This window comes from Triturus cristatus, chromosome 2_2, assembly GCF_964204655.1.
Source record: "Triturus cristatus chromosome 2_2, aTriCri1.1, whole genome shotgun sequence".
Lineage (NCBI taxonomy): Eukaryota > Metazoa > Chordata > Amphibia > Caudata > Salamandridae > Triturus > Triturus cristatus.
The window spans coordinates 446,908,375-447,485,090 of record NC_140582.1 but is presented as its reverse complement, the minus strand read 5'-3'; positions in this window follow the sequence as shown (position 1 = coordinate 447,485,090).

Genomic DNA, 576,716 nt, shown 5'->3' with positions numbered 1-576,716 from the left:
CCCCAGAAACAGCCAAAATATTCACCCCAAAAGGGGAGTGACCCTTGCCCAAGGGGCCACTCCCCAAAACATTTTGCAATGTATGCATTAAAGCCTCTGGTGGTCTAGGTGCTTAGATGGGCCTAAAAATAAAATCCCCGGTGGTCTAGTGGCTTCTGCACCCCCTTGTGGGCAGATGGGCCTAAAAATAAATGGCCAATCAGCCCCCAAGGGGAGCAAAAATGGCCAAAACATTCACCCCCAAAAGGGGAGCGACCATTGCCCAAGGGGACACTCCCCAAAACATTTTGTAGCATGTAAAATAAAATCCCTGGTGGTCTAGTGGCTTCTGCTTTGGGGCAGATGGGCCTAAAAATATAAGGCTGATCTGCCCCAAAGGGGGCAGATATGCCAAAACATTCACCCCCAAAAGGGCAGCAGTCCTTGCCCAAGGGATCACTCCCCTTAATTATACACAATACATCCCTGGCTTCTAGTGGTTTTGAATACCACAGGGGCTAGATTGGCCCCAAAAATGGCCAATCTAGCCCGAGGGGGGAGCACGGAAAAAACATAGGAGTAGTGATCCTTGCCCAATGGGTCACACTCAAAATATGCAAAATGTGCAAAAATTAAATCTCTGGTTCCTAGTGGGTTTCGGCCTACAAACAGGTGAATCAGCCCGGAGGGGGCCAAAACAAAGCCAACCATGCCCCCGGGGGAGTGACTCTTACCTAAGGGGTAACTCCCCAACAACAAAGAGAAAAATCTCTGGTGGTCTAGTGGATGGATTCCTGCTCCATCGTTGGATCCATTCAAAACACACACAGGGAGAAAGGTAGAACTCTTTCTTTTACTGCAGTGCCTGTTTTCCCAAAGCCTCTCAGAGATGAACTTATCTGCATCCTCTCTCTGGATACACATCCCCAGCAGCCTATGATGACATTGGCACGCTATGAGTGTGATCGCCGGGGGGGGGGGGCGGTCAGAGTTTGAAACAGACGTGCTTCCGCTGCCATCCCCGGTGGGGGCATGTGGGAGTGTGCCCCACAGGGGGGATCTCCAGCGTTACGTCCTCTGCACAGGATCGCCACAGCCAAGGATGTAACCATTATTTCCAAACACACAGAAGGGGTTAATTCTCACACCTCCAAACAGCAATCACCTTCAAATACCGCCTTGTCAGATCTTCAGGTTCTGGGCATTGGATTTTGGGATTCAGGTATTTTAATCTATCTTGGAAATTAAGGTTCTATTTGAGGTGCGAACTGTACTCTGTTACCAGAAAACTGATAGCACTGAAAGAGTCCAAATTTACTCTCTGGTACTTTTACTTACAAAAATGGACTCCAACTCTGCGCTATATCTTCTTCATTAAGGTGACATATATTTGCCACCGTACATGAATGGAAAATAAATCAAATCAATCATCAACATAATTTACAGTTTTAAGTTCAGTCAATGATGAGAGTTTTAAGGAAGTTTTAAAGTTTTATTTCTCATTAGGAGATTAATACGTTTTTTTATTTGTCTTTTTTTTTTAATTAGTAAATCAGATAATTCATTTGCAGAAATTATCAAGTAAAAATATGGTTAAAGTAATCAATAATGCAAAACAACACCATGTTCCATAAAGGGATTCATCCCTAACCTATCTAAAAGGAAGCTAGCCTAACAGAACCCATAAAGTGTTCCTAGAAAAGAGCAAGATCAAAAGAGCATCAAATTGAATTCTAAATTAAGTAGTTGAACTCCTCATAAAGAGTAGTTCTTGAAACTCAGCTGAGTAATTTCTCCAAAAGCAATAGCATTCAGTCACAGTAGAAACTGTAAAGAAATTGGCACCTACAAAGTGTTAGGCAAAGGAATCACAATCAGCAGTAGCTCACCGCAAATAGCTCTGGTTGTAAGGGAATGGCAGAAAGTGGTGCATGGAAAGAAGTGGTGCAGTTTGGAAAGTGGTGCTAACTAACTAGGAACACACACTAATATAAAAGACATGAGAACATGCTAACAACAAAGGTTTTGGATTTGGTCGCTCCCATCCAATGAGAAGTCATCTTTCGATAGTAAGCAGTTTTGTTCTTCCTTTCCCACTGCAGACACATGGAGCTCACAATCCACCATCAAATTGTATCCATCGTACTAAAACATTTGTATAGCAGGGAACGTTTAGCCTTGGTTCCCATGGAAGACTATTGCAGTGTCTATTCTATCATGTATTCAGTGTTTCACTGATGAGCAATGATGTACACTAAAGAGACAGACATTTGGTTGCAGATCTCTAGTTAGGTAATGGCATTCATGTTTTTTTATAAGTCTACATTCATTGATAAATCCACAATTCTCTATTCAGTATTATGTGATCATGTGATAAAGAGGAAGTTTAGATTAGTTGATCAAAAGGAATAGGTTTTATAAACCCGGCACATTCTGCAGTTATGACAAAATCTAGGCAAGTCGCATTAAGGTCAACTATTGAATACATGTGTGCATGTATCAGCATTTCCTAAAGAACATCTGTTCATTATCGAAAAAATCTAGTTGAGGCCTACAGGTGAAAAAGAATGCCTGGTGAGTTTTGCACAATTTGTCTATGTATCATTTTAAAATGTCTTTTTCATGTTGAAACCTAAGGCAAGTTTACATTTGTGTTACTTAATTATATATGCAAAATTCTACTTCGACAGTCTCCTGCTCCCTGGTTGCCTACCTCTTAATTTCTCTCCAGCTACTACTGTCCATGCTCCAACATTGACCATTTGCATTTTCCTTCCAGCTGCCCCCTTTCCACTTCCTGTATGCCCTTGCTGCTCCTCCTGTGGAGAAACTAGTTCTGTGATGGCATAACCTGTGTCTCATAAATTTTTGTGATGTATCTTGTGCTGTAGAAATGCCTGTTCGCTTGATAATTTTGTTCTGTTTTCAAAACCTTTCATGCTCCTACTCATCCCCGTTGCTGTAGCTACTCTTTTTCAACAGGCATGTTACATCTTAAAATGATAGTTAAATGTATGTATTTATTCTTGCCACTACTAAGTACTAAATAAACATACCTTGTAATCTAATAACCTATTCCGATGTTGTATCGAAATAGAAAATAAAACCTTTTTGTATCATTCATCTTATTTAATTGTAATTTAATGTTATTTCTATAAACATCTGCAGATTATAAATACATCTATTATCTATTTGATGAATTATGCATTCTGACTGACTCATAAGATTAATTATTACTTAATTCAAGCAGTTCTAACATCTCTTTGTTGATTGCTGCATGAGGTATTTTTAGGCATGTGCTGTTGTCCAAAGCAGTTTCTGCCACGTATGCACAGAGCTAAGTAGACATACAGATCCTCTTCAGGGCACATATCTTTGCCGTTGCTTTTTGCTTCTTTTTGCAAAACTCCTGTGCATGGAAATACTGCTGCAGCACAGTTTTCATGTCAAACTGCTGAGTTTGGCATTTAAACTGTGTAAGTCATGCCGTCTGAACCTTGCTTTGCAGGCAGATGACAAAGCGAAAGTCTCTTTGTTCATGAAAGTGAGAGACACTTGATCTCCAAGACAAGTAATCAAATAGAGACATGTTTAAATTCAATGCTCCAAGTGGCTTGATTAACACACAAAGGCACATATTGTAGAAATTTTATATAGATATTAAACAATTATTTTGACTATCCAATAAATGTCATTCATGAAGTCTGTAATGGCTTAATGCATATCTTCATCCATGATGTCTGTAATGGCTGAAAACAAATGATGTTTCCAGTGCTTGTTTGCATTATAGCCCCCGACTGGACTAGATCCTTGGGGCATGCAGATATTAATAAATAAAAGAAGGTGGCGCATGGGCCCCCCCTCCTAGTGGTCCTTTTAGCCCCGGGGACCACCACCTTCCCAGGGTATTATTGAAAATAAGGAGGGGGGCCGTGGGGACACCCTCTGTTGGGCTCCAAGAGCCTTGGGGAACACCATCTCCCCTTGGCTATAAATGAATAAAACAGCTGGGGGGATGCATAGACCATCCCTAGGTCCTGGGAACCACCTTCTACCCGGGGCTAAAATAAACATTAAACTGGAGATCTGTGTGGACCCGGGGACCACCACCTCCCTGGAGCAAATACCTCTTTTAAAAGACAGAGGGGCCTGCACAGCCCCCCTCCCAGCCCATATATAGCCCCGGGGACAACCACTTCTCCAAGGCCGGCCCGTGCAGATCAAAGGAGAGGGGCCAGGATGCCCCTCTCCTCGAGCCATATAGGGCCCTGGGGACCGCCACCTACCCAGGGCTGGCTCCTGCTATGTCCTGGGTTGCCTACCGTCGGGACATAGCTGTTGCTTTCCTTGGTGGGAACAGACATCTCCCGCCAAGAAAAAGCAAACACTCCACTTCCAACAAGCGGTAGGTATCAAAGTGAGGAACTTCGATTTTCGATCACGATCGAATCGACCCGCCATTTTGTGGCTCGCCGCCATTTTGTGTTGCCATTACTCAGGCAGCACGGCGAACAAAGTCTATTCTGCTTTTTCTACAAACCGGTGTCGAAATCTGTTTTCTGCCTCTATTTACAAAGCTGGTATTAGAACTAGCCGAGTACACTAATCCCTGTCTGGTTTTTCTAATCCCCGTCTCAACTATCTGTTGGCTCACACTATTCTTCCCTGACCTTATCTTATCGACAGGCCTTCACTGTCTCCTGCTAGCATTCTCTCGTTTCATGACTGTCCTCCAACACACACAAACGTATCTCACCACCTGCAAGTTAGTTATGAGTCTGTTAATGAATTAGATTGAGGGTGGGGTGACAAACATAGTTGGAGAAGAGGTCTCTTCGAGTCATCCGACACTTCTGTTTTCAAACCTTTTCTATTGGTTCTGCCTTGTCTTCCAACTTTCCTTATTGGCTCTTTCCTGTATGTTCTGGGAGTGCTTTTGGTTAATATGTTCGAACCCTATGTAGTATAAAACCCTGTGCGCCACAGAATGAAGTGGCAGTCTCCTGAGAACCTACTTTGTGTACTTCTAGGATAACTGTACTAGCTGCAGCTAAATAAATCTGATCTACTAACGCCGACAGAGTGTCCTGTGTCTCTGTGCAGCTAAGCAGGTGAACTCCGGAGACTTGGGCGTACCCTGCGCCGCCAGGCCCATAAGGTTCTGGTTCTTCAACTGGTGCCCAACGTGGGGCGGCTTCAGTGGTGCCGGTTCTGCCTGAAGGTCGTGAGGGACCCCGCAAGAAAATTCCGGAGGGTTCGCGAGCCACATTAAGCGACCCCTGTATGTCGAAAGTGGTCCGAAGGTCTTTTGCAGCGCAGTTACTCCTTCCTGACGGCTACTGACGACCGCTGCCCTGACTGCCACCCTGCTTTGGCCCTTCCTTTGATGATGTATGGTAACGCGAGACGATAGACGGGCCTCTGTTGGTGGGAGAAGACGTCCTTAGTTAAGTATCTTCGTGGGTTGCGCCCACAGTTTTGGTTCTTTGTTTTTCTTTGGTACTTAGATTTGTCTATTGCAATAAACAAAGCCGAGGGTAAGTGCATTTGTGCTGCGTAAACTGAGTTTTACTCCCTTGAAGTTTGTGAACAGACAAGAAAAATCGTGAGATGCCTGGTCTGACTAAGTTTGGAAGAATTTGTTGTCTTGGTTGTAATAGGGATTCCCGACTTGAGGACTCTTGTCCGATTCCTTCGGTTGGAACTCCCACATATGAGCTCTATTCAAAACATGGTATCGGCCCCATTGCCTTTAACGAGACATGGACCCGATACACGAAGAAAGATGGTGTTCTAAAATGGCCAGAGAATGGTAGTTTTGATCCTGATGTGCCAGACAATTTGGAACCAATTTTATTCAAAAGAAAAGCCCGGCCGGCAATGTTTGACTCTTTCCGCCTTTGGCGTAAGGAAGCCAAACAGAAAGAAATTAAAAAAGAAAAACGAGATAGGAAAGCACAGGGTATGACAATTATACAGGCTGCCAAACAGTTCAAAGACGATGAAATTGATAAAGCGACTGAAATTTCAGAAAGACAACATCGTATGGCGATAGATAAATGCTATCCGGTGTTGCCTGTTTCTCCTTTTGATAATAAGAAAGATATAGAAGAAGATCCCCTAATTTCCCACTTATTAAGGTTGCCTCCGCCCTATGCGCAAAGTGCTAATGTGCCTCAGCCGTTACAGCCTGTTCAGCCGCCAGTGGTACCTCCGCCTGTTCCGGCTCTTCCGCATTTGCCTCTTCCAGTATTACCGCCCTTGCCGGTTTTACCGCTAGCCTCAACTTCTTTGCCCTCATCTCCTGATCTTAGATCTCCTTTGCCTTCTGCTCCTCCTGCAATTATCAGTTCTTCTCCTGTCAGTTCTCCTAATACTCTGTCTCCAATTCTGATGTCTAATTCACCGTCTGTGCATAAGCGTCTCACAGACACTGTCACTGGTATTCTATCTCCTTTCTTTGAAGCTTTAAATGTGTCTCCGGCTTTTGCTCGAAGACAATCCCGTAGTCAGTTCCCAGATTTTGAGGAACGAGAGAGGTTAGACTCTCTTGCACGAAAATGGATCAAGAAGGGTCCACAATATAGTGTGCTTGATATTATGCCTACCTTTTTGCAATGGAATGCGCCTACGCAAAGATATGTTTTTAATATAATGTGCGACACTCTCATTAAAGAATGGGAAGATGTGAGTTCGAGTCCGATCCCACAAAATCTGTTAAATGTTCAGACTGATTTTGATAAAGGACTTATTGTGTGTTCTAAAGTCGAGGAAGCTGTAAGGACACTTATTTCTTATAGATCCTTATTGTTCTCTCAGGTTTTCCTTGATTCTGATCCGTCGGTTAAACTGACGTTGAAAAATTATCCTATGAGAGAGGTTCCTCCAGTATGGAAGGAAGAGGTTCCAGCAGCAGGTGCTAATCCTCTTATCCCTGCTCATTTTCAGCGTATATGGGCACATGTCCCTTGGAAGAGATCTGAAGTTTTGGCCCTTAAGCAGACTCTACCAGATCCTCGTAAAAACCCTGCAGGTTATTATAAAGAATTATCACAGACAGTTGACGCCTGCATTATGAACCTAGCAGATATCGACATGTTAATGGGAAATGTAGTCCCACAGACAATATGGGCTAAAATTCGTACAGAGGATCACGCGCAGGAACTAGGTGCTACTTGGGATGTTATAACTAATACAGATAGAGACCAAGTGGGTGGCGCAAAGCCTGACGCTCTGATCTCAGAACTCCCTGGTAGAATCATTACCTTAATGAAAACTATGATGCCTGCATTGAGAGTTAATTGGGATAAATTAGCAGCATGCAAACAAAAGAAAGATGAGAGTGTTTCTGATTTCTTTACTCGTTTCGAGGAGACATTTATCGACCACAGTGGTCAAGATATGGCTACAGAGGGTGGACAGCGACTGTTTGTGGACAAATTTGTATTCAATTTGCTTCCCGAGCTGTCACCCAAATTAAAAGATTCAGAAAGTTCATGGGCTGTTTCTTCTTCTGCCCAGATATTGGCTACTGCGCAGTATTATGAGAATAGGGACAAAGAAGAAAAAGAAAAGCAAGAGAAAAAGACAAAAGAATTAAAAACAAAGGTTCTCTTGCAACAAGCCTATGCACCACGTTATGCTCAGCCTCAATTTCAACAGCCTCCGCAGTTCCAGAGGTTGTATCAAAAACCTGAGCCATACATTCCGCGACCTTTGTTAGGACCTAATCAATGTGCGTATTGTAGAGAAGAAGGTCATTTTAAGAATAGTTGTCCGGTTTTATTGCAGCGCAATGGAGCGTTATCTGCTCCATGAGGTCGTGCTGGCCTTCAGTCAGCAAACAGAGGTAGAGGTCGAGGTGTGTTGACTCAAGAATAGCGTGCCCTTCCTTCTCCCAATTCCATGAACTACTTTGATCAGAAAAATGTGAGGTCTACTCAGTATTACAATGAAGACCATTATGTTGAAGGCGAGAATGAGAGTCTTCATGCCAACTAGGACAGCCATGGACAAAGTAAGGGAGTTGTGCCAATCCCAGTAGATCAAAATGGACCTTATGTTAACGTCACTACAATGGGTGTTTCAGAGCCATTACTTCTAGATACTGGGGCAATGAGAAGTTCTATCATTCATTCTAAACTCCCTGGGGCACCTTTGTCTGGCTTAACGAATGTTTCTGTAGGATTTTCTAGCGCCCCTGTTCGCAACCTAGTTTCTTGCCCTTTGCCTATTTCAGTTGGTCCCTATGATTTGGAAGTTCCACTTTTGTTGACGAATGGTTGCGGTGAGAATCTGTTGGGTTTAGACCTATTGAAAAGAATGCATGCTACGATATATTGTTCTCCTTCTGGCGTACATCTCACTTTAGGACAGAAATTGGCCTCCCCAATGTATTTGTCCAAAGATCAGTTTCCACCTGAATTACTTTCTCTTCCAGCAGCACTTTGGGCCACGGGTCCGAACGATGTGGGTTGTCTTGAGATTCCACCCTATGTTGTCACCCTCAAGCCTAATGTTGAATTACCGCGCATCCCACAGTACAAAATTTCTGCTGAAGGTGAAAAGGCGCTTTTGGGAATCATTCATGACTTGATTCAGAAGGGTGTGGTTGAAGAAACAAGAGGTAACACATGCAATAGTCCTATTCTTCCTGTTCTCAAACGCACTGATCCTTCTCAGCCTCCTGTGTACCGTTTTGTTATTGATTTGCGGGAGGTCAACAAAATTGTGATCCCACAATTTCCTGTTGTTCCAGATATCACTGCTCTGTTGACAATGATACCTTCCACAGCGACTTGGTTCTCTGTTATTGATCTAAAGAATGCCTTCTTTAGTATTCCCATGGCAGAAGAGAGTAGGGAGATTTTTGGTTTCTCTCTTGGAGGCCGAAGCTTCCGGTTTAAGCGCGCACCCCAAGGCTATTGTGAAAGTCCCTCCATTTACAGTCAAGCTTTAAAATGTCATCTCGATACTTTTCATTTGCCATCTGGTGCTGCTCTTATCCAGTATATGGATGACTTGTTAGTAGCCGCTGATTCAGAAGAGATTTGTAGAAATGTCACTGTTGCATTGTTATGCCATTTGTTTAGACTGAATCACAAGGTTTCACCTTCCAAACTACAATATGTTTGTCGAGAGGTTACCTATTTGGGTCATCTCCTATCAAAGGAGGGACGACGATTGACACCAGAACGAATTCAAGCAATCATGCGAATGTCTGTACCATCCACACAAAGGGAAGTACGTGCCTTTCTGGGTATTACTTCTTATTGTAGACAGTGGATCCCTAACTTCTCTTTAATTGCCAAACCTTTGTTGGCACTCACTTTAAAAGATACGCCTCACCCCCTTCCTTGGACTGATGAGTGCCAAAAGAGTTTCACTGACTTACGTACCGCTCTGTGTTCTGCTCCTGTACTAGGTACCCCAGATTACACTAAGCCTTTTACGCTCCATGTTCATGAGAGAGAAGGTTGTGCATTGTCAGTTTTAACACAACAATTTGGAGACAAATAGCGGCCATGTGCCTATTTTTCGGCTACGTTAGATCCTGTAGCTAAAGCATTGCCCAGTTGTCTCAAAGCGACAGCAGCAATTTCTATTCGGCAGTCTGCTGGAGTGGTGTTGGATAACACTGTCATAGTCATGGTACCACATGCAGTGGATACTTTACTTAACAGAACGAAAACGCAGCATCTTAAGAGTGCTCGTCTAACTGGATACGAGCTGACGCTTTTGTCTAGTCACATACACATCAAACGATGTAATATTCTGAATCCAGCTACTTTGTTGCCCCTCCCAGATGAGGAAAGTATTGAGGATCAGCATGATTGTTTCTCCGTACTGAGGAAGAGACAAAAGGAAGAATTGACTTGAGAGACACACCGCTAGAGAATCCGGATGGAACTCTATGGGTAGATGGTTCTTGTTTTAAGATGCCTAATGGAGCAGTTTCAGCCTATGCTGTGACTACTTTGCACACAGTGGTGGAAGCTGCACGCATTAGACATAATTCAGTGCAAGCAGCAGAATTGATAGAGTTAACAAGAGCTTGCGTACTGTCAAAAGGGAAAAGAGTGAACGTGTACACTGACAGCCAATACGCTTTTGGTGTAGCGTTCAACTTTGGGCGTCTCTGGAGGGAAAGGGGTTTTCTCACTTCACACGGCACCAAAATACAACATGGTCAGTTAGTGACCGATCTTCTCGAATCACTTGCCTTACCCACCCAAATAGCAATCGTGAAGTGTAGTGCACACAAAAAGATTACGGATGACGTTGGTCGAGGAAATGCGTTTGCAGACGAAGTAGCAAAGAAAACAGCAAGAGATTCAACGAGTCGAATATATGTGGCAGGTCCTGCGAATTGGGTCAGAGAAAGAGGAATGTATGAGAATACAGTGGAAAGTGTAAAAGCGATTCAGAAAGAGGCTTCAGAGAGGGAGATAAGCAAGTGGAAAGAAAGTACAGGAATGTTAGATGAGATGGGTTGTTGGGTGGAATTATCTGAACATCAACGTTGGTTGTTACCAGATGCCTGTGTTCTCCCAGTAGTTACTATGGCACATGGTCCAGCCCACATAAGTGCAAAAGGTATTTGTAAACTTCTGGCTCCAGTATGGCAGAATGAAAGTATCCCAAAATGTGCAGACAATGTAGTGAAGCACTGCATTGTTTGTTTAATGTACAACCCGGGAAAGGGAACCCCCAACTCCAGCGGGTCACTTTGCTCCCCCGACATATCCATTTGAGGTGTTGCAAATCGATTATATTCATATGGAGCGATGCAACAACCTCAAATATGTTCTGGTGGTAGTATGCGCCTTCTCAAGATGGATAGAAGCATATCCTCTAAAAGATAACACAGCCCTATCCACAGCTAAAATCCTTCTAAAAGAATTCTTCCCCAGGTTCGGTTTGCCGCGCATTGTCTGGAGTGACAATGGGAGCGAATTTGTTGGCCAAGTCATGCAAAAAGTTTGTGCAGGTCTTGGTATTAAGCAAAAGTTCCATGCGGCAAATCATCCACAATCAGCGGGTTTAGTAGAATGTTACAACGGAACCTTGAAGTTAAAATTAGCAAAGGTTCAAGCGAGTACAGGACTCAATTGGCCCGATGCTTTGCCATTAGCTCTGCTCTCCACCAGAACTACAGTACACTCTCGTTTGGGACTTAGCCCTTACGAAGTGATCTTTGGTCGTCCGGCGAACGTATGGGTAATCCCTCACCCTAAGAAATACTCAGACTTGCCATATCCAATGTTGATTGACTATCTGCATGATCTTACGACTAAATTGCGTGTTCTCCATCAACAGGTTCAGAGTGCTCTGCTGGAGGCCTCCACAGACCCAGGTCATTCCATCCGACCAGGTGACTGGGTCTGCGTCAAGAATTTCCAGAAATCAAGAAATTTGGAGCCCAGATGGCGAGAGCCACGGATGGTCTTGTTGACCACGAGAACAGCAGTTAAAGTCGAAGGAAAGAAAAATTGGATTCACGGTGTGCATTGTAAGAAAGTGCCTTTGCCATTGCCCTATGATCAGTGGGTACGCAGAGGTATTGGTGACTGTGAAAGTGAAAGAGTTCCACGATTCGTACCCTTCAGCGATGCACACCTGAATGAGACTTTGTCTGAGAAAGAGGACGACGACATTTTACAGGAAGCAATTCCATCACATCGTCGCTTGAATACGACTAAACCACGAACATTGTTTCAAGACCAAAACATTCCTGGGTCCTATGGCCAACAGCAGAAATATAAGGCAACTGGTCTGTGTCGTAGAGACTACAATAGACATCACTGTAGGAGCCTTAAATAACATCACCGCAGAACTACAGGCGGACCGTCTTATGACATTACAAAATCGAATTGCCTTAGACTTTGTTCTTGCCGATCGTGGTGGAGTGTGCAAATTGATCGGATCAAGTTGCTGTATTTTCATACCTAATGATGCTCCGACAGTATACCAGGCTATCTCCAAGTTGCACATAATCTCTGAGTCTATTCATCAGGATGAAGGAGATTGGTCTTTTACGGAATGGTTTTGGGGACCACTGTCTAAATGGGGCTGGAAAGCACTAACGTTTCTTGGTATAATTCTGACCATTATTTTCTCCTGTTGCCTTTGTATGCACTGTGGTCCCGCTATCTGTGACCTTTGTGCTACTATGTGCATCCCAAAACCCAAACCACAAGTAACAGAAAACATAAGAATGATGTTACAGCAACAACTCGATGACCTCATGGCTATCGACATTGACTCAGATTAACATGAGCCTATCTTGCCTGAGTTCTGGCAAAAGGAGGGTCTGAGGAACTTCGATTTTCGATCACGATCGAATCGACCTGCCATTTTGTGGCTCGCCGCCATTTTGTGTTGCCATCACTCAGGCAGCACGCCGAACAAAGTCTATTCTGCTTTTTCTACAAACCGGTGTCGAAATACGTTTTCTGCCTCTATTTACAAAGCTGGTGTTAGAACTAGCCGAGTACACTAATCCCTGTCTGGTTTTTCTAATCCCCGTCTCAACTATCTGTTGGCTCACACTATTCTTCCCTGACCTTATCTTATCGACTGGCCTTCACTGTCTCCTGCTAGCATTCTCTCATTTCACGACTGTCCTCCAACACACACAAACGTATCTCGCCACCTGCAAGTTAGTTATGAGTCTGTTAATGAATTAGATTGAGGGTGGGGTGACAAACATAGTTGGAGAAGAGGTCTCTTCGAGTCATCCGACACTTCAGTTTTCAAACCTTTTCTATTGGTTCTGCCTTGTCTTCCAACTTTCCTTATTGGCTCTTTCCTGTATGTTCTGGGAGTGCTTTTGGTAAATATGTTCGAACCCTATGTAGTATAAAACCCTGTGCGCCACAGAGTGAAGTGGCAGTCTCCTGAGAACCTACTTTGTGTACTTCTAGGATAACTGTACTAGCTGCAGCTAAATAAATCTGATCTACTAACGCCGACAGAGTGTCCCGTGTCTCTGTGAAGCTAAGCAGGTGAACTCCGGAGACTTGGGCGTACCCTGCGCCGCCAGGCCCATAAGGTTCTGGTTCTTCAAGAGAGCTCCCACTTCCTGGAAGTGGAGGCTTCATTTCTTTTCCTGCCCTCAGATATGTGGGCAGGGAAACAGATGAAACTATTGCTCTTGCACAAAGGGAGCAGCATTTCCAGCAGGAGGCTCCCCCTGCGGTCCCCAAGATGCATACTAGGTGAATGGAGTAGGCTCCAGGGGACCCAGGGAAACATTGCCAGGCCCTGGGATGCAGTCCCCTGGGCCAAAATCAGCTCAGGGAGGGGGGACATGCAACCCTCCTCCCCACTGAACAATGGCCATGCCTCAGTGGGTGGGGTCCCCAGGGACAAAATATGCCTGGGGAGGGGGACCGCATAACCCCCCTTCCCCATTGAATAATAGCCGGCCCTGGGAGATGCGGACCCGGGTCCGAAATCAGCCCGAGACAATAAGTTTTGCCAGGCCCTTTTGCCCCTAATGCACATTTCACAGAAATTAAACCTCAAGAAGAGGCATTTACAAATATAAACATAGCAGGTGCAACTGCTAAAGCTCCAATTCTGTAAAGGACAAATGATTGTAACTCCTGGGCTTGGTGAAGGCAAAGCAAGTGTGTTTTTTGGCAATTCCATGTTGAAAAACGATCTAGAAAGCTTTATGCAGGTGAATGCATTGTTAAACTATTGGAGTACAATCTGTGTGTGACTGTGACAAGTGGGTTCTTTCTTGTCCACTCCTGGTGAGAGCAGAGTCTATGGTTCTCCTTTTAAATTACTATGGGTATGGAAATGTGCAAATCACTGCGAAGCTTCGCCCATTTGGCCGTGCTTACCTTGTTAGTGTGCAACGGTCTTCCTGCCTTTTGCTAGGAAGATGGACCGGTGAACAAGTGGCCCCCAGTCATTTTCCTGCCGATTTTGGTGAGGAGTTCTTGAGTCCAAAGAGTATTAGGAGATCTCCACCAAACAAAGAAGCACTTAAGAGTTAAGAGGAAGGACCCTTGTTTGGTGGGGATTTACCTCTTTGTACTCTTGTCATCACTTCTATTGGAAGATTCATGCTATTGCAAATATCTGGATAAAGACGCACGAGGAATAATCACATTGCCAAAATGCACACAAGGTCACTGGTCTCATTTCCTCATGGTCCAATACATATATATATATATATATATATATATATATATATATATATATATATACATATATATTCACTGAAAAAAACATAGGTTTCGGGGGCGTTGTAGTTAGCTGGACTTTTCACTCGTACAAAACCATTGAAATTCCCCCGTTATAGTTAGTTCAGCTAACTATAACTCACGCGCCCGCACTGCACTGCTGATGACGTCACATATTACATCACTCATGACATGGTCAGTGACATCAATGAGACTGCCTGCTGTACCTGCAAATGCACTTTTGAACATCAAAGATGATATGATACCTGATTACTACAAAGGGTTGGCTGATGTGGTCCATTCTATTTCTTATCAGGTTACAGCTGCCACAAGAGAACAGCACCAAGAACACTGCCACAAACTCAATCCAGGTGATTCGGTCGTGATCAAGAAGCATCTTTGGAAGTCTTGCTTGGAATCGAGATGGAAAGGCCCCCTAAAGATAATCCTTGTGACCAGTGGCGGCTGGTGGATTTTGAAAGTGGTGGGCGAAAATTTTTCTACCCTAATGTAATAAGCGAGCGAGGTCGAACTGCAAAAGGAGAGTGCCCAATCCTCAAACTGGTATGCTTGCAAAATGACCCCCAAGCCAAGCACATACAACCAACGGAAAGAGGCCCTCTAAGTGTTAATTGGCATTTAAACTGTGTCAGTCATGACGTCTGAACCTTGCTTTGCAGGCAGATGACAAAGCGAAAAACCCTTTGTTCATGAAAGTGAGAGACACTTGATCTCCAAGACAAGTAATCAAATAGAGACATGTTTAAATTCAATGCTCCAAGTGGCTTGATTAACACACAAAGGCACATATTGTAGAAATTTTATATAGATATTAAACAATTATTTTGACTATCCAATAAATGTAATTCATGAAGTCTGTAATGGCTTAATGCATATATTCATCCATGATGTCTGTAATGGCTGAAAACAAATGATGTTTCCAGTGCTTGTTTGCATTATAGCCCCCGACTGGACTAGATCCTTGGGGCATGCAGATATTAATAAATAAAAGGAGGTGGCGCATGGGCCCCCCTCCTAGTGGTCCTTTTAGCCCCGGGAACCACCACCTTCTCAGGGTATTATTGAAACTAAGGAGGGGGGCCGTGGGGACACCCTCTGTTGGGCTCCAAGAGCCTTGGGGAGCACCATCTCCCCTTGGCTATAAATGAATAAAACAGCTGGGGGATGCATAGACCATCCCTAGGTCCTGGAAACCCCCTTCTACCCGGGGCTAAAATAAACATTAAGCTGGAGATCTGTGTGGACCCGGGGACCACCACCTCCCTGGAGCAAATACCTCTTTTAAAAGACAGAGGGGGCTGCACAGCCCCCCTCCAAGCCCATATAAAGCCCCGGGGACCACCACTTCTCCAAGGCCGGCCCATGCAGATCAAAGGAGGGGGGCAGGCTGCCCCTCTCCTGGAGCCATATATGGCCCTGGGACCGCCACCTACCCAGGGCTGGCTCCTGCTATGTTATGGGTTGCCTACCGTCGGGACATAGCTGTTGCTTTCCTTGTTGGGAACTGACATCTCCCGCCAAGAAAAAGCAAACACTCCACTTCCAGCAAGCGGTAGGTATCAAAGAGCTCCCACTTCCTGGAAGTGGAGGCTTCATTTCTTTGCCTGCCCTCAGATATGTGGGCAGGGAAACAGATGAAACTATTGCTCTTGCACAAAGGGAGCAGCATTTCCAGCAGGGGGCTCCCCCTGCGGTCCCCAAGATGCATACTGGGTGAATGGAGTAGGCTCCAGGGGACCCAGGGAAACATGGCCAGGCCCTGGGATGCAGTCCCCGGGGCCAAAATCAGCTCAGGGAGGGGGGACACGCAACCCTCCTCCCCACTGAACAATGACCATGCCTCAGTGGGTGGGGTCCCCAGGGACAAAATAGGCCTGGGGAGGGGGACCGCATAACCCCCCTTCCCCATTGAATAATAGCCGGCCCTGGGGGATGCGAACCCGGGTTCGAAATCAGCCCGAGACAATAAGTTTTGCCAGGCCCTTTTGCCTCTAATGCACATTTCACAGAAATTAAACCTCAAGAAGAGGCATTTACAAATATAAACATAGCAGGTGCCACTGCTAAAGCTACAATTCTGTAAAGGACAAATGATTGTAACTCCTGGGCTTGGTGAAGGCAAAGCAAGTGTGTTTTTTTGCCAATTCCATATTGAAAAACGATCTAGAAAGCTTTATGAAGGTGAATGCATTGTTAAACTATTGGAGTACAATCTGTGTGTGACTGTGGCAAGTGGGTTCTTTCTTGTCCACTCCTGGTGAGAGCAGAGTCTATGGTTCTCCTTTTAAATTACTACGGGTATGGAAATGTGCAAATCACTTGGAAGCTTCGCCCATTTGGCCGTGCTTACCTTGGTAGTATGCAAAGGTCTTCCTGCCTTTTGCTAGGAAGATGGACAGGTGAACAAGTGGCCCCCAGTCATTTTCCTGCCGATTTTGGTGAGGAGTTCTTGAGTCCAAAGAGTATTAGGAGATCTCCACCAAACAAAGAAGCACTTAAGAGTTATGAGGAAGGACCCTTGTTTGGTGGGGATTTACCTCTTTGTACTCTTGTCATCACTTCTATTGAAAGATTCATGCTATTGCAAATATCTGGATAAAGACGCATGAGGAATAATCACATTGCCAAAATGCACACAAGGTCACTGGTCTCATTTCCTCATGGTCCAATACATATATATATATATATATATATATATATATATATGTATATGTATATATATATATTCACTGAAAAAACCATAGGTTTCACACATGTTATAGTTAGCTGGACATTTTACTCATAAAAAACCAATGAAATTCCCCCGTTATAGTTAGTGCAGGCAACTATAACTCACACGACCGCAATCCTCTGCTGATGACATATGTGTCTTTATGAAAAAAAAATATTTGTAATATATTTATAGCTAAAATTTAATGGAAGAAGACATGGGCAAATAAGTGTCTAAATACAGTATTAGCATCAGCAGAGGATTGCGGTTGCGTGAGTTATAGTTGCCTGCACTAACTATAACGGGGGAATTTCATTGTTTTTTTATGAGTAAAATGTCCAGCTAACTATAACATGTGTGAAACCTATGGTTTTTTCAGTGATATATATATATATATTCACTGAAAAAACCATAGGTTTCACACATGTTATAGTTAGCTGTACATTTTACTGATAAAAAACCAATGAAATTCCCCCTTTATGCAGTTAGTGCCATGCACGCACGGTGGTCACGCGGTGCGCTGCGCGCACCGCGTGCCCACATTATGCGAGATGGGCCATATACGCACGATGCGCTTCGCGCACCGTGCGCACATGGGGGACATATTATGCGCATCGTTGTGAAATGTTTTGTTTATTAATTTCAATTATTTCATCACTGGTCATCAGTGATGTCATGAGTGATGTCACTGACCATGTCATGAGTGATGTAATATGGGACGTCATCAGCAGTGCATTGCGGGCGCGCGAGTTATAGTTAGCTGAACTAACTATAACAGGGGAATTTCAATGGTTTTGTACGAGTGAAAAGTCCAGCTAACTATAACGCCCCTGAAACCTATGGTTTTTTCAGTGAATTTCTAAGGTTTTTTAAATGCTAATTCCTAACTTTAACGTGCCTGAAACCTATGGTCTTTTCAGTGAATTTAAAAGGTTTTTTAAATGCTAATTTCTAACTATGCCTACAGTGATAGGACATGTGAAGAAAGAAGAAAAAACGCACAGAAAGAAAAAAAAGAAATGCAGAAAGAAGCAACAGAAGTCCTCAAAGACGAAGAAAAGTGCAGGAAGAAGGATAACGTGCAGAAAGAACAAACAGAAGAGCAGAAAGAAGCCTTGTTGCAAAATCATCCTGTACCCTCAACTTTTTCAGACGGATACTGGTGGTAACTGAGTCTGACTAACCAGTCCTAGAGCCAGTGCTATGTTAAAAGACACTCAGAATACAGTGAAAACACCTACATACACTAGGGAACACTATGCGTTGGGGTCCCCCTGTGATCAGCATGACCTCCTCTGTAAGCCCCTAGTATATAATAGGGCAGGGGATTAAAACTACCTCTTAAAACGCGCCACAGGGCGTGTTTGCACACGTCACCTCAGGCCCCGCCCCCTCCCTTCCCCACTGTGTAAACATGCCTTGTGGCCATTTTAAGTTGGGAGATTAAGTCCCCTTGAATCCTGAGGGTCCCTAGGGTCCAACTAGACCACTAGGTACCTCCAGTAAGCGCCACAGAGCTGCGTTGCAGAGAGATGTAAAAAGGGTCACGGCCTAGACCACCTCTCTGCAACGCAGCGCAGTGACGCTTACTGGAAGCACCTGGTGGGCTAGTTGGCCCCCAGGGTCCCTCAGGATTGAAGGGGAATTATTTCCCCAACTTGAAACGTGCCATAGGGCGTGTTTGCACACGTCACCTCAGGCCTCGTCCCCTCCCTTCCCCACTGTGTAACCACGCCCTGTGGCCGTTTTAAGTTGGGAGATGAAGTTCATTTGAATCCTGAGGGTCCCAAGGGTCCAACTAACCCACTAGGTACCTCCAGTAAGCGCCACAGAGCTGCGTTGCAGAGAGGTGTAAAAAGTGGCATGGCCTGGACCACCTCTCTGCAACGCAGCTCAGTGGCGCTTACTGGAAGCCCCTGGTGGGCTAGTTAGTCCCCAGGGGCCCTCAGGATTAAAGGGGAATTATTTCCCCAACTTAAAACGTGCCATAGGGCGTGTTTGCACACGTCACCTCAGGCCTCGTCCCCTCCCTTCCCCACTGTGTAAACACGCCCTGTGGCCGTTTTAAGTTGGGAGATTAAGTCCCCTTGAATCCTGAGGGTCCCTAGGGGCAAAATAGCCCACTAGGTACGTCCAGTAAACTCCATTGCAGAGAGGTGTAAAAAGGGGCACGGCCTGCACCACCTCTCTGCAACGCAGAGCAGTGGCGCTTACTGGAAGCACCTGGTGGGCTAGTTGGCCCCCAGGGTCCCTCAGGATTGAAAGGGAATTATTTCCCCAACTTGAAACGCGCCACAGGGCGTGTTTGCACACCTTAACTTAGGCCCCGTCCCCTCCCTTCACCACTGTGTAAACACGCCCTGTGGCCGTTTTTCGTTGGGAGATTAAGTTCATTTGAATCCTGAGGGTCCCTAGGGTCCAACTAGCCCAGTAGGTACCTCCAGTAAGCGCCACAGAGCTGCGTTGCAGAGAGGTGTAAAAAGTGGCATGGCCTGGACCACCTCTCTGCAACGCAGCTCAGTGGCACTTACTGGAAGCACCTGGTGGGCTAGTTAGTCCCCAGGGGCCCTCAGGATTGAAGGGGAATTATTTCCCCAACTTAAAACGCGCCATAGGGCGTGTTTGCACACGTCACCTCAGGTCTCGTCCCCTCCCTTCCCCACTGTGTAAACACGCCCTGTGGCCTTTTTAAGTTGGGAGATTAAGTCCCCATGAATCCTGAGGGTCCCTAGGGGCAAAATGGCCCACTAGGTACGTCCAGTAAGCTCCATTGCAGAGAGGTGTAAAAAGGGGCATGGCCTGCACCACCTCTCTGCAACGCAGAGCAGTGGCGCTTACTGGAAGCACCTGGTGGGCTAGTTGGCCCCCAGGGTCCCTCAGGATTGAAGGGGAATTATTTCCCCAACTTGAAACGCGCCACAGGGCGTGTTTGCACACGTTAACTTAGGCCCCGTCCCCTCCCTTCACCACTGTGTAAACACGCCCTGTGTCCATTTTTAGTTGGAAGATTAAGTTCATTTGAATCCTGAGGGTCCCAAGGGTCCAACTAGCCCACTAGGTACCTCCAGTAAGCGCCACAGAGCTGCGTTGCAGAGAGGTGTAAAAAGTGGCATGGCCTGGACCACCTCTCTGCAACGCAGCTCAGTGGCGCTTACTGGAAGCACCTGGTGGGCTAGTTGGCCCCCAGGGTCCCTCAGGATTGAAAGGGAATTATTTCCCCAACTTGAAACGCGCCACAGGGCGTGTTTGCACACGTTAACTTAGGCCCCGTCCCCTCCCTTCACCACTGTGTAAACATGCCCTGTGGCCTTTTTGCGTTGGGAGATTAAGATCATTTGAATCCTGAGGGTCCCTAGGGTCCAACTAGCCCACTAGGTACCTCCAATAAGCGCCACAGAGCTGCGTTGCAGAGAGGTGTAAAAAGTGGCACGGCCTGGACCACCTCTCTGCAACGCAGCTCAGTGGCGCTTACTGGAAGCACCTGGTGGGCTAGTTAGTCCCCAGGGGCCCTCAGGATTGAAGGGGAATTATTTCCCCAACTTAAAACGCGCCATAGGGCGTGTTTGCACACGTCACCTCAGGTCTCGTCCCCTCCCTTCCCCACTGTGTAAACACGCCCTGTGGCCATTTTAAGTTGGGAGATTAAGTCCCCTTGAATCCTGAGGGTCCCTTGGGGCAAAATAGCCCACTAGGTACGTCCAGTAAGCTCCATTGCAGAGAGGTGTAAAAAGGGGCACGGCCTGCACCACCTCTCTGCAACGCAGAGCTGTGGCACTTACTGGAAGCACCTGGTGGGCTAGTTGGCCCCCAGGGTCCCTCAGGATTGAAAGGGAATTATTTCTCCAACTTAAAACGCGCCACAGGGCGTGTTTGCACACGTCACCTCAGGCCCCGTCCCCTCCCTTCACCACTGTGTAAACGCGCCCTGTGGCCGTTCTAAGTTGAGAGATTAAGTCCCCTTCAATCCTAAGGGTCCCTAGGGTCAAACTAGCCCACTAGGTACCTCCAGTAAGCGCCACAGAGCTGCGTTGCATAGAGGTGTAAAAAGCAACGCAGCTCCCTGGCGCATACTGGAGATACCTGTTGGGCTAGTTGGCCCTCAGGGACCCTCAGTATTGAAGGGGAATTAATTCCCCAACTTACAACTGGCCAGGGGGCGCGTTTGCAGAGTGCTGCAAGGAGGGGGCGTGGCCTCTGGCACGATGCCAGTCTTTTATTTATTTTATTTTTTTAAGAAGGAGGGCTGTGTGGCCCCCCTTCTTTTTCTAATTTATTGGCCCTGGGGACCGCATCCCCCAGGGCCTGCACCCTATTTTTTTTTGGTGTTGAAAAAAATAAATTTGGAAGGGGGCCGCGTGACCCCCCTCCCAAGGCCTTAATCGGCCCCGGGGACCCCAACCCCCAGGTCATGGCCTTTTTTTTTTTTATTCTTTAGGAGGGGGGCTGCATTGCCCCCCTCCTCAGGCCACTTATGGCCCGGCGACCCCATCCCCCGGGGCCGGCCTTTGTTTTTTATTATTTTTAAAAAATGTATATTTATAGAAACACCTAGGACATGCTGGACAAAAAGTATGTACCTATCACCATGACAATTTGCGTGATATTCATTAAAAGGTGACTATGCATACAATGAATCCGCGTGGAATGTATTTACACCGCTAGTGAAGCTCTGACGTGTCTGACACCCTACCGTGCCTAATCCCGTCGCCCCCGCTGGTGGGTACTCTCCAAGTAGACACCCTTTTATTTTTTTATTTTTTGATGTCCTCATTTGCCATTAACCCTCTTATAAGAGTCACCAGCCACCTAGTGTGTCACGACCTGAGAGAACAACCTAGATTCTCGGGCTAACTCGCATACCAGGACACAATTCACAGAATGGCGGAAGATAACTCCATGGTGAGGAAAGCTAGTTAGCTTAATTACTCCATCGAAGAATCTGTTCAGCCTGGTGGGGCGAATCGTTGAACAATGAGACCGGCGTCCAATATCCAGAAAGTAACCAAGGCATAATCATAGGACCCGGGGAAAAACAAATAAAAACAACAAAAAAAAAAACCCCGGCGTCTATGACCAGTTTAACAGAAGGTCCCAAAAGGCCACATTTTTTTTGGTGACACGTCTAGCCAGGTCCAGCTTAGATGTATTGTATAAAGATGTAAGCCAATCACCGTGTGATGGAGGTACGGCATCTACCCAAAACCTACATATTTGCCGCCTTGCCAGGAGAATAGCGTAAAAAAGGAAAGATCTTGCCTGACCCAATATGTTTTCGTCTATGCCAAAAATAACCAATGAGAGAGTAATACGCACAGAGCAATTTAGTATAGAATCCAGTGTATCCTTTATTTTCTCCCAGAAAATACAGATAGAAGGGCAATCCTTAAACATATGTGTATCTGAAGCATCCAAGAGGTTACACTTGTTACATCTCTTTCCTGGCTGAAATTTTGATAGTCTTAAAGGAGAGAGATAAGCACGGTGAACGGTGAATAGATGGTTACGCCTTAACCACGCGGGTTTAACTAATCTATATAAGATGGTAAATGAAGTAAGCCATATTTGCTCACACTGTCGCCCCGTCTCCTCTCCTCATAGTTGGTCAGGGAGGCTAAAATCGCCATCCACCTCCTCCAAAATACTCCAATACCAAAAAGCCACCTCTTTGCCGCCCGCCTGCCTAATGATAAGCTGTTGTTCCAAATTACAAAATTTACCCAACGGGACAGCCTTCCTAGCTAGAGCCCGAGCCCAACTCTCAAGCTGCATATATTTAAATCTTGATAGCCCAGGGCCGACCTTATCGCTTAGTTCGTCCCATGTCAGCAGTGCGTCGTTTACCAACAACTCTCCCCACCTTACAATGCCGGCATGTTTCAGGGGGGACGCCAACCCGTCCCTCAAACACATTGGTAAACCCGGGGAGTCCCACACCGGGGCATAGTTTGAAAAGTAAGACAGCCCTATTTTCTTTTTAATCTGAGCCCAGATACTGGCCATAGATTGAAGAGACTTTAATTTACCCTTCTTAAAAAACTTTTGGTCTCCAAACTTAAACATAAATCCCTGAGAGGGTAATTCCGCCCCAACCAACATGGCTTTAAACATTAGACCTATCGAGGAGTTTGATGGCGCTTTCAAAAGCATTCTGGAGTAAGATAGTTGGAGAGCCCAAGCATAGTACTGTAAATCAGGTAGTGCCAGCCCACCCTTTTCCCTCCTCCTTCGTAATTTTTTCCACGCCAATCTCGTGGCTTTATACTTCCAGATGAAGGAGTTAATTTCCCGCTGAAATGTTTCTATTTGTTTAGGGTCAAAAGCTAGGGGAATAGTATTACATAAAAAAGTAAACTTGGGGAGGATAGCCATTTTAACTAGATTCGTTCTACCAAATATAGAAAGTGGGAGATAGGACCACGCTTTTAGTTTTTTTTGGCAATCTTTAAAGACCTGATCCAAATTTAGTTCTGCAATATTCCCCACGTCTTGGGTGATGTGGATACCGAGATATCTCATTGAGGGTGTCACATTAAGATATGTATTGTTTATATTCCACACCATAATTTCAGTTTTGCTTGCATTTATCTCATATCCAGAGATCCGCCCGAATTCTTCTGCGCGCTTAATTACTGTTGGAAAAACTAAGACCGGGTCAACTGAAAAAATGAGAATGTCGTCCGCGTAAAGTGCTACCCTCCTTTCCCACCCCTCGTATTTAAAAGAGGGGATATTAACTTCCTCCCGTAGAACTTGAGCAAAAGGCTCAATATACAAATTGAAAAGAAGGGGAGAAAGAGGGCAGCCCTGTCTTGTCCCCCTTGTAATATTTACAGGTTCCGACAAGGTGTTATTTACCAAAAGTCTAGCAGATGGAGCCTTATACAAAAGAGAGATCACTTGACGAAAGTTCTCACCAAAATTGAATTTATTTAATACCGCAGTCAGATAAGGCCAACTCACCCTGTCAAAGGCCTTAGTTGCGTCTAACGTGAAAGTGGCTAATGGCAGAGAGAAGCTAGAGGCAATGTCAATGGCCCGGACTAAATCATGCGTAAGGTCAGCCAACTGGCGGCCCTTTATAAACCCTTTTTGATCTTGATTAATTATTGAGGCTATGACCTTCCCCAATCTGGCTGACATAATGGCCGCAAAACTTTTATAGTCGTTGAGAAGTGATATCGGACGGTATGATCCACATTCAATCGGGTCTTTCCCCGGTTTAAGTATCAAGACTATGATAGCATCGTTCCATGATTTAGGAGGGTCATTCCCTTTTAACAGAATACTACTGAACAAAACCGTCAACGTTGGAATTATAGCTTCAGATATAGTTCTGCAGGTAAGCCATCTGTACCAGCTGCCTTCCCTTGCTTGAGTTGCCCAATAACTTCTCTGACCTCTATTTCAGTTATTTCCGAATCCAAATAGCTACTTTGAAGCTGGGTGAGACTTGGCAGGGATATTTTATCTAACCAAGAGTTCCTTGCAAAAGGATCATCAGTGATATCCTCTTTGTAGATGGCCTGAAGAAATTCCTGAAAGGCTCTGCCTATATCAGAGGTGGCAGTTCGAGGACATTCATCGCCTTCCAGCTTTATCTCTCTAATAAATTTTTTTGCTTGATCTGCTTTTATTTTCGACGCTAGCATCCTCCCAGCTGCTTCCCCAAACTCAAAGTGGGAGTTTTGCTTGCCTCCCATCTACTAGCAACCCTTTCCTGTAAAATACACTCCAATTGTGTTTTTAAATGGGCTAATTTTTCTTGCTGTCTAATTGAGCCTATAGAGGTACTAAGTTGCTGTTCAATAGATTTCATTTCAACTTCAATGTTTGTAATCTTTTCCTTGTATACCTTCCTTCTGCGGGAGGCTCTAGAGGTAATATTTCCTCAGCAAAATGCCTTCAAAGCATCCCATACATTGGGAATTGAGGTAGAATCTAGATTCACTTCTAGAAAAGACTTAGTTTCGGCTATTAGAAAACTAATTTCGTCCTCATCATGAAGGATGGACCGGTCAAATGACCAAGACACGTGTCCTGACCGCTGGCCTAACTTCAAAATAAAAGAGATAGCTGAATGATCGTAAAGGTGAGAGGGAAGATATGATATCTCCATTAATGAGTCTTTAAGGCAATAGCTGAACAGAGCATTATCGATTCTTGATCTGTGCTTATATTTAAGATTCCGAAATGAAACTCCCAATTTATTCCCCGCCCTTTCCCTCCATATGTCGGCTAAACCCAATTGTGTCATTATTGATAATAGGATTTACCGAGATTTAGAAGCCACGCTGGCCCTCGAGTTTGGGGACTTATCAAGTTGTGGATTCAGCACGACGTTAAAATCGCCACACCAAATAATAGGGTCATTTACATTTAACAGATGATTTCGAATAAGGTCTAAATACGAGGGATCATCTTGGTTTGGGCCATAATAAGTGATCAATGAGTATATACCTCCACCTAATAAGACTCTTAACATAAGCCATCTGCCACTGTGATCCTCCTTATGCTAGTAGACACCCTTGTCGTTTATTTATACAAACATGGGTAGCTATTGACGGGCACATTTAATACACATGCTCACCAAGCCATTCAAAGGGGATTCGACAAAAATTCGACCAAACTATGCAAGAAACCCCCCTCACGGTTAATAAAACACACATCCACCGCCGGATGTGTAATACTTTTTATTTTACTCTGGAAAGGAGACGAACCTCGCTTGAGAGTCACAGCGTGCTCCTGGCTGAGCCCAATGGTGTGTTACACCCACCAGTGCCCGCCGAGTGCCGCACACCTCTGTGTTGTATTCCACAAACTAGTGCGTATGCTATGACACTCTCTATCCCATGTGCACTGTAACACCACCCTGTGAATATGTCATGCCACACTTGCCTTCACACGGGATATATTGCCCCATCTAACGTGCCTTCCTCGATGCCTATGTTATAACGCACAGCGCTATGCCATACATATTACAATATGGGATCCATATCTTTGTCACAGTGCATATGCAACGTTACACTCCCCAGCACATATTTTATATTACAACTTTAGAGACTAGTTAGGTTACACAACACTGCCCTGTGCATATTACACTCCAAGGCGAGTTTCGCATAGCACGCGCTAGTGCCTGTGCTATCTCGCGCTCTCCAATAAATCTGTCATTGCGCACAATGTATTGCATATTATATTTCACGCCCCGGTTCATCTTATATCACACTTTTTGGTGCATAGTTTATGCCATATACTATATCTAGTTTTCATTTTCAATCGTGCTCTCAGGACTATGTTCTATATACCACTGCGTCCACCTACCCTTTTCACAGGCATTACATTTTGCGATGGTGGGTGGAGGGTTAGGGGGTGTTTCTGCCAAGTGAGCCCGGAGTCACAGTCACAAACGTCCTCTTCTTCCTGAATAAAAGTGAGATTATGCTGCATACTTGTTCATATTTTAAGTAGTTCGCACAGACACACATTTTAAAAACAATAAAGTTCCTAATACCCACCTTCTCTGAACAGTTAGCTTGCTGCCCCATCCACCTCCTCCCTATCCTCTGTTGTATGAATCCATGGACTAGCCTCCTCCCTCCTGCCGTGCATGGTCTGATGTGCTGCCACTGCCCTCCATTTAGCATGATGTACCAGTCCACTCCTCCTGCCCTCCATTGCCCAATTCTATGGCCCGTCATTGACCTCCTGCTTAGCCTTTGTGCTTAGGTTGCTGCCCCTATTCTCCTTCCCCCTGCCCTCCGATGTCTTTGTGCATGCCCCTGCTTCATCCTTTTTGCCCACCATGTTCCATGGACCTGCCACTCCTATCTACTCTGAGTGTTCTGTTGAGCTGCCACTCCCCTCCCACCTGCCTAGCATTGTCAGATGACTGTAACCTGTCCCTGACACCTCCACCCTGCCTGTCCACATGCCATGCCCCTATCCCCTTCCTCCTGTCCTCCATGGTCCATTTTACTGCCACACCCTTCTGCCCTCCCTGGCCTGTTCTGCTGCAACTGCTCCTCCTGCCTGCCCCACGCGGTCTGTTGTGAGGCCCCTTCCCCTGAACTCTCTTGTCTGTGTCCAGGTCCTGACCCTCCTTTCTATCCTCCATGGTCCTTTGTGCATGCCACTGCACCCTCCTTCTTGCCCATCATAGCCATTGTGCTGCCACTAACCCTCCCGCTTGCCATGCATGATCTTCTGTCCTGCCATGGCCCCTCCCACCTTCCCTGTGTGGTCAGCTAGCTGCCCCTGACCCCCTCCCACCTTCCCTCCATGGTCTGTGTGTATGCCATCATAGTCTCACTGTTGCTCTCCATGGTGTGTCTTGTTTCTAGTGCCCATCCTGCCTGACCTCCATGGTCATCTTGCTGCTCCTGCCCTCCCCCCTTGCCCCCAGCCCTCTGTTTCCATGTGCAGACCCCTATTCCCTCCCTCCTGGCTTGTCTGTTCCATTGTAATGACCCTGATCCGTCCCTTCTGCCCTTTATGGTCTGTTATGCTGCAGCTTTCTCTCCTGTCTGTCCATTATGGTCAGCTAGCTACCATTGCCTCTTTCCCCTCTGTTCTCTGTTGTCCATGTGCATGGTCCTGTCCCCTCCCTATTGCTTTCTATGGATTGTTGTGCTGCACTCCCGTCCCGCATGCCCTGTGTGGTGTATTGTGCTGCTGCAAACCCTGATGACTGCTCTGTAGGATCAGTTTGGTGCACCTCTCCATGTCCCTCCTGTCCTCTGTTATCCGAGTCCATGTCACTACCTCAATACCTCCTGCCTACCATGATCCAATGTACCATACTTGCGAACATTTTGAACTTGGTAAGAGGGAGATTTTGAAAAAAAACTGGGGTATTGATTGTCCCCTTTGAGTTACATTAAAAAAGAGGAGATTGTAGACATGAGACAGATCAAATAAAGCCCATTTGAGCTTAAAAACATTGGACGTTTCCTGGCTGAAACGGGTCTGTTAGCATGTATGGTTGTACTACCACTGCCACTTCTTTCTGCCCACAATGGTCTATTATATTGCCACAGCCTCTCTTGCCAGTCCTGTATTGTTGGTTTGTTGCCCCTGCCCCCCTTTCCACTGCCCTCCATAGTCTGTTGTGCTGCCACTGCCCTTCCTGCCGGCCCAGTGTGGTCAAATTGTTGCCTCTGCACTCTCCTACCTGCCTTCAATTTTCAGAGTCCATGCCCCTGGCCTCTGCCTCTCAACAGTATCCCAATGAACAACTAGATTGCTAACATTCTATATTTATTTCAAAAGTGTGGAACGCCTGACGTTATCTTGATGTAATCAAAACTGTAATACCTAGAGCATTCCCTTTAGAAATTACATATGAGAGGGTCTTATTTGCATCAAAATTATGGTTAGTGCTCTAAAAAACTAAAATGAGGACATATTTTCTTAGTTTTCAAATAGCGACAAAGAACTTTTAAATTATTTGTAATCTTTATGTTTTTTTATCCAGTTGACCACTTGATTAAATGTTGCACTTAGGGGAGAGGATGTGGTGTTACTTCCAGAGCTGCAGACTTTGCAACTGGGGAACCAGGTTGGAGTTTCTGCTTCAGCTCAACATTCTTTTATTCTGGTCAAATCACTTAATCTCCCCATGTCTACAACCAAAGTGAATTTGATCTTGTGTGATGTAACAAATGCTCATGCAAAACACTCCAATACCTGACAAGTCTGCACTATATAAAACTACAAATACACAAAAAATAAGTTTTTTGCACACTTCGGTCATTGGGCTACATGTGGGCTACATCTGGGTGATATTTGTGCTGCATTTGGGCTCTTTTGTCTCTGGTGGCCATCTTGGGAGATTTATTTGTTATGAAGTTTCCTAATTTCCTCATTTACTGCAGTCTCCTCAGTAGGAAATGCTTTCGTTTTTTTACTTTGATTCCATCAAGAAGGTATTCAGATATGTCACACATTTGCCATAAATTCTGAATGTTAGCACTCTAGTTGCTCATTAGATCGCTGTAGTAAAGCTACTGCTCACCACGGAAGTCTGCTGCTGGGATTAAAAGTGCATGTTTCAGTCTGCATATCAGAATTTTTTAATGAAATAGAAGAGGATTTCAGAAGTCACTCAAAATGTGCCCTAATTTTTCTTTCTTCAGCACTAATCATAATTTCTATGGCAAAATGAACCCCTCATTGTGTTACTTTTTAAATTAAATGTTTTAAGTGTTACCAGTTTATTCCAATAAAGATGGCTTCAGGTGTGCCATACTTTTGTCATAAGTAAGACAGTAAGCGCTCTAGTTGTTCTTAAGAACACTCTGGGACATTCTGTCAGCTGATCATATCCCTCACCGAAGATCCCCACACCGCCAAAGCTAACCTCCACAGAGGAATGCAGGCCGTAGCCGACTGGATGAAGGACAGCAGACTGAAGCTGAACTCAGACAAGACAGAGGTCCTCATTCTCAGACCCACCCCATCAGCCTGGGACGACTCTTGGTGGCCCACGTCACTAGGCACTGCCCTGGAACCTACGGACCACGCACGCAACCTGGGGGTCATCCTCGACTCCACTCTCTCCATGACCAGGCAAGTCAACGCCGTCTCCGCGTCCTGCTTCAACACCCTCCGTATGCTCTGCAGGATCTTCAAATGGATCCCCCTCGACACGAGAAAAACCGTTACCCAGGCCCTCATCACCAACAGACTACGGGAACGCCCTCTACTCAGGAACTACAAACAAGATCCTGAGACGACTCCAACGCATCCAGAACGCCTCAGCCCGACTCATCCTCGATGTCCCTTGCCGCAGCCACATCACACTCCACCTGAGAGGCCTGCACTGGCTCCCCGTCTACAAAAGGCTCACCTTCAAGCTCCTGATCCACGCACACAAAGCACTGCACAACACCGGACCCACCTACCTCAACAACCAACTCAGCTTCCACACCCCCACCCGAAGCCTCCGCTCAGCCTACCTCACCCTCGCCACAGTCCCTCGCATCCGAAAAACCACTGCCGGCGGCAGATCCTTCTCCTACCTCGCCGCCAAGACCTGGAACACTCTCCCCACCATCCTACGACAGACCCAGGACCTGCTGGCCTTCAGAAGACTCCTCAAGACCTGGCTCTTCGACCAGTAGCACCCCCAGCGCCTTGAGACCGTCTCGGGTATGTAGCGCGCTTTAGAAATGCAGTGATTGATTGATTGATTGTCATTGGGCTATATTTGGGCTACATCTGGGTGATATTTGGGCTACATTTGGGCTCTTTTGTCTCTGGTGGCCATCTTGGGAGATTTATTTGTTATGAAGTTTCCTAATTTCCTCATTTACTGCAGTCTACTCATTAGGAAATACTTTCAGTTTTTTACTTTGGTTCCATCAAGAAGGCATTCAGATGTGTCACACATTTGGTATAAATTCTGAATGTTAACACTCTAGTTGCTCATTAGATCACTGTAGTAAAGCTACTGCTCACCAGGGAAGTCTGCTGCTGGTATTCAAAGTGCATGTTTCAGTCTGCATGTCAGAATTTTTTTATGAAATAGAAGAGGATTTGAGAAGTCAAAATGTGCCCTAATTTTTCCTTCTGCAGCACTAATCATAATTTCTGCGGCAAAATGAACCCCCTCATTTTGTTCCTTTGTAAATTAAATGTTTTAAGAGTTACCACTTTATTCCAATCAAGATGGCTTCAGGTGTGCAATACGTTTGTCATAAGTAGGACTGTTAGCGCTCTAGTTGTTCTTTAGAACACTCTGGGAAGCTGCAGTAGAACACAAAGGAATCAACTGACAGTCTCTGCCCTTGTTGGATGTACATGTTTTACTGAGAATGTCAGACTTCATTCTCACATAACTGAGAAAGATAATGTGAATTTACAGAAAATATGCTCTCAGTTTAGCTTATAGATCACATTCCAAACCTCTGTGGGAAAAGCATGAGAAAATAGTTTTCTCTCAAGCATGATTCATGATATCACAGCAGAAGGCTTTTTCACATGGTAAAATCACCTTAGAACAAACCACAATTCCTAAAATGAGTATGGTACCACCAACAAATGATTTATAATGTAACTAAAGTCTTAAAACCTTCTATTAACTGCAATGCTTTTTAATGAGGTGCTATCATGTATATTGGTCCCAAGATGGCTGCCAACACTTCTTGGATGAAGTACTGACTGCCAATCAGATCTCACAATGAGATGTGTGGTTAGGCTCCGCCCAGATATATCTAATTTTTTTAACTCTAATTTTCTCAGGAACTACTGAACGGATTTACACCATTTAAGCAAAAGGCACGAGTCTGAACTGAGGATTACCTCTTTGCCAAATTTGGTGTAATTCCGTTCAGCAGTTCGGGCTGTAGCTGCGTCAACAGGTCCTATGGGAAAATGCATGGGGAAAACGCGTTTTGGGACCCCCCGTTTTTCTCAGCCCCCGCTTGACAAATCACCGTGAAATTTTAAGGATAGGAGCAGACCTCTGCTGGCCAAAAGTTTGGAATATTTCGCGAAGATTCATCAATCGGCGCCAACGTTATTCCAAATAGACTGTTGCGGATTTCCTATGGAACATAGGTCCTAACTATAACTACCTACTGGCGACTGCCAGTAGGTAATATATATATATATATAAACACCATGCCTCCACCAATACGGAAACACCAGGATGACACCAGGATGCTTGAAATTACTTTATTCACAACGCGCTGCCTCAACAATGCATTTCGGCCGTAGCCTTGTTCATGGTGCCAAGACAGAGCTGGCAAAGCCATTTACAGTGTTAAGGTCATGATCATGAAGGTAGGACTACCTTATGCAGAGTGAAAGAATTTCACATTAGGACATCCAACATCTTAAAGTACATATCTCTTGGTGCCTCTAGCATGATGTCATGCAGTTATTCATATATTTTGCATCAAATGGCATTCAATATTCGTATCTCAAAAACATTGGCAAGTAATCCTCAATGCAATATAATTAATTGCATCTCAGAACTTTCAAGAAATGTAAAATACATAAAATTCCTCAAAGTCACTCACATCCTAATCCATGAGATGTGGTGAGCACATTGCTTTGAGTGTTTGCAGCCCATTTGTCAATCCACGAGCTCATGTCAGTAATCTAACACTTGCAGAAGGCTGATATCGAACCATCGTTCATATATGCCTATCATTCAGCCATTACTGTATGACATCCCAATGCTGCCTCATATATGCTGACTTATTCTATACTACTGCGCAAGTGGGCAAAATCACTACATGCAGCATATTGGCTTATAGGTAAGGTTCTATACTAAGACGAGGAATAAGTGACCTTGGTGTTCCTACCTGCATGCACCTGTCTTTCTGATTGCACAGACTGCTACTGAGTTCCATGCCAATGTTCCATCTTGCCCATGTGGGCTAGCACATTCATATTCTTATCTATGCCAATGTGCAAACCACATAAGTGGGCGGTGTGCTCATCCGGCTACTCCCCCGTAACATGCAGTGCTCAAACCCGTGTGGAAAAAGATTTAAAAAGTGTACTGTGAGAATCAGAAATAAACAGCTCTAAAATCAATCTATATTACATATTACAGCTGGAAGCTAGCAAGAGGACAACATTAATAATTATCAATTTACATATGCTCAGAACGGGGGTTTTGAAATGTTCAGGGGACAGTAACAAAACACCTCAAAGTTGTGGCATTACAGTCCTAAATGTATTGACATTTCCTCACTCGAGCTCAAACCTGTAGAAGTGAGTGTGTTTGAAAATCTATAATGAACTTCGACTCAAGAATTCTTAGGTTGCGTTATCTGTTCCCTCTCCTTAACTGAGGTGATGTGAAATCTAGAACAATAAATGACAACAATTTTTCATTCTGATAATGTTTTTTTTTATATGTCGGGCTAATGGCTAATGCTCATCATTGCATTTAATTGTATGTGTATGTTCTAATACTCTCTTCTTCACCCTATGGATAGTGCTGCCTAAGTAGTATTTGCCACATGGACAAATCACACAGTATAAACAGAAGTCAGTATTGCAATCGTATTTGCCTATGATAGTGTATTCCCTATAGCTGTTAAGGACTTTGATCTTAGAGCAATTTGAGCAGTCTCTACATGCTTAACACTTTCAACAGCATGTAAAATCACTCCTACATCTGCTGTTGCTTTCTGAAGGCTGTACTGATGTGATCATGTTCTGACTGAGGCTATCCTTCAAGGATCTGTTATCTGAGGTGATTTGTGTAAATAGTTATCTAGCACCTGATATGTTTTCAGGAAATGCCAATTTTTATTGACAATTTCTCTAATTTTAAATGACTGATTCAAATACGTAGTGATGAATCTGATCTGATCAGAATCATCATCAACTCTGTTGCCACCTGCAAGCAGTAGGCTTGACCTGGAAACAGTATCAGCCTTAGCAATCGCCTGTGAGATGATCTTATTACTATATCCTCTTTTTTTAAATCTCCTAGTCATCACCATTTTGTCTTGTTCGTAATTATAGGGGGTACTGCAATTATGTTCTGCTCTCAGTAATTCACTAAATGGAATGCTGTGTATCAAACTAGGTGAGTGTGCGCTTGAACCGCTCAACAGACTTTTGCCTGCAGTTTCTTTCCTAAGAAAGTTTGGACTGTAGATGTCTTTTTTGGACAGAAACTTCTTCATCCAAGAATAAAATCTTGCTTTTGCTTGTCTGTCCTGTAAACTGGAGGTTAAATTCATTCTTATTCAGATCTGACACAAATTTTTGGGCAAAGTCTTCATCTTCCTTCAAGATGACAAAGATGTCATCTATGAACCTCACAAACACAAGGAGATGATGGAGGGAGCGCTGAAACTTTCCAGACACTCGCCCCCAGTCACATATATGAGATGAATACATCGTCATTCTTTAGCTTACTTTGCCACCCCAGTTCAAACCCAGCCATATGCAAATCAGTCTTGACCCTGTGCCTCATAGGAACAGTCCAGCCTGAACTGCCAAGCCAGGTCTTCCCTGGACTGGAAACAAGCATCTGGGACCACTTTCGGGGTAACACCCCTCATCAGCCAGGCTAGCTTCAATCCAGTGGCAAAGTGAGCAAGGGACCCACGTCTGGGCATACCCTACCAATTTAGGGTGAACAAAGCAAACAAAAGGAGATGATAGATGGAGGGCTGAAACTTTTCAGACACTCACCCTCAGTCACAGATCCATCATCGTCCTTTCTCTTATTTTACCACCCCTAGTTCAGACCCAGCCATATGCAAATCAGTCTTGACCTTGTGTCTCATGGGAACAGTTCAGCCCGAACTGCCAAGCCAGATCTTTCCAGGACCAGAAACAAGCATCCTGGTACTGAAAAATGTGGAGGGGTTTCAAAAACTGGCATGGCCTATGCAGTTATAGGCATGGCTTAAACATGTAAACTCAATTTCTGTAATTCCCGTAGTGTACACCTTGACAGTATTTTGGTCCCTCTCAGAGCTTTCTGTTATTGCATCCAGATATAAAACAACTGACATATACCTAAAGAACTTTATAAAGTTTATATTTACGAGGAAGCACACTTTGCAAGTCTAGTGGTCTGATGGCCTACTCTAAATGTGGATGGTATCAGGCACTTTATAATGCTCTTTGATTGTGCTGATGGTTTGATTGTATCTTATTGGTGTTTATCTGGTATTAATCATGTACTAGATTTAAAAAAAACTGTGTTTATTGTTTTATTCTGTGTACTTTATATGCTTTGGAAAACATTGTGAAATAAAGAATTTCTTAATCTGGACTGCATCGTGTAATGGTTTAGGGAGTTGACTGTTGTTTTACACAAACAGAGGCATATGCTGTGCTGTGTGGGAAATAGGCAGCAATTGTCACATGGGCTGCAGCTCAAGGACAGGAAGGATTAAAATGAAGTGGGGATAAACTATTTTGAATGAATATTTTGCACAAAAACTTGTGTCAAACCAGACACAGTAATGTTGTTATGTTATGTGCATTTGTAAGGCACACTATCACTCGCAGGTGTACCTTGGCTTGCCTATGGTATGTTGGGTAGTGGAAAAGCCAGGTCTTCACCTTCTTGCACAATTCAAGGAGTGAGAATGAGGCTCTGATGTGGAGTGGGAGGTCGCTCCACGCTCTAGAAGCAATGTAAGAGAATGCTGATCATCCTGATCTGGTTCTGTGAATGTTTGGGATGTGTGTGAGTAGGAGTCTTGCAGAGTGCAGGTGTTTGGTGGAAGGAAATGTGACTGTTCAGGTAGGTGGGGCCTGAGTTGTGAAGTGCCTGGAATGTGTGTGTGAGGATAGTGGATAGTGGGCAGTGATAGTGGGCATGTGATGTCAGTTTTGCCATTGATTAATGTTACACATAACTGGTGGTGGTATTGCCCTATTTAGTGGTTCTCATTTAAGCAACGTCGCAAAGATGAACGGCTGAGTCGAAGTTGTGAGATGTGAATCTTGACCCATTGATCACCTCAACATGTTGTTAGCAGAGCCCGTCAATCTGCTATCATACAGAAACACAGACTTGCACAAATATTGTTTCACTACATTAGCACATTAGAGCATTAGAGCTAGACCTATTGGCTTTGCCAATGTTTAGTGTCGTTTGAAATAAGACCTTACTCTGGAAATCGCCGACATAAATAGGACGGACGATGGTGCATAATGGTACACAGGACACCATTTTCAAAACTGATGAAACATGTCTATGCTAAGCTGTTTATTCATAAGAGGAATTTGACCACAGTGTAACTTTCACGGTGACATTTTACTGATGCTAACTGGTTTTCTAAATTTGTCAGGGAACTTTGCATTTTCAAGATTTTAGTGAATTTCAAACTCTCTAATCGTAGGTATAAAGGGGCATATTATCAAGGGACGACGATAATATTATCGCCACTTTAGTGTCCGTTTTCGGGCGAAGAGCAGCGATAATTTTATCGTATTATCAACAAGGACACGCTAGCGCGTGTTTCCTTGCCTTAGCGCCCGTTGTCAGCCCGACTCATATCGCATCGTTAATGAGATGCAAAGGAGGAGTGCCTGACAAAACTCCATGGGAAAATATCACTAACCCAGCTTTGCGATATTATCAACGAGGGGTAGCAATATTTGAAATCGCGCTAACTATGCCTTAACGCAGGAATTTAACGTCTGTTAAATTCCTGACTAAGGCATACCTAACATGGGAGGTGGATTGCGGGGCTAAGGCCACAGGGCCTTATCATCAAGTTATCGCCGTCTTCCATGGAACATCGCTGGAAAACCAGCGATGTTCCATGGAAAACCCCGCTATCGCTGGAATATTTATCGCCGTAGCGCTAAGCGTTCATAATACAGCGCTAGCCTGGCGATATATTCCAGCGATAATTTAAAGCGCGCTAAGCGCGCTCAGCGATAATTATCGCTGGGGCTTGATAATATGCCCAAAAGACAGTTATTCCATTACCTGTAGTCCTGGCTTATTTAATGTGATGTGAAGCGCGTGCTAAGAGTCTAAGAGTTGGAGAGACTCTCAGGCCTTACAATAAAGAAGCAGCATGATTAATAGATGGCACCTGGGCTCCCATTAGTTCTGATGCCGAGAAGAGACGGATCCTACAGCTGTAAACTGCCACCACAGTTAATTACAAGCCATCAACCTCTTTGAACTACTGCCATAAAAGAATATGAGACTGATAACTCACTGGTGTAAAATGAATTCCTGGGCAATAGCTCTGGGCGTGGATCATAAAGTAATGCACATTCTTTGTCTTAAAAAGCTGTGCAAATGCATTAAATCGTTTGAAAACAAAAATAGTGCTGGAAAAAAGTATCTCGGCATGTGTGGCACACTAAACTATTGTTTTGCGTTAAAGCCTTTCACTGATCTCAGTCATATGAAGTAAAAATTTTTGTATAACCTTTCACGAAAGTGACCTAATTCTGTTTTGTAGGTTGATTTACCTTTACACTGAATAGGAAAATAGATGCAAGGGACTTATCATAGTGGAGCTGAATATAAATGTGGATTCTCCAAGTGTTAATGATGGAAAGTCATATTTATTTTTTGAAAGACCCTGGGGCATATTAGCAAGGGCCTATCGCCGCTTAAGGGGCACTTTTTTGGCGGTAAAGCGGCGATATTTTTATTTCACTATTAGCAAGCTGCAGCAAACGGGTCTTAGCGCCTTTTTTTGGGCGATAGCGGCCGTTTTTTTATCTCAAAGCATGTTAGATAATTACATGCAAAGTAGGCGTTCCCGTGCAAAAGGGCACGCAAACACCACTACTCCATATTATCAAGGGGCTCCTTGAAATCCCGAAGAGCCAAAAAACTGGCTCTAACTGCAGTTAGAGCCGGCTACTTAAGACCAGAAAATAGCTGGTCTTAAAGATGGTGATAAAACTTGGGCCCATATCTCTGCAGGTTTTGGTGCTGGCCAGCGCTGCAAGCAATGTTGCAGTGCTGCCCTGCGACAAAACTACAGTGCAGGAATGCGCACAATCAATAAGATAGTGCGCATACCTTTGCCCCATGTCATGAAAAGTATTGCTGCGCTGTGACAAGACAGCGTTGCAACACTTCTCACTATGCCCATCTTGCGACAGCATGGATGCGCTGTAATCACTGGACAGTGCTCCATGACGCAAGCAATGACAGATACGTCAGGAATCCTTACATATCTGCCTGCGCTGAAGTCACGCATTGCTGCAGTTGCTTGCTGCTTGCGTCTGATGTCAGTGACCCTCTGCAGGAGAGGTTGGTGCTCTGGTCACTGGGGTTCTCCAGGTGGAACTTGAGTTCACCGAGTTGGATGTCGTTGGTGGATGGGAGACCCTGGGGTGCAATGAGGTCTACAATGGCATTGGAGAATGGGGGGCCATGGCCCGGGGAACCTGCACATGAGGGTGCCGCAGAGGATGTTCTTGGGCTTGGTCCGGATCTGGGAGTTGACGTGGTCCATGGTCACCCTTGGCACATTAGAGTGCGTTGTCAGTCGGAGTGTGCCTCTGTAGGTGACGGCAATGCCTCCTCCTTGACGGTCTGGGTGCTCCGTGCGGGTGATACTACAGCCGTCAGTGATGGTGAAGGCGATGTCTGGCATTGAGCAGAGGTTGGTCCTGGCAGGCGAGGTGGCGTCCAGGGTTGATGGCGAGGAGGGTGCTGGTGTCGTAACGGTGGAGTGTCCAAGAGGAATGCTCCTTGGTGGTGAGCGCGGTCCAGGGGCAGACGGACGCAAGCGGCGTAGCCTATGCGTTGCCTTTGGCACGGGAGACGACCATTACAACGCAGGCAGTACATTGTTAACAACGCAACTCTGACAACGCAGGTGTATTAACATCACATTTGATCACAACGCATTGTGAGGTCAGTAATGGGGTAATTTTAAGTTTCTTAGGTGTGTATGGGTTTTGGGGTAAAATTTGAAAATGTACATTTTTGGGGGGGTAAAATATGAAAAATTGGGTGAATTTCGGGGTAAATTATGAAAAATTGGGGTTTTTTGGGGTAAAATATGAAAAATGGGGTGAATTTTGGGGTAAAATATGAAAGACGGGGTGATTTTTGGGGTAAAATATGAAAAATAGGGTGTTTTTTTGGGTAATGTATGAAAAATGGGGTGTTTTTGGGGCTAAAATATGAAAAATGGGGTGAAAATGTTGGGGTAAAATATGAAAACTGGGGTGAATTTTGGGGGGAATCTGAAAACTTGGGTGTTTTTTTGTGTAATATATGAGAAATGGGGTGTTTATTGGGGTAAATTATGAAAAATGGGGTGAATTTGGGGGTAAAATATGAAAAATGTGGTGAATTTTGGGGTAAAATATGAAAAATGGGGTAAATTTTGGGGTAACATGAAAAATTGGGTGAATGTTGGGGTAAAATATGAAAAATGGTGTGTGCATTTGTCTCAAATGTGATTTCTGTGTGTGTTTTGGGGGCTAAAAAAAGGAATTCCAGGGTTCACGCTTGGGTTTGTGGTGCAAATATTAGTTTTGGGTTGCACTCACTGAAGTAGGAACAGTGATCTTTATGTCTCCACTATGCAACACTCACTCAACTGTTGCAATGTGCCTAGTGTTAATATGCATTGGAATGGAATGCGAGGTGATGGCATGTGTCGCAACTATGTATGTGCCTTTGGCACACGAGTAGTACGCCTGCTGTGCATGGGCGCACAGTGGCCACCATTGAGAAGTGCGGGGGCTGGACAGCTGTGAGGTGGTAAATGCCAGAAATAACACTGGATGGTGCGTGGACGTGGGGATGTGTGTGTGAGCGTGTGTTGTTAAAAATGTATTGAGGGAAGTCTTACCTCGAAGCCGTGTCCTGTGTCTTTGTAGGTCCTGCTCTCCTGCGTCTGCTTCCAGGAAAAGGAAATAGGCAGCCAGGCTCCCTCCCCTGAGTCAATCACAATGCTGTGATGCAGCGGTGGGATTGGTAATCGGCAACGGGCCAAGTCATGCAGCCAGGGGCTGAAGGGGCGGCCATCTTCCCCATGCAGGCTGTAATGCAGCCCACATTGCGAACAGGGAAGTGCGCATGACTGCTTTGGGTGGCCTGAGTGGACCGACCAAACAGTCATTGTGCACTTGAGTGGGCATGCCAATCCGCCCATGCCCTGCTCCGTGTTTGGAGCAGTCCTACCCACCCTCCCACCCCCTGAGGATACATAGCATGATTACATCAGTTAGTTATCCCTTGTTTTAAACTTTTAATCTGTTTTTTTGGCTTCTCGAAGCCCGCACTTACCGCTTCCTGCCCCTGTGGCCCCGCACCCCTGTCCTTGCCCATTGCCGCCTCCCAGCTGATCATTCCTCCCCCTCCCGTACTAAATGGTGGACACTGCTACAGCACAGCCACCCTCAACACACTCAACCCCGGAAAATTCGGAGACTGCCAACAGGCCTCACCAAACACGACCCACGGCCAGTTCTACAGCCTCCACTGCCACCAGACCTTAACCACCACCCCGGACTCCAACACAGCCGATGCCAGCACCGGCGACACCCTAAGATGCATCCTCCTCAATGTGCACTCCGTGCACAAACACAAAATCTGTAACCTACTCAACTCTCTCTCACCCGACAACGCCTTCTTCACGGAGACCTGGACCAATGCCTTCTCCGCCCCCGACATCAACACCACCATCCCGGGCGGATACAAGATCCAGAAGAAGGACCGCCCCAACCACCTTGGAGGGGCCTCGCTATCACCCACAAGAGCACCCCCGCCTCAACACCTCCAGTGAGACCTTCCCCTCTGCCGAACACCTGCACTTCCAGATCCAGACCAGCCACAACACCACACTCCGAGGAACCCTCGTCTACAGACCCCACGGCCCCAGACACCCTTCGCCACTACCATCACTGACTTCATCGCACCCCACACCATCACCTCAATGAACAACATACTCGTTGGAGACCTGAACTTCCACTTCGACAACCCCAGTGACCCCAACTCCACCATCCATCATGACAACCTCGCCAAAATTGGACTTAAACAACTCGTCACCACACCGACCCACAGAGCAGACAATACCCTCGACCCCATCTTTGCAGCAGGAAACAGCGTTCACTTCAGCCACACAACGTAGCCGCCATGGACTGACCAATAATGCGTACACTTAGCCATTGACAAACCCAAGGCACCCAAACCAGCCCCACGCACACCACGGAGGAACTGGAGCAAGGTGACCGACAAGCAATTCAACTACACCCTCTCCCGAGACAACCACACCTGGGCACCCGACACCAACGTTGCAGCCAGAGAACTCCACACTTGGATCTCCAACTGCGCATACAAGCTCTCCCCGCTACGCAATCCCGACAAACAGCACCCCAGGAAAGCCACCTAGTTCACCACCGATCTCCAAAGAGCAAGACGCACCTGCAGACGCCTGGAGAAGAACTGGATAAACACCAATACACCCGAAATCTACACCACCTACAAGGACACCATGACGGACTACCACTACCAAATCAGGACCACCAAGAGGGACTTCATCCACAACAAAATCCTCGACAACTACACCAACTCCAAGCAACTCTTCAGTGTCATTCATGAATTCAACAACCCACGCAGCGAAGCCACAGACATCACCCCGTCCCAAGACCTCTGCGATAAGCGTGGAACCTACTTCCTCCTCAAGATCAAAACACTCTACGACAATTTCGCAGAACATCCAGCAGATGCCACAACCGCCCCCCCCAGACACACCAGCCAGCCCACCATCTCCACCTGGACACCGGTCACAGCCGAAGACACCGCCTCAACCATGAAAGGCATCCACTCAGGGACCCCCACCGACCCCTGCCCTCCTCACATCTACCACAGAGCCGTGGCCGCCATTGCACACGAACTACAACGCACCATCAACACCACCCTCAAACCAGGCACTTACCCAGACGACTGTAAGCGTGCAGAAATAGGGCCCCTGCTCAAAAAGCCCCCAGCTGACCCCACTGACCTCAAGAACTACCGGCCCATCTCGCTCCTCCCCTTCGCAGCCAAAGTTGCAGAGTAAACAGTCAACAGGGAACTGACACGATTCATTGAAGACAACACCATCCTCGACCCATCCCAATCCGGATTGCGAATCAACCACAGCAATGACATCCACAACCTCCTGGACCAAGGCCACTCTGCAGCCCTCATCCTACTTGACCTTTCAGCGGCCTTCGACACCGTCTCCCAACGCACACTAGTCGCCAGACTCCATGACGCCGGCATACAAGGAACAGCCCTAGGCTGGATCCGATCATTCCTCACTGGAAGAAGCCAAAGGATCAGACTGCCACCCTTCCTCTCCGATCCCATGTAAATCACCAGCATTGTCACACAGGGGTCGTCTCTGAGCCTAACACTCTTCAACATCTACATGTCCCCCTCGCCATCATCGTCCGACAATGCGGCCTACACATCGTATCCTACACTGATGACACCCAGCTCATCCTCTCCCTCACTAAAGACCCCACCACTGCCAGACTCAACTTACAGAAAGGAATGCATGACGACGAAGTCTGGATGAGCAACAGCTGCCTGAAGCTCAACGGCGAAAAGACAGAAGTCCTCATCCTTGGAACCGCCACTTCAGCATGGGACAACACCTGGTGGTCGCTGCACTCGGAAGTCCACCTACCCCCTTGGACCACACCAAAAACCTTGGCATCGTACTCGACTTATCCCTCACCATGAACCGACAGGTCTACGCTATCACCTCCAGCTGCTTTAACACCCTCCGCATCCTCCACAAGACCTTCAAATGGATCACCCTGGAGTCAAGGAAGACAGTAACCCATGCACTCATCACCAGCAGACTGGACTAATGAAATGCACTCTATGCCGGCATTTACAAGTCCCTACTCCGCAAACTCCAAACATTACAGAACACCACCGCCAGACTCGTCTTCGGCATCCCCGACACAAATACATCAGCCAACACCTACGTAGACTCCACTGGCTCCCCGTGGAGAAAAGAGTCACCTTCAAAATCTTCACTCATGCCTACAAATGCCTACACAACAATGGACACAAATACCTCAACGACATAATCAACTTCCACGTACCCAAGAGTAACCACCGATCTTCCAACCTCGCACTGGCAGAAACACCACACATCCACAGAGCCAGAGCAGGCGGACGATCCTTCTCCCACATTGCAGCCAAGACCTGGAACGAGCTACCGGCAGACATCAGACACACCCCCTCCCTGAACACCTTCAAGAAGACCCTCAAGACCTGGCTCTTCGCCTAACAGATCTGCACCCACCCACTCAGCGCCTTGAGACCCTCATGGGTGAGTAGCGCGCTTACAATTCCCCTGATTGATTGATTGATTGAGTTATCATCATGTGATGATTGTTCCTCTTCTGCACTGCTTGAGGCGGTGCGGCAACGCTCTTCCACCATAGTGGAAGAGCCGCCACTGGGGGTGCGTCATCTACGTGTGATAGGCCTGAGTGACTCACCCCCTGGACCTCCTGCGCAACTCGTCTCACCTTATCCTTACCTGGACATTGACACTGTGGTGGAATCCACTGTGACTTAGCCTGCAGGAGTCAGGTGTGATTTCACTAGGCTGGGTACAGCAGTCACCACCTAGTCCGCTGGTGGTCCTCCTGATGCAGTTGATGCAGCAGGGCTCCTTTAGGCATGAAGTTTCCGTGCTCATGCCACACAAGTTCAGCGTAGCACAGGGGCCTCAGCCTCCACAGCGTACAGCCTGCCCAACATCATCCAGCCTGTGATGCAAGAAGATGGCAGCCACGCTTGGTAATCCCCTCCAAGCACCTCGGTGTAGTGGTGGACTGTAGTATGCGATGCGAACCTCACTACGTTGGTGCGCAGGAACGTATCTGCCATTAACCGCTCCAAGGTGAGCAAGGCGGACTTCTCACACAGGTCAGCAACGTGTCTCCATGCAACCTGCCAGACTTCACCACCAGGTAAGGGCAATCGTGGCGCATTAATGTCTCCTGCCACAGCTCATCGACTCCACAGCTCCTCCACATCCCACTCCCGTCTCCAGACGCAGGTCCAGCGAGGCATCCAGGCTACAGATACAGGTCCAGCGAGGCATCCAGGCTCCAGACGCAGGTCCAGCGAGGCATCCAGGCTCCAGACGCAGGTCCTGCGAGGCATCCAGGCTCCAGACGCAGGTCCAGTGAGGCATCCAGGCTAACGACGCAGGTCCAGCGAGGCATCCAGGCTACAGATGCAGGTCCAGCGAGGCATCCAGGCTCCAGACGCTGGTCCAGCGGGGCATCCAGGCTCTCATCCTGGTCTTCCTAGATGTTGGGTAGCTTGAGGGGGTTGTTGATTTGTGCTGCACTTGACCCTGGCTGCTCAAATCTGCATTAAACATGTTTTTGGGACATCTTTTCTATTGGAGGGGGACTGATAGGCTATTTTTTTTAAGTCCACACTTGCTGCCTAGCATGCGTTTTTATATCGCTAAGGGCTTATCGCAAGATTCCGGCCGCTGTCGCCGGTTTTCCTATCGCCATCGCGCTGATGATAGCGGAGGTTTTCTCCTCTGATCCCGGAAAATATCGCTTGTTAGCGACGTGTTGGTAATACGTCGCTAACAAGGCGATAAATTTCAGGGATAGAAGGTGATAAAAACAATGCCGCTAACCTGGGTTGGTGATAGTTATCGCCATTCCTTGGTAATATCCCCCGAAATATTATAGAATGAAAGCCACACGCAGAGAAAACCTGCGAACTTTTTCAGAGGCACAAAAACAACATTGAAACAGTCCTATTTTGATATGGGCAAAATTCACACATGAGAAAGGAGCTAGTCTGTACCGAGTAAGTTAGCTCAGTAAATCGGGCGTCTGCTGCAGCGATTTAGGTTTAGTTTGTAGGTCAGGTCTATAAACATAGGCAGGGGCAACTCAGTTTTTCATTCTTCTTAGGCTGAAAACAGACGCACCAGTGGATCAAGTAATAGCAAAACCTGTAATTTAGGCGTAGGAACCAAAATACGTTTTTTGTATGCAATATGTAAAGTGCCCTCTTCGTGCACCGTTGACCATTGGCAATGGTAAGGGTTGGGTGCTGAGGTGGGAGTTGCAGGACCTCCGAAGGATGAAGCTGCAGGTGGGCCCTTGGTGGAAGCTTCACCTTTGCATGCATGTTTTTGAGTAATATATTCAAATATTAGAGTAATGCCCCAGCTTAAAATATATTTAAATGAAACGTAAGTGTGGGAGTAAGTAAAAGCAACAGTGGGTAGTAAATGTGAAGATGAACTACAATAAAAGCCAAAAACTACCCGGAATCAGGGAAAAAAGCAAAAAAAGACCAGTTATAGAATAATTCATTGATAAGTTGAAGATGAATGCGCCAACCAAACACAACGATCTCACACCATCTAGATTCCAGCTGCTGACAACCCCATAACAATAAAGGCGCCCAGAAAGTACCACAAGGCTTGAAAAGTCGTGCAAGTACGCTAAACAAATGCCACAGCTCAAAATAAAAGATATGGAAAAGCAACAAGCAGAATGATTCTGTCTACGCATTGAAGTGCACAGTGGTTGTACAGTGTCCCACGAAAATCAATGAAGCAGATACACGTGACAGTCATCCACTTCTAGCACAGCCATTTCACATAAAAGGATTTTAAGAACTGGAAGCACATTGGAGTCCACGAGGATAGAATATAAAAATAAATTCATTTCAAGCCGCAACAGATAGAGATAAACCACCACCCTTCCAGGTTTGGATTTAGAAAGCATACCTTCCTTGGTTCTATTCCAGACTGTCCTGCTCAAGCCCATTATCGCCGCTTTAGCAGAACTTTTCATGCCGCTAACGCGGCGATGGTAAGGTATCGCCTAAATACCTATCGCCATCGCTGAGAAGTTATCCGGAGTTTTCTACGCCATTCCCTGACACTATCGCCTGTTACTGACGTGTTGATAATACGTCGCTAACAAGGCGATAATTATGAGGGAAAGAAGGCGATAAAAAAACTCCCACTAACTGAGCTGGCGATAGTTATCGCCAGGACTTGATAATATGCCCCACTGAGTTTTATGCTACCTACTACTGATACTGACAGAGATACACCGGGGCATATAATCAAGAGATATATCACCGCGTTTTCGGCACATAGCGCAGGAAAAAGCGGCTATTTTATTATCTTAATATTAGCAAGGCGTCACTAACATGCATTAGCGCATGTTAGCGGCTGAATCTGCAACGCATCTCATGACAGCGATAGATATCACTAATGAAATGCAAAGTAGGCGTTCCCTCCTAGGACAACATGTGAAATGATCGCAAAAAAAACATCGCGGTATTAACAATGCTGCCTCTGAACAGCGAAGCGATGACAAAAGGCATGCTAATCCCCCATTATCGCATGATTCTAACGCCTGAATAAAACCTGACTTAGCATTATTGGAGGTGGACTGTATGGTTAAGTACACACTCCCCTATTAAGAAGCTTTTCATTAGCGCTGTGAAATCATTGCTGGATTTCTCACGCTAATGATCATTATCGCAGTCTATCGCTGGATTGTACTTCGCCTGTTAGCAAAGCGTTGCTAATACACTGCTAACATGGTGATGTAATTCAGCGATAGAGGGGGATAATGAAAAACGCGCTAAGCGCGATTTGCGATATTTATCGCGTCTTCTTGATAATATGATCCACCATTTTATGCATACATATTTATAAACTCTGCTTATGTTATCATAATGTTTCTATGCATTAATGCAAAATAACACTTATTCCTCTCTGGAAGGCAACTGGTTATAGTAGATGCCATTCCAGGAAAAGATGCATGGAGCCCTAAAGTTATTCCCACTAAAAACAAATACTATCTTAACCTCCAGGGTTTCGGAATGTTCATGTTTTGTCACTTCAACAGATCAAGTAATAAAAGTATGAAATACTAATCAAATACATGAGCCAGGCATGTGGGTGCTCTCTCAAACAAATAGAGGGAAAAAAGGGGGGCTTTTAAATAATAACAATCAATCTTATTATAATCAAAGGTCCAGCATACATGCCCATCAATAAGTGAAAACAAAAGGTATGCAGTTCCTAAAATTAACGCAAGGTGTGTTAGAGTCACTATAGGGTACCGGGGTGATATTGTGAAAATTGATGTGAAAGACAGGAGTAAAGGTTACTCCTTTTGGAAAAGAAGACCCTCACACACCCAACAAGCGGGTGTCTTGCTCCATCACCGGGTCTTTGTTCCTTATCGGGCCGGCAGGTGCAATGCCCGATCAGGCACCCAATGGGGCCTTCCTATCGGAGATCTTTATTTCCAACGCCGATGAGTGAGGTGTGTGTGGGGGGAAGGGGGTTAATTATAATAGTGAGTGTAGGTGCAAATGAGGTGAAAGAAAGTGTATTAAAACAGGGGGAGGTGATCCACTGTAAACTATTTTAATAAAGCATGGTCACCATCCTGATTAAAACCAAAAATAATCCGCACATCTCTCACCTTTAGGTGTGTGAGTGAACGTGCTAAGGGGATCAATGGGTCAACATGTTTCTTGCCTTATAATATATTAATTGGCAATTCTTCAGGACCAGGGGAAAGATTCGGCTACCTACACCTTTTTGGTGGTGCCCACAGCCTCTAAGAGGTAACACTGGTGGACACACATACCGCACCCTAAAAATGTGTGGTACCGTGGATAAAAGAACACAACCTGCGAAAAAAAGGGAAAATAACAGGTAAAAGCATAATAATACAACTCAAACCGAGATATCAGGTTAATTCCAGACAATTGGTGGTGTCAAGAAATATACAACCGTGACATGCTTGAATTGTGAGCAATGTTTGTAGGACTTGCTAAGGGCTAAAAGCAGCACAGAAATGATAACCCAACTCAGAGACCAGTACGGGAAATACTGGGTCAATTAACCACGAGTAATTTGTAGAACTCACCCTCATAGGTTGTGCTGGATTCGAGGCCAGGGTAAGAGAGCACTAAATTTTAGTGTCCTAAAGTATAGAGAGAAGATAAGACACAAGACAGGTAAGGGGAACAGTAAACACAAAAACATTGTAAGGTAGCAGAGCCTGAGTTGATTGAACCCCAAGGTGTAATGGGGTCTCCAGGAATGCGAACAGCAGCTGAGCCCCTTGGAAGGCCCAAGAACTGTGTAACTTGGCCGTGGAACAGAAGGACCCAAAAAGGAGTTGAGTCGCTCACATACTAGTGCGGCAAGTAGTGCTTGATCGCATGAAGCAATAACCTTGACGCAAACATAGCAAACACACGGCCAGCCTCTGTAGGGCAACGTACAGGGGAATACAATGTAAAGCAGCCTATGGTAGGTGAACTGTACAAGACACGCACACTAGAAGCTTCTGATGGACAGCGTTCAAGGAATACAATGCAACACAACACGCCTGATCGTCGGCGAAATGTAAGCCTCGTTAATCACGAACTGTACAAGACACGCACACAAGAAGCTCCTGTTGGTCAGCGTACAAGGTATACAATGCAATAAGCCTCGCTACTCACGATTCCGTAATTTCGGAAACACCGTACACCTAAAATCTCACCAGCCACTGCAGTCTGGTGTTTGTATGTCCGGGCAGTTCCTAGTTATAGGAACACGACGGCGTGGAGCGCGGGTGCGTGGGGGGCGGGTACATCCGGATTAGACAGACGTGCTCCCGCGATAAACACTAGACCGCTAACCTCATTAATGTGTATCAGGTGAGGCGCGTACATGGTTATCATAGCAACACGTGTGCGGGGAGACATGTTGCTCGAGTAATCGAGAATAAAGAGGAAAACGTTTCATTTCGTAATCATGGAGTAACTAGGAGGGTCGGAGAAAATTAGTTTGTATAATGGCAAACAGAAAATCCCGTGTTTCCAAAATGAAAAAAAGGGAATATAAGGTGTCGTAGGGAACTGACAACCATTAAGTATGGGTCAACTCAAGCAAAGGCTATTTAATAGAACGGTGCCAGCATGCTCCATAGAGCTAGAGTGTACACGAGTCAGTTATAATAAATTCAAGTCAGCATGCTCCATGGAATTTCCTCGTTGAGGCCAGTAGCGTCTGCAGCCAATCTTAGGACCCACCGCTGTTCGAGTCTAAAGAGGGCTTTTTTTGACATGTGTGGATGAGATTCTAAGACAACCCATTGGAACGAATTGGGAGCATGGTGTTCAAGTTGATAGTGGGACGTCATTTTGGTGTTAGTTTTGGCGCACCTGAAACTACTTTTATGTTCCAACATGCGGGTCTTAACTGCACGGGTGGTCATACCTATATAAGGTAGACCACAAGGACATGTCATCATATAGATGCAGTTAGATGAGTTGCAATTGGTATGTTTAGAGATACTCCACGTCAATCCGTTAGAGAATACCAATTCTTTACTGGTGCGTGTCTGGGGACACATCGAACATGACCCACAGGGATAGTGACTAGGGGTGGGCGGAATTTGCGGAATTAACCTCCGCAAATTATCGCGAGAATGCAGAAAATCTCCGCAAACACGCCGGAAATATCGCGAAGATGCGGAAGTTTTTTGCCGCCTGTTCGCGGTATTTTTTGCGTGTTCGCGGGTCGCCAACTTACCCATGCGGTCGCTCACGGGCGCGGCCATCTTGTTTTCACTTGTCCCGCCCTCTGGCGTTGTTTACTTCCTGTTCCGGGTCGCGCAATGCATGTTCGCGGTCGATATTTCCTGTTCGCGATCGCTTTTACTTGATAGCGTTGCTTTTTGCTTGCTCAGGGAGAAAATATCGCGCGAACTTGCGCACGTGGTCGCAACGGGCGCGGCCATCTTGTTTTCCACTCTATTGCATGGTTCTGGGGCCTGATTTTCAATCCTCCCTAAATCTTTTCAATCCTTTGTTTATAGCCACTTTTTTTGGATCTTTATTACTTATTATTTCTCTAACTATTTTCCTGCCTCTATATTTTTGGTTTTTGTGTACTTTTTTTTTGTTTTTTAGCTACTTTTTCTCTTTGTATTGCCTGCTATTTATTTCCTTTACTCCTTTATTTATTTTACCTTTTCTTTCCCGCCCCGTCCCCAGAACCATGTCCAAGGGCAGGGCTGTTCGCCGGCGCAGCCAGAGCCGCGACCGCCTTCCTTGCGGAAGGCAGCGCCCACAAGGGGTGCATGCACGGGCCTTATTTGGGGAGGCGGAGTTGGCTGCACTAATTTTCTTTGTGCAGCGCCACCTCCCCTCAACCCTGGCAGCAGGTGGCAGGCCTGGGTCCGGGTACGGCCTCCGGGAGCGTCGGCAGCGGTGGGGGAAGGTGCGCCGGGCAGTGTCGCGCATCTCTGGGGTCCGGCGCACCCAGGCACAGCTGACGCACCGGTGGTCCGACATCCTGGACCGTGAGCAGGACCTGCTGGACCTGCTAGGAGTGGAGGTCCCGGGGCTTGGTGAGTACCTATTTAATTATTACAACTTTGTGTCTGTTCTTCTGCTCTATGTTATATATTGCGAATATCTTTTTTTCCTTCCAACCAGATAGAATGTTGCTGCTTGCAATACATTCCAGGTTAATAACGTTTAAAAGTCTTCTGTGATTATGACACAGGTGCTCTTCTGCGCTACTACTAATCTTACTTGTTTGCAGCTTTGCGTTTGCGCTTGCTTAGCGTGATTCTTTACGAGTTTATTTTAGAGAAATTAAGTTACGTAATGCTACAGTGACTCACGTCCACTCCTTACTTTGTCCTGTCACTAATAGATAGGGGCGGATTGATACATAGGTTTAGGTACTTTGTATGAGCTTCTAATTGGTTAGTGGTATGCGTGATGCCCCCCTCACTCAGTTACGTGACGTGCTGCTAGTACGCCAGTCTTTAGAACCTTTCTAGTTTGTTCAATGAGTGGAGGTAGGCTTTGCAGTTACTTAGCAGTAGCAGATCAGCATCAATCAAACCAAAATTGTGTATATACAAAAAATGTAGTCATGTTCATGTGTCCTCCATGATTGGATCATACACATTGTTGAGGAATACAGTCGAAATGCATACTTAATGTACAATTGGCATGCCTGGAATAGGTGGGCTAGGTTGGGTGGTACGTTGTACTAATACTTAGGCTTACTTGTAACTTAGTTTTCTGGAATCAGAATGGAAGAATGGATTACTGTTGATAAATAGTAACTTAAGTAGTCGAACTGCGAATCCCCCGATATTACATGTTGACCAGATGAGATCGGTCAATGTAGTTATTGCAATTGTTTACATAAGTGTTTTTTGACCGTTGTTGAAAAATATTGTATTTGCTTAAGTTGACACCATCCATCAATGTTTGTCTCTTTCTTATATCTTTCCTGTTCATCAGCACCCAGGGGCAGACGGGCAGGGACTGGGCAGTCGGCGGGACAGGAACACCACGAGGAGGACACCGCTGAGGGCTCCTCTGCTGGCCCCAGTAAGTCTTCTTGTTTTTAATAATATTTCTTATTCCATAACTTTTACTGCCCCATTTCTCCCGAACTATAGTGTGTTTCCAAATGCTTTTTTTTTACCACCAATTATCCTTCGATCTGTGCGGTTTCAAAAAGCTTATCCCTGCCTCCGCTATGATGACTGAGTACTACTACATACTATCAGTCTGTCTGTCTGTACTGTAGTAGCTAGTCTTGCCCAGTGCCACTCTTTGTGAAAGGTTGTAATATAAAACTCATATTCACCAGTAGCTCGTACAATCCGTTGGGTCGTTGTCTTGTACTACTTTTTACTCTTGTTGATGTTTAGGCTTTGAAAATTCACAGCAACAGCCCTACCAGATTTCTAAATATTTTGATATGATACCCTATAGGACATACAACTGTTGTAGGGATCTTGCACATACATTTGCACCAGAAAATAGGATGTTGGTGATGGTAGGTTGGACCTTCCTTGCACACCTCAATCAGAAATTCCGCACCCACCACAATTCCACTGCTTGACTATAGTACTGTCTTGTCATACCTATTAGGTCTCGGAACCCTCCCCCCAAGATAACCAACAAGTAGACAACCCAGAACATTAACACACCCAACCTCTGTCGTGGAAGCAATTCACATGCACACCCTTACTTTAATTTGCTCAATCGTGTAAGTTAGTCCACTCCACTCCAAATACCACAAAGTCTATGTAAGTTTAAAATTTTTATTTCAATTTGAGAAGGTCTGTACACTGTTTTCTTAGTAGCACCAACCGGCAAATCAATAACATTAAAACAATATACATTGTTACACTTATACAGTTGGGAATTAAATCATGATAACTGAAGTGGTGGAAGGCAGCACCACCATCCCATAGCAATTTAGTTTATATACATTTATAAATGAAGATGTGAGTGAAGGGACCCCTCACCTCAGAAGAACCTAGTACTGGTAGTTGGTGCATCGTTCAGAAGCTCTGGTTCGTAGAAGCGAATCTTGCATCTGTAATGCGAAAAAAGGAAATGGTGTGCGTTAGTATATTGCAACTTGCAAGCATTTCTCAGCCGTGCCAAAAAGTGTAGCATCTATGGATAAGCAATATGGACTAACAGTAACAGTAGTACACCAGTTCTTCCTAAAAAAGTGGCTTGTTAATGTTTGTTGACCGCCTGTACGCAGCGCGTAGACTAGACAGTAGCAGTGTGAGGCAGGTCATGTGGGCTCAAAGGTGTCTTAAGAAGCTGCAAGGTAAAGGTAACGTCACATGTGCATGGCTAGGGCTAATCAAGCAAATGCTACAATGATCATATAACTTAGTGTCTACTCTACTACTACCTGATTTGTACTAGTGATTTATGTTAGTATTAACTCATTTTTCAACCTTGCTACTGATCAATAGGGGGGAGGTGTATATGTTGCCTAATAAATGTGTAATGTTTTCTAGGTGCACTACCGACCACCATTGCTGGGGCCAGCGAAGGCGACGCAGAGGGCGAGGATGCGGCAGTTGCAGATAGCAACGGAGGGGGAGTGGCAGTACCAGTGGCAGGCGGTGGTAAGTTAGATTCATAATCTTTAACTATTGTTGAACTTGACAGCACACTCACTGCAAAGGTGTACTGTATGTATATGTATACTGTAAAGTTGTGAATTAGGGCCCCATTAGGATGGTAGGCGTATTGCCCCCGCCGGGCTGTCTGGAATTCACTGCCGTCACAGCAGGGGCAAACCTCCCGCCATCCCTGTAGAAAATATTCAGACATGTCTAGGCGGAAAAGGGTTCAATATGGCGGTGGTGTCTCTCTCACCACACCGGCAGCCATATAATCTGCATTTTGGAATGCCTTTGCGTGGCGGCATTACCGTCCGCCACGGAAAGGCATGCACACATTGCAGAGTATGCTTGGGGGCCCCCATGGAGGGTACCTACCGATGCTATGGTACCCCCCCGACTTTCAAAGCAAAACGTGACAGGCTCCGTGCGAGGCCCGTCATGTTGTGCTTGGAAAAGCAGCACAACATTTTAGCATTGCTTTCAGCAAAGCCAACCAGAATTTAAATTTAAAATAACAGGGTGCGCCCGCCACTGTGCCGGGCGCATCATCCTAATTAATTGTCCCCACGGGACCCCCACCCTTTTTAGCAGTCGGATGGCGGGCGGACAAAGTCCGCCCGCTATCCGATGTCGTAAGTAAGTATGAGTTCTTGGGGACGTTTGAAGAGTGAACTAGAAGACTAGAATTCCCTTTAATTGGTATAGGACTAGGAGCCAGAGTATTGAGTAACCAATGGCCTCATCTATCTGATTTCAACTCCGCTTTGAAAGTTTTATGGAGAAGAGCACCTGGTGCACTGTTCAACTAAAAAGTGTAAGACAGGTGGAAGGAAGAAGGACGGGCGACATTTAAAATGTTATGTACTACTGTGCTTTATTTTATAGTGCTACTCTACCATGCCACTATGTGTATAAATAATTACCTTGTCCTACTGTTTTATTAAGACTATATTTTACAATTGTCTTGTTTTTTTCTTTTTGATACACAGCTACTCCGAAAATCAACCGGAAGGAGTTGGCCGCCAAGGCACGGCGCCGGAAGCTGGAGGCAATCCAGCAGGAATACCGGCGGCTGGTGGTCCTAGCCGAGGAGGAGGAGGAGAGTGCAGCAGCAATTCAAGCCTCCTCCAGTGCCCCGGGCCCCAGCCACCGCCCTCCAGCGCTACGGCGCCACCGTCTGGTGGCTGCCCGCCGCCACCGTGCCATCTCCGGTGCCCCCCCCCCCACTGTGGCTGCAACTGCCGCGGCCTTAGACGCCGCGTCGCCCATTTAGAGGACCAGATTCGTGTCCTCCTCCAGTCCCGCCCCACCAGTTAGTCCCTGTCACTGCCCCTTTTTTAATTCCTGTTCGTTCTTCACTCGTTTGGGCGTTCTCTATTTCTATGGACAGTCGTTGGGGTTAGGGAGGTGGGTGGGTTAGCTTTTGTGGGTTTAGTTTATTTGTTAGGGTCAATTAAATATATTTTTCTATGTTACATGCAATGTGTTAATGTTTTGTAGGTGGGGTAACTGTTTTACATCACACTGTTTCTTTGCTGGTGCATGGCCGCCCATAGCGTGTGTTTGATTTCAATAATTTGCTGACTGTATAAGACACAAACAGATAGATGCGACACACCTCACTCATTGACTGGTCCTACTATGCATTCTTTGGAGTGGTGTTTGAAACTGACATCATTGACAACATGTCCATTATTGATTCTGCCTCCCCCACACTTCTCTCTTACCGGTGCTTGATGTTTATGTCCAACTGTGGCACAGCACTGGCTGCATGGTGAAGATGGTTTCCTTTTTCATACATGCCATGATTGGGGTGGTGGTGGTAGTATAGTAGTAGTAGTATACACTGGCAGGGTGGCAGCATTTCCAAAAAAAGAAAAGGAGATAGTCAATCGCCTTTGAGAGACTGTTAGAGGAGTAGTTGAATGAAGTACATCACAGAATTTACCGAGCAACAATTATATGCTCAAATATTTGACAAAAAAACTGAATGCTGGTTATTATGAGGATAGCCTACTAGACAGAGTTACAAACTATAGTTTTGTCGACTTGGCTATGCCTACAGTCTAACAGTTAGTGCTGTATATGAGGAAACACAACAAACAAATCCAATCAATGCCGGCAATTCATGCTGAGGTATATGTTCCTTTGTTAAATAAAATAACCTGTGAAATATCCTACTCATGGGTGGGCAAGCAGAAGAAGATCATCGCTCTGCATTGAAATTGAAGTAGTGTTGCTTTCACCACATCCGCCCCAGCAAGTGTGTGATTAAGTATTGGTGTACATTTAATTTAGTTACACCTCGACAATAAGTCACACAGCCCGGGGGAAGAGGGTTAGGGTCCGTTGATTGGATGGGAAGGGGGATTTTGGGAAAGGTTTGACATAGAAAAACAGTATGCATACATAGACAAACAAACGACAATCATTGAAGACTACCATACCATATCCATTCCATATGTTAAGGTATAAAAAAGGAAATGCATGCATGATGAGACCCGGATTACATACACTTCTATTTCTTGTTCTGTTCCGGCCATAATACTTTAACAGATAGCAAATAGAAATTTTAAATATTGGTAGTGAAGAATCGTAAACACAGAGCAAACGTAATGATGATTGATAATAACAACTCCAAGAACACACTGTTGTAAAGAATGTATACAAGATATTAATCAAATTATTTAAAAGAAGTGAAAAGTGGATACTGTTACTGTCTTATCCTGGTCAAAAATGTGGACTGGTTTTTTGCATCTCGGCATTCCTCTTGCTCCTCTCGTCCATCAATCTTGGGTGTGTCGCCTCACCACTCGCCACTGCCCGGCTGGAATAAAAAGGTGATTGATTGGTAAGGTAATTAATATGCATTGTAATGTTTTACAAAGTTTTGGACAAGGCCCGGCCTGTAATTTTAGATTGAAAACCAAAGGGGATATTCAGAAAGAAAGTGAAAACAAATGCACAAGTGATGGTGTAGTGCAACAAGAACACTTTCCGAGGTGGCATGTATGCATATGCATCATCTCTACTGTAGTCTGTTTCCAGCATAGACCTTCAACAGTAACAGGAGAGATCAGGCCCACAGTGCTTACCATTAGCACATCCTACGTTAACACTTTAGAGTCCTTTTTTTTTTTCTCTCAAAGAGTTGGACAAACGCAAAGCACATTATCCATTCCAGACATAGCATTTTACAGTTAAAGTTAGTAAAATCAATGCACTGCAGTCATCCCACCGCTACACTCTATTCAACTTCTACACAGACATTTGGGTGTGCTGTGGTTGTGGTTCACGTGTTTACCTTTAGGCTTTTCCGTTTTATGCCACTCATGAAACATCCTCCTGACTTCATCATCAGCTCTGATACTTCTACTGACTGAAGATCGGCCTGCAGTACAAGTGTAATTTTTATAACACAACAAGAGTAGAAATATAAATATTACTGACTTGAGTCATTCTTTATTGTGTACAGAAAGATAGATTAACACTAGTACACTTTGACATCACTTTGTGCACAACAAACAACGCAAACACAAAGACCAATAGCTCGGAGTCAGGTGTCCAATGCATGCCATTAATTATCATCATTTATTACCTGTTACTTCTCATCTTAAGTTAACGGGCCGTCTCTTTCGCCATCATCATGACGGACGGTGCTGTTAAGTCACAGTCATTTGCATTGCGCAGATTGAGTGAGTCCCCTTCCTGTATTGAATTAAAAGCAATGTATCACCAAGATGCAGGAGAAGTACACATTTCTTGTTTGCCAGAAGAGGAAAATTAGTAATTACTAGTGTGTTCTGTAGAAAGTTGATTAGTGGCAGTGCACAATTACATCAATTCATGCGCAACACACCACAAAATCTACATCATTCAGTCTGCTATTCTGCGGCCAATGCATGGCATCAATCATTACCTGTTGCATCTCATCTCGTTAACGCTGCAGGCCGTCTCTTTCGCCATCATCATGATGGACGGTGCTGTTAAGTCACAGTCATTTGCATTGCGCAGATTGAGTGAGTCCCCTTCCTGTATTGAATTAAAAGCAATGTATCACCAAGATGCAGGAGAAGTACACATTTCTTGTTTGCCAGAAGAGGAAAATTAGTGTGTTCTGTAGAATGTTGATTAGTGGCAGTGCACAATTACATCAATTCATTCATGCGCAACACACACAACAAAATCTACATCACTCAGTCTGCTTTTCTGCGGACAATGCATGGCATCAATCATTACCTGTTGCATCTTATTTTCAGTTAATGGCCAGTCTCTCTCGGCTCTGAAGGAGGATAGCTATAGAAGTCATCAGATTCATGGTCCACTTGTTTTGGAAGGACGAGGAAAGTTTGAATTTGTTGTTACCATCATCCAATCATCATTCATGAGGGAAATGGAATTGACCAGGAGATGCAGTATGATCGAGCGGAGGAGCTGGATTCTGAGGACTGTAGTGTCAAATGGCAGACACCTGAAACTTGTATCTTAAATTAGAAGATTAGAAGACGGTGATAATGCATTGGTTGCGATTCACAAGTTTATAACCGGAACAACAGACACAAACAAAGGGGGAAAAAAGGGAGGAAGACAGTAAGTGCGAGCCTAATTGTCAGGGAAGTATAGCTCGTCCTCAAACTCTGGGGGATCTTCCAGTAGTAGGTAATCATCTGACACAATACTTCCGTCACCTGAGCCGCTGTCCTCATCTTCCTCTGTTGATTCATGCATTGTGTAATTCAGTGGTATGAAGTGCTGATTCATTTTGATCATTGTTAACCTCTCCACGTTTTTGGGAGATAGACTGGTCCTTCTCAAGGTTACAATGGAACCTGCAGCACTGAAAACACGTTCGGAAGAGACACTTGCGACAGGGCAAGCCAGATAGCTTATCGCCAGCCTGCTGAGCTGTGGCCATTCAGACCTTTTCCTATGCCAATACTGCACTGGGTTTTGATCAACGTACACCTCTGTTGGGTCGTCCAGATAGGCCTGGACCATCCGCTCAATGTTCAGGGTTGCTGCTGGTAAGCTTTTGTGCTGTTTTTTCTGTGCATCAGCACTGTGCTTAAGGCCCATCTTTACATACCAATCTGATAATGATTGTACTTGGCCGAATGATCCAGTTATTGTTTTTGTAGTCGATGGTGATGGTGAGTGTTGCGATTGTGAGCCAACCGCACTGCCCTCAGCCGACGAAGTTGCACTTGATTCTGCATGGCCTGCTTCAGTATCAGTACTTGTTGTGGGTTGATGTGGCGGGCTTTTAATTAGCAGCCCTTCGTTTTCAAACTTGATGGCTGCTTCAGCTATACAACTTTTGTAGCGGGCAACATCAGTGTCGGAAAAAGAACGGAATAGTCCTAATTTTGCACGTGGATCCAGAATTGTGGCACAAATGTAATGTTCTTGTGACAAAATTTTATTTTGTATCCTTACATTTTCTGATAAGCGCCTGGATAAGCTCTCCACCAAGTCATGGGCTTGCCTTCTGTCCTCTACACCTTTGTAGGATTCAGACACATTATTCAGCTCATGCTCTAGCATTTGCAACAATGGGATAGCTTGGCCCATTGTACAGTCCTCCTTGCTGACTTCACGTGTGAAGACCTCAAAAGGAGACAGCATCTCAGTGAGGCATTGAATTAGGGTCCATTGCTCCCTCTGAAGGGTCATGCCTTTAACACTAGCATCACTGCTTCTGTACCAGACATAATCATTGAGTGACCTGTGCTGTTCGTACAGACGATCAAGCATGTAATACGTTGAGTTCCAACGTGTTGCCACCTCCTGGATGAGTGCCTTGACTGGCATCCTACGGTCACGTTGGATGATCCTCAGCTGCTTCCGAGCTTTAAAAGAATGGCTGAAATGAGTGCATATTCTTCGGCAGATGGACAGTAAATTGCTTACTATGGGTTCTTTTTTCAGAAAGTCTTGCACTATAATGTTTATGCAGTGTGCCAAACACGGAACCCTGAAATAGGAACCAAGTTCCATGGCCTTAAGTACATTACTGCCATTGTCTGTGGCAACAAAACCAATACCAAGCCCTCTGGGCTGCAGCCACTCCAAAACCTTGGTGCGAAACTCTTCTAAAATGTTTTCAGCCGTATGAGATTTCTCCATGGCGAACATGGCTACAGTTGCATGTTTCCGAGTACCTTCAAAAATCGCAGCTGTGTCAACAACACCTCGTGCAGATAGTTGATCTTTAACCCCCACAAAAGAGATCCAGTGTGCAGTGATACACATGTAATCTGTGGCTTGGCAACTGGTCCACATATCTGTTGTCAGGTGGATATTGTGCACAGCACTCTTCTGCAAAGCTTGTCCAACCAATTCCAGCACATCATGATGTAGTGCCGGAACAGCAATTCTTGCGAAATAGGACCGGCTTGGAACTTTCCATTTCGGGCAGATGGCAGACACAAATTCAAGGAAACCCACCCCTTCCACAAATGAAAAAGGAAGAAGGTCCAGCGCTAACATTTTAGCCAGCTTCGCATTGTACAATCGTGCCGTTGGGTGGTTGCGTTGGAACTGCCCCTCCAACCTAAACATGCTGTCAATGGTAGGCTGGCTTACTTTCCTTAGTGGTGCCATCATTAACCCACTAAGGCTCAACGACACAGATTGTCTCATTGAGGTACTCGCCGGTCGCCTTGGTGTCTCACCCACACTCTGAGTATGGCTGTTACTGCGGTGCCACTCTGATGTTACTGAGGAGGATGTGGGCGTTACCACTGCAGTGACTGCACTACTGGAGACAAGGCTAGAAATGCCTCCCTGTTCTTCACCTGCCACCACAATAATATCGCTCCCTGATTCCTGACCAACTTCAAAGGGTTTAGTTTTCCTACTTTCTTTTAACTTAAGTAGGTGATCCTCCCACACAATAGTGTGGTGTATTCTGAGATGACTTGCTTGTCCTCCGGTACCATAGTTTGTACCAAGCTTACCACGCCGAACACCTTGCCGACAAATTGCGCATATAGCAACGTTCTCCTCCTTGGCGCTAACAGAAAAGAAGTCCCAAACTGGGGAGGAGAACTTTCTGGCACTGCTGGATGTGCCACTTTCAACACCAGATGAACTTGAGGGGGTGCTTGAAAATATGTGACCCTGTCCACCTACACTGTGACTTTTACTACCACTTCCTACTGAGGTGGTTGAGCTGGATGTAGGTCCCTGGCGGGCCTTGGAAAATATGGCAGCTGGAGGTAGTGGTGGTGTAACCTGTGTTGGTGAGATCCGTGCTACATCCCGCTCAGTAGCAGCCTTTCTGGATAGGGTTAGAATGTCGGTCTCCAATCCCTTTGGGGCGGGAGTAATGTGCGTGATGACTGGCTCGTCTTCATCAACATCATCACCCCCCTCTTCTACATCTACCTCCATAACTCTAAGTTTTTCTGGGACCTTCCTTTTCAGAAGCAATGTCTTGTGGCGTACTTCACTCTCAGACCGAGCTGGTGGGACCCAAGTGTCATCACGATCATCAGAAGCGGGGCTTGAAGAAGAAGATGATGGACTAAGCCTCCTTTTCCTTGCTGGTGGTCTGGAAGACAATAGATGTTCTGAAACAGTGGTTTGACTTCGCTCCGCTTTGTCTGCAGGAAGCTCGATTTCCTGAAATGCCCCTACGTCAGGAGCAACAACTACTATGGTGGGCTGTTGTGGCGGCTGCTGCTGCTGTTCTGGTTGCGGCGGCTGCTGCTGCTGTTCTGGTTGCGGCGGCTGCTGCTGCTGTTCTGGTTGCGGCGGCTGCTGCTGCTGTTCTGGTTGCGCCGGCTGCTGCTGCTGTTCTGGTTGCGCCGGCTGCTGCTGCTGTTCTGGTTGCGCCGGCTGCTGCTGCTGTTCTTGTTGCGGCGGCTGCTGCTGCTGTTCTTGTTGCGGCGGCTGCTGCTGCTGTTCTTGTTGCGGCGGCTGCTGCTGCTGTTCTTGTTGCGGCGGCTGCTGCTGCTGTTCTTGTTGCGGCGGCTGCTGCTGCTGTTCTTGTTGCGGCGGCTGCTGCTGCTGTTCTTGTTGCGGCGGCTGCACACTGATCTGCTGAGTTTGCGCCTGCGTTGAACTTGATTGTGTACTACTTTGCGGTAATGACATTTCTTCAACATCGCTGCTCGTTAGTAGACTGGCTACCTCTGCGACAGTAAAGCCCTTGGGCCTAGGTTGGTGGGGTTGCTGGACCGCTGTGCTGCTCCCAGCTTGGTTCCCGGACAACGCTTTGGTGCCAAAAAAAACCTTGGCCGGCACACCACCAGTCGTGGTTAATGGCACTTCCTTTTTCTGTTCCTTCTTCTCACCAGCAACTTTCTTGGTACTGGACCTGGTACCTTTCTTTGGGGCCATCTTATTCCGACGTCAGGCAGGAGGCAGATGCACAACAAGTTCTGGTCACACGTGGGCGTGATGCGCAGCAGGACTTCTGTCTGGCTGGCAGTACAACGGGTAGCCAGGTGATGCCGATGACACCTCCTACTCTGTCTTTTGTGCACCTAAAAGCAAAGAAGACAGGAGAAGAACATCAGTGAAATGTTGCATTTGTTTTTGTGGTTCAGTTACTTAGTACTGTACTAGTGCAAACAAAAGATAGTCTAGCCATTTATGATTTTTTTTTCACTAGAGCTATGTTATACTACTAGTACTGTGTACAGCCACACTACACTCTCAGGAAGGTGATGTCTAAAAATTCAACAGATCACATAGAAAACACTTGATCAATAAAGCTGTGGCTACCTGCTCTGGTAGCAGTGGATGAAAGCAGGCCTGCTGGCAGACAAGGCCAGGCAAGCTTGCAGGCCTAGGCCTCAAAATGGCCACCAGCCACATAGCGAGCCCCAAAAACATCAGCAAGGCCACCCCAAAAAACACACTTCCCCAACTCAATCCAATGCCATCCATGCCCTAAATGATGTCTAAATTCAAGAGAGCACACAGAAAACAGTAGATTACTAAAGCTGTGGCTACCTGCTCTGGTAGCAGTGGATGAAAGCAGGCCTGTTGGCAGACAAGGCCAGGCAAGCTTGCAGGCCTAGGCCTCAAAATGGCCACCAGCCACATGGCGAGCCCCAACAACATCAGCAAGGCCACCCCAAAAAACACACTTCCCCAACTCAATCCAATGCCATCCATGCCCTAAATGATGTCTAAATTCAACAGAGCACACAGAAAACAGTAGATTACTAAAGCTGTGGCTACCTGCTCTGGTAGCAGTGGATGAAAGCAGGCCTGCTGGCAGACAAGGCCAGGCAAGCTTGCAGGCCTAGGCCTCAAAATGGCCACCAGCCACATGGCGAGCCCCAACAACATCAGCAAGGCCACCCCAAAAAACACACTTCCCCAACTCAATCCAATGCCATCCATGCCCAAAATGATGTCTAAATTCAACAGAGCACACAGAAAACAGTAGATTACTAAAGCTGTGGCTACCTGCTCTGGTAGCAGTGGATGAAAGCAGGCCTGTTGGCAGACAAGGCCAGGCAAGCTTGCAGGCCTAGGCCTCAAAATGGCCACCAGCCACATGGCGAGCCCCAACAACATCAGCAAGGCCACCCCAAAAAACACACTTCCCCAACTCAATCCAATGCCATCCATGCCCTAAATGATGTCTAAATTCAACAGAGCACACAGAAAACAGTAGATTACTAAAGCTGTGGCTACCTGCTCTGGTAGCAGTGGATGAAAGCAGGCCTGCTGGCAGACAAGGCCAGGCAAGCTTGCAGGCCTAGGCCTCAAAATGGCCACCAGCCACATGGCGAGCCCCAACAACATCAGCAAGGCCACCCCAAAAAACACACTTCCCCAACTCAATCCAATGCCATCCATGCCCAAAATGATGTCTAAATTCAACAGAGCACACAGAAAACAGTAGATTACTAAAGCTGTGGCTACCTGCTCTGGTAGCAGTGGATGAAAGCAGGCCTGCTGGCAGACAAGGCCAGGCAAGCTTGCAGGCCTAGGCCTCAAAATGGCCACCAGCCACATGTCCAGGCCCAACAACATCAGCAAGGCCACCCCAAAAAACACACTTCCCCAACTCAATCCAATGCCATCCATGCCCTAAATGTGATTGAAAATGAAATATATTCAAAAAACAAAAGGAACAGTTGCTTCATCATGCACACACACACCCATGAGGCCATGCCCATGGCTAGCTCGGGCCTACTACTACAACCCACAAAATTAAAATAAATTTAAAAAAAAAAAAGGAATGATGATAATTAATTATCAAAAATAAATTGTAGTTACACAACAACTGCAATGCCCACAATCAAACACAACAACCACTTACTTGTAAAATATCCTATTCCAAAAATCCTGAAATCCAATTGCAATGATGCAGCAGACAAAAAGAGTGATCTTTCCAGCTCCAAATCCAAAGGCAGAATGAGCAGGAGATGGACAAAGCACTGGGAGGAGCCTGCTGGACAGGAACAGGAAGTTGGAGAATCTGTGTCACTTCCTCCCTCTCTCCACCTTGTAAAAAAAAAATGACTCCTTGCACAAAAAAGGAAAGCCAAATGTGAATGTAAGGAGTTCTTTTCATCCAAAATCAGTATTTGCAGATGGTTTCATGCTGCTAGAGCCGATATTCCTCTCCAAATTGTAAATTTTACGTTGTTGAGTTCTCCAGCTTCACATTACTTCCGCCGGCGTGTCGAAAACGATATGATCGCGTTCTCTTCTTTGTCCCTGTCGCGTTGGATATGACGTGTTCGCGGTCTCTTTCTCCTGTTCGCGTTCGATTTCATGTGCCCGCGTCCTCATTCTCTGGCTCGCGATGTAGAATGACATGTTCGAGATCTCAATCTTCTCATACTCGCGCGGTGCATGATCGCGAGAAGAAAGACGTGATCGCGTGAAAAATGACTTGAATGCGGCCGCGAACTCTCGCGAGACAACGCAAAATGGCTACCAAAATCCAACATCTCGTGGAGAACGCGACCGGGTCAAGAAAACTTGTCGGAGAACGCAGGGATTCAGGTAAGGCGATCGCGCGCGCGCGAGAATGTATTGTTTTACAGCGCGAGCAAGAAAAAAATTATCGCTAAGCTGCGGAATGCGGAAATTTTGACATTTTCGCGCTTTCCGCGGAACGCGAGAATGCCAAAATATCGCAATTTCCGCGAACGGAACGGAATTTTGGCCCAGGCCTAATAGTGACCCTTAACTGGAGGTAGATCCCACAACATTCTTTGTGACCTAGTAGTTGGTTTCTTAGGTCTAGTATGTATTAGTAAATCCTTAAGATTACTAGTACGTTTGAATGCGAACCTGGGGGTCGTCATATCCAAGTCACCAGTGTTGAGAATCCCTCAGTGTTTTTTAATGATGGATCTGATCCTGTTGGAATCAGGGGTGAAAGTGGTGACACACGTAATGGATTGATCAGGTTCCTTAATGTTAATGTCTAGCAAGCTCTCTCTGTTATTGTTTCTTGCTCGTTTCCGAGCCCTTGACACTACATGTTTGGGATAGTCTCGCTTAATAAGATCATTCATGAGGGTCGCGGACTCTTTCTGATAGTCTGTCACCGAACTACAATTCCTTCTGATGCGCAAAAATTGCCCGAAGGGAAGGTTTTCCCTCAATGACTTCGGATGATAACTGCTGAATAAGAGGAGGCTATTCCTGTCAGTTGGTTTTCGGTATAGACTCGTGGTGATCTTATTGCCTTCAAGACGGACAAGGAGATCCAGGAAGGGAACTTCTGTGTCAGAGATCGTGTGGGTAAACCTCAAGTAGGGGTTTAAGGTGTTAATCCAAGTACAGAATTCTGTACATTTCGTGTAATCTCCTCTCCAAAGGATCAAGATGTCGTCAATAAACCTTTTCCAGAGCAGTACATTCGCCGAGTAAGGATTAGAAGAGTGGTGAATTTCCCTAGCTTTGAAAGCCGACATGTACATACATGCTAGACTTGGCGCGAATGTACTGCCCATGGAAGTACCTTGGGTTTGATGGTACAGCTGGGTATTGTACTCAAAGAAGTTTTGAGTAAGGGCCAGACTAGCGCATTCCATTATAAATGGTACAGGTGTAGTGGAAGTATGTTCACTGCTCATAAGAGCATCCTCAATGACCTGGAGAGTTGCTTGTTGGGGTATGTTTGTGTATAACGCCTCAACATCAAGGGTCAGCAACAGGTCTATCTCCTGTGGGTGTTGGATACCCTCAAGGAGGCGGAGAACATCAGTGGTGTCTCGGATATACGAAGGAGTAGTTATAACCAGGGGTTGAATGAAATGGTCAACAAATTGCGACAACGGTTCCAGAATGGATCCTATGCCTGACACGATGGGCTGAACAGGCACTGGAGTAGTCCCTTTATGAATTTTGGGGAGGCAATAGAAAAAGGGGATCACTGGTTCTTTTGCTATAAGGAAATTAGCTTCTTTCTTCGAGATCCAACCTTCTAACTCCGCTGTGGAGACCATAGAGCATATAGTCCTGGTCAACTGTGGGGTAGGGTCTTCCTTGATGGGAGTATAGTATCTTGTGTTATTAAGTTGTCTACGGCATTCGGTGTCGTAGTCAACAGAGGACAAGATAACAGTCACCCCGCCCTTATCTGCTTGTTTTATTACAATCGTGTTGTCATTAGCCAGATCTCTTATAGCCAACGATTCACTAGTAGACAAGCTGTGGAAGGGCATTCGATTGGTATCCATATTAAGATCCTTTAGGACTGCCTGTTCGAAAGTCAGTACTTCCGGAGGGACCATACTCCTAGTGGGTGTGAAGGTTGATGGTCTGTGTAGCCCTGAGTCATCGTTGCTAGGCGTTGGATGATCTTGAAAGAACGCCTGTAACCTAATCTTACTAAATAGATTCTGGACCTCACAAGTGTCATGAAATCTGTCTATTTTAGGTGTGGGGACATAGCCCAGCCCTTTCTGGAGTACTCTTTCTTCCACAGGAGTGAGAACTCTAGGGGAAAGATTGATCATCAATCTCTCTTGTCCCTGGTTTGGCTCCTTGTTTCCACTGTCCTGGGAGGTTGTTCCTGCCATTGCACTCTTTTTTGTTGTCGCCCTCTTCTGCGCCCTCGTCCTCTGCCCCAGCCTCTGTCTAAAAAAGGTTGTTGGGGTTGTGGGTGCTCTCCTCAATGTATCGGGGTAAATTGGTGTTATATCCAAGCCACAGTTCGGTGCTCTAGGGCAAGAGATGGCCACCTCACAACCCAAATATAACCCAAGGGGGTTTAAAATATACTAAAATTGTCCTGAGCACTCAAAGTAAAATACACTGAATATTCAAATAGGAATTATGTTATTTCCGTTGTCTTTTACTGGATCCACAAGTTTACCCACAGAGGTAAAGATTCTTAGCCACCACAGAAGGCATACACACTCAAAACAGCCAACACGTTTCATCGTAGGGGAACAATCGCCTCCGACTTTCTCACGACTTCAACGTACTAGAAGAACTCTCCACCTCCTTTGTTCAGAACAAAATAAAAGCTCCTCATGTAATATCTGTACCACTAAACATGAATGAGGAGTACTCTTCAGCGCTGAGAATAATTAAGATATATTACGATTTTTTATTAATATTAGTTAAGCGGATTTTTTGATCTGAGCAAAGCCACTCTGTAGTTATTGTTAGGGTTATCTAACTATATGTGTGTGTGTGTGTATGTGTGTGTGTGTGTGTGTGTGTGTGTGTGTGTATATATGTATATATATATAAATATATATATATATAAATCAAAATTTTATCCGATGATGCCCAAGGACGCCATAGATATCTTCCACGAACGTATAACTGATGACATCAAGCAACTTTACCACAGAACCAACCACAATAAAACCAGACTTAAACACCAGAACATGCAATATGAGAATCTTATTCGCAAACTAAGGGACAGAAAGGATATTGTCATTACCATGTCGGATAAGGGTGGCAATGTGGTTATCTGGCCAAGGGAACAATACATAAAAGAAGCCCAGACACAACTGTCTAACACTGAATGCTATTCTAAAACCACGTTAAGTGAATATCATAAGGCTAAAGATACTATTAAGAAAGAACTTATGAACTGGAAATGACAGGGACTCATTTCCAGTCAGGAATTGAACTTTATGCTCAATGATTTTCCCATCATTCCCACCTTGTATCTAATACCGAAAGTACACAAAGGAATTAATCCCCCACCTGGCAGACCGATTATTTCGGCGATAGGAGGAATGAGTAAACATATCACCGAATATGTTGACTATTTTTTACAACCTTTTGTACAAGGACTGCCATCTTATATTAGAGATACAGGAGATTTTTTAAACAAAATACAAAATATTATATGGGAAGATGATTTGCTATTAGTGGTAATGGACATTGAGACCTTATACACCAGCATTGACCATCATGCTGGTTTGTCAGCTGTTAAACATTATTTAGACAGTAGACCCCTCGGCCTGTACAGCCACAACATTATGCTTCTAGAGATGGTCAAATGGTGTCTCTTTAACAATTTTTTCATGTTTGAAAGTACAGTATACCGTCAGATGCGGGGTGTAGCCATGGGGGCTTGCTTCTCTCCCAGCTACGCGTGTTTACACGTGGGCTGGTGGGAGGAGCAGACCCTCCATGGCACCCTGGCCAGAGTGGCGGACAAACAAGTTTTGCATTGGCTTAGATACATAGACGATGTGTTTTTTATTTGGAAAGGTGATCGTGAGAGTGCTTTACTGTTTATTAATGAACTTAACAACAACATATGCAATCTCAAATTCACTGCATCAATTAGCGCCTCTGAGGTTCTCTTCCTTGACACTAAGATTTACATACAGGATGGTCGTCTTGAATCCACACTCTTTAGAAAGCCTACAGCAGGGAACGCCACCCTTCATGCAACCAGCTCGCACCCCAGTCATCTGATTCGGAGTATCCCCTACGGGGAGCTCCTCAGGTTGAAACGTATCTGCAGTTCTGATGAAGAATTTGTTAGATGCTCTGAACAGGCATTGTCCAGATTCAGAGAAAGAGGATATAAAAACAACTTCCTCACACAAGCGCAGATGAAGGTGGCTCTCAAATCCAGAGAGGACCTTCTATCCCCCAAGAAAGATACCATGACACCTGTGACCAGTAGCTCTGATGATAGTAACACACCCCGTCTTATTATTACATTCAATAAACAACATAACCAGCTCAGGAGGATAGTTAATCGTAATTGGCCAATACTGAAAACAGATGCAGTATTGACCCCTAGATTACCATCTACTCCCACCATTACCTTCAGACGGGCAGTTTCGATGAAAAACCAGTTGGTGTCCAAAAACATAGAAACCTCCACTAAAACTAATTGGCTGCAGCCTATAAAGGGTTTCTTCAAATGCGCATCATGCAGGGCTTGTAAATTTGGAGTGAATACTTCACAGTATAACACTCCTTTTAGCCCCACTCCAATACGAATCAGGGAGCATTACACCTGCCGCACTGAATTTGCAGTGTATGTTTTAACTTGCACCTGCGGTCTCAAATACGTGGGTAGCACCAAACTGCAAGTTCATGCACGCATTTTACAGCACCTCAGGGCCATCGTAAACAATGATTGTACCTATCCTGTGGCCCGTCATTTTAGAGCTGTTCATAACAATGACCTTACCTGTCTTTCTTATTTTGTAATCGATGCAATCCCCAAATTAAAACACGGGGGAAATAGAGAGCGCATGCTCAGACAATTGGAGACCCGAGTAATTATTGAGCTCGACACTAAGACACCACTCGGGCTCAACACAACGGAAGACTTGCACAACTTTTTATAAAATCTTTTTGTGATAATGAGAGACAAAATACTGATTAATAATGGTGTGTGTTATTCATTCACAATTTTTTGGTTGTGCATTTACTATACTCCTAGTCTGCGTATGTGTTTCCACTCTCGTTTTTGACTGTATGCTCATCGGGTTTTAAGTCTTGTGGTTCATGTAACGAAGTATTTAATATCATTTAAGATTTGATATACAATATGCTGCTTTGAAAGAAGAAAAAAAGAAAAAAACACCCACTTCACCATATAATTCTAATATCCTATTTTAGGTAATATTAGGACCCCATCGTTATGTATTATTTAGTGTATGAGCTTTATGAGCATTTTCATATTTTGCACATTGATTGCGTATTTGCACAAATTTCTAGGTTGCACTTTTGCACTTTTTGCACTTTACTCATTGCACTTTTATGCACTTTTGCACTTTACGCTAATTGCACATACACATTAAATAAATAAATAAATCAGTAATAAAAAAATACATAATATTTTAAAATTAAATTAAAAATTAACTATCACTCACATCAACAGGAAACAATATAGTATTCTTTGAGAGGATTGACATGGAAACTTTATTGAACATACGACATTCCTGCCTTTTGGATTTTATCCAGATAAATGTCCTGAATCGGTCTTAGGACACTCGGTTGACAATATTTGCACATCTAATTATTATCATCCTGTGTTGTATTATTTGTATCATATAGGAGAATTGTTTTGGATTGTCCATGTATTCTATATGATCCCACCTCAGTACAAATTTTGACTTTATTTGTTCCGAATTTGCTATAATGATATGTATTTAGACTCTGTATAAAATGTCAAATTCGGGTGGTTGGGTCAAATCTACACACGGATGTAATTATATGTATATTACGTGCAAACATTAAGACGCTATTTTTAGCAGGAAGTTGAAAATGTAAAATGATAGTATGTCTTCTGTTTCCTCTTGGTCACGTGATATGGGTGTTTGTATTTTTAAACAGCGTCACACGCAAAGTTTGTCCCATGTGATCAAGCCACTTCGGTGGCGAAACGCGTCATGACAGAAGGGAGATCCTTATACTTTTACTAATAAAAGTGTTTACCGACGAAGAGGAGTTTGTGCATTTTTTCCGTGGAGAAAACTGATGAATGCTTCTTGCATATATATATATATATATATATATATATATATATATATATATATAACACAAGAGCACCAATCTTGATGAGCCACACATCTTGTGTGTAGATACATTTACGCGAGGCAGCACTGTTGCCATCACTCACTGCTTCGAAATTCATCTGCCCATTTCAAAAGTCCTTACGCGTTTCGAGGGTCCCGCCCTCTTGATCACAGGTGTGGGGCAAAGCATGAAGCGGCATACTTCCGCACAGGCTCGGAGTCACAATTTCTAGTTTATCCAAGTGGGCGTGTCAGCCAAGTGCATCTTGGGACTCCGAGTTTTCTCATCAAAGTTAAATTGTGTGTCGCAGCGGTTGCAGCATTCATGTTAAAATTCAATCGCCTCATAGGCTTCTCCGTCAATAAAGGATGTGGCAGTACTGTATTTCTCCCTCATTGTGCAGAAAACACAAGGCTCTGTATCAAGGGTATAGTAACCCGATGGACACCACTGCATGCGTGTGGGGGCTCACCGCGACCCTGGCAGGCCGCAATTAGACATAAACACAAGAGCCCCAAGCTTGATGAGCCACACGTCTTGTGTGTAGATACATTTCCGCGAGGCAGCACTGTCGCCATCACTCACTGCTTCGAAATTCATCTGCCCATTTCAAAAGTCCTTACGCGTTTCGAGGGTCCAGCCCTCTTGATCACAGGTGTGGGGCAAAGCATGAAGCGGCATGCTTCCGCACAGGCTCGGAGTCACAATTTCTAGTTTATCCAAGTGGGCGTGTCAGCCAAGTGCACCTTGGGACTCCGAGTTTTCTCATCAAAGTTAAATTGTGTGTCGCAGCGGTTGCAGCATTCATGTTAAAATTCAATCGCCTGATAGGCTTCTCCGTCAATAAAGGATGTGGCAGTACTGTATTTCTCCCTCATTGTGCAGAAAACACAAGGCTCCGTATCAAGGGTATAGTAACCCGATGGACACCACTGCATGCGTGGGGAGGCTCAACGCGACCCTGGCAGGCCGCAATTAGACATAAACACAAGAGCACCAAGCTTGATGAGCCACACGTCTTGTGTGTAGATACATTTCCGCGAGGCAGCACTGTCGCCATCACTCACTGCTTCGAAATTCATCTGCCCATTTCAAAAGTCCTTACGCGTTTCGAAGGTCCTGCCCTCTTGATCACAGGTGTGGGGCAAAGCATGAAGCGGCATACTTCCGCACAGGCTCGGAGTCACAATTTCTAGTTTATCCAAGAGGGCGTGTCAGCCAAGTGCATCTTGGGACTCCGAGTTTTCTCATCAAAGTTAAATTGTGTGTCGCAGCGGTTGCAGCATTCATGTTAAAATTCAATCGCCTGATAGGCTTCTCCGTCAATAAAGGATGTGGCAGTACTGTATTTCTCCCTCATTGTGCAGAAAACACAAGGCTCCGTATCAAGGGAATTTTAACATGAATGCTGCAACCGCTGCGACACACATTTTAACTTTGATGAGAAAACTCGGAGTCCCAAGATGCACTTGGCTGACACGCCCACTTGGATAAACTAGAAATTGTGACTCCGAGCCTGTGCGGAAGTATGCCGCTTCATGCTTTGCCCCACACCTGTGATCAAGAGGGCGGGACCCTCGAAACGCGTAAGGACTTTTGAAATGGGCAGATGAATTTCGAAGCAGTGAGTGATGGTGACAGTGCTGCCTCGCGGAAATGTATCTACACACAAGACGTGTGGCTCATCAAGCTTGGTGCTCTTGTGTTTATGTCTAATTGCGGCCTGCCAGGGTCGCGGTGAGCCCCCCCACGCATGCAGTGGTGTCCATCGGGTTACTATACCCTTGATACGGAGCCTTGTGTTTTCTGCACAATGAGGGAGAAATACAGTACTGCCACATCCTTTATTGACGGAGAAGCCTATCAGGCGATTGAATTTTAACATGAATGCTGCAACCGCTGCGACACACAATTTAACTTTGATGAGAAAACTCGGAGTCCCAAGATGCACTTGGCTGACACGCCCACTTGGATAAACTAGAAATTGTGACTCCGAGCCTGTGCGGAAGTATTCCGCTTCATGCTTTGCCCCACACCTGTGATCAAGAGGGCGGGACCCTCGAAACGCGTAAGGACTTTTGAAATGGGCAGATGAATTTCGAAGCAGTGAGTGATGGCGACAGTGCTGCCTCGCGGAAATGTATCTACACACAAGACGTGTGGCTCATCAAGCTTGGTGCTCTTGTGTTTATGCCTAATTGCGGCCTGCCAGGGTCGCGGTGAGCCCCCCCACGCATGCAGTGGTGTCCATCGGGTTACTATACCCTTGATACGGAGCCTTGTGTTTTCTGCAAATGAGGGAGAAATACAGTACTGCCACATCCTTTATTGACGGAGAAGCCTATCAGGCGATTGAATTTTAACATGAATGCTGCAACCGCTGCGACACACAATTTAACTTTGATGAGAAAACTCGGAGTCCCAAGATGCACTTGGCTGACACGCCCACTTGGATAAACTAGAAATTGTGACTCCGAGCCTGTGCGGAAGTATGCCGCTTCATGCTTTGCCCCACACCTGTGATCAAGAGGGCGGGACCCTCGAAACGCGTAAGGACTTTTGAAATGGGCAGATGAATTTCGAAGCAGTGAGTGATGGCGACAGTGCTGCCTCGCGGAAATGTATCTACACACAAGACGTGTGGCTCATCAAGCTTGGTGCTCTTGTGTTTATGTCTAATTGCGGCCTGCCAGGGTCGCGGTGAGCCCCCCCACGCATGCAGTGGTGTCCATCGGGTTACTATACCCTTGATACGGAGCCTTGTGTTTTCTGCACAATGAGGGAGAAATACAGTACTGCCACATCCTTTATTGACGGAGAAGCCTATCAGGCGATTGAATTTTAACATGAATGCTGCAACCGCTGCGACACACAATTTAACTTTGATGAGAAAACTCGGAGTCCCAAGATGCACTTGGCTGACACGCCCACTTGGATAAACTAGAAATTGTGACTCCGAGCCTGTGCGGAAGCATGCCGCTTCATGCTTTGCCCCACACCTGTGATCAAGAGGGCGGGACCCTCGAAACGCGTAAGGACTTTTGAAATGGGCAGATGAATTTCGAAGCAGTGAGTGATGATGACAGTGCTGCCTCGCGGAAATGTATCTACACACAAGACGTGTGGCTCATCAAGCTTGGTGCTCTTGTGTTTATGTCTAATTGCGGCCTGCCAGGGTCGCGGTGAGCCCCCCCACGCATGCAGTGGTGTCCATCGGGTTACTATACCCTTGATACGGAGCCTTGTGTTTTCTGCACAATGAGGGAGAAATACAGTACTGCCACATCCTTTATTGACGGAGAAGCCTATCAGGCGATTGAATTTTAACATGAATGCTGCAACCACTGTGACACACAATTTAACTTTGATGAGAAAACTCGGAGTCCCAAGATGCACTTGGCTGACACGCCCACTTGGATAAACTAGAAATTGTGACTCCGAGCCTGTGCGGAAGTATGCTGCTTCATGCTTTGCCCCACACCTGTGACCAAGAGGGCGGGACCCTCGAAACGCGTAAGGACTTTTGAAATGGGCAGATGAATTTCGAAGCAGTGAGTGATGGCGACAGTGCTGCCTCGCGGAAATGTATCTACACACAAGACGTGTGGCTAATCAAGCTTGGTGCTCTTGTGTTTATGTCTAATTGCGGCCTGCCAGGGTCGCGGTGAGCCCCCCCACGCATGCAGTGGTGTCCATCGGGTTACTATACCCTTGATACGGAGCCTTGTGTTTTCTGCACAATGAGGGAGAAATACAGTACTGCCACATCCTTTATTGACGGAGAAGCCTATCAGGCGATTGAATTTTAACATGAATGCTGCAACCGCTGCAACACACAATTTAACTTTGATGAGAAAACTCGGAGTCCCAAGATGCACTTGGCTGACACGCCCACTTGGATAAACTAGAAATTGTGACTCCGAGCCTGTGCGGAAGTATGCCGCTTCATGCTTTGCCCCACACCTGTGATCAAGAGGGCGGGACCCTCGTAACGCGTAAGGACTTTTGAAATGGGCAGATGAATTTCGAAGCAGTGAGTGATGGCGACAGTGCTGCCTCGCGGAAATGTATCTACACACAAGACGTGTGGCTCATCAAGCTTGGTGCTCTTGTGTTTATGTCTAATTGCGGCCTGCCAGGGTCGCGGTGAGCCCCCCCACGCATGCAGTGGTGTCCATCGGGTTACTATACCCTTGATACGGAGCCTTGTGTTTTCTGCACAATGAGGGAGAAATACAGTACTGCCACATCTTTTATTGACGGAGAAGCCTATCAGGCGATTGAATTTTAACATGAATGCTGCAACCACTGCGACACACAATTTAACTTTGATGAGAAAACTCGGAGTCCCAAGATGCACTTGGCTGACACGCCCACTTGGATAAACTAGAAATTGTGACTCCGAGCCTGTGCGGAAGTATGCCGCTTCATGCTTTGCCCCACACCTGTGATCAAGAGGGCGGGACCCTCGAAACGCGTAAGGACTTTTGAAATGGGCAGATGAATTTCGAAGCAGTGAGTGATGGCGACAGTGCTGCCTCGCGGAAATGTATCTACACACAAGACGTGTGGCTCATCAAGCTTGGTGCTCTTGTGTTTATGTCTAATTGCGGCCTGCCAGGGTCGCGGTGAGCCCCCCTACGCATGCAGTGGTGTCCATCGGGTTACTATACCCTTGATACGGAGCCTTGTGTTTTCTGCACAATGAGGGAGAAATACAGTACTGCCACATCCTTTATTGACGGAGAAGCCTATCAGGCGATTGAATTTTAACATGAATGCTGCAACCGCTGCGACACACAATTTAACTTTGATGAGAAAACTCGGAGTCCCAAGATGCACTTGGCTGACACGCCCACTTGGATAAAATAGAAATTGTGACTCCGAGCCTGTGCGGAAGTATGCCGCTTCATGCTTTGCCCCACACCTGTGATCAAGAGGGCGGGACCCTCGAAACGCGTAAGGACTTTTGAAATGGGCAGATGAATTTTGAAGCAGTGAGTGATGGCAACAGTGCTGCCTCGCGGAAATGTATCTACACACAAGACGTGTGGCTCATCAAGCTTGGTGCTCTTGTGTTTATGTCTAATTGCGGCCTGCCAGGGTCGCGGTGAGCCCCCCCACGCATGCAGTGGTGTCCATCGGGTTACTATACCCTTGATACGGAGCCTTGTGTTTTCTGCACAATGAGGGAGAAATACAGTACTGCCACATCCTTTATTGACGGAGAAGCCTATCAGGCGATTGAATTTTAACATGAATGCTGCAACCGCTGCGACACACAATTTAACTTTGATGAGAAAACTCGGAGTCCCAAGATGCACTTGGCTGACACGCCCACTTGGATAAACTAGAAATTGTGACTCCGAGCCTGTGCGGAAGTATGCCGCTTCATGCTTTGCCCCACACCTGTGATCAAGAGGGCGGGACCCTCGAAACGCGTAAGGACTTTTGAAATGGGCAGATGAATTTCGAAGCAGTGAGTGATGGCGACAGTGCTGCCTCGCGGAAATGTATCTACACACAAGACGTGTGGCTCATCAAGCTTGGTGCTCTTGTGTTTATGTCTAATTGCGGCCTGCCAGGGTCACGGTGAGCCCCCCCACGCATGCAGTGGTGTCCATCGGGTTACTATACCCTTGATACAGAGCCTTGTGTTTTCTGCACAATGAGGGAGAAATACAGTACTGCCACATCCTTTATTGACGGAGAAGCCTATCAGGCGATTGAATTTTAACATGAATGCTGCAACCGCTGCGACACACAATTTAACTTTGATGAGAAAACTCGGAGTCCCAAGATGCACTTGGCTGACACGCCCACTTGGATAAACTAGAAATTGTGACTCCGAGCCTGTGCGGAAGTATGCCGCTTCATGCTTTGCCCCACACCTGTGATCAAGAGGGCGGGACCCTCGAAACGCGTAAGGACTTTTGAAATGGGCAGATGAATTTCGAAGCAGTGAGTGATGGCGACAGTGCTGCCTCGCGGAAATGTATCTACACACAAGACGTGTGGCTCATCAAGCTTGGTGCTCTTGTGTTTATGTCTAATTGCGGCCTGCCAGGGTCGCGGTGAGCCCCCCCACGCATGCAGTGGTGTCCATCGGGTTACTATACCCTTGATACGGAGCCTTGTGTTTTCTGCACAATGAGGGAGAAATACAGTACTGCCACATCCTTTATTGACGGAGAAGCCTATCAGGCGATTGAATTTTAACATGAATGCTGCAACCGCTGCGACACACAATTTAACTTTGATGAGAAAACTCGGAGTCCCAAGATGCACTTGGCTGACACGCCCACTTGGATAAACTAGAAATTGTGACTCCGAGCCTGTGCGGAAGTATGCCGCTTCATGCTTTGCCCCACACCTGTGATCAAGAGGGCGGGACCCTCGAAACGCGTAAGGACTTTTGAAATGGGCAGATGAATTTCGAAGCAGTGAGTGATGGCGACAGTGCTGCCTCGCGGAAATGTATCTACACACAAGACGTGTGGCTCATCAAGCTTGGTGCTCTTGTGTTTATGTCTAATTGCGGCCTGCCAGGGTTGCGGTGAGCCCCCCCACGCATGCAGTGGTGTCCATCGGGTTACTATACCCTTGATACGGAGCCTTGTGTTTTCTGCACAATGAGGGAGAAATACAGTACTGCCACATCCTTTATTGACGGAGAAGCCTATCAGGCGATTGAATTTTAACATGAATGCTGCAACCGCTGCGACACACAATTTAACTTTGATGAGAAAACTCGGAGTCCCAAGATGCACTTGGCTGACACGCCCACTTGGATAAACTAGAAATTGTGACTCCGAGCCTGTGCGGAAGTATGCCGCTTCATGCTTTGCCCCACACCTGTGATCAAGAGGGCGGGACCCTCGAAACGCGTAAGGACTTTTGAAATGGGCAGATGAATTTCGAAGCAGTGAGTGATGGCGACAGTACTGCCTCGCGGAAATGTATCTACATACAAGACGTGTGGCTCATCAAGCTTGGTGCTCTTGTGTTTATGTCTAATTGCGGCCTGCCAGGGTCGCGGTGAGCCCCCCCACGCATGCAGTGGTGTCCATCGGGTTACTATACCCTTGATACGGAGCCTTGTGTTTTCTGCACAATGAGGGAGAAATACAGTACTGCCACATCCTTTATTGACGGAGAAGCCTATCAGGCGATTGAATTTTAACATGAATGCTGCAACCGCTGCGACACACAATTTAACTTTGATGAGAAAACTCGGAGTCCCAAGATGCACTTGGCTGACACGCCCACTTGGATAAACTAGAAATTGTGACTCCGAGCCTGTGCGGAAGTATGCCGCTTCATGCTTTGCCCCACACCTGTGATCAAGAGGGCGGGACCCTCGAAACGCGTAAGGACTTTTGAAATGGGCAGATGAATTTCGAAGCAGTGAGTGATGGCGACAGTGCTGCCTCGCGGAAATGTATCTACACACAAGACGTGTGGCTCATCAAGCTTGGTGCTCTTGTGTTTATGTCTAATTGCGGCCTGCCAGGGTTGCGGTGAGCCCCCCCACGCATGCAGTGGTGTCCATCGGGTTACTATACCCTTGATACGGAGCCTTGTGTTTTCTGCACAATGAGGGAGAAATACAGTACTGCCACATCCTTTATTGACGGAGAAGCCTATCAGGCGATTGAATTTTAACATGAATGCTGCAACCGCTGCGACACACAATTTAACTTTGATGAGAAAACTCGGAATCCCAAGATGCACTTGGCTGACACGCCCACTTGGATAAACTAGAAATTGTGACTCCGAGCCTGTGCGGAAGTATGCCGCTTCATGCTTTGCCCCACACCTGTGATCAAGAGGGCGGGACCCTCGAAACGCGTAAGGACTTTTGAAATGGGCAGATGAATTTCGAAGCAGTGAGTGATGGCGACAGTACTGCCTCGCGGAAATGTATCTACACACAAGACGTGTGGCTCATCAAGCTTGGTGCTCTTGTGTTTATATATATATATATATATATGCAAAAAAGAAGCAGAGAACTCTGGGCAGTTCTCAAGTTTAGGTGGAAAGCAGCTCCTGTATGGAACACTCTCAACACCAGCGACACTCTAGATCTGCTCACCTCAAATGTCTGTTTTCCTATCAAAATCTTTAAGCATAGAATTAGCACAGTGCCATCCACGCCGAGATAGAAAAGGACAAAGTCTTTTGCCTTTTGTACAGCAAAGTCTTTAAGCATAGGACTAGCACAGTGCTGTCCTTGCCGAGCTGTAAAATGACAAAAGCCAATTACCACTCCAGTCACAGTATTACAGCTTTGAATTGGTAAAATACCAATCAAGCCAACCTGAAATGAGCAAAAGCAACCCCTGACACAGTGTTTCGCTCCAATTAGAGCTCCTCAGAGAGGTATAGCTTTGTCCAGACACAAAGGAGCACCCAGCATAAGTCAAAGAAACACCCCTTCAGGCATAGAGTGACGAATAAAACATGCAAAAAAGAAGCATATATATAGATATGTGAACAAGGATACTGTGTTATCCGAAACGCGTCGAAAGCTGTTTATTCTAATAAAGACCTGATCTTGCCACGAAGAAATTTGGTGTCCGTAACTCTCTCTTCACTGTTTGCCGGACGGGAAGCGGGAAGAGTTGGGAAAACTGCTTCGGATATATATATATATATATATATATACATATATATTCACAGAAAAAAACATAGGTTTCTGGGCTGTTATAGTTAGCTGGACATTTCACTCGTACAAAACCATTGAAATTCCTCCGTTGTATTCAGCTCTGCTAACTATAACTCGCGCGCCCGCAATCCACTGCTGATCATGTCACATATTATATAATTCATGACATGGTCAGTGACATCACTGATGACATCACTGATGACATCATCCAGTGAATGTGGTTTGGATTGTTATTTAAATATGTATTATATATATAGCAATCTGCATTGAAGAATGAGTGGATATATAAATATCTGGATGGAGGATTTAGTAGCAGTGTGATTGACTGTTTACTTGACTAATTTATAGTGTCTCACTAAATATGTTGGATAGTGACTAAACTGTGTGAATATCTGTATCACTTTGTCAGTTGCTGTGTGAACTGCTGCACCAGTTGGTTACTAGCTACATGAAAGTCAATATTAGTTATTGATTAGTAAACTGAGTATTTGTATGGGAGAGTGAATGTGTGAGTGGTTCAGTGGGGGGGGGGGTGACTGCCCAAAGATGTGTGAATAGTTGATTTAGTAGGTATATGAGGTTAAGGCTACATGTTATAACAGTTGGTTGGGTGAGTGAATATCTTCATGGGTGTGGTGATGAGCAAATATATCTCTCAATGGTACATGTCCAACAAACTAGAAAAATAAAAGGCAGTGTATGTGACAGTTATTTTTATATATACGTATACATAAGACTCAGTGATTGTATGAGTGACTGTATGGATAACTGTATACTTGTAATAGTGATTTTTTAACACACTAAGTATCAGTTTATGAATAAATGAAGTGGTGTTTGTATAAGTGTGTAGCTGACTAAATGTAAGTATGATCCATTGTTTGCATAAGTGAGTAGGATGACTGCATAAGTGAATAGGATGTGTGCCGGTGTGTAATGTCGATATAGGTGTATAAGTATATTTGATAGTGTTCTATTGATCATTGACAGCATGTATGAGTGAATCTATAGGTAAGTGATTAGATGTGTGTGTAGATTTAGGAATCACTGAGTGGGATTTTAGAAACTTCTATTGGTGTGTCAATGGATTCAAATATGGTACTCTGTATTTTACAGTGAGTGATGAAAGGTTATACTAGTGTGTGATGAGGTGTATCTGATTGTCACATGGATGATGTCATCAGTGATGTTATCAGTGATGTCATTTGGGATGTCATCAGTGATGTCACTGACCATGTCATGAATGATGTAATATGTGACATCATCAGCAGTGAATGGTTTTGTATGAGTGAAATGTCCAGCAAACTATAACAGCCCTGAAACCTATGTTTTTTTTCAGTGAATTTCTAAGGTTTTTAAATGCTAATTCCTAACTATAACATGTCTGAAACCTATGGTTTTTTCATTTTTTAAAAGATAATTTTTAAATGTAATAATAGTTATATGTATTTTTTATACTGATTTCTAGTTTTTTAACTGTTTTTTTACATATTTTATTTTTTTAATTACATTATATATTTTTAATATAAATGGAAATAAAAATGTTTTTAAAATATTGAAACTGAAATATTGTTTTTTTTTGTTGAATGTATAAGTGCAGAACTATAAGTGTGTTGATTAGTTAGGGGACTGCATGCATAGTGGATAGGCGTTTGAAGCAGTCCATGTGCTAAGGCCTGCCTCACTGCATGAGTACTTGGGTACTGACTGAATGATTAGAGTATTGCAAGGAGAGTGCCTGGGTGAATTTATAACTGGTTGGGTTTTGGCGCAGTGAATGGATTAGTACATGGTGCTGAATGGGTCACTGGAGGAGTGCAAGGGGAGTGACAGGGTGTTTGCTGGAAGTGTATGGATACTGACTGGGGAATTGAAGGTGTGAAAGACAAGTGTGTAGGTGGTTACAGGGCTGCATGCATAGTGGATAGGCATTTGAAGCAGTCCATGTGCTAAGGCCTGGCTCAGTGCATGAGTACTTGGGTACTAACTGAATGATTAGACCACAGGGCGCGTTTGCACAGTGGTGAAGGTAGGAGGCGGGGCCTGAGTAATTGCAAGTAATTACAAATATTCCTCAAAAATCAGCCGAACTACGAATTCCGATATCAGGAGAGAACCCAGTGCTGCATCTTTTAGCCCAGCACTGACCCTGGAAAGTAATTCTAAGCGTACTTACCAGTAACTTGTATTTCCTTCCTTAGGAATCCATTGTGTGGTTTTCACCAGAAAAGTTTCTGTCTATTTTTGAAACGTACAAATATTCCTCTAAAATCAGCCAAAGTACAAATTCCAATTTACTCACCTGTTATCAGGAGAGAACCCAGGGCTGCATCTTTTAGCCAAGCACTGACCCTGAAAAGTAATTCTAAGCGTACTTACCAGTAACTTGTATTTCCTTCCATAGGAATCCATTGTGTGGTTTTCACCAGAAAAGTTTCTGTCTATTTTCACAAACTAAAAATATTCCTAAAAAATAGTCTGTATGACTTAAACACATTCTTGCAACTGTTTACAGGAGATTCACCAGTGCTGGATCCAGGATCCACCACTGAGTAAGAAAAAGTAGCGATAACACTACTTACCTGCTAAGTGAATTTTCTGCCATAGGATACCATTGGTGATTCTATGTGAAAACATTTCTAAGTGTCACCTTTTAAAATACAATAATATTCCTTAAAAATCACTACTGTAACCAAAACGCTTTCACTCAACTGTTTACAGGAGATGTCCAAGGACTGAATCTAGGATCCAGTCCTGTGGTTAGAAAAGTAATCCATAAAGTAACTAATTGCATTTGGCTAGAAATTCACATTGAGCTCAATGTTGCATTGTGTTTGAAATTGTGTTGCCCATTGCAACAACTGTAACTACTGTACTTAAAAGTCTATTGCCTATTTGCAAAGTATTTAAACTAAAGTAATTCATTCTGAGAAAGTATATTTTGTAATGTAACGTATAATGTAATTATAATGTAATTTAAAAAAAAATATCTAAAAATAAATAGTTTAAAAAATGTAGTAAATCAGTATAAAAAAAAATAGTATAACAATTAATACATTAAAAATTGTCATTTACAAAACCTTTGAAATTCACTAAAAAAAACATAGGTTTCAGGTCTGATATAGTTAGGTATTAGCATTTAAAAAACCTTTGAAATTCACTGAAAAAACGATAGGTTTCAGGCCTGATATATCCAAAGGTATACCCAAGCACCCGTAAAGTATCAATTTTCAGAGTTAAAAGGTCCTTTTTGCATGAAACAAAATAAAACAAATCAATTTTTGCTTCTTTCTTGTGGTTTATCTTCTTTTAATTTTCATGTTTTAGCAGTGATTCACCAAGCCAACACGTGTTTCGTCGCCTTCGTAAGATAGTACATGCGACTTGTTCACGGCTGAAAAATGTCTTCAAAAGTGGTATAAAGTGTGATGATAATTCCAGGTCACACTATCCAGTGACGCCAGGGGGTACCCTGTTAAGGGATTTACACGTAGTTCAATAAAGGTTCCGATTTTCAAAATGTTCCATTCCAATCTTCGTGTTTCTCTTTGCAGATCGTAACTTGGGGATGTCGCTACCTCCTGGCGCCGGACTCCATATAAGACAGCAAAATCAATTAGTTCTAGCAATACATCACTTGATACACCAGTTACTAGTGGATCAGAACAGGGAGATGCCCTGACAGTTACAACAGGTACTTCAGGCCTGATATAGTTAGGATTTAGCATTTAAAAAACCTTTGAAATTCACTGAAAAAACCATAGGTTTCAGGCCTGATATAGTTAGGAATTAGTGTTTAAAAAACCTTTGAAATTCAGAGAAAAAACCATAGGTTTCAGGCCTGATATAGTTAGGAATTAGCATTTAAAAAACCTTAGAAATTCACTGAAAAAACATTTCACTCGAACAAAACCATTGAAATTCCTCCAATATAGTTGGTTGTACTAACTACATCTCGCGTGCCCGCAATCCACTGCTGATGATGTCACATTTTACATCATTTATGACATGGTCAGTGACATCACTGATGATATCTCAAATGACATCACTGATGACATCATCCACGTGACAATCAGATACACCTCATCATACACTAGTTAACCTTTCATCACTCACTGTAAAATACAGAGTGCCACATTTAAAACCATTGACAAACCAATACAAGTTTTTAAACACCCACTCAGTGATTCATAGATCTATACACACATCTAATCACTAGGCTATAGATTCACTCATACATGCTGTCAATGATCAATAGAACACTATCAAATATACTTATACACCTATATCGACATTACACACCAGCACTCATCCTAATCACTTATGAAGTCATCTACTCACTTATGCAAACAATGGATCATACTTACTTTTACTTAGCTATACACTTATAAAAACACCCCTTCATCTATTCATATAGATAATAACTCATACTTAGTGTGTTATAAAAACACTATTACAAGTATACAGTTATCCATACAGTCACTCATACAATCACTGAGTCTTATGTATACTTATTTATATACAACAACTGACACATACACTGGCTTTTATTTTTCTAGTTTGTTGGACAAGTAGCATTGAGACATATATTGGCTCATCACCAGACCCATAAAGATATTCACTCACCCAAACTACTGTTATAACATGTAGTTTTAACTTCATATACCTACTGAATCAACTATTCACACATCTTTGGGCTGTCACACCCCCCCACCGAACCACACACACATTCACTCTCCCATACAAATACTCAGTTAACTAATCTATAACTAATATAGATTTTCACGTAGCTAGTAACCAACTGGTGCAGCAGTTTACACAACAACTGCCAAAGTGATCCAGATATTCACACAGTTTAGTCACTATCCAATATATTTAGTGAGACACTATAAATTAGTCAAGTAAACAGTCAATCACACTGCTACTAAATTCTCCATCCAGAAATTAATATATATATATACACTCATTTTTCAATGCTAATTGCTATATATATATATATATATATATAACACATATTTAAATAATAAACCAAACCACATTCACTGGATGATGTCATCAGTGATGTCATTTGAGATGTCATCAGTGATGTCACTGACCATGTCATGAATGATGTAATATGTGACATCATCAGCAGTGGATTGCGGGCGAGCGAGATGTAGTTAGTACAACTAACTATATCGGAGGAATTTCAATGGTTTTGTTCGAGTGAAATGTCCAGCTAACTATAACACCCCTAAAAGTATTGTTTTTTCAGTGAATTTCTAAGGTTTTTTAAATGCTAATTCCTAACCAGCCATTAACCAATCAGATTCTGCCTTGTTATCAGCATATACTGCACAATATCACAAAGTTACTGCAGCACAATAGATTACTAAGTATTTTAATACTTCTGACTTTAACACTGCTTACATTATTTACACCTATTACCAAAAATTAGTATATGCACCTCATAATCGATATTCCTCACACATTACATCTACATCTGTTCACCCACTTTCATGCTGCGTCTGTTTCAAGTACCACATACATTCTACGCCACTCCATTCTATGCCACTTCACTGTAAACCACTCCATTGAATCCTATTAAATTCAACACCACTCCACTGTATGCCACTCCACTATACGCTAATACACAGTACGCCACTACACCACATGACACGTCACTCTATGCTTCTGCACTCAAAACCACTACACTGCATGCTATTACACTCTACTCCACTCCGTTCTACGTTCTATGACACTGCAGAGCGCCACTACACAGTATGCCCCTCCACTATACGCTACTCCATTCCACACTGTTCCACTCTATGCAACTCCACTGTACAACTCTACACTGCACACTATTCCACTCGATGCCACGCCACTCTACGCCACTCCAGTGTACACCACTGCACTGTACGCTATTCTACTGTATACCAATCCACTGGTTGCTACTTGAGTATATGCCACTTCACTGTACAGAACTCAACTGTACGGTATTACGCTGTACACCTCTCCACTCTATACCACTCAACTCTACGCTCCTACAATGTACACCACTCCAGTATAGCATAGTTTACAAAAGAGACCCCCATACAAATTAAATTCTCAGAACAGGCTAAGGACCGGGAGGAGAGCAACAAAAAACAATCAACAACAAGGTACTACAAGCCTGTAATTATGATCACTAAGGTTTACATTCTACTAGAGAAAATTCAGGTCACACTCTATACTTAGTTTAACATATTTCTTATTATTTATTTTTATATTTTGTATTCTTTGCAACAATTTATTTCAACCTGCTTTTCTCAGTTTTAAACACATCTCTTACATATGTAATATGTATACATATATACATATATACACATATACATATACATGTATACATATATTTATATTGACAAAATGACATTATCCATTTGTCACAAACTTCATCATTTATTGAGCTAAATACATTCATTCATATAATTAAAAAAAAGATTTCACAAAAGACATACAACCCAATTTGCCCCTTTTACTTCACACACATACCATTCATACCAAATACCACACACTCCTCATATAGTAGGTCAGAAGAGACAACATCCTCTATACTCCGGCAGAGTGTATTTTCTTCTCTTATTCTGGTGTAGTGGCCCTGGACTGGACACACCAGCAGTCAATGCACCTTTTGGTGGTTCTATATTTAATTTACCACTTTCTTCAGGACCAATCCAAACTTAAACATATGTACAACACATCAGCAGGACAGACAGTAAAATATTTGTCAATTCGACAAATATTTAATTCATATCAAGAAAGAACTAAAGATAAAGGTAGACTCAGCCGCTTCTCATTTTCAATAAAGTGGAAACTTCACTGTGAATTTCACTTTTTCATGTACGCCCAATGTCAGAACCAGCCAGACTAAAAGGACGAGTATCATTCCGCTATTAAAATTCCAGCTTATCGGCATTTTTTCAAGCATTTAATATACCGACCCAGCAATCCCATACATGTCCATAATATTTAAGCATCTCCTTAGGTTGTAACTGTTGCTTCCACTTTTTTGCATGGCATACACGAACCAACGTCCTAATAAATGGATAATGTCAATGGGCAAATATAAATAAACATAGAGATGTGTTTAACACTGTGAAAAGTAGGTTAAAATAAATTGTAAGAATAAAAAATATAAAAATAAATAATAAGAAATATGTGTTAAGCTAAGTATAGAGTGTGATCTGGATTTGTTGTAGTAGGATTTCATCCTTAGTGATAATAATTAAAGTCTGGTAAGACCTTGTTGTTTATTGTTTTTGTCGCCACTAAACTATACTCTACTGCACTATACGCTATTCCACTGTACAAGACTCATCTCTATGCTCCTCCACTATATGGCATGCCAGTGTACATCACTCCCCTGTATGCCACTACACTCAATGTTAGTCCACTCTACACCTCTCCACTCTATGGTACTCCACTGTATTGCACAGCACTCCATTCTACTCCACTACACCCTATGCTATTCTGCTCTACTCCACTCTCTTACGCAGCATCGCTGTTCACTACTCCATTCCACTGTAAGCTACTCCATTGTATATCACTACACTCTACCACACTCCACTCTGTGCCACCCGACTTTACACCCTTCTACTGAATGCTATTCCAATATATGCAACTCTACTGTACCCCATTCGAGTCTACACCAGAGTCCATGCCATTCTACTTTCCACTATTCCACTGTAGGCAACGACACTCTATGCCACTACACTCTATACCACTCCACTGTATTTAATTTCACTGTATGCTACTCCACTCTATGCCACCCCACTCTACAACACTCCACTCTACCGCACTCAACTTTACTCTATTCTACAGTATGCAACTATACTGTACACCCCTCTACTATTTGATATTCCACTCTACCCCACTCCACGGTACCCCACTCCACTGTACGCCACTCCACTGTATGCTATCGCATTGTACACTGTTCCAGTGTACATCACTCTACTGTATGCCACTCCAGTGTACACTAGTTTACTGTAACTTTTTAACTGTCCGCCAATCCACTCTATGCTATTCCACTGTATGCAACTTCACTCTATGTCATTCCACTCCATGTTATTCCACTCTACCCCACTACTCTGCATGCCACTCCACTATACACTATTCCACTTTATGCCGCTCCAATCTACGCCACTCTACTCTATGTTTTTCCACAGTATGCCACCACACTGTACAGTACTCCAATCTACGATACTCCACTGTATGTTCTTCCACTCTAGTCCCATTCCACTGTACGCCACTCCAGTCTAGACCCCTCTACTATACGCTACTGCAGTGGCACTTGACTTACGCTACTCTACTCTACGCTATTCAACTTTATATCATTCCAATGTATGCCACACAACTGTATGGCAATAGACTCTATGCCACTCCACTCTACGCTATTCTACTGTATTCCACTCAACCGTACACTACTCTAGTCTGACCACTCCACTGTACACCACTCCACTGTACGTTATTCAACTATTTTCCACTCCACTTTATGCCACTCCACTCTTTGTCACACCATATATTCCACACCACTAATAGCTATTCCACTTCATCCAACTACACTCTACCCCACTGCACTATATGATATTGCACTCTATTACTCTCCACTGTATGACACTCCAGTCTATGCTATTCCACTCTACGCTATTCCACTATACGCCACTACTCTGTGCAACACAACACTCTATGTGATTCCACTGTATGTCACTTGACTGCACACTACTGCACTCTACGCCACTCCACTCGACACCAGTCCACTCTATGCTTTTCCACAGTACACTCTTCTACTGTACACCACTCCACTCTGCTCCACTACACTGTACACTACTCAAATCTATACCAGTTTTCTCTACGCTATTTCATTATTTGTAACTCCATTCTGTGCAGCTCTACCCTAAGCTATTTCACTCTACAGCACTCTATTGTATGCCACTACAGTGTATCTCAATTAGGCCTGGGCTAAATTTCAGTTCCGCTCGCGGAAATTGCGATAATTTGACATTTTGGCGTTCCGCGGAGAGCGCGAAAATGTCAAAATTTCCGCATTCTGCAGCTTAGCGATAATTTGTTTCTTGCTCGCGCTGTAAGATAATACACTCTCGCGCGCGCGCGAGCGCCTTACCTGAATCCCCGCATTCGCCGACAAGTTTTCCCGATCCGGTCGCGTTCTCCACGAGATGTTGGATTGTTGGTAGCCATTTGCGCTGTCTCGCGACAGTTCGCGCCCGCAGTAACGTCATGCGTCGCGTGATCACGTCTTTCTTCTCGCGATCATGCACCGCGAGAAGAATGAAAACAAGATGGCCACGCCCACGAGCAACCGCATGGGTAAGTTGGCGAGCCACTACCACGCAGAAAATACCGCGAACGAGTGGGAAAAAAACTTCCGCATCTTCGCGATATTTCCGCATGTTTGCGGAGATTTGTAACATTTTCGCGATAATTTGCAAAAGTCGCTTTCGCAAATTCCGCCCACCCCTAATCTCAATACACTGTTCACCACCACACTGTATACTACTCCACTCTACGCTATTCCATTCTCCGGCACTGCGCTTCCCACAACTCCAATCTATGCTATTCCACGGTATGCATCTCCACTCTACCCTACTCCGCTGTATGCTATTCCACTCTACCTCAATCCACTGTTCGCCATTCCAGTCTAGGACGCTTTACTATACACCACTCCACTATACGCTACTACACTCTAAGTTATTCCACTGCATGCTACTCCACTGTATGCCTCTATACTATTCCACTATATGCCACTCCACTCTAGCCCACACCACTCTACACTATTCCTCTATTTACAACTTCACTATATGGTATTCCAGTGTACGCCACTCCACTGTACACCATTTCACAGTACACTATTTCCTTGCAAGCCACTCTAATCTATGCCACACTCTACTGCTCCATTGTAAGCCACTCCACTGTATGTCACTTGACTCAGTGGAACTCTATGCCACTAGACTCTACAACACTCTATGCCATTGACATGCCACTGCAGCACTCTCTACCATACTCTAGCCTACTCTACCTCATGCCTTTGTACAATGCTGTACTCAACTCTATGACACTCCACTGTACTCTACTCTATGATAGTTTCCCCACACTCTACAATAGACCATACCATGCCACTCCATTCTACGATACCCACTTCACTATATGACACACCATGCTACTCCACTGGATAACACTTAATTTCACTTTACACAACTCCACTCCACTGTACTCCTCTCCACTCTATTTCACACTACAATACTAGACTCTATGACACTAGACTATATAACACTGTCCTTCACTATACTCTACGGCACTGCACTTAACAACAATCAATTGAATCATACTCAACACTGTGAGTGGAAGAACATTTCTAGTAAAAAAATAAAAAACATTAAAATTAAATTAGAAAACAAAGGTTAAAGCTAAGTTTTAGTTAGGAAAACGTATTTATTCGTTCTATGCAAACCCAACTTGGACTATACAAACTTTAGAAATTCTAAAGTTACAGTTATAACCTAAATTTCTAATTTATGCATCACGAGTTATAACTTGCATTTTTAATTTATGAACCAGCTGCAATTTCATATATGTTGTGCACCTTCGTACAACGTATTCTCGCATTACTCGCCACACTACATTAACTATAAATCACCACTCGACCATCTTAATAAAGGTTTACTAACTATAACTCAGCTTTAAGCCTTGTTTTTTGGGTAGCTATAGTTAGGTCAGTGTTTATTATTATTATTATTATTATTATTATTATTATTAATTAGTATTTGATAGAGCGCATGGCTACCCTTAGGCATCCCAGCACTAACAACATCAAGCAAACAGATGATGATGTTTATGGGAGGGACTGAAATAGCCATGTTTTCAATTGTTTCCGGAACAAAAGGTGGTGAGTCGTTGCACGGAGATAGATAGAAGAGTATTCCATAGTCTTGCCGCATTGTACGAGAACATGCGGCCTCCGGATCGTGCTCTTTTTATTTTATTTTGGGTACTGTTGCCAGGAAGGAATTACTGAGCGCAGGCATCTTGAGGGGCGATGAAAGGCCATTAGGGAACGTCTCCCACAGGGTTTTGTGTGCTATGCACAGTGATTTAAACATTATACGTTCCTGAATTGGTAGCCAGTGCAGTGATTCCAGTGCAGGCTTGGCAGACTGCAATTTGGGAGTGTTATGCAGCTGCCTAGCTGCACAGTTCTGCACAACCTGTAGTTTTCTTGTGGTGGCCTTTGGACCCCCCAGATAGAGGGAATTTCCATAATCCAGTCAGTACAGTATCAGTGCCTGGACCATGATTCGTCATTTGCAGGAAGAAGAGGTTGAATGTTTCACAACTGGCTGATGATACCGTAACAGGAGCCAGCAAGTTGTACCACTTAGTGGTCAAATTTAAGTGACCTATACAGCCATACCCTCAGGCTTTTGATCTTTTCTTTGGGGGTTGGCAACAGGCCAAGACACTTGGGCCAACTCAATCCAGATGTAGTAATGGAGTACTTGCCCAGAATCATTAGCTCTGTCTTAGTTCCGTTAAGCTTAAGACTTGACATGGCCATCCAAGTGGCCACCCTTCCCAAGCAGGATTCTAGGTAAGCTGGTGCCTTCTACGGGTGGCTTAATGCCACCATTAGCTGTGTGTCATCTGCATATGTTACAATATGGATCCCATAAGGCAGAACTAGCTCAGCCAGGGGTCTTAGGTAAACATTGAATAGGGTAGGGCTAAAAGAAGAGCCCTGTGTGACTCCACATGTAAGTGGCACCCTTCTTGAGGTATAGTTGCCCTCAAAAACCTGATAGGATCCATCTTTTTGAAAAGATTTGATCCCAGTGAGTGCTTTGCCTGAGATTCCCGCCAATCTGAGTCTGTCAACAAGAATGTTATAATTGACCGTATCAAATGCGGAACTCAGGTCGAGCAGGATGACTGCTACCGTACCTCCTTGGTCGAGGATTTTCCGCGATTCCTCCACTACTGCCAACAGGGCTGTTTCTGTTCCATGATTTGGTCGGAAGCCAGTCTGGGAAGTGTGCAGTGTGGAGTAGGTTTCTAGGTGCTCAGAAAGAATTTGTTTTATATATTTCTCTAAAATTTTACTAGTCCATAGGAAATGTTTTTTTTGTGTTGCTAATAACTTTGGCACCATTTGATGAATCCTCACAAAACTTTCCAAAAAGTGATCTTTTTTGCCTAGTTTCTAAGTAGAACGTTTTGGGGAGATCCGTCAAGTGGGGGGGGGGGGGCATGAAAAAAAGGGGACCTGGTGGTGCTGAAATACACAAGATCCTCATGCATTTTCCATAGACTTCTTTAAGACGTACTACCACAAAACAGCTGAGCGGAATTACACCAGATTTGACAGGAGGCTAGATCTTGGTCCTCAGATTGTGCTTTTGTGATTTGATGCAAATCTTTTCTATAGGTTTTGAGAAATGAAGGTTCAAAAACAATTATATAGATGGACAGTTGGGTACGCAAGTGTCTCTTGAGAGTCTTGCAGAAGCGCCAATTTAAAAATAGAGCTTTTTGTTTGGCCCAGGGAGCTTTTTTTACCTTAGGCCAATTCAAGTCTGATTCCCATGGGAGCGAGCTCTATGATAGCTGCCATCAACATGACAAAAATGTTGGTGGCAACCATTACAGGACTCAGGGGCTTAGTCCTCTCTACTGAAATTTAACAAAAATAACATAGAACAGGGTAGATTTACCCCGCCCCCCTAAACCCCAATGGGGGGACGCAGAGGGACTCCCCTCCCCCAAAGGCCTAAATAAAACAAATCAGCAAATTTTGCTTTGATCCTGTGAGACTCCTGCAGGATTGTGGCATTAAAAAAGAAAAACAACATGGTGACCCAGGCCTGCATTGTTTATTTAATGGGAGAGAGTTACGCAGCTCGGGGAATGAAATGTCCAAAAACATGGGAGGGGGCTGCACAGCTTTCTACCTCATAACTTCAAAGGCCCCCGGACCCCATCCCCAGGGGGCACGTTCTTTAATTAAAGGGAGGAAGCATGCACCCCCCCCTCCCCGAGCTTCAAAGGCCCCAGGGACCCCATCTTCAGGGGTCAAATACTTTAAAAAATTGCCAAACTGTTTAACTACAGAGACAGGGACAACATTTTGCAAATGACCCACGATAAACACAACATACAACATGACTGGGCGAAAGTGTCATTTTACTCTGACTTCATTCAATCAGTCCAAGAAGCACGTAGAAAATTATTTCCTGTAAAAAAAGAGACTGTGGGAGATGCAAGTTCCCTATGCTATGCTATGCTATGCTATTCCCGTCCAGGCTGCACATTACCATTAATGGGAAACTTCATATTGTGGACAGCCTGGATGAAGGCAATAAGCTTGCCAAACAACTATCCAAGCAGTGCAAGGAGTTTGAATCGCAAACTTCTGACCCCTCAATGGACCTGTTTGATGATGAGGAATGAACAATTTTCAACTCAATGACAATAATCATTTTGGGGATGCTGAGAGGCCAACCTCGCCTGCTTCTCCTAGCAGGCTTGTCTGTGGGCAGTGGGGCACGGGTGGCTCCCTTCACAAGTTGCCTGTAGATGGAACCGACAATCCTATGACTAAAGAAGCAGCCTGGAGTGGCCAGCCTAGATGAACATGTTTGATGATATGGAATGAACAGTTTTCAATCCAATGACAATAATCATTTCAGAACCCCTAGCGGTTTTGCCTGTTGGTGGTAGGGTGCGGGGGCTCCCTGCTTGAGTTTCATGGATAGAGAACTGGCGATCCTGACAACGTGCCCTCGCCGAGCATTGAGGCATATGACGTCATGAAGCAGCTCGAGTTGATCCATACGTTAGGATCGTGAATCGGCACACGTTTATGACATTTGGTGTCGTGAGTCTTGAATCTTTGGGATAGCGTTGTGTACTCCGAAGACCTGTATAAATGTATATACAAGTCCAGATGCACTGGTAGGAGGTACACATTTCCTTTACTTTTCTTGTCCTGAGGAGGCTTGGAGTATCTAAAGGCTGAAATGCCTCAAACATTTTCTTGAGGAGTCTGGCAACATTTAGAAGAGGTAGTCTAGAGCAGAGTTAGGAGGATTAGCAGGCCTGAGGCCTCACGTCCCTGTTTGAACAAGGACTGCCTTCTGGTGGATTGTAAATTGAAAGAGCTGGACAATCACCTTACCTTTACTGGAAAAATACAAGAAGTTGCAAGGAAATCAATGTAACATGATTTGTTTGTCTGTTTTGCATAATGTGTTTCCGTCATTTTATAGTGATGGGTATAACATTACAGGGTCTATTCGGTGATAAAAGTAAGGCGCTGATGCATGCCTTTTGTGCACTTGCCAAAAAGGTGGACAGCCCTTCTTTTAAACCATTATTGGCCATTATTACTGAAAAATTACTGCCATTGCTGTCTTTTGCAAGTGCTGTCATGCACTGGAAAGATTCTCCCTCTCTGTAGAAAACACAGACAAATACTTATAGGTAAGTTCTTGGGCTCCCCAGAGTGCTTCCCCGCCCAAGTTTGACTGGAATTCGATCTAATAAAACAAAGCATTGCAAGAAGATACAATATCATCAAAACATGGCACAAAATACGGAGTAATCATTATAGCCCATGAGCTAGTGTGTTATGGCCTTCTTTGGATAATGACAATAAACAAATACCATCAAAACTATGGGACCTAAATTTACCATATTCCATATTCTGCTGAGACATCAACAAAGTAGCTCAATTGCATTCCCTCATTGAAGACAAGCATAAACTAACCTCACAGTCACACGCCTGTATCGTAGCCCAATCCTATATTATTTGAAAACCAGCAGAATACCTCAGCACAACATATCCAGCATTTCTAAAAAGAAAGCTGATGGCTCTTTGATTCGGAGTTCTGCAATCCTTGGCTGACCAACCTGCACGGAGATACCAAGGCTCTAGATCATGCAGACACTGGGATGCTCCAAATGAAGACATAATCCACCTAGTCTGCCTTTGCTTGGCCTTAAAGCAACCCTGAAATCTATTACTGAAAGATGCATTTAAAGAACTGGGGGATCCGAACATACTGGATGGCAATAATTAAGAGCCTCGCTCCCACAGATCCCAAGATCAATTGCAAATTGTTGAAATTCCTGATACTGCATGAGAAACAAATCAACTCTGTACAACTGCCCAGAACATAATACACAATCTGAGTCTCTTAGGCTATTCCATTACAGAAAGACTGTTTCTTGAAAACCAACAGCGGGTAATCTTAGTCAAAGGATCACCACTTGAAATTCAGTAACAGCTTTAAACATCTCACCTGAGGCAATATGTTCACTTACAATCATGTATGCATGTCATCACTCCCTTGGCAGCCAAAAGTTAATCTTTTACCCATACATTAGGCAGCCTGGAAACAATGATACTATTATGAATACAAGCCAAGTGAACATTTTTAGAGACAATGGGGCACCCAGCTGCCTTAGTGGCACAAACAACGCGCCATATAAACAGTATCCACAATGGCACCTTACTCATTCTAACTACGATTAATTTTAGAACACTCAGCATTTTATAATGAATTTTAAATAGTATATATAATGTCAATTTTAGTCATCATTCTATATGTTTCACAAAATTACCATATGTAATGTTATTGTGAGGGTTTTTAATAACTAATAACAATACAAATATTGATCCTACAGGCTCTGTATGTCATAATTGTGCCAATAATGTACACATGGTTAAAAAACTGATATCTAGTGACAATTTATGGTGTCATTGTTGATAAGGAAATGTAATAAATCCCCTCTTTTCCATTGTGTTTTCTTCAAGTAATTATGCCCTATAACCATATGAGTTATGTGGGCAATCCCTCCATGTTTCCTGGTATGTCAACCTATCATGATAGGATCATGACAAGATATTAAGGGGATCATTCGATTCATGAAGATCCCACTCTGCCCCAGGCAAATAGAGCCTTCCCACAAAATTCTATAAAACATCCACAGAAGAGCTAGCACCGGTACTGCTTGATGTGTACAACAAATCCTTCAAACATGGCATTCTGCCACCATCGCTCTAGGAAACCATAATTATCACACTCCTTAAACCGGGTAAATCATCACATCTCTTCGTCTCACACCGCTCCCTCATAAATATTGACATCCAGCAAGGAATGCTTTGTGCTGTAAGTGTGGCAAACAAGGTCACTTTGCAAAGATCTGTGGTTTTCCTGGCAGCGTGAGTGTGGTGTATGCTGAAGAAGATAAGTTCAATCCTGTCTGTGAAGTTGTTAGTTCATTAACAGATTTAGTAATGGTTGTAAAGGATGATTCTGAGGATTGTGTTGATCCTGTTCTTGAGGTTGTAGTGGATGGTAAGCCTCTTGAGTTGTTGGTGGATTCAGGTGCGCGTATGACAATGATCACTGATGAACTATTTGAAAAGTCATGGGGGGACAGGTTTCTCAATCCTCCTGACAGGAGTCCTGTCTCCTATGAAGGCAGGAAAATTGAGTTATCTGTTTTTTTTTAAACGTTTCTTGTCTTTAAAGACAGACACATCCGTGGGAAGGTGTATGTGGCAACGAAAGGTCTCAACATTCTTGGATGATACCATCAGGGCTTGTTTGGCATGACACTTAGACCTGGCACTTCTGAGCAAGTTTTGGTTGTGAATGAACATCACCAAGGTGAAACTTTAATCTCTTGGTCCAAAAGATTTCCTAAGGTTTTTGGTGACAGTTTGGGATGTATTAAAGGTTTTAAGTATCTTACCAAAGTCAAAGAAGGTGCCATCCCAATTAAACACAAGTTACGTAATGTGCCATTCAGTGTCAGAGATGACCTTTCAGCTGAACTTAGGAGAATGTGTGAGTCAGGAGTCATTGAACCAATTGAATCCTCCCTCTGGTTGTCCCCTTTGGTCGTAGTGCGGAAATAAAATGAGAGTCTCAGAGTTTGCATAGTATTGCTTAGGTTGAACAGGGAGATTTGGGTGGACTCACATCCTCTTCCCCGCATTGATGATATCCTGTCCAAGTTTGCTTGTGCAAGATATTTCTCTAAAATTGATCTTGCATCAGTGTATCATCAAATTGAACTAGACCCTGCCACTAAACATTTGACTGCTTATGTGTCTCCCATAGGGACATTTCAGTTCAGGAGGATGCCTTTCGGTTTAGCCTCGGCGGCTTCAGTTTTTCAACGTATCATGGAAAAGGTGTTGGAAGGGGTCGCTGACACAGTAGTGTTTCAAGATGAGATTTTGGTTGCTGGCAACTGCAAAGAATCTCACGACAAAAATCTTGCCACTGTTTTAGAGAAGTTAGAAGCTAAAGGCATTGTAGCTTATAAACTTAAATGTGTTTTTGGTGTAGAATCCATTGAGTACTTGGGACATCGTATTTCTGGAGAAGGTATTGTTCCTAGAGAAGGTCTTATTGAGGCCATTGTAAATGCTCCTTGTACCTCTTCCAAAGAGTTGGTATCTTCATTTTTTGGAATGTGTGAATTTTACACAAAATGTGTCCCAATTTTGCGGCCAAGCCTGTACATATGAGAGAATTGCTTAAGAAAAAGGTCAAGTTTGTTTGGGATAATGTCTGTAAGGAAGAGTTTTCTCAGATTAAGAAAGAATTACGGTCTTGCGAGATCCTTACACCTTTTGATCCTAATTATCACTGTACTGTGTCTGTTGACGCCAGTCTATATGGTCAGGGTGGCATGATTTCTCAAGTCAAACAGGGAAAATAATTCACTGTTTGATTTGCGTCACGGGCCTTACGCCCAAGTGGAAAGAATTACTCCGTTATCGAGCGTGAGCTGTTGGCGTGTTGTTGGGCAGTGGAGAGATTCAAATGTTTTCTGTGGGGTAAGACTTTAGTCTCCTGACTGATCATAAACCACACATTCCTATTCTTGAGGTTAAAATTGTAAAAGATCAAACTCCTAGGATTGCCAGGCTAAGTTCAAATCTATCACAATATCATTTTGAGGTTGCGCATATATCTGGGGGAAGAAACAACAGAGCTGATTTTCTCTCAAGGTTCCCCCTTCCTGTGCATAAACAAGAACTTGATGATGATGCTGATGAGGAGTGTCTTATTGCTGCTGTGGATGTTTGCTATTTGAGTTGTTTTTCGGAACAGGTGTGGTTTCACGGGATGGAGTCTGATTCTGTACTCAACAAGGTTAAAGAGTTTATTGTTTCTGGGTGGCCCAAAGAAAAACATCTTGATGGTCATCTTCACCCTTTTGCAAAAATCGCAGATGAACTCACTTTGTAGGGTGGAGAAATAATCATGCGGGGAGAAAAATGTATTCCTCCATAAGGGCCATCTTGGTCAAACCAATAGAAAAAAAAAGGATCCGAGCCGAAGCCCCCAAATACATCAAAGATCGTTTGAGGCCCTATGTCCCGGGCCGTCATCTTCGTTCCTCGCAGGCCAGTTTTCTTACCTGCCCCCGTTTCAGCATGACGTCACTTGGTGGTCGAGCCTTCTCAGTCTTTTTACCCCAGAGGTGGAACAAGCTCCCAGAGGATATGCGCAAGGACGCAAAACTACTCCCATTTCGGAGGAGGCTGAAGACCATGTTATTTCTGGAGGCTTTTGCTTAGGCTTATTAGGATTAGGCTAACTTAGCGTTTCTGCTATGTTATGTCTGTCGTCTATGAGGCAGCGCTTAGAGACCTTTTGGTGATTAGCGCTATACAAATGAGAACGAACAAACATATTGGTGGCCTTCCATGGACCGACAAATTACTGATGTTGTTGAAGGTTGTGTGACATGTTGTTCCAGCGACAAAGTTATAAAAATTGTCTCTCCTCCTGTACAAGAGGTTATGGTTCCCAATGGTCCTTGGTTGAAGCTAGCCATTAATTTTGTGGGGCCATTTAACATTCTACCTAAAAAGTATACATTTGCTTTAGTTGTGGCTGATTATTTTAGTAAATGGTGGGAGGTGCAATTCATGACTGATCCAAATTCACAAGAGGTCATCAAGTTTCTTCAGAGTCTTTTTGCAAGAGAGGGTTTCCCCAAAGAGATTGTCTCCGACAATGGAGTACAATTTACTTCAAAAGAAATGTCAGATTTTTTTAGCCAGTCTGGTATTGCTCATAAGCGTGTGCACTCTATTAAGGGTGGGCGTAGTTCGCGAAGTAGCACTTCGCGAAGCTACGCAAAGTGAAGTTCGCACTACGCGAGCTACGCGTAGCACTTCGCGAACTGCGAAGTAACATGTTCGCACTGTGCAAGATGTTGTTTTCAATGATTGCACAGTGCGGACAAGCAACCGGCACTGTGCAATCATTGAAAATGGCATCTTGCACAGTGCGAGCTGTAGTTTTCTGCTGCTCGAGTAGATTTTTACTCGAGCTGCAGCTTTTTCAACGCGAACTGGTAGTTTCTCATCGCGAGCGGTCGCGAGCATACGCGACCCCTCGCAATGAGAAACCTGACCTTCTCGCGTTGGGAATCTCGCCGGGAGGTTTATTTTCCATGCTCGCGATCGCGAACAAGGAAAAAGTCTCGCCAGGATGTCATTTTGCTTGCTCGCGGTCGCCAACTTGACGTTGAGGACCGCGAGCAAGCAAAAAATGACCGCAGCACTACGCAACACTACGCTACGCGTGTTCGCACTGTGCTACGTGCAGTTCGCGTAGTGCGAAGTAGCGCGAACTTCGCAAACTACGCGAGCGTAGCGTAGTGCTTCGCCCAGGCCTACACTCTATCACCCACAGGCCAATGGTTTCATTGAGCGGACCAACCGTATTCTAGTTGAATGTGTTCAGTGGGCTGTCTCTTCTAGGACTGATATTAAAGAAGCTGTTCAAAGTATGCTCTGGACACATCGTACAACTCCCAGCTCCATCACAGGTTCAAGTCCTTTCAAACTTCTCAGAGGTAGAGAAGCTTCTTTTCACATGTGCCCTGCTTGGATAAAGAAATGAGGTTCCCATACCAAGTGTGGAGAATCTCATGATAAGGGTGGATCACTTGATCAGCCTATTCTTCCAAATCATAAGATTTTTTAATCTAATGTTTCTGTGAGAGATTGGGTGAGAGTTAAATCCCCTCTTAATGTCCCTAAAGGCCTTTCAAAATGTGGTCCTCCTGTTAGGGTTGATGCTGTTTCACGATTTGCTGTTCGGGTCAATGGGAAGAATTGGTGGAACTTATCTAGGATTTACAAGATTCCTAAGAGGGTAGTCTTGCAACAAGACCTTGAGCCAGGAGATGTGGCAGACAATTTAATAATTCCGTTCAAACAAACTCAGAAAGTGAGTTCTGATTTTGCTGAGTTGTCTATGAAATATGTTCCGCCATGTAGGAGTGGTAGAATTAGTTTTCTGCCTAATCGCATGGATTTGTAAACTAAATGCTTTTTCCAATGTATTTTAGTTCTAATTGTTGGTATCATGTTATCTTTATTTATATCTTTTATCTTCATCACATTATTTATTTATTTCTAGTCTTCTTCTTTGCTGATCTATTCCTCTTGTTTTTATCTTTGCCTGCTTTTTCTTTCTTTTGCACTTAGTTATGTTGTTTTTGGGAAGAGAGGAGATGCTGTAGTAATCTCTTCTATCTCTTCAGTGGCATCTGTGATATCATTGTCATGACAATAGAACGTACATATTTGAATGTTAGGAGCCTGTCAGTTCCTGGGAGCTGTGGAAGCAAACGGTCATTAAACATGAAGTCTCCTTCTCTACCTGTCTTAGCGTAATCACTTCACTAAGGTGTTGGCTAATTGTCTTCTCCCTCTACTACTTCACATGATATGATGGGATCAATCTGGATTTAGTCCCAGAAGATCCACCTACGCACTCTCTTTTCAGTAGCACATCAGATCGATCTAACATTGCCGGTCGCTGCTGCCTTTATTGATTCCCCTAAGGCATTTGACTCTTTTGAATGGCTATATACGGTAACTGTGATTGAGCAAATGAGGATTGGGATGGGTTTCATGAAATGGATCCTGTTACTCTACACCAAGTTATTAGTAAAGGTAAGGGCTAATTCCATTCTTATAGCAACTTTCTCCCATTAGAAGGGGAACCAGACAGAGATGCCCCATTTCACCCATCAGATTCGCACTTGCGATAAAGCCACTCACTTGCATCCTACATGAATATCACCATCAATGTGCCATAACTCTGGGATCACGTCACTTGCTCCTGTCCTAGTATGCTGATGATATCCTGCTTATGATGTCACAATTTGTGGCACAATCCATCCTTCAATTTAACTGGGCAAAATCCATACTCATGCCCCTTACTGTTATGTTATGTTATGTTATAGGTACTTATAGAGCGCAAACAATCATCCCAGATAGGATATCACGGCGCTATTGTGGCAGTGAAGGAAGTGAAGGGAAGTACAAGAAGGAAAATTTTAGTCAGGTTTAGGGAAGAGGAGTGTTTTCAACTGCTTCCTGAAGAGCAGGTGGCTGTTTGTTAGTCTAAGATTCACAGGCAGCTCATTCCAACTGGTAGCCACCAGGTGGGAAAAGGCTCGCCCGCTCATCTTTGTTGTTTTCACGCGTGTGGTTCTGGCTCTAGCTGTGGTTTGGGAGCGTAGATTCCTAGATGGGACATAGATTTTAAATTTGTTTTTTAGAATACCGGGGCCAGTATCATGTAGTGTTCTATGCGTTATGCACAGTAGCTTAAAGATAGCTCTTTGTCTCATTGGCAACCAGTGTAGTTCTCTCATACAGCTCTTGGCTGAGTCGTATTTTCTTTTGTTGCATATTGCCTTGGCTGCAGCATTTTGTACGACCTGTAGTTTGGAAAAGAGATTGTCAGCCATTCCTACGAACAGGGAGTTTCCATAGTCCAGTCTACTCATAAGTAGGGACTGAACCAGGATCTTTCTACATGCAATGGGAATCCATGGAAAGACTCTTCTGAGCATTTTTAGTAATGCAAAGCCTTTCCCACAGATTATTGAGACGTGGGTTTTCATGCTTAAGGTGTTATCTAGTGACACCCCTAGATTCTTAGCCATCGATGTAGGGTTAGGGAGGGTGCCTAATGTTGTGGGCCACCAGCTGTTGTCCCATAGCTGTGAATGTCTGCCAAACAGCATTATTTCAGATTTGTCTGCATTTAGTTTAAGACAGTGACTATGCATCCAAGTGGCTAATTCCGTAAGGCAATTGAGTAGTCTATCCTTAGGGTCATCCTCCTCGTCCAGTGTGATCATCAATTGGGTGTCGTCTGCATAGGAACACATATCGACACCCCATTTTCGTCCTATGTTGGCCAGTGAGGAGACAAACACATTGAACAGAGTCGGGCTTAATGACGCCCCCTGTGGGACCCCATACTTGATGTTCTGGGGAGTGGATAAGAAGTCACCCATCTGCACCGATTGTGTCCTGTCTTGCAGGAAAGACTGTAGCCACCCTAAGGCTTTTTCCTGGATTCCTTTCGCTGCAAGGATTTCCAGTAACCGATTGTGGGGTACAGTATCGAATGCCGCCGAGAGGTCTAGTAATATCAGGGCGACTGTTTTCCCTTGATCTACTTGGGTTCTGATGTTATCCATCACTGCTAGTAGAGTTGTCTCCGTACTGTTGTTGATCCGGAACCCTGTTTGAGATATATCCAGTAGATCATTGACTTCCAGGAAGTTAGACAATTGTCTGTTGACTAGTTTTTCCAGCACCTTAGATAGATAGGGTAACTGAGATATGGGCCGATAGTTTGCCGGGTTGTTAACATCAGTCCCTGCTTTTTTTAGTAGAGGGGTGACTATGGCGTTTTTCCAAATTTTTGGAAATTCAGCGGAGTTTAGAGAAGAGTTCAATGCTTTTGTAACGGCAGGACCTATTGTCGAAGTTAATTGTGAAAATATGTGATGTGGACATGGATCTGAGGAGGAGCCTGATTTTACTTCTAGCATTACTTTGCACACCTCCTCCTCTGAGAAGGGGCCGAACCTGAGGCAGTTAGCCTGGGGTGAAGATGGTACATGGGGTTCAGTATATCTCAGATCGGTGTTTGGAAAAGAGGCATAGATTGTGTCTATTTTCTCGCAGAAATATTTGTTTATTTTATTGCAATTTTCTTGCGAGGGAGTGAGATCACTTGAAAGACTCGTGGGGCTGCATAGTTCCCTGACTATTCTGAAAAGTTCTTTTGAGGAATTTCTATTTTCTGTTATTCTATTTGAGAAATAATCCTTCTTCGCTTTTCTAATGGCTTTATTATAAAGTGAAAGTTCTTTTTTGTAAGTGGCTCTAGTTTCATGAGTTTTATTGAGTCTCCATTTGTGTTCATAAAGTGTGCATTTTCTTTTCATTAACTTTAATTCAGATCCATACCATTTCTCTGATCTCGTGGATCTATTTTTGTGTTTAGAGTGTGAGACGGAACAGTGTTCCAATGCACTGCTGATGTTGTTCTGGAGTAGTTGTATTTCATCATTCGTGCTAGTGGATATTGTGTTTGTGTGTGAGAAATGTTGCTGGAATTTTTCTACCGAAAATCTTTTCCAGCTCCTTGTTTTCACTGATGCCTGAGTTGATAATTTGAGGTGTCTAGAGAATAGGTTGATAGAAACCTCAATCAGAAAATGGTCTGTCCAAGTCATTGGATTTATTGCAGTGATGTCGATGGTACCTATGTTAGAGAACATCAGATCCAATGTGTGTCCTGCTATGTGTGTAGGCTGATCAATTCTCTGAGTCAGCTGTAGGATTTCCATATCTTCTAGTAGCTGTTTAGTAAGGGCATTGTTGTCGTTGTCATGGTGTATATTGAAATCCCCTATCAACAGGATATTTTTGTTTTTGAGACAGACTGGCATGATTTGTGCAAGAAGCTGGACGCAGAAATCCATCGTGCTGCCTGGGGGGTTGTAAATTATCACTCCGCCAAATAGAATATTAGTGTTTATAGACACCGAGAAGGCCATAGCTTCATGGCTATTGGCCTGTGTGATCGCTTCTTGTTTGCAGGAGAGGGAGTCCTTGAATATCAGGGCTACCCCTCCCCCTCTTTTCTTCTCTCAATTTAAATAAAGTATTTTATAGTCAATTGGGAGGGCTGTTGCAATATCGGGGGTGCTATGGTTATCCAGCCAGGTCTCGGTTATAAAGGCTAAGTCGGGTTTGAGCTCAGTTAAAATGTCCCATATCTCCGTAGCATGTTTGGGTAGGGATCTTGCGTTAATATAGATGCATTTGAGGGCAAGATTTGGGGTGCTTATCGGAGTGGGGTCAAGCCAGCTAACACTCTCCCATCTACAGTTAATGCAACAGAAAGGGCCTGTGGTGTTTGATGGTCCCATTCGTGCGCATAGTGCTGGATTGCTTGCCTTTAAAATGTTGAGGCTCCTGAGTTCATCACTAGAGTAATGAGTACGGCGGTTCGTTTTTCCCAGGATGGGGCTGCGCATTGGTGCAGGGGATGTGGCCCCTGGTCCCGGCCCGTCGCGGACGGGCGCAGACAGGCTTGCCTTTGGCACGCCTTTGGCGCGCCGGCGGCGCGCCCACTGCGCGCGTCCGCTGCGCGTTGCGCTGGGCATCTGGCTTTAACTATCTGTGCCCGCAGCTGATTGGAGGATTAAACCGGAAGTGCCGGCCCCTTCCTGTTGCACGGGGAATCCCTCCACTCAATCCGAAAATTCGGTGGTGGACCGGGGATCGTGTGCTACAATCGGCGGTGATAATGCGGCGCAAGTGTATTAATCAAGGTATTGGTGCAATTTTAAAAAGTATACAATGTTAAAAACAGTGAGCAGTTGTGAAACAGCGTAATTAGGAGCCCTTTACCAGGCGCTCCATGCAAACAGTTTTATATAAGTAGAATGGCGGAGCCCTTTACCAGGCGCTCCCCTGACGTGAAAACAAGCACTCTCGCTCTCACCCTTCAACTTTCAGCGCGTCCGCTGCGCGTTGCGCTGGGCATCTGGCTTTAACTATCTGTGCCCGCAGCTGATTGGAGGATTAAACCGGAAGTGCCGGCCCCTTCCTGTTGCACGGGGAATCCCTCCACTCAATCCGAAAATTCGGTGGTGGACCGGGGATCGTGTGCTACAATCGGCGGTGATAATGCGGCGCAAGTGTATTAATCAAGGTATTGGTGCAATTTTAAAAAGTATACAATGTTAAAAACAGTGAGCAGTTGTGAAACAGCGTAATTAGGAGCCCTTTACCAGGCGCTCCATGCAAACAGTTTTATATAAGTAGAATGGCGGAGCCCTTTACCAGGCGCTCCCCTGACGTGAAAACAAGCACTCTTGCTCTCACCCTTCAACTTTCAGCGCGTCCGCTGCGCGTTGCGCTGGGCATCTGGCTTTAACTATCTGTGCCCGCAGCTGATTGGAGGATTAAACCGGAAGTGCCGGCCCCTTCCTGTTGCACGGGGAATCCCTCCACTCAATCCGAAAATTCCGTGGTGGACCGGGGATCGTGTGCTACAATCGGCGGTGATAATGCGGCGCAAGTGTATTAATCAAGGTATTGGTGCAATTTTAAAAAGTATACAATGTTAAAAACAGTGAGCAGTTGTGAAACAGCGTAATTAGGAGCCCTTTACCAGGCGCTCCATGCATACAGTTTTATATAAGTAGAATGGCGGAGCCCTTTACCAGGCGCTCCCCTGACGTGAAAACAAGCACTCTCGCTCTCACCCTTCAACTTTCAGCGCGTCCGCTGCGCGTTGCGCTGGGCATCTGGCTTTAACTATCTGTGCCCGCAGCTGATTGGAGGATTAAACCGGAAGTGCCGGCCCCTTCCTGTTGCACGGGGAATCCCTCCACTCAATCCGAAAATTCGGTGGTGGACCGGGGATCGTGTGCTACAATCGGCGGTGATAATGCGGCGCAAGTGTATTAATCAAGGTATTGGTGCAATTTTAAAAAGTATACAATGTTAAAAACAGTGAGCAGTTGTGAAACAGCGTAATTAGGAGCCCTTTACCAGGCGCTCCATGCAAACAGTTTTATATAAGTAGAATGGCGGAGCCCTTTACCAGGCGCTCCCCTGACGTGAAAACAAGCACTCTTGCTCTCACCCTTCAACTTTCAGCGCGTCCGCTGCGCGTTGCGCTGGGCATCTGGCTTTAACTATCTGTGCCCGCAGCTTGATTGGAGGATTAAACCGGAAGTGCCGGCCCCTTCCTGTTGCATGGGGAATCCCTCCACTCAATCCGAAAATTCCGTGGTGGACCGGGGATCGTGTGCTACAATCGGCGGTGATAATGCGGCGCAAGTGTATTAATCAAGGTATTGGTGCAATTTTAAAAAGTATACAATGTTAAAAACAGTGAGCAGTTGTGAAACAGCGTAATTAGGAGCCCTTTACCAGGCGCTCCATGCAAACAGTTTTATATAAGTAGAATGGCGGAGCCCTTTACCAGGCGCTCCCCTGACGTGAAAACAAGCACTCTCGCTCTCACCCTTCAACTTTCAGCGCGTCCTTACTCCATCTACACAACAACCCACGCTCCAGTGCCCTCATAATGGCAAAATTACCCTGTGAGATACCTGAACATCCAACATCACTCTGATATATAGGTTCTTGCCAGAGCAAACTATGAGACATGTATAACCAGTATTGATGACATGGTGGACCGCTGGCTTAAACTGCCTCTATAGCTGGTGACCAGGGTAGCGCTTATGAAAATGGTGGTCTTCCCAAAACTTCTCTACCTATTTTAAAATATTCCAATCCCAATCACCAGAGCTTTTTTTGACCACCTCCGAACACTTATGCTAAAATTGGTATGGGTTTGGTAACAACCGAGAAAGGCCTGGTCTAAAAAGAAACTCCCATACAGCTGAGGTGGATGCTTAGTCCCTAACTTCGAAATCTATTATCTGGTAGCTCAGGTACAATATGTATATCACTTAAAACATGAACACTAACACCCTCACTATTTAAATGTAGAAGCCGGGCTGACTCATCCTATTTGTTTGAGCCAAGCTGTCCTTTTGAAGCTGCCCTGTCCCCGAAATGAAATCCACACAGTCTAATGCATGCAGGGGTCATGAACTAGGCTGATGGACCAAATACATCCCAAAATATGACACTCCCCACATATTCCCCTTCCCAAGAATCCCATTCTAGCGCCCACAATGGAAAAGGGGGATCAAAAACAGTTCCATTAGCAAGCACTATGCAAACTGTGGAATCTATTCATAAAAAAACCTTCTTACCTACAGTGTAATGCCAGCAATGCGTACTCTCACATAACATCAGATCAGTCGCACCGTGCGGGAGTTGCACCCATCATTCCACATGGAACGGCTAGAGTGTCAAATGTTAAAAATGTTTTCCACTTTGATGTATGATGCAGCACCATCCACTCCTCCACCATCTCCGTCACCCACTAAATTCAGTTTGGAACGTGATCTTTAGCATGTTCGACAGATTCACAGTGGCCTTTTTGTTGCAAACAGACTCAAATTGTTTCTACTAATGGCAGGTACATTGACATTTTTTACATAGGACACATCATACTCTCTCTGCCGTGTTTAACTATGGTCTCCAACACAAACCGCTGTAGATGTGGGACCCAGGATGCACCTTTCTGCATATGACCTGGACATGCCCGAGGATATACGCATACCGGCAGAAGTTGATTGTGAAACTGCAGACTATGGTGCTTTCAAACTTAACCATAACCTCCATGGTGGCACTTCTTGGGTACGTCAAGGAGGTGCCTACACCCTATTGTAAACTTGTGGCCCTGGCCTTATTGCTGGGTAAGTGTATAATAGCTGTATTGTGGAAGCCTCAAGCACACCTTAGCTATGCCCACTGGCTTTGCAACCTCACTACCTGCTCTGAAAACGCAGAAACCTACAACTTGCTTCTTCTGCCCCCCCCTAGACCTAAGGAGACAGGGGGCCTACTACTCATTTAGCAGAGCTGAAGCTAAGCACCTAATGGTCCTTTAAACAGACTACTACGCAATTTGTATCCTCTATTAAAATAATGGAGAAACATCCTCGCTCTAAAGTGCTGTTGGGTGATGGGTCATGCGGCTGCTAGAACATTATGCCATAATTCACGTGCTTGATTGTCCTGTGTATTTGTCATATCAGTTTAACATGGTGATGCCTACTATTTATTTCTGCCTCTATTGTTATGTTTAAAACAAAATTAAAATAATAAAAACGCTTTTGTATTCACTAAGTACACCTAATGTTGACTTCGAAGTTATGTTTAAGTTCTCCTACTTCTTCAGATAAATAGCTGTGGGAGGAGAAAAGGGATATGAAATTGAATCACCAACCTGCATCAAAAGAGGGTTTTTCTTTACACTGGAAAATATTCATAGAAAGGGGTGGGGTAAAATGAATCTAGAGTGCTATATACCCAGATCATGAAAGCTAAACTCCCTATATCTAAATGTGCTTTCATAGGTCCTTATTATGAATATGGCAGTGGACAGTCATAGTAGTGCCCCACTGCCACACTGCTAAAGACATAATGCAACCGCCAGCCAGATTCCGACAGGAATCCAAGTTGGGCGGTCCTGCAACGGCATACATGAGTCTTAGCAAGGCACCACAGTGGAAATGCCATTGCACGTTCCTGAAGGGCATGGACTGTCAAGTCCATGCTCTGCAGGAACTGGGGGTATATGCAGACAGGGGGGCACAGAGGCACCAGGGGCCCCTGTAGGGCCCCCTTTGTCTCCTCACCGCCACACTTTTCATGGCAGGCTCACCGTCATGAAAACTGTGGCAATAAGGAAACTCCTAATATGCTTGAAGGTGCCGCAGCAGCGTCACCAACATATTAGGGGCCTCGGACCACTGCAAGACTGGCAGGGATCATGGATCCCTGGCGGCAGTAGAGGTCCCATGGAAGTCCGGCCAGCCAACTTGTTATGGAGCAGTTTGACCACCGGTGCGGCAGTAGCCACACCACCACTGAGTGTGTGGCAATCCATCGAACCGCCTAACTCAAAATAAGGCCCTTAGTGTTCAAGATTGATATGTTTTTTATATCAATTAATATGGTAAACTGGAGAATGTGTGTAGGAACAAAGCTGTACAACAAAATTTAGACACCCCAACATATCACCTCATTCGGTTTTCCCACAGATTAAACTGTGCATTAAAGCCCCCAAACATCAATTTGTAGAAAAAACATTTTAAGTAAGTAATAGGTCCACTCCATAATTGAGTTTTAGATCATTATAAAGTCAAAGGGTTTTATTACAAAATTCAAGAATAAGTGGTACAGAGTTAATGACATAAAGTCTCTCTTGTGACTCACCCCCAAAATCAAGTGGTTCTTAAACACAATTCTTGCAAAACAAATTAGACCAACTGCAAAATTATCATGGTGAGAGTAATCGTTGAATTTCTTAAGGAATCAGAACACAAGAAAAGTATGTCTTATCCTTAACACATAAGCACAATCCCACTTCTAAAAAGGGTATTCAGCACCCTCTATGCTAAGGTGTTCTAGCAAATATTAAACATTTAGACAATGAAACTTTCAGCCAATGAATGGACTAGTATTCAAAGCGGGAGAGACCTTGATAATGTTTCAAGTCATGCGGAACAGGAAAAACGTAATCAAAAGCACTGTAATCATAACAGTGGGAATAAACGACTACATGGCAGCTTAACTGTGCTCTGTCGTGCCTGTAGCGGAAGACGTATGCAGGGAGGGAAGCAGGAGTTAGTGACAGACAATGCATCCATCTTGTCTAAGATGCCATCTACCAGGAAAATTTGGCATAAATAAAACACATCAATAAACACTCTTCCACAGATCATATACAATTTGTTTCAGCCGTACTCGTGTTAATTCAGACTATATAAGCAGAATCAATTATGAAAAAGGCACTGTTGGAAATACTCCACTCCCACACCGGAAAGGGTGGTGGTAACGGGGTCTTTCCAGGACACACTGTGGTAGCTTGGCTCGAGTGGTCAGGAATCAGGCACCGAGCTAAGCATACGACATACCCATACAATAACCATGCGTGCATCCGTTCCAAAAACGACTCTACACCGTAAAAATTATGAAAATATCTCTGTTTATCTTCTTTTTCTCTTAGTTGCTGATTAAATAAATAATAACACAATCACAATATACAAGGCTTTCTAAATAGTGCAGGTCAAATAAATACTGTCTTAATGATTCAATAGATAGGGGTGATCATAAATAATAAAGGCATAAATATAAGTGCATTACATACAGGCAATTAAATATTCTGAGGCAATAAATACTGCAAACCAATAAATATTGTGCGACAATAAATACTGTGGAACAATAAATACAGTGAAGCAATAAATAGGTTAAATACAATAAATACAGTGCTCTCAATAAATAATTAAAAGCTGACAGTGACACTTATAGAATCAGATCACGTTTGAGATTACTATGGGCTGATTTGGCCCAGGCACAGCTTGTGGTTAGGTGGATGGCTTGAGGGTGGCTGCTCCCTAGCTTGGTCAAGGCTGAGGCCTAAACTGAGGTAGATCAAGGGGGGAATACTAGAGACCTGGTTCTCTCACTCTACACAACCCCTCTGAATTAGTCTCAGCTCACCCCTGGCACAGTCAATCTGGTTCCAGCACCTCTCTAACCCCTAGGGTAGTCTCTTAGGATTCCACAGGGCCTTAGGCGCCCTCTATTCCACTTACTGCCCTTTTTCTGAAGCTCCGACGCCGCTGGAGTCGTGTCGACGCCGTGAGGCGGTTCCGGTTCGATGTCGGCGGCCTCGGCACAATGTCAGTTCTTGACAACGCCGGTAGGCGGTTCCGGTTCGATGTCGGCGGCCTCGGCTCGATCTCGACCTCCGATTCGATGGCGTCGGGCAGTCTTGGCTCGATGTCGACTTCGGGCGGCTCCGGTCCGATGGCGACCTCAGTTTCGATGACGTCGGCCGGCCTTGGCTCGATGTCGACTTCCGGCGGCTCCGGAGTGCGATCCTCACTCCCGACCTCCGGTGCTCCTCTCCTCGGGTTCCGGCGACTCCGGAGTGCGACCTCACTCCCGACCTCCGGTGCTCCTCTCCTCAGGTTCTGGCGACTCCGGAGTGCGATCTCCACTCCCGACCTCCGGCACGCTTCACCTCGGTCTCCGGCGACTCCGGAGGGCGGACTTCACTCCCCCGTCGACGCCGCTCACTCGACCTCGGGTGACTTCCTCCTAGACCTCTGGTACTTCTACGACCTCCGTCGGCGCCCTCTCTCGACCTCTGGCGGCTCCGGGTACGACGTCTGCTTTTCCAGTCAGCGCCGCTTCTCCACCTCGGGCTCCAGGTCTCCAGGCTACTCGACGTCGGACTCCAGGGAAACCAGTATCCAGGTCAGGATCTTGCTGTTCTTGGATTCTAAGGCCTGTTCCTGCTGTCCAGGTCCTTAAGATGGTTTTTCTTGCTTCTTCCCACACAGGGCTCCAGGCTGGGCTCAGTCAGTAGGGACTAGTATCAAGGGTGGGTTTATGGACCCCACTCCAGGCACAAGTTTCCACCCCTGCTGCCTCACTCCTTCCTCCTTCAGGTTTCTGCTGCTCACTCTTCACCAGTCAGGTGCCAACTGCCAACTCCAACTGCCAACTCTCTGTCTTAGCTTCCCAACATTCTAAACCGCCTCCAACTGTCACAGGGTTCTGGAATGTTCTGGAAGGTGCTAGTAGGTTCCAGTGGGTGCTGGTGATGTCACAGGTGGGCACCATTTTGTGCTCCAGGCCCTCATACAGAAGTTCCAGTGACAGATAAAATGGCTCCCTGAATCTGCATCAACACTAAAAAGTCTGGTGGTTCCCAAAAAGGAAAAATTCAAACAGGGTTTGAGGCAAAAGTGGGACAAAATAAATAATGATGAGGAGGGACCGCCCAAAGGGCTGACAGGTCTAACACGCGTCCCCCCCAGCTGAAAGTGGGGAGAGCTACCCAACCCCTTGGGAGTTCTCATCACTAAGGCGGAAATACCTTGAGAGACCGTCTGCATTGGCGTGGTCCACTCCAGGCCGATGTTCCACCTGAAAGTCCATTCCCTGTAGGGAAATAGACCACCTCAACAACTTGGGATTCTCCCCCTTCATCTGCATCAGCCAACGAAGGGGTCTGTGGTCAGTCTGAACCAGGAAGTGCGAGCCAAACAAGTATGGCCGCAACTTCTTCAGAGCCCATACCACTGCAAAGGCTTCACGCTCTATTGCACTCCACTTCTGTTCCCTGGGAAGTAGTCTCCGGGATAGGAAGACCACGGGTTGATCCAGACCCTCTTCATTGAGTTGCGATAACACTGCCCCAATGCCATGTTCTGATGCATCCGTCTGGACAATGAACTCCTTGGAAAAGTCTGGGGCCCTTAAGACCGGGGCCTCGCACATGGCTTTCTTCAGCTTCACAAAGGCCTGCTGACAAGCCTCCGTCCAGACTACCCGTCGAGGTTGTTTCTTGGACGTGAGCTCCGTGAGGGGGGCTACAATGGTACCGTACCCCTTCATGAAGCGGCGGTAGTATCCCGTGAGGCCCAGAAAAGCTCGGACCTCAGTCTGAGTCTTGGGGGGTTCCCAGGCCATGATGGCCTCGATCTTCGCCTGGAGGGGTTGCACCGCTCCCCTACCCACCAAGTGTCCAAGGTACACTACCGACCCCTGCCCGATCTGGCACTTGCTGGCCTTGATCGTCAATCCAGCTTGTCTCAGGGCCTGGAGAACAGCTTGCAGGTGACGCAAGTGATCCTCCCAGCTGTTACTGAAGACGGCTATGTCATCCAGATAAGCAGCAGAGAAACTCTCCATTCCGGTGAGGATCTGGTTTACCAGGCGCTGAAACGTGGCAGGTGCGTTCTTGAGCCCAAAGGGCATCACACAGAACTGGTAGTGGCCATTGGGCGTGGAGAAGGCTGACCTTTCCCTTGCTCCATCAGTCAAAGAGATCTGCCAGTACCCAGAAGTAAGGTCAAAGGTACTTAGATATTGGGAAGCTCCCAGTCGGTCAATCAATTCATCCGCCCTAGGGATCGGATGAGCATCAGTTTTGGTCACTGAATTCAGTCCCCGGTAGTCCACACAGAACCTCAGTTCCGGGTGGGCACCCGGTGGTGCAGCTTTTGGTACTAGTACCACCGGACTGGACCAGGGGCTGCTAGAAGGTTCGATCACTCCTAGCTCCAGCATCTTAGTGACTTCACTGTGAATGCTGGCCTTCACCTTGTCTGACATCCGGTAGATCTTGGACTTCACAGGTGGGCTGTCTCCTGTGTCCACGTCATGGACGCACAGGTGAGTCCTACCCGGGACAAGGGAGAACAACGAAGAGTACTGTCCCAGGACCTGGCGGCAGTCCTCCCGCTGTTCAGGAGTTAGAGATGGGGAGAGAATCACTCCCTCCACCGACCCATCCTTTTCTTGAGACGCAAACAAATCGGGGAGAGGCTCGCTTTCCACGTCCTCTCCTCCGTCAGTCACCATCATCAAGATGACTTCGGGCCTCTCGTGGTGGGGTTTGAGGCGGTTGGCATGCAGCACCCGCAGGGGCTGACGAGGGGTCTTCAGGTCCACCAAGTAGGTAGCCTTACCCTTCTTCTCCAACACCTCAAAGGGTCCTGACCAGCGATCCTGGAGGGCGCTAAGCTCTCCTGGTTCGATCACCCACACCTTCTGGCCAGGCTCCAACTCCACCGGGTGAGCATTGTGGTCATACCACGCCTTCATCACTGCTTGGCTGGCTTCCAAGTTGTCAGAAGCTTGCTTCCACAACTTAGCCATTTGGCTCCGGAAGGCCAGCATGTAGCTCACCACGTCCTGGGGAAGCTTTCTGGGAGTTCTTTCCCATCCGTCTCTCACCAGGTTGAGAGGTCCACGTACAGGGTGCCCATACAGAAGCTCGAAGGGGCTGAAGCCCACTCCCTTCTGTGGCACTTCCCTGTAGGAAAAAAGTAAACAGGGTAGGAGGACGTCCCATTTCCTCCGCAGGCTTTCAGGCAGACTTCTGATCATGCCTTTCAAGGTTTTGTTAAACCTCTCCACCAGACCATTGGTCTGGGGGTGGTAAGGAGTTGTGAACCGGTAGGTCACTCCACACTCCTTCCACATCGCCCGCATGTACGCTGACATGAAGTTGGTACCCCTGTCGGACACAACTTCCTTGGGAAAACCCACTCGGGTAAAGATTCCCATCAGGGCCCTAGCCACAACAGGTGCTGTTATGGTCCTCAGAGGTATTGCCTTTGGGTACCGTGTGGCATGATCCACCAGAACCAGGATAAACCTGTGACCAGCTGATGTTGGTGGATCTAACGGACCCACAATGTCAATGCCCACCCTTTCAAAGGGGGTGCTAACGACAGGAAGTGGTTCCAGGGGAGCTTTCAGCTTCACCCCTGTTTTCCCACTGGCTTGGCAAGACACACCTGTCCGGCAGTAAGTATCGGACGACACTTTCATTTGAGGCCAATAAAAGTGTGGGACAAGACGGGCGAAGGTCTTGTCTTGCCCCAGGTGTCCTGCCAAGGGGATCTCGTGAGCCAACTCCAGAAGGAAGGCTCGATAACGTTGAGGGACTACCAAGGCTCGTGACGATCCATGCAGGGGTGCCTTGGGTTCACTGTAGAGGAGGCCATCCTCCCAGTAAACACTGTAGTTCCCTTCAACGTTCCCTGCTGCCTGGGCTTCGGCCTGTCGCCTCAGCCCCTCAAGGGTAGGGCACTCCCTCTGGCCCTGGCAGAATTCCTCCCTGGACGGGCCTCCCTCCACGTGCCACTCGGCCAGGATGGGTAGGTCCTCCAGTTTGGTAACGTCCCCCACCGCAGACTCCTGGTCCACCACCTCCGGTGGCCTATCCGTCCTACGGGGTGTGGACGCCGAGGCAGGCTCCTCCTGTCCTCGGTTCTTCCCTTGACTGGCAGCTGGCTGGGCCTTTGTTCCAGGCTCCAGCCGAAACGAACTCCCTCTCCGGGTAGTCGCGGACCCTGTGCTCACACAGGCCCAGTCAGGTGTACCCAGCATCTCAGTATGAGTCCGGTATTCCACCTCCTTCCAAGCGTTGTGCTCCATGTCATTCCCCAGTAGACAATCGACTGGCACGGCAGGGCTTACGGCAACTCGAAGTGAACCTGCAACCCCCCCCATTCAAAGGGAACCTCGGCCACTGGATAGTGGCCTGTTCTGCCGTCAGCCATCGCGGCTGGGTGGAGTACAGCGGGAATTACCTGCTCTGGAGACACCAGTTGGCTACGTACCATAGTCATACTGGCTCCTGTGTCTCTCAGAGCCTCCCCTCTTTGGCCGTTGATGGTGACCCACTGCCCATACTTTACGGTATTTGCGGGCACCTGGATCTTAGGAACCATCTCCCGTTCTCCCAGGGACACTAAAGTGACACCCGCCCACTCCCTTCCCTTAATTAAAGGCATCTCCTCCCCGAGCACTACACTAGCTACTCCGGGGGCCTTTCCTCCAATGGGAGGGGGTGGTCGTTTCAGGCACTTCGGATCTCCCTTATAGTGTCCAACGCCACCGCACTCGTAGCAATGGACAACCCTTGGCTGCTGACTCTGGCCAGGATTAGGGTTTCTGGGTGGGTTAGCCCTAGGGGTGAATCCTGTTCCCTTCCCTTGGAAGTTATTTTGGGGGCCTTTGGAGAACTCCTTTTTCTTTTCCCCTCCCTCTTTCTTCTGGGGGGCGCCCTGTCCGGCCTTTTGAGTATCCCCTCCAGTCCCCCTTGTGGACACCCGGGTACTAGCCCAAATGTCCGCCTCCTCAGCAAGCTTCCGGGGACTGGTCAGCTTGCTATCCACCAGGTGTTGACGCAGTTCAGGGAAACATTTCTCGAGCAGGTGTTCCTTCAGTACTAGATCAAACAACCCCTCGTAGTTCCTCACTTCACTGCCCTGAATCCAACCCTCTAGTGCCTTCTTTGCATAGTCCAGGAAGTCCACCCAATTCTGTGTGCCCAGTTTGTGACTACCCCTGAACTTCTGTCTGTACTTTTCGGGTGTTAGTCCAAACTTTCTTATGAGCGCCAGTTTCATGGTGGGGTAGTGGGTCTGCTCATCCTCCTCGAGGGCCAATAATGCATCCCTACCAGCTGGAGGCATGTACTTGTACAATCCCCCTCCCCAGTACTTCTCTGGAACCCCATGGGCCCTTAACGAGACCTCATAGGCCGCTAGCCACTTGGCAATATCGTCGCCCACCCCATAGCTAGCTACTATGTCCTTTGGCAGGTAAGGTTTGGGTTCCCTGGTGTACTCTCGTTCTTCGCTGCCACCGTTAGGTACAGGGTGTGCCCCGATTCTCAGGATCTGAAGATCTATCTCTTTCAGCCTTATCTCATGAGCCATCCTCTGTTCCTCTTTCTCTTTCTCCAGCCTTGCTAAGTCCCATGTGAGCTGCCTTTTCTCCCTCCGGTCTGTTAACTCCACTTCAGACAAGCCACCGCTAGAGGCACTGCTGCCCTTCCTGGAAAGTGTCCTGGGCCCCGCTGACAGGTTCCCCACCTCCGGTTGGTACAAACCAGCTCCCTCACTGTCGGGCTCTCTATCCCTGTCCTCCTCCTCAGCCTTGCTTTCTCGTCGTGCCTCCCCCCAAGCCCTTAAGCTGGTTTGGAGTGCACCCTTCTTTGCTCCTGGGGGACAATACACCCTCTCCCGCTGACAAAACTCCCTGAGTTGGGCCACAGTGTACGTTTCTAAATTCTCCAGTACAAACTCCATCTTGCCCACTCAGGTCAGAGGACAGTTATTTGCAGTAACTATGCAGGGGGGTACCTTATATAATACCTCCTCCCACCACCAGAGTAAATTTGGAAAAAACAAAAACTCACAATTAGGAAGGCCGCTTTGAGAAAACTCCCGGTGTAGGCCTATGGACTACCCACAGTTATTGTTGAGTATACGTAGGCACAGCTCTATCCCACCGCTGCCACCAATTAATGTTGGAAATACTCCACTCCCACACCGGAAAGGGTGGTGGTAACGGGGTCTTTCCAGGACACACTGTGGTAGCTTGGCTCGAGTGGTCAGGAATCAGGCACCGTGCTAAGCATACGACATACCCATACAATAACCATGCGTGCATCCGTTCCAAAAACGACTCTACACTGTAAAAATTATGAAAATATCTCTGTTTATCTTCTTTTTCTCTTAGTTGCTGATTAAATAAATAATAACACAATCACAATATACAAGGCTTTCTAAATAGTGCAGGTCAAATAAATACTGTCTTAATGATTCAATAGATAGGGGTGATCATAAATAATAAAGGCATAAATATAAGTGCATTACATACAGGCAATTAAATATTCTGAGGCAATAAATACTGCAAACCAATAAATATTGTGCGACAATAAATACTGTGGAACAATAAATACAGTGAAGCAATAAATAGGTTAAATACAATAAATACAGTGCTCTCAATAAATAATTAAAAGCTGACAGTGACACTTATAGAATCAGATCACGTTTGAGATTACTATGGGCTGATTTGGCCCAGGCACAGCTTGTGGTTAGGTGGATGGCTTGAGGGTGGCTGCTCCCTAGCTTGGTCAAGGCTGAGGCCTAAACTGAGGTAGATCAAGGGGGGAATACTAGAGACCTGGTTCTCTCACTCTACACAACCCCTCTGAATTAGTCTCAGCTCACCCCTGGCACAGTCAATCTGGTTCCAGCACCTCTCTAACCCCTAGGGTAGTCTCTTAGGATTCCACAGGGCCTTAGGCGCCCTCTATTCCACTTACTGCCCTTTTTCTGAAGCTCCGACGCCGCTGGAGTCGTGTCGACGCCGTGAGGCGGTTCCGGTTCGATGTCGGCGGCCTCGGCACAATGTCAGTTCTTGACGACGCCGGTAGGCGGTTCCGGTTCGATGTCGGCGGCCTCGGCTCGATCTCGACCTCCGATTCGATGGTGTCGGGCAGTCTTGGCTCGATCTTGACTTCGGGCGGCTCCGGTCCGATGGCGACCTCAGTTTCGATGACGTCGGCCGGCCTTGGCTCGATGTCGACTTCCGGCGGCTCCGGAGTGCGATCCTCACTCCCGACCTCCGGTGCTCCTCTCCTCGGGTTCCGGCGACTCCGGAGTGCGACCTCACTCCCGACCTCCGGTGCTCCTCTCCTCAGGTTCCGGCGACTCCGGAGTGCGATCTCCACTCCCGACCTCCGGCACGCTTCACCTCGGTCTCCGGCGACTCCGGAGGGCGGACTTCACTCCCCCGTCGACGCCGCTCACTCGACCTCGGGTGACTTCCTCCTAGACCTCTGGTACTTCTACGACCTCCGTCGGCGCCCTCTCTCGACCTCTGGCGGCTCCGGGTACGACGTCTGCTTTTCCAGTCAGCGCCGCTTCTCCACCTCGGGCTCCAGGTCTCCAGGCTACTCGACGTCGGACTCCAGGGAAACCAGTATCCAGGTCAGGATCTTGCTGTTCTTGGATTCTAAGGCCTGTTCCTGCTGTCCAGGTCCTTAAGATGGTTTTTCTTGCTTCTTCCCACACAGGGCTCCAGGCTGGGCTCAGTCAGTAGGGACTAGTATCAAGGGTGGGTTTATGGACCCCACTCCAGGCACAAATTTCCACCCCTGCTGCCTCACTCCTTCCTCCTTCAGGTTTCTGCTGCTCACTCTTCACCAGTCAGGTGCCAACTGCCAACTCCAACTGCCAACTCTCTGTCTTAGCTTCCCAACATTCTAAACCGCCTCCAACTGTCACAGGGTTCTGGAATGTTCTGGAAGGTGCTAGTAGGTTCCAGTGGGTGCTGGTGATGTCACAGGTGGCCACCATTTTGTGCTCCAGGCCCTCAGACAGAAGTTCCAGAGGTAGATAAAATGGCTCCCTGAATCTGCATCAACACTAAAAAGTCTGGTGGTTCCCAAAAAGGAAAAATTCAAACAGGGTTTGAGGCAAAAGTGGGACAAAATAAATAATGATGAGGAGGGACCACCCAAAGGGCTGACAGGTCTAACAGGCACATTAACTGTTAAAAAAGGTCATAATTGATCACAATATATCTTATATAATCTTCATTTATGTGTGACAAGACGTTTTTCTTGAGATTTTATAGCATGAGTCCATTGCTCAGTTAGTTAATCAAGAAACCCATCCACGTTGTTCCCTTTTCTCCATAAGCTCCCTCACACAACGAGAAAAAAGAACAAATTCTGTTTTAGTTACATTAAGTTTGCCATGCACAAGTGTGGCATACATCGTAATGTAATGACACCTCTAAAGTGGCATTTGGGGTAGAATGTAGCAAGAAGGCATACTCCGCATAGGACAATAACCTAAATGTGTGACCTCTGGGCATTTCAAGCACAGAATCAACATCTCTCGAGAAAAGAAGGGTGAACAGTATATAGTATGCGCACAATGGGACATTCTCTCCTCCCCAAATTCCTTCCCCTTATCGCCCGCTACGCCCAAGAACTCTCGGAATCAGGACTCCTGTAGCCAGACTGGGGTCCGGGGAGACAAAGAGAACGAAACCCCTGGAGCAAAGCCTTAAATACCTCAGTTAAGTTTCGTTTCTGTTAGTTTCGTTTTTCCACACCACCAGCCTTTCATTCCAGCCAACCCTACCTCCTTCTTTGATCCACGGAGGAGACTCAGCCCCGCGGCGCAATCAAGGGCGCCCCTCCCCTCGAAGGGGGGGGGGGGGGGGCCTGTTCGTTCCCGTTAAAAGGCAGCACACATGAATAATTTTTTAGAAAGTATCCCATTTGTAGTGACAGAGAGACGTTTGAATTGTTATGTTTAATACAAATTAGATTTCTACTCCATGGTTTTCCTCAAAAACAACCTACCTACCGGGTCAAAACATTCTCTCATCGTGACATTTATTATATTTTTTCTAGATGAACGGCAAATATCTAGCCTGGACCTTTACATTGGAATCTAAACGTGAGACTGGCCTGTAAGTAACACATTTTAGGGAGCCCTTATCATTCGTGTTTCATTAAACTGCAAAACATCTCTCTCCGGTCGTCTACAGTGACATCTTTGTTCTTGAAGCACTCTTTTACTCAAACACTCTTCCATACTGGAATGTGATTATTACTATTTTTCTGTTCTTTTTTGAGCTGGTTGATATGGACTGTTTGAGTGTATTTCCTATCATTGTTTAAACAAGTGAAAAGGGAGGATTCTTCATTTCTCTGTGTTATTCAAGACACATTTTGTCATACTAATAACTGGTGCAGTGTGGATAATTTTAACATTAACAATTATTTTTAAATTTTTCATCTACAAGTTACAACATATGCATCCTTTAATTTAGTTTATGGACTTGTATGTTCAAGCATATTAGTCTCTGCCTTCTGTGTTCGAAAGGTGTAACTGTGTTGTGTGATCCATTGACTATTAGTAGGCTAATGTTAAATGAGAATCTTACATTACAAGAGTGTGCTCCATTATACATGGGCACCAGGCTTGAATTTGAATGTGCGAAAATGAAACATGTATTTTAATTACCAAGATGAGAAGCATAATTTCATAATACCTTCAATATAGATTCTTAGCTATTAAATGTATTTTCTTTCAGAGTGAAGGTTTTTGCAGTAAGCATTGTTAAAAAGAGTAGTTGGGCTTTGTGGAGAATTGGAAAAAGAGCCAGGAAGTGATTCTTGCCTTATCACATCAGACAGCATACTGAAATCAAAATACTGTTTCAGATGTGCTGTGAAATTCCCTTTAAATGTGGTGGTTTAAAAGAAAATTCTACACTTCATTAAAATCTACAGTATTATTAAAAACACGATACCTAAGATGTTATAAAGAAAAAGGTTCGTTTGCAGTCTATGAAGGATATCATTAGTTTTAAATTCTTTACTGTTCCGCGGTTTTACAAATTATGTATTTCCCTGACAGGTAATGAGCCAGTATGAACAGCATCGTAAACACATTTGCGATTTTCTAATTTATGGACACGTTGCAAACATTACATCTTGCAAGCGTTGTTGGAAAGCAAACATAGATTTAGATGGTAAATACACAGCCAAAGTAGTCGAAGACCCTGAGTCACAAAGGTAAACTTACACTTTTGTGTAAGTTTACTTTTGTTTTGTATTCACAAACTATAGTTTAACAGTAACTTTATGACTCCTAGACTACAGGGTCGGGGCGGAGAACTCTACACATAAAAAGATGGAACAGTTCTATCTTAATTTAAATAAACTAGATAGATAACTATATAAGTATATATTCTTTAGGGGTAGGCGGAATGTTTAATTCTGCCAGCAGAATTGGGGGATTTAGTAATTCCACATTATTTATAAAATGCAGAATTATTGATAAGTTTCGCCGTCGGAATTAATCAGCACTGTAATTGTTTTTTAAATAGGCCTGGAAGAGGGAGCATCTTGCTATGCTCCCCTTACAGCTCTGTTTAAACCACTGCAGTGCAGCGCATACCCCATGTTGCCCTTACATAAGTATGTAAGGGCACTGAGGGATATGCGCTGACTGAGTGGACACCCCTCGGTGCCCTTACATACTAATGTAAGGGCACCAAGGGCTCCACACTGCACTGCACAGCAGTACATACCCCTCGGAGCCCTTACATAAGTATGCAAGGGTACTTAATGATATGCACTGGAGTGGATACCCCTCGGTCCTCTAATATACTTATGTAAGGGCACTGAAAGCTGTGCACTGCACATTGTGGTGCTCACTCTGCTCCTTTGTGGAATTCCACGGAATATCACTGAACTTTTTTCATGATATCTGGCCCCAGGCAATGGGGTCCTCACGCATTGAATGGCAACCCTGAGTTCTGCACGGTAAAAGGCTCTGCATGGTGTGGGGTTGGCTTCCTGATGGGAGTTTAGCCACAGGACCTGGCAGTCAATCAATCAATCAATCAATCATAGCATTTGTATAGCGCACTACTCACCCGGAAGGGTCTCAAGGTGCTTGGGTGAAGGGGTCTGCTACTGCTCGAATAGCCAAGTCTTGAGTTCTCTCCTGAAGATGAGGTGGTCCTGGGTCAGCCGAAGGTGGATGGGGAGGGAGTTCCATGTCTTGGCTGCCAGGTAGGAGAAGGATCTGCCTCCGGCGGTGGCTCTTCGGATGCGTGGTACGGCAGCGAGGGCGAGGCTGGTGGTCCGTAGCTGGCGGGTGGGCGTGTAGAAGGTCAGGCGGTCATTGAGGTACTTGGGGCCCAGGTCGTGGAGAGACTTGTGTGCGTGGGTGAGGAGCCTGAACGTGATCCTCTTGTTGACGGGGAGCCAGTGCAGGTCCCTCAGGTGGCTGGAGATGTGGCTGCATCGGGGGATGTCCAGGATGAGTCGGGCGGAGGCGTTCTGGATGCGCTGGAGTCTTTTCTGTAGCTTGGCTGTGGTTCCGGCGTACAGGGTGTTTCCGTAGTCCAGTCGGCTGGTGACGAGGGCCTGGGTGACTGTCTTCCTGGTTTCGGTCGGGATCCATCGGAAGATCTTGCGAAGCAAGCGAAGGGTGTGAAAGCACGATGAGGAGACGGCGTTGACTTGTCTGGTCATCGAGAGGGAGGAGTCCAGGATGAAGCCCAGGTTGCGTGCGTGGTCTGTGGGCTTGGGAGTGGTGCACAGAGCTGGGGGCCACCAGGAGTCGTCCCAGGCATCTGGCGATGGTCCCAGGATGAGGACTTCCGTCTTGTCCGAGTTCAGTTTCAGGCGGCTGTTCTTCATCCACTCGGCGACGTCTTTCATCCCTTCGTGTAGGCTGGTTCTGGCAGTGTTGGGGTCTCTGGTGAGGGAGAGGATCAGTTGGGTGTCGTCGGCGTAGGAGATGATGTTGAGGTTGTGGTGGCGTGCGATGGCAGCAAGAGGTCTCATGTAGATGTTGAAGAGGGTGGGGATGAGAGATGATCCTTGCGGGACGCCGCAGATGACTTCGGTGGCCTTGGATCGAAACGGGGGGAGGCGGACTCTCTGTGTTCTTCCGGCGAGGAACGAGATGATCCACTCCAGTGCCTTCTCTTGGATGCCGGTGTTGCTGAGGCGTTGGACTAGGGTGCGGTGGCAGACAGTGTCGAACGCTGCAGAGAGGTCCAGGAGGATGAGTGCCGCTGTTTCCCCATTGTCGAGCAGGGCTCGGATGTCGTCGGTGGCTGCGATGAGGGCGGTCTCGGTGCTGTGGTTGGCTCTGAAGCCGGACTGCAAGGGGTCGAGGGATCCGTTCGTCTCGAGGAAGGCGGCAAGCTGTCTGTTGACGATCTTCTCAATGACTTTGGCAGGAAAGGGGAGGAGCGAGATGGGGCGGAAGTTTTTGAGGTCGGTGGGGTCCGCTGTTGGTTTCTTCAGTAGGGCGCTGAGCTCGGCATGCTTCCAGCTCTCTGGGAAGGTGGCGGTGTCGAAGGAGGTGTTGATGACGTCCCGGAGTTGGGGTGCGATGGTGGAGTCGGCCTTGTTGAAGACGTGGTGAGGGCAGGGGTCGGTTGGAGATCCGGAGTGGATGGTGTTCATCGTGCGGGCTGTGTCTTCGGTGGTCACTGTGGTCCAGGTGCAGAGGGTGGTGGTCGGGTGCGTTGGTTCGTCGGTTGGGTGCGTGGACGGTGTGCCGAAACTGTCGTGGATGTCGCGATCTTGTGGTGGAAGAACGATGCGAGAGAGTCGCAGAGATCTTGTGAGGGAGTGATGTCGTTGTTGCCGGTGCTGGGGTTGGAGAACTCCTTGACTATGCTGAAGAGTTCCTTGCTGTCGTGTGCGTTGTTGTCCAGTCGCTCCTTCAGTGATTTCTTCTTGGTGGTGTGGAGGAGCTGGTGGTGCTTGCGGGTGGCGTGTTTGAGGGCGGTCATGTTGTCAGTGGTCTGGTCGAGGAGCCAGGCTTTCTCGAGGGTGCGGCAGGTCTTCTTGGAGTCCTTGAGTTCGTCGGTGAACCAGGGGGCCTTCTTGCTTCTGGGTCTGCTGGGAGGGTTCTTCAGAGGTGCGAGGTCATCGGCGCAGGCGGTCAGCCACTGCGTGAAGTTGTGGGCTGCTTCGTTGGGGTCCATTGTGCTGGCGGGTGGGTTCTGGCTGAGGCGGGTGGTGAGCTGGTCGGCAGTGATCTTGCTCCAGCTCCTGTGGGGGGCCTGTTGCGGGTGGTGGTGGGTTGTGGTTTTTCTGAAGCTGAAGTGGACGCAGCTGTGTTCGGTCGAGTGGAGTCCGGTGGAGTGGCTGAAGGTGATGTGCTTGCTGGATGAGAAGACGGGGTCAAGCGTGTGGCCGGCGTAGTGGGTGGGGGTGTTGACCAGTTGCTTGAGTCCGAGGTTAGCGAGGTTGTCCTGCAGGGCGGTGGTGTTGCGGTCTTTGTTGTTCTCCAGGTGGAAGTTGAGGTCCCCTAGGAGGATGTAGTCGGCGGAGGGGAGGGCGTGTGGGCTGATGAAGTCCGTGATGTCTTCGCTGAATTGTGTGCGTGGTCCCGGGGGTCTGTAGAGGAGGGTGCCTCTGAGGGTCGTCTTTGGGTCGGTGTGGATCTGGAAGTGCAGGTGCTCGGCGGTGGCGTAGGTGTCGTTGGAGTCGGTCGTGATGCAGATGGTGTTCTTGTGGATGATGGCGATGCCTCCTCCGGTCTGGTTGATTTTGTACCCGTCCGGGATGGCGATGGCGATGTCGGGGGCTGAGGAGGCGTTCATCCAGGTTTCCGTGAGGAAGGTGATGTCTGGTGATGTTGTGTCGAGGAGGTTCCAGAGTTCCACGGCGTGTCTGTGGACGGAGCGGGTGTTGAGCAGGATGCACTTGAGGTTGCTGCTGGTGCTTGGCTTGGCGGGCGCGGTGTGGTCTCGGAGGCAGGTGAACTTGCAGGTTGTGCAGGTGAAGGGTCCGTGAGTGCTTTTCGGGGCGGCCCGGCAGCAGGTGGTGCTCCGGCCGGCATTGAGCGCGTTGAGGGCAGCGGCGTTGTAGGTCAGACGAGTCGTCTTGCATCGGTGGGGGCCAGGGGTCCTGGCGCTGGCCGCGGTCCAGGCACGGACGGGCGCAGACGGGCTTGCCTTTGGCGCGCCCTCGGCGCACAATCGGCACGCCCGCTGCGCGTGACCGCTGCGCGTCCGTGCGGTCGGCATTTAAGGACAAGTGGGAGGGAGGGGCAGCTGGGAGGCGGGAGCGGGGAGGACACAAAACAAAAGGGGGCATGGCCACATGAACGGCGGCGGGAAGCGGGGAGCGGGGCGGGCAAGGTACAGGGGGACAACGGCAAAGATATTACTGAAGGCAAAAGGCAAAGGCAAAAGACATACAAAAGAAATACAACCAAACCCCAAAATGCCACGAAGGACCAGCGGATCTGCTGGGGCAGGGAGCAGCGAGGAGGCGCTTAGGGCGGCAGGCACATGTCACAACGAGGCTGCGAGCAGCAGCGAGGCACACACACACAGCTGGTGGCCGTGCGGCGCGGGGGTGTCCTGAGATCCTGAAGCCCTGAGATCAACCCCCACTGCACATGGCCAATGGGGTTAACTGCCTGGGGGGAGTTGGAGGCAGGGCCTGGCAGGGATGTATCACAGCGCCATGCATGGAATTACCACGCATGCCTTTACAATGCGCCCATTACCACACAAATGCCTTTACCACACATGCCTTTAGCATGCAAATCTTTACCACGCATATTCCTTTGCCACGCATGCCTTTACAATGCATTATATATTCTTTCCTCATTGTAAACTCATGCATGGGAAAGGCATATATGTGGTATAGGCATGCGTGGTAAAATCATGCATGGTAAAGGCATTTGTGTGGCAATGGATGCTTGGTAAAAGTATTTTCTGGTTCTGCCCATGTGATAAATCATGTTTACCCCTGACAGCACCACAGGCCATGTGGCTATCCCCATGCTACACATGAGAAAATGCCATGCATAGCATGGGTTTGACTGCCACCAGGTGGCTGCCTGGGGAGCTGTGGACACAGGATCTGGCTTCAAGCTAGGCCCTGTGGCTAATGCCTTGCCACGTGCAATGAAAGGTAGTATGCACTGTGAGGTTGGCTCCCCGCAGAGGGGGGTCAGCTGGATGCGGATGGGATGAACACAAGCCAGGCCCTGTTGCCAAGCACCTGCTGTGCATGGCTGAAGGCCGTGTGCTGTGTGGGGTTGGCTGCCTCTGGCAGTTGTGCCGCAGGGCTTGACCGCAGTTCATGTCCTGTGTCCAATCCTGACATCGCGCAAGGCCAAAGTTCATGTGTTACATGGGGTGGGCTTTACATAGGGTAATAAAATATTACTTTACATTTAAAAAAAACTAGAAACTCACTGAAAATTATCAAAGGTTAAAATAACATTATATTTAGGTGTGATAAAAAGATCAGATTTTTTTTTTTAACTGATAAATTCAATGAAAAACCAAAGGTTAAAGTAACTTTATAGTTAGGCGAATATGTCAGTAAAATCATTACCATTTTAAACTAATAAAAATACAGAAATTCATCAGTTTTAATTAGCAGAGCTAACTATAACTTGCATCCCACCATACACTGAAAATGACCTCACATATTATATCACTCGTGACACGTTCTATGACATAATTAATGACATCAAAGATGACATCTCAAATTACATCACTTAGAACATCACTGATGACATCATGCAAGCTTCTTCTGAACATAATGGTCTATAAAATACTGTGGCATTAGAGGCCTGAAAGTAAGTACAAAATAGCTCAGAATAATATGAAGCATCATTAATGCCATTACAGATACAACTCCCTTGAGTGTAGCAAGCATGAGTTAAATGCAAGATTGATTCTATGCCATACACTTCATGGGTAGCCTAGTTCACATTAACAATCAACCACCGATATATGGGAAACCCTTATTGCACACGGTATTCAGTCTGTATACGACTGTTCAGAGAAAGCCAAGTACCTTTAGATACTGAATGTTTGTTCAAAAAGGAATGCCCTACTATAAACAGCTTTTAAACAGCGGTTACTCTATGGAGAGAGTTTATTCTGTACTTCACTGTTTGTAGATAGTGAAACGCTCATGAGAAATACACCACAGATTATTTAAAATGGTCTACTAATAAAACCTATCAAAAAATACACTATTCACTTAAAATAACCAAGGTCAGAAGGTGCTAAAGACTCTACTGCCTGCAGCCTTCAAACTGGGTTAAAAACCTTTAGATAGTCTATCTTCTGAAGCAAAAGAAGCACATATACATAGTACCTGGTGGACACAATCTTCTACATTATGTAGAAATTGTCATGCTAAAACAATTCTATTAATTCAAGGCTGTTTACTGTACTTAGTATCTACTATGTAGAATGTTTGCCATGTTACAAACCTTTCCTGCAGAAGCAAAACATTTGTGTGGAACGTACTGGACACAAGTTGTAATCTGTTATCTGCACACAGAGTTACTCTTCAATACAAAGATTTATAACATGTTCAATACCTCCACACACCTGTGATGCATTAGAAGCACATGCATTTTGTAAACACTTACACCCATTAGCTGGACACAGGCTGTACAAAACTAGGTAGAAAAGTGATATGGTAGCTACCCACCACTATGTATACTATAAAACAAACTAGCACACTCATTGGATGGTGTCATCAGTGATGTCATCAATAATGTAATTTGAGATGCCATCATTGATGTCATAAATGATGTCATAGAGAATGAGTGATGTAATATGTGAGGTCATAAGCAGTGCATGGCAGGGGCGCAATTATAATTAACTCTGCTAACTAGTTCCAAACGGAAAGGTTCTGACTGACATCTTCACCTAACTTTAATATTAATTTAACCTTTGTGTTTTTTCATGTAAAATCTAAAATTACATTATTGAGATCAGTGTCACACAATGATCTTACTTTACATAAAAAACAACCTCAGAAATTTACAGAAAAAAACAAAGGTGAGAGTGATGTTATAGTTTGGTAAAAATATCAGTTACGATTTAACATTTTTGACAAAAAACACTGACATTCACCAGTTATAGCTTACTGAGCTAACTAGAACGTGTGCCCCTGCCCCACTATGCCCGGTGTTGTTATCAATAATGTTATTTGATATTTTATCAGTGTCAGTGATGTCATCAATGATGGCAATAACAAACAAGCCATGAGTGATGCAATCTGTGATGTCATAAGCAAGGCATGGTGGGGGCACAAATTCAAGTTAGCTTAGTAAACTATAACTGTGTAATTTCAGTTCTTTTTTTCTTGTCCCTCATAGACGGTCACCCCAAAACTTCCAAGGAAGGACCAGAAGTTTATGTACATTTTTCTTGGAAAGTTTCTTGAAGATTCATCAAATGATGGTAAAACAAAAAATGTTCTTTGCATAGAAAATCAGATCTAATTATGACTACACAATGGTGATATAAACGATAAATGTGCAGAATCTTCATGATTGCCCGGTATAAGTGTCCCCACCAATTTTATTTGTGACCCCTTGTGTGCTGCCCTAAAAATCAAGTTTAGAGACGCCTCTGGTCATCATTGGTGTTACAGCCTGAAAATGCTACTGGCCTCTTTACAACAATAAAATGTTGGTGCCTGCCTAGTTATTTTTTTATTATGTTTGCTGGTGTATCAAACGCAAAAAAGACGGAAGAAATGCTCATAATTTGTCTTACCACTGGCATTTGCTCTGGGTATCTTTCTAATCCCTCATTTTTTTGCCTGCCATGCCACCTCTGTATGGCCCCCAGCCATATGCAAATCAGTCTTGTCCCTGCTCCAGTATGAACAGTCCAGCCCAAATTGCCAGGCTATATCCTTCCTGAACCGGAACAAAAAAAAACTCTAAACGGTTCCATCCTGTTTGTGGCGGTTCAGTAAGGTGTGACTTGGTTCCAGTGGGAAGCTACGCATGGCACCCACATCTGGGAATACCCTTTCCACTTAGGGTGCTACATCAAACATTCAAAAGTTGGTGGGAGAAATGCTTACAATTTGTCTACCCAATGGTAATTGCCTTAGGTAGAATTCTAACCCATTGTTCCTTTGCCCCACCATGCCACCTTAGTTTGGACAAAGCCATAAGCAAATCAGTCTTGACCCAGCTCCAATAGGAACAGTCCAGCCTGAACATCCTGGCCAGGTCCTACCTAAACCGGAACACAAGCAACCCAAGACTGGTTTCACCCTGATTGGGGCTCCTGTATTAACCAGTGCTGATATTGACAGGCCCAGCCGTTTCTTATGAGCGAGCATAATCATCAGTAGAACAAAACAAAGATGAAAATGGCATGGGGTGGTTCAAGCTGCTCACTGTTCAAATCCCTACCTCTGATGAAGAGGCATTTAAGGGAGGGAAGAGAGAAGCAGCTAGCACAGACGTGTTTTTTCTGTACCAGACATTGAGAGGTGATAGCCAGACCGGCACTGTGACGTCAGCACTTGCATGAAATAAATGATTACAGGTTTCTTGGCACTGGCATTATATGGGTAGCCAGAGGCTGCAATTGCTAGGACAATCATGTGCATTTGTACCCCAGACCCTGTCCTTGCCACCCCCATTCTAAGGGGTCATGAAGGCAGAAACAGAAAGTAAATGTTCTGCCCTTTAAACGTATTGCAATTTCCCTCACAAATAAATAGGAGGTTGTTGATATATTAAGAGTGGGACAAGAGGTAAACCCCGTGAGGTTATCAGCGGTTAATTGCTGCATTTGTCCATTTTGATATACTAAAAGATTTGACGACTCGTAGGCTATTTTTGTGCTGACACTATCTGCCTTTTACAGGTGAGCTCTGAAAAGTGCTTGCAGAGAGAATACAACCTCACTCATATGATAAAATTACATAATTAGATATATTGCTCTGCACTGAAATATTAGTAGTGGTTTGCACACTGGGAGGGGGGGGGGCTGAGGTCAGGGCCAAGTCACAGAGTGAAGTACAGAAGCAGAATACCCTCTTAAAATTGTCAGACCCCCCCTTACAGATCTTCTGTTTCAATGTCTTCTTGAGCATGTGCGGACCGTTAACGGTTAGTGACCTGGCGACCTTCCAGTGACCCCATTCACAGCAGAGCAGGACGTTCTGTACCATGGGCAATGGGAATAGGGCTTATGGTAATAAAGTTCAAAACGAGCCATCACTCTGCACACTGGCAGAAGCAGATTGAAATGAAAGATCACAGTAATTGATGCCAAGCCTATAATTGGATCCATGGGCCTAAGCAATATTTTTGGGTTTTGCTTCTCGCTGAGAAATATTATCCAGCAATAAAGTGTAGCTGCTCGGAGATGCTATCCCTGTTCCAGCTGCCGAAGAAAATTAGACACCAAAATGAGATTTTGAAATTGAGATGAGATGCCGTTCTGTTTCCCTTTACCTGCCTTCAGGGTTGCATGCTGTGTCCATTTCTTCTTGTAATACACACGCACCTTTAGCATATGCAGTGATTGGAACCGGTGTTAATTTATGTTTGTTTCTGTTCAATTAAGATAAGGCTTTGCCTGTTGCAAGTATTAGTTTCATGCTTAAAAACGTGTGTCCCGAAAATGATGATTAATTGAGCTGGGCACAAAGCAGCTGTGCATGTCTTCTGAGCATAATTAACACCCAGCCTCGCCTGTGCCTAAATGAATGCAGAGCTCTCCTCCATTTTGCCTTTGTTAGCGCTGTCGAACGTTCTAATAGACTTTCCTTCAACAATAGGAAGAACTTACAGCTGAATAAATTCTCATTATTTTTCAATGAGTTATTTACATTTGTTTCATAAAGGGCAATAGGCTGCTTCTGAATCAGTTTTTGGTTATAGAATAAATAAGTGGTGGGAATGATTTGCACGGGTCCTGTACTAAACCATTCAATTATATCACGTTCTAAGGCCTTCACGCTGGGAGCTTTCCATGTGCATAAACTCAACAAATCATTTATACAGGAGCCATGCTGGTGCTGACGAATAGGAATATAGCTCACATAGGTAGATAAAGAAGGATTTCTACAGCAGCCACTATTTCTATAAGACACTTAAAGAGAAACCACGCTGAGCGGGTATTAAAAACAGTTGCTGCTCATTCATGAAAGTGGCCTACTTGCGACAGTGGTAAATTACATCTAGTCTATTAATATTTTATGCCTCATTATGGTATTCATTAAAGCAGACAAGCCAGTGAAACATAAGTAGAGATTGACTGCAGGTAGAGACATAAGTGGGCAGTGGGAGAAATGAGCACGAATTTAGAAAACCGACGTACTCACTGTATTAGAATTACACTTTAATAATGATTTAAATGCTGTAGAAATGCTTGTGTTAGAACATGACTCATAGGAAAAGTGTAAACGCATAATGTTTAGAATCCTAGTAAATAAACTGGGAAAATTAACCCTTTCACCACGGCGGGAATTCCGCCGCGGTGCTGGGGGGTGCGGGGGGGCAGCGCGGTGGCGCTGTGCTCATGACGGAGCCGCTCCGTCATGAGCCACGGTTGGGCTGTGCTCATGACGGAACGGTTCCGTCATGACTCCGCCCATTTGCGTTGTCCCCCCGCACAGGCGGGGAAACAGCGCCGCGCAGGCGGAGCGGCCGCCAACGGGCGTGTCATGACGGAACGGTTCCGTCATGAGCAGGGAAGGGGTTAATCACGTGTAGGATTGGAAAAGTTCTAGGAATGTTTGTAAATTAAAGCATGTTTCAAAAATTAGCAGCAGGCAACCATTTCTTACATTATATTAACAAGGCCCAAAGGTTTTTTCACTTGACTCTTGCTCTTAGTTACATGAATAGGACATTTGGTAAAACTGCTTAGCATTAGTGACATTCTTTAAAATATGCTGACTATAACATCTTGTCATCCAGCTCCTCAGCCTATGTTAGATCATATGTTTGAATACAAAGAACATATTAAACCTGCTTATGTTCAACAATGACTTAGAGACTTTTATAAATGCTGTTTCAGAATAACATTGATAGTTGCTTTCATATTACTGACTAATCATTGTTCACACCAGCATCGACCCGTGCAGGTAAGAACGGTGGGGCGGTAGGGCCGGGTGGGAGGGGATTTCGACAGACGATGAGGGAAAATTAATTATTTATTTAATTTTCACTCATGGTCATCTGTCGAATCCCCCCCCAATCCGACCCAACGCCCCACCTCTCTGACCTGCACGGGCCGCTGCTGGTTCACACATAGATCTCATAGTGCATCCTTTAGCTTAGGTAAAAGCGTTCTCATGATAACCTTCCTTCATGTAACAAATGCTGTAATAATTGTATTGATCATGGTGTCGAGACTACACACTGTGGGAATCGGAAGAAGAAGAAGCATTGTATGACTGAAGACACCATCTTGTGAAGTATTCTTTTTTTTTTAACTTGTTTGTTAAGAGTTTAAATCATCTAGCATCGTAAAATCAGTACAGATACAACAAAAATCCATCTCAGTACAACCTTGGAGAGTCACAGTACAATGTTAATCTTAACATTGTCCACTTATAGTAGCTAATCGTACCGTAAAAAATATTTGTGAAAGAAACCACACTTTCCTGTCTAGGAAGAATATAATAGTAACAAATATCTGCACCAATGCTCTTTACCGTGCACATAGCGCGGATTAAAGTTTTCTAATAAACAAATCATAAGAATATAACTCCATAAACACCCCTTCCCATCCCCTCTCCCCGGTCACACATATATATAAGTACTTCGACTTTGCCATGTGTCACTTCAACTAATCACCCGTAATATCAGATTGATTACCCTGTTCCCAAAGCGAGAGTGTCTGATTGTTGCACCTATATTTCAGCCTCAATTTGGTCAATTTGTGTTTCCCCTGATCCCTGCGTGATGGGGGCCTCCCCCAGAGGGACCTCTGACATCAAAACATACCACGCTCTGGCATCCTCTTCTAACTTTTCATCCCTCCTGACTCTCTTCATCTGTATTAATTCCGCTGTTGCCCATTTCTTTAAATCTCGGCCCCAACTTTCCACCTTGGGAGGCTGGGAGCTCATCCAGTGAATCACTATCCCCCTCTTAGCCAGCATTAGTCCCAGTTTGAGAAATCTATGAGTAAGTTTCTTCCCCTTGGGGTTGGGGAGAAGACCCAACAGTATCTTTTTAATGGACTGAGGTAGCATCCATCCCGTGACTTGTCATAAACTCTCTAGTATTGAGCCCCAAAAACATTGCCACCTCGGACATTCCCATAACATATGTAAGAAGTGGGCGTCAGTATATCCACTTCTGGGGCAACAGGAAGAACGATCTGGATATATTTTATGAAGCACCCATGAGGTCAAATAGGTTTGATGAACCAAATTAAATTGAGTGAATTTAAATCTCGTATTGGAGCTGATTTGTTTAACCCCTTCATGCACCCTTTCCCATTTGGAGTCTGTTAGGGGTTCCTCTAATACTGCATCCCACTTGGCTTCGATTGGCAGCGGGCGTGTATTGAGATCCGCTCTTAACGCCCGATATATATGAGAGACCAGTCTACGGCCCCCATCCAGTCACAAGGGCCTTAAGGGTGGCAGCTGTGGGTGGCTCCTCTGGGAACATTGGCCATATCCCCCGTGCTACTGCTGAAATCTTTACATACTGAAGGTATTGGCCTCTTCCCAAATCAAATACTGTTTCCGCCTCCTCTCTGGTTAGAAACCGCTGATTCAAATATAGATCGCCCATCATACGACAGCCTCCCTCCACCCATCTGGAGACAGACATATTTTCCCAAACGGAACTACTGCCCACAGCGGGGCCACAGGGGCGTAGGGCGCTCTATGTATCGCTATCTTAACTGCAGATTTCCAGATAGAGGCCACAAGTCGAACAATATATGGGATCTGTTCAGGCACGCGCAATCCCAGGATTAGAGAACCTGGAGAGGAATATCCTGGTGAGTACCCATTAATAACTGTTTTTCCCAATTGTCAGTCTCATCAAACCACTGGAGCCGCGTTGCCATATAATAGAATTCTAATCTAGGAACCTCTAGTCCTCCCCGCTCCCAAGTTCTCTGCAATGTGTGAAACCTCACCCTTTTCCTCTTATTTCCCCACAATAGGTCGATCAACAGGCGATCCAACCAGAGAAAATTCTCCTGCAATATACGATAGAGCGAGTTCTGCATTATATGTAAGCACCTCGGGAGGACCGCCATTTTTATTAGGGCAATACGTCCCATCAGGGATAAGGGTAAGTCACGCCAGAACTCAACTGATTTGCAGGTACCTTCCACACAGCATCCCATATTATGCTCTAAATAAGCCTCTTGTGTGTGTATCAACCAAACCCCAAGATAGCGCACTGAGTCTGTGACCCAAGTCATCCCCACAATGGGTAATTCACCTTCTTCTTTATCTCTCAGGTTTCCCATAGGGAAAAGCTTAGACTTCCCTGGGTTAAGGCAAAGGGCCAATACCACACCAAAAGCAGTGAACTCCCGAAGGAGCTCCGGGACTGCCTCCTTTTGGATGGCGGAGATACACCAGCATATCATCAGCGTACATTGGCACTACGTGTACTGTGGGACCCACCGGAACACCCCACTGCGCCATCCTGTGTTGCAAAACAATCGCCAGTGGCTCCATCGCTAGAGCGAAAAGAAGCGGCGACAGGGGGCAACACTCTCTCGCACCCCCCTGGAGCACTAAACTTTCAGAGACTTGATTGCGAAAATGGACCCGAGCCATTGGTCTAATATAAAGAAGTCTCAACTAGCTCAGATATTTGTTCCCCAATCCTATTTGAGCAAGCACTGCCACATATACTCCCATTCAACCGTATCGAAGGCCTGCATAATGTATAAAAGACACAAGGCCCAATCCGTGTCTTGTAGGTGCGGTGCGTGCCAAATATGTGCAAGGCGGCGTAAATTATATGTGATGTTTCGACCAGGGATAAAACCGTCTTGGTCATGATGTATCAGCCGGGTCATATATGGTTGGATTCGTGCTGCCAGCACCCCACTAAGTATCTTTTCATCAACATTCAAAAGAGAGATGGGTCTTTAAGAATTCAGGGACAAGGGGTCTCAGTCTGGCTTTGGAACCATAGACACCAGAGCTTCCATCATGGTAGTAGGAAGTGCCCTCCTGCCAAGAGCCTCATTGTAGACTTCTAGGAGACGATCCACCAACTGAGGGGCAAACGTTTTATAAAACTCAGTTGGGAGGCCATCACTGCCAGGACATTTTGCCGACTGAAGACTCTTAATTACAGTCAAAACCTCCTCCTTAGCGAGCGGTGCCCCCGAGGCCTCAGCGTCTTACTCCTCAAGGGCAGGCAGTGTCACCGTGTCTAGATAGTCTGGCAAGGCTTGCGATCGGATCAGGGGGGCCGCCGCACATGTCTGTTGTAAGTGAGCCGCAAACGGTGTAAGTATCACAGCTTGTGTGTGCATCACCTCCCCCTTATCATTACGAAGTTGAAGCACCGGTACCTGTTCCGTTTCAGTACGAGTCAGTCGAGTTAGCAGTGCTCCCGATCTGTCACCCTCCGTATAGAGTTGGTGCCTGAAAGTGGTGTATCTATGCTTTTCCAGGCGGGACCAAGCCTCAAGTAATTCCTCTTTAACCCACATCCACTCAGCCATATCCGCCATATAGTGTGTTCTCTATGTTTTTTTTTTATTCCTGTTTCCAAGGAATTAATATCGGCATTGAGTTGGTGTTGGACCCCATAGGTAGTCCTCATGCAGACCCCCCGGATCACGACTTTCAGCGCCTCCCATTCAGTGGCTCTAGTGGATGTGTTTCCTCAATTTTCAGCAAAATAATATTGTATAGCCTCCTCCACCATCTTCACATACGGGGGGTCCGTAAGGGCCTCTTGTGAAGTATTCTTTTTGGATATTGTCAGAGAACACCTAAAGAATGGTTATGAAAGCTTGAATCTATATTAATGAGTGTTCTTGACTAGTTTAGACAGAGAGAGACACCTTACCCCTTTTCTCACAAACCTCATAGCCTCAGATCCTGCTGCTGGATCTTCCCTGTCCTGAGACTCTTCTTCATGGAGAGTTGATTTCTTTAGCTATTCCCCTGAGGTGACTGACTCATTTTAATTTTTGATCTTTTGGATTATTATTGATGTATGCTACTGCAAGGATCGCACATTTATTCACAGTTGGTACTGCAGCTGTAGGGAACTTGACTGAGTTTCAGGGACTACTCCGTATGAGAAGTTACTCGCTCTTCTCCAGAGGGACTCTTCATGGTTTCTAATTTAGATTAGGTCCTTTAGATAGTTTATGGGGTTCTTTATGGAACACTGTGTACTTTACTTTGCTGATTTCTAACCACATCTATTTTATATTTCTGTAAATTTAATAAACTGAATGCTTTTGAAACCTTCACCAACCTCTCATCATTGACTATTTGCCATAATCTCATTGATTTTTTGATTATTTAGAAAGAGCTCTAATTCACCTATGGTGGAATATGTCCATTGACCTCTAAGAAGCCACAAGGATTCTCCACAGTGAGATTTGTAAGTGTGTGTATATTAAGATTGATCCATCTTGGTGATTCCTTGGGCTCCCTCAATGATGTTCATGAAAAAGGACATATAGCCTATCTTGAAATATGAAAAATAGAGTATCTCATGGCATGCATAATATAAAAAAGTTAAAACCGAGACTTATTACAATAAACATTTTTTCGCACCTAAAGTTTTTATCTACAAAATGACTTGTCTTACCGAACCACCAGGGGCCAAATGTATGTAGGTTTTTTCAGGTTGCAAATGGCCCGATTCATAGAATCAGGCTGTTTGCGACTGAAAAAATGCCTTTTTCTTTGTATCAAACCCATTTTGCTATTCAGTAACTTATTACCAAATCGCAAAAAGGGTTAGCGATTCGGTATTAGGAAGGAGCATGTTTAGAGCGTCCCTTCCTAATAGCGACTCGCAGTGGTATGTATGAATGTTTTACAACCAAAATGCGGCCGCAAAACATTCACATTTTACCACCAAATTCAATTTGGTGGTAACCCTTTCGCAAACAGGAAGTGGTCACGAGGGACCCCTTCCCCTTTGTGAATGTATGCAAAACATTTTTTAAGAGCAGGCAGTAGTCTCACAAATCACTACCTACTCCTAAAAAATGAAACTAGACCGTTTCATTTTTGTTTTTGAAATGCATTCCATTTTCCTTTTTAAGAAAACGGGCTGAATTTTTAAAAAAAACACTTTGCTTTATTTAAAAGCAAACACTGACATGGTGATCTGCTGTCTCAAGCAGGCCACCATCCCTGTGTTTTTTGCGATTCCCAATGGGTCGCAAATTGCTAACTACCTTATGAATATTAATGAGGTGGGTCAGTTACGACGCCATTAGGAATCGCTATATGTGTCAAAAACACATTTGTCAATAGGTGTTTCTGATTTCCTAATAGCAAATCACAAAAATTTGCTATTAGGAAATCACAAATGAAAATGTACGTGCAATTTTTTCACACATGATATTATGTTATGCTTGCTTCATGGCTCTGTACTCCATGCACTTGCCTCAAATTCATCATAGCAAACTAAATTTTCGACCCCTGAATCAAAACATATGACAATAAAGCGTGGGTTCTGGTGGCACTTTTGTGATAAGAATTAAGACCCAGACCCTGGCTCTGTGGTCAGAAAGGAACACCATGTGCACCCTCTGCTTGATGAGCGTGACCATTGCAAAGGACTGACAATGGTGGCAGCGATAAGTTTCCTAGCTGTGCAGACCTTTTTGCTGCTCGCCTGCTAGGCAGAGTGTCTTAAAGTCCACCACCATGTTTATAAATTGGTTTTCGAGTTCCCTGCAACTGGGTTCATTGCCCATTCCTGTGGGACATGGATCTCACATATGTCTACCATTTAGGGTGTATAAGATACATGGGTGGGAATTATGTGACATAGGTTGCCTGAGCCACAGTGGGATCCATTTTGTCTTTGCAACATTCTAGTGGTACCTAAGATGGAAGTTAAAGAGTGAGCAGAGACAACAGGCATGAATTTCAGGGTTCCCCCCAGAACAATGCATGAATCCATTGATACTTTGTAGTAGGTCAGACTGAGGAGTGTTAAGGAAAGAAGACAAAGGCCCTCTTAGAAGCTAGAGATTTTCTCCCTGCCCTTTTGTGCTTGTTATCTCTGGAAGGGCTACCCCCACAGGTACAAATGTAGTTATGTGGGCAGCAGCCCATGTCTTTGTGCTCTTGTTTTGGCTTTGTGCAGCCTAAAGACTTCCAGCTCAACCATATCTTCCTCCTTACACTTTGTGTCAAATAGCTTGTTTGGATCAGTTTGAGTATAATAAGCAAAAGTGTAGAACTGCCTAGAACCAGTCAGATGACCATTGGAATATACAAGGAGTGACTGCATGTAGTATAAAGACGGGACAGAAGCCTCAAGCCAGGATACCTAGATTTGTCTACCAGGGACTGGATCCTATAGCACTGGTGACCAAGAAACCCTTTTCAGTGCTCCAAGGTTTGGGTAACTATTGTCACTCTCCTTGCTAGGTTCAGGACCTGAAACCTGGGTAATTACCGCAGACCTGCAGGTGACAGCTTCCTGAATACTGCTAGAAGAGTGAGCTGGCTGCTCAGTAGGGGCACTGATGGTTCCTTTCCATGAGGAAAACATTACCCAGACGAGGGTGAGAAAACATAATCACATAATATGTACTTCAGTGTTATTGTTTTTCGTACATCACTCTGTGTACCAGTATATTTTAGAATTAAATATAAATGCTGTTTTTATGGAGCTGAAGTAACTTTAGCCATAATAATGCTCACAAAGTCTCATTGCTATGGAAGACCCAGAAACCATCTTAGTCAAAGGAGCACAATTGCACATTTCTGCAAAGCATTGCCAATTCAGAAAAACAAGCTTTTCAAAATAGTAATTTTTTTAAAGGCAGCCCCGATTTTTTAAGGAAAGTGTTCATCATTTGTAAAAAGTACACTTTATTTAAAAGTAATCACAGAGATGGTGGTCTGCTGACTCCAGAAGGCCACCATCTCTGTGATGGCATCCAATCAGATTACATCACAATTTTCGACTTACCTCTTTAATTTCAATGAGGTGAGTCTGAAATTGACCCACTTCAAAAGGGAATTTTCGAACTGACCTATTAATGCATAAACCGGTTCACAAAACTGCACAGTCGCTGGCTGGTTGAGGGACAACTATCTTCAGCTTAACGCAGGAAAATCAGAGATAATGTTGTTTGGAGACGCTGTAACTAGGTGGTCCCTAGGATGGTGGCCTGAGGAATTAGGCTCTGCCCTAACCCCAAAACTAGTGGCAAAAAATATAGGAGTTCAGATAGATCAAAACCTCACCCTAGAGAAGCACGCCACCTCTACGGCTGGGGCTTGCTTCCACACACTGAGCCTCCTACAAAGAGTTTTTCCCTTCTTGTTATCTTCCACGCGGAAAACCCTGATCCAGGCATTAGTACTAAGCCGCCTGGACTACTGAAATGCTCTACTGATTTCAGCCAAAGAGGGTTCTTTGAACAAATTGCAGGTTGTCCAGAACACTGCTGTCCGCCTGGTGCCAATGCCCAGCCCAGAAGAGCTTCTCTTCCCTTACTTCAAAAGCTCCATTGGCTCCCGGTTCGAAAAAGGATAAAATTCAAGATCTGCTGCATGGCCTACAAATCTTTACATGACCTAGGTCCCAGCTATCTATTAGACAAATTTGTCAGATACCTGCCATCCAGGTAACTCCGGTCAGGGTCCAAAGCCCTGCTGCACATCCCACGCATTAAAAAAGCGTGCATGGATGGCAAAGCCTTCTTCCATCTGGCTCCCCTCTATTGGAATCAACTTCCTATCCATTTTCGCCAATGCACTGACTTCCTGGTATTCAGAAAGCTGCTGAAAACTCTATTGTTCTGAATTGTCGCTCCCTGGTTGGCTATAGCAGTCTTAGCGCGGAGATACCTCTGATGGTGTGATTCAGGTGCTTTATAAATCAAATCAAATCAAATTAATAGGCTCTCAAGGTGGCTGCTTTTGTTATTATTCAGGTGACATACGATATAGGAATAAGTTTGCAAACCTATGACACAAGTCAATTCTCAATTTGGCTTTTGTTGCCAGCATAGCACTCGGTCTGCTCTGATTACCACCTTGGAGGAACTGACAGCAATTTTGGACAGCGGGAATCCTGCAGCACTGATTCTGCTGGATCTTTTGGCCATTTTTGACATGGTCAATCACAAGGTTCTGATTGACTGTGTCGAGTCTTTGGATATAAGTGCCACTGCTCTTGCATTGCTGACATCCTTTCTTTCTGAAAGAGATCAATTTGTATCAATGGACAGCTTTACTTCCAGCTGGTTCTCCCTCCCTTGTGGGGTACCATTTTCAATTTACATGTCACTCCTTTAGTCACTCTAATAAACAAATGCAGTCTTTCTGCCGTCAGCTATGCTACCCATGATGCCACCGATGATACCCAAATTGTTGTATCCGTATCTGGAAATCATGAGGAATTTGCAGCTAATTTTCTCAGCTGTATGCAGCATGTCAACAACTGGATGCAAAACAATTACCTTTTGAGCAATAAAGTTTCCTATTGGTCTCCAAATTGGTGGCCACCTGAGTTAGGTAAGGTTCCTCTACCAGCATTAAAATGAAACATTTGGGAGTTGTCTTTGACAACCATATGTCATTTGACAACCATATGTCATTTGACAAGCAGGTGAACGCAGTCACTTCCTCTTCTTTCCTTACTCTGAAAATCTTGAAAAAGATCTTTCCTTTTATTCCGATTTAGTTGAGGAAATTAGTTTAACTGCTCTCATTCTTTCAAAAATTCATTATAGCAATTCCCTGTATGTCAACGTACAGAAACGGCTACTGAAAAAAACTACAGACCCTGCATAATTCTGCATCCCGGTTGATGGTTGAAATTCCTAGGCACCAGTCTGCCTCTAAGGGGTTGGTCCATATTCAATGGCTGCCAGTTCAAAAGCATATCGATTTCAAGGCTTTGTGCATTGTTTTCAAAGTCTTGCATGATGTGGGACTAGACTGCATTCCTCGTCAGCTTTTAATTTTAGTGTCCCTACATTTAAAATAATTTTTGGGTGTAGAAGAAGCTTTATTTATGGAACAACCAAACATTGAACTGTGTTATCACTACATCTGCAATTATGTACCTCCCTGACCTCTTTTAGAAAGAATCTTAAAACATGGCTTTTTAATCTGTAGAGCCTATTTAGTTGCTATTCTTTCTTCTTCCTCTATCCCTCTGTTGCTGGACTAGTGCCAAGATGCCCACGGACATTCGAGCGCTGTATACAATGTATTTTCATTTCAATGTGATTGATGTGACAGACTGTGAGGAAGTATATACCAATATTTCCCACATTAGTAATCATGTTATAGTGATTGTTATAATGATGAAGCTGCTGCACATGACCTAGACTATGTTTGGCTGAACTATGTTTAATTTCAGTCTGCCATACACTATCACATAAATGTAATATGACTTCACCATAAATCTTAGGTAAATTAAAAAAACAAAGATGACATATATGACTTATTCATCATGTGTATGCTTAGACAATGTTTGTCCCTAGAATGTGAGCTGCCTATGCTATCACCTCACCCTCGTCTGATGTGTTTCCAACTTCCCTGCAATTTGAGTACTATCTAAGGTTTGGATCTGACATACCTTGAGTGGTGTCTCCTTTCACCTCCACTGTTGTGATATTCTCCACCTTTACACTGGTGCTCTTGTGACATGAGGGACTGAAGTGTGCTGTCCCCTCTAGTGCTAGATGGGATCATACTGTCTTTTGGCTATAGCTGTGTGATGACAGGGAACTTTTCAGCCCTCCATATTCAGCTCCTGAATTCCAGCAACAACTGATGATGACAGGAGGAGAATAAGGGTCCTAAGGGATCCTAACCACAATCCGTCTACAAAGTGCTAATAAAGAGCATGTCATTCAGCGTATGGATGTCTTGATTGTATATGTGGGAGGGCTTAATTCAGCTACTTTTGCTGAAACAGGCACAAACAATCAATCAACCAAAAGCAGCAGAGACAGGATCCCACGCTCTGTGTGAGCCTCTTATATGACTGCTCTCTCAGTACTGGGACAGGGCATAAAGTGGATCCTCCTCTCATCAATCCTGCTGCCATGTTTGGCTACAAGTTTGTTGCATAGAAATACTAATCTCTCAGTTCCTATCTACAGCATTAAATTCATGACATGCTGTTGTCATGGATTTGAGAGCCCCCAGTCTGAATTAACCACCATCACAGTAAGCAAGGTAATCAAGAAAAATAATGTTACTCTGTGCATGTCAGACTGTGGAAGTGTGCATAGGTATGAGAGAATAGAAGAGCCCTAGTGTGTGAGAGTGTGTGAGTAACGTTCAATGATTTTCTGTTAGAGTGTACGGGGTGAGAGTGTGTGCTTGAGATTGTGTCTGTGTGTGATAGTGTGATTGTATGTATGAATGTAACTGTGTCTCATGAATGTGTGGGAGCTTGTGAGAGAGTATATGTGAATGTGTGAGAATGTTTCAGCGTTTGTGTGAGTGTGACATTGTGTGTAAGAGTGCATGTGAGAGTGTGTGAATAGCTGAACATGAAAATGTGTGTGTGACAGTGTTTCAGTGTGTGTGTCTGTGTTTGTGTGAGAGAGAGTGAGTGTTTGAGAATCCCCCTTGACTCCTTCTGAGGCTTCAGTGACACTAAGCTGTGGGAGGATGGTGAGGGAAAACTTGTTGTTTTCTATCTTCCCCCACAGCCTTTATCTTTCTTGTTTGCCTTCACAATTCACTTGTCCTTAAGAGGCAGCTGAAAAACAGAGTCAGAGAGTGTGAGTATATGGCAATTGAGAGAGAGTTTGTGAGAATAGGTGAGAGAGTATGTTTAAGAGTATGCAAGAGTGCTCATAGAGTTGTGTAAATGTGTAAGTGTGTAGGTATGTATGAAATAGTGTGTGAGTGTGAAAAATTGTGAACATGTGAGAGCGCAAGAGTGTGTGAGAGATAGGAGTCGATCTTAAACCATGTCACCACAGACACTGTTTCTTGGCGTGGGCTTTAGTTTGACAGCCTAAGGCATTCTGGGCATGTCGTTTTGGTTTGCTTAAATTGAACTAATTGTGCTAACGTCAGTTATATCAATTATTTGTAGAGGGAAAGACTAAAACAGGAAACCATGTAAGTGATGAGATTGTGGGTGGTGCCCCCTCCCTACTGTGAGAGACAGTTTATGTGTTTCAGATAGTGAGTTTGTATGAGTGTATGTCTGAGTGTGCGAGTGTGTGAGTATTAGATTGTGTTTGAATATATAATAGTATGAGAGTGCATATAAGAGTGTGTGAGATATTGTGTGCTTGAGTGTCTAGGTGTCTGAGAGTTGTGTTAGAATCTTACTGTGTTTTTGAGTGTGTTTATTATGCTTGCCAGAGTACTGCTGGTTCTAGAGTACTGGAGAGAGTTCTTGGCATATTAGGAGGGCACCCACAGCATATGGGGTGGTCAACAACAGTGAAATGAAGGCCATGCCTACTGCGGGTAAATCTTAGCATATGGGGCACCCTTGCAAAATACTCACAATTGGATATCAAGTTAATTCTTGACAGATGGAAGGTGACCAAGACCAGTTTATTCCACGGGAGAGTCAGGATTGCCTGGCACACATTGAAAATATTAGACTATTACATCAGTGATTTTTCTGAGGCTATAGGTTTTATCAAAAGCATGTAAAATTGTGCTTTAAAATGCGGGGCGAATACCCATCAAACCTAGGTACAAGGCAAGTATCACATCCTACCACCTTAAAAAATCATCAGCCGCTTCTGGTGCTGTTAAATCGCATTCTAATCTGACCAGTCGAAGTCAAACCGATTTTCCTAAATGGTTTGGGGCACCTTTGACTGACCATGAGATCATCCATGGCTCGATTTTTGGATGGCAACAGACACAGCTCAGCTTTCTCTGGCCAAATAAAAAACATCTGCCGACTTTTGTATTGGTAATCGGTTGACTTTGGATCATGACACAAGTTTGGGAAATGTAATGAAAATGCTGTGTTTGGCAAAATTTGTTGCATACCCAGCAGGCAAGTTCGGCATTCTGCTAGTGAAAGGGCTCAACTGTGGATCTGCCAGATCCACAGTTGAGCCCTTTCACTGACTGCACGCTAAACTTGGCTGCTGGGTAATGGTTAAATTATTCCGAACATGGCACCGATACCAATTGCTGACTGCTTGAGCAACTGCTGAATAAAAGTCATGATCATTCTTAGGAACACGATTGGATCCCCACTTTGAACTAAGTTTGGCCTTATGAGCTATACATCCTTATTGTCAGATGTCGATGTTTGTACTTTCTTCATGACGTTGTGTACTGTAATTGGTTATCCGTGCCAATATACTCTTTTGGGATCTGAAGAAGCCTTGTATTGGTGAAATGCATTTGCTGCGTGATTGGTTGCCTCTGGTTTATGTATCAACGATTCTACTTAGGCCTGGGCGGAGTTTGTGGAGTTGCACTATGCGGAATTTCACAGAGGGGTTAAAAAACTCTGTCACGCTATGTTGAGTTCTGTGGGTGGGAGGAGTTTCCCAGCGTACCTGTCCGCATTGTGTTTTCCTTGAAATGGAACACAGAGTACGTCCTTGCATTCCAAATCATGCAGAAACGCCACCATGTGGTTTGCATGGGTGAAGCCATCTTGTTTTGTTACTCTGTTTATGGTGCTGGACCTGTTTTTTAATCCCACTTTACTCTTTGTAATCCTCTGTCCTCCTGGTTAATCTACCCCTCATTTTTATTTATTGTATTAGTGTGTGCTTTTGTGTTTGTGTATTTTACGTTTTTTCCATTTTTTCGGGTTTTTCTCATGACTTTTTGTAATTTTTTTTATTTTGCCCTTTACTTACTTATTTCTTCTTTTCTTTTCTTCTTCCTTCTTTTTCCTTTTTCAATCTTTACCCCACCCTGCACCATGGCACCAGCCCCCCCACCCGAACACCCATCAGTAGCTGCCTAACTTGCAGGTGGCACCTCCACCCAGGAGTGCAGCCCTGGGCTATTTCCAGTGAGGAGGAGGTGGCAGCACTAGGTTTTTTTCTGTGTGCAGCACCACCTCCTCTCCATGCTGGCAGCAGGAAGCAACCCAGGCAGTAGATACTCCCTGCGGGAGCATTAGCAGTGCTAGGGGAGGGTACGCTTGTGTGTGGTGCAAAAGGCAGGTACAGTGCATCCTCCCGCTGATGCAGCGCTGGGCAGATATTCTTGACTGGGAGCAGGACCTGCTTGATCTGCTCGGTGTCGACATACTGGGGCTTGGTGAGTATTATTAATTATTTGTTGTGTTTAAGTTCTGGAGTGCTAACATTTATTCCTGAATAGCATGTTGCTCACTCTCAGAGATAAGTTATATTTAGTTTATGTTAAGAATATTATTATTATGGGATTCAGTTTCAGCTAGGCAGGTGCTCAACGCTACCTAATCGTACTCATCATCGCGCTCGCTTTGGCTGATTAATTAAGAAGTCATTGCAGACTCTTCTGTCCTCCTATCACCATAGTGAAATAGTGACCTCAGTGAGTTAGCGTTCTCTGTGACTTTCTATATGTAGCTCGTACAGATTCAAGGTATTCCACAGTGATTTGTAGAATGCATCTATGATTTGCAAGAAAGGGAGAACAAAGGGGCCGATTACGATCTCGTTCAGAAAGCAGTCCAATCGAATCGGTTCTGGAATGCTTTCTGAACGACTTGGATCGGGGGAGTCCGATCGAGCGATTTGGATGCATCCATATGCATCCGGATACTATTCGGTCAGACTCCCATTGACTTCAATGGGAGCCTGTGTTCCGAACGTCAACACAGGCTCCCATTGAAGCATGGGGTGGCTGGGGAAAAACGTGCACCCTGTGGTGGGCACCCCATGGTGCCTGCCACACTGTTCATGTATGGGAAGAGGTGACCCATGGGTACCCCCTCGGGCCTGATTCAGAGGCCCCCAAAGCCTGTTCCGACAGCCATTTTGCTCCAGAGAAACCGATTCGGAACGGCTGTCATTGTACTCGCTCGCTCAGAAACCGAGTCCATAGAGCTGTACGATTTGGTCCTGGAAAGGCTCAACCTGTCCGAATTGCTTTCGGAACCGATTCAGGCAGCCCTTCCGGTTTCCGGGCATTGTTATCGGTCATTCGGACCTGTGACCCATTCCATCAGAAACAAGATTCTGCAAGCCCAAATCCGATTAGGATCCCTTCCGAACGAGATCGTAATCGACCCCTAAGTTTTTCCATCAAGGTGGTTGAGAAATGAGAACATAATTAATGATCCTTCATTGCAATGCATGTAGTTTTTGTTTAGAAAATTTGGACTGGGGATTTTAGGATTAGTATGGCCAACTCAAAAATTGTAGATAAACTCAAAACTAGTACTAAAGGTGATCTGTTTTAGATAAGTATAATGTAATTGCATTTGCCTGTCATAATCATTTTGTGGAGATTAACTGAATTACTAATCTATTTTTTATCTTCATTTCTTACATCAGCACCTAAGGGCAAGAAGTGGGACATTGCGGAGGCAGCTCTGGGAGTAGCTGGTCAGGAGGAGGCGCCGACCTCCAAAGCCACTACAGAAGGGCTCTACTAACCCAAGTAAATCCTAATATTTATTATGATCATTTCCCTATGTTGGATTTTATGATTGTTGTGGGTTTAGGGTAGAATCTTGGCGTATTGAAATGCTGGTGCTCGGTTCCAGGAGGGGAGTTGCTGCCTGGTGTTGCTGGGAAGAATTAAAGTTGTTCTGACACCCTTACCTGGCGATGAGGACAGGATATGAAACCAAGCATGCATAGTGCAGTGGATTATCTCTTTTCCCTCTACGCACTATGCTACTTTTAAAATTTGCCTTGCTTATTTTTTTACACTGTCAAATTATTTTCCAACTCCTTGATCCAATTTCTTTAAATTCCTGTTATCCCTGCATTTTTTGCTTCCATATTTCATGTTTTTTATTTTGGTAGCTGACTTTTTCCAGTTCATTAGCCTATAGTTCACTTATTTTCTGCTTTGTTGGTAATCGTTCTCTCTTCCCTATATATCTTGTGGTACTGTAAGCCTAAGAACAAATTTTTGGTGCTCTACAGTGAAGATTGCAGGCCCAAGTAAGCCAGTATTATAAATAATATTCAACATGTATGTTTGCTGAGCAGGCTTTCTTTTTCTTGTTTTCTTCCTTATGCCTTAACAGTTAACAAGAGAGTGGCCATGGTCATGGACCATCCACGCCCAATGTTGTGCTGTGTAATTCATTTATACAGTATACTAGAGGTTTCCATGACAGTGCAGCATGGCTGGAAAGTATGATTCCCCATTGCATTTGCCTACCAACACCATATGTCTTTAATGTACCATTATTCCACCCCTTCATTGTGCTTCAATGACTTTGAGTCATCATGATCATCATAGGTTATAGCTCCTCCCTCTATAATGAAAAGTTTTTGGTTGACTTCACCACCCGGCATGTCTAACATTGTCCACCAATAAATGAAAATACCCAGAGTGATATTTTTGTTAGAAAATACTGCAGTGCTAATCGAACTGTTGTATTTTTTTGATTGAAATAATTAAGGGGACGAGTATCTGGCATCAAAAAATGTCTAATGTTTTATTCTAGCCACAGAGACCATCAGTGACACCGGCTCAAGTGCTGCAGTAGGAGGAGAGTCAGTTGGAGGGGGAGAAGCATCTGCAGGTATGGGCACTGGTAAGTCACATTGCTTGCTTATTGACAATTACTACTATAATCACTGGCTATGAGGCCATCATCGACTCATGACTTGTGACCGCGAATCCCCCCATCCCCACTTTAACAGCGGCAGCGGGTGTTAAGTTATGGTCTCTTCCATCTGCAACTCAGCAAAAGCTCACATAATGAGAGCTAAAAATGATGGCTTGAGGGAAACAGAAAAGAATGGAAAGTTAAAAGAAATCAATCAATCAATCAATCAATCAAAGACATTTATAGAGCGCACTACTCACCCGTAGGGTCTCAAGGCGCTGGGGGGAGGGGGGTGCCGCTACTGCTCGAACAGCCAGGTCTTCAGCTTCTTCCTGAAGGAGAGGTGGTCTTGGGTCAGGCGTAGGTCGGTCGGGAGGGAGTTCCAGGTCTTGGCGGCCAAGTAGGAGAAGGACCTTCCTCCTGTAGTCGCTCTTCGGATGCGGGGGACGGCGGCGAGGGCGTGGTTGGCTGATCGGAGGTGGCGTTTGGGAGCGTAGAAGTTGATTCGGTTGTTGAGGTAGCTCGGGCCTTGGTCGTGTAGGGCTTTGTGTGCGTGGGTGAGGAGGCGGAAGGTGATTCTTTTGTTGACGGGGAGCCAGTGTAGGTCTCTCAGATGTCCGGAGATGTGGCTGGTTCGTGGGATGTCGAGGATGAGTCTGGCTGAGGCGTTCTGGATCCGCTGGAGTCTCTTCTGGAGCTTGGCGGTGGTACCGGCGTAGAGGGCGTTGCCGTAGTCCAGTCGGCTAGTGACGAGGGCCTGGGTGACGGTCTTCCTGGTCTCGGTGGGGATCCACCAGAAGATCTTTCGTAGCATGCGTAGGATGTTGAAGCATGCCGAGGAGACGTTGTTGACTTGCCTGGTCATGGAGAGGGAGGAGTCCAGGATGAAGCCCAGGTTGCGTGCGTGGTCTGTCGGTTTGGGTGCGGTGCCCAGGGTGGGGGGCCACCAGGAGTCGTCCCAGGCGGAGGGTGAAGAGCCCAGGATGAGGACCTCCGTCTTGTCTGAGTTCAGTTTCAGGCGGCTGGTCGTCATCCACTCGGCTACCTCTTTCATCCCTTCGTGCAGGTTGGCTCTGGCGGCGGCGGGGTCGTCGGTCAGGGAGAGGATCAGCTGGGTGTCGTCGGCGTAGGAGATTATGCTGAGGTTGTGTTGGCGTGCGATGGCCGCGAGGGGGCTCATGTTGATGTTGAAGAGGGTGGGGCTCAGCGAGGATCCTTGAGGGACGCCGCAGATGACTTCGGTGGCCTCTGACTTGTACGGTGGTAGGCGGACTCTCTGTGTTCTTCCGTCGAGGAAGGAGATGATCCATTCCAGAGCCTTCTCCTGGATTCCGACGTTGCTGAGGCGCTGTACTAGGGTGCGGTGGCAGACAGTGTCGAATGCCGCGGAGAGGTCTAGGAGGATGAGGGCCGCTGTTTCTCCATTGTCCATCAGGGCTCGGATGTCATCGGTGGCGGCGATGAGGGCGGTCTCGGTGCTGTGGTTGGCTCGGAAGCCAGACTGTGAGGGGTCGAGGATGGGTGAAATGGTATTTGAGTGAAAGGGTGGGCAGGTTAAAGGGTGCATGGGTGGGTAAAGGGATGGATGAGTGAAAGGATGGTTTTGAACAAAGGGTGGATATTGAATGGATGGATATTGGATTTGAAATTCTGATGAAAGACTGGATGAGAGAAAGTAAAGCCTAAATCATGGTGACTATGGATGAACTAGAATGAAAGGATGAATGGCTATGTCGATTGCTTGGATGAATAAGCAAGGCATCTCTTCTCATTGAGAGGGGCATGCTGCTAACCTACTTCACTTACTTTGTGTTATGGTTCTCAAAGCTATGGTTCAAAGTGTGGGGTATTTGTAAAATGTTTGCTCTACTCCCTTGACTCGCTGCATTTGTTAAGCAAGACAGATGTTTCCCACCCATCATCATTCATCACCCTCCTCCCCACCCATGACCAAAGTTCAGTATGGTTCAATTTGTGACTGCAGTGTTGGCTGTGTAATGTTATGTTATGTTAAGTTATGTTATTGGTTATTTATAGAGCGCACGATCACCCGGTAGGTTTTCTTGGCTCTAGGATACTGAAAAGTCGAGGATCCCTACTATTTATAAGCCTGTGTAAACAACCTCGTCTTTAAAAGTTGCCTAAATTTGGTGTAGACAGATGCCTGCCTCATTTCCAATAAAAGTGTGTTCCAGATATGAGGAGCTGAGCTAGAGAACCTACATCCTCCAATACTGAGTTTCTTGTAGGTGGGGGTGACCAAGTAGTGAAGGTAGCTTGATCGCAGTTCTCTCATCGGACAATATTTTACAATGCAAGGTTTCACCAAGCCCGGGCATCCCAAATGCAGCGCCTTGAACTCCACGCAACATGCCTTAAATCTGCATCTCTGTCCACCGGCAGCCAGTGGAGGTACCTAGTCACCCGCGTGATAGAACCCTCTCTTTGAAGCTGAACTATCAGCCTAGCAGCCTGGTTTTGAATGAACTGAAGCTTACGCAAGTGGGATTTCGGGAGATCCAGATAGAGAGAGTTCGCGTAATCCAATCTGGACATAACCAGTGCCAAGATAACTTGGATCGAGGCCTCTCTAGTCAGGCATTTCCTAATCTATTTTATCCGGCGAAGTTGCTGGAAACAAGCAGAGGTCACTGCACTGACCTGCTGTTTACATGATAGATCCTTGTCGATGATCACCCCCAAGATTTCGACTGCCCTTTTCAGAGTGGGAGGGGAACCCATCTCACTAGGCCACCACCCCGGATTACAACATACTGTTCTACTCTTAGTGAGGACAATCTCAGTTTTTGCTGAGTTAAGTTTCAGCTGTTTATCATTCATCCATCTCCTGATGAAGAGCATGGTGTTTTGGAAGAGCAGTCTTGCTGCATCGCTGTCGTCGATCGCGAACAACAGTTGCATATCATCCGCGTATTTGAAGATGTTTACTTCCATCACCTTAAGGGATCGGACCAAAGGTTGGATGTAGATATTGAAAAAGTGGTGGGAGAGAGAGAACCCTTGGGGCACACCACAGCTCACCTTAACCTTTTTAGATTGGGATCTATCCTTCAGGAACGATGTCATCCAATGCAATGCTGTGCCCCGTAACTCCGCGGCCCAGACACGATCAGCCAACAAAGTGTGGGCCACCGTGTCAAAGGCCGCTGACAGGTCAAGCAGCACTAAAGCCTAAGTGTTCCCCTTATCCACTTCTCTTCGCAATTTGTCCAACACCGATGTAACCACTCCTTCAGTGGAATGTGCTGGTCGAAACCTTGCCTAACACTGGTCCAGGAGCTCTGACTTCTCTAAGAAATCGCAGAGATGGTGAGCCATGTAGGTTTTCAAGATCTTGGCTAAATAAGGGAGACAGGACACTGGGTGAAAGTTCTTCATGTCTGAAGGGTCTGCCCCCACTTTCTTCAGGAGGGGTACGATGACTGCCTTTTTAAAGGATTTAGGTACCAGGCCCGAGCTAATAGAGTAGTTAAGAAATTGTCAGAGACTTTCTCCACCAGAGGTTGCCACCTCTCAAAGGACTCTCGGAGGACAGATGTCGTTAGGCAAACCTGATTTAAATTTCGTCATAAGTTCGATCAGGTCGTCCTGCGATACATTGGGGAAGTGCGACAGCGTAAACCTTTTCGTGTCCCCCGGCGGGGAGTTGGGAGCAGACCAGCCCAAGGGGATGCTCCTTTTTATTGCGGCAATCTTGTCCACTAACAAATTCGTTGAGAGTGTTGCACAGACTCTGTGATGGTGTGATAGGGAGGGTCACCTATCTAAATTAGATAGTTCATTGACGATTCTGAAAATTTCCTTGGATTTATTAGATGCCTTAAGGATTTTATTCGTGAAATGGCTAACTTTAGTTTGCTTTACTAGAGACTTATAAATTTTAAGTTGTTGGATATAACTGGTTCTCAGATTTAGCGAATATTCCGAACGCCATTTCCTTTCTGCGCTTCGGCGATTCAGTTTCGCCATTCTCAGATCTACAGAGAACCATTTGTCAGCCTCGTGGTTCCTTGTCTTGTTAGAGCTAGGCCTGCGGGCATGGGTGTCACTAGTCCCCTTCAGCCAGTTAAACACATTTTGCTCATAGTCATCAATGTCCTCCTTAGGAGCCAGAGGGGATTTCCTCAGGTCCTCGCAGAACTCTGTGAGGTTAACCCGAGCCTAGTTCCTAAATGAGACCACTGGTCCCCTAAGGGGGCTTAGCTCCTTTGGTATGGTCACCGAAAAGGAGATAAGATGATGGTCTGACCACCCATATGGTACAATGCTCAAGTTCTTCACAGGTAGTTTCGAGGTCCAGCTTTGATCTAATATGTGGCCTTTAATATGAATAGCTGTAAGGTCCAAGACTTGAGGCCCCCCATCTTCATCATTGACCCATTAATTTAAGTATCCAACCAGGAGAACATTAGCATGGTCTACTACTAGCGGAGGTATTGCTTCAGCAAGAGCCTGAGCAAACTCCTGCATATAGTGCGGATGCCTGTAAACCAAAACACACACAAAATCCTCCATGGCAGACTTTAACTGGATCACTAATGTTTCTACCGCTGGTAGACCCAGCGAGGGCAGTTTGGCCAATTGGATGGATTTTTTGATTATGGCTGCTGCGTCCCCCCCTTTTTCCCTGTTTCCCTGTTGGCATATAAGATATAGTACTCACTAGGAAGCGCTGCCAAAATGTCAGGGGATGATTCATCTGTACGCCATGTTTCTGTTAGTAACAGCAGATCTAGAGCCTTTGACTCAAGAAGATGAAAGATTTCATCTTGATGTTTTGCCAAAGAGTGTATGTTAAGATAGATAACCTTGGTGTCTGCCCTCACTCGCTTCCTCCAAGGGGTTGACACTCCTTACCCTGAGCTTCTTGTTAGGGCTGACCTGGCAACCCTCCTCTAAATCTACCTTTCTGTGTGCCTGCTTCAGTTAATGCAGCATTTACAAGGTTTTCAGTGCATTACAATCCAAGCACACAAGTGGCCGTATTACATAAGTGCCCCTGGGGCCACAATGTGTGTTTGTGCCCACTCTCTGCACCCCTGGGGCATTCTGGTATTACAGAAGGGGCCACAAATGCTGTTGTGAACCCTTCGTAATATAGATAGTGTTGGCGCACCTATAGCGCCAGTGCTGTCACTAGAAGGTGTTCCTTCACTTGCATTGGGATATAGCCCCATGCAGATGAGAGAATACCTTTGCCTCTGTGCCTGAACTGTATTATAGCAAAACCAAAGGGGATGATGGACGGAGTGTTGAACATTGAAAGCACTCACCCCAGTCAACTGATTTGGGTTTAATCCATCATCATTCTTTAGCTCACTCTGCCACCCCAGTTCAGACATGGCCATATGCAAATCAGTCTTGACCCTGTGCCTCATGGGAACAGTCCAGCCCGAACTGCCAAGCCATTTCTTCCCTGGACCGGAAACAAGCATCGTGGGACCTTGTTCTGGCTAATCAGCCGTCATCAGCCAGGCTAGCTGGAATCCAGTGGCAAAGTGTGCAAGGGACCCACGTCTGGGCATACCCTGCCAACTTCGGGTGAACAAAGCAAAACCAAAGGGGATGATGGACGGAGGGTTGAACATTGCAAGCACTCACCCCCAGTCAACTGATCTGGGTTTAATACATCATCATTCTTTAGCTCACTCCGCCTCTCCAGTTCAGACATGGCCATATGCAAATCAGTCTGACCCTGTGCCTCATGGGAACAGTCCAGCCCCAACTGCCAAGCCATGTCTTCCCTGGACCGGAAACAAGGATCCTGGGACCGGTTCTGGCTAATCAGCCGTCATCAGCCAGGCTAGCTTGAATCCAGTGGCAAAAAGAGCAAGGGATCCACGTCTGGGCATACCCTGCCAACTTAGGGCGATCAAAGAAAAACCAAAGGGGAGGATGGACGGAGTGTTGAACATTGCAAGCACTCACCCCCAGTCAACTGATCTGGGTTTAATCAATCATCATTCTTTAGCTCACTCCGCCACCCCAGTTCAGACATGGCCATATGCAAATCAGTCTTGACCCTGTGCCTCATGGGAACAGTCCAGCCCGAACTGCCAAGCCATGTCTTCCCTGGACCGGAAACAAGCATCGTGGGACCTTGTTCTGGCTAATCAGCCGTCATCAGCCAGGCTAGCTGGAATCCAGTGGCAAAGTGAGCAAGGGACCCACGTCTGGGCATACCCTGCCAACTTAGGGCGATCAAAGAAAAACCAAAGGGGATGATGGACGGAGGGTTGAACATTGCAAGCACTCACCCCCAGTCAACTGATCTGGGTTTAATCCATCATCATTCTTTAGCTCACTCCACCACCCCAGTTCAGACATGGCCATATGCAAATCTGTCTGACCCTGTGCCTCATGGGAACAGTCCAGACCGAACTGCCAAGCCATGTCTTCTCTGGACCGGAAACAAGCATCCTGGGACCGGTTTCTGGCTAATCAGCGATCATCAGCCAGTCTAGCTTGAATACAGTGACAAAGTGAGCAAGGGACCCACGTCTGGGCATACCCTGCCAACTTAGGGCGAACAAAGCAAAGCCAAAGGGGATGATGGACGGAGTGTAGAACATTGCATTTCTGAAACCTTGAAACTGGTCCTAGGATGCTTGTTTCCTGTCCAGGGAGGACTTGGCTTGGCGGTTCGAGCTGGACTGTTCCCATGAGGCACAGGGCCAAGACTGATTTGCATATGGCCAGGTTTAAACTTGGGTGGCATGGTGAGCAAAAGAATTATGGATTTAACCCAGATCTCTTGACTGGGAGTGAATGTTTTGATTGGTTCTGCATTCCGTCCATCAATTGTGTGTCTTTTGCTTTCTCGCCCTAAGGGTGCCTGGTAGGCCCAGACGTGGGTTCCGGGCTCACTGTGCCACTGGATTCAAGCTATTCTGGCTGAAGAGGGGTGAAACCCCGAAACCGGTCCTAGGATGCTTGTTTCCGGTCCAGGGAGGACTTGGCTTGGCAGTTCTGGCTGTACTGTTCACATGAGGCACAGGCCAAGACTGATTTGCAAATGGCCAGGTCCAAACTGGGGTGGCATGGTGAGCAAAAGAATGATGGATTTAACCAAGATCTCTTGACTGGGGTGAATTTTTTGATTGGTTCTGCATTCCGTCCATCAATTGTGTGTCTTTTGCACTGTATATAGACGTGGGCACGTGCCCTCTGGAAGGGGAAGAGGGTCTCATGGACCCCCCAGACATCCCCTTACAAACGGGTGCATTCACTCACTGCACCGGCCTTCAAGGGGATCTCTAATCCCCTTAAAAAGTGCAGGCGGGTGCCAGCTGCACTATGAAACATGGAGCTGCTTCAAAGCAGTATGAATGCACTGCGAGTTCGCAGTTGTCCTGGGGGCAGTGAATTCATCCTAAAACAGTGCATTTTCCCTGTTAGCACCAAGTGCACCTTTTAAAAAGTGCACCTGGCCCAAACAAGGAAAATTTGCCACATGTATAATATGGCCCAAGGTGTGTTTCCCTTCACCCACCCAGTCACATCTTAATACTTCACTCCTATAGTCTTAACTAAGTTCTTCTGTCTCAGCCTACCAAATATTGAAAAATCCCTTCTTGGCATGTGCCACATTTTAGAGCCATGTGAGGGGATTCAAAAATATATTTCATAGTGTCCCATAACAGATTTAGTGTATGCCTGTTCAGATTTTTCCCTTTTGACTTCCATAAACTACAGTTTAATAATCACATGACGAATCGATGATCAGTGTAGTGACAGTGACCCTTCTATTCTATATCAAAAGCTCTACCCTACCTGCCTGATCCCTCTACCCTACCCTGCAGTAGAGTAAGTCAAGTTTCCCTTCCTTACTGCCCAACAAATTAAGTTGTTGGAAATAATTTATGGTGGTGGGCGAGGCCAGTGAGTAAAGTGTTACTAAGTACATGATTTGATTTCAAGTTTGGCGTATACACAAATGCAATCTATATAGCCCACTCCTTTCCATTCAGTGCAGTGCATCGCTTTCTTATGGCAGATGGGATAATATTCACATTTTATACGTAAGTGTGTGACATAGTATCTTATTTATTATTCATCTGCCTTTTCCGAGGCAGGGTAGAAAGAGAAAGGCATTTGGAGACGAGCAGGGCCATTGGAATTAAAAATAGATAATTGTCAACTACAGCTGCCCCACCTGCATACAGTAGCAAAATGCCTGATGCACTGGTTAGCAATGAGCATGCCTCCATTAATTTAGCACAACACACAACTTGTACTCCATAGTGCATAATGCCTTATTCATTAATGAAAGGTAAGTTATTTTTCCACTCAAAGTGTCTGTTTAGTTACTTGAAAAGCCTTTAGAAGAAAAAAAATCAAATCACTGTTATTTTAATCTTGTGTTATTCTGCCTTAATCCTTTTCTGCCACACAGTCAGTGCATTTTATGCAAGGCATGTGAGGGGTAAAACATAAAATTGGCCTTGTGACTCACCTAATCACAATCACATAGGGTACCAGCAATGTACTGCTACTGTGCCACTCACTAATTGCAAAGAGTTGTTTGCACAGAGCATTATTTGAAATTTGGCTTTTTCTTATTCTCAATATAGCTACTCCTGCTTGTCCACTGGTACCACCCATCAGGCAGGAGGTAGCAGCTCATCTTCTGCTGCAGAGCTTGGACGTTATCCAGAGAGAATCCCGGCGGCCTGTGGTCCTGGAACAAGAAGAGGCGGAAGCAGCTCCTTCTCAGCTAGGCCCCAGTGCAGCCGGTGATCCTCAGCCTCCAGCCTCCAGGCCATCCCATCACCGGAGCCACCACCAGTTGACAGGGGCCCTGACAACAACTGTTACCACCACCTCCTGCTCTGACAAGCCATTGCTGTGGCACATCCTGGAGCGGTTGAACGCTGTGGAGAGCCAGCTCGCCAGGATGGAGCAGAGCCTGGACCAGCTCCAGACCCTAATGGACAATGCCCTCCTCAAGTCCTTTTTTAATTTTTTATTTTGGTGGGAGGGACGTGTTGTGGGTGGAGAATGTGGGAAGGGAGTTGGGACAGAGGTTTTTACTTATTGGACATTTTTGTATATTGGTGGTTGGGTCAATTTGTTTGGGGAGAGAGGTGGGCCTATTGTGGGTGGAGAGGATAGGTTTGTTTGTAAAAAGAGTTAAAGGGGGAAATTATTATATTTCATCAAAATGTATGCATTAAGTAGTTTTTGTGTTTCGCTTCTACTTTGCACTTCTGCCTTCAGTTTCTACGCAGTATGTTTATATGCTTGTAGGAGTGTATACCGCTTATAGTAAGTTATACTTCTGTAACTGTCTTGACCATTAGGAGGGATACTGCCATGACCTATATTGTCTACAACAACCTAGATAAACGATTACTTGTAATAGCAGTTAGTTAGTTACTTACTAACTTAACTAGTTCACTTCACTCCATTGTTGTCTTACCTGAATAAAGATGAAGCAATAACAGGGCAGACATCACAACTTAACAAGCGAGGTCCCACTCCCACCCGGGTAAACTAAAACTGTAGGATTAATGGGAAGGATTATCCATCACAGGCAACTAAATTGAAATAAAAACACTGAGTTAGTGAGTTATACATTATTTTAAAGCTTTACAAAGAATTGAGACAAGACTAGTTCGTGACACAACAAATAATTCATGATAGTGATAAAATAACAAAAAATAGCAATAGTAACTTCTGACCAACGAGGAGCTTGATTTAATTAAAACTACATTTACAAAATTCTCGAGTCATGAAAACTGGACTCAAAGTCTGGGTTGGACAGGGCTAGGCATTTAAGGTTACACAACACAAGGACTGAATGGTGATGCTGACGACAGTCGTTCTTTATTCTATATCTAAAATATGGATCATTTGTATGCTCTGGTGGGTAAATGGCGGAAGTGTGGGCTATTGTTTAGGTAATAGAAGATCCTGCGATGAGTTGGTATTGCTTTCCCACATGTGTGACACCAAGTGAGTGATTCATTGATGGTGTAAATTAAGCAACACCTCAATAAATCACACAGCCCCAGGAAGAGGGATAGGGTTTTGATGAATGAATGGGAAATGGGTGTTGGGGAAGCACAAGGACAACATTCATCTGAGCGATGGGCAGCACATCATCATCATCAATCTATTGTGGAAGAGAATGAAGCAATGAGAACTACACGGTTCAGCTATATGCGAGGGAGGCAGGCATTGCCTCCAATGTCATGAAGGAATTGTGGAGGCTTCTTCACTGCACACTGGTCCAACTGCAAACCAGCAATATATGTGACAATAAAATGGTGGGGCAGCATATAAATCTGACACAAAAATAATGTTCCACTAGCTATTTTTTTTTTTTTTTGCAAACAAAGAAGTTCAATGAGAAATAATTTAAACACTCTATGGTGCCGCTAGCATACTCAGTCTGGAAAGTAGAGTTTGTACACAAACTCAAGTGGTTCACCCAGAATTTGATCAGCTAACACACTTGATTCTGACCAATCATCCTCCTCCTGCTTCTGTGATGCTTCAGGAATGGTGTAATTGTGTGGTATGAAATGTTGGTTTATTTTGTTCATAGTCAATCTCTCCATGTTTTGAGGTAAAAAAAACTGGTCCTGCTACACTGAACGCGTGCTCAGCAGCCACACTGGCAACAGGACAAGCCAGATACTTTATTGCCAGCCTGCTGCGCACTGGCCATTGGTGCATCTTCCCGTACCAATACATCAGTGGGTTTTGATCCACATAGACCTCTTTTGAATCATCCAGATACTCCTGGAACATTCTCTGGATGTTCACTGGTGCTACCACTTTCTCAACCTCTTTTGCCATCGCCTCTGCACTGGACTTAAGCCCTGCCGATTGAAGCCAATACAATGCAGAGGTTGGGTCTGGTCCTTTTGTTGCTGCTATTGCCCCTATTCTAGTTGATGTTGTTGTTGGCTACCGAGAGACAAGACTGCCTTCTCTGGAAGTTGAAGGTGGCACCCCAGAACTTGTGGGGTAGGTTCCAGCCATTGTGCTTTCAGGTCTCTGGCTTCATCAATAATCCACCTCTTGTATTTTGAAGCATCCCCTTCAGAAAAAAATGAAAGTGGGCACAATTGTGTTACACCTTGGACCAAGTAGCATGGCACAGAGGTACTGTTTGGATGAGATTATGTTGTCTTGCATCCTTGCATTGGAAGCCAACTGAAAGAGTAAGCTCTCAACCAAGGCATGTGCTTCTGTGTTTTTGTTTACACCTGCGAGGGTGAACCTTGCAGACACCTTCTTTAGCTAGTCCTGTAGCAAATGCAAGAACCGGATAGCTTGGACCATCACACTGTCTTCCTCGCTAACTTCCTGTGTGAAAACCTCAAAAGGGAGTAGCATCTGTGTCAGGTATTTGTCTAGGCCCCATTTCTTCACATCCATGGTCATAGCCTTCCCAACTGCATCCCATCCTCTTTAAATTACATAGTCATTGATCTGTTTGAACAGCTCAAAGAGACATTGCAACATGTAATAGGTCAAGATCCAATGTGTTGGCACCTCCTGTATCAAGTCTTTAACTGGCACTCTATTAGCTCATTGAATAATCTGCAACTGCTTCCGACCTTTAAAAGAATGGATGTAATGAGTGCAAATTCTTCTGCAGGAGGTTAGTATGTTGTGAACTATGTCTTCTTTCTTGAGAAAGTCTTGCACCACCAGGTTGATGCAAAAGGCAAAAAACAGGACCCCAAAATAGTCATCAGCTACCATGATCTTGACTATGTTACTGCCATTGCCCTTGGCAACAAATCCAATACTGAGACCTCTGGGCCACAGCCACTCAGACACCTTGCTGTCAAATTCGTCCCAAGATGTTTAAAGCTGTATGTGATTTCTCCATGGCGAACATGGCCACTGTTACATGCCACTGAATGCTCTTAAAACTTTCCTCAGGACCAAGACCTGTAGATATATTTAGCTTTAGCCCTGCAAAACACATCCTGTGTACAGTGATGCACATGGAATCGGTTGCCTGACAACTGGTCCACATATCTGTCATCAGGTGGATGGTGTGAACAACCTTTGCTGCAAAGCTTGTCCAACCAATTGCAGCACATTGTGATGCAGCAACTCTAGCTAAACAGGTCTGAATTTGAACCTTCCATTTTGGGCAGGTGGCTGCCACAAGAATCACACTCCTTCAGCAAGGGAAAGAGGCAGGAGGTCCAGCGCTAAAATTGTTGTCAACTTCCCCTTGTACAAACATGAAGTTGGGTGGTTGCACTTGCAGGGTCCCTCCTGCCTAAACATGCCCGTAATAGTAGCCTGGATGTTCTTCTTTTCTGGGGCCATTGATACAGGTGACTTTTGAGAAGTAGGTGGTGGCAGACTCAATGTGCGTTGAGGTGTGGCAGTCACTGTATTCTGTGGTGTCTCTATCTAACTGTGAGTCTACTTGTGCCATTGTGAGGTCACTGAGGTAGGTGATTCTGCTGGTGCACTGCTGGGGACAGGGCTGCTTTGTGTGAGGATATCACTCTCTTCCTCCTCATCATCACCTCCCACCACGATTGGCCTTTTAGCTGATTTTCCTCGGCGCTCCTCACCACCACGACCACATTCAGAAAAACATTTAAGCTGTTCCTCCCACTTTATTGCATTGTATTTTTTCAAATAGGTCATTTGGCCTCCAGTACCATAATGTGAGCCAGGCTTACCTCGAAGAACATTGATGTGGCAAATGATGCATACTGCAATGCGCTCCCCCTCTTTGCTAACTGCAAAAAAGTCCCAAACTGGGGAAAAGTACTTTTTACGGTGCTACTGCCAATTCCTGAAGGAATAAAGGTAGGTAGGTGTGTCATCGATTGCCTCTCTGAAATGAATACTTTTACTGAAGTAAGGGTTGGTACAGGTCTCAGCTGGGGATTTGCAAATATGGGAGCTGGAGGTGCTACCTGTGCCACACTCCTCAGAGAACATTGAATAGCAATATTGGATTCCTCTGTGTCACCTTCCACAATGGCTAGCTTGTCGTCATCATCCTCCTCATCATCCCCTTCTATAATTCTTAGGCTTTCAGGAACATTTCTTTTTCCTTGCCTCTCCTGCCGTCTTCTGAACTCTGCAGGGGGCCCATTCCAAGTAAGTATTACCATCATCAGAATTGATGCTTGGAGAAGATGGTGGAGTAGTATCCTTTTTTTCCTTGCTGAAGATCTGGGAGTCAATGATTCTACAAGGGGAGGTTCTTGGTCGGCAGGAAGCTCAACCTCCTCTACAGCTCCAACTTCAGGAAGATCTACTATTACAGGCTGCTGTCCACTTTGCTCTGTTTCATGAAATTATTGGGTAATACTTTGGGAAAGGGACAAATCCAATTCAACTTCACTACTTATCAGCATCGATATGATTGCAGTGGCTGCCTCACTGACAGACATGGTCTTGGGCTTAGGTTCAGGTGGTGCTGTAGATGTAGGAGTGCTGCTCCCAGCTTTCTCCACAGAGGTTAGTGTGGCAGTCACACAACGTTGTCCGACAAAGGTTTTGGCCGACATGCCATTAGTGAAAAGCTTCTTTTTCCCACTTAACACTTTCTTTTGAGCAATTTTCTTTGAGGCCATCTTAAAGCTCTCAGTTAGCAATGGCCCTAAGCTGTATAAGCGGAAAAGATTGGATGACTCACATTTGACGTCACTGTACAGGTCTTCTGTTTGGCAGTACTGTGCGTGATGTCTCTTCTCGTGTGCACCTAAAAGCAAAGAAGCAAGAAAAACATGCAGTGAAACGTGACATTGTTGCAGTTTGAATTAGTACAGACAAAGGCAATACTAGTGTGGTTGGGTACTTAGGTAATAAATAATACCCACTTTAAAGACAAACCACAACACCTTACCATGAAATGTAATTCCCCATCGGGATATCACGTACAATGGACAGATAGAGCTCTTTCCTTTATGTCCTCAAAGGAGACACCTGTGGTACTCAGGAAACCGCATGGGTAAATGGAATAATAATCTTTTTTTTAAATGCAGGTAAATTTGTGCTCATTTAGCAGGGAATGTGGTCCAGGGGGAAATGGAATAATCATTAAAAAAAGGATGATGCTGATGTGTTTGGAGTGCACTGCAAAAACAAGGAGATGATGTACCGAGAACTGAAACTTTTCAGACACTTACCCCCAGTCACAGATCTGGGTTGAATCCATCATCATTCTTTAGCTCACTTCGCCACCCCAGTTCAGACCCAGCCATATGCAAATTAGTCTTGACCCTGTGCCTCATGGGAACAGTCCAGACCAAACTGCCAAGCCAGGTGTTCCCTGGACCGGAAATAAGCATCCTGGGACCGGTTTCAGGGTGACACCCCTCATCAGTGTTCCAAAACTTTGCCAGACGTTCAGGGCCTCATTTACAAGTAAGTGCTTCAGCGCGGCACCGCAAGTCCATTGGCGACGCCACACTGTGGCACTTTAAAAGCACAGGGATGCATCATATCTACAAGGATATGATGGATCCCTTTGCTCTCCCCTGCGCTGGTGTACAATTTGCTGCCATGCGCCGATACAGGCACCCTTTCACCATGGTGCAAGGATGTCTGTGTCATGGGGATGATTGTTTATGTGCAGGAAGGTGTCCCTTCCTGCACATAAACAATCTACAATAGCATTTTTCACCTCCGATGTGTGCTGCATAAGCACACATAGAACTTGCAAAACATGATTTTTTTAATGATTGGTTTTCCTGCACATAAACAATCACCAGAGGTGATTTTCTCATTCTATGTGTGCTGCAGAATTCAGCACGCATTGAAAGAGGAAAAAAACGAGGAGAAATTAATACATATCTCCTTCTTGCGCCTCTCTATATCTCCCCTGGGGAGGCGTAGCATTCAGATGCATTTCCAGGTTTACAATTTCTCGTATATCTGGAAATGTGTCAGGTTCCATAGGTGTTGCGTGGGAACACCCACAGAAACACCCATGGAATGCCCATTTCACACAAAGTGTTGTGTGTAAAGAGGCTGTATTTATAAGGACAGTAAAAGCCACGCTGGGTGGCATTCCTGTTCTTGTAAATAAGGGGCAGCAAAAAGCACTGCCGATGCATCACAAAAAGTGACGCACCGGTGGCGCATGGGGCTTGTAAATAAGCCGCTCAGTCAATATGAAAGAGCTGTATATCAAATGTATTTTTTTTTATTCTCAAAAACAAAAACCCAAAGCGGGATTTTGTTTATTAAAATCCAAAAATCAATGACCCCCACTCCATGCAGGTTATTTTACAGTTTTCACTGTCTCTTACCAACGTACAGTGAAAGCTTTCAATTTGTTTGTCAACTCTAAATAGGACGAGTGGACAAATGTCAACACCTCCAGCAGACATTACTTATTTGGGCTGCCAGAGGTGTATGTCGGAGATGGCATAGATGGATGGACCTTCAGTTTGGCAGGCAGGGTACAACAGCACCGTTGTGAGGGAGTACCCTTTCCACCAAACTCAAAATTGGATCCAAATTCTTGGTTATACTTACAGTTACCTCAAGAATGAGTTCTGATAGTAAAATTAATTGACATGCCAGGTAATATTCCTTAGAAGGCAGTGGTACTTGCTGAATCATCTGTCGATAAAAGACCAGATGTGGACTTATTTTCCTGAAGTCTAGTAGATAAGAGGTCAGTAGAATTCACAGAATGTATGCATTTCAATGTGAAATATGTCTTCTGATGACTGCAGTGTGTCGTGTTTCAATGATCTTTTTGACAGTAAATGGGTCATCACAAAGGGAGCGTGGGTGGACAATAATATTCTTTACAAATTGAAAATTAAAAAATATATACTTGTTTTAAAGGTTTATAGAACAATTGAGAGTGTGTTGACCTGCCTTCTTGACCAGCTTGCTTCTGTTGGTCTAATGGCTGAATCAAAAGTCTTTAACTGAAATAAATAACTGCTTTCACTGTGAACGGAGAGGAATCTTGTAGAAATGTTACTAGCAAGGCTGAGTTTCCACAGCTTCAGTTCTCAAGATTCAGGCAGACTGATCCACATTTCACCTTGTAGGTTTATAGTTCTATCCTAAGGATTGTGCATTGATAATCTGACAGTGTTTAAACACAATACTAATCCTTGTCTGCTCTCATTACCTACAAGACCGGATGGACTTGTTTCGATGAAGTGGCTTTCTCTAAAACCTTGTAGCAACTGAAATAGATACTACAGGTAGTTTAAGTTTTCTAGTCTTTGTACTAGCATTTAACCACCAGTTTCTAGAAGTCAAATCAGGGTTCCCCTTCAAATTAGTCAAGCATTCAATAACTTCTGGTCATCATCGTTCACACTATACTATTTATCAATGGAATATTAAATTCTGAATTAACACTACTCAGACGTTTAAATGATAGAGATCCAGTTAATAATCACTTTTATATCTCATTTCCTTTACAAGCTAGCCGGGTTAGGTATTTCTGCCAGGATGTCTTATGTACCCACTCAAGTGTGAGTGCCATGTTTGCTCTGCTTTGTGTGCTCCTCCGTGTGCCTATTGAAACGCAGAAACATAGCACAAATTAAATTCTTAATAAATGAATCAAATTATTTGTCTTTAGTTGTCATTTTTACAGTTTAAACTAAACTAAAAGGTACACAATACAAAAATACGTATCAATTTAAAAACAAATGGCCTCTGCTTGCTATCAAAATTAATGGACTTCATGACTACTTTTAATGACATTTACTTTGACAACTTCCTTTAAAAATACTACCATTGAAAATAGTGCATGCAATAATAAAAAAGAATTTGGGAATTTTCATCCGTGTTTTGCTCATTGGTTAAAGGCAATTCATTTGTCTAGCGAAATGTGTTTTATGGTTTATATCTCTCAGAATCCAAATTGCATTAGATTATTGATTAAAATCATTTTTTTAGTTCTTTAATTTCTTCAGTAATACATTTCAGAGTTTTTCTTTTAAACAATAACCAATCCTGTGATACTTAATCGGCCCCCTAGTCACTAACATCCATTTGGCCTCTAAATACTGACTATAGTAGACCATTTGATTGCCTGCCAGCACATTTTAAATTCAGCCATCTGCCTTGGACACTTTATAATGATCTATTGATTTTGAAGTCAGTATCTCCTGTTTGAAATAGCTTGTTTTGAACTAGGACAACTTCTACTTCAGTGTTACTGGCCATCTCCTACTCGCTTCATTAAACATCCTGTTATCCCTCTTAGTTCTATGAACTGCCTTCTTATGTCTCATTCCCTTTCTTTTCTTCTCTCTTTCCCACTTCTTCTAATACAGTTGCCTTGCAGGATAGAAAATATAGAATAATGTGCCTCTAATAAAAAAAATTAAAACTTAGTTACTAGACTATTCCAAGACTAGGTTGAATAGAACCAACACATCTATGTGCACCTGACTGAATTCATGCTGCAAGGAGCATCAAACTTCCCTTGACAGTCAATAGAGTAACTTGCCTCCTATCTTTGGGAAGGAAAAAAAGTCAGTTTTAATGATTCTTGACGTCACTATAGTTTAAGGTACAGTGGACTATCAAATCTTCATGGGCAGCCTGGAAAATTGTTCAGAGATATCTGATTTTTCCCTGACCTAAATGTAATCCTTTCTCACCATTCTTATTCTCAGTCAGGTAGCTAAGGATTGGTGTTGTGGAATTGTGCCCCCAGCCAGCGAGGTCTTCCTCTGTTGCCTGTTATTAGGCATCTAGGTACCCCCTTCTCACAACTCCTGGAACACCATATAATGTATGTGAAGACATCCAAATCTTATTACTGAAATGAAATAACTTAAACACACAGACAATTCACAACTTGTCTTGATCCTGTGTTTCACTGGAAGAGCAAAAGCTTTCTAAATGTGTGAAAGACGCTGGAGCAGAAATAATGGTTTTAAAAATTGAAAAATTAAACTCCATACTCTTCACCTGGCCCTACAACCTCAGAACATCCATTATATAACAGCAGTCGCTGGAGACCCCTTGGTCACATCTTACTTCAATACCAAATCAAAAGAGACCAACATGCAGCTGTCCATTCTATCGAAAATCCCCCCTCACCTCCAAATCAAACACCCACTCAGTGGAGCTAAAGAGGGCCCTGGCCCTCAATTATTATATGGCCTGATTGATTAAATGCTGAGATCTCTTGCTGAAGGAGCGTTACCCTAGCGGAGACAAACACTGGGAGATGACTTTGTGCAGGTGCAGAATTCTAGGAACGGATGTCTTAACATTAGTAATACCGATTACCAAACAAATAGAAACTGTTTGCAAATCGCTATTTGGTCATCTCGGTTACTACTGTATTAAAATGATATCTGGCCTTTATTTCCTAATTGACAATTCCTAGTGGGTCAAAAATAGACCTACCTTATGAATGTTAATGATGTAGGTCGCAATTTGTGACCCACAAAGATTTGCTGCCATCACAGGGATGTTGGTCTGCTAGGGTGAACAGAGCTCCATGTCTGTGATTGCTTCTAAAACAAGCATTTGCAATGCAATAGGTCTCGCATTTACGTGAGTTTGAGCTATTGACATTGCAAATAACTATGCCTTTTATTTTTGTTTTCGTTTTAAAAACATAAATAAAAGGCATTGTCATTTACAATGCCAATAGCTTATACTCGTTTAACTGCGAGACCTATTGCATTGCAAATGCTTGTTTATTTATTTCTGCCGTGCTGCACAGGAGCCGCACTGCTGCTATGCAGCATATAATCCTGGGTTGTGTGCCGCCAGGGATTGAATAGCTATACAATTACTATTTTTGCCATTCACAAAGCGCATGAGAAGCAGCTCGCTTCCAAGGACATATACTTACTGGTACCACAGTATGCAAGGGCCTGCAGCAGACACCTTGCCGTTATGTAAAGTTATTTATATAAATGCCAGTCCACTGTGTCCAACAAATGTACCAGGGCAGGCCGTCCTTCATCCCACGAAGCGGGCTCCAAGAATGCACCGATGCGTAACTTTCACCCAGATTTCTTTTGGCCGCGAGGCCCAGACATGCTGACATTAGGCCGGATCACTCTGTACTTCCAAGGTTGGCACCGCCCACCCCAACTGCAGCCGACACTGAACGCGAACCCGAGCCCGCCTCACCCGTGTGCACATGTATACACATCACTTGCACATGCTGGTAGACTGCAGGGCCGAGGCGCTGCTCCCTCCCGGGCACCAACACTAGATGGACATATTGTAAGTGCCCGAGGAGGGTTGCCAACTGTGGGGGCAGGGAGTACCACAGACGGAAGCACTCGGGCATTGCCCTGCCACAGTAGCACCCCCGAGATTGAACACAATAGAGAGGCTTTGTTGTCTGTGGGGAAAGTGCACACAGGACAGGACATGTAGGACAGTGCACAGAGGTGGTGCATTCAGGGCAGTGCACACGGGACATGCACACAGGGCAGTACACATACGACAGTGCACAGAGGTGGTGCATTCAGGGCAGTGCACACGGGACATGCACACAGGGCAGTACACATACGACAGTGCACAGAGGTGGTGCATTCAGGGCAGTGCACGCAGGACGTGCACACAGGAAGGACGGGTCTTCAGTGGCACGTTGGCATCCTTCACCGAGGAATGAATTCACTGAGCTTGGCGGGTCGTGCTTTAGAAAGCAGCGCGCGCTGCTCGGTGGAATGTCTGCCGGGTTGCTAGTAGTAATAAAGGGGAGGTAGGGTGAAGCGAGCAGCTGGTATGTAGGTGTGACGGAGGACAAACAGTAGCTCTTCTCTCACAACCACTCTACTGCTGCTGAGAATTGTGAGAAACTACAGACTGCATGGAAATTACTGGGACGAAACGCAATTTAACGTGAAGACGCGTGCATTCCACACATCTTTGAAAGTGAATTTTGTGTAGTATTTATCGAGTGATGCTGTGTGTGGAGCATGCATGAGCTAATAGGCACTGATAAGGAATGCCACAAAACAAATAGCTATTAGTGCAGTTACTGGCTCAATTTTGTTTTAATACGGGAAAACAAAGCGTGAACCCAAAGACCAGTGCAAATATAAAAGTAGTTTTAATGTCAACGGTAAAACTTTAAACTATTTTGTTTCATTAGTATAGTACTAAATGAGCGTACATGAGCAGGGTACGCCCCACGGCAAGCCAATAAAAGAAAAACAAGCCACGAAAGTGAAAGTTAAAGTGATCGGGCGGAGGCAGAGGAGAATGCAACTTAATGACCCGTGACGGAGGAGACAGATGGTGGCTGTGTCCGCGAAAGTGATCATGCAGTGCTTTTCAGGCTGCCAAATGGTGCGCGCGCCCGGCGCACATGCACTGTATTTGGAGGCCTGAGAAGCACTAGTTTGCACTTCCAGATCCCCCTTTTCCAAAAGCTCTCTCGAGAGCAGCGCTAAAGCGCTGGCTCAGGCGAGACCTAAAAAGCAATCTCTCTTTTGAAATTACAACCTTTCCTTAAAGAAAAACGGGATGCGTTAAAAAACTAATTTAACCTTTCATTTTTATTTTATAAGATTGAGCAGTTGTCTCTGGGATCACTGCCTACTCTTAAAAAATATTTTTTCAAACATTCTCAAATGAGAAGGTGTCCCAAGGGATGGTAGTAAAGGGTGGTGGTAAAGAACGCATGTATTGTAACCGCATTTCAGTTTCAAAACATTTGAACATACCATTCCGATTCCCTATTTGGAATGGACGCCCTAAACACGCCCCTTTCAAATGGTGATTCTGTTTCTGGTCGCAAACCTAAACTGCTATTCGCTAGAATCTCAGTTTGATATTTGTACATTTGAAAAAGCATTTTTTCGGTCTGCGAATCGGGATGCCTGCTGTAATATCTGACGGTCTAGCTTCTAGCCTACGACCGTTCCACGTCATCCGCGGGCCAGGCGTGGCCTGCGGGGTAAAATAAATGGAGCCGCCCGCTCGGGGGCGGGGTCTTCAATCCCAGTACTGGTGTGGTGTCCGTTGTATACATGGTCCCCGCGTCCCAGCGCGCCTACGCCGCCCTGCTTCCAAGGCCCGCGGTAGGGACGCATTACACCTGCGACCAAAACATGCTTTGTACATCTGGCCCCTAATTCTGAAGTAATTGATAAATGTACATTATTCTGTATATTACCAAAACAATTAATAGGAACGATGGGTTTCTTGTTTGCAGTTTTGTTTGTTTAGGATGAATGCCTCAGGAAATCTATTATGTTGTTTTAGTTGAAGGTCAAAGATATCGCTCCACATTTTATTCTAAAATGGGATTGCCTTCTGTGGTTCGAAAGGTATTTATTCCTGAGGAGTCTGCATACTCTCCTTTCCAGACTCTACATTGTCGGAGTCCCCTCACTGACATGACAGACTCTGATGGTGTCTGTTCATTGTGTACAACCTGCCTGCTAAGGCAGTGAGCAGAAAAACACATGGGGTCGTAGGTTTTAGTCCAGTGAATTTCTATTAAATAATTGTCGGTGTTTAATGTGCCACAGTAGAAACCGGTGTAGTTTGTTTGTATAATTCTCTGTAAGTAACTAGGAAATATTGTTTTGGGAGTAGAAGGTTGTTTCTAATAATTAGAAAGGCGATGCAGACTAGCAGCACAGGCGAAAACACGGTGACTTTTTCAGTTTTCAGATTTCCTTACTGAACACCTAGAAGATAGATGATGTTGTAAAGGGTTAAAATCAGTGGTACCAATCTCACACATGTTTCCCTCTGTAGTTGTAAAAACACATGCATCGACTTCTGACCGAATCAGGCGTGCACCATATATTGCTAAAACCCAACACCCTTAAAAATAACAAGTATGCAAGGCAGTAAAGATTACCTTTAAATCCGTGAAAATTAACTCTAAGGGACACATGATATGCCACATGCGTTGCTGTTAATCCATTTATTTTCTTGTGAAAGTCTCATTAAAGAGAAATTTGAGGTCTAATCCATGGTATATAGTAACTGAGTCAGTTTGAAGGCGAGTCGGCCTCCGCGGAAGCCTTCTCAGCGCCCAGAATATCAAGGCGCTAATTAAAGCACTCAGTCATGGAGGAAGAGGAGGGTTTAAATTCAAGTATCGAACCAGGAAGACTATCTGTGGCTCTATCAGCTAAAAGAGATTAGATGTTTCATAACCTCAGCACCCCAAACCACTGAGTCAATTTTATGTAGTCTTTATCAGCACAGCGCAGCAACTAAACAACCCTATCCCCCCACCAAAGGTGGATTTAGGTTTCAAAATTGAAGCCGGCTAAAATAACTACGTGGGCTGCCTGCTTTGTGTGCAGACTCCATTGTGTTGGGTGTTTTTAATTATAAAGAAACAGCCTGAAGAATTCAATTTTATTTGTCTTTAATGATGCAAAACTTAACCAAACCAGCTGGTCCAGAAGTAACCAGTTTATATCCTACGACTTCTTTCCAATGGCAGTTCAATCTTGTATTTACAGTGGGTCTGCTGTCATCAGGTAAGCACACCAGTCAGGATTCTTTTAATGTGTATAGTGTATGCGTGATAGAGAATGCATTAGGAATTTATGACAATGTGAAGCAAATTCCAGCTGCATGAAAAACTGCCCACATGTGGTCTATGCGGTGCACCTGGACACCCATTCAAGGGATAGACTCGCCCATGCCTTTATCAACACGCTCATCTTGATACTTGCTGAACAGCTCAACATAGGAGAAATATTGGCCCTGGGCAAGGGGTGGCCACACCCCTCTCTGCCCAGGGTGCTTCTGGGATGGGCACAAAAGGAAAAGAGTAAGGGCCATATTTATTACTTGGGGAGAGCAGGAATGTGCCATACTTAACACTGTACAGCACATTCCTGCCTTCTCCCAGCAGTGGCGCACAATGTGCTGCATAGCGCCAATGCAGGCACTCTTGCACCATGATGCAAGATTACTTGTGTTGTTAGCAGGATTGTTTGTGTGCAGGGAGGGGCGTCTTCCTGCACAAAAACAATCCCCTGAGGCATTCATAGAAAGAGGAAGGAACAAGAAGAAATAAACCTATTTCTCCGCGTGGCACATTCCCAGATGAAACTGGGAATGCAGGGACCACTACCTGCTCTTAAAAAATGAAAAGAAAACGTTTCACTTTTTAAAAAAATGTTGCCCGTTTTCATTTAGGAAAACGGGCTGCATTTAAAAAAAACTGCTTTATTGAAAAGCAGTCCTTGACATGGTGGTCTGCTGAGCCCAGCAGGCCACCATCACTGGGAGGGCCAGCCATTCCCAATGGGGTCGCAAATTGCGAGTGGCTCATTAATATTCATGAGTCTCGCATTTTGTGACCCCATTGGGAATCACTACAGTGTCTCTGACACTGTTGTACATTTGCTTTGGTGACTCGCAAATTGCGACTCGCAATTTTTCACAACTTGCGAGTCGTAAAAGCAAAAGGTCATATATCTGGCCCAAAGAGGGGAGAACATTGACCGATTAGGAGCAGCTAGGGTGAATGAGATGATGAACAGACTCATCTAATGAGCAGAGAGAGACACACAAAAAGAAGGGGAATTGGGTTGAGATTGAGGAGAAGAAACAAAGGGACTGAGACCGAGGAGCAGACAATGAATATATCAGTGAGAGAAAAGGGTCCTGTGGACCAAGGTAGAGATAACAGAGACTGAGTGTGAGGGGAAAGGTTGAAGAGTAAGGTCTGTCAAGAGCGGATATGGGGCAGTGATAAATGGACGGTGCAAGAGACAGTTGATTTAGATGGATGGACAGATGCAAACACACATGGTCGAAAGATTTGGTGAACGACATGTAGAAAATAAATGTGATGTGGAATCAGTGAGGCCAAGAAGTGGCAAGTGGCAGCCTCGGCTGAATGTTTAACACAGGGAAGGCTAATAGTAGTATGGTTGCAATAGGGCATAGGGGTAGAAAGGCCTCTTGAGAAGCCATGTACATTGTAAAAACTAATTGAGAATGTGAATGAGAGCAGGGTAATAGGAAGGGGCAAAGAGGGTTAGGCGAGGCTAAAATCTGAGGTAGCAAGCGCAGAGAAAAATCTGGCACAAGGGACCGACCTGGAACTGTGTGATGCAGCCTAGAGAGTTAAACTCAATAGCAACAATAAATTACAAGATTTGGGCAGAGGATTTTGCATATCTTTTTACACTGCTGTGTAGGGAAGGGAGGTGATAAGAAGTATATAATGAAGAATAGAGGACATTTGGCAGCAGACCTAGGGTTCCAGTAGAAGTAAAAAGTTAGATGGCAACATTCACTATACATGTAATTGTGATTTTTGAGAAGTTCACAGACAGAAGTGGACAGGCAGACACAAATGAATATGGCAAACAATTTAGACCGTACCTGGGGAAATATGAATCTATGCAGGGAGAAACACTAGATATGAATCTGTGGTAGCAATACGTTCCCTATCACAGCAAGTCATAAAGCAACTAGCCTACCTAGATTTGCTTTCATGGGCAGCCAAACCCAGGTACTACTACTATTGCCTTATATGAAGGGTGGCATGTAAGGCAGCAACAAAGAACCTCAACTTCTGCTTGTATTGATCAATTTTTTGCATGGTGCTTCAGCTGCGGTTCATGGCCTTCATTTCTATTTCCACAGTTTGCCTCTGGGACTTCTTTGCCCTGTCTTTCTTCGGAGATATAGTGGACAGCTGTTCTTGTGATGGAGTCTTGTTCCCATCTTATGGTGTGACCTATGCATCTCCATCTTCTTATCATTAAGATGGTGTCCATGCTGTTTTGCTTGCATCTGGTGAGCAGTTCCTGGTTGGAGATGGTTCGTGACCAGAAAATGAACAAGAGTCTTCTCAAGTTACTGTTGTTAAAGCGTGACAGTTTGGTGATGTCACTTTTCATCACCTGCCAGCACTCTGATCCATACAAGAGTGTGGACAGAATAGCACTAGTAAATGCTCAGCTTGGTGTTGGTGCTGTACTGGGATGACCTCTACACATTGTTCAACACCCCGAAGGCATTTCTAGCCGTGTTCAGTCTACTCTTGGCTATGTTGTTTCCTTCCACCTTGATTGGTCAAGGGTTTGGGATCGTGAGAGGAATAACTTCTGTTTTATACCTCCAGGTTGAGGTTGGATACAAGGATAACAACCTTGTCCCATATAAAGCATTTGTTACTGAAACCTTAGCAAGAACCATTAAATCTTTGGGCACAAGGAACTTTCAGAGTTTCTGCATGAAACATGCATGATTGACAGCTATCAAAGCCACAAGGAAACTACTGACAGGATGACTGAAGTTCTGAGTGCCAAGCGCAAGACCAGAATCGGATTCTGGAAGATACAGACTAAAAAAAGAGACAGGAATGCATCATGTCAGAGTTGCTCTACAACCTAGCCATCAACTGGGTGATGCAACTCACGAAAGAATACCAAGCCATAGGCTTCAGATAGGCTTTATTCTCTACACTGAAGCACCTTCACTATGCAGATGACCTAGCTTTGCTCTGTCAAGCGCACCAGTTTATGCAGGAAAAGACATCTCAACACAACATCTATGAACAGCAAGTAGGCCTGAAGATTAACACAAAGAAATCCAAAGTTTGCCACTCCAAACCCAATGTGGCTGAGGTTTTCAATCAATGCCAGGCTCTTCACTGAACCAAGTACGTTGGATTTCATCTGGGATTGTTATGCCAGACAGTTAAGTAAATTTAAGAAGAACTCCTTCAACTGCAGATGAGAAAACACCTACTTCTGGGGATCAAGTTGTGGTTTAACTGAAGACAAGTGTGCGAGAAGCTTGGGTATAAGATTGCTAAGAAAGAGCTCATAATGTGATTAAAATAGAGATATGGGTGAATTGGCTGGAATTGTATGCTGTGAATTAAAAGATAGGATTTAGGCTAGAAAAGGGTTTTACAGAGTGCTTCAGGATTCTTTATAGGTAGTAGAGAAAATGTAAATGGGTCAGGAATTTGTATCAGTGTAAGGAAAAGTTAATATAGTTACCACCACTAAGCAAAAAGGTGATAGAGAGTGGGATGGTCAATTCTTTTTCTGACATTCCATCTGAAGACTTAATGATTTTACTATTGGATATTGGGCCCCAGAAGAATGAGGGTGATGCTAGGCTGATTCATAGTTGTTCATGGGTCAAAAGGGGGCTACAAAGGACTTCATTAGACAGGTGGGCTCCTCAGTCATAATCTCAAGTATGGCCAAGATGATAAAACTATTGAAAGATTGCAGCAGAAATTGTGAACAGTTATTTAACATCCACTTTTCAGTGTCTTTCGTTGCAAACAGCTAAAGGGCAGGATATTTGTATACAAGGCAACACCTATGTAGAGCCATGTCTTTTGTGTGTTATTTAAAATATTTAGGACATTCTTGAAATTGCAGCGAAATAAAAGTCAGGATTAGAGCAGAGACTTGATTACATTAAAAATTCTCTTATGGATGAGAGACTCAAGACACAGAAAATGTGCCGGATTAAATTACCATTGTCAATGGCTGGGCGCATAATGGTGCTACTCCCATGTTTCTTTTTTTTTTAATGCCCCCATTGCTTTAACCAATTGCTTCTTTAGTACGCTGCCAGGACTATTAACACAAATTATCTGGACTGGCTACTGACCCCATATTCGAGGGAACACCCTGACTCTACCCTACAATCATGGTCATATCAGAGTAGCTCACCTCCAACTGTACTACCGAGTTGCCCAAGCACACTTTGCTTATCATTGGTATCATACTGATGCTAGGATACCTCACCTCAAACCTGAAAGAGCTCAGGTGCCTGACATTCCCCTTTCCTTTATACTCCCACAGGGACTTCCTTGGAACACTACCGAGATACTCTTTCCTCAACCTGCTGGGCTTGGTCCAAACTGCTAAGCTAATTCAGTGAAACATTTTGTACTCTCCACATATACCTCTAGCCAGTAATCCTTCGCTCCCACTCAGAGGTGCATCAGGCTCTTGATTCACACCAGATTCATGTTGTGGGTGACTTATTTAATGCTGTGACCCCCAAGCTTATCTCCACTTTGGTGGTTGGGGAACCTCTGCACATATGGATAACTTTCTCTTCCATTGTTTACACAGAACACTCTGGGATGTGTGCCTGCTTATCCCTAGGAACCTTCAGACTTTCCCCCTCTTACACTTGTTATTTCTACTTCCGATAATTGCCGACTGATATCATGCCTCTATCATATTTCTTTGCAAATGCGCCCCACTGGCATGATGTGGTCGATGGTTGCCTGGGAACTAGGCCTGGGCGAAAATTTCGTTCCGTTCGCGGAAATTGCGATAATTTGACATTTTCGCGTTCCGAGGAGAGCGCGAAAATGTCAAAATTTCCGGTTTCCGCAGGTTGGCGATAATTTGTTTCTTGCTCGCGCTGTAAAATAATACATTCTCGCGCGCGCGCGATCGCCTTACCTGAATCCCTGCGTTCGCCGACAAGTTTTCTTGATCCGGTCGCGTTCTCCATGAGATGTTGTATTGTTTTTAGCCATTTGCGCTGTCTCGCGACAGTTCGCGCTTGCAGTGACGTCATGCGTCGCGCGATCACGTCTTTCTTCTCGCGATCATGCACCGCGAGACAACTCAAAACAAGATGGCCGCGCCCGCAAGCAACCACATGGGTAAGTTGGCGACCCGCAACCATGCAGAAAATCTCGCGAACATGCTGGAAAAAAACTTCCGCATCTTCGCGATATTTCCGCTTGTTTGCGATAATTTTAAACATTTTCGCGATAATTTGCGAAAGTTAATTTCGCAAATTCCGCCCACCCCTACTGGGAACGTAACCTAGAATACTCCATTTCTGATGCTACCTGTGATTATTGCTATAGGCAAACTAAACTTGTCTCAAACAAGCATCATCGCAATTTATTGTCATACAAATGTCTTTATCGGGCATGTGGGAGATTTACTCCACGCTTTCTCCTATTGTGGAACAACCCCTTGACCCAGACCCACTCATGTCCTTGCTGGGCTATGTTAAACCCATACTCCGTGCTGTACTGTACTTCACTGCCATTGCACTGCTTCTGGCTAAAAGACAGGTAGCGTGACATTGGGGCAGCACCGCCCACCCTGCTTTTCCCATTTGGCTGAATAATAAGTCCCACTGTGACACTACTAGCGAACTCTACTCTTCACTACAGCCTATACCTTCCAGACCTAGGGACATAAGGCAGCCGCTTAGAAATGATCTCTAAACTGCAGACCAGGATAGGGATCACAGTGTGGGGGTCGGTTCCTTCCCTACCGCAACTGGGACTAAGACGTTAGGTAGATGACTTGTCATCTGCATTGCACTGATTTGATGTGTTGTATTATTCTTAATGTGCTTGGTTATTTTTAGTATCTGTCTCCCTGCCATTTCTTTTCCCCCTTCCTTTGTTTTTGCCTTCCCTTCTCTTTGTATTCTGTTTATATTCTTGGAGTGTCTGACTTTTTTTTTATTTATTACTGACCTGTAGCATCTGCACTTTCTATTGTTTTTTTTTTTTTGCAAAATGATAAAGTTAAAAAAAACTATCCTATGGTCAGGGGCAGAAAAAACAGGGGAATGCATGCATTTGTTGGGCAGTTTTGAACAACTGGGCAAATAATGAGTAAGTCATTGGAACCAGGATAAAAACAGATGTCCCATCTACCAGACTGAGGATTTCTGTGCATTGAACTGGACTCAGTGGCAGGTGAATCTAAACTGCAGTAGACAAATTAAACAAATTGAAACTGGCAGACAAGGTGATGGGAAAAATAAGATATGAGCTGAAAATGATTTAGCCGCTAGTAAGGTATTTGAAATTTCTCTGTAAAGTAATGGTTTAATTTAGATGCTTTAACAGTAAGATTGTGTTGGCCACTTCATGTGTAAGTTAACTAAACCAGAGAGTGAGCATTACTAGGGTCATGAGAGAAGATTTCACAATGTTTCAGGCAAATGTAGGTGACTTTAATGGCCAATCAACATGGCCTGGCAAAGAGATAAAGAAGTTAAAAATTATTATGCACCCAGAGGAAGCCAGCTCAATGGCTTCCAGCCTATATTGTGATGGCAGGTGGCGCGAGGAGCAGTTGCCGGAGTCCTGGAGATGGTGGCTTTACAGTAGTCCCTTTTTTGGATTCTTTCCTGTAATTGTGGGGCTTAAATTATTGGTGCAGGAGCTGGCAGACAAGACTGCACAAGTGCCCTGGGGCCACATTGGACATTTGCAGCCACATTTTGAGATCTGAAGGCCCCTTCCTCATACAGAAGTGGCTGCATACGTTTCCAGATGTTTGCCTTGCTCTTCATTAATATGCATTGCATGGGTTCATAATTTGCACTTGTATAATGTGAAAGGACTGTACCTTCATATTAATAGGGTGGCCATATGCATAGAGAGAACATATTTGATTGTGTTCTTGCGCATGGGCTAAGAGGCCACTTGGGGAGGAACAATTGGGTGTTTTCCATGAAATGGCACTCAGTTAGTGCATGCCCAATGTTTTCCTTTTGTGAAAGTGAATGGAGGGTCTGAGAGCCCTCCTCCCAACCCCCTCTTAGGGGCTTGTTGGTCTCCCTTCAAAGACAGACTAGACTGTTTCAATTGAAACAAGGAGCACTGAAGGTGCGCACGGAGCAACTGGCTCCATGCACCAGATAATCCAAAAGTGGCTCTAGAAGCCCCCTTCGAAAAATCCACAAAAGAGGCACCTGGTGCTAGACCATTAATGTAGAATGTTGAAGTAGAATCTAGAGTCGAGGGATGTAGTTGATGCCTGCTGCTATCACCATTGCCTGTTTTGGTGGATTTGTGTCAATAAACTTAATTTTTATATATCTGCCTGTGGACTGATTTACTACTAGAGTGTGTATTGTTGCAAAAGAGTAAAAACAAAGAATGCGTGCAGAAATTTAGGGAGGTGGTAGGCAATGTGTGTGTCAGATTTTGCAGGACTTTCGGGTTGAGAACATCTGACCAATAACTTAGGACGACGTGAAGATTTTTTAGCCCAAGCCTTGACAGTCTTGGTTTGCCCAAAGTATGGGTGACCCCTGACAGTCATCACGATGCCATTGACAACTTGTAGCGACTAAGCAGATAGTGCCTCCCAGAAGGATCCCGGAGGTAAAAAACCTGAGATTATGATGGTATACTGCCAGTTGCCTTGAATTGAGACCAAACAACCCAGCAGGCTGGAAATAGAGACATAAGTACCACCAGAAGGAGCCCCAAGGAGAAAAAACTCAACAGGGAAAAACCTCTAATTACGATGGTAGGCTCCCAGATGGCGAGGGCAGGGAGCAAAGGACCCAGCAGATGGGAACTGGACACAGAAGCAACAATGGAGGCGCAATCCAGAAAAGAGGTCTTCCAACGGAGTGAAGGCATTAACTGGAGAAAGGAAGAAACCAACAGGAAAACAGAAGCAGCCAAACTGGAACTGTCACAGGAATGAGGAACAACAGGAGTGTGGAAACACACTTACGGGAGCGAAAAACGGTTGCAATACAAAGAGGAAAGACATCCCACTCTTTATATATCCTTAAAACAGGAAACTACATCATAAAAAAAGATGCAGCCATTTTGGATTGGGAAGGCAATTTAATAATGAGTGAGCCACCATGATGGATTGGGTTTTAGAAAACTCCTTCCTAGAAATTCCTGGGAACAAGAACTATAGTGACTTCTTGTTAGAAATGGGGTCTCTAGTTGGCAGCGGTATGCAACCTGTCCAATTAGGGACCACCACTCTAATTAGGGTAAGTCAAGTACATTCCCTAAATTGTCCTGTGCCCCCCTTGGGTAGCTTGGCACAGAGTAAGGAGGTTTAACTTAAGAGGCAATGTGTAAAGTATTTGTGCAACACTTATTACAGTACAACAGTGACAAGCACCAAACAAAATTAATCCTGGTTAGAAATATAGAGCTTGCTTTACTGAACAAAATAAGACCAAGATGACCATATTCCAATGAGGCAAACCGAAGTTATGAGTTTTTAAAGAATATCTTGAAATCTAGTGCTTAAAACTGAACAATGCTAAGGGGTTACCAGAGATCACGGTGGCCTGGGTCAAATCTGAAAAGTCAAGCCGACTGCGATTGAGTACGGGAAAGATACAAACGCCATGACAGCCTCGCTTAAACCTTCTGAGAGAACAAGATTTGACATCTAGGAGAGGCTGCGAGGAGCGGAGGAGGTGATGCATCAGCCTCGAATCGTGCAGTCGGGTCCCTGCATCGTTTCCGAGCTTCTGCAGTTAAGGTAATGCATTGTTGTCGAGCATGCTGGAGGTTCCACGTCGCCGAGCCTCAGTGATGTAAGTGCTGCATCGGCATCGAAGGCAAATGCGTCCGTTTTGACCGACGCATAGTCTGGACTGCGTGGGTTTTTCAGCAGAACACAACAGAAACCCACGTCTAAAGCCCTGGACTGGGGGAGGGGCACCTCAAGTAAGGCTAGGACTCACAGATGGCCTAGTTCAGGATGGAGAGTTGCAGGCAGTATTTGATATCTCTGAGACTGCAGAACAGGAGGCAAGCAGTCAACCCCTTTGAGTAACTCTGGGTTCAAGTGGTGAAAGTCCAGTCCTTCTCACCCAGGCAGAGAACAGCAGGCAGCAGGCAGCAGGCAGCAGGCAGGGCAGCATAGCAGAAAAGCAGTTCTCTTAGAGCAGCAGTCCCACAGAGTAGCAGTCCTTCAGCAGCACAGCAGTCCTTTTTCCTGGCAGGGTATCAATAGGTCCAGTATTTATACTTTGGTGACTGGTTCTGGAAGGTGTGAGAAGCTTCTGGAATGGCCCTTTGAAGTACACACAGGTCCTCCCTTTCCTGATACGGCTCCAGACACACTACAGGGGATATGCAGCTATTTGTGTGGCAACAGGAACATTCCAATTCAGGTACAAGTGTCCGCTCCTCCTACCCATCTAACTCAGGAAGGTCCTTCAGCCTGCTGATTGGCAATCAGGATGTAAATGACACACCTTAGCCCCCTTTGTGTGTGACTGTCTAGAGGGAATGCACAAAGAACAGCTGTCAAACAAGCCAGATGTGTATTGGAGGCAGGCAGAGGCACACAGGGCTTAAGAGTAGAACAATGGCAACTTTCTAAAGTGGCATTTTTAAAGTTGTAATCATAGATTTAATTCTACAATTAAAGAGGATTTATCATTACAACTCCATAGATACCAAAGACTACTATCCTACTCCTTATCAATATGGAATTTTACTTAATAGCTGTATTAAGTAATCCCCAATGTTAACCTATGAGAGGGGTAGGCCTCACAGTAGTGAAAAACAAATCTGGTAGTTCTTTACTACCAGGACATATAAAATTAAAAAGTATATATCCTGCCATTTGGGCTACCTAGGGCCTGCCTTAGTGGTTCAAGGCTTGGCAAGGGGTTTTAAAGGCCAAGTCGAAATGGCAGTGAAACTGCACATGCAGGCTGTGTTGTGACAGGCCTGAGACATGTTTGAAGTGCTACATAAGTGGGTGGCACAATCAGCGTTTTAGGCCCACTAGCAGCATATAATTTGCAGTCCCTGGGCACATATAGTGCAATTTACTATGAACTTATAAGTAAATAAATATGCCAGTTGTGGAGACACCAATTGTGCCGTGTGTTAGGGGAGTGAGCACATGCACTTTAGCACTGGCTAGCAGTGGTAAAGTTCCCAGAGTCCTATGGCCAACAAAGCATCAGCAAAAAGTGAGGCAAAGCAAGCAAAGAGTTTGGGGGCAGACCACCCTAAGGCTGACAAGTCTAACACTTCCAAAATGGCCTCCAGGGAGAAGAACGCCAAAGCCTACACCGACGGCCATCTACAGTGAAAATGTACCTCAGAACGCCTGCGGTGGCCTGCCAGCACAGCCATCACTAACCAGGTAAGGCTGCAGCTTGAATCACTGCATAGAGTGGGATGTGAGAGAAGCTGTTGTGTGGGATGTGAGAAGTAATGTGGCTTGTGGTATAACAGTATGCCCCCCTCCTGAAGCCCCACGCTTATCAGGATACTGCTGGAAGAATCAACAAACCAGAGCAGGGGCATGACCTTTAGAGACATCTTCCCATGACCTCTCACTGGAGGTTTACCCTTCCAATGAATCCAAAACTTTCAGTGATTCCCAAAAAGGGTGACTCACAACTATTCTAAACTTCGCATTCAGGAGCATCATTCACCAAAGTAGAAGGCGGCGTGAAAAAAACGGCAGAAAGGATCCTTTATGTAGGGTTTTAATTAAGAGGCATGAAAAACAGGATGCACATTCCATGAAAGGGCTAACTGAGATCAGAATACCACTGGATTTAGGACACAAACAATGTTGAATGACCCCCTAAAACCTTGGTTTAAATATGTTCAATGAGAGGTGAGCAGGTAAGCATTTGGATGCTAGCCACATTTTGTATCCCACTTGATAAGCGTGAGACCGCCGTCGATGCGCTTTTAAGGATCCATGACTATTCCAGTTTCATTGAGACGATAGCCCAAATATTCTACCTCAGGTTGATCAAACTTGCATTTTTCAGGTTTGCAGTATAATTGATGTTGCCGCAACCTATTTAGTACTTGACAGTCATGATGATGTAAAGATGGATCAGGGGAAAAGACCAGAATGTCATCTGAGTGGACCACAATTAGATTGAGCAAATCCACAAGACATGATCCATGAAGTGCTAGAAAATCAATGGAATATTACTTAATCTGAATGGCATACAATCAGATTCGAAATCTCCCAAAGGGGTTCTAAAACCAATTTTCTATTCACCCCCTTCTTTGATTCATAGGAGTTATTATGCTCCCCAAAGTGCCACCTGTCCTGTGAAAACACGGAGCAGCTGCTCCGTGTTTTTACTTGAATGCTCTGCCCCCAGGGCAGTGCAAGTTCGCGGCTGCCCCCAGAGAACGCGTTTACCATAATGGGGCGCATTGGTATTGTTTGCGTCCGGCACACCTTTTCAGGCGCAAACAATGCCAAAACGTAATACGGCCCCTGGTCTCCCAGTTGATGTATGGATTGTGCCAGACAAGTAAAGGAGGATATAGAACCATAATATGACTAGGCGAGGAAATTAGATCGAAGGAGAGCACCTCATGATGTCTTTTAAAGGTTAACTTGAATGGATTACATGGATACGGACTGAACCGGTCTGGGGATTCCTTAGGGATTTAGGCTACCCTTATCTCACAAGATCAATTTTCTTTTTGATCAAACCCACAGGCTCCACTATCCAGAAGAGCCAGCACCTTTTCAGTCTTTCCATTTTGGAGTTTTAACTGCATGGGTGTTATAGAGGTGTTTTACTCTGTTTCAATACCCTCTTTCAATGCTATGTGTATTAGAGTCGCGTGGGTTCACGCGACTCATGTATTCTCATTGTCTGCATTCCAGATCATTGTCTTCCACTCGTGGAGATTCCGATTAACGTCACTCTGGACGTTGGTTTCTTCACGGTTGGATGGCTCCAGTCGTGGGTGCTTTAACTAAGCAATAAACCACGCTTTCAACCACTTTTACCTTGTCCTGTATTTAACAACTTGACGACAAGCGGGATTTCTTCCGGCACCCACCACCACCCAGAGCTATCTCCAAGGATTTCCACCGTGTTCCTTCCGAGCAGCTGATCGCTTCTTCCATCCACGTCAAGTAACCTTTCTGATGAAGCGACTCTGTTCCACATCGTCCTTCATGACCTCGCACTGCTGAAAAGGTCGTATATATTTGACTTTTCCCCATTACTTCTCCGCGCACGTCGGTTCGAATTCAACCGGCTCCTCGCGCTGTGTCTGTTTCGACAACCCCGCCTGTACGCACGCCTTACGTCACGCCATGAAACAAGGCCAACTTCTTCTAGAAATCACGTACAGCCGTAACCATGGGTACAGCGTCAAGCGTCCATATTTAATTACAAAGGAATTGTTTCCTGCCTACCGCGTTAGACACGCTTCTACAAATGAAGCTGTCTTCTTCCTACAGCGATAGGCACGCTTCCACAAACGAAGTGTTTTTAACCGAGGGAAGTGCTTCCAGCCTATGATAGGCACGCTTTCACAAACTAAGCTGTTTCCTGTCTACAGTATTGTGCACGCTTCTGTTACCACGTTAATAAGTCCTGCACTACGCTCTCAGCTTTCAGTTTTAAAGGTCAAATTTTGCAGCGATAGGCACGCTTTCATCATCGCCTATTTCTGCAATATGTACACTCTCATCTGCATGGTAGAACAGTGCATGTCGTATTCAGCGATCTGCACGCTCTTTACTTATTGAATCATTATTGCAATTGTTTTTGCAATTGGTCAGTGTTATTTTCATTTATTTGTTTATCTATTTATTGTTTTTTCTGTCATGGCTTCATCCCAACAATTCCAAACACCAGCTCCATTTTACAGACTCCCGGCAAACCATCTTTGGCCTGCCGCAATTGGCTAAAGGGTTTTGAAAACTATTTGGTTGCCATTGATGCGGTCAAATATCCTCCTGCTCGCAAGGTTGCCATTTTATATGGTTGTCTTGGAGTCGCGGCTCAACAGGTATTTGAGAATCTTCCACCTATTCCTCCTCCTTCAGATTCAGGTGATGGTTGGGACACATACCAAGAAGCCCTGTGTCGTTTAAAAAAACAATATGATGATGAACCCAGTATTGTTTTGGAGTGGCATAACTTCTTCAAACGTAAGCAGAGTGCAGATGAAAGAGTGGGAGACTATATTGCTCAACTCAGAATTCTCGCTTCCACATGTGAATTTGGTCCAAGTACAGATACTTCAATTAGAGACCAGTTAATTTTTTCTTGTTCGTCTAAAAAAATACAAGAACGTTTATTAAGTTGTAAAAATCCCACTCTTGCAGAAATAGTGGATATTGCTAAAGGTATTGAACGTGCAACAATATCTTCAAGAATTTTACAAGAGAGTCAAGCCGCTCAAGTCAGTGTACACACGGTTGATGGAGAGTCTCCATCTGCTTCCTGCTCTGTGAATCTCGTCAGTAAGCCTTTTAGACAATCATCAAGGAAAATCACCATTTGCTATAGGTATGGGTCAAGAAATCATCTGGGAAATTCTCCTAGTTGTCCTGCATCTGGAAAAAAATGTTCCTTGTGCAAAAAAATTGGTCATTTTCCATCTGTTTGCAGAGGCGGCAAAAGATTCACCAGAGTGAATAACCTTGAACTTGAGGAGAATCTAGAGTGGTGTTCCACTAGACTCAATGATGTTTCATTGTCTATTGAATGTGATTCTATTGATTTTTCTAAAGTCAAGGGTCCATTGTGTGAATTAATTGTTGGTACCATTCCTTTACAGGTCAAAGCTGACTCTGGTTCACCTATCACTATTTTATCAGACCTTACATTTCATTCAAATTGGGGTAGCAGCGTGTCTCTTTTTGTGTCTGATGTCAATCCCAAAGCTTATGGCGAAAAAGATATTGACATGTTAGGGTACTTCCATTCAAAGATCGAATGCCTTGGTAGAAAAACTTTCACTAAGGTATATGTTGCCCTCAAAGGTAGAAATATCTTGGGTTGGTTGGATCAAGCCAAAATGGGTTTAATGCTCAAACCCGGGTCGGATCAACCCATTACCTTGGGTGATATCCCAGATGATTATTACTCTAATCTTGAACCTGAGAACATTCAGGTGTCTGAATTATCTGTGTCTACTCATAAAGTTGATCATATACTCGATCAATTTCCAAAGGTTTTTCAAAATAAAGTTGGCACAGTTTTGGGTTTCAAGCATGAAATCAGTCTCAAGCCCAATGCCCAACCAATTGTTCATGAAGTCCGATCTCTTCCTTTGAGTGCGAGGGATGAATTAAAAAAAATGTTGAAAAATGTGTGTGATGAGGGGTTATTACACCTTGTGATTCTTCCGAATGGGTCTCTCCCATAGTTTTAGTTCGTAAAAAGTCCGGCGAGATCAGATTATGTGCTGACTTGCGCTCATTGAACAACAATATCATCGTCGACTGTCATCCCTTACCCAAAATCCACGATCTACTCGCTAATCTGGGTGGGTCTAAGTTCTTTTCTCTTTTGGATCTTAAGTCAGCGTATCATCAAATTCCCTTGTCTCCAAAGTCCCAAGAATTAACAACTTTTGTTACACCATTTGGGGCGTACAAATATTGGAGGCTTCCCTTTGGTCTAGCCTCAGCTGCTAGCATTTTTCAGAAACTAATGGATAATCTATTCCGTGACATTCCTGGGGTACAGGCTTACCAGGATGACATTTTGATTTTTGCCAACAATATTGCGGAACATGATCTGATTCTCTCTAGAGTGTTAGGAGTTTTAGAGAAAACTGGGATGACAGTTAGGCATGATAAATGCAAATTTGCTGTTCAAGAATTGGACTATTTGGGTCATACACTTTCTCCTAATGGCATTAAACCCACATTTTCATTGATAAAAGCTATTAGAGATGCCGCCCCTCCCAAAGATAGGGATGCACTTCGTTCATTCCTTGGCCTGGCAGAGTACTATGCCAGATTCGTTCATGGCTATGCTCAAATTGTTGAACCTTTAAGGAATCTTTTGAGAAAGGGCGTGAAGTTTGTTTGGTCACACGACCTACAAATAGTTTTTGAGCATGTTAAGAAACTTATTGAGGACTCACCAGCTCTATGTCCTTTTTCTGATGGTTCAAAATGTTTTATTACTGTAGATGCTAGTCTTACTGGTTTGGGGGCCGTCTTAGGACAATGGGTAGATGGTGTTGAACACACTGTTGCCTTTGCCTCTAGAACTCTTTTACCAGCTGAGACTAGATACAGCACGATCGAAAGAGAGGCTTTAGCCTGTGTTTGGGCCATACAGAAATTTAAACCATACATTTGGGGTCGTGAGTTTGAAATCTACACAGATCATAAACCGCTCATGCACATGCTTTCAAGCAGCACCTCGAACAGAGCCTCTGCTAGGCTTGTTCGACTTCTATCAAAACTTCATGAATTTCACTTTGTCATAAAACACATTTCTGGGGGAAAAAATTTCAGAGCGGATTGTCTTTCAAGAATGTCTTTGAAGGAACATTCCGTTGTTGCTATTTGATGCTATTGCGGAATGTCCACCTATATCTGAGTCCGAGTGGAATTCGGCTTATAATGATGATATCACACTTTCCAAGGTTAAGAGTTTTATTGTGAACAAATGGCCTGAGCGCAGAAATCTATCTCCAGATTTAAGAGCTTTTGTGAATGTTTCGGAAGAACTTTCTTTAGTTAACAATATGATTATGCGTCATGAGTTGTTTGTTCCACCTGAATCCTAACGAAATTCAATCATTCGTTCGGCCCATCAATGACATCTTGGTGTTGTCAAGACATGTCAACGCATTAAACAATTTTATTGGTGGCCTTCCATGGATGCACATGTCAAGAGAATGATTGACAGTTGCACTCAAAGTCTTCTTTCTGACAAACATTGGAATACTCTTTCCACTCCGTTGCATCCTGTTCCTCTTCCTGTAGGCCCATGGGATAAAGTTGGTTTAGATTTTTCTGGACCTTATGATAGTTTACCTAATGAAAACAAGTTTCTCATTGTCTTGATTGATTACTATACTAAATGGTTATGCTATTCTTTTTGCAATGCAGCGTCAACTGATAATGCTATGAAATTTTTGCAAACAGTGTTTGATGTTGAAGGTTTCCCTAAAACCATCGTCACTGATAATGGTACACACTTTGTGTCACAAAAGATGTGTTCTTTTCTCAAGATTCATGACATTTCTCATTTTAAGGTTGCTTTATACTCGCCTTCTTCTAATGGTTTGGTGGAGAGGTGCAATCAGATAATTAAGGAGGGCATTCAGACTCCAATATCTTCTAGATTAGATCCTTTATCCTTTGTACATGATAAGGTCTGGGCTTATAACACCACGCCACATTCCACCACTGGCATTGCACCTTTTACGTTGCTTAGGAAAAGGAGAGTGCATACTCATCTCAATCCCACTTGGCTTCACAAAGATGATAGTGTTTCACTTAAGCCTGCTTCCATCCAAGAGTATGTTAAAATAAAGCAAAATGCTATGAAAGCACGTTTTGATACTGGCAAACATTTTGTAGATCAACCTTTGGAAAGGGGAGATTGGGTGCTCATCAAAAATCCCAAAAGGATTCCAAAGGGGCAATCAAAATTCTCTTCTCCTACATTAGTCATTCATGTTAGTAGAGGTTCCGCTCTCCTTGACAACAAAGGATGGTGGAACAAGAGAGCTCTTGTTAAGGTATCTCCCCTTCAAGCTGATGTTATTAGACAACATACCTGTTCAGAGTCAGAGTCTGAACATTGTGACTGGTTTGATTTGACCTATGAGAAACCTTCCTCTGTTGGTATTTCGGGTGATCAACCCGTTGTTACTGACAGTGGTGCATTGTCTATACCTCTTTCAAGTTGTGTTTTGGAACCATCTGGGAGTCAACTTATTCAATCTGTTGCCCCTGAACCTTTGCCATTGTCTCCTGAAATTCAGCCCAGTGCCACGGGGGCTGGTGAATTTTCTGTGGCAACGGCAAAAAGATCATCACGTTTCAGAAGAATTTCGTGTAGATTGACAGACTATGTTTTGGATGTTATGTATATTTATTTATTTTTCTTGTTCCTCAAAGAGGGGAAGGTGTTATAGAGGTGTTTTACTCTGTTTCAATACCCTGTTTCAATGCTATGTGTATTAGAGTCGCGTGGGTTCACGCGACTCATGTATTCTCATTGTCTACATTCCAGATCGTTGTCTTCCACTCGTGGAGATTCCGATAAACGTCACTCTGGACGTTGGTTTCTTCACGGTTGGATGGCTCCGGTCGTGGGTGCTTTAACTAAGCAATAAACCACGCTTTCAACCACTTTTACCTTGTCCTGTATTTAACAATGGGCCAAAGGAAAAGTGAGATCAACAGTTCTCTAGAGGTACAGATAAAAGGGTTTGCAGACTTTTCCATCCTCTCCGCTTTAAAAGAGGACAGGACATGGCATTTCCCAAAGCCTTCAGTGAACAAATAGGAGAAGCATGAATCGGATGACCAGGAGAACTGCAATATATACCCAGCCTATGTTTCCATCTATGTTCTCATTCAGATTCTGATAGTGCTCCATGAGCACTATCAAGCACTAGCAATTTGCATTGGTTCTTCACTGTAGTCAAAGAGGGCTAGGTAGAAGAAGCCTCACCTCTTCAGACAGGTGGTCAGGCATTACCCTGGGACTGTTGAATTCAGGCTCTATCTTTTTCAGACCATTATTCTCCTAGGGCTGTGTTCTATGGATAAAGCTTGATCAATTAAGGTGGACATTGATTCGGTATAGGCTAAATAAACAAGCTCATCCTTTTTCTCTTCTCGGAGATTTAGGCGAAAAGGGGAAAAGGGATGATAAGGGTTCATTCTACCCATTAATTCCCTGTGGCAAAATGGAAGGAGTGAGTGATGTTTATCAAGACATTTTGATTGCCATGCTGAATATCACAGAGAGCTTCTTCAGCAGAGCTCTCTATACCTGGTCTCTTGAACATGCGCTTGAAGACAGCAAGGCAGGCAGGAAAATTGAAGAGTCTTGGATCTTCTGTGGCTACCAGACAGGTCACCCAGGCTACTGCTGGTCCAGCAGACAGAGCACTGATGAGATATCCTACTTTGGCTCAATATAAAGTAAATTATGCCAGACAAAAGGCGAAGAACACAGTCAATGAGTTCAAGCATTCCTTTAGCTTATGTGTATCCCGATAAAATCAGGGAATTGCAGGAGAAATGGTTGGAATAGCAGATGCTCTTGCAGTTAGTGCTTAACGAAGTGCCAAGTTCTCATTCAGCAGCTGTTGCTGTTTTTGTGCTTGTGTTGCACTGTGTGAACCAATAAATCTAACCACTGGCAATCACTCATTGTAGCATTCCCACCCATCGTTCTTTTGTCCACCATGCCACCTCAGATTAGGCCCAGACAAATGCAAATCAGTCCTGGACCTGCTCTAGTAGGAACAGTCCAGTCTAAACTGCCAGGACAGATTCTCCCTGAACCGGACAGCAAGCAATCCAAGACCTGAATGGGCCTTTTCAGTTGGATGTAGCTTGGTTTCACTGAAGTATAAAAAAGTGATGGATGGCATGCTTTAATTAATCTTAGCCTCTGGTAATTATTTGTTTCGCATCTCAGGCTATAGTTTTTTTGTACACCATCCCAACTCAGTTTGGACCCAGCCCTATGCAAATCAGTCTTGAGTGGACTTTAATAGAAACAGTTCAGCTCGAACAGCCAGGCCAGGTGCTCATTGAGCTGAAACACACGTGTGTGAAATATAGATGGACGGGGATGCTGCCCGAGTTATTACCAGTGGCTGAGATTAATTCAAGCATGCCATCCATCACTTTTTGTCTACTTACCTGAATCAACTCACATGCTTGATATGCCACCTGGAAGAGGCATTAATTGGCTGCGGGCATTATTAGGGTTCAGTACATACATTATTTGTTTGAAGCATCAGTTTAATATTACAAACACTATGTGGAAACACCGGTGTAGATGTAAGATGTCAGTACAATAATAAAGTGCAAAAATAATAATAATAAAGTGCAATATAAAATGTGAACTCCTGGTTTGATGGCCCAGAATATAATGGTGCTTGAAGTCTGGAATATAAATGCTCGCGCTCAACACCACTGCGGCTTTAGACACTTCTCCACACTGTGGAAGATTCTGATGTTGACATTTGGAAGACAGGACTAGACTGGATGAGGCCCAGAAAAAGGCAAGGCATACTCTATAAGGGACAAAAATAATGTTTGAGCAACACCACTGGAGAAACACAGGACCCCAGAGTAGAATTAGCTTAAAAGAGCACAGCAAGATGACAAGCATTAAAGCTGTCACTATCTGTATCACTTAACATATGATCAAGTGTCTCCAGCATCTGCGTCTGATGCAGAAGAGACAAGTGTGTATCTTTAAAAAGCTATAAAATAGTGTGCTAAAGTTCACAAATGGGCATAAAGGATTTAGTGTATCTTCTCACACAATGAGATAAAACAATCCTATGTGTATCCTGTGCCAGAAAATTGTGTCAAAGATTGCTGGCAACCAATGTCTAAATCCAATCCATTAATTTCGATCTAAGGTTGCATCATGATCACTGGTGGAAACCATGTGTAGCCTCTCAGAAGCATTCACCTTAGGGCAGAAATATGGCACGCAATACCACCTCTTCTGAAAGGATCACAGTTGTAAATTATTGAAGATAATTTTATGCAAATTACATATACATGTGACAGGATAAACATTGATACTTCAATGCATCTGCTCTGTGTCACAAATGCATCTAAGCACAGGTAATTTCATGAAACAGATGAACAGCTATGTTGGTAGGCTGTCAAAGTTATTAACAGTGGGTATTTTGTCATAATATTTGAGCCCCTCATCCCAAAGCTATCTGGACACATAAGTGACTCTTGGCTCCTCCTTTGAAGCGCTCCAGATTTCTATGTGTTAAACCTCCTCCCAGAGTTATTTATCACAGAAGGACCATTAACTACAAAGGCCAGACTAATGGGGAAATACACAATGGAGTGTAGACAATGAACTCTGAGGCTTCACAGAGACATGAGAAATTATATGTGAAAAGAGAATACTGTACACAATTTCACCAGGAATTCATTATTTGTTCTTGTTTTTTTCAGCTGCTCAATTATGCTGGAGAATAACATCCGATCCTCAATATATGTGCATCTCTGCAAACTCCTGATAGAGTCAGTTACCATGCCATCAGGAATTCCGTGACACTCGAAATGAGACCATAGGGAGTACAGATATCATCAGTTATGAGCGCCAAATTTAGTGTGCAACTAAGAAACTAATAAATGTAATTACTCATACATAAAATTGCACTGATTTAGCATTTTGATCTAAATTCAATCATGAGGAAATCTTCAGACATGGGAGGGTTGTGGACATTTAAGCACAGAGAAGCATGTACAAAAGTGCACACCTCTAATCCTGCAAATTTGTGAGTATTCACTGATCCTTTGCAGGTAGGTTCAGGTTCTGCTGCTGGACCTTAAACTTAAATGGTCTTGCTTGCTTGCATATCGCCATAGATTACCATTATCGCTGATATCAGATCATTTACCCATGTGTCCGACATCTCATGAAGGGAAAGTCAATAATGGCGGGTGCACTTGATTTTCCCAGAATAGGCAACCAATAAAGAATTATTTTCACAGCTCTTAGAAGTTTCCAAACAAACATAGAAATCAAAGGACTTTGAAAAGGTATTCAATCAAAGAACATATTTACCAGTTTTGGATTCCAGAAATCCTAAATCGAGAGATATTTTTTGATTTAACTAATTATACTCCGATCCACCTCATTTCACAATGAGTATGACCAGGTGCCCCTGCAAGTAGTGGGGGAGCGCCATTAGACGCTCCACAGGCAGAAGCCAAGGCGGGGAGTCCGTTGTTTGTCTCTCCACAAAGGAGGGTCGTGACGTCATCTGGAGGCACCTGGGACAAAGACATTTATGGCGCACTCCAGCACACCACATACTAAACTGACCCCTTGGAGGGGTGCTGATATGTGTGGGCACTGGGCAAGCAGGAGGGGGGCTATCCTGCGGGTGGTACTGGACCTTTTCTGCCCTACCCTGGGATGTTTGGAGTTGAACATTTTAAGGGGATTTGCCTGGTGACAGGTATCCCGGCAGGAACGAAGCGCTATGCGGTGCGCTGGTGTATGTGTTGCCATGAAACTGCAGGTATTGCCTATACCTCTGAGAGACAGAGGGTAAATTGCCACTAAGTTGTGCTTGCCAATAATCCCTGGGATTCTGCTGGTTCAGGACATGGGAGATGGCTAAGGAAAAGAGGCCTTCTAGCACTATGCACAGTTGTTGTATTGCTTGTACAATCTTTGAACTCTTTTTTGCTGATCTTATGTACTATACTCCCATAACTATAATATCTACTTAACTATGGCTCTTTTCTCACTGAAGCTATGTGAGTAAAGATAAAGGGCTGTGTCCTGGTAAACCATAATCAATGTTGTTTCTCTTCTGGTGTGTTTTGTTCAATGGGGGCAGTGACTTGCACGTAAGTGCACTAAAGTGAACAACACAGTAACATGGTGAGTTTTCACACTTGCATTTAACATCAAACACTTCTTACAATTCATGTAATGTGTATCAAGTTAACGCATGTTGGTTTAAAAAAGTGCTTAACTAAATGCATAATAAAACAAAAACAAAAACAGCATACAGGCAGATAAAATCCGCAAAATGTGGTTACAATCAAATGTGAGAAACCTGCCCTATGTTTAGAATTAAGGAAGCAATGAAATGAGACCTGTGTCAAAGTAATGTTTAGCAGATAAAAAATACAAGAGAATTTAGAGGTCCATAAATAGGATGTCTGCTCTTGCTTTGAATTTACCCTGGGTAACCTCAACATTTGGAAATCTCCAGCTTACCACGAGGTGCCTTTAGTTAATAGTCACAGGACATTCAATGCAATACCTTTTGGTGTGCAGTACCTCCCAGGGAACAGTTAGCACTGTTAAATGTGACCCATTTTATCTAAAATGTTGTAGATTTCCAAAATGGTTTACCAAATAAAAATATCTACGTCTGCAGCAGACTCAGCGAAGTGCAGTCTTCCAAAACAGAGTAATGCAGTCAGATATCATCGTAAAGGTACTGCTACTAGTATTATATAGTACTTCATATTGTTCACAAGTTCCCCTGTTTTATAGTTGGTTGTCTCTCTCCCATCTATACCCCACTGTTAGAATCCGGGTTCTCTGGTTGGCACAGGTAGTTACTTGTGACAAGCAGGGAACCTTTCCTCTAGTCAGGATGAGGGGTTACACTACTGAAACAACCCCTTGCTCACCCTCTAGGTAGCTTGGCGCGAGCAGACAAGGCTTATCTCAGGGCGTTATGGGTTAAGCATTTGTGAACACATACAGTAACCAAGTGACACACTACAAATGGACACCACACAGGTATTTATATTAAAAATAAGGATTCTTTATATAGGATTATCACAAGACCATTAAACGATTAAGAATACACAATACGGTTGCTTAGTTGGTAGAAGATTGCTTAGTTTCTCTTAAGTTCTTAAATGCGACACTTTAAGTCAATGTACCTTAGATGCGACACGCAGGGCAACGAAAGTGTTGCAGCGATGCTGATGCGTTGAAGTTCTTGGTGCAAAAGAAATAAAGACGGGATCTTCCAGATGCGTTACGCTTCTCCGATGTTGCGAGAAGACTCGACTCGATGCGTCAGCTACAGCGGCGTCACCTTTGGCAAGATGCGACAGCAGCGGCCTTGGCAGCAGCACTCTTCTCCGACGTTGCGAGGCGCTTCCGCTCGATGCGATGCTACAGCGGCGACACCCCTTCTGCGAGATGCGACGGCAGCGGCTCCGACGACGGCACGCTTCTCCGTGGATGCGAGGCGCTTTTCTGGATGCGGTGCAATGCGACAACTACGATGGCTGCGATGGCGACACGCTTCCTCCTCGATGCGAGACTCTCCTCTCGATGCGGTGCAATGCGACAGCTACGATGGCTGCGATGGCGACACGCTTCTTTGGCGTTGCGAGACACTTCCGGAATGATGCGAGACGCTTCCGCTCGAGGCGATGCTGCAGCGGCGACACTCTCTGCGAGATGCGACGGCAACAGCTCCGACGGAGGCACGCTTCTCTCCCTTGCATCGCGCTTCCAGCTCCTTGCGACACGCAGTCCCTCAGAAGGCCCAACAACAGCAGCAGGCACTTCCAAAAGACTTTGGGGAGCTGGGGATGAAGTCCACTGGTCCTGGGACTTCGTTCAGGGGGCAAGCTCAGTTCAAGCCCTTGGAGATCTTTAAGCACAAGTTGAAATAAAAGTCTTTGTAGTCTTTTCTCCTCTCCTTCAGCAGCAAGGCAACCACTGCAGGCCAATCCCCCAGGTCAGGGACTGTTACTCCTCCTACAGCTTTCCCAGTTCCTTCTCTTCTGGCAGAGGTTCTTCTTGTTTCAGCAGGATCTGATCTAATTTCTTGGGAGCAGGGCTCCTTCTTTTATACAGCAATTATTTTGTTCTTTGTCGCCAGGGGGCCTGGGCCTGGCTCAGTCCGGTTTTGGAGCACTTTGTTGTGGTGACTCTGCTCTTTCCTTTCAGCAGCAGGGCAGAGACTTCAGCCGCTCCACAGGGGGCGGAGCCGGCATTGTGGTGGCAGAGCACAGGTCTATTCAGAGTCAAGGTGTACTCCTCCCACCCATCCTGGTGTAATCTCTCTACCCACCACCTGGCAGCCAGCCTGTCTCCTGGAATTCCCCAGCCCTGCTCCCCACTGAAACTAGGCAGCACACACACACACACACGACAGAGGCGGACTGAAATGGCCAGGTCAGTAAATACTAACTTTCTAAAAGTAGTATTTAAAAACACAGGATATTAAAATAAACTTTACTAAAAGAAGTATTTTATTATTCTGAGTTCAGGCATACTAAACTTGACTTTCTACCATGCTCTATGAGTCCACTGGGATTACAGCGTGTAGTAATTCCAGCAGCCCATTCTGGCCTATGGAGAGCAGGGAGCCTTCAATAGTGAAAAACGAAAATGGCTGTAATTCACTATTAAGACATGCCACACACATCAGGGCATGTCCTACCTTATGCCTACAATGCACCCTGCCCTTGGGCCTACCAGAGGGGTGACTAATATGTAGTTAAGGGAAGGTTTAGGGACTGGCAAGTGGGTGCACTTGCGCAGTCAGCGCAATAGTACCAGACTGCACGCAGGTTCTGCAATGGCAGACCCTAGACACATTTTACTAGGCCGCTTCTGTGGGTGGCACAACCAGGGCTGCAAGCCCACCAGCAGCATTTGCATTTACAAGTCCTGGCACTCCTGGTGCACTTTACTAGGGGCTGATAGTAAACCAAATAGGCCAAACATGGACACCAATCAATGTGTACATTTTACAAAAGGGAGCACTTGCACTGTGGCACTGATTAGCAGTGGTTAGAAGCGGGGCGACCTGTTGCCCCGTACCGGTTGCACTGCTAGTAGCGCCACATTCGGCATGTAATGACTTATAATTATAATCCAACTGCTGCCAATACTAGACTGTAATCGTTACTTTCTTTAGTTCAATATCTTCTTTCATCCACACGCGGTTTTCTATGCTATTTTCCAGGTTTCTACAGTTCTGTCTGTGCCCATCCGGACCTCTTGAAAGAACTTGATAAATGCAAAGTCCATTTAAAAAAGGCAGCGTTTATTTAGTACACCCAACATTGGGTGTACTAAATAAACGCTGCCTTTTTTAAATGGACTTTGCATTGATCAAGTTCTTTCAAGAGGTCCGGATGGGCACAGACAGAACTGTAGAAACCTGGAAAATAGCATAGAAAACCGCGTGTGGATGAAAGAAGATATTGAACTAAAGAAAGTAACGATTACAGTCTAGTATTGGCAGCAGTTGGATTATAATTAGAAGTCATTACATGCCGAATGTGGCGCTACTAGCAGTGCAACCGGTACGGGGCAACAGGTCGCCCCGCTTCTAACCACTGTCTATTCGGGTGTCTTTGGGCAATGGCACCATTCCGGTTTGCACGCATTCAAGGAACAGTTGGATTACATTGAAGATATGGTGTGCATCCTATACTTATAAAACTTTACTCAATGCTGATTGCCCCGTTTGGATAGCACCCGCAGAGAAGATGGACAAATGGAAGAAAAACGGAATTTACATATCCACACGTTTGGAGCAACATCTTCGGTTCATTATTAAAGACAGTGTTATCTTTTTAATAAATGCGATCGTATTATAGGCACTGTTACAGAAAGTTATTTTTAAACAAGTGATCAATGCGTTAAAATTATGTCCCACAAGAATGTATGAATTACATGTTCTATTGCATTATGGGATAGGTAGTTTCTGCATATCTAAAGGGTTCTTATATTAATGGTGGAGGTGGGAACAACTAACGAGCGAACCAATAGGAAGGAAGAAGGAGGGAGGGATTTGGGTAAAAGCAAGATGGATGGTGTGCTGATAACTGCTTTGGAAAAGAAAATGATGACATGATGGCCGCTTACGTTTATGGCAGGTATGCGAACAATCATGATGTGTTTCTTAGTTTTGTTGATAACCTGCAGCCAACTGTCGGGACGTCGATTAGATAACGGGGATGTGAGAAATAAGACCATTATTAGAAAATACGGTAGAGATAAGGAACACTTAGGTAAGGGAACCAACCGGTGGGGGCTGAGACGGAAGGGGGCGCATGGTGGAAAACTGAGAGAGTTTTTTGTAGCGGTAACGCAAATTAGAGGTGCACAGTGATAAACGGGGGTGAAGATTGCACGGGGAAATTGTAACGCTCAGCTCAAGGGATAAAATCAAATGATACCTTTTATGTAGAATCCCATAGTAGCTATTGACAAGCCTAACGCGATGCAACATAGGTTTTATTGTTACATAATAAATGAAACTGATGATAATTGTAATATGACGATAAACCATGCTTTTTATTGATTACTGTATGTTTAATTATTTTCTGTGACCCCTGACGAAGGGCTTGTTAGCCCGAAATGCATTGGGTGTACTAAATAAACGCTGCCTTTTTTAAATGGACTTTGCATTTATCAAGTTCTTTCAAGAGGTCCGGATGGGCACAGACAGAACTGTAGAAACCTGGAAAATAGCATAGAAAACTGCGTGTGGATGAAAGAAGATATTGAACTAAAGAAAGTAACGATTGCAGTCTAGTATTGGCAGCAGTTGGATTATAATTAGAAGTCATTACATGCCGAATGTGGCGCTACTAGCAGTGCAACCGGTACGGGGCAACAGGTCGCCCCGCTTCCAACCACTGTCTATTCGGGTGTCTTTGGGCAATGGCACCATTCCGGTTTGCACGCATTCAAGGAACAGTTGGATTACATTGAAGATATGGTGTGCATCCTATACTTATAAAACTTTACTGATTAGCAGTGGCACAGTGCCCTGAGCAGCTAACACCAACAAAACACATGAGGCACATCAGCAAAAAGTGGAAGGGAAACTCACGCCAAGGTGCCAAGTCTAACACCCACCATTCAATAAGTGACAGATGCACTTTAATAGGTTACAGTTCCCCATAGGGTGACTTAATTTCAGTTTCTACATTTTAGCTGCTCCTACAGTGGAGTCGCATGTGCTGCTCTGTATGTTTTTATTTTATTTTTTAGAGAGTCAGTAGAAATGAGAGCTAGAGATCAGGCAAAGATCACAAACGAAATTGCTCTAGCAAAAGTAACTTTTATTTAGTGCAAACAATATGCTGGCTATGTTTTCCTACCTTATTTATCGTGGTGATAAGTCCCTTTTGCAGCCTCCCAAGCCTTGACTGGTGCAAGTGCCACTATGTTGTTGGTTGTATTGGAGGCAAATGTTGCGTAAACAGGGCTGCACCCCATTTTGAATCTCAGAACTGTCTTGGGTATTTGCAGGTAATGACTGGAACTTCCGTGAGAAAGATCTTTAACTTATCCCTGTAGTTCAAGAACTTTACAGGCAAGTTGGTGATACTGTCCCAGAAATGGTAATTCATTCTCAAACACATCTACTAACAAGCATTGGCATAGCCAATAGGTCTCGCCTTTGGGACCTTATACGTGTTTAGCCATGCAACACTTGAAGTTGTTGCACCAAGGATATTGTGCTGGATAACTAAACAATTATAAGGTCCCAAAGGTGAGACCTATTGGCTATGCCAATGCTTGTTCTTTTTGGATAACATTCACCCCAGCGCAGAAATCTGCAAAAAAATAATAAATAGTTAAAGGTAATTTGTAATCATTTTATTGTTGAGAACGAAGTATGATATAATTGCAATGTGCATTAATGTAAAACCTATAAATAGTAGCGCTGCAAAAGATAAACATAGGGCTTCTTCCCGCATGGTTTCTTGTTAGAGATTGGCACCTGCCATCACACACAAGCGCTTTAACAAGCTGCCTCCTCCTCTGTGAGCTGCGCACAAGAGCTAGGACCGGAGCAGCTTCTAAAACTAGCACCTACCGGAAGAGGAGGGCTATGCTACCCCACCACAGGAAGTGGGTGTGCTGAGGCCACTGAGTTCTAAAACCCACGAGTTCTGGGATTTCAGGACTTTCAGATATCCTCACAGTCACATACTACTTGTATACCGAAACGAACAATACAGTAATATGCATGAATAGTTACATATAATGAATGGTCCTAGTTTGATACAATTTAAAGTTCACCAGTGTTTTCAATTTTCCAATTACCACTTGAGACATCAGAGGCAAAGGAAATGCATGCATTACTAAAATAGACACGCCTGGTTATACAGGAGCTTAATGAAAGCTTAATGAAACACCACCAAGAAATAAAATGAGACAGTCACGTTCAATTAAACTGAAATAAAACGAAATGGAAAAAAATAGTTTTTGCAAATTGAAAACGAAACATTATGGCAAACCTGTGAAGGATAATTCACACACCGTTACAACCGGCAGCAGCACAGACAAGCAGATGCATTGTCGACCACAAATGCAGACTTGTCCCTAAAAGATGAAAGGCTCTAAAGTGATTTTGACCAGAAGCATGACAAACAAAGCGCAGGTAAATTCTACGAGTGTGAGCGGCTCTCCAGTTTTCAAAACGTTCAGTTTCAATTGGAGAGCTGCAGGAAATGAAGCAGCTAGTGACGTACAAAGGCGTGCCTTCACAAATACTCAGAAGGGGCAGAGCTCAACTTGTCACAAGCAAGGGACGGGCTTCTGGGAGCTTTGGAGTAAGGAATATAGGCTGAACGTCCCACAGGCAGGACCTTAAGAGCCGTACCAACTTACAGATGTTTGTGTCGCCTAGGCAAAATGTATTTTGAGGGTCCCTTTTGAGAACAACTTTAAAAGCATTTTCTGCAAATTCTCGCTCCTGTGTTGTCAAGTAATATTGAAAGATATGCTAAACTTTCATTAACGAGTGCAGGAAAAAGACATTTAAAAGACAATTCTACTTGGTGTTCTCCAGCAAAGAAATACTAAAAGAATGCTTTAGCAAGCACTGATAAAGCCATTTTGTGTTTGGATGGAGATGTTGTCTCGCAACAACATTTTAAGTTCAATTCAGAGTCTAACCATCTTTTGTTTCAATTATATGAAATACATGAAGGGTAATTTTATTGCAGTGGTTAATTAGTGGACTCTATAAAAATAAATATAAAAAGACACAAGCACACAGCCCTTGAAATTGCAGTTTCATTGGTTAATACGTATAAATAAAGCACTAAAAACTAACATGCTCGCTGCAACAGTGAAAATCAAAGCACTGCTCTTACAATTTTCATCATTTCATCTGGTGGAACCTGAACATCTTCTCCTTAATTCTCTACCCCTGTCATGTCCCTCTTCTCCTCCCTTCTGTCTCTGTTTCTGTGGCTAGACCTGACTGTTGAGTGAGAGAAATGGGAGGGGGCAGAAAACAGCCAAAAGACAGAGCGGTAAAAAGATTGGTAAAGTGATAGTAAAGAGAGGGGTAAATGAGGTAGGGAGTGACATAAGCTAAAGAGAGAAACATGAAGTAGCTAAAGAGAAGGATACGGAAAGGCAGAGAGACAGGCATGGTTTTGGGATAAGGCAGATGGAATAGTATAGAGAGGGAGGTAGTTTGAGAGTCAGATGGGGAAGACAGGTAGTGAGGTGACAATGAGCTAAGTATAGGTGGGAGCAGTAAAGAGGGACAAAATGAGAAGTGGTAGAGAAAGACGTTCAGATAAAGAAAGTAGTAAGGCAGAAAAAAAGGTAAAGAGTAAAGGGAAGAACGAGGAGGTGAAAGGTGAGGTAGAGTAACCAGTAAGCTTAAAAGAGAGGCAGAGAGTGAAGTAGAAAAAGTTATGGCTTAAAGACGGTGGGTTGAAACAGATTGAGATGCAGAGAGAAGCGAGACAAAAGTTAATGGGAGACATAGCAAGAAATGGATAAAGTAATGAGAGAGATGAAGTACCAGGAACAGATGGTGAAATGGAAAGAGGAGGTGGAGAAGTGAAGATGCGAACGGTGAGAATCAGAGGTGAGAGATGGGCGTTAGGTTAAGATGAGGTACAGAGAAGTGGTAGAGTAGTGAGATGGGGAGAGGGCTGAGAGGTAGAGAGGTGATTTGAGAGAGAAGTGAAGTAGATGGAGGAGATATACAGATGAAATGTAAACAGTACTGTGGTAGAATGATATGCACCAGGTAGAGGCAGAGAGGAGGTAGAACATGGGGAGGGTTAGAGAGGTATAATTCAGAAACTTGGGGAACAAGAGCAGCTGGGTCTTCGAACCTTTTCCTTTTTTGTAAGTGTGCACAACATCAGCAACAAGTATTGGCAAAGCCAATAGATCAAAAAGGGAAGTAGTACTGAATTTGCCAGTGCTTGTTTTCCAATTGTTCCTTTACATTTTATACGTCTATTGCACAAACATAACTGAAATATCACAAAAAATGTATTTAACATTTTTTTGTACACTGCATAAACAGGCACTCGTGGAGAAAACTACTTTACAAATAAAAAGTCAAACAAATGGAAATGTACATGAACGCAAACCTTGCTGTTTATTTAGAGAATCAAGCTCTATTACTCCGTCAAGAACCTGTCCACACACTCATTCCACTGCACAATGCTTGCTTGCTGAATAAAAATAAAAAAAACACATGCTATGAAGCCATAAACACACCGCTCTGCAACTAAAAGCACTGCTAGGAGAATCACAGAGAAGTAATATGCTAAAAATAGGAAATATTCTTCACCTCCTTAGAAAAAAGCGTACAAAAACCTCACAGCAAATCATGGGTACGGACCGTGTTTTGTTTACAAATATACAATATTGCAATGTCACACTGTCAAAACAACCATGTTTTAGAAAAATTGAAGAAAAAAAAAATACACAATGGTGATAATGAGTTTACCCTGGCGTATTAACACTAAGAGTGAAATTAATGTTCTCCCATGCTTGTCGCGAGGGGGGTGGGCTTAAGAAAGGTTTGAATACTCGTTGCCTTGCCTTCCTAATTAAAGACATCAAGCAACAGTGAAAAATTATCGCATTTGCAATACTACAAGAGGAGCGGAACGAGAATATGAAAGGCGCTCCAGCAACTGTCATTATAACAGAGCCACAGACCAAGACCATAGCGCGGCCGCGAAAGTCAAAGTAATCGCGGTCAAGCGTGGCGCGCGCGCCCGCGCACATGCACTGTAACTCTAGGCTGGCCTGGTAGCACTTTTTGGAGCCCTCTCAATAAGTCTCGCCAGCCCAGCGCATGCGCTGGGTCAGGCGAGACCTACAAATGACAGCTGTGCACAGGGAATCTGTAGAACATTTAAGGAACCTTGAGCACAGGTTTGATGTCTCCCATTGGATCCCAATTTTAATCGAGGATGCTGACACATGCTCACAAGAATTGTTGACAATCATCAGTCTTGGAGTTGGGAGATTTGCCAACGATTGTAGGGAGAGTGTGGTGTCGGGTCTGTGGAGAAAGAAATCACTATGGTGGTCCTATACAAGTAGGCCCTATAGAGGTAGGTGCTAATGCACACCAGTCAAAAATTGACAGGTGTCCAGTTCCCCTCACCTTATAGTTCCACTGCCTCACTTTCAGGTGGGTGAACTACCTGGTTTTCAATAGCAGAGCCTTATATCGCCCTGCCACTCGAAAACCTTTCCCAGCAGGACATCTTCCACAGGTAGATTGTCTTTAGAGTGTCAGAGGTCCACACAAGCGGCTAGGCAGCTGAATTAGACCCTTATCCAGCCTAACCTTTTTGATATGGAAACTGGTTATTTACCGAGCAGTATTTTATCCCATCAGGAGGTGGACAAAAAGGGGCATAGACAGGGTGTCCTTCGTGGCTGCCCTGAAAAAAAAACTTAATAGTGCTACTTCTTGTGGCAGATGTGCGGAATCTGAGAGAGGTGTAATTTTATGATTAAATACTTAACGCTGATTTCATAGTTTTGCCGGCAGAGAAATGCAGCCTTTACCTTTCCAAATACAAATGGAAAGGCTTTACCTAAGATATGAAAGGCAGCCCCGTCCCCCGTTGCCATGGCCCAGAGCGTGACTATGGCAACCTTGCGCTTCCTCTTCACTCTCCCTTCCTGTATGTCTCCATCTCTGGAAGGCGCGCAGTGCGCTGACGCACCAGCCCCTCATTATTTTCAGCTGTTGAAAACCGCTGCCTCACATTAGCTAACACCAGCAAAGTGGTCTGTTTAATTCCCATGTCTGAACTGGGTGGAAAACATTTTCTAGAGATTCGCAGACAGATGGTGCAGCGCCGCCTTTTGAAAATGGCGTCAAGCCAGGGTGTTAACTCTCCAGTCAGTTTAACATCAGGGACTCCTGGATGCACCATTAGCACAGAAAAGAATGCCCTTCTGTGGCTGGGGAATGGTAACGCTTGCTGTATATTCAAGCTTTGGACAGCAGAGAATAAAAAAAAGCCCGTCAGCGCAAACGTCAACATCTGCCAGAGACTTGTCAGTCACTCTGTGCTCTCTAGGTCATGTTATTCCTCAAGCACTCTCAACCTGCGTTACCATGTGAAGGATGCGGCCCCAAGAAGGGCGGCGGCTGTCACTCACCTGACGGTAATATTTAATTGCATTATGTTGTTTCCTTCATTTGAGGAGAGTCTGGCCCCAGAGGGCAGCGGGGCCGTACAGAGCAAGGACAAACAGAGCAAAGGAGCACGCTCGGTGTGCTTACAGGGGATTATACCGCCGCGTGATTCAGCCACAGTTATTGGATTTACAATTCAATGAGTCAGCTTCATATAATTGCCAAGGGTCACAAAGGTTACGGATTGGAATTCCAGTTGTTCCGTAGTCAATGTTCATGGATCGATCGTTGTAGAGGGTGGTGGGGGCTGCATACGTTTCTGGAACAGGAATAATTTACTTCAGTTTTACAGTTTGGCGGAGGAGGAAGATGCATCCAAAGGCAGGCCCTCCCTTCTGTAGAAGGAGTTCTTGGGCTGTGCGATGGACGGTGATGGTCTAAGGGGCATGGAATAGTCAATGCTATGATTACTTACCGGTAATCCCCATTACTCTTAGTCCTACTCGTCCTCGACCCAGTCATCACTAATGAGGTATTCCACAAGACAGGAAACAAAACAGGAAACGCTTTTTAGGCTCCACCCACCCTCCCGTCAGGGGCTATAAGACACCAGCCAACCAAAAGCACATCCTGACATACCAAGCAACAAAGGCCTGATCAGGGAGGGCGGGCGGGAAGTATGACTGGGTCGAGGACGAGTAGGACTAAGAGTAATGGGGATTACCGGTAAGTAATCATAGCATTACCTCTACGTCCCTCGTCCTCGACCCAGTCATCACTAATGAGGCATACCAAAGCACCCCCAACAACAGGCCTTTGGCAAACCACACAGAAAACAGAGACCGAACACATAAAGGCGTGCAGCAAAAAGTAGTTTAATGAAAAAACACAAAATCAGGGAGGCGGAACAACCTCCACAGCACGCAACACACCACTACCGAAATTGGGTCGGTCAGACAGAGCACAATTCAAGCGATAGTGCCTCACAAAAGTAGACTCAGAGGCCCACGTCCCAGCCCGACAGATTTCATCAAGGGAAACCCCATGAAAAGCAGCCCAGGAAGCAGAAACACCCCTAGTGGAACGGGCCTGAACACCAGAAGGGCAAGGCAAACCAGATCCCAGATAAGCCAAAGAAATAACAGACTTGATCCAGCGACCAAGAGTAAGCCGAGACGCAGCTTTACCCTGACCAGCCAAACCAAAGGTCACAAAAAGGGAGTCCGAGGAACGGAACCCCGCAGACCGTGCAACATAAAGGGATAAAGCACGCCGCACATCCAAAGAGTGAAGCAACAACTCAGCAGGGGAAGAAGGAGAAGGACAGAAAGAAGGAAGAATCAACTCCTGAGAGCAATGAAACCTAGAACGAATCTTGGGAACAAAACCAGGATCCAAAGAAAGGACCACCGCGTCATCCAAGAAACGCAAAAAGGGAGGGGAACAACGCAAAGCAGTGAGTTCACCCAACCGTCTGGCAGAAGTCACAGCAACCAAAAATGCCACCTTAAACGAGAGAAACTTAAGGTCCACCGACTCCAATGGCTCAAAAGGAGCAGACTGCAGAGCACCCAATACCAAAGAGAGATCCCAAGGAGGAACCGGAGAGCGTGAAGAAGGAGAAGACAGAGAGAAACTCCGGAACAAACGGGAAACCAACAAACCATCCGCAGGAGGAAGAGAAGCCGGATCCCGGAAAGCCCGAAGAGCAGCCCACTGGCCCCTCAGAGTAGACAAGGCATATTTCTTCTGAAACCCATCCAAGAAAAACTGCAGAATGGAAGCGATAGGACAAGATACAGGAGAGAGACCAAGCCCCGCACACCAAGAGGAGAAAGAAGCCCAATGTTTAGAGTAGGAGGACAAAGTGGAACCCCTACGAAACCCTTGCATCACAGAGATGAGGTGATCAGGCAAACCCCGGACCCCAAGTGACAACCGTTCAACCTCCAAACCGCCAAGGTGAGAGGGACCAGGAGGGAAGGGGAGGGGGACCTCAGGGGAGACGGATAACGTGGCAGAATCCAAGGAGGGCCCACCGCCAGGCTCAACAACAGAGGAAACCAGGACCTCCGCGGCCAGTGAGGTAAGACCGCCACCACCTGGGCACCCAACCTCTGGACCTTCAGCAAGAAGGCAGGAATCAGGGGGAAGGGGGGGAAGGCGTACAGCAACCAAGGGGGCCATTGAAGAGACAACGCCTCCACCCCCCAAGCACCCAACTCCGGGGCCCGAGAACAAAACAGGGGGAGTTGAGCATCCGCCCGGGAGGCAAACAAGTCCAGCAGGGGAGTCCCGAACCTCCGACAGATCAACCGGAACACCCTGGGGGAGAGACACAGGGAGAGGGAAGATGGAAATCTGCGACTCAAGGCGTCCGCCACCACATTGTCTACCCCCCGGATATGCTGAGCCGAGAGAGCCAGAAGATGACGCTCCGCCCAACCTGCAATCGCACAAGCCACCAAATTCAAGGAAGGGCTGCGAGTACTGCCCTGGTGGTTGATGTAAGCCACCGTCACGGTGTTGTCCGACCTCACCAGGACATTGCACCCCAGCAGACGGGAATGGAAGAAACGAAGAGCCCTGGCCACAGCAGACAGTTCCCTCCAATTGGATGAGCGACGGGACTCCATCCGGAGCCAGCGAGCCTGAACAGACCACTGACCCAACGTGGCCCCCCAACCGGCTGCACTGGCATCCGTTGTCAACACCAAAGGGGGAGGCAGGTGAATCCACATCCCCTTCGAGAGATTCGCGGAATCCAGCCACCACTGGAGATCCGACACCACCCCCAAGGACACAGGTACAGACAGAGAATAGTCCTGAACTGGAAACGGCACCCAACGCTGAACATGCCACAGCAGAGGCCGCAGATGAACCCTGGCCCAGGGTACCGTGAAGACAGTAGCGGCCATATGACCCTGAACCTCGAGCCACTGAAGAAGGGGGGCCGCAGCCTGGGACAACAAGATCCGCAACAGGGACTGAAGACGTCGAATCCGAGAATCCGGCAGGAACACCTTGCCCAGGACGGAGTCGAAGATGGCCCCAATGAAAGTCCGTCGAGTGGCAGGAAGAAGCTGGCACTTTGGAAGGTTCACCAGAAAACCATGACTTTCTAGCGTAAGGATGGTCAAAGAAAGGTGCAGAGTCATGACGTCCGGGGAAGGAGCCTGGAGCAGCCAATCGTCCAGGTAGGGGAACACCGACTCCCCCGGAGGTGAAGAAGGGCCACCAACGGAGCAACCACCGTGGTGAACACCCGGGGAGCGGACCGGAGACCAAACGGAAGGACACAGAACTGCCAATGATGACCCTCCAGGCAGAAACGCAGGTACATCTGATCCTCCCGGGCCACCGGCACATGAAGGTAGGCGTCCTGGAGATCCAGAGTAGTAAACACCCATCCGGCCTGAATCAGCGGGACCACTCGTTGCAAGGTCTCCATTTTGAACGGGATCTTCTTCACAAACAGGTTCAGACTCCGGAGATTGATGACAAGCCGGAATCCCCCCGTGACTTTCGGCACCAGGAAAACAATCGAATAGGTCCCCAGACCCCACTCCAACCTGGGAACGGGAACAATAGCGTTCTTGAAAAACAGGGCCTGAACACTGTCCCTCAAGGATTGGCGACGGGAGTGGCATAAGGGAGTCGGAGTCCGCACTACACCCGAGGGAGGCGGAGGGGACAGGAACTCGATCCGATACCCCCGGTCCAGGACATCCAGCACCCACTGATCCGAGGTTGACAGACGCCAGGCTGGAAGGAACAACCTCAATCTCCCACCAACCATGGGCGTAACTCCAGCGGGACCCACGAACGGAGGGGCATAGTCAGGAACGCTGCGGCCCAGGACCAGCATCACGAGGAGGTTTCTTCTGGAACTTCCGAGGGAAACCACGACCAGCTCCACGAGAACCTTTAAAGGAGGACTGCTGAAACTGGGAAGGTTGGCGAAAAGACTTGGCCTGCGAAGAGGAAAAATCTTTACGAGAAGGTTGCCTCCGGAAGGAAAAGGAATGTTTACGCTCCTTAAACACTTTATGCAGCCTGTCTTCCAAGGCATCCCCAAAGAGACGAGGGCCAGTAAAAGGCAAACGTAAGGCCATGGACCTCTGGGCGGCATCAGTATTCCAACCTTTCAACAACAGATTCCTACGAGCAGCGATAGAGGAACCACAAGACAGAGCAGAAGCACGTACGGAATCAAAGGCAATATCCGATAGGAACTCAGCCTGACGTTCCATCGATTCCAGCAAATCCGGACAGCAACCACCCTCCTGCATAGTCGAGAACAAAGTCTTAAAGTCAGTCAAGAGTGATTGAGCCACATAAGCACCGTAAATACCAGAACGGATGGCAAGGTGAGAACCAGCATAGGACTTGCGCAAAGCAGTGTCAATCTTTTTATCCACTCCATCGCGAAGAATGTTATCATCAGCCATGGAAGGACGACCAACCAAACTAGCGACAATGGAGTCCACACGTACAGACTCAGGAAAGGACTCCTCCATGTCCTGCAACGGGTAGAGCTTCGACATGAAGCGCGGCAACATAATATGATCAGGGTCCTTCCACTCATTCAAGAGTACATCCATCACAAACGGATGCACAGGAAGCGAAGACGTAACCGGCTTCCTAAATTGCGGTAGAACTGCATCCGAAGAAGTACTGGCCACAGCGTCATCCGGGAACCCCATGTTCTCACGCACATGAGAAAGTAAGTCCGGCAACAGTTCCCTGGAGATATACTTTCCCTTCAGATCCACCGCATCCAAAGAAGCATCATCAGAGGATCCCGAAGAGGAAATGTCAGAGTAAAGGGCCGCGTTCCCACCAGAACGACCCCCAGCAGACTTTTTGGAGGACTTCAGGTCAGATAAGGTCTCCAAAATAAGACGTTTCAAACGGTCATCATCCAGCTTGGGACGCTTCCCAGGGGGAACAGGATCCGCACTGTCCAGAGGAGAAGAGGAAGAAGACACAGGAGACACATGCCTCCTCTTCTTATGATGCTTCCCCATCAAAGCAGCAGACAAAAGTAACCAGAAGAGCAACAGTAAGACCAACACGGAGCAGTGAAGACCGAGAACAGACGACCCACCTCCTTTTCAAGAAAAGGAACCTAGAAAAACCCCGCCCCCAACAACCCGGCAGAGAACTGAAACCGAGGCAAAAGGGGGCGTGGCCAAAAACGGAACCAGAAAACAAGGCAGCGCGCGGCCGCCGAAGGCTGAAAATCCACGAACAGCAGCAGCGCAACCGGAGCCCACCCGGGTGCTGCAAAGCCAGGAAAGGAAACAGCGAAACCGGAGCCCACCCGGGCGCTGACCACACCGTCTGAAAATGAAGGAGCACTCGGCCCCCAACCCGAGCGCTCCCTGGCCGGAGACGAGCAGCGCAACCGGAGCCCACCCGGGCGCCGTCGACAGTGACTGAAAACTAAGGAGCACTCGGTCCCCAACCCGAGTGCTCCCAGGACCAAGATGAGCAGCGCCACCGGAGCCCACCCGGGCGTAGTCAGCACCGCAACAGAAAATCGGAGCACTCTGCACCCCAACCCGAGTGCTCCAGAAATGCAGCGGAGAATGGAGCGCCCGGACCCCACCCCGGGCGCTACACACAGAAGGCAGGGAAGGAAAGCAGACGGAGCGCCCGGCCCCACAAACCCGGGTGCTCCAAACCAACCGCCATGACTGACACAACAGAGGACAGAGCACTCAGGCGATCCGCAAAGGCAAGGAGAAACTCACGTGACCAGTGGAACAGGCACCCAGGAAGCCAGCACAGCCCAGCAGGACCAGCAACCAGGAACCTGCAGAGTCCAGGAAGCCCCGCATCCCGACTCAACGAAGTCCCACGGAGGTCCAGCAGCGCCCCCAAAGCCCAGCAGAGGAGGACACCACAAGACACCACGAAGCAGGTAAGTGCCCGGCACCTACCCCAGCGTCCCTGTCAGGTCCACCGACAGGAAACAAAACAGGATGTGCTTTTGGTTGGCTGGTGTCTTATAGCCCCTGACGGGAGGGTGGGTGGAGCCTAAAAAGCGTTTCCTGTTTTGTTTCCTGTCTTGTGGAATACCTCATTAGTGATGACTGGGTCGAGGACGAGGGACGTAGAGGTAATGAACAGTTTGAGTGCATACCAGGAAAATGGCTGTTTTCATCCTTTTTTTTTTCACTGGATTTCTACACAGTTGGTTCGGAGACTGTGAGTTAGTGGAGCCATCTCGGATATTAAGCGTGTTGGTTTGACAGCATGATTTGCTGTTGTTGAAGGCTATGAAGATGAAATGCTAGCAGGCCTGTTTCCAAGAAAATGACAGAGCACGGAGCTGCTGCAAATTGTGCAGTGCCATGCTTCGCCATTTCCAAAACACCGGGATGTGCTGTATTTACAGCAATACGGCGCAACCCTGGGCTTATTTACAAGGCCCTTCCGCCACTTTTGCATCACTTTTCCTATGTGAAAAAGGACGTAAAAGTGTCGCAAGGGCCGTGTAAATCTGCCCACTGTGTTTTCCCCAGCGCTAAAAATGGCTGCCTAGTGCCAACGCAGACACCCTTGCACCTTAGTGCAAGAGTGTCTGCGTTGCAGGGAACCATTGTTTGTGTGCAGGTAGGTGTCCAATAGTGGCGATGTGTTACTTTTATCTGTGCTGCATTGTGCTGCACACATAGAAGTACCAAATCAGCATTATTTAATGATTGTATATGTGCAGGAAGGCACACCTTCCTGCACATAAACAATCATTAATGGCATTTTTCTCTTTCTACGTGTGCTACAGAATGCAGCACACATAGAAAAAGATAATATGCATGGCGTTAGTTTTGGTGCTACCTCAGATTTACAGATCCTTGTAAATCTGGGACAGTGTCAAAAAGCAATGGGTGTTGCAGTGGAACGCCCACTGCAACACCCATTGCATGCCCCTTTCACGCAGCTACCTGCGTGAAGGGTACCATATTTACAAAGCAGTGTTAAGCCACAAAAAGTGACTTAACGGCACTTTGTAAATATGGCACAGGTCATTGCGCCACCAGAACATCAAAAAAAGTGACATTCCGGTGGTGCAATCCCCTTGTAAATATGCCCCTAGGTTTAGATATTGATGCAGAGTGATAGGAGGAGCCTTAGCTGGTCTTTGAATATGAACAATGATGTGTCTACATTTTCTGTGACCAGTATTTAGGCAGTCAGCATTTTGTGGGTCACCTTCAAGGAGCGTGGAGTCTGTCAGGAGTCTATTATAGCATTTCCGTTGACAATATCGGAGAACCCAACAGAAAAGAGGCGCAAAAATTTGCGTGGAGGAATAAGGATTATTTTTTCTCTTGAGAAACTTAGCTTGATCCAAGCAGTTTCCATCAATTTTTTGTCACATGGCTACTGAATGATAATACCAAAACGATATGGAACCTTGGTACATTGTGCTAGTTGGAGGATAAAACCCTCAGGGTTCTTGTCCAGTAGCTAGGTTTGCTATTGGCTCCCTGAGAAGGAGAACAAGCTCTATTTTCAGTGAGTTTAGTTTGAGAGGTACAGCAGGCATCCTGTATTTGATGAGGTTGAGTCAGGAATGGATCTGATATAAAATAATAAATGTTGCTTTACAAAAAAATATGGATATACCAATATATGCATAATTGAACGGCTTTGGTTGATCATGTTAGGTGAGCCGAAACAAACAATTCCTTGATTGCACTGTGCCTTTGAGAAGGGGATGCTGGGACAGGTGAGCGGTTAATCATGCATGTTTTTCCTGCAGGCAGCAATTTATGACAACTAAACAAAGAAGTTGCTGAAGTCTAAAACTACAATGGTGCTTTACAATGGCAAAAACAAATTCCACAACCTGCTTTGCAAGTGTGAAAATCCTAGTGACATGATGTGAGACACAAAAGTCCATGCATGTTTTGGGGCCTAGAACACATCTCTGGAAAGTATTGAAAAGGTACAGAAATATATGTTTCAGTTTTTTGCCCTGAGAACAGCAAAGCACAGTAAAGCAAAAGTAGCAATTCTTGATCTGCGGTATGTCATGGTGCTTTGGGACATATGGAAGATTTAATATTTGTTCAAAATAACACTAGAGTGCACAGCTGTCATTTTTAGCAGACATGTTTGAGAATGAATTAGCATTTATGAGAGTATTACCTACTTACCTACTAATTTCTGTCTGGGGAATACATTACTGGAATATTAGAGAAACAATTCTGTGTACTCTATTCATTCAAAGTCATCATGAAATATAAAATATCTCACTTTTTAAAATGGATCATGATTTACCATGTAGCTTGTTTAAGATGTGCATGTAGAGAAGGTGAATTTCTGTTCTTTCTTATCATTAATATTATTATTATTATTATTAATGGTAGTAGGATTACTATCATTGCCATTAGTCCCATACTTATTATTAGTAGCATTCTTTTTTCAGTGCATGCTACCACTAGTGTGCCATTTCATAGGTGGTCCAACAAGTAATAGGTTCTAATATTTACAAATAGTACCCAACTCTGAGCATGCAATTAACCAAAGTCTACAACACCAAAAACTATGAAGATAGAATAGCCATGATGGATATAGATACCAGTTGCAGGTGGGACAGAGGACAACATGGAATTTCAAATGCAACAAATTCATGGATTTAAGCAACTATCTCATAGCCCTGGGCTCTATCGCCATAGGCAATGAGAACACCAAATGAAGACTGTGAGCCATTCAAGGACGGCACTTTTGAGTGATAAAGGTATGCGAGAGGGTATTCTGGGTTTATACTATGGATTATTTAGTGCCTCCTTTCTTACTCACACAGCTCCACCATGATAGGGCTTGACCGAACCGATTCTACTGATGCCAACACTGTACTATTGTATTTATTTATTTACTCCACTATATTAATTCTAAACAAGAATTGCCCATGAAATTCAAAGAAGTAGAGTATGGATGAGAATGTTAGAAGAAGTTGTTCCCCGATAGTAAGTAGCTCAACCCAAGGTTAATTGAATTTAAGTATCTTGTAAATAAATACGTTTTCCTCCATTTCTCATAAGGTGAGGATGTCAGTAGCTGTTTTTAACTTGATTGGGAGGATGTTTCAAATTGAAGCAGCAGGATTGCAATGACCAGTCAGCAGTGGGTCTCTTCTAACCCCTTGTGTGAGAGAGGAAGCAGGCTCAAGGCGCTACAAGATGCGGCACCCTTTCCTTCACCATGGGTATCATCATGCACTAAAGTCTAAAATGACCATCCTGCAGGGTGTCTCTTCCAGCCCCTTGTATGAGAGAGGAGGTGGGGCTCTATGCACTACAAGACTCAGCACACTTTCCAGCAGCATGGTTAACGCCGTGCACTAAGGACTAGAACAAGCAGCTTGCAGTGCGTCTCTTCTAGCCCCTTGTGTGAGAGAGAAGGAGGCGGTCTAGGCGCTACAAGACCCATTGAGCATTTCTGTTGCGCCTGGGCCAAGACCGGGTCAAGACGGGCTTATCTGAGCCTGTCAGAGCCTGACAGAGACAAGGCTGGACCAACCCTTTGACATCCGGCAATAGACAACAACTTGGTCATTGTGTTAATTTTGCAATTATGGACAAGCAGAAATTGACATCAAATGAAGCTAGTAAGAAGAGCATTGCAGTTAACTCCATAATAAACTATTTGAAAGGAGCACTGGGAGTAAATGATAGTGAAATAAAATCACTAGTTAATAGAATTGGCAAGCTCAAGAATAGAATTGAGGCGGTCAGCACTCTTCCGTCAGTATTTCCATCAAACAGCACATCTAACCGGACAGCCCATAGTGGGCCAAGAATACATGTTTAATTCCTGTCACAAATGTGGCAGCAACTAATAATCTTGTGTCATTCATGAATCGCTCAGTGGCATCAGTGCCTCACTTTCCACTACTTCCACCTTTCCTTCGGCCAAGAAGAAAATGGAGAATGGCTCCACAAAGAACATAAGAGTAAAGGCCAGACACACACAGGGCCTCATCTACTATATTTTGACCCATGGCAGCGGAGCAAGCCTTCCTACTGTACTGCCGTGAGTCAAAATAAAAGGGCACAAATGCGCTGTACCTAGAAGATATGGTGCATACCAGTCCTTCTCCCATGCCCCGATGCACAAAAGAGGAATAAATTGGGAGAAATAAAATTATTTCTCACCGCTGTGCCATTCTTATGCCTCCCCTGGGGAAGTGTAGGATTCTGACTCATTCCGAGCTTTACAAAATGTTGTAAATCTGGGAATGTGTCAGGTTCCATAGATGTTGCGTTTTGAACACCCACATCAACACCCATGGAACGCCCCTTTAACGCAGAGTAATGCCTGAAAGGGGCCCATATTTACAAGGCCATGAAAAGTCATGCAGGTTGACTTTACGTAGCCTTGCAAATATGAGCTAGTCCATTATGCTACCAGTGCATCAAAAAAGTGATGCACCGGCGGCGCAATAGACTGGTAAATGAGGCCCACAGTCTGTTAATGAGGGCACCAGGCACAAGACCGGTGCAAAACTGCTTAATCCGGCATCTAATTTAGACACCAAATCGTTGCATTATGAATTGACCAAGAAAGTGGTGGACATCGAGGCCTATATAAGACCTTCAGTAGAGGTGGTCCAACATAAACTAGTAGCTGTGGAGTCAGCGCTATCTGAATAAAAGGCCACCCTCTCAACCCAAGCAGTTCTCTCAGCAGGACAATAATGGGCTGTAGTGTAGTTCCAATAGTACCCTTCATGCAGGACTACGCATTTGCGGATAACATAAACTGTGGGTCTGGTGGCAGACTGACTCTGTACACCCCCACCGAATATGGTAGCCTGTTTTCACATTAGCTAGCTCGTAGTGATACTAGAATCTCCTGTTATCAGAGATTTGCAACCTCAGAACACAATAACCTCAGACTCGTGGAAACAATATACTACTTTTCACCCAGTCACTCATGCTTGCTTGTTTTGCTCTCAGAGAGATACACAGAGGAAACAGTTGGGCGTGTTTACAATAGGAATTTATTGTACCGTTGTTCCTTTCAAGTAAAACAAATGTGCTGCTACAACTGTAACACAGTAGCAGAGATATAGTATCAGCAGTACAGTGAATAAAAAGGAATAGTATTGTTCTACCAATTTTGCAATAGTCATGAACACATACATGAATATAAAATGCATTTATAAAATAAAGTGAGTACACCTAAGATGCCTGTCTAGATGTACCTTTGTGTACCTAGCATGTAAGTAGGTGCGAAAGACCTACTAAGCCTAAGAGCCTAATAATCTAAAATCCAAGAGCCAAGAATCCCACTAGGATTTAGTCAAACCTCCATACTTGAATAGTGAGAGTGTGGGACTTCGTCCTGGACTTGAGTTGGACACCCCATCATGGATAGTTAGACCACTATCAGCTGGAGCATTGGCATGCCGGAGCCGCAGCGTCTCTGGTCAGTGTGTCGGCCTTGAAGTCTCGGTTCCCTCCTGCCTACTGATAGCAAGAGGTGCTGTATTTATACAGTCTATGTGCGTATGTTACCCATTATTTAGTATGAGGATGACGTTGGGGATTAAACCTTAATGCGTAGATAGGAGAGGTAAAGTATGCCCCCCTGGACAGTGTACTTATAAATTATTCACATGTGCTAAGGATGACGTCTTAGCAATATCGATCGGGCAGAACCCACCCTCGTCATAGAACTAGGTGAAAGGTTTAGTCCTTAAAAGGCGTCAGTCCTTATAAGGGGTTCAGTCCCTATAAGGCATTCTGTCCTTATTTGGAGTTATGTCCTTATAAGGCTCATTCATATGAAATGAAGGGGAGATGATGTAGGGAAAGAGTACCATGTTCTCTAAACCTATATTAGGGTACCGATATGAAATATAACAGGGCAATCGGGGGGGTGTAACAAGCCAGCTAGTTATTTATTTATTTATTTATGTATTTGTTAAGCGCCAGAATCGACCCCCAAAGGAGTATCTCTGCGCTGGGGCGAACAGTTTAAGAGGGTAGTCTAATTATGGACTAGAAACAGAAAAGAAAAGTCTTAAGCTGTTTCCTAATGAGAAGATGATCCGTACACTGCCGCAGCTGTAAGGGGAGAGAATTCCAATAACAAGGGCCCAGATAGGAAAGGGACTTGCCCCCCAAGCGGACTCTTTTAATTCTCGGAGTTTCGAGTAAGGATTTGGATTCAGAACGCAAGGTCCTCCGGGGCTTATAAAGAGTAAATTAATCCCTGAGGTAAGTAGGGCCAGATTTCACCAGAGCCTTATGAACAATACAGAAACCTTGAACTTCACCCGCTCCCGTATAGGGAGCCAATGTAGCTTATAAAGCAAAGGGCGGGAAGCAGTCCTTGGAGGGGCATTGACAATCAGGCGTGCCGCAGTGTTCTGGACAACCTGCAATCTGTCAAAAACTGCCTCATTGGCAGAAGCCAACAGTGGGAAGTATCAGGGACTAGGCGATGATAGACGATTAGACCCGCTGGTAATGGGCAATTAATTGAGGTAGATAGGCAGGATCTGACCCTCAACATAATCACCAATTGTAATTCTAGTAACCAGCCTAAGGTTGAGATCAGTCCTCTAAATTTAGTAAATAGAGTTAATTCCATGGATTACATACTTCCTTCTAAAGATACTGAGCATTTGGTCACCCTCCAATTGCAACCAGAAAAAACACTAAACAATCAACTGGGCTAATGGGGGCCAGGCTATTTTGATATCTGCCCTCCTTTCCACTAAAGATATGGAAAAAAGTTTGACTCCCCATATTACAAAATCATGTTTCTGGCCTTTGAAAAGAATCCGGACATAGTGTTAATTAATTTTTTCAATAACATCTCTGACTTCTCTTGGTCAGAGGTAGTTATTGCCTTAGAGAAGGATTTGGAAAATCGTATTAATTAATGGAGGAGAGATATTTTATAACCAGTTGGTGTCTATTATCATCAGAAGGTTGTGGGATAGTGCATATTCAGAGCTTGAGGCAATCTCACTTTAGAAATAAAACGTATGGGGATGTGCTGAATAATGCCATAAGCAAGTATTATCTTTCTATGCCCATTGACTCATGCCAAGTCCCATCTAATTTACTACCAACATTTATTGGCTGTGGTACGTGTAGCACTATTGATCATATTCTAATTTATTTTAACACATCCATAGCCATTCTCAAGCTCACAGTCAGACCAATAGGCTTGAGCAACCAAGACCTGCTATTGGCAGTGTTTCAATTTTATTTAAGCAGGCAATTGATAACAAAACGCACAGATAATAATATTGGTGGATAGACAAAATGGGCCCAGAAATAAGTGGACAGGAGTGCACCCAAAAATGTCCTTGGTACCTTGATTAAATATCATAGTTCTGATTGTGCAGCATGTTTTGATCAGGGTGTTAAGGCTTTGCAGACTCTCGAGGCGTTCCAAGCGATAAGCATGGTGATTAATTCACTTTTATCAAAACCTGTCTTCAACCACAAAAATAAACAACATGTTTGGGTAGATCATGCATGTTCAAAAGCACTTAAACTGTTAAAAGAAGCCCTCCATAAAAGGCCTAGAGATAAACAGGCTATAAAATCCATTAGATATTGTTACAAATGTGGACTACTTCTAAGGGAAAAAGAGGTCCAGAAAGCGGCATGGGAAAATTGGTACAAGCGAGCAGATAGAAAGAAAATGTTTTATTTTGGAAGGTTATAAATTTGCCTCTCTTTAAGGAAACCTCTGCTCCACAATCGGACTCTCTGATTATGCACCACGGCTGGTTCAGTCATTTTGCTGCACTATTAAATGATTCAGAGGTAGATAGTATTAATGAAATAGGTGAATTAGGTGAGCAGAAGCAGCCTAGTCATGTTTACATTAAAAGAGGTTACCTCTGCTTTAGAGAAGTATAGTAAAGGCAGGGGACCCGGTCCTGATGGTGTCCCAATGAATCTGTTAAGGCACACCATCGATATATGGGCACCTATTTTAACCCTTCTGTGCAACGCAGCAGGTTCTGGGAACTTTCCCAGAATATGGTAAGAGACCATTGTGCTTCCCATTTTTAAAAAGAGAAGCAGATTAGATCCATAGTTCTACCGCCCCATCTCCCTCCAGGACTCATCCATGAAGATTCTGGAAATGGTACTATTGGAGAGATTAGAAGTTTGGGCAGAGGGGGGCGCTATCCTTACTGAATCATAGTATATCTTTAGGAGGGGTATCGGTACAGTGAAACAGTGCTTTAATTTGAGTCTGATAATTGGGAAATATATCAAGGCAATAAATGAACACTTACATCACTACTTTATGGACCTGACTAGTGCATTTGACTTTGTCAGTCATTCTACAGTGTGGCACACTTCGGCATCTTTAGGTGCTCCGGAAGACATTGTAGGTAGCTCTCCTTGCCCACCTATATCAGTGTTCAACCCCAAGGGTCTGATACGGACCACATGGAGAGTGTCAAACTCCAATTAGGGTGAAGAGAGGGGTTAGACAAGGTTGTGTCTTGGCCCTTTTACAGGTCACCCTATATATCAATGAAGTTGATAAAGTTTTACAAGCTAAAGGAACATACCTCTCTAGAGTAGCACATCGCCCAACTCCAATTTTACTTTATCCAGATGACCCGGTATTAAGGTCATCTGGATAAAGAACATCTAATGGTTTGTAGCACCCAACTTATTGATTCATACATAGTGATCATGGAAAACGGAGATTCGAAGGTTGATCTAAGTACATTTTTCACCATGACTTGTAGATCAGGTATGGCAAAAATGTGTGCGCACAATATTAAAAGAATGCATATGAATAGCGTAATGAACTTCTCAAACCTTGAGGTACAATTTGTCTCACTTGGTAATTGAGGGTACCTTTGGAATATATGGAGTAAGCAGCTTACACAGTTAGTGGAAGGGATTTTTAGGTGTGCAACAAAATTGGGCCATTAACCTATTAACGAAATGTGTGTAATTTACAAAACTAAATGTTTGACAGCAGAAATGTATGGAGCAGGAATATTGAGCCACACAAAAAATAAAACCCTTCAAAGTGTGGAGAACAAAAATAACTAGAGTTATTTTACATAGAAAATGTTTGGAAAATACAGCCCTTACTCTTCTAACACTCCATCTGTGCCAAAACTTCATTAACTACATTCACAACAGATTATCTTGCTCTTGATTATGCCCCAAAGATTCCTTGATTGATTACATTAACAACAGTTATGGCAAGTTTAAAAACACTGTCACATTTGATAATCTAGAGTCAGTCCTATATTATTCGAAAAGGGAACATAAAAACTTGCTGTTGAATTAATTAGATGATAAAAAATGTAAAAGTGAGAATGACAAGTTCATTATATGGCAGCCTTCCCTTATATGTGCAGTTGGAGTAAGGAGTTTCCTTATTGTCCCTGTGATGGAATCTCAGGACAGTTAGCCTTGTACTTTTCTATACATTTTATGCAATTTTTAGACAGGCCTTTTTAAAAATCTTTTCTTTTTTTGAAGAATTTTAAAGACTTTTCATTTTTAAGTAATCTTGAAAATGATAACATTTGTCACTCGCTGACTCTGCATGTCCTACGCTCAAATTGTGAAAGGAAATGGGTCAAACATCTCGAGGGTTTGAATAATGAACTACCCTCCAACTGTGATTGATTATTGTTTTTGTTCTTTTTTATCTGCGCTTTTATGGTATGTAACATTTACGAACCAGATAAAGAGAATTGAAGTGACTGTCTTTGAGCTTGTGTTGTTCTGAAGTTCAGAGGCTTGATAATGAAAGAGGCCTTGATGCAGGGGTTTCTTGAATCCCCAGAGATTTTCAGAAGGTCATTTAATTAGCTGCCTGTATGGAGAGCCTTGAACGTGAGGCCAGTTTGAATTTCATTTGAGCTTCCATTATGTGTTTGAATTTTCTTTTCTCTGTGAGCAATCAGGCTGTGGAATGCAGGACTGATATTAGGGATAGTAGGGGTGCTCTCTGAGAGACAATCTAAGGATGGCATTAGCAGAGTCTATTCTGGAGGTGAGAAGTGGTTGAGCATCACACTTTAAATGATCGTTGGAATTTGCAGAATAAGCTAACCTGCTAATGTAAAGGTCAAATGAGAGGGTGCTGTCAATAATGAAGCCAAAATATTTTACAGTCGTAGAGGGAAATGCTTGACACCCATAGTCCGCAAGCATTGAGATAAGGCCTGGATCAAAAAATTTATTGGATTTCTTGGATAATAGTAGGAATTCTGTTTTCTGAGGGTTACGTTTCAAGGAATTTTCAGAGCCCCAGGAAACTATCTTTCCATGCCTCTTTTAAGAGTTGTGATGTCATTTAGTGAGGAGAGTGTTGAATAGAGTTTCATGTATTGCTGAAGTATGATGCCAAAGTTTCCTAGTAGTTAGCCTATGGATTCCAAATAAAGATTGAGAAGAACTATGAATAAGATGGATCCTTACAGGACCCAACAGAGTTACCTTTCCACCTGGAAATGCAGGTCCCTAATTTCACAAGATGGAAGCAGCTTGTTAATAATGATTTGAACCAACTGAGCAGTGCATGGGACCGGTTCCCATAGTTTGTTTGGGTACTTTTGAGCAAGTAACTCAAAAAACGTAAAGGAGCAGTTATGCTTGCTTTGGTCCATTGTATGACCTACCCCTGTATCAAAGTACATGTGAAGTAAGAGTACTAAATGCACACCCTATTATAGTCAGTGACTGGTCCTTATAAATATAGGCATGACATGTTCTGTGTGTGTGTGTGTGTGTGGGGGAGCTTGTGCTTGTTTATGTATTATTGTATGAACATTTCTGCATAGGTGTATGTACATCGTAAAGCATGCCTGAGGGAAGTGAGTAAGAAAAAACGAATCTCTGGAGGAGGGGCATATGATTGTGAATGTACTGCATTGCAGCTTGGGTCAATATCACTTTAGACATAAAAAGCATGGCAATTCACACAATAATGTCCTAAAGAAATATATTCTTCCTTTGGCCTTTGGCTCATGCCCAGCCCTACTTAGGAGAGTTTTTATTGATGACTTACATGGCTGGATCATGTGTGTGTGCATGTGCCTTTGAATATCCTACAGGAGGGCCTTCATGTGTGCTTGAATGTCCCGGTGACATGATGAAGTGGAAGGATACAAATTCCCTACATTTATGACGGGTGTTCATTGAAAAGAGAGGGCCCAGGTGAACTTTAAGTTAGGCTCTGATTGCACTCCCACAGTGCTGTGGCTGAAGTCACTCTAGCTCACTTTGTTAATCATAAAACCAGTTTATTACATTTATTCTCCAAATAGGGATTTTGTGTTGGATACAATTAAAAAGAGTGCAGACGTTGCAGTGCTCAAAGATGCAGTGATGTACACCAGTTACAACGATACATATATACTATTGGTGTGTCTCGATTTTCCATATACATCAACAGTTTAACTTATATTCGCGGATTACTGTTTTCAACTAATTGAAAATCAGACATTCTCTATTAACAATGTTGACAATTCGACCCTACACACAATGTGGATCTCTTTAGGACATAAGGGTGCCGTCTATTGGGGCAGAATGTAGAAGGAGGCTACTATAATAAATATATAAGACATATTTGTTCTGCTGAACCATGCCTTTACTAATAGAGACCTACCTCCAAGCAGTCTACATCATTCCTGTGCTGGTGTGGTCTTTATTGGTTGGCCTATGGATCCAAACTAAATAAACTAAATAAGTAACATTAAAAACTCTGAAGCATTGTTACTCCTGCTTCTGTCCAATATCAACATCATAGACCCATGGTAGAGGCCTGCGAGCAGAATCATCTAAGCTTCTATTCTAGACAATAGAACCCTAACGGCCTGTGCAAAATTGTAGCTACTAATCATGATGCCTGCTGTATTGGCAGGCAACCTTTATTGTCTATTGTCTCATTGTGCCCTGTAGGTACTAGATAAACCAATGTAGTAAACACCCACTACATTCAGCCTAACAGTGTGCCTCACAGTGTGCCCCATACACTAAAGTGATCGCCAAAACAAGTCTCATTTCAGGGACTTCGAATGGCTCACATCTCACCTTGTCAATGTAAGCAGTGTAGAGTCAAATCACCATCCCGTGGGGTCATCTCCGTATAGCGCGGTGCGCTTAGTGCATCTGCTTCTAAGGAACCATAGGGAGCGACATGCTCGTATCTCCTGTGGTCCTTGTTACACACTAGACTGCTTACAATAGTGACCTTCTTGGGTGTGTGACTAACCCAAATCTAAGAGTGCCAATTATAGGGTTTGGAAAGCAAGACAAAAGGAAACAAGCATTGGCATAGCCAATAGGTCTCACTTTTGGGACCTTATAAGTGTTTAGCCATGCAACAGTTGCATAACTAAATACTTATAAGTTCCCAAAAGCGAGACCTATTGGCTATGCAAAGCGGCCCTGCGGCCGCGAAAGTGAAAGTGATCGCGATAACACATCAAAGCGGCCCTGCAGCCGCGAAAGTGAAAGCAATCACGGTAAAAGCGGCGCGCGCGCCCGCGCACATGCACTGTAGCTCTAGGCTCGCCTGGTAGCACTTTTTAGAGCCCTCTCAATAAGTCTCGCCAGACCAGCGCATGCGCTGGGTCAGGCGAGACCTAAAAACAGGGAAAGGGGAAAAGTGACGAGAAACAGGAGAAGTAAAAAGCAGGAAGAGGACAGGAGGAAAAGGGGGGAACATGGCAGAAAAGGAAGAAACAAGAGGAAAATGGGATAACATGACAGAAAAGGTAGGAAACAAGGGGGAAAAACAGGAAAAAAAGAAAATAAATGAGACAAGGCAATAAAAACAGGGAGAAAACGTGGTTAGCGTGAACCTGACACAAAGGTATCAGAGCGCTTTACAGAGTAAGTACAAACAATAATGATATGAGGTACATCACAGGTGCATAGAGTTATGTATAGTGGTGGTAAGGTTAAGCACATCAATACGTAACATGAGCTCCATAAAAAGTACATATAATATATATAGTAATGGTAAAAACGCAAACAGTAAATGGAACAAAAAAGCAGCATGTACCAGGGTTATATAAAACGCCAGTAAAAATACACAGGAACACTTGTATAAAAGAAGAGTCTGAAAGCCAGTAGGATACATGAACACCAAAAGTCATGAGGTAGATAAAGAAAGGGAGTTGCCAGGGAAGGGAGAGTCGATGCATAGATTTGCCTGAGGTAGTGAAGGCACGTGGCATCTTAGCACTAATGAACAAGGCAACTTGGCGCTTCACAATGTAGGAACGATATCAGTAACACTAGGTACAGGGAGAGAAAAATAAATAGTACACTGGCATTAGTGGGATATATAAGCAGAATATCAGTGGTACCCAGGTTACATAAAAGTGCAAATAGCTGAACAAATAGTCACCAAAACAAAGAAGAGTACGATCAACAGTGAACATAAACGTACTGAGGTAGTTAAGGAGGGAGGATGCAGGGTTGGGGGACTAGAGGCACAGTTATCCCAGACGTAGCGATGCATAGAATAATGGGGGGAGGTGAAGTGAAACATAGGTCGAAGACTCGGGCAAGTTTTGGATTGACGGAAGGCATTGGACTGAATAGGTGGTGGGGTCAAACAGGGAGCTTGGGTTTGATTTGATTTATAAAGCGCCCGAATTACCCCAACTGGGGTATCTCCATGCTACGACTGCTGAAGCCAATCAGAGAGTGATAATTCAGAATAGTAGGATTTTCAGCAATTTTCTGAATACAAGAAAATCAGTGCATTGGCGTAGTTGGGTAGGGAGTTGGATCCAGGGGGCTAGGTGCGAAAAGGCTTTGTCTCCCATGCAAGCTTTTTTAAAGTGAGGGATGTGCAACAATGCTTTGAACCCTGACCGGAGTGACCTGGATGGTTGGTTTCTGACAAATTTGTCTGCTAGATACCTGGGGCCTAGGTCATGTAAGGATTTATAGGCCATGCAGCAGATCTTGAATTTTATCCTTTTCCGAATTGGGAGCCAGTGAAGTTTTTGAAGTAAAGGAAGGTAAGCTGTTCTGGGCGGGGCATTGGCAACCAGGTGGGCCGCAGTATTCTGGACCACCTGTAGTTTATTCACGGAGCTCACCTTAGCTGAAATAAGCAAAGCGTTGCAATAATCCAGGCGGCTAAGCACCAATGCCTGGATTAGAGTCTTCTGCGTGTGAGACGGCAGAAAGGGAAACACTCTTCTTAGGAAGCTCAGTGTGTGAAAGCAAGCCCCTGCTGTAGAAGTGGCGTGCTCCTCTAGGGTGAGTTTTTTATCTATTCGAACTCCCAGAATTTTCACCACTAGTTTAGGGGTTGGGGCAGAGCCAAGATCCTCGGGCCACCATTTAGGGGACCATCTTGTTACTGCATATCCGAACAGCATTATTTCTGATTTTTCAACGTTAAGCTGCAGATAGTTTTCTCTCATCCTTCATACAGCCCGTAAAGGTGGTTTGAGTGTTAGGGTTGGTTTTGTCAAAGAAGAGTAGAAGCTGGGTGTCATCCGCATAGGAGATAGGACAGAATCCTAAATTCCTCAGTAAGCTTGCCAAGGGAGCCACATATATGTTAAATAAGGTGGGGCTCAAACAAGAGCACTGTGGTACTCCCTTGGTCACTTTGGTGGTCTGGGAGTGAAAAGGGTCCAAGTTTATGGTCGGGGTTCTGTCAGTTAGAAAATTGGACAGCCATTTTAGAGCATTCCCTTGGATACCACTGTTCCTCAGTCTCTTAAGAAGGATCTGGTGAGAGATGGTATCAAAGGCAGCGGATAGGTCAAGCAGCACCAGATGCACTGCCTGACCATTATCCAGGGACATTCTGATGTTGTCGGTGACTGCCACAAGTGCATATTCTGTACTGTGGCTAGGTCGGAAACCCCACTGGGAGGGATCTCGACAGTTCAAAGATTCTGCGAATTGCGGTAGGTGCTTATTAATATGTTTTTCTAAAAGTTTGCTGTGCATGGGTAGGAGAAAGATGGGACGATAGTTGGTTGCATCTTCTAGAGGGGCTTTATGATTTTTTCTGATGGGAGTAATGTCTGCCGCTTTCCACTCCAAGGGGAGACTGCCATCTTTCATGGAACTGTTCAGAATTGAGCAGATGGGGGCCGCTAGCTGTTTAGATAGCAGGTAGGTGATTTTGGCTGGGATGAAGTCCAAAGGGACCCTGATTTAAGTATTTTTAAAAGAGATTCCACCTTTTCCCGCGTGAGTTTAGGGAAATTCTCCAGTGTTATGGATTTTGGAATAGACTGGGGGTAATCTATTTTAGTACTTTCCTGAGCATTTCTGGCTGAGGTGATTTTGCTTTATATTGTTTCTAGTTTTTGTGTGAGGGGGTAGCTATGTTATCACACAGGGTTTGGGTAGGGGCTTCTTATGTATCGCAGGCCTTAGGGTTGGTAAAGGTTTCTAAAATCTGAAAAAGTGTTCTAGGGGTGTTTCCTGCCTGTACAAGTTGAGACGCAATGAACATTTTACGAGCAGATTTCAGATTTTTGTGATATTGGTCTGTGCTAGTTTAACTCTGTCTTTATCTTGAAGGTCATGAGAAGAGCGCTGGAGGCGTTCTAGTTTTTTGTGATGACTTTTGTCAGACTGGAGCTTGGCAGAATACCAAACTCTGGTCTGAAAAAAGTCATTGCAAAAAACTAGAACGCCTCTGGCGCTCTTCTCATGGCCTTCAGGATAAAGACAGATTTAAACTAGCACAGACCCAATATCACAAAAATCTGAACTTATGACCAAGTCATTCAGTGAGAGAGGAATTTGTTGGATAGGAATTTTTTTACCTCTTTTTTGAAGAGGGATCAGGATGGGTTATATATGATCTCAAATGGAGAAAGTTCCAGATATTAGGGGCCATTCAAGAGAAGGAACGGTGGTAGATGTTCTTTTTCTTGAATTTTTGTGGTTTTAGCAGTAAGGAACTCGTACTTCTGGAGGATCTGTTACTACTCAAAAGGGTAATTTTCTGGGACAGGTTGGAGGGTGTGTTGTGGTGTAATGCTTAATGAGTCATGCAAGCGATTTTGAGAGGCATCCAGGCCTCATGCAGCACCAAATTAAGAGCACGTAGGTCAGGGGTGATGTTATGACTGTTTTTTAGATTCTGTGATGAGCCTGGCTGCTGAACTAAGAGTGGCCCTAAAAGGAGCAAGTGAGATTTTTGTAAGGCCCACAAGGGTAGCACTACCATAATCGAGTTTTTAAAGCAAAAATGCCTCAGTTCAAGTTATAAGGTCTGCTGCGGGGAGGAAAGGTTTTAGTTTTCTAAGGATATTCCACTGATGGTTGGCTCCTCTGGGGATGGCGCTGATGTGTTTATGCATTCAGATTTCTTTGTCTAGGGTGATACCTAGGGATTTGACGATGAGTGTGGTGCAATTTAAGGCAGAGAGAAGGGGCATCCATTCTTTAACCTTAGAAGTGGAGGTGAGTGGAGCGATCAGTAACAATTCTGTTTTGAAGGCATTGAGTTTGAGGTGACTGTGAGTCAGCCATTGTTGTGTTAATGTTAGGGTGTTATTGAGGGTGAGAATGTCCTCAACTGAGGCTATGCTCACGAAGAGTTGGGTGTCGTCGGCATACATATGGTAGAAGATGCAAGAACATTTAAGGATATTGGTTGGGGCTCCATGTAGAGGTTGAACAGTGTCGGGGAGAGGAGAGAGCCCAGGGGGATACCCTACTCGGATAAGGTGTGATTAATTTGGAAGCGCTGTGACCTGTTGTGTAGAAATAGGAGAACCAAGGTAGCACAGTGCCGGAGAGGCCCATCCCCTGTTCTAGAATGTCTAGCAGAGTAGCTTGGTTGATGGTGTCAAAGGCTGCTGACAGATCCAATAGGATCAAGAGGCAAGATTCATTCCAGTTAAGCGAGCATAGGGCATCATCAACAATATGGACCATGGCTGTTTCAGTGCTGTGACGGTCGGAATTACAGTGCCACCCAAGGAAGACTGTGAAACTATCCTTTCTGTCCTGGAGAAATAGAAAGCACTGCAGCCGAAGGACCAAGTGAATTCTAAAACAAAGTCTTTGCACATGAAATCTTCAAGATTCTGAGTTTAATCCCTTGTTAAAAGTCACAAGGTGTTTCCCCTAAATTAAATAGTCGATAATCTTGGCAGTGAACACAAAAGGATGCAACATAGAATACTGGAAAAATTTGATTCTCAGCAGTTAGATACCTTCATTAAGTTAGAAAACAAAGTGTTAATTTCACTTTTCTGAATTACGTTGGAAGCATAGCACGCCTCACCTTCAAAATCCGAAAAGAAAACAGCACTCTGCTGTACCTAGAAAAGGGCATGCCAACTGGACTAAAGAGTTTCAGAATCCAGCGATAAAAACACTCTTCTCTGTGTGCACCTCGTGCTGCAAGAGTGTGTCCCCAGTGGCCTAACGAAAGTTGAGAGGGCCCCCCTGCAAGGTACACGGAGGGGCCCCCACTCCGGATTTAATCTGGAGCTCTCAGGCCTGAGTAGTGTGCTGAGGGGGTCCCCGGCAGCTTGGGGGACCCCACCGCACAGCGGGTGCTGCGGGGGCCTGTGTTACGCCCCTGTGTGTCACACCAGCTAGTGTGCTTTCATAAAATGGGCAGCCAGACAAAAGTATCTCATTAAAGTAAACCTCCTCGGGGGAAGGGAAAAAACAGAGTTATAAAAAAACAGATTAGTGGTCTGACCTCAGCTGCCAATCCACGGAGCTTCAAGGCTAAACACAACACTGCCAGATGGGGGCAAATATCTCTCCTCTCTTCTTAGAGCATCCTGCTTCGCACTGAAAGGACAATCTTCAAGGGGCTTGAAATTGCACACGTCAGCCGATGTGCAAACACCCAATTTATAGCTACTCCCCTCCTGACTTGAGCATAGTCCCAGCGGATCATATGAGTTGTAGTTAGAAGATCCTAATATGTATTATAGAGAAAATATCACCATTATTAAGAAGATTTTCCATGATTCCTTCAGGCAGTGTCTGAAGCTTGAAGGAGGCTATGCCTGCCGTTTCCTGACAATGGATTCTTATAGAACCACTCTTGAATGCTTTCAATCATTTTCTACTTTTAGCTTCTGTTGCAGAAATTGCGGTGGAATCAGTGACAACTCTGATTCTCAAATCTAAAAAAAAAAACTGATTCCGAGGCTATATCATCCTATTGCCCTTTTGAACAACAATGTATAATTAATCACTAAAATTATTACTAGTTAACTTGAAAATGTGTGGCCACTGCCTGTGCAACCAGCTCAGTCAGGCTTTTTCAAAAACATGCATACCCTGGATAACATTTACTTGACTCTGAACCTGTGCAATGTTACTGTTCACTCACATTCACATATGCTCCTTCTCTTGTTGGATGGAAGAAGGCCTTTGTTAGGGTTGACTGGTACTTTTTGCGCCAAACTCTTAAACCAGTTTGGTGCCTACTATTTGGAAGTTTGCTTTCCCAAATTCTGTGCACCCATTGACTATGATAAGGGTGATTAACACCATAACCTTATCAATTTTGCTTTCTAGAGCCACATAACAAGGGTGCCCCGACCCACATCTCTTAACCTTAATATTGGAATGTCAGGTCCAGAAGATCAGCCGTGATCTAGAGATCAGGGATTCGAGTGAGATAGTGAGCTTAGCCTGTGACAAGCCAGCCATGTTTGCTGACTATATTTAATGCTTCTTAACTGATCCCACACACTTACTACCGGCCCTCATAAGAGAAATTCAGGATTTTGCTATTTTCTGGCTTTAAGATTAATTATTTAAAATCAGTAGGTTTAGTTGACCTGACTAATCTCCCATTTTACCAGGGAATAATGAGCTCCTCTTATGTTTTCTACCTGATCCCAGATATATTGGAATTCTTAGAATTGAGATTGCCAGGCAACAAAAAACATCTCTGTGTCTGCAATGCTCTTCGTCTAATTGGCTCTCTTTTCAAAGCCATGTACAGGTGGGGAAGGCTGGGTATTTATTGGTTCGGTTGATTTGCTTGTATATACATTAATGAGCTTGTTATATATGTCAGACATCACCCATGTACTTTCCGGGTGAGTTGTAGAAGGGGATTCAATAGAAACATATTACTTTCACGTTGCTTAATAAAGCACCTGCAATTTCCAGACCTCCTGTTTTGAAGCCCATATATGAAGGGGGTTTTGGCTGGGTTTCTCTGGTGGAACGCCATATTCACATGACACAATTGAAGCCACTGATAGACGTTGCTGACCCTCTGAGTAAAATATTGTGGGTACAAAAAACTACAACACCTCTTGCCCAGTGTATGTATTACTGTGGCCTCCGTGACATGTACTAAAATGGGAGCACTTGTTACAATTTACTTATACCACAATATAAAATTGGAATGTTGTTGCTACAAGAGGTGGATAAACTACTTTCCCCTCGCCACTGATACTCGTTCTCTGCATGTCAGGCATAAGTGACCACAATTTTCGGCAATAGTTGGAGAGGCTGGAGGCAGTCCTGGGAGATCCCTATGAGGTAGGACAAATTAGGTCCCTCAACCCTTGTCATCAAATCTGTCCTCCAAACAATCAACATTGCGGGTCAAAGAGATGTAAACGTGGGTGCGGCTAGAGAGCTAAATACTATCAAACTCTGCTGTGAGTGCAACACTCAAAGAATGGTATATCTACCTTAAGCATATTCTGAGTAATGTAAATGTTTCCCTCAAGCAAATTTGCATCCGTACATGGGAGGTAGAAGTAGGTATAGTAATCTCTCAAGACTCTTGATTATAAATATGGTCTAGAGCTGCTAAAACATCAATTTTCTCTTAGTGTTAAGAAAACGGGTAGAATATCCTCATGAGATGGCATCTAACCCAAATGTGTTTGCACGCAGTGTTTGGGTCCCTGGAGGGATGGGTGATGGACACAGTGGAGCATATGTCATGGTCTTGCAGCAGTGTGCACATTTTTTTGAAAGAGATATTTTCCTAGACCAGAACCAGGAGGGCGATTGGTGTGAAACTGGATCCTTTTATTTTATTGTTTGATGATACGGAGTTGCTTCAGAATACCCTTTGGCTACCCTAAAAGGTAGAATATTAACTCACAAGCTTCTGGCTGTGAAGCTCACCATCACAAAATTCATGGAATTGCACACTTCTTTCACCTCCATGTGGTGGTCCATGCTCTGTAAAATTTATATAATGAATAGAAAATCACTGCTACATTCTGAGATTATGAGTAAGTATGAAAAAAATGGACACCATTCCGAACATAGGCGAACAGTGAGATTCAACTTCAGAGAGGCCCAGGGCACTTGTCAGCATTGCTGCATATGTCAAATGTATACCAGATTACTTCTCCCTCCATTTCCAACTCAGCACATGATCGACTTTTGTTGATTTCAAATTGGAATGTAAGTTGTGTATTCTTTTTTTCTAAAATTAATTATCTTTAAACATACTGCTACTCAGTCTCATGTATTGAAAACCTCCTACAATAATGATGGTGTGTAATTAGAAGTAGCCACTCGTGGTTGTGTAGACATGTGGAATTGTTAATTCGTTCTGTACTGCACAATCTTAATAAAGTTCTGAAAAAAACATTATGGGCCTGATTCACAAACTGCACTTTGTAGTGGGTTTTGTAGTGCTACTGTAGTCTTGTGCGTGCTATTCACAAACTGCACTTTGCAGTATCTTACACTTTTGAATAAGTTTACTATTTTTCAGTATTCCCAAACTTACACTTTTGTAGCAACTTCAACTTTTGTACCAAGTCCCTACCTCCATTATTTTTCTATTGGGGGGTGTTGCAGTACAAGTGAATTATAAAGGATTTACTTCAAAAGTGTAAATTACTACAAAAGTGCAGTTTGTGAACATCGAAAAGAAGTAAACTTACCAAAAAGTGTAAACGTACTCAAAAGTGTCGGTTACCTCTGTAAATCAGGCCCAGTGCACCTGATTGTGTGAGGCCTGGGCAGATGACAATGCAATACCATGTAGATCACGCTCTTTCCTAATTTCACTTTCTTTCTTTTTCAATTTTTCGATTTTTTGCTTTTTTTACTTTCGTCGAGGCATATTATCAAGCACAGCGTTAAAATGATCGCCGCTTTAGCGGCAGAAAACTGCCGCTAAAGCAGGGATAATGGGCTTGATAATATGCCGCAGAGAATTCCAATAGAAGCCCATGTTGACACCAGAACATGGGCTTCTATGAGAATTCTCTGCGGCATATTATCAAGCCCATTATCGCCGCTTTAGCGGCAGTTTTCTGGCGCTTTAGCGGCGAAAATTTTAACGCCGTTTCTTGATAATATGCCCCTTTCTCTCATGTCTTCTTTCTCTGGTTTTTCATTCTTACTTTCCCTCTCTCCTTCCTTCTGTCTCCATTTCTTTTATGTTTTCTTCTTCCCCGGGTTCTTGCTTGCTCTCCTTTCTCTCTTTTCTTCATCTTTTTCTTTCTCCCTCTCACTTTCTTCCTTACTTCTTTCATTCTGTCATTTTTTTTATACTTCTTGTGTTCTTCCTCTACTTTCTCTTTGTCTTGTATTCTTTCCCCGTTTCTATCTCATTCATTTTTCTTCCTCTTTTTCTCCAGTAAATACTTTATTTCGGTCAGCGACAATAAAAGCAACATAAGATAAAAGTCAACTTGAATTAATAAGCAAACAGTTCAGTAAATAGATTCAAAGCTAATATTTGAGAAAGGGGCAAAACCGTAATAAAAGATATTTCATTTTTAGGTGTAAAAAAATTCCGAATAACAATTTTCACACTTTAAAACATAAGTTTGGGGGTGATGGTATATAGAATAAAATTTTGTTAAAGGTAAATCTATTCTTGGATTATTATGTTTGATGGTTCATCGGGTGATGGTGTGCAACTGTAGCTAAAAAGTCGTTGTTGCATTCAACTTTTTTTGCTCAGCGATTGAGTTCTGGCGTTTGCGTGGATATCTGCGAGCGAATTGGCCAGACGGATTCTAGAAATTTGGCTATTGCAAATACCGCCCAAGACCCCATGTTCGACGTGCAGATGCAAAATGTTTGTTTATATTTCCTTGTTCCAAGGCGTCTGCACAAGAGAGCAATCCAGCATCTTAGCTGTTTGATATATGATGGGCAAAAAATAAGAGTAGTTAGGCCTCTGTCTCCTGTGCTATACCACATACCGATCAAACAACACCACCCCTTGGGTAGGATCTCCATTTGCTGGTAAAAGCTGTGAGTGACAGAGCCCCCAGCCTGAATCTGATGTATAAAGACCTAGAAATGGCGAGTCAATTTCATCCAGGAAGCTTTCGTACCTTGGCTCAGTTTTTTTGTGGTACAGCAGAGAAACGGCACAACTGCCACTGGTGGTGGCTTCCATTACCCTCCTTCATTTGTTTGTCCAGAAGACCTCTCTGATCCCCTTTACAGAGGAGACAGAGATGCCCTCTGGGCGTTACCAAAGGTATAGGGCCCCCAGTGCAGTGAGAGTTCCCTGATGTAGCTGAGCCAAGGCAAAGTATTAGCACACCTTGGGGTGAAAAGAATATCCTTCAATCCAGTTCTAAAGCATTCCAGCTCTTGGAGCAGCCATGATCTCAGCCAATACAGAATTGGTTTCAGTCTCACTTTAGCATCAATAGGGTGTACTTTTAAATTCACTCTGTAAAAAACCTGGGGTGTGCCTTGTGGGAATCTAAGTGCTGTTCTCAGAAACTTGTTTTCAGCAATACCCAACGTGTTAACATTGCTGTGGCCCCATAGTTCAGAGCCATAAGTAGCCGCAGCCACGGCTTGGGCTCTCTAGATTTCCACCAGTGGGGACATAGTATGAAAATATGTATTCCTAGCAAAATTCAACATGGCTGCTGTCCTGTGGTTAAGTAGTAATCTACTCTTGGTGACCTGGCTGTTCCAAGAGCTGGTGTTGGAAAGGCGTATACCCAAATAATCAAAGTCTGAGAATCTCTCTAAATTGACTCCCCCGGGGGGCGTGGCCTAGATGACGGTGGGAGCGGACGTGTAGTGTCGGAGCTCCCCCCGATGGCCTGTTGAAGCACCGGCCTTAGGGTCGTCCGAGAGCCTGCTGACCCTCGCTGTGAAGCCGGTGGGGACCGGGAAGCCAGCGGGGAGCAGCGAAAGAGATCGGAAGCGCTCCCCGAGGAATTGGTGGCGATGAACTGGTGGCGGAGCGTGGCGAGGCCTAAAGTGGAACGTCCGCTCATCGTGAGGCCTGAGTGACGGCCTGTGCGCCTGCCCGACTGCTGGAGGTGGCGCCCGCCTGCCGCGGCGTTGGTCTCCCGGGTGCAGGCGCGAGTGACGGGAGCACAGCAGAGTACATCGAGGAGAGACGGCGGACTGCCCAGTTCACGGGCTGCGGGGCTGGGCCCGGTTCAGGGGTGCCTCAGTGGGCTCGGAGTAGGCCGAGCCCCCGGGGGACCCTGCTGGAGGCGAGGCCGTTGCAACGGGAGAGCCGGCCCTGGAGAGAAGCGGATGGTGAGCTGGAGGTCCGGTAGAGATCTGGCAGGAGTCTGGATCCCCACGGGCTGGTAGGCCTGTGGGGGTTAACAGCGAGCGGCACAGGAGAGACTCATCCTTGGGCGGAGGAGATCGGAGGCCTAACCGGCATCGGGCAGTGGAGAGCTTGGCAGACTGGTAGGAGCGGGAGTCCCTCGGGACTGTGAGGGGGACGCTGCTGGCAGATACCTGGGGTGCCGCGGAGGGGGCGGCTACCGTTGTCTGCCCTGTGTGGGCCGCCATCTTGATGTGCTGGAGGGAAATGGCGGTCTGAAGACCCCCCGTGGCCTGGTTGATTGGGTATTGAAGCAGCACCGGAGTGGACGGTGAGGAGATTTTGACGTTGCTGGGAGGTTCCCTTCCTGGACTGGACATGATGGGGGGACCCTTGGTACGCTTTGCCTGGCACGATCCCCGGCTCTCTTGGGAAAGCAGCAGGTTGAGCGGGGTGGTGGTGTGCTTGCCTCTCCTCTCCTGACTGCTAACGTGGCACCCCCGGCGACTGAGGAGGATCTATTGCATGCTGCCCGGGTCCCAGAAGGGGGTTTACGGCTGCGGCGGACACGGGCGTGGAGGTCTGATATAGCTGGACTGAGGTATCTTACTGACCGCAGTGGTGACGCCGCCTGAGGAGGGAGGGGAGTGCCTCGCCCTGAGCCTTGCCTGCTTCCTGAGGGCATTGGATTTGGTGGTGCACGGGGGGGTCGTACGCATACAGGACAGACTGGCAGAGGGCCGGTTCTCCCCTCCCCCTGCCATTTGCCCGTGCTTAGTGGGTCAGAGGGTGCATTGCCCCGGAGGTGGGCGGCTCACGAGCGAATGTCTGCGAAGAGGGGCACCCCCTTGCATCAGCTGGAGGTCCGGTGGGGGAGCTGGAGGGACAGTACCTGTGGCACAGCGGTGGCACATTGGCGGAAGTGGGGCACGAGATCGCGCTGAAGAGACTGGGACAGACGGAGTGTGGCGGACGCTCTTGCAGTGGTGGGGCACGGGGCCTATTCCAGAAGCTCCGATCTTGAACTTTTACACCAGCGGGGAGAGCAAGAGGGGGGGAGGTCCTGACGTCCGGAGCACCTCTTGGCCCGGAGCGCAGCGCGCTATGGTCCCTCTTAAGGGGCGTAAAGACAAAACTCTGAAGGACCTGTTTGCAAAAGTGCAGGCAGCACAGCACGCGGACAACATGGCGACCGGCGGTGTGCGCCCCGCAGCAGCGACGTGTGAGGGCGCAGAACCGATTACCAAGGCCTTCCTGGAGTCCATGTTTGCAGGCCTGAGGGAAGATGTCCATACCCTCAAACGGGAGTTCACGGCAGAACTCAGGGAGGTCCGTAGGGATGTGGACAACATGGGGGAAAGAGTGGCCGAGCTGGAGGGCAAAAGTGACGGCCGGGATACGGAGCTGGCAGCGCTACAGCAGGAAATACTCCAGATCCTCGACCAACAGGTCGACCTCCAAACGCACGTGGAGGACCTGGAGAACCGGTCCCGGCGACACAATATACGGATCCACGGAGTAATGGTGGACGACGACTCGAAGGACCTTTTTAGGTATACAAGAGAACTCTTTAATCACATCTTGGGCCGGCCACTCGAAACGGAGCTGCGGATTGATCGAGCACACAGAGTGGGGCCTCCGCGGGCGTCATCCGCCCCGCCACCGGACATACTAGTGTGCGTTCAAGACTACCGCACTAAAGAAGATATAATGAGAAAGGCCCGCCAGATGCACCCGGTTTTGTTCCGCGACCAATGACCGGTTTTGTTTCAGGACCTCTCCGCTCTCACCCTCCACAAACGCAAGACATTCAAGCCAATTACCGCGCATCTCCAGCAACGCAAGATTCCTTACAGCTGGGGCCATCCATTCCGCTTGGTGTTCCAGATTGACAACACACTTTACCAATTGCACTCCTCGGCAGAAGCGGGCAGGCTGTTGGGAGTGGAGATACCAACAGGTGACAGCGAGGACGATGGTCCCTTCCGGGAGGCGGATGATTCATGGGCCAAGTGGCACCAGCAGGGCCGTCGACGGCGTCCCAGGAAACCCCCAGCGGCAGATATACTTAAAGGCCAGAAGGCAGCTCTGGAGTCCGCATCTGCGGAGCTGAACAGTTCTCGACCTAGCTGACCCTGGCAGCAGCGAGGGTCGGGCTAGTTCACAGTTTACTACACGGGTCGTTGGCGGGGGGCGGCCATCCCACCGCAGGCTACTTACTCCATGATGTCATCCTTCCATTCACCGAGAGGTGGAGGACAATGGGTTGCGACACAGTTTTCTTCGTGGTTGGTCTTTTTGATTTTGGATTGGGGTTTGGGTTGGGGGTATTCGGGGTTCCATGTCCACTATCGGGGGGGTTACTGAGGCTCCATCCGATGATGTCACGCATGCAGGCTCCTCACTCTACATCCCCATTGGGTAGTCATAGGGGCTTCGATGGGGCAGTTTGGGTCCTTATGATTACAGAAATGCCGGCTCACACACTTACAATCCTAACTCTCAATGTTCGGGGCCTCAACAACCCTGTTAAGCGTAGGGCGGTCTTATCCTGTCTTGAAAACTCCCAAGCCGATTTATGCCTCTTGCAGGAAACGCACCTATTAGCTAGGGACTGCCACCGTCTCCGATCACGGAAATTCCCGGTGCAATTCTTTTGTTCCGGCCCTACCACGGCAGCGGGGGTGGTGATACTGGTGGCGCAGCGATTTAAGGGAGAGGTTCTGCGGAAGGAGGCAGAAATCAAGGGTCGGTTACTGGGCTACAGACTCGCCCTGGGCACCATGACATTTACCATAGGCTCCATATACGGTCTAAATGAGGGTCAGGAACAATTTCTCCACTCCGCCCTGACTGACATCACGGCAACGGCAGACCCCCGTATTATCATTGGTGGGGATCTGAATCTTGTCTTTGATAATACATTGGACAGATCCTGTCAGCGGACGCACCAAGCCGGAGCGCTCTCGGCACCGGGGATGGGAAGATTGCGGGATCTGGGACTTTGTGATCTGTGGCGTAGCTTCCACCCGCAGGGCCGGGAGTACTCTTACTACTCACACGCCCACCAGACTTATGCCAGACTAGATCATTTTTTGGTGTCTACCTCAGTTCGAGAGATGGCGATAGGCACTGAGATAGGGGCTGGCTCACTCTCCGATCATGCACCGGTGGTTGCTACTTTCACCCTTCCACCTTTGTCACAGACGGCTCGGATATGGTGCCTTAGAGACACCCTCTTACACAGAGCTGATGTGGTTACACACATACAAGGTCCCATTACTGATTTCCAGTCACATAACGCTACACTGACACGACTCTGGCTACCCAGTGGGCAGCGCTAAAGGCGGTCCTCCAAGGAGAGTTTATTGATATATCGGCGGCAGACAATGTAGAGCGCAGGCGTAAGCGAGACGACCTAACGCGCCGGACAAGAGAACTGGGGCAGATGCATCAGAGAACGGGAGCTCCCCGTGTGTGGCGTCAGTTGAAAGCGATGCGCCAACAACTGGCAGCACTGGAACAGGATAGGGCGGAGTTGGCGGCCCTGAGGTTGAAACACGCCTACTATACCGGGGGAGACAGCTGCGGGCGCCTTCTTGCTCTCAAGCTCCATGAATTCCGACAGAAACAGGGGGTTCGTGAGATCCATAGAGAAGATGACACGCGAATCTCAGAGGATGGTGCCATCGCGAGGCATTCCGCGATTTTTATGCCACGCTTTATACCGCCTCCCCATTGGACGAGGCGGAAGGGGCGGACTTTTTGGACTCCGTCACTCTCCCACCCCTGACTCAGGCGCAGGCCGATCTCTTAGATAAGGACATATGGGTAGAGGAGGTAATTGCTGCCATAGCGCGGCTGAAGCTTGCAAAGGCCCCCGGACCAGACGGCTTCCCAGCCATCTTCTATAAAAAGTTCTATACCCGGCTCGCACCTCTCCTCACCCAACTCTTCAATTCCTTTTACGAACCAGGGGCGATCTCCCGGGATCTCTTAGAGGCTTCCATAGCAGTCATCCCTAAGCCAGGGAAGGATAGGACTCAGTGTGGTGCGTATCGTCCCATTTCCCTTTTAAACGTAGATCTTAAATTGTACACAGGGATTTTGGCTCACCGTCTCGCACCTCACATGCCTGGCCTTATTGACCCGGATCAGGCGGGTTTTATTCCGGAGCGCCAAACATCAGACAACACGAAACGTGCTCTCCATTTAATCGAGAAGGCCTCCCGCACGGAGGGAGAGTATCTGCTCCTCACCATCGATGCGGAGAAGGCATTTGACTGTATTCATTGGCCATATCTAGAGCGGGTCTTGCAACGGATGGGCCTGGGGGAGAAATTCTGCACCCACATATTTAATTGTTATACGTTCCCGTCTGCTTCTGTCCGGATGAATGGCTACATGTCCACTAGCTTCCTGATAGGGAGGGGTACCCGACAGGGGTGCCCTTTGTCACCCCTCCTTTTTGCCGCCTACATGGAACAGCTCGCCCAGCGGATTAGGCAAAATTCAGCGAGCTCCGGAATTCGGTTCAGGGGATATGTCCACACCATTAGTCTGTATGCAGATGATGTGTTGATCTCGTTGTCCAGTCCACACACGGCGTTGCCAGCTTGCCTTGTGGAGTTGGACTCTATTGTACGGGTTGCGGGGTTTAAGGTCAATGCCGACAAATCATTGGCCCTTGACCTCTCCCTGTTAAGATCCACCTGGGAATATCTTCAGGGTTTGCTGCCCATTCAGTGGGCTTCTGACACGATTCCCTATTTGGGAATTCAGTTGGCACCCACTCTCCCGCAAGTTGTTGCTATCAATTAGGCTTCCCTTCGCCGGAAGATTCGTCGGGAACTTGGTCAATAGAAATACAGCCCCCTCTCGTGGCTGGGGAAAATTGCAGCGGTTAAGATGACCATCTTGCCTCAAATTCTTTATCTCTTTCGTACTATTCCTTCACGCCCGCCCGCGGGCTAGATACAGCAGACCCAGTCTGAACTTGCCCAATTTATATGGCATGGTCGGAAACGGCGCATGGAGCGGTTGCTGTCAGTTCTGCCCCCTGAGGGAGGTGGTTTGGGAATTCCAGATCTGCAGCTATACTACCAGGCGGCTCAGTTACAATACCTGGTTGAGTGGAGTCGTTGGGAATCGGAGAGGCATTGGTTGTTTCAAGACCAAGCAGTAGCTGCTCGGCCTCTGCAGGAGATTCCTTTACTCCGCAAGCAACATAGGCCCCCCAATCTGTACGCCTCATGTATAACCCGGATTCCTCTCGAGGTGTGGGACCACACAAATATTAAACATGACTTTACTACCTTTCCCTCCCCGCTTACTCCCTTGATGGACAATAAGGATTTCGCTCCAGGGATGGACCAGGTGGCCTTCGCAGCATGGAAATCAGCAGGTTGACGTTTCCTATATCATTTATACGGGGCAGACGGCATGATCCCTTTTCAGCATTTTAAACAGGAATATGTGCTGCCGGAAACCGAAAGGCTCAGGTACTTGCAAGCTCGTCATTGGGCGCTTGATGAGCGAGTTCGCCCGATGGCTGACAGACGCTGCTCCCCCTATGAGCGATGGCTTCTTACACGCACATCGGACAAACAATTAATCTCGGATTTATATAGAATGCTCCATGTCAGATTTGCACACATTCACAATCCTGGTAGGGCGTGCTGGGAGAGGGAGCTAGGCAGGACACTCAGCCACAGGGAGTGGGAGGGGATCTACTATAGGGCCCGGCACTCGGCTTACCATATGGGGCTCACTGAGACTCTCACGAAGGTGGTAACATATTGGTATTGCACTCCAGAACGTCAACATTCCATGGACCACACGAGGGAGTCACGGTGTTGGAGAGGGTGTGATCATATAGGTACATTGTCGCACTTGTTGTGGGAGTGTGACCACATTCAGCCTTATTGGACGCAGGTGCTTGATGAGGTCGATAAATATTTTCACACAGTGCTGCCTCGATTTCCAGTGTACATCTTGCTTGGTCTTCCCAACCCTTTAACGTACTCGCTTCGATCACGTAGAGGTCGGCAAATGGCAATAGCGCTGGGGTCGGCGATACAGAACATTCTTATTCACTGGCGTTCCCCCACCATCCCGACCTTTACGGGGTGGCTGTACCGTTTGTGGTACGTCCTGGGAATGGAGAAACTCACGTTGACCATGGCGGGTGAGGGCGCCAAGTATCGGGAGTTGTGGCAGCCTTTTCTGGCTCTTTTGGCTACTGAATTCCGAGAGGTCACCTGCCCACGTTACCTACGTTTACTACGCCTAACGGACACATCAGAGACGGTGGAGTGAGGGAACCACGTTAGGGGGTTCAGTGGAGCTGTAGAGTGGACATGGAATGGGGGGGATTGGTGGGGGCGGGGGGGTAGGGTTTCTTTTCTTTCAGGGGTATATTAGCCTTTGTTTCGCATTGGGGTGGTTAACTAGCGGAGGTGTATGGCCGGGTGTGGACAGGCATTTTTACATTGATTTGTGTAGTTGCATACCCTATGCACATATGGTTGAGATAGCATACCCGGTTAAAATTGCTTCGAGTGTTCTGTTTCTTTTGAAATTCAAGAAAGACTTACACCGATATGGGGAGCGCATACTGGAACTTATAGACCTTAATGGGGCACATCTGGGGGACAGGGACGCAGGGCACCCTGAGTGTCTTGTTCATCTGCTCCTAAACTTATTTGCCAGTCCATTCCCCTTTCCCCATTTTATTAGACGCGGCCGGACCCGGATGGGTGTGTTCTCGGCATGCTGTGTTTAAAGTTGGGAATGTATGCTCTGACTCCCATTTAGCTTTGCCTGGTTGATATCATTGTGTAGTAGCAAGTCGGCCCGCTGGGTTGAAGGCGCTAAGCTTTTGTATGGCTGATGGTGTTCTTTCAATAAAACAGATTTAAAATTAAATTGACTCCCCCTGGTTTGACTGTTCTTCGAAAACGCCTCTGTGGTGGATAGCCATAAATTTTGTTTTGTCTGCATTTATTCCTAGCCCTTTGGTAGTGCAAAATAAATTAAATCTTTCAGAGCAATAATTCCAAGCTTTTGGGGGTTTTTGACATCAGATGGGTGTCATCAGCGTATAGTAACACCAGGATCTTAACACCACCTAAGAACGGGGAGTCATTTATGCACCCCATTAGGAATTCGGCACATCTGTTAATAAAAAGAAGAAAACGTGTGGAAGCAAGGACACATCCTTGCCTTACACCTCTGTCTACAGAAATACTATCAGTTAATTCACCCTCTTGGCCACACCTCAATTCGCATAGTTTCAAGAGTGCAGTCTCCCGATTATTTCAAGTAGCGCAAGAGGGATCCCCATATCCCTCAAGGCAGCCTACAGTTTGTCTCCGGGAACCATATCCAAGGCAGCCTTGAGGTCCAAAAATGCTGTGTAAAGGCTCCCTCCATTAAGGTCCACCCTTTACCACATCAGCATCAAGAACCTAAAGACCTGATCTATGGTATTTATTTTCTTGCACAACCCAGCCTGGAATGGGGACCGAATGTTGTTGTCCTCCAGCCACATGTTGAGGTGGTTCAGGACTTGTTTGCAAAAGATCTTCTGGGCTACATCAATCAGGCTTATTGGCTGGTAGGTAGCCGGGGCTGCTCTCGCACCTTTCTTATATATGGGGACACTTATTGCTCCCTTCCAGGAGTCAGGAATGGGTGCACCTGCCGCGATGAAAAGACAAATGTGGTTTAAGTATGGTGCCCAGATTTCAGGTACAGATTTAAGCGAGTAGCCGGGAATTCCATCTGGCCCAGGAGCCTTACCAGCTTTTAATTCATGGATGGCCTGTTGAGTTTCTCTCAATGTAAATACTATAGTTTCGTTTGCAAGTCCTAGCCAGGACCCAAATAGTTCTCGGCCCGTGTTTGATTCGCTTTAGGCAAGGGGTCTTGGGTGGGCAAGTCCCGCTAGGGGTAGGTTGGTTTACCCTTGGTATAAGAGATTTGAAATGGACCACACAATCCGTAGGCAAAATGTTGATTTCAAGTCTCATTTTACTTGATATGCTTCCATAGCTTAGTATGTGCCAAAAGGTGGCTTGGTCTTTCATCTGAATTGCTTCTAGGGCATCCTCCCAAATAGACGAGTTCCAGCTTTATTTACTATTTTTAAGGGTTACTTTATACCTGCCCCTCGCTTCCTGAATTAATGGTTGTTTGCATTTTTTTATAGATTTAACTAAGGCGGTTTTAGTTTCCTTGTACTCTTTGTTACACCAGGCATGGTTATTATGATGTGTATGGTTACTGTTTACTCTGGTTTTAGTGAAGCAAATGTTCCTGAGGACAGTGAAACAGTCATCATAGAGCCTAACTGCGTCAGCCGGGGTGACATCAAAGTCAGTCAATTGAATTAGAAAAGGCTCTAAGTGGGTGGGTCTTTTCATTCTATGGCCCAAGTTGTATCCTCAGAATGTCCTTGGAGTTAATGTTCAATGATTTCACTCGGCACCTTATCATGATGCTTACCCATATTGTAAGGCCCGCTGAGGCTCTACCAGAGTGGGAATTCTGAGCTGAGTGGAGGAGCTTTTATAGCCTTGCTTGTCAGAGGTCATTAGTTACCACATTACTTGGAACATGATGATATCAGCTTTATCAATAAACCCCCCCCCCCCCAGTCTGTTTGTGGCAATTTGCTTTTTAGGCCAGCGATGTTCCAGGATATTATTGTCAAATTGTGGCCCCCCTGCAGGTTAGTTGGTTGATCCCCTGCATTTATCATTGGGCGCATTGGTAGTGTTGCAGTTGGAGGCGACTCTGCCTGAGGAGTGCTCAAGATTACCTCAGTGTTATTTGGATCGGGGAAAGGTCGGGGGTTGGATTGGGGATGTTTGTTATTTAGCTCAAGTGGGGAGCTATCTCATGACCTCTTTTTCTCTCTCTCTTGACTTTCATTTGTTCTCTAATTTTCTTTCCTTTATTTTTCTAATTCTCTAGTTTTTCTCTTTTAGTCTCTTCTTTCTGGTGTTTAGTTTTCCTTACATTCTCTTTTGTTATTCGTATGTCTTTTCCTTTCCTGCATTTTCTTTTTCTCTGATGTTTTCTTTTTCTTTCTTTTTGTGCTGTTCTGCTTTTATTTTCCCATTGTTTTAAATTTCCTATCCTTTCTTTCATTACTTTCTGTTGCCTTCTTTTGCTTTTCTTCTTCTTTTCTCTTTTTTGTTTCTGTTCTCAAATTTCTCTATTTCTTTCTCCTTCTTTTTCCTTTCTTTCATCTATTTGGACTGCCTTTGTCTTTCATTTTAACCTTTTTTCTCTTTCACAATCCCCTTTCTCTTTCCATGTCTCACTCTCTTCCTCTTCTTTTTTCTCTTTCTTTCTCCTTCTCTTTCTTTCTCTCTCTCCGTTTCTCTTTCCATTGTTCCACTCTTCCTTTGCTTCTTTCTTCTTTCATTTTTCTTTCTTCTTTCTTTTTTGTCTTTTTCTATCCTTCATCTTCTTTCCTTTTCTCTTCATCCATTTTCTTACTTTGTTTCTCAATTAACACATAGGTAGCTTTCAGAGATCTTTGGGAGTGCTGAGATTCTTAAAACAATCTTGTTTGAATATATTTGTGTGTCATGATTGCATTAAAGGCATCCTGCTATGGTGGCTGTAGAGACAAGTTTACCTGTAGAGAGCTATGAAGTATGCATGTGCCTTCTAAAATCTATTATTGTTGAAGGTCCTATGTAAGGGTGCCATCTCTACATTAAAAAATAAAATTGTTATTTATTTGGGGACATCAACAAAGGGCCTTTGAAGTAATTACATAGGTAGTAGAAATGTTACAGCCCTAGCTCTCAAAATTAAAGCAGTGTCATCTTATATATTCTGATGGAATCATAATCCCAATGAGACACTCACCTCTAAGCGATTATTCACGAACAAGTGAAAGGGCAAAACTTATCTTCAGGGAACACACAGGTAGATATTTTGTGAGATAGATATTGTGCCATGAATGCTTAATGCTCCATCGAGCAGCATTGAAGAACTACAGAAGCTGTGTTTGTTACTTATGGCCTGATTTATTGTTAGGCTGAGTAGTGTCCATTGAGATGGCAGAGGACAGTACCTCTGTCATCTTGAGGAAAGTCTGCCTGCCAAATTTAGAGAAGATCTCTGGCCCTGCAGTCTTCTATGTACATTGATGGGAGCCTCCGTCAAAGCACTTCCTTTCAGTGTACAAAATGTTTGGTGGATGGCCGCATTCGGTTTTGATAGCTGTCCAACAAATGTTTGAAATTTTTTGAATTTCAGAAAGAAATTCCCAAAGTGAGAGTATGTTTCTGAAACCCAAAAAGTAATGACCCCAACACTTCTGAGTTTTTTTACATAGTGTGGGGGTCACTATTGTTTTTTCCTCCCTCAACAACAGTGTTTTATGGGTGAGAACGACATGAAAAAAACAGGCATTACACCATCCACCCTAGATAGGACAGGTGGTGTAATTTCTAAGGGTGGGCGTAGTTCGCGAAGTAGCACTTCGCGAAGCTACGCAAAGTGAAGTTCGCACTACGCGAGCTACGCGTAGCACTTCGCGAACTGCGAAGTAACATGTTCGCACTGTGCAAGATGTTGTTTTCAATGATTGCACAGTGCGGACAAGCAACCGGCACTGTGCAATCATTGAAAATGGCATCTTGCACAGTGCGAGCTGTAGTTTTCTGCTGCTCGAGTAGATTTTTACTCGAGCTGCAGCTTTCTCAACGCGAACTGGTAGTTTCTCATCGCGAGCGGTCGCGAGCATACGCGACCCCTCGCAATGAGAAACCTGACCTTCTCGCGTTGGGAATCTCGCCGGGAGGTTTATTTTCCATGCTCGCGATCGCGAACAAGGAAAAAGTCTCGCCAGGATGTCATTTTGCTTGCTCGCGGTCGCCAACTTGACGTTGAGGACCGCGAGCAAGCAAAAAATGACCGCAGCACTACGCAACACTACGCTACGCGTGTTCGCACTGTGCTACGTGCAGTTCGCGTAGCGCGAAGTAGCGCGAACTTCGCAAACTACGCGAGCGTAGCGTAGTGCTTCGCCCAGGCCTAGTAATTTCATCCCTCCGACGGCCCCTACTCTGTTGGGATGTCAGTCAAAGTATTCCATTGACAGAGCCAATGGGAGCTCCATCAGTGGAATATTTAAGGCCACGTTCTCTAAGTAAGGCTTGTGGACAGGAGGTTTGGTGGACAGGGTATTCCATCAGATTCAATTGAAATCCTTTATTAAGCAGTAGCTCTGGATTGTCCTTATTGACAACACATAATTCCTACTATAGGAAAGGTTGAAGACGTGTGGTCTAAACAAACATAGAAGAACCAATAGAGCGCTGCCGTTGAGACCCAACATTAAGCCTGATCCATCCTGTATGGGCTTCAAAACAGGACTTGAAAGTAACACATAGAAAATGATAGGCAGATAGCAGGGCAGTGTTTCTTAGGGTCAATGTAAGGCACCAATCAATTTTTGGTGGCATTCAAAATGCTAGTGGACATTGTGGATTATTTGCTTTTTCTAAAAAACGAAATAGTGTCACTAGAGGACACTACGTTCTAGAGAAAAGTTTGTAAAAAGATAACTATGGAGACACACAACCTCTTCATACATACAGTGCTCTTTATTAAGCAAACTGTGCACTGCAGCAAACATAGAGCAAATGCGCTGTTTTGCTGCTGACTTACAGGGAAACATGGAAACTCTGCTTGCTACAGAACGAATTACTTAAATATACTGAATCAGCACAAAAACACTACACTCTATTTGTCCTGTGTTTACTTACTAAGCCAGTCAGTCAGTCAATAAGCTTTATTTCGATACATAAAATATCTTAAAAGCAATGAGCGATACAGTCCCATCCAGGTGCCAGAGCCAAATCCGAGGAGCCTCATGGGAGGGTCCTGGAAGCTGTGTCGGCGCCCCGCTAGTCCATCGGGCGGTTGTGGGCCTGAACAACCGGGAAGGGGCGTGAGTAGAAGTTACCAACGGTCACGTGATCCTGTAAGAGAATCACTTGGACGGCAGCAAAGGCGGGGTTCGCCCCAGTGCTGCCCAGCTCATCAGGCGGGCAGGCGGCCCAGTTGGTTGCCTGCCCTTGGATCGCCTGTAAGATAACCCACCTATTACATAACGGTGTATGTAATAAACCTGCAGCAATTGTACACAATCAAACAGTCTGTGTTGTGTGTTTATTATTGGGTAATGCGTTTTGGTTGGAGGGGTGGACAGAGGGATGCCAATGGCGATACTAAGTGTGCTGGCGTTATAAGCAGGATTGTTTTTGAGAAGGAAGGGACACCATCCTGCAGAAAAACAATTGACTGAGGCATTTTCCTCTTTCTTTGTGTGCTGCAGAATACAGTGCACATAGAAAGAGGAAAACACAAAGAGAATAAACATATTTCTCCTCGTTATGCCTCCTCATGGGATGCGTAGTATTTTGACGCATTCCCAGGTCTACCACTAATGGTAAATCTGGGAATGCATCAAAATCCATGGGTGTTACATAGGAACACCCATGCACCACCCACTGAATGCCTCCCTGTGGCAGAGTAACGCAAAGCAGCGGTTTGTGCTGCATTGCGTTACTCTAAATTTATCAAGCCATTCAGGGCCTCACAAGGGGACCTTACGTGGCTTGATAAATCTAACTTATAAGTTGCTGAGCACCGTTGCATGGTGCAAGGGTGACCCAGCTCATTGGTAAACATGGCCCATGCTGTGCTCTTTTACTACAGCTTAGGGGTAATTTTATCTTCACTTTCCTCACAAGAACATTTTTTTTATATGGTGGTAAATTTAGAGAAAAAAAATAAAGGGGTTACCTCTTCAACTCGCTACAAGCTTCTTATAAAGCCTTTAAAAACGAGTAACTGTTCCCAAAAGCAAATCATTTGTAACCAGAACTGCAAACAGTATTAAGCAGATAGTGAAAAGACATTTGAAATAGGAGAACAACGAAGTGGAAACACAGTTAAAGGCAACTGCGCCAAATATTTATGCCACACTGTTGCAAATTATACATGCTTCTGCCTATTTTTGTAATTACCTCATTAGCTGAGAAGGTAGTCTATTCATTTACTGCTAATGCTCCTGTCTGTTTTTGTTCTCCCTTTGGCAGACTACCCATTTTTCTCACTAAATCAGTCTTAAATCCGCCCGAGGTGATTGCCCACTGAATTTCTGAGTCTGCGGAACGGAGGAGAAAAATACGCACCACAGGGTTCTGAAAACCTAGACGTATTTCTCACAGAAGGCTCCGTTGTCAAGGGAAGAGGCATACCAGGAGCATTCCTTAGAAATGATTGTCAGAGACTAAAAAACAAAAACAAAATGTCAGCCATGTTGTGGCACATGCTGGCTATTGAGTTATACTAATTATGCTGAGGGGCGCAGCCAGGGTGCTTCAGTGTAATCGAAGTACACTGTCTTCACAATGGGGTTATTATGGCGTGCCTCTCCCCGCCCAGTCCCATTCACCTTCCCTCACAATACGAGGTGGCTGTGTGGCCCGTGTTCTGCACAGAAATGGAAACGGCAGCTAAAGGTCACGGCTGTAACAAAAGTCTCTGACATGTGTCGCATTTTTGATTCATTATGTTGTCAGGTGTGCGCTGTGCAAGAGAGCAGCCTCCGTCTCCTTGTCTATTGACTAGGTTTCGAGCTACAAACCTTTCTTAGCAAATCGCGTGAGCGCCCCGCAGTAAACCTGTATGGGTAGAGCCGCCACAATGACAGCTCCGATTTAAGCTCAGGTGTCCCCTTTCAGAAGCCATTTATTTCTTTCTGGTCTTTTATTATTCCACAAGCCAAACCTGGAATCAAGTTGGTTTGCCCTAATACCAATGTGATTGCCAGGGATTACATTACTCTGACACCGCCGGCGAAAACACAAGCCAGTGACAAGCTTTTCAGGCTTTGTGACACATACATACTTTAGCTCTTTCAGGGATTTAACAATACACCTGGGTGGACACGGGTATTGAAGTGTACTTTCAATTTGGACAGAGACTTCGCCGAATGAAATGTGTGAGACAACACTGAGCACTTGGTCACGGGGCTGGCAAATTGTATCTTCTTTTGAAAGCCCCGGGCTGGCTACAAAGTGAGTCTACGAGCACAGCTCATTATGGCACAAAACATTCACGTTTCCAGTTCACAACCCACACATAGCTTGATCGAGGTATAATTTTCATTTAGAAATGAATTTTTAAATTGTTGTTTTTGCACAATGCTCCAAAAGGACCATATCTGCAGATTTCATGCTCTGTCGGGGCAGATTTACTAGTCTCTTGCGCGGTGCAGCAGCCGCAAATCCTGCACTGTGCTGCCCTAGCGGCAGTGCAGATATATGCTGCCATGCGCCACGGACACACCTTTGCACTATAGTGCAAAGGTGTCTCTGTGAGTCTAGCATAGGTTTTGTACTGGAAGGGAACAATTACAGTACAAAATGCCATGCTTAGTCTAACTTGAAATCTTTTCTCACTTTATATGTCTGATGCACAGTGCAGCACAAATACAAAGGGGATTATTTAGAAGCCCCTTGCACCACCTGTGCATCGCTTTTTGTGACCCACCTGCGGCTCATTTTGCTGCCCCATACTTACAAGGACAGGAAAAGCCACCCTCCATGGCTTTTCTTGTCCTTGTAAATATGGCCCCTTTACACGCAACACTTTGCGTGACAGGGCCATTTCCTGGGTGTTCCTGTGGGTGTTCCCATGCAACACCCATGGAACAAGACACATTTCCAGATTTACGAGAAATCGTAAACCTGGAAATGTGTCTGAATGTTACGCCTCCTGAGGAGAGGCGTAGGGAGGCACAGCGAGGAGAAATCTATTCATTACTCCTTGGTTTTTCCTCTTTCCATGCATGCTGCATTCTACAGCACACATAGGGCTATCTTCACAAAGAGCTATCGCTGAGTTAATGGCACTTAATCGCAGCCAAAGTTGTGATAAATTTACCAACCCATTCACAAGCTGGTGCTAACAGCCCACAGCACCAGTTTACCCGCTGCAGCAGCCGCAAAAAACAATGCCACAGAGGACCCCCACAACTATCGCTAATGAGATGCAGAGTGGGCGTTCCCGTGCCAAAAGCCGCGACCACACCACACCTCAACATTCTCAACGACCAGACAGATTGGCGATAAAAATACAAAACAGGCGATAAGGCACGTTATCACCAGAAAATCTACACCTGCTCTGACCTGGTGTTAAGTCGGATGGCAGCCAGCCCCACAAAAGGGAGCACAGTCCAGGGCCACATCAGAAGTGCAACAGATGTCAAGGAGCCACTCATCATGCGGCCCAGACACCCAAGAGGGCCACAACACCCACCGACACCACCCCACAACCCCACCCAACACCTGGAACACCCCCCCCCCCGGACAACCACAGAGGCAGCACAGACAAAGACAGCAGACCCCCAGGAAACGCACCAGCCTCACAGACCCAACATCTAATAATGTCACCATCCCCTACAGGCTGAATGGGACAACCATCCTATGCATCCTGACCATCGTCACCTAACAGGCCTACGGCACCAACATCCCACCCCACACCAAGCTGCTGGATTGGCTGCACCTGTTGGCCTCTGGCACCCCACAAACAACACCAGCCAGAGTCGGAGGAGTCTCACAGCCAGCCACATTCAAGTCCCCCACACCTGTCCTGGACATCACCATCACCCTGGTACCCCAGTCCCCATACGTCCAACACAATGTGCAGGATCCGCTGGAGACCAAGCAAGCACCATACGCCATAGCAGGATGCATGCACGTGTTGGGGGCATTCCACAGCACACATGTCCCACCTGTGCCCCCTGGTGACAGAGCACACAATCACTGCAACGGGAAGCACATGTCTCACATCAATGTGCAGACAACAACAGAACACCGTGGAACCTCCAACAATGTCGCCTCCAAATACCCAGCCACTGTGCACGATTCCTTCACCCTCCGACAGTCCATCAGCAACCAGCCTACCCAGGATGGCAACAATGGAAATGCACAGCCCCTTGGCAAGTTTCAAATGGACACCCTACTCACCTTAACTCCACAACCATGCAACTCACAACTCTGGCAATGCACACGTCACAAAATTTAAACCAACATGTACAACAACATGACCACCCACCAGACACGACAGAACAACTCACAATGGTTACCTGGCCAAGCCGTGAACATGAGCCATCAACGGCATGGCACCTCAGCCACACAACATCCGAATGTGGGGAGAGGTGGCAACCAGGCATGTGTGAAGGATGCAGTAGAATTGAACCATGATTGGGAAAGTACACAATGTCAAGAGATGTGCTGGACAGACCGCAGTATGCAGAACACACAAGTATCCATGGCGACACACACCTCTGGTGTATGGAGTCTAGTGGACAGTGGACGCAACCATTTCACCCCAGCCAGTGGGGGACCTTGTGGAAATGTTGCCTGCTATGCCCCCCCAAGCGTGACTGGAGTGGGATGGCCCGGCGTACACGGTGTGAATAAATAGCATGTAGCCCTGGGCGTGGTCCTCTTCCGGAAAGCACAATGTCTCTGCCAGGGCGGCGCCTCTCACCCCGCCACGAGGCCAAGGCCGTCCTCATGAGCGGAGTTGCCTGCGATGCTGTGCACCTGCCGGACCCCTGCACGCTGGGCCACGAACCTGTCAGGCCCGCCCCTGCGCAGCAAGGCCACACTGATCACCTGCCGACATCGGCGTGTGTCAAGGAGGGCCCACCACGTGCCGGTGCAAGCTCCAAGCCCGAGGGCCGCGACCTTGGCAGCCTCCTCAGTCCATCACAGCCTCCACGACACAGGCCCGCTTTAGTCCTTTCTCGTTGATGTACTCTGCTGCCGCCTTCGGACTACTCTTCAGCCCAGTTGGTCATATGTGCGAAAATGTGTCCAGATTCATGAATTACAGTGACCTCAATTCTGGGCCAGCGGCCACAGCACCAGACCCACCCCGATCAGTGAGGCATAGTTTCATATGGGCTATTTGCTACATGTGGTGCCACTAACCCTGTTCAATGCCAGCCTGTGACACCTGGTACCACTAACCTTGTTCAATGCCAGCCGGCGACACGTGGTGCCACTAACCCTGTTCAATGCCAGCCCGTGACACGTGGTGCCACTAACCCTCTTCAAAACCAGCCTGCGACACGTGGATGAGGGACCAGGACTACCCTGCGGACCAGTAGGTCGCACATCCAGCATCTTGGCGCAAATCACGAATGGCAGAGTCCAAACCAGTGGTCACACAGAGAGGAGTAAGAGGAAGATGAGGCTCAGTCCGGATGAAAGCCAGGTCACAGTCACAGAGGTGAGCGAACACGTGGTGCCACTGAACCTGAACTACGCAGGCCGGTGGGGCCATCCAACTTATGCCGGCAACACTCGCTGACTGACCGCTGCCTCCGGCCTACACTGCGGTCCAGTAGGTCACAGACTCTTCATTTTGCATTGGCTGAGTTCATATCAGCGTACCGGCATCATCACAGACTGCATCTCCTCTCAGCCCCGGTGCCAGTAAGTCTGTTCACCGACAATCATGGAAACTCTCTGGTCTAACTTTGGTGGCGTCTGAGTCTATGGACCAGGGGGCAGTTTTCATCCTCATGTAGCTGATACCGAATTGGTGGTGGCAACAAGACTGTCGCATTCCACTCCTCCATTTGCTGCTTCCGGATAAAATCAAACCTTTCGGCATCATGCCCTGGAGGACACCTTCCACTGTCCCCCGATACCCTCCGCAACATACACCTCAGACATTGATGATAACCCGCTCAAGTCGCATGGCCCATCTGACTGTACTGCAAGTCACTGTCCCGTGGCTGGATGCCTGTGCCGGCCGCTGTGCATCCCGGCCCACTAACTCTGTACTTCTCCCCCCTTCTCCTGAGAAATTGGATGGCTCCTGAAGCGTTGGCCTTGGGGTCATCAACGCCATTTCTCTGTGGCCCTGCACTGTGCGCAGTCCCCAGGCCCAAGAGTGTCCCAGCAGGGCTCACACACCAAATCGAGTCCTGACCGGCCCGGACGTGGCATCACCGCAGGAGGCACACTCCACCACCGCAAGGACCACCTCCAACAGCCATCTGCCACAGTCAACACTTTGGTCCTGACAGAATTACGAAGTTGCTCAGACCTGTCGTGGATGCCATCATCGGCCTGATACCCTGCTCAGCACTCCAGGTGCCAGTGACTCAGTGCACCGCAAAGCATTGTCTGTTACTGATTGACATTTGTGCTGTGGAGATGTTGCGCAGCAATATCACCTCATGCAGTGGGGAAGAGCTGGGACTAGGATGAGGAAGATGTGTCAAGTGTGCTGACGGGAGATGGCACAGACAATGGCAGGGCAGGAAGCAACATCCCCAAGGCAGGAATGCAGACTGGAGGTAGTAGTCGAGCTACACACCTGGAACCATTACTGGGTATTGCGCTGTGGACTGCGCAGGCAACTGTCACCTCAGACAGTGTGGGAGACCTGGGACGTTGATGAGGAAGTAGATGTAGGTGTAACACACCCCACTGCATCTGCATCAGGACTAACACGAAGGGACACAATCCTAGCATTACCTTCACATGAGCGCGCTCATCTCTAGTGCCACTACCTCAGTGCACTGCAACTCACGGAACCTCCTGACTGAATTTTGGGTGACCTCTGTCCTTACTCCGGCTTCCTCCATGTTGCTGTGCAGTTGACTCTGTTATGCATGTGTTTTCTGTTTCCATTGCACTGGTGTCCAATGTTCAAGTTGTTGCTAGCACCAAGCATTCCATGCGGGCTGGTTTACACTCACCCCCCACACATCCAGTACAGGCGTCACTGTACATGTGACCCTGCCAATAAAGGGGCCGGGCGCACATGCCCATAGCCAGTAGAACATAATGTCTATGTTTGTCCCTGTGGTCTTGTTGTAGGCATGAGGGCCCTGGGCCCTACGCCATTACAATGTGCTGTGTACATCGGATGCAGACGTGTCACCGCAGGCAGCAGGTTGTAGCTTGGACATGTAGCTTTGTCGTCCCCAATTCAGTTCGTAAGGGGAGTGTCCAGGGCAGTTGTATGGAGAGCCAACATGGGTGTGTGACTGCTATTTGAGTGCACCTGCCCGTGGTTCTGTACTGTGAATGTGCATCTGCATGTGTCTCTATGGCAGTGTGGGTCTCCTTAGTGGGGTGTTGGTGGGCCCTGAAGGGTGATAGACACCTACATATGTGTCCTGGTTCGCAGTCCATGGTTTTGGCCCCCACCCACACCTGTTGGGCCACCTCCTTTTGGCGTACAGGAACATGGCATTGGGGTGCGATGTGTGGGCGGGTGAAGTGTCGTGAGCCAGCTGTGCTTGTGGGTGCTTCCTGCTGTGTGGTCTGTTGCAGGCTCGGTGTTCTCCTCTGAGTAGTTTGGCTGTCCGGGTCCTGGTGGGGGGTTGCGTGGGATATCCATGTGCTGTTGTAGGGTGTCGGTGTCGATGGTGTGGTGGTCTTCTCGGGCATCACTGATGTGTTGTATTCTGTGCTCTGCTGAATGTGTTGTGTGCCCCTCTGCAACGTGCATGGGAGGTGCGTATTGACTTTGTCTTGACATATATGTTGGTGCATTGTGCAGGTTTGCATGCAGACTGTATGGCAATGTACATTGTGACTGTTTGGGGGGTGCAGGATTCTTCTGTGGGACAGTGTACATTTGGTCTACATGATGGATGTGAGGTCGTACGCGTACATTTGCATTTCACAGTTTCCGGCTCCGTCAGATGTAGTAGGCATATCTCTGTGCATGTACTGGGCCAGTTGTGTCCTCTGTTCTGCAGTGTCGGCTATGCGCATTGTTCCTCATTGTCGTCAATGTGGGTGTGCTGTTCGTGCTATGTGTGTGTGCTGCAGTGTGCCAAGTGGATCTGGGCCATGGATCTGGGTGATTGTGGGTTTGCAGTGTGGTACACCTCGTTGTGCATGTATGCCATTGTGCCCACTCCCCCCGTCCCCCCAGGTCCTGTTCGTTGCACTCCCTGTTAATGTTGTGACAGGTCCTTTCGAGCTGTGTCCGTACTCCCTACTCCTTGCACCGTCTCCACACTGATGACTGTGGCCTGGGTTTCCTTCAGCTCCTCTGGTGGCGCTGGACTGCCACCTCCTGTCGCCGTTGCTGCCTTCCTGTTGGCAGCGGATTTGTGCCAGGTTTAGGTAGTCACGTAATTCCGGTGCCTTTTGGCCTCTTGGATTGGCCTCCTTGGCACTCCGCCTGCAATCCAGGTGGTGTGCTTGTGGGTCTGTTGCTGGTAGTGTTCTGTCACCTCCGTGATGCTGGTCATGTTTTCCTGCGGTCTGCACCCCATCTTCCACTCCCTCTTCTCCTTGGCCTTCCCCAGCCCCGTTGTTCCTTGCTGGTAGTCTGAGGGGGTTGTGGGGTTCAGGTTGGCCTCTGCGCTGTGTCAGTGTTCATCCATGTTGCTACGCACTTAAGATTGTTTTTGGTGTATTTTTTCTGTGGTTTTTATAGTGCATCGTTCTGCCAGACGTGTGGTATTTGCAAGCCTGTGGCTGGTTTTCGCTACTTTTTGTACCGCGGTTGGCCTCATCGGATGTTTTTTTGCGTTCGTGTATCGCATTTTTGCGGCGTGGCGTTGATTTTGACACGGACATTTGGCGTGTTATCTGGTGACCCTTGCATGCTACCGCCTTGTTGTGAATCCCACGTTGTCACGGGGTTATTTTCCCACGATAGGCTGAGATATTGAAAGTTGCATTATGCTACTCTTGCGGTAGTTATCACACGTTCTTGTGAATATACCCCATAGAGCGAGGAAATCACCTCTGGTGATTATTTATGTGCAAGAAGAGACACCTTCCTGCACATAAAAAATCATTAAAAAAATGACGTTTTGCAAGTTCTATGTGTGCTAATGCAGCACACATAGGAGTTGAAACACACCATTTCAGGTTGTTTATCTGTCATATCCTTGTAGATATGATGTATCCCTGTGCTTTGGAAGTGCCTCAGCATGGAGCAGACAGAGGGCTTGCGATGCCGCTCTGCGGCACTTTCTTCTAAATGAGGGCACAAATTTGGAAAAGGAAGGAGAAATTAAAAACATTTCTCCTTCATAGTGTCTATTTGAAATGGGTGCTATTTTCTCAAGCTAAACCCTGTCAACTTTTTAAAGTAAGTAGGAATGCCCATGCACCACCCAGGGTACGCTCCCTTGACGCTTAGAAATGCAAAGCAATGTGTTGCTTTGTACGACTTTCCAATGTTGTCCAGCACTAAGAAACACATTAAACACATATCAACCTATATCTCAGGTAGTACTGCAAGCCAAAATACGTGGACATTGTCCCAAGCAAGCTACCATACTTACCATTGCAGATACCAACCAATTCAATGTCAGCGCCAATTGGAACTCATCCCACATATACACCCATTCAACATTGACCCTTGTCCTCTGTACCTCCATAACTTGTCTCATGCTCTGAGTATACTTACCACTGCAAATCTATCAGCAATCATGGTGAAACAAATAGAACTGCAGTCACACATCCCAAATTCTCCAATAACAGCAATTAGCATCAGTAGCAATGGCAGGACAAAGCTGTTCAAAACCAATCAAGGTATTTATTAGAGAGAACAAATTGCTTTTTCAAAACAAATGCCAATTGCAAGTCCAAGCATGAGTCTGTGGGCCAGCACACTGCTGTGCCACCAACCCTGCCTCCCAGAACACTGCCAGGGAAACCTGCCCAGGAAGGGGCATCAAGTGGGCAGTGCAGGCACCTCAATGATGTTATGTGGGGGGCTGGGGTTGGGATTGGGAGTGCTGGGTTTGTCCTTGGGAGGGCTGGGCTCAGGTATGGGAGGGCTGGGTTTGTGTGTGGGAGGACTAGGATCAAGATTGGGAGGGATGGGTTTGTCTGTGGGAGGGCTGGTCTTGGGATGGAGAGGGCTGTGTTTCACCATGCATGAGATCTTGTAACCATGAAAGGTAGCGCTGCGTTGAAATGGGGGGAGGTATTGTAGGGCTTCTTTTGGACTTAAAAAATTTGTGTTGGGGTGGGGAAGTGGTCCTTTGGGTTTTGATATAGAGTGAGTTGGTTTCGGGATGGTAGGCATTTTTTCTTTAACAACCTTTTGTCTTGGCAGGGGTAGTGATGGGTTAAGGGGTGGCAGGTGTTTTTGGGGTGGATGTTGAAGTGTAAGGGTTGGTTTGGGGTGGAAAAGAAGACCTGGCTTAGGGAGGGGGCCAGGTAGCTGAGGCATGGAAGAAGTCAAGGGCAATCAGGCAAAGTTCTTTGGGAGAGTGTTGAAGAGGTAGGACAAGGTGCAGGGTTTTGAAGGTAGAGGGATGTGAAGAGTGAGGTGTGGCTGTGTGTGCTGTTTGTGCATGTATCTTTGTGTCTGATGTTTGTTTGGTTGTTTGAATGTTTCTGTTTCTTGGCAATGTGTGATGTGTATGTGGCTGGTGTTGTGGGTTTGGTGTCTGGGTATATGATGTGGGTAGTGGCACGGTCTGGTGGTTCTTTGTCTGGGATGTGAACTGTGTAGTGGCTATGTCCGGGGTGTGGTGTCTGGATGTATGTCTCTAGTGGCGGTATGTGTGTAGTAGCTGTGTCTGGTGGTGTGGTGTCTGGATGTATGTGTGTAATGGATGTCTGTGGTGTAGTGGGTGTGGTGTCTGGATGTATGACACTGGATGAGAAGGTGAGGGGAGTGAGTGCCTGGTGAGTAGTTGCATGCCTTTCTTTTCTCATGTTTCTTTTTGCATGTGCTGCATGGGGATGTTGAGGTGGATATGTGTTGATGTGTCTGTGTGCTTGGGACAGTTGAGGGAATAGGGATTGTGGATGGGGAAGAGGCTGGAGATAAGGTGGTGTGGAAAGGTGGAATTGGTGGAAGGGTACCATGAGTGTGGAAGCCAGAGCTTGAAAAGATCTCTGTATGGCAGACATGTCAGCATGCATGCCTACCAGCTACGGCACCATCTGCGTTAGCTGGGGACTTTGCACTTGGAGGGAATTCAGCACTGTAGTCTGAACCTCAGAGATCTGTCTCAGTATGTCAATTGCCTCCACACTTAGGGCAGAGGGAGAGCCAGGGCATCAGTTTCATAGCCACAATAACTCTGTTACAGCCTGGGCCATGGACCATAATGAGCACAACTTATTGTCAGCGTTTGCTCACTGAAGGCTGAACATACTGTTCCCACATGGCCATCTTATGCCCATGTTTTCCACACCGAACAGTACATTTTGTGGCATCCTATACATGACATGACCATTGTGGGTTACTCTGAAGGAATCTGTGAGGTGTTGGTATCTCCCAAACAATAGTTTGGTGAGGCCTGGTGTGTGCTGAGTGATATGTGAGACTGTACAGATATCTCACATCATCCTCACCTGCTACTTACAATAAAAATACACAACTTATGGTGTAAGGCCAATACATTTCTTAGAACATCTGTCATGAGCTGAAAAGCAAACTCATCACAGGCAACATAAAATGTATACATGCATAGATATGCACATACAACCGGTGTAGGATATAGGACTGATTTCGCATCACTACGGTGATGTGAAGTCCACAAAGTACAGTGCCCCATAAACTATGATGTGATTGTCCTATGTAGGTGCCACACTGACATACATATGATGTCAGTCTGAGACCCAGGGGTACATTGTGTCCTATGGGATTGGATAGGATAATTGTTGCAGAGTACAGACTGTATTTGCGCTACTCACCTGCTCCTCTGGTGAGCCTTAGAGGTGGATATACAAGACAAGGACCTCCTTAACCAGGGTCTCCAGCTCCTCTAGAGTTAAGGCAGGGGCCCTGCTGCCTGTACAGAATGCAAAGATTGCTCCCAGAGGTGGCAAACAGAATTAACGTTGAGGAGGTGGTGTTAGCAGCAGTGTCTGGATGTAAGTGAATTGATTTTTAAACCGCAACGTACACATATGCAAACATTGGTGGTCTTCTATGTAGACGGACACCGCCATTGGACAGCAACCATCACAAAATCCAATTTTAGCTTATGGCTGTGACCACCATGGATGAAGCTGCCTACAGCGTGGTTGACTTCTGCCGGTGGTTGGCAATTCTGCATGTCCCATTAGTGAGGTCAGGCATCTGCAATGTTGAAGCTTAAAACCATATTGACAAATGTAGTGATTTTCCGCAACTACAGATATGTTGGAACATAGCACCTGATGTATAACGCCATTCCTCTGCCTATACCAATACTCAAATGTCAGTGCATTACTGTGCATGAACACACGACAACCATGGTGCACTGTACACCGTCGATGACGGTAGTAGTGTGCGCAATGCAAACTCAACAGCATGACGGTGTCCATCAAACAAGTTACGTTTGTAAGATGTGCACAGTGCTATTACAGACACATGCGAAGTCCAGATTGGGGATGTTAGGTAGAACTTGCAGTAATGGCAAGCATTCGAAACCATCCGTATTTATCTGGAAACTAAATGTATTTCTTTAGGCTGTTTCCCACCTGGAATTGCCTCTCTTACAACCGTGGTCGATGGGGGAAATGTCCCCTCCAGATCATTGTCCGGCAGCTCTTCCACATTCCTCATCTAAAATGTGGTTATGTATGCAATTGTATTTTGTACAATTATGATGTGAATTGCTGTGTACTGCTAACATTTGCAGGAATGTTTTGTTACATGACCTTTGGCTATATCTTGGTATATGTTAGTATGGACACTGTGACCAATATCCATATGTGTGTACACTCCACTCATAGGTACCATGGCAAAGGGAGGAGATGATAGCCTCCAGTGTACCAGACATTTCCAGACCTTGCCATAATGGAAGACAGAGACGTCCTCAAGACGTTTTGTCTTAAAAGACAGACAATGCAAGATTTATGTAAACAGTTGGAGCCCAATTTATGTCCTTGAAGGCACTATCTCCACAGGTCTGCCACCAATGGTAAGACTTATGGCAGCACTGCTTTTCCTGGCCACAGGTTCCTTTCAATACACTGTGGATATATTTGGTGGAATGTCACAAACTATGTTCAATACCATACTACGTGATGTGCTTTCATCGATGATGAGTGACATGGACAGCTACATCCAGTTCCCCAGACGGGAAGATTTGGCCAATGTGTAGGGTGATGTTTATGGATTTAGTTGCCTCCCACATGTGATTAGAGCTATTGATGGCACACATATTGCCTTAGTACTACTGCAAGCCAGAGAACAGGTTTATAGGAACAGGAAGCAAGTGGTCTGTTTACCGGATTATACATTTCACACATCTGCCAGATTCCCAAGATCTGCCCATGATTCCTCCATACTGCGGAATAGCACCATACTACAGCTGATGTCACAACTACTACAGAAGAGGGTGAGTATGATGTGTCCAAACTTTGTGTGTGTGATGTCAAGTTGTGTCACCTAAAAGTGTGTGACTCATTATTGCACATATGTGTGTCTTTCATCTAGGAGACGCACTGTGTGCCAACCACCCTTGATTGTTGGCACCACTGAGGAATCCGACAATGCCAGGGGGAGTCCGCTTCAATGAGGCCGATGGAAGAACAAGACGGCCAGTGTAGCAGGCTTTTGGGCTCCTGAAGGCTAGATTCAGGTGTATGGACAGGACTGGGGGAGCCCTCCACTACTCACCCGCGAAGGTGTGTCAGATCACCATAGCTTGCTGCATGCTCCACAACCTCTCATTGCAACAGAATATCCCTTTCACTGCAGAGGATGGAGACAGGCAGGAGCCACCGGGTGAGGATCCTGAAATGCCAAATGATGATGAAAGTGGTGAAGAGGAAGGAGTTGACATGTGTCAAGAGCTCATCTGCAACTTCTTCTCATGAGTGTAAGTATGTTGTGGAATGTCATGACTTTGACTGTTACCGTGACAGTTGTGATGCTGTGAGAGGCATGTTCATGGATACATATTAGGTATGTGCAGCTGTGGCAAACTCTATGCACAGCTGTTGCTGGAGGAAAGTCTTGACACATGCACACGTTGTTGATGTTACTTTGTGTAGGTGACATTTTCCAATGTGTTGTGTACTCCAGAAGTTTACTGTGATTGGTGTCATATGTAAGGCTTCCTAACTAATCTATTTGTATTTGTCTTTTTTAGGTACCTTCAACATGTCATCTTCACTTGGACATTGCAGAGTTGTGACATCAGCAGATATATCATGCTGTTTCAAAGTGCGAAGTGGACATGAATTGTTTCTGGGAATCTAGGGCACAGGCTTTGGGTGTACAACCCCAGTACCAAGCCAGCTTGCACAGCGATAGGTTCGAAGTAGTAATGCATCCATTGGGCTTGTTCCCTGTCGTGTGGTGGTTCTATTGCAATATGTGTGCCATCATGTGCTCTAACAGAATGTTGTTGTTGGGCCAAATCATGCTAGTATCCCTTCACATTGGCTAAGTCCTCAATGTACATGAACTTGCTATAGCTGTTGATGTGTCTTATTATTGTATTCCACCGTGCTTGTGGCACACCTGACATTTGCTTGTAACATTCCACCAGATACAGCAACATTGGATTGTAATGAACCTATGTTCAGAAACTGATGTACTGCCATTCTTTTGTTTCTTGTTTTCAATTATGTGGATTATTTTTGTGAGGTAGTCAATATGGCTCCAGCTGATGGCATGAACCAATTTTCATTTACCTTATTATTCTGGCATTTTCAGATGTTTCCACTCCGAACATGTTGTTGAGGTCTGGTGTCATTTCTGGTCACTGACACAGATCAGCTCAGTGATGTATCATTTAGTTCTGTTTTTGACTTTATGCCTGAAAAAGGTTGGAACTATGGAATACGGATGCCATGAGACTTTACTCTCGTATGTCTGTGTTGAGGTGACTTGGTTGTGATACTCATTTGCACTTTTGTTGACATTCCACATGTCCATGCTTACACAAGTAGCTTCTTCTTACATTTGGTAATTCACATGGGGAAAACTTCATAACTTGCTATATGTGAATAATACAACAGGAGCTAACAATTTTGTGACAAGTGAGTTTATTACTATGCACAATGTGAAAATAAAGAACAACATGCAGACAAATAGTGACAACACAGGAGTGTAGTAGTCAGTGTTGGTGAATGAAACCATTGTTGAAGGAGCCACATTGTCTGAAGTCCAAAGTCCAACATACTCCTCCCATCAGAAATGGAAAAGTGTATAGGAATAGTCAACAAAGTGGATGTGTGGCACACAAAAGAGGATATCAGGTGCAATGTTTCTTCCTGGCGGTGGTGAGTGCTTTGCCAAGCGAACCTCCAGGATTACAAGGTACAGGCCCTGCTCATCTGAAATAACAATTCCAGTGGTATGTGCCCAAAAAATCTTTACGCTCGTCAGGAGCGAAATTAGCAGTAGTACCACCTATAAAAAAAGTTAGATAGGGAGGCAGAAGCTTTGCCGCTGGCGCAGCAAAGGCTTGGAATGAGCTCCCCTTCTATCTGAGAAACGCTAATGATCTATTGGCCTTTAGGAAGGCGTTGAAAACATGGTTGTTCTGAACACCACTCTGGCAGCAATCTGTGAAATGTGGGAGGACTGCAGCAAGCGCCAGGACTCCTCGGGGTAACCATGCGCTGTATACGTTTTCCTAACATAACATAACATAACATTCCTCTGACAGGGCCTCCTTCCTGTGGCTGTGGCTGCCACTGATGTAGAATGGCCAGATATAGTTGGACCACAGGAAGGGGTAGGTGGTGGGGGGAAACCCCTGCAAAGTGTGGTGTTAATGTCCCTCAGCACCCCAATGAGCTGGCCCATGATCTCATTGTGGGTGTCCAGCATCTGGTCTATGGACCTCTGCAGCTGCTTCATCTCCTGGAATTCCTGATATTCCTGGCCCATCACTCCTTGGGAGTTCTCTTAGGCTTCCAGGACTCAGTAGATGGTGGCTTGGGCATCAGTGGCACCAGTGACCCCACTCTGCAGGCCCACAGTTACCCTCCCACCACCACTGCCCTCACAGGCTTGTGACCTCAGGCCACCCTGCACCCTCCCACTGGCTCCATCATCCTCAGTGAGAGTGGTGTCGATCCTCACCTCTGGCAGTGGGACTGGGGGGTAGGAGATGTTGCTGCCCATGCTAGGTCTACAGGGTGTTGAGGCAGAGGTCAGCAGAGATGTTGCAGCTGGGGTGGGAGGTGTTGTCGTGGCATAGTGAGACTCACTGTTGCTGTCTGCCCAGGCTGACCAGATGTGCCGCATAGGTACTCCAGGCCCATGTTTCCAGGAGATTCTGCATCACTGGAGGTTGGATCCAGAGGTAGAACTGGAGTCTGGCTGGTGTCCTGACTCTGGACAGATGTTGTGCCCGATTGACCTGGTACATTGCTGTTGTTGTGAGTGTGGTATCTACATCCACATCATTTGGGACACCGTGAGTTCATGCCTGAGAGGGACAAAGGGAGTGGATGTTAACATTGTTATCTAGCCCTGTTGTTTTTTACTCATTTTCAGGACATTTGGAGAAATCCATTACATGAAGTGGTATTGGCCTGATCATTTGCCGTGCTTATATGCTTCATTTTGAAATAAGCGATGGACATGCCATCTCCCAATATATTTAACCCAACACAGTGTAGAAGTTACATGTGTATTTGTACATTCCAAGTCCTAGTTGTGTACAATACAGGCATACGCACAATGTGGTAGTAGATTTAGCATTGGAAATCATGTGTGCTGTTTAGTGTCGATGGGTCACCAACACATTCAAATCAGCTGGGTTACCTTCATGCGTTACTGATATTTCAGGTACACATTGGGCATGATGACACTCATGGCCTCATTGTTTTCAGTTATACAGACCAGGGCAAGTTCAGGCTGAGAGGGCAGACATGTCTCAGCAGAGCAATGTGTATAGAGTGCTCAGTTCATACGACCTGTGGATCATTTGTGACACGGCTGACAAGCGGGTAAGGACAAACAACACTGGTGCCTCTTGTTCAGAGTCAGAGGTACAGGGCCTCAAGGCAGATGCAGTCATTTCAATATCTTGTACCCCACACTTGACCAATGGCTAACTGCATGTGAGGTGAACCTAATTTGTGATATGGCTGACAAGTGAGTATTGACAAACAACACTGGTGTCTCTTGTTAAGTGTTCAAACAGCAGGGCCTTATGGTAGATATAGTCATTTCAATATCTAGTACCCCACACATGACTAATGGCTAACTGTATGTGAGGTGAACATCAGTTGTGACATGGCTGACAACTGAGTATGGACAAACAAAACTGGTGCCTCTTGTTAAGTTTTAAAGCAACAGGGCCTCATAGTAGTTGTAGTAGTTTCAATTTCGACTTGCCAACACTAGCAAAACTGGTTTGTGTTACATATTTGTTTTGCAAAGTGCAGTTGTGCTGGGCCATACTATTAGACAGTTACACGTTATGGGTCCTGGGATGGTGATTTGATGGAAATGCACTTACAGACAGCATTACCACATGTGGGATGCAATAGAGGTTGATACATGTGATCTTAGGTACAAGGCTACTGCTTGTAACTGACAATCACACATCTCTGATACTTTGGCTACTGTATATAGGAATAGTAGATGGGAAACACCATAGCAAGAGCTGAGATGTGTGCAAACAGAACATTGATATGTTATGACAGTTGGTGAGGTGTTACTTACCAGTCTCCTTTCCCCCAGGTATTCCTGTCAAGGGTTAAGAATGCAGTACAGCATGCACCTTCTCCTCCCAGGTTGTGAGTTCTAATGGTGGGGCAGGAGGACCACTGCTAGCCTTCTGGGCCACCAGGTGGTGCCTGGAGGCCAGGTCTTTCACCCTCATCCTCAGGTTGTGCCACCTTTTCCTGATGTCCTCCTTTGTACACAGGGTGAAACATACAGCATTCACTTGGTTGACTATCCTGCCCCACATTTCATTCAGGATTCGGGCTCCAAACAATTGTGGCTCTACTCTGATGATTTCATCCACCATCACTGACAATTCAGTGTCAGAGAAACGTTAATCTTTTGCAGGTGACATGTTTACAGTGAGTGACAGTGAAGAAAATGGAAAATGGCTTTACACCAAGGAATGGTGATGAAAATAGTGCAAAATAGTGTGTGGAGTGTGTGTGATGGGATTGTGTGAAAAGGGCTGTCTTCTCTAACCAACAATGTCATCTATCTTGCTGTGCTGCAGTATAGTTGCAAAAAACAACAGGGTTATACCCAATTGACCCTTAATATACCTGGGTATGGGACGTAATATTATACAGAAAAACAATGGTATACAGGAATTGATACGCAATTTATTTTTGAAAAGAGCACATATTAATTACCCTTTCTCTAGTTAATCAATCTCACAGAAAATATATCAAACATTTTTAGCCATCTACATGAATCATGACGTCTAATCAGGCGAGAAATAACAAAACATCTATACAAAAATATATACTAAATTCCAAAAAGGAAACATAACACCCAACACCTTGTAACATACGTTAACCCCACAAGTACATTTCACTAGTGTCCTCCCACTTATTCAGGGCGGACCACTCGGAGGTAGTCAAGGCAGTAAACTGGAAATCTATCCATCAATGTAGACCCTCTCAGAATACTGTCGCGTTGTGTGCAATCAAAAGTTCATATTTGCGGCTCCTCCTTCAAGAAAATGTGTCTACGCACATGCATTTCGGCCTTAATCTTTGCTTGGCCTCCTCAGGACAGGGTTAATACATGACTGTGCCCACAACATCCGTGTAAGCTCATCTTGACACTTAGAAATAGGAAGTGGTTTAAATCAAAAGGCCTCCGCGACAAAATCAAGGCACCTTAGGCCCAGAAAACGGGCTCCTGTATCAGTATAGTGGCAAAGAATCATGGTTTGGGATGGGGTGTGTTTTATAGTATGATTTGTAGGTGTGTCCACTTTGGCAATAGCCATCAGCTGTGAAGCGTTTTTCCTGCATCCAAAGGGCACTGTTGTGGTGCTTCACTGAAACAGTAGTGCAGCAGTCTAGTGCCGTCGTGAAACTGCCCAACAAGGGACCGACAATACAACAGTTTACTCGTAATCTGCTTGGCGGTGGTACCACAGCACTGGCGGCGTTGGAGTACCTATCAGCAAGCTTTCCAACTACTGTGACACATCCGGAGACTACTCTGACAGCTGGGGCCAATGCGGAGAACACTCCGACTGAATCTGTCCGAGGTTCGGCCTGCATGCATCATAGTACGGCGGGGGAATTTCATGGACTTGGAGGTCGGAATTGGACCAAAGCCACAGCGGTCAGACGGTCAGTCTGACCGGCCTTGTAATGAGGCTCTAAGCACCCAATTACAAGTCTGACGGTCCTCATGCTTGTGTGGTGGTGACGGTCCAGCCACCACAGCACCGGCAGTCCGACTGCCCCATTATTATTTGGGCGGTCGGACCACCATTGGACCACCGACACCGCTATGGAACCATGTTACCTGAAGGTGGTGCAGCGGTCCAGATGCCGCAATATGCTTGGTGGGACAGATGTGGTCCCACAAAGCTTATTGCGAGTTTCACCTCTTCCACAGTTTTCATGGTGTTTCCACTGCCATTAAAACCGCGGCAGGGAGGAGTGCCTCACGCCATGTGAATGCACACAGGGGGCACATCATGTGCACCCCTGTGTGCATGCACACCAGTTCCTGCACAGCATGGACACTAAAGTCCATGCTGTGCAGGAACCTTGTGTGGCGTTCCCATTGGGCTGCCTTTTTCAAAGGCACCTATGCCTTTCAAAGAGGCACTGCAGCAGGAACCGCCAGACCACTTTTATGTTGGAATCAGGCGGGCAGGCACTGGTGACTCTTGGTCATGTGAGTACACGGTGGTGGCATGCCACCTGCCCCCGTACCACCAAAAGTCATAATCTGGCCTCAAGTGTCTGAAAAAAATGCACTTAATTTCACCATGTTTTGTGAATTTTATTTAAAGCGACAAAGAGTTTTGATTCCCCATACTTTTACAGAATCTTTGCATTTTTAAATAAGTATGACAAGCTTTAATGTTTTTACAATTATGGGAAGATGATTTTGTGTGTCACGCTGTTGTTAGTTTTCTGTCAGAAGCACTTAAAATATGACGCCTGTTTCCTGACTGACAATTTATTTTAATGTTTTCGATTTAGGAACATGATGACTTTTTGTGGTGTCGACTGCTTAGGCTTTGTTTGCCATGCGATAATATGAATGATATGAATTTTAATGCTGTTTTTAGTTGTATTTTATGATGGATGGTATTTATATGACTTTTTTTGGAATTTTGTGTATTTCGGAAACAACGTTCATAATTGAAATTGATTGTATTAATGAGAAGAGAATGTGCTAATTTTACATACCTAGCGGCTTATTTGCAATCCCCTTGCGCGACTGGCGCGTCACTTTTAATATGGGAAAAAGTGATGTAGTGACGGTGCAAGGGGCTTGTAAATAAGCCTCTTAGGGGCTTATTTATGAAAGCCCTGCATCACTTTTGCACCACGTAAAGGAATACCTGCGTGGCACAGGGGCTCATAAAGATTTATGAAGCCATGCAAAGACACTCCGCGTGTCTTTGAGTGGCCTCAAGAATCACGAGTAAGGCGATGCAGGGTGTCACCTTACTCTGTGCCCTGGAGGTGTTCCAAGGGCGATGCAGTAGGTTTTCTCATGCAGCACCCAGGGAATTTGATGCTGCCCCAGATTTGCAAAGTGACGTAAACCTGGGAAAACCGTCAAATCCATACGCCTCCTGTGATGAGGTGTAATGAGGAGAAATATGTTTATTTCTTCTAGTTTTTTCCTCTTTTCAAAAAAGGAAAACGCCTGTAGGATTGTTTTTATGCAGGAAGGTGTCCCTTCCTGCACAAAAACAATCCAGCCTGCAACGGAGGCACCCTTGCACCATGGTGCAAAGGTGCCTACGTTGGTGCTAGGCTGCCAAAATGGCGCCAGCGCACCTGCCCTTTCGCTTTGGCATACTGCAGCGCAGCAAGGTAACTTTCTGCACTGCCCTATTCCAAAATGCCATAAATTAGGCCCTTAGCTTTCAACTAGGATAAATGTGTGTCAGTGATGATATCCATGTTAGGATATAAAATGTGTGGTTTCTTGATTTGACTTTGCCTCATCATTGTCACTATTTACTTTGTGGCTTTGCTAAAGTGATGCACAAAGTGGATGATGTGAAATGAAATAAAACTAGTAATGTCACTAGGTTTGGATTTAATATGCTACTGGTGGCATGCAGAAATGTCTCTGTGCAGTCTGCCTCTTTCAGTGCCTTCTATTTCTGTGCACAGTTTTTATTCACCAAGATTACAGTGCTGCAGCTGGTGGTCGCTTGGGAAACAACTAAAAGGGCACAGACATAGGAGCCACCAAAAGAGACAACAGATAGTTGTGACGAAAATGTACAGAGTGCTTTACAATGGGCAAATCTAAGAACTACTTGGAGCACAATTTTAATGAACTCTGTGAGACGACAATGTGAATACATGGCATTAATCAGTGGTATCTGGGTGCAATCTGGACTCAGATTGCCCGGTATGTCCCAGTGAGTTGCCGATGGGGGCTGCTGGTGTTGCTGTTTGTGGCCAGGGACGACCAAGCACATTGAAACTCCAAGAAGCTCCTCAGCCCTTGTTGCGGCCTGCCATATGGGATTTTGGCAGATCTCCACTTGTTGGACCAGGGGGGCGGGCAAGTCGGAATGCCACCTCAGTTTACCTGATCGCCCACCCATGCACAGTTCTGATGGGTGTACCTTGTGTGAGGCCGGGTGCTTCTGGGGGCCTTTCGGATGCCAGCAGCAGGTGAGCTGTAGGGCTTGACTCTCGCTTGGGCGGTGAGGATAGTCTGTGGCACCTGAGTGTGCTGCCTCGGTGTGGATGGGGGCACGGGCTTGGGCTACTGCCTTGAGCTGGACACCCCTGACCCTAAGGGAGAAGTGCTGCCTGTTGATCTGGGTGAAGAGTGGGGACCAAGTGGCCCACCTGCTCTGAGAGGCCGGTGCAGCTGTGGCCCATATGCCTCAATGTCGCTCTGGGTCTAGTTGCGATCCTAGTTGCATTGGCCAAGAGGCTTGGTGTGGCCTGGCTGGTTGCGCCTGCGCCGGCTGGACTTTGGGGCTGATGCCTGGAGGACCCTGCTCTGGGGGAAACCACAGGCCTGAACTGCTGTAGCTACCACTGGGGATTCTGAGCCCTGCTACCTTGAGGGGGAGCTCATATCTGTCTGCGCCTGCAGTTTAACACTTTGGATTGAGGGAAACAGGAAACCCCCGGGCCAAACTGCTGCATCAGTGGGGCCCCCGCTCTGCAGCATTCTGCTGCCTCTGTGGCAAGCTCCCTCATTCACCACTCAACTGTACACTTGTAGTTAGCAGCGTGCTCATGCCCCTCATTTGCCTGTCTTGGCTGCTGGGGTGTGACAGGGCCGGTGGGCCACTGTGTGCTGCAAATGATAGTCTCCCTGTGGAGATCACCTTTGAGGGTCATGCACATGGTGGCTATCTGGATCTGACAGTGGCTGGCCCTTCCATCCTACCTGCCTGGACACTCCCCACCTCCACCATCGCTGTATGCCTGTTTATACTGCCCTGGAGTCCCTGCTATGGATGGGGTGTGGCGGGGCCTGGGAGAGACTGCTAACTTCTTTGGTAACATCACATACCACTGCCCGGTGCACTGCGACTGGGTGGCGGACTGGACTTTTCAGTGTTTGCACATCTTGCCTTTGTGGAATACTTGGGGGAGTCCCTGGCTCCTGTTCTCCTCAGCCTTGGCAGCTAGTGCACCCCTGGAAGGGGGTATCCTTTCACAACCGCCTAACCTGTGGACTGTCACGCCATGGGAAAAATGGAGGGAGACCAGTCCAGATCTGTGACTGTGGGTGAGTGTCTGAAATGTTTCCGCGCTCCATCCAACATCTCCTTGTGTTTGCTTTGTTTACCCTAAGTTAGCATGATATGCCCAGGCGTGGATGCCATGGTCACTTTGCCACTGGATTCAAGCTAGCCTGGCTGATGAGGGGTGAAACCCCGAAACCGGTCTCATGATGCTTGTTTCTGGTCCAGTGAAGACCTGGCTTGGCTGTTCAGGCTGGACTGTTACCATGCAGAACAGGGTAAAGACTGATTTGCATATAGCTGGGTCTGAACTGGGGTGGCAAATTGAGCTAAAGAACAATGATGGATCAAACCCAGATCTGTGACTGGGGGTGAGTGTCTGAAATGTACCAGCCCTCCATCTGTCATCTCCTTAGATTTGCTTTTTTCATCCTAAGTTGGCAGCGTATGCCCAGATGTGGGTCTCTTGCTCACTTTGCCACTGGACTCAAGCTAGCCTGGCTGATGAGGGGTGAAACCCCGAAACCGATCCCAGGATGCTTGATTTTGGACCAGGGAAGACCTGGCTTGGTATTTCGGGCTTGACTTTTCCCATGAGGAACAGGGTCAAGACTGATTTGCATATGGCTGGGTCTGAACTGGGGTGGCGAAGTGAGCTAAAGAGCGATGATGGTGGCTGAAAGTTTCAGAACCCTGCAGATCGTCTCCTTGTATTTGCTTTGCTTGCCCTAAGTTGGCAGGGTATGTCCAGACATGGGTCCTTTGCTCACTTTGCCACTGGGTTCAAGCTAGCCTGGCTAATGAGAGGTGAAACCCCGAAACCGGTCCCAGTATGCTTGTTTCAGGTCCAGGCTGGACTGTTCCCATGAGGAACAGGGTCAAGACTGATTTGCATATGGCTGGGTCTGAACTAGGGTGGCGAAGTGAGCTAATGAACGATCAATGATTAAACCCAGATCTGTGACTCATAGTGAGTGTCTGAGCTCCATCTATCATCTACTTGTGTTTGCTTTGTTCACCCTAAGTTGGCAGGGTATGTCCAGATATGGGTCCTTTGCTCACTTTGCCACTGGATTCAAACCAGCCTGGCTGATGAGGGGTGAAACCCTGAAACCGGTCCCAGGATGCTTGTTACCGGTCCAGCGTTGACCTGGCTTGGCAGTTCAAGCTGGATTGTTCCCATGAGGAACAGAGTCAAGACTCATTTACATATGGCTGGGTCTGAACTGAGGAGGCGAAGTGAGCTAAAGAACGATGATGGATTAAACCCAGATTAGTGACTGAGGGTGAGTGTCTGAAAAGTTTCAGTGCTCCATCCATCATCTTGTGTTTACTTGTAAGGTAAAGCGGCAGACGTGCCACACAAACATGGATAAGGTTCCAAACAACACCCCAGGAAGGTCTCAGGCGGCTCCTTTGCAAGGTCTATATCTCAAAGAGATCCTCACTGATATCAAAACCAGCCTCCATGCCATTGATGCCAAGATAGATCTACTTATAAGTTGCCTGAATCGGATGAAGGAGCGAGTGGACAAATATGACGGTCTCCTGAACCAACTTGAGGCCCGCTTTTCGGAAGCCGATGACACACAGATGGTTGACAGCAAAGTTATGCTCTGCATGGACAAAGTGATAGAGATTATTAAACAAAAACAGGAAGATTTGGAAGCATGCTCACAGCTCAATAACTTCGCATTTTGCGATGTAACAAGATGGAAGATTTGTCGAAACAATGCTGAAGTCACTCTTTAAGTATTTTTTCTCATCGGTCTTCATTGTGGAAAGAGCACATCAATCGTTGGGGACAAGACACCCGCCGGACTCTCCAGCCTGACCCATAATCTTGTGATTCCTCAATTACCATGATTGTGATATGGTTCTTCAGCAAGCCCGCAAGCATCACTCAGTCTAATATCAAGGTAATTAAATAACTTTTTTCCCTGACTTCACTTCTCGCCGCAAATGCCTCCCAACCAAGCTGCTGCCACAGAAGGCATCAGTGACATGCTCTCTGATATACCTCTGAAAACTACATATAATTCACGAGGGGAAGCTACATCATTTTACTGACGCCAAGGACGCTTTAAAATTCGACCGCCAGATTACGTCTCAGAATGCATCTACCCAGAAATCACCAACTCAACATAAGGAGGACCACCTTCGTGATAACGAGTAAAGTTCTTTGCTGTTTGTTATTTTTGACTATGGCCCACAGGTGACATGATAAACTCCCTTTCTCCTCTGCTGACACTAGGAGAAATGCTGGCCACTTGCAAGTGAACCGGACTGACCGCTCTTAACTACTAACATCCTGCCACACCACAGCCTCTCTGCATATGAAGCCCGCAACCCTTCTCTTTGGTGTACATACGTTCTCCATTGGCCACTAAGTTCTCCCTCAACAGGGTCATTAGCCCAGCTCTCTGGAGCCTCCAAGGATGATTCCACTAATGTTGCTATATTGTTGGGTTTTGAAGCTGGGGGATGGGTGAGTTGAGTGCGTCCAACCAAGTTGCCCGGTTGTCATGGCAATGGGGTGGGTTGTGTTTGAATGGTCTATGTTCTTTGTCACCTCATTGTATAGTTCCATCTTGGCACAGAGCTACACATTGTATGCTTGACGCGTCGGTCATTGGCAATTGATTTGTGTGCCTGCTACGTACATGTTTAGTCAGCACTCTGCAAAGAACGCCCACCCCCCACTAGCAGCGCAAGGACTTCAATTAGGTGCCTGACCTGGAACGTTCGTAGCCTATATGAGCAGCAGAAGGCTAAGCTAATTCACCCCTATCGCAACAGGCATTGCATCGACATTTGCACCTCTACGCAGGATGGCGTGAAGAAAAGCACGTCTCCCTCTACTCTAATTACGTGCATGGCACAGCTATATTATTAAGCAAAGGCCTCCCATGGCACTCTACCCAAACTATTCTCAATGCTGAGGGGTACTACTTGGACACCCAGTCATTCTTGCTTCAATCTATGGACATAACGTTGACAGCACAGTGTCTTTTTTGGATGTGTGGCGACTTATGGCTGGCATGGGACATGGTGCGGTAATTTGGGGGGATTTTAATGTAGTTTTTGACCCTGATGTGGATCGCTCTGGCACCTAGCGGAGACCCAGCTCTCTCGCAGCTGCTCGACTGAGCATTCTTATGAGTGACAATACCCTAAAAGACTTCTGACAACACCAGCATCCAAGTAACAGCGAAGGTGCCTGTGTCACGTTGGTGCACGGGATGTGGTCATGTATAGATAATTGGCTAATCACCCGGCAGGCTCTTCCCTGGACCACAGTGGTGACACACTTACCCTGCATGGTCTCAGATTACACCACTGTACTCCTAGAGTTATTCATTCATTTATTTATTTATTGTATGCGTTTTTATATAGCGCGCACTTTACCCGAAGGTGTCAGAGCGCTTCACGATAGGAACAGTACTGATACATGAGGAGAAAATTACAAGTGAGCATGTTACAAAAGCGAACGTTACGTTACATGAGGCAATAGTGACAATTGTGCAAGTAACAAGAGCAAGCAAAATACAAGAGGTAGAAAACGATATGTTACAAGAGGTAAAAGTGACCTGTGGGCATGTTACAAAATGCCTCTAGCTGTCCTGTGAGCCTTTTCCTGGTGCCTACCCCTGGGGGGCTGTGCAGTTCAGTTTTCCAGGACTGCCAATATAGACTATTTAGCCATTAATACGGGATCCGTCTCCTTGGTAGTAATTCGTGGAGTATGTATTACAAAACAGACTGGAGTCCTTAAGGCAATCAGAGCACAGCTTGCTAAGTTAGAAGGAGACATCAAAGCTCTTGAACTGGAGTACTTTGCTACTAAAAGTACTTCCTCCATGGTGAATATTTGCACTAAAATTTCTGAATACGAGGAGAGGCCTACAGGAAATAAGATATCTAAATCGTGAGGCGATAGCGCACTGCTACGGTGAAGGGGACTGCCCTAGTAAGACTTTACTGCAGCTCCTTCATAGGACTTGGGCCTTGGCATATATGGAAGAGCTTTTAGATGAGAGCCAGGAATGCAAAACTACACCGGTCGAGCTGCTGCGAACCATGGCTCCTTTTTCGCCCACTTTTATCCCGCCACACCAGTGCAAACCTGTGAGAAATCGACAACTTATTTTGATACCATACAATTGCTCTGGCTCAACCACACCTACTGGCTCTATCTGGACTCCCCATTCGCAGAGAAAGAAGTGCACCACTTTATACAGAGATTACCCAATATTAAAACACCCGGACTGGATGAGCTTACTACCACCGTTTACAGAGAGTATGCAGACCTCTTGACTTCACACCTCCTAGCGTTGTTTAATGATGCCCTGAAATCAGGAGAGCTGCCCCGTCTGTCTACAAGGTGATTATCATAGTGATACTCAAGCCAGACAAACTGGTGTGACCTGTGCCGCCCACTATCAATGATTAATGGGCATATTAAAATCTAAACCAAACTACTGGTGAATCGCCTACTCCCTCTGCTGCTGGTAAAAGTTTCCCAGATCCAGTAGGGCTTTGTGCCAAGACACTCGATGGCACACAACTTGTGCACAATGTTTGCATGTGGAGCACCAGCTCACTGCAGCCAGGGTCCTATTAGACGCTACAAAGGCATTTGGCTCACATGAGTGGTCCTTCCTGTTTCCCCTTCTGGCGCGCCTCGCCCTCAGTTCTCAATTTGTGCACCTAATTTGTCTATTGTACACATACCCAATGGCCGGACTACGATTGAACAGTATGATCTCTGACCTGTTCCCAGTTACCTGTGGCACTCAAAAGGGGTGTCCACTCTCCCTGGTTCTATTTGTAATCACCATGGAACTGCTACCTGCTGGACTAAGACAATATCTTGCCGAATGGGGACTTGCATTTAATACCGGATTTTAATACCCCTGAATGCAGACGATGTTATATTAGATATTTGCAAACCCCAAGCCAATCTAGCCCCAATCCTCCACGAGGTCATCTGGTTAGGAGGCTTTTCAGGCATACATATTAACTGGAGAAAGTCTACCCTCTTACCTCTCACTGTCAACACACAACCGTTCAAGTCAGAATGCCCTGTGCAGTGGGCCTTGGAAGCGGTATGCTACTTAGGCATCTAGCTTAGCTCAGATATGGGGCCATATGTATCAAAAAAGAGTTTTGCGTTTCTCAAATTGCGATTTTTAGCAAATCGCATTTAGAGAATTGCAAAATGCAATGTATGTAGGATTTGCTAAAATTTTTTGCAAATCCTACATATTCCTTATTTGCGAATCGCAAATTGAGATTCGCAAATAAGGAATACCTTCCCATTCATTCCTATGGGCTTGGAGACCCATTGGAATGAATGTGAAGACATTCTCAATTTGCGATTACCAATTAGAGAATCGCAAGACTTGAGAATGCAATTTCAAGGTTGCAAGGGTGCCAAAAGGACACCCTGTTGCACCCCTGAAATATGCATGTGTGCACATTTTGCGCACATACATGCCCTATGGGCATGTATGTGTGACATATGGCACTTTTAAAAAATAAAAAAAAAGCTTTTTGAAAGAAAATCACAAATTACCACCAACTTGAAGTTGGTGGTAATTTGCAATTCAAAATAGCAAATTTCTGGTGCTTCCAGAATTACATTTAAGGAATCGCAATTTGCAATTCTTTAATTGCATTCGAAAAATAGAGAATCGCAATTTGTGCGATTCTCTATTTTGCGATGACCTTTTGGGATGATACATCCCAAAAGACGTTTTCCAATTCGCAAATGGGCAGATTCTGAGAATCTGCCCATTTGCAAACACGAAAAAGGCTTGATACATATGGCCCTTGGTCTGCTAACTATGTCAAAGCCATGACATGTCTGAAGAAACGGAACCGGATCCGCAATAGGCTGCCCCTGACCGGGCGAATTGCTATAGTAACAAGTATTTGTAATGCAACAGGTCTCGCATTTACGAGAGTTTGAGCTATTGGCATTGTAAATGACAATGCCTTTTATTTATGTGTTTTTTTTAAAACAGGTAAATAAAAGGCATTGTCATTTACAATGCAAATAGTTTGAACTATCACAAATGCGAGACCTATCGCATTGCAAAAGCTGTTAGGAGAGAGCATATCCTGCCTTTTCTTGCTTACAAGAGCAGGCAGGGCAAAGCTCTTTGAGAAAATAGTGCTCGAAGGTTGTAATTAAAGCCTACTGAGCAACAACATACATTAAAGGGGGTGTCCTCATGGGAGGTTACAAAATGGGAAAAGGTTGCACTAAGGAGGGACTACTAAGCCTATTGATTAATGAAAAACCACAGTTTACAATGGACAGTGACACAAGCCAATAAAAAAACTGGGCGAAGAGTGTGCAGAGCTTCACGTCCATACTTTACAGCAGCATGCGTTTGCCAGCTCACTATTCTCCTATCTAAGGGCAGAGCTGAAAAACCCTGAGCCGCTGTTACCAAGCAGCTTTGTTCATACTTTTAAAAGGTCATCATGGGAAAACAATGTTCACCCCACAGTGTTAAGATGCCTACAAACTCTAACGGGTCTAAGGACCATAGAAGAAATTATATTCCTTGCTTCTGCATGAGAAACCACCTGATCCCCAAAACCACAATGCAACTCATCCCAACCATTATCGATCCGCAATGGACTGCTCGCAGACAACAGCTGCTGATATTGTAGCCTTCATACCACCTTACCCATGCCATGTTAGGCTCGCGCAAATGCCCCATCATCCAGAGAAAATTATAAAGCAGCTGTAGCAAATAAAATGTCAGCCACAAGACCTTGCCAACTCCTATCCCTTTATGTTATATACGTTATATACGTTGCACGTCGTTACTACTCTTACCATTCATTGTTTTTTTTGCAGATTTATATAGCGCTATCTCAACCCGAAGATATTGGAGCGCTTTACATGAGCACCAGTTATGTTACGCAAGGACACATTAATTATTTGTTAGGCACGGGGAGATTAAGTGATTTGCCCAGAATCGCTGGATGCTGAACCGACGCACCTGAGGCTCGAACCCGGTTCCCCAGCTCCAAAGTTGGCAGCTCTAGCCGTAAGGCTATGGGCTTCAGGTGGCAATGTGAAAACAATCAAGCAATTCCTGTGACCATTGATGCCTATGACCAATGAAAACTTTTCAAGGTGTCTCCAAACACCCATGACACCAATTATTGGCTCAGGAATGCACAATTGACATGTTTTATAAAATAGCACTTGTAATACGTCTACTCACTGTGCATTGTACATTGTCCTCCCGCTCTGACTTCCGTAACTCACCAAACCCTGCTGGCCCGCTGAGAGCACATCGATGTTTTAATACCCACATTCCTGATCAAGCGATACTGAGAAAACAGCCTCCTTCCGCCCGCTTAACTTGTGCGTGACTCGCCTACCTCCACGCGCTTCTAATAGTCAGCATCTGTCTGAAAACCAGTATGGCAGATTGTGTCCCAAACCAAAGAACTCAGTGGGAGGCCTGCCTGAGCAGGTTTTCATGTGTAGCTCTGGGCGCACACCTCCGTTTTCCAGGGGTTTTGCTGCTGAGCGCAGTCTAAGCTGAGGTTGGTTTTACAGCGCCTGGTAACTTTAATTAAAGAGCTGGACATTGCAAATGCCGCACTGATCCCCCTTTGTTTCTCTCAAAGGGGAAATGGTGCCAACTGGTTGGTATGAGGAAGGCTACACTTGCAAATGCTAATCAGATGACACTCTCTTTTCTTTCCCATACACGAGTTTCAGCATTGGGAATTTTTCAATGAAGGCCTCCTTGCTACACTTCATGCAGAGCCATTATTTTTAAAACATAATTGGCCTGATTCCAACTGGCCATAAGGGCTCATTTGACATCGCAACCGCATTGCCCACTGCCCCTGGCAGGAGCTTGCAGACGCACCTGTTCTTTATGAACGCTTTGAATCCACCGAGCCATCCTGTTTCGTAAAATAAAAATAATACCGCCGCGTGCAGTGCTCACGAGATGGAAGACAGATGCCGACAGGACAGAGCAGAAGAATGCCGATTCCTGTAACAGAAATGGAAAAGGTGCCAGTGTTAAATGCTCTTTGCTAAGCACGCAGAAGTCTGTAAATACTCATTAACATTGAATCCCTCCCCTAAAGATCTCCGGGGTTGTGCTCGGTCAACATTTAGCTGTACCTTGCATGCAAGTCCTGCCAACCATGTTATGGTTTTACAGGGATGACACACGGTCCGTTTTCTATACCCGCTTTATTTTCTTCAGAATCGCTTAAGCCCATCTGGCCGTGCTTTATTAGGGGCTCATGCAAGTGTCGTTTTCAAGTCCAAACATTTTATTTTTGCACCCTTGACAAATGGGCCTCTCTACGTGCAGCAGGCTGGTAACCACGGAAACTAATGGATAAAAAGCGTGGTGCGCGCGCCACAGCGAGACATGTGGTTTCACTTATCGTGCCCATGTCTGGGCACGATAATTGAAACCATATGGCCGGCGGTGCGGGGACCCAACACAAATAGGCCATGGGTGGAGCAATGCGTCCGCCTTTGGCCAATTGCGTGCTGTCTTTGTAAAAAAGACGCACGCAAAGGCCAATAGTGTGGCCCAAAAGGTAAAGCACACGCACAAGCGTGTGTGATTCCTAGGGCCGTTTTCAAACCCCCTACAAGAGGTCTCTCGCTGCGCGAGCAGGGTTACGCACTGCAACGCTAGGCGCAAGACCTAAAAATAGTCATGCTACCTACATTTCTTCATCAATTCCTAAATATCCTGATTCCTCTCACCTCACATTTCCTCAAGCACCAGCGTCCTAACCTGGTGTCCCTAGTCTTGACTGGGAAACAGCTGAGAATTAAATGGGAGATACTTACACTTCCATTCCAGCAGGGAGGCCTAAACGCACCGGACATGACATTGCATGCTCTTTATGCTGATGCCCAATATCTTCACTTCTGGCTTTACCCATTGAGCTTTCAGCCTCACACAGCTGTGGAGGCAGACTTGGCAGCTCCATGGCCATTATTCACTGCACTCTACCAGCCCTCCAGACCCACACGCACTTGAGAGTGTTTATTGGGCTTGGGACCGCCTGTGGTGCCAGGCTGGTATTACCTACCTTTACGCTCCTTCAATCCCCCTCATGCGCAATCCTCAAATTCCATCACTGCAGGATGAAGATGCAAGAGTGCGGGTGACCAACCTTAAGCTCTACACATTTGCTGACATATATCCAGACGGACACTTCATGACCCCGCATAACCCCTCGTCCCACCATGATCAATACACTGTTCTATTACCAGAAGCAAGCTACCTGCCGTGTGCCACACCACACGTTTCCATTGCCCCCGCCTACACTTCATACCTTGAGCATCTGCTGACGCATGACTCACCACGCAAGCTAATCACCTGTTTAAACACAATAATGCTGGATAACGCACCAGTGCCTGTCTCAGAGGCTCACGCTGCTTGGAACCTGGACATTGAGCCCCCTACCTACAGACGTGCACGGGAGATACTGCTGTGAGCAAACTGTGGTGTTGTCCCCTAACTATACATTGTGGCTCATCCATTTTAAATGTTTACACTGGCTGTACCACACTCCGATGCAGTTGATGCACAGGGAATTAATAGGGGAAGCGTGTTGCCTCCCTGCTCTTCACCCCAGGCTTCATTCCTGCATCTCGCCTGGCAATCCCCGCTGGTGGCGCAATTCGGGGGTGAGGTGTTTTCTACTCTACATCAAATAACAAATCTGCCGCTCCGACAGACCCCCTTCAGATGCCTATTAGGCTGCGGCAGGGGTGTACCCCCTGATTCCACACACCACACTGCTAAGCTTCTGGCTAAGAGACGCGTTGCTATGCATTGGGGCAGATGGCCCGCCTAGAGCAGAGGCGTGGCTACAGGATGCGCTCTATTTCCAGGAACAACTATCCACCTACTAGGAACTAATGCCACCACTGCTAGGATAGCTTAGGCGTAGAACCGCCTCTCCCCGCCTGTGACAGGGCGAACCTCGCTCGAAATGAACCTCCCACTGGCCAATATCCCACATCAAGCCCTTCCGGCCTCTACCCCAGATGCCACGCCAATTATCTTACCACGGGGGTGTCTCTGAGTTTTGCCTTTTCGTCTGTCACCTACGAAGTGGAACATTGTGCCATTAATGCAGTTTGGGAAATATATAGAACCATGTTAACTTTTTTTCCACGATGTGTCACACTGTAACTGCCATAACATGCCTTTTTGAAATTGAATGCTCTGAAATTGTGCCTCCCCTCCCAAGCACCCCTCACCTCTTTTATATTTCCTCCTTTCCCATTTTTGAGATGTTGAGAGGCATGTTGCCTCCTTATTTCGTCACTTAAGAAATGCCAATAAAAACAACTCATAAGAAAAAATAAAAAAAATAAAAAACTATGCTTTTTCCTTTGTGTACATATAGTTGCCATATATAAAATGACGCTTAATAGCTATTGTCGCTGTGCCATGTAAAGTGTGCTGCCAGTCGTAGCCCCTGTGCATACTGCGTAATAAATAAACCACATTTATGTCCTGCCCTGGTTTGTAATGAAAACTAAATACACTAGTGGGGGCAGTGATTTTCAATAAGATGATAATATATGTGCATTTTTGTATGTAAAATAAATGGCAAGTGTGAATTCAAGCAATTATCAATAATAAATAAAAACCCGGATTTGGGTTAGTAAGTAAATGGAGAGAACTAATCAAGTTACAAAATCACAGATCTTTGATGAGGAATAGAGGAAAAGCTCCGAAATTATATTTGACTTACAGAGGCTTCTCTATGTGCCCGCCTGTAATATTCAAGGTGGCAGGGTCGATTTATTTGACATCCATTTACGATGTGGCTCAGATGTATACAAAGCCTCTCTCCCACTGCAACAGTGGGAAAAGCAGTGGATGAAAGATAAGACTGAAAGATAAGGCTTAAATACAGATATGGTATTTGATCTTTGAACGGTCAATTTCAATCCCCTAAATGCCTGGATTTGATATTTTTCTCAAGAGGTTCAGAAGCAGGGAACTAAATCCTTTTGGGAAATCTTGCCGGACTGACTCCAATTGACAGGTGGTTGAACTTAATGACCTCATTAGTGATTCTAATCCAAAATTAATGACAGCAGCACATCTGCCTTCAATTTGAGAGCACAAATGGCAAGTGGTGCTGTTTCTTGGACCAGCAGAAGAGAATGGAAGTACTTCCTGAAAAAAGGTTTAAATGTATTGTTCATTCCAGTGAAAAAAGGCTAGCTACGCCCTGTTCCTCCAAGTACAAAATGGCCACCAGACACTCCAGGAAATTGCGGCATGGATTAGGAAATTTTGCGGCACAAAAACATGTCTTTTTTTCGGAACACTATTGCGTTTTTTGCAGCCTTTTTGTGGCACCTTATTTTAGTGTAATTTAAGAGTTTTGTCCTAATAACAAGGGAATCTGGAGGAAAACCCCATGGTGAAAACTCTCCTAATCACGACAGCATTGGGCTTCATCTCACACTGACACTATGTTGGGGTACCAGTGTGGTTTATGCCCCTGGTGGACGAGAACTCCTGAGGTGTTAAATGTTTGGAAGAAGATCCTATATGAGGAGTGGTGTGGGTGCCAACGTCTATTCAAGTGTAATTAGCAGAGGGGAAAAGGAATTGTGAAAAACTGCAGACACTACCACCTGGTGGATCTCAAATCTTATTCTCGTCCACATTGGGTGTCAGCGTGAAGAAGAGCCCTGCTTGGAATATTCTTTGTAGTGCGATTCAATAGTTATGCAAACTTTTATACTATGATTGCTGGTGAACTATGGAGATGATCAATCGGTTGTTCACATTTTATTTAAAAATAAAAGGACGGTGGACTGAGAAGATGTGACAGTAGGTGGTTCCATTTAAAAAGGATGGTTGGCTGGGGAGATGCTAGTGCTACAATTGTCCCTCACCAACACTCACATCTAATTATCAGCTTTTTAAAATAATAAAAATCTATAAGCAGAATGCTAATAAATAAACAACCAAGGTGATATGGACTAATACATAATATATCACAATATTTAGTGACTTAAAATAGTTAATGTTTATTGGTAGTCCGTAATAAGTGGTTTACTTGTGCCTGCAATGTATACACACAAAGTTACCAGGTGACGCCATGCCACTGGGGAAGGTGTACTCCAGTACTGGACTTTCCTTCTAGAAATCACTGTTTTTCACTGTGTTGGTCCAGTTGATCCAAATATTGGGATCAGTCTTATGCTCTCAAGAAATCATTTTATATGCTTACACCAATTTGATCCGCTACAAGTAACCATGACTACTGGACCCATTACCCAACTATCAAACTATCTCACTGGAAGCAGGAACTTTTGCCTGCAGGTTATGTGCATGCAGCAAGTACATTAGTCAAGTGGTTCCTTTTAACCCCTTCAGCGCTCATGACGGAGCCACTCCGTCATGAGCCACGGGTGCCGTGTGCTCATGACGGAGTGGTTCCGTCATGCTGCGGCCGTTGGCCGCTGCTCCTCCCATGCTGCGCTGATTCCCCGCCTGTGCGGGCGATTAGCGCAGTGGGCGGAGTCATGACGGAACCACTCCGTCATGAGCACAGCTCAACCGTGGCTCATGACGGAGTGGCTCCGTCATGAGCACAGCGCCACCGCGCTGCCCCCAAACCCCCCCCAGCGCTGCGGCGGAATTCCCGCCGCAGCGAAGGGGTTAATGTGTGTGTGACTTATGACCTGTAGGTGGGTTACATGCATATCTCATTACCAGGTGCATTATGACCGAGCTACCTCTGCATCTCAGATTCACACAGAGGAAGAAGTTGAGGGCCTATCAGCTGTTTAGGCCAATCCCCATCAAGAGAATGAGGACCCTACCCCACCACTCTTTTCATGAATAGAGTAGCCCAGCTTCCAAAGTCACGCAGATCATGACCTTATCCCATGTAGTCAGGCCGGCCAAACACTCATGTGCACTTTCCCTTTTCTCCATGCAGGCTGCATTACAGCATGTGCGGAGAATATGCAAGGGCCTGCATTCCCTGGCTGAAACGCTGCATTGCAGTGTTGTGATTGGTCAGGGGAGCCTGGGTGTTTACCAATCACATCGCTGCAATGCAGTGTTGGTATTACCTCAGGCAAGCCTTAGCCTGGGTGCTCCCTGTTGTTACGGCCTGCGTGACGAGGAGGACCCAGAGAGGATGACGCAGCGAAGAGGTAATTTAAATTTGATTTTTTAGCTACCTTCTGCCTCAGATTGCCCCGCCACCCCCGATCTGTGTCGTCCACCACTGGTCAAATGTACATGTGCCGTAAAAATAGAAAACTGTGAAACGTAGTAACTGTTTGTGGTGAAGCATTCTTATGTCCTTGGGCAATGTTTCTGTAATGTAAACTGCCAAACTGATAGTGTCGATTTTGCCCTTCACCCTGGCTTCAATCTCATTCTCCAAGACTTAAAGACAAAGCATTTTGAAGTCCGAAAGAGATACCCATATAGTGGCTGATCTGCACAGAGTTGTTTCCACAGCGTGGAAATTCAGGGATCAATGGCGGCTTCCCTATTTGACCAAATGGTGTTATATTGGGCAAATACTTTTTCACCGAGCCTCCTTTCTGTTCATTACCATATATGAGAGAACTTCAAATACGTTAGTTCAGAATGTACATTGTACGTAATCCTGTCTTGTGTTTGATTTATTAGCATATAGTGTTTCCCTATCTTTAAGAAGAATCTAGGCCACATAAAGGGTAATTATGACAACTCACTTACCTCTTAGTCAGAGCTACTGGAATTATGTGATTGTGTGGCTGAGTCTTTTTTTTACATTATTATGGATTTGCCTCATTTGCCACATAATCCATCACCTACTTCATCATCTGCAGATTTTAACAAAAAACAATTTTGTTTCTAGCTCAATCAGATCAAAAGTTACTAGAAATGTGGTGACGTGTTCATGCGAAGTGGAGGGCTCTTCGAAACGGTTAATTGGTAATCTTTCAGATGCTTATATCTGTATTCGGTCATTTAATTGGTACAAATGAGGTGAAATCTTTGCCCAGACAACTATGTGAAAAAAATATAAAATAATAAAGTAATACTTTCCCAACATGTGCAGCATTTTGGCTCATAGTTTGCTTTTTCTTGCCACATTATTAACTAAATCCTGCCACACAATTTGGGGCACCCTTGCCACATAATTTCAGTGGGCCTGCTCTTCAGCCAATAATAGTTTTGTAATCAGGGCTCGGGCAGCAATGTTATGTTTCTCAGGTCATGTTTAAACACTCTCACATTCACAAAATGCCTCTCAATACGGATATATTATCCGATGTACTTATAATATTCTAGCAATATCTTTGTTGCATGACTTACATGCCAAATATTTTCTGGGCTCATCTTGAACACGGGCTCTTGGAGCCAGGGCTGTCCCTTGACTTGCTCTCCGTTTATCTGTCGGCTCACCCACCTCTACACCCGACCTCCCCCAGGGTGGTTCTCTTTCATTTGGTGTGGTAGGTCAATGAGCGAGCAGAGGGAGGGGTGAAGTGAGAAGTTGGAAACTCAGGTTAAAGTATAGCAGGACTCACTACAGTTGTGCTATGGGTCCTAATGTATCCCAATATACACAAAGGTAACTACACAACCTTTTACCTACATTTGTCCTACCTTGCCCTACATAACGGTTGTTGCGCTGACCTTTTACCTAGTTATGTGCCGAATAAATGTTGTGTGGTTTTCTTAAAAAACAAACCTCACGTATTATGTATGAGGATTCTTAGTATCATATCTTAATCCCCTGTCTAGGACATGCACAACAGGTTTACCATCTTCTGTATCATAACTCTATACAAAGGTCACCGCTATCGTCATCCTTGAACAACAGACCCTCAGTATCATTACACATCTAGGTAGAAGCCCTAAGGGTACCTTTCAGGAATAAAAGAACCACATTTTCACTGGGCAACAAGATGAGAGGATTTCACGCTGACACTAGACGCTGAGGTCCCGGCCTGCTGAAGCTCCAGCTGCAGTGGTCTGACATCCCTTGAGGGGTGTCCAACTTGAGACCAAGACGGGGGCCTTCATTCTTCCCATGAGGTAATGGCGTTGGCTCTTTCCTAGGAAAATTCTTGGCTTTACACCTACATACATGGGAGGTACACTTAGGTACACTTAGACTGCATATATTTACTGTTTTAGCACCATGGTAGAATTCTAACTTTTATTTATTCTGTCAGTGCTTGGAATCATATATATCTGTTTCTGTCTAATGATTGTCGCAGCAAACCTGTTTTATACCAGAGTGACGCTGGTTAAATAAATGCTTAATGAAAATGTCCCCATCGTTTATTCTATATATCTCTCTGAGCACGAGTGACTGAGATAAAAGTAGTACACTGTTTCGACAATCCCTAAAGGATCAAGGGTTGTCATGTTTAATAGCTGGCAGAAACTATTCACTTCTCGGTACAGTTAGGGGGCTTATGGTGGCACTGTGAGCTAGCTAGTCTAAAGGCTACCATATAATTTGAGGGTGTCTATAATCAGTCTGGGCACCAATCCCTTAGTCTATTTTATCTAAACGCGTATCTCCTATGTGTTATTAGGAACTACACAACCATTGAAAGCTCATGTTCCTGTTAAGCAAATCAGATGGAAATAATGATACAGGCCTGGTTTATTTTTGCTCTCTCCACTCACTGAAGAAACTCGAGTAATAGAGAGGAGGCGGCACAGCCGAAAAAGGCAGTGTAACATTATTTACATCAAGCCTTGGGAGGATGGGAAAGCAGGAAAAAGACACCTGCTTCTGTCGCCTTCCCATCACGGTGCGCGTGATGTATTTGGAGCGCCCCAGGCAGCCTGAAATAAAACAAGAAATACATTAAGGAAGCACTTTTGTGTTTTGTCGGGGCACACAGGCAGAGAAATGCAGACATTGCGCACCCTGGAAAACTTTGTGGCAAATACGCGATTAGCAAAATTACGAAACAAGCATTGGCATAGCCAATAGGTCTCGCCTTTGGGACCTTATAAGTGTTTAGCCATGCAACAGTTGCATAACTAAATACTTATAAAGGTCCCAAAAGCGAGACCTATTGGCTATGCAAAGCGGCCGTGTGGCTGCGAAAGTGATCGTGATCACGATCAAACATCAAAGCGGCCGTGAAAGTGAAAGTAATCACGGTAAATCGCGGCGCGCGCGCCCGCGCACATGCACTGTAGCTCTAGGCTGGCCTGGTAGCACTTTTTGGAGCCCTCTCAATAAGTCTCGCCAGACCAGCGCATGCGCTGGGTCAGGCGAGACCTAAAAACAGGGGTCTTCACAGGAGTCAGAGGGTAATGCAGTCAGTGTTTCATTTTAGCCAATGGTTTCTGGTGCTCGGCACCGGCATTTAATTCTCAGCACCCAGTTATAACATTCTGCGACATGGTGGCACTGGTGGCTACAACAACCATAGTATATTAATTCATTACACATTAAAAAATGACTAATACCTGCTGCCCAAGCCATTCTTATAGCGTTGAGTGCTTGGAATAGTGTGAACTGTCACACTTGTAGGAGTGTGACAGTTAACCGTTTGTGTTGATACTGTGATTTGCAGCGCCGGCAGGTGCGAGCTGCAGTGACCTCCTGACAGGGCCCTGGCTCTTATTACTTTACAAATTAAGTACTGGATGTAGTATATGTATTTGCTCTACTTTTACTTATTTGCCAATTAAAGAACAGCTTCCATCAACTCAATAAGACATTTTAAAGGTCACCGTGCCCTTCACCATCGCTTAACCTCCCCTGACTTCTTTTTTTATTATTATTGTTTTATTCTGATCCCACAGAGTAAAACACAGTTCTGAAGTTTGTAGTGATCTGCTTGTGATCTCCACAGTCTAGGGCCCCTGTCAAGTCCCACACTCATGAGAATGCACCACAACACCCCATCACTTTTGAACCACCTGCCCCAATGACAGGACGAAGAAGGCCCTGTCAGTGACACAGCAGAGATGTTGTTGCTGTGTTGTATGCTGTTATGTGTTGTTGTTTCATAGTCTTTGATCTGTATGATTGTGATTTTGTACATTTTTATGTTGCATTTATGATTTTGTTCTTGTTGCGATGGGTGTTATTGTAATGTGTTGATGTGTTGCTTTGCTTTGTGTCAGCATATCAATGGTGAATTTTTTTATGAATTAATTATTTTGCTGTGTTATTTTTTTTCTCCTGTAATGTTGTATGCTCATGCAGTTGAGGTCGTATAGTGCTATGCTACATTTTTTTTGTTGGGTTTGCATTGCATTGATATGCTTTTGTGTCTTGTTGTATTATTTTGATTTCTAGTGTTATTGTTTTTGAGTTGTGTTGTTTAGAGGTTTTATTGTTATATTCACGTGTTTTGTATTGATGCTACTTCAGTGTAGTGGTACTGTTATGTGGTTTCGTCGTCACTTTCGTTATTGTTGTCCATTCTATCTGTAGAGTGGGGTTGTAGTCAGTGTAGAGGCTAAAATGTGCCGGGTACTAGGGCACTGCTAGGGGTACTTTGATGGTAATGTAGTGTCAGTGGGTGCAGTTTGCTTTCCATTAGGAGCAGCTACCTAAAGACAGTGAGAGGGCTTCTGTTATTTTCACTTCCTGCTGGGCCTTATTTAAAGGGCTATCAGCCCCTATTTTGTTACTGTAACATCCTTGAAGCTATTAACACCTGAATGCCAATGCAATGGTGGAGACAAAACACACAGCGTGTTATCATTTCGCAAGTACTTAAGTGGCACAACAATTTGGACTTAGTTCAACTCCTGTGTAGAAAACAAATGTGGGCCTTGTAAGAATGTCAGCTGTATCAGTCTGTATGAGTAATTACACATATAGCGATTTTAATAGCATAATTTCTTTTAATTCAATTTTTCTTATACCTTTACTCGTCCTAATGTATGGTGTCAGGCTGTGCTACATCAGACACATCATACAGAGAAAATATCAACATATAAGTGTGCTCAGGAAATGATTCCTAAGGCAATGAGGGTTAGAATGTGTAGGAGAAACAAACATATCATCTTTACTGGTAGGCATTATGTGTAAAGAGTATGCGGTCAGGAGAACACAAAGTCAGGATTCAAAATGTAACGCAGTGGTTGGGTTGACTGTGCTAGTGATACTTTATTACTCATCACAGTAAGCCTTAGAATACCACTAGATTGAGAGAAAAAAAACAATAAGGTGTTAAACCCTTGCCTTGCATCTTTCATGCAGCTCATTGATCCCTGTTTATAGCTCACAGTGCTATATTAGGAAGGTTGTAACTTATAATCTGCAAATAACAAAAGATCTCTTTGTCAAAAGCAGTAGTCCACTTACCTATCTTCATGAAATACAGATCGGTGGCCTGCATTTTACACAGCATGTTTTGCAGCAGGAATATAAACCCTGCATGTTTTTAGAGTCAAAACTGTGATAAGAGAAACACAGAGCTGTCCAGAAAGTTCATTTACCACCAGAGGTATCATACCTTTATTATTATACCATGAATTCTGGTGAATTATGCATGTCTACCGCTGTCACTGTCGCTTCTCCGTGTGGCCTTGCCCATATCCAGATGCTCGGCTCATTGGTTGCGTGCTACGCTGGGCTGCTCATGCTATCGCCGCTAACAAGCAGCAGCTCTCTTTCCCACCAGTAACCCAATGATGAGCCCGAATTCCAGGCTCGAGTGGAGGTCTGCCAGGAACACCTATTGAAGCGGAGTGCTGGCTCGGTCCGTCGCACAGCTCGCTGCCAGTTTTTGCCCGAGCGTCAGGCGGCCACCGAGACCAGTGGAGATCACTTTGCTGGGTCATTCAAAATGGTGGATGACAAAGCGCCATCCAAGCAACTTCACATTCCACATATAGGGTCGGCGATCTTGAGTCATCACCAACGGTATCCTCGGAGGAAAGGAAAGTGTGGCAGTGTTCCACGGAGCCGGAATCAACATGGCCCTTACCTGATGGAACTTTGAAGAAACTTCTGATGGACCTTTGACGACGCCCACTGGGCAGATACCAAAACTGTTTACACTCACCTCGATGCACGAGCTACCTTGGCCGATGCCCGGTGGAGCTGTCATATGCAGCTAAAGAGGAGTCTGGCCCTGGTTTCACCCCCTCGACCGTCACCTACCCAGCCAGACATCTCACATTGTTTTCCTCATTTTCCCCATTGTGTATTCCTTTCCCTCCCCCTCCTCATCCCCCTGTGACTCTTGGATTTAATTGATGTAACTATGTAACCTGTAACTCGCTGTAACTCATGTAAAGCGCTCCGATATCTCTGGGTCTAGCCAGCGCTATATACAACTTTTCAAATAAAAAAAATAAATGAAAACTGCTGAGCACACAAAGATCCCTGCGACAGTTTCTTCGCAGCAGAGTTTTTAAAACATACATGTTTAAATTGCCTGTAAGTCTCCTCATATCATGATTCACGCTGCCACTCCTTAACGCACAATTTATCAGTTCACTATACATTTTTTCCATTTCCATGACTGTGTGTATGGTAGTTGAGTGATGGGTTTTTATATTTATTAGCAGTATGCACTCCTTTTACAGAGGCTTTCACTTTATATTGGTCAAACTACATTTAAATATAAAAATAAGAACTCTGCGCTTTGAGGTGCGAGAGCAGACACCCTCCGAAGAAATATGTCCATTGTAGTAAGCTTAGATCCAGCCATTTTACCTAAAGGTAGCTTTAAGATGTTATTCCAAATGTAGCTGCTGGAGGTGTGTGAGGGGGATATTAGTTCACTTCATCAAGGGAATCTAAGAAATGACAGGACCTGCTCAGCAATTAAGCTATTGATTAAATAAAGACGCGGATTGATTAACATCATAAATGCACATCCTGGAGTGTAACCTTATACTCCATTTACATATCTAAACAGTAATTCCGAATGAGAGTAAAACTGAAAAAGAGACACCAAACAGGAACTGTAAATAGGTATATGTGGCATCCAGTTTGTTAGAGAGAAGAAGTGGCTTCCCTTCCATGAAGCGCTTTGCAAACATGCGCTGGGAAGGGGAGGCGAGCTATGCACAAAACAATCGAAAATATAGCTGCTGCAGCAGGGGCAGCCGGATGCAAGGGGAGAGGCCTTGCTCACGGGCTACTTTACCAACAAAAAAACCCTTACTTTGTTGCCACCACCGGGTCTTGCGTCTTCTCTCCTGCTCACCTGTGACCGACTTCAGGTCGGAACAGGAAGCAGGGAGCCAGGCTCCTACCCCTAAGCCAAAATCAACACTCTACTGCAGCGCTGTTTTTGGTCTGAGCACCGTGACCTCAGCCAGGGGCTGTAGGGGCGGGCATGTTCTCCATACAGGCTGTAATGCAGCATGCATGGAGAACAGGGGAGTGCACATGACTGTTTTGGACGGCCCGTGAGGGCCGACCAAACACTCAGGGCCCGATTCACAGAACAAACTTAAGACAAAATCCTAAACTTAGTACCATTCTGGTATTCACAGAATGCACTTAGTACTTCTGGTATTCACAGAATGAACTTACTACTTTTGCTATTCATAGAATGAACTTAGTACTTTTGCTATTCACAGAATGGATTTACGACTCCTAAACTTACGTCCGCACTCAGGCCGGAAATTCCGGCCCGGAGGCGGGGCTTCCGTGCCGGAGGCGGAGCTTCCGGGCCGGAGGCGGAGCTTCTGGGCCAGAGGCGGAGCTTCTGGCCCGGAGGTGGAGATTTCAGCCATAGCTAAATCGGCCGGAATCCCCACCTCCGGGCCGGAAGCTCTGCCTCCGGCCCGGAAGCCCCGCCTCCGGGCCGGAAGCTCCGCCTCCGGGCCGGAAGCTCCGCCTCCGGGCCGGAATTTCCGGCCCGAGTGCGGACGTAAGTTTAGGAGTCGTAAATCCATTCTGTGAATAGCAAAAGTACTAAGTTCATTCTATGAATAGCAAAAGTAGTAAGTTCATTCTGTGAATACCAGAAGTACTAGGTGCATTCTGTGAATACCAGAATGGTACTAAGTTTAGGATTTAGTCTTAAGTTTGTTCTGTGAATCGGGCCCTATTGCGCACAGGATTGTCTACCACTCCTCCATTGCAGCTTTGCCCCGCCACCTCACACACTGCCGCAGCAGGAGGAAAAAATAAAATGATAATAACAATCAGTTATTATCATTTAATTTTTTCCTTTCTTTGCTGTTCCTGGCAGTGGGGTGACGCCTCTCCCCCTTTGCAGGGGGCAGCCGCCACTGCGCTGAGGACAGGGTGGTGAGAAGGGGAACAGTCAGCACGGGAGGAGAGTGGCATGGAGGCTGGGAGAGGAGAGAGACTGCTGATGGTAGATGTGCACCAACTGCTCAGCGAGTGCCTTGCCTTCAACAATATGGCGTCTTCCCTCGTGCCGAGCTAATGTATCCAAAAGCGCTTGACTAGCTAAGAGAACATACTCCTGTGGGCAGACCCACCGCAGGAATGAGTTTCATCAAGCTGAGCTGATCTAAAACAACTAATAGCTGAAGGCGGCTGTGGTGCAGATCGGAGCTTCCGAATCCCCTCTACTTCCACGGACGGAGCGATCTCACAGTCACACACGCATACACACATCACACGCTGGTGGGGCCCATTACACCAACATTCATCCTACCACTCTTATCCATGCTATGTATAAGGGGAAACACTTTCAATATGCCTAACCAATCTGCCTGTACTTTGAGGTCAATGGCATCTGCTTAGTTGCTTATGAATCTAGCAAAATACATTTCAAAGAATACACAATAAATTCAATAAACATGACCAGAAATAATCACCCGACACAGAAATTCAAACAGAATTATTTGTTTATCTAAAATTGTAAAAAAAGCCAATTAAATGCAAATTCATTTCTCTCATATTTACCCATTCTGTCTAAATGTCAGATCCTAAGTCCTCTGTAGAAGAATTAGAGTTTCCTGCCGTCATGTAGAGTCATCGTCCTCTCCGTCAGCATGGGGACCTCGGATCATCAGCTCGGGAAGAAGTGGCGCTAGACCTCTCTAGCCTACTATTATTTATACTAAAATTTACATTCTATAAAGTTACAATTCTTTGTTCAGAACGGATGAATGGCGGAAATAATGTCATCTTGGTACATTTTCGATATTGTGCGAGATTTTCCCACACATAGATTGTCCCAAATAATGAATAGCAGAATTGAATGTCCATGACTAATTCGATACATCTACGGATGTCTCTACTGGGTAAATTTGTATCAAATGGTGGGATCATTACAAGTTCATGAAGTCAATATTTTAAAATTGCAACATCTCCATCTTCCAGGGGCACTTGGCAGATTTCCTGGACTTGTCATCATGCTCATGGCTTTTCAGTTCATCGGAGGTGCAAGGTCACAGGCAGAGCGAAGCCTTTTTGTAAAATTTCCATCTAGTCGAATGCAGGCTGCGGGTGGTAGCCATCTTGTGGTAGGCCACATTAGACAACTTAAGTGAAAATAAACATAAAACAGAATTACTGCACGGAAATGATTATACAGTGTTATTCCCCTGCTAATACCCTTATGTGTGTGTATTTATCTAGCCATTTGCGACGTCAAAAGCCATTAATGCATATTAATTATAAGCGCAAACACAATAACTTCACATAAGCAACATCGATTTCTGTCAGTTTGCTCACCAACTTAGTTCACTTATTATTTTAGCCATGCAATAGCATTCCCACGTGTAATTCTTTTATTAATAAGGTTGGTTAGACAGCATTTGACAAACTTTTAATAATTAATAATTAATCAGTAGTACTTTTAGTTATAACATGCGAAAATGAAACAGGAATTCGGTTTTAAAGTAAAAACCCTGCTCCATCAATCCCCCCTTTGGTGATATCTAATCACCACAAAAATCAAAAACCCAAAAATCAATTTAGTTTCCCCTTTCGGAAGAATTCAAAATATCTTCTTGTTCATGTTTTAAACCCTTGTTTCCATCTCATCTTCCTTTTTAGTTTCTATATACATGCTTTCTCTTAGCTCTTCTCATTCTATTTCTTGTGGATCTCTTTCTGGTTTCTTTTGTCTCCTTTTAACATTTTCTTTTGTGATTTTCTTTTTATTTCTTCTATATCTACAACACATACATCCTAATCTAATGATCAATAATTCAACAATTACACAGGTTAATGGAAATAATATCTTACCAAAAATGGTACTACCTATTTTAGCTATAAAGTTCTTAATAGCAATTATCTTATTATCCATTTTAGTCCAGATACTTTCAGCTTCCAGTGGTACTAATTCTTCATGCAAATCAGTAATATTTTTGATATAAACCTTTAGATCTTTACTTTCGTCAGGAATGTAAGTGCAACAATGTTGGACTTTCAGCATTCCACAGACTCCACCATCTTTTGCCAAAAGAATGTCAAGGGCAAGTCGATTTTGCATTGCCATAGCACGCAGAGCAACCATTTCTGTATTAACCAAAAGAAAGCCTCCAGCGGTACTTGTTGACAAGCGATCCACCACTGTTGACAGCTTCCGAATGCCAAATGCATTCAAAGAAATTCCCACTGCTGGAATTAAAGCTCCAAAAATATCTCCTACAATTTCTGTCCAGGTTTCTCTTCTATAGCGTGTTAATGTATTAGAATGTTCAGCATCATCTACTCTATCCATGTGAAAAATCTTTGGAAAGACCAGGCCAACATAACATGTACCAAACCAATGGTCAGGAAAATGGTAATAAGCCTTGTTCCCACAAATATAATACACTCCCGGGAAAACTGGATCTTCTCCTCCTCTAAATCCCCATCCGGTTGCAATAAAGTATGTATCATGGCACTCGCTAGTCCCTATGAAATAATAATCATACTGGGATCTCTTTCTGGTAATGCACAGTTTTCCTTTCTGTGGGTCATCTATAGCCATAGTTGGACTGGCTCCATTTTTCAACTCCTTTTCCCTTTCAATATCCCACATTGTGTCACTCATTTTATGCCCTTCTGCTTTCTTGTGCATGTTAAATCTTCTTCTCTCAACCATGTCTAGAAAATTCTTCTCTTCTCCTTTCAAACTGCAAGTTAAATTATTTCTAAAAACATATTCTAATGTTAATTCTTTGGTTTCTAAAAAAATCTCACCTAAAGTGTTAGCTTCTTTTGCAGGATTCAGTGCTTTATTCATAGGCAGTTGCCCAAGAATGTTATCTACATTAGACATATTATAATCTAATTTCCCTAACTGATAAAATATACTAATCAACACACTACAGGAAATTCCATACGTAGCCGGAAGATGATGATAAGTCACTCCTTCCGAAACAGAGGCAGGTAATTGCATGCAGACGTAGCAATCCCTTACTTCCATTGTCTTTACATACTCATACAACAATTTAGAAAAAACATTACTAGAAAAATCATTAATTGACCTATCCTTATGTATATGTATATTGCTAGTCGGTACTATTTTCTGTGAACTTTTCCCTACATTAGTTTTGTTCTCAGTATGACCTTCTAAAGTGTCTATAGTGGCTCTAAATTAAATCAGTAGAGCAAGCACACTCCAAAGCAGCATTAATAAACCTGTACAGCAGCAGCACATTTTGCACCATCTTTTCAGAAAGATACATCTACTTTTATTCTCAGTGTTAGCCATTTTGTTAATTTGACCGTGTCTTTTGACTTAGCCTCTTCTACTCCTCTACTGAACTTTTAAGGGCAGCTAGTACCCAACAGATTATTACAATCTACTATTTTTTAGTATTTCTTTTTCTTCTCTTCTCCAAGGGATTTTCCTCGGATTTACTCAATTTGGATTTTCATCACTTTTCACTGTCTCTTCATCATCATCAAACAGTATCAGGTCCTGAACATCCGTCTCTTCTCCAATGTCGGACAAGATAACTCTCAGGATTCCCACAGCTTCTTCTTCAGCAACCTCCTTCAGTAAAGCCTCCTCTGGACTTCCTAGGCTGTCCGCCTCTTCTCCTTGTTCAGGCAGTGCCACATACGTCCATTCCGGTGACTTGTACCTCTGGTTTGGTTTTCTTATTCTTTTAGTTCTCTCAGGTATCTTTGTTTCTTCTTCTTTGGTTGGATTTTGACTTGACACTTCGTTCACTTGTTCAGCTTTCGAAGAGTTAACTCGTGTCAGTCTGTACCTTAATCTCTTTATCTTATTTGGCCAAAGATCTCCTTTAGCATTTCTCTTTTGTTCTCCTTCTTTATTGTTTCTTTCTCCAAGCCAAGTTCTCTTTCTCAGAACTCGTCCTCCATGTATCTCATTGTCACTTTCATCAGACTCTGTCTCAGTTGCCTCTTGTTCATTAACAGTTTTCTTTTCCGCAACAACTTCCTTTTCTCCAACAGTCTCTTTTTCCACCAATTGAGATTTCCCTACTTCTGTCCCTCCTCGGGTCTCCGACACGCAATCTTCTTGCTGTCTACTTGTCCCTTCACCTAGCTTGTTGTTGATGTTCCCTACACCTCCTCGGGGTTTTTCCGCAATCTGCCCCTCACTGTCTTTGTCTGTCCCTTTTTCTTCAATATTTATCTCAGGTGGAACTTGTCCAATTTCCCCTTGTGATTCAGGTGTCTCTTCTGTTGGAATGTTCTTTTCTTTTCTTTCTTTCTTGCTATGTTGGTCACTGTCAATTGGAACCTCAGGTAATTCTTCTGAGTCTGAACTTGCTTCTGCAGTTTGCACTGTTCTCTTCAGAACCTCTTCTGGTGGGATGAAAATTTCCCTGGACTCACTTTCCCCACTTTCAGGATTCTTTTTCCTTCTTACTGTCTCACTGTTTGCATCATCACTGGAATCTGATTCTTCAAAGTATTCTTTTCCAGTACCATCTCTTGGATTTGGAACTCTCAGTGTGTGACTTGCATGTATCCAATTTTTCACTCCAGCACACTTCACAGCAGTCGTTGTGGTCAAGATGACTTGTCTTGGCCTTCCCCACCTTGGAACCAGGCAATTTCTTCTTCTGTGGACTTTTATCCTTACCCAGTCCCCTGTGCTTAGATCATGGGCTGGTTTCTTTTCAAGTGTGGTGGTGTCTTCTCCAACCTGGTGAAACACAGAATGAACTGCGTCAGCCAGGCCTTTACAGTAATCCAAAATCATGTCATCAGGTATTGTCATCAACTTGTTGACTGGTACATATGCATGCCTCATTGCACGTCCCATGATAATTTCATGTGGACTCAAACCTGTCGTTCTGTCTGGAGTAGACCTAATGGTCATCAGGACTAGAGGCAAGACATCGGGCCATTTCATTCCTGTGGCTAAGCACATTTTGCCAATTCTGTTTTTGATTGTACCATTCATTTGTTCAACCACCCCAGAAGCCTCTGGTCAGTAAGCACAATGTAACTTCTGCTGTACACTCAATGCTTCACAAATTAAACTCATGATTTCATTATACAAATGTCCTCCTCTGTCTGATTCAATGGTCACTGGGAACCCGTACCTTGGGATAAACTCTCTCAACAGTAATTTGGCCACTGTTATCCCATCATTTCTTCTTGTTGGATATGCCTCCACCCACCTGGAGAACAAACAGACCACCACCAGGACATACCTCAATCTGTTGACTGGGGGCATTTCAATGAAGTCAATCTGCATTCTTGTGAAGGGTCCCCCCTCTCTGCCTATTGTTCTTAGGCTCACCACTGTACCAGGTCTGCTTAAAGGCTCTTATCATAGCATCCCTCCCCAGGTGTCCTTGGCCATGATACATCCTTGCCATTGTTGATAGCATGCTATTTGGCATGACTGGTCTTCCATCCCTATAGACCCACACATGATCTTTTTCTCTAGGTGCACAACCTGCTTTCACCCAATCTTTCATTTCTTCATCTCCTGCCTCATCCTGCAGCTGTTTCACTTCCTCCCATGTTCCCACTTCATTAGTAAACATTAAGGAACAAGAAGACATTTCTCGCTCTTTACTCCTGTTAATTGAATGGTTGTTTCTTGCACAGTATTGTGCTATGTCATTGGCGAACTTGTTTCCCACAGTTACAAAATCATCACCATGACCATGAGCAGCACATTTTACAACTGCTAGTTCTTTAGGCAGCTGTATCGCCTCTAGCAGTTTTCCAACCACTTCAGCATTCTTTATGGGAGTTCCACTTGAGGTCAGGAAACCTCTTTGTAGCCATAGCTGGCCAAAATAATGGACAACTCCGAAGCAATACTGGCTGTCAGTCATCACAGTCACTCTCACACTTTTCCCAATCTTGCATGCTTTTGGCAGTGCCAGAAAATTCTGCCACCTGAGCGGATTTAACTCCTTTCAAGGTTGATGCTTCCACAGCTTCCGAGACTTTGCACACAGCGTATGCGGCACTCAACACTCCTTCATCTGTTCTCAGACAAGATCCATCCACAAACAACACATGATCACTTTCAGGCAGTGGCAGATCTCTTATGTCTGGCCTTGGCTTTGTACAGTAATCAAGTACATCCAGGCAGTCATGATCAACGTCATTTCTCACTCCCACACATTCAGCATCAGGCAACAGTGTCGCTGGATTCCCATTCACGAATCTCTCCAGGCTTACATTGGTTGCACCAAGAATGACTTTCTCATATTTAGTCAGCCGACTATGTGACATGAACTGTGTCCAGCTCCTTGTTAAAAGGATTGCCACATCATGAGGTACAAATGCCCTTACAGGGTATCCCATTATGATTCTCTCACTTTGTTCCAGACTTTTGCAAGTAGCAGCTACTGCTTTCAGGCAACCTGGTAAACCCACAGCTACTGGGTCAAGAGTTGCTGAGAAATAGGCAATTGGCCTCCTGAGATGTCCATGTTTCTGGATTAACACTGAAAGTGCACATCCATTTCTCTCACTACAATACAGCTAAATTTCCTTTTCATAGTCAGGCATTCCTAGGGCAGGAGCTTCACATAGTCTGTCTTTCAGCTCTCTAAATGCAGCCATTTCTTCTGGGTTTAGTTCCAATGGGTCGTTCACCTCACTTTTGGTCAATTTAATCAATGGTTTGGCAATCAGGGAAAAGTTACTTATCCACTGACGACAGTAACCCACCGTTCCCAGGAACATTCTCACTTCCCTTTGTGTCATTGGGGCTCTCATTCCTCTAATGATTTTGATCCTGTCAATGGTCACTTTTCTCAGGCCTTTCTCAATATTATGTCCCAGATACTGGGTCATCACCCTGTATGTCTCCCAATCCTAGTGCGGCGTACACTAGCACACCAATCACCGTGCTTCCACTGTTCTAACCCACTGTCCAATCACAGCGCGGTCTCCCTGACGTCAGCAGTCGCTGCAGTCGCTTCTGCTCCTGTCTCCTGTCTCTCGTCTACCCCTCCTTTACAAGACTACTTGGTAGACTTTGTTTCAACTTCTACGAGTCTGTTAGTTACAACATACAAACATCTCCATTGTCTGCTTCGCTAGCCACAGAACAGCAAAAGACCTTTCCCACGAGAATTCTGCCTTTCCCGAGAGCAGCGCTTACCTCTGCCCTACTACAGAATCGTTGCTTCCGTTGATAAAGTAGCACATCCCTCTACTTTACCCTTCTAACAAGCATCAATTAACTGTTTTCTCCGGAATGTTCCTAAGAGTTTCACAATTAACCAAAATGCCTTCTCATTCACGCACTTTCACACCAGAAAATGTAGTTCATTCACACAGAATTTCTGTCTTTCCTGAGAACAGCGAACAGTCTGTCCTACTACAGAATTATATCACACGTTAACAAAGCAGCGCTTACCTCTGCCCTGTCCTTCTAACAAGCTCCGATAATACCTATTACCTCTCCAGTGGTAAGCTTTAACGGAATACCATACGGATCCCTGAGACCTAAGACCAGAGTTTCACAGATAACCTTTGCTATCATACACACTTCTCTCACACAGAAAATACGTTTCTAATGGCAACACACGGCGATGCTACCTCATCGAACCCAGACAATGCGACGCGCAACTTCAATTGTCACACGTTTTCCCCTGTCTGCATACAGGGCAAACAATCCCGCCTTTTTCCGAGAGCAACACTCCCTCTGCTCTACTACGGAACTGTCACCGACTCCCTACGTCCCAGAAGCCGTTCACAATACAAAAACTCAACACGACTTCAACATATAGTGTTAGTACAAATCTCAATCAATAATCAACAAGCCTATTTACACGCAATTTTGCCAGACCAAGACAATAGCAAACCATCATTCTGCTACCAAGAAACTGGTGCAGATCGGAGCTTCTGAATCCCCTCTACTTCCACAGACGGAGCGATCTCACAGTCACACATGCATACACACATCACACGCTGGTGGGGCCCATTACACCAACATTCATCCTACCACTCTTATCGGTGCTATGTATAAGGGGAAACACTTTCAATATGCCTAACCAATCGGCCTGTACTTTGAGGTCAATGGCATCTGCTTAGTTGCTTATGAATCTAGCAAAATACATTTCAAAGAATACACAATAAATTCAATAAACATGACCAGAAATAATCACCCGACACAGAAATTCAAACTGAATTATTTGTTTATCTAAAATTGTAAGAAAAAGCCAATTAAATGCAAATTCATTTCTCTCATATTTACCTATTCTGTCTAAATTTCAGATCCTAAGTCAGAACCGGTCCTCTGTAGAAGAATTAGAGTTTCCTGCCGTCATGTAGAGTCATCGTCCTCTCCGTCAGCATGGGGACCTCGGATCATCAGCTCGGGAAGAAGTGGCGCTAGACCTCTCCAGCCTACTATTATTTATACTAAAATTTACATTCTATAAAGTTACAATTCTTTGTGCAGAACGGATGAATGGCGGAAATAATGTCATCTTGGTACATTTTCGATATTGTGCGAGATTTTCTCACACATAGATTGTCCCAAATAATGAATAGCAGAATTGAATGTCCATGACTAATTCGATACATCTACGGATGTCTCTACTGGGTAAATTTGTATCACATGGTGGGATCATTACAAGTTCATGAAGTCAATATTTTAAAATTGCAACATCTCCATCTTCCAGGGGCACTTGGCAGATTTCCTGGACTTGTCATCATGCTCATGGCTTTTCAGTTCATCGGAGGTGCAAGGTCACAGGCAGAGCGAAGCCTTTTTGTAAAATTTCCATCTACTCGAATGCAGGCTGCGGGTGGTAGCCATCTTGTGGTAGGCCACATTAGACAACTTAAGTGAAAATAAACATAAAACAGAATTACTGCACGGAAATGATTATACAGTGTTATTCCCCTGCTAATACCCTTATGTGTGTGTATTTATCTAGCCATTTGCGACGTCAAAAGCCATTAATGCATATTAATTATAAGCGCAAACACAATAACTTCACATAAGCAACATCGATTTCTGTCAGTTTGCTCACCAACTTAGTTCACTTATTATTTTAGCCATGCAAAAGCATTCCCACGTGTAATTCTTTTATTAATAAGGTTGGTTAGACAGCATTTGACAAACTTTTAATAATTAATAATTAATCAGTAGTACTTTTAGTTATAACATGCGAAAATGAAACAGGAATTTGGTTTTAAAGTAAAAACCCAGCTCCATCAGCTGAACCAAAGCTGTTCGTTCTTGAGCATTTTTGTTGTTTAATAAATGACAAAACCAAACCAGACCTAGCCAGACTGAAAAAGGTCAAATAAAGGTCAGGTTGGGGAATGAATAGTTTAACATAACAAAACGCTCGATTGTTACTTTCAAATACTGCCAAGGATTATTTTTTTTGTGTGTGCAATTTTATATAGCGGGAACTCGACCCGAAGGTATGAGAGCAGGGCCGGCTTTAGGGCAATGCGACTGGCGCGGCCGCACTGGCCGCTGACCTGTGGAGGGGGCCAGTGCTTAATTTGAGCCGGAGCTTTCCGGTGCTGAGCACCGGCACTTAATTGGTTTCCGGTGCTCGGCACCGGCACCTAATTGTCAACACCACACTTAGAGCAGTCTGCCACAAGGTGGCGCTGCTCATGTAATTTAGAGATGAGCAGTATCACAGTTATTTAGGAAAACAATCTACATTATAAAGTTACTAACACCTTCCTCCCCAGCCATTTCTTTAGCTTTGGGGACCTGGAACTATCTGAACTGTCGCATTTTCATGCAAGAGAGATGATTAGTAGTTGTTTTGGCAGCGATGATAAGGGTGATGTGTGGTGCAAGCTGCAGTGGCCTCCTGGTCAGAGCCCTGGTACTTAATATTTACAAATTAAGCACTGGAGGGGGCGCTGTGTTTAGCAATAACTTATGATTAGAGAAATAAGGGGCACTTATCCCCGGTGGTAGTGAGAGAATCCGAGGAGGTGGTCATGGGGTGTGGGGGTGCTAAACATTATTGTGGAACCGGGCGCCACCAGCGCTAAAGCCAGCTCAATTCCATTACAGACACATTCATTTGCTAGGCACGGGGAGATTTCGTGATTTGCCCAGAATAACAGGAAACTTGGGAGTCAGACTCGAACCAGGATCCCCAGCTTCAAAGTCGAGCGCTCTAGCCATTAACCGTTAAGCACGAGTAACAGAACAACAGACAACAGACAACAGGGCCAAACGTGCGCGTGGGTGGGGATTCATTAGCTGACTATTCTGAGCGTCAACAACCCTCAAAAGGCACCCTTTCAACATAGCTTCTAAAAGCGTAATTGCTCGTGTTAATGTAGACGTGAAGCACACGGCTGAAACAGATATACTGCAGCTTTAAAAGTTATCATGCTTCCTAAAGATACAATTTAAATGAACTTTAAAGTTATTTACCCCGAGAGACCTAACTCATTTCTTTTTAAGGTACGTATACTAAAATTCAAGTGACACAGCACAAAGAAAAGCAGGATGAAGGCAATTATGGCGTTCACTGAGTACAGAATAGAGGCGCTGCTTGCAGCCACCAGTAATTGCTTCCCATTCTTTCCATGTCAATAAGAACCTTCCGGGGCTCCTGGCAATTCTTTCCCTGTAGCGTTTTCCAGGCTCCATAGTAGTTTTTATGTAACATTTGTGATGCTCGCATTTAAGGAACAGGCCCATTGTTGTGTTATTTAACTGTTGGCTGCGGCCAATGGGAAGGAACTGAGTAGGCAGAGCTGCAGGTCAGAGAAATAAAACCTTTAAGCAACACTGGACCAATAAATCTATGTATATATTGTAACCGTTCACCGTGTACAATGTATAGAATCTGAAGACCTTGCTGGATATTTTAAAGGATTCCTGGAAAATAGAAATTAATGTTAAAAATATAGGCAAATGGAACTACTAACTGGTGAATGACCAAATGTACGGGAAATACTTATATGTATTATATTATATAAGATGCAAAGAAGAGAAATGTATAAAGATGATAAACCGAGAGGGCAAGGTGAACTGTTAACTGATTAGCAACACCTGTGTCTGGGATATATTATGCATGCAGTGAAAGCTGGAAAACTGCCTTTTCGCCACACAGCTAGCTTGCTCGATATTTAAATCATGCTATTCTCGACCTTTTCAAATGCTGTCTCCTTTCCAATTGATTTTTCAGCTTTTTCATTCTAATTAGAGCTTTTAAAAATGCATTCACATGACCTGGTTGATACATATAATGGTAATTGGGCTGAGAGATGGTAAAGGTTTATACTGCAGCGCTCCCTCTTTTCTGCAAACCTCTAACTAATTGTAGCATCAACATCTAGGGCCATATGTAGGTAGCCCAATACCGGTCGGTAACGGCCGATTTTTGGTAAATATACCGTTACCGACCGGTATTTAGGCTTTTGTGATGTAGGGGGATCATTTCTGTATTCGGTAATTTACCGAATCGGTAAAATTACCGAATCGGTAATTTTACCGATTCGGTAAATACCGAATACAGAAATGAGATGTAGGGGGAGTGTGTGGTGGGTGTGGGGATTCGTTATTTACCACCAACTGAAAGTTGGTGGTAAATGACGAATGTCTCTGTAAATGCATTATTTGGCCCTTAGTTGTGTGCAATGTGGCAGACACACATGCCCTCAGGGCCTGTATGTGTGCCACATGTGCACACATGCAGGAATCAGGGGTGCAACAGGGTGTCAATGTGACACCCTGCCACCCTTGATTGAGCTCCCCCCATTACCGATTCGGTATTTACCGATTCGGTAATGGTAACTGGCTTCCCATTGATTCCTATGGGCCTCCTGGCCCATAGGAATCAATGAGATACAGGTTACCATTACCGAATCGGTAAATACCGATTCTAAAATACCGACACTTACCGAATCGGTATTTTTTTACCTACATTACATTTACCGATTCATAAATACCGAATCGGTAAAATTCGGTATTTAAGAATCGGTAAATGTAATTTACCTACATAAGGCCCCTAATCTCTAAACAGACGTGTTTCAGTAAATGAGAGATTCAAATCAGTGAGTTCTGTGAAGCACTGAGTGAGTGGGGAGCGGGTTAGTTCCTGAGTGTGAAATTGGGACAGTGTCAGTGAGTCTACTTACAATTGCGAAAAAATGAGTTTCTGGGTTAAGGAGGCCTTTGAAGGTCTGAGACATCTTTGCACTCTAAATAGGGTGGGTGGGACATCAGCTACTTTTAAGCAGATGTCCTGCATCCGATAAACACTAAGGGGCATATTTACAAGCCCCTTGCGCTTCTTTTGCGTCACTTTTCCCCTGTTAAAAGTGACGCAAAAGTGCTGCAAGGGGCTTGTAAATATGCCCCTAAGGGCCTGATTACGACTTAGGGGATGTGGCAGCGGTCCACCAAGCCACCGCCCCATCTCTGCACCGCCAAAGCTCACCACCAGTCGCTCACCAGATTACAAGTATTTTTGTAGTTTGGCGGGCAGTGCAATGGGAACATCAAAGGCCGTTACTGCACGGCATGGACTATTAAGTCCATGCCATGCAGGAACAGGGGGTGCATGCCAACAGGGGGCACAAACATGAGCCCCCATGCATGTATCCTCAGCCCCAGAGGCACAGGGGGGACCTCTAGAGCCCAATCTGTCTCCTCCCCTCCTCATTTTTCACAGCAGACTCACCGCCATGAAAAGTGAGGTTGTGGAGGAAACTAGTATTAAGCTTGGCGGTCCTGCAGCACCACCACCAAGAATTTTGTGGACTCAGGACCGCCGCACCACTTCCGGGGATCAGGGATCCCTGGTGGTTGCAGCGGTCCCCTCACGTTCCTACCGCCAGACTTGTAATGCAGCGGTCGGACCAATGGTGCGATGGTCCACAACCGCCACCGCACCTCCACCACAGGTGCGGCAGTCACATGGACCACCAAACTCATAACCAGGCCCTAAATCACCCCATAATCACTTCTTGGCAATTAGTCAGTGGCAACAATGTTGGAAAGAAGGACCTGTAAAATAGATTTTACTGTACCATCCATTGTTTTTCAATAGTAATGCAGTTAAATTGAGCACCTGCTGTCTGATTACCAAACGTTTCCTCATGCAGGACTCTAATTAGAAAGTCCATTTTAACCATTAAATTGACAAAATTAAGTTAATATTCTTTCAACCAAATTATATCCTGTCACTTCGTTATTTTTTCAATGGTTTCAATTAAAATTATTTATTTGAAGTGTAATGAGATCTACACAGGACAGCTCTAAGTTTATTTGGTAGTGAAAATGACAAAGCATTAAAACAATGGTCCCTTCTTCAGCAAAAGGTAACTGAAAGACAGCCAGACGAGACCTGTGGGCATATTGAACAACTGCCAAAAGGTTAAGAGACAAAATATGAACACAGAAGAATGTTCTCAAAATTTGTGCCATCTTTAATGAAGCCCAATTACCTTGCCTAGTCTGTTTCCCCACCTCTCTCTTATTTCCAAAGGCGACTAAACAAGGCTTTCTTATTTCCAAGATGACTAAGGGCATAAATAAGAGCCCCTTGCACCACTGAACTGCCACTTTTTGTGATTTTCCTGCAGCGTAACCTACAAAATCATATCTATCTATCTATCTATGAATGGTGTCATAGATATGGAGTATGACAAGGCAGCCCAAATCACTGCATCGCCTTACTCTGCACTCGGGAAGCGTACCATATTAGCCTGGCCGTTGAACTACGCTCCGTTCGCGGAGCTTGCGAAGCTTAGGCAACTTCGCGATTCGCGTAGAGCGCAAAGTTGCAGATTGCTACGCAATCTAGCGCGTAGCGTAGTAGTTTTGCTTCCTCGCGCGCTCAATATTCATTCTCGCGCACGCGGTAACGTCTTACCGTGATTCTGCGATCGCCAACTTGCTTTTCTGTCCGTTCGCGAGCGCCACGAGATTTGTAATATCTGCCCAAGCCCGCGAGAGTGTGCGAACACGAACACGTCATTCGGGCGCGCGAGATGACTTCCGGCGGCTGTCTTGGTAAGATCGCGATCCCGAACATGCAAAAACTACAATCTGGCGAAGAATATCTCTCGAGCTTCATAAAACCTTCTCTAAAATGATCATTTTGCTCAGAAAAACTCCTCAGATTGTGATTTTGCTGTAGTCTTTTGTGTAAGGAGGAGTCCTTTAATTTTTTTAACTCTTTTTTTCAAGAGGAAGGAAGTGCCCCTGAGTCTACAACTGCCTGTTCCTGTCCAGCAGGCTCGTCCCAGTGCTTTGTGCATGTGCTGTTCACTTTCATTTGGATTAGGAGCTGGAAGGATCACTTTTTGTGTCGGTCTGCTGCATCATACAATTGGATTGGATTTATTTGAGGACTTTTTGATTTGAGATTTAATTTACTACAAGTAAGTTGAAGAATTGGTGTGTTTGTTTCATTGGGGCTTGTTTGTACCTACATTTTTCTGGGATTTTCATAGATTTTTAAAATTATTGTTGTGGCGGGTGGCCTGTACTTTCAATAGGGGCCTAGTTGTTTTTATCTGCAATTTCAGCCAGTAGGGTACCCATGGGTCCAAGTTTTGTGGTGTCTGTAGAATTTTCAACATCATGTAGGGCATGGATGGCATAGGATTGAAATTCTAAATGTGGCTGTGGTGTATTTCACTGTTGGTGTGTGTGTGTGTGAAATACCTTTGTTGGATGTGTGTGCTTGATGTGTATCTTCTTTGCAATCCTTTCGTAGCCCTGTTGATTTTCATTTTTGTATTAAAGCTGTGTTGTTTAGCAGGCCTCCTTTGTCCGGTCATGTATTATAGGCCTGCTTCAGTTAATTGTTTTCCATGGCCTGTTGTGACTGTGAGTGCCCATGTGGCTTGTGGCAATTTTGTGGTGGTAGTTTAGTAGTGTGTGCTTCTTTTTCCATAAATGCCTGCATTTCTTTTCTTTGTTCCACCTTGGCTTATGCTTGTTGTTGTTGTGTCCGCCTGGCGATGTGTGTGGCGGCCATTTTGTGAAGGCAGGCATTGTGCTTTTGCGATAGGCTTACATTGACTGTTCCAAGCTTGTGGCCTAGTCTGCCAGTAGGCCCAGAGGTAATCAGCCTCAAATCTTTGGTGCGTTATTTAAATTGACAGTTTGTGTTGTCCGTTGATTTTTTTTTACACCATGGATGGCTTTGGATTTTATTGCAAAAGGTGTTTTTTGGGGTGGAATAGCAGTTTTTGGGTGTGTGTTAAATAAATAGGGCTTTTTAGCGTGTAGGTAACCCTAGGGATTCAGCCCGCGTACTTTCGGTAACTGCACAGCGCGACAACGCGGACTTACAGTTTTCGTCATTTTCGCGCTCTCAATATGCGTGTTTGCGCACGCAATAAAGCTTTTTTGTACAGTTCGCGATCCCGAACACGCAGCATTTGCAATCTGGCAAACAATATCTCGCGAGCAACATAAATCCTTCTCGAAAACGCTGATTTTGTGCATTTTGCTAAAAAAACTTCTCAGGTTGTCATTCAGCTGTAGGTTTGGAGCACGGAGAAGCTTTTATTTAAAAATATATATTTTTATGAGAGGAAGTATGTTCCACAGACACTACAACTTCCTGTTCCTGTCCTTTGTAATCACTTTTTGGTTATTATTGTGGTGGGTGGCCTGAGCATGTGTGTGGCGGCCATTTTAGGAAGGCAGGCATTGTGCTTTTGCCATAGGCGTACATTGACTGTCTTCCATTTCTTGTTGTTGTGGGTGTGTGGCGGCCATTTTGTGGAGCCATCCAAGCCGTGTGCTTGCTTTTGGCATTCTGTTCCAAGCTTGTGGCCTAGTCTGCCAGTACGCCCAGAGGTAGTCATCCTCAAATCTTTGCTGCATTATTTAAATTTACATTTTGTGTTGTGTGTTGAATTATTTTTTTACACCGTGTATGGCTTTGGATTTCATTGCAAAAGGTGTTTTTTGGGGTGGGATAGCAGTTTTTGGGTGTGTGTTAAATAAATAGGGCTTTTTAGCAAGTATGTAACCCTAGGGATTAAGCCCGCGTACTTTCGGTAACTCTGCACAGCGCGACAACGCAGACTTACAGTTTTCGTCATTTTCGCGCTTTCAATATGCGTGTTTGCGCACGCAATAAAGCTTTTTTGTACAGTTCGCGATCCCGAACACGCAGCATTTGCAATCTGGCAAACAATATCTCGCGAGCAACATAAATCCTTCTCGAAAACGCAGATTTTGTGCATTTTGCTAAAAAAACTTCTCAGGTTGTCATTCAGCTGTAGGTTTGGAGCACGGAGAAGCTTTTATTTAAAAAAATATATTTTTGTGAGAGGAAGTATGTTCCACAGACACTACAACTTCCTGTTCCTGTCCTTTGTAATCACTTTTTGGTTATTATTGTGGTGGGTGGCCTGAGCATGTGTGTGGCGGCCATTTTAGGAAGGCAGGCATTGTGCTTTTGCCATAGGCGTACATTGAATGTCTTCCATTTCTTGTTGTTGTGTGTGTGTGGCGGCCATTTTGTGGAGCCATCCAAGCCGTGTGCTTGCTTTTGGCATTCTGTTCCAAGCTTGTGGCCTAGTCTGCCAGTACGCCCAGAGGTAGTCATCCTCAACTCTTTGCTGCATTATTTAAATTTACATTTTGTGTTGTGTGTTGAATTATTTTTTTACACCGTGTATGGCTTTGGATTTCATTGCAAAAGGTGTTTTTTAGGGTGGGATAGTAGTTTTTGGGTGTGTGTTAAATAAATAGGGCTTTTCAGCCAGTAGGTAACCCTAGGGATTCAGCTCGCGTACTTTCGGTAACTCTGCACAGCGCGACAACGCGGACTTACAGTTTTCGTCATTTTCGCGCTCTCAATATGCGTGTTCGCGCACACGATAAAGCCTTTTTGTACAGTTTGCATTCCCGAACACGCAGCATTTGCAATCTGGCAAACAATATCTCACGAGCAACATAAATCCTTCTCGAAAACGCTGATTTTGTGCATTTTGCTAAAAAAACTCCTCAGGTTGTCATTCAGCTGTAGGTTTGGAGCACGGAGAAGCTTTTATTTAAAAAAAAATATTTTTATGAGAGGAAGTAAATTCCACAGACACTACAGCTTCCTGTTCCTTTCCTTTGTAATCACTTTTTGGTTATTATTGTGGTGGGTGGCCTGAGCATGTGTGTGACGGTCATTTTAGGAAGGCAGGCATTGTGCTTTTGCCATAGGCGTACATTGACTGTCTTCCATTTCTTGTTGTTGTGGGTGTGTGGCGGCCATTTTGTGGAGCCATCCAAGCAGTGTGCTTGCTTTTGCCATTCTGTTCCAAGCTTGTGGCCTAGTCTGCCAGTACGCCCAGAGGTAGTCATCCTCAAATCTTTGGTGCATTATTTAAATTTACATTTTGTGTTGTGTGTTGAATTATTTTTTTACATGGTACTTCTGCAGGGTATTTGGTTACCTGACTGACAATTGTGGGCATTGTATCTGTGGGAAGTCCACCCTATTCCTTCCATGGGAGACAACAACTTGGTGGCTGTGCCAGCACCTGTACATTCCTATCAGTCCTGGAATGTACATGACAGTGTGTGTTCCCTTTGGCTCTATTAGTTTAGTGGGTTTAACATAACTATACAGTCTTGTGACATGATCTCAGTGTGTGTATTGTGCTGCATCCGCCAGGGGTGGGTATGCATGTGTCATTTGTCATCGCACCCACATGTGGTGTGTCATGCAGTGGGGGAAGGACATCCATCCTCATGGGAGTGGGACACTGCTGTCAGTGATGTGTTGATATGGCACTCTCCACCTAGTCGCACATTGGGGATGCGTTCATGGACCCATGGAGTTGTGGTCATCTGAGGATGATGCACCCACCCCTCATGGGTCTGGGCACTGCTGGGAGTCCTCTGCACCCACCCCTCATATGTCTGGGCACTGCTGGGAGTGATATGCTCCCACCCCTCATATGTCTGGGCACTGCTGGGAGGCCTCTGCACCCACCCCTCATATGTCTGGGCACTGCTGGGAGTGATATGCACCCACCCCTCATATGTCTGGGCACTGCTGGGAGTGATATGCACCCACCCCTCATATGTCTGGGCACTACTGGGAGGCCTCTGCACCCACCCCTCATATGTCTGGGCACTGCTGGGAGGCCTCTGCACCCACCCCTCATATGTCTGGGTATGTCTGGGCACTGCTGGGAGTGATTGGCACCCACCCCTCATATGTCTGGGCACTGCTGGGAGTGATATGCACCCACCCCTCATATATCTGGGAACTGCTGGGAGGCCTCTGCACCCACCCCTCATATGTCTGGGCACTACTGGGAGGCCTCTGCACCCACCCCTCATATGTCTGGGCACTGCTGGGAGTGATATGCGCCCACCCCTCATATGTCTGGGCACTGCTGGGAGTGATATGCACCCACACCTCATATGTCTGGGCACTGCTGGGAGGCTCTGCACCCACCCCTCATATGTCTGGGCACTGCTGGGATTGATATGCACCCACCCCTCATATGTCTGGGCACTGCTGGGAGGCCTCTGCACCCACCCCTCATATGTCTGGGCACTGCTGGGAGTGATATGCACCCACCCCTCATATGTCTGGGCACTGCTGGGAGGCCTCTGCACCCACCCATCATATGTCTGGGCACTGCTGGGAGTGATTGGCACCCACCCCTCATATGTCTGGGCACTGCTGGGAGTGATACGCACCCACCCCTCATATGTCTGGGCACTGCTGGGAGGCCTCTGCACCCACCCCTCATATGTCTGGGCACTACTGGGAGGCCTCTGCACCCACCCCTCATATGTCTGGGCACTGCTGGGAGTGATATGCACCCACCCTTCATATGTCTGGGCACTGCTGGGAGGCCTCTGCACCCACCCCTCATATGTCTGGGCACTGCTGGGAGTGCTATGCACCCACCCCTCATATGTCTGGGCACTGCTGGGAGGCCTCTGCACCCACCCCTCATATGTCTGGGCACTACTGGAAGGCGTCTGCACCCACCCCTCATATGTCTGGGCACTGCTGGGAGTGATATGCACCCACCCCTCATATGTCTGGGCACTGCTGGGAGGCCTCTGCACCCACCCCTCATATGTCTGGGCACTGCTGGGAGTGATATGCACCCACCCCTCATATGTCTGGGCACTGCTGGGAGGCCTCTGCACCCACCCCTCATATGTCTGGGCACTACTGGGAGGCCTCTGCACCCACCCCTCATATGTCTGGGCACTGCTGGGAGTGGTATGCACCCACCCCTCATATGTCTGGGCACTGCTGGGAGGCCTCTGCACCCACCCCTCATATGTCTGGGCACTGCTGGAAGTGATTGGCACCCACCCCTCATATGTCTGGGCACTGCTGTGAGTCCTCTGCAGCCACCCACCCACCATCCCACCCGCCCCCTTGGTGCAGTACACTGCTGTCCTGTGCATACACACGCACCAATATACTGCTTATATGCTGCACCAGGCCCTATGCCAACATTCGTGGCATGTGTACGCCTTGTATCCATTCTGTACTGGTGCCGTAGGGGTACGGGTGGGACGGACCCTAACCCCGCATTCATAGGGTGTACGGGCCGTACCCACGCTCTGAGGGCGTGGGTACGGCGCGTACCACCATTGGAGTGGTGATGGAGGTGTACGCGCTGTACCCACGCCCTCAGAGCGTGGGTACGGCCCTTACCACCATTGGAGTGGTGATGGAGGTGTACTCGCTGTACCCACGCTCTGAGGGCGTGGGTACGGCGCGTACCCCAAAATCATCACTCCAATGGTGGTACGGGCCGTACCCACGCTCTGAGGGCGTGGGTACGGCGCGTACCCCTCCATCACCACTCCAATGGTGGTACAGGCCGTACCCACGCTCTGAGGGTGTGGGTACGGCGCGTACACCTCCATCACCACTCCAATGGTGGTACAGGCCGTACCCACGCTCTGAGGGTGTGGGTACGGCGCGTACACCTCCATCACCACTCCAATGGTGGTACAGGCCGTACCCATGCTGTTGGGGCGTGGGTACGGTCCATACCACCATTGGAGTGGTGACGGGTACGCGTCCACGTCCACTTCCGTTGTGACGGTACGTAGGGAGTGGTGGACACCCCCCCCCCCCCCCCGAAGTGACAGGACATATTTACAATTTAACTTGGGTGGGGGTTATGTTTCCTGCCCCTGCCCCCCCTTTGCCTATGGGTGTTGTTCTGACCTTCTGCGGCGTCTGCGTGGGTTTCTGTGCACCAGGTCATAGGCTAGGAGGGCCGGGATGACACGTAGGAGGGGGTCCATGGCTGTGCGTCGCGTACCGGTGCTCGTTCTTCGCTTCATCCTCAATTTCCTGGCACTTTTTGGCTGCCGTAAAAAATGCTCCGTGCGGAGTGACGTAGGCACGAATCGTACTTGCTGGTCCGTAAAATGCTGCCTGACTCTGTCCGGATGTCATGTACGCGATGTCCCGGATCGGAATTGTTGGTATTTTTTCGCCGCACGTACTTTTGTACGAATCGTACGGAAATGGTATTTCTGAAAGATTCGTACTTGCTGGTTTGTAAGGAGGATTTCCCGGGTACGAGTCGTAGGGAGAAAACGCTCCGTACGACCATTCGTACCCGGGTTTTACAGGATCGGAATCGGCACCTTGGTGTTGTTTCATAGTAAATACATGATACATGTCTCAAACATTAGATGTTATCTAGTAGGATCTCATCAGTTTACAGTTCCTGCCCTCCGTCACCAAGCAAAAGGCCCAGCCTGTGCAAAATATAGACAGAGAGCCATATACTGCATTACTTTCATGTCAGAAGTCAGCTCTTGTCATCTATGTGTCTCTTGGTAGTATAGTCTGCAGGAGTTGGTTCGAGCCACTTTGGGCACTATAGTTTCATGAAACTTGACATGTTCCTTTACAGTCCTACAGCAAGCCATTATTCACACTAAAGAACTCAGGATCGTGTGACAATACTCACTCCCTCAGCAGTCTCTCAATGAATGCTTCCCATCTAGAAACTGAAACTGAAATGAGCCTAGCCACAGAATAGCCCAACTCAAAGATACATTGTGAAAGTTCTTTGCATACTAATCACATCCATTGTCAATAAATAGGCCCAGCTCAAATGAACAATTGTTCATTGTTAGCTTTTTGCTCCTCTTGTATGTAATCCAACTACAACGCTGCTGGGCACTCAGGAGTTTGTGGCCTAGGGAAAAATGCCTATCTGACTCCCCCTTGTGCTGGTCCTTGTCATGGCATATATTGACAGAGGAAATTTTATCACAGCACGCCTCCAAATAGACCCCATAGGCATTTCAAAGAATGAAGCAAAAATGTGCTAGGATTGCAGCAGGGTGCCCCTGACATTTGCTACAATCAGGAAGGGTGTGTTGTAACACCATTCTATGTTTGTTTTTGAAGATCCTTTCAAAAAAGCCCTGATCTCTGAGTCTATCAATATATTGGCATTTGTTGTCCACACCCAGATACAAAGTTTTCTGTAAAGTGGTCAACTGCCTCAGGATTGCAATTGAATTTATGAGGAGGTTTCTCCAGCTAAAATGCAGGGGAAAATTGTGGAAGTATGGTTCCACACAATGGGTCATATTCTCAAGGAGCTAGCGCCAAGTTATCGGCAGCCAAATTTGCGATAAACTTACCACCCCATTCACAAGCTGGTGCAAACAGCCCATATCCCCAGTTTTCCGGCGATAGCAGCTTCAAAAACATCGCCAAGGATGACCCCAGCAACTATCGCTAATGAGATGCAGTGTAAGCGTTTCCGAGCAAAAAGCCGTGACAACACCACTCCACAACATTCTCAACGACCAGCCACATCGGCGATAAGATCACAAAACAGGCGATAAGGCACGTTAGCACCAGGAAACTAACTCTTGCTCTGACCTGGTGTAAAATCGGACGACAACCGGCAACAGACAAGGGAGCACAGCCCAAACCCGAACATGAAGAACAACAGATGCACCCAGGCAACTGAACATGCAGCCCGGAGCCCAAATAGAGCAACAACACCCTCTGCCACCACACCCAGGACCCCCTAGGACCACCACAGAGGCAGTACGGACAAAGACAGGGGACCCACAGGAAACGCACCAGCCTCACAGACTCAACACCCGAGGATGCCATTGCCCACTACAGTCCATCATCAACCAGCGCTACCAGGATGGCAGCAAGGGAAATGCACAGCCCCTTGGCAAGTTCTAAATGAATACCCCACACACCTCAACTTCACAACCATGCAACTCACAACTCTGGCAATACACACGTCACAAAATCACATACAACATGCAAAACAACATGCCCACCCACCAGACACGACAGAACAACTTACAATGTTAACCTGGGCAAGCCGTGAACATGAGCCATCAACGGCATGGCACCCCAACCACACAATAGCGGAATGTGGGGAGAGGTCGGAACCAGGCATGTGTGAAGGAGGCAGGAGAACCATGATTGGGAAAGTACACAATGCCAAGAGTGGTGGTGATGTGCTGGACAGAACACAGTATGCAGAACACACCCATATCCATGGAGAAATACACTGCTGGTGTATGAAGTGTAGTGGACAGTGGACGCAACCATGTCACCCCAGCCAGTGGTTAAGAGACACGGAAATGTAGCTTGTTACATCCCCCCGTAAGCGTGAGCGGAGTGGGATGGCCCGCATACGCCAGGCCAGCGTAGGGGTGTGAATAAAAAGAACGTAGCCCTGGCCGTGGTCCTCTTCTGAAATGCCCAACGTCTCTGCCAGGGCGGCACCTCTCACCCCGCCATGAGGCCGACGCCGTCCTCGTGAGCGGAGTTGCCTGCAATCCTGTACGCCTGCCATACCCCGGCCCGCTAGACCCTGAACCCGTCAGGCTCGTGTACCGGCATCATCGCAGACTGCACCTCCTCCCAGGACCGGTGTCACTAAGTCTGTTCACCGACATTCATGGACACTCTCTGGTTGAACTTTTGTGGCCTCTGAGTCCATGGACTAGGGGTTAGTTTTCATCCTCATGTGGCTGATGCCTAATTGGTGTTGGCAACAAGGCTGTCGCTCTCCACTCCCCAAATTGCTGCTTCCGGATAACATCAAACCTATGCATCATGCCCTGGAGGAGACCTTCCACTGTCCTCCACAACCCTCCGCCACATACACCTTGGACATTGATGAGGACCCGCTCAGCTCACGTGGCCCATCTGACTGCACCGCAAGACACCATCCTGTGGCAGGGTGCCTGTGCCAGCCGCTGTGCATCCGGGGCCACTAACTCTGTGTGGGTCTGGTCTGGTACCCCTTCTTCTGAGATATTGGATGGCCTCTGAGGCAATGGCCTTGGGGTCATCAACGCCATGTATCTGTGGTGCTGCGCTGTCCGCTCCCTCCGGCCTCAACTGTGGCACACCAGGGCCCACACGTCAAATCCGGATGTCGCATCACTGCAGGAGGCACACGCCACCACTGCCAGGACCAACTCCAAACAGCAACTGTCAGTGCCGAAACAGTCGTATAGGCAGACTGATGGAGTTGCTCGCACATGTTGTGGATGCCATCTCTTGCATGTTCCCCTGCTCAGCACTCCAGGTGCCACTAACTCAGTGCACCACAAATCAGCTTCCATTACTGTTTTGGTTATGTGCTATGGCAAGCTCACGCAGCAATGTCACCTCAGGCGGTGTTGGAGACCATGGACGACAATGAGGAGGATGATGCAGGTGTGACACCCCCCTGCAGCTGCAACAGGAACAACCCGAGGGGACACAATTCTAGCAATTTCTTCACCTGAGCGTGCTCATCTCTGGTGCCCCGACCTCAGTGCACTGCAACCCACGGACACTCCTGTTTGCATGTTGGGTGACCTCTGTCCTTGCTCCGGCTCCCTCCATGTTGCTCAGTAGTTGACTCTTATTATGCAGGTGTTTTCTGTTTCCATTGCACTGGTGTCCACTGTTCAAGTTGTTGTCAGCACCAAGCACTCCGTGCGGGCTGGTTTATACTTACCCCACACGCACGTGCCCATAGCCAGTTCTACATGATATATGCGTGTGTCCCTGTGGTCTTGTTGTATGCATGAGGGCCCTACAACATTGCATTGTGCTGTGTAGAGCGGACGCAGACATGTCACCGCAGGCAGTAGGTCAGAGCTTGTACATGTTGCTTTGTCGTCAGTCAATCGATACGATAAGAGGGGTGTACTGGGCCCTTGTACGCATTGCCAACGTGGGTGTGTGACTGATATGTGCGTGCCCCTGGGCGTGGTTCTGTCCTGGGAATGTGCATCTGTCTCTGTCACAGTGTGGGTCTCCTTTGTGGGGTGTAGGTGGCCCCTGATGGGACTTGAACACCCACGTATGTGATCTACTTTGGCTTCCATGAGCTCTGAGCCCACTCACACCTGTTCGGCCACCTCCTTTTGGCATTCTGACACCTGGCATTGGAATGCGATGTGTGCCTAGGTGGAGTGTTGGGAGCCAGCCGTGGTGGCGGTTGCTTCCTGCTGTGTGGTCTGTGCAGGGTCTGGGGTCTTCTCTATGTAGTTTGGCTGCCCTTCTCCTGGTGGTGGTTTGTCTGTGATGTCCATGAGCTGTTGTAGGGCGTTGGTGTCGAAGGTGTGGTCATCGTCTCAGGCATCACTGCTGAGTTGTCTGGTCTGACCTGCTGGGGGTATTTTTGTCCTGCTGCAATGTGAAGGGGAGATGCATGTTGACATGTATGTTGGCGCATTGTCCTGGTTGACATGCAGACTGTGTGACAATGTACATTGTGACTATTTGGGCGGGGATAGCAATTTGTGGGGGGAGAGTGGACATTTGGACTACATGACGGATGTGAGGTTGTACCCGTACATATGCATCTCAAAGTTTCCTGCTCTGTTCAATGTGAGTGGCCTGTTTCTGCGCATGTGCGGGCCCAGTTGTGTCCCCTGTTTTGCAGTGTTGGTGTTGCACTTGGTGCCACATTGTCATGGGATGTGCTGTGATTGCTGTGTGTGTGTGCTGCAGTGTGCCACGGGGTTCAGGGACATGATCCAGGGTCATTGTGGTTGTGAAGTTTGCTACACATCGTCGTGCATGTGTGCCATTGTGCCCATCTCCCCACGTCCCCCAGTCCCTGGTCGTTACTCACCCTGTTGTTGTTGCAGGTCCTCTCAGCTGTGTCCGTACTCCCACCTCCTTGCACCATCTCCACACTGATGACTGGCCTCCATTTCCTCCAGCTCCTCCTGTAGCGCAGGAATCCCATCTCATGTCGCCGTTGCTGCCTTTCTGTTGCCGGAGTCTTGGTGCCTGGTTTGGGTTTTCACGTCATGCCAGCGCCTCTTGGCCTCCTCCATTGTCTCCTCGCTACTCCGGCTGCATTCCAGGTAGTCTGATTGTGGGTCAGTTGATGGTAGTGTTCTGTCACCTCAGTGACTGTGGTCTTGTTTTCCTGCGGAGTGCACCCCGTCTTCCTCTCTCTCTTCTCCCTGGCCTTCCCCGACCCCTTTGTACCTTGCTGGTGGTCTGTGGGGCTTGTGGGGTTCGCGTTGGCCTCTGCGCTCTGTCAGAGTGCATCCATGTTGCTACGCACTTTGGATTGTTTCTGGTGTGTTTTTCTTGTTCTGCTTTTATAGTGCATTTTCCCACCAGACGCGTGGTATTTGCAGGCCTGTGGCTGGTTTTCGCAGCTTTTTGTATCACGCTTGGCCTCATCGCAGCTTTTATTGCGTTCGTGTTTCGCATTTTTGTGGAATTGCGTTGATTTTAACGCAGCCATTTGACGTGTTATCTGGTGACTATCGCATGGTATCGCCGTGTTGTGAATACTTGGTTAACACGGCGTAAGTTTCCCGCGATAGACTGTGATGTTGGAGGTTGCGTTAAGTAACTTTTGCGATGGTTATCACGCGTTCTTGAGTATATGCCCCAATGTGTGCTAACATGAGCAACCAAACATGTCAAAATTGACCAGGATTACTATAATCAGAGCCTTATAAATATCGCAATTCTTATGCCGTAGAGCAAAAAGAGGACTCCAGAACTGAACAATGGTTCAAGAGTGTGATCGAAAGAAAGTAAATTCGTCCACAAAATGTGAGTTATAATCTACACACAGAAAGTTACTCCACATACTGGCGCAGATTTAAACATTTTCATGCATTTCAATTTTGACTAATGCGTAATTGTATGCACTAGAACATTTCACACTGGGGAAAGGCCGTTTCATTGTCCAATTGGACTTTTTTGTTTCATTTCATTTTCTCCACCGGGTTGGACATTTTTCCCTGACGAAAAATCCCATCCCCTGAAGCACCATAAAGATTGGGGAATTGAGATTTATTACAACACTATGGTGGAGCAAATCTCTGACCATTTCCAGGGTGGGAATGTACCACAGAAGAACTTGTAACAAACACACAAGTTTGTGGATTTTACAAGCGAGGTAGGCAACTCACGCCTTGATTTACCCACTCTTCAGCCATTTCACCCCTTTCGTTGGGCCAAGCACTGATTAAGTGTAACCAGTACTGACATGCAAACATACAGAAGAGAACATGCATTTATGATTGAGATCTGTTCATTTGTGGATACGTATCAGGCATAAATCCAGCCATTTAGCATTAAAAAAATGGATGTTTGCAGTTGAAAATGGCTTTGAGGGTTGAGCTTGCAGTGGTGTTTCTAACATAAAACCTTAAATTATGCAGCATTGTAGCAACTTGTTCACATAGATGAATAAAAGATTCATAGGAACAATTATTTCATGTTATTGATATGAACACATATTCTGTATCCGGCCAGGAGCCATTCACAAGCCACAAATCCAATATTCATTTTTTATATGATTATTGAAGGGTTGTGAATTCTAAATAAAAGAAAAAACTCACTTGGATACAGTAAATCACCTGAAACTGACAACACGGAGGGTTACATTTATTATTAAAATATCACCACAAAAGGATGAGAGAGCAGTGCAAAGCTGTATTCAATAAATATGGCCTGCTGTTGGTGTTTTCCTCCCTGTGCTGGTGTACAAAAAGACTGCCTAACCCCAGGCACACCTTTGCACTATAGTGCGTGATCCCTAGCGGATGTTTTGCACAGGAAGGGTGCACTTCCAGTGCAAAATCCTATGCATAGGCAAACTTGAAAACATATCACACATCGGATGTGTGCCCTACAATGCAGCACACGCGCATTGTGTAAAAACGTTATGCGAAATAATTACATGTCTCCTACATAACACCTGTCTGTACCGATGGGATGCCTCCTCGTCTTTTTTCAAAATATTTTTTTTGTTTGTTTTCCAAACAATTACAGTTGACACGCATGTAACATCCATATTGTAAAATTTAAACTTGTAAAGAATTTGGTGCATGTTCTTCACATTACTTTATAGTATATGTGTGTGATTGAGACCTTTAATATTTATAGCATCCTCAATCGGTTCATAACGAGTCCCCGAAGAGGAATGTTGGTTCAAAAGTGTCTTGGGGCTTTAACTTCTGGCCAAGGACGCAGAGGCTTGCAGCATCAGTATAGAGTGAATTATACAGGTTACATAGCCTCTAACCACAGACTACCATGTTTAGACGGGCATCCTCTGGCTTTATGACTACCCTTTCACCGGAGCACCAATGATCCACACCACTGCGCCATTTTTGTAACGTAGGAGGGTTTTCTGCACTCTATTTCTTTGCTATGTCTCACTTGGCTGAAATGTATCCAAGACCAATAAACCTGCAATGAGTGAATGAACATCCCATTTCTTCCATGATTCTCAGGAGGTCAATTTTAGATGATAGTTCAACACGTCAACCCAACACTTAAGTCATTTCCTGTCGCATCTGTTTCCAGTGTGGTTGAATTCTAGGGCAGTCTCAGACCAGATGGAGAATAGCACCCCATGAGGACTCACATCCAGTGCAAAGCGATGAAAAAGGTGATTTGATCTTGCTTGGAAGATGGGTCTGGAGTGAAGTAATAGTTAAATCAAATAAGGTAAAGCCTAGTGGAAATGTCAAGAGTACGGAGGGATCTTGGCCTCCTTACATTCATTGTTATTGAGTGGGCCCTAATCTGCATCCTATGCTTCTCATAGGGAAAGCAAGGGTTAGGAATATAAGCCAATAATGAGAGGTAAATCTGAAATATATGCCTCTTACCTAAGGGGTCCAGCATTAACTTGGCTTCTAACAGGTTGAACTCTAGGAACTGTCCCAAGTGGTCACGTAAAGGCGTCAAGTATGTATTGGAGCAAGAATTGGGATTTATGCATTTAGAATTCTGTTTGGAATTCAGTAAAGTATTTCATATAGTTCCCTTCCCAAACATCTCCCAGTTTAGTGATCCCAATGTTATCCCATCCTCCATATTCTGATGCTCTGTGGCCAGAGAGGAGTCAGTCTCCTAGTCATAGAGGTGTCTCTTGTGTAAGCTTGTGGTGTCCACCGATTTCTCTCAGTGCTCCATTCAAGGTTGTAAATTTTGTGATTGTAACTGTGAGGAGATGTAAAGGGGCCCTAGCATGATAGAGAAGGTGTAGTGGGCTTCTTGTATGGAAAATGTTGTGCTCTAGCCTCTTTTTAGGGTCATCTCTTTCCCCAAATATCTATATGTTAATGACTGCCAGTTGCGCCACCCAGTAATAGAACTATAGGTCAGCCATACCAAGTCTACCTTCATATGCTTGTTGCATGAATTTGGCTAAGGAACCCCTCTTTTGTTCCCCCCCATAAGGAAGTATGAAAGTGAGCATTTAGGGCAGCAAAAAAGGATTTTGGATGATCCGTGGGAAGTTTTGTATTGTGCATAGGGGATTAAGGAGGAGGGTAAACATCATTCAGTGCTATTTTCCCCAGAATCGATAAAGGGAGGTTCTTCCAGTTTCGGAGATAGTTATTGATTTGAGTTAGGAGCAGGGGAATATTAAAGGTCCGGATTGACTGTTGAACCAGTGTCACATGAATACCTAGTTATTTGGAGTTTGTGGGCAACATTCAGAGCTGTGGTTACACTGGGAATTCTTGGATGATACTTTACAACAAATACTGAGGGTCTAATGTTCCGTATACACACAACTCTAACAGACTAGACAAATGAGACCTCCAAATCAATTACAGTGAATGACATAACAAAAGTATAATTTCCATCACCCCCCAAAGGTGGCTTATCATCATCTGGGAATTCAGGACTGAGCTGAAAGGACCATCCACTCTGATGGTAATGGTGGTCATTCAGTTGTCCCAGTAGTGAGAACAAACGGTGGGGTGATGGTTGCAGTGCAAAAATTAAACAAAAGAGTGCTATTAAAAATGGCTATCTAGATGCTATAAATTTTATTCTGGCGCTATCGAGATGCCATTGATAAAACCTGTGCGTAAACAGCTTAACAGATAACTGTTGGATCGATGGTCGACATGTTTCGGCTACTGGACTTTAAGTCCAAGCTCTCATCAGGACCCAAATACGCTACTGCAAAAAGTGATAAACAATACAAACAAGAAAATTAAAGATTTCCACCAGAAAGGTATACCATACAACCTGGTCTGCTCTGTATGTCCCAATGGAACTGTTACAGGTTGGAAACCCAGATAATTATGGGCATGCACCTCACCTCGCCTGGCATCTGCTCAGGATATTGAGGCACCGCTCTGTCCGTCGGTACCCCGCTCTGTCATCTGAGCTTGAAGGGACCTCCCCTATTTGGGTCCTGATGAGAGCTTGGACTTAAAGTCCAGTAGCCGAAACATGTCGACCATCGATCCAACAGTTATCTGTTAAGCTGTTTACGCACAGGTTTTATCAATGGCATCTCGATAGCGCCAGAATAAAATTTATAGCATCTAGATAGCCATTTTTAATAGCACTCTTTTGTTTAATTTTTGCACTGCAACCATCACCCCACCGTTTGTTCTCACTACTGGGACAACTGAATGACCACCATTACCATCAGAGTGGATGGTCCTTTCAGCTCAGTCCTGAATTCCCAGATGATGATAAGCCACCTTTGGTGGGTGATGGGAATTATACTTTTGTTATGTCATTCACTGTAATTGATTTGGAGGTCTCATTTGTCTAGTCTGTTAGAGTTGTGTGTATACGGAACATTAGACCCTCAGTATTTGTTGTAAAGTATATATGGATTAGTGGATTTATACTGTAGCTGGTCTTTAAACTGTCCCTTGGACCCTCCCCCACTTTCACACTTTGTGAGAATCCTTCGTATTCAATTCTTGGATGATGCCTGCAATGGGTATCAAAGCGGATTTGTTTCAGTTTATTTTTCTCAGTCTTCATATAATCCTAACATCTGCATTAAGCAGGGGCCTATAAGGTGTGGAACACAGACAAAGAGGAGCATATAATTTGCTTAGAAAGAGATCTAATCTTCCAGCCGAGCACTCTACTCCAGAACCTCAATTAATGTGTCTTTCATTATCCATTCTGCAAGGGGCTCAATACCCGGGGGCAAAAAGGATTGGGGTTCAGAAGACATCCGTGTCTGGTACCCTGTCCAATGGGGAATGGGTCAGAAAAAAATCCATTTACACTCACATTTGCCCCCAGTTGTGATTATAATATTTCTACTTATGACAAAAAGCCTGAGTCTATGATAATGCAGGGTTAGCCATGAAAAAGATATGACCACTCAATAGATTTGAATGGCAACTCAAAGTCCAACATATGCCTGGTGTTGGGACCAGAGAGCTCGTGACATCTGTCTAGTATCAAGTGCCATCGCATGATAAAGTGATGAGTGCCTCGACCCGGCATGAAGCCATTTTGATCACAATGAACCAGAGATGTGATGACCTGCACCATGCGGTTTGCAAGAACTTTGGCAAAGATCTTGGCTTCCACATTAATGAGGGAATTTGGGTGGTATGACAAACATCGGTCCGGAGGTTTACCAGGCTTGGGAATACAATTGTGGCTCCTCTTGGGCAGAAGGTAGGCTTCGACACGGTATTGCCTATGTGAAGATGGAGTGCAAGTCTGGTTTGATAGTGGATGAGAATTTTTGGAAACATTCTGCCAGTAATCGTTAGGACCTGGCGTCTTCACAGGTTGGAGATTATTATTGCCTCAGTAATTTCTTGTAGAGTTATGGGGAAGTCTAAAGCATCACTATCCATCAGTGTCAAGAGTTGCAGAGGGAGATCGCATATCAATGTGCAATTACTTTCCCTCTGAGACGGAGTACAAGTGGCATGTAGCATTTTGCAGCAGGTTACAAAAGTGTTTGCTACCTTCATGCACGTAGAACCATGCTCCGGACCCACTACGGTACTGAGACTGCGAGAGGGAATAGATGCTTGAATACACTCGCTCACCCCAGAGCATCACACACCAAAGTTACTACTCCAGGCCAGCTAGTATGTTTACACAATGAGGACTGGACATGAGTATCCCTTCCTTCTCTTTTGCTACTGTCTGCTACAGGGAATGCACTCATTAGTTAGTGGAGGGGGGGAATTTGTTGCTATTGCATGATAACAGGTATGCAAAATATATGTTTATTGTAGTGGTTGTTTGCCCACTGGCAATTCTGGAAAAGATCTATTGCTATAGGATGCGATACCCAAATGTCTTCCACTGTATGCACAATGGTTTTCATTATCTTACGTAGTATAAGAATGCAACTGATGATCTTAACTTAAAGATTGGTTGTACCTGTTTATGACATTGTATATGGACCTGCTTCATGCTCTGTTACAGATAAAAACTCAATAAAATTTGTTAGAAAAATAAAACTGTTTGCTATCTTCTTAGTGTCAATGATGAAGTTATCTGCACCACCATGGCGAGGTGGTACAGTGCCTGGGCTTGTGTCATTAGTGACCAGCCTGTAACGCAATTTGCTAGCATGTTCCCATATTCATATAATGTACTTTGTGAGGCCAACCACGTCTGTCTGTCTGAGCCTAACGTGGTGTCACGGAATAGGTCTCTGGTGTTTTCCAGCCTACAGAGGAGTGATGCCTCCTTGGATTTGAGAGCTTGAGAGGTGTGGCGCTGGTTCGATCCCCGGCTCCGGCGGCAGGGGTTTTCCCAGCACCATGTGACTCTGGGCAATAGCTTGCTTAACCCCTTCGGGGGTGATTCATGCGCTATACAAGTACTGGATTTACATTTTGTTTTTTACTCTAGCTGTATTATGCCCCTTTCCAGAGTGACCAGTCTGACTTCTTTTTCCGGCACTGTAGTCTGACATATGACATTGTCTTCCGCTTGATCACCAATTTGAAGGCCTCCCACAGGATCCCCGCTGAGTCCACAGTATATATGTTTAGCTTTAAATATTTTTCAATCTCTACCCTGAGGTAACTCAATATTCCCTATTCATCAGCCACCACGGTTCAGTACTCTTTAGTTCCAATAAAAGCGGAAAATGGTCAGAGTTCCTCTAGGACCGTGGTACTCAAAGTACAGCCCACGGGCCACCAGCAGCCTGGCAGATCTTGCTTGGCAGCCCGCAGACACAGCCCAGCTGTTCTGTAACAGGCTCCCAAACTTTCAGTAAACACAAAGAGCACCACAGGAGCATGGGCAATAGCAACTTCACTGTGCATGCTTCAATTGCCCTCTTTTGTGTTTAGTGAAAGCCTCAGTGATGTCACACACCTGCCAGGAAGCGGAGGCCCTTTAGAAGTAAGGTGTTGCGCATTTACAGCTGACTATTAAGGAGCCTTTCACCAAGCTTTCTGCTGCCTTTGCAGAGGACGTCCCTGCATGTAGCCTGCTCTCCCCAAACTGCCCTAAGCTGCTCTTCCTTTGCCTCCCGCCTGCACTCCACTGTCTCTACCTTAAAACCGAACAACCATTTCAATGACCCGCTCCCTGACAACTGCCTTACGGTCGTCGCCCAATCCATTATTCCCAGCTGGACTTCAATAATCCACGCCTCCCTTCAGCAGGGAATGATGCCAGATACTCTAAAAGCCGGCCAAGTCCTCCCCATCCTGAAAAAGCCATCGCTGGACCCAGCCTCCCCAGACAACTTCAGACCCATCTCCAACATCCCCCTCTTAGCCAAAGTGTTGGAGAAATGTGTGCAACAGCAGCTAAGTCACCACATCAACAACTTCCACCTCCTCGATGACTTTCAATCCGGATTTAGACCAGGGCACAGCACAGAAACCACCATGCTCCACATAGTCGATGATGCCCTCCAAGCCCTCGACCATGACAAAACTTGTCTCCTAATCCTCCTGGACCTATCCTCGGCCTTCGACACAGTCAACCATGAAAAACTACTCGAACGCCTCAAACTCAGAATGGGATTAGATGGCACTGTTCTAGATTGGTTTAGGTCCTTCTTCCATAACCGGTCACAGAGATTCCTGATTAATGGCAACCTTTCATCATCATCGCCGGTCACAGTTGGAGTCCCTCAAGGATCAACCCTGTCCCCCACCCTCTTCAACCTCTACCTGGAACCGCTTACCGAAGTATTGCGCGCAGCTAATATCTCCTATCATATGTATGCCAATGACACCCAGATCTACATCAAAACCTCTTCTCTCGAAGAGATTATCTCCCTGAACGAAGCCCTGATACTCACCGTACAATGGCTCGCATCCAACCAACTCAAACTCAATGCAAAGAAAACAGAATTTCTCCTGATCTCCCCTCCCAATGCCAACTTAGAGATTCAATCATAGATCAAGGCTATTACAGCATTAAATTGCCCACCGACCATTGTGAATTCGGCTAAATCCCTGGGCATTACCCTTGACACAAACCTTAACATGAGGGACCACATAAATTCTATGGCTAAAACAGCCAGATTCCATCTGAGCTACCTTAGGAAATTGAAACCCTTCCTTGATGCTCCCGACCTAAAAATGGCAGTTCAAGCACTCGTCATCTCTAGACTGAAATATGGCTGCTCAACTCTCTCGGGCTTACCCAAGATCTCCTTGGCACCTCTAAAAGCCTGCCTCAACGCGGCTGCCAGACTACTGACTGGCACAAGGAAATACAATCATATTTCCCCACACCTGAAAGCTTTCAACTGGCTTCCCTTGGAGGCAAGAATACAACTCAAACTAGCATGCATCACACACAAAGCTTTACACTCTAACTCCCCCGCATATCTGACACAGAAACTCGTGATCTCCGGAGGAACCAGAAACTCCAGATCCGCCAGAGATTTCCTGCTCCAACCTGCACGATTTCGGGGAAAAAAAATGTACAATCGGGCCTTCTCAGGGGCTGCTCCACAAATATGGAACTCTCTCCCACCCCACATCAGAAGAATCCCCTCACTCTCTCACTTCAAAAAGGATGCCAAAATCTTCCTTATGGGCAAATTTCTCGTCTAACACTACCTCAGCTACTTCTTTGGCATAACCTATGACGGCCCACTACCTCCCCCTAACTACCGGGTCTCCCGAAACACCAGAATCTTGGGACCGGGTCGGAATTATTGAAAATGTACTCTGTAAATATGGTTTCTTGCCCTTTGTAATTGGTTATTGTAAAATGTAAATACATGCTTCGCTTTACCCTATATATTCCTGCACTATACTGCTACTTGAGCTGTAACTGGTCGACTCTAAATCTGTCTGTATATTGCTTTGCTCCCCTGTAAAGCCCTCTGATACCCTAACAGGTCAAGTTCGCGCGCTATAAAACACATAAATCAATTATAAAAAATAAATAATAGGACTGCACATGCAGCAGGGGTTCTCCTGTGGATTGGGCCAGCCTGTTGCCCCCTTACTGTCCGCTGACCATCTTGTTCCCCTTCCTTGCTGACTGTTCGCCACAAGCCAGCCTGTCCTCCTCACCAGGCAGCCTGCCCTCCCTGTTTTTTCTAGTGTGTAAGCAGGTGGCCAGAAGCAGCCCCTCACTTCAGGACAGCCTGCCCTCCTTGACCGCCACCAGCCCACTCATCTCATCTCTCGGAGACAGCAGCAGGACTTATCAGGTAAGTGGCAACCCTTCTGAAATGTCGTCTAATGTGGCAATAGTAATGTTGGCTGGTAATAAACAGAATCAGACTGGCCTATCATGAAGTCAGGCAGTGGCTGACCAGCTGGCCTTTGAGGTCAGTGTGTGGACTGTTTTTGTGGCTGTTTGTTGATCTGTTTAATGGTCTGCTGATACAGTTTTTACAGCTGAATTCCTTAATATTAAAAAAACCAATGACTTTAGCAAGCTCAAAACCATGAAGTAATTCATACTTTGAAAAACGCTTATACAATATGTCTTTACAAGATAACTGCTCTAATTTACAAACATAGCCCTAATTTACAAACATGGCCTGTGTTTTTATGCTCTGTAATTCAGAAATGGGGTAAACTTTTATTTTGATGCCTGGCCTATTTTCTGTCCCAGTCTGGTGCTGCTGATAAAAAAGGATTGCTGATAATAATGAGGGTGACTAAATTACTTATCTGGGTGTGTGTAGGTTGTGCGTAGGGGTTTAAAACAGGGTACAGTTTAGAGGTGTGCAGTTCAGGCCTAAGGTGAAGCAGATTTCTCAGAGTGCTCATCAGTGGTTTATAAACAGGTTCAGAATACATGCTCGACTAGTCTTGGACTCTCTCTGCCTTCACGCATAGAGACCAATGGTCAGGTGTGCCAAATATAAATGTGCTACTATTTGAAAGTGTGTAAATAAGGAATACAACTGCTGAAATATTGCTATGGCAAGACATTACCTACTAGCAGTCAACATTAGATAGTTAATATTAAGATCATGTTTCCATAGGATAAGCACTCTTTGACTTGCCTTTATCTATGCTGTTGTCTGACAAATCTTAAATTGTCCCGGTATTTTGTTGAGTATGGAAGGTTTTGGGGTGATACCTGAAGCGGGGGCCGATAAAAAGGGGGGGGGGTGAAGAAAAGTCTGTTTACCATGTTAATTCTTATAGACATGTTTAGATGCGCCTGCAGCCTGAGCCACTGGATGGAATTACATCAAATTTGGAAGGAAAGCTAGCATTTGGTCTGCAGAGTGTGCTTTTTGTTAGTTGGTGTAAATCCATTCAGTAGTATTTTGAAAAATGTAAGCAAATCCAAATTTGTTTATCTGTGATCGTGGCTAACTAGCAACAAATTCAAGATGAATCACGAATGTTCACGCCAACAAAATGTCATGACTGGCTGGCCACAACGTGAGGAGAGAGTTGCAGCCATTATTTTAGTGTACTGGGACAGTCCACGGGGGGCAAAAATGTAATGGGGGAACTAGGAATAAGAGGTGAGGTTTGATATGTCCTGACCCCATAGGAGGAATCTAAGGATATTTTAAGGACTCCACATGTGTTCAAAATGTCGCTAAACAGGTATTGTTTTCACACACAATATTCGTGAATTTGCTGCTACAAATACATTGAAAGACTCACCCAGACACTCATATATCCACTCAAAGACTGACTCAGAGATGCATGCAAACACTCAGAGATCCATTGAGATATTCATACACACTCTCAGAGATGTACTCAGAGACTCATGTACTCACTCACATACCCACTCAGACACACACACACACTCACATACCCACTTAGGTACTCAGACATCTGCTCACAGACACAGTCACAGACTCATACACCCACTCACAGATTCATGCACCCACTCACAGTCCCTCTGAGAGACTCATGAGCTCACTCACAGACCCACTGAGTCACTCATGCACCCACTCAGATACCCATTCAATGACTTATTCACTCAATCACAAACCAAATCAGAAACTCACACACCCACATATAGAGCCACTCAGATGCTCATGCAGCCACTCACAGAGTGACACAAAATCATGGAGGTACTCACAAACCCACTCAGACACTCTGACACCCACTCAGAGACCCACCCAGACACTCAGGCACCAACTCAGACACCCGCTCAGACATTCATGTACTGACTCAAAGATCCACTCAGGGACTCACACACTCACTCAAGATCTATTCAGATACTCAAACACGCTCTGAGAGATGTACTCAGAGACTCATGCACCCACTCACAGACTCACTTAGAGATTCATGCACCCACTCACATACCCACTCAGACACTTGTGCACCCAAACACAGACCCACTTAGAGAATCACACGCTCACTTACATATCTACTCAGACATTCATGCACCTAATCACAGGTCCAGTTACAAACATATTTACCCACTCTCAGACTCACTCAGAGACTCATGCACCCACTCACCTACCCACTCAGACACTCACACATCCATTCACACACCCACTCGGACACTCATGCACCCACTCATACAGCCACTCAAAGACTTATGCACCCACTCACACACCCACTCAGAGACTCACACACCCACTTAGAGAGCCATTTGAATACTCATGCACCCACTCAGAGATGCACTGAGAGACTCACGCACCTACTTGTAGACTCACTCAAAGACTCATACACCCACTTACACACCTATTTAGATACTCATGTATCCACTCACAGACCCACTCAGAGACTCATGCACCCACTTTCAGGTCTACTCAGATACTGATACACCCATTCACATACCTACTCAAAAACTAATGCCCTCAGCCTCATGCATCCACTCACAGACCTAGTGAGAGAGACTCATGCACCCATTCAGAGAGCCACTCAGACACTAATTCATCCACTTACATATTCACTCACAGACTCATGCACTCATTTACATGCCCACTGATAGATGTATGCACACACTCAGAGACTCATGCACACACTTGCAGACCCACTCAGAGACTTATGCACCCACTCATAGACCCACAGAGAGACTCACACACCACGGAGAGATCCACTCAGATAGTCATGCACCCACTGAGTGACTCACTCAGAAACTCACGCACCCACTCTCAGACCCACTCAGAGACATATACACCCACTCACAGACCCACAGAGAGACTGATGCACCCAATCAGAGATCCACTCAGATACTCATGTACCCACTCAGAGACCCAGTCAGAAACTGATGCACCCACTCATACAATCACACAGACACTCATGCACCCATACACAGACCCACACACTTACTCACATACTCACTCAGAGACTCACAAACCCACTCAGACACTCAAGCACCCACTCATAGACTCACTCAGACTGACACACCCACTCATGGACTCACTAGGACACTCACACACCCACTCACAGACCAACTCACATACTCATGCACCTCCTGACAGACTCACTCAATCTCTCATGTATGCACTCACAGACACAATCAGAGAGTTATACATGTTTTTATAGATTTATTTAAATAGTGGTATATGTAGTGTAATGCTTACAATCAGTTATATAGTTATACATTTTGAATGTGCATGTACATCTGCTTTTGTTTTGCAATATTGTGATATATTTGCGAATATTGCGGCGTCAATGGGAACATTTTAAAAGGTTGAAAAAAAGACATATTTATAAAGAAAATGAACAATATTTTGGGCAATAGGGTGACAATAGGGTGGCTCTGAGAAGAACCTTTGTGTTGATTGTGTGTCTATGACAGCTACACAAAAGACTGTATGCAGAGTTTTAGGTTGCTGAGAAACACCGCGTTGCCTTCGCCTGTGAAGTGAATTCCATCACTTCTGTAGATTCTATAGATTTCATGCATATAAAAATACAGGTAATTGTTGTAGATAGAGCCCATGTTATGGTCTCTGAGGTATGTAGAAACTGTGTTATTAACATGTTTCCTGGACTTTTCAATCTGTAGAGAAGATTGATTAGACAAATTTAATGTCTGCCTTTGGCACATGTTGGAGTACACCAAGGCAGTGTTAGGGAAAAGTGTCATTAATTGTGCAACGGTATCCTTCATTAGAATTTCAAGTCCTACCCCAGTCAGTGTGCCTAGGTCATTACCACCACAGCACACAATCATGAGGTCAGGGGGTTCGGAGTACACAATGCTTTTAACCAAAGGCAGCAATTGATGCCTCTCTGGCCAACCCAAGTAATGTCCACATAAGCAAACCCAAGTCTCTGTCAATATCATTCTTTCTAGCAGACTCTCTTGCTCAAAAAACATAGCTGTGGCCCACAATTCGCACTCTAACCATTTTGAAGTGAAGCAGCAGTAGCCGACAGGAGAAGGCTGGAGCTGAATGAGGCAGATTTCAAAATGAAAGGCAGCTTAAATGAAGGAGAGCTCCTGATTTAAAAAAAATAATATTTGATTAGATGCCGTGAATATGGAGATGCAGGAAAAATAAGAAAGTGTAATGCAGACTTGAATATGTTTTTAGTTCTGAACTGTAAACCACACCAGCTTTAGCTCACTTTGTAATTAGTATAGCTGTTCTAGAATGTACTGCCAACTTATGACCGACTGGTTCTAGTGGGTTTCGATGGAGACTGTAGTATGAGTGCATTGGGGAGGGGTATTAAAGAGAGGGTTGTCTGTTTTAGGAAATTAGAGGTAGTTAGACTGGTTGTTGTGTGTGACAAGGATTACATTTCCTAGTGAGAGCTTGCTAATAAAGTGTAGTTTTGTCTTAAAGTCATAGACATACCAAGCTAAATATGCTTTTCGACTCCCGCTTTGTATTAGAGTGGCATGGCATTCTTATGTTTAGTTTTCACGTTTCCTGTGAATATTGAATATATCTATTAAGAGCAACAACAAAAAAAAGATTTCACCAAAGAACATGTGAGTAATATGCTTTATGAGTGTATGAGAATGTAACAAATTATCTGATGTGCAGACTAGGTGTGTGAGAATGTGCTTCACAATATGTTGCTCTGGAATTGTATATTGTACATTTGCTGCTTACTGCATACTGTAATTGGTAGAAATAAATACTGTATGTTAAGAGTTAAACTTATACTTAACAATGAATTAGAAGATGTTGAAAGATTTACATGTGTATAAAGTTTGGCTTTAACTTTTAGGACTTGTAGTCCAGTTTATTGTATTTTAAAAGTAGAGTACAAGGCTCAGAATTGAAAGGGAAAATCGTGCACTGTAGGTATAGATCACACATGAATCTGTGAAACCTGCCAGCTATGTATTAGATACCCTTTAGGGTAGGTATTGGTAACTTATAGTACAGATTAGTATGTGTTTGGCTGGTGAGACATGCTCTTTAAACTCGTACTGAGTCTGATGTGTACTATGAGAGTCATAGACATAGTTTAAAAAGCAGTGTTTAAAAATGAATCAATCATTCTACTTCTGACCCTGTCTGTGCTCTCTGAATAGCTGCTAAACCTTGCATATGAAAACTATTTCACAATCCTCCAACCTATGTTTTAGTACACACAAGTCACTTCTGAGATATGCTGTAGGTATGCTATAAAGCATGGAGTTTTGTGTTTAAAAGATGAGACATGTTCTTTTGTGTTCAATAAATTACTTGTGCACTTGCAGACCCTTATGCCAGGTAGTACATCGAGTATACCACCTCTAAAGCAACAGACATACATGTTCAAAAAAGCATAGAGTCTAGCTCACCCAGTGAGACAGCTACAGAAGCACTTATACATTCAGTCACTTACCCAGAAACTACTTATGCATGCAGAAGACTCAAAGGTAGTCGAAGTCACACCTACATAGCCCTCTATTCCTTAACACAAGCACTGAGAAATTACACATTTGGAGAGTCATAGAGGAACTAAACATACAGTCACATAACAGCATATGTACTTAAACATCTCACAGCACTGAAACAAGTGTATGCATACACTCACTCAGATATGTAGGCAAGTACTAACACAACCTTCTCAACCATCCAGAGAAATCGTCCTTCAAACATGGATGATGCTTACTAGTGCAGACCCTGTCTGTGCACACTCACTGCAAGTTTCACTTGGCATAGAATAGCTGTTTTTCAAGTGTCACATCCACATTTTAGTTAACATAACAGTGCTCCAAGATGCTGTAGGTGTGCCATAAAGTATGGTATTTAGTGCTTAAAAGATTGCAAGATGTCCTTTTGAGTTCAATAAGCTACTTGTGCACTTGCAGGCCACTGTGCCAAGCACTACTTAGAGTATGCCACCCCTAAAGCAACTGACATACATGTTCACAAAAGCACTGGGCCTGTCTCTCACCTAATCAAACATCTACAGCAGCATATATACATGACCTAAATGTTTAAAAACGTAGAAATTAACTAACATTATTTACAGGGATGTTATAGCTAGAAAAAGAATTTAAAAATGGAGAAATTCACAGAAAAAAACAAAGTTACAGGGACCATTGGAATTCTGTAGTTATAGTTATCTCCCAAACCCACTCATACCCCTATACAACCTCTCATGCTCCTACCTACACAACCACTAACATACCCATACAAGTACTCACACAACCACTCACATCTATAGAGCCACTCACATACCCACTCACTCACTCACTCACTCACTCACTCACTCACTCACTCACTCACTCACTCACTCACTCACATACTCACTCATGCAGACACACACAACCACTCACTCACCCATACAGCTACTCATACTACCAGTCACTCACCCATACAGCCATTCACACTGCCATACACTCACTAATACAGCTACTCACACACAGGTATTCACCTATACAGCCACTCACACACCCATATAGCCTCTCAACACAACCACTCACTCTTCCATACAAGCACGCACATACTCACTCACACACCCACACAACCACTTATATACCCATTTACACATCATACAAGCACTCCCACATCAGCACTTACCCATACACCATTTACAAAGATACTAACTCCCCAATACAGCCACTGACACACCAACTCACTTAACCAAACGCCCACTCACAGTCACTCACTCACCCACACAGCCACTTACACACCCAGTCACCCACTCATAGAGCTATTCAGATACCCACTCACTCACCCATACAGTCACTCACACACCCACTCATCCACCCTCTTTTATTTATTTAGGTAATTAAAACCAGAACAATCATTAAAGCATAATGCATGGTAAAACGGAACTCATTATCAAGAGAAGCTTAAGAATATTCACACCATGTGTGGGAGGACACCAGGCAATATCCAATTGTTTAAGTGACTTGAAGCTGATAGAAATTGTAGACACCAGCTTCATTATTAGCAATGAGCAAAATTTTAAGCAGGCACTCACCCACCCATACAGCCACTCACACCGCCACTTACTCACTCATACAGCCACTGACACACCTGCACACTCACACTTCATACAAACTCCCATACACCCAACTATACAACTCCTCACATACCCATTTGCAGACCCATACAACTACTGACAAAACCTCTCACAGACCCATACAGCTACTCACACACCACCACTCACAGGCCCATACAGCCACTTATACACTCACTTTCTCACACACCCATATAACCACTCACATACCCATTCACCCACCCAGCCACTCACAAACCACTCACTCACTCACCCATGTAGCCACTCACAGAGCCACTCACTTACCCATACAGCTACTAACAGAGCTACTCACTCATCTATACAGCCACTCACACAAATACTAAGGTGCCGATTCCGATCCGTCAAAAATATTCCCCGTACGAATCGTATCCGGATTTTTTTACGTACGAATCGTACAAGTCCCGTACAAACTGGCAAGTACGATTCGTATGTGAAAAAATCCATACGAATCGCATTGGGAAAATTCCCCGACACGTCCTCGGGTCGGAAAAAGTGTTCGACACGTCCCTGGCCTTTTTTACGTACGAATCGGTAAACTGAAGTCCGAGCGCGCAAGTACGATCCGTCCCGTCAGTCCGAATGCACAACGGTATGGAAAAAACACAGTACGGAGCGAACTCCCATAGCAACCATGGAGACGTCCAAACATGTGCCCGCATACGTGCCAAACACCCCCCAGCCCACCCCCCCAAGTACGTGCCGTACCCCCACCCCACCCGTGTAGGTACGGAGCGTACCCCCACACCCGTAGGTACGGAGCGTACCACCACCCCCGTAGGTACGGAGCGTACCTCTACCCCCGTAGGTACGGAGCGTACCCTCACCCGTGTAGGTACGGAGCGTACCCCCACCCCGTAGGTACGGAGCGTACCACCACCCCCGCAGGTACGGAGCGTACCACCACCCCCGCAGGTACGGAGCGTACCCCCACCCGTGTAGGTACGGAGCGTACCCCCACCCCACCCCGTAGGTACGGAGCGTACCCCCACCCCGACACGTCCTCGGGTCGGAAAAAGTGTCCGACACGTCCCCGGACATTTTTCCATACGAATCGGTAAACTGAAGTCCGAGCGCGCAAGTACGATCCGTCCCGTCCGTCCGAATGCACAACCGTATGGAAAAAACACCGTACGGAGCGAACTCCCATAGCAACCATGGAGACGTCCAAACATGTGCCCGCATATGCGCCGAACACCCCCCAGCCCACCCCCTCAAGTACGTGCCGCACCCCCACCCCACCCATGTAGGTACGGAGCGTACCCCCACCCGTGTAGGTACGGAGCGTATCCCCACCCCCGTAGGTACGGAGCGTACCACCACCCCGTAGGTACGGAGCGTACCCCCATCCCCGTAGGTACGGAGCGTACCCCCACCCGTGTAGGTACGGAGTGTACCCCCACCCCCGTAGGTATGGAGTGTACCACCACTCCCTCAGGTACGGAGCGTACCCCCACCCTTGTAGGTACGGAGCGTACCCCCACCCCACCCCGTAGGTACAGAGCGTACCCCCACCCCCAATGGTACGGTGCGGACCCCCAGCGCTACGTGCTGGGGGTCCGCACCGTACCTACGGGGGTGGTGGTACACTCCGTACCTACGGGGTGGGGTGGGGTACGCTCCGTACCTACACGGGTGGGGGTATGCTCCGTACCTACGGGGTGGGGTGGTGGTACGCTCCGTACCTATGGGGGTGGTGGTACGCTCCGTACCTACGGGGGGGTACGGGCGGACATGGGGGGGTGCTTGGGTACGGCGTGGACATGGGGGGGCTGGGGGTACGGTACGGACGTGTAGGGATGGGGGTACGGTGCATACCGGGCCCCCTTTTTGCCGTGCATCGTGGCGTACTTAGCTTTTCCGGCACTTTTTGGGTCCCGTAAAAATATTGTTGTGCGAAGTGCTGTGGGTACGAATCGTACTTGCTGGTCCGTAAAACGCTGCCTGACTCCGTGCGAATATCGTGTACGCGGTGTCCCAGATCGGAATTGTGGGTATATTTTAGCCGGTCGGTGGTTTTTACGATTCGTACGGAAATGGTGTTTCTGTACGAATCGTACTTGCGGGTTTGTAAGGTGTTTTTCCCGGGTACGAGTCGGACGGAGAAAACGCTCCGTCCGACGGTTCGTACCCGGGTTTTACTGGATCAGAATCGACACCTAAATGTGCAAAACAGCCACTCATATACCCACTCACCTACCCATACACTCAAACAGCCACTCACCCATACATCCACTTATACACCCAGTCACTCACCCATAGAGCCATTCACACAGCCACTGAGGCACCTATACAGCGACTCACACACACACACTCATCCACCCATAGAGCCACTCACACAGCCACTGAAGTCACTGATAAAGCCACTCACACATACACTCACACTACCAATACAGTCACTCACACACCCATACAGCCACTCAAACACCCACTCCCACACTGATACAGACAGTCAAAGTACCAATGAGATGACATATATTAGAAACAGTATCACTCATTAATAGTACAAAAAGAAGAGTAATTGTACTTATGCAGTAGCTGAGTAAATATCTTTAACTGTTAGAGTTATTTTTGAAACACTTGCACTCACTGGATGTTGTCATCAGTGATGTCATCAGTGATATCATTTGAGATGTCATCAATGATGTCATCAGTGATGTCACTGGGCTTCTTATGAGTGATGTAATATGTGAGGTCATAAGCAGCGCATTGCAGGGTCGTAAGTTATAGCTAGGTCAGGTAACTATAGCTGGTGAATTTCACTGATTTGTAAGAGTGAAATCTGAGTCTGAGCCTAACTATAATGTCCTTGAAACCTTTGTTTTTTTTCAATTTTTTTTTAATGTGTATATTATATTTTATCTACATATATCTATATATATCTATATCTATCTATCTATCTATCTATCTATCTATCTATCTATCTATCTATCTATCTATCTATCTATCTATCTATCTATCTATCTATCTATCTATCTATCTATATATATATATATATATATATATATATATATATATATATATATATATATATATATATATATATATATACTTAGTCCAATGGTCCCAGCTTCCAGGAGGCACTCGACAGCTCCCTCATTGCTGGGACCATTGGACTAAATATATATATATATATATATATATATATATATTTATTACCTAGTAGGTAGTTATAGTTAGAGCCTAGTTTCCATAGGAAAAGCATTTTTTGATTTGCTAATAACTTTGGCGTTGTTTGGCGTTGTTTGATGAACCTTCACGAAATTCTCCAAAACAAAAGGCTGTCCAGGACAGCTCCTATTTTGAAAGTTTGGGGGTGATTCATCAAGCGGGGATTGAGAAAAAAAGGGGGTCTTAAAACGCGTTTTCTCCATGTTAATGTCCATAGGAAATTTTGGGACGGGCTACAGCCCGAACTGCTTAACGGAATTACCACAAATTTGGCAAAAAGGTAGAGCTTGGTTTAGAAAGCAACCTTTTTTTTTTTTAAATGGGGTAAATCCGTTAAGTAGTTTTTGAGCAATTCAAAAACTAAGAGTCAAAAAATCAATTTCCCATAGGAAACTTTGGGCAAGGCTACAGCCAAAATTGCTGAACGGAATTACCCCAACTTTGGCAAAAAGGTAGTGATTGGTTCAGAAAGCGACCTTTTTCTTTAAAATGGTGTAAATCCGTTCAGTAGTTGCTGAGGGATTCAAAAAATAACAGTTTCGATATCTAGGGCAGCGGTGGAGTCGCGAACCCTCCCGACCACGAGCTTCATTCTAATTGGCTGCCACGACCACAAGCTTCATTCTAATTGACTGTCAACACTCCAAACCAGGATGTGTTGGCAGCCATCTTGTGACTCGGTTGAAGCGAGTCACCAGAAAACGGAGAAACAAATATATAAAACAAGAGAAGGGGGCATGGTAGAAACACCTTGACCCCCTATGCCTGCCCAGGGTGTCCCAGAAGGACCCCCAGGGCCAAAAAACAAATTTGGCGCAATACACGCTGGCATTGAAAATTCCGCCAAAATTGTTTAAAAAACAATAAAGCGCAGGTTCCCACGTTTTATTTTAATGAAGCCCCCGGGTGGGCTAGGTCCCGGGGGCATTTCTTAAAAAATATTAGCCGGGGCCGCTGGTGCCCCCGCAGCCCCAGGGACCACCACCTCCCCGGGGTTTAGTCATGTTGGGAGGGGGGCATGCGAACCTCCTCCTGGAGCCTGTGATGGCCCTGGGGACCGCCACATCCCCAGGGTTGGCTCCTGCATTGTCCCGGGGTGCCCACCCCCGGGACACTGCTGTTTGGTATGAGGGGGCGGGAGCTGCACGGCTCCCGCCCTGTCATAGCACACTTGCTTTGGATTTTGGAAGCGAGAACAGGGAAACCTCCTCTCGCTTCCAAAATCCAAAGCTGATTGCTTTTCCACACGGGGAGCTGCATGTCAGCAGCTCCCCGTGTGGGAAAGCAATGCCGGCTCCCGCAGGATGCGGGGAGCCGGCGCAACCGTGGGGGCATTGGGGCTCCCCCCACAATCCTCAACAGTGAGGCCAGGCCCCGGGGGATGGGGTCCTCGGGGCCGGAAATGGCCACGGGAGGGAGGCCGATGCGACACTCTTCTCATTTGTTTTTTGAGCAGCTCTCAGCACGGCACTCGAGTACTTCATAAGAGATGGTACATCCGACTGCTCATGCCTAAATCGCTCTCCCGCCTTTGTGCATCCAGGCTGCTGCTCTCCATCCACTCCCTCAGCCCAGAGGTGTCTGCCTGCCCCTGTGCACCCAGGCATCACTGCTCACCTTTCCGTGGACAGGGCACCCTCCACATCATGCAGCCCCACTCCCCAAGCCACCAGGTCTCACATTTGGTGCTGTGTCTTAATTTTACCATGGCAGAGGACAAATCAGTGCAACCGCCATCATCGCAGGTTGCACACCTGCTCAGCCCTTGCGGTGCCACTAACTCTGTAACCGGTGAGGCCACGCCACGTGGCGGTAGGCCCCCGCCGGTCGATGGCTCAGGCCTGCACTGCGTTCCAGCAGGGCACACAAAACCTGACCTGTCCAGACCGCCGGGATGGGGCATCATCGCAGGCTGCACACCCACTCAGAACTTACAGTGCCCCTACCTCAGTGCACCGAAAGTCACCATCCCATGGTGGTATGCCTGTGCCGGCCGCAGTGCATCCGGTGCACCAAGTCTGAAATGTAAATGGTGTGGAGCACGTGCCCCCGGTCCTTTTTATTGGCAGAGTCACGTGTCCTGTGAAGTAAACGACCAAAATATAGAATCCAAAATATAGACAGGACAAAATATCAACTCCAAAATATAGATAGGACAGAATAACGAATTACCAAAATATAGGTAGGACAGAATATCGAAATTGGGGTATGAAATATCGATTTCCATAATATCGAATTTAAAATATCTATTTCCATAATATCGATTTTTTTTGGTGTTATGTATGGTAGTATATGGGTTAAAATTATGTATTATTTTTGTAATGTATGTTTAATTTTTTTTAAATAATGAATGTTATGTAATTAAATTTTTGCGTAATTTAATTCCGTAGCGGGTTGTGGGTTTATAGGGGAATAGGGTGGTAAGTAATTTAATTATAGTAATTTCAATATTAATTTTTATTTATATGTATTGATAATTAATTGATTGATCATTAATTGTTAATTGGTAATTAATTTGTATTAATTGATCATTAATTGTTATTAATTGATTAATTGATAATATTAATTGTATTTTTTATTATTGGGAGTGGGTTGTGGGTTTATAGGGGAATTGGGTGGAAGGTAATTTAATTGTAATAAAGTAAATATTAATTTCTATTTATATATATTGATAATTAATTGATAATTAATTATGAATTGGTAGTTACTTTGTATTAATTGGTAATTAATATATATTAATTGGTAATTGATTTTTTTCCAATGGTAATTATTTTTTATTAATTGGTAATTAGTTTTAATTAATTATTTATTGGTGTTGATAATTAATTTAATCTTATTTTAATAGTAAATTATTACTTTCCCCACTGTTGCACTCTGTGGAGTGGGAATAGTAATTTTTACCCTCCCGCTATCCAACGCTCTCCCTACTGTTGCACTCTCTGGAGTGGGGCTAGTAATTTGTACCCTCCCGCTATCCAACGCTTTCCCTACTGTTGCACTCTCTGGAGTGGGAATAGTAATTTTTACCCACCCGCATTCCAATGCTTTCCCTACTGCTGCACTCACTGGAGTGGGAATAGTAATTTTTACCCTCCCGCTAGCCATCGCTTTCCCTACTGTTGCATTTTGTGGAGTGGGAATAGTAATTTTTACCCTCCCGCTATCCAACGCTTTCCCTACTGTTGCACTCGCTGGAGTGGGAATAGTCATTTTTACCCTCCCGCTATCCAACGCTTTCCCTACTGTTGCACTCTCTGGAGTGGGAATAGTAATTTTTACCCTCCCGCTATCCAACGCTTTCCCTACTGTTGCACTCTTTGGAGTGGGAATTGTAATTTTTACACCTACGCTATCCAACATTTTCCCTACTGTTGCACTCACTGGAGTGGGAATAGTAATTTTTACGCTCTCACTATCCAACAAAATCTTACATTTTACATATTACATTTATTATTTTTAAATTTTAAGCTTTTTTATATTATTTTAAGTATTTTTTATTTAATTGTTTTTAATATTTAATTACTTTTATATTATTTTTAATACATTTAAAAAATTTGACATTTTAGTTAACTATATTTTAAAATTCTATATTTTGGAATCGATATTTTAGTACTTACCTGTTTGTAGATAGGCATTCTATATCCTGTACTTCGATATTTTGGAGTCGATATTTTGGGCATTCTATATTAAGTCCCTCGATATTTAGTGACTGAACCTTCCTGTGATGCCTGTGCTTGATGGGTGTGGTGTGGGTTAAACCAGCCATCAGGGAGTGGCTGTGGCGTACTGACAACTAGACCTGAGAGCAGCAGATCACTACAATGAAAATCTGGGCCATGTAGCGTTGTTGTCCCTCCCTGTATGTGTAAGCGGATTGGGCTGGCCTGGCGTATGCCAGTCCTGAGTGAGGCTGTGAACAATGACTCTGGAGCTCTGGGCATGGTTCCATCCTGGGCTGTATGAGGAATCAACTGATGCGGGTGTCCCTGTTGTAGTGCTGCCGCCACCCAGGCCGCAAGCACCAATGTGTCACCCTGTGACCCAAGTCCTAAAACATGGCCAACATGGAAGGTAGGGGGAATCACTGACTTTACATTCATCCATATTTCCACACATGAAAGATTATGCACATAACATATCTGTGTGGATATGAATGTTTATTACATATTCAGTGGAGTGTTCCAGGTGTAGCAATACAGGGCCATGCAAAGCCCAAATTTTTGTTTTGGGCACATGGAGAGCAGAGAATTAGAGTCAAGCCCGTACTCGGGGGCTAGGCACTGCCAACATATGTACTTATCCAGTCACTCCGCCAATTCCAAAGCACTTATAAATTCACTATACACTCTCCATGCAGTACTCTAATGATCCAGTCTCTACCTATGTACTTATACAATGACCAAGACAAAGTTACATAACCAAAGTTTTCCCCACTGCCGGAGGGAACATGGTTGCGAGCGCTGTCCACAGGAGAATGTAATGTGGTAGTGCCCAGGGACAGCATAATGCATACATAATGAACAAAATGACACAGTTAGATAGATAGTGGAACTGGGTATGGGCACGTGCGCTCGGTCCCTTTTTATTACCAGGGTCACATGCCCAGTGATGTCTGTGTTGGATGCGTGTGGGGTGAGTGTAAGTCAGCCCTCAGGGAATGGTTGGTGCTGGCAACAAGTACAACAGTAATCATCGGATCACACACAGAGATTCAATCATAAAGGGTCCATGACTTGTGCTGCACTAAGTTAGGGGCACCAGATGTGAAATAATACACAAAAGATTCTATCGTAATGGGTCCATGACTTGTGGTACACTGAGGTAGGGACAGCAGATCTGAAATCATACACAAAAGATTCTATCATGAAGGGTCCATGAGTTGTGGTGCACTGAGGTAGGGGCATCAGAAGCATTCCGCGTGTGCACAGCTAGCGATGATGCGTGGTCTTGGAGGGTAGCAATGTCTTTAGCCTAGTAGACTGCGTCATCTGCAATCGCAACTCGATTTTAATTGTGAGCCCTGCAGTCCGCAATGTAGATGGAAGGCAGCAGTCAGCACAGACATCGAGGAATGCTTTTTGTCACTTCCTTTTGACAAAATCCAAGGACATAGAGTACAATTCTGTCTGCAAATAATAAATCATGTCTCAATGTAAATTGTGAGCTCTGCTGACCGCAGTGTAGGTAACAAAAGATGAAATATGTATGGAATACATTGTCGAAATGTGTAGGTTTCGGGGACGTTATAGTTATTTGCCTACTGGACTCTGAAATTAATGAATCAAGACTGAATTGGAACTGTGAGCTCTGCTGGCCGCAGCGTAGACTGCCATTCAGTGTTCTGTTGGACTTGCAAGATGAATTTGGTCATTGTACTAAAGCTATAATTGATATCAAGAAAGTTCTTGAAGCAAGGATACTTAAAGGATATTGTGTAGGTTTCAGGGACGTTGTAGTTAGTTGCCTACTGGACTCTGTAATTAATTAATCAAGACTCAATTTTAATTGTGAACCGTGCTGACCGCAATGTAGGCCAGAGGCAGTGGTCAGCAGGGGCCCACAGCCACGTGGCATTGAGTTGAGCTGCACAGTTAGTGGCATCAGAAGTATTCAGCGTGTGCGGAGCCTGCGATGATGCGTGGTCCGGGCGGGCCGCACTGGTAGCAATGTCTTTTGTCTACTGAATTCTGCCTTAATAGGGCTGCGTTGTGATGGCTTGTGGTGCAGTGAGTTAGTGGCACCTGAAGAAACCAGCGTGTGCGCACCCTGCGATGATGCGTGGCCCGGGTGGGCCGCACTGGCAGCAATGTCTTTTGTCTAATGAATTCTGCCTCAGTAAGGCCACTTGGTGGTGACTTGTGGTGCACTGAGTTAGTGTCAACTGAAGCACTCAGTGTGTGCGCACCCTGCAATGATGTGTGGTCCGGTCACGCCGCACTCGTCGCAATGTCTTGTGTCTAAGGAATTCTGCCTTAATAAGGCCACATGGCGTTGACTTGTGGTACACTGAGTTAGTGGTACCTCTGGCGCTCAGTGTGTACGCAGCCTGTGATGATGCGTGATCCGGGCGGGCCACACTGGGAGCAATGTGTCTTGCCTACTGGACTGCGTCATATGCAATTGCGACTCCATCTGAATTGTGAGCCCTGCTGTCCGTAGTGTAGATCAAAGGCAGTAGTGTGTACAGACATAACTCTGCGGTGCTGTGCACTGTGTTCGCAGGGGGCCCATGTCGAGGAGGCCTGCGGTCATGGCGGCAGCCATGTGGCAGGGTGAGGGCCGCCGCTCTGGCCTTCACACAAGTGAACCACGCCCAGTGCCCCGGCCTATTTATTCACACTTCTACGCTGGGGTGGCATACGTTGGACCAACCCACTGCGCTTCTGCTTACAGGGGAGGATGACACAGGTACATGACTGAGATCTTCCCCACTGCCTGAGGTAACATGGTTGCGTCCACTGTCCAGAACACTACAAGCACCAGCAGTATATGTACACATGGAGAGGTGTGTGCTCTGCATAGTGAGGTCTGTCCAGCACATCACCGCTACACTTAGTATTGTGTGCATTATTATTGGTGGGTGACTTGCGTCCTTCGCACATGTTTGTTTGCCACATCTCGCAATATTCAGCTATTGAGTGGCTGAGGGGCCATGTCGTTTTTGGATGGTTTGCTGTCCTGTTGTGCGCTGCCTCGTGGTAGTAGGGGGGGATCTGGCGGGGAGGTCCTGAGGGTGGTGGCAGTGGGTTTTGTGGCCTTCTTGGGTGTAGGAGGTGCATGATCAGTAGCTATATGACACGGGGCAATAATGGCCTCAGGAGGGGGGCCTTGCAGCTCCCTGCAAAAATTATAAATAATAAGTAAATAGAGGGCATGCCCCAGGTGATGGTGTCCCTGGGGCCAAAACTTGCCCAGTGAAGGGGGGCCATGTGGCCTCCCTTCCTTAAAAAAATATAATTCATAAATACAAAAAATGCCCCATCCCATTTTTTTTAATGGATCAGGCCCAGGGGGATGGGGTCCCCAGGGCCTAACCAGGATCAATGTATGGGGGGGCCACACAGCCCCCCTTCCTAAAATAAAAAATGAAGCTGGCACCTCGCTCAAGACCCCGCCCCCTCTTTGCACTACTCTGCAAACACATTTCCTGGCTTGCTCTTGGTTGGGGATCAAGTGCCCTTCGCTGCTGAGGGTCCTTAGGGGCCAACTAGACCACCTGTTACCTCCAGTAAGCCCCACACAGTGGGGTTACTGAGAGGTGGTCAGAGGCCATGCCCTTTTTTCCACCACTGTGCAACCTTGCCTCTCAGCGCACTATTGGTGGGGCGATGAGGTCCCTTTGCATCCTGAGGGCCTCAGGACTAAAGTGGACTTCATGCCCCAAGCAGCAGTGCACCAGGAGGCATGTTTTCAGAGTGGTGGAGAAGGAAGGGGTGGCCTCTCACCACTCTCTGCAACCCAGCTGTGTGGGGCTTACTAGAGATAACAGAGGGACTAGTTGCCCCCAGGGACCCTCAACAGGCAAGGGGACTTCATCCCCCAACCAAGAGAGCACCGGGAGGCGCATTTACAGAGTGGTGGAGAAAGGGGGCGGGGTGTGCGACCACCTCTCAGCAGTCCCACTGTGTGGGGCTTACTGGAGGTAACAGGTAGGCTAGTTGGTAGGAGGTGCGTTTGTAGACTGGTGGAGAAAGGGGGCATGGCCTGGTATCAGAACTCAGCAATCCTGCTGTGTGGGACATACTGGAGGTAACAGGAGGGGTAGATGGCCCACAAGGACTTCCTTAGGGCCAGCAACCTCTCTTGTTATCTCCAGTAAGTCCTACACAGTGGGATTGCTAAGAGGTCTTCGGAGGTCACGCAACCCTTTCTGCACCACTCTGCAAACACACCTTCTGGTGCACTGCTTGTTAGGGGATGAAGTCCAGAGGGACCTTGGGCCGAAGAGGCCCTCCTGGTACCTCCTGTTAGTCCTACATAGTGGAAATCTCAAATGATGAGGGGCCCGAGTCCTCGGTATATTTGTGCGCGTGTGTGTGCATGTGTGTATATATATATATAAATGTGTATCGATGCAGGCCTAAGGTGACAAACTCCTTTATACTTGTCGATGATTGCATTGAAATCCCCTCCTCAGATTAGGTGACAAGGGGGTAAATCAGCTAAGGCTGTGGGAAGTGTTTGCAGCAAGTCACCCAGGAGGGCAGGGGGAATATGTGCTCACAAGTGTCCACTGTTTGCCATGCATTGAGTCTGTGATGAACATGTGTCTGCCCAGCGGAGTTCTTTGTAGTGGCTAACTACAAAGGGAGTTGTTGTATGGAATATAATCACTACGCCACGTGGGCCAGACGTGGAGCCCACATGATTGACTCCACTGTATCCATAATACTCAAGAAGCCTGCAATTAGAACCCTTGGTGCTTGGAGCATGACGTTTAATAAATTGACTTCTCCCTGCTTAATTTTATCATTAGGCTAAACTCTTTAACTGTTGAGGTATGCATAGGGTAATGTAGTATAGTGATGTACATCTTTGTGTAGCCGTTGAAAACAGTAAGAATGAAACAAAGCCACCCCCAAATCCTCCCATTCCACACTTCCTCCCCAGAAGCATCTTTCATCCATATAGTCTCTAAAGGAAGAAATAATAACAAAAGCTAACTAATGATTAGAATTACATACAACAGGGAACTATTTGTAAAAGCAAACATAATGAGTCCATTGTATCAAGACAGCAACCACTCTAGCATAATAATATGAGTATAGGGCCAGCGATCAGAGGCAGTGCACACACAAGGTCCCATCAAGCCCTCTTCAGGGTAAAGACATTGCTATTAATATTATCAGCTGCCATTGCCAAACCAATCTAATATGAAGTAGGGAATTAGACCCCCTCTTCCAGTGCTCATAGAGAGTAACATTAATTAAGAGAATAACTATTTCTTAACATCCAAAGTCTCCAAACCCCTCCTGTGCATTGTATGACCTCCACGTCCACATCCGCCAATTCATGAGAAGAGGAAGTGGAAAGTGACCCTTTCAGTGCTCTGTTCACTCATATCTTCCATCTGGACACATGCTGGCCTCAACAGAACCCTTGTCTCTGCGGCTGGCCCACTCTCCATGAGGATCAAGATTGTGAGGGGGCAGTTTGTGAGATGTCTGGTCACTTGATGTTTCATTGTGTCTCCAGCCAGTAGCACACCCCTTAATAGCTGTTGAGAAAATGTTGCTGGAAACAGTAGCATGTATATAAATTTCATTGCCTTATGTCTATGTGTAACTTCTGTGAAAGATCACGTTGTTGCTGAACTCTGAGGGTGTAGGGTCGAGCCCATAACAAGCCGAGCTTTCATGTGCCTTCTGCCTGCAACCCTTGTTCTACCCAGGATATGGCGTTATGGCCAATGCTGATGACTTTGGAACTGGGGAACCAGTTTCAAATCTCAGCATTGACACAGCATCCTCCGATTCTGGGCAAGTTACTAAGGGCCAGATGTGTGTAGCTCGCATTTTGCTATTCCCTAATTGTGAATCACAAGGATTTTAAATTAAGAAATAGCAAAATGCAATGTATGAAGGTGTACAGTACATCTTTTGCAATTCCTAAGGGGTCGCAAATGACCTACCTCATGAATATTAATGAGGTAGGTCGCAATTTGCGACCCTCTAGGAATCGCAAAAATCACAGGGATGGTGGCCTGCTGAGATCAAGCAGACCACCATGTCCATGATTGCTCTTCAATAAAGCAATCTGTTTTTTTTGTAAATCAGCCTGTTTTCCTTAAAGGAAAACGAGATGCTTTACAAAACGAAAAATGAAAAGTTTTCTTTTCATTTTTTAAGAGCAGGCAGTGGTCCGTGGGACCACTGCCTGCTCTTAAAAATAGTTTTACAAACATTCACAAAGTGGAAGGGGTCCCTTGGGGACCCCTTCCCATTTGCAAATGGGTTACCACCTCCTTAAAGTAGGTGGTAAAATGCGAATGTTTTGCAACCGCAATTGCAGTCACAAAACATTCATACATATCGATGCGATTCGGTATCAGGAAGGGACGCCCTAAACATGCCCCTTCCTAATACCGAATCGCAAACCCATTTTTCGATTCGGTAACAGGTTACCGAATCACAAAATTGGGTTTGCTGCATCGGAAAAGCAATTTTTGAATTCACAAACGGGCAGATTCTGCTAATCTGCCCTTTTGCGAACTCAAAAATGCTTGCTTCATCTGCCCCTAAGTGCCTAATTTATATTTTGGTGGTAAGAATACTTCATCGCAATGTTGATGGAGTGTCCTTGCCTCCAAGATAATGGTCCACCTGCCAGATTTAGAAGTGGGTGGACCATTGGTGTAACCACTACGGATGGAGTAAGGGATGTCAGTGGCTGACCTGTATGTCTGCCCACCTAATTTAGATGGGCGGGCATACAGGTCAGTTTTCACTGCCCATCGCCACCAGGAAACCCCTGGAACTAAGGGGCAGTGAAAATTGCTTAATGCTTTCTTCACCATGGGAGATAACTTCCATGGTAAGGGGGACATTTTTTCATTTCCAATATGAAAATCGCATTTCAGTTTAAAAAAAAAAATACGTTTGATGGATGTCTGTCATGTTGACAAAGCTGTGCATCAAACTTAAAAAAAAGCATTGTAGGAACCGCTGTGATTTCAGTTCCTAGCAATGCTTTTCAAATTACCACAAACGTAGCAGTCATTTTTAAATTTGGCGGTAGAAGTACCAATGGCCTGGTAGACATTAAGGGGGTCATTATGATGGTGGAGGGTCCGCCACCAACAGACATGCGGTGGCGGTCCCTCGAACGGTGCCATCGAGCGGCTATTTTCCCCTCGCTACATTACGTTTGGCCGGGGTATCGATGCGGCTGCGTGGTTGTCGCAAAGAGCACCCGCCACAGTTCGGCAAGGCAGTCCTTTTCCGACCGCCTTGCAGAACAAAAGCATAGGCCAACATTGCGGGGGTGCCTTGCAGGCATCGCCGTAAGGATTACGATATCCCTTTCCACCGGTCTTTTCGCGGCTGGCAACCAGCCACGAAAATAAAGGCAGGAAAGGATTCAGGGGCCCGTAGTCGACCCCCCTTCATCCCTGGGCTTTGGACAAGTGCACTGCGGGGCACCTACGGTGCTCCCTGCATATCCCTGCACCATGTGGCAGGCACCGCATGGTGCCTGCCACGTAGTGCAGGGATGTGAAAGTGCCTCGTATTTGCATTGTGGCAGTGGGTGCAGAACGCATCCCCGCCACAATGCAAAGTATGGGTGATGCGACTGCCACGGTGGCGGTCGCATCGTAATCGGGGTTGCAGGACTGCCACCTTACAGGCGTACGTTCCCAGTCCCCGCTGCGATCTGCCCACCATCGTAATGAGGCCCTAATTTCTCTCACAAGCTAGCGGAGAACATTCCATCTGCCAAAAATAAATCAGGCCTATAAAGTGCCCTTGTGTAATGTATGTGGTGTTCATGTAAAGCACTCCAATACCTTTGTGTCTAGCTCGTGCAATATAAAAGATGCAGAAAATGCACAAAGAGGTAAAAACAAAGCATTAACATAAAAAAGATAAATAGGTACCAATTTAGTGGCTTGTTTGTGCATAGTGAAACCAGAAAAGCTGAATATTTCGTACCTTAAATTGTGTGATATTAGGCAAAGATTTTATTACAACAAAAACCTTTTCATCAGACACACGTATGAAAGCACTTTCAAATACATGAGTTGCGACTATCAGCTGTACAAAATCCTTTTGTGTTTGATTTATTAGACTATAATGTTGCTCTATTGTCGATAATAATTTGGACCAAATATAGGGTTCTCATGACAACTGTCTTGCCTCTTTGTTCATTAATGGCACTGTCCTCTTTGTGGGGATGGGGTCAGGAATGGTTCTAAGTTCATGTTTGAAAACTATCACTTTTATTTCTCAGTCCAGTGCTATAATGTGACACAATAATGTAATAGCTTCCACATGTTAGAGAAAGGCTTTTTTTTATTTTGAAGAGGTTTTATCATATTTTATGTGATGTTTGTTGCATGATTTTCATAGCAACCATTTTCAGGTCTCTGGTCGTGCACAGGCTATAAGAGCCAAGCCAGATCCTTGTCTTGGCTCTGCTCGGCTCTCCCTGTTAATTTCTTGGCTCACCCACCTCTGTCTAGAGATATAAAGAGGCTACACAATGTGAAAGAACTACAATATTTTCAGCTCGAAGAATATGCAATGGCCCCATATACCTAGCAAGCTTGTCATATACTAATATATTTGCATGCAATATAGAGGAGTGGGAGTAGTGGTTATAGTGGTATTTTTCATTACTGTCCTCGGTAAGCAGTGTGCAAATAGATAAAAGATAGTTTTGAAATATCAGTAGACTCTTGCAAAAAAATGAAGGCAGAAGATCTATGAGAAAAATAGGATAAGCATAGCAGGGAAACGAAAAATAATTTAAAGAGCGTTCATTTCTGCTCAGTCAGGCTCAGCAGTTAAATGTAAACAACACCATTCAGTATTTCATGAGGGAATTGCATATGGGTTAGATGTCACTGATTGTGTTTTCCACGCTTTTTTTTCTTTCTATTTGTTTCTTATTATTGTTGGTAATGTTGTTTGTTTTCACTTTGGATCCATGCAGACATGAAGGTCCAATGGATTTACCAAAGTATCAGTGTGAGTGGTATGGCTCAGTAAACAACATGTATCTAAGATGTGGACAATGCAAAAAGAAGTGGGCACTCAATTTAAGCTTAGAATGGGAATGGCATTCTAGTGTGTAATCTGACATGGACAAGTGTAAGGAAAAGACAGTAGCATTGAGAAAGACAATTAATGATCGATTTGGAATAACCATTACCCAGCGACCACGAGAGAAATTGGTGAAGGATCTCAGAGTCTCCGTAAGCCATGACGCAAGGGGGCAGGGAGTAAAGCTGCTTCCTTGCGGTTATCCAGGTGCTTTATAGGGTGACAGTAGGCTCCTGATGGGTGTCTTTCAATTTTGGCAGTAGTGAGTGTGTGGGTTTTCAGGAAGGAGGTGACATGGAACGGGAATGGGGATTATGCAGCACTCAGGAGGTGGATATGTAGTAACAATTTGAGAGCATGTGTGGTGACCCTCACACCTTGGAACTGACTCTTATAGAACTCTTGCCCTCCAGTACTGTGCTTACCCAGGCCCAATTTCCCTCTAGTTACTGCAATTCACCTGTACCGTCTCTCTTCCAAAGCTTTCAACACTCATCTAAACTGATGGAGACTCATGCCACCTTGAGGTTCTGGACTTTTAAGAGTCCAGAGGTGTCAGGGAAACAACACCCGAAGACCCCTGAGTTCCTCCTGTCCCGGTGCACAAATAAACAGAGACACGGGCTTCTCGATGGTGGCGTCAAAGACCAAGGTTTATTTACTGCAGGGACACAGAAATCATAGGAACCACACAGATGCAGAATCTACGAGACTGTTCAAATTGCATTAAGTGGGTTGTTCTTTAAATACACGCAAAATGTCTTTAGGCAACATTACACGAATATTTCTCATGCCCAACCCGGTATCCCAAACAAACAGTAAATAGACATCAAACAATAATTAGTCGTAGGTTTTCGGTATTCGATCAGGTCCCCTCGACAGTTTTCCATTCTTTGCCCGATCCTCCCCATCATAAAAATCGTAACCTCCCCATTGTAAAAGCCCAGAAGGAGAGGAGCAGAGCCAGGTGCAAGGGATTGAAAAGTAGGATAAGAGGTGTTTATGGATCATAAACGGGCATGGCTACCGTCTTCGGCCTTTCAGTCAGGACAACGGACACGAGAACCAGTATAGCAGGACTGGCCTCAGGCAAGGGAGGCAGCTTGATTCTGCCTAGTCATGCAGCGTCAGCCTTTCTCGGGCTCGAGCTTACGTGTCTTTAACAAGGTGACTCTGCCGGGGTCATTGTCCGTTCATTGACTATGTGAGGGCAAGAAACAAAATGGATGCCGTAACTAAAATGGATGCCATGACTTTACATCAAAATGCCCTATTTCTCAGTGAATTCATGCTAGTTGCACAGCGAAAACACTGTCATGCATGTAATGGATCGTTTGCGGTTCATTGGTACCGAAATCGTGTCAGTACTACGATACCGAATTCACAGGTTCGGATCGCTACAGAACCTCAGACCGTCCTTTTGCCCTTACATAGGCAATAACTCACTCTATGTCAGAGTCCATTTCTATGTTCATCAAGTCACTGATATGTTGTTGAAGCTTTACTCTATCTCGTGGCTTATCTCTAAAAACAGGTGGTCTTCTTACGCATGTAGAAATGCAGAGATTACATAAGGCAGGACCACACTGAACAATGAGACAGCACGAAAATAAAAATACCAACGCAACACCAGTGACTATCAGAACCTTCCATCCCCACGCAGACAACAGGCTCCAGAACCATCCCATTAATGACCAGTCACCTTCCTCTACATGAATAGAGTCAGAAATCTTATGTAACTTAGAGATGGCCTTGTATACTGTTGGCGCATTATCTGGGATAAAAACACAGCAACTCGATTGGATCATCTTACATACTCCACCTCGATCTGCAAGTAAAACATCAAGAACCATACGGTTCTGTAACGCCATGAGGCGATCCGCTTGAAGCTCAGCTGTCAGGTTACTAAGGGCACCCGCAGTTTCGGTGATAGTGGATTCAACCACCCGTGTTAGTTGACGTAAGTTTCTACTGTTGGCCATAGGCCCCCAGAACGGAAGGAAACCTTTGAAGAAGTCTCCTGCTTCTTGGCCAGCAGTATCTTCTTTACTGAAAACACCTCTCACAACTCTAGTTTTGTGATAGTCCGGTGCAGCAGTGTATGTCGGAGGTAATAGCTGAGCGATATAACATGAGCCTGAGAAGTCAGCAGGCAGCCATGTGTATGCTCTGTCTTGGCAAACAAAATAGGTACCCTTAGCAGCTAAGAATGCAGGGGAAGACTGTGACGGGAAAACATATGTTTCGATACAGTCACTCTTCCCTAGTCGAGCTTTCGGATTCCTCCCATTTCCTTGCAAACAGACCTGACCTTGGTGGGGTACGACCCAGATCGGAGTCGAGCTTTTACGTTTGTTCTCACCCAGAGTAATGCCATATTCCGTAACATTCCAACCCATGTAAACTCGTAATTCATCCTTGGGAATGAATGGAGTATTATTGACATCTCTAACCATGTCAGTGATTCCTTTTACCAAGGCTCTATTAGCAGAGTTATACCGAGTGGAACGCGGAGGTCGTGGAGGATAGGTTTCTAGGGCATAAGCGAACATGGTCTGAAATGCCCAGAATGATCCATTATAACTAAAGGGCAGAACCAGATAAGGAATACCCTTGTCCATGGTATGGGGTATCAAGCCACACACCCAGCAGTTTGTTGTGTTAACCACTAGTTGATGTTGGTGCAAGAGCTGAATGAAAGTGTTATTTATAAACTCAGAGCGTCGAGCTTGCTCGTGGGCAGGAAAAGGATGGAAAGAATGAAGTGAAACAACAGTTGGAGAAAAAGGAACATGAGGAGATACTGTAGATGTAACAGGTGTAAAGATCAATTGAATACCAAAAATAATTCCGCCTACCAAAGTTATTAAAACAATTAGGAGTGTCAGAGTACATTGTATTAGAAAACATTTACTGTATAATATGTCATATAGTTTTGTCTTGTGCACATTTATGACATTAACCCGTCGCAGTTCAGGAAGCTCCATCTTCTACAACCGTTCGCAACGGATGGTTTGTACCTGTGAAAAACTTGCCTCTGTTTACCCTGGGAGTTCCCAGGATAGACAGAAGAAACCGACCTTGTGTCTGATTCCCTGCAAATTAAAACAAGGCACACGTTACGACCCTACGGTAACCCAGATGGTAAGGCGAGAGATAAAAGATAAAAATTTGAGCAAACTTCCTGACTGAATGGAGTGCAATACGATCAAAACAGTTTTCAAACAGAAAGGTAATTATGCAATGTCATTAGTTCATAACATGAGAACGTAGATTATATCTGTACTTTCCGGGTCTTGTCTGGTCTTGAAATAGCTGGTCTATAGGTGCGGAAATGTTGGACTCCACAGGTGACAAATGTTCACTTTGTACAATACTCGGTTCAAGATTCAAAGGAGCGGTCCCTGCTGGGGTGTCAAAGTTCTGTGTTTCAGTTCGTGGGTGGTCCGTTATGTACTCTGCATCACTGAAAGGGATTTGCCTAGGAACAGGTTCTGTCTCGGATACACCAAATCCCTGTCTAACCCAGTTGTCATAGGGGAGTGGGAGAGGGACACGCTTCGTATGGCTAGCGTGCACCCAATTTTTCCTTCCAGCTAGGCGTACAGCAGTTCTTGTTGTGAGGAGTACCTGGAACGGACCCACGAATCTTGGCTGGAGGTTCCGAGTACGTTCAAAATTCCGTACTACAACTTGGTCGCCTGGTTTCAACGTGTGGCCTGGACTCTCCGGCAGTTTAGGCAAGGATTCGAATACCTGTTGATGAATAAGGCTTAATTTAGCAGTCAGATCATAAAGATAATCAATCAACATTGGGTATTCAATCTGTTTGAATTCCTTTGGCCTAGGGACTCCCCAAACATTAGCAGGGCGGCCGAACACCATCTCATATGGGCTAAGCCCTACTCGAGAGTGTACAGTCGCTCTGGTGGACAGTAGAGCTAAAGGCAATGCGTCTGGCCAAGAGAGACCAGTGGAAGCTTGAATTTTAGCAAGTTTCAGCTTCAGGGTGCCATTGTACCCTTCAACCAAGCCCGCTGACTGTGGGTGATTCGCACTGTGAAATTTTTGGGAAATACCCAAACCCGTACACACACTCTTCATAACTTTCCCTACAAACTCACTTCCATTGTCCGACCAAACAATCCGTGGCATACCATACCTGGGGAAGTATTCTTTGAGGAGGATTTTGGCAGTGGACATAGCAGTGTTATCCTTTAACGGATATGCCTCAATCCATCTTGAAAAGGCACAGACTACCACTAGGACGTATTTGAGATTGTTACACCTGTCCATGTGGATAAAATCCAACTGAATCACTTCAAAGGGACAAGAAGGGGGAGCAAAATGGCCAGTTGGGGTTGGGGTTCCCTTGCCAGGATTATGCATCAGGCATATCATGCAATTTTTCACCACTCTTTCCGCACACTTGGTAATTCCATCATTCTTCCATACTGGAGCTAACATTTTACAGATCCCTTTCGAACTGATGTGCGCCGCTCCATGCGCCATCGTGACTACCGCAAGTACATACACATCAGGTAACATCCAACGTTGCTGCTCAGACAAACCAACCCAACATCCACTTGAATCCATTTTACCCGTTTTCTCCTTCCATTCATTCTTCTCGTTTTCGGTTGCTTCATTCTGGATTGCCTTCACACTTTCAATCGTATTCTCACACATTCCTGATTCAGCAATCCATCTCGCAGATGTTGCAACGTACATTCGGCTCATCATGTTCTTGGCCGTTTCTTTAGCGACCTCATCAGCAAACGCATTCCCACGGCCAACATCATCCGTAATCTTTCGATGTGCACTGCACTTCACAATTGCAACTTCATTCGGTAGAGTCAGGGATTCCAGTAGATCACTGACTAACTGTCCATGTTGGATCTTAGTCCCATGGGACGTGAGAAAACCTCTTTCTCTCCAGAGACGTCCAAAGTTATGTGCTACGCTGAAGGCGTATTGGCTATCAGTAAACACATTCACTCTCTTTCCCTCAGCTAAAACACACGCTCTTGTTAGTGCAATTAATTCTGCAGCTTGGGCAGAATTCTGACTTACTCTTGCAGTCTCAACAATCGTACTCAAAGTCGTAACTGCATACGCAGCCGTCACATCACCATTCTGCAACTTAAAACACGACCCATCGACATATAAAGTGTCGTCTGGATCTAGTAACGGAGTATCTTTCAAATCAATCCTACCTTTTGTCTCTTCCTCAGTTCTGAAACAACAGTCATGGGGCTCTGAATCACTCGACTCCTGAGTAGTCAGCAACAGCGTTGCTGGATTCAATATGTTGCATCGTTTAATCTGAATGTGACTTGCCAAAAGCGTCAGCTCATAGCCTGATAGTCTAGCACTGGTGAGGTGCTGAGTTTTCGTTCGATTCATGAGTGTATCCACAGCATGTGGAACCATGACTACTAACATGTTGTTCATGACTAGTCCAGCAGACTGTCGGATAGACACTGCAGCTGCTGCTGTAGCTCTCAAACAACTTGGCAATGCTCTGGCTACCGGATCTAATGTAGATGAGAAATATGCACAAGGCCGCTGTTTGTCACCAAATTGTTGCGTTAATACGCTCAACGCACAACCTTCTTTTTCATGGACATATAAAGTAAATGGCTTACTGTAGTCAGGAGTACCCAACACAGGAGCTGAACACAGCGCATCACGTAAGTCGGAGAAGCTCTGTTGGCATTCATCAGACCATGGCAAAGGGCTCGGAACACCTTTTCCAGTCAGGGCTACCAATGGTTTTGCCATGAGAGAAAAATTTGGGATCCATTGCCTGCAGTATGACGTAATACCCAAAAACGCACGTACTTCTCTCTGTGTGCTTGGTACAGTCATCTGTGAAATTGCTTTGATTCTCTCTGGGGTCAACCTTCTTCCCTCCTTTGACAAAAGATGACCTAAGTAGGTCACTTCTTGGCAACAATATTGCAGTTTAGAAGGTGACACCTTGTGATGTAAGTCTGACAAATGACGTAATAAAGAAATTGTAGCTGCTTTGCAAGTTTCCTTGTCATCAGCGGCTAGTAAAAGATCGTCTACGTATTGGATCAGAGCAACACCAGGAGGAAGTACAAGAGCATCTAATTGACTCTTCAATGCTTGGCTGTAGATTGAAGGGCTCTCACAATAACCTTGTGGAGCGCGTTTGAATCTGAAACTGCGACCTCCTAGGGAGAAACCAAAAATGTCTCTACTTTCCTCGGCTATCGGAATGCTGAAAAAGGCATTTTTCAAATCGATCACTGTAAACCATGAGGCTGAGGCAGGAATCAACGTCAATAATGCAGTGATATCTGGTACCGCAGGAAACTGCGGAATCACTATTTTGTTAACCTCTCTGAGGTCAATCACAAATCTGTAGATTGGAGGTTTGGATGGGTCAGTACGTTTCAAAATCGGCAAAACAGGACTATTGCAGACATTTCCTCTAGTTTCCTCAATCACATCTTTTTGTATTAAGTCTTTCACAATCAGCAAGAGTGCTCGTTCACCTTCATTCGAAATCCGATACTGTGGAATTCGTGGGAATTTAACATTTGCTTTCAGACTTACCACATAAGGGGGAATTTCCAAGAGGCCTACATCGTTAGGACCAGTTGCCCAAAGAGTATCAGGGAGAGAACGCAGCTCCGGTGGGAGCTTATCCATCGACATATACATTGGAGAGATGACTCTTTTGCCTAATGTGAGCTGTACTCCCGAAGGAGAACAATACAGTGTCGCATGCAGGCGTTTCAACAGATCTAAACCAAGTAGATTCTCATTACAACCGGTTGTTAGAATAAGGGGCGCTTCCAGTTCGCATGGCCCAACAGATATTGGCATAGGACTAGAAACGGGATTGTGAACAGGGGCACCTGAAAAACCTACTGAAGTGTTCGTTAAGCCAGACAAAGGTGCGCCAGGGAGTTTCGCATGCATAATTGAACTTTTTGCCGCACCAGTATCCAACAGAAACGGTTCGACCACGCCTGAGGTAACTACTGCGACATAAGGTCCACTCTGATCAACTGGAACTGATATTACTCCCTCTCTTTGCCTGTGGCTGTCCTAGTGCTCGCTTCTCTGAATCTCTTCATTATGATCATAATAATCTTCAACATGATACTGAGGAGATCTGCCTGGTTGCGCAGATTGTACATTTCGCTGATCAAAATAATTCGGTAGGCGATCGGCCTGTGGTGTCATAGTACCACGTCCTCTACCTCTAGGAGTTTGCATAGATCCAACAGTACCTCTCTGAGCTGGGACACCACTAGTCTGTGCGTGCAGTATTGGACACTCATTCTTATAATGACCCTCCTTTTTACAATAGGCACACTGATTCCATGCTAACTGTTGTCGGGGAAAACCATAATTAAATCTTTGGGACGTTCCTTGCTGGAATTGTGGCTGTTGCTGAAACTGGGGTCGCTGCTGTGAATCTGACTGATTCGAACGAGGCGGATACGCCTGTTGCAAAAGAACTTTAGTCTTTAAATCTTTTGTTTTCTTTTCTGACTTTTCCTTCTCTTCTTTCTCTCTATTCTCGTAATACTGAGCAGTTGCAAGTATCTGTGCTGTCGTCGACACTGCCCATGCACTTTCAGAATCCTTTAACTTGTTACTAAGCTCAGGTAATAAATTAAACACGAACTTGTCGACAAACAATCTCTGGCCTCCCTCAGTACTCATATCTTGCCCACTGTGGTCTACGAAGGTCTCTTCAAATCTAGTGAAAAAGTCAGAGACGCTTTCGTCCTTCTTTTGTTTGCATGCCGATAGTTTATCCCAATTGACTCGTAACGCTGGCATCAGCGTTTTCATCAGATTAATTATTCTGCCAGGTAAGGCAACAATCAGAGGTTCAGGTTTAGCACCGCCAACTTGTTGTGCATCTGCTGCTACAATAGCTGCCCAATCACCTCCTAAGGCGACTGGGTGGTTCTCTTGTCGGATCTTGGCCCATATAGGCTGTGGCACTACATTACCAAATAACATTTCAATGTCTGCCAAATTCATGATGCACGCTTGAACTGTCTGCGTTAACTCTTTGTAACAACCAGCAGGATTCTTACGTGGGTCTGGCAACGCTTGTTTTACGGCTAACACTTCTGCCCGCTTCCAAGGGATGTGTATCCACACCCTCTAGAAATGTGCTGGGGCAGCTAAAATATTATTAGCCCCATCAGCTTGAACTGCATCACGCCATATGGGTGGAACTTCCCTCATCGGATATTGACCTTGTTTTTTCCTAGTAGTAATCGGTGAACCATCAGGGTCTCTTGTCGCTCGAAGAGGGGAATCGTCCCTATAAGCTAAAATCAGTTCTATCGCTCCCCTTACCTCTGAACCTATCACCATTCCGGTGGCGAATTTCTGCTGAATATTTATTAGATCAGGGGGGACGGAATCTAAGTCATCATCTTCCCATTCTTCACGCACAAGAGAACACATCACGTCAAAAACATAACGTTGAGTAGGTTCATTCCATTGCATAAAGGTGTCTAACACTCTTCGTGCATCATACTTCATAGCTTTCGACATCCACCTAAGAGCTGTCGAATCTAACATGTCTCGTTCCTGAGGACCAGGAAGCTGGCTACGTCTCTGTATAGAGTCAGAAACGGGGGTCCCAATTAAAGACCTGTAGAGAGGAGTTAAGATATTAGTTACAGAGTCGTTTTTTTTCCGACGAACGGAAAGCGGAGTCAGAATGTTCACAGGGTTCGGGAGTAGGGCAGCTGAAGCAGATGAAATAGTAAGGGTGGGAGTAGCAGGTGAAGTAGTTTGCGAAATGACAGGCAAAGGCGGAACAGGCGACCCAGGAAGAGGGGGTGCCGAAGGAACATTAACCACGGGAAGGGCAGGATCTGCAATCAAAGGAAGTGGAGCAACTATTCCAGGCTGACCAGCAGCTGGCTGTACAACAGGTAGTAACTGTGGTACTGTAATACCCTGTGCATACGGTGGAGGTGAATTCAACAGGTAAGACAACAGAGGATCCTTCTCATGATCCTCCATCGGCTTAGTAGGACTAGATGGCAATGCAGGGTAACATTTATCAATTGCTAAATTATATTTTCTATTCGCCATCTCTATTGCTTTCTCAGTCTCGTTGACATGCAGCTGCCTAGCAGACTCCATTAAAGTCAACCCTTTCTCTTTCTGTTCTTTCTTCGTCTTCCTAATTTCTCTCTGTTTGGCTTCTTTGCGCCATACGCAAAAGGAATCAAACATTGCCGGCCGGGCTTTTCTCTTGAACAACTTCATTTCTAGATTGTCTAGTATTTCCGTTTCGAAGCTACCATGCGGTGGCCAACTAAGGACACCATCTTTTCTGGTATAACGGACCCATACTTCATTGTACGTAATAGGACCCACACCGTGTTTACAATAGAGCTCATATGTAGGAGTTCCAATCGGAGGAACCGAACACGAATCCTCCAACCGGGAATCCCCGTTGCAACGTAACCAGGACAAGAAACAATTACTACTGGTAGTCATGACAAACAAAGACAAATTCCAACCAAAATGCGCAGAGAACTTTAGGCCTACCAAATGAACTAATACCAAAACAAAGATTATCTAAACAAGAGCAACCAATGATAATCTACTAATCAAACCAGAGCAACAAGGAACAACTAAACTGAGCGTAACCCACTTAATACTTAACTGAAATGTGGAAGACGTCACCAAGGAGAACCCGTCTACGTCTCGCCGTACTAAGGTCTGCACCTCGGGTCCAAGACAGGGCGACAGTCAGGGCAGCGGTCCTCTGTAGCCGTCTGGGAACGGGAACCCTCGTGGAAGAAATCGTCGGGCCACTTTTACGACATGCAGGGATCAATGAAGCGGGGTACCTCCCTCCGGAATCTTCACACGAAACTTCTCGAACTTTTCAGGCTTTGGACCGGTACCGGATGACGTCGCCCCACTATGGGCGCCAATTTGAGGTTCTGGACTTTTAAGAGTCCAGAGGTGTCAGGGAAACAACACCCGAAGACCCCTGAGTTCCTCCTGTCCCGGTGCACAAATAAACAGAGACACGGGCTTCTCGATGGTGGCTTCAAAGACCAAGGTTTATTTACTGCAGGGACACAGAAATCATAGGAACCACACAGAGGCAGAGTCTACGAGACTGTTCAAATTGCATTAAGTGGGTTGTTCTTTAAATACACGCAAAATGTCTTTAGGCAACATTACACGAATATTTCTCATGCCCAACCCGGTATCCCAAACAAACAGTAAATAGACATCAAACAATAATTAGTCGTAGGTTTTCGGTATTCGATCAGGTCCCCTCGACAGTTTTCCATTCTTTGCCCGATCCTCCCCATCATAAAAATCGTAACCTCCCCATTGTAAAAGCCCAGAAGGAGAGGAGCAGAGCCAGGTGCAAGGGATTGAAAAGTAGGATAAGAGGTGTTTATGGATCATAAACGGGCATGGCTACCGTCTTCGGCCTTTCAGTCAGGACAACGGACACGAGAACCAGTATAGCAGGACTGGCCTCAGGCAAGGGAGGCAGCTTGATTCTGCCTAGTCATGCAGCGTCAGCCTTTATCGGACTCGAGCTTACGTGTCTTTAACAAGGTGACTCTGCCGGGGTCATTGTCCGTTCATTGACTATGTGAGAGCAAGAAACAAAATGGATGCCGTAACTAAAATGGATGCCATGAATTTACAACAAAATGCCCTATTTCTCAGTGAATTCATGCTAGTTGCGCAGCGAAAACACTGTCATGCATGTAATGGATCGTTTGCGGTTCATTGGTACCGAAATCGTGTCAGTACTACGATACCGAATTCACAGGTTCGGATCGCTACAGAACCTCAACCTCATGCTGTGTGAAGTTGTGTGCAATTCCCAAAATGTTGGAAATGGAGACAGTATCACTTCCATATCAGCTCTTTCTCTGGTCTTCTTATCCATCCATTCACGCTCACACAGTGCTTTCCATAATGTTCACTGGATGTCCCTTCTTTCACAGTGATGCTCCACCACTGGAGTCTTTCCAAGCCTAATGCGGCAGGAGACCGTAGCTGATGTTACATCAGCACTCCATTTTCTTTAGGTATTTCTTCTAGACAGCAGGTCGTCATGGTGCAGAGACAGAATATCGAATAAAAATTATCAAGTTCCACAACTATCGAGTTGTAAATATCTTGGTTTAGTATATTGATGGCAAGAATATCGTGGTCAAGAATATCGACTTAAGGTAAGTAATATCGATTTTAAAAATATCGAACAGTTTAATATAACTTGCAAAAATATTATTGTTAAAAATATTGTTTGTTTATTAATGTTATGTATTTTAGTATATATTTTAAATGTACGTTTTTTGTATAAGAATTGTTTGTATTTTATATATATGTGTTAAATTTTTAGTAGTTATTATTTTTTTATTAGAATTTTGCGTTTTTAGTTGCGTAGCGGGTTGTGGGTTTATAAGGGAATAGGTTGGGAAGTAATTTAATTATCTTAAATGTACTGATTATTTTTTATTTGTTATTATTTGTTTAATTGAGAATTGTTATAGTGTAAAATGTGTAAAGTAATTCATTCTTAATTCATTTATAATTGGTTGTTAATTTATTTTAATTAATTAATTGGTAATTAATTATGGCACTTGTGTAATTATTTTAGGTGTGTGTTGTGGTGTTTATAGGTGTTCAGGGTTTGAAGTAATTTATTTGAAATTGATGAATTAATAATTGATGTTAATGAATTTTAATTAATTAATTGGTATTAAATTATGGTAATTGTGTAATTATTGTAGGTGCGTGTTTTGGTGTTTATAGGAGTAAAGGGTGGGAAGTAATTTGTATTTAATTAATTAATATATAGTTGTCAATTAACGTTAATTATTTGATATTTATTTTGGGTAATTGTTTATTTTTTGTTTGTTATTTTTACTTTTAAAGGGGTAAAGTCTGGGTATTAAGTACATTTTTATGAATAATATTAGTTGTTAATATTAATAGTTTTTAAAAATATGTTTTAACTGTGTTTTATTATTTTAGAGTTTAATTTATGTATGTGATGTGGATATCATAGTGTTAAAGTGTGTGTAGCTAATTGTTATTTAGGGCCATATGTAGGAAGCCTAATACCGGTCGGTAACGGCCGATTTTCGGTAAATATACCGCTACCGACCGGTATTTAGGCTTTTGGTATGTAGGGGGCTCATTTCAGGATTCGGTAATTTACCGAATCGGTAAAATTACCGAATCGGTAATTTTACCAATACGGTAAATACCGAATCCTGAAATGAGATGTAGGGGTAGTGTGTCGTTGGTGTGGGGATTCGTTATTTACCATGATTAGCTGTGAAAAAGCATTTTTGTGCACAGTGAAGTGTGCAATGTGGCAGACATACATGCCCTTAGGGCATGTATGTGCGCCGCATGTGCACACATGCAGGAATCAGGGGTGCAACAGGGTGTCACTGTGACACCCTGCCACCCTTGATTGTGCTCCCCCCATTACCGAATCGGTATTTACCGATTCGGTAATGGTAACTGGCTTCCCATTGATTCCTATGGGCCTCCTGGCCCATAGGAATCAATAGGAAGCCAGTTACCATTACCGAATCTGTAAATACCGATTCTAAATTACCGACCAATTCCGATTCGGTAATATTTACTGAATGATTACCTACATAGCATTTACCACTTCATAAATACCGAATCGGTAAAATTCGGTATTTATGAAGTGGTAAATGTTAGGCTACCTACATAAGGCCCTTAGTGTTTTATTATTAATAATTGGTTTAATTGATTATTAATCATGTTAATTATGGAAAAAACTGTAAATACAAATGTTGAAGTGTATTGTTATTGGTGTGGTTTTATAGGGTGGGAAACACAATAAATACATTTATGTATTAATTAATTTATTTGTTTGTAAATATTTTCTAGTTTAAAAGACTTTTGTATTTATTATTTTATAGTATATATTATTTATAATCCAAAGAGATGGGTCATTTCGGGAACGAGCCCACTGTTAGCCCAAAACCGGCAATTAATAATAATCCAAAATTTCCAAATAAACGCACTCTTGTCTTGATCAAGACAACTTTTTGCTGAAACGTGTAACGAGCAATAAAGAGCTTCCTGCTTTGCTATTCAAGACTTTGAGAGTGCGTTTATTTGGAAATTTTGGATTAATATTATATATTATTTGTAGGTTTTTATATGTAATTAATATTATAATATATTTTCTTTTTATATATTTTTTATATTTGATTTTACTTTTCAAAATATTGTGTATTGATTGTTATGATTTTTTATAATTGTTATTGTTTTTTATTTTAGTTTTAACTGTTTGAGTGTGAATAGTAATTGTGTCTCTTCAATATCCAACACTTCCCCTAATGTTGCACTCACTGGAGTGGGAATAGTAATTTCTACCTCTCTGCTATGAAGCACTTCCCTACTGTTGCACTCACTGGAGTGGGAGTTGTAATTTTTACCCCTCGGCTATCCAACACTTCCCCTACTGTTGTACTCTTTGGAGTGGGCATAGTAATTTCTACTCCTCCGCTATCCAACAATTTCCCTACTGTTGCATTCTTTGGAGTGGGAATAGCCATTTTTTCCCCTCCGCTACCCAACACTTTCCCTACTGTTGCTCTCACTGGAGTGGGAATAGTATTTTTTACCCCTTCGCTATCCAACACTTTCCCTACTGTTGCACTCACTGGAGTTGGAAATGTAAATTTTATTCCTCCACTATCCAACACTTTCCCTGCTGCTTCACTGATGGAATTGGGAAATTTAAGTTTAATTATTTCCTATTAGTTTAATGTTTTAATTAATTATAAAATGTTTTTTGATGTTTTAAATTAGTGATATATATACATATGTATATGTATATATATATATATATATATATATATATTATCTACTGGCGGTCGCCAGTAGATAGTTATAGTTAGGACCGTGTTTCCATAGGAAATCTGAAAATTCTATTTTGAATAACTTTGGCGCCGGTTGATGAATCCTCGCGAAATTTTCAAAACTAATGGGGCGCTCTGCTCAACTCCTACCCTGAAAGTCTCGGGGTGATTCGTCAAGCGGGGGCCGAGAAAAAAGGGGGGTCCCAAAACACGTTTTCCCCATGTTATTTTCCATAGGACCTTTAGTCAAAGGTACAGCCCGAACAGCTGAACAGAATTACTTGAAATTTGGCAGAGAGGTAGTCCTCAGGTCAGGCATGTGCCTTTTGCATATATGGAGTCAATCTGTACAGTAGTTCCTGACAAAATTGCAGTTAAAAGTACATAAATATCTATATGCGCGCACCGTGCGCGCACCGTGCCGTGCGCGAGCGTAATTCTGATTAGTGGTTACATGTCAGTCAACATTCGAATCAGTCGAAATCAGGAAGTGTTGTCCGCCATTTTGTTTGTTTTGGGTGCGACACTGAAAAAGAGAGGTGGCGAACGTGAAAAGGGGGAAGGGTAGAGAGTTCCTGACCCCCTAGCCTTTGTCAGGGGGTCCCTGAAGGACCCCGAAGGGTGAAAAAAACATTTTATTTTTTTTAAAAAAATCGCGGGGTGTGCACACGGTGCGCGCACGGTGAAAAACCTTAAAAAAAATATATAATAATACATACATAACTTAGCATTTAAAAAACTGTACAAATTCACTTAAAAAACCATAGGTTTCACACACGTTATAGTTAGGAATTAGCATTTAAAAAACCTTGCAAATTCACTTTAAAAACCATAGGTTTCACACGTTATAGTTAGGTGGACATTTCACTTGTAAAAAACTAATGAAATTCCCCCGTTATAGTTAGTTCAGATAACTATAACTCGCGCGACCGCCACTCTATCACAAGGATGATGTCATCAGTGATGTCATGAGTTATGTCACTGACCATGTCATGAGTGATGTAATATGTGACGTCATGAGCAGTGGATTGCGGGCGCGCGAGTTATAGTTATCTGAACTAACTATAACGGGGGACTTTCATTGGTTTTTTACGAGTGAAATGTCCACCTAACTATAACATGTGTGAAACCTATGGTTTTTTAAGTGAATATATATATATATATATATATATATATATATATATATATATATATATATATATATATATATATGCGAAAGCCTTCGCTACTGCAATCCCGCAGCACAACAGACGAAAGCAGACCCAAAAGCCAGTGCGAAGTTTTAGTTTATTAGATACCCTTCGTGTCCACCGTGATACGTTTCGGCCTTCAGTTGGCCTTGATCACATGATGATGTCATCAGTGATGTCATTTGAGATGTCATCAGTTCTGTCATCAGTGATGTCACTGACCGTGTCATGAATGATGTAATATGCAACGTCATCAGCAGTTTATTGCAGGGGCGTGAGTTGAAGTTAGCTGAACTAACTATAACAGGGGAAATTCTCTAGTTTTGTACGACTGAAATGTCCAACTAACTATAACGTGCCTGAAACCTATATTTTGTTCTGTGAATTTCAAAGGTTTTTTTAAATGCTAATTTCTAACTATAACGTGCCTGAAACCTACGTTTTTTTCCGTGAATTTCAAAGGTTTTTTAAATGGTAATTTTGAATTATAATGTTCATTAAACCACTGTTTTTTTCAGTGATTTTGATTTTTTTTGTGATATTTTGTAACTTTAATATCTAAAAAATTGTTTTGTAATTTTTTTGTTTGGTATTAAAATAATATAATTTCTTCTTAAATATTATTATTTTTTTTTTTTAGGGGGTAGAAAAAAGTGGAGTTGCGCACCCATCGTGTAGCTATCTTGGTGGGTGTGTGGATTCAAACTGCCATATTGGTAAAGTCGTGAACGATGCGCGTTTCAGCCAGCCCACTCTGCATGTACCAGGTCTTCCCTGTAGTGATCTCCTGATCACAGGTCTAGTTGTCAGCATGCCACAGCCACTGCCTAATGGCTGCTTTACACCCACACCAAACCCATGCAGCAGAGGCGTCACAGGACATGTGACCCTACCAATAAAAAGGGTCGGGCGCACGTGCTCGACGCCATTTCCACTCTCTATCTGGGTGTATCCGTGTGCTTATTATGTTAGTGGCAGCCGAGGCTGTTTGACTTACACAGGCCTCCTGCCACGTAGGGGTGGGTGGTCGCGCTACGCAAAGCTCAGCAAAATGGTAAAAGATCTCAGTGAGCATGTAAAAGTTCCACGAACACACGGAATTGCTTGTTCCGCCCGTTCACGATGCCTTTTTTCTATTCGCGAATGCTGTTTGCGTGCTCGGGGAGAAAGCATGAACAAGCAAAAAATTCCAGGAAGCCACGGATCGTGGAATTTTTGGCAATTACGCGTTCTCCACAGAATGCAAAATTACCCAAATTACCCAAATTCTGTGAGCAGGACGGAATTTACCGCCCAGGCCTACTGCCACGTGACGATAACTTGAGGTGCACAGAGTTGGTGACAGACGAGGCATTTTAGCCAACACGGGCTTCCCACTATGTGGCCATGACGAGCTGCACTGACTTTGTGCCACCAGTGCTGAGCGGGTGTACAGCCTGCGATGATGCATGGCCTCGGTACGCTATCCCGGCAATCAAGACCCGATTCGATTTGTGAGCTCGGCTGGACCGCGTGAACGACAAAGGCAGCTGGTTGTACAGACATGACTCCTCGGCGCGGTGCAGCAGGATGCGCTGGGGGCCTGTGCTGCGGAATCCAGCGACGGCTGAGGAGGTTATTCCGGCACGTGGTGGGCCCTCTTGGAGATATGCCGGTGGTGGCATGTGAGCATTGAGGTCTGGGTGCACAGGGTCGAGCAGTCATCGCTGGGCATTAGACTAGGGATGCTTGCGAAACATGTAGGAATCATACACACTGCCTGAGAAGTTTGCGACAACATTAGTGTAGAGACCCCGGTGGTCCAGTTTTGCCTGCACATTATTGGAATGCGTGTGGTTTCTGTTGTGGTGATTATGTACACTGTTGGTAGGGGGCACAAGTAGTACATGTGTGCAGTCAGTTGCTGCCAACACGTGCAGGAAGGCTGCTATGGCATGCTTCCCTTGCTTGGTCTCCAGCTATTTCTGCGCAGTGTAGGTATAGTGAGCCGGTGTATCAAGCTGAAACGAACCCTGATGCTTACAGGTGTGATAAATCCTGCATAATGAGACCATAACAGACGTTGTAACGTTCCTTTTCTTTCCTACGAAGGTTACGACTGCACAAACTTCTGTTACGGTCATTTTGTGCAGGATTGATCATACCTGTAAGCATTCCGGTTTGTCCAAGTACAATACATTGTACCATATTACGTGTGTGACCATACTAACGCTTGACCATTGTCTTCATTTATCCAACAGGTTTCTGAATACGGAGTTTTGGGATTTCCAGTTATTTCGATCCACAAGTTGATGTTCCCCATTGGCAATGTCACTTGTTGTTTGATGTTTTTGTATTGTTAATTTATGTTTTCCAATAAAGTACTGTTTTTCCACTACTGTTGACTACTAGACTTCATGACCAGGCACACCCCCATTTCAGTGACTACAATCTTGGATCGGGAGCACAGAGGCGTCAAACAATGGCAGAGGTTGGTTTGGAAGTGCAGGAATACTACAAATTGGAATGAGCGGGTGGTGCGGATGCAGGGGCCCTACGTTGCTTTTGTAGACATGCATCCAAGATGTGTGAGGAAGTTTAATAGAGCTGGCTGTAAGACTAGTCCGACTCTCACAGTTGTTAAAACCCTAAAACGAGCCCTGTGTTATTAGGACTTTGTTGTAGCTTCATGCGAATCACAAGAAAAAAGATGAAAAAACAAGAGAAGTGGGCAGGGTACAAACACCCTTACCACCTAGGCATGCTCAGCGGATCCCACAAAAAGCCCCAGGGCCAAAACATTATTTATTTTTTAAAAAGCAGCCGGGTGCACGAATCCGGACGAAACAATATAAAAAAACGATAGGGTGTATTCTCAAGAACTTATCGCTGAGTTATCGACACTTTACCGCAGAAAAAGAATTATCATCCCATTCTCAACCTAGTGAAAACTGCCGATATCACCAGTTTTCCAACGATAGATTGCACCAAAAACATTGCCACCAATGAGAACGACAACTAACGCTAATGATATACAAATACAGAATAGGCGTTCCCGTGCAAAAAAAACACGAAAATACCACTTCCAGATATTGTCAACGACCAGCAAAATCTGTGATGCGATCCAAAAACAGGTGATAAGCTGCATTAGCAGTAGGAATTTAACACCTGCCTTTTACTGGTGTAAAGCAGGACGACTACCTACAGTGTAAAAGTGAGCCCACACCAGAACCACATCTGAAGACCAACACATGTCATAGAACTACTGAACATGCAGCTCCGACACCCAAGAAGGCCACAACACCCACTGCCACCACCCCCAGGACCTCCCCCTCAGACCACCCCCCCTACTACCACTGAGGCAGCGCAGAACAGCGAACCTTCCCAAAATGGCATGGCCCCTCAGCCACAAAATAGCTGAATGTTGGGAGACGTGGGAACAAAGTATGTGTGAAGGATGCAAGTCACCCATCAATAACAACATACACAATGCCAAGTGTAGCGGTAATGTACTGGACAGACCTCACTATGCAGAGCACAGACCTCTCCATGTGTACATATACTGCTGGTCATTGTAGTGTTGTGGACAGTGCACGCAACCATCTTACCTCAGGCAGTGGGGAAGCTCTCGGTCATGTAGCTGTGTCGTCCCCCCCTGTAAGCGGAACCAGAAGCGGAGTGGGCTGGTCCAACGTATGCCACTCCAGCGTAGAAGTGTGAATAAATAGGCCGGGGCTCTGGGCGTGGTTCAATTCTGTGAAGGCCAATGCGTCTGCTTAGCGGCGGCCCTCACCCTGCCACGAGGCCTCCGCCATGACAGCGGACCTCCTCGACACAGGCCCCCTGCGAACACAGCGGCACAGCATCGCAGAGTTATGTCTGTACAGACTAATGCCTCCTGCCTACACTGCGCACAGCACGGCTCACACCTCAAATTGAGTCTTGATTCAGAAATTGCAGAGTCCAGTAGGCAACTTACATTACTCCCAATGTGGCCCGGCAGGACCACGCATCATCGCTAGCTGTGTACATGATGAGTGCTTCAGGTGCCACTAACTGTGCAGCTCATCTCAATGCCACGTGCATGTGGGCCCTTGCTGACCACTGATTCTGGCCTACACTGCAGTCAGCAGGGCTGACAAATCAGATAGAGTCGTGATTGCAGATGACACAGTCCAGTAGGAAACAGACATTGCTACCAGTGCGGCCTGACCGGACCACGCATCATCACTGGCTTCAGGTGCCACTAACTCTGTGTAGCTCAAGTCAATGTCACATACCTGTGGGCCCTTGCTGACCCCTTCCTCCAACCTACACTGCGGTCAGCAGGGCTCACAATTAAAACTGAGTTCAGTAGACGACTAACTATAATGTCCCTAAAACCTACACATTTCGACAATGTATTGCATACAAATTTAATCTTTTGCTCCATACACCTACACTGCGGTCAGGAGAGCTCACAATTTACATTGAGACATGATTTATTAATTGCAGAGAGAATTGTACTCTATATCCTCGGATTTTGTCAAGAGGCATTCCTCGATGTCTGCGCTGACTACTGCCTTCCATCTACACTGCGGACAGCAGGGCTCACAATTCAGATCGACTCGCGATTGCAGATGACCGGACCACGCATCATCGCTAGCTATGCACACGCGGAATGCTTCTGAGACCCCTCCCTCAGTGCACCACAACTCATGGACCCTGTATGATAGAATCATTAGTGTATGATTTCAGATCTGCTGCCCCTACCTCAGTGCACCACAAGTTATGGACCCTTTACGATAGAATCTTTTGTGTGTTATTTCACATCCACTGCCCCTACCTTAGTGCAGCAGAAGTCATGGACTCTTTATGATTGAATCTCTGTGTGTGAGCTGATGATTACTGTTGTACTTGTTGCCAGCACCAACCATTCCCTGAGGGCTGGCTTAAACTCACCCCACACGCATCCAGCACAGACGTCACTGGACATGTGACCCTGGTAATAAAAAGGAGCAGAGCGTGCCCATACCCAGTTCCAATATCTATCTAACTGTGTCCATGTGTTCATTATGTATGCCTGATGCCCCTGGACCCTACCACATTACATTGTGCTGTGGACAGCGCACGCAACCATGTTACCTCTGGCAGTGGGGAAGACTTTGGTTATGTAACTTTGTCTGGCTCATTGTATAAGTACCTGTGTTTAGACTGGATCATTAGAGTACTGCAAGGAGAGTGTATAGTGAATTTATAATTGCTTGGGGATTTGTGGAGTGATTGGATAAGTACATATTTTGGTGGAGCCTAACCCCAGAGCACGACCTTGCCTCTAATTGGCTACCCTCCATGTGCCAAAAACTGAAATTTGGGCTTTGCATAGCCCTGTATTGCTACAGCTGCAACACTCCACTGAATGTGCAATAAACATTTCTATCCCCACAGATGTGTCATGTCCACGTTCTTTCATGCGTGGAAGTATGGATGAAAGTAGAGTCAGTGATTCTCCCTACCTTCCATATTGGCCATGTTGTGGGACTTGGGTCACTGGGTGACACATTGGCGCGTGCGACCCGGGTGGCGGCAGCACTACAACAGAGACACCTGCATCAGTTGATGCAAGAAATGCGCATGTGCGGGCGTCCGCGCATGCGCATTTGTCACAAGAAGTTGAAAACGAGGAAGAGGGAGCCCGGGAGACGCCGCGCTTCAGGTAAGTCTCTTCACTTTTAATTATTTAACATGCAAGATATGATTTAAAAGGAGGGCGGGCGGGAGGCGGGTGGTGGGCGGCAGGCAGCTACGCTTCGCCCTGGCGTGTACGTAGCGCTGCCTGCTTCGCCTGCTTCGCAGCACTACGTACACTACGTGGGCGAAGCGTAGTGTAACGCCCAGGGTTAGTTTTTAGCACATGGAGATCAGCCAATTAGAGCCAAGCTTGTGCCCGGGGGTTAGGCTCCGCCAACATATGTACTTATCCAATCACTCCGCCAATTCCGAAGCACTTATAACTTCTCTATACACTCTCCTTGCAGTACTCTAATGATCCAGTCTCTACCTATGTACTTATACAATGACCGAGACAAAGTTACATAACCATAGTTTTCCCCTCTGCCAGAGGTAACATGGTTGCGAGTGCTGTCCACAGCAGAATGTAATGTGGTAGGCCCAGGGGCAGCATCATGCATACATAATGAACACACGGACAAAGTTAGATAGATAGTGGAACTGGGTACGGGCACGTGCGCTCGCACCTTTTAATTACCAGGGACACATGTCCAGTGACATCTGTGCTGGATGCGTGTGGGGTGACTGTAAGCCAGCCCTCAGGGAATGGTTGGTGCTGGCAACAAGTACAACAGTAATCATCGGCTCACACACAGAGATTCATTTATAAAGGGTCCATGACTTGTGCTGCACTAAGTTAGGGGCACCAGATGTGAAATAATACACAAAAGATTCTATCGTAAAGGGTTCATGACTTGTGGTACACTGAGGTAGGGCCAGCAGATCTGAAATCATACACAAAAGATTCTATCATAAAGGGTCCATGAATTGTGGTGCACTGAGGTAGGGGCATCAGAAGCATTCCGCGTGTGCATAGCTAGCGATGATGCGTGATCTGAGAAGGCCGCACTGGTAGCAATGTCTGTTGCCTACTGGACTGCGTCATATGCAATTGCAACTCGATCTGAATTGTGAGCCCTGCAATCCGCAATGTAGATGGAAGGCAGTAGTCAGCACAGACATCGAGGAATGCTTTTTGTCACTTCCCTTTGACAGAATCCGAGGACATAGAGTACAATTCTGTCTGTAATTAATAAATCACGTCTCAATGTAAATTGTGAGCTCTGCTGACCGCAGTGTAGGTAACAAAAGATGAAATATGTATGGAATACATTGTCGAAATGTGTAGGTTTCGGGGACGTTATAGTTAGTTGCCTACTGGACTCTGAAATTAATGAATCAAGACTGAATTCGAACTGTGAGCTCTGCTGGCCGCAGTGTAGACTGCCATTCAGTGTTCCTTTGGACTTGCAAGATGAATTTGGTCATTGTACTAAAGTTATAATTGATAACAAAAAAGTTCTTGAAGCAAGGATACTAAAGGGATATTGTGTAGGTTTCTGGAATGCTGTAGTTAGTTGCCTACTGGACTCTGTAACTAATGAATCAAGACTCAATTTTAATTGTGAGCTGTACTGACCACAGTGTAGGCCAGAGGCAGTGGTCAGCAAGGGCCCACAGCCATGTGGCATTGAGTTGAGCTGCACAGTTAGTGGCATCAGAAGTATTCAGCGTGTGTGGAGCCTGCGATGATGCGTGGTCTGGGCGGGCTGCACTGGTAACAGTGTCTTTTGTCTAATGGATTCTGCCTTAATAAGGCTACGTGACGATGACTTGTGGTGCAGTGAGTTAGTGGCACCTGAAGCAACCAGCGTGTGCGCACCCTGCGATGATGAGTGGTCCGGGCGGGCAGCACTGGTCTTTTGCAGTGGTCTTTTGTCTAAAGAATTCTACCTCAGTAAAGTCATGTGGCGGTGACTTGTGCTGCACTGAGTTAGTGGCACCTAAAGCACTCAGTGTGTGCGCACCCTGCGATGATGCGTGGTCCGGGCGGGCCACACTGGTAGTAATCTTTTGTCTAATGAATTCTGCCTTAATAAGGCCACGTGGCGTTGACTTGTGGTGCACTGAATTAGTGTTGCCTCTAGCGCTCAGCGTGTACTCAGCCTATGACGATGCGTGGTCCGGGCGGGCCGCACTGGGAGCAATGTGTCTTGCCTACTGGACAGCATCATCTGCAATCGCGACTCCATCTGAATTGTGAGCCCTGATGTCTGCAGTGTAGATCGAAGGCAGCAGTGTGCACAGACATAACTCAGTGATGCTGTGCCGCTGTGTTATAGTTAGCTGAACTAACTATAACGGGGGAATTTCTAGGGTTTTGTATGAGGGAAATGTCCAGCTAACTATAACTCCCCTAAAACCTATGGTTTTTTCAGTGAATTTCTAAGGTTTTTTAAATGCCAAAACCTAACTATAACGCCCCTGAAACCTATAGTTTTTTCAGTGAATTTCAAAGCTTTTTTAAATGCCAATTCCTAACTATTACGTGCATGAAACCTATAGTTTTTCAGTGAATTTCAAAGGTTTTGTAAATGCTAATTCCTATCTATAACTTATCCCTAAAGATATCATGTTTAAGGATTTTCATTGGATTTCTATATTTTTCAATTTCAGTGTGTCAATTTCATTAATTATGTTTTTTTGAAATACTATTTTATCACCTTTTTTTAACTTATTTTTTCAATTAATTCTTTTAAAAATTAAAAAAAAATATTTGTTTTTATTGGGTCTTTTAAAACATTTTTTTATATTTTTGAAACTATTTTTAAACTATATTTTCAAAACTTTATGTTTTATTTTTTTTTCTCCATTTTTTTGGGATTCGCGCACCCTATGCGCACCGTTCTCGATCCCTATGCGGAAGCATCCACGCACGGTATGCGTTGGGTACATGTTTGCAATGCGACCGGTACGCGACTCCAAGCCTACACGCGACACGTACGATGTACGTAACGCGACGCATGCGCGCTTCCGCGATGCGTCATATGCGTGTATGACGCGATGGGTGCGCGGATCCGGTGAAATATTTAACATTTTAAAAACATATATATATGTATTTCATGTGAATATTAATTGAAGACAAACTCTAAACTAGTCTTAAAAGTAATATATTTTTACATCTAATCCTATATTTCTTTTTAATTGAATATCGTGAATGCGCGCTGGGTGCGTGATGCGTAAGCGCAGGGTGCGTGGATCCCATGTGACCTGCAAAAAAAGAGATTTGATTGGTTCATTACACCTCCTATTCTAACTATTGAAAGACCCCACCCATTTCAATCATTCTTCTTTGAGCTTCTTTGGAGGAACATCTCACACCTTAGAACTAGAAGAAACTTTTTGGGGAAGATTTCCACAGCTGCAATTTTTCTGAAGACAATGGCTTCTGCACAGCAACCACCATCAGAATCAGACCATTCGTCCGATGAGGAATTTGTTGTGGAACCTCCACGCACTCCCAGAAGGACAAAATAAAACTAATTCAAGTAAAGTGACATGTAAAATATGTCAAAGAGTGCTTTCCAGAGGAGATCCATCAAAAAAATACTCTTGTGGACTGCAAGTATGTTAAAACACCTGAAGACTCTGCATCCCATGAACCTGGCCAAGCAGGAATGCAGAAGACTCCGACAGCAGCCTCAGCCAGCAGTGGCAAGCACTTCTGCAGCATCACCATCGAGCACTCACCCGGACATACGTCCAGAATTTGGAAAACTAAAAATTAGTTGCATTAAATGCAACAAACCACTATGCGAGCAGTCAATTGAACTAATCTGCCGAGCACAGCAAAACCACAAGTGCTAAACTTGTGTTTATTATTTTTTTTGCAGAAGTTGACTGTTTTGTTCCTCCTGTTGTCTGTTTTTCCTTTTGATAAAAATAACAAAATTGTTCCAAAAAGTACAAAAAAATTAAAAAACAAAAAAGAAGAAAAAAAAAAGTTCTTCTAAGAACTAACTTTCCTGGTTTAAAAAAAAAGCTATTTTTGTTTGTCTGTGAAAGTTTAGATGAATGTATGTGTAGTACATAATTGACTGAACAAATGCATTAGTAGCGTATGGTGAATGTATGAGTGCAGAACTATGAGGAAGTGCTGCAGCATCACACAGTAACCTCATTAACTACAGTGAGCTGTAGTAGTTCCGAAGCACAGGGATGCAACGTATGTACATAAATATGTTGCAAATCTATGCTTCTCTCTGCACGGCTGCTTAAACTGCAGCCATGTGGTGACACAGGCACCCTTGCACCACAGTGCAAGGATATCTGTGTCATGTGCTGTTTGTTTTTGTGCAGGAAGACACACCTTCCTGCACAAAAACAATCAGTAAAGGCATTTTTCTCCTTCAATGTATGCTGAGCATTTTAGAATGCATTGAAGATGTAAAACTGTGGAGAAATGAAACCAATTCTCCTTGTTGTGCTTTCCTACACCAATTTTAGAATGGTGCAGCATTCACACACAAATCGAGATTTATGATTTCTGACAAATCTAGACATGTGTCTTGTTCTATGAGTATTCAGTGCAATCATGCACAACAACACTTATAGAACACCCTTTCAACGCTAACTGGTGTGCATAATTAGGTTGTATTTACATGGAGTATAAAAAGTGCACAGAGTGCCTTTTCCTCTCTTTGTAAATATGAAAGAGTGTCTTGCGCAATAACTATGTTACAAAAAGTGACATATTTCCAGTTTAAAAATTCCTTGCGAATGACAGAAGGTAAGCACAGAGTTTTGTCTGCAAAGATATTCAAGGAAGAATGATTGAAATAATTGCGGTCCTTCAATAGCTACAATGGGAAATATTATGAACCCCTCAAATCTCTTTTTTTGCAGGTCACATGATATCTGATTATGGTCAGATTTCAAAACTACATAGGTATAAACAGAGTGTTTTTAGAAATGTGTTTCAACTTTGTAGCTTCTTGCAGACCTCCTCATCCTGCATATTGAGACTTAGTTAAACTTACCTTCACAGTAATAGCAATAAAAAATGCTATACATTTTTTTCAGATTTTCATTGCAATCTAAATTCATATAAATTGCTTATTTTTAAATTTGGATCTGTGAAAGAAAAGGAAAAAAAAAATTAGAACATGTAATAATACTTTTTTTTACAACACAGCATAATTTCAACAAAGTAGTTTGTTTGCCTTTTTTGCTGTTCTCAGAATATATTAAATTTCACTAAAAATAGTGATTTCATTCGTACTCATCACTTAACAGCGGGCAAAAATAAAACAATCAAAAAGATTGTTAAAAAAAAACAACATGCTATTCTCAACAAAATACCACAAGATACAAATCACAGATATATAAAATGCTTACAGCTAACAAAATTTTATAAGTTTAACTTACAAAAACTGTAAATGTTGTCGCTTTAAAATATTCACCGAATCTAAGGATGAATTTTTGGAGGACGCACCACGCCCACAACGTTTTCCTTCAGTGGTGTGGAAATTTTTTACTTTTCCCGAGGGGCAAACAAAGATCAATGCCACCTTGGTCACGTGCAAGATTTGCAAAAGAGTTCTGTTGCAAGGGGATCCTAACAAGAAATACTCGTACGTCACAGCAAGTATGATGAAACACCGAAGGACCCTTCATCCAAACAATCTTGCAGGAGAAGAGTGTAAAAAGATGAGAAACACTCCTGTTCTGTATCTGTAAAAAAGAATCACACATAAATGTATATTAATAAATTTCAAATGTATACTATCCTCTTACTGTACAAACACATTTTATATAAAAACTGACTAAGAAACTATAGCCCTGAACCACAAGTGTGACGATGGTTAAAACACTACATGCATAGTGCATACTACTTTGAAGCAGTTCATGCCCTAAAGCCTACCTCACTAAAAGACTACATGCTTACTGACTGAATGATTACAGTAGTATAAGGAGACACACTGGGTGAGTGACAGGGTGTTTGCTAGAAGTGTATGAATACTGACTGGGGAATTGAAGGTGTGAAAGACAACTGTGTAGGTGGTTAGAGGCCTGCATGCATAGTGAATAGGCATTTGAAGCAGTCTATGTGCTAAGGCCTGGCTCACTGCATGAGTACTTGGGAACTTACAGAATGATTAGAGTACAGCAAAGAGAGTGCCTGGGTGAATTTATAAGTGGTTGGCTTTTGATACAGTGAATGGATTAGTACTTGGTACTGAATGGGTCACTAGAGGAGTGCAAAGGGAGTGACAGGATGTTTGCTAGCCTGTATGGATACTGACTAGGGAATTGAAGATGTGAAAGACAAGTATATAGTATGTTAGAAGACTTCATGCATACTGCATAGACATTTGAAGCAGTCTATGTGGTAATGTATGGTTCACAACATGAGTACTTGGAAACTGACTAAATCATCAGACTACTGCTAGGACTGTGCTTGGGTAAAACCTTTACATTTTCAGTTCTGACACACTGATGAGAATAGTACATGGTACTGCACTTTAGTGTCAAACCCTGACTCATTTTATCAATGCATAAGCAAAGAATAGCTTCTAAAGCTACTAAAACTTGACAACATGACCGATTTTAAAACAGTTATCTGTCAGCAAATACACCATGTTACCAAATGCTTCTATCACAATCCTTACCCAAATGTACACAGACTCACAGTGTGATTTTAGACAAGCAACACTATCCCTAGCAGTTTACCAAAACTCATTCACTAGTCGAGAAGAGGTAAGGGTACTGCACACAATCTACATATTTAAGTACAGCACATTAGTGTCAAAGCATGACTCATTTAATCAACGCATAAGCAAAGACTGGCTTCTAATGCTACTAAAACTTGACAACATGTCAGAAAATACACGATGTTACCAAATGCTTCTCTTACAGTGGTTCCCAAATGCACACAGACTCGCGGTGTGATTCTAGACAACAACCACTATACCTAGGAGTTTACCAAAAATCATTCACTACTGTGGAAGTGATAAGCTAACTGCACACAATCTACATATTTCAGGACTGCACTATTGTGTCAAAGCCTGACTCATTTAATCAAAGCATAAGCAAAAACTGGCTTCTAATGCTACTAAAATTTGACAACTAGACAGGTTTTAAAACAATTATCTGTCAGCAAATACAAGATGTTACCAAATGCTTCTCTCACAGTGGTTCCCAAATGCACACAGACTCACAGTGTAATTCTAGACAAGCAACCCTATCCCTAGCAGCTTACCAAAACTCATTCACTACTGTGCAAGGGGTAAGGAGACTACACACAATCTACATATTAAAGTACAGCACATTAGTGTCAAAGCATGAATCATTTTATCAATGCATAAGCAAAGACTGGCTTCTAATGCTACTAAAACTTGACAGCATGACATGTTTTAAAAGAGTTTTCTGTCACCAAATACACAATGTTACCAAATGCTTCTCTCACAGTGGTTCCCAAATGCACACAGACTCACAGTGTAATTCTAGACAACAACCACTATACCTAGGAGATTACCAAAAATCATTCACAACTGTGGAAGTGGTAAGGGAACTGCACACAATCTACATATTTCAGGACTGCACTTTTGTGTCAAAGCCTAACTCATTTAATCAACGCATAAGCAAAGACTGGTTTCTAATGCTACTAAAACTTGACAACATGACAGGTTTAAAAAAAGTTATCTGTCAGAAAATACACGATGTTATCAAATGCTTCTCTCACAGTGGTTTCCAATTGCACACTAACTCACAGTGTGATTCTAGACAAGCACCACTATCCCTAGGAGTTTACCAAAACTCATTCACTACAGTGGAAGTGGTAAGGGAACTGTACACAATCTACATATTTCAGGACTGCACTTTTGTGTCAAAGCCTGACTCATGTAATCAAAGCATAAGCAAAAACTGCCTTCTAATGCTACTAAAACTTGACAACAAGACAGTTTTTAAAACAGTTATCTGTCAGCAAATACACAATGTTACCACATACTTCTCTCACAGTGGTTCCCAAATGCACACAGACTGACAGTGTGATTCTAGACAAGCAACACTATCCCTAGCAGCTTACCAAAACTCATTCACTACTGTGCAAGGGGCAAGGAGACTACACACAATCTACATATTAAAGAACAGCACATTAGTGTCAAAGCATGACTTATTTTATCAATGCATAAGCAAAGACTGGCTTCTAATGCTACTAAAACTTGACAACTTGACAGGTTTTAAAACAGTTATCTGTCAGCAAATACACGATGTTACCAAATGCTTCTCTCACAGTGGTTCCCAAATGCACACATACTCACTGTGTGATTCTAGACAAACAACACTATCCCTTGCACTATACAAAAACACATTTCTTCATCTAGAAGGAGTACTACATTTTAATATAGAAACATAACTCATTTCACAAATTCATAAACAATGACTGGTTTCTAATTCTACCAAAATATAAAAACAGCACAGTTATCTGTCTGCAAACACATGAAAAACACAAATGCTTATCACAGAATGTTTTCTACATGCACAAACACTGTCAATAAGATTGTAGAGAAAAAAGTACTCCCTACACTTTAGCAGGAGAAATACATTAGTGTTATTAAAATCAAAATAGTCTACATACATCCCCTCACAATTAAATAACTCACCTTTCAAGTTGTTTTGTAGATTAAGAAGTATATCAGTCACACACCAGATTTTCTTTTACAGAATCTCTGCACTGTGCACCTCTCAGCAAAAACAAAGAATGGAAAAGTTTCCCTTTCATTTTCCACACATATACATGTAAACATCAAATCACAATCCTTCACACATAAATTCAAAAGCAAACACACATTTCTGTTGGTTAAACATTTCAACCTTTTCCAAATGAAATACATTTCAACCCTTCCCCCAATCTGCCTTCTGCCTGTTACCATAGAAACAGGTCATGGAACACTGCACTGAGCACACAGGTCACAAGTTCAGCACACAATGTTGCTAAACAAGACAGCAAGTGTGCTTGACTTTTCAACATATCAGCGTATCATATATAATGTTCCTTACAATCAGTTTTTGTTAACCAATAAGAATCATGCCTTTAAAAACAGAAATATACACCCTACCTTTCAGTGTAGAAAGTTGTCATACAACCAATGATTTCTTGTCTTTTTTCAAAAAAAGTTTCCTTGGATCCGCGCACCCAACGCGAGAGGATCCGTGCACCAAACGCGATAGGATGCGCGCACCATGCGCGCATTTCACCATTTTTTTATTTTTTTAAAAGGGGGCCCCAGGGGTCCTTCTGGGACCCCCTAAGCACCTCTACAGGGTCAGAGTATTTCCACTCTGCCCCCTTTATATGTTTTACACACTTATTCCCCTTGCTTCTTCAGCCTCGCTTCTACCGAGGCAGAAAATGGCCGCCAACAGTTCCTTGTTTCGAACGTAGACAGACACTCGACATCCAATTAGGATTCAGTGCGCGATCAGGAAGGTGCGCGCTCGGTTCGGGGAGGGTGCGCATACGGTGCGGGTAGGGTCCGCGGATCCTCCCCGGCCATAGATATATATGTACATTTAACTCTAATTTTCTCAGGAACTACTGAACGGATTCACACCATTTATGCAAAAGGCATGAGTCTGAACTGAGGACTACCTCTTTGCCAAATTTGGTGTAATTCCGTTCAGCGGTTCGGGCTGTAGCTGCGACAACAGATCCTATGGGGAATTGCATGGGGAAAACGTATTTTGGGACCCCCCTTTTTTCTCGTCCCCTGCTTGACGAATCACCACAAAACTTTCAGGGTAGGAGTGGAGCGGAGCTGGCCAAAAGTTTGGAAAATTTCGCGAAGATTCGTCAACCGGCGCCAGACTTATTGGGAATAGAATGTTGCGGATTTCCTATGGAAAATAGGTCCTAACTATAACTATCTACTGGCGACCGCCAGTAGATAATATATATATATATATATATATATATCAAAACTTATTCCACGCTTGGATTTCGATCACCGCCACGAGAATTCATGGCACCACAGCAGAGGTAGTTTTCATGTGTGTTTAATGCAGAACATAGGTTAAAAAGATGGTCTACGTGTTTCAGCTTCACAGCCTTCTAGTGGACTGGATAAATTATTGATATATATATATATAGGTGACCAACACCACGGACATGGGTGAAATGCGTTCTCTTTTGTCCAACTAAAAACAAACCAACTATACCTTATCGTGGTGGGCTCGTGGATGTGTAGTATCCAGTATCCAGTTTTCGAGTGGAAGTGCACCATCGCAGAATACAAGGTGAGTCCTTTGGTATGGGTTTAATTAGAACTCCAACTCCCGTGATGCACGTGGCCCATTGGGGCAGAATAAATTGAATGGGATGTCACAGTTGGAGTTTGATGGAAAGAACAGTGCGACCTGCATGCTGCCTCTGAGGAAGAACTATAAGTTTGAAATGCGTAAGGCAAGGCATGCGATGAATTTTCCACCGATGTTGTTTCTTTGCCATTAAATTCACTTGTTGAGAGTGCACTCTGAGCGTGGTGCTTTTTGGATGAATTATTGACGGCCTGCCAGGTTGTGGAGTGCACCATTGCGGAATCCAAGGCGAGTCGTTTGGTATGCAAATAAAGACTGCCATATAGGAGCAACAAGTTGGGCTGCATTTTCGGACAATGGTTGGTGAAGGCTTTGTGCAGAATCGAAAAATAAATATGCTGGTTTAAAATTTACACTGTTCATGACTTTCCGACCCACGTGGGTTTAATTAGAACTTCAACTCCTGTGATGCACGAGGCCCACAGGGGCAGGATAAATTGAATGGGATGTCACAGTTGGAGTTTGATGGAAAGAACAGAGCGACCTGCATGCTGCCTCTGAGGAAGAACTATATGAAATTTCCATCGATGTTGTTCCTTTGCCATTAAATTCACCTGTTGAGAGTGCACTCTGAGCGTGGTGCTTTTTGGATGAAATTTATTTATATTTATATATATATATATATATATATATATATATATATATATATATATATATATATATATATATATGTATATATATATATATATTTATTACCTACTGGCGGTCGCCAGTAGGTAGTTATAGTTAGGACCCTGTTTCCATAGGAAATCCGCAACATTCTATTTTGAATAACTTTGGCGCCGGTCGACGAATCCTCGCGAATTTCTCAAAATAGGTGGGGCGCTACGCTCCGCTCCTACCCTGAAAGTCTCGGGGGGATTCGTCAAGCGGGGGCTGAGATAAAAGGGGGGTCCCAAAACGCGTTTTTCCCATGCATTTTTCCATAGGACCTTTAGACAGGGCTACAGCCCGAACGGCTGAACAGAATTACTAGAAATTTGGCAGAGAGGTAGTCCTCAGGTCAAGGAAGTGCCTTTTGTAGGTTTGGTGTAAATCTGTTCAGTAGATTCTGAGAAAATAGCCTTTAAATCAATATATATATCTGAGCCAGCTTACGGTACGCTTACCGTAAGCTTACCGTACGCGTACGGTGGCGTGCGCGAGCGCGATTCTGATTGGCTGTTAGATCTTAGTAAACATTCGAATCGGCCGAAACCAGGAAGCGGCGGCCGCCATTTTGTGTATTTCACTCCGGTAAAAAAGAGTGATATCTTGAAAAGGGGGCAAGGGAGAGAGTTACAGACCCCCTAACATTTGTAAGGGGGGTCAAAGAAGGACAGAAAAGTACAAAGAAAACATTTATTGATTTTTTAAAAAATCACGGGGTACGCGTACGGTAAGCTTACGGTAAGCGTACGGTAAAAAAAAAAAGAAAAAAAAGAAATGAAATTCAGATTTGAGTGTTTAGATATTAGGGGGCTCTAAAAAGAGCCGTTGTGTTTATTAAGTGATTTTTTAGTGGTACCTACAAGTAAGTACCGATGCAGAGTCTAAGGTTCAAGAGGAAGACTCTGTTCCCTTCATCATTGAAGTGCACACCATCTCCTCTATAAATGTCTTGCATGTCGTAACGCAAGTTGTTGTGGTAAATGGAACCCATACCATAGTCACGGAGGAAAGCAGAAACAGATTTGTTGACGTGCTTTCTTGCTTTGTCAATCTGCGGACAGAAATGATTGGACCAGTTCCATTTTTGCCTTTGGCATATGTTAGAAAACACAAAGGCAGTTTTAGGGAAAAGTGAAAACAGTTGTGCAAAGGTGTCCTTCATAAGCATTTCCAGACCTACCCCAGTCAACGTGCCTAGGTCATTGCCACCACAGTGCACTATTATGAGGTCAGGGTGTTGGATTTGCATGAAGGATTTCACCAATGGCATCAATTGGTGCCACTTTAACCCTCTCTGACCAATCCATTTAATGTCTACATTTGGCAAAGCAAGGTCTCTCACCATACCTGTTTTCTCTGCAAACTTTTCACTCCAGAAGACATAGCTGTGCCCTACAATCCACACTGTGAACATCTTCAAAGGAGAACTGGATGCACTCAGGAGGTGTCTTTCAGTAGAATGGCAATATGAAAAGAAAGACAGTTTGGAAATGGAGGCATACATATTTTTTTCAAAAAAAAAAGAACTGATTGGCTGTTTCATACCATTCTAGAATAAAAACTAGGCTGTATGTGTAAATTAATAGAAGCATGTTTTGTATTGGTACAGAAAAATGTGTTAGCAAAGAACAGTACTATGGATTTGCTGTTAGGTTTGAAAAGTCAAGCACTCTTGCTCTGTGGAATTGAAACATTGTTTGGCGAACTTCTGACCTGACTCCACACAGCAGTGTTCCATGAGCTGTTGCTATGGTAGCAGGCAGAAGTCAAGTTGGGGGAAGGGTACTAGGCAGAAGTCAAGTTGGGGGAAGGGTACTTTTGGAAAAGGGTTGGTTTTCAACCAATAGAAATGTGTGATTACATTTGAAAAAAAGGGGGAAGCACTGAGATTTGAAACTTACATGTATATGTGTGGAAAAATAGAGGGAAACTTTGCCATTATCTGGTTCTGCTGAGAGGAGAGAGGTGTAGAGAACAGAGATCCTGGCTCTGATAATCTGCTGTTTGAGTGCCACATTTCTTTCACAACTAACTAATTTTAAAGGTGAGGTTAGAGTTTGAGAGGAGATGTATATGGTAAATTAAGAAATGAATAATAGAAATGTAATTCTTTTTGTTGAAGTTGCGTTTATTATTTTCTGTTTTGGGAGAAATTTAAATGTGAGGAACATGTAAAATAATATGGACTATGTTTTCACGATAAATTAAGGTGTATTGGTATAAAAAATGAATAGTTTAAGGGTTTGAGGTTGGACTCAGTAATGCAAATACATTCAGCATCACTAAGGCTGGTTGCCCTTGGTGGAATGTAGGCAGTCACCCAGGTTACACATGTTGGGAAATATAGGCAGAGATTTATTGTGTACAACTCTGGTAATTTAATATTTGCATTAGTAGGAAAAAGGGGGAGCTCTTAGCACACACCCAGCTCCTTTCCATGTATAATCATGCACAGTATTTACAAGCGAGTGGGGTTTGAGGTTTCAGTCTGTAATGCAAATACATTCAGCATCACTAAGGCTGGTTGCCCTTGCTGGAGTGTAGGCAGTCACCCAGGATACACATGGTGGTGGTCTGAAAAAGCAGTTTGGACATGTGCATTTAAAAAAATCTGAAAAGTGGATTCATAATGTGTCAGTCTGTAAAAGTGATTATCACTTGCCAAAAAAAAAGAGCAGTAAGTGTGCTTTCAAATTGGCAAAGAAATTTCGTTTTGTGACTAATGTGAAAACATGACTCTGTGTGCAAATAGGAATTACAGGCAGAGATTTATTGCGTTTTGCTCTGGTGATTTCACAGTTGCATTAGTAGGAAAAAGGGGGAGCGATTTTTTGGTGCAGAAGCAGACTCTTAGCACACACCCAGCTCCTTTCCATGTATAATCATGCACAGTATTTACAAGCGAGTGGGGTTTGAGGTTTCAGTCTGTAATGCAAATACATTCAGCATCACTAAGGCTGGTTGCCCTTGCTGCAGTGTAGGCAGTCACCCAGGATACACATGGTGGTGGTCTGAAAAAGCAGTCTGGACATGTGCATTTAAAAAAATCTGAAAAGTGGATTTATAATGTGTCAGTCTGTAAAAGTGATTATCACTTGCCAAAAAAAAGAGTAATAAGTGTGTTTTCAAATTGGCAAAGAAATTACGTTTTGTGACTATTATGAAAAAAAAATATAGTAATATATTTAAATAAAATAAAGGATTTTTTTTTTAGTTTTTTTCAGGTATTGCTGAAGAGCAGTGAACAAAATTTAAGATGCCTACAAAATCCAGAGTTCAAAAAACTCACAAAAAAAAACTATATTTGAAGACAACTGGAGGACCAAAGTTAGCAGAAGATGCTCATGTTGGGAAAAAGAAAAAATCTTCTGGTAAGCAGAAAAAACAATTTCTAAAAAATATATTCAAAAGAATGAAAAATGTACAAAATGTCTGTACTGGAAAGAATGTTTTGAAAAGAAAAGGACAGGAAAAAATTGAGAATTTAGTTAATGCAAATATACCTTCTGCAACTGAAAAGATTTACATAAATAGAAAAACAGCGTTTAAAGAGATACGTAGAAAAATGTTTCAGAGAAGAGTTATGTCCAATTTGATAAAGGATGTGAAGAAATATAAGCAAAAGACTAAGTTTTATAAAAGAAAAAAAGAAATTGAAGCCATTGCAGCAAAGGCATTAGAATTAAAAAGGAAACTATTCATTTTAATTTTAAATAGGATGCGTACATTAGATAAAATGGTTAATGTACTGAAATCACATAGCAAAAGGAAAAGAGTAGTGAACAGAACAAACTTTTGTAAAGTGTTTTTAGGAAAGTGGATGCATAGTTCAAGTAGTGAACCTTTTTTTAATGAAGAGAGCTATTTTCAAAGTAATAGTTTGCTGCATGCAGTTGACACCAGAGGTCGTGCTTACGAAGTAAAAAATGGTTGCATAATGGAGAAGGAGATAATGGTTCCAAGAGATGAGGTACAAGTGATGGCAGATGAGGCTATGGGGAGACGTCCTAAAGCCCCAGTGTACACTTGGAATTGTAGTAGTATTTGCACTGTGCGTCAGGAATCTATTGACAAATTTCGTGAGTTTCTAAGAGAATATAGTAAAAAAAGTATAAAACAGAAGATTAAGGTGCTTCAAAGTCTGGATCCATGCAGAGTGAGAGAGAATACTGGTTTGTAGGGTCATTCTCTGGCTTGTCTATCTAGAAAAGTGTGTAATAGTGTTTTCCATCATTTTAGGATGCTGGCTGTTCATCATACTGAAATGAGAAAGTTTGTGAGACGGTTGTATTTTGCCAAAAGTCCAGCAATAAAGTTAAATGAATTGAATAGGGCTCTGTTCCGAGGAACGGTATCAGATGTAGAGAAGGTTGTTGATGAAATTCAGTTTTGTTACTTTGGTCCTGAACAAAACAGTGCAGAGAAGGACACAGTAAATGAGGAAGAAGTGGAAGAGAATGTAGAACCCTCTGTAAGTAACACATTTAATGATCACATAACAAAATTTGCAATAATCTCTAATGAAAGACCAAATTTTACTTGTATTTGTTGCCGCAGAACTCATTATAGAAAACAAACTAGGAATGTTGATCTCTACAGAAAGAGTGAAAATGAAGATAATTATAAGTGGAAGGATTTTGCCACATATATATTTCTTGAAAATTGTTTTGATTTGGGTGAAGATCAGCGTATTTGTAAATACTGTTACAACAAGTTAGAGGAAAATAGAATGCCGACCAGAGCTGTACATAATAATTTAGAATTGGATGCTATTCCTGCTGAACTTTCTGAATTAAATACATATGAGTCTATACTCATTCAATGTGTTCATCCGTTCCAGACCATAGTACGTATGGAGCCCAAAACTGGTAAATTGCCTCCTTCCGATTTACTGAGAGGTTTAAAAGGTAGAGTGGTGTATTTGCCCTTGGATTTGAAAAAAAATATGGAAACTATTGATGCGGATACTTTGGAAACTGAACCATTAATTATTCTGGTTAATGGTGTACCTACAAAGAATAAGAAGATTTGGCAGGAGCTGGTAGATGTGCGGAAAGTACAAAGACCAAATTTGTATTTGAAAAGGAATAACAAATGGTATGAATCAATTTATATAGAAGAAGAAGAAGAAGAAGAAGATTTACAAGAAGACACAGAAACACCAACTGGACAAATTGAAAAAGTGGACAAGTCAAAGGAAGAAGAAATTTATGAACATTTTAGCATACATGCTCTTCATTCAAAATAAGTTATGGGAGACAATATTGATCTCTTTCAGATGAAGAAAGCAAAAGGAACTCCCGTGAGTGTATGGGAGGAGAGCTTGGAAGCTCGATGTTTTCCCCAGCTGTTTCCTAAAGGAAAAGGAGGACGATACGATGAACGTCCGGAACAGATTCCAGCTTCTGAGTATCGGACTACAAGACTATATGCTGAAGATCCCAGATTTCGACAAAGTATTCCTTATTTGTTCCATCTTTTATTTGAAAGCGACTTGTCTGCACTGTCTTATGCAGTAAATCACATTTTAAAAAGTGGAGTACATTTACAAAATGTGTCTGCTAAGGATTTTATGGAGAAAGTGCAGCACCGAGATGATCATTTGGAAACACAACTGATCAATCTGATGGCGTGTCAGCGTGGGACAAATGAATATTGGTACCGACGCCATGGTGAATTAAAATGCATGTTACGGAATTTAGGAACACCAACATGGTTCGTTACACTAAGCTGTGCCGAGTACGCTTGGGATGATTTACTGGATTTTCTACGAGAGGCAAATTCAAACATTAAAAACATCGAATACAAGACAGCAGGAGAACTGTGCTCATTGGATCCGGTTAATGTTTGCAGATATTTCAATCATAGATTTGAGGCTATGATGTCCTTCATCTGCAATAAAAAAAATCCACCTCTTGGAGAAGTAGTAGATTTCTTTTGGAGAAAAGAGTACCAGGCAAGAGGTGCTCCTCATATTCATATGCTGTTGTGGATCAAGGATGCCCCAAAGTTTGGAACAGATACTGATGAAGCAGTGTTATCTTACATTGAAGAATATGCAACATGTGCTATACCAAAAAGCACAGAAGAGAAAAAGTTAAAGGAGCAAGTTTTACGTTTCCAAAGTCATCGGTGTGGAAAATACTGTCGACGGAAATACAAGAGCAAAGATAAATACTACACTAAATGTCGATTTGGATTTCCTAGACCTGTTCTTTCAAATGGAAGAGTAAACAGTTTTATGTCAGCTGTGAGACATACTATCACAAGAAAATCACCTAAGAATACCTACAACCTTAAAAGAAAAGAAGAATCAAAAAATATAAATGACTACAACCCAGTCATTTTATCCATGTGGAACGCTAACATGGATATACAGTATGTAGCGGACAATTCCATTGCTGTTGCTCGATATGTAACGTCTTACATTACGAAATCAGAAAAAACAGAATTGAAGGAAATGTGGGAAGAGATTTCTCACGAGAAGACTGTCAGTAAGAAGCTGTACAGTTTCAGTTTGAAGATGTTATCGCATCGAGAAATTGGATCCTACGAATGTTCAGATAGGTTATCTTCTGCAAGTCTCTACTCGAAGTCAAGAAGAATAATTTGGGCAAGTTTAGGCCTTGCAGCAATGAGAAATCGGGTACTAAAATCTGTTGGAGAAATTGAATATTTGGCCGAGAATGACCCAGAAAGTACAGATATTTTGAAATCAAACATGTTGGACACATATTATCCCAAGAGAAGTCAACATCTGGAGAACATGTGTCTCTATGAAGTGCTGCAGAACTACATTTATTCACGGAAAGCCGCAGAAGACATCAACAATGGAAAATATAAAGTCATTGGTGAGGAAGGATGTTTGGTGAAGCAAACAAAAGGAAGTTTGATAAATCACAGGAAGCTGAGTTGCGACACTACTGACAAGAAGGAATTTTACTACTTGGCTCTTTTACAGTTGTTTAAACCATGGCGTACAGAGGATGAACTACTGGGAGAATTTCAAAGCTATGAAGATTCTTTTAATGCTTGCAAAGACAGCATACAATGCAGTACATTCTCAAGTTATCTGCAAATGTTAAATGAAGAAATTGAACAGGAAACTACAATTGCAGCAGAAATAGCTAGAGACAGTTCTCAGGACAGCCAAAGTTCAGAAACACTCAGTCAAGATCCCCTAGGACAACCAATCGTTGAAAATGAAGCATCAATAGCCATGAATGAAGTGGAAACGGCTATGAATCAAGCTCAAGAAGAATTTATAGACTTACCAAATTTGGAAAGACAACTGAACGAAGAGCAGCAACAAATTTATGAAGAGATCAGAAACAAAATTGATCACGGATTTCTACATGAAAAAAAAGAGTGCTCATGCACATCATTTCATCCAATCAGGATGTATGTAAGCGGACAAGCTGGAACTGGAAAAAGTTTCCTAATTAAAGTCATCAGAAGCTACCTACAGCAAAAAACGGATTCTACTTTGTCTTGTGTGGTTACTGCTCCAACTGGGTTAGCAGCATATAACATAAAAGGAATCACTTTACATCGTTTGCTAATGTTACCAGTGGAGCATGAGAACAAAATACAATACAACAAGCTAACTGGAGAAGCATCCTTGGAAGTTTCAAGAGTCTTGAAGAAGATGCAAGTTCTCATTATTGATGAGGTGAGCATGGTTTCAAACTTAATGCTTGCCTTTGTGCATTTAAGAATGCAGCAAATTCTGAAGACAGACTATGACATGTTATTTGGTGGAAAACACGTCATAGTTTTTGGAGATCTTTTGCAACTTACTCCAGTTAAAGGACAACCAGTGTTTAATACTGTCACACATGAAGACACGAAGAAGTCATTGGGAAGCATCGGAAATACAAATATTTGGTCCTTCTTTGAGTACAAGGAACTTACTACTAATATGAGGCAAGCAAGCGATGAAGAATATGGAAGTATTCTGAAAGATATCAGAATTGGACTACTCACAGAAGTTGGCAAAAAAGCATTACAGAGTCGGCTGCTACATAATTTATTTCCAAAGGAAGAAATAGTTGCAGAGAAGATATACAAGAACATTGCAGAAAACAAAAGTATCATCTGCTTAATGCCAACTCTACGTGAATGCTCAATATTCAATGAGGAGCTTTTGAAATTGGAAAAGGAAGAGATCAGGAAATTAGAAGCAGTGGACAAAATTGAGGATGGAAGAATTACTGTCACAGTAACAGGCACACTGAAAAATAAATTGGATTCACTAGAGAAGAACATTTCCAAAACAGCTGGATTAGAAAAAAATCTATATGTTTGCATGAACTGTAGAGTATTTTTAAGGAGAAATTTGGATGTTGAAAAAGGTTTAGTTAATGGAGCTATGGGAAGAGTTGTGGGTTTTATTAATTATCAGAAAAAAGATGGAATTGAATGTTTAAAAATAAAATTTGATCAGATAGAAGAAGTTAAAGACATTTGTCGTTGTACAGTTCGTTTCATGCTTGTGAAAGACTTATATGTACGTAGGAAGCAGTTTCCGTTTTCGCTAGCATATGCTGTAACTATTCACAAGTCTCAAGGATTGACTGTAGATTGTGCATTTGTGAACATTGGTTCAACTGTGTTCAAAGAAGGTATGGCATATGTTGCTTTGTCACGAGTGAAAACATTATCAGGTTTATTCATGATAGACTTTGATGACTCAAAAGTTAGTGCTGATACAAATTGTGTAAAGGAGTATAATAGATTAAGAAGAAGCTATGCTCCTCATTTAGGTCAGTATCCTGTGTTGGAGAAACGTGTAGTTTCTCGTAAAAGGAGAAATGAGAATATCTGTGATGAAGATGTACAGAGGAGGAAAAAAAGAGGAGTGATGTAATTGCAAGCAAAAACAGTAAGGAAAAAGAAGAACAGGTTGTAGGATGTCATTTTGAAAATAGCTCTGGTGTCAACTGCTACGCAAATGTAGTGCTGAATGTTGCATTTTATCTGGAAAGTTTGCAAGAGCAGATAATAGTAAATCAGGGAAAAAGATTGTGTTCAGAGCTGAGTCTCCTTTTTCAAAAGCTGAGTAATGATAAAACTCAAATAGAAAGTGCTACTGAAATTAGAAAACTTTTAGATGTATGTTCAGGACGAACACAGTTTTCTCAAAATGAACAGCAAGATGCACACGAATTTTTGATGTTTTTTCTTCAGGTACTGGAAGAAGAAGAAGTTGCAATTGATAATTTATTTGGTCTCTCTTATAAATGGGAACATAGTTGTGAAAACTGTTATAATATATGTGGCTCTAATGTTGATAATGAAAGGTTTATTTTTTTGACATTGCCAGAGACTAAAACAGTCACTTTTGCTAAATTAGTTAAAGATGCTAATCATAGCATGCAATGCGGTGAGTGTCAATCTGACATGTTTTCAACATTAATTTTAAAGGAATACGGACAGTATGTAATTTTAATGATGCAACGATGTAGAGCTGATGGTTCAAAATTGGATACTTTCATAAAGAAGTTTACAGGACAGCAATTATCAATTTCAGGAAAAACTTTTGTAACTGTTGCAATAATTTTCCATGAAGGACCTACTGTTACTTCTGGACATTACACAGTTTATCTTAATTGTGAAAAAGGCTGGACACTGTGTAATGATTCCCAATTGGTTTTTAAGCAACGTTTGCCTTTTGATTTAGCAAATTCCTATCTAATCTTCCTGAAACCTAAATTTTAGAGAGACTTGGCAAGATCTGGACAAAACAATTTTACCATTTTATTGGATTACCATTGGAATTTTCAAAAATAAAGATTTTTTAAATTATCATTTGGCCTAATGGAAAGATAACCAATTGTAATGTGGACTTTTTTAATTTTTAATGAAACTTTCGAAAACCAAAAATTTAGAGAAAATCGGTAACATCTGCTCAATTTAAATTTTGGAATGTTATTGGAGTGCCATTGGAAATTTTTTCAAAAAAGATTTTTTAAATTACTATTTGGCCATGTGGAAAGGTAAACAATTCTATTGTGGACTTAATAAATTATTAATAAATATTTAGGGAACCAATATGTTACAGAGAATCGGTGAGATCTGTACAAATAAAACTTTAGAATTTTATTGGATTACCATTGGAAATTTAATCAAAAAAGAATTTTAAAATTACTATTTGGCCTAAAGGAAATGGAACCAGATGTAATGTGGAGTTATTTGAGATATAATATTGTGATTATACTTCTGAAACAAACATATCAGACGGTATTTTAAAGAAATAAGTATTGATATTAGATGATATTTTTTTAGAATATTATGCATTTCTATAATGTTAAGTTTAAGTAAAAAGAGATTCTGGGCTTTTTTAATACAATCTTTGAGATTGTTATTTTTTTTTGCCTGCTGTAAAATGATGAATGCAATTGCTTTCACAATTTATAGTGAAATGCAATATATTCTGAAAACAGCAAAAATAAGGCAAAAATATTTTTTGATAAATATGTAAATATGTGTACTGTATCATAAAATGTTTTAAAAATATTAATACTTTTTTCTTTTTTTTCAGATTGATATAGGAAATTTTCGAAAACTAGAACCATTTTTAAAGCAATTTTTTAAAAAACCAAATGAATAAATATTTTTTTGAGTGGGTATGGTAAGTCAATAATAATAATTGTAGTCTCTCAAAGACCTTGTAATGTGCTAATTGATTTTTAGTGTTTTAAAAAAAAAAATAAAAAAAATACGCGCACCGTACGTGTACGGTAAAAAAAAAAAAAAAAGTTTTTAAAAACATATATAAAAAAAAGATGAAAGATAAGGTTGGCTCTTAAAAGAGCCGTTGTGTTCATGCAGGGACAGAGGAAAGAAAGATTGGGAAAATTAGTCTCTGCGACAAGTGTGCTGATCTATTTTGAGGTTCACTAGGGAAACACTGGTCTCCCTATGACAAATTAGATCATGACAAGAGGCGCATCGAATATCAACCCTCAGAAATCGAGGGTTAATTTCCAGAGGGCCAGCAAAAGGAGATGCTCCCCCCACAGATGAAGGGCTCACCTGACCTGCAGAAGAAGGACTCAGCCCTGCAGATGATGGTCCAGGCTGAGCTGCTGTGGATGTGCTTGGTTGACTTACTGAAGGGTTACCTCCAGTAAGTCGAGCATGTGTCCTTTTGTGTACATCCTTGAGGTGCCTCATCATGGTATGATTCCCAAAGGAATACTTCCTGTCAGGATTACCTCTTGAAAGTACACGCTGACACAGCTTGCAAGTCACTAAGGGTGCATTTACCTTTTGCTGGCCTTCAGGAAAAGTAAAATAATCCCATACATAAGAGGTCTTTTGTTTCCTCGCTCTCTGCCTCAAGGTAGTGCTGCTAGTGCTAGCCTCACTCTCAGAAGGGCTCTGCTGTTCTGCCATCGTATCACAAAGACAACCCAGCTCCTTCTCCTAAGGGATCACAAGCAGAAATGAGGGGAATGGGTGTGGTGTAGGAGAGTTCTAGAACTGAAAGTAGTTTCAACCAATCAAAAGTTGTGTTTCATGATCACATGACCTACCGTACGCTTACGGTACGCTTACGGCAAAAGTACGCATGCGCGTAAAAAAGACACGCGCTTGTGCGCATGCACATAACAGTCACTACCCGACACTTCCGCGTAACGTGTGCGTGTAGCGTACACGCGTACGCGTCCCACGCGGAGTACGCGCGGCTACGCAAATTGCGTAACTATACGCAAACAGCGTAGATAAATTACGGACATTGCGTAAACTGTACGCTTACCGCAAGCTTACGGTACGCGTACTAAAAATTTTTTTTTAAAAAAAGGAAAAAATGTATTGCTAATAAACTTTACCTGTTTATTTTATAAAATATTTTTAAAAAAACATATTATAGAATTTTAAAAATGTAACCATAGTCTTAAAAAAAGGATAGAAAATTAAAAAAAATATATGTTTGAAAAATAGAAGAAAATAAAAAAATTAGCATTTAAAAAACCTTGCAAATTCACTGAAAAAACCATGGGTTTCACACACGTTAAAGTTAGGAATTAGCATTTAAAAAACCTTGCAAATTCACTGAAAAAACCATGGGTTTCACACACGTTATAGTTAGGAATTAGCATTTAAAAAACCTTAGAAATTCAATGAAAAAACCAAAGGTTTCACACATGTTATAGTTAGCTGGACATTTCACTCGTAAAAAACCAATGAAATTCCCCCGTTATAGTTAGTTCAGCTAACTATAACTCGCGCGCCCGCAATGCACTGCTGATGATGTCACATATTACATCACTCATGACATGGTCAGTGACATCACTCATGACATCACTGATGACATCTCAAATGACATCACTGATGACATCACTGATGACATCATCCTTGTGATAGAGTGGCAGACCACCTCTGCCCCTAATATAACCTTTGATACACACATTCAAAAATAGAAATTAAAATTTTAAAAACAATGGACATACCAATACCAGTTACAACAACCTATTCAGTAATTCAAAGATCCACATACACATCCACTCATTCACCAACAGTCCTGTACAGTCACTCATACATGTACTCACTCATCATATGTACTCATACACGTATACATCCTGTTACACAATGCCACTCATCCATAGAGGTACTCACACACATAGTCACTCATGCTAATAAAGAATCAAACATACATTTACTTGCATATACAGTTATACACACACCGCCACACTTACTTCTACAGAAACTTACACATACTTAGTCTTTTAAACAATCACTTATAGAAACACATACTTATTCATACAGGAACTCTTCCAATCTCTCACTCTCACATATACTCGCTTATATACACCAATTGTCACATATACTAGTTTAAAACATATGTAGTTACTCATAGAGACACTATTGAGACAGTCATTCACTCACTAACACACCCATGCACACACTCATTCACCCATAGAGTCCTGCACACATGCTGTCTTCAACACATACAAAGAGTGAGTCACTCATTCATGCACCTATGCACTGCGTAATACCCCCCACCGAACCATACAGACATCAGACACTGATACTCAAAAAACCAACTAATAACCTATATAGACACCCATGTAGCTACTCACCAACCCATGCAGCCACTTATACACAAAGTGAGAGACTGATACAGATATTTACATATTTAAACATTACTCACTAAGCCATGTATTCACTAAGATACACTTAATCAGTCAGTTATACAATCAATTTTTCAAAAACAATTCATCCATTTAGACACTTATATACCCATTTATTCTTCCATCGACCTTGAGATATACATATATAAAACATATGTAATTTTCTGAAAAACACACATTCTCTGAATGATGTCATCAGTGATGTCATTTGAGATGTCATCAGTGATGTCATGAGTGATGTCACTGACCATGTCATGAGTGATGTAATATGTGACGTCATCAGCAGTGCATTGCGGGCGCGCGAGTTATAGTTAGCTGAACTAACTATAACGGGGGAATTTCATTGGTTTTTTACGAGTGAAATGTCCAGCTAACTATAACATGTGTGAAACCTTTGGTTTTTTCATTGAATTTCTAAGGTTTTTTAAATGCTAATTCCTAACTATAACGTGTGTGAAACCAATGGTTTTTTCAGTGAATATATATATATATATATATTCACTGAAAAAACCATAGGTTTCACACACGTTATAGTTAGGAATTAGCATTTAAAAAATCTTGCAAATTCACTGAAAAAACCATAGGTTTCACACATGTTATAGTTAGCTGTACATTTCACTCGTAAAAAACCAATGAAATTCCACGTTATAGTTAGATCAGGTAACTATAACTTGTGCGCCCACAATAAACTGCTGATGACATCACATATTACATCACTCATGACATTGTCAGTGACATCACTCTTCACATCAATGATGACATCTGAAATGACACATTGTGGATTGCGGTCGCGCAAGTTATAGTTACCTGATCTAACTATATCGTGGAATTTCATTGGTTTTTTACGAGTGAAATGTACAGCTAACTATAACGTGTGAAACCAATGGTTTTTTCAGTGAATTTGCAAGGTTTTTTAAATGCTAATTCCTAACTATAACGTGTGTGAAACCTATGGTTTTTTCAGTGAATTTGTACGTTTTTTTAAATGCTAAGTTATGTATTTATTTTTAATTTGGCGCATTTCGTACCGTGCACGCCTCGCCATTTTTTACAAAATATCTATTGTTGTTTTCTCTCTTGTAGGTCCTTAGATTTATATATTAAATGTGATTGTTAATTCTTTTTTTATTTTATTTTTTTTTAACGTACGCGTACGGTAATTTTACCGTACGCGCACCCCGCGATTTTTTTTAAAAATTATTAAATTCATTTTTCATACTTTTTGGTCCTTCGTGAACCCCCTGACGAATGCTAGGGGGTCTGCAACTCTCTTCATTGCCCCCTTTTCATGTTATCAACCTTTTTTTTTCAGTGCGAGAGACAGAAAATGGCGGCCGATACTTCCTGGTTTCGACCGATTCGAATGTTTACTTTGATCTAACAACCAATCAGAAACGCGCTCGCGCACGGCACCGTACGCGTACGGTAAGCTTACCGTAAGCGCACGGTGCGTGCACGGAGCGCTGCCACAGATATATATATATTGATTTAAATACTATTTTCTCAGGAACTACTGAACAGATTTACACCAGACCTACAAAAGGCACTTCCTTGACCTTATGGCTACCTCTCTGCCAAATTACAAGTAATTCTGTTCAGCCGTTCGGGCTGTAGCTGTGTCTAAATGTCCTATGGAAAAATGCATGGGGAAAACGCGTTTTGGGACCCCCCTTTTTTCTCAGCCCCCGCTTGACGAATCACCCCGAGACTTTCAGGGTAGGAGCGGAGCATAGCGCCCCATTAGTTTTGAAAATTTCGCGAGGATTCGTCAACCGGCGCCAAAGTTATTCAAAATAGAATGTTGCGGATTTCCTATGGAAACAGGGTCCTAACTATAACTACCTACTGGCGACCGCCAGTAGGTAATATATATATAAATATTACCTACTGGCGGTCGCCAGTAGGTAGATATAGTTAGGACCTATTTTCCATAGGAAATCCGCAACATTCTATTTGGAATAAGGTTGGCGCCGATTGACGAATCATCGTGAAATTTTCCAAACTTTTGGCCAGCTCCGGTCCGCTCCTATCCTGAAAATTTCACGGTGATTCGTCAAGCGGGGGCTGAGAAAAAAGGGGGGTCCCAAAACACATTTTCCCCATGCATTTTCCCCACAGGACCTTTTGACGCAGCTACAGCCCGAACTGCTGAACGGAATTACACCAAATTTGGCAAAGAGGTAGTCCTATGTAAAGACTCGAGCCTTTTGCTTAAATGGTGTAAATCCGTTCAGTAGTTCCTGAGAAAATCAAAAGTAAAATAATAGATATATCTATGGCATCGGAGGATCCGCGCACCCTCCCCGCACCCAGCGCGCACCCTGCCGTGCACGAGCTGTTTTCCAATTGGCTGTCAACACTCCAGATCAGGAAGTGTTGGCAGCAATCTTGTGCCTCGGTAGAACCGAGGCACAAGAAATCTATAAAACAAATGCGAAAAACGTAAAAAGGGGGCAGGGTAGAAACACCCTGACCCCCTAGGCCTACGCAGGGGGTCCCACAAGGACCCCCAGGGCCAAAAAAAGCTTTGTTTTTTTGAACTGCGAGATTCGCGCACCCAGCGCAAATTTCGGCAGAAAATTTTAAAAAAAGAAGCGCGGGGTTCCCGCGCATCTTTGGTATTTGGCCCCTGGGGGGGCCAAATCACGGGGGCAGAATTAAAAAAAGTGTGGGGGGTCCCAATCCCCCCCACACGGCCCCAGGGATCACCACCCCCCGGGGCTCAAAGATAGTATATGCGGGGAGCTCACGGCCCCCCCGCAGCCCCGGGGACCGCCACCCCCAGGGCTTCTTGAAAATGGGTGGGGGGGCTTGCAGCCCCCCCAGCCCCGGGGACCGCCATCCCCCGGGGCAACTTGTCAATGTGGGAGGGGGGCCACGTGTCCCCCCTCCTGGAGCCTTGAATAGGCCCTGGGGACCGCCACCCCCCAGGGCCGGCTCCTGCAGTGTCCCGGGGTGCCCACCCCCGGGACACTGTAACTTGCAATGACAGGCCTCGCGGCTCCCACCTAGTCATTGCAAACTGCTTTGCTTCATTGAAGCGAGAGCAGGGAAACCTGCTCTCGCTTCAATGAAGCAAAGCTGATTAACGATGTTAATTGCTTAGAGCCCGGGGGGTGGTGGTCCCCAGGGCTGTGGGGGGCCGTGAACCTCCTGCATACATTAGCAAAAAGTCCCGGGGGTGGCAGTCCCCCCATAATAATTAAAACATTGCCCCCGGGATTTGGCCCACCCGGGGGCTAAATAGCAACGAAGCGCGGGAGCCCGGTCTTCGTCTTTTTTTTATTTCGGCCGAAATTCACGCTGGGTGCGCGAATTTCGCCAATGTTTTTCTTTAAAAAATGCTTTTTTTGGCCCTGGGGATCTTTGTGGGGCCCCCTGAGCAGGCCTAAGGGGTCATGGTGTTTCTACCCTGCCCCCGGTTCTACCGAGGCACAAGATGGCTGCCAACACTTCCTGATTTGGAGTGTTGACAGCCAATTAGAATACAGCTCGTGCACGGCAGGGTGCGCTTAGGCTACGCTTAGGATAGGTGGACCCTCCGAGGCCATAGGTATATATGTACTTTCAAATGTCATTTTCTCAGGAACTACTGAACGGATTTACACCATTTAAGCAAAAGGCATGAGTTTGCCAAATTTGGTGTAATTCCGTTCAGCAGTTCGGGCTAAAGCTGCGGCTAAAGGTCCTATGGGAAATTGCATGGAGAAAACGCGTTTTGGGACCCCCCTTTTTTCTCTGCCCTCACTTGAGGAATCACCATGAAACTTTCAGGATAGGAGTGGACCAGAGCTGGTTTCGAAAATTTTGCGATGATTCGTCAATCGGCGCCAAAGTTATTCCAAATAGAATGTTGCAGATTTCCTATGGAAAATAGGTCCTAACTATATCTACCTACTGGCGACCGGCAGTAGGTAATATATATATATATATATTCTCTTCAATGCGGCTTGGATTCGGATCGCTCAGCAGCGGGTGCGAGTGTTGGGCCAAGCCAGCGGCCAGAATCAATTTAAGAGCAAATGACACTCGCACTCAGGAACCTTGAAAATATTTATTGTTAACAGAGTTCCCTTCTGTTACACCGACGCGTTTCAGCCCTGTCGGCCTTGTTCACGGTAGGTGATACTATTTCCTGTTACATTTTAAAGCATTTCCTATACAACGTAGTGAGCCCCATAGGATTCTGGGAACTGAAGTTTTTTCATAATGTTATCAAAAGTTGAAAATAATTTTTAGGTAATCACCTCGTAACAGTGAGAAACATATTAAATGGGTTTCCAAAACAACAGGCATTTGGACAGTTGTCAATAACTGCAACAGTATTAATTAATGAAAAATTATTTCACAATGCTATTTGAGATAGGCAATACTTCTCAAAGAATTATTTTATAAATTATAAATGTTCCAGTTCTATAAGTAGCCTGGTTACAGAACATTTAAAGTGGTTATGTATAGCAATTTGAAATTGGTGGTTGGTAAACTGGCATTAGTGGCCAGTTTCAGTGTTCCAGAGAGTATTCAAAATTTCATGAGTGATCAGAAGATCTGCAGAAACAATAAGTAGCTGTTTTCAAAAAGATAGGGAAAGAGAGTTGCAAAGATGGGTACGTATGCAAAAAATCCTTATATTGCTCAGTTCAGCTAGAGGTGTACATAGAGTTCCTCGTCCAAGTTCATCCCTCTCGGGTGCTTGGTCCGTAGTCGTATTATGTATTTCGATTCAAGTTGTCTCAGTTTTTTCTGGCGGTCGCCCAGCCTCTCATTGATTTCAATAGAGTCGATTGCAAAGATTGACATGTTCATCCAGTTTCCTTCCTGGCATGCTATCATGTGTTTTGCGGTAGCATAGGAGAGGTCTTTGTTTTTTACCGCTCTAACATGTTCCAAGATGCGCTTCTTTAGCATGCAAATGGTGCTGCCTATGTAGAGCATACCGCAGTCACATTGGATTACATAAATGACAAATTTTGTTGTGCATGTTATTTTATGTTTGATGTGAATGGTTTTGCCTTCTGGATCTGTGAGTGTTCTCATGTTTTTCCCAATTTTGCATGCTTTGCAATTGTTGCATTTTCTGAAGCCTATTTGTTGTTGCATAAGCCAGTTAGATTGTACAGTTTTGATGGTTTGAAAATGGCTCTTTGCAGTAAGGTCTCTGATAGATTGGACCTTTTTATATGCAATAGATGGTTGTGTTCCAATAATTGGCATCAGATCTTGGTCCAGTTGTAGTATCGACCAGTACTTTTGGATGATTTGTCGGATTTTGTACGATTCTTTGCTGTATGTAAGTATCAGCCGAGGAGCAGACTGGTGTTCAATGGTTGGTTGAATATTCGGTTCTGAGTGTTTTTTGACCAGAATGTCTGTTCTACTCTTTGTTTGTACTCGTTCCATGCATTTGTTAAGGTCTCTCATTCTGTAACCACGTTTTTGAAGTCTCCTTGTGCATTCTAGAATTTGTTTGTTCGCATCTGCATCTTTTGAACAATTTCTTTTCATGCGGATGAACTCGCCGTATGGAATGCTTCTGAGTAGAGCCTTAGGGTGAAAACTATCTGCATGCAGAATGCTATTGGTGGCTGTTTTCTTCCAGAATAGAGTTGTCTCAATTTGGTCATTTTCAATATACACAGATATATCCAGGAAGTCAATTTTGTGGCGGCTAGTATTGCACGTGAATGAAAGGCCAATATTGTTGTTGTTGAGATTATTGAAATATGACATAAAGTCTTCTTTGTCTCCATTCCAAATTAAAAACAAATCGTCAATATATCTTGTCCACAAAACGATTTTCTCAAGTGCTGTGTTATTTTGAGGGCCCCATGCTATTTCCTTCTCCCACCATCCCATTGTGAGGTTAGCGTAATTGGGCGAGAAGGAAATTCCCATGGCACAGCCACACAGTTGATGGTACAGTTGATGATTAAACAAGAATATATTGTTTTTTAGACATATTTCAATCATGGTCAATAGCATGGCTGAGTGTTCTAGTTCATGTATGCTCTTTTGACGTAAAAAGTAGGCGCAAGCATTCAGGCCAATGGTGTGTTCTATAGAGGTGTACAGTGATACTACATCTATGTCACCATAAGATAGTTTGGGTTCCACGATGTATTGGCCAAAATCCGTAAAAAATCACTTGTGTCTTGAATGTATGAAGACAAATTTCTTACTAGGGGTGTAAGATATCGGTCAATATACATGGAGATGTTCTCATATATTGAGTCACAAGAGGATACGATTGGTCTCCCCGGTGGTTTGATCAGTGTTTTGTGTATTTTCGGCAGAAAATATATCGTTGGAATCGTTGGATTTTCTTTAAATAGAAATTTCTTTTCCTCGATGTTGAGTAGGTTGTGTTCATGCCACTCATTTAGGTTCTTTTCAACCTCCTGAAGCATTTTAAACATAGGATTGTTGGTGAGTTTAGCATATTTCTCAGTGTCACTTAATTGGCGATGAGCTTCTTCTACGTAGTCCCTGGTGTTGAGGATTACGATGTTACCGCCCTTATCAGCCGGTTTTATAATTATATTGGAGTTGTTTGCCAGATTTTGAATAGCTTGACTTTCTTTTTTTGAGACATTTTCCCTGATTTTATTGTTCCTTGTTTTCTGGATTTTATCAATTTCGTTCATAATTATTTCAGAGAAAGAGTCAATTTTGTTACCTGGTGACAGCTGAGGACTGTATTTAGATTTTTGTTTTAAACCACTGGGTTCGTGTTGCTTGGTATCAATTTCAAGTAGTTTGAGAGTCTCTAAATTGGTGGTTTGTTCACTTTCCGTATCATTGGCTAAATCATATAGGCTCAATAGATGTGGGATTTCCTCAATTGTGAGTCGGTCTTCCTCAATCGGTTTGGTGCTTGCATCCGCCGAGTGCGGGATATTTGATTTCCTTGATGCATGTATTTTAGCTAGTTTTAATTTCCGCACATATTTGTATATGTCGATTTTGGTGGTAGTGTAGTCAAAATGTTTTTCAGGGCAGAACGATAGGCCTTTGTTGAGGATTTTTTGTTCAGTGTCCGTTGTTGTGTAGTCTGATAAATTCACTATTAGGTTTTCAATAGCTAATTCTTCTTTGTGCGATTTCTGAGACCATATGTTCTTTTTTCGTTTGGATCTCCGGGTTTTCCTGAGGCTTCTAAAGACTTTGAATTGCCTCTTCCATACCCTCTGCCTCGTCCTCTGCCCCTGCCTCTCCCCCGAGTCCGGAATAAGTTCTGGTCCAGGTTGACGAGGCGCATTTCCTCTAAAAAAGTCGTGTTGGTGGGTTTAATAGTGCTGGAGGTTTTTTCACTCTCACTACCACTGACATCTGATTCTGTTTCTACATCACTTGAAGGTTTTGTAAGTGTTGTTGTTCGATTCAATTTCAATGCATCAAATCTTTTGGCAAACGTGAGAATTCTACCATGTTTATAATCGGCTTCATCACGAGCAAACTTTCTCTTTTTCCGTTGTTCTATTTCGTCCTCATACTTCTCTAGACGTTCTTCCATTTCCTTCCTGAGTTTTTCAGTGTCATCTTTATTGTTAGCACAGATTTTGGCTTCCAGTTCTTGGATTTGGATATGTATTTCCTCCAGATCTTTTTCGGCATATTTTATAAGGATGCGCATCATGTTTTGGCTACATGCTGTGTTATTCGCCCCCCATTCCTCAAGCATGTCAGTTCTTGTATCTGGGTGGGTGGGCATTGTAAAGATTCTCAGCCCGCGTGGGATTCGATTAATTTCAAGATACTTTTGAAGTGCGAGTGCTTCCCAGCTTTTACTTATTTCCCGCTTATACTGTTTTTCAATTGATGAGAACAATTGTTTTAATGTTGGATTGGTATCATTACGTATGGTATTGTCCACTTCCGTTGGGGCATCATCATTCCCCACAGGTCGAAAAAAGGTTGCTGCTTTGATTGCGCGTTTGGCTTTACGTTCCTCCATCTTTATGCAAGTCTCGATTATAATCCTCAGGTGTTGTTTCCCTATGACCTCAGTCCACTCGCCAAGTTGTGTTTAAAGAGTAGATTTTAGTTTCAGGCGGGTTGTCTCAAGATGTTATGTCTCTCACAAGGTTCCTACTTAGTGTAAGTCAATTCCGATTTTGCGCTGCAGTTCTATGCGCAAATGCCGGATTGATGCACTTTTACACTATCAAGTCGCTTCGGCGGAGTTTGTACGCATTTTAGAAGCACATTGCTGAACACTTACCCAATGTGAAAGCTCCCGTAAAGGCGGCGCTCTCTGCCCCAATTTCAAATTGCTATACATTACCACTTTAAATGTTCTGTAACCAGGCTACTTATAGAACTGGAACATTTATAATTTATAAAATAATTCTTTGAGAAGTATTGCCTATCTCAAACAGCATTGTGAAATAATTTTTCATTAATTAATACTGTTGCAGTTATTGACAACTGTCCAAATGCCTGTTGTTTTGGAAACCCATTTAATATGTTTCTCACTGTTACGAGGTGATTACCTAAAAATTATTTTCAACTTTTGATAGCATTATGAAAAAACTTCAGTTCCCAGAATCCTATGGGGCTCACTACGTTGTATAGGAAATGCTTTAAAATGTAACAGGAAATAGTATCACCTACCGTGAACAAGGCCGACAGGGCTGAAACGCGTCGGTGTAACAGAAGGGAACTCTGTTAACAATAAATATTTGCAAGGTTCCTGAGTGCGAGTGCCATTTGCTCTAAAAAAAAATATATATATATATATATATATATATATATATATATATTCCACTCTTTCAAGTCCACAGCCGCCACTCCACGTGTCCCGGGTGCGGAAACTCCTGCGGTGGTGAGCCGCGACACACAGAACCACAAGATTGAAAATTCCTTCTCAACCCAAAAACAAGTGCACTCACGGGTATTCAAAGTAAAACTTGAGTATTGTGTTGACGCCTGCCCCACTGCCGAACTGTTAATCAATGCCTGAAACTTACAGGTGGACCGAGGAATTGTTTATGAGCACGAGCAGCAGCAGCGAGAGCAGAGACGCCGGCCAACTGGAAGATGCTGCAGACGTCGGGTTGTATGACCAGGCACTGGCGCGTCAGACCTTCAGTGAGTGTTTGCCTACCCCTGTTATGCTCAAATTCAAATCTTTAGTGGCAGGAGTCCCGAGGGTATAATTTTATTGCAAGCGCAAGCCTCCAGTTTATCATGGGTAAAGAACTATATTTACCATGGCCAGTGTAACCGAACAAGAAGCAGCAGCGGACATCTTTAAACAGGGTTTCAGACGAGCAAAGTGTGCTCCTACAGGAATGGGGGCCCCAGCCAAACCACCAAGCAATCTCAAAATGTTATTCCAGACACTGGAGAAGACTTATGAAAAAGACATTCGTAAGTGGTGGGAGGCAACCTCACTCAAAATATACTTGGACGTAGAGCGTATCCCGAGGGGCCTTTGTATTTACACCGTACCCTCATAGAGAACCCAGACCCGGACTTATTAAAGGACTGGTCAGAACACACTACGGAGTCCGCTAAGGGCATGGTCAGGATTTTGATCAAGTACGCATGGAGCGACAGGGAGAAGCTAGTAGATGAGATCAGAAAATCTGAAGAGATGATTTCCTCTGATAAAGACACAAATCGAAGTGAGGAATTGAAGCGGGCCATGAAAGACCGGCTCAAGGATTACGAAGGCATAATCAAACACCATAACCAAACCAAATTCCAGAGTGACGAACAAGACAATGAGATGGGCTGCGTTTTAATATTCGCATGGAAATTTGACGCCCAAAGGAAACGAACTGCTCAAAGAAGGGAGCAATATCACAAGTAGAGAAACCTCTGAATCAGAGGTAGAAACCTCAGAAGGGGAACAATCCATGGGTCCCATGGAAGAAACGAGAAAGGCTGGAGAGCCAGCTTTTTTCTGGGAATACAAGCTCATCAGAGAATGCAAACACAGACCTGACCAGAGATTCCACCCCCAGACCATCCAAGCGCAAAACCAGAAGGGGCCAAAAAGGACGGGGGGAGACTCCACAAACATGAGAGTGACTCGCAGCAAGGGGCAACGTGGCAACTGGAAGAAGCAATAGAGGAGAGAACTATTATCAATCTCTCTAATAGAACCTTGAGTACAGACGAACAACAGGTTTTAAAACTAGGCCTGACTTTCTGACCTATGGCAAGCTTTCAATATGCACAAACACTCATTGATCTCTACAACTTTGTAAGAAAATAAAAATGACTATAAATTATTCTGCTACTTCCACTGAATCCATCGTGAGAAGGAACTGTAGCGATAGAGGATACTGACCTTCTAACAGGCCATGACCTAGACACCCTGATGGCACTGCGAGCATTAGGGGAAGCATCGTAAATTAGGTCTTCTGAAGAAATGACAACAATGGATATATGTCCTAACATTACTGGTATCCCACAAGTAGGGGGTAGAAGTGCATTAAAGAGAAAATCAAGAACAATACCCCAAATGCCACACAATGCTATTGATGTTTTTAATGATGCAGTGGAAAGTCATACAATCACTTATTAAAGATTACTACCTTGTAATGAAGCCTTCGGACATGGGAGGAAACATTGTGATTTTCAGTAAGGAGCAATACGTGATGGAAGCATTGAGACAATTGGGTGACAGACAATGCTACATCCCCATTTCCAGAGCGGTATAAGCGAACTGCATCAGTGCATATCATGGAATTGATAAAATGGAGGGACATGGGTATGCTGGACCAAAATTTGTCAACTTTCTTCTCTGTGAATACCCTGTTCTCCCCACATTCTACCATCTCCCCAAGGTGCATAAGGACCTGAGCAATCCACCGGGGGGACCCATTGTCTCCTCTCTCAATAGTTTGTTGGAAAACACTTCCACTTACATTGATTCATTTCTGGCACCTTGGGTCAAATAACTTTGCTCTTATACAATTGACACCCAAGATTTTCTAAGAAGAATTGAGGAGATCATATGGGACGATGATATGCTACTTATCACGCTGGATATCACCAGTCTCTATACCTGTATGGAGCATGAGCAAGGCATTTCTGCAGTGAAATGGTTTTTGAACAAAACACCTCTCAAGTACCAGACACATAATATGATGTTGTTGTCTATGATTAGGTTTTGCTTGGAAAACAATATATAATTTTTTTCTGGCCAGCTTTACAGACAGCAGCGATGGACAGTGATGGGCATGTGCTTCGCCCCCAGCTATGCGAACTTGTTCATAGGCTGGTGGGAGAAGCATGTGGCCTGGGCAGAGGGACCAAACAACTGGATTGAGAGTGTGGCCCTATGGTCTCGCTACATTGATGACATCTTCATCATGTGGAGGGGCAGTTGCACCTCTGCCGCTGAATATATAAACTTACTCAACCAGAATAATTTGAATCTTGTCTTCTCTGAACATAGAAGTAGTTTTGCTGTCTTCTATCTTGACTTGGAGGTCTATGTGGAAGGGGATAGACTCCTAACCAAGCTTTTTTGAAAACCTACTGCAGGCAATTCCTTTTTGCACATGGGGAGCTTTATCCGAAGAGTCTTATCAATAACATTCCATAAAGAGAGCTCCTACGTGTCAAGCTGAATTGCACCAATGACTTTGAATGTCAGAGTTCACAGGATGAAACTATGAGATGTTTCAGAGCAAGGGGATACACTAACACTCCTTGAGAGGGGCACAGAACAGGGCAGACAAAATACACAGACAGGATCTGTTAAAGACCAACAGCATCACGACCATTGTTAAGCCTAGTGTTAACAATCAGGTGAGAATGATAACTGAATAATGTGAAAAATCGCACCTAGTATTGAGGTCTTTCAAGAAGAACTGGCACATACTGCTCACAGATAACACCCTAAAGGGTACCATGAAACCCTCACCTCAAATCACATGCAGACAGTGTACCTCACAAAGTGACCATCTAACGAACAGTCACTTCTGCTCGACCACTTCTAATATCTATAAAGCAGAGCAGCCAAAGGGGTTCTTTCCTTGCATGAATTGCAAGGTGTGTAAGTACATCAGTAAATTCACCAAATACAAAATCTCAGGACAGGCCACTGACAAGGTACGAAGCATTAATATGCTTCGTAATTGCAACTCAGACTTTACAATATACTGTCTGGAGTACCCGTGCCATAAGCGGTACATAGGGAGCACCGTCCACCCCACTAAAAACCGAATCTTAGAGCACATGTGTGCCATTACAAAAAAATGACCCCACTTATCCTGTGGCTCGTCATTTTCAAATGACACACAATAGTAATCGTGACCTCCTGAGATTTTTCTACTTGGATCATGTGCCCAAGAATGAACGAAGGGGAGACAGGGTCCTTAAACTACGTGTCCTGGAGTCCAAATATATCATAGAACTCCAAACTATGACCCCCACAGGGCCTTAATAATGATGAAGAGATGTGGGTACACCTTGAGTAACAACTACTGTATTCAGGCACATTCTACTGTTTTCTCCCACTGACAACCAGTTCACTGTGTAGACTGATGAGGGCCCAGAGATACAGCTGCCCATATGGTTTTAAAATTATTATGAATTAGCTGCTTCTGAAAAAAACTGATCTGTACATATACCTGCGTGCTACAGGAAGTGATATTGGTATTTTATTTTGAAAGCACAATGTACAGAGTCTATAAATGTTTTTCCATTACACGTCTTTTTGTATTGCCCATTCAGGACTTGATGACCATGAACACTGACACTCAAATGATGCTTTTTTGATTATTCTTTTAATTCAGGAATTGTGATTACATAAGAATTGCGCACTGAGTGACACTCATATGGAGTAATATGTTGTTTTACCCACTACAAGATGGCCGCCACGGTGGTGTATGAATTGTTGTAATTTGTGCTCATCTTCACTGTTGATGATTTTTATTCCTTTTTTGGTTTCTGTTCATTTTCACCTTAAATGTTCATTCGACAGTAAGCGCACTGACATTGAAAAAGGCGACGTGCCAAAATGTGTCTGTCAGTTTCTGGAGGCTTGCAGAGTAAAGTTTTAATTTGATTGAATACCTGTGAGTGCACTCGTTGTTGGGTAGACAAAGAATTTTCAACCGTGTGTTATATATAACCTACTGGCGGTTGCCAGTGGGTAGTTATATTTACAACCTAGTTTCCATAGGAAAAGCATTTGCTAATAACTTTGGCGTCATATGAGGAATCTTTACGAAATTCTCCAAAAGAAAAGTCTATCCAGGTCTGCTCCTATCCTGAAATTTTGGGGGTGATTTGTCAAGCGGGGGCTGAGAAAAAAGGGGGGGTCCCAAAATGCGTTTTCTCCATGTTAATTTCCATAGGAAATTCTGCGACGAGCTACAGCCCGAACTGCTGAACGGAATTACCTCAAATTTGGCAAAAAGATAGAGCTTGGTTCAGAAAGCGACCTTTTTTTTAAATGGTGTAAATCCGTTCAGTAGTTTTTAACCCATTGCATAAATAAGAGTAAGAAAAATCAATTTCCCATAGGAAACTTTGTGCAAGACTACAGCCGAAACTTCGGAATAGATTTACACCAAATTTGGCAGAAAGGTAGGGCTTGGTTCAGAAAGCGACCTTTTTTTTTAAATGGTGTAAATCCGTTCAGTAGTTGCTGAGAAATTAGAAAAATAAAAGGTTCAATATCTCGGCGGAGCCTAAGTCCCGTGTGCGAGCTTCACTGTGATTGGCTGCCAACGCTCCAAACCAGGAAGTGTTGGCAGCCATCTTGTAGCTTGGTGGAAGCGAGTCACTAGCAAACAGAGAAACAAAGGTATAAAACAAGAGATGCGGCAGGGTAGAAACACCCTGACCCCCTAGGCCTGCTCAGGGGGTCCCAGAAGGACCGCAGGTCCAAAAAAAGCATTTTAATTTTTTTAAAAAAATTGGCGCAATTCGCGCTGGGGTCACGGTTTCCCGCATTTTATTTTAATGAGGCCCCCACGTGGGCTAGGTCCCGTGGGCATTTCTTAAAAAATAATAAAGCGGGGATTCGCTGGGGCTGCGGGGGCCTGCTGGGGTCCCTGCAGCCCTGGGGCTTCACTCATGTTGGGAGTGGGGTTGCGTGGCCCCTCTTCTGGAGCCCTCCATGTGCTTATAACTTTGGCGTCGTTTGACGAATCTTTACGAAATTTTCCAAAAAGTTTCTCTTTTTCCATCAGCTCCTATCTTGAAAGTTTGGGGGTGATTGGTCGAGGGGGGACTGAGAAAAAAGGGGAGTCCCAAATGTGATTTCTCAATGTAATTTCCATAGGAAACTTTAGAGAAGGCTACAGGTCAAACTGCTGAACGGAATTACGTCAAATTTGGCAGGGAGAAATGTTGTGGTTCAGAAAGCGCGCTTTTGTTGAAATGGTGTACATCCGTTCAGTAGTTTTTGAGAAATATAACATTTTACAGATATCAATATTTGAAGAATTCTGAAATCTGATTGGCTGAGGGGTTGCGAGCACGAGCTCGTGGCTCATTGGCTGTGAACGATTGAAAGTAGGAAATGTTGGCAGGTATTTTGTGACTTAGTCCGTCAGCTCGCATCTCTCCGTGTAGAAGCCATTGGGTGTGTAGTTTTACCTCTGCGAGGCAACACTGGCCTCTGTGTCTGTGTGAGATACCCATTTCATGCTGCCTCTACCGATATCATCAGGTTGCGGCTATGCTTTCAGATGCCAGTCAGTTGGCTCAGAGCTCTGTCAGTCAGTCTGTCGGCACGACCCTCTACACTACCCAAACACCACTGCACTACCTGTACCCCAGCACGACCCCCTACACTTAACAAACACTACTGCACTACCCTAAAACCCTAAAACATTACCCCCAGCACAATCCCCTACAAAACCCAAACACCACTGCACTACCCTAAAACGTAAAACACTACCCCCAGCATGACCTCCTATACTACCAAAACACCACTGCACTACCCTAAACCCTAAAATTACATCCAGCACAACCCTCTACACTACACAAACACCACTGCACTACCCCAAACCCTAAAACACTACCCCAGCATGACTCCCTACACTACACAATCACCACTGCACTACCCTAAACCCTAAATCTACCCCCAGCATGACTTCCTACACTACCCAAACATCACTACACTATCATAAACCCTAAATCTACCCCCAGCACGACCCCCTATACTCTCCAAACACCACTGCACTACCCTAGATCCTAAAACACTACCGCCAGCCCGACTCCCTACACTACCCAAACACCACTGCACTACCCTAAACCCTAAAACACTACCCCAGCACGAACCCCACACTACCCAAACACCACTGCACTGCCCTAAACCCTAAAACACGACCCCCTACACTACACAAATACCACTGCACTACCCTAAACCCTAAATCTACCCCCAGCATGACTTCCTACACTACCCAAACATTACTACACTATTGTAAACCCTAAATCTACCCCCAGCACGACCTATACTATCCAAACACCACTGCACTACCCTACACCCTAAAACATTACCGCCAGCATGACTCCCGACAGTACCCAACACCCCTGCACTACCCTAAACCCTAAATCACTCCCCAACAAGACCCACTACAGTACCCAAACACAACTGCACTACCCTATACCATAAAACGCTATCCCTAGCACGACCCCTACACTACCCAAACACCACTGTACTACCCTAAACCATAAAACGCTACCAGTCCATTGGCTCACAGCTCTGTGTTTGCGAGCCACCGGCCCGTAGCTCTCTCTGTGCGAGCCGAGCCCAGGGGCTGCAGCTCTCCCTCTGCAAGGCTGCTCGATGGCCCGCAGGTCTCCTTTTGCTAGTCAGATCGCAACTGTCACTCTGCGAACCGATATTGGGAATACAAGACAGCTCTAAAAAGAGCCTTTGTGTTTATTAGTTGGAGTTACATATATGTGCGGATGCACAGTTTCTGGTTATTCAGAAAAACTCGATGTCCCTGATCTGTGAAGTGTACTCCATCATTTCTGTAGATATCAGCCATATCAAAATGTATGTTGTTGTTGTAGATCAACCCCATTCTATGGTCTCTTAGGTGTGCAGACACAGCTTTGTTGAAATTTTTCCTAGATTTTTCAACATGAGGACAAAATTGGTTTGACCATTTCCACTTCTGTCTTTGGCATATATTGGAATATACAAAGACAGTTTGAGGCAAAAGCAACATCAATTGTCTAAAGGTGTCCTTCATTAGCATTTCCAAACCTACACCTGTCAATGTGCCTAGGTCGTTACTACCACAGTGCACAATCATGAGGTCAGGGTGTTGGAGATGCAAACAGGTTTTAACCAAAGGGAGAAATTGGTGCCACTTCAATCCTCTCTTTACAAACCATTTTGGCGTGGATTCCGATCCTGGAGAAACCGGGTACGAACCGTCGGACGGAGCATTTTCTCCGTCCGACTCAGGACGCATTCAGGCTTCGTTTCACGAACCAGGAAGTACGATCCGTACCGACGTCACCCCGCACGGATTATATTCTCCGGCTGCCAAAAACTGCCGGGAAATCAGGACGACGCGCACAAGGAGCACCTGTACGCGACGGACACCCATGGACCCGAACCTACGTGTCATCCCAGCCCTCATAGCAGTCCACCTGCTCTCCAGGAACCGACGCAGACGCCGCAGAAGGTCAGAACAACACCCATGGGCAAAGGGGGGGGCAGGGGCAGGACACATAACCCCCACCCAAGTCACAAATCAGACATGCCCTGGACATACCTGACCTGCAGGACCTGGTCACTTCGAGGGGGTGGGGCGTGTCCAGCAACGCAAGCGTCCGCCACAACGGAAGTGGATGTTGACGCGAACCGGCAACACAACAATTCCGGTACATACTGTACCCACGCCTTAAGAGCGTGGGTACGGGTCGTACCACGCCCACCCCTACGTCACCCCAACAATGGAGGTACGGCCCGTACCCACGTTCTAAAGGCCTGGGTACGGGCCGTACCAGCATTGTTGGGGTGATGTAGGGGTACGCATGGTACGACCCGTACCCATGCTCTGAAGGCCTGGGTACGGTGCGTACCCCTATGGCACCCCATTGGGGGTCTGCACCGTACCCAGGCCTTAAGAGCGTGGGTACGGGTCGTACCACGTGTACCCCTACGTCACTCCAACAATGGTGGTACGGCCCGTACCCACGCTCTTCAGGCCTGGGTACGGTGCGGACCCCCAATGGGGTGCCGTAGGGCTACGCATCGTACCCAGGCCTTCAGAGTGTGGGTACGGGCCGTACCGCCATTGTTGGAGTGACATAGGGGTACACGTGGTACGACCCGTACCCACGCTCTTAAGGCCTGGGTATGATGCGGACCCCTACGGCACCCCAACAATGGTGGTACGCACTGTACCCACGTTCCAAAGGCATGGGTACGGGCCGTACCCAGGCCTGCAGAGCGTGGGTACGGGAATGTACGGAGCGTACCCCCACCCGTGTATGTACGGAGCGTACCCCCACCCGTGTATGAATGGAGCGTACCCACACCCCACCAGTGTATGTACGGAGCGTACCCCCACCCGTGTATGAATGGAGCGTACCCACACCCCACCAGTGTATGTACGGAGCGTACCCCCACCCGTGTATGTACGGAGCGTACCCCCACCCATGTATGAATGGAGCGTACCCACACCCCACCCATGTATGTACGGAGCGTACCCCCACCCATGTATGTCCCGAGCGTACATGGCCAGACATAGGAGGGGTGGGTGCAGAGTCCTCCCAGCAGTGCCCAGACACAGGAGGGGTGGGTGCAGAGTCCTCCCAGCAGTGCCCAGACATAGGAGGTGTGGGTGCAGAGTCCCCCCAGCAGTGGCCAGACAGAGGAGGGGTGGGTGCCTAGCACTCCCAGCAGTGCCCACACATAGAAGGGGTGGATGCAGAGTCCTCCCAGCAGTGCCCAGACATAGGAGGGGTGGGTGCCCATCACCCCCAGCAGTGCCCAGACATAGGAGGGGTGGGTGCCTATCACTCCCAGCAGTGCCCAGACACAGGAGGGGTGGGTGCAGAGTCCTCCCAGCAGTGCCCAGACACAGGAGGGGTGGGTGCAGAGTCCTCCCAGCAGTGCCCAGACACAGGAGGGGTGGGTGCAGAGTCCTCCCAGCAGTGCCCAGACATAGGAGTGGTGGGTGCCTATCACTCCCAGCAGTGCCCAGACATAGGAGGGGTGGGTGCCTATCACTCCCAGCGGTGCCCAGACACAGGAGGGGTGGGTGCAGCGTCCTCCCAGCAGTGCCCAGACATAGGAGGGGTGGGTGCCTATCACTCCCAGCAGTGCCCAGACACAAGAGGGGTGGGTGCAGAGTCCTCCCAGCAGTGCCCAGACACAGGAGTGGTGGGTGCCTATCACACCCAGCAGTGCCCAGACATAGGAGGGGTGGGTGCCTATCACTCCCAGCAGTGCCCAGACACAAGAGGGGTGGGTGCAGAGTCCTCCCAGCAGTGCCCAAACACAGGAGGGGTGGGTGCAGAGTCCTCCCAGCAGTGCCCAGACATAGGAGGGGTGGGTGCAGAGTCCACCCAGCACTGCCCAGACATAGGAGGGGTGGGTGCAGAGTCCTCCCAGCAGTGCCCAGACACAGGAGGGGTGGGTACAGAGTCCTCCCAGCAGTGCCCAGACACAGGAGGGGTGGGTGCAGAGTCCTCCCAGCAGTGCCCAGACATAGGAGTGGTGAGTGCCTATCACTCCCAGCAGTGCCCAGACATAGGAGGGGTGGGTGCCTATCACACCCAGCAGTGCCCAGACACAGGAGGGGTGGGTGCAGAGTCCTCCCAGCAGTGCCCAGACATAGGAGGGGTGGGTGCCTATCACTCCCAGCAGTGCCCAGAAACAGGAGGGGTGGGTGCAGAGTCCACCCAGCAGTGCCCAGACACAGGAGGGGTGGGTGCAGAGTCCTCCCAGCAGTGCCCATGGAAAGAAAAGGGTGGAGTACCCACAGATACAATGGCCACAAATGTCAGTCAGGTGCCCAAAGACCCTGCAGAACACGTAACACATGTGTGCGAGGCTGGGAGTACATACATGCATAGTGTGTAAAAGGGAACATGTCCACATGAAGTAATGTCAATACATTCCATACACAAGTACAGTGACCACCAAGGATGCCACTAATGATGCAGGTGGAGACATTGCCCAGCATGCATGGCCAAAGTTGAACGGATACGTCACACACCAAGGAAATGTAGACACAGCTCAGCACAACATTTTGGAAACACCCTGCAGGGAAGATGTCAGGGTCCACGGAGGAAGGAACACACCTTGGGACAATATCACCATACTGTAAGAACACACATGACCAAAGATTATTTGCAGAGCCCTTGTGATGGCACACAGATACCAGGGTCCACCCCATGAGCAGCACACCACAACATTTCCCAGACACCTAACACATTATCACCACCCCAAATCATGGAGCAGCACCACCAACAGCAATACCAGAAAAGCAGTAGTGTACAAAGGAAAAAAAACATTGCTTTATTCAGCATGAAAAAATAATTTGTTAATAAAAGTTCAATATGTACAAGGCCCATAGGGCAGTCCATAGTGCAATTCCTGGCGTGTCCCCTAGCTTGCCTGCACAGTTCATACCTCCTTTGCTTCCACAGGGGGGGGCATCATGTGAGGGGGAAGGACCAGGCACAGCAGGGACAGGAGGGGCAAGGGTAGGTGTTGTGGGTGCAGGGACGGAGGACTCCACCACAGGGGGTGGGGCAGCACCAAAGGTGGTGGTGAGAATGGCGCTGCACAACTGCACACGGTTGCAAGGTCCCCCAGCATCTCCCCTGCACCCGAAGGAACCACAGGCCCCAAGGAGGGGGGAATCGGAGGGATGGGTCGCAGCGCTACTGGGGGAGGGTGTGGACAGGGGGGGGACTCAACTACCCTGACCGGGGACTCCTTTGACCGCTTGCGGGGTGGTGTCACTCTGGGGCTCAGGGACAGAGCGGCCATGAAGGAATCTTTGTTGGAATCTTGGCCAGGAGAGCTAAGGGGAGTGGATTCGGAGGGAGTGGGTTGTGACGAATGTGGACTCCCACTGTGGCTGCGTGTCTTCCGTTTGCCCTCCCGACCCAGTGGGTGTGCCTACTTCACCCTGTGTGTGCGTGAGAGGAGGTGTGCGCTTGGCCTTCCCTGGTGGTGTGGTGCCTGTGTCTGGTGGGGTGCGTGCATGGGGACGTCTGGGTGTGCTTGGGACAGGCATGGGAGTGGGAAGTGTGGATGGTGCAGGGGTAGGGGGGGACACAGCGCTGCAGGAGATCCACTGCTGCAGTCAGTGTTGAGTCTATGGACCTCAGCAACTGGCATTGGTCAGACTGCGCAGCTGAGATGCCCTCCATGTATGCCTCCATCTGGGTGAGCACTCGGGTGTGGCCATGGAGGACATTAAGCATCGCAGTCTGACCAACCTGCAACTGGCGCAGGATGTCCACATACTCAGCATTCACGGCAGCAGTGGAGACAGGGGCAGGGGGTGCGCTACCTGGCAAGAAGGAGACACGTGGTGACCCAGCACCGTGGGAAGGGCCCCGAGCAAGTGGGAGGCCGGTGATGGGAATGGAGGGGGCGGGTAGAGATGGAGTGCTGCTTCCAGCTGTGGGAGCAGCCTCCGCCCCCTCTGGGAGCTCAGCCTCGGACCCGTCAGCGTCATAGTCGGTGGTGGGACTGGACAGGTCCTCCGCCTCACTCCCCTCGGCCTCCGTGCCACTCGATGCGCCAGACAAGACAGCACTGCTGGCACTGGTGCTCGCTCCCTCCTCACGGTTCGTGCCAGTGTGTCCCTCGGAGTCCCCCGACGATGCTGTGGGCAAGATGAAGAGAGAGGAAATAATCAGACACCTGTATACATATGTCACATGAGTCAAATCTACATAGGTCACAGTGCATAGCGTGAAAAGCCACATGAGTAACATCTACAATACAAGGTACACATGTAGGCCCAGCAACACACAGTTGGTTGATCCACCATGCCACTGAGAAACAATGGAGAGCATGACACAACAGCAAATAACTTGACATCAAATTGGACAGAGCCAGGCTCTGGGGACAATCGTGCACAGCATCTGCACCACACAGCGTTGCCAAAAAAGGGATGAGCAGGAACCATGTCTATTAACTTTTGGCACATGCTGCAAAGCTAATACATTAAACCATGCCCAACATGACTGGGTCACTGCACCTTGAGTGTATGTCCAGACAAACATCACACACAGGCCAGACCCAGCAAAGAGACTTCAGATTTTGACATGTAGGCCTTGGCCGCACAAACCACCCCCTACCTGAGACAATGTGATTGAGACAGAGGAAGTACTTACACCTCTTACTCTGGGATAAAAACACATGGCCTGCACTAAATCCTGATTGTACACAAACTACCCCTGGTGCGCCTGTCCACATATATCATTGACTATCAACCATCATCAGATTGTCGTACCAATACACACAGGCACTGCCCACTGTGAGTATGCACAAGCAAAATTGGGTCACCCTGTACAGTGGACACATGTAGCACAGTTTACGTAAATACAGATGAGGCCAGGGTACAATGCCACAGAGCCCAACCTATGCCGAAGACACAGTGAATGTCCATATTGTTGGATGACACACATGATACCTAGGAAAAGGTGCCCCAGGGCACAGTAGTGGCCACACTCCTCCATGGTCCTGGATGGATATGACTGCAACTGAAGCAACCATCCCTGCACTATGCATTACTCCCACTCATGCACATCATGTCAGAGGGCACAACATTGGACATGCATGCTGTGAGGCAGGACACTTTTAAGACACACTCCTATGTCGGGACTCACCATCAGTGCCAACTGACATGGACCCCACAATGACTGAACTGGCCAGGGCACAGGCAAGGTCCCAAAACCTGTGACACATCACCCCCACACATAATGCTGCAAACATTGGGCACTTGGATTAACTGCCAGCCTAGATAACCTTGTGCAAGAGTGACTACACACAGACCAGGGAACACATGGCAAGGAGGGGAAGGGAGGAAGAACAGCACCGGTCTACTTTGGGGAACAGGTTATGCACTGCACATTTAAACCCTGGCAGTGTATCCATGCAACTGCGCACTTCCAAAAGCTGGTGACACACAACAAACACACATGTACCTACCCCCTTCCAGCTGCTGCTTCTCCCGTAAGCGCCTATCCGATTCAGGGAAGACCACCGCCAGCACACGCTTCTGGATGTGGGTCAGACGCCGGCGCCGACGGTTCTTGTGGCTCTCAGGTGAGTCCCCCAGCAGGACCTGTGCGATCCTCTTCGTCCAGCACCGGATATCCTGCCAGCGTTTCCTCACCTGGGCCAGGCGCCGCTTACAACCCTCCGTCTCCCTCACGGCACTGAAGGCTTGCTTCCAGATTTCCCCCTTGGCATTGACGCCTACCTGTGAGGATGCAAAAGTGAGAATACTTTAATCCACCTGAGCAATGACACAGAGACACACATATTAATAATTTGTCTTGTTTGAACAGGGCATGGTATGCAGCCAACTCATTGCACCTTTGTCATAGGGACATTATCCTCTGGGGAAGGGCTAATGCACTAGGTGGCATTGAAAGTACACAGGTGGCATGAGGGGTGCAACACAATCAATGATCCAGGCTCACACTGTGCATCACAAGCTACACCAGGATTATGTACAGCACCTCAAAGCAGTCACATGCCCCAGCCCACTGACGCAACCTCAGCAGAGTACAGAGACACACACATGCACAGGACAATCACCTGCCATTGCCAACTGCGGGAACCTCACTCTGCCCATGTGCCACTAGACTGGGGGGTGTCACAGGTGTGGGGCTGGCTCAGCACGGCAGTCACACAGCACTGCTCCCTGCTCACATCAGATGGGCAGGGTATATCCATCCCTCATGCAGCTGGCGTGCAACACTCCACATCTGCACTCACCCACATGACAGGGGACTCACACACACACACCAATGTGCAGGGGACGAACACATCATTTGGACACTCTCAGCACAGGTACACTAAACAAACACACATTTATGGGTACTGTCACCTGTCACACGGGGGGGACCACAGAATCACATCAGGACTGTAGAAACAACATTCCCAGGAGGAGTCGCCAGGCTGAATGTGACATGCACCATGCATTGATTGTCACAGTAAGCACTATGCAAGTGAGGAGTGCACACAGGAACTACAGCATGCTCTGCATGGGAGACATGAGGCCTTCCCCACCCTGGGACCCACTCTAAACAACATTGCATGTCTGTCACACATGGACACAATGCCAGAAGTCACAGTCACAACAAAGGGGCACAGTCTAAGCTAGTGGAGTCAGCACTCACCTGTTCCCCTGTTCGACCATACAGCATGGTGTACTGTGGGAGGATCACATCCAGCAACCCCATATTCTCCTCCATGGTGAATGGCTGGGCCCTCTCCACAGACCTGGACATGGTGCCAGAGGAATCACGAGCAGCAGCAGTGTTGTGGAATGAAAGGATGTGCAGGCAAGTGCTCTCTCATGGGACCTGGCTGCCTTATATCTGCCTTGCTGGGCTGTTTCATTTACAGGAGTACAGAGTGATTGGTCAGTCACATTAGCATCCTACGTTTCCTCCAATCCCTTTAAACCTACCCCAGTGAGTGGCTTAGCATGGTTTAAAAATTGAGCATGATGTCAAGTCAACAACCACTTTGCAACAAAGTATATTGTTTCCAACCGACTTCTCTGCTGGCCACCTGATGAAAAAATTCAAACTTTAAACTCGGTCTCCATGACAACCAGCATACATTTAGGCCCTTATACTTGTCCCTCATGTGTCCCCTATGTTATTTCAATATTTACACTCAGGTACGGTGCGTTCCACGGCCCTAGGGCACCCCAAATGCAGTGAAACGGATCGTACAGGCGTGTGTAGGCTCCCTATCACTATGGGAGTGCTGGCATATGCATACGCCATAGTAATACGGACCGTACAGGCGTGTGTAGGCTCCCTATCACTATGGGAGTGCTGGCGTATGCGTACGCCATAGTAATACGGACCGTACACACGCGTGTACGGGTCGTATTACTATGGCGTACGCATACGCGAGCACTCCCATAGTGATAGGAACTGTACACACGCCTGTATGGTCCGTATTACTATGGCGTACGCATACGCGAGCACTCCCATAGTGATAGGGACCGTACACACGCCTGTATGGTCCGTATTACTATGGCGTACGCATACGCCAGCACTCCCATTGTGATAGGGACCCTACACACTCAGAGCGTATGTATGGTGCGTTTCACACCTGACTGTGGTGACAGGCGGCACACAGACAGGAATAGAGCTGTCATACTTGGCCAAGGCTGGACATCAAGGCATTGTCTGTGCAGTACTACATGTGTCGGGCACAGGTGTGTCAGGCTGTGATGTGGCACATTACTCCTGAGTAGTGAAGCTAAGAAATGTATGATGAGCTGTGTACACATGTCATGTGTGATGGTGCACTATGTGCCACACAACCCCTTCACTCCTTTGACATGTGTGCATGTAGTACAGACTTGTTGAGCCATGCGTCACTGGCATGGCACAGTCACCGACACCCGCAACTGTCCCCTGATGCCAGGTACATGGAATATTACACCTGACATGTGAATGCCCGCGTTGCACGCAGTAACTGTGTCATGTGTGTGTCATGTGTTCCCATAGGTTTGCTGTAGGTGTTTGGTCAAATGCATCTGCAGTTGCTGCAACCAACATGTGTCTGTGTGTAGATGGGCATGGCACACTGTTACGCACACCAGCCCACATGTATAATCCGACGTAAGGTGTGTATGTATGCATCGATACGGAGTTTCAAAACAAGGACATATCTGCATACTCTCAATGTATGAGTGATCAGTCTTGACATGTACTCCTTCATGACAAGGTGTGTGGTCTGTCCTTTTTCTATGACATGTGACCTGTTCCTCTAGTGTTCCGCAACCTGTCTGTATGATTAACATACTTATTCTGCACATATGCGGATGTCTGGCACTCCTGTGATGCGTCTGCCTGTTCACTCACACTGGCCCACGGCTAGTTTCATGCCATGTCATGTTGAGCTTGAGAATCCACGTTTGTGGCTGGCTCTTGGTAGGAGTGTCACCTGCCTGGCATACGTGTCCAGGATATGTTGCACAGACCTGACTCTGTATGTAGCATATGTGTATTGCCTGTTGAACATGTGCTCAGTACATTGACATTGGTGGTGTACTGTACTCACTCTTCGTTGTCCCTTCAAATTTACTGCAGGGCTCCGCCTCTCCCCCGACCAATGCCAGACTTGGCTGCCCTGAGGGAACGTGACTGTATACGCCGCTACCGCTTCAGCCAACCGTTGATTGAGGACTTGACCGCCCGGCTGGAAGCACACCTCCAACCGCTACACAGGTATCCTACTGCACTGACACCCAAGATGAAGGTGATGGCAGCCCTACATTTCTTTGCCACGGGTACCTTTCAATATACCATTGCTCATGTTGGTGGCATGTCCCAAACCATGTTCAGCCGTGTTCTGCATGATTTTTTAGAGGCCATGTTGGATCACCTGGATGAGTTCATTAAATTCCCAACTCCTGAGCAGTTGACAGGTGTCAAGCGTGAGTTCTATGCCCTGGGAGGGATGCCCCATGTCATTGGGTCCATAGATGGAACACATGTGGCTTTGGTACCACCACAGGCACAGGAGGTAGCGTATAGGAACCGCAAGCATTACCACTCCATTAATGCCCTTGTGGTGTGTCTTGCCATCATGGTGATTTCACATGTCTGTGCTCGTTTTCCAGGATCAGCACACGATGCCTACATCATGAGGCATAGCAGGGTGCCTGAAATGATGCTGCAGCTGCGCAACGAACGAGCATGTATTGTTGGTGGGTATACTCTGGCAGTCCTGTATTTAGCGTCATCTTCCTGTCTTACTGCTTCCCCTGACCCACTTTTGTCCATGATGTTTCCATGTAGGGGATGCTGGCTATCCCAACATGCCATGGCTGATCACGCCTCTCCGCAACCCCAGCACGGCTGCCGAGCACCGCTACAACAACGCCCATGGACGGACCAGGCGAGTGATAGAGAGGACGTTTGGCCTCCTGAAGGGCCGATTCCGTTGCCTCCACAACACCGGCGGCGCACTCCCATATGCACCGGTGAAGGTCTGCAAGATCTTCCTCGTGTGCTGCATGCTGCACAACATGGCAGTGTAGACAGGTGTGCCACTCATCCTGGATCCGGATGAGCAGGACCATCCACCCGTGGAGGATGAAGGGCTTGGTGCCGAGGCAAGTGATGTGGAGGAGGAGGAGGCGGGGAGGACATCCGTAGTCGGCTCATACGCGACTTCTTTGCTTAGTGGTGAGTTCCAGTGTCTGAGTGTGCACGCATTGGGCCGTGTGTGGCATGTGTTGCAATGTGTGTGTCCATCTGCATGTCTGCCAAGTGAGTCAGAGGTGTGTTTGGATGTGTCACTCGAGTGATGGTGCAATAGAAGAATGTTTTTCCAGAGTCATCATTGTCACCTAGCATGTTGACAACCTTATACGTGTCGAGTACATGCACATGCATGCGGATGTGCTTCTTTTGGCTGACTCCTTGTGTGTCTCTCATCCACAGGTACTTGTGCATGCTGTCTGCTGGTGGCATTGTTGTGCTCCTGCTATTCCTCATGAACACAGCAACATGTGCTGAATCAGCGTTACATGCACGGACAAGTTTGAAAATCTCCTTAGGGTAAGGGATGCAGCACGGCTTTTTGGGTGTGGTATTTGTTTGGAATGTGTGTGCACTGCTCCTGTTCATGTTTGGTTACTTTGCATACATGTAGAATCACCATGGGGCACATGACATGGAGCTGAATTCACCTGAATTGATGGTCAGACTTGGTGACAGTCATCTGTAATGGGATTGTGGATTGTGATGAAGCTATCAATGTGTGTAACACTGCCCTCGGAAACATACGGGTTGCACCGGGTTGACATGGTGTGTGAATTCTCCATTAGAGGCTCAATGGTGTATAGTAGCCTCTCCGTGAGCAGCAGGGGGTGTTTAGCTGTAACCCGTCACTTGTGTGCCAGTTCTATGGATTTCCAGCATCTGTGGTGCAAAGGGGGGTGCCAGTGTCGGTCCCACATGTTCATCCACATGACCTGTGTATGTGTTGACAGAGTTGCATTAGCATTTCGACACACATGACTAATAAAGGTGTCCCTCTGCCTCCAAGGTGCCTCATCTCTGTCAATGGTGGTCTGTTGCCACTGTGCATGCGGCATGTCTGGCATAGTTATCAGAGATAGTGCATATGAGTCTATGTGTAGAGTAGCAAGATGCAAGCTGTTTGCTAGGGATTACAATCTGTATTGTGCATGATGTCCATGGCTGTGTAGGTATTGTGGCATGTCAGTCTCCACGACGGCCACTGTGCTGCATGTGCATCCATTGTGTGTGTGTGTGCCATGTTGAACCAGACATTCCTTCCTTGACATACACCTTTTGCATAGTTCCTTCCTGAGATCCTTGTCTTTGTGTGCAACTTGTGGCATTGTTTTCTTGACATGGCGCATGCTGCTGCAGGCCCTGCAGCAAGGGCACCCAGTGTCCGCGCAAACGAGCTGGTGTTCATCATGGATTGCTTGCTGACATGTGCTATGCTGATCAGCAGCATCTGTGCCTCATGCTGCAGCACACTCTGCATTATGCACAAGATCCCTAGTTCCATCCACCTCAAGGAAAGAGAGACCATCCCCCAGGTCAACTACAACATCCGTGACTAATCCTACCCTGCACTCTACGGACATGTGCGTTACAACTCCCATGATACTTGTCCACATCCAGGGTGCATCTGCACAGCTCTGCTTCTACATCCGGCGACCAAGCCACATCAACGTCCAACAGAGATGGGGGGAATGGAATGCATGATAAGACTAGACTCCCCTTTCTGGACATCACTATCTACCCTACACTAGGCACTTCGGGAAGTGAACTATATAAAAAACCTCAGACGAAGAATTCCCTCCTGAGTTTTCATAGTCACCATCCCAAATCCCTCTGACAGAATCTGCCAGTAGGACAGTTACTACGCATCCGCAGGAATTGTTCCACGAAAGACAGGTTTTTATTTCATGCTGATGAACTCTCTAAACAACTTAAAGCTAGGCAATATCCTACTCATTTGGTGAAACACGCCTACAAACGGGCGTCCGACAACAACAGAGATGCTCTACTTGAACCTTCAGGTCCTAAGGAACCTTTGACTAGGATGACGTTAGTTACCACTTTCATTACATTATCTAATAGTGTACAAAAGTCAGTACGTAAACATTGGCACATCCTCAACGTTGGAAATGACAAGATTCAACTCCCTTTGTTTTCCTTCAAACGAGGGTCCAGTTTGCGTGAAAACCTTGTCCACACAAGACCTAAAACCAAACCAGCTTTAGGAGCATCAGCACTTTGGGACCTGCCACCAGTACAGGGCCACTATCCGTTTGGCTCCTGTTCTGTATGCCCTCAGACACAACAAATCAAATCGGTTGATCTAGGGTTGGCTAAACCCTGGATTTTACGCAAGCATACGAATTGCAATTCTGAAAAAAGTGATTTACCAGATAACATGCCCTTGTTCACTTTGATACATTGGTATGACAACACGCAAGATCAAAATTCGTATCAGTGAACACAAGAGTACCATAAGACGCAATAAACAAGCGACCAGATTGACCAGTCATTTTCTTGCCCTGAATCACAAACCTGAGGATTTGAGATGGCTCATTCTGGAACAACCTTTCATTCCATCACATATCAGTGACATAAAGCAATTTCTTTTTCTCAGAGAGCAGAAATAAGTGTTTAAACTCAAGAGCGATGTCCAGGGATTAAATGATCAAATACCATGGACATCGCTGTGATGAACCAGCAGTAAGGAGTACTCTTGGGTGGCAACCTATAATCTGTATATACAATTTTTCCCCAGTTTCACGACCTGAGTAGGTTCCAATTTTGTGGATTTCTACCCACATTTCTCTAGCCACTACTTGTTCGATGTGGGCTATTTGTAACACTCAGGGTAATGTTAACCTTTTTATGCCATCTCAGATTTCTTTCTGAGAGCTCATACCCAGTGTTGAGATTGCCAAAGCGATGTCCGTTGAGTTAATGTTTGTCCGCTATTTGGAAGTAATATTACTACTCTCTAGTTTCAGGTAATGCATACAATTGATAGGTGGTCTTTTATTGGTTTGTTTTTCCTTTCCTAATTTTGATCGTGATCATCTGTCTGGATCACAGTGTAACAAACTTTATTGTAAACAACTACTATACATCATGCCATTTAAGATTGGTCTGACACACCTGCCTTTTCCCCATAAACGGTCATTACACTATCGGATAGGTCTGGTTGCACACTTGTTATCAATGACTACATTTCCCATAGTAATCTGGGTTATACCTGAAGACGCCTTGCGTCATCATTGTGCCCCCCTTTTGGTTCAACATAAAACAACATAAACTGGGATTATTTGGTTTTAATATGCCACCAAACACCATTCTTATACACCCGCAAATCTTCACGAACAACTATCTTTTTGTTTGGTGGAGTTTCCTGTTTTTTGGGGGTAAATGACTACAACTCCCATGATACTTGGGTCATGTGTAACGACGTCATCTCCTGGCGCCTTCCTTTCCACGCTGACGTGACATCACCGGTCTGTGCTGTATAAAGATTGACACCATTATGAATGTTTACCTCCCCTTCTGGCTCAGCAGCCGTCTGAGGTACCGACGGAGAGGTAAGATCTGTGCGCACACGTTTTGCTAAAACCGAATATACGACCCTTTCGCCTGTTAGTCACGGGCCATTTATCAGAGGGTAGACACACTCCCACTCAAGTGCCGGGTTTTTGAGATAGATTACCTCACTATGAGTATAGCGAGCACCAGTGTCTCTACCTGAATATGAGACGGTTATTTTAACATTCTACAAGACTATAGTTTCAGTTAGTCCCCTCGTCTCGTATGCACTCAAGAACACGAGACATGATACCGTTTTTGTATATATTATTCCTTACATTGTAGATACGGTCCAACAACACCACAGTAGGTTTTATTACCACTAAGCAACTGTTATGAATATCTGGACATTACGCCCAGATAGGGCTTTTTATCTTCTCGAGGGCAGACCTTCAGTCTTTTCACCCATTGGTTCTACAGGATAAGCGTTTTCATCTATTTTTAGGTATTGTGTCACTCTAAATTTGGACCATACCTTTCATTTATTTATTCATTTCTTAGAGCGGTGCCTCCTGAAGCCTGAGCAGTTGCCAGGTGAGGCGAGGCGCATACCCAGACTTGTTCGGGTAAGTGTTAAATCACTAGCATCTTTACTGTTTTCTTGGGGTGCTTATACTAATATGTATTTCGCATAATTGAACAACAACTTTATGCGTTCTGTGACCTATTAATTACAATGCTGCACTATTGTTGTATTACTTCTTATTGTGTTTTTTTCCACTTTTACAGGTAATTTCTCCCAGACCTAATATAGGATCAGGTTGTATGATCTACCTGTTTTGTTCACGTATAAGATGCAGTAGCTCATAATGGTCCTGACGAAAGCTGGGGCACAACTTACCCATAGCTGAAACATGTAGACCAGTTCCAACACAGTTATTTGTTCAAACTGTCACAAGCACTGTTTTAATTTGGTATCAAGGCAGCACTTTAATACATTTTTCTGTGCCTTGTTTTCCAATTTTATCGCATCATATTTTTTTTTTTTTTTTTTTTTTTTTTTCGCACTGCACACATCACCCCATATCATTTTACAGAGTGGTTTCTTTCATTGGAGCAACATTTTCATAGTTGCATCCGGGACAAACTTTGAACCCTGATCCACGTTCATCTGGTGGTGTCTGGTTCTCAGACAAGTCCCTGGTTTCCCAAATGATGAAGCAAGCCACCTTGTGTGGGTGATGGGAACCTTTGATGCATTTATAGATCCTTAATGCATATATTCAGTGTGATATCTTGGTATGAACACTTTCATTGTTTAGTATTGATGGTGTAGCTTTTCTAAGGTCACTTATTGTCTCAGACTCACAGTTTTCTTTGTATTGATATGTGGGAATGGATCACTGCCAGCTGCAGGATGACCTTCTCAATCCACGCCCACACTCAGGATGCAGCCCACAACCCCAACACAACCTTGTGGCACTGTGATCCAAGACCCCATTGTGCCATCTCCATGTATCCAACCTTGGCCGGCCCACCATTCTCCACATCCACCTGACTCAAGCATGCAGGACATGGTTCTGCGACCTGTCTACACATACCTGGGAGTAGCACCCCAGGACACTCCACATAATCCCTGACCTCTGCGCATGACTGTTGCTCTTCTAAATAGGTCTATAGGCACAGTTGTGCGGGCACCCCCTCAGCTGGTTGGGCTCATCACGGGTGAGTATGGTGCTCCATGTCTGTATTGGATGATACATTGTGACCCATGTGTGTCCTGTGCCAGACTCTGACCCCAGGGTATGGATGGTTGTAGTTATTTAAAATACTCAGGCATCGTTTGACTTTATAACACACACATGTAATGGAATAATGCTAAATGACGGCATCATCTCTTGATAGTGGTGAATTTTATTTGTGGTGGGATACGTGTTTGGGGGGGATGACAAGAGGTGCTTGCCGGGTGTGTAGAATCCAAAGTTCACTGGGGGAGTTGGTATCCCTGCCATTGGAAGTCATCAGAGTCCATGCCACAGTCTTTGTCAACATTGGTCAGACAGTGACCAGCAAGTCCATGTGGCAGAGAATGTCATTTGCTGATGTGCTGCTGTTGGGCCAGAGGGCCAGGTGCCAGGCCAGGTGACCTGGGAGATGGTGATGTTCCGCTGACTCTCACGGTCTTTTGCGTGGACGACCCACCTTCCTGCGGGAACCCTCAGAAGCAGGCCGTGACGATGCTTGTGATGCTCCGTCGGATGAATCCTCCTCCTCCTGATCCCTCCCTGTGGCTGGTGATGTTCTTCGCCTGGTGGCACAGGGAGGGTTGCCCATGTTTCCGGCAATCCGACGGAGTACACGGGTCATGTCCGTTTGCACCGCCACGAGCTCAGCCAGTCTTGCCTCCTTGGTGTTGCTGTTGACTGGCATATTGCTCGGCCTGCACGTTCTTTATCTGATTGAGGGCCTCCACGGCCTGGCTGATGCCCCTGGTGTCACACCGGTATGTGTCCAGGATGTTGCGGACGTGTGACATTAGCGGTTCCTGAGCCAACTGGTCAGGTTCGCGCCTCCGCCATCCTCCACTCCCACCACCCCTGCCCACTTGCGCCTGGCCTGCCATTGTGGGCACATCGGGTCTCCGGGACCCCTGAGGGATGGCATTTGCGTTGTCGCCTGCCTCCTCCTGGGTGCCCGAAGAACCTTGTCCCTCCTGGGCAGCCTGGCTGTGTTGTCGTGTGCGGGCAGGGCTCCTGGGTGTCTCCTGGGATGTGGCAGGAATGGGGGTGGTGGTTGGTACAGTTGTACCTGACGCAGGTGCTGCAGGTGGTTGGACACCAGAGGGGCCAGGTTGGTCTGGGTCATCCACGGAGTGGTGAGAGTCGTCGCTGCCGGTGGGGTCCTCTTCACGCAGAGCCTGGTCCTGTGAGTCTTCCCCCCCAGTGTTGGGGGGAGATCGACGACGTTGACCTGTGTGTGAGAGAGACAATGTTAATTGCGACATCCATATTTCATTCATTTTTGAGTTGGCACAGTTCCTCTGGGTAGTTGGATATGTCTTGCATTCCTCTCACAGTGCACTTGTGCATGGGTATGTCCCTTGGCCACAGGTTTCGACACTTTACCTATGTGTGACACAATCTTAGTTGATGCATCTTTTTGGAATGCAGTCAGCAGTGTAGTGAGCGGGCGTAGCGAGCCATGCAGAGCCGCCTTACGTGTTGCACTGTACGTGGCCAAATGGTGTTTTTTCCATGCTATTTGAGAATGCAGGTAGGTAACTTAAGCATTTGTGACAGGGTTCTAACAAACACAGTGGGTGGGTACACTGGGTGTAAGGTTAGGTTTGTGCCTGCAGCACGGATGTACTCGTGCACGGATTGATACATGGCCCAGTGTTTATCAAAGGAAAAAAGGGGGGTTAAGGCACTGCCAAACCTTGTCTACATGCACACAGTCCACCTGCTGACGAGCGGACATGGCCACACCACCCAAGGGTGATTTGGTCTCTCTGTCTCCCTCTCTCCCTCCCTCTGTCACCCTCCTCCCTCTGTCTGTCTCCCTCTGTCTCCCTCTCTCCCTCCCTCTGTCACTCTCCTCCCTCTGTCTGTCTGTCTCCCTGTGTCCCCCTCTGTCTCCCTCCCCTCTCTCTCCCCCTCTCCCTCCCTCTGTGTGTCACCCTCTGTCACCTCAGCCCAGCTTCCTGGGCACACACAGTTTGCAGGTCTTTCAAAGGCCATTGGCTTGTTCATGTGGGTTTGTTTCTAATCACCGGGCACCCATTGGGCGGAGTGTCTGAGTCTGCGCTGCTGCTGTGGCAGTGTGTGCTGACACTCTTTCAGAGTTTTGCATCTTCCTTAGCTGCTGTTATGTGCAAATTGTGCCTTCATACCCATGTCATCCTGCAACGCAGCCACCATTTGCAGGCAACACAGTACTGTGTGGGGACACACTGTATGGCTGTGCCCTGGGCCATATGGGCTGAGGGCATTGTTGTGTGCTTCTGAGTTGCTCAATGTTAGTTTTGAGGCCCACCCTCCCGGCATCGGGGACATCCTGTCTTGTGTTGGTGTTTTGTGTGGCCTGTGACTTGGCATGGCCTTGCTTGGTGCATGGGGCATGGAGGCGCTAGTGGCATGTGTGTGTTTTTGGAGTGTGGTTGTGTCCGGTGCTGGCTTTGGGGGGGTTGCGTGCATGATTGGGATTTTGGTTGTGTATGGCGTTCCCCCCATGTGAGGTGAGTTGTTTGTGTACTCACCAGGGTCTCGGACTCCTTCTACTCCGTGTACTCCCACCGGCGGCAGCGTGGCCATCACCTTCTCCTCCCATGGATGGTATTGTACCCGTCTGCGGGGCGGCCCTCCTCCAGTGATGTTCCCCTGGTTGTGATCGTCCGTCATTTTGTGGCGGACCGTCCTCCGCAGATCGTACCACCTGGCTTGGCACTCATGCATGGTCCTTCTGGTGGCCCCAACAGCATTCACAGAATTGACAATCCTCTGCCACATGGCTGATTTTTCGGCTATGCTGGTCTGTCTGACCAATGTTCCAAAGAGCTGTGGCTCGACTCTGATGATTTCGTCGACAAGGATCTCCAGCTCCTCCTTTGTGAACTTTGGATTCCTGTTAGTGGGCATGGTGTGGGGTGTGGGTGTGGATGGTTGTGGGGGTGTGGGTGTGGATGGTTGTGGGTGTGTGAGTGTGGTTGTGAAGGTGTGTGTGTGTGAATGTGATGAGGGGGTGCTTGTGATGGTGGTTGTGTGAAGGAGTGCAAGTGTAAGATGTATTGATGTATGTAGTATGGTGCAGTGCATTGTCTCTGTGGTCTGGCAGTAGTGGATCTGTTGCAAAGGATCATGGTTTGTGTGTGTTGGGCCTTTTTATTGGTCCATTTGTGGGTGTGGCTGTGTTTGAACTTTGGGTGGGTGTGTTATAAGGAGTGGTTGTGTTTTGGGCCTCTGTTTAGCTGTTTGGCAGTTGCAGGTCAGTGTATAGGATGTATTTGGGCTTGTTGGACATGTTTTTTGGTGTTGTGCGAATCGAATTGACTCTCCTCGTGTTGTTTTGCTTTGTCCTGGTTCAGTACAAGTGTTTTTGGCATCTGTACGGTGCGTACATGGGCCATGTTGTTGTACAGTGCTGACCTTTGCTATGGTTTAGTACGACTCGTACATGCGCAATGTTGGGTGAGAGTGCTGGTGTAGGGGCCTGGGGTAGGGTGCGTACAGACATGGGCAGGGTGTTGGTCCGCACCATCCATTGGTGGTGGTGTTTCGCACTGTACATACAGGGGGGGCTGGGTGTACGCTCCGTACATACACGGGTGGGGGTACGCTCCGAACATACACTGGTGGGGTGTTGGTACGCTCCATACATGCACTGGTGGGGGTTCGGCGCGTACATACACGGGTGTGGGTACGCTCCATACATACACGGGGGTACGCTCTGTACATACACGGGTGGGGGTACGCTCCGAACATACATGGGTGGGGGTACGCTCCGAACATACACGGGTGGGGGTACGCTCCGAACATACAAGGGTGGGGGTACGCTCCGAACATACACTGGTGGGGTTCGGGTACGCTCCATACATACACTGGTGAGGGTTCGGCGCATACATACACGGGTGTGGGTACGCTCCATACATACACGGGTGGGGGTACGCTCCATACATACACAGGTGGGGGTATGCTCCAAACATACATGGGTGGGGGTACACTCCGAACATACACGGGTGTGGGTACGCTCCGAACATACACGGGTGGGGGTACGCTCCGAACATACACGGGTGTTGGTACGCTCCATACCTACACTGGTGGGGGTTCAGCGCATACATACATGGGTGTGGGTACACTCCATACATACACGGGTGGGGGTACGCTCCGTACATACACGGGTGGGGGTCCGCTCCGAACATACACGGGTGGGGGTACGCTCTGAACATACACGGGTGGGTGTACGCTCTGAACATACACAGGTGTGGGTACGCTCCATACATACATGGGTGGGGGTACGCTCCGTACATACACGGGTGGGGGTACGCTCCGAACATACACGGGTGGGGGTGCGCTCTGAACATACATGGGTGGGGGTACGCTCCGAACATACACAGGTGGGGGTACGCTCCGAACATACACGGGTGTTGGTATGCTCCATACATACACTGGTGGGGGTTTGGCACGTACATACACGGGTGTGGGTACGCTCCATACATACACGGGTGGGGGTACGCTCCGAACATACACGGGTGGGGGTACGCTCCGAACATAAACGGGTGGGGGTACGCTCCATACATACACGGGTGGTGGTACGCTCCGAACATACACGGGTGGGGGTACGCTCCGAACATACACTGGTGGGGTGTTGGTACGCTCCATACATACACGGGTGGGGGTACGTCCGAACATACACTGGTGGGGTGTTGGTACCCTCCGTACATACACTGGTGGGGGTTCGGCGCGTACATCCGCGGACGGGGGGGGCGTTTGGCGCGTACATACGGGGGCTGGGGGGGTGTTCAGCACGTACATATGAGGGCTGGGTGGGTGTTCTGCGCATACATACGGGGTCTGGGGTGGGGAGTTTGGCGCGTATGCGGGCACATGTCTCCATGGTTGCTATAGGAGTTTGCTCCGTACGGTGTTTTTTCTATACGGTTGTGCATTCGGACGGACGGGACGGATCGTACTTGCGCACTCGGACTTCAGTTTTCAGATTCGTACGTAAAAATGTCCGGGGACGTGTCGGACACCTTTTCCGACCCGAGGACATGTCAGGGAATTTACCCAATGCGATTCGTATGGACTTTTTAACATACGAATCATACTTGCCAGTTTGTACGGGACTTGTACGATTCGTACGGTAAAAAATCCAGATACGAGTCATACGGGGAATATTTTTACAGGATCGGAATCGGCCCCAATAATGTCCACATTTTGTAAACCTATGTCTAAGTGAATACGTCTCTGTTCTGCATACCTCTTGCACCAGAAAACATAGCTATGTCCTACGATCCACACTAGAATTTTGAAGGTATAGCTGGACGATATGGATAGATGTCTGCAGCTCATGCCGTCCGTTCATAGAATAAGAGATATGTTTAAGATGGGAATGACTTTTTTTTCTCATACAAAACGATAACTGATTGGGAGATGAAAAGCATTGTTTACTTAAAAGTAGGGTGCATATTAGTTTGTCAAAAAGCATCTTTGTCATTGGTTAATAAAAATCAGTTTAAACGTGGAGTACATATGATAGGATAACATTTGCTGAGTTCAACCACACCTGCTACTTGCATTTGGAAGGCACTGTCCAAATTTAAAACAATGGTGAACTTTTAACCTGCACACGTCGTAGAATGTTCTAGAAAGTGTGTTGCTAGAATATGTTGATTTTCTCACCTGTATGTGTTCTTAAATTTATAAAAAACTTTATATGGAAAGTTCAAAAACAACCAATAGAGAGACGTTTTGCAATTTGAAAAAATCAAGGAACTATTCTGATTTGCTCTTTACATGTATTTATGTGTGGAGCAACAGGGAAATTGTGCCATTACTTGTTCCATTCTTGATGAGAGCGGTGTATTTCATGTACTGTGAGACAAAGAAAGAATTGCATGCGTTTGTGACATTTTGAATCTGCATACCAACTACGAATGTAAGTTAAATTATGCTTAGTGTGGACATAGTGGGGAAGGGGTAAGAGTAGAAAATTCATGTGTTATTAACTTAACAGAGATGGAACAAAAACCAGAAATGTTATGTGGACAATTTGTGGTATTTCTTTATAGTGAGAGGTTGATTTCAATATCAGTGGAGACTGGTGTGTTACTGGGAGGCTTTGGATTTTGGTGTTGTTATAAAATGGAAGTTGTTGGGGAGCGTTTCTTCAGAACACATTTTTTATAAATATGTGAGAGATAAAAAATAAATGAAAATGCTCTGTGTATATTTTCTGTACGACTTTGTTCACAGTGGTAAAGTAAATGTGATTATTAGTGAAGGTAATTGTCAGAGTGTGTTTGTCTGCTGAATATACGCAGGCCTTTAAGTGGTCCGGGTCTTGTTGGTACTGAGCTCCGCCACCCGTTTAAGACAGTTGCCAAAATTTTCATTCCACTTAAAGCTGTTAATATATGTATAGTAAAGGGACTGTACATAAAAAGTTTGGGAATTACACCTTTATTAACTCTGTCCAGCTCTCACCACCATGTTGTGCCCCCAGCGGTACTAGTTATAAAAATAATCTAATACAGCTCTTTGTATTATAAAAATAGCACTTCTAAGTTTATTGCCATAGGTATGTACTATATAGTGAATGGTGCAATCAGTTTCATTGGTATAAAACTGCACTGTGTTATGTTGGAAATATTACATATGCATTGGTTGTGATGTTATATTTTACAATGTGAGGTATATTTGAATATAAGTGAAGACAGGTGTTACACTGCGAACCTGTTGAAAATGTGCACAGATTACATGAAGAGTAAATGGACAAAGTAAACGTACATGTTGCTTTCTGTATGTATGCATGCATGGTTAGAATCATTTAATGATGTTTTAAGATATAATCCAAATAGTGTTTGTGCTTTACAATTGGGTATACTGCACCATGTTAGTAGTTAGTGACTAGAAGCTACTAAAGGGATTATTTATTGCTCGTTCTTACGAAATAATGGTTAGAGGGGTGTTTCTTTACAAGAAATATTTTATCAATGTGTGAGAGATAAAAAAGAAAAAAAAATGTTTCAGTAAATTATCTGTACGATTTTTTCACACTAGTAAAGTAACTGTTATTATAAGTGAGGAAAATTGTTAGGTTGTGTCTCTGTGCTGAATATATGCAGGCCTTTAAGTGGCCGGATTTTACCGGTGGTGAACACTGCTACCGGTTTTACACAACCGTAATTTTTTTATCCCACTGAAACCTTTGAATATACATATATTAAAGGAATGGTATAATTAAAGTTTAGGAATAACACCACCGTTTACTCTCCTCATCTCATATTCCTTATTTTGTGCACCCTATAGTAGTGTTTATAAAAACTAAGTAATAGAGCTTTATCTAGTATAAAAATAGCACTTATACTTTTTTGGGCATGTTCCTGAGATCTGTAGTGTATAGAGAAGGTGGTTATCAGTTTAAATGGTAAGAAAAGGATGTGTTTGAAGGATTACATGGTTTTAGGAATAAGCTCTCGAGTTTTCGGACCCGCAGGTGTACCTCTGCAAGCCAACACTAGAAATATACCGCAGCTCTCTCTCTGCGAGAAACCTCCTTCACACTCCTTCTCCCTACATAACTGTCCCACAGCTATCCCTTTGCAAGTCGACGGCCCGCAGCTCTCCCTATACTACTCAGCCCACAGCTGTTCCTCTGTGAGCCGGGCCGCAGCTCTCCCTCTACGAACCAGCCAGTTGGCTGGCAGGTCTTCCTCTACAAGCAAGCCCGCTGGCCCGCAACTGTTCCTCTGTGAGGCGGCCCATAGCTTTCTCTCTACGAGCCAGCCAGTCGGCTCGCAGGTCTTCCTCTACGAGCCAGCCCACTGGCTCCCAGCTCTCCCTCTGCAAACCACTGGTGGGCTCGCAGATCTTTGTCTGCGAGACAGTTCGTAGTTGTATCTCTGCAAACCAACACTGGAAATAAACCGCAGTTGTCTCTCAACGAGATACCCTTTCACGCTCCCTCTCTTTACATCATTGTCCCGCACCTGTGAGTTGCAAGCCGACGGCCCCCGCCTTTCCGTATAGCAGTTGGCCCGCCACTGCTCCTGTGCGGGCCAACCCGCAGCTCTTCTTCTATGAGCTCACAGGCCACAGCTGTTCGTTTACGAGGCAGCCAGTCGGCTTAAAGCTCTTCCTCTACGAGCCAGCCCGCCGGCCCGCACTTCTCCCTCTGCAAACTATCATTCGGCTAGCAGCTCTTCCTCTGCTTGCTAGCTTGCAGTTGTACTTCTGCAAGCCACACTGGAAATATAGCGCAGTTCTCTCTCTACGAGATACCCCCTTCAAGCTCCCTCTCCCCACATCACCGTCCTGCACCTATGCCTTTGCAAGCCGACGGCCCGCACCTTACCCTATAGCAGTCGGCCTGCAGCTCTTCCTCTATGAGCCAGCCAGTCGGCTCACTGGTCTTCCTCTACGAGCCAGCTCGATGGCCTGTAGGTCACCCTCTGTAACCCACTGGTGGGCTCGCAACTCTTTCTCTGTGAGGCAGTCTGCAGTTGTATATCTGCAAGACAACACTGGAAATATACCGCAGCTGTCACTCTACAAGATAGCCCCTTCACGTTTCCTCTCTCCACATTAGTGTCCCACACATATGCCTTTGCAAGCCGATGGCCCGCATCTTTCCTTAAAGTAGTCGGCCCGCAGCTGTTCCTGTGCGAGCCGGCCTCAGCTCTGCCTCTTCGAGCCAAGGGGCCGCAGCTGTTCCTCTACGAGCCAACTAGTTGGCTCAAAGCTCTTCCTCTACAAGCCAGCCCGCCGGCCCGCAGCTCTCCGTCTGCAAAACAATGTTCAGCTCGCAGCTCTTCCTTTGCGAGCCAACCCGCAGTTGTACCTCTGCAAGCCAACACTGGAAATATACCGCAGCTCTGTCTCTCTGCGAGATTCCCCCTTCACGATCCCTTTCTCCACATTACTGTCCCACAGCTATCCCTATACCAGTTCGCCCGCAGCTGTTCCTCTGCGAGCCGCCTGCAGTTCTCCCTCTGTGAGCCGACGAGCCACAGTTCTCCCTGTACGAGTCAGTCAGTCGGCTTGCAGCTCTTTCTCTATGAGCCAGCCCGCCGGCCCGCAGCTCTCTGTCTGCGAACCATCGGTGGGCTCGCAGCTCTTCCTCTACAAGCCAGCCCGCCGGCTAGCAACTCTCCCTCTGCAAACCACCAGTCGGCTCGCAGCTCTTTGTCTGTGCGTCGTCGGGCCCGCAGTTGTAGTTCTGTAAGCCAACACTGGAAATATACCGCAGGTCTCTGTCTACGAGATACCCCCTTCACGCTTCCTCTCCCCCACATCACCGTCCCGCACTTATGATTTGCAAGCCAACTGCCTGCAACTTTCCCTATAGGTGTTGACCCACAGCTCTTCCTGTGTGAGTCGGCTCACAGCTCTCCTTCTGCAATCCCATGGGCTGCAGCTGTCCCTCTATGAGCCAGTCAGTCGGCTCGCAGTTCTCCCTCTATGAGCCAGCCCTCCGGGCTCACAGCTCTACCTCTCCAAACCATCCTTCGGCTCACAGCTCTTCCTCTGTTAGCCGTCGGGCCCGGGGTTGTACCTCTGCAAGCCAACAATGGAAATATACCGCAATTCTCTCTGCGAGATATCCCCTTCATGCTCCCTCTTCCGACATTACCGGTCATACCTATCTCTTTGCAAGGCGACGGCCCGTACTTTTTACTATAGTATTTGGCCCGCAGCAGTTCCTCTGCTAGCCGACCCGCAGGTGTCCCTCTGCATGCCATGTAGTTTAGCAATCGTGCTGTCAGTGTCATGCACTTCTCCAATCATCCATCCAGCACTATCTACTTACCCTATTTCTCTGCCAATACCTAAGCACTTATAAATTCACCATGCACTCTGTTTGCAGCACTGTAGTCATTCCAGTTACTAGTTATGTACTTATGGAATGGCCTAGCCACTAACACAAGTAGAACTACAATATTCTGTGCACTATCCATGCAGAACTTTAACCAGCTACATAGTATTGGTACACTTCTCTAAATATCCAGTTAGTACCTATGCAGTGTAGGAATCCTCCTGTCAATCCTATGCACTTCTCCAATCACCCATCCAGCACTATTTACTTACCCTATCACTCCGCTAATACCTAAGCACTTATAAATGCACTCAGGCACTCTCCTTGTAGTATAGTAATCTTTTAGTCACTAGCCATGTATTCATGGAATTATACAGGTTGTAACCATGCAATTCTACAATTAGATGTGTACTACTAATGCGGTGCTCTAGTATCTTTCACACGACTCATACACTACTACAATTATGCAGGTAGCACTGTTCCATTGCTGAAATTATTGATCTAGTTTCTTTGCATGTATTTTTATAGATATACATGTGAATATTTATATATAATTATTTTGATTATATTAAAGTGTTTTCAAAACTTTTCTTATTTTACAGATATTTTGCACAATTATTAAGAAAGAGTAAAAATGACAAGAAAAGAGCAAGGAAAAAGAGAACAAAGAAAAGAGGATTATTTTATTTAAAAAAAAAGGAAAAGAGGAATTAGATCGACTACAACATGGATCTTTAAAGAAAAAGTGTTCTGGTAAGAAAAGTAAAGATTTTTTTTTAAACTTGCAAAAACAGTTTCCAATTTTAAAAATAAAGAAAAGACAGACACAACAAGGACAGTGAAACAAAAGGAAAAGAAACATGTACAAACAAGTGGAAAATTGGATTATCAGAAAAAGAATTATGTTGGAAGCAGAAAGAAACAATTTTCAGAAATTCGAAAAAGAATCTATAAAAGTAGAGTATTCAAAAATGTACTAATAAAAAATGTAATATATATAAAAGGAGATCAGCATTTTACAGAATAAAAGGAGATTCTAAGGGTAATTGAAAATGCGTTTGAATTGAAAAGAAAATTGTTTATCTTAATTTTAAAAAGATTGAAGACTTTAAATACAATAATGCAGCGTGTGAAGGACAAATGTAAAAGTAAAAGAATTGTAAATAGAACTCATTTTTGTAAAATATTTTCCGGTGAATGGAAGCATACTGGTAGTACAGAACCGTTTTTTTAATGAAAAAAGATATTTTCAACAAAATAGATTACTGCATGCAGTTGATACCTGTGGTCGTTATGAAGTGAAAAATGGTTGTCCAATTAAAAAAGAAAAGATAGTTCCTAGAAATGCTGAAGAAATAATAGCTGAGGAAGTTCAAGGGAGACGTACCCAGGCTCCAGTGTTAACATGGGATTGTAGTAGTATTTGTAGCATACGTCATGAATCTATTGATATTTTACTAAAGTTCTTAAGAGAATGTGGAAGAATAACTGTGAAACAGAAGATTATGATATTACAAGGACTGGATCCTTGCAAAGTGAGAAAAAATACAGGGTTGAAAGGTCATTCTCTGGCTTGTCTTTCTAGGAAAGTGTGTCAAAGTAATTTTCACCATTTAAGAATGTTAGCAGTACATCATTCCGAAATGCGGAACTTAGTTAGAAGATTATACTACGTGAAAAGTCCTGCATTATGTCTAAATGAATTTAATACAGCTCTTTTTAATGGCTCAGTGTTGGATGTAAAAAAAATTGTGATGATATAGAGTTACGTTTCTTTGCTGGTCAAGAGGAGTGTAGAGAAAGTGAGAGTTTGATAAGTGTAGGAGTTGAAGAAGAGATGGAAGGTACTACTTGTTGTGAAGTTTGAAAAAGAAATAACAAAGTTTAAAGTAGTTTCTGGTGAAAATCCCAACAATGTTTGTATTTGTTGCTGACTTACTCACTATAAAATTCAAACTAGGAATGTAGATGTGTTTTTAAAAGGATTCCAGCTTCAGAATATCGCACTTTACGACTGTACTCAGAAAAACCAAGATTTCGGCAGTGTATTCCATATTTGTTTCATCTTTTATTTGAGAGTGATCTGTCTGCTCTTTCAAATGAGGTCAACCATATATTAAAAACTGGAACGCATCTTTCACATGTTTCTGCAAAGGAATTTATGGACAAAGTTGAAGAAAGAGACGAATATTTAGAATCACAGTTAATTAATTTGATGGCATTTCAACGTGGCCCTAATGAATACTGGTATCAACGTCAGGGGGAACTAAAATGAATGTTAAGAAACGTAGGAACCCCTACGTGGTTTGTGACACTTAGCTCTGCTGAGTACGCATGGGATGATTTACTGGATTTTCTACGAGAAGCAAATTCAAATATAGAAAATATTGAATTGAAGACACCTGGAGAACTGTGTTCCCTAGATCCTGTAAATGTCTGCAGATATTTTAATCATAGATTTGAAGCTATGATGTCTTTCATTTCTAATAAAAACAACTCCACCTAATGGCGAAGTTATTGATTTTTTCAGGAGAAAAGAATACCAAGCTAGAGGTGTTCCTCATATACATATGCTTTTATGGAACAAAAATGCACCCAAATTTGGAACTGATTCGGATGAAAATATCTTAAAACAGCATGTTTTAAGGTTTCAGAGTCATCGATGTGGAAAATATTGCCCACGGAAATTTAAGTCAAAGGATACATTTTACACAAAATGTCGATTTGGCTTTCTACGTCCAGTAATTTCCAAAGGAAGAGTGAACAGTTTTACGTCAGCAGTGAGGCATACTATCACTCGAAAATCACCCAAAAATACTTATAATATAAAAAGAACAGAAGAATCGAAGTACATTAATTACTACAATCCGGTGATTTTGAACATGTGGAATGCAAATATGGACATGCAATATGTTGCGGATACCTCAATTGCTGTTGCTCGCTATGTCACGTCATATATTACCAAGTCTGAGAAGACAGAATTGAAAGAAATGTGGGAGGAAATTTCACAGGAGAAGACACTTAGCAAACAAAAAATTGTACAGCTTCAGCTTGAAGATGCTTTCACATTGAGAAATTGGATCCTACGAATGTTCGGATCAATTGACATCTGCAAGTTTATATTCAAAGTCAAGAGGAATCATCTGGATAAGTCTAGGCCTTGCTGCTGCACAAAATCGAGTTTTGAAATCTGTACAAGAAATTCAATACTTGGGACTAAATGAACCAGAAAGTACAGATATTCTGAAATCAAATATGTTGGATACATACTATCCAAATCGAAGTCCATACCTGGAAAACATATGTCTATATGAAAAACTACAACATTATAGTTAAAAAAAAAATGTTACAGAAAAAATAAATGAAGGAAAATACGCTGTAATTGGATCTGAAGTATGTTTGGTAAAGCATGACACAGGAAATTTAAAAATCACAGATAAAAGAGAGTTTGTCTTTTTAGCTCTTCTGCAACTCTTCAAGCCTTGGCGGACTGAAATGGAATTACTTGGCGATTTTGACTGCTATGAAGATTCTTTCAATGCATGTAAAGATAGCATTGAATGTACAATTTTTCCAAATTATCTACAAATGTTGAACGTAGAGATTAATCAAGAAAGAACTATTGCAGCAGAAATTGCTAGAGATAGTTCTCAAGATAGTCAGAGTCCTGCTCCACAAAGTCAAGATCCACTAGGAGAAGCTATACTTGAAAATGAAGCGGCAATAGCAATGAGTGAAGTGGAAACGGTTATGCATGCAGCAAGCACAACTGGAGAATATTGATTTGGAAAATTTGGAGGAACGTTTGAATACTGAACAGAAAGAAATATATCATCAAGTTACACAACAGATACAACATGGATTACTGCATGAAAAGAATCATTGCCAATGTACATAATTTAGACCTATTCTTATGTACATCAGTGGACAAGCTGGAACGGGGAAAAGTTTCTTGATGAAATGTTTGTCAAGTTATCTACAGAAAACAAAGGATTCACATTTATCTTGTGTTGTAACTGCTCCAACTTGGGGGCATATTATCAAGGACAGCGTTAAAAATGATCACCGGTTTAGCAGCAGAAAACTGCCGCTAAACCGGCGATAATGGGCTTGATAATATGCCCTTGAGAATTCCAATAGAAGTCCATGTTCTGGTGTGAACATGGGCTTCTACTGGAATTTTCCAGGGCATATTATCAAGACCATTATCGCCGCTTTACCAGCAGTTTTCTGCCGCAAAAGCGGCGATAATTTTATCGCCGTCCTTGATAATATTCCCCTGAGTTAGCAGCACACAACATTAAAGGGATTACATTACATCGTCTACTTATGTTACCAGTAGAAAATGAAAATAAGTTGGAATACCACAAGCTATCTGGAGAAGCTTGTTTCGAAGTTTCAAGAGTACTGAAGAAAATGAAACTTCTGGTAATTGATGAAGTAGCCATGGTCTCAAACGTAATGCTTGCATTTGTACATTTGAGGATGCAGCAGATTTTAAAAACAAATTACGATGTTTTATTTGGTGGAAAACATGTAATTGTATTTGGTGATCTACTACAACTCACACCTGTGAAAGGCCAACCAGTTTTTAAAACCCTTCTTCATGAAGACACTAAAAACAAATCTTTGGGAAGTATTGGAAATGTGAACATTTGGACTTAATTTGAATATAAGGAACATATCAAGAACATGTGACAAGCAAATGATGAATATTATGCAAATATTCCTCAAAATATTAGAATTGGTGTCTTAACAAAGGATGGAAAAAATGCTTTAGAAAGTCAGCTACTAAAAAACTTGTTTCCAAAAGAAAATATTGCAGCTGAAACAATCTACCGAAGAATTGCAGAAAATAAATCTATAATTTGCCTCATGCCAACATTGAAAGAATGCTCTACATTCAATGACGAACTGTTGAAACTGGAGAATGAATCGATAATGAAAATGGTGGCTATTGATAAAATAGAACAGGAAGGAGTAACTATTCTTTTGTCAGAGAAATTGCAGTTAAAATTAGACTCTTTGGAAAAATCAATATCTAAGACTGATGGTTTGAAAAATACCTTATATGTATCTCTAAACTGCCGGGTAATATTACGGCGTAATTTAGATGTTGAGAAAGGATTAGTAAATGGAGCAATGGGGAAAGTTGTTGACTTTGTTAGTTATGCAAATTGAGATGAAATTGAATTTTTGAAGATTAAATTTGATCAGATTGAAGAGGTGAAACAGATTGGACGCTGTTCTATTCGTTTCTTGCTTGTAAAAGATTTGTATATTCGTAGAAAACAGTTTCCAGTTTGTTTAGCATATGCAGTGACTATTCATAAATCTCAAGGTTTAAGTGTAGACAGTGCTTTGTTAAATATTGGAAGTTCTGTGTTTAAGGAGGGTATGGCATATGTTGCATTATCTTGAGTAAGAATGTTATACAGATTGTATTTGATTGATTTTGATGAAGAAAAGATTAGTGCAGATGTAAATTGTGAAAAAGAGTACAATAGGTTAAGAAGACTCTGTGCTCCTAGCTTAGGTGACAATCCTATTTATGAAAAACGTTTAATACGTCCAAAACCAAAATATGATAAAAGTTTTACTGAGGTTGTAAAGAAAAAAGAATTGAAAAGAATGATGAGTCTGGAAAGAAAATAGAAGGGAACACGGTTGGTTGCGGGGGCGCAAGTTATAGTTAGCTCAACTAACTATAACGGCGGAATTTCTATGTTTTTGTATGAGTGAAATGTCCAACTAACTATAACGTCCCTGAAATCTATGGTTTTTTCAGTGAATATATATATATATATATATATATATATATATATATATATATATATATATATATATATATATATATATATATATATATATATATATTATTTTTATAACATTTTAAACTTTTAAAATAAATAAAGATAACAGTTTAATTACTTTAAAGTAAATATATATATATGTATGTATAAATTATTATGTTTGTCTGTTTATCTTTTTTTAATTACGTTTATTTGTTTTATTTGTTATATTTTTATAAATGTATGTTACATTTAATTAATTTTGTTAAAATTATTATTAATATTTAATATATAATATTTTTATATATATTTAAACAGATATTTTGTAAATTTATATTTTTTACATCAATATTTTGTATTCAATATTTTTTTACCTGTTTAGGCATGGGAGTCGATATTTTTGTAGTCTATATTTTTGATTCAATATTTTTAACATTGATATTTATATCATCGATGTTCTATCAGTGAACAGGTCGTCACTCTTCCAGGCACCCACCTCGGCGCACAATAGCACCACACTGTGCTGTCACTGTCCTATCAGTGAAATTGGAAACTATTTATTCAATGGTTGCAGAAACTTTTTCTTACTTGTTCTAAAAAAATTCAGTGGCTCGATTTATTTTTCTAGAAGATGGAAATACAGACAGCAATACATACAGAAATGATGTACATAGGAAATCCTCAAATTGGAGAGATCAGTGTCAGTAAAGGGGTGGAGTTAGTTAAGTGAAATATTTACACAATTACTTTTATAAAGGTCTCAAAATCAGGGCTGTCATACTAAAGAGGGAATATATATATATATAAGAATTCGTCGACCGGCGCCAAAGTTATTCCAAATAGAATGTTGCGGTTTTCCTATGGAAACAGGGTCCTAACTATAACTACCTACTGGCTACCACCAGTAGGTAATATATATATATATATATATATATATATATATATATATATATATATATATATATATATATATATATATATATATATATATATATATTACCTACTGGCGGTCGCCAGTAGGTAGTTATAGTTAGGACCCCTTTTCCATAGGAAAACCTCAACATTCTATTTTGAATAACTTTGGCGCCGGTCGACGAATCCTCGCGAATTTCTCAAAATAGGTGGGGCGCTACGCTCCGCTCCTACCCTGAAAGTCTCGGGGGGATTCGTCAAGCGGGGGCTGAGATAAAAGGGGGGTCCCAAAACGCGTTTTTCCCATGCATTTTTCCATAGGACCTTTAGAACGAGCTACAGCCCGAACGGCTGAACAGAATTACTAGAAATTTGGCAGAGAGGTAGTCCTCAGGTCAAGGAAGTGCCTTTTGTAGGTTTGGTGTAAATCTATTCAGTAGATCCTGAGAAAATAGCCTTTAAATCAATATATATATCTGTGGAAGCTTACGGTGCGCTTACCGTGCGCTTACCGTAAGCTTACCGTACGCGCACGCCGGCGTGCGCGAGCGCGATTCTGATTGGCTGTTAGATCTTAGTAAACATTCGAATCGGTCGAAACCAGGAAGCGGCGGCCGCCATTTTCTCTCTCGAACTGTCAGGGGGGTGAATAAAAAAGGTGGATAATGTGAAAAGGGGGCAGGCTCGACAGTTCCTGACCCCCTAGCCTTGGTCAGGGGGTCCCAGAAGGACCCTCAAGGGCAAAAATTAAAAAAAATTATTTTTCGAAAAATCGCCGTATGCGCGTAGCGTACGCGCACGGCGACCTGTGAAATTACGCGTACCGTGCGCGCACGGAAAAAAAAATTTTGCGAAAAGGGAAGCTTAAAAAAAAATAAAAAAAATTGTGAGGTAAGGTTGGCTCTTATAAGAGCCGTTGGGTTCATACAGGGATGGAGGAAAGAAAGAATGGGAGTATTATGAGCGTCTACAAACATGCTGGTCTATCTTATTGTTAATAAGGGGAAGACTGACCTCCCCAAAAACAATAAGACCACCACATTTTGTACACCTCATTTCAACACTCGCAAATCGAGGGTTGATGTCCAAAGGAAAAGAAGAAGGTGATGCTCCAACAACAGAGGAAGGGCTCAGCTGAGCTGCCGATGATGTACTCGGCTGAGCATCTGAGGCTGGGCTCTGGTGACTTACTGAAGAGTTTTCTCCAGTATGTCGAGCAAAGGTCCTTGGGTGTTTGTCCTGAAGGTGTCTCATCATAGAGTGATTTCCAAAGGAATATTTCCTACTTGGATTTCCTCTTGATAAAACACGATCACAAAGTATGCAAGTGACCTTTGGAGCATTGACCTTTTTCTCCCCCTCTGGAAAAGTGAAATACTCCCATACAAAAGAAGTCTTTTGTTTCCTCCTTCTCTGGATCATGGTGGTGCTGCTGGCCTCACTCTCAGAAGAGCTCTGCTGTTCTGCCATTGTATCCCAATGTCAATCCAGCTCCTGCTCCTAGAGAATCACAAGCAGAAATGAGGGGAATGGGTGTGGTGTGGGAAGAATCTGGAACTGAAAGTAGTATCAACCAATGAAAAGTGTTCTTTCAAGCAGTAAAGAGGGGAATGGGTGTGGTGTGGGAAGTTTCTGGAAGTGAAAGTAATTTCAACCAATAAAAAGTGTTCTTTGTAAGTCACATGGCCTACCGTGCGCGCACGTGACGCTTACGGTGCGCTTACGCAGCGCTTACGTCACTTTCGCGCATGCGCATTACACGCCCCTGCGTAACCGCGACGTTGCTTCCGGGTGTACGCGTACGGCACGCACGTATCACGTATCGCGCATGCGCATTACACGCCCCTGCGTAACCGCGACGTTGCTTCCGGGTATACGCGTACGGCACGCACGTATCACGTAGGCGCGCTGCACTAATTACATCCAGAGCGCGTAGCGTCAGCTTACCGTACGCGTATTTTATAAGCGCGTAGCGTCAGCTTACCGTACGCGCACGGAAAAAAATGCAAAAAAAAAAACCTTTCGATAATGCAGGATATAGTACATAAATTATTTAAAAAAGGCTTACAAAAAATGAAAAAAAAAATAATTGCATTAAATAAAAATAAAAATATAAAAACGAAAAAAAAAAACACTATCCACATTGACCCCACCCCCTGTGCTTTTGGTGGCGTTAAGTGGGCGCGCACGCCACGAATGGCGTAAAGTAACTTAGCATTTAAAAAACCGTACAAATTCACTGAAAAAACCATAGGTTTCACACACGTTATAGTTAGGAATTAGCATTTAAAAAACCTTGCAAATTCACTGAAAAAACCATAGGTTTCACACATGTTATAGTTAGCGGAAATTTTACTGATAAAAAACCAGTGAAATTCCCCCGTTATAGTTAGTGCAGGCAACTATAACTCACGCGACCGCAATCTTCTGCTGATGACATATGTGTCTTTATGAAAAAAAAATATTTGTAATATATGTATAGCTAAAAATGTATGGAAGAAGACATGGGCAAATAAGTGTCTAAATACAGTATTAGCATCAGCAGAGGATTGCGGTCGCGTGAGTTATAGTTGCCTGCACTAACTATAATGGGGGAATTTCACTGCTTTTTTATCAGTAAAATTTCCGCTAACTATAACATGTGTGAAACCTATGGTTTTTTCAGTGAATATATATATATATAGTACAAGTCTTTATTATGCTTCCAACACAAATGGGAGAGGATATGAATGGAGCGACAGCTTTCTGCATCCTCTCCTGTCAGTCACCAGCCACGCTTCTGTCAAGTTACCAGCACGCTCAGCTGGTGACAATGACATAAGAGAGACGCAGGTATGGTGTCACAGAGAGGACACATGTTAATACAGCACACAGCACATCCCCCCTTTTATATAACTAAACAAAAGCTGAAAAATACTGCAAACTACTATGCAATAAACTAACAAGAGCCATTAATTGACTCATATTTCCATTATAAGCTTACATAGTTAAATAATACATGTTTTCTTCCTTCGGGAACATTAACATGCTGATAGGGAACCCTTGGAGAAGGTGTTACTACAGACATAGTTTTGTAATTCTCTTGGTTTGACCACAGAACGGACTACTCTACTTCTTTTATAGCTAGAATTTGTTATTTGGAGTTGTGGATTCTCCACTTACGGGTTGTTCATTATGACTGGGGTGATGCTGAATGTTAGGTTGTTCACATTATTCCTCATACCACCATCTACCATCGTGTTTCGTGCTACCTTCCATATTTTGTCTGAGGCGTAGCTTTCACATCATTATGCCCTGCTGTTATGTTTGAAGTCGTAATATATCTTACAGACACTGTTCTTTCCCTAAGTTCCCTTTAATCACCTTATGAGACAAATTCACTCTTCTGGCTGCTTCCACCCAACCTACGTTATCTTTGGACATGGGAGTTCTGCCTTTCATGAAATTAAAGGGACTAAGACCAGTTCTACTGCACATGTTGATTCTGTACGTCCTCACAATTTTATGAAATTCACTTCTACAGGCTAGGCTATTGTTGCTGGCTAATTGGACGATTCTCTTGATAACATGGTTGAACCGTTCAACTGCCCCGTTTCTAGCTGGATGATATACAATCAATCAATCAATCAAAGAAATTTATAGAGCGCGCTACCTACCCGTAGGGTCTCGAGGCGCTTGGGGGGGGGGGGTGCCGCTACTGCTCGAACAGCCAGGTCTTGAGCTTCTTCCTGAAGGAGAGGTGGTCTTGGGTCAGGCGCAGGTCGGCCGGGAGGGAGTTCCAGGTCTTGGCGGCCAGGTAGGAGAAGGACCTTCCTCCAGCAGTGGTTCTGCGGATGCGTGGGACGGTGGCGAGGGCGTGGCTGGCGGATCGGAGGTGGCGTTTGGGAGCGTAGAAGTTGATTCGGCTGTTGAGGTAGCTCGGGCCTTGGTCGTGGAGAGCTTTGTGTGCGTGGGTAAGGAGGCGGAAGGTGATTCTCTTGTTGACCGGGAGCCAGTGCAGGTCTCTTAGATGTCTGGAGATGTGGCTGTGACGTGGGATGTCGAGGATGAGTCTGGCTGAGGCGTTCTGGATGCGCTGGAGTCTCTTCTGGATCTTGGCGGTGGTTCCGGCGTAGAGTGCGTTGCCGTAGTCCAGTCGGCTGGTGACGAGGGCCTGGGTGACGGTCTTCCTGGTCTCTGTGGGGATCCACCAGAAGATCTTCCGAAGCATGCGCAGGATGTTGAAGCACGATGAGGAGACGGCGTTGACTTGCCTGGTCATGGAGAGGGAGGAGTCCAGGATGAAACCCAGGTTGCGTGCGTGGTCTGTCGGTTTGGGTGCGGTGCCCAGGGCGGGGGGCCACCAGGAGTCGTCCCAGGCGGAGGGCGAGGAGCCCAGGATGAGGACCTCCGTCTTATCTGAGTTCAGCTTCAGGCGGCTCGTCGTCATCCACTCGGCTACCTCTCTCATCCCTTCGTGCAGGTTGGCTCTGGCGGCGGCGGGGTCGTCGTTGGTCAGGGAGAGGATCAGCTGGGTGTCGTCGGCGTAGGAGATTATGTTGAGGTTGTGTTGGCGTGCGATGGCCGCGAGAGGGCTCATGTAGACGTTGAAGAGAGTCGGGCTCAGTGAGGATCCCTGAGGGACGCCGCAGATGACTTCGGTGGCCTCTGACTTGTATGGTGGTAGGCGGACTCTTTGTGTTCTTCCGTCGAGAAAGGAGACGATCCATTCCAGCGCCTTCTCCTGGATTCCGACGTTGCTGAGGCGCTGTGCTAGGGTGCGGTGGCAGACCGTGTCGAAAGCCGCGGAGAGGTCTAGGAGGATGAGGCCGCTGTTTCCCCGTTGTCCATCAGGGCTCGGATGTCGTCAGTGGCGGCGATGAGGGCGGTCTCGGTGCTGTGGTTGGCACGGAATCCGGACTGCGATGGGTCGAGGGATCCATTCGTCTCGAGGAAGGCGGCCAGCTGTTTGTTGATGGTTTTCTCGATGACTTTGGCTGGAAACGGGAGTAGAGAGATGGGGCGGTAATTCTTGAGTTCGGTGGGGTCTGCTGAAGGTTTCTTGAGTAGAGCGCTGAGTTCGGCGTGCTTCCAGCTCTCGGGGAAGGTGGCGGTGTCGAATGAGGTGTTGATGATGTCCCGCAGGTGGGGTGCGATGACAGCGTCGGCTTTGTTGAAGACGTGGTGAGGGCAGGGGTCGGTCGGAGATCCGGAGTGGACGGAGTTCATCGTGTGGACGGTGTCTTCGGTGTTGACCGGGGTCCAGGCGCGGAGGGTGGTGGTGGGTGGCGTTGCTGCGGTCGTGGCGTGGGTCGGATGGGTGCTGAAGCTGTTGTGTATGTCCGCGATCTTGTTGTGGAAGTAGGAGGCGAGGGAGTTGCAGAGGTCTTGCGAAGGGGTGATGTCGTTGCTTTCGGCTTTGGGGTTGGAGAGCTCTTTCACGATATTGAAGAGTTCCTTGCAGTTGTGTGCGTTGTTGTCCAGTCGGTTCTTGAAAGCCGTCTTCTTGGCGATGCGGATCAGTTGGTGGTGTTTCCGGGTGGCAAGCTTGAGGGTGGTCCTGTTGTCCGGCGTGGGTTCCCTTCTCCAGGCTTTCTCGAGGGCGCGGCAGTTCTTCTTGGAGCTCTTGAGTTCGTCGGTGAACAATGGGGCTCTCTTGCTGCCGGGTCTGCTGGGCGGGGTCCTCAGTGGGGCGAGTTCGTCCGCGCAGACGCTGATCCACTTCGTGAGGTTGTCTGCGGCCTGGCTGGGGTTCGCTGAGCTGGCCGGAGGGTGCTGGCTCAGGGAGGCGGCGAGCTGGTCGGCTGTGATCTTGTTCCAGCTTCTTCGGGCAGCCTGTTGCTGGTGGTGGTGGATGGTCGTTCTTCTGAAGGTGAAGTGGATGCATCTGTGATCCGTCCAGTGGAGTTCTGTGGCGTGGCTGAAGGCGATGTCTTTGCTGGATGAGAAGATGGCGTCGAGTGTGTGTCCGGCGAGGTGGGTGGGGGTGGACACCAGCTGCTTGAGTCCAAGGTTGGCGAGGTTGTCGAGCAGGGTGCTGGTGTTGCAGTCGTTGTTGTTCTCCAGGTGGAAGTTGAAGTCCCCCAGGAGGATGTAGTCGGCGGAGGGGAGGGCGTGCGGGCTGACGAAGTCGGCGATGTCCTCGCTGAATTGAGTGCGTGGTCCCGGAGGTCGGTAGATCAGGGTGCCTCTGAGGGTGGTCTTCGGGTCGGTGTGGATCTGGAAGTGCAGGTGTTCGGCTGAGGGTGGGGAGTTGTCGGTGCTGGTCGTGATGCGGATGGTGTTCTTGTGGATGATGGCGATGCCTCCTCCCACCTGGTTGGCGTTGCGATCCTTCCGGGTGATCTTGTATCCTTCTGGGATGGCGATGGCGATGTCGGGCGCTGAGGAGGCGTTCATCCAGGTCTCCGTGATGAAGGCGACGTCGGGGGCTGTGGTGTCGATGAGGTTCCAGAGTTCGATGGCGTGTCTGTGGACGGAGCGGGTGTTGAGCAGGATGCACTTGAGGTGGTTGCTGCTGGTGTTCGGCATGGCAGGTGCTGGTGTCGGGCAGGTCCGGATGCAGGTGAACTTGCAGGCGTGGCAGCTGAAGGGTCCGTAGGTGTGCTTCGGAGTAGCTCGGTAGCATCCCTGGGTCCCGCCGGTGTTGAGTGCGATGAGGGTGGCGGCGTTGTACGTCAGGCGGGTCGGTCGGGGTCCTCGAGGGCCAGGGGTCCTGGCACTGGGCGCGGTCCAGGCGCGGACGGGCGCAGACGGGCTTACCTTTGGCGCGCCTTCGGCGCACAATCGGCGCGCCCGCTGCGCGTGACCGCTGCGCGTTCGCACGGTCGCCATATATGGCGAAGTGCGCGGGTGGGCGGGGCAGCTGGGAGGCGGGAGCGGGGAGGGATACAGAAGGCAAAAGGGGCGGGGCTTAGCGGCGGTGGCGGGAAGCGGGGGGCGGGGAGGGAACAGAGGGACAGAAGAGGACAATGCTGACAGTTAGGAGACAAATGCAGAAATCACAAAAAATAACAAAAACAGATCTAAATAGGGTTGACAGGAGGCAGCAGGGCACAGGAGCAACCACGGACCTCGAGGCTCGAGGGAGGGGGCGTGGTCAAGCGGCAGCAGCCGGGCAGCGAGGCACAGGGCGGAAGGGGCACACGCAGCAGCTGGTGGCCGTGCGGCGCGGGGGTGTCCTACAAGTAGGTCACACTCACCTGCGTCGCACGGTCGCCATATATGGCCAAGTGCGCGGGTGGGCGGGGCAGCTGGGAGGCGGGAGCGGGGAGGGATACAGAAGGCAAAAGGGGCGGGGCTTAGCGGCGGTGGCGGGAAGCGGGGAGCGGGGAGGGAACAGAGGGACAGAAGAGGACAATGCTGACAGTTAGGAGACAAATGCAGAAATCACAAAAAATAACAAAAACAGATCTAAATAGGGTTGACAGGAGGCAGCAGGGCACAGGAGCAACCACGGACCTCGAGGCTCGAGGGAGGGGGCGTGGTCAAGCGGCAGCAGCCGGGCAGCGAGGCACAGGGCGGAAGGGGCACACGCAGCAGCTGGTGGCCGTGCGGCGCGGGGGTGTCCTACACCATTTCTTCTTAAGCATGCCTTAAAATTGTCAGACATAACTGAGGGACATTGTCACTCAAGATACTCTTGGGCAACTCTTCTCTGATGTAAGTTTTGTCCAAAAATGTATGATGCTGCATGTATCAGCCTTTTGCACTACATCTGTTTCTGGCCATTTTGAAAAGTGATTAGAAAGTGATCATTAAGATCAGCTACTCTTCCTATTCCTGATTAGATCCCATTATATCTATGCCCAGGTTTTCCCAAGGCATATTGGGACACGTAATAGCTAAATGATTCCTCTGCACCTATTCTTGACATAATAGTCCCTCCTAGTTATGGCATCACCAGCCTAGACAGATCCACCAGACCAGGTGGAGGCATTGCATGTATTCACCATAACAGCATTTCAGTTAAACAGTGCCCTGTTCTATCGTCATGTGAAAATCTTTGTATCAACATCGCCGGCAAAAACAAACCTCTTTGCAAACTACACACGTTCTATCATCTGCCTGGTGATAACCTTTCCTTCGTAGAACAAATTATGAATATCATCACAGCAAACACTGGTCAACATGGTACTCAAATCTTCCTCGGTGATTTCAACCTCCACTGGAATGATCTGAATGACCATATAGTTAACAGCCTCAAAGCATTTCTTACTGACCTCAACTTGATACAAATCTAACACATAACAAGGGGGTGATATTAGATCTTATCATCACAAAAGATAACTCTATCCAACTTGAATCTATCCTCCACTGTGACTGATCTGACAATCATCGCATCTCCTTCCTCATCACAATACCCCTGGGAACTGCTACCACACAAGTACCCGAACCTAAAATTTGGAAAAGAAATACACAAAAGATCCATCTTAATAAACTTACTCAGCAATAACATCCTACTACCCCCTGAAGACATGCTAGCTGAACAAGATCTCACTAACTACTACACTAGCTCCATGGAGAATATTCTTGACGTAACCGCATCCCTACAATTGTAAATACTATCCACCAAAGACTCTAAACCTTGGTAGAATGGTAGCCTCAACACCGAAAGACATAGCCTGAGATTATCTGAAAAAAATTGAGATCCTTCACATCCCTTGAACACCTCAAACATCTAACATCTCTTATGAATACTTATTACAAAAGCATGAGAAATGCCAAACCAAATTTCTTCAGAAACCAACTAGTCCAAGCCAAAAACCATCCTATAACACTATTTGAGCTGGCAAATAATCAATCTAATGGCCTACCCAACCTCTCCCCAGTGGGATCCAGTCTAATACCGAATTGTGAAGAATTTTCTGCCTTCTTCCTTGAAAAGACAGACAATATGAAAACTGACTTGCAGAAAGCAAGGGAGCACTGTCCTCACTCACTATACACTAGAGTCTCCCTCTCGCTGATAGGAGGGCCCACATACCTTCCAGAGCACATCCTCAAACACAACACTACCTGGAGCTCTTTTGAAACAATTGATCAAAACGCAATTCTCAAAATTCTTACAGATTTTAAACCTTAAACCACTTTAATTTTCCACTTCCTCCCAACATTTTCCATGAGGTCAAATGTCTATACTAACCACTCTAGACTAAGATTGTAAATGCATTGGAACTACAGGGCCAAATCCGGGACTGCCTAAAATCTGGGCAGGTCACCCCTATTCTAAAAAAACAATGGCTGATCCAACTAACGTTAACAACTTTCGCCCCATTTCCGACATTCATACTCTGGCAAAGATTCTTGAAACATGTGTTTATATCCAACTCTATAACCACATTGAGCAATTCCGTCTTTTTGACTGATTCTAATATGACTTCCGCTCCGGGCATAGCACTGAATCTGTCCTGACACATATAGAGGACGATGTTCTGAAAATATTGGATCAAAAAGAATCATACCTACTAATCCTCTTGGACCTACCTCAGCATTCGATGTGGTTAAGCATGACTACCTACGTGACTTACTAGAACAGGATGGGAATCTTAGAGTCCATCCGAAACTGGTTCACCTCATTTCTTCAAAATAGAATGCAAAAAGTCAAAGTAAATCAGTCTTTCTCTAAGATTGCTCCAATCACGCTTGGGGTCCCACAAAGCTCCTCTCTCTCACCCACTAGCTTTAACGTATTCATGGAACCACTAACAGAAATCCTAAGGTCATCTAACATCCACTATCATTTGTATGCTGGTGATATCAAACTGTACCTGAAAGTCTCCTCCCCTTAAGACATCCGATCCCTCAATCCTCTTCTTAAAAATACCCAAAATTGGCTGTCATGCAACCACCTCAAACTTAACACTCTAAAAATGGAACGCCCCACCCAATCAGTTACCCACTATCAATGACTGGATGAAGCAACTCACAGCATTCAATTGCACACCACAAATTATTAATTTAGCAACCTTACTGGGAATAACTCTTGACAAATACCTTAACATACAGAAGCACATTAGTGCTGCCACTAAAGGAGAAAACCTCTAAATGAACATATTAAGAGAATTAAAGCCCTTCCTCCCTCACAAGCCCTCGTGATTCCCTATTGGACTATGGAAATGCAACCCTCTCTGGAAAATTAAATTCACTTGCCTTCGCATCATGATTTCCTCCTCCCTCCATTGTCTTCCAGGAAGCTCCAGATGTAGGAAACTGCACTACCCAATCCGGGCACTGTTCTCTCAGCAGAGTAAGGATTGGATGGAGCAGGCTCACTCAGCGCTCTCTAGAGCACTGGAGACCTGTGCTTTCTCTAACCCCGCTGTATAAGACAGCTAAGTTAGAAAACTTTAAAATGTGCATATCTGGCTGGCCAGCCCAAGACATATGCTGGCCAAAGAGACATGTTCATGCGCATTTTAAAAGAGCACAGCTCCTGCTGCTACCACTCTGCAGCACTGGTCCAGCCCGTCCTAACAAAATTAGTTTGGGACGGGTTGCTAAAAAATAAAACGGTAATAATATTTACATTTTAATTTACAGCTCTGTGGCTTGTGGGGCGACACTCCTATTTCCTCTGACTTGCTGTGTGAATGACATAGGATAAGAAAGGAAGGATTGATCAAAACAAACAATTCAAGCATTGTGTCACTGGGCCTGCCTTTTGCTTTTTCCATGTACTGGCAGCTCAACAGAAAAGAAAGAAGGGAGAGACACCAGTCAGCATTTGTGCAGCATTAGGTGTGGTTAGTAGACTGAAACATGACACAGTCAAATCAATTGGAGACAAACCAAACACTCTCTGGGAAATTATTGACTGCTAGAACCAGAATGTGATGGGATCTCGGACAACGCTAGAATGCATTCAGGTTAACCTTCCTGCGAACCACATAAACCATCTAATGAATTATAGAAACCTAGACTATAAATTGTGATATACTGCATGACCAGTGAAGAGAGAGAGAGAGAGAGGGAGAGAGAGCGAGAGAGAGAGCGACAGATAGGGTTATACATACTTTCTTACCTTTCTTACCTTAGTGATGGGGACACGGCAGGTGGTGCACCTCTAACAACACCATCATGCAGAGTGGTTTGCACAGCTTGAAAGCAGTGGGGTTATTAAACCTGACCTAAAAGTAACGTCCTTATGCAAAATTGCACTGCACAACTCCACCCCATTTTCAAATGTCACATTTAAGAATTGTGGGGCTTATTTACAAGCCGCTTGGCCTCTGGTGCGTCACATTTTGTGATGCTCTGATGGCGCAGGAGCCTGCTCCATATTTACCCGGCAGCTCTAAGCCACTTTTTTTTAGCTTAATGCCTCCTTGTAAATAGTGTTCCCTTTAACGCAGTTTTCTGTGTTAAAAGGGCGTGCAATGGGTGTTGCTGAGAGCGTTCCCATCAACATCCATGGCTTTTTGACACTGCCCCAGATTTACAACAAATCGTAACTCTGAGGCAGTGCCCAAAACGTATGCTTCACTGGAGGAGGCGTAAGGGAGGCACAACAAGGAGAAATTGGAGAAATATCTTTATTTCTCCTCGTTTTTTCTTTTTCTATGTGTGCTGCATTCTGCAGCATATGTAGAAAGAGGAAAAAGCCTCTTGTGATTGTTTTTGTGCAGAAAGGTTTCAATTTTTGCACAAAAACAATCATCCCTAAAACGCAGGCACCTTTGCACCATGCTGCAAAGGTGCCTGCCTTGGCAGCCCATTGAGCACCAGCACAGGGGAAAAGGACAGGAATGTGCAGTATCTGATAGATACGCCACATTCCTGCCCTTTCCTTTTGCCATAGGACAGTGCAGCAGGAAGACCTTAGGCACTGCCCTACGGTAAAAAGATAATGCGCCGTCTGAGCTCAGAACAAAGGGCTGCTACTAAGCGTGGGTGGTTGGGCAGAGGGGGCTTGCATGGGGTGTGGAGGGAGCAGAGGGGGGCAGACAGACTTTGGGGCATATTTACAAGCAGGTGATAAAAAATTATCGCTGCTTTTGCGGCCGTTTTAGGCCGAAAAGTGGCGATAATTTTATTGCCTAATTAGCAAGGCCACGCTAACGCGTGAAACCTTGCTTTAGCGTCAGGATTCCTAACGCCCAGCTTTGCATCTCTAATGAGATGCAAAGTGGGCGTTCCTGACCTAACATAACAGGAGAAATGTCGCTAAGCGACATTTCTCCTATCATCAAGCCCCACGCTATGAAGCATAGTGTCAGGAAAAGTAGCGATAACCCCTGTTATAGCTACTTTCCTTACGCCTGCTTCAAGACTGACTTAGCCATGATATCCTATGGAAGGTGGATATCATGGCTAAGTTTGTGAGTCCCTATCAGCAAGCTAACGCCACATTGCGTGAGATTATCACTGGGTTTCCAGCGATAATCTCACTTTAGGCAGTTAGCGTGAGGATTTTTCTCGCTGAGGAGATAAGCGTTGCTAATAGCACGCTATCTCAGCGATAAAAATCCACGTTACCGGACGATAATTATCCTCACGCTAAGAGCGCTGAGCGATAATTATCGCCGGTTTTTGCTGATATGCCCCTTTGTTGGGTGCCGCCGGATGCTGCCGCCTCTGCTCCATCTCCTCCACGCTTCAACAGGAAGCTCCCAACCGTCCAGAATTCCCTGTCCAATCACAACGCTGCCTTAAGCTGTGTTGTGGTTGGTCTGAGCACTGTGGATCGGCGCTCAGACAGGGACTTGGAGACTTTGCATGTTCCTCACCAGGCTGCGTAATGCTGCCTGGTGGGGAAGATGCAAAGTGCGCATGCCGGTTTGACAGGCCCTCTTGGGCGGGTCAAACTGTCATTCGCACTTTAGAGTGTGCTTTATATTCCTCCCTTGTTCCCTGCACTGGCCAGGCCGGCCCACGCACACCGCCCCACACTGGTGCAGGAAGGAAAACTAAAAGGATAATAACATTAGTTATTATCGTTTTCGTTTTCCTTTTTACACTGCTCGCAGAGTAGTGGGGCGACACTCAAAGGCGGAGGAGCCGCCCCTGGCTACAAACACTCTCATGCTATTTTCCCATGGAATTGAGTGGCATAAGAGGACATAAAACAAAAGGAAAAAAAGCTTTAACATTTAAATACAGGTGTCAAGATATATCTTGCCGAAATGAACAGAAGCTGAGTGCAAAAAAGAAACATTACTTGAGTGGAGAACATGAAGAGGATTCAGAATACCACAAGGATGTATGGTTATGGAGCATGAAAGTAATAAAGAGGTAAAGTCTGGAAGAAATACTGCCAACACGTTAAATTGCTCTGCGCCCTATAGAGTGCCCACTTGTGGGCTTTATATTGCCTTGCATAGCAGCATGCCTTCGTGTATGGAGAGCATGAATAATGTGTCACTTTAAAGATTTTCAAATCCCTTTTCAAAATTACATTGCCTTTCGGGCGCTCCCCTTAATCTAGCAACAAAATTAACATTAGGCCATTTCTAGGTGTGGGTTTTTGCAGCACAGCTGTCACGCTGACCTACTGTAAACAATATGCATAGAGTGGGCTTTGAATCTGTCATCTTCAGGCACTAGCTTTCTTCAACTGGCCTCTTTCAGTCATTGACTTGAGACTGCCAATCGCTCCTTGTCTCAGCCCAGCAAAATAAATATCTCTCATCTAATGCGATTGGTTGTTTGAGCATATCTGTACCCCTGCACTCCATTGCGTCCATTGAGCTAAATGAGGACTACTTTATAATTAAGGCTCCCTGCTTTCCGGTTTTCCTGATTTTTACAGATAAATACAGACAGAAAACATTTATTTTCTTGTCTGTATTTATTTTTGAATGTGGAAAAAAGGGAAATTGGGTTGCGTTTTGAGTGATTCTGAATACTGTCTGTGATGACTGACAGGCCAATTGCTGTGTGGATTGATAGGTAATGGGGCTAAAAAAGAAAGGAATTTTAGTAAAGAGGTTTTAACAGCAGTAGATATTCCAAAAGGTAATACTGAAATATGCATATTTTCTTATCAGTGCATTGATTTATCTTCTGTGGGGGTTTACTACATTAAAACCTAGTAGGCATTGAAGCATGAGTGCATATTTACCCCTTAAATAAATGTGGAAATGAACTCCTTTCAGCTTCATTTTTCCACGAAACCCAAAATAAATATGAATACATTCTGATAAATTTAGCAAAAATTAAATATGGATAAATACAGACGGAAATGTCCCCAAACAAAATACAATAAAACCGGGAGCCCTAGTTATAATTGTTGCCCTCTCTATTGGCTCCCTACTGTTGTGTCCTGCAAGACATGTTCTAGTGTTTCGCCAGGCACTGACTTAGTCGCCAATCCCCTATGGAAGTGGGCACACACACAGTTCAATGCACTGCACTGCAGCCCGTAAAGTGATGGCAGAGCGAGGGGGGCCCCAGCAAAAATAAAAAGTAAGAAAAGGGACACGTCGAGAATTCAGGCAAGCTGTGTCCCACGCAACTAGCAGCACCTGTATTGCCCTGTGTACATGGGAATCCCGCAGAAAGGAAGGTGGCTTCCCTTCTCTGCACGGGGAGTGGCAAGAGCCAGCAGCTTTGAGAAAGACCATCGGAGCCTGCCGTCAACATAAACACTACACCACCCCCTGGTGGCCACCGGTGACACTCCACCCAACAAAGTGAGCACAGGAGGGTTTTGGCCGGTTGTTCTCTGGGGAGGAGAAAACCTGTTGCAAACACAAGCCTGGGTGCCCGTACAGCAAAGCACAGGACTCTGAAGACGCCCATGTGCTTCACTCACTCACCCCCACCCCGGCTGTTGGCACGGGACAGAGAGAAGAAAAGACTCACAGCGGGGAAGGAGGAAGCGTCTCCATTAAGGGGTGAGTCCCCGCTGTGCACGAATGAAATCTCCTGACTGCAAGAAGTTGACTGGGGATTGAATCTTAAAGCGGCAATGCCGAGGCATTGGAACTTTAAGCGGCAATGCAGCTACACTGGTGAGTGCACCAGCACTGCCATCTAGTGGCCGATTGAAGGTACTGCACCTGCTAAAGAAAATGCACTGCAAACACTGACTGATTACTGGCAGTCCCCCAAGGAAAATGACTATGCACAGTGTCCAGCGCCACCAGGCTTAGCACTGTATGCACATTGGCCAGAGGAAAGAGGCCACAGGTGGACAAGCAACATCCTTGTAAAGGAAGACAGCGCAGCATGTCCCCAATATGCAAACGCCCACCGCTACTAGAGGCAAGTGAGCACGTAAGACGCCAGCAGACACGGAATAGTAGCCCCAGCATTGCCTGACAGGGCACCAACTCAGGGCTGTCACATTGGAGGGGTGAGACTAGTAAACCCCACAAGAAAGTCTGATGCAGAGCGTGCACCCCTTGTGGCTGCCCCACGCCACAGCGATGAAGAAGAGCGTGCCACATGCCCCTGGCGCTGAACGACCACCACCGCAAGGAAGAAGAGCAGGCATGCACGGTGCCAGAAGAGGGCGCCCTGGCAATGAAGGAGCATGCACAGCCTGAAGGGCATGACACGCGCCCAGAAGAAGACAGATGTGCGTATCACTTGCACCCAGAAGCACATCAACACGGGCAAATGCCCAGGAGGAAAAGAGACACCTCTGAGGGGAGATCCCATACATCTCCACAGCAGTAATGAAGCAAACGAAGGGCGCAGTCAGAATCTCACCGAAGCGACGCAACCAGAGAGAGCACAAAGAAGTGGTTGCACAGATGCACAGAAGCACGAATAACCAGAAGAGGGTAGAAGAGCGCCAATTCCGAGGTGTGCGACAAAGGCACCCAGAAGTTTGACTGCATGGGCAGTCGCCCAGGAGAGCAAGTCTTCCTCGAAGAGAAAGGGAAATGCTGAAGACATCAAGAAGAATCTTCATTGCCTCAACGCATCCTAGTATGTTCCAAACGTCAGAACTGTGTCCTCCCTCACACTGCCTCACGCAGGAGTCATCAGTGACCCAAGGCTGACGAGCGGAGAGTCGCACACCACAAGTGGACAGCTGCCACCACTAGCTCACTACTGCCCGCGTAAGTCATTCCCTATAGAGGGAACGCCCGGAGTAGGGGCGTCAAGAAGCTGCCTGAAGGAGGAGCACCCAAGATGAGCGGCTGCTCGCCATGCAGCTGAGAAGAGCAACTGAAGTGTCGCCTGGATGGTCAAGAGACCATTGAAGTTAATAGGCCCGTTGGCCTTGTTAGAACATAGTGCATGTCACTGCACCCGGAGGAGAAGCAGAAGAAGAGTGAAGATCGTGTCACCCCGAAGAGCTGGACAAACAGAGGTGTGTCAAAGGTAACGGGAGGAGAAGCAAGAGGACTCGTAGCACCACAAGCCAAGAACACCTCCAAAGACACCAGATAGCCACCAAGGTGGACCGATGGCCCTGGCGACAGCACCAAGGAAGAACCACACATAAGCTGCAACACGCGCAAACCGCGTTGCTCCCATCGCTTCACAGTGAGACCGTCCAGCCTGAGTGTTGGCAGTCGCAGTCGGAGTCGAGTGGCATCCCTGCTCCTGACCGCAAATGCCAGAGGTGCAAGAGAAGATCCAGAAGAGGCAATTATGTGGCTACGGCATCCACCCAGAAGCCTCCTCTCCTAGTTAATCATCGCCACCTGTACAGGCCCAATGGCAGCTGTGTCATCAGTGCCATGTGCATGACACCGCACTCAGCAAGACACGTGGGAGTGTGACTGGAGGGTCCACACCAAGAATCAGACAACCCGCTGAGCTCAGAAGGGGAAGTCGTGAGTGGTAGGGCCGGACGATGAAGAGAACCCAAGCTACAACAGGAGTGAGTCCTGACACAGCGACAGCAAGGGAAGAGGATGATAACCCGAGAAGGAACTGGCAGCCGCACAGCGGGAGTCCGAGAGTAAGCCACACAGCCTGCATGAACCGAGTCTCAAGCTTTACGTTCCTCAACGTGTTCATCACTCCTCCGTCATCAAAGTCCCAACATCCCAAAAGCACAAGTACATGAATGCAAGTGCCTCCCCAGGGAACATGGAGGTACCTGGCCACTCCCTGCCTCAGGTGATCGACTCCAGAACAGATGCCTGCATCCATCAAGGCAAGTCGTCACCCGCCGTCGTCCCGATTCACCACATGACTGGCAACGCTACCATGCCAGTCTTCATCAAGTGCGTCTATCGACACTATCTCGGATACACATGGAATGGAGTCCTACAATATTGCCAAACTAGCCAACAGGAAAACTCCGAGGCTACCGGCTAACCGGGTCTGCACCTGAACTGCGGCAGAGAGAGAATGTCCTGACCAAGACCCATACACTCTTGAGGTTTGTGCGAGCGACTGGCTACTGGCTCCTCGGTGGTTTGCAGCTGCCCGCAGCCGGCACACACGCAGCCCCATCGCAGCCTACCAGCAGTCCCGTGGCAAGCCCGACGAAGGGCCTCCCCAGGCGGGAGAGCGGGAAAAGACATTGCCACACCGACAGGTCACCGGACACAGCAAGACAGCCTCAGAGAGACTTCAGGCGATAAAGAAATAATCCTGTGAACTTTCTCCATGGACTCCAACCATGATCTTGACGCACCTAGTTAATGAACTGTTGTTAGTCACCACATATCATCCTCGAAGCCAGCGAAAGGAAGCCATCTGGGACCAAAGGGCCTGATTCCACCAACATATTACTATAACGCAGCTGACATCTCCAAGCAAGCGTTTGTGTCCTGACTCACACAGGTTAAGTGATGAGTGCCCGCCGAGGTCGTCCTGCTACAGTCGGAGTCACCGGTCCTGGTCTGCTGTTTTCCGGATGCCTGGCCCGAGAAGCTGATGGAAACTGTGGTGCATATTATGTTGTTTTATCCATATAGGTTGGATTAGAGAGCTTCTTGTTTTATTAAAATTTTGGAGGAATGTTGTGTCCTGCGAGACACGTTCTAGTGTTTCGCCAGGCACGGGTGCACGTGCTCGTGGCCAGTTGAATAACGATATCCACCGTGTATGTGTCAGTGATTGGTCAGCATGTGGGCCTTGGGCCCACAATACAACACCTACCGTGTGTATCCCTCCAATGCTAACGCTGCATGCTGCACGATTCGCATCTTAAACCCGGACTTTTGGCTTTGTCAATGCTTATTTTGATTTGTACCTCCCTTTTCAAAGTCATGTGGGTTAGCACTGTAAAACAGCTAGTTCTACAGCTGCCTTAACACGTGTTGACATATTAACATTCAGTGTATGGAAACTCCCTTCTGCACCTTCAAGATGACATCACGACATCCTGAACTTAGCAGCTGCACCACTGAGTTACAGTGGCTTAACGAAGCTTGAGGGAGGGGGAAGGGGGGCTGCAAAGCATAGAGAGCCCCCCCCCCCCCCCACCGCCGCTCACTGGCTCACCACCTAGCACTTTTGCTGAGGGGGCTCATGTAACGCCACTGCTGAGCTATGCTTATATACGCGTTGCTGTTGTGAGGTGCTCCACATGATTGTTATTAAGCATTGTTCATGTTACTACTTCAAATGTTCATTAAACAATACATCACTGATCAACACATGCTACCTGGTGGCCTTTTCCACACAGACTCATTCTCTTTTCAGTCTTTTGTGGCGCGCTTCTGAGGCGAAAGTTTAAGAAGAAAATATTTTCCTGATCTCAAACGCAAAGACGGCAGTGCCCTCTAGTGACTGAAAGTTGAACTTTAATCACCAGTGATATTGAAAAGCTGGCAGAATAATATTTATCAAAAGAATAAACTGTTTATGTGAACTAACCCAATACATTTAAAATGTATACAGAATTTAAAGAGGGTTTTGGAAGAAAGGAAGTTGAAATCTTCACTGTTCCATTAAACTTGGCAAAATGGAACGTTTGAGTCTCACAAAATAGAAAATGCAGGATGGGCCTTATTCAAAAGATTTCTCTATAGGTAGTTGTGACTTACTTAGTCTTCTAGTACTGCTGGATTACTTCTGAATTAAAGTAAAAGCTATGGGCAGAATTATATGCACCTAGCTGCAAATCTCTACCTAGATGCAATTCACGAACTCGGAGAACACATTTTATACCAAGTACTAGGAGTATATTATTACCCTAACCCATTGCTTGAGCTGGGGACTCCTCCAACTCAAAATATGACCGTAAAGTTACTATCTGTGTCTTTCTGGGCACATTTTAGGTGTACCTCACCTACATATTCGGCATAGCATTTGCTTATGTAGAACAACAAATTTAAAAGAATAGGGAGACAGGCATTACCTGAAAGTAACACACTTGACACATATCTGCACTGGAAATATATAGATTAAACATTTAGGGGCAGATTTACAAGCCCCTTGCACCTCTTTTATGCCACCTTTGCGTCACTTTTGTGATGCAGCGGCAGCGCAAAGCCAGCGCCATGCTGCGGGGTATTTACAACGTGACGCATCTGGGAGATGCGTCACGTTGTAAAGCCCTGCGCCACATGTAGGCGTTCTGGCGCAGGGAGGGGCGTTCCGGCGCAGGAACACCTCCTAAAAGTGGCTGAGTGAAATCTATAAGATTTCACTCAGTCACTTTTAAGGCCATGCTGCGTCAAAACCCTGCGCCTGCTTGAAGCAGGCGTAAGGATTGACGCAGCATGTTAGGGATAGGGCACCCCCGAGCCTTGCTGGAGCTGCGTCGCGCTTGCAACACAACTCCAGCAATGCGCCGCCTTTCCGACGGGGATGCGACACGCATCTGCCCATCCATGTGCCACGGTGCGCCGCATTGTAAATGTGGCGCATCAGTGCTGCCGCACGGGTGGGTAGATGCATCGCAACTCTTCTGGCGCATCTCTGCTGATTAGCAGAGATGCGCCAGAAGTAGTAAATCTGCCCCTTTGAGTTCTGGCCTCTTGCTCTTGGGCTGTAAGATGTTGCTGAACCAGATATCTATCATCTACATTTTGTGCTCTGTGTGTGAGTTGGTGCGCGCGTGCATGTAGGAAATACACTGCATTATGGTGTCTCTTTGAGCGGTGAAGAGTAGCATTAGATGTGAAATGTGTCATGTGATTTTTTAAATTAATTAGCAAGTTACATCTTCTCTATGTATGTTTATCTGTCATGTGTACACTCTATAGTATGTTTCTGCAATGTTTGCAACTACATCACTAATATTTTTAAAAAATGTATTTTACTTTAAAATATGTTTTAATATTTTTATAGTGTGATTTTTTTAGGCATCCTTAATGTTGACATTTTTTACATTTTAGTCATAAACTTGTAAACATGATGAGATTAGCAAGTCCCTGTACTTTCTGCTTCTACATCTGCATGTCAAGTCTTTCATGCGTAATGAGTATGGGGCAGATTTACAAGACCCTTGCAACACTTTTGGACTGGCGTTGCGTCACTTTTGTGACACAGTGGCGGCGTAAACAATGAGGCCAATTTACAACTTGAGGCATCGAGGGAGATGCGTCACATTGTAAAGCCCTGCGTCACATTATACATGTGTCAGGTATGATGTATGCAGGGTGGGCGTTCCCACACAGGAAAGCCTCGTAAAAGTGACCTGTGCCACTTCTAGGACGCCACTGCGTCAAAACCTTACGCCTGCTTCAAGAAGGAACAAGGAGTGACACAGTACAATAAGTACAGGCATCAACATGCATTGCTGGAGTTGCGTTATGCTTGCGACACGACTCTAGCAATGCATAACTTTTGGGCCAACAGATGCGTCAGAATTTCTGACGCATCTTTTAATCCTTGCGCCATGGTGCGCTGTATTGTAAATGGTGGCGCAAGGGTATAGCATGCTGGCATAGGGAAACTGACGCATCTCTACAGATCCGTCAGTTTCTTGTAAATCTGCACCCCAATGTATAGTATTGAAGTCACGCAAAGCTACCGGTGCATGCTTTGTTTCAAACCCTATATGTTGTCTCCATTTCTGCCATCAGCTCGTGACCTGGTTTCCATTCCTAGGATCCCAGGTTAGGCAACTCTTTGAAATTGAGCCATCCAAGTATGACAGCTGGGCAGTTCAGCTTCTGATAACTCTTGAACTGTAGATCTTCTTTTGACTCAGTGACGGGGCGTCTCCCCCATTAGGGTAGGGGAGCATCGTTCCACTGCTTTCTCGCAGTGCGAGAAGCAGAAACATAAAATGGTAAAACTACCATTTTATGTTTCTGCTTCTCGCACTGTGAAAAAGCAGAAGTGTTTGGTTGGGGGCGGGCCTGCTCCTCTGGGGCCGACCAAATCAGTCATGCACACTCTCCCTCTTCTCTTTGTAGGCTGCATGCAGCCTACATAGAGAAAATGGCCTCCCCATAGGCGCCCTGCTGGGCGCCGTCCCCACCAAGCACAATGCTGCCATTGCAGGGTTGTGATTGGCTTAGGAGAGAGGAGGGAGGCTGCTTGCTTCCTGTTCCTTACCGCGGGACCTGGCCAGGAGCTGCGACGGCGCTGGACCAGGGACGGTAGGTTTCTTTTAATTTTTTTAAATAATGGACCCCCAGCGACCCCCTGCGTGACCCCCCCCGCGAGTCATGCCAGCCACGACTGCTCAGTAATGGTAAACCCCCACTCCCCACCACCACCACCACTTACTTACCTACTACTGAAAATATACTAAACAGGTCATGTAGAGGTGGGCTGGAACAGGGCTTCAATCAATATTTGAGGATGCCTCATCTGCTCAGTGGTCAGTCCTCCTTCCTCACTCAGGGCTGGGGAAACTGCTGTGCTGATGGCGGAGCTTTGGAGTTTTTGTTTTATTTCAGCAAAAAAAACGAATTCTGTCATGCCACAATGACATGGTGAGTGGGTCAGCACTAGCATCCTCACTGAAAGCTCGGGGCGCGCTGGCGAGCGCTTTCTGCAGTAGTCCCTGCGGATGCAGTGAGTATCTTCAGATATGCCGGCCGGTAATTAAATGATGAAAGATGCTCGTTTCTTTAGAGGCTGTTTGCAGAACTGAAGAAGTGCTCTTGAAACAACCTATTCATCTTTTGTCACGTTACCAACATCTTGGTTTTTAGGTCTCGCGAGCCAAAGGCTCGAAGAGACATTTTATATGTGGGATTTTCAAAGTGCTACCCACAGTCTTTTGGCTGGCCTAAACCTTGAGTGCACGATCACATGCACGTGCACAGCTGCTCCTCTGCTCATTGGATTCCCCCCTCCCTTCTCACCCAGCCCTTTGATGCTCTGCTTGATTACTTTCACTTTCGCCGCTTTGACCCTTGCATTCCCCCCTCCCTTCTCACCCAGCACTTTGATGCTCTGCTCGCATCTCCCTCCTCCCTGGGCGTGAAGTGGAGACAGAGCCATCCTGCTTGATTAATGGCTATTCATTCCCATGTGTTCCCGTAGTAAACATGCCCGAGGCGCCAGCCGAGCACAAGGCTCATGGAGACATTCTCTTTACCCTCGTCTCACTTGTTTTTTTTTACACGGATTACATTATATTTTTTCTTGCCATACATCTGAATTTTGATTAGCATTGGTGTTATTGATGTGTCTATTTAAAGAGAGACATTGCTAAACTTAAGGTTTTGCAGTAAAGCACTCCACAAACTTGTCCTATCATGCCCCCCTTTCTCTGTCACCCACCGGCCTCTTTTCTCTGGCTGCCTCATCTCGTTCGCTCCTCCGGTTCTTTCTCAAATTCATTCCTTCCTCCCCACTATTCATCCATCAGCTTGTCTTTACTGCCCCTCTTTGGTTTCCTTCCTGCACCACTCGGCACTTTCTCTTTTCTTATCTGTCCCTCTTTCTCACTCACTCTTTCTTTTCTGCCCCCATGCGTATTTCCCTTTCTCTGGATCTACTTCTTGATTTTCTTTACTCACCCAGCCCCCCTGCACCGGCCCGTTCCTACCCTCCCACTCCTTGACACCCTCTCCCCCCTCCCTCACCTCGCCTCCTTTTCCTCTCTCCCTCGCGCTCTCATTACCTCGTTCTTTCCTTTTGCTCCGATCCGCCCCCCGCGAGCAGCTGTTTCCAGTGCTACATAATTCGTCTCCTTCTGGCCTCTCTTCGTTTCTCCCGTCAATAACGAGCAATCCCTGCACATCTGTTTGTCCCCACCGCCTTTCTTTTTCTCTCTAAAAATGGAAAATATGCCAAGCAAACCCCTTTCCGCACGATGAAAATCCCTAAATTTGCACATCCCTAGACCTCCGTTTTGCAATGTTTTGTTAAAATATTGTTTTATGACTGGAAACTTTTATAGCATAGCTGTACTTGCGTTTCTTGTAAACGATCTAACAAAGGGTTTTTTAAACGTTCCCATAATATGAACAATCATGACATTTAAAACTGTAGATAATCAATTTTAACTCTTGAGCTATTAGGTTTCTCATTTTCTATGCAAAGCTGTCAAAATAATTCAGAGGTGGACTGTCTGCCAAAACAAGGGTGAACGAAACCAACTGCAAGGAACCCAATAGCATTTATGAAAAACTCGTCATAAATTCAGATGTCCAGAACGCACCTTTAATAATGTATCTTTTCTCTTTGTTTTGTTTGCTTTTTGGTGTCTAGTTATTATTTCAGCAAAAAAGCAAGTACTATGTTGCCCACTTGAGTAGGTGAGAGTTGGCCCTTTAAAAAGAAATGTAAGTCGACCCGATTCACAGAGCTCTTTGCCCCCAGTAAATCAGATTTGAGCTAAATTACAAGATGTATGACAGCAAAGCATTTACAACAACAGCAACTAACCTTGTAGTCGTAAATCCTTCTCATGAGCCATCCATCCTGTAAAGCCCCATGCAAGGGGTCGGGAATAGCCCTTTCAAAGTATGGTTAGCCTTGAAAGTTTGTGAACACTCAGTCACAATAGATTGTTGCCTTCCTTTATCACTCTTTTTAATGCTGGAAATGGTCACATTTTACTCCCAGCAAACGATGGAGTAAATTCTTTTTTTCCGGGAGGTAAGGGTAACAACCCACTCAAGCGTTATATGGGTGCAAATGTTCTCCATGTTGAAAAATATTTTCTTCATGTAGAAAAAAACATTTTAAAAAGTGGTGCCTTTTCATGAAGGTTCTTGCATTTTAGAATGTGCAACTGTGCCCTTCTTACAGCTGTGCACTGTCGAAAAAGCAATGACAACGCAGAAAACAAAATCCCAAAAATTTTCTTGGAGAATACATGGAAAGTTATAACTGTGGTTGGCTTCCAGGCATAATAGGTACAGTTTTGTCAGTGTCAGAAATTCATAACATTTTACCAGGAAGTGAAATTCTCCAGGCGTAGTTCCATGCATTTATTTGTTATTTGGACCCAATTAAGCTTTGGGCACTGGGGATCTGATGCATTTGATTATTTTATTTCCTGGTGCTTCGTTTGGCACCAACTACCACTTGACGGCAGCTTCAGAGTGACTGTAATGTAGTAAGGAGTGGCCATAAGAGGAGAGATCAGGCGAATAGGAAGAAGGAAATAGAAAACGGTCTGCATTGTCCATGCCTGTTGTCCTGAGTTAGTGTTTAGTTTCATCCTCTGGGTGATCCAAGAGTGCAATATCGAACAATTTTGATACTTCTGTGATTTCCAGTCCTGTCCTTTAACAAACATTCGCTAAAAGTCTCCTTTCCAAGCAAATAACAAGCATTTGCAATGCAATAGGTCTCACATTTATGCGAGTTTAAGCTATTGGCATTGTAAATGACAATGGCTTTTATTTGTTTTAATAACGAAAACAAAAATAAAAGGCATTGTAATTTACAATGCCAATAGCTCAAACTCTCATAAATGCGAGACCTATTGCATTGCAAATGCTTGTTAACCTTTCTCTTGGTCCATAGTTACCCCTGATGACGGTTTCCACCTGACATGCATTGGGTTTCTTCACCGAGCATGTTGAAGTGCGGCGCATTTCTTTGATGGTACTTTCAGTTAAAGCAGCTTGCACGTCTTTCGTGTTATTCAAGATGCCGTTGGCGGGAGTGATTGTGCCGAGTAGCGCTCCAGAGTGTTTTATGGTGGTTTCACCTTTACCCGCTGTAGATTTTTATGCTAGAACAGGCACACATTTCATTGTGCCCTCTCTGGCTGGCTGGATTGCGCATTTTTGTAGAATCTATTTTGCATCGGCGCACGCTCCTTTTTTTATTCTTAACCCGGACTTGACAAGTTGAAATAAATGTTTACATCCAAATTCACATCTGGAACACAATATGCTGCGCTCCCACATCGACAACCAACCAAAATCACAAGGAAGAGGCAACATAACTTGATACTCTTACAAGACAACGCGCGGCCACAATTCAAAATTGTAAGCGCTCGAGTCTAGCCCAAATATTTCACTACCACGGCAGAATGAGTGAAATTCCTCCTCTATTTATTCTCGCTCCCAGAAATAATTCTGTGAACCTAAAGTTGCGTACGCTGTGATCTTATCTCAAAAGAAAAGATTTGCACCAAGTTCTGAATCAATTAGAAAGATCCCCTTGCATCACTCATAAAGGCGATGGTGAAACAAATAATTTCATTATTGTTCGGATACACATGCAAGGCGACCCCTGATCATGCAGGTTAAAAACCAATTGTAGATTAGGTTACAGTTGTTAGTAAAAGGAAGAGCAAGCATTAAAAATGGAATAGGTCTCGCCTTTGCGAGAGTTTGAGCTATTGGCATTGTAAATGACAACACCTTTTATTTATGTGTTTTGAAAACCTGCAAGCGGTGCGTAAACACACACTTTGTACTTATAGTCGTTGCTTACAAGGCTGGCAGTAACTGCGCTTCTTTTACTGCCAGCTATTAGTACAAACTGCGTGTTTACGGACTGCTTACAGGTTTTCAAAACACATAAATGAAAGGCATTGTCATTTACAATGACAATAGCTCAAACTCTTACAAAGGCGAGACCTATTGCATTGCAAATGCTTGTTGGATTTGCGTACGCTCCTCCTCAAACCATCCCTCCACTCTTTCTTAATATGTTTTTGTTGAGTAAGAGTCCATGTCGTCACGCTCAGACACTCTACCTGTGTGTAAGAATTGATGGATTGGGGAAGAGTTTGGAAATTAACCCTTCACACAGGCGCCACAGGCTATCCTGCACGCCAGCTGGACTCATTCCATTTGGGGATCTTCTCTGACTTAACTCTCGACCTTCGCTCAAAATAAACTTAACATTTTATTATTTTCGAACTGAGGAAACGTACAATTTTCCAAACTAAAGATAGGAATTGTTCTTATGACAATTTGTTTAATTTAAAAACAAACCAGGCATACGTGCTGCGATGCACTAGAACAGGGACTGAAAATGTTACTTTAACATTTCCACCAATAATACGTTTTTGAAAAAAACACAGGCAAAGTTGGCAGCTGTTTGCTGTACATCATCATATATTGTATAGAGAGTATCATGCCCCAGTCATAATACAAATGATCAGTGGGGAATGTTGTCAGAAAAGTGAGAAGTGTACCATGCTAGGTAGAAGACCATTCGTTGCCCTGGTCACACTATTGTTTCCTATTACAGTGATTGAACAGAATGCTTTTATACATCACTGCATGATACTTACTTCTTAGGCAGATCAAATGTATGGAGAAGTCAAAAAATAAGTATCTTGATATTTCATTCTGACAGTGAGGAGGTTGACCTTGGTGTAGATGGTCATATTGAGGACATTCCACAGTCATAGTCTCTGTAGCATGAGCTACCTGTCTCTTTTAATGTTTGATGTGAGCCAGAGTTCATGTCAATACACAATAAAATAAACAATGTACAATATACATACAGGGGCTCCAGATCAGTGGTCATTCATCCACTGGCATGTTTGGGTGACACTCACTTCAAGACACTAGCTCAATGGGGACCCTGTCACATCTTGGTATGTCGATATTTAGGTTGTTTGAGGTATGTAGGAGCAAGTCCTCGTGCCAGCTCCCTCTGCGACAATTCTTCTGTCCAGCTTGCCCGCAGTCTGCTACCCTCTGCAGCCTGTCGACCTGCTGCCCTCCCTTTGTGCCTCCTCTGCTCGTTTCTTGCTCTATTTTGTCTTTTCTGCTCGTAATTCTGCCCTCAGTTTTGTCTTTTTTTTATGTTACCAAATCTTTATTGAATAAGATATGAATGTACAAAATTATACATTACATAGAATAAAAAATCAAGCCACGAAATATCATTTTAACCAGAAAGGCAAGATTATTAACACTCAGTACAAAGGAAGGAATACAATATATAGTTATCATATGAAATCATTCTGTACTTAAAACATAACATTTTTTGATATTTTGTATAGAAAAAGGAAAAAATAAAAGAAGGAAGACAAAAGAAGAGAACAGAAGAGGGGAGAGAAAGAAGAGAAAGCACAAATATTACATAGTGCCTACCTGCACATATTTCACTTAATACATCCTGTATCATATAGTAATTAATACATATATAAAAAAAATAATAGAGAAAAAACGTTGTTAAAATATTATTTCTCATTATAACAATGCTAAAAAGTTGATAAGTTATTTTAAATATTAGAGGAAGAAGTCCCCATGGGGGCTCGAAAACCCTAGTGGAATCACTAGAGGTCCTGCACTTAAGTAATTAGTAAGCGGAGTCCAAAAAAGGTCCTTGTTGATCATTTGTAATGTAGATGTATCTGCTGTTGTATCCAGTCTATGATTAGAACAGAGAAGATTCCAACAGCTGGTAACATTAATATCTTTGGCATTTTTCCAATTGGATGTAATGACTTGAAAAGCAGTAGCAAGTGAGCAGCACCCAAAGCCTAAAAGCTTGTCTAGTTTAGAACGTGCTGGCCAAAAGTGTGCCGAACTTCCCCAAAAATGTATTTAGCATCAAAAGGGAAATAAATAGAACACATTGTGGAAATAGTCTTGCAAACCTGTGACCAAATGTAGTGGTAGGTGGACAATGAAAAAAACATATGTAAATATGTACCAGGAACGGCTTTACAAGACCAGCACATGTTTGAGAATGTTGGATTATATTTTTGCAAGAATGTGGAGTTATATATAACCTCTTAGAAAAATAATAAAGGGTTTGTGTGGTGCTAGCATTAGGGGATGTGTGATGTATTTTATTCCTAATGGATCCCCAGTCCCTTAAAGACAAGGAATGTTGAATATCAGATTCCCACAATGTCTCAATCTTGGACTTAGGACGAGAAGGATTAGTGTAATGCAAATATTGATATATATCAATATTTGCACCTAACGTTTGGTCTTAACGTCTGAGACGCTTTAGTAGTGCTAGTTTTAGTGCACAACAACCCTCACTCTCGTTTCCGGAAAACTTGAGTGACAGTTTAACCTACCTAGGTTTAGATTAAAGGTTCTATCAAGCTTGAAAATTAAAAAGGTTATAATTTTTGAGCACAAGTGCTACTGTGTAAATCGTTGTAACTATTTAAGGAGTGCTTATGGCAGTTAATATTAACGCTCATAGTAGGGTTCCTCTGCGCGCTCATTTGAGGGTGTATGGGGTACCTGATGATGGGATGTCCGTAGTCTTTGTGGTCAGTGCTGATACCACCTACCCGTATGAGTTGTTTTACTCATGGGTGACCTTTGCGGAGGTGGATACGGACGATAATTTGTTCCACGAATATACAGCCTCGGCTGTTCCTGCGGCTTATGCCCCGTATAGGACACTGGAAATTCCTATTTCTGCCTGGCACAGAACTATGCGCAGGAGACCAGGACCTCAGAGAATTGTGGTGTACCAGAAAACTCTCCTCAGAACCCAGAACCCCTTATCCGACTATCTTAGTATCTCAGTCGTTAACCTAGATCTAGCTAGGTGGTCCCAATGTATAGACAAACCAGAACAAGCGACTTAGATATTTCTCAGGAGTGGTGGGAATCCGAAATACCTGTTCGTACTTATTTGTTAGTCCACAACATAATAATACCGACACGGTAAAATTTAAAGAGTTTATTTTATAAACCTCGAGTCCTAAGATGCAGTACTTTGGCTAACACTAGCAGACTAACAATACAGATCAGAACCATAAGCATTATTACAATACCATATAGAATGAAAGGAGCAATCATACTATTAATGACAGTGGTATATGGCCACACTCCTTTCACTATAATCTACTACATTATTATTATTAGACTATTAGAATGTCTCCTAGGGTAACAGGGGAGACCCCATACTGTATAGATCATCTTAGTAAAATCACATCAAAGGATCAGCTCTCACAGCATGCATCAGTTCTTCTTGTTCGAATGAATCTAAAACCAAACTGTTCTGCAATATTAAAGACGCTTGTCCTTCAGATATTGGCAGCTGTATGCATGATATGTCTAACAAGTGTCTACGATCAATCTAAACACAACACTCTGTACCTTCTAGTGACCCAGACGTGTTCTTTGCATGTTGTACAGACCAAGGACACATTTCACGGTTAAGAATGTGAAACAACAGTTTGTTATCCTGTAAGGCAAAGTCGAGTCAGCTTTTCTAAAATGAATAACACATAACAACAGTGTCGTGTGCAGCGCAGCAGAAACGACAAGCTTGCTTGTTAAACATGATCTCGGTTATGCTAACTTAGTGTTGTAAATAGGGCGTGGCTTAATCCATCTCACACCCCCCCATGATCGGAGCACTAACCAATAGGGATACACTTATCAAGAACGCAGAGTTCAAGTGATTTAGAACGGAACCAAGGGCATATACGGTAAGTGTAAAGTCCGAGAATAAAAAAATATTCGTTTAAAAAATCAAAAATGTTGTGGTAAAAAATAAGCAAAACTTTCGTAGAAAATTAACAATTCTGGATGCAAGCTGCACTGACAATGTCAATCAGTCAATCCATGAAGGTATATGCACCGTAAGTTGCGACTGCTTCCAAGAGGAAATCATTGGAGCGTTCCGCAAAAGTATCTGCCATCCAATTGAGCAAGGGAAAGGAACACATATGTTCATCAATTATCGGAGCATCCAGCACCATGATAGGACAACTGTCAGCCTCCTCAATATAACTCCTTTCAAGGAAATCAATAGCTGCCTCTCCGATATCCCAATTTCCAAGCACATGGCCGAAACGCGTCATGCCGATTAAGGAATAAATTTGCACTCCTAAAAATCTATCTCCAGTGTGCTGTGGTCTGTACCTGTGTTCTGCTACAGTTGGACATCTGAGAAAACTTGTTTTGTTCATATATATATATATATAAAGGTATGACTCTTCCCACTTCCCAGCCGGTAAAGAGAGAAGAAAGAGCCACGGACACCAGTTAATTCGTGGCAGAGATCAGGTCTTTATTTCTCGTTCACAGCTCACAGCGGTCGCCAGTAGGTAGTTATAGTTAGGACCTATTTTCCATAGGAAATCCGCAACATTCTATTCCCAATAAGTCTGGCGCTGGTTGACGAATCCTCGTGAAATTTTCCAAACTTTTGGCCAGCTCCGCTCCGCTTCTACCCTGAAACTTTTGTGGTGATTCGTGAAGCGGGGGCCGAGAAAAAAGGGGGTCCCAAAACGCATTTTCCCCATGCAATTTCCCATGGGATCTGTTGTCGCAGCTACAGCCCGAACCCCTGAACGGAATGACACCAAATTTGGCAAAGAGGTAGTCCTCAGTTCAGACTCGTGCCTTTTGCATAAATGGTGTGAATCCTTACAGTAGTTCCTGAGAAAATTAGAGTTAAATGTACATAAATATCCATGGCCGGGGAGGATCCGCGGACCCTACCCGCACCGTGAGCGCACCCCCACGAACCGAGCGTGCACCCTCCCGATCACGAGCTGAATGCTAATTGGCTGTCAAGTGTCTCTGTATTTTCGAAACCAGGAACTGTTGGTGGCCATTTTCTGCCTCGGTAGAAGCGAGGCTGAAGAAGCAAGGGGAATAAGTGTGTAAAACATATAAAGGGGGCATAGTGGAAATACTCTGACCCTCTAGAGGTGCTTAGGGGGTCCCAGAAGGACCCCCTGGGGTCCCCTTTTTTTTATTAAAAAAACGGCGAAATGCGCACACGGTGCGCGCATCCTATCGTGTTGGGTGCGCGGATCCACGGCATTTTTTTTTTAAAAAGACAAGAAATCATTGGTTGTATGACTACTTTGTACACTGAAAGGTAGGGTGTATATTTCTGTTTTTTAAAGTTATGATTCTTATTGGTTAACAAAAAGAGATTGTAAGGAACATTATATATGATTAGCTGATATGTTGAAAAGTGAAGCACACTTCCTCTCTTGTGCTGAACTTCTGACCTGTGTGCTTAGTGCAGTGTTCCATGACCTGTTTCTATGGTAACAGGCAGAAGGCAGATTGGGGGAAGGGTTGAAATGTATTTCAGTTGGAAAGGGTTGAAATGTTTAACCAATAGAAATGTGTGTTTGCTTTTGAGTTTATGTGTGAAGGATTGTGATTTTATGTTTACATGTATATGTGTGGAAAATGAAAGGGAAACCTTTCCATTCTTTATTTTTGCTGAGAGGTGCACAGTGCAGAGATTCTGTAAAAGAAAATATGGTTAGTGACTCATATGCTTCTTAATCTACAAAAGAACTTGAAAGATGAGTTATTTAATTGTGAGGGGATGTATGTAGACTATTTTTATTTTAATCCGACTAATGTATTTCTCCTGCTAAAGTGTAGGGAGTACTTTTTTTCTCTACAATCTTATTGACAGTGTGTGTGCATGTAGAAACCATTCTGTGATAAGCATTTGTGTTTTTCATGTGTTTGCAGACAGATAACTGTGCTGTTTTTATATTTTGGTAGAATTAGAAACAAGTCATTGTTTATGAACTTGTGAAATGAGTTATGTTATGTTTCTATACTAAAATGTAGTACTACTTCTAGATGAAGAAATGTGTTTTGGTATAGTGCAAGGGATAGTGTTGTTTGTCTAAAATCCCACAGTGAGTCTGCGTGCATTTGGGAACCACTGTTTTAGTAGCATTAGAAGACAGTTATGGCTTATGATTTGATTAAATGAGTCAGGCTTTGACAGAAAAGTGCAGTCCTGAAATATGTAGATTGTGTGCAGTTCCCTTACTACTTGCACTGTAGTGAATGAGTTTTGGTAAACTCCTAGGGATAGTGGTGCTTGTCTAGAATCACACTGTGAGTTAGTGTGTATTTGGGATCACTGTGAGAGAAGCATTTGGTGACATCATGTATTTGCTGACAGATAACTTTTTAAAAACCTGTCATGTTGTGAAGTTTTAGTAACATTAGAATCCAGTCTTTGCTTATGCGTTGATTAAATGAGTAATGCTTTGACACTGATGTGCTGTACTTAAATATATAGATTGTGTACAGTACCATTAACTCTTCTAGACTAGTGAATGAGTTTTGGTAAACTCCTAGGACAGTGTTGATTGTCTAAAATCACACTGTGAGTCTGTGTGCATTTGGGTAAGGATTGTGAGAGAAGCATTTGGTAACATCGTGTATTTTATAGCAGATAACTCTTTTAAAACCTGTCATGTTGTCAAGTTGTAGTAGCATTAGAAGCCAGTCTTTGCTTATGCATTGATAAAATGAGTCAGGGTTTGACACTAAGGTGCAGTACCATGTACTATTCTCTTCACTGTGGCAGAACTGAAAATTTAAAAGTTTTACCTAAGCACTGTCCTAGAAGTAGTCTGGTGATTTAGTCAGTTTCTAAGTACCAAATAGATTGCTTCAAATGTCTATGCAGTATGCATGTAGTGTTCTAACATACTATACACTTGTCTTTTACACCTTCAATTCCCTAGTCAGTATCCATACACTTCCAGGAAACACCCTGTCACTCCCTTTGCAGTCCTCTAGTGACCCATTCAGCACCATGTACTAATCCATTCACTGTGCCAAAACCCAAACACTTTAAATTCACCAAGACACTCTGTTTCCAGTACTCTAATGATTCAGTCACTGCCTAAGTATTCATGCACTGAGCCAGGCCTTAGCACATGGACTTCTTCAAACCCCTATCCACTATGCATGCAGTCCTCTAACCACCTACACACTTGTCTTTCACACCTTCAATTCCCCAGTCAGTATCCATACACTTCCAGCAAACACCCTGTCACTCCCCTTGCACTCCTCTAGTGACCTTATTAAGCATCATGTACTAATCCATTCACTGCGCCAAACCCTAATAAATTCACCCAGGCACTCTCCTTGCAGTACTCTAATCATTCAGTCAGTACCCAAGTACTCATCCAGTGACCCAGGCCTTAGTATATGGACTGCTTCAAACCCCTATCCACTATGCATGCAGTCCTCTAACCACCTACACGATTGTCTTTCACACCTTCAATTCCCTAGTCAGTATCCATACACTTCCAGGAAACACCCTGTCACTCCCTTTGCAGTTTTCTAGTGACCCATTCAGCATCATGTACTAATCCATTCACTGTGCGAAAATTCAAACACTTATACATTCACCAAGATACTATCTTTGCAGTACTCCAATCATTCAGTGAGTGCCTAAGTATTCATGCACTGAGCCAGGCCTTAGCACATGGACTGCTTCAAACCCCTATCCACTATGTATGCAGTCTTCTAACCACCTAGACACTTGTCTTTCACACTTTCAATTTCCTAGTCAGTATCCATACAGTCCAGCAAACATCTTGTCACTGCCTTTTCACTCCTCTAGTGACCCATTCAGTACCAAGTACTAATCCATTCGTTGTGCGAAAAGCCTAGCACTTATAAATTCACTTAGGCACTCTCCTTGCTGTACTCAAATCATTCAGCCAGTAACCAAGTAGTCATGCAGTGAGCCAGGCCTTAGCACATGGACTGCTTTAAATGCCTATGCAGTATGGATGCAGTCCTCTAATCACCTACACAGTTGTGATCACACCTTCAATTCCCTAGTTAGTATTCATACTCTTCTAGCAAACACCCTGTCACTCACCCAGTGTGTCTCCTTATAGTACTGTAATCATTTAGTCAGTTAGCATGTAGAGTTTTAGTGAGGTAGGCTTTAGGGCATGAACTGCTTCAAAGTAGTATGCACTATGTATGTAGTGTTTTAACCATCGTCACACTTGTGGTTCAGGGACATAGTTTCTTAGTCAGTATTTATATAAAATGTGTTTGTACAGTAATGGAATAGTATAATTTTGAAAGTTATTAATATACATTTATTTGTGATTCTTTTTTACAGATACAGAACAGGAGTGTTTCTCATCTGTTTGCACTCTTCTCGTGCAAGATTGTTTGGATGAAGGGTCCTTAGGTGTTTCATCATACTTGCCATGCCGCATGAGTATTTTTTGTTAGGATCCCCTCGTAACAGAACTCTTTTGAAAATCTTGTGCATGAGAAAGGTGGTATTGGTCTTTGTTTGCCCCTCGAGAATAGTAGAACATTTCCACATCACTGTAGGAAAACTTTGTGGGTGTGGTGCATCCTCCAAAAATTCAACTTTAGATTTGGTGAATATTTTATAGCGACATCATTTACAGTTTTTGTAAGTTAAAGTTAAAAAAAATTGTTAGCTCTGTGCATTTTATATTTCTGTGATTTGTATTTTGAGAATGGCATGTTGGTTTTTTTTTAACAATCTTCGAGATTGTGTTTCTTTTGCCCACTGTTAAGTGATGAGTACGATTGAAATCACTATTTTTAGTGAAATTTAATATATTCTGAGAACAGCAAAAAAGGCAAAAAAATTACTTTGTGGAAATGATGCTGTGTTGTAAAAAATGTATTATTACATGTTATAATTTTTTTCCTTTTCTTTCACAGATCCAAATTTTAAAATAAGCAATTTATATGAATTTATATTTGAATGAAAAAAATGTATACCATTTTCTATTCCTATTACTGTGAAGGTACGTTTAACTAAGTCTCAATATGCAGAATGAAGAGGCCTGCAAGAAGCTACAAAGTTGAAACACGTTTCTAAAAACACTCTGTTTATGTAGTTTTGAAATCTGACCATAATCAGATATCATGTGACCTGCAAAAAAAGAGATTTGAGGGGTTCATAATATTTCACCTTTTTAGCTGTTAAAGGACCGCAATCATTTCAATCATTCTTCTTTGAACATCTTTGCAGACAAAACCTTCTATCATTCGCAAGGAAATTTAAAAACGGAAATATGTCACTTTTTGTAACATAGTTATTGTGCAAGATACTCTTTTATATTTACAAAGAGAGGAAAAGGCACTCTGTGCACTTTTTATACTCCATGTAAATATAACCTCATCATGCACACCACTTTGTGTTGAAAGGGTGTTCTATAAGTGTTGTTGTGCATGATTGCACTTAATACTCATAGAACAAGACACATGTCTAGATTTATCAGAAATCATAAATCTCGATATGTGTGTGAATGCTGCACCATTTTAAAATTGGTGTAGGAAAGCACAACAAGGAGAATTGTTTTAATTTCTCCACATTTTCATATCTTCAATGCATGCTGAAATGTTCAGCATACATTGAAGAAGAAAAATGAATTTTCTCATTGTTTTTGTGCAGGAAGGTGTGTCTTCCTGCAGAAAAACAAACAGCACATGACACAGATATCCTTGCACTATGGTGCAAGGGTATCTGTGTCACCACATGGCTGCAGTTTAAGCAGCCGTGCAGAGAGAAGCATAGATTTGCAACATATTTATGTACATATGTTGCATCCCTGTGCTTCGGAAGTACTACAGCACACTGCAATTAAAGAGGTTACTGTGTGATGCTGCAGCACTTCCTCATAGTTCTGCACTTATACATTCACCATACGCCACTAATGCATTAATTCAGTCAATTACATACTACACATACATTCATCTAAACTAACACTAACAAAGAAATTTAGCTCTTTTTTTAAACCAGGAAAGTTAGTTCTTACAAGAACTTTTTTTTTCTTCTTTCTTCATTTATAATTTTTTTTCGGTTTTCTGAACAATTTTGAATTTTTGGGGGGTTTTCTGCAAAAAACAAAACAAAAAAAAAAACAGGAGAAACCAAACAATGAACTTAAGGGAACAATAATAAAAAAATTTTTTTTTAAAATAGCAAATGTGACTTTCTTGCCGGCGGCAGATCAGATTGATCGACTGCTCACCAGAGCACAAAGTGTTATTGCACTTAGTGCAGAGCACTTTTAAAAATTTATATTGAGGACGGATGTCCAAGGTTTGGGCTGATGGATGCACTCTTAATGTGCTCGGCTGCGATGAGGTGGATGGCGCAGGAGCAGGAGTATTTCTCATCCTTCGGCACTCTTCTTGTGCAAGATTGTTCAGATGAAGGTTCCTCATGTGCTTCATCATACTTGCCGTGCCACAAGAGTATTTCTTGTTAGGATCCCCTCTCGATAGGACTCCTTTGCAAATCTTGCACATGACCAAGGTGGCATTGGTCTTATTCTGCCCCTCGGGAAAAGTAAAACATTTCCACACCACTGAAGAAAAACGTTTTTTGGGCGGTGCCTCCGGCAAAAAATTCATCCTCAGAAGTATGAGGTGATGCAGGTGATGCTTGCTGCCCTGAAGCCATTTTTGGTTGAAAAAAGTTAGAGCTAAGTGTAAACTTAGTCTAAAAAATCTTCTTCTCTCCAAAGAGATGGTGCTCTAAAGAAGGTCAAAGAAGAATGATTGAAATAGGTGGGGTCTTTCAATAGTTAGAAGAGGAAGTGTAATGAACCAATCAAATCTCTTTTTTTGCAGGTCACATGGGATCCGCGCACCCTGCGCTTACGCAGCACGCACCCAGCGTGCATCCGCGAAATTGAATTAAAAAGCAATATAGGATTAGATGTAAAAATATATTAGTTTTAATCTGGTAGAATAGCTATGGTTATGCCTAGTGAAGTGACATTTTTGGGTGCCTAAAATTGTCCTTAGCTCAAGTCCAAAGAGACCACAACGTTTGGTTCAGCAAAGAGAAGGTTTGATGTAGTGCTGATGGAGTATCCCCCTGGATAGAGTCAATGTGTAGCAGCAGCAAAGGAGTGTGAGTATTAATAGAGATGTGCGTTGCTATAGCATTTGCTTAAGATTGCAGTTTGTGTTGTTGAGTGGAGTAAATTGGTTAAAGTCCATGTATGACTGTGGCACTTTTATGCAAAGTTGAAGTTGTAAACGAGTCCATTGTTGATCTCAAGATATTTACCTACGGGTTGTCCCAGTGTTGAAGACACTGAGTAAGTTGTCTGTTGGCTGCAGAGGAAGACTATGGGCCAAGTGGACATTTCAGGTGCCCAGATGGGTCATAGAGAAGTAGGGAGCACAGGTAAGATCAAGCACCCAGAAAGAGATGAAGGTTTAAAGACTAGGGGGCAGATTTATAAGCCCCGTGCGCCACTTTTGCGCCGCTGTTGCGTCACTTTTGTGACGCAGCGGCGGCACATAGCCAGTGCCATGCTGCAGGATATTTACAACGTGACGCATCTAGGGAGATGCATCACGTTGTGAAGCTTGTGCCACATGTGGGCGTACCTGTGCAGGGGGGGCGTTCCGGCGCAGGAAAGCCTCCGAAAAGTGGCTGAGTGAAATCTACAAGATTTCACTCAGTCACTTTTGAGCCCATGCTGCGTCAAAACCCTGCGCCTGCTTGAAGCAGGCGTAAGGATTGACGCAGCATTGTGACGATAGGGCACCCCCGAGCCTTGCTGGAGCTGCGTCGCTCGTGCGACGCAACTCCAGCAATGCGCCGCCTTACGCCTTCAGATGCGTCACGCATCTGTTTATCCTTGCGCCACGATGCGCTGCATTGTAAATGCGGCGCATCTGTGGTGGCGCAAGGGTAAACTTGCGTGACGCATATTTCCTGGCGCATCCATGCTGATTTGCAGGGATGCGCCAGGAAACATAGATCTGCCCCTAGGAGTCCTGAAGAAACCCCTCAGATGACTACCAGGAACAAAACAACACGAAACTGGTACAGATTTTCCCAACAGGACCTGAAAAAATGAGGAGAAAACAGTGGCCCTGGGAGGACTAAGATTAGCCCATGTATGAGCAGTGTCTCCTATGTAATTGTTAAGAATACCCTTGCGGATGGCCCATGTATGAGCAGTGTCTCCTATGTAATTACTAAGAACACCCCAGTGGAGGGCCAAGCCACTGTGGGTCACTGCAAGCAGAAAGGAGGAGGGGGTGTGCATTGGGCCTTTTCATCGTAAATATCTTTGTCCCCAGGGGCCCCAAGGTCCTGGGGACCAGCACAATCAATAACAGAGAAAAAAACAATACTTACAGTCAGCACTCATGCTTTTTCGAAAATATTGCTGCGGCCCCATCTTCCAGAAAACAAAAAGAAACATGGGGCACCACTGTACTCCGGCTGCATCTGACATGCTCCAGGAGCACTGCGGTGTGCACCCTGATCCCCTTGTCTATTTCTGTGGAAGAGCAGGGAGCACTCCACCATCACCACCTCATCCTCTAAGACACAAGTGAGTAAAGAAGAGATGCTGGCTCCTCTGCTGGCACAGAGCAGAGGCAGCCAAGCAAGGAATTGGCCTGGCCACACGGGCTTGGGCTCCCCATGCGGTTCAAGGACTTGCAAGATTTGTGTGCTCCATAGAAGGACAAGGTACTTGAATCCTCTTACAAAAAAAGTAAAAGCTGTGGCACGAGGATGCAGGGTTACAAAAATGAAAAATAAAAGCTGTGGCCTGAGTCCCCCAATAAAATATTTACATCATTCTGCAAAGGAACACCAAAGAATCTTCTGGGATGCCATAAGCATCTCCTATTTCAGTGGTGCCTCAGACAGGGCAGGGGCAGGGGCACAGCCCTCAGTATTATTGAGTGCTGCTAGGGCTGACAAATGCACTGCAGTCCCATGGAAGTTTAACCCCGAATGACACCTTAAATCTACATGACTTGGGGAGGCTGGTTTGCATTATTTCATACACTCTTGGAGCTAGAGCTTTTCTTTAGAGGATTTGGATTGCTGAGACCGTGTTGGTTAGTCTTAAAACTCCACCTGCAGCTTGTTAAAAGTAGAAGAAAGACTCTTGCACACATTATACTGAAGGGGCCATGCTTTTTTGACAGTGACAACATTGATGATGGAATGTTATATGTTTTAATCAAATTTATGAAAAGGCTTTATTGACAAAGCCAAGGTTAACAATCAATCATTACATGATTTAAAGACGGTCATGGAAATGCTTTTAAATGCTTTATTGATAATCAGAAGGTTAACAGTGAGTCATGTCACGCCCTAATGCATGTGATAGGAAGATGGTACCATCCATAGCAGTGGAATGGTTTTGCTTTGGTCTGGAATGACATATTTCTGCTTTTATGACTGTGGTAACACCCTGACAATGCCAACAAGCCTGCCTTTTGAAAATGGCATCCCTTAATATTGAGCCCTGTATACATAGGAGGTATCATGGTAGCAGGACCTAACTCACAAAGGTAAAATTACACTTTTGGTGTAAGTTTCTATTTCTTTGATATTCACAAATTACAAGTGTAGTTTTACGTATACAACTGTGGATAACTCAGCACATTAAAAGATAGATCAATCTCTGCAGTCATAAAAATACTACACGTAAAACTACACTCATAGTTTGCGAATAGCAGAAAAAAAGTAAACTTACACCAAAAGTGTACGCGCCCACAGTACCTCCTGAGACTACTCTACCTCCTTGGACTACCCTGCCTTGCAGAGTCACATCTTTGCACTGACAGAAAAAGAAAGTGAACATCTTTGTCAGTCAGTTTCATTAGACATTCCAGGTCCCCCAGTTTCTTCACCTCCGTTCTTCGTACCTAAGAAGGATGGCGATCTCAGAATGTGTAAGGACTATCCCAGCCTCAATAATGTCATGGTCAAGAACAGATACCCTCTACGCCTTATTCTCAGTCTTTTGGATCAACTAAAATCTGTAGTAATCTACACTAAGTTTGATCTTAGAGGGGCATACCATCTAGTAAGAGTAAGAGCTGGAGATGAGCAGCAGACGGCATTTAGGACAAACTTTGGGCTTTACGAAAATCAAGTAATGCTGGTTGGCTTGTGTAACGCCCCAGGTGCTTTCCAGTTCTTTATTGACTAATTCCTGAGGGAATTTACTGATGTCTGTTGTGTAGTATATATCGATGACATCCTTATATACTCCAACTCCAACGAAGAACAGACTCAGGAGATATGCGGCATCCTTCAAAATCTAAAAGACAACAATTTATATGTGAAATTGAAAAAAAAGCTTGTTCCATACTACTGATGTAGAATTTTTAGGATATAAATGCACTCCTACAGGAATCACTGTCGACAGAAAAAAAGTCAAGTCCATTGTTAATTGGCCAGCCCCAACCAACATAAAGGAAAGTCAAAGTTTCCTCTGCTTTGCTAATTTCTACTACTGTTTCATAGATCAGTTCTCCCACACATTTTCTCCCATTACAAGCCTATTACGAAAAGGGGTATCTTTTCTATGGGATACCCGGGCCGAGGAAGTCTCCAAGGGCTTAAAACAAAAGTTTACAACAGCACCAATTTTGGCACACCCAAATCCGACAGTAGCTATGTGGTAGAAGCTGATGCTTCCCACTTTGCCTTCGGAGGCATTTTGTCCCAAAGAAACAAGGATACCAGACCACTACATCCCATCGCCTTCTACTGTCACAATCTCATATCGGCAAAGTGTAATTACTCTATTCCTGACAGAGAGTTGCTTGCCATCAAAGTGGCATTTGAGGAGTGGTGACAGTACCTGCTGGGAGTGAAACATCCAATTACGATTTATACGGATCACAGAAATGTACAGTTCCTCTGTTCAGTTCGAGCCCTCTCGCCCAGACAGTTGTGATGGACTTTGTTTTACTATAATTTCATAATCACCTATCGTCCATAGAAGGATAATGATAAAGCAGATGCCCTTTACCAAATTGGATAAACAGACACGAACATTTCTAAAGACATTCCACACCACATTTTGTCACCTGATTGTTTTCAAGGGGTGGTGGTTACGACTGATTTCTTTAAATAACTACGTTTGTCTATTGAGGAAAAGCCAAAACTTCAATAGATTCAAGAAATCAATGGTGGAACATATCAGGATGGTTTGCTTATTCATAAGGACAATATTTATTTACCTGAACATGATTTATGCCAACAAACATTGTCGTTATGTCATGATTCCATCTTAGCTGGCCACCCAGGGTTCCCTAAGATACTCACATTGCTTAGAAGACACCTCTGGTGGACATCAATGTCTAAAGACACACTACAATACATACAAGCATGTCAAACTTGGGCCAAGGGGAAAAGCAGTCATCAGTCTCCTGTATGTTTGTTGCACACTATTCCAATACCTCAAAATCTTTGGCACACCATATCCATGGATGTCATAGTCGAGCTGCCAATAAATAAATCGGGAAATGCTACTATTCTAACAGTCATCCACCACTTGTCTAAAATGACACATCAGCTACCTCTAGAAAAGCCTCCAACCACAACAGAATTGGCTACTACTTTTATGAATAACATTGTTTGACTACATGGTTTACCATCAGTTCTGATCACTGATTAGAGGGGGTCCTAATTCGTTTCACGCTTTTGGGTAGCATTGTGTCAAGCTATAGATATGGATGTGCTCTTGTACTCAAGTCATCACCCCAAAACTGAAGGTCAAGCATAAAAAACAAATCAGTCAATGGAACAACCCCTTTGCTGTTTAATATTCGATTTGGGGGGAGATTTGGACACATATCGATGGGATGCTGAGTTTGTACGCAACAATTCAGACCATGCTTCCCCTGGGTATGTTACCATTTTATTGTCTATAGGGATATCATCCACGCGTTACTCCATGAAACATGCCAATACACTCAGCCATTCCAGCAGTCCAAGACCATCACACTTACCTTCAGAAACGCATATGCATGGCGCAATACAATCTAGCCTGAGCCAAAGAAACCTTTAAGGCTTCTGCAGATAAAACGTGTAGGCCGGAACCACTCTATGTCCCTGGCGACAAAGTATGGTTGTCCACCAAAAATGTAGATTTACGCCAGCGTAATACTTTTTTACCCAAGTTCATTGGTCCATACAAAATCGCATATATCATCAATCCTGTGGCAGTTTGTCTGTGTTTGCCATCTCTTACGAAAATTCACCCGGTGCTCCATGTATCTTTAGTAAAGCCAGTATCTCCAGAAACCCGTTTGAAAACTCCTCCCCCTGCTGTCCAGCTCAACGGACATGATGAGTATGAGGTAGCAGCTTCCCTAGATCCCAAGATACTGTTTGCCTCAATCACACGCATGACTATTTATCACCGGCTTCCTTAGTGCTTTCATCTTATCAGTAGCGACATTACCTTCCCTCTTCTCAACATTGCCTGGTACTTACAGTGGTCAGGACTATGATATTCTGTTTTTATTCGTTTATCTCCCCAGCTCTCTGAGCATAGTAAAGAGTACCCTCCCTTTTCTGTGTACTACCCTCTCCTGCATGTTTATTTGAATTTGATATGAGTTTTATTACTGCTCTGCTCTCTGTAAATTTGAAAAGTGCTCTGATACCCACAAGGGTCAGGTTCGCGCTATAAAAAATGATTAAAATAAAAAGAAAATAAATATCCTAGATTCCAAACCTTCTCAAGGGCAATTTTACTATTTAGTGGATTGGAAGGGTTATGGCACAGAAAATCGATCCTGGGAGCCCTTGGCCACTGTCTGTAATGTTGCCCACCTTGCTCATGCATTTCGTGTACGTCATCCTGCTAAAACTCGTCCTTTTTCCCTTGTTGTGGCTCATTTTTAAAGGGGGCTACTGTCAGAGGCCTGCTCTCATCGCTCCGACACACTCCAGCACATAATTCACCCGTATTGTTACACAGACTAAGGGGTATAAAATAGGCGTGCAATCATTGCACAAAACTGAGCTCTTGCGCACTTATCTGTAAAGTATGGTTTTGTTTCTTTTGTGTTTAGTGTTTTCACAATTCTGTATCACTTGTTTGGCACAGTAATTGGTTTTGCATATGCTTGTGGCCCTGTAAATCTGTTTTGCACATGTCATGGCCAATGCCCAAGAAACTGTTGAGTAAGGCCATGTGCCAACCGTTAATTTTGGAAGAGCTGCGTGCTGCACACACGTGGAGATCTCCAGCTGGGAGTCGTGTCCCCAACACCTGTGGAGATCTCCAAAAACAAAACTGGGCACGGTCATCAGTTTTTTATTTAAACCCCGCCCAAACTCAAAAAAATCACTTTGCCTCAAACAATTCTCTGTCAGCGGTTTCCTGCCGGCAGCGTTTCCTGCATCTCTGGCTCAGCCCTCTTTATCAGAGCAGCTGAAGAACACGTCAGCCTTCTGAGCACATGGCACCCTACATAGACCAGCACATTCCTGTATCTATGGCCCTGCCTGCTTCAGCAGAGCAGCTGAAGAGCGCATCTACCTTCAGAGCACACAGCGCCTGACATAGACCAGTGTGGACTCATGCTTAAGAAGGATTACTCACCTCGCCACGATCTGGTCCTGCCTGCATCACCACAGGTAACTGCAACAATAACAAAGGGGAAACAAGAGACATTAAGGTACATGACAAAATGTAATTTACAGACAAAGAGAAAAAGTGCTTAAATGTTTCCTCAGAGCTTTGTTGTGCTGTTGAGTTCACAGCATTTGGAACTTTTAAAGACAAAAGGTATTCTAACTAAGGACTAAGGACAAAAGCCAAGTATACAAATACTCCATAATGCATCAAGAATACTGTAATGCATCAATAGTAATGTGAAGAAACATTAGTATATTGATGGGTCACAAGCTAAAGACTCTTGTCAGGTACTCAAAAGAGCTGTGCAGTGTTACCTGTATGTTATATTTGATAACAGCTACAATATGGTGCCCTGATGTTTTAATGTTCTGGGTGTAACATTTGTTTTGTTTACACTACAAATGTTACAGCAGTCCAGCGGAGTGGCAGTCCTTTTAGCAGCACAGTAGTCCTTCTTCCAGGCAGAGTATTCACAGGTCAAGAAGTGAACTAAAGAGTTGGCGTCTGGGGTCCAGTATTCATTCCCAGTTGTGCCTTAGAAGGGAGAAGGTTCTAGAGGCATCACTTTGAAGTGCATGGGTGCCCTGCCTTCCTGGTCCTGGCTCCAGACTAAGTGGGTGGACCCAGCTAATCTCTCCCATCATGCCAGTGATGGCCCATTCAGTCACATCTAAACTCCCCATTCGGTGTGGCTGTCTAGAAAGAATACACAAAGCCCAACTGTTAATTACATCCAATCAAGTGACCCGGAGACAGGCTGCAGGCACCAAGTGTCTATGGCAGGTAAATATCAAATTTATTAAAGTGGCTTTTTCAAAATTGCAATTTAAAATCCAACTTCACTAAAAGTTACTATTTTTCATTATGATTCCAAAGACACCAAACATGAACTGGCTGCCTGTTCCCATTTTGAAATATACGCTTATTAAATGTAATAAGGTAATTATATTGCTATACTAGGGGAGAGGTTGGCCTTGCAGTAGTGAAAAATGAATGTAAGAGTTTTTCACTTCCAGAAAATGTAAAACTTAAAACTACATATCCAACTTTTTAAATACCTTGCACCCTGCCCTCTGGGCTCTCCAGGGCGTACCCAAGGGATGGCTTTCATGTATTAAAAAGGAAGGTTTGGGCATTGCAAAAGGTTTCTTTTGCCAATTCTGAAATGGCTGTTTAAGACTGCACACACCAAGGTGCCGATTCCGATCCGTGAAAAAAAAATTGCGTACGAATCGTATCCGTATATTTTCACGTACGAATCGTACAAGTACCTTACAAACTGCGATTCGTACGTGAACAATACATACGAATTGCGTCGGGAAAATGGTCCAAGAGGGAGCCGTAAATTTTTACATCCGAATAACGTTGGGAAAAGTGTCCGATAGGGAGCCGGATATTTTTCCGTGCAAATCGTAAAACACAAGTCCGAGCGCGCAAGTACGATCGGTACCGCCCGCCCGAATACACAACCGCATGTAAAAGGCCCCGTACGGAGCGAACGCTGTAGCCTACATGTACACGGGTAAACTTGTGCCCGGATATGAGTCGTACAGCCCCCCTCACCCCGCACATGTCAGCACCGTACCCCATATGTCAGCACCGTACCCCCCTCCGCACCGTACCCCAACACCGTAGCACAGCCCCGCACCTGTACGGGCCGCACCCCAGGCACGTCTCCCAGCCCCGCACCTGTACGCCCCGTACCCCAGGACCGTACCCCAGCCCCCCAACTGTACGCGCCGCACCCCAGGCCTGTCTCCCAGCCCCATACCCGTACGCACTGTACCCCAACCCCATAGCCCAGCCCCGTACCTGTACGCACCGTACCCCAACACCGTAGCCCAGCCCCGTACCTGTACGCACCATACCCCAACACCGTAGCACAGCCCCGCACCTGTATGCACTGTACCCCAAAACCGTAGCACAGCCCACACCTGTACGCTCCGCACCCCAGGCCCGTCTCCCAGCCCCACACCTGTACGCCCCGTACCCCAGGACCGTACCCCAGCCCCGTACCTGTACGCACCGTACCCCAACACCGTAGCACAGCCCGCACCTGTACGCTCTGCACCCCAGGCCCGTCTCCCAGCCCCGCACCTGTATGCGCCACACCCCAGGACCATACCCCAGCCCCCCACCTGTACGCGCCACACCCCAGGCCCGTCTCCCAGCCCCGTACCTGTACGCACCGTACCCCAACACCGTACCCCAGCCCCGTACCTGTACGCACCGTACCCCAACATCGTAGCCCAGCCCCGTACCTGTACGCACCGTACCCCAACATCGTAGCACAGCCTGCACCTGTACACACCGCACCCCAACACCGTAGCACAGCCCGCACCTGTACGCGCCGCACACCAACACCGTAGCACAGTCCTGCACCTGTACGCACCGTACCCCAACACTGTAGCACAGCCCGCACCTGTACGCGCCGCACCCCAACACCGTAGCACAGCCCCGCACCTGTACGCACCGTACCCCAACACCGTACCCCAGCACCCTCACCCAGCATCGCGTATGTACAGACCGTACCTACACGAAAAAGACTCGTACAGAACCAGGACACTGTAAAACAGCACAAGGAGGGTCAATTCGACTCGCACAACACCATAAAACACGTCAACATGACAAAATACATCTCTATGACTGACATGGCACATCCAAACAGGCAAACAGAGGAACTAAATCACAACCACCTCTTATAACAGACCCACCACAAATTCAAACACAGCCACACCCACAAATGGACCAATAAAAAGGGCCCACACACACAACCCATGAGCCTTTGCAACAGACCCACTGCTCACAGACACCACAGACAAACAACTGCACCTTACTCACACCTTAACTACACCTTAACTTACACATCTTCACACAACCTCCTTCACAAACACCCCCTCTTCACCTTCACACACACACCATCACATTCACACCAACACACCCACAACCATCCACACCCACACCCCACACCATGCCCACAGACAAGAATCCAAAGTTCACAACGGCGGAGCTGGAGCTCCTTGTCAACGAAGTCATCAGAGTCGAGCCACAGCTGTTTGGAACATTGGTCAGACAGACCAGCATAGCCCAAAAAACCAGCCTGTGGCAGAGGATCGTCGATAAGGTGAATGCTGTTGCGCCCATCCGAAGGACCAGGCATGAATGCCAAGCCAGGTGGTACGATCAGCGCAGGGCAGTCAAGAGGAAAATGAACGAGGAATACGCCCAGAGTAACATCACTGGAGGCGGGCTGCCCCGCAGACCTGTACATTACCATCCCTGGGAGGAGAAGGTGATGGCCACGCTTCCGCCGATGGGAGTACACAGAGTCGAAGGAGTCGCAGAGCCTGGTGAGTACACAAACAACTCACGTAACATGGGGGGAATGGCATCCACACCACAAATACACCAAATGCACGCAACTACCCCCAAGCCCTCACCGCACACAAAAACACCCAAAAACCACGCTCATACCACTAACGTCCCCATGCCCCATTCACAAATTAAGGCTATGCCATGTCCCAGGCCACACCAACCACAAACCCAAGACTGGATGTCCGGGATGCTGGGAGGGTGGGGCTCACACAACACATTGTGCAACTCAGGACCAGACACCAATGCCCACAGCCCATATGGCCAAGGTACATACCCATGCACAATGCCCAATGCACAGGGTCTGGCAAAGTACTGACAAGGTAGCTGACACTTGGCCCTGCTGTAGGCAGCACAAGGCCCTCCTGTGACCACTGTACACTCAAACAACAACTCCACTAGCTCACATACCCAGCACAGGAACTCACACACACTGTCATGCCAGCATGCACCATGAGGGGACAGACAAATCACCTGGGAGACCCAATGAGAAATCACACTACACCCAACAGCAGGCCCGGTCACACACCCCCCTCACATAAGCACACACAGGCAACGGATTTACCCACTCTCACAATGGACATGTGACACAACAAGACCAATCCATAGCCAAATAAGCATCCCAGACAAAAATCTACTGGCAAACACTCAGGAGCACATACCAATCTGTCCCCCGCAACATACCCATCCCCAAGTGTACATTGAGAGGAATGCTAGGCACATCCAACCACCTGGAGGAACTGTGACTACTTGAATATGTATGAAACATGGATGTGGCATGAAACAGCATTAACATTGTCTCTCTCTCACACACAGGGCAACGTCATAGACCTCTCCCCAACAATGGGGGGGAACAATCACAGTTCCAGGCTCAGCGTGAAGATGATCCCACCGGCAGCGACGACTCCAACCACTCCGTGGATGACCCCGACCAACCTGGCCCCTCTGGTGCCCAAGCCCCTGCAGCACCTGCGTCAGGTACATCTGTGCCAACCACCACCCCCCTTCCTGCCACATCCCAGGAGACACCCAGGAGCCCTGCTCGCACTGAACAACACAGCCAGTCTGACCAGGAGGGACAAGGTTCTCCGGGCACCCAGGAGGAGGCAGACAACCACGCTAATACCATCCCTCAGGGGTCCCGTAGATCTGATGTGCCCACAACGGCAGGCCAGGCTCGTGTGGGCAGGGGTGGTGGGAGTGGAGGCAGGCGGAGGCGAGAACCTGACCAGCCAGCTGAGGGAACCGGTATGGCACACATGCGCCACATCCTGGACACATACCGGCGTGACACCAGAGACATCAGCCAGGTTGTGTCGAGCCTCACAGACATCAAGGGCACCCTCAACGAGATGAAGAACCTGCAGGCCGAGCAACATGCCAGTCAACAACAACACCAAGGACGGATTGAGGCAAGACTGGCTGAGCTCCTGGCGGTGCAAACGGACATGAGCCGTTCACTCCGTCGGATCGCCGACAACATGGGCAACCCTCCCTGTGCCACCAAGCGAAGACCACCACCAGCCACAGGGAGGGAGGAGGAGGAGGATTCGTCCGACGGAGCATCACAGACATCGTCAAGGCCTGCATCCGAGGGTCCCGCGAGGAAGGTGGGTCGTCCACGGAAAAGACCGTGAGAGTCAGCGAACCATCAACATCTCCCAGGTCACCTGGCCTGGCACCTGGACCTCTGGCGCAACAGCAGCACCTCACCCAATGACATTCTCTGCCACATGGACTTGCTGGTCACAGTCTGCCCAACGATGACCAACACTGTGGTCTGGACTCTGATGACTCCAACTGACAAGGATGCCATCTTCCCCTGTGAACTTTGGATTCTATGCACCCGGTAGAGCACCTTAGCACATCTACCAAAAGACTCACCCCACCAAAAATAAATTCTTTTTTTCTTCTCATGAGATGTTGCTGTCATTTGGCATTAGTCCACAACATATGTGTGTGTAAATGTCTAACTATGCCTGAGTGTTGAACCAACTCCACCCATACAAACCCTGGGATCTGAGTCTGGTACAGGACACACATGGGTCACAAGTTATCATTCAATGCAGACATGGAGCACAATACTCACCTGTGATGACCTCAAGCTGCTGAGGGGGTGCTAGGGAAACTGTGAGGACACACCTATTTGGAAGAGTAACATTAAATCGTAGAGGTCATGCCTCATCTGGAGGTTCCTGGGGAGGGAGTCCCAGGTATGTGTTCCCAGGTGGGAGAACTATGTCCTGCATGCAGGAGTACGGTGGATCAGAAGAATGGTGGCCAGGTCAAAGTTGGATGCACGGAGATGGCACTACGGGGTCTCGGATGACAGTGGTACAAGGTTGGTTTTGGGTTAGGGTTGTGGCCTGCCTCCTGAGTGTGGGTGGGGAGTCTTAAGGTCATCCTGCAGCACACAGTGAGCAATTGCAGCTATCTCTGCTGGACGGTGATGTGGCTGGGGCGCGGGATGTTGACGCTGAGGTGGGCATATGCAGCCTGGATGTGGACAAGTGTCCCTGGATTTTGGAGGTGGCTGCTCCGTAGAGGGCAGGGCAGTATTTGACACGGATGTTGTCGTGGACCTGGGGGATGGTCCGTCTTACCTTGGAGTGGATCTATCTGGGGCTCATGTGCATAATGCTGAGGGTGTTGCAGTGTGAGGTACAGATGCTGGTGATTACCATGGCAAATGTGAGCAAGCAATCCATGATGCACAACATCTTGTGTGCGTGGACACTGGGGGCCTGTGCGGGGCTTCTGTGGGTGGGACACAAACAGTTGACCCAGCTGTAAGGGGACAATCCTCAGATGTTGACCTCAGTCCTGTACAAGTCCAGCCTCAGGTGGCTGCTGTTCTGCCATTCATCTATGGATCCCATGCATTCTTGAATATTGGAACTGGAAATGTCTGCGTCCTTGGTGAGGGTGAGGAGCGCCTGGCATACGAGTGTGTTGATGATGAGGTCGTGAGCGCTTGTGATGGTGGATAGGCGGGTCCTGGACACATTGTAGATTGACACGCTGAGAGATGATACCTGTGCCATGAGCCTCACAACGAAAGCATACTACATGCAGAAGCCTTGAGTCCCACTCCCATGGCCTTGCAGGGGTACAGAGCCGGAGGGGAGTAAGAGGGTCATGACCTGGGGGTGTGACAGGTCCTGGAAGGTGTGGCAGCGCTGTGTAGGCAGTCGGAGTTGCACACTCATCATGCAAAGGTGTTGTGTGTGCGCTCAGTGCATGCCTGAGAGCAGACGGGAGATGTGTGGATGGACCTTGCTTGGAGGGTGGCTGCAACATCAGACTGTAGTGTGATGTGGGTCATGCAAGGACCTGAGGGTTGTGCAATGTGCACGTTGCATGTGCAGACGGTCCAGCCTTTGGTACCGCGTGGCCGCAACTGTGGCACAGACAAGCTGAAGACAGCCAAATAAATGTGTTGAGGGAGGAAGGGAGGAGCACCTTTGATGTGTGTGTGTTGCCAAATCTGGAAACTACGTGTGCCCTTGCTGCAGTGGCTGCAACAGCAGGCGGCATGTCCTGGGAACTATGCCACAATATCCACACTAAGACTAGGATGTCAGAAAGGACTACTGCAACAGGTGTATGTCAAGGAAGGAGTTACCGGTTTGCAATGGCACACCCAGAGACAAAGGATGCACAATCACCAAAGATGACTGACACCGGATCATGAAACTGAAGGCCGAGCTGCGCACAGGAAACACACCCCAGAAGGTGTTGACGGGCCGTGGGGGGACTAACATGCCAAAACACATACACAGCCATGGACATCATGCACAATAGAGAATCAAATCCATGAAGAACAGCATGCAGGTTGCTAATCTACACATAGACTCATATGCACAATCCTTGACAACCATGCCAGAGATGCCGCACGCACAGTGGCAAGAGACCTGCATTGACAGAGATGAGGCACCTTGGAGGCTGAGGAACACCTTTATGACTCAGGCTCACACCTATGCAAAAGCATGAACATTAACAGACTCACAGGTCTATTGGATTAACATGTGAGACCTACACCGGACACCCCCTTTGCACACAGATGCTGTAAATCCATTGCACTGGCAAACAAGTGAAGTGGTTGAGCCAAACATCCCCTGCTGCACACGGAGAGGCTGCAATTCCCCATTGAGCATCATATGGGGATGTCCCGCAATATGTCCACACGTAGCCTCCCGTATGGAAGTTGTACACACATTGATGCCTTCATCACAAACCACAATCTCATAACAGATGACTGTCACGAAGTGTGACTATCAATTCATGTGAGTCATGCCACATGTCATGTGCCCCATGGTGAGTCGACATGTATGCATAGTAACAAAACCTGCACAGGAGCAGTGCCCACACATTACAAACAACTACCACACCCAAAAAGCCTTGCTGAAATCCTTACCCAAAGGAGAATTTTCACCATGTCCGTGCATGTAACGCTGATTCAGCACACGTTGCATTACTCATGAGGAATAGCAGGAGCACAACGATGCCACGAGCAGACAGCATGCGCAACTACCTGGGGATGAGAGACACACAGGAAGTCAGGAAAATCATAGTCATCCGCATGCATGGTCATGTACTCTACATGAATAAGGTTGACACCATGCTAGTTGTCAATTGAGTGTGTCAGCTAAAATGTGTGGAATGACATCAGCACTCGAGTGACACATCAGCACACACCTCAAAGTCACTTAGCATACAGTCAGCTGGACACACACATTGCAACACATGCCACACAAGGCTCCAAGCGTGCGCACTCAGACACAGGGACTCACCATTATGAGAAGAAGTTGCGTATGAGCTGACTCCGGATGTCCTCCTCCTCCTCCTCCTCCTCCTCCTCCTCACTTGCCTCGTGACCAAGGCCGTCATCCTCCACGGGTGGATGTTCCTGCTCATCGGGATCCAGGATGAGTGGCACAGCTTTCTCCACTGCCATGTTGTGCAGCATGCAGCACACGAGGAAGATTTTGCAGACCTTCACCGGTGCATATGGGAGGGACCCGCCGGTCTTGTGAAGGCACCGGAATCGGCTCTTCATGAGGCCAAACGTCCTCTCAATCACTCGCCTGGTCTGCCCATGGGCGTGGTTGTAACGGTGATCTGCAGCTGTTCTCGGGTTGCGGAGAGGCGTCACCAGCCATGGCATGTTGGGATAGCCAGAGTCCCCTACATGGAAACATCATGTAAAGAAGTGGGTCAGGAGATGCCGTCACATACTAAGATACCGCTGAATACTGGACAAACAGAGTTTACTCACCAACAAGACATGCTCGTTCGTTGTGCAGCTGCAGCATCATTTCTGGCACCCTGCTACGCCTCATGATGTAGGCATCATGTGCTGACCCTGGAAAACGTGCACAGACATGGGAAATCACCATGTTAGCAAGACACACCACAAGGGCATTAATGGAGTGGTAATGTTTACGGTTACCTCCTGTGCCTGTGGTGGTACCAAAGCCACATGTGTCCCATCAATGGACCCAATTACATGGGGCATCCCTCCCAGGGCATAGAACTCACCCTTGATACCTGTCAACTGCTCACGAGTTGGAAAATGGATGAATTCATCCAGGTGCTCCAACATGGCTTCCAAAACATCATGCAGGACACGGCTGAACATGGTCTGAGACATGCCACCCACATCAGCTCTGGTCAATTGAAACGTACCGGTGGCAAAGAAATGTAGGGCTGCCATCACCTTCATCTTGGGGGTCAGCGCAGTCAGATAACTGTGTCACGGTTGGAGGTGTGGTGCCAGCCTGTTTGTCAGGTCCACAATTAACCGTTGGGGGAATCTGTAGCGGCGTATGCAGTCACGTTCCCTCATGGCAGCCAAGTCTGGCATTGGTCGGGGGAGAGGCGGTGCCCTGCAGAAAATTGGGAGGAATAACGAAGATTGAGTACATTACTACACCAATGTCAATGAACTGAGCACATGTTCAACAGCTAATACACATATGCCACATACAGAGTCTGGTCTGTGCAATACATCCTGCACACGTATGCCAGCCAGGTGATACTCCTACCAAGAGCCAGCTACAAACATGGATAGTCAAGGTCTACATGACATGCCATGAAAGTAGCTGTGGGCCAGTGTGAGTGAACAGCCAGACACATTACAGGAGTGACATACTTCCACATATGTGCATTTGAAGGATGTCATCTCATACAGACAACTGCCGGCAAGCTAGATGCACAGGTCACATGTCATGGAAAAAGGACAGACCACACACCTTGCCATGAAGGGGTACATGTCAAATATGATAACACAGACATTGAGACTACGCAGATATGTCCTAAGCTCGGAAGTCCCTGTTAGATGCATACAGACACACGTCACGTGTTATTCCACATGTGTCCTGGTGTGCGTAATAGTGTGACATGGGCATCTACACACAGACACTTGTTGGATGCAGCTACAGCAGATGCCGTTGACGGAACACCAACAGCAAGATCATGGGAACACATGACACACACATGACATAGTCACATCGTGGCACGCTGGTAGTGAGATGTCAGGTGTCATCATCCGTGTACCTGGCATCAAGGGACAGTTACGGGTGTTGGGGACTGTGCCATGCCAGTGATGGAGTGCTTGACAAGTTTGAACTACATGCACACATGTAAAAGGTGTGAAGGGGAAGTGCGCCACATGGTGCCCCATCACACGTGACATGTGTACACAGGTCAGCACACAACTATTGGGTTAAAACATGAGGAGACATGTGCCAGCTCACTGCCTGACACACCTAGGCCCTACACATGATGCACTGCACTGACAATGACTTGATGTCCATCCTTGTGCGAGTCATACACCTCCATTCCTTTCCTGTGCCCCTCCTATCACCAGTGTAAGCTGTGAAACGCACCGTACACACGCTCTGAGGGCGTGTGTACGGTCGTATCACTATATGGGGTTTGGGTAGGAGTACGCGTGTGTGCACGGACCGTACACACGTACGTGTACACGCTGGTCCTATCCCCATGGAAGTGTTGGCATAGGCGTACGCCATAGAGATACGGTCCGTACCCGCGTATGTATGGCCCGTAGCACTATGGCGTATGCCTACAGCAACACTACCATAGTGCTACGGGCCCTACACACGCGGGTACGGCCCGTAGCACTAGGGTAGTGTTGGCGTAGGCGTACGCCATAGAGATACGGGCCGTACCCACGTATGTACGGCCGGTAGCACTATGGCGTATGCCTACGGCAACACTACCATAGTGCTACGGGCCCTACACACGTGGGTATGGCCTGTAGCACTAGGGTAGTGTTGGTGTAGGCGTACGCCATAGAGATACGGGCCGTACCTGCGTACGTACGGCCCGTAGCACTATGGCGTACGCCTACGGCAACACTACCATAGTGCTACGGGCCCTACACACGCGGGTACGGCCCGCAGCACTAGGGTAGTGTTGGCGTAGGCGTACGCATAGAGATAAGGGCCGTACCCGCGTATGTACGGCCCGTAGCACTATGGCGTACGCCTAAGGCAACACTACCATAGTGCTACGGGCCCTACACACGCGGGTATGGCCCGTAGCACTAGGGTAGTATTGGCGTAGGCATACGCCATAGAGATACGGGCCGTCCCGCGTATGTACGGCCCGTAGCACTATGGTGTACGCCTACGGCAACACTACCATAGTGATACGGACCCTACACACGCGTGTACGGACCGTATCACTGGAGTAGTGGTGCCCTAGGAGTACGTGTGGAACGCACCATACCTGTGTGTGGATAGTGAAATTACATAGGGGACACATGAGGGACAAGTATACGGGCCTAAATGCATGCTGGTTGTCATGGAGACCGAGTTTCCAGTTCAACATTTTTCATCAGGTGGCCAGCAAAAGTCGGTTGGAGACAATATACTATGTTGCAAGGTGGTTGTTGACTTGACATCATGCTCAAATTTTGAACCATGCAAAGGCCCTCACTGGGGTAAGTTTAAAGGGATTGGAGGAAACGTAGGATGCAAATGAGATTGACCAATCACTCTGTACTCCTGTAAATGAAACAGCCCTGCAAGGGAGATATAAGGCAGCCAGGACCCATGAGAGAGCACTTGCCTGCACAACCATTCCACACCACTGCTGCTGCTTGTGATTCCTCTGGCACCATGTCCAGGTCTGTGGAGAGGGCCCAGCCTTTCACCCAAGAGGAGAATGAGGCATTGCTGGACGTCATCCTCCCACAGTACCCCTGCCTGTACGGGAGACCAGGGGAGCAGGTGAGTGCTGACTCCACTAGCTTTGACTGTGCCCCTTTTTTGTGTCTGTCACTTCTGGCATTGTGTCCAGGTGTGACAGACATGCAATGTTGTTCATGGTGGGTCCCAGGGGGGAGAATGCCTTATGTCTCCCATGCAGAGCATGATGTGGTTCATATCTGCACTCCTCACTTGCATTGTGCTTACTGTGACAATCACTGCATGGTGCATGCCATGTTCAGCCTGGCTAATCCTCTTGGGAATGTTATTTCTATAGTCCTGATGTGATTCTGTGGTCCCCCCAGTGTGACAGGTGACTGTACCCACAGATGTGTGTGAGTTGAGTGTACCTGTGGTGATAGTGTCCAAATGATGTGTACGGCCCCTGGACATTGGTGTGTGTGTAAGTCCCCTGTCATGTGGGTGAGTGTCTATGTGGAGTGTTGCACCCCAGCTGCATGGAGGATGCATATGCCCTACCCATCTGATGTGAGCAGGGAGCCGTGCTGTGTGTCTGACGTGCTGAGCTAGCCCCACACCTGTGACTCCCCCCAGTCAAGTGGCACATGTGCAGAGTGATGTTTGTACCGGCAGTTACCAATGGCAGGTGATTGTCCTGTGCCTGTCTGTGTCTGTGTACTCTGCTGAGGTTGCGTCAGTGGCCTAGGGCATGTGACTGCTTTGAGGTGCTGTCCATAATCCTGGTGTTGCTTGTGATGCACAGTGTGAGCCATGATCATTGATTCTGTCGCACCCCTCATGCTACCTGTGTACTTTAAATGCCACGTAGTGCATTTGGCCTTCCCCAGAGGATAATGTCCCTATGACAAAGGTGCAATGAGTTGGCTGCATACTATGCCCTGTTCAAACAAGCCTAATTATTCTAATGTGTGTCTCTGTGACATGGAGCAGGTGTATTGATGTTGTCTCACTTTGTCATCCTCACAGGTAGCCGCCTACGCCAAGGGGGAGATATGGAAGCGGGCCGTCAGGGCTGTGAGATCGGTGGAGGGTCGCAGTCGGCGCCTGACCCAGGTGAGGAAACGCTGGCAGGATATCCGGTGCTGGACCAGAAGGATCGCCCGGGTCCTGCTGGGGGACTCACCTCCACGCAAACACGGCGGGCGCCGGCGCCTGACCCACCAAATGAAGCGTGTCCTGGCGGTGGTCTTCCCTGACATGGATAGGTGGTTACAGGAGAAGCAGCAGCAGGAAGGGGGTAGGTACATGTGTGTTTGTTGTGTGTCACCAGCTTTTGGAAGTGCTCAGTCGCCTGGATACACTGCCAGGGTTTATATGTGCAGTGCATATCCTGTTCCCCAAAGTCAACCGGTCCTGTTCTTCCTCCCTTCGCCTCCTTGACATGTGTTCCCTGGTCTGTGTGTAGTCACTCTTGCACAAGGTAATCTAGGCTGGCAGTTAATCCAGGTGCCCAATGCTTGCAGCATCATGTGTGGGGGTGGTCTGTGACATGTGTTGAGACCTTGCCTATGCCCTGTCCAGTTCAGTCATTTGGGGGTGCATGATTGTTGGCACTGATGCAGAGTCTCAACATAGGAGTGTGAGGCTTAAAATGAACTATAAATTAACAACAAGAGAGGGAGGGAATTATTTGGAGCCACTCTTAGTCCCCCAGGGCTGGTATAGATAAACAATGGAAGAGTGTGTCCATCAAATATGAAAAAGTGCTGAAAGATATAAGAAAGGTGAATCACTATGTTTTAAAAGAACCCTCACTCACCAACCTAGTTGGTGACATGCTTCATCATTGGGTTCCCACCGGAGAGGCCGAATGTCTCCCCGGTGTGCTGCGACGCCTGAAGTACAGCGGAGCTGGTTTTTTTGTGTGTGAATGCAGTGCAAATTGTGATAGTGTAGGTTAAAATATGTCACAGTTTGAACCAATAAGTAATTTTAATAGTGGTAAGCTGGACATAATTAAAAACAATGTGGTGGACGTGAGAACTCTGGTGATAATTGGGACAGCTACGTCCTAAATATAGTGCAAAGTGATCAAAGTGGTCGACATGTTTCTGCTTCTGGCGTTATTACATGAAGCATTCTTCAGGACCTAGTGTAAGGCCACCACGGCGGTATACGCTCGCTAAGGCGTACCCTGACCTGTGGGGTCTAGAACCGCTAGAGACTTACGGTCAAAATAAGGTAACCCTTCAGGAATTCTGAGAGCTTTAGTTCTGTTGAGGCAAGAGTGAAAAACAAAACACAACAAACAAACAGTGATTCACACAATACATATATAATTTCACAGAGAACAGGCTTAGGCTAATCACACAAATTTTGTGAATGAGTTTCATGCACACACAGGGTGAAAATTTCCATATTATCAGAACTTCGGGAATTCTCACTCGTATCAACCCGTGTCGATAAAGGAAATATCCTGTGGTGCTCGTTAGCGCTAGAACTAATAGTGCCGGAGAACGCTACACCCTGGGAGGTAGTGATTACGGCAAAACTGCCTGAATAATTCGCCATCACGCTCTTAGTCAACACTGCAATCTGGCTGACTTATGGGAGGCAGAAAAATGCTTGGTTTTAAAATGGAGATGCGAGGAATTATCGTACTGGTCGGTGAACACCAAGAAAACCGTAAACGGTGCTTACGTGATGTTCAAATCAACCTCACTACATGAGTCCGGGTGGGGGGCGGGACCTATAGTCACACTCTAGACAAGGAGTGAAGGAAGTAAAATGAAATTAAAAACTTACATGTTGGAAGTAAAGGTACGGAACTCAGCATAGCAGAACCTTTACTTACTACTCCAAGGTCACCAGCCCTCTGCAAACCTACTCGGCCCTCCTGCGGACTCGGATGTTAAAGTCCGGACCGGGCGAAGTGTAAAAGTAGTATGCGTCTCCCAATTGGGAGGCGTAACGTCATCACGCCTGTCACGTGAGACGGTGAACGCGGAAGGAGATGACTAGACTACTGACTTTCGGATGATTGGGACATAACTTACACGGCTTCCGGGGAAGTCGCCCAACACCCAAGAGGTTTTTCAATGAGAGACCTAATCGGCAAAGTACCACTCAATTATCGATATTACGGTGGGATAGATTACCGATAATGGATCATGGGAAAAAGAATCTCACATAGATGGAAGGTACACATAATGATAATAATGCGCATTTGTCAGGAAAGATTTTTAAAAACAGGCATAGATTTATATGCTAGAGACGCGAGATTGTTTAGAGATAAATGCCACTTCCTAATGGGTGTTTAGGACGGACCAGAGGGAAATGTACCCATTGCTGAAGTAAAGGAGCATCTGCAACATACTCATTTATATAACAGCGTGGTCATGTCTTGAATAGTAGATGGCATTTAGCAAAATGACTGATTTAGTGTTTATCATTTTAACACTGTGCCCCATGGGATATTATCGTTGAAACCCGTAGTGTGACTAGACAGGCGATAGATCCAGCGCTGTTCTTTTTCGAACAGAATGTTGGTTGCCCTATTCCCTGGTCTAATTTGTTCAATTATAGTCCAGGTCAAATCGTCAGGGGTGTGTTTAAGGTGTACATAATGTTCTGTCATTTTTGTGATACTTTTCCCACAGCGGATGGTACTTCTGTGCTCAACAATACGTTGTTTGATTTTGCGTGTGGTCATACCAACGTATCTAATCCCACACGGGCATGTCAGTAGATAGATGACGTTGGATGAGTTACAGTTCGTGTGTGCACGTTGACTCCACACTTTACTTTGTTCGAGATTCAGAGTCTTGCTGGCTTTTGTGAGGTGACACACACTGCACTGCCCACATGGGAAATGGCCTGTCACTTTGGGGAGCCCCCAGGATTGTAATACAGAAGGGATATTGTCAGGTGGTACTGCTCGTGGTCTCGTGTGCACAAGGGCATCTATGATGCTTCTAGCCTTTCTGAAAGAAAAAAAAATGAACTGCCTTGCAGCATGCATGACCGATGTTGTGGCCTCAGACATGATGTGCATGAGGGGGAGATATTCATAGTGCGGGGACGGTTGCTCCTGTTGCAGTCAGATCTATCCAGGACCATGGAGCAGTGTGGCCACTACAGTCCCCTGAGACACCTTTTCCTAGGAATCATGTGTGTCATCCAACACTGTGGACATTCTCAGTGTCTTCAGCATAGGTTGGCCTCTGTGGCATTGTACCCTGGCCTCATTTGTATTTACGTAAAGTGTGCTACATGTGTCCACTGTACAGGGTGACCCAATGTGGCTTGTGCATCCTCACACTGGCCAGTGCCTGTGTGTCTGTGAACAACTATCGGATGATGGTTGTTTGTCAATAATATGTGTGGTCAGCCCCCCGAGGGGTAGTTAGAGTGCAATTAGGATTTAATGGAGCCCATTTTTGTGATCCCTGATTAAGAGGTGTAAGTCCTTCCTCTGTCTCAATCACATTGTCTCAGGTGGGGGGGGTTTGTGCGGGCAAAGCCTACATGTCCAAAGCTTATGTCTCCTTGCCAGGTCTGGCCTGTGTGTGATGATAGTCTGAACAGACACTCAACAAGTATTGACCCAGTCATGTTGTGCAGGGTTTAATGTTTGTGCTTTGCAGCATGTGTCAAAAGTTAAAAGACATGGGGCCATATGTAGATAATTTCTATTTACCGATTCATAAATACCGAATTTTACCGATTCGGTATTTATGAATCGGTAAATAGAATGTAGGTAAACATTCGGTAATTATTACCGAATCGGTAATATTCGGTATTACTGATTCGGTATTTACCGAATCGGTAATAATGCATCCCTTCCGATTCATTCCTATGGGCCTGGAGGCCCATAGGAATGAATGGGAAGCCATTCATTCGGTAATAGGGGGAGCATATTCAAGGGTGGCAGGGTGTCACATTGACACCCTGTTGCACCCCTGAATCGTGCATGTGTGCACATGTGGCACACATACATGCCCTAGGCATGTATGTCTGCCACATGGCACTTTTCAAAAAGCACAAAATTGCTTTTTAAAAGGTATTCGTTATTTACCATCAACTTGTAGTTGGTGGTAAATAACGAATCCAGAAACCAAAAATGCACTCACTTGAGTGCCCCTTACATAGGATTTCAGGATTCGGTAATTTACCGAATCTGTATTTTACCGATTTCTTAAAATTCCGATTCGGTAGATTACCGAATCCTGAAATCCAGCCACCTACATCTCAATTGCCTAAATACCGGTCGGTAACCTGATATTTACCGATTTTCGGCCGTTACCTACCGGTATTTAGGTACCTACATATGGCCCATGGTTCCTGCCCATCCATTTTTGGCAATGGTGTGTGGTCCAGATGCTGTGCTCGACTGTCCACAGACACTAGCTTCTCTGTATAATTCGATATCAAGTTCTTTGCTGTTGTGTCATGCTCTCCATTGTTTCAAAGTGGCATGGTGGGTCAACCAACTGTGTAGTGCAGGGCCTACATATGTGCGTAGTATTGTAGATGTTACTCATGATGCTTTTCATGCTATGCACTGTGACCTATGTAGTTTGGACTCATGTGTCATATGTATACAGATGTCTGATTATTTCCTGTCTCTTCACCTTGCCCACAGCATCGTCGGGGGACACCGAGGGAGACACCGGCACGGACGTGGAGGAGGGATCCAGCACCGGTGCCACCAGTGCTGGGGAGTCTGGCGCAGCAAGTGGCACGGAGGGCGAGGGGAGTCAGGCAGAGGACCTGTCCAGTCCCAACACCGACTATGACGCTGACGGGTCCGAGGCTGAGCTCCCAGAGGGGGCGGAGGCTGCTCCCACAGCTGAAAGCAGCAGTACATCTCTCGCCGCCCCCTCCATTCCCATCACCGCCCTCCCACTTGCTCGGGTCCCTTCTGTCCGTGCTAGGCGACAACATGTCTCCTTCTTGCCAGGCACCGCACCCCCTGCCCCTGTCTCCCCTGCTGCCGTCAATGCCGAGTCTGTGGACATCCTGCGGCAGTTGCAGGTTGGTCAGACATCGCTGCTTAATGTCCTCCATGGCCAAACCAGACTGCTGACACAGATGGTGTCGTACATGGAGGGCATGTCAGCAGCGATGTCTGATCAACGGATGTTGCTGAGGTCCATGGACTCGTCACTGATGGCAGCAGTGGGTCTCCTGCAGCACTCCGTCCCCCCTACCCCTGCACCATCCACACTTCCCACTCCCATGCCTGTTTCAAGCACACCCAGACATCCCCATGCACGCACCCCACCAGACACAGGCAGCACAGCAACAGGGAAGGCCAAGCGCACACCTCCTGTCACACACACACAGGGAGAAGTAGGCACCCCCACTGGGTCGGGGAGCAAACCGCAGCCACGCAGCCACAGTGGGAGTCCGCAGTCCTCATGACCCACTTCCTCCAAAACCACTCCCCTTAGCTCCCCTGCCCAACAGTCGGACAGAGAGTCCTTCATGGCCAGTCAGTCCCTCAGCGCCAGTGTGACACCAACCCGCAAGCAGTCGAGGAAGTCCCCAGGCAGGGGAGTTGAGTCCCCCCCCTGTCCACACCCTCCCCCAGTAGCGCTGCAACCCATCCCTCTGACCCCCCCCTCCTTGGGGCCTGTGGTTCCTTCGGGTGCAGGGGAGACGCTGGGAGACCTTGCAACCGTGTGCAGTGCCATCCTAACCACCATCTTTGGCGCTGCCCCATCCCCTGTGGTGGAGTCGTCCGTCCCTGCACCCACAACACCTACCCTTGCCCCTCCTGTCCCTGCGGTGCCTGGTCCTCCCCCCCACATGATGCCCACCCCCCCTGTGGATGAAAAGGAACTCTGAACTGTGCAGGCAAGCTAAGGGAGACGCGTCCCAATGTGTCCCCCCCGAGGAATTCGTATATGGACTGGCCTATGGGCCTTGTATATAGTGTACATTTCAAATCCAATCATTTTTTATGCTGAATAAAGCATTTTGTTTTTCATTTGCACACAAATGCTTTTCTGGTATTGCTGTTGGTGCTGCTGCTCCCTGAGTTGGGGTGGTGATAATGTGTTAGGTGTCTGGGAAATGTTGTAGTGTGCTGCTCATGGGGAGGACCCTGGTATCTGCGTGCCATCACAAGGTCTCTGCAAATAATCTTTGGTCATGTAAGCTCTTACTGTATGGTGACATTGTCCCAAGGAGTGTTCCTTCCTCTGTGGCACCTGACTTCTTCCCTGCAAGGTGTTTCCCAATTGTTGTGCTGACCTGTGTCTACATTTCCTTGCTGTGTGAGGGATCCCTTCAACTTTGCCCAAGCCTGCTCAGCAATGTCTCCGCCTGCATCGTCTGTGCCATCCTTGGTAGTCACTGTACTTGTGTATGGAGTATGTTGCCATGGCTTAATGTGGACATGGTTCCTTTTCCGCACTATGCATGTGTGTACTCCCAGCCTAGCACACATGTGTTACATGTTCTGCAGGGTATTTGGGCACCTGACTGACAATTGTGGGCATTGTATCTGTGGGTACTCCACCCTTTTCCCTCCATGGGAGGCAACAACTTATTGGCTGCCCCAGCACCTGTACATTCCTATCAGTCCTGGAATGTGGGTGACCGTGTGTGTTCCCTTAGGCTCTCTTAGTTGAGTGGGGTTTAACATGAGGATACAGTCTTGTTGCATGATCTCAGTGTGTGTATTGTGCTGCCACCGCCAGGGGTGGGTATGCATGTGTAATTTGTCATCACACCCACATGTGGTGTGTCATGCAGTGGGGGAAGGACATCCATCCTCATGGGAGTGGGACACTGCTGGGAGTGATAGGCACCCACCCCTCATATGTCTGGGCACTGCTGGGAGTGATAGGCACCCACCCCTCATATGTCTGGGCACTGCTGGGAGTGAAAGGCACCCACCCCTCATATGTCTGGGCACTGCTGGGGGTCCTCTGCACCCACCCCTCATATGTCTGGGCACTGCTGGGAGTGATAGGCACCCACTCCTCATATGTCTGGGCACTGCTGGGAGTGATAGGCACCCACCCCTATGTCTCTGTCCACTGATGTGGATCGTAGCACGACACCCACCCACCCGCCCACACGCTCTTCAGGCCTGGGTACGGGCCGTACCCCAAATGTTGGGATGCCATAGGGGTACGGACTCTACCCAGGCCTTCAGAGCGTGGGTATGGGTCGCATCACGCATACCCCTACATCACCCCAACAATGGTGGTACGGCCCGTACCCACGCTCTTCAGGCCTGGGTACGGGCCGTACCACCTTTGTTGGGGTGATGTAGGGGTACGCGTGGTGCGACCCGTACCCACGCTCTGAAGGCCTGGGTACAGGCTGTACCCCTACGGCACCCCAACAATGGTGGTACGGCCCGTACCCACGCTCTTCAGGCCTGGGAACGGGCCGTACCACCATTCTTGGGGTGACGTAGGGGTACGCGTGGTGTGACTCGTACCCACGCTCTTCAGGCCTGGGTACGGGCTGTACCACCATTGTTGGGGTGCCGTGGGGGTATAGCCTGTACCCAGGCCTGAAGAGCGTGGGTACGGGCCGTACCACCATTGTTGGGGTGATGTAGGGGTACGGCCCGTACCCAGGCCTTCAGAGCGTGGGTACGGGTCATACCACGCCTACCCCTACGTCACCCCAACAATGGTGGTACGGCCCGTACCCACGTTCTGTAGGCCTGGGTACGGGCCGTACCACCATTGTTAGGGTGACGAAGGGGTACGTGTGGTGCGACCCGTACCCACGCTCTGAAGGCCTGGGTACGGGCCGTAACACCATTGTTGGGGTGCCGTAGGGGTACGGCCCGTACCCAGGCCTTCAGAGCGTGGGTACGGGTCGCACCACGCGTATCCCTACGTCACCCCAACAATGGTGGTACGTCCCGTACCCAGGCCTACAGAACGTGGGTACGGGTCGTACCACCATTGTTGGTGTGACGTAGGGGTAGGCGTGGTACGACCCGTACCCATGCTCTTCAGGCCTGGGTACGGGCCGTACCCCCAATGTTGGGGTAATGTAGGGGTAGGGGTAGGCATGGTACGACCCGTACCCACGCTCTTAAGGCGTGGGTACAGTGTGTACCACAATTGTTGTGGTGACGGGACGCGTCCACGTCCACTTCCGTTGTGGTGGGACACAGGCCTTGGTGGACACGCCCCCCCCCGAAGTGACCAGACCCTGGAGGTACAGTATGTACAGGGCATGTATACATTTTGCCTTGGATGGGGGTTATGTTTCCTGCCCCTGCCCCCCACCTTTGCCCCTGGGTGTTGCTCTGACCTTCTGCGGCGTCTGCGTCGGTTCCTGTGCACCAGGTCGTAGGCTATGAGGGCCGGGATGACACGTAGGATAGGGTCCATGGCTGTCCGTCGCCTACAGGTGCTCCTTCCTCGCGTCCTCCTCAATTTCCCGGCTGCCGTAAAATATTATCCGTGCGGAGTGACGTAGGCACGAATCGTACTTGCTGGTTCGTAAAACGCTGCCTGACTCCGTCCGGACGTCACGTACTCGGTGTCCCGGATCGGAATTGTGGGTATATTTTCGCCGGTCGGTGTTTTTTATGATTCGTACGGAAATGGTATTTCTGTATGAATCGTACTTGCGGGTTTGTAAGGTGGTTTTCCCGGGTACGAGTCGGACGGATAAAACGCTCCGTACGACGGTTCATACCTGGGTTTTACAGTATCGGAATCGGCACCCAAGTCTGTAATGGCAGTCCTGAGACATGTTTTAAAGTTTTACTTAATTGAGTGGCACGAACAGTGCTGCAGCCCCCTACTAGCATTTAATTTACAGCCCCTGGGGACAGGTAGTGCCACTTTTCTTGTGACTTACCAGTAAATTAAATATGCCAATAGGTATAAGTCAACCTTATCTTGTTTTAAGGAGAAAGCATATACACTTTAGCACTGGTTAGCAGTGGTAAAGTGTGCAGAGTCCTAAAGTCAACAAAACAGGAGGTCTGAAAGCAAATGTTAGTGGTGAAACCATGCCAAGGATGCCAGGTATAACATTTGTTAAAGTTTTATGAAGGAATTATGGTTGCAAAACATTAATTTTTTACATACTCATGAAACGGAGTGGTAACCATTTTCAAATGGGAAAAGGTCCCAATGTGAACCCTTCCTTTTTGAGAATGCTAACAAAAATATTTTTAAGAGTAGACAGTGGCTCCAAAACAATGAATTTCAAACTTTTATTTTTGTTTCTTTTTAAATGAATCTTGTTTTCCTTTAAGAAAAATGGGTTGCATTTCAAAGAAAAAAAGATTTCCTTACCCAAAAGCAATCACAGACATGGTGGTCTACTGTGTACCCCAGCAGGCCACCATCACTATGATGGCTAACATTCCTAATGGGTCATAAACTGCGACCTACCTCATTAGTATTCATGAGGTAGGTCGATATACAACTGACAAGGAATCACTATGTTTTAATTTAAACTTTCATACATTAGGAATAGCAATTTTCTAATTGTGATTCACAAAAAAACACTATTAGGAAATAGCTATTCTTAATATTAGTACATCTGGCCCAAAGTGTACAAACGCAGTAACTTTATTATCCGATTGGCCTGCAATTCTACCTGAAGCCCTGGGAAACCACAAGACCCATTGCAGGTATTGGTCAATAACCCCTCCACTGCCTATGGACTAAGAGAAAAGGCATGACACTACATTTTCATTAAAAAATGTATTATTGAAATAGTAAAAATCTGGGGGTATATTATCAAGCACAGCGTTAAAATTATCGCCGCTTTAGCAGCAGAAAACTGCCGCTAAAGCGGCGATAAGGGGCTTGATAATATGCCGCAGAGAATTCCAATAGAAGCCCATGTTCACACCAGAACATGGGCTTCTTATGGGAATTCTCAAGGGCATATTATCAAGCCCATTATCGCCGCTTTAGTGGCAGTTTTCTGCCGCTAAAGCGGCGATAATTTTAACGCCGTTTCTTGATAATATGCCCCCTGGTTTGTAATGTTTGAAGAAAAACAAAGCGTTGTCAATGGGCCCGAATCCTCATAAGAATTTATGTCATATTATTACGACATAGTTGGGGTAGAAGATGCTTTAAAATCTTTTTAACAAACTAAAAATTACTTCCAAATGCTGAATTGAGCTGGCTTGCCTAATTAATGATTGGCATCAGACCCATACAAATGATGCTGCGTTAAACATTTTGTGAGACCTGTGATCATTCTTTACACACTTTAGTTCTGTAAATGTCATAGTAGTTCTTCACCCATATGAAAATCCATTGGCATAGCTATCAAAGGATGTATTTTTTCACCATGAATGTTTGCTCAACAGTATCAAATACATACAACTATTTTCAGCTTTAATCGTAATTTGCCATTCTTTCCTCAATCAACGTCCTAGTCATTCAGGGCCTCCTAGTTGTTTATTCTTCACTGTTTATTACAAAAGAAAATATATATTTATATTCGAACAGCCCCATACCAGCTAAGATATGGTGCTGCTGCTCTCATCAGCAATGGTGCACTTTTGACTGCCTTACACCCCACACACCCTTATACCAGAGTGCAAGGTGTGATGTATTTCATACATTTTGTACTGGAAGGGTACCATTCCAGTACAAAAACAATGCTTACACATACTTTGCAAGTGTGATGTACAGTGCAGTACAGCGCACATGCAACGTTTGAAATGTTTGGAGAAAAAAGAAATTACTTTGTGCCTGCAGAAGGCATACTTTTTTGGTGCAAAGCCCTGTCTACAAATGTTAGATAAAGTTTTACATCAAAATCCATAGGAGGTTACAAGGGAATGCCCATGTACCATATGTGGGACCCCTTGATGCAAGGAAAACAGCACATAGCGCTACTGTGAGTTATTTTAGAGCTGCAAAACAAGTTTTATGCTAGAATGTAAATCCAAAATCAAGACTTTACACTGGTTTGTAAAGTGTTTCGAAATCTGGCCGAACCAGTCAATGTATGCCGAGTTATATAACAGACTGTGAACCAATTCAAATGCTTATCATAAAAGGGAAATGCTGACACCTAGTGGTAAGCTAATTTTCTAATGCTTTCATTCACGTCAGGCTTTCATTATGTGTAGGAAACGTCCATAGGCTCATCCACAATCTTAATAAAGTCTATGTTTAATAAACAAAAGAAAATAATGAATGCATTCTTTTACAGTACTATAGCCATTTTCTGGTGCTAATTATGACAATATTTTTAATTTTGAACTTTGCAAATATAACTTTAAAGCTTGATTGATATCAACATGTTGCAAACGAGTGAGCTGTTGTATTTTTCCAAAATGTAATCACATTCCACAAAACTAAGCCAAAACTCTTCTGTCTGCAGATGTTTTTTAAATGCTGCACAACACATCACTTTGATCAGATCTCATCTCAAAACAGTGTTGAGTGAAATACGACCTAATAAACCCTCTATATGGAGGAAGAGGCCAAGAGAATGTGATTCCTTTTGCTAATAAGAATGACATATTTTAACCTCTTCAGATTTATAGTGCCTAGTGAATTGCTTTTTTGTGATATTATTCCCCTTGAAAGGTCAAAAAGAAGTCGGATCAAGCATATGCAAGACATTAATCAGGGTATGTTTTGAAGACTCGGTTGTCAAGGAAACTACTCATTGGGTGCAGGGGATTTTACCTATGTCCAACAGGCACGGCTATGGGTGATTGCTCGCCTGATTGAATGATTGCCATCACTGACTCGAACGAATAACATGTGACTTTTATTTCTGTGTTGTTCTACATTCTTCACTCGAAAACTACTGTGCCCAGAGAGGCAGATGTTGCTCATTAATGAAGAGCCGAAATTTTAAAGAAACACTGGGGCATATTTACAAGCCCTTATCGCCACCACCATGTCACTTTTAGCGACATTGTGATGGCGATAGGGGTTTCCCCTTATTTACAATGCAGTGTTAAGACACTTAACGCGGCTTGAAGCTGCCTTGTAAATCAGGCACCCTTCGGTACTTAGCGTGAAAGGGGAGGGCAATGGGTGTTGTGATGGGCGTTCCACCGCAATACCCTTTGATTTTGACGCAGCCTCCAATGTACAAGGGTGGCGTAAAAATGAGGCAGCGCCAAAATTAAGACCAGGGAAAACCTGGTCTTAAACAGACGAAACAAGGAAAAATGCTTAATTTCTCCTCGTTTTTGCTGTTACCATGTGTGCTGTGTTGTGCAGCACACATTGAAACAGCAAATTGTCATTGATTGTTTATGTGAAGGAATGTGACCCTTCCTGCACATAAAAAAATCCCCAAAAAATGACATTTTGCTAATTCTATGTGTGCTGCATTAACCCCTTCAGTGCCACACCCTTTCCCCCTCCTGTGCCGGGCGTTGCATTAGTGGGTGGGGTTCATGACGAGATAGTCTCGTCATGGGCACAGCGCAACCGTGCTCCATGACGAGACTATCTCGTCATGGGCACTGAAGAGGTTAAGCAGCACACATAAAAGTTACATAACATCATTTAAAGATTGTGTATGTGTAGGTAGAAAGGGAGATCTTCCTGCACATAAACAATCTTCCTGCCAAAGCAGACACCCTTGCACTATTATGCAAAGGTGCCTGCATTTGCACTAGGCTGCTAAGTTTAGTGCCAGCTCAGGGGAAGCGCAGGGCTGCACCATATTGTTGTAAATATGGTGCAGCCCTGCATTTCTGAAGTGGCAGAGTGCGGCGTTAAGCCAAGAAGGCTAACGCAGCACTCTGTCACTTCGTTGGGAGTTTCTTCTTCAGAAACATAAAACTTTGCTGTGTGGGAGCATTGAACATGTCATGGCTGGGCAGGAGTGAAGGTGTGAGACGGGTTGCGGAGGTGTGGACTGCAACGGGGGAATTGGCCTGCACTAATAAAACAATAGTGGTGACATTAACTTAATATTATAAAGGGCTATATGCAGCAAGGCGTAGCAGGACTGACTCCGTTAAAGCACTCCTAGAGGAAATACCAATGCCAGTACTGGGGGCAGAAGACAATCTCTCAATTGATAAAATAGGGTAAACCCAGGGATTTCTTTAGGTGCCAAATGTCTGAACAATTCCACCAGAAGGTCATTGGCTCCTGGTACTGACCCGAAATCAAGACGAGGGGCGTACCATGGTCATTAAGATTGGGTGGGGGGGGGTGAGCTTCAGATTTCCTGACAATCAATCTGGCATATAATGCTAAAATACATTAAATGACAAGCAGGGCTCATGAGAGGGGCTTAAGGGGCAGAGGAAAGAAAGGGAGAGAAATGCGTATTGGTAGGAGTACTAAGGGCATCATTACGATGGCAGGCGGACACCACTACGGCGAAAGGGACCGCTTGCCATAGGTGCGGCGGTCCCGCCATGCCAATCAGAACGCGACCGCCACCATGGGTGTCGCATCCCGCATTTTTAACATTGCTGCGGGCGGTGCTGTAAGCAGCACCCGCCGCAATGTAAAAAATGCATGTTATGCATTTGCATGCGTGCGTTGCCTGTCACCTTGTGCATGCAAATGTAGGGGGGTACCATGGCTTCCCCCCCAAGTGCACCCCCCACAAACACCGTGGGGGCCCACAACGAGCCCCCAATACAAAAGACCGCATGCCTTTCCATGGCAGCGTTGAGGCATATCTCCGCCTGCATCATAATATTGATTTTTCCACCCGGTCGACGAGTCGACTGGCGGAAAAGCGGCAGACACTCTTTCCATCCGCTACGGACCCCTCAGCCATACTAATACGGTGGGGGGTCATTCAGGCGTTAATGGCGGGTGGATCGCCCCCGCCGGGCCAGCAGTGGCTATCGGCGGGGGCGATCCGCCCGCCATCCTAATGGGCCCCTAAGTGAGAGAAACAAAATATACTGTAGAATAATCAACATTTTTAGGGTTTCAAAACAGAGATGAAAGAGTGTGCGTTTTTGTTTGTGCATGCAAACATCTGAGGTGAAATACAACAGACACCTTACCATATCTGACTGAAAGCACCTGTATCCATCTATTCATCAGAAAATACATTAGTTAGGGGGGTGTAACACCCCAAACACCCCTTTGAAACTACGCCCCTGGTCAAGACATGTGCTGCAGGTACTGGGTTAATTATATGAAAATCACAAGAAAGTATGAAGACATATCCTATTCAGCGCATTATTATCTTATGATTTTTTTTTATTTTCTCTTTTCTTTCCTTCCAGGTAGGAGGGCATCAATAATAATTTTCACTGTTAACTTTGAAATTAACCTATGGTCATACATGAGATATCCTAGTCATAATTAAACCTAACTAAGTAGATTAGGTTATATTTTAGTCCAGATGAAATGCCTAGACCCTGTGGGACACTTACGGGGAACGAAAGATCCACCCACTGTAAAACCAAGTGCTCATCACAACACCTGATTAGCTCAGTTGTGCTATTTAAACTTGGTATGGACACTCATCAGGAATGAATATTGTTAGGGAATGCCCTTAGCCAGTTTTAACCCCTTTTGCAGCAAGTCTATCTCCTCCTCTCACAACCACCCTACTAGAGCAGTAATCGGAGTAATAGCAAATACTTGGCCAGGGAGAAAAAATAACTTTGTCCAAGTGCCTCAGTTCTTGTGAGCCCTCTGGATATTGCGATATTGAGACAGAATATTGAGTTGGAAATGTCGACTTATACAAATATCGAGTTGGAAATATCGTGCCACAGAAATATCGACAGCAGGAATGTCGTGGTCAAGAAAATCAAATTTAAGGTAAGAAATATAGTTTTCAAAAATATAGAAGTCATTAATATTGTTTGCAAAAATATAGTTGTTTAAAATAACAATTTTTAAATTAGTGTGATGTATTTTAGTTTATATTTTAAATGTATGTGATGTACGTTTTTTTGTTTAAGTATTGTTTATGTTTTTTTTTTTTTTTAAACAATTTTTATTAACATGAAATGGACACCTTTTAGCAATACAGGTTGCAGTATCATGACATAGATTATTATCATAGTGATTAAATTTAAACACACTTTTTGGTGCTGTTATGCAATTACATCCACATACATTCACAGCATTCACAGCTCTACCTACCAATCCTCCCCAGTCTCTGTTTGTGTCATTCTGTATGGTATGCTGATGTCCTTGCTTTATTCGCTTAGCTCGGACTCTAAGTCTGACGAGGGGGGTTTGCATATATTGCCCCTGAATGTGTTCCATTTTCCCCAGATCCTCTGCCATCACCGGGGGCAGCCCCTGTTTATACACACCACCCTCTCCGCCATCATGGCACTGTCTAGGTCTCGGCACCACCTCATGTGGGATGGGGCTGACTGCGCCCCCCAGTGTTGCGCGATATTCCTTTTCGCCAATGCCAGTCCTAAGGCTACCCAGGTTTGGTCAGCATGGTTAAGATCCGTAGCATCCCACACATTCAATAAACACATCCGTGGCTCTGGCGGGACATCATGACCAGTAACCCTGGAGACCGTCGCCATAACCTCCCTCCAGTACGAAGTAATGTCCGGACAATCCCATATAGTATGAAAGAAGGTGCCCTGGAGGCCACATCCTCGTAGACAGAGTGGAGTAATTGCCTTTCCTATTTTATGAAGCGTGTACCTAGTGTAGTATATCCGATGCAGTATTTTAAGCTGCACCAGCTTTATTTTGGATGGGATCGCCACCTCTCTCGGAGATGCCAACGCCTCATACCATTCCTGTTCGTCCATTTGTCCCACCTCTGCCTCCCATTTCCATTTAAGGATCTCTGTGGGGTCTTTTGATGGTCCATCAGTTTTCGGTATGTCAATGATATGGCTTTCTTGGTTAGGTGGTCCGTAAGCAACCGGTCCTCGAGCGGGGAGGACTCGGGCACAACGGTCCCTTTGGGTATCGCTGTCTGCAGTGCATGCTGTATTTGCAGAAATTTAAAAAACTCCGTCCTCTCCATCTGATACTCTGTCTGGAGCTTCTCAAACGGAATCACCTCACCTTTTTTCCAGAGGTCACCGACCCTGGAAATGCCTATGAGGTCCCACCCCGCAAATTCTTTACTTAGGTGCCCCATACCTATCTTAGGGGAGACCCATGGCGGCGTCTGCTGCGTGATCCCTCCCATCCCAGCCTGCGCTGCGCCTTGTACCATATCTGTACAGTATGTGCTGTGGGGCCTGTTAGTTTATTTTTCCCGGATTTAACGTACAGGGCGTGGAGGACCCCTTTGGGCCCCAACATGTGCCTATCCATGTGTAGAGCGGGGTCACTTTGTGGTGCATGTAGCCATTGATTGACTAAGATGAGCTGGGAGGCCCAATAATATAGACGTATGTTGGGTAGCGCAATTCCCCCATCATACCAACTTCGCATAAGTTTGCAGAGAGCGATTCGGTGAGCCTTACCCTCCCACAGCAGGCACCCCACCTCCGCTTCGACCGATTTAAAGTAAGAGTCTGGGACCGCAGTGGGTGCATTCTGCAGTGTATAGAGGAAGCGAGGGAGAGCCATCATTTTGAACAACGCCGCCCTCCCCAGTAATGTCAGCGGGAGGGACTGCCAGTATTTGACATCGCTTCGCAGTCTTTTTAGGGGTGGAAGCAAGTTGCGCTCTAGGAATAATGCTGGATCAGGCGTGATGTTTATGCCCAGGTATTTAAAACCCTCCTCCGCCACCGGTATCGTCACTCCTTTGGGGAGTTGCGGTGTTGGTCCATGCAGGACATAGAGCACTGACTTTGCCCAGTTAATCGAATAACCTGAGAGCCTACCATATGATTCACAGATGTCTAGTAATCCACCTATGGACCATTTGGTCGCGTCAGATATACCAAAATATCGTCTGCGTATAGTGAGATACGGTCATCCCAGTTCTCCGTCCATTTTAGTCCTGAGATAACAGGATCCTGCCTTATCCATGCCGCCAATGGTTCCAGCACCAGGGCGAATAGCAGTGGAGAGAGAGGACACCCTTGTCTAGTTCCTCGTCCCAATGCAAAGTCTCTTGACAGTCGGCCATTCACCGCCACCTGCGCCAGAGGCCCTGTATACAGCAACCACACCCACGCGCAAAATTTGGGCCCAAAACCCAAATGCACCAGCACTGCGAAGAGAAAGGGCCACTCCACGCGATCAAAGGCCATACTCGCATCCAGCGATAGAATAACGGCATCCTCGTGGATGTAGGGTCCACTGGCCAGTATTCCGTGTAGTCGCCTAATATTCATTGCAGTGTTTTGCCCGGGCATAAAGCCTGACTGATCTGGGTGAATAAGTGTCTGCAAATGAGGTTTTATATGGGTCGCCAACATTTTAGCCAATATTTTGGCTTCCACATTGAGAAGCGAAATAGGTCTGTAAGAGGAACACTCACTGGGGGGTTTCCCAGGTTTCAATATTGCCACCAGTGTCGCGACCCTTAGGTCCCGTGGAAGTATGCCTTCCTTCAGACTGGCCTCAAACATTTTCAGCAAGTGAAGAACCACCGTACTCGCCTCTCGCTTGAATAGTTCTACTGGAATCCCATTTGGTCCCAATGCTTTCCCGGACTGGAGCCCGTTAATAGCTATGGTAACCTCCTTTTCCGAGAAATCCTCTTCGAGTGCTAGCGCGTCTTCCGGGGTCAGTCTCGGAAGTTGTATATCTTTTAGGAATGCCAAGTTGTCCTTAGCGGTGGCCGCCACCGCAGGGGTGTACACCTGTTCATAGTGATTAGCGAAGGCCATCACTATGTCGTCCGGGTTTGTTACAATCTCCCCGGAGGGCAGCCTCAGCTCTGCCACCCAGCGGTTGGCTTTCTCTTTTTTATCTAGCCACACGAGCAGTCTGCCCGCTTTGTCCCCCATCTCATAAACTGTATGCTGTGTTTTCGTGAGGGGTATCCGTGCCGCCTCCCATAGATGGTCTCTATATGCTTGTTTGGCGAGGTTAAGTGTGTGTATATTTGTATCAGTGGGGTCTCTGGCGTGTTCCCTTTCTGCCATGGTCACTGCTTCCTCCAGCTTCATCACCTGTTGTGCCGCGTCCCGTTTATGGGTCGTGATTACTGCAATGGCCTGTCTGCGCAGCACTGTTTTATAAGCCTCCCAGAGGACAATGGGCGAGGAAACGTATTGTATGTTTTCGGGAAAGTAATGTTTCGTAGTTTTGTGTAAGGACTTTCTCACGCCGGGGACCTTCATATATCCAGGGTGTATCGGGAAAGTGCGTCTTCTACCTGAGAGGCATGAGGAATACGTCAGCAACATCGGCGAGTGATAGGATATGCCCCTGGGGAGGTGTTTAATCTCCTGTAGCCGATCAACACAGGTAGGAGAGGTGAGGAGGTAGTCAATACGCAAGAGACTATTGTGCGCTCTAGCATGATGTGTATACTGACGCTCCGTGGGGTGTCGCGTGCGCCATCCATCCATGAGCCCCATGGCGTCCATAAAGTCCCGTAAGGGTGTGGGGGTTGTGCTCTGCCCTCTCGGGGGTTGTCTATCCCACTCCGCATCTACTGTGGCGTTAAAGTCGCCCCCTATGATTAGTTCTCCAGGGGGTAGGCCCAGCAGGAAAGTTCCCAGGGCCGGGAAGGCAAGTGAGTGCAATGCCGGAGGAATGTATACCGTAACAAAATTGAAGTTTCATCCTTCCCATTGCCCTGATATCGCAGCAAAGCGTCCGTGGTCGTCCGCCCATTTCCCGGTCACCACCAATGGACAGCTTTTTCGGAGGAGGATTCCAACCCCCCTAGAGCCGGAGGTAAACTCCGAGTGTATTATCATTTTAAAACCCCATCTATCGATCGCCTACACGGCCGTACCCACCAAATGGGTCTCCTGTAGGAGAGCCACCGATTGAGTGCGTCTCTTAATGTGTTGTAGTACCAGCCCCCTCTTAATTTTATTGCCCAGGCCGTTCACATTCCAGGAAAGCACGGTCAGCGGGGCGCCCGGGACCCGGCTATCATTCATTGGTACACTCGCCGTCATCTTGATATTGCCTGCTTTGTGTGTGTATGCAAACATATGTCACGATCCCGCCCTGTGGTACCTTAAACATTACCATCACATTTTCCATATAGAAGTGTACCTCGTGTGGGTGTCCTCTCAATCCAAACTCAAGGTGTCCAAGGAACAATAAGAACCAAAAAAGAAACACAAAAAAATTCCAAAAATTCACCAACTGTAAAGAACCCTTATCTACCACCCCCCTCCCTGCTTCCCTGCCAGACGGATCCCCAACTACCCGCCACCCCAACATAGCAGAGTGCTTTAATCCCATAACAGTACTTGCGTGTCGGGGGAGAGAAGTCCAAGAGCCGTTGCAGATGTCCCCCAACCTCAAAGACAGTCTAGTAACCTGTATTCGCTGTACATTGTTCGGAGTGATCCTGCCGTCTTGATCCGCCATTAACATCTCCAGTGAGGGAGAGGCGCCACGGCCACAATGACGTCTCAGAGTCCATTCACACCTCTTGAGGGGCGCATCTCACCTCCTTGTCGCACGTCCCGTTGCAACTTCAGCCATATCACTCCCCAGTGTCCGTGTTTGTGGAGTTTGCCTCCTCTCGCTCCTTTCCGGATGCCATGGGGTCCTCGTCGTCGCCTTCATCTTGCCGTTGTCGCCTCCGTGATCTCCCATTACCGCCCGCTCGCTGCCATCCCTCCAGCCAGTCGTGGGCCTCCTCTGGTGTTTCAAAGAAGCACGTTTTTCCATCCGCCACCACTCTTAGTTTTGCCGGAAAGAGCATTGAGTATGGAAGTTCCCTTCTACGAAGGTCTTTTTTCACCTCCATGAAGCTTCTGCGACGCTGGGCAACCGCCGCCGTATAGTCCGGAAAGAAGGAGATCTGGGAATTCTGGATACGAACTGGGGGTGCCACCCTCGCTGCCTGAAGGATAACGTCTCGATCCCGGAAGTTAAAGATGCGGGCCAGTATAGGTAGGGGGGGCGCCCCGGGCCTGGGCTTACCTCCCGGTACTCTGTGCGCTCTTTCCACGGCGAAGAGGGCGGAGAGCCCCCGAGGCTGCAGCTTAGATTGTATAAGATCCTCTACATAGAGATCCATGGCGTGGTTCCCTTCGCTTTCCGGGACCCCAGTAATTCTAACGTTGTTCCGCCTAGAGCGCCCCTCCTGATCATCCAGCTTTGCAGCCATAAGTTTGTTTTCAGTCTCTAGTCGACCAACTCTTTGGAGCAATGAGGTGGTGTCTTTAGTAAGGGATTTCGCCACCTGTTCCATCTCCGTCACCCTGGCATTCATTTTTTGAAAATCGTCTCAGAGGAAAGAGACGTCTGCAGAGATCGAACCCACCGTAGACTGCACATTGGCTAGAGCTGCCATGATATCTTCTAGTGTCACCTTGGCTGCTCCCCCAGAGTCCGGGTTTCCATCTGCAAGCCCTTTACGTTCAGACGTGCCATTGGAGTCTTTGGCGAAGGCATATTTATCGAGTTTTGTCTGCGCGGTCGCGCGCAGGCCCTTTCCCCCCATCTTCTCCCGGCCGGTCAGTTCTGACAGGTAATACCCGCCGCCTGCCGCTGGGCTAGCTGCCAAGCATGGCCTGTCGGCTTTCCCCGTCTGTTGGGCACTAGCTGATCAGTGGGGTTCGGGGTCCGCGCTGTCACCACTCGCAGCCAGAGGCAGTTCAAGACTTTATTGGGGTGGGAGCACTACCGCGCCAGGAGCCTCGGCCGTCACCTCGCACATGGATTTCTCTGCCTGTCCTCTCCAGTTGTCTCTGCTCTCACGGAACGTCCCCCACGCCGCGTGCCCGGCAGAGGTCCGTCTCAGAGTGCCACATGGCCTGGAGCGCAGATGAGAGGGGCTCTCCCGGAACCCCTTTGGCAAGACAGTTTTTTTTTTTAATTGTTTCATAGGCCATAGAGGGGACCGGGCCGCTATCCCCCCTCTCACCGTCAGGTCGTAGCTGGTTGCATGCTCCCTCCCGGTCGCACCGCAGTCGGGATCAGGCGGACTCTCTCAGCCTCACCGCCAGCACTCCTTGCACCGAAGCCAATGTGATCGCTCCCAGCATGGGCACCACTTTCACCTGTGGCGTGACCCCCACAGGCGTCCCTCGGCGCCGCTGTTGCTGTTTTGTGGGGGGTTTTCGTTTTCTTTCCCTTTGTTTTCCCTCTTTCGGGGCAAGCACCTCCCGTCCCCCGCTGGGCCCCGATGTGGAAGTGTCGGGCAAGGCCGGTGATCCCCCCGCGTCATCCACTATTTCGCCAGGTTAAATTAGTAGTCCAGTCCCGCGGGGCGCCAGGGACCCCGGGGCCCTCGTTCACTCCCACTCCTCACCGCACGGCCTTTGGCGCTACGCGACTCGTTGGCCCCGTCCCGAGCTCGCTCCGAGCACACCCTGCGCCGCTGCCTACACGATCGATGCTGGTTCTTCCTGAGGGCAAATCACACATGCATACCCACCCCTGGCGGATGCAGCACAATACACACACAGAGATCATGCCACAAGACTGTATGGTCATGTCAATGCCTACTAAACTAAGAGAGACAAAGGGAACACACACTGTCACGCACATCCCAGGACTGATAGGAATGTACAGGTGCTGGGACAGCCACCAAGATGTTGTCTGTCATGGAAGGAATAGGGTGGAGTTCCCACAGATACAATGCCCACAATTGTGAGTCAGGTGTTCAAATACCCAGCAGAACAAGTACCATATGTGTGCCAGGCTGGGATTACACACATGCATTGTGCGGAGAAGGGACAATTTCTCCATGAAGGCATGGCAAAATACTCTATACACAAGTACAGTGAGTACCAAGGATGGCACAGACGATGCAGCCGGAGACATTGCTGAGCAGGCATGGCCAGAGTTGAAGGGATCCATCACCAACAAAGGAAATGTAGACACAGGGCAACACAACAATTGTGCAACCCTCTGCAGGGGAGATGTCAGGTGCCACAGAGGAAGGAACACTCATAGGGACAATGTCTCCAAACACAAAGAGCAGACACGACCAAAGATTCTTTGCAGAGACCTTGTGAGGGCACGCAGATACCAGGTTCCACCCCATGAGATGCAGACTACAACATTTCCATGAAACATAACACATTCCCACAACCCCAACTCCTGGAGCCTCAGCATCAACATCAATACATGAAATGCAAGACTTTTCAAAACAGAAAAGACAATGCTTTACTTAGCATGAAAAAATAAGATGTAGTAAAGAACACTATGTACAAAGGCCAATGGCCAGTCCAGATATGAAGTCCTTGGGAGGGACACATGGCCACGCGTCTCCCCTAGCTTGCCTGCACATACTAAACCTCTGGTTCAGCGACTGGGGGGGGCATCATGTGGGGAAGGACCAGGCACCGCAGGGACAACAGGCCCCAAGGACGGGGGGGGGGGGGTCAGAGGGATGGCCTGCAGCGCTACTGGGGGAGGTGGTGGACAGGCTGAGGGACTTAACTCCCTTACCCGTGGAGTGCCTTGACCGTTTGCAGCCAGGTGAACTAGTGGGGCTGAGGCCCAGCCCAGCGAAGTAGGCCTCCTTCTCCGATTCTGGGGCAGGGGAGCCAAGGGGAGTGACATCGGAGGGACTGGGGAGTGAGTCATGTGGACGAGAACTGTGGCTGCGTGCCTGCCTGTTCTGTGTGCCTCAGACCCAGTGGGTGTGCCTGCTTCCCCCTGAGTGTGCGTGTCAGGAGGTGTGCGCTTGCCCTTACGTGGTGGTGTGCTGTTTGTGTCTGGTGGGGTGCGTGTGTGTGGATGTCTTGGTGTGCTTGGGACAGGCATGGGTGTGGGACTTGTGGATGGTGCAGGGGTGGGGGGGACGCAGCGCTGCAGGTGACTCACTACTGCCGTCAGTGACGAGTCCAGGGACCTCAGCAACATGCGTTGGTCAGACATCGCTGATGACATGCCCTCCATGTAAGACACCATCTGGGTCAGCAGTCTGGTGTGGCCATGGAGGACAGTCAGGATCGATGTCTGCCCAACCTGCAACTGCCGCTGAATGTCCACAGACTCGGCAATGAGGGCAGCAGGGGGGACAGGGGCAGGGGGTGCGGTGCCTGGCACGAAGGAGACATGTGGTCGCCTAGCATGGACAGAAGGGACCCGAGCAAGTGGGAGGGCGGTGATGGGAATGGAGGGGGTGGTGACGGATGGAGTGCTGCTGCCAGCTGTTGGAGCAGCCGCCGCCCCCTCAGGGAGTTCAGCCTCGGACCCGTCAGCCTCGTAGTCAGTGTTGGTACTGGGCAGGTCCTCCGCCTCACTTCCCTCGCCCTCCGTGCCACTAGATTCCGCCGATTCCTCAGCAGTGGTGGCACCAGTGCTCGATCCCTCCTCCACGTCCGTGCCGGTGTCTCCCTCGGTGTCCTCCGATGATGCTGTGGGAAAGGTGAAGAGATAGGAAAAAATCAGTCACCTGTATACATCTGACACATGAGTCCAAACAAAATAGTAGGCCTGGGCCAAAATTCCGTTCCGTTCGCGGAAATTGCGATATTTTGGCATTTTCGCGTTCCGCGGAAAGCGCGAAAAAGTCAAAATTTCCGCATTCCGCAGCTTAGCGATAATTTTTTTCTTGCTCGCGCTGTAAAACAATACATTCTCGCGCGCGCGCGATCGCCTCACCTGAATCCCTGCGTTCTCCGACAAGTTTTCTTGACCCGGTCGCGTTCTCCACGAGATGTTGGATTTTGGTAGCCATTTTGCGCTGTCTCGCGAGAGTTCGCGGCCGCATTAAAGTCATTTTTCACGCGATCACGTCATTTGTCGCGCGATCACGTCTTTCTTCTCGCGATCATGCACCGCGCGAGTATGAGAAGATTGAGATCTCGAACATGTCATTCTACATCGCGAGCCAGAGGATGAGGACGCGGGCACGTGAAATCGAACGCGAACAGGAGAAAGAGACCGCGAACACGTCATATCCAACGCGACAGGGACAAAGAAGAGAACGCGATCATATCGTTTTCGACACGCCGGCGGAAGTAATGTGAAGCTCGAGAACTCAACAACGTAAAATTTACAATTTGGAGAGGAATATCGGCTCTAGCAGCATGAAACCATCTGCAAATACTGATTTTGGATGAAAAGAACTCCTTACATTCACATTTGGCTTTCCTTTTTTGTGCAAGGAGTCATTTTTTTACAAGGTGGAGAGAGGGAGGAAGTGACACAGAATTTCCAACTTCCTGTTCCTGTCCAGCAGGCTCCTCCCAGTGCTTTGTCCATCTCCTGCTCATTCTGCCTTTGGATTTGGAGCTGGAAAGATCACTCTTTTTGTCTGCTGCATTATTGCGATTGGATTTCAGGATTTTTGGAATAGGATATTTTACAAGTAAGTGGTTGTTGTGTTTGATTGTGGGCATTGCAGTTGTTGTGTAACTACAATTTATTTTTGATAATTAATTAATTATCATCATTCCTTTTTTTTAAAATTTTTTTTAATTTTGTGGGTTGTAGTAGTAGGCCCGAGCTAGCCATGGGCATGGCCTCATGGGTGTGTGTGTGCATGATGAAGCAACTGTTCCTTTTGTTTTTTGAATATATTTCATTTTCAAGCACATTTAGGGCATGGATGGCATTGGATTGAGTTGGGGAAGTGTGTTTTTTGGGGTGGCCTTGCTGATGTTGTTGGGCCTGGCCATGTGGCTGGTGGCCATTTTGAGGCCTAGGCCTGCAAGCTTGCCTGGCCTTGCCTGCCAACAGGCCTGCTTTCATCCCCTGCTACCAGAGCAGGTAGCCACAGCTTTAGTAATCTACTGTTTTCTGTGTGCTCTGGTGAATTTAGACATCATTTAGGGCATGGATGGCATTGGATTGAGTTGGGAAAGTGTGTTTTTTGGGGTGGCCTTGCTGATGTTGTTGGGCCTGGCCATGTGGCTGGTGGCCATTTTGAGGCCTAGGCCTGCAAGCTTGCCTGGCCTTGTCTGCCAACAGGCCTGCTTTCATCCACTGCTACCAGAGCAGGTAGCCACAGCTTTAGTAATCTACTGTTTTCTGTGTGCTCTGGTGAATTTAGACATCATTTAGGGCATGGATGGCATTGGATTGAGTTGGGAAAGTGTGTTTTTTGGGGTGGCCTTGCTGATGTTGTTGGGCCTTGCCATGTGGCTGGTGGCCATTTTGAGGCCTAGGCCTGCAAGCTTGCCTGGCCTTGTCTGCCAACAGGCCTGCTTTCATCCACTGCTACCAGAGCAGGTAGCCACAGCTTTAGTAATCTACTGTTTTCTGTGTGCTCTGTTGAATTTAGACATCATTTAGGGCATGGATGGTATTGGATTGAGTTGGGGAAGTGTGTTTTTTGGGGTGGCCTTGCTGATGTTGTTGGGCCTGGCCATGTGGCTGGTGGCCATTTTGAGGCCTAGGCCTGCAAGCTTGCCTGGCCTTGTCTGCCAACAGGCCTGCTTTCATCCACTGCTACCAGAGCAGGTAGCCACAGCTTTAGTAATCTACTGTTTTCTGTTTGCTCTGTTGAATTTAGACATCATTTAGGGCATGGATGGCATTGGATTGAGTTGGGGAAGTGTGTTTTTTGGGGTGGCCTTGCTGATGTTGTTGGGCCTGGCCATGTGGCTGGTGGCCATTTTGAGGCCTAGGCCTGCAAGCTTGCCTGGCCTTGTCTGCCAACAGGCCTGCTTTCATCCACTGCTACCAGAGCAGGTAGCCACAGCTTTAGTAATCTACTGTTTTCTGTGTGCTCTGTTGAATTTAGACATCATTTAGGGCATGGATGGCATTGGATTGAGTTGGGGAAGTGTGTTTTTTGGGGTGGCCTTGCTGATGTTGTTGGGCCTGGCCATGTGGCTGGTGGCCATTTTGAGTCCTAGGCCTGCAAGCTTGCCTGGCCTTGTCTGCCAACAGGCCTGCTTTCATCCACTGCTACCAGAGCAGGTAGCCACAGCTTTAGTAATCTACTGTTTTCTGTTTGCTCTGTTGAATTTAGACATCATTTAGGGCATGGATGGCATTGGATTGAGTTGGGGAAGTGTGTTTTTTGGGGTGGCCTTGCTGATGTTGTTGGGCCTGGCCATGTGGCTGGTGGCCATTTTGAGGCCTAGGCCTGCAAGCTTGCCTGGCCTTGTCTGCCAACAGGCCTGCTTTCATCCACTGCTACCAGAGCAGGTAGCCACAGCTTTAGTAATCTACTGTTTTCTGTGTGCTCTGTTGAATTTAGACATCATTTAGGGCATGGATGGCATTGGATTGAGTTGGGGAAGTGTGTTTTTTGGGGTGGCCTTGCTGATGTTGTTGGGCCTGGCCATGTGGCTGGTGGCCATTTTGAGGCCTAGGCCTGCAAGCTTGTCTGGCCTTGTCTGCCAACAGGCCTGCTTTCATCCACTGCTACCAGAGCAGGTAGCCACAGCTTTAGTAATCTACTGTTTTATGTTTGCTCTGTTGAATTTAGACATCATTTAGGGCATGGATGGCATTGGATTGAGTTGGGGAAGTGTGTTTTTTGGGGTGGCCTTGCTGATGTTGTTGGGCCTGGCCATGTGGCTGGTGGCCATTTTGAGGCCTAGGCCTGCAATCTTGCCTGGCCTTGTCTGCCAACAGGCCTGCTTTCATCCACTGCTACCAGAGCAGGTAGCCACAGCTTTAGTAATCTACTGTTTTCTGTTTGCTCTGTTGAATTTAGACATCATTTAGGGCATGGATGGCATTGGATTGAGTTGGGGAAGTGTGTTTTTTGGGGTGGCCTTGCTGATGTTGTTGGGCCTGGCCATGTGGCTGGTGGCCATTTTGAGGCCTAGGCCTGCAAGCTTGCCTGGCCTTGTCTGCCAACAGGCCTGCTTTCATCCACTGCTACCAGAGCAGGTAGCCACAGCTTTAGTAATCTACTGTTTTCTGTGTGCTCTGTTGAATTTAGACATCAATTAGGGCATGGATGGCATTGGATTGAGTTGGGGACGTGTGTTTTTTTGGGGTGGGCTTTCTGATGTTGGTTGTCTTAAAGACATGCTTTTGTTGTGTGTGTCTGGTGTGTGTTGGTGTGCGATGCATGCTCCCTGCAGACCTTTTTGGGGCCTGTGAATGTTCGTATTTGCATTTTGTTGCATTAAAAAGGCAGAGCAGTGTGCTTCAGCATGCATCCTTTACCTGACTTTTATAGGCCTTTTGTCAGCTCCTGGTGTTTCCCAGGCCCCCTGCTTGTTTGTGATTTGTGAGTGTCCATGTGGCTGGTGGCCTTTTTTGTGTTGGGAGTTATTAGTGTCCTGCTTTTGCCATATAGGCCTGCATGGTTTTCCTATTGGCTTACTGCTTCCATCCATCCACCCCCTTTGCCAGCAGCAGCTCCATGGATGCTGAGATGCTCAAATAATGCAATGGTCCACCACACTTCCATTAGTTTTTTATTTTGTTGTTTATTATTAACTTTCCTATCCTTCCTGAGAGTGTAGTGTGTGGCTGCACAGAGTACTAGTAGTATAACATAGCTCTAGTTAAAAAAATAGTCATAAATGGCTAGACTATCTTTTGTTTGCACTAGTACAGTACTAAGTAACAACCACAAAAACAAATGCAACATTTCACTGATGTTCTTCTCCTGTCTTCTTTGCTTTTAGGTGCACAAAAGACATAGTAGGAGGTGTCATCAGCATCACCTGGCTACCCGTTGTACTGCCAGCCAGACAGAAGTCCTGCTGCGCATCACGCCCACGTGTGACCAGAACTTGTTGTGCATCTGCCTCCTGCCTGACATCTGAAGAAGATGGCCCCAAAGAAAGGTACCAGGTCCAGTACCAAGAAAGTTGCCGGTGAGAAGAAGGAACAGAAAAAGTAAGTGCCATTAACCACGACTGGTGGTGTGCCGGCCAATGTTTTTTATGGCACCAAAGCGTTGTCCGGGAACCAAGCTGGGAGCAGCACAGCGGTCAAACCCCACCAACCTAGGCCCAAGGGCATTAGTGTCGCAGAGGTAGCCAGTCTACTAACGAGCAGCGATGTTGAAGAAATGTCATTACCGCAAAGTAGTACACAATCAAGTTCAACGCAGGCGCAAACTCAGCAGATCAGTGTCAAGCCGCCGCAACCAGAACAGCAGCAGCCGCCGCAACCAGAACAGCAGCCGCCGCAACCAGAACAGCAGCCGCCGCAACCAGAACAGCAGCAGCCGCCGCAACCAGAACAGCAGCAGCCGCCGCAACCAGAACAGCAGCAGCAGCCGCCGCAACCAGAACAGCAGCAGCAGCCGCCGCAACCAGAACAGCAGCAGCAGCCGCCGCAACCAGAACAGCAGCAGCCGCCGCAACAGCCCACCATAGTAGTTGTTGCTCCTGACGTAGGGGCATTTCAGGAAATCGAGCTTCCTGCAGACAAAGTGGAGCGAAGTCAAACCACTGTTTCAGAAGATCAATTGTCTTCCAGACCACCAGCAAGGAAAAGGAGGCTTAGTCCATCATCTTCTTCTTCAAGCCCCGCTTCTGATGATCCTGATGACACTTGGGTCCCACCAGCTCGGTCTGAGAGTGAAGTACGCCACAAGACATTGCTTCTGAAAAGGAAGGTCCCAGAAAAACTTAGAGTTATGGAGGTAGATGTAGAAGCGGGGGGTGATGATGTTGATGAAGACGAGCCAGTCATCACGCACATTACTCCCGCCCCAAAGGGATTGGAGACCGACATTCTCACCCTATCCAGAAAGGCTGCTACTGAGCGGGATGTAGCACGGATCTTACCAACACAGGTTACACCACCACTACCTCCAGCTGCCATATTTTCCAAGGCCCGGCAGGGACCTACATCCAGCTCAACCATCTCAGTAGGAAGTGGTAGTAAAAGTCACAGTGTAGGTGGACAGGGTCACATATTTTCAAGCACCCCCTCAAGTTCATCTGGTGTTGAAAGTGGCACATCCAGCAGTGCCAGAAAGTTCTCCTCCCCAGTTTGGGACTTCTTTTCTGTTAGCGCCAAGGAGGAGAACGTTGCTATATGCTCAATTTGTCGGCAAGGTGTTCGGCGTGGTAAGCTTGGTACAAACTATGGTACCGGAGGACAAGCAAGTCATCTAAAAATACACCACAATATCGTGTGGGAGGATCACCTACGTAAGTTAAAAGAAAGTAGAAAAACTAAACCCTTTGAAGTTGGTCAGGAATCAGGGAGCGATATTATTGTGGTGGCAGGTGAAGAACAGGGAGGCATTTCTAGCCCTCTCTCCAGTAGTGCAGTCACTGCAGTGGTAACGCCCACATCCTCCTCAGTAACATCAGAGTGGCACCGCAGTAAGAGCCATACTCAGAGTGTGGGTGAGACACCAAGGCGACCAGCGAGTACCTCAATGAGACAATCTATGTCGTTGAGCCTTAGTGGGTTAATGAAAACAGCACCACTAAGGAAAGTAAGCCAGCCTACCATTGACAGCATGTTTAGGTTGGAGGGGCAGTTCCAATGCAACCACCCAACGGCACGATTGTACAATGCGAAGCTGGCTAAAATGTTAGCGCTGGACCTTCTTCCTTTTTCATTTGTGGAAGAGGTGGGTTTCCTTGAATTTGTGTCTGCCATCTGCCCGAAATGGAAAGTTCCCAGCCGGTCCTATTTCGCAAGAATTGCTGTTCCGGCACTACATCATGTTGTGCTGGAATTGGTTGGTCGCGGTTTGCAGCAGAGTGCTGTGCACAATATCCACCTGACAACAGACATGTGGAGCAGTTGCCAAGCCACAGATTACATGTGCATCACTGCACACTGGATCTCTTTTGTGGGGGTTAGAGATCAACTATCTGCACGAGGTGTTGTTGACACAGCTGCGATTTTTGAAGGTACTCGGAAACATGCAACTGTAGCCATGTTCGCCATGGAGAAATCTCATACGGCTGAAAACATTTTAGAAGAGTTTCGCACCAAGGTTTTGGAATGGCTGCAGCCCAGAGGGCTTGGTATTGGCTTTGTTGCCACAGACAATGGCAGTAATGTACTGAAGGCCATGGAACTTGGTTCCTATTTCAGGGTTCCGTGTTTGGCACACTGCATAAACATTATAGTGCAAGACTTTCTGAAAAAAGAACCCATAGTAAGCAATTTACTGGCCATCTGCCGAAGAATATGCACTCATTTCAGCCATTCTTTTAAAGCTCGGAAGCAGCTGAGGATCATCCAACGTGACCTTAGGATGCCAGTAAGGCACTCATCCAGGAGGTGGCAACACGTTGGAACTCAACGTATTACATGCTTGATCGTCTGTACGAACAGCACAGGTCACTCAATGAATATGTCTGGTACAGAAGCAGTGATGCTAGTGTTAAAGGCATGACCCTTCAGAGGGAGCAATGGACCCTAATTCAATGCCTGACTGAGATGCTGTCTCCTTTTGAGGTCTTCACACGTGAAGTCAGCAAGGAGGACTGTACAATGGGCCAAGCTATCCCATTGTTGCAAATGCTAGAGCATGAGCTGAATAATGTGTCTGAATCCTACAAAGGTGTAGAGGACAGAAGGCAAGCCCATGACTTGGTGGAGAGCTTATCCAGGCGCTTATCAGAAAATGTAAGGATACAAAATAAAATTTTGTCACAAGAACATTACATTTGTGCCACAATTCTGGATCCACGTGCAAAATTAGGACTATTCCTTTCTTTTTCCGACAATGATGTTGCCCGCTACAAAAGTTGTATAGCTGAAGCAGCCATCAAGTTTGAAAACGAAGGGCTGCTAATTAAAAGCCCGCCAAATCAACCCACAACAAGTACTGATACTGAAGCAGGCCATGCAGAATCAAGTGCAACTTCGTCGGCTGAGGGCAGTGCGGTTGGCTCACAATCGCAACACTCACCATCACCATCGACTACAAAAACAATAACTGGATCATTCGGCCGAGTACAATCATGATCAGATTGGTACGTAAAGATGGGCCTTAAGCACAGTGCTGATGCACAGAAAAAACAGCACAAAAGCTTACCAGCAGCAACCCTGAACATTAAGCGGATGGTCCAGGCCTATCTGGACGACCCAACAGAGGTGTACGTTGATCAAAACCCAGTGCAGTATTGGTATAGGAAAAGGTCTGATTGGCCACAGCTCAGCAAGCTGGCGCTAAGCTATCTGGCTTGCCCTGTCGCAAGTGTCTCTTCTGAACGAGTTTTCAGTGCTGCTGGTTCCATTGTAACCTTGAGAAGGACCAGTCTATCTCCCAAAAACGTGGAGAGGTTAACAATGATCAAAATGAATCAGCACTTCATACCACCGAATTACACAATGCAGGAATCAACAGAGGAAGATGAGGACAGCGGCTCAGGTGACGGAAGTATTGTGTCAGATGATTACCTACTACTGGAAGATCCCCCAGAGTTTGAGGACGAGCTATACTTCCCTGACAATTAGGCTCACACTTACTGTCTTCCTCCCTTTTTTCCCCCTTTGTTTGTGTCTGTCGTTCCGGTTATAAACTTGTGAATCGCAACAAATGCATTATCACCGTCTTCTACTCTTCTAATTTAAGATACAAGTTTCAGGTGTCTGCCATTTGACACTACAGTCCTCAGAATCCAGCTCCTCCGCTCGATCATACTGCATCTCCTGGTCAATTCCATTTCCCTCATGAATGATGATTGGATGATGGTAACAACAAATTCAAACTTTCCTCGTCCTTCCAAAACAAGTGGACCATGAATCTGATGACTTCTATAGCTATCCTCCTTCAGAGCCGAGAGAGACTGGCCATTAACTGAAAATAAGATGCAACAGGTAATGATTGATGCCATGCATTGGCCGCAGAATGGCAGACTGAATGATGTAGATTTTGTGGTGTGTGTTGCGCATGAATTGATGTAATTGTGCACTGCCACTAATCAACTTTCTACAGAACACACTAGTAATTACTAATTTTCCCCTTCTTGCAAACAAGAAATGTGTACTTCTCCTGCATCTTGGTGATACATTGCTTTTAATTCAATACAGGAAGGGGACTCACTGAATCTGCGCAATGCAAATGACTGTGACTTAACAGCACCGTCCATCATGATGATGGCGAAAGAGACGGCCTGCAGCGTTAACGAGATGAGATGCAACAGGTAATGATTGATGCCATGCATTGGCCGCAGAATGGCAGACTGAATGATGTAGATTTTGTGGTGTGTGTTGCGCATGAATTGATGTAATTGTGCACTGCCACTAATCAACTTTCTACAGAACACACTTGTAATTACTAATTTTCCCCTTCTTGCAAACAAGAAATGTGTACTTCTGCATCTTGGTGATACATTGCTTTTAATTCAATACAGGAAGGGGACTCACTCAATCTGCGCAATGCAAATGACTGTGACTTAACAGCACCGTCCATCATGATGATGGCGAAAGAGATGGCCCGTTATCTTAAGATGAGAAGGAACAGGTAATGAATGATGACAATTAATGGCATGCATTGGACACCTGACTCTGAGCTATTGGTCTTTGTGTTTGCGTTGTTTGTTGTGCACAAAGTGATGTCAAAGTGTACTAGTGGTAATCTATCTTTCTGTACACAATAAAGAATGACTCAAGTCAGTAATATTTATATTTCTACTCTTGTTGTGTCATAAAAATTACACTTGTACTGCAGGCCGATCTCCAGTCAGTCAGTAGAAGTATCAGAGCTGATGATGAAGTCAGGAGGATGTTTCATGAGTGGCATAAAACGGAAAAGCCTAAAGGTAAACACGTCAACAACAACCACAGCACACCCAAATGTCTGTGTAGAAGTTGAATAGAGTGTAGCGGTGGGATGACTGCAGTGCATTGATTTTACTAACTTTAACTGTAAAATGCTATGTTTGGAATGGATAATGTGCTTTGCGTTTGTCCAACTCTTTGAGAGAAAAAAAAGGACTCTAAAGTGTTAACGTAGGATGTGCTAATGGTAAGCACTGTGGGCATGATCTCTCCTGTTACTGTTGAAGGTCTATGCTGGAAACAGACTACAGTAGAGATGATGCATATGCATACATGCCACCTCGGAAAGTGTTCTTGTTGCACTACACCATCACTTGTGCATTTGTTTTCACTTTCTTTCTGAATATCCCCTTTGGTTTTCAATCTAAAATTACAGGCCGGGCCTTGTCCAAAACTTTGTAAAACATTACAATGCATATTAATTACCTTACCAATCAATCACCTTTTTATTCCAGCCGGGCAGTGGCGAGTGGCGAGGCGACACACCCAAGATTGATGGACGAGAGGAGCAAGAGGAATGCCGAGATGCAAAAAACCAGTCCACATTTTTGACCAGGATAAGACAGTAACAGTATCCACTTTTCACTTCTTTTAAATAATTTGATTAATATCTTGTATACATTCTTTACAACAGTGTGTTCTTGGAGTTGTTATTATCAATCATCATTACGTTTGCTCTGTGTTTACGATTCTTCACTACCAATATTTAAAATTTCTATTTGCTATCTGTTAAAGTATTAAGGCCGGAACAGAACAAGAAATAGAAGTGTATGTAATCCGGGTCTCATCATCATGCATGCATTGCCTTTTTCTCCCTTAACATATGGAATGGATATGGTATGGTAGTCTTCAATGATTGTCGTTTGTTTGTCTATGTATGCATACTGTTTTTCTATGTCAAACCTTTCCCAAAATCCCCCTTCCCATCCAATCAACGGACCCTAACCCTCTTCCCCCCGGGCTGTGTGACTTATTGTCGAGGTGTAACTAAATTAAATGTACACCAATACTTAATCACACACTTGCTGAGGTGGATGTGGTGAAAGCAACACTACTTCAATTTCAATGCAGAGCGATGATCTTCTTCTGCTTGCCCACCCATGAGTAGGATATTTCAGAGGTTATTTTATTTAACAAAGGAACATATACCTCAGCATGAATTGCCGGCATTGATTGGATTTGTTTGCTGTCATTCCTCATATACAGCACTAACTGTTAGACTGTAGGCATAGTCAAGTGACTCGAGTCGACAAAACTATAGTTTGTAACTCTGTCTAGTAGGCTATCCTCATAATAACCAGCATTCAGTTTTTTTGTCAAATATTTGAGCATATAATTGTTGCTCGGTAAATTCTGTGATGTACTTCATTCAACTACTCCTCTAACAGTCTCTCAAAGGCGATTGACTATCTCCTTTTCTTTTTTGGAAATGCTGCCACCCTGCCAGTGTATACTACTACTACTATACTACCACCACCACCACCACCCCAATCATGGCATGTATGAAAAAGGAAACCATCTTCACCATGCAGCCAGTGCTGTGCCACAGTTGGACATAAACATCAAGCACCGGTAAGAGAGAAGTTTGGGGGAGGCAGAATTAATAATGGACATGTTGTCAATGATTTCAGTTTCAAACACCACTCCAAAGAATGCATAGTAGGACCAGTCAATGAGTGAGGTGTGTCGCATCTATCTGTTTGTGTCTTATACAGACAGCAAATTATTGAAATCAAACACACGCTATGGGCGGCCATGCACCAGCAAGGAAACAGTGTGATGTAAAACAGTTACCCCACCTACAAAACATTAACAAGATTGCATGTAACATAGAAAAATATATTTAATTGACCCTAACAAATAAACTAAACCCACAAAAGCTGACCCACCCACCTCCCTAACCCCAACGACTGTCCATAGAAGTAGAGAACGCCCAAACGAGTGAAGAACGAACAGGAATTAAAAAAGGGGCAGTGACAGGGACTAACTGGTGGGGCGGGACTGGAGGAGGACACGCATCTGGTCCTCTAAATGGGCGACGCGGCGTCTAAGGCCGCTGCAGTTGCAGCCACAGTGGGGGGGGGCACCGGAGATGACACGGTGGCGGCGGGCAGCCGCCAGGCGGTGGCGCCGTACCGCTGGAGGGCGGTGGCTGGGGCCCGGGGCACTGGAGGAGGCTTCAATAGCTGCAGCAGTCTCCTCCTCCTCCTCGGCTAGGACCACCAGCCGCCGGTATTCCTGCTGGATTGCCTCCAGCTTCCGGCGCCGTGCCTTGGCGGCCAACTCCTTACGGTTGAGTTTCGGAGTTGCTGTGTATCAAAAAGAAAAAAACAAGACAATTGTAAAATATAGTCTTAATAAAACAGTAGGACAAGGTAATTATTTATACACATAGTGGCATGGTAGAGTAGCACTATAAAATAAAGCACAGTAGTACATAACATTTTAAATGTCGCCCGTCCTTCTTCCTTCCACCTGTCTTACACTTTTAGTGCACTAGGTGCTCTTCTCCATAAAACTTTCAAAGCGGAGTTGAAATCAGATAGATGAGGACATTGGTTACTCAATACTCCGGCTCCTAGTCCTATACCAATTAAAGGGAATTCTAGTCTTCTAGTTCACTCTTCAAACGTCCCCAAGAACTCATACTTACTTACGACATCGGATAGCGGGCGGACTTTGTCCGCCCGCCATCCGACTGCTAAAAAGGGTGGGGGTCCCGTGGGGACAATTAATTAGGATGATGCGCCCGGCACAGTGGCGGGCGCACCCTGTTTTTTTAAATTTAAATTCTGGTTGGCTTTGCTGAAAGCAATGCTAAAATGTTGTGCTGCTTTTCCAAGCACAACATGACGGGCCTCGCACGGAGCCTGTCACGTTTTGCTTTGAAAGTCGGGGGGGTACCATAGCATCGGTAGGTACCCTCCATGGGGGCCCCCAAGCATACTCTGCAATGTGTGCATGCCTTTCCGTGGCGGACGGCAATGCCGCCACGCAAAGGCATTCCAAAATGCAGATTTTATGGCTGCCGGTGTGGTGAGAGAGACACCACCGCCATATTGAACCCTTTTCCGCCTGGACATGTCTGAATATTTTCTACAGGGATGGCGGGAGGTTTGCCCCTGCGGTGACGGCAGTGAATTCCAGCCGGCCCGGCGGGGGCAATACGCCCACCATCCTAATGGGGCCCTAATTCACAACTGTACAGTATACATATACATACAGTACACCTTTGCAGTGAGTGTGCTGTCAAGTTCAACAATAGTTAAAGATTATGAATCTAACTTACCACCGCCTGCCACTGGTGCTGCCACTCCCCCTCCGTTGCTATCTGCAACTGCCGCATCCTCGCCCTCGGCGTCGCCTTCGCTGGCCCCAGCAATGGTGGTCGGTAGCGCGCCTAGAAAACATTACACATTTATTAGGCGACATATACACCTCCCCCCTATTGATCAGTAGCAAGGTTGAAAAATGAGTTAATACTAACATACATCACTAGTACAAATCAGGTAGTAGTAGAGTAGACACTAAGTTATATGATCATTGTAGCATTTGCTTGATTAGCCCTAGCCATGCACATGTGACGTTACCTTTACCTTGCAGCTTCTTAAGACACCTTTGAGCCCACATGACCTGCCTCACACTGCTACTGTCTAGTCTACGCGCTGCGTACAAGCGGTCAACAAACATTAACAAGCCACTTTTTTAGGAAGAACTGGTGTACTACTGTTACTGTTAGTCCATATTGCTTATCCATAGATGCTACACTTTTTGGCACGGCTGAGAAATGCTTGCAAGTTGCAATATACTAACGCACACCATTTCTTTTTTCGCATTACAGACGCAAGATTCCCTTCTACGAACCAGAGCTTCTGAACGATGCACCAACTACCAGTACTAGGTTCTTCTGAGGTGAGGGGTCCCTTCACTCACATCTTCATTTATAAATGTATATAAACTAAATTGCTATGGGATGGTGGTGCTGCCTTCCACCACTGTTCAGTTATCATGATTTAATTCCCAACTGTATAAGTGCAACAATGTATATTGTTTTAATGTTATTGATTTGCCGGTTGGTGCTGCTAAGAAAACAGTGTACAGACCTTCTCAAATTGAAATAAACATTTTAAACTTACATAGACTTCGTGGTATTTGGTGTGGAGTGGACTAACTTACACGAGTGAGCAAATTAAAGTAAGGGTGTGCATGTGAATTGCTTCCACGACAGAGGTTGGGTGTGTTATGTTCTGGGTTGTCTACTTTTTGGTTATCCTGGGGGGAGGGTTCCGAGACCTAATAGGTATGACAAGACAGTACTATAGTCAAGCAGTGGAATTGTGGTGGGTGCGGAATTTCTGATTGAGGTGTGCAAGGAAGGTCCAACCTACCATCACCAACATCCTATTTTCTGGTGCAAATGTATGTGCAAGATCCCTACAACAGTGGTATGTCCTATAGGGTATCATATCAAAATATTAAGAAATCTGGTAGGGCTGTTGTTGCTGTGAATTTTCAAAGCCTCAACATCAATAAGAGTAAAAGTAGTACAAGACAACGACCCAACGGATTGTACGAGCTACTGGTGAATATGAGTTTTATATTACAACCTTTCACAAAGAGTGGCACTGGCCAACTGGGCAAGACTAGCTACTACAGTACAGACAGACAGACTGATAGTATGTAGTAGTACTCAGTCATCATAGCGGAGGCAGGGATAAGCTTTTTGAAACCGTACAGATCGAAGGATAATTGGTGGTAAAAAAATAGCATTTGGAAACACACTATAGTTCGGGAGAAATGGGGCAGTAAAAGTTATGGAATAAGAAATATTATTAAAAACAAGAAGACTTACTGGGGCCAGCAGAGGAGCCCTCAGCGGAGTCCTCCTGGTGGTGTTCCTGTCCCGCCGACTGTCCAGTCCCTGACGGTCTGCCCCTGGGTGCTGATGGACAGGAGAGATATAAGAATTAAGAAAGAGACAAACATTGATGGATGGTGTCAAACAAATACAATATTTTTCAACAACGGTCAAAAAACACTTATGTAAACAACAATTGCAATAACTACATTGACCGATCTCATCTGGTCAACATGTAATATCGTGGGATTCGCAGTTCGACTACTTAAGTTACTATTTATCAACAGTAATCCATTCTTCCATTCTGATTCCAGACAACTAAGTTACAAGTAAGCCTAAGTATTAGTACAACGTATCACCCAACCTAGCCCACCTATTCCAGGCATGCCAATTGTACATTAAGTATGCATTTCCACTGTATTCCTCAACAATGTGTATGATCCAATCATGGAGGACACATGAACATGACTACATTTTTTGTATACACCAAATTTTGGTTTGATTGATGCTGATCTGCTACTGCTAAGTAACTGCAAAGCCTACCTCCACTCATTGAACAAACTAGAAAAGGTTCTAAAGACTGCCGTACTAGCAGCACGTCACGTAACTGAGTGAGGGGGGGCATCACGCATACCACTAACCAATTAGAAGCTCATACAAAGTACCTAAACCTAAGTATCAATCCGCCCCTATCTATTAGTGACAGGACAAAGTAAGGAGTGGACGTGAGTCACTGTAGCATTACGTAACTTAATTTCTCTAAAATAAACTCGTAAAGAATCACGCTAAGCAAGCGCAAACGCAAAGCTGCAAACAAGTAAGATTAGTAGTAGCGCAGAAGAGCACCTGTGTCATAATCACAGAAGACTTTTAAACGTTATTAACCTGGAATGTATTGTAAGCAGCAACATTCTAGCTGGTTGGAAGGAAAAAAAGATATTCACAATATATAACATAGAGCAGAAGAACAGACACAAAGTTGTAATAATTAAATAGGTACTCACCGAGCCCCGGGACCTCCACTCCTAGCAGGTCCAGCAGGTCCTGCTCACGGTCCAGGATGTTGGACCACCGGTGCGTCAGCTGTGCCTGGGTGCGCCGGACCCCAGAGATGCGCGACACTGCCCGGCGCACCTTCCCCCACCGCTGCCGACGCTCCCGGAGGCCGTACCCGGACCCAGGCCTGCCACCTGCTGCCAGGGTTGAGGGGAGGTGGCGCTGCACAAAGAAAATTAGTGCAGCCAACTCCGCCTCCCCAAATAAGGCCCGTGCCTGCACCCCTTGTGGGCGCCGCCTTCCGCAAGGAAGGCGGTCGCGGCTCTGGCTGCGCCGGCGAACAGCCCTGCCCTTGGACATGGTTCTGGGGACGGGGCGGGAAAGAAAAGGTAAAATAAATAAAGGAGTAAAGGAAATAAATAGCGGGCAATACAAAGAGAAAAAGTAGCTAAAAAACAAAAAAAAAGTAGACAAAAACCAAAAATATAGAAGCAGGAAAATAGTTAGAGAAATAATAAGTAATAAAGATCCAAAAAAAGTGGCTAGAAACAAAGGATTGAAAAGATTTAGGGAGGATTGAAAATCAGGCCCCAGAACCATGCAATAGAGTGGAAAACAAGATGGCCGCGCCCATTGCGACCACGTGCGCAAGTTCGCGCGATATTTTCTCCCCGAGCAAGCAAAAAGCAACGCGATCAAGTAAAAGCGGTCGCGAACAGGAAATATCGACCGCGAACATGCTTTGCGCGACCCGGAACACGAAGTAAACATCACGAGAGGGCGGGACAAGTGAAAACAAGATGGCCGCGCCCGTGAGCAACCGCATGGGTAAGTTGGCGACCCGCGATCACGCAAAAAATACCGCGAACAGGCGGCAAAAAAACTTCCGCGTCTTCGCGATATTTCCGGCGTGTTTGCGGAGATTTTCTGCATTTTCGCGATAATTTGCGGAAGTTAATTCCGCCAATTCCGCCCACCCCTACAAAATAGGCAACAGTGCATAACAGGAAAGGCATCATGAGTAACATCTAGAATACTCCCCACATATGTAAGCCCTGCACTCCCCAGTTGGTTGACCCACCATGCCACTTGGAGAAAATGAAAATTAGGACACAACAGCAAATAACTTGAAATCCCAAGATCCTGAGAAGCTAGTGTCTGGGATCAGTTGAGCACAGCAAGACTATGAAGGCATGCCACCTCTTCTTCACTGTGAACCCAACAGTAATGTCGCACCCAAGGCCAAATACCACATGCCAATGCAGAAGGTGTCTCCACACTCAGAGACCTGTGAGTACTTAGGAAACCCCAAAGAAATACATTGTGATTCCTGGAGAATCACAACACTTTACACAATGGACATGTCTAGAATGTGTGAATGTGCCACTTTGTGAACAGAACACACATGTGTCTGTATAACAGAAGTCACACAAGGAGGTGCACACCAAACTACATGTACACAGTCATTGTCTGAGCTACCAGACTCATTCAAATAAGCCACTGTTCGCCAGAAATGGGGTATCAGTAAGTACATATACATGGCACCACGGTGGTCTGGATGACTTGACACTCATAAGTTGGTATCAGCAACAACCAAGGACTAAACCAAATGCAACCACACTGTGGGAACATGTATATGTATGATCTCTAAACAAGTTTTGTTCAAACTTTGCCTTACTTTAAAATGTGCCAGCGGGTCCCTGGAAAGTGTCAAGGTGGTGTCTTGTGCACTTCCTTGGGAGACATCTGTTATGCAGGCACATTATTGTCCTTCACAACAAAACAACAAGGTCAAGCATATGAAACATTGAGACATGTTGACAGGTGTAGTGATTGCCAAGGGACAATTTCTCTGAGTAACAACTTGAATAATGTCATTTGTCACATGGCTATCCGTCACCTGATCACACAGTTGGCTACACATATGACCTACTGACTGTCATCTGGAGTGGCACACATGTCCACACCCAGGACAATGCATAAGCTAATGGGCCTGCAATTCTTTAGCAAAAAAGCCTAGCTGTACTGTGGGTTCCCCCTCATGGCAAGCCAGAATGTACCCACAGATGTCAGCACACAAAGTCACAACTGTGTAGCATCTGAACTACACACAGGTGCCAAAAATGTACAAGCAGGATACATGATTGTCAAAAACTGACACAGGCTACGAAGCACGAACATTAAGCACTGGCCAACATCACGGGGGCACTGCACGGTGACTTTCTGTACTGCAAATCATTACACACAAGTCAGAACTGGCAATGAAACATCGGGGTTGAACATGTACGCCCCTCCCGCACACACACACCCATACCTGAGTCAATGTGATTGATACCGATCAAGAAGTGACACCTCTTATTCAGGGTTACAATAACTATGCTTGAAAACTAGCTTCATTAACATGACATCACGTTGTAGGGCTGCCAAAACATATTGGTCACAAACAAACATCAACAGATTGTTGTGAATAGCCACACAGGCACTGCCCAGTGTGAGTATGCACAAGCAAACTGGTGTATCCCTGTCCAGTGGACAAATGTATCACACATGTGAAAACTACTACCTAGGCCAGGGAACAATACCACAGAGGCAGAGCCATGCTGAACCCACAGTGAATGTGCACAGTGTTGGATGACACACATGAGTAGGAGGGCAGGCTGTGTCAGGGGACTGTAGTGGGCACACTGCTCCATGGTCCTGGAATGAGCTGACTGTAACAGGAGCAACCGTCCCGGCACTATGCATATATCCCACTCATGCACATCATGTCTGAAGCCACAACATTGGTAATGCATGCTGCAAGTCTGTTCATTTGAAACCTCACACTCCTATGTTGAGACTCAGCATCAGTGCCAACAATTATGCACCCCCAAATGACTGAACAGGACAGGGCACAGGCAGACCACCCCCACACATGATGCTGAAAGCAGTGTGCACCTTGATTAACTGGCAGCCTAGATGACCATGTGCAATAGTGATAACACACAGACCAGGTAACACATGTCAAGGAGGGGAAGGGAGGAAGAACAGCACAGGTTGACTTGGGGGAACAGGATATGCACTGCACATATATACCCTGGCAGTGTATCCAGGCGACTGAGCAGCTACAAAAGCTGGCGACACACAACAAACACACATGTACCTACCCCCTTCCTGCTGCTGTAACTCCTGTATCCGGCTATCCAGGTCAGGGAAGACCACCGCCAGGACACGCTTCATCTGGTGGGTCAGGCGCCGGCGCCCACCATGCTTGCGAGGAGCCTCCTCCTTCAGCATGACCCGGGCGATCCTCCGGGTCCAGCACCGGATGTCCTGCCATCTCTTCCTCACTTGTGGCAGGCGCCGACTGTGACCCTCCACCGATTGCATGGCCTTGACGGCATCCTTCCAGATCTTCCCCTTGTGGTAGGCGGTTACCTGTGTGGATGACAAAGTGGGACAACATCACTACACCTGCACCATGTCACAGAGACACACAATTGAACATCTTTGATTTGTTGAACAGGGCATAGTATGCTGGCAAATATTAGCACCTTAGTCATAGGGACTTTTTCCACTGTGGACGCACCAATGCACTACATGGCATCGTAAGTACACAGGTGGCATGAGGGGTGCGAAACAATCCCTGATCATGGCACACACTGTGCATCCCAAGCAACACAAGGCTGATGGACAGCACCGCAAAGCAGTCACATGCCCCAGGCCACTGACGAAACCTCAGCAGAGTACACAGACACACACAGGCACACATCAATCACCTGCCATTGGCAACAGCGGATGCAAAGCTCACTCTGTACATGTGCCACTTGCCAGGGGGGGTCACAGGTGTGGGGCTAGCTCAGCAAGTCAGACACACAGCACGGCTTACTTCTCACATCAGATGGATTGAGCTGTTGCCTCCTCCATGCAGCTGTGGTGCAACACTCCACATAGACACTCACCCACATGACAAGGAACATTCACACACATCAATGTCCAGGGGGCGTACACATCATTTGGGCACTCTCACCACTCTCACCACAGCTCCACTCAACTCTCACACACATCTGTGGGTGCAGTCACCTGTCACACCGGGGTGACCACTGAATCACCGCAGGACAATAGAACAAGAATGCCCAAGAGGATTAGGCTGGCTGAATGTGCCATGCACTATGCAGTGAATGTCACAGTAAGCACAATGCAAGTGAGGAGTGCACACATGAACTACATCAAGCCCTGCATGAGAGACATAAGCCATCCACCCCCCCCCCCCCCCAGGACCCACTCCAACCAACATTGCATGTCTGTCACACCTGGACACAATGCCAGAAGTGACAGACACAAAAAAGTTGCACAGGCAAAGGTAGTGGAGTCAGCACTCACCTGCTCCCCTGGTCGACCATACAGCATGGGGTACTGTGAGAGGATCACATCCAGCAGGGCCTCATTCTCCTCCTGGGTGAAAGGCTTAGCCCTCTCCACAGTCCTAGACATGGTGCCAGAGGGAGACAATACAGCAGCAGTGTTATCGACTGACATGTTGTGCAGGCAAGTGCCCTCCCATGGGTTCTGCCTGCCTTATATCTGCCTTGCTGGCCTATTTCATTTACAGGAGTACAGAGTGATTGGTCAGACTCATTTGCATCCTACGTTTCCTCCAATCCCTTTAAACATACACCAGTGACAGCCTTAGCATCTTTCGAATTTGCAGCATCATGTCAAGTCAACAACCACTTTGCAACAATGTATAATGTGGCCAACTGCTTTTTCCAGACCACATGATGTTAAATTTTGTACTTGAAACTCGGTATCCATGACAACCAGCATGCATTTAGGCCCTAATACTTGTCCCTCATGTGTCCCCATTGTAATTCTTAAATCCCCACACAGGTACGGCGAGTTTCACACGTACCCCTAGGGCACCATCACTACAGTGATACGGGCCGTGCCGTACACGCGTGAGTATGTGCCGCATCACTAGGGCCTACGGTAACACAACTATAGTGATAGGCACCTACTCACGCGTGAGTATGAGCCGTATCACTAAGGCCTACGGTACCCCAACTATAGTGATAGGCACGTACTCGTGAGTACATGCCTATCACTATAGTTGTGTTACTGTAGGTCCGGGTGATACGGCACGTACTCACGCGTGTACGGCCCGTACACGCGTGAGTACGTGCCTATCACTATAGTTGTGTTACCGTAGGCCCTAGTGATACGGCACGTACTCACGCGCGTACGGCCCATACACGCGTGAGTACGTGCATATCACTATAGTTGTGTTACTGTAGGTCTGAGTGATACGGCACGTACTCACGCGTGTACGGCCCGTACACGCGTGAGTACGTGCCTATCACTATAGTTGTGTTACCGTAGGCCCTAGTGATACGGATTGTACTCACGCGTGTACGGTTCGTACATGCGTGAGTACGTGCCGTATCACTCGGACCTACAGTAACACAACTACAGTGATAGGCACGTACTCATGCATGTACGGCCCGCACAAGCGTGAGTACGTGCCGTACACACGCCCTCAGAGCGTGTGTACTGTGTTTCACAGCTTACACTGGTGATAGGAGGCGCACACGAAAGGAATGGAGGTGTCAGACTCGCACAAGGCTGGACATCAGGTCATTGTCAGTGCAGTCCTTCATGTGCAGGGCCTAGGTGTGTCAGGCAGTGATGTGGCACATGTCTCCTCATGTTGTGGCACAATAGATGTGTGATGAGGTGTTTACACATGTCATGTGTGATGGGGCACTACGTGGCACACTTCCCCTTCACACTTTACACATGTGTGCATGTAGGACACACGTGTCAAGCACTGCATCACTGGTATGGCACAGTCACCAACACCCGCAACTGTCCCCTGATGCCAGGTACATGGATAATTACACCTGACATGTGACTACCAGCGTGCCACGATGTGACTATGTCATGTGTGTGTCATGTGTTCCCATGAGCTTGCCGTTGGTGTTCCGTCAACTCCATCTGCTGTTGCAGCATCCAACATGTGTCTGTGTGCATATGTGTGTGACACACATATACGCACACCATGCCACATGTGGACTCACATGTTACATGTGTCATGATGGTTCAAAGATGACTTCCTGACATGAGGCAATATCTGCGTTGTCTCAATGTCTGTGTCATCAGTTTTTGACATGTACCCCTTCATGGAAATGTGTGTTATCTGTCCTTTTTCAGATGACATGTGACCTGTGCATCTAGACTCCCGCCAGCTGTCTGTATGAGATAACATCCTTCAAATGCTGATATGTGGATGTCTGTCACTCATGTAATGTGTCTGGCTGGTCACTTACACTGGCCCACATCTATTTTAATGGCATGTCACGTCAACATTGCCATGCAACTATTGTGGCTGGCTCTTTGTAGGAGTATCACCTGGCTGGCCTACGTGTCCTGGATGTATTGCACAGACCAGAATCTGTATTAAGCAGACGTGTCTTAGCTGTTGAACATGTGCTCACCTCAGTGACATTGGTGTGGTAATGTACTCACTCTTCGTTATTCCTTCCAAAACTCTGCAGGGCACCGCCTCTCCCCAGACGAATGCCAGACCTGGATGCCATGCGTAAACATGACTGCATACGCAGATACCGCTTCTCGCAAGAGTTGATAGAGAACTTGACCCGCCGGCTTGAACCACACCTCCAACCACAACACAGGTATCCTACAGCTCTGACCCCCAAGATGAAGGTGATGGCAGCCCTACATTTTGTTTGCCACCGGCACGTTTCAATTGACCATAGCTGATGTTGGTGGCATGTCCCAGACAATGTTCAGCCGTGTCCTGCATGATGTTTTAGAAGCCATGTTGGTGCACCTGGATGAATTCATCCATTTTCCCACTCGTGAGCAGTTGACACGTGTCAAGGGTGAGTTCTATGCCCTGGGAGGGATGCCTCACGTGATTGGGGCCATTGATGGGACACATGTGGCTTTGGTACCACCACAGGCACAGGAGGTAGCCTTTCGGAACCGCAAACATTATCACTCTATCAATGCCCTTGTGGTGTGTCTGCCTAACATGTCCATTTCCCATGTCTGTGCCCGTTTTCCAGGGTCCGCACACGATGCATACATCATGAGGCGTAGCAGGGTGCCAGAAATGATGTTGCAGCTGCACGCGGAACGAGCATGTTTTGTTGGTGGGTATACTCTGTTAGTCCTGTGTTTAGCGCTATCTTTGTATCTTACGGCATCTCCTGACCCACTTCTTCACATGATGTTTCCATGTAGGGGACTCTGGCTATCCCAACATGCCATGGCTGATGACGCCTCTCCGCAACCCCAGAACAGCCGCAGAACACCGGTACAACGACACCCATGGGCAGACGAGGCGCGTGATTGAGAGGACGTTTGGACTCCTGAAGAGCAGATTCCGGTGCCTCCACAAGACCAGCGGCGCCCTCCCATATGCCCCGGTGAAGGTCTGCAAAAATCTTCATTGTGTGCTGCATGCTGCACAACATGGCAGTGGAGAAGGCCGTGCCACTCATCCTTGATCCGGATGAGCAGGATCATCCACCCGTGGAGGATGAAGGGCTTGGGCACGGGGCAAGTGAGGATGAGGATGAGGATGAGGACATCCGGAGTCAGCTTATCCGCAACTTCTTCTCATAATGGTGAGTCCCTGTGTCTGAGTGTGCACGCTTTGAGCCTTGTGTGGCATGTGTTGCAATGTGTGTGTCCAGCTGACTGTGTGCTAAGTGACTTGGAGGTGTGTTCTGATGTGTCATTCAAGTGATGATGTCATTCCACACATTTTAGCTGAGACACTACATTTTTTAAGAGCATGGTGACAACATCATTCCTGTAGAGTACATGTACATATCTGCGGATTACTAGCTCTTCGCTGACTTGTTGTGTGTCTGTCCTCCCCAGGTTCTTGCGGCTGTCGTTTGCTCATGTCATCATTGCCCTCCTGCTATTCCTCATGAGTATTGCAACGTGTGCTGGATCAGAGTTACATGCACAGACATGGTGAAAAGTCATTTTGGGTAAGGAGTGCAGCAAGGCATTTTGTGGGTGGTACGTGTTTGTGATATGTGGGGACTGCTCCTGAGCATGTTGTGTTACCATGCATACATGTCGACTCACCATGGGGCACATGACGTGTTGCATGGCTCCCATGAATTGATAGTCACCCTTCCTGACAGTCATCTGTAATGGTTTGTGGATTCTGATGAAGGCATCAATGTGTGTATAACGTCCCTCAGGAACATACGGGATGCTAATGGTGGACATAGTTTGGGACATCCCCATATGAGGCTCAATGGGGAATTGCAGACTCTCCGTGTGCAGCAAGGGGTGTTAGGCTCAACCCCTTCACTTGTGTGCCAGCTCAGTAGGATTTACCACATCTGTGTGTTGAAGGGGGTGTCCAGTGTAGGTCCCACATGGTCAGCCAAATGACCTGTGAGTCTGTTCCAATTGATGCATTTCCCTTAGTGTGAGGCTGAGTAATAAAGGTGTTCGTCACACTCCAAGGTGCCTCATCTCTGTCAATGCAGGTCTCTTGCCACTTTGCATGCGGCATATCTGGCATAGTTGTGGAAGATTATGCATAGGAGTCCATGTGTAGTTTAGCAACATGCATGCAGTTGCTCATGGATTAGGCTCCCTATTGGGCATGAAGTACATGGTCGTGTATGTTTTTTGGCATGTTGGTCCGCACAATGGGCCATCAACACCTGCTGAGGGTGTGTCTCCTGTGCGCAGGTCGGCCTTCAGTTTCCTGATCCGGTGTCATGCTTCTTTGGTGATTATGCATGCATTGTCTCTGGGTGTGCCATGTGACACTGGACACTCCTTACTTTACACACGTGCCTGTTGCAGTTGTCCTTCTGACATCCTAGTCTTTGTGTGCAAATTCTGGCATTTTGCAAGGAGATACCGCCTGCTGCTGCGGCCCCTGCAGCAAGGGCCCACAGAGTATCCAGATTTGGCAACACACACGCCTCCAAGATGCTCCTCACTTCCTCCCTCCACCCATTCATTTGGCTGTCCTCAGCTTGTCTATGCCACTGTTGCCGCCACGCGGTGCCAAAGGCTGGACCATCAGCACATGCAAGGTGCATATTGCACCACCATCCTGTCCTTGCATAACCCACATCACACTACAGTCTGATGTAGCAGCCACACTCCGAGCTATGTCCATCCGCACATCTAACACCTGCTGTCAGACATACCCTGGGCACACACACGACACCTTTGCATGCTGAGTGTGCAGCTCCAACTGCCTACACAGCGCTGCCCCGCCTTCCAGGCCCTGTCACACCAACCAGGCCACGTCCCTAATACTCCCCACTGGCTCTGTAGCCCAGCAAGGGCATGGGAGTGGGACTCGAGGCTTCAGCATGTAGTATGGTGTCATCGTCTGGGACATGGCACAGGTATCATCTCTCAGCATGTCAATCTACAGAGTGTCCAGGACCCCTCTCTCCACCATCACATGCGCACAGCACCTCATCATAAGCTCGTATGCCATTGACAGCCAGGTGCTCCTCACCCTCAACAAAGACACAGACATTGGCAGTTCCATCATTCAAGTATGCATGAGATCCATTGATGAATGGCTGAACACGAGCCACCTGAGGCTGGGCTTGTACAGGGCTGAGGTGATCATCTGAGGATTGTCCCCTTCCAGCTGGGTCAAGTGCTTGTGTCCCACCCGCAAGAGCCCTGCACAAGCACCCAGTGGCCACACACACAAGATGGTGTGCATCATGTTTGGCTCGCTCACATTTGCCATTCTAGTCCACAGCATCTGTACCTCATGCTGCAACGCCCTCTGCATTATGCACATGATCCACAGATATATCCACTCCAAGAAAAGACAGACCATCCCCCAGGTTCATGACAACATCCGTGTCAAATACTGCCCTGCCCTCTACGGAGCAAGTACATCCAAACTCCCAGGAAACTTGTCCACATCCAGGGTGCATCTGCACACCTGAGCTTCAACACCCTGCGCCCCAGCCACCTCACCGTCCACCATAGATAGCTGCAATGGATCACTGTCTGCTGCAGGATGACCTCCAGTCTCCCCACCCACACTCAGGAGGCAGTCCACAACCCCGACCCCAAACCAACCTTGTACATCTGTCATCCTAGATCCCGTTGGGCCATCTCCGTGCATCCAACCTTGCCCTGGCCACCGTTCTTCACATCCACCGTACTCCAGCATACAGGACATTGTTCTCCCACCTGGCCACACATATCTGGGACTCCCTCCCCGGGAACCTCCACATGAGCCATGACCTCTACGCCTTGATGATAATCTCCCAAATAGGTCTGTCCGCATAGTTTAGCAAGCCCCCCCTCAGCAGACAGAGGCCATCACAGGTGAGTGTTGTGCTCCATGCCTACATTGAATGATACCTTGTGACCCATGTGTGTCCTGTACCAGACTCTGATCCCAGGGTATGGATGGCTGGAGTTAGTTCAACACTCAGGCATAGTTTGACATTTCCACACACATATGTTGTTGAATAATGCAAAATGACAGGAACGTCTCATGACCAAAGTAATATATTTATTTGCGGTGGGGTACGTGTTTGGGTAGATGAAATTAGGTGCTCTACCGGGGGAATAGAATCCAAAGTTCACAGGGGGAGATGGTATCCTTGGCATTGGAAGTCATCAGAGTCCAGACCACAGTGTTGGTCATCATTGGTCAGACTGTGACCAGCAAGTCCATGTGGCAGAGAATGTCATTGGATGAGGTGCTGCTGTTGCGCAAGAGGGCCAGGTGCCAGGCCAGGAGACCTGGGAGATGTGGATGGTCCTCTGACTCTCACGGTCTTTTCCGTGGACGACCCACCTTCCTCTGGGGACCCTCAGATGCAGGCCTTGACGATGTTTGGGACGCTCCGTCAGACGAATCATCCTCCCTCTGGTGCTGGTCTACGCCTGGTGGCACAGAGAGGGTTGCCCATGCTTTGGGCGATCTGACGGAGTGATTGGCTCATGTCCCTGTGCACCGCCAGGAGCTCAGCCAGTCTTGCCTCCATCTGTCCTTGGTGTTGTTGATGACTGGCATGATGCTCGACCTGCAGGTTCTTTATCTCATCGACGGTCCCCTGCATCTCTGAGAGTCTCGACACGACCTGGTTGATGCCTCTGGTGTCACGCCGGTATGTGTCCAGGATGTTGCGTATGTGTGACATACCGGTGTCCTGAGCTGGCTGGTCAGGTTCGCGCCTCCGCCTGCCTCCACTCCCACCACCCCTGCCCACTTGAGCCTGGCCTGCCCTTGTGGGCACCTCGGGTCTACGGGACCCCTGAGGGATGGCATTTGCAGGGTTGTCTGCCTCCTCCTGGGTGCCCAGAGAACCTCTTCCCCCCTGGTCAGACTGGCTCTATTGTTCAGTGCAAGCAGGGCTCCTGGGTGTGTCCTGGGATGTGGCAGGAATGGAGGTGGTGGTTGGCACAGATGTACCTGATGCAGGTGCTGCAGGGGCTTGGGCACCAGAGGGTCCAGGTTGGTCGGGGTCATCCACGGAGTGGTGAGAGTCGTCGCTGCCGGTGGGATCATCTTCACGCGTAGCCTGGGACTGTGATTCTTCCCCCCCAGTGTTGGGGGGAGATCGACGATGTTGCCCTGTGTGTGAGAGAGAGACAATGTTAATGGTGTTTCATGCAACATCTATGTTTCATACATATTCAAGTTGACACAGTTCCTCCAGGTAGTTGGATGTGCCTAGCATTCCTCTCAATGTCCACTTGGGGATGGGTATGTTGCGGGGGACAGATTGGGATGTTGTCCTGAGTGTTTGACCTGTAGATTGTTGGCTATGATGCTTATTTGGCTATGGATTGGTCTTGTTGTGTCACATGTCCATTGTGGGAGTGCGTAAATCTGTTGCCTGCCCGGTGTGTGCTTGTGTTAGGGGGGTGTGTGACCGGGCCTGCTGTTGTGTGTAGTGTGAGTTGTCATTGGGTCTCCCAGGTGATGTGTCTGTCCCCTCATGGTGCATGCTGGCATGACAGTGAGTGTGAGTTCCTGTGCTAGATACCTGTGCTTGTGGAGTTGGTGTTTGAGTGTACAGTGGTCCCAGGAGGGCCTTGTGCTGCATACAGCAGGGCCAAGTGTCAGCTACCTTGTCAGTACTTTGCCAGTCCCTGTGCATTGTGCATGGGTATGTACCTATGCCATATGGGCTGAGGGAATTGGTGTCTGCATCTCATTTTCACAATGTGTGGTGTGGGGCCCACCCTCCCAGCCTCCCGGACATCCAGTCTGTGTTTGTGGTTGTTGTAGCCTTGGACATGGCCTTGCCTTGATTTGTGAAGGGTGCATGGAGACGTTAGTGGCATGAGCGTGGTTTTTGAGTGTGGTTGTGTGCGGTGAGTGCTTGGGGGAAGTTGCGTGCATTTGGTGTATATGTGATGTGGACCCCATTGCCCCCATGTTACGTAAGTTGTTTGTGTACTCACCAGGCTCTGCGACTCCTTCGACTTCGTGTACTCCCACTGGCGGTAGCAGGGCCATCACCTTCTCCTCCCAGGGATGGTTGTGTACGGGTCTGCGGGGCGGCCCACCTCCAGTGATGTTACTCTGGGCATATTCTTCGTTCATTTTCCTCTTGACCGCCCTGTGCAGATCGTACCACCTGGCTTGGCATTCATGCCTGGTCCTTCGGATGGGCGCAACAGCATTCACCTTATCGACAATCCTCTGCCACATGGCAGATTTTTCAGCTATGCTGGTCTGTCTGACCAATGTTCCAAACAGCTGTGGCTCGACTCTGATGACTTTGTTGACAAGGAGCTCCAGCTCCGTCGTTATGAACTTTGTATTCTTGTCTGTGGGCATGGTGTGGGGTGTGGGTGTGGGTGTGGATGGTTGTGGGTGTGTGGGTGTGAATGTGATGGTGTGTGTGTGAATGTGAAGAGAGGGATGTTTGTGAAGGAGGTTGTGTGAAGGTGTGTGAGTGAAGGTGTGGTGAAGGTATCAGTAATGTAGAGTTGTTTCTCTGTGGGGTCTGGCAGCAGTGGGTCTGTTGCAAAGGCTCATGGGTTGTGTGTGTGGGCCCTTTTTATTGATCCATTTTTGGGTGTGGCTGTGTTTGAATTTTGGTGGGTGTGTTATAAGAGGTGGTTGTGATTTAGGGCCTCTGTTTGCCTGTTTGGATGTGCCAGGTCAGTCATTGAGATGTATTTGTCATGTAGACGTGTTTTGTGGTGCTGTGCGAGTCAAATTGACCCTCCTTGTGCTGTTTGACAGTGTCCTGGTTCTGTAAGAGTCTTTTTCGCGTAGGTACGGTCAGTACATACGCGATGCTCAGTGAGGGTGCTGGGGTACGGTGTTGGAGTGCGGCGCGTACATGCAGTGGGGGTACGGTGCATACAGGTGCGGGCCTGGGGTACGGCGCGTACATGCGGAGGTACGGCACGTACATGCGGGGGTAAGGCGCGTACATGGGGGGTACGGTGCGTACTGGTGCGGGCCTGGGGTACGGCGCGTACATGCGGAGGTACAGCGCGTACATGCGGGGGTAAGGAGCGTACATGGGGGGTACGGCGCGGACAGGTGCGGGCCTGGGGTACGGCGCATACATGCGGAGGTACGGCGCGTACATGCGGGGGTAAGGCGCGTACATGGGGGTATGGCGCGGACAGGTGCGGGCCTGGGGTACGGCGCGTACATGCGGAGGTACGGCACATACATGCAGGGGTACGGCGCGTACATGGGGGAAGGCGCGTACATGGGGGGTTACGGTGCATACATGGGGGGGTACGGCGTGTACAGGTGCGGGGCTGGGGTACAGTGTGGACAGGGGGGGTAAGGCATGTACATGGGGGGTATGGCGCATACATGGGGGGTACGGCACGTACAGGTGTGGGGCTGGGGTACAGTGCGGACAGGGCGGTGTACGGTGCTGACATATTGGGGGGTGGGGAGGCTTTACGGCTCGTACACATGCATAAGTTTACCCGTGTACATGTGTGCTACTGCGTTGGCTCCGTACGGGCCATTTTACGTGCGATTGTGTATTCGGACGGACGGTCTGGATCGTACTTGCGCGCTCGGACTTGTGTTTGACGATTTGCACGTAAAAATGTCCGGCTCACTCTCGTACACTTTTCCCGACGATATTCGGACGTAAAAACTTTCCGACGCCCTCTCGTACACTTTTCCCGACGCTATTCGTAGTTATTTTTCACGTACGAATCGTACTTGGCCGTTTGTACGGTACTTGTACGACTCGTACGTAAAAAAATACAGATACGGGTCGTACGCAAATTATTTTTAACGGATCGGAATCGGCACCTAAATATATTTGTATTATAAATTTTAACATATGTATGTATTTTTTAATTTATTTTGTTTTCTAATATTTTGTTTGTTTTGAAATTTGAACTGGCTGGAGTGAGAATATTAATTGTTACTCCTCTGCAATCCAACACTTTCCCTACTATTGCACTGACTGGAGTGGGAATAGTAAATTTTACCCCTCCGCTATCCAATACTTTCCCGACTGTTGCACTCATTGGAGTGGGAATAGTAATTTTTACCCCTGCGCTATCCAACACTTTCCCTACTGTTACAATTATTGGAGTGGGAATAGTAATTTTAACCACTCCGCTATCCAACAATTTCCCTACTGTTGCACTGACTGGTGTGGGAATAGTAATTTTTACTCCTCCGCTTTCCAACACTTTCCCTACTGTTGCACTGATTGGAGTGGGAATAGTAATTTTTACCCCTGCGCTATCCAACACTTTCCCTACTGTTATAATTATTGGAGTGGGAATAGTAATTTTTACCACTCCGCTATCCTACACTTTCTCTACTGTTACACTCACTGGAGTGGGAATCGTAATTTTTACCCCGCCGCTATACAACACTTTCCTTACTGCTGCACTCACTGGAGTGGGAGTAGTACATTTTGGTGCCGATTCCGATCCTGTAAAACCCGGGTACAAATGGTCGTACGGAGTGTTTTCTCCGTACGACTCGTACCCGGGAATTCCACCGTACAAACCAGCAAGTACGATTCGTACAGAAATATCATTTCCGTACGAATCGTAAAAAACACCGTACGGCTAAAAAATACATACAAATCCGATCCTGGACTGCGCATACGCGACGTCCGCACGGAGTCAGGCAGCGTTTCACGGACCAGCAAGTACGATTCGTACCTACAGCACTCCGCACGGCTATATTTTTACGGGAGCCAAAAAGCGCCGGAAAAGCTAAGTACGCTGCGATGCACGAGGAAAAGGGGGCCCGCTACGCGACGTACACGCCATCACCCACATCGTACGTGTCATCATGTACGGTGCGTATCCCAACATTGCATATGTACGGCCCGTACCCCCCACACCCGTATGTACGGCCCGTACCCCCCACCCCCGTATGTACGGCACGTACCCCCCACCCCTGTATGTACTGCACGTACCCCCCACCCCCCGTATGTACGGTGCGTACCCCCCACCCGCGTATGTTCGCACCATACCCCAGGCGTACCCCCACCCATGTTTGTTCGCACCGTACCCCAGGCGCACCCCCATCCGTGTATGTTCGCACCGTTCCCCAGGCATACCCCAATCGTCGTGTATGTACGGTCCGTACATACCCGAGGATTGGGGTACGCCTGGGGTACGGTGTGAACATACGTGGGTGGGGGTACGCCTGGGGTACGGTGCGAACATACGCAGGTGGGGGTACGCCTGGGGTACGGTGCGAACATACGCGGGTGAGGGGTATGCCTGGGGTACGGTGCGAACATATGCGGGTGGGGGGTACGCACCATACATATGGGGGGTGGGGTGTATGCGCCATACATACGCGGGTGGGGGGTACGCGCTGTACATACGGGGGGTGGGGGGTATGGTGCGGACATACGCGGGAGGTATGGGAGGCTGGGGTGTGCCGTACGACTCGTACCCCGGGCACAAGTGTACTCGGGGTAGGGTTCGAACAAAGTTCGCTCCGTACGGAGCCTTTTCCATGCGCAGGTGTTTTCGGACGGGCGGTACGGATCGTACTTGCGCGCTTGGACTTCAGTTTTACGATTGGTATGTAAAACTGTCCAGGGACGTCTCGTAGACTTTTCCCGAGGCGATTCGTATGTATTTTTCACGTACGAATTGTACTTCGCCGTTTGTACGGGACTTGTACGATTCGTACGTAAAAAAATACGGGTACGAGTCGCACGGGGAAAAAAAAACAGGATCGGAATCGACCCCTTTACCTCTCTGCTATCCAACACTTTCCCTACTGTTGCAGTCACTGGGGTGGCAAATTTCAGTTTGAAGTTTTGTAAATATTTTAATATTTTAATTTATAATATAATTTTCATTATTAGATTTTATGTTATTGGTACATATATACATTTGTAAATGTTTGTATAATTTTAAAATGATAAAAAAAATTAAATTAATAGTTTATAAATTTTTGTAAGTAAATATATATTAATTAATATGTATGTGTGTTTAACTTTTTCTAATTAAGTTTATTTGTTATATTTTTTTAAATGTATATGAAATCTACTTTATTTTGTTATTAATTGTTTAATTTAAAATATTTCATATTTATTTGATTATATATATGTGTGTGTATATATATATATATATATATATATTTCAAAATTCCTCGTACTGCAAGGATGACGACGCCGTGTTCTGGTCAGAAAAACTTTATTGCAATCGGCTGGTAGGACGCGTTTCGCCTGACTAGCAGGCTTGTTCACCAACGACTTGCCCGTTTCTTGAGCCATTTTAAATAAAGTGTTCAACGTCGTGTCACATGACTAAGACTACTAACAGAGTGTATTGGAAAAAAGACTCGTAGTTTTTTCATCATGGCAAACCATGCACTGAATATCACGCACGTTACATAAATATGAATATCAGTTTTAGTAAACAGCGCTTAAGATGAGAAATCAATATTTAATAGGCAATCTCTCTGCCCCGTTTTTTAACTGTATCTTTTCTAAGAAAAAATTTTTTTTACTTTTGTTTATATATTTGTTATATACTAGATACACAATCACAATTTCAAATTTTTAAGATGAATCATGAATGTACTTGGGACTACACTGTAGTATTAGCCCCACTGGGGGTATATCAGGAGGATGAAATTCACTTGTAAATTATCCTTAAAACATGCACTGAATTAACGGCCCACCTGGGCTCAATCCCGACAAGATTTCTTCTAGTTTAATGAATTTTAGAAGAGACGCTGTTTCTTAAATAATGAGATTACGCTTTGTTAATTATGCATTGAAATGTATTAAGGAGTAAGCGTTTATATGTTTACTAAAACTGATATTCATCGCGTCCTACCAGCCGATTGCAATAAAGTTTTTCTGACCAGAACACGGCGTCGTCATCCTTGCAGTACGAGGAATTTTGAAATTCATTACGGACCGAGCCTGGGTGGTCCGCCTCGACGACGCACCCTCTGTTTAGGAGTGCAGTGGCAGTTACCTAAGCCTGGAGGAATCGTATGAAAGTCCACTGCCCCCCCACCACGCAATTTGAGGAGCAGCGAGTGAAAGCCCTCCTATGGAATGAAAGGCAGACTACCGAGGACCAGGGTGTTCTTCGAATGGAACGGCGGTTTCTGCAGTGAACGCCCGAAGTTACAAGGTAGGAGAAGCCTGGAATGCGTGGTGGGAAGAAGGGGAAGTCAGTTACTCCGTTAGCATTGTGCTAGAACGAGCCTGGCGGTTTCTGGTCAAAGCCTTTTTGAGCTTGTAAATCTATTGCAAATATGTCGGCTGCTGAACTTAAAAGCAGAGAAGAAGCCGCGCTGTCCATTTTTGATGATACTGTCAAATGTAGCAAGCAAGTTTCTACGATAACTACAGATAGAGTTTCAGATGTAACAACCCGCCTCAAACGCCTGGAGAAACTCAAACGCAGTGAGCTGTCTAAATGGTGGGAGGCCAAGTCCCTCCAACGATATCTGGAAGTAAAAAGGATTCCGAGAGGACTTCGCATTTTGGTGGCCCCCACGTATGAGGACCCCAATCCAAATATGCTCATAGAGTGGGCAGATAACAATCAAGAGGCTTCACGAAGGATGTTGGGGATCCTCATTAAATATGCCGAAATAGATCGACAAAAGATAATGGAAGAAATCTCTCAAATCTCTGATATGCTGGAGAAAGAAACAAACAGAGAACCAATTGATAAATTCATGGCTGAGCTGTCTGAACGCCTGAAAAAATTGGAAACAACTATAAAAGAAAGAAAGGCTCAAAAATTCTTGAGAGATAAGAACGACTACGAAAGGGGCCAGATCTACACTTTTGCTAAAAAATTCGAAAGTGTTAGAAAACAACGATTAAACTACAAAGGACCCAATACAACAGTAGACCAGTCAGAATTGAGTAGTCTACAAAGCTCCGAAGTTGACACCGATTTGGAGGAAGGCCAAAGCAGACAAGGAGAATCGAATGCACCTTCAGTTCTAGAAGAATTTGGTTTTTTAGAACAAGAAAGGAGATTCAATCTCCGCCCGAGACCTTTTGTCAACTACGAAGGCACACAAAGAGGAAGAGGCAGAGGCAACAGAGGCGGAAGGGGACAAAGAAATACCAATCCCGCAAACTTGAAAAAGAAATAATAACTGAAACTTTACCTGAAGAAGAGGAAAGTACAATCATAAATCTCACGGATATCACACTAACTGAGAAGGAGACCAAATTACTTAAACTAGGACTGTCCTATTGTCCACCGGCGGATTTCAACTACGTAACAACTAGAGTAGATGTTTTTAAATTTGTCAGGACTTTAAAATTGAAAAAACTATTTGCACAGAAGCAGGCACTAAAACCACGAGAAGAGAGCAGTGGTCCTGCTGTTTTAGATCATCCAGGCAGTCTTTCTGTTGCAGATATGGATCTTATGCTGGGTCTACGGGGCATGGATAATGATGGTGATCGTTGTACTTCAAGGATTAATGAGGATGAGACCATCAGCCTTCATGATCAAGAAGAAACCTCTGGGTTCTCTATGAGCCAAGCATTAGTAACTGCCAGAGAACAAGAGGTTGAAATCACTGCAAATGAACCTACTAGTTTTAGACCACCATCCAAATTTATACCCATGACTGCCAAGGACTCTATAGACATTTTCAATGAACTAGTGATTAACGATCTTAAGAATTTGGAGAAATGTACGAGTGTGAAACATAAAGTCTATTCACAGCATGAAAAAGAGTATTCGGCGTTAGTTACTAAATTGACTTCAGAGGGCAACTGTATTGTGAGAAATGCTGATAAAGGAGGGAATGTGGTCCTATGGGACAGAACCAGATACTTGAATGAGGCATACAAACAACTTAATAACTGCAGCAATTATGTAAGAGTTGCTGAGTCTCTGATGCAATTGAGTTTCTCTGATTTTAATGAACAACTTCAAGATTGGTATAACCAAGGTTTATTAACCTCAGAGGAACGTATGTTTCTGAAAATAGACAAACCGGTTACCCCCGTGTTTTATCTGATTCCAAAGGTGCACAAAAGCCTAGACAATCCCCCAGGGCGTCCCATCATTTCCGCAATAGGAGGAGCTTTCGAGAACACATCAAAATTTGTAGATTCTTTCTTGTGCCCTATAGTAAAAACTTTACCATCCTATATTCAGGATACAGGAGATTTTCTGAAAAAAATTTACGATTTGCCCTGGGAAGATGACTATTTGTTGATGACGATTGATGTAACTACATTATACACCAGTATTAAACATGAGGATGGCTTGAATGCCATAAAACATTTCTTAAGCAATCGTCCGATTAAACTTTGGGCCCACACCCAGATGCTATTGAGTATGGTGTCTACCTGCTTGAAAAGCAATTACTTTCTCTTTAATGATGAGCTCTTCCACCAAATCTGCGGGACAGCGATGGGCACCTGCTTCGCCCCCAGCTATGCTAATTTGCATATGGGCTGGTGGGAGGAGCAGGTGGTCCAGGTCATACACCAAACTGAGTGGGAGGAAAATGTACTACACTGGAGTCGATTTATCGACGACCTGTTTGTAGTCTGGAAAGGAACGGAGGAGTCAGCAATAAACTTTATTAAAAAACTACAGGTGAACAACTTAAATCTTAAATTCACCAGTACCATCAGCAACTTGTCAGTAGATTTTTTAGACCTCTCCATTTATGTCAACAATTCCAAACTCCAGACAAAACTATATAGAAAACCCACTGCAGGTAATACTCTCCTGCATGCAGAAAGTTTCCACCCTCAGAATCTGATTAAGAGCATCCCATACGGAGAATGCCTAAGAACTATGCGCAATTGCAGTGAGGAAGCAGTTTTGGAGAAAGAGCTAACGAAACTAAACTCGAGATTTCGAGCAAGAGGATATACCAAAGTTAATCTACAAACAGCAATTAAAAAGGCAAGGGAATCTTCGAGGGAAGATATCCTTTTCAAACCCAGTAAAAGTAAAACATCTAATCCAGAAAAGAATCAACCAAGAATGATCACAACCTATAACCGTAAGCATGGCCAAATCAGAAGCATTCTCACTAAACATTGGCATTTGATCAGAAATGATCCAATCCTCGGTAAACTAACTCAGAGGAGACCAGCAATAACATTCAGAAGGGCTCGGTCCTTCAGACAAATGCTGGTGAGTAATGTTATGAAACGTCCCAAAAAACAATCCACGAATTGGCTCAAACCCAGAGATGGGTTCACTAAATGCACCAAATGTAAAGCTTGTAGTTTTGGGAAGAATACACAGGTTTATACATTAGGACTATCAAAACGGATGAAAAAGATTAAAGGACATCTTACGTGTAAGACAGATTTTGCTGTCTACGTGCTACAATGCCCTTGTGGCTTGAGGTACGTGGGCAGCACGATCCATCCAGTCCACAAAAGGGTGCTACAACATCTTAGAGCGATTCGGAATGGGGACAATTCCTACCCTGTTGCGCGACACTTTGCAGCATATCACAATAAGAGTACTCAAGGCCTGTTTTATTTTGTGGTAGACTGTATTCCCCCAAACCAACGGGGGGGTAACAGAGAAAAGAAGTTGCGTAAACTTGAGTCCTGCTACATTTTAGAGCTCAATACACGGTCCCCTGCAGGACTGAATATTGAGGAAGATTTAGTGACACATTTATAATTGAGTTGGGTGTCAGCGCTTAAGATGAGAAATCAATATTTAATAGGCAATCTCTCTGCCCCGTTTTTTAACTGTATCTTTTCTAAGAAAAAATTTTTTTTACTTTTGTTTATATATTTGTTATATACTAGATACACAATCACAATTTCAAATTTTTAAGATGAATCATGAATGTACTTGGGACTACACTGTAGTATTAGCCCCACTGGGGGTATATCAGGAGGATGAAATTCACTTGTAAATTATCCTTAAAACATGCACTGAATTAACGGCCCACCTGGGCTCAATCCCGACAAGATTTCTTCTAGTTTAATGAATTTTAGAAGAGACGCTGTTTCTTAAATAATGAGATTACGCTTTGTTAATTATGCATTGAAATGTATTAAGGAGTAAGCGTTTATATGTTTACTAAAACTGATATTCATATTTATGTAACGTGCGTGATATTCAGTGCATGGTTTGCCATGATGAAAAAACTACGAGTCTTTTTTCCAATACACTCTGTTAGTAGTCTTAGTCATGTGACACGACGTTGAACACTTTATTTAAAATGGCTCAAGAAACGGGCAAGTCGTTGGTGAACAAGCCTGCTAGTCAGGCGAAACGCGTCCTACCAGCCGATTGCAATAAAGTTTTTCTGACCAGAACACGGCGTCGTCATCCTTGCAGTACGAGGAATTTTGAAATTCATTACGGACCGAGCCTGGGTGGTCCGCCTCAACGACGCACCCTCTGTTTAGGAGTGCAGTGGCAGTTACCTAAGCCTGGAGGAATCATATATATATATATATATATAAAAATCTATATTTTGTACAACTATATTTTTTACATCGATATTTTTTCATGATATTTTTGTACTTCCTGTTTAAGTATAGAGAGTCAATATTTTTGCATTATATATTTTTTCATCAATATTTTTTACTTATATATTTTTTACATCGCTATTCTGTCAGTGAACCGAATATTGCAGCCCCCACCCAGAGAAGACCTAGGCCAATGATGAAGTATATCACCTACGTGGGTGAGGACTTTTGTATCCTTAAACTAATAATTCCCCTTGATACATAAAAATCACTGAACCAGAAGTTGAGTTGACTTCTTGGTAGAATAGCAGAACAGCACACTATCACTGCTTATAGGCTGTTAGTTTGGGCAGGATATCTGCCGGAGTACGGTAAAATGTACTCTCTGTCCCCCCTTATGTGTTACAAATGATTCAAGCAGGCCCACCTGTTGCACTGAAAAGAAGTTGTTGCCCAGCGAATGGGAGCAGAACATTTGAAATTGAATGCATGAGGATTGACTGTACCTTTCAGATTGATAATAGTCCCTCATACTCCCCAATAAAGGCCTAAGGATACACCCAAACAATTAAAAGTTGATACTAAAATGCTCCTATGCACTAAACCACGATGATAATTTTCTATGGGCATTGTTTGAACACAACAATATATACATAAATTGGGGTAGTTGCAATCTGAGATGTGAAATTAAAGTTAGTGTAGCAATATGTGTTTAACAGCGTCATTGAAAATCTGGAATGGTAAAGTGGAAACTGGTGTGGTTGTGTGTCTTGAGAATCTGGGCAAACTGAGCATAGTTCTGCCATGTTTAAACTGCACCTCATATATTCTGGTACATTCAGCTTTGTAAAGTTAGTAGTACTCTTAAACACTTTAAAAAACATTCACATATGCATTTGAAGTGATATGATAAGTACAAACATCATCTTGATGTATAGTTGCATGAATCAAATAGATGTTTTACTTTAAGGTACATCAGTTTTTGATGAGCTAGCAATTGATATAGCATCAGTGATGTGTTATATAGGCTGCCACATTATTTCTACTGGCACATGAGTTATGATTATAATTTGTTTTCCTGGGGTTGTCAAATAGTGCTATAGGCAAGGTCTCAGTTATGTGGTACAGATATGTGTGTGGTGTGCATGCAGTCTTTTTGTTTTGATGACCAATGGCTAGAGGGCTCAGAGCCAAAGAAGCCAAAGAATAAAGAAGGCTGCCCCAAAGCCACCTATATGCATAATGCAATTGTGTTGTTCAGTAGAAATGCTGAATGTGTGATAACTGATTACACTTTCCACATGTAAAATAGTCCCCATATATCACAACTGAGGCAGCTGGATATACCCAAACAGTCAGTAGAAAGATGGTGGGACTAAATCCCTCCTATGGAATGGAACAATATGAAATAGCACACACAAGATGATGGCCGGAGTGCTGAAACTTTTCAACAACTCACCCCAAGTCACAGATCTGGGTTTACTCCATTGATATGTTGCTCACTATGCCACCTCAGTGTGGACACAGCCATATGCAAATCAGTCTTGACCCTGTTCCTCATGGGGACATTTCAGCCCGAACTGCCAAGCCAGGTCTTCCCAGGAACGGAAACAAGCATCCCTGGGCTGGTTACGGAGCATCACCCCTCACCAGCCAGGCTAGTTTCAATCCAGTGGTGCAGTGAGCACGGGACCCACATATGGGCATACCATTCCCCCTCCGAGTGACAAAAGCAAAAGGAAGAAATGATGGACGGAATGCCGAAGAATGCAAACATTTTCCCCCAGTCACCTCAAGTTGGCAGGGTATGCCCAGATGTGAGTCTCTTGCTCCCTTTCCCACTGGATACAAGCTAGCCTGGCTGATGAGGGATGTTACCCTGAATTCGGTCCCAGTATGCTTGTTTCCTGTTCAGGGAAGACATCGCTAGGCATTTCGAGCTGGACTGTTCCCATGAGGCACAGGGTCAAGACTGTTTAGCATATAGCTGTGTCTGAACTGGGTTGGCGGAATGAGCTAAAGAACGATGCAGCGTTGTGATTGGCTTAGGGAAAGGAGCCTGGCTGCCTGCTTCGTGTTCCTGGAAGCAGACTCAGGAGAACAGGAGCACTGAAGATACGGGACCCGGCCTCGAGATAAGATTTAAAAAATATATTTACAACCCCAGCTTCCTCTGTGTCCCTGACCCCTCCAGTGTCCTTTCCCGCCTCCCAGCTGTCCATTCCCCCATACACTAGTTAGTGATGGGGGAACCACTGGTGCACCAAAGGCAAGCCCATCTGCATCCATCCGCCACTGGACCGCACCTAGCACCAACGACACTTCCTCTTGGACAATCCACTGCTACGATGCCAGCATCCTCCTTGCCATCAGCCCTGGACGCCACACCACTTGCCATCTAACGGCTGCAAAAACTGCAAACGCACCTTCAGTCACATCAGCACACCAGCACCTCCTGCTACCCAGCCGACCAACAGTGCAGCCGACTAGCTCAACTGCATCCTCCTCAACGTGCGGTCCCTCCACAAACACGCAACAGAAATCTGGGACTTCCTTGATGCCACCTCTTCAGACATCGCCTTGTTTATGGAAACCTGGACCAACCTCTGCTCCGGACCGGAAATTGTCATCACCATCCACGACGGCTACAAATTTACCCGCACGGACCACCTTGAGCGCCCAGGAGGAGGCATTGCCATTGTCTAAAAAGCATACTCCGACTGACCACGCACTCTAATGACCCGACGGCTACCATGGAACACCCTCCACGGCACCCTCATCTACAGGCCCCTAGCCCATAAGCCCCCATTCACCATTCACAGATGCCATTGTAGACCTCAACGCACCCCAGGCTCTCCCATCCACTAACTACATCCTACTCAGAGACCTCAACTTCCACCCGGACAACCCTAGGGACCAGGACACTAACACCCTCCTGGCAAACTTCGCCAACTTCAGACTCAAGCAGCTAGTCACCGCACCAATCCACATAGCCAGACACAAGCTCGACCCCATCTTCTCTGCCAGTGGAAACTTCCACTACAGCCACACCACCAAACTCTCCTGGACCGACCATCATAGTATACATCATGCCTTTCCCACACCCACTGTACACCACCGCCATCATCACCCCCCCAGCCACAGCTGGAGCAAGGTGATCACACAACCTATCGGCAACTCCCTCAGCACCTCCACTCTGTGAACGCTTACAGTTGCCAAGCAAAATACTCCGATGGAGCTCCAACTGTGTCAACACCCTGGCAGCTCCTCCATTCTAGTGGACCTAGCATCTGGGGGTCGCTGGCCCTCAGGGAAAGTGACACCAGACACCCTGTAGGCCTAACTAGACTCTGTACAAAGGGACGCATATAGGCATATGCGTGACCTTGTGAACCCCTTTGCCACATTGTACCTGCGTCAGGTAGAATGTATGCAGGGTGGGTGTTCCCACGCAACAAAGCTTTGTAGGAGTGGCACATTATGAGATTTCACTGCGACAATTCTAGGGTGCCACTGCGTCAAAACCTTGCGCCTGCCTCATGGCGGGTGTAAGGGTGACACAGTGCCACAGGGATAGGCCTGTCCCATGCATTGCTGGAGTTGCGCCATGCTTGCGACAAAATTGCAGCAATGCGCAACTTTAGCGACATGGAGTGCTGTACAGTAAATACCGCGCATCCATGGTGTTGGAAGAAGGGCACAGTATAAAGTGTGCCAATGCTATTTTGTTGCAGCAATGCAACACTTTTCATGAATGAGGCCCTGGACTGCGCCCTATCTTATTGTGGGGTGCATTCCAGAGCTTTTGTTTTTGCACAGGGTAGCGCAGCAATATACTTTGCTGCGCTGTCCAGCACCAAAACCTCTAAAATGAGGCCCCAAGTTTTGGCTCAAATTTTAAGAACCAGCTATTTTCTGGTCTTAAAAAACTGCCTCTTACTGAACTTAGAGGCAGTTTTTAGGTTTTGCACCATACAAGGAATTCCTTTTTAATATTGCGAAGTGGGGTTAGCGGCAGTTTTTTCACAGGAACACCCACCTTGCATCTCATTTTTGTTACATCTCGCTAACAGAAGTAGCGATCTTTAAAATTAAAGTTTACAATGGAAAAGTGTTGCTAACTGCAGTTAGTGGCAACTTGTAAATACGGCGATAAAAAAAGCTGCCAGAAAATCAAAATATTGACACTATGTCGACGTTAAGTCCTTGTAAATATACCCCTTTGTTTGATAGACAAGCTAGTGAATATCCCTGTAAGTTACTATACTTCCTTACTTTCCATGGATCTAATCCTTGCAAAATTATGATTTTCTGTGTTAGACTTCTGCTTGGAAACGTACGTTGGAAAGTTTTCAATATATCAAATGATTCCTGCTGAACACTGCAAATACTGCTACAGTTCCATTTAAATACAGGGGCCTGTCTACGCACTCGCTGTACCTCCTCAGCTATCACTTCAGCAACATTCTTCAGAACCATTTCCTATTTGGGAATGGGAGGACCATCCTTCACCTCATAATATCGACCAATTGTTTCAACTGCATACACTACTTTGTTCTCTTGAAAGTAGCTTTCTTCATTAAAGAAAGGTACAGTACTGGAAGTATGCTTTCATTCGCCAATGAATATTTTACAAAAATATTTTCTATTAATACGTTTTTTTGGGGGGTGGGTTTCCTCTTTTTAGACAACACTGTTTTATGCAGTGTTCTCATTCTGTTTACTAAGACAAATAGTTTGTGCTTCAAGGCAAATCCTTTAGCTACCACAGTTTCTGTGTGTTCTTTTTGCTTGTAAGCTGCTGTTCTTCTCTTATAATGCTTTGTATTTTTTCCAAATTTTGTATTACCTTACTTCCAAACATTCTTCATCTTATGTCATTGTATTGTTTCTGCCTTACTATCATATGAGTTGATTTTTTTGCACTTTTTTCCCTTTGAACATATGTTACTGCTTTTTGTATCTGAGTTGTTGGTAAAGCTTTCTGTTTATTCAGATCATTTTCCACATTTTTGATTTTTGTTAATACTGTTTTTTTCCTGACTACATTCTGTCTATCATGGCCTTTTTGGTTTTCAGTTGTTTGAAAGTAGTATTGTTTTTTTGTTTTTTCCTCCTCTGTTCCTTTCTTTTCATTGTAAATTGGTTTCTTTGAACACAAGTAGATAGCCGAAAACACAATGCAGTATACATGTTATATTACATACCTCAACCGAAAAAAAAACCTACATAATTTATATCAGTATGTCATTCCATTCCACAAATATTATGCAGAAGAACGTTAGTTCCTCTCAATCTACATGTCTTAACTTTTAAGCACATAGCACACTCCATGTGGGCTACCTATGGCCTACCTTAGGAGTGACTAATATCTACAAAACGTGCAGTTTAAAGCTTTGCAAGTAGTTTTGAATGGCAAGTCAAACTGGCACTAAAAGTGCAGATGAAGACTCTGCAGTAGCAGGGTTGAGACATGTCTAAAGGGCTACTTGGGGGGCGTGGCTAAGATGGCGGTGGAGTAGCAGCGTATCTACGGAGCTCTGCTTGCCAAGGCCGAGCCTCATCTGCATCCAACAGACATCCTTGAACCCCCAACATGGGTGAAAGTTTTCCGTGCTCTGGAGGACACCTACCGAATAAGCAGAGAAAGCTGCGTGCGGAGGCGGAGCGGGGTCTGCGACAGTGACGCCCTGCAATATTGTCCCGGTAGAAGAGCCAGAGAAAGAGGAGGGGCAGCTCCGCGGGCCTCTGTCCGCTGCAGAGCGGGTGACTGCTGTGGGCGAGGGAAAGCGCCTCTCAGGGAACCGGGACGGAGTCTGGAACTGGAGAGAGGCCCCGGAAGCGTCCAGGCTGAGTGATGGATGGAGCGACCTACTCAACTGAGCCCTTCCCAGGAATACCAACCCGGTGTGCAGCCTAGGTGGAAGGCTGAGACGCACCCTGAACCATCAGAAGAGCAGCGGCCCAGAGAAATGGCTGATTACCTCACCCCGGCTGGGAACTGTCGTCGCTGGCCGAAGAAGGGCCCTGGAGCAGCCCTAGGAAGTGAAAGTTTGGGGTCAGCGAGGCTGCTGGGAGCAATTTGGGACATGCACTGCCCAGGCCAGGGCCAGATGAGGAGGCCGTAATCCGGGAGGTGCAGTGAAAGCAGGGCAACACCGGGGACATCCTGAAGCGCCCCCCTGGCTACAGGCACCAACAGAATTGGCAGAATTTGCCCAGTCGCAGGCCTGTGCCCATCCCCAGAAGCTGATATAGATGAAGAGAAATGGAGCTGCCCGAGTGAAAGAGGGGGCAGTGAAGGACACCCCCCCCAGCACTTGCCTTCGATTGTTAGCGGACAATAGATCCACGGGGATGGAGGCTAGACCCGGTCACCTCAGATACGGCGAAGTGCATTAATATTGTGCAGAGACATAGTGCTGAATTGGGAGTTGTAACAGGCCTAACAGACACTGCAGCCCGCAAAAGGAGGTCAGTGGCGAGCCCCGGGACTGGGGTGTAAACCCAGGTACTGACCTGTAAGTGACCCACAGAACATCAGTACAGAGAGAGCGCCGTCTAGGGCTACAGAGAAGTCGAGATGCTTACCAGACTCCCACCAGGCCTGAATGTGAAGTGGCCACCAGTAGCACGCCATCGCGGGGACGGATAAAGGAGAGACCTGCGGATCCCTCTGGGGGCATGAGAGCCTAAAATAACCCGGTCTAAAGGATTGCGTTGCTGTAAACCTAGCGAAGGCTCTGGATATAGATGACTACACACTGTTTAAGAAAGGACCAGATGATCAAAGATCTACTCCAGAAACCAGGCACCAAAAAGGTGGAGGGACACAGCCCTGAGCAGCAAGGGCCCCAACCCCAAGAGAAAGATATGGAATCAACTGGAGAACACTCGGAGGAACCAATCACCCACGGTCTCCTGGAGCCGCTGTTCGGGACACTCAGAGAGGACTTCGGGGGTCTGAGACAGGATGTCATCTCCGATATCAAGCATATCAGAGCTGAGATCCATGAAATTGGGGACCGAGTCGATTTTCCAGAAAGGAATGGCGACTGCAGAGAGGAAGAGATCACTGAACAGACCTGGGAGTTGCTAGAGCTCAGAGACCAAAACATCCGCATCAAGGGTGTTCCTCTTCTGGCTGATGTGGGAAAGCTAGAAGACTGGGTGATTCTGGCATGCTACACTGAAGCTAGTGGACAAAGACATCATCCTGGACCGCACGCATCACGCCGGACGGCTATCCACAGACCCGGGCCAAAAACAAGATATCCTCACTTGTCTTCACTCCCTCCAGAAGAAGGAGATCATTATGGCTGCAACCAGGGACAAAGCAACCATTGCCTTTGAGGGGCTCCAAGTTGGAATCTACCAGGACCTGTCGCCACTCCCTCTCCAAAGACTTAAAGCTCTGAGGCCAGCCACAGTTTACCTTCATAATAAAGGAATCTGCTACCGCTGGGGACATAATTTCCGGCTTTCATTTGTTTGGAACAAAGAACTTCAGTCAGTTCGGTCACTAATAAAAGCGCAGGAGGTGCTAGGCCTTGAATTGGAGGGGGGTGACCCTGCTGAGTCGTCAACGGAGGATGTCTCCGCACGGTGATCACTAAAGCTGGGAAGACAACAAGGGACCAGGCGGGAAAAGCCTTCCAAACCTTCTGCAATGGAGAGCAAGACAGAAAGAGAGGCGCTTCTCCGACAGATTCATAATCAAGATGGAGCGGGCGAAACTCTGACCGTATGAGCGCACATGCAGCAGTTGCCCTCTACCCTCAGGCCGCAGAACCTAACAGAGGGGTCCAGGAAAGAAAGAATCGGTCATGGTGGAGGGGGCTCATTCCTGTCGACGAGATGACCAACCACCAGACACATGGACCCATGCACAATGGTGCGATTTACGTCAAGTTGATGGCGCTCTCTATATGTTTGTTACTTTATCTGTTTTCCTTCTATCTTAGCTTTTCTTCTTTCTCCTTCCCTACACTTGGTGCCTATGGCTATTGTTACCACAGATGGGGAGGCCCAACATTCAGATGGCCGGGGGATGCACAGAACTAGAGAGGGAGCTGAAACAAGAGCGGAGGGAGGTCGATCTCAGGGGAGGGGGAAGTATCCCTATTTTAAGAGGCTCGATGCTAAACCCCTGGGTCATTATAGCATGCTGTACATATTCTTCAGACACCAAGGGGGGCTTTGAAATGAGGAGCAAACCACCGGGGAGTTGGGCAACAGTGGGGTAGGGGGAAGGGAGGGCCTCTGTTTCTATGGCTTGCCAACACATGGGGAGCGGATCTGCTGTGGGCTGAGGGGGCTGGCTCCGAGCTCTACAAAACTCCAGGCAAGACTCACTGTGCATCTCCATTGAAGGAAGTGGCCCTTAGGGGCCACCTGGGTTATCTACAACCTCCTACTCGCCTTCTTACCAAATGAAGAGTCAGTCAGACAGTAGAGAATACAAACAAGCATTAGCAATACTCTGCAGAGGAGTCCAATCTGATCTGCACCCTGAGATGTCTGCAAAGGGGCTGGCTCCCCAACAGTCAGCAACACATAATCATTCCTCCAAGAACCCCCAACCATGCCCACAATGGAAAGTTACCGGTCAGGCCGACCAAGAACAGAGAAGGCACAGAGGATGGTCCACCACCTGCTAGATGGGGGACATGCTATATCCTTCTCAAGGTTGCCTTGCCAGGACTCGGCATCTCCTAACGAGGATGCTGAGTTACACACCTTGTGAAAGGCATGTAAGTAAGTCAGAAACAACCTTGAAAGAAAGGAAAATAATAGCTGAATACAGTTCTCTGCTTAGGCAAGCATACGAATAATGAGGCCTAGTTCAGACACAGCCTAATAGGGATTACGAAATACAAAATGGGGTCACACTCTCTAACTGAAGCTCGCACATTGCAGGGATAACTCAGTGCGTTGCATAACGTGGATACGAATGGTGTCTAATTTAGCCGCACATTACTAACCTAATATAACACGGAAAACGGACATAACTAGAATGGGGTTTTCACACCTAACACCATAAACACCCACATGTCAACCCTTAAGGTCAAGATAATAAGCTTTAACATCCGAGGACTCAATACACCCGTTAAACCACACACAATCATTTCAATGCTTAGAGAGGCCCGCTGCAATATATGCCTACTGCAAGAGTCTCACTTGCTATGCGCCAACTGGAAACGCCTCTGGTCTAAATGGTATGACATACAATACTTCTCCTCGACCATGGGGAAAAAGGCAGGGGTGGCAATTCTCATACCTACACAATTCCCGGGAACAGTACTGGGGGTACATGCAGAACACCAGGCAGGATGTTGCAGCTACAAATTTTATTGGGATCCCACGCAAATACCATGGCTTCCATTTACAGTCCCAACGAACATCAGGAAGACTTCCTCCACAATATGCTAAACACCATTCTAGACTCTCAAGACGAGGATTTAGTGCTGGGGGATTTTATCATAGTGCCTGACTCACAGCTAGATCGATCTGTTGTACGGCTGGGACAATTGGGATCTCTCTCAGATTCTATGCTCCAGAGGCTTGTGGAAGTGGGGCAGACAGACGCCTGGAGAAACAGATACCCTACCGCTGGGAAATACACCTTCTTTTCAGTGTCACACCAAACCTATGCACAGATCGACCTATTCTTGACTTCTCCCCAGGTTACGGGATATATCAAAGATGCTACAATAGGAACGGCTGCGTTGTCGGACCACTCTCCGATATCACTGTTGCTACACTTACCCGAAGGGTCTCCTCATTGGAGGTCATGGAGACTAAACCACAAACTGCTCACATACGACTCCAAAGTTACTGACGTGCGGGCTGCTATACAAGATTACTTGGCAATCAATGACAACGGCTCGGTCCCACTTCCCCAGGTGTGGGAGGCTTTGAAGATGGTCATAAAAGGTTGATTCTTGCCCATTGCAGCAGGACTAAACAAAGAAAGGAAGGACACAAAGGAGCTACTTGAGATACAGGTCAGGGAACTGGAAGGGGTACACTGATGCACGGGCGTGGTTCAGATAAGAGGATAACTTAATATCGTATGGAAGCAGGTGAGGGCTTAGGATTGGGATCGTGTGGAATATGCACTCCTATTCACTAAACCGCGCAACAATATGGGGGGAAACAAAGCCAGAAACTCTTAGCCCACCTATTGAGGTCCCAGACAAACTCGCACCGCATTGCAGGTATAAGGACGCCCCGGGGAGAAACCCTCCAGAGTGACGCTGCTATAGCAGCTGAATTTGAAACCTTGTATACCAATTTGTACATGGTGGAGCACTTGGACTCGGCAGCGGCCAAGAACTATGTCCGCCCTGCACCGGTGGCATCCCTTCCCCCCACAGACGTGGAAGCCACCAGGATGAGGTTATGCTTACTATCCAGAGACTCACGTTAGGGAAAGCTCCGGGGGGGGGGGGGCGGTTTCCCAGTAGACTTCTACAAAATCTTTGCCCTTGAGCTTACCCCGCTTCTTGTGTGACTTTTTAATTCATTCAGTGAAACAGGAACCTTAATGCGCACAATTTTTATGGTGGAGGTGGTAGTGATACCGAAACCCAGTAAGTACCCACAGGAGTGTGCCTCTTACCACCCGATATCTTTACTAAATGTTGATTTAAAGATCTTCACTAGCATCCTGGCAGACTGCCTTGCTCCATACATGCAGGGCCTGGTGGACCCGGACCAATCTGGCTTTATTCCTGAATGCAATTGCAGCGATGGGACGAGGCGTCTCTGTCACCTAATAGGCAAAACTCAGCGCACTCAGCAGTCTATGCTGCTTCTGTTGGTCGACACCGAGAAGGCTTTCGACCGGGTTCATTGGCCATATCTGAGACGCAGATTTGGGACTGGGGAACGGTATCAGGGGTGGGCGAACTGTATATACAAGGCCCCAGAAGCACGCATTAAGGTGAACGGTATAGCTTCTCACCCGGTTATGAGAGGGGCGCTCGTCAGGGGTGCCCGCTCTCACCCATGCTCTTTGTGCACTATATAGAGCCATTCGCCTAAAGAGTCAGAAACCTCCAGAAGATCACTGGGATCCAGAGGGGTGACACGGAGCACAAAATATCCCTGTACACGGATGATGTGTTGCTCTTCCTCACGCAACCATTGCTCAAGCTGCTCCCCCTAGAAGAAGTCTCAACATTTAGTGGGGTCTCGGGATTTAAAATCAACTTACAGAAGACACTGGCTCTCAGTCTGACCCTCCCCAGAGTAGAGCCGGAACAATTGAGGCAGAAATTCTTGTTCGCATGGTCCCAGTGGGGCGTCTCTTACTTGGGGCTGCAGATATATCCCACGTCGGAAAAGACAGTTAATGCAAACTATTCGATCTTATTAGCTGAGACCTGACGTGAGCTTCTCACTTGGAAGAAACATGCAATGTGTTGGCTAGGCAGCCTGGCGGCCATAAAAATGACCCTTCTGCCTCGCATCTTGTATAGTGATGCAGACGCTCCCACTGCACCCTCCACCTCGAATCTTAGCGCAAATACAACACCTTATTGGGAACTTTATATCGGAAGGAAAGAGAGCCCGCATGGCACGACATCAAACATTCCTGAGACAGGCCGATGGAGGTCTCGGAGTCCCGCACCTGGAGAGATATTTTCAGGCAGCACAATTAAGGTACATGATAGAGTGGTATAAATTAGAGTCTGAGAAAAACTGGTGTTTTATTGATCGCGCAGTTGCAGGGATGCATATATGGAAGGTTCCATGGCTCCCTAGATGTCACACACCGGCCGGAGTGTATTTCTTACTGGTACTGAGGACAACCATTGGGGTGTGGGATAGAGTGCAGGAACCCTTTGGCCTCTCGACCCCTGTGTCTCCACTCACCCCTTTTATTGGCAACCCAGATTTCCCCCCAGCGATGGAGGGGACCAGGTATCTGAAATGGCAAGAGGCCAACTGTAAAATAATTGGTGACTTATTTGATGAGAAAGGGATCATAGGTTTCCCTGGGCTGGTGTTGGAATTTTGAATTCCCAAAGATACATATTGTTAGTACTTAGCGATCCACCATTGGGTGACACAACCTCAGGTGCAACCCCATGCTTGCCTCCCCCTCACTAAATTTGTGCTATGGTACATGACACACACCTCAGACAAACGCCTGCTGTAACACATGTACTCCTTCCTAAATAAGCCCAAACATATGGTTACGACCCCAGCGCAGTATAGATAGGAATCGGAGATGGACCATGAATTCTCCCCTAAGTAATCCACAGGGCCAGAGCCTCCTCCTGTAGTACAGCAGGGAAAGAAATGTTTTTTTAAAATAGCCCACTACTGGCACTATACCCCGGTTAGAACAACGAGATGGAAACCCGGTGGAAGCGATTTGTGTTGGCGCAACTGTGGGCAAACTGGCACACTCACTCATATTCTTTGCGAGTGCCTGCAAATACAGTCATACTGGGACACAATTATACAGGACATCGACTCCAATCACCACATGGAAATACCCAGACTTCCCAGTTACACTTTGTTGGGACTTCCAAACCCCCTTACATACCCCCTTAAATCATGTAGGGGACAGGCAATTACTCTAACATTCGGCACTGCTAAACAAGTGCTACTTCTCCCTTTGCTCATTTTCTTTGAAATGCTCACTCTCTTATTGCTCCCCATCGGCCTTGGGATGTAGGTGGTGGCTATTGTTAATCTAATCATCTTTAAAATCAATAACAATATTTAAACCATAAAGGGCTAATTATCTGGATGGTTGTGGGTGACATGGTTATGTCTGTAGTTGAGTACACATCAAAGTGAGTGTATCAGTCTGTTAGTGGGTGTGTGTCTGGATGTCTAAGTAACTTTATCACTGTTTCCCTGGGTGTTTTAGTAACTGAATAGATTTGTAAAACTGTATGCAAATAGCTGTAAGGATTCCTAACTGGCTCTGTTAGTGAGTGTTGGAATGTGTGACTGTGTGTGCAACTGGCTCTGTTACTACTTGATAGATAACTCATATGTCAGTGTATGAGTGCATTTTAAGTGCCTATATCACTGTCTGAGTTGGTGTATGAGTGGCTCTGTCCATTTTTAAATAGGTATGCGAGTTGCAGTATGGGTGGGAGACTGGATGTCTAATTAGGCATATTGATTTGCAGCTGTGCATGCAACTCACTGAAACTTCAAACTACATGTCTTACCTTTTAAGCACATACCGCCCTCCCCTATGGCGTACCTACCGCCTACTTTACAGATGACCGATATGTACTAGAAGGGGAGTTTAAAGCATGGCAAGCAGTTTTTAATGCCAACTCAACTTAGCAGTAAAACTGCACACACAGACTCTACAAGACCAGGCTTTAGATATGTTTAAATGGTAAGTTGTCTGGATGGCTCACTTGTTTGTGCCAGTATTGCAGTACATATCTAAAAGAGACCATCTGATTGTTTGACAGTTGTGATTAGAAAGTGAAGAGATATCTAAAAAATAGGAGTAGATTAAAATTGTCTTCATTCCTTAGTCAAGTCTTTTATTTACCAAGGAAGGGGCAATGTTAAAATGGGGTAAGCTGTGCTGTTGCGGAAGAGTTAATGTTCCGCCGCACCTGGTGTGTGGTCATGGTTGGTTGACATGCTTCATCCCTTGGTAGCCCTGACGGGTCTGCGGGCCTGCTTCAGGACCAAAAGGAGAGGTTGGCTACCTATGAGGTAGATTGTATGGAGTAAGTGACTCACTTATCCTTCTTCAACAGTGAGCCCAATTGCTCAGCTTCCAGTGTGGGTTCTAGGTACATCTTTTGTCTATAACTTTTGGAGGAGGCGGACGTTGCTACTTCAGGGTACGTAAGGACAAGGGACTCGCTCTATTAAGTGACCTGTCTGCATTTGTGCTGACTCTGTCCTTCTTGCCTGGGACGTGCAAGTGATTGGGCTTACTCTTGAAGAAGAGTAAGCGAGTCACTTACTCCATACAAGCCACCTCATAGGTAGCCAACCTCTCCTTTTGGTCCTGAAGAAGGCCCACAGACCTGTCAGGGCTATAAAGGGCCGAAACATGTTGACCAACTACGACCACACACCAGGTGCGGCGGAACATTAACTCTTCCACAATAGCACCACCTACCCCCTTTAAACTTTTCCCCTTCCTTGGTAAATAAAAGACCGGACTAAGGAATGGACACATTTTTAATCTCACTCACATTTTTTAGATACCTCTTCACTCTCTAATCACAACTGTCAAAAAAACAGATGGTCTCCCTCCAGGTGGAGGATCGTAGATCACTTGGAGAACTGAGCAGTCAAGTGATAAAAGACCCAATTATGATGCTATTCACTTATCCAACAAAGCAGAGAATCAACATATACCACATCGAATGCTTAATGTGAATGAGAGTCTTCAGAGCATGAGATCCTAAGACCCTGGCAAATAACAGGACATGTGATTCATTCTTCTTTGATTCTGATTATACCTAACGGAAGAAGAATTAATCTCTCCTTCTCCCTCCCTCCTCCTGATTTAAGGTACATAAGTGCTGTGTCACTGTGTGAGTAAATGTCTAAGTCCCTCTGTCACTATCTGATTGGGTATGTGAGTGACTCTATGCTTTTGTAAATAGGTATTTGAGTTGCAGTATGTGTTGGAGACTGGATGAATAACCGGATGTATGGATCAGTAGGTGCACATGTAACTTACTGAAACTTAAAAATAATTGTTTTACCTCTTTAGCATATACCACTGTGCCCTACTGTATATCTACAGGCTACCTCAGGTGTGACCTATATGTAGAAAAAGGGGAATTTAAGACTTGGCAAGTGGTTTTAAATGTCAAGTCAATCTGGCAGTAAAGCTGCACATGCAGACTCTGCAGTAGCATGCCTCAGACATGTTTAAAGCATACTTCTCTGGATAGCTCACTTAATTGTGTCAGTACTTGAGTACATATGTGAGTGAGCGTATCAGTCTCTCTATGGGTTTGAAACTGGATGTCTAACTAACTATATCGGTATATTAGTGAGTGTCTTAGTAATTCTGTGCATATGTAAAACAGTATGCAAGTGATGTATGGATAGTTTACTGACTATGTTAGTGAGTATTGGGGTTTGTAAGTGTATGTGCAACTGGCTCGGTTGCTGCTGGATACATAAGTGGTATCTCAATGTGTAAGTGAATGTCTACGTGCCTCTTTCACTATCTAACTGGGTGTGTGAGTGACTATGCTTTTGTAAATAGGTAAGCAACTTGCAGTATGGGTGGGAGACTGGATTTATAACTGGCCATATGGGTCTGTAAGTGTGCATGAAATTTACTAACATTTCTAAGTGAATGTCTTGCCATTTAACCACATACTACCCTCCCTATTACCTACCTATAGCCCACTTTACTGCACACACAGGCTCTTTAGTAGCAGGACCAAGACATATTTAAAGGTGTTCTTCTGTGGATGGGTGACTTGATTGTGTCAGTACTTGAGTACATATGTGAATGAATATACCAGTCTGTCTGTGAATTTGCGACTGGTTATCTATTAATATCAGTATATGAGCGGCTATTTTAGTAATTCTAGGCATCTGTAAAACTGAATGCAAGTGCTTCCATGGATAGATTGCTGGCTGTGTTACTGAGTGCTGGGGTATGTAACTGTGTGTGCTACTGGCTTGGTTACTCTTGGATACATAAGTGCTGTGTGAGAGCATGAGTCAATGTTTAAGTGCCTCTGTCTCTGTATAACTGTGCATGTGAGTGCATCTGTGCTTTTATAAATAGGTTTATAAGTTGTAGTATTGGGTGGGAGACTGTATGTATAACTGAACGTATGCGCCTCAAGTGCACATGTAACTCACTGAAACTTCAAACTAAACCTCTTAACTTTTTAAACTGATAGCACCCTGCTTAATGAGCAATCTACATTCAATCTCAGGGATGACGTATATGTAGAAAAAGAGGAGTTTAAAGTTTGGCAAGGGGTTTTTAATGCCAAGTCGGCCTGGTAGCAAAAACTGCACATGCCCCCTCTGCAGTAGCAAGTCCAACATGTGTTCAAATGGATACTTGTCTTCATGGGTGAATAGTAGTGTCAGTACTTGAGTACATATCTTATTGAGTGTATCAGTCGCTCTGTGTGTGAACCACTGGATGTGTATGTAACTATGTCAGCATGTGACTGCCTCTCTTAATACCTCTATAGTTCTATAAATGTGCATGGAATTAGCTGTATGGATTCCTTACTGTGTGTGTTAGTGAGTGCTGGTATATGTAACTCTGTGTACAACTGGCTCTCTTACTCCTAGATACATACATACCTGGTAGCTGTATCTCTAAATGTATAGCTACATCTGTCACTGTCTGGCTGGGTGTGTGAGTGGCTATATGCTTTTCTAAATAGGTATCTCAGTGAGTGCATAGATAGATTAGTGAATGTTTAATTGGGCTTACTGCTCTGTAACTGCATTTCTAACTCACTGAAACATCAACCTACATTTTAAACACATGCCTTTAATGCCCTATTGGCTACATACAGCTTAGCTTAAGGGTGTTTTATATGCAGTAAAAGGAAAGCTTAAGAATTGGCATGGGGTTAAAAATGTCAATTTAACATAGCAGTGTAAACAGTAGGCACAGCTTCCTCAGAAGCAGGCCTCACACAAATGTAAAGGCCTACTTCTCTGGGTTTCATAATCAGACCTACAATGCATCTAGTACTATTTAATTTACAGTTGTGGGGCATAGCTAGAAGACTGAACTACAGGCTTACAAAGAAATTACATATACTGATTGTGGATAGGTCAATGAAACTATACCTAGGGTACAAAAACATGGACATGCATATATCAGTTACTGTTAAAATGTGTGACTACTTCTGTGACTATTTCACTTCATGTATAATCGAGTATTTCAGTTCCTTATATGAGTATATTACAGGATATGTAACTATTTCTCATTCTATATTTCATTGTCAATGTACTCATAACTCAGTATATACATATATATATATATATACTCACACACACACACACACATTTGCAATGCCTACTCTAATTAATAAACCAGTGTAATCACTTTCTTGTCCTCCAATTTTTAATGCACCTTCACTTGAAGTTTCTTTCAGGAAAATTGGTAACCTCTGCTCTCAGTAGAAATTAACCAGTAATGGTAATCTTTCCCACTCTTTTTCCACTGATACTGATGTACCTAGAAAATCATAAGGTTGCCTCCATTTTTTTGTTTTGTTATTCAACTTCTGAGTGGTCAGTTTTTTAACCCTTTCTTAGCCTCCTAATAACAAGCCAATTATGTTAGTGACTGTGGGGGATTCACAAATCCTTTGTGATGCTCAGCTCGTCCCCCATGCAATTTCTCGATGGAGTCGCGTATCAATATGGGAGTCTGTTAGTGCATTTACCACTTTATACTACAATCATTTTTCATCTCCATTTGACATCCCGTGATAGCGTTATTTAACGAAATTTCTATTGCAGAATATGTACTAATGTACTATGTCTAGGTCAGTCTCCTTTTTAGTTTCTAAGTACAGTGTATTTAGAACCCTACCCCACACTGTTTTACCTCAATTGACATAGCAATGTCGTTTGCAACACTCTACTGTACCACTCTACTGTAAGTTTACAGCACTTTCTTTCAGCAGTATACTAGCTTTAAGTTAAACAGTAACAGGTGCAGTTGAGTGTTAGAAAATGTTCGCATATATAAAATAACATTTACTTTTTTTGTATTTGTCGAGAGCTAATCACAGACCTACCTATTTTGGGGTCGATTCCGATCCTGTATTTTGTTTTCCCGTACGACTCGTATCGGTATTTTTTTCCGTACGAATTGTACAAGTCACATCCGGCCTGTGAAGTACGATCCGTACGGGAAAAAATACATACGGATCGGCCTGATCCGTACGAATCGCAGCGGGAAAATTAGTACGAGACGGACCCCGACACTTCTCCGTACAAATCGTAAAAATGAAGTCCGACCGTACTAGTACGATCCGGACCGGCGTTACAATTTACACGGGGAATGACTTTGCCCGCTATGAAGCGAAGTTTGTACGAACCGTACCCCCAGCGCGAATGTACGGTGCATACCCCCAGCGCGTAGGTACGCACCGTACCCCCAGCGTGAATGTATGGTGCGTACCCCCAGCACGTAGGTGCGCACCGTACCCCCAGCGCGTATGTACGGTGCGTACACCCAGCGGGTATGTACGCACCGTACCCCCATAGCGAATGTACGGTGCTTACCCCCAACATCGCGTATGTACGGTGGATGATGTGGGTACGCGATGTTGCGGGTATGCACCGTACATTTGCTATGGGGGTACGGTGCGTACCTACACGCTGGGGGTATGCACCGTACCCCCAGCGCGTATGTACGGTGCGAACACCCAGCAGGTATGTACGCACCGTACCCCCATAGCGAATGTACGGTGCGTACCCCCAACATCGCGTATGTACAGTGGATGATGCGGGTACGTGATGTTGCGGGTATGCACCGTACATTCGCTATGGGGGTACGGTGCGCACATACGCGCTGGGGGTATGCACCGTACATTCACGCTGGGGGTACGGTGCATACCTACGCGCTGGGGGTATGCACCGTACATTCACGCTGGGGGTACGGTGCGTACCTACGCACTGGGGGTACGCACCGTACATTCGCGCTGGGGGTACGGTGCATACCTACGTGCTGGGGGTACGCACCGTACATACGCGCTGGCAGTCTACGCACCCGCACCGTACAGAAGCAATGAGGTGTACGCACCGTACATAGCAATGTCCGTGTACGTGCCATACATACACAATGCATGGGGGTGTGTGGCTGTACGACTCGTACCCCAGTACCATACAGAACCACGGACACTGTAAAACAGCACAACACCACAAAACACGTCTACACTGCACGAGAAATGAAAAGGACTGACCTGGACACATCCAAACAGGCAAACAGAGGGGCAACCGCACAACCACCCCTTATAACACACCCACCAAAAATTCAAACTGAGCCCCACCCACAAATGGACCAATAAAAAGGGCCCACACACACAAACCATGAGCCATTGCAATAGACTCACCACTGCTACCGAGCACACACAAACCACTGCACCCATCCACCTAAAAATATACACCTACACACACACCCCTTCACACATACCCCCTCTACACATTCACACACACACTGTCACATTCAGACCCACACACCCACAACTATCCACACCCTCACCCCACACCATGCCCACCGACAAGAATCCAAAGTTCACAAGGGAGGAGCTGGACATCCTTGTCAATGAAGTCATCAGAGTCGAGCCACAGCTGTTTGGAACATTGGTCAGACAGACCAGCATAGCTGAAAAATCACACCTGTGGCAGAGGACCGTCGAGAGGGTGAATGCTGTCGCACCCATCAGAAGGACCAGGAATGAATGCCAAGCCAGGTGGTATGATCTGCGGAGGGCGGTCAAGAGAAAAATGAATGAAGAGCACGCCCAGACCAACATCACTTGAGGTGGCGCGCCCTGCAGACCAGTACATTACCATCCCTGGGAGGAGAAGGTGATGGCCATGCTTCCGCCGGTGGGAGTACATGGACTCCAAGGACTTCCAGAGCCTGGTGAGTACACAAACCACTTACAAAACATGGGGTTAATGGCATCCACACCCCAACTACACCTAATGCACGCAACTACCCCAAGCCCTCATCCGCCAGAACCACAGTCACAAACAACGCGAATGCCAAGAACATGTGTATGCCCCACTGAGAAAGCAATTCCATGCCATGTCCCATGCTACACGAAGCACATACTCAAGAATGGATGTCCCGTATGCTGGGATGGTGGGTGCACCAAAACGCATTTTTGAATTCCAAATCAGCCACATTTGCCCTCATCCCATATGGCCCAGCTACATACCCATGCACCATGCGCAATGCACAGGGATTGGGAAAGTACTGACAATATAGCTCACACTCGGCCCGGGTGTAGGCAGCACAAGGCCCTCCTGTGACCAGTGCAAACACAAGCACCAAGACAACCAGGTCAGATATCTAGGACAGGAACTCACACTCACTGTCAACGCAGCATGCTCCATGGGGGACAGCTACATCACCTGGGAGCCCCAGGGCCAAATCACACTACACCCACCAGCAGGCCCTGTCACACACACCCCTTACACAAGCACACACCACCAGAACAGGCAATGGATTTACCCACTGCCACAATGGACATGTAACACAACAACACCAATACCTAGCCGAAGAAGCATCCATGCCACAAATGGACATGTCAAAGACTCAGGCGAACATATCAATCTGTCCCCGCAACATACCCATACACAAGTGAACATTGAGGAGAATGCTAGGCACATACAACTACCTGGAGGAACTGTGCCAACTTGAATGTGTATGAAACATGCATGTTGCATTAAACAGCTTCAAAATTGTCTCTCTCTCACACACAGGGCAATGTGATGAACATCCCCCCAACAATGGGGGGGGAAGAATCACAGTCACAGGCTCGGGAGGAACCGGATCCCACCAGCAGCGACGCCTCTCAACACTCTGCGGATGACCCCGACGAGCTGGACCCTCTGGTGTCCAAGCCTCTGCAGCACCTGCTTCAGGAACATCTGTGCCAACCACCACCCCCATTCCTGCCACATCACAGGAGACACCCAGGAGCCCTGCCCGCAGTGAACAGAGCCAGTCTGACCAGGAGGGACAAGGTGCGGCGGGCACCCAGGAGGAGGCAGACAACACCACCACTGCCATCCCTCAGGGGACCCGTCGACCCGATGTGCCCACAATGGCAGGCCCGGCTCATGTGGGCAGGGGTGGCGGGAGTGGAGGTAGGCGGAGGCGAGAACCTGACCAGCCAGCTGAAGGGACCGGTATGTCACACATCCGCAACATCATGGAGGCATACCGGCGTGACACCAGGGATATCAGCCAGGTAGTGGTGACCCTCACTGAGATCAAAAACCAGCAGGCCGAGCAACAAGCCAGTCAACAACAACACCAAGGACGGATGGAGGCAAGACTGGCTGAGCTCCTGGCGGTGCAAAGGGACATAAGCCATTCACTCCGTCGGATCGCCGACAACATGGGCAACCCTCCCTGTGACACCAGGCGCAGACCAGCACCAGCCACAGGGAGGGAGGAGGAGGAGGATTCGTCCGACGGAGCGTCCCAAACACCGTCAAGGCCTGCATCTGAGGGTCTCCGGAGGAAGGTTGGTCGTCCATGGAAAAGACCGTGAGAGGCAGCGAGCCATCCACATCTCCCAGGTCACCTGGCCAGGCACCTGGCCTTCATGTGCGACAGCATCACCCCATTGATTGACATCATCTGCCACATGGACTTGCTGGTCTCAGTCTGACCAATGATGCCAAACACTGTGGGCTGGACTCTGATGACTTCAAATGCCAAGGAACCCATCTCCCCCTGTGAACTTTGGATTCTATGGTCCCTGCATTTCCCCTTTTTCTGTGCTCAAATCACGCCCCAGAGTTCGAAATTAAAAATTTAATTTTTGAAATTTCATGTTGCAGTCATTTAGCGTGAGTCCACAACCTATGTGTGGGGATATGTTAAAGTATGCCTGTGCGTGGAACTAACTCCAGCCATCCATACACTTGGATCTGAGTCCGGTCGAGGACACACATGGCTCACAATGTATCACAAAATGCAGACATGGAGCCTAACACTCACCCGTGATGGCCTCAAGCTGCTGAGGGGGGTCTTGCTATATTGCTCTGACAGACAAATTTTGTAGAGTCACATGAATGTGTAGAGGTCATGGGTCATGTTGATGTGCCCAGGGAGGGAGTACCAGGTCTGTTTTGCAAGGTGGGAGAACTACCTCCTGCATGCAGAGGTCATGTGGATGTGATGAATGGTGGCCAGGGCAAGCTGGTCTGCATGGAGTAGGGCCAATGGGGTGTTGGATAACACACGTCCAAGGTCGGTTTGGGTCAGGCGTTGTGGACTGCCTCCTGAGTGTGGTTGAGGAGTCTGAAGGTGATCCTGCAGCACACAGTGAGCCATTGCACCTATCTCAGGTGGACTGTGATGTGGCTGGGGCGGGGGATGTTGCAGATGAGGTGTGCGGATGCACCCTGGATGTGGATAAGTTCTCCTGCATGTTTGCTGTTGTCCTCTGTAGAGGCCGGTGCTGTATGTGAGCCGGCTGGCGTCCTGGACCAGGGGGACAGTCTGTCTTGCCTTGGAGTGGATCTATCTGGGGGCCATCAGGAGCATGTGGAGGGTGTTGCAGCATGAGGTACAGATGTTGGTGAGTTGCATGTTAATTGTGAGCGATGGGTCCATGGCGAACACCAGCTTGCCTGCGTGGCCACTGGGTGCTGGTGCGGTGCACACATCAGTGAGACGCAAGGAGTTGACCCAGCCGTAAGGGGACAATACTCAGATAATGACCTCTGTCACGTCCAAGTCCAGCCTCAGATGGCTGATGTTCAGCCATTCATCAATGGATCTCATGCCTTTGTGAAGTTTGGATCTGTCAATGGATGGCCCTTTGGTGAGTTTGAGGAGCAGCTGGGTGTCAATGGCATACCAGATGATGATGAGGTTGTGTGTGCATGTGATGGTGGAGAGGGGGGTCATGGAGACATTGAAGATCATCACGCTTAGAGTAGAGCCCTGTGGCATGGGCCAGATGCCCCCAGTGTACTACATGTTGCAGGGTGGAGGCAGACTCCCTGGCCCTTGCTGGTGAGCTACTTCCTGAGTGAATCATGGGCCCTCATCTGGATACCACTGTTGGAGATGTGTGAGCTGACAGTGTGGTAGCACATGGTGTAGAATGGCGTGGAGAGGACAAGGGTGGTGGGCTCACCATTGGTGAGCAGGGCAAAGTAGTCGTTGGTGTTGGCAATGATGACGGTTGCAGTGGTGTAATTACTGTGTAAAACGGTTGGGTGCCAGTTGGCTGGAGCTGGTAGCATGAAGGAAATTGGACAGTTGCTAGTAGAGTGTCTTCCTGGTGACATTTGCTGGGTAGGGAAGTAGGCTGATGTACCAGGAGATCCTGTGGTACTGCTGTCTGTTGTTTAAGAAGGGCCTGGGGCTCTGCATGCCTCTTGCAGCCATGGAATGTGGCTAACTCAAAGGAGACATTCATGACGCGCAGGACGTGGGCTTCAAGGATGGCGAATGATGTGATTGAGAAGTTGTGTGGGAAGGGGCCTGATGGAGAGCCAGAGTGGATGGTACACATGATCCTGGTTGTGTACTTGCTGCTGATGGGAGTCCATGACCTGAGGGGGGTTTGTCCAGCGGAAAATAGTGCTGTCTGCCTCTCTGTGCCAAGGCTGTTGTCCATGGCCATGAGCTTGCAGTGGTACAAAGTAGCAAGGGATGGGATCTGCCTTGCAAGGGTGGGGTGTCTTGGATGGAGATCTGCTGTCAGTTCACTCACAATGCCGAAGAGCTACTTGATGTCGTGTGTTTGGGTGTCTCGGCACTATCTGAAGGATCTCCACTTGTCCTTGCTGAAGATATGGTGATGGCTGTGTGTGGTGTTTTCCAGGGCTGTAAGCAAAATGATGGCTCTTTGTGTTGCAAGGTTTGCACAAGAGTCCGGCTAGGTCTGTAGGAGTCCAGTAAGTCTGCCATGTCCCAGGTGCCTTAACTGTCGTTGTGCTTCACAGGAAAGTCTGTCAATGTGGCTAGATTGATGGATCAGTTGCTGATCCAGTGTGTGAGTTTGCAGGGTGTGGCGGTGGTGTTGTTTTGAGTGTCCCACACAGCTTGTCTGTGGCGACTTACATCTGGCATCTGTGAGGGATCGGTAGTGGGTTGAGTGGCACTGTGTTGCTTGTTGGAGACGTGGATTCAAATGTTGATGGACCAATGATGGATGGTGGTGTGTGTCCCCTCCCGCAAGAAGTTACGGGCCCCCAGCCACCTGTAGCCTGTGGAGGTGAGGGCCTGCGTGCAGATGTACGTGTTGATGGCTTAGCGGAATTGTGGATGTAG